General features: G+C 39.8%; 1 long non-coding RNA gene and 9 other non-coding genes across 10 annotated transcripts; all 10 read left to right on the top strand.

Moving 5' to 3' along the window:
* The first annotated feature begins 47,378 nt into the window (after window positions 1-47,378).
* Trnat-agu (transfer RNA threonine (anticodon AGU)) lies at window positions 47,379-47,449 on the top strand. Its single transcript has one exon. It is a non-coding gene; the product is annotated as a tRNA-Thr (tRNA).
* Window positions 47,450-117,795: 70,346 nt separating this feature from the next.
* On the top strand, window positions 117,796-117,866 carry Trnat-agu (transfer RNA threonine (anticodon AGU)). The gene has a single exon. It is a non-coding gene; the product is annotated as a tRNA-Thr (tRNA).
* Window positions 117,867-156,807: 38,941 nt separating this feature from the next.
* Trnat-agu (transfer RNA threonine (anticodon AGU)) lies at window positions 156,808-156,878 on the top strand. The gene has a single exon. It is a non-coding gene; the product is annotated as a tRNA-Thr (tRNA).
* A 31,038-nt stretch (window positions 156,879-187,916) lies between these two features.
* LOC126249541 (uncharacterized) lies at window positions 187,917-459,835 on the top strand. Its single transcript, XR_007545607.1, has 3 exons — window positions 187,917-187,973; window positions 423,256-423,476; window positions 459,726-459,835. It is a non-coding gene; the product is annotated as an uncharacterized LOC126249541 (long non-coding RNA).
* On the top strand, window positions 221,666-221,736 carry Trnat-agu (transfer RNA threonine (anticodon AGU)). Its single transcript has one exon. It is a non-coding gene; the product is annotated as a tRNA-Thr (tRNA).
* Window positions 263,699-263,769, top strand: Trnat-agu (transfer RNA threonine (anticodon AGU)). Its single transcript has one exon. It is a non-coding gene; the product is annotated as a tRNA-Thr (tRNA).
* On the top strand, window positions 319,872-319,942 carry Trnat-agu (transfer RNA threonine (anticodon AGU)). Its single transcript has one exon. It is a non-coding gene; the product is annotated as a tRNA-Thr (tRNA).
* Trnat-agu (transfer RNA threonine (anticodon AGU)) lies at window positions 339,908-339,978 on the top strand. Its single transcript has one exon. It is a non-coding gene; the product is annotated as a tRNA-Thr (tRNA).
* On the top strand, window positions 455,916-455,986 carry Trnat-agu (transfer RNA threonine (anticodon AGU)). Its single transcript has one exon. It is a non-coding gene; the product is annotated as a tRNA-Thr (tRNA).
* A 63,223-nt stretch (window positions 459,836-523,058) lies between the features above and the next one.
* Trnat-agu (transfer RNA threonine (anticodon AGU)) lies at window positions 523,059-523,129 on the top strand. Its single transcript has one exon. It is a non-coding gene; the product is annotated as a tRNA-Thr (tRNA).
* Window positions 523,130-576,716: the final 53,587 nt, after the last annotated feature.

Genomic DNA, 576,716 nt, shown 5'->3' on the forward strand with positions numbered 1-576,716 from the left:
TCTCCAGAGACGTTAGATAAAGCCGTTAAATTGGTTTTAACAAAGAAAATGACCCTGCGAGCAGCATCTGAAAGGCTAGTGGCAGTTCTTTAATTTTTCATACGCTGTCACACAGGAAGTAAACGTTTTATTGGATACTGTAAGGCTAAAATAGACGTTTAGATGACCATCTGTTTGGCGTTTTTAAGCAAATTCTTCTGCTAGAATAGGGAGCAAAACACAGCTATGTACACCAGGAAGTTACCTACATTCCTTTATTTTGTTACAAACTTTACTGTCATAAAACGGGTTTTTACACCAATTTGCAACTTCTGGCATTTGTAAAGGAAGCATTTATGCAAATTTTAAACCTACCTTCGTAAAATTCTGATATTTTTGGCATTTTTTCTATTAAACATCTTTTAAAAGGTATGATATTTTTTTCTGAATTATACCATACTGGTATATATGTTTTATACGTTCTTTTTCTCTGCTTTTAGGTTCAATATTCATCGAAACACATTGTGGAACAAAACCAAAGAGATAAAACGTTCGACCACCTCAAACTCAGAGACAGTCAAACCTAAAAGACAGCATGGGGGTCAACCTATTTTTACAAAAGAAGAAGAGGATACATTCATTGCTCATTCCATTGCAATGGCATCTTATGGTTTCCCAATGACATTACTTGATTTGCGCTGTGTCGTCAAATCATATCTAGATCGAACCGGAAGAAAAGTTCCCGTGTTTGGAAATGGAAACTTTCCTGGGAGAGAGTGGGCCATGTCATTTATGAAGCGGCATAAGTATGTTCTCTCCGAATGTGTCACCAAAAATATCACATATGCAAGAGCTGCGACTGATACTGAAGTGATTGACTCATATTTTGAGCATTTAGAGAAGGAGTTAGAGGGTATTCCGCCAGAAAAAATTTGGAATTACGACGAAACGAACTTCCAGGACGATCCGGGAAGCAAAAAAGTGTTGGTCAGAAGAGGAGCAAAATATCCAGAGCAGATACAAAATTGTTCCAAAGCGTGTACTTCGATTATGGTCTGTGGGAACGCCGCGGGACAGTTGGCTCCACTATACGTAAATTACAAGGCCGAGAACATGTGGTCGACCTGGACCGAAAATGGACCTGAAGGAGCCCACTACAATCGTACTAAATCTGGATGGTTTGATCACCAAGTGTTTGAGGACTGGTTCATCAATCTTATGCTCCCCATACTGAAACAACAAGATGGCCAAAAAGTTCTTATTGGCGATAATTTGAGTTCGTATATTAACCTAGAGGTTATTCGACTCTGCGAAAAGTATGGGATAAAATTTATCGCACTCCCACCAAATGCGACACATCTACTGCAACCGCTAGATGTTGCCATATTCAGAGTTCTAAAACTGATTTGGCGTGAAATTTTGTCAGATTGGAAGCAATCGACATCTGGTAGCCGGTGCACATCAGTTCCAAAAGATGAACTGCCTGGTCTGTTAAAGAAAATGATGGACAAGCTGCAGGAGAACATCATGAAAAATCGCCTGTCAGGATTTAGGAAGACTGGGATTTTTCCGCTTAACAAAATGGAAGTCCTCCAAAGTCTCCCGAAGGCCGTCTTGGAAGAGAGCCTACAGTCCTTATCAGGAGTGGTTGGTGAGATCTTCATAGAAGAACTGCAGAAGAAGAGAGAAGAGGTTACAGGATGCCGGGCCCCCAAGAGAAGGAGAAGGCTCACTGTTCCAGCAAGCAGAAGTATCTCCAGTGCCGAAATCGAAGCCAGTAGGGCGGAACAGCCGAAAGGGAAGAACACAAAAGCCAGCACTTCCTCCAGACCCAGCGGATCCAAGGAAAAGGCTGTACTGGCAGGTGAGATGTCTGAAGAAAGCTCTTCAGATGAAGACAACAGCAGAGAGAGGAACTGGACGGATGAAGATCCCAGTGACCCCAACGTGCTGGATGAATCTTTCAGCTGTTTGGAGGATTCAGAACCTGAAATGTCTCCCACAAAAGTGATTCCAAATGATAAAGACGTCTTGGGAATCGACAGCATGGCTCCTGAAAAAGACGTTTTCATAGTGGATGATTTTGTAGTGGTGAACTTTGAAGGGAAACTTTTTCCAGGAAGGGTGACTGAAGAAAAACAAGAGGGCTACATTGTCAGCGTTAGGGAGAGGACCAAGATGTTCTGGAAGTGGCCTACTAAAGAAGATGCTATTCTGTACTCCAAAGAAGAAGTTTTGTACACTATCGACCCCCCAAGACCGGTAGGAAAGCGAGGGTTCTTTGAGGTGAAAAATCTAGATTAGGGAGCTCTTTTTCATCACTTGTAAAAAGGATGTAGCTCTACCAAAGCATCAAACACATGTACATTGATTAAATATACTTTTTGATTGGTCAAAATTGTGACATTATTTTTTTCCCATACTTTGTAACCCAAAAACAATGTTGTCACAAAGTCACCCCACAGGGTGGGGTGACTTTGTGACAGAGTTTTCCCTTTATATAGTCGTTCATAAAAAGATACAAATTTTTTGAAGACATAATCTTGTAAAGGAAGGTTGTAGCTATCTTATGATGCCATCCGTTTCAGTTTATGTTAAAAATTGATCAGTGTACGAGTGAAAACATGCAAAACTTGTCACAAAGTCACCTCATTTTACGGTATATAAACTATTAATGAATTGCTTATGCATGTTGGTGAAGGCGGATCGCTCTCCAATTGTACCGCCTCCATTTTTCCGTTTGTTTAACAGGGTGTACCAAAGATCTCACGTCCGCACTGATTTTCAACAATGTTATAAGTTGCGCTAGGGGCCGCATTTACCTTCTTTCGAAGTTATCAGGCAACTACGCTGTTATGCGGCGGCTCGTTTCGGCCCATTCAACATCTGTCCATCAAGTGTAACGAGCGAGTAACGGAGTTTATATTTCATACCTGCCACAGCAAATTTGTGTTTGTGGGGTCTCTATTCTAATTCGAACGTTTGACTTACGCTATACGTATTCGTTTCGGAATATCGTTTCTACGTCTTCCGTTAACTATACGTGGTAAACATTATGAAGACAATTAATAACATTTGTGAAATACCACTTTATTTGCGTAAAACATAATGATGTTCGAAGTCGCCAGTTTTTCCACGACAAACGACTTTCAACAACTTATTATATGCATAATTGTTGCAACTGATTGCCGGGAATTATATATATATGTGTGTGTGTGTATATATACACATTTGAATTACAAAACACAAATACCAAAAAAAAAAAGGTTGAATGGCGCGAGATTCGATCCGGCAACCTTCGGATTACAAACGCGAGCGCTTACCGCTGCGCCACGACGCTGTAGAAAATTAGTAATCGTAGAGAGTATTTCACCGCAACGGTTTCTATTAACTGCATAAAGCGAATATTCATGGACGAGCTGTTATACCGAAACCATTAGTGACGACAACCAACGCAAAGAAGGGTAGAGTATGGCGTCAGGAGCATAAATCCAGGACGGCTCATCAGTAGAAACACATCGTATGGTCTGACGAGTCAGCATTTCCGTTATTTCCAACATCGGAATGGGTTTATGTCTACAGAACGCCTAAAGAAGCCTACAATCCTGATTGCTTGATTCCAATGGTTAAGCATGGAGATGGAAGTGTGGTAGTGTGGGCAGCCATATCATGGTGTGCTACTGGTCCTGTCATTATTCTCAAAGACCCTGTTACAGCCGACGATTATATGAACATTTTAGGTGATTTGGTGCACCCCATGATTCAGATGTTGTTCCCCAACAATGATGCCATTTCTCAGGACTATAATGCACCCATTCACACAGCCAGGTCAGTACAATCGTGGTATGAGGAGCATGCAACTGAACTGCACAGTCTTCCCGGGCCAGCACAGTTCCCGAACTTGAACACTATCGAACCCTTGTGGGGGGCATTGGAGCGCAGAGAGTTAGAAGAGGTTCTGATCAAAGAGTGGCACAACATTCCACTGGAGATTAATTATTATATCCCAGTATTACAAGAAGGATCACAGCTGTATTACGGGCAAATGTGGTCCAATCCCTTCTTAACAAAGCATTCCCAAGTAGGTACAAGTGTTCACATTATTTTACCTATCCCCTATAGACTGGTGTTTGCCGGCCTCAGTGGCCGAGCGGTTCTAGGCGCTCCAGTCCGGAACCGCGCGACTGCTACGGTCGCAGGTACGAATCCCGCGTCAGGCATGGATGTGTGTGACGTCCTTAGCTTAGTTGGGTTTAAGTAGTTCTAAGTTCTAGGGGACTGATGACCTCAGAAGTTAAGTCCCATAGCGCTCAGAGCCATTTGAACCATTTTTGAACTGGTGTTTATTTTCTAGCGGCACTGGCTGCACTGAGTGACAAAGGTCGCGGGATATTTCCGAATATTGTGTGAGACCTCCTTTCGCCCAGCGTAGTGGAGACACCCATCATGGCGTAGACTCAACAAGTCGTTGGAATCCCCCTGCATAAATATTGATCCACGATTCTTTTATAGCCGTCCATAAACGCGGAAGTGATACGTGTGCATGATTTTGTGCACGAACCGACCTCTCGATTATTACAGTACAGTTCAGTACAGTACAGTAGAGCGTGAGTTTCTGACAATAGTATGGGCTGTCAAATATTTTCGGCCATACTTACTCAGACGAAAATTTAAGATAATCTTGGAGCATAAACCACTGGGGTGGTTGGGTAGTATATCTGATCGGTCGTCTAGGTTGTTAAATTCCGCTTAAAGCTAGAGGAGTATGACTACCACATGCTGTACAAAGCAGGTAAACACAATCGAGTAGCCAATGCGCTTTCCTGTATCCGTAGCGTGTTAGGTGGTGATGCACAACGGAGAGTACTGATGAGCCACCCAAGAACAATAACAAGTGTAAAGATAAGCCAGCCGAGGCCACGTCCTTGGAGACGCAAGCTGAGTCAGCTAGAGCAGAGATAATGGCTCCGACACTGAGCACAGAAGAATAAGCCAGTGACGTAGGAGAAGAAACACTGGAAACAAGCGAGTACCGAAGAAAAGCTGGCAGTGCTACGACAAATGCACATATCCTCTATCGGCGGACATCAGGGAATGGGGAGGACAGATGAGCGGGTAAAACTTTACTGTACTTGGCCTGAGATGAAGCCAGACATAGAGAATTTAATAAAGAAGTGCCGGAGTTGCCAGAAACACAAAATAACGCAGATAAAGGCGAAAGATCCAACGGAATTAACACTACACCAGAGTTTATTTTTGAAAGATGCGATATTGACATCGTAGCTCCCTCACCACTAACCTAGTTCGGTAATCACAAAGTTTGTTATAGCCAAGCCAATTGACCGCCAAGCCAGTGACACGGTCACGCGTATGTTGGTAGATAACATAATTCTGAAGTTTCGGATCACTGCAGTTTACGTAGTGACATGGGATGTAATTTTATAAGCTATACTATGAGGCGTTTATGTGAACTATTGAGAATAGATAAAATACAGACGACAGCTTACCATCTACAGACAAATGGTTCACTGGAGCGTTCACATCGTGCGCTAACTGAAATGTTATGGCACTACATTGGCTGAAGGAAGATTGGGACCACTGGGTTTCTTTTGTGACATTTGTGTGACCCACAACTCCGAACTGTACAACTGGGTAGGGCCTACACACTTTTCGATTTTTTTGCGAGTGGTTACTGAGAAAACCAGCACACGTAGTTTATAACTACGAGGTTTACGTGACTGAGGTTCGACAACGGATGCAACTGCTGCGTCAACCTGCCCGCGAGGCGACCCACGAAAGCTAGGAGAGGAATAAAGTTAATTATGTTAGCACGCAGAACCCAACAGAATGTAGAAGGCATTACTGTATGTTGTTGTATGATGAAAGCTTGCGAAGATGACGCAGTAAGAAGCTGGACAGTCAATGGCAAGAATTGTAAATTATTTTCAATTGAAGGAACTATACGAAAATTTCGGGCAGACGCAAGCACTGGCTGATAGAGAAGTAGCTCATTGCCTCCATAGGTAGCACCAGGCAAAGGTGAACGGTGAGGTGTGTGAGAACGCTCAAAAAACAAAAGCATGGCATGATGGAAAAGTTACAGAGGCAAGGGTTTTAACTGAGCAGTTAGCCCTGCATGAGACAGCCAGAACTAAATGGGTTATATGAATCTTTGTCAGGGAGACTAGAAAGATATTATTTGGCTCACTAGAAGAAAGAGGATGCGGCATTTTAAAGGCTAGAATAGATGTATTAGAGGAGCAACAGAGAGAGTTGTTGCGATTGTCCAAGGAGTAATTGACGATAGTCAGGGCGTCATTGTCAAAGATTAATCAGACACTAAACAGGGTAATTAAGAGAGCTCAAATTATTGCAGATAGGATAGCGAAACGAACAGGAAGGTACAACAGGCCATGATTATGATAACCATCACGGAACAGTTAGTGCAGCTTAGGGCCATGTTTAATGAATTAGAGCGAGAGTATGAATTCTTGATTTCCGCCATAGTGAACGTGCAGAAGGATCTCCTAGAACAACAGTTGATAAATCCTGTGCAGGTAGTTAAGTATTTGGAACTACTCAAAGGAGGACTGAAAGACAAAATGTGTACCGTGAAACTCACGAAGGTCAAGGATACTTGTTATTACGAATAATAGATTTAGACGTATTTATAGCAGGTGGCACCATAAGTTATGTATTAAATGTTCTTTTAGTTGATAGTTATGTATATACACTCTATAAGGTATGGCCTTACCGACTGAGCAAGTTATGGTGAAGACATTATTCTCTTATATAGCACCAGAGAAGGAATTCAAATGGCTCTGAGTACTATGGGACTTAACATCTGAGGTCATCAATCCCTTAGAACCTAGAACTACTTAAACCTAAGTGACCTAAGGCCATCACACACATCCATGCCCGAGGCGGGATTCGAACCTACGACAGTAGCAGTCAATCGGTTCCAGACTGAAGCTTCTAGAACCGCTCGACCACCGCGGCCGGCAGAAGCAATTCCTCATAATAGATGAAATGAAGCGACAGTATGGGCAACTATCTAGTGATTAGTTACTTTGTAAAACAGTCACGATGAGAAAACAAATCTGTAAACAAAAATACCCCTAATGACCACTTAACGATCACGAGCGATGTGAAGCTCTCACATTACAACCAGTTCGGCCTCTGAATGCAAATACGAAGTGTGCACTATTCGAAAACAACGTGCACTGATGCCTAGCCCTTACTGAACGCTCACAGTCCAGTGTGACACATGCCTTCCTGTGTTGTTGACCGTCAAACAAAACCATCTAATTACTACCACTATTCACATTATTTTGTCTATACCCTGTAGCCCCCTCGCACACTTTCACCGGCAAAGACGACTACCAGGATTGTGATTAGCCAGTAGCTACGAGGAAAACTGTCCATAGTCGGGAACTTCTTCCTCATCGCCAGCGGAGCCTCTTAAAGTGCGTTACCTGACCATGACCCTCCGTGAGCTGGCCAGGCTAGTCGAAGAAATCTCTGAACAACGATAGGTGAGCGTAATAATTATTGATATGCGCACTCGCATGGATCATTATTCGTCGTCTTATAATGTTGCTTAAATTACATACTGATAGTATCAATATCGCATTAGAGTAATTTGGAACCTTTCTATCAATGAGCATGAAAAATTTCGCTTTAAAAATCATTTTATCTGCAATGGGAAATAAACCGATGTTATCCGTCGTCGCTTGGCATCACATGGAAGATGTGATGAGCAGAATTTTTTTGTGCTGATTCCAGCTACACATTGCCAAAATGAAATAGCAAATATCTCCCAAAGCACCGTAGAAAATGTGTCTGACAACTATTAGGAGGGACACATAGTACCCATTAATGCTAATAAAGATGTTTAGGTAGCTGTCTGCTATAGACATTATTATGTCGTATTAACGAACTTAACTATTTCACAAAACAGGGAAACGAAGTACCACAGATCAAAAAATGGTTCAAATGGCTTTGAGCACTATGGCACTTGACATCTGAGGTCATTAGCCCCTAGAACTTAGGACTAGTTAAACATAACTAACCTAAGGACATCACACACATCCATGCCCGAGGCAGGATTCGAACCTGCGACCGTAGTGGTCTCGCGGTTCCAGACTGTAGTGCCTATAACCGCTTGGCCACACCGGCCGGCAGTACCACAGAGAAATGTAGCTTGGCAGCACCTACACTTTCACATAAATAGCCCTACTCTAAATACGACCTAATCCTTACTAAGTAATTAGCTTCTTCTGCAAATTGTATGAGCTCTAAAATATTGAGGTACCCAAAAACTTGAGAAGTTCATTGATATGTCATAGATATTATGTAAATTGAAGGTGGATGGGGAAGAAAGGAAAGAAAAGGAGAGGAGCCACTGATGTCACCTGCATCAGGACTTCACGCAGAATCAGTAGCAACGAGTGAAGACATGTGCCAGATCAGGATTTGAACCTGTGCTCTCTTGCTTATGAGGTAGTTGCATTAACCACTGCACCAACCAGACACACTGTTTACCACAATTGCACGGACTCTCTCGCCATGCCTCCCAGCTGACCAAAACCCCCGCCCATGTTTGAAAGAACAGACACCATGCGTAATATGCCGCTATGATGCATATTATGTAAACTGAAGGTAGAGGGAGACGAAAGGAAAGGAAAGGGAAGGAACTATTGATGTCAGCTGCATCGGGAGTTCATCCAGAATCAGCAGCGACAAGTGAAAATGTGTGCCACACCGAGATTCGATCAGGGATCTACTGTTTACTAGGAAGTTGCATTAACCACTGCACCACCTGTACACAGTGTTTCTGGCAACTGGGCGAACTATCTTGCCCCCCTCCCCCTCCACCGCGGCTGACCCACACTCCCACCAGAAGCAGCCTATCAGCAGTCACTGTTCGTGTCCTCCACACTCTCTATCTCTACTTTGAGATTTCTGCAGGACAAATGTACTTGTGCATCCACACTGAAGACGTGGATTCATTGTCCATTGAGGTAAATAAGTTACATGAATGTAGCTTGTCTGTTCTTTTGACATCTGTATAATTGATTATCCTTGATGGGCAACCAGTTCACCACATTCAGAGCAGATGCACAATTATGTTCAAGCTTCTGCAGGAATCTCAAGGTAATGAGCATGGAGGAAATGATGGGGACTGTGGATAGGTGGCACTAGATGGGTGTGTGGTTTGGCTATGAGATATTGTGAGATAGTCGTGCAACTGCAATAAACACTGTGATAAACACTTTGTCCAGGTGTTCAGCGGCAACCAACAGTAGATGTCTCCTCCAAGTGATGAGGACTAGCCTTGTGGAGCACTGGTTTAGATCCCTCTACATTGTACAGCATGGGCAGTACGTAAAAGTTTACCGCACCTCACGCATCCCCCATGTGGCACAAGTGTTCCTGGTCCCGATTACCCTCACATGTCATACGTTGATGTCGATGGAATCCTTTGTCTGTACCTGGATGTTATTTAAAGTTCAGTATTCCTCCTTGCCCTCCCACAGGAGCATGGTGGAGTGGGCTTTTTCCATGTGCCAGACAGAGTTATGGTACTTTTTGTTAGCTCCCGACTGAAAGTCTGGCGTCGCTGCCTGACGAGCCTGACCTTACTGCATTTGCATGAATACACACTGGTCTCCATGTCCAGTCATGTTATCAGACATTCCACCCCCCTTTCATCACTTTCGGCACTTCTTTCTCGAATTAAGTTACATCCTGCACTCCTTACCCCTTTTCGTATTCTCTGGACAAAGACTGTAGACGACACATTACAAATGTGTCGACCCCCAAACTCCATTGAACACGTTTCATCAGATCATAAGGCGTCGTGTGTGGAAAGCGCAACATACTGGTTATCTTGACATCAGCGTCCTGTCAACGTGGTATATCACCGTCAATGGCAAACAGGTCAACCAGTTTCATTTGCACCACATCCGCCCCACTGCACACCCATCTGCGTTCACTGTGGTGTGGAGGACACAGACGCTCATCAGTTCTCATGTGGTCCATTGTCTGATGTCTGGAGGCTCGTGCAGCAAATCTTAGCTTTCCTTACCCAACAGACACCTGCTCAGATCATTTTCCTGATGCTTTTATTCCTGGATGTGATGAACTATCCTGCACCAAAAGCTATTGCTGTGAATTGGATACGCAGCCATACAGTCCGCTACCGTTTTGGCCCGGAGAAGAAATCAGAACTAGGTTACTGGACGTTCCTTAACGATCGACACTGTACACTTGTTCAAAACCCCAGATATAATCAGTTATTTTCCAGTTTTCTACGGAGCGCCTTTCATGAGCCACCTTCCAGCTGAAACGTCCAATCCATGAGATGCTGATACCTTTTTCCCGACGTAATGTTCTGAAGCCACTACAAACAGAATCTCCAATAAATTTTCGAGAAGACACATTTGGACGTTCCGCCAATCAGAAGGCTTTAGTGACTCCTGGAACTTTGGTACATAGACTAATTTAATTTAAAAATTAAAAAAAAGTAAATAAGTAAAAGAAAATAAAAAATATGTATACAGAGTGTACCATTGATCGTGACCGGGCCAAATATCTCATGAAATATGTGTCAAATGAAAAAGCTACAAAGAACGACACTTGTCTAGCTTGAAGGGGGAAAGCAGATGGCACTGTGGTTGGCCCGCTAGATGGCGCTGCCATAGGTCAAACGGATATCAACTACGTTTGTTTAAAAAGGAACCTCCATTTTTATTACATATTCGTGTGCTATGTGAAGAAATATGAATGTATTAGTTGTACCACTTTTTTCGCTCAGTGATAGATGCTGCTGTAATAGTCACACACAAATGGATCACAGTTTTAGACGAACAGTTGATAACAGGTAGGTTTCTTAAATTAAAATACAGAACGTAGGTACGTTTAAACATTTTATTTCGGTTGTTCCAATGTGATACATGTATCTTTGTGAACTTATCATTTCTGAGAATGCATGCTGTTATAGCGTGATTACCTGTAAATGCTCAAAATGATGTCCATCAACCTCAATGCATTTGGCAATAAGTGTAACGACACTCCTCTCAACAGCGAGTACTTCGCCTTCCGTAATTTTCGCACATGTATTGACAATGCGCTGACGCATGTTGTCAGGCGTTGTCGGTAGATCACGATAGCAAATATCCGTCAACTTATCCCACAGAAGGAAACCCAGAGACGTCAGATCCGGTGAAGATGCGGGCCATGGTATGGTGCTTCGACGACCGATCCACCTGTCATGAAATATGCTATTCAATTCGGCTTCAACTGCACGCGAGCTATGTGCCGGACATCCATCATGTTGGAAGTACGTCGTCATTCTGCCATGCAGTGAAACATCTTGTAGTAACATCGGTAGAACATTATGTAGGAAATCAGCATACTCTGCACCATTTAGATTGCCATCGATAAAATAGGGGCCAATTATTCTTCCTCCCATAATGCCGCACCATACATTAACCAGCCAAGGTCACTGATGTTCCACTTGTCGCAGCGATCGTGGATTTTCCGTTGCCCAATAGTGTATATTATGCCGATTTACGTTACCGCTGTTGGTGAATGACGCTTCATCGCTAAACAGAACGCGTGCAAAAAATCTGTCATCGTCTCGTAATTTCTTTTCTGCCCAGTGGCAGAACGGTACACGACGTTCAAAGTCGTCACCATGCAATTCCTGGTGCATAGAAATGTGGTACGGGTGCAATCGATGTTGATGTAGCATTCTCAACACCGACGTTTCTGAGATTCCCGTTTCTCGCGCAGTTTGTCTGCTACTTATGTGCGGATTAGCAAAATGGCTCTGAGCACTATGGGACTTACTTCTGAGGTCATCAGTCACCTAGAACTTAGGACTACTTAAACCACACACATCCATGCCTGAAGCAGGATCGAACCTGCGACCGTAGCGGTTGCGCGGTTCCAGACTGTAGCGCCTAGAACCGCTCGGCCACTCCGGCCGGTGCGGATTAGCCACAACAGCAGCTAAAACACCTACTTGGGCATCTTCATTTATTGCAGGTCGTGATTGACGTTTCACATGCGGCTAAACACTTATTGTTTCCTTAAATTATGTAACTATCCGGACACTTGTATGAAGTCATCCAGGATACTGAGCAGTATCGATAGCACACGCCCGTTGGGCATTTTGTTCACAATAGCCATACATCAACACGATATCGACCTTTTCCACAATTGGTAAACGGTCCATTTCAATGCGGGTAATGTATCACGAAGCAAATACCGTCCACACTGGCGGAATGTTACGTGAAACCACGTTCTTACACGTTTGTGACTATTACAGTGCCATCTGTCACAAAGTGAAAAAAGTGGTTCAACTAAAACATTCATAATTCTTAATGTACTACACGAATGTGTTAAAAAAATGGGGGTTCCTATTTAAAAAAACGCAGTTGATATCCGTTTAACATTGGGCAGCGCCATCTAGCGGGCCAACCATAGCGCCATCTTCTTTTCCCCTTCAAGCTAGACGAGGTTCGTTGTTTGCAGTTTTTTCACTTGATGCTAATTTCGTGAGATATTTGGCGCAGTCACTATCAATGGACCACCCTGTATATAAACGCAAAGAAAACAAAATATAACATAAAAATGCAATAAATAAACTAAACAAAAACAAGCCCATACACAACTACTTTCATTTTCATCGCTACTCTATATGTTCTTCCCCCTTACTCTCTTCTTTTCCTACACCCTTGTAGTAATCGGTTAGTTGTTTTGGGATAGGTCTAGAGAGGCGCCAACGCCTGAAGAGTTTACATAATATTTGTCACAGCTCCGGATTCACTTAGTGTCTGTCATCTTGCTCATTTCTGAAAGAACGGTCACCATGCGTTTATATTACTGATTCGTATCCATCACCTTCAGTGCAGATGCACAATTATGCTCAACCTTCTGCAGGAATCTCAAAATAGCGAGCACGGAGGACATGGACGGGGACTGGATATAGGTGGCACTGGGTGGGAGTGTGGTTAGGCCAGAAAGTGTACCGAGATAGGCTGTGCAGCTGTGATAAGCACTGTGTGCGTGGGGTGCAGTTGTTAATGCAACTGCCTAGTAAGCAGGACATTCCTTGTTGAATTTTTCAGCACATATTTTCGCTGATCGCCTCTGATTCTACATAAATTCCCAATGCAGCTGACATCAATAGTTCCTCGTTTTCCTTTTTGTTCTCCTCCCTTTACCTTCAATTTACATAATGTGTTTTACAGCTGCAGATCCTGCGTGGTGTCTGTCGTTTTCAATGTGTCCGAAAAAATGGACACTATGCATTCATATAACTGATTCACTTGATGGGTAATGGGTCTTCTACCTTCAGTGTGGATGCACAATTACGTTCAACCTTCTGCGGAAATCTAAGAGTAGCGAGCATGGATGACATGGAGGGGGACTGCAGTTTGGTGGCACTCCATGGCAGTGTGGGTCAGCCGGTATGTGTGCTGAGACTAGCCACGCAATCACGCTGAACAATGTGTCTGGGTGGCGCAATTTCTAAAGCAAGTGCCTAGTAGGCAATAGATCGTGTGTTTGAGTCTTGGTTTGGCACACATTTTCTTTCATAACTGCTGATTCCGCATAAAGCCGTAATGCAGCTGACATCAATAGTTCCTTTCCTTTCTCTTTTACATAATGTGTATCACAGCTGCGAATTCTAAGTGGTGTCTGTTCTTTCAGATATATCCAAAGGAAGAGACACCACGCATTCATATTTATATTGTACATATCCGTAACGCAAAATTTGACACTAAATGACATATTGTGTACCGATAATTCTAATTTTCGGTTGCGGGATAAAATTTGCGCCGTATCATGATTGGATGGAGAATTGTGTCTTATTTCATGAATTACGGCTACAGTGCTATATGTAAGTGACATTTGATTCACATTCATGTGGGACAATTGTGCATGAACTCAAGCTGAATCGCCAAGGAAACAAGCTGTATAGACAAAACAGCTGCTTCAGGAAGATGGTTACAGTTACTATGTTACCGGTACATCAAAAGAGAGATGGGTCTGCACTAATAAAACAATTAGTTGCTCCATGTTCGGAAGATGTGCTGAATCCGCAACCCTCTTCCTTTTTTAGTGAAGATCGCTCAAGTTCGCACTGAGAATTTTATTGCATCCACTATCGGCTTCGTATTTTGCATCACGCCGTTTTTAAGTTCTTCGGAAAAACTTTGTGCTGTGCGGCAACGTGGACGCAATAGTTTCCAACAGCAACTGGTGTGGTTTTCATTAAATGAATAAGAAAACTGTATTTACTTTCGAGTCCAACGATCGCGTAAAATGTTTTTACTTCTCTGACCCTTTACTATCGCAGACTGCTGTCAACTGTTTCAAAATTCCAACCGACATTCACCACTCCAGCGGTAGGCCTTAGGTACTCGTGCTTGGACAGGTGCTACTTACGTGACGTAAAATGATGTTTATGGAAATAACTATGTACGCAATGGGCTTGTTTGTCACTGCTTGGGGAGTTTACTTTTCGCGCAGAAGACTTAAAATCGTTCTCGAATATTTCTTGGGTCAGCCAAGGGACCAAAAGCCTCAAGAAGACACACAACCAAATGAAGAAGACAAAACAGAATGAGTTTTTCTTTTACTACTACGTTATGCAAGGTACGTAGGTCTATAAAACCGCACAATTCACACGGTCCTGTCAGTAAAGCATTCCTTGCTGTACTTCTCACCCACATTCAAGTACTCTTCCTATTTGAAACAGGGCCAGGTAAGTTCACCTAGTTGCAGAAGCGTCAATGATATGTGTTATTGGATTTCTGTTTACTGCAGATGTTTATGTGTAGTTTCATCATGTATTCATCATGATCTTGGAAGCAGTCTATGACACTAATATCTATGAGTCACAGTTGGAATCAGTCAATTCATACAAATACTTGGGTGTAACTCTTTGTAGGGACATGAAATTAAACGATCGCATAAGCTCAGTCATGGTTAATGCAAGTGGCAGATTTTTGGTTATTGGTAGAATACTAGGGAACTGCAGTCGGTCTACAAAGGAGACACTAATAGCTTATAAATCACTTGTGTAACCCATCATAGGATATTACTCACGTGTATGGACCCTGTATACCAAATAGGACTAACAGGGAGTAGTGAACGTATACGGATAATGGCAGCAGGAATAGTCATAGATTTGCTTGATCTCTGGACGAATGGCACAGAGATGTTGAAACAACTGAACTGGCAGATCCTTAAGGATAGACATCAACTAGCCCACAGAAGTCTGCTTACAAAGTTTTGAGAAGAGGCTTTAAATGATGGCCTGAAGAATATACTACAATCCCTTAATTTTCGCTCCTATAGTGATCGTGAGGACAAACTTATCGATTTAGTACAGCACACACAGTGACATTTCAAGAGTCATTCTTCCCACATTACATGTGTCAGTGGAACAGTCAAAAGCCCTAGTAACTGGTGATGGTATGATGGGACATACCCTCTGCCATACAGTTAGCAGTGGTTTACAGAGTACGAATATAGATTTTAGTGCCATGCAATTCTGCTGCCCATATATAGGTGCAAATTTTAATCTAACTACATATGTTAAATACTATGCCACACCAGGATCACAGCCAGTTAGCTGCAGTGCATCAAAAGCAGAAGAGAACATCATGCAGATGTTTTACACTTATTTGTTATGTTGTTAACTAATATAAAAAATTATTTTTATTACTGTCTGTGACAGGGAACTTAATACTATTTGATCGTGTCAATAGCCACTTCTTGTCATAACAGTACTGCTTCCAACACATAAGGATCCTGCTGCCAGTATTATTTAAAGTTATGATTTTCTTTAACTACCTTGAAAAGTATTAACTTATTATTGGTATCCAATATCTGTTATGATATTTCGTTACTTATTTACTATCCAAGCAGTGTGTGAGCTTTACAGAGGTAGCCAATGGAGTTAGTGCAAATATGGATCATCCAGATCAATTTTTTAAGACCATGAGAATCTACCTTCAGTGAGGGGCTAAATGGCATATAAAGTTTTCTCTCACCACATACTACCTCCACTCATCCTGTCCCAGCTGGCCGCTGTGGCCAAGCGGTTCTAAGTGCTTCACTCCGGAACCGCACTGCTGTTAAGGTCACAGGTTCGAATCCTGCCTCGGGCATGAATATGTGTGATGTCCTTAGGTTAGTTACGTTTAAGTAGTTCTAAGTTTATGGGACTGATGGACCCATATGTTAAGTCTCATAGTGCTCAGAACCATTTGAACTATTTTTGAACCATCCAGTTCCACACACTTACAAACAAACACACACATTCATTTCTGTTTAAGAGATACACTTTTACGTGATAACTCCCTGGCAGACGCCATCTCTAATATGCAGCACCATACCATGCAGAATTTAACTCTCCATTTTAGGAATCTGATATGTGTCATTTACTTCAAAACGTTGCTAAAATCATCTTCAAGAGCGTTTCACCTAACACTGAGAAGCTAATTTAGCATCCCACTGTCATTGAGTTCATTATAAAAGGAGTCATAGCTTAGTTGTAGAAGCGTGGAGAAACGGAACAACTATAGCTTAGATGAAGGGATTCTCAGTGTGAGATACTGACATAGATGTTTCCCCCTAAGTTTTGCAACAGTTACATGTTCTGTCATATTTTAACCATTGTTTGTGGGAAATGAATGCTAGCAAAGCGATCTTATGCCACTCAAAGCTGATGGAAAACCAGATGGTGTCTAATTTGTGTCTTCATAATTGATTTTATAGGCGTAATGGTAATGATAAAGGCTACTTTCAAAACTTATAGTAGTGGGAATGAGAGAATTCTAACCATTTTTAGCTATAAGTAGCCTGAAATAAAACACCATTCTTATCTACTATTGAACAAGTGCACTTCTGACCTAGTGTAGGTGCTGCTCAAGCAAGTAATGCAATGTGTTGATGACACTGCCCAAAGAAATGTTCAGAATCTCTTTCAGTTTATTTAATGATCAACAGTTTTAACTTATTTATCTTTGATGAGACAGATTAATTAAACCCTGTAAATGGAGTTTTCACTGCAGTTGTGTTACATTCATGCTGCTACACGTTCCTTAAGTAGTCCTTCCTAAATAAACTATTGCTATGACACAGCTATGTGCCTTTTACGTTTGAGTATGATATTGTACTTTAATAGGTGTAGACTTCAACACTTCACTGTACGAATTATGACGTCTGAATATCTTCCTAATGATAAATGTCCTTCTTTATCCAGCCAACGACAGATTATGAAAGAAATGAATGAATATATGAATCAGCTCAAAGTTTAATTGAAATAATTTTATGTTCACATCCCCCACTGATGTGTAATGTGAGGATCTTTAGGATGTTATTGGCATATTCAATAAAAATTAGATTTAGAATTTACTGAAACAGATTTATTATAGACAGATAATTGGTCACATTTTCTTGCATCTACTATGTGACATGATTTTTTTTTTCTGCAGGGAAACAAAAGTATCACCACTAAAACAACCTTTTTTCCCATTTCATCTATCGATTGTCAGCCTCATCTGGATACATTGTACTCTGTGCATTAATCTGATAGAGGCTTCATTATAATATTCTTAGCAGCTTTTCTAATGAAGGATGTTAAAGTAAATAAAAACTGCTTTACATCTTTTAATACGAACATGACTAATTTGAGAGTGTAGAAATTGCTGCAGATATTTCAAAACTTTCACAAGTACATAGGTTTTCATCATTTCTTTTAACTGTGACTGACCTTAGAAAACCAACTTCATGTGTCAACTTACAGTAAGTTATTTAGTTTTTATTGGTACTCCAAATTGAGAGTCATTATTATTAAGTGTTCAGTTGAAGTGCGTCCTATGATGGAAGTTACTTTTACAGTAGTGGATTTTGTTAGGCACCCATTTTGGAAGTAAATTGACATATACTGATCAGTCAGAACATTATGACCACTCACCTAAAAGCTGGTATGTCCACATTTGGCGCTGATAACAGCAATGATGCATTGTGGTACGGAATCAACGAGGCCTTGCTAGATCGTTGGAGTGAGCTGACACCATGTCTGCACACGCAAGTCGTCTAATTCCCATAAATTACTGGGAGGGGGTGGGGCGATGTCGTCCGACACCACGTTCAATCATATCCTGGATGTGTTTGATTGGGCTCAGATCTGGCAAGTTGGGGGGCCAGCATGCTAACTGGAAATCACTACTGTGTTCCTCAGACAACTCTGTCACACTCCTAGCATTGTGGCATGGCACATTATGTTGCTGGAAGATGCCACTGCCGCCAGGAAACATGATCCCCATCAAGCAGTGTTCATGGTCTGCAAACAGCGTACGTTAATCCTTGGCCATCATGGACCCATGGATGCCCACATGAATGTTCCCCATAGCATAATGGAGCTGTCACCGCCCTATCTTGATCCTGCAATACAGCTGTCAAGAAGCTGTTCCTCTGGAAGATGACTGATTTGCACCCTCCCATTGGCATGATGAAGGTATCAGGATTCATCAGCATCAGATCTTGTGCCACTCTGCCACTGCCAACCATCCAGTACCAATGATCCCTTATCTGTTTCAGTTTCAGTTGTCGACATCATGATGTTAACATTGGCACATGTATGTGTCGTCGACTGCAGACTCCCATCATTGGGAGTGTCCTGTCCACTGTATGTTCAGACACACAGTACTAAAGTCTGATGTTAGTTCTGCCACAGTCCACCATGTGTCCTACTTTACCAGCTTGCCCAGCCTACGACGTCTGACATCTAAAATGAGGGGTTTTCGCCCAACCGCACAGTGTCTGGACGTGAATTTACCTTGATTTTGCCACATGTTGAAGACACTCACCACAGCATTCCTCAAACACCTGGCAAGTTATGCAGTTTCTGAAATGCTCATGCTGAGCTTCAAGGCTATCACAATCTGCCCTTGGTCAAACTCAGACAGGTGGTGTGCCTTACTGATTCTGCACATAGACAGCACACTCACTGATACTACAAGCATTGTGTATGTGTCTCACTAGTAGTCATTCCTTGCAGGTCTCTCTGCTGTCGCCTGTGGTTCATTTGGTCATTGGTCATAATGTTCTGGCTATTCAGTGTTTCAGAATTATGAAAACGTTCCTCTGGTGCACCATTTGCACTCAATACTTGATTTTTAAAGAATACGTTTAATAGCTGCAGCAGTGTAATGAAAGTATTTTATGACTAGCCTTTCCCTTGTGGCCTTGACCCTTTATGCATTTGACACATATATTGCATACATTTCCTCCATATCCCTTCCCTTCCCTAACTCTTCCTCCTCCTGTCTTTTGGGCCATCTCATTCTCACTTCCTGCTCCCTCTGTCCTTACCTATCCTCTCCTGCTATCTCTTTCTGTCCATCTCCTCCTCTATTCATTTCGACATTCCCCCAACTGTGCCCATCCGCATGTATGGCTCCTATATAACTGGTCAAAAAAGCAGGCCGATACTAGTCCTGCAACACACATATCATGTGTGAGTGAGGCAGCCTACATATCTGAGGCTTGGGAAACCTTTTCTTGCCTCTTACTTATAGCCTGCCATGAAAATTATGTTGATAACACAGGCCAAAATTACCCCTACACAACATGCCTGTCTTGCAGGGCAGCCTGCAAGGCACAGTCTAAAAAATATTGGTTTAGACTGAAAAGCATTCCTGGAGAATCACTGTTATTCATCTTCTGGTCTGGTTGGACCAGATCTGAAGCATTATCAGTCTCTTGAGCGAGCTGACCAGTATAGTCAAAGGTGTTACATAAGGAGGAAGCTTGAGGGAGAACCACAGTAGAAGTATCATTTATCTCCTAACTCATATGGAATTCTTCAAATTTACCCTTATTTTCATGGTACTGGAAATCAAATTATTTGATGGTAATAATAGCAGCTTATGCACCACTCCCTCTCCTCCACAATAATAAAAAAAAAAAGATTGAAATATTTTCTTTCTGCTTACAGCATTGTGGTACATTCTTGAGTAACACTTAATTTAACAACATCTGAGAACTCTATGTTTTGTTAAATTATAAATCTTGTCAGGCCAAATTTCCAAAACATACCCACCGTACATTATGGCACAGACCTACATACAAAACCTGTAATTTCCAGTGCCTATCAGGCTACTCTGTACACTGCAATATTTCTCATGATGGCACACCTGGAGCTCTGCTGTGGTTCTGAGATGAACCTTGGAGACCCCTCATACAGTAGCGCAAGAACTGAGAGAAAAATTTAGGAATACCATTAATGCACAAAAGTTTTTATGTGAAATTTTCATGTATGAATACTGTAAATCGAATCCAGAACTGGAAAGGGAAGTAGTATATTCATGAGCAAGCAAATTGAACAGATATTTGTAAGAGATATTACTTTTTGCTGCTAGAATTTAACACAAAGAAAAAGTGAGACTAACTTTTGCTTAATGCTCCAGGGAGGAAATCTTTCTACTACAGCTGCTTTCTACTGCAGCTGCAAATTCACAGAATCATACTTATTTTATCTTATTAACTGACAGGGAGTTTCTCTTTGACATTGCTGTAATAACAATTAAATTAATGAAATATGAGCAGTAAGAATATCATGTAAAAAATGTGATGTAGTTGTACATTCATATCACAACATCTGAGCATATTATGGGTAGTAGATAACAGTATGTGTTAGATCAGTGAATATTGTATTGTACATTGAGGTGACTAACATCATTGGATAGCTATATGGAAATATAAAGATGCTGGTATAATTGTGTACACAGGGTATAAAAGGTCAGTGTATTGGTGGTGCTGTCATATGTACTCAGGTAAGTCAAATGAAAAGGTTTCTGACATGATTATGGCTGAACGACTGGACTTAACGAACTGAACGTAGAACAGTAGTTGGAGCTGGACACATAGGATATTCCATTTCAGAAATCATTATGGACTTCAATATTTCAAGATTCACAGTGTCAAGTGTTTGCTGACAATACCAAATTTCAGGCATCACCTTTCACAACAGACAATGCAATGGCCAATGGCCTTCACATAATGATTGAGAGCAGTGGCATTTGGGTAGAGTGTCAGTGCTAATCAGACAGGGAACACTGTGTAAAACAACCACAGAAGTCGATGTGGAACATATGACGAACGTATCTGTTAGGACATTGTGGTGAAATTTGCTATTATTGGGCTGTGGGAGAGATGAGCAATGGGAATGCCTTTGGTGACAGCACTAAATCACCTGCAGTGCCTATTCTGGGCTCATAATCCTATCGTTTGGACACTAGATGGCTGGAAAACCAAGGCCTCGTCATATGAGTCTCAATTTTAGTTTGTAAGAGCTGATGGTAGGGATCGAGTGTGTCACAGACACCTTGAAGCCATGGACCAAAGTTATCAACAAGGCACTGTGGAAGCTGTTGTCGGCTCCATAATGGTGTGGGTTGGGTGTACATCGAACGGACTGGGTCCTCTGATACAACTGAAACAGTTATTAAATGTAAATAGTTTTGTTTGGCTATTTGGAGATCATTTGCAGCCATTTATGGACTTCATGTTCCCAAACAATGATAAAATTTTTATGGATGAAAATGCCCCAGTTGTTTGTGATTCATTTGAAGAACATTCTGGATGATTTGACGAAATGATTTGGCCACCCAGACTGCCTGACATGAATCCTGTCAAACATTTATTAGATGTAATAGAGAGGTCAGTTGTTGTACAAAAATCCTGCATCAGCAACTCTTTCACAATTAAGAATGGGTATAGAGGCAGGATGGCTCAGTATTTCTGCATGCGTCTTCCAGTGACTTGTTGAATACCTATCCTCAGTGCTGGCAATTTTCTGGATGGAAGATTGTATTCTTGTCATGAAACACCTATTGAAAAATTTAGAGAATAAGCCCCGTGACAGACCACAGAACAACTTTACTGCCACAGTAAAGATCATGAAGAGAAGAAAAAAGAAATTAGTACTCATATTTAAGCAAACAGACAGTCATTACTCCCTTGTTCGATTCGTGAGTGGGATAGGAAAGGGAAATATTAGTTGTGGTACAAGGTACCTTCCACCATAGTGGATTATGAAATAAAACAAGATGTAGAAGTATAGAAATTAAAGGCAGGTCACTATGACCTGATGATGAGGATCTCCTGCAGGTGAATTCCTCTGATGTTGGGGCCTGGGTGAACTGCCTTCTTTTTTTTAACCTTCAGCACTCTAATCTGTGTCTCTTCCTGGAATTTGCTGTAACATATGCTTTTATTTCGGTTTTGAATGCCAGAAGAAAAAATAATTTATTTCGGACAACTTATACACTACAGTAAAATGTTAGAGAAGAATGAGACAAAATATATTTGGAAATTGTGTTTGTGTCTAATTTCATGATTCATAAAACTGTATTATTTCAGAAACTAATTTCTTTATTAACTCTATATTTTGTTGAAGATAAATGCACAAACACCTAAATGTCGGATGTTAATGTCTCTTTTAACTCACTTAAATGTATCAAAGACAACAACCTCAACAACCTTAGGATCCAACAAATATGCTCAAAGTGCAAGTTAATACTTATTCTGTCTAATATTAGGTAATACCCAAAAAAACTGGAATTATTTTTTAGAAGCTACATATTTTCAAATTGTGTACAAAATAGCCTGATCCCCTTCAAAATACTTTCCATTACAGCTAATATATTTGTCCCACTTGCGGTTCCACTGTTGGAAACATTTTCTTTAGTCATCTTAAAAATGGCTTACAGCTCCTACCTCCTTTTTTGACTTCCTTAATGTTGTCAGATCGGTGTCCTTTCATGAACCTTTTCATGCATGGAAATAAGGAAAGTCGAACATAGGCAAGTCAGGTGAGTAAGGTGCATGCCATTTTTACCCAAAAACTGTCTAACAGAGATGGCTATGTGTGCATGTGCATTGTCGTGTTGGAAGAACCATTTCCTGTCTTCCACAAATCAAGTCTTTTTTGACAAACACTGTTGTGTTTAAAACTTCCAAGTAAAGATGTAATTGATGGTCTGACCCGATGGCACAAACTATCATTGATTTGGGCAGTTGACTGATGTCCATAAAAAGGTTTAACATCAATCGACATGTCCCCATTTTTAAATTGAGCAAACTTCCCGTACAATGAGTTTTTCCCATAGCATCAACTTAGTAAACTGTGTTCAACATTAAAACAGTTTCAGCAACATATTTGCCAAGTAGAAAATAAAATTTCACCTCTATACGGTGTTCACTTAAACTTTCCATTATAAAAATTTAAACAAGAACAAAACAATACTAGCAAAAACAATCACTGCAGATGAACAGAACAAGCCAAATGACAACAATGCCTAGTGGCAGAAATACATACTACACAAGGTTCGCCCACAGCAACATTATTCTGGTATTTAAGGGACCCCCCTCATATACCAGTCAGTGTGAGCACTCATTTGCATGACATGATGTGAAACTCCAACTGTGCAAGAATGATACCTGTAGCACTGTAACACAGAATTTTCTCTAGTCAAATGCTCACTACCAAATCCTAATTCTGGCCAAAATTTATAAAGGAAAGCTACTTGATTACTTTTTCTCCTTGAACTCTCTTAAAATTTCATAAATTATTAGAAATATAGGTTTTCTGTTGTGTAGCCCTTACTGTCTGATACCAAAAATGCCCATACCCTTTCCTAGAATGTGGTTAATCTGTTATTGAACACATGAACAAATCTTGAGCAGTTTAACAGAGAACCGACTCATGGTGATAACATATTAGACCTTCTGGTGACAAACAGACCCGAACTATTTGAAACAGTTAACGCAGAACAGGGAATCAGTGATCATAAAGCAGTTACTGCATCGATGGTTTCAGGCATAAATAGAAATATTTAAAAAGGTAGGAAGATATTTCTGTTTAGAAAAATTGACAGAAAGCAGATTTCAGAGTACTTGAAGTCTCAACACAAAATTTTGTGTCAAGTATAGATGATGTTGAGGATCAGTGGACAAAGTTCAAAACCATTGTGCAGTATGCATTAGATGAGTTAGTGCCAAGCAAGATCATAATAGATGGAAAAGAGCCACCGTGGTACAAAAACCAAGTTAGAAAACTGCTGTGGAAGCAAAGGGAACTTCACAGCAAACTCAAACATAGCCAAAGAGTTCCAGACAAACAAAAATTACGCAAAGGAAATGTAGTGTGAGGAGGGCTACGCGAGAGGCGTTCAATGATTTCAAAAGTGAAGTTCTATGTACTGACTTGGCAGAAAATCCTAAGAAAGTCTGGTCTTATGTCAAAGCAGTAGGTGGATTAAAACAAAATGTCCTGACACTCTGTGACCAAAATGGTACTGAAACAGAGGACGACAGACTAATGGCCGAAATACTAAATGTCTTTTTCCAAAGCTGTTTCACAGAGGAAGACTGTACTGTACTTCCTTCTCCAGATTGTCGCACAGATCACAAAATGATAGATATCAAAATAGATGACAGAGGAATAGAAAAACAATTAAAATCACTCAAAAGAGGAAAGGCTGCTGGACCTGATGGGATACCAGTTCAATTTTACACAGAGTACGTGAAGGAACTTGCCCCCATTCTTGCAGCAGTGTACCGTAGGTCTCTAGAAGAGCATAGCGTTCCAAAGGATTGGAAAAGGGCACAGGTCATCCCCATTTTCAAGAAGGGACATCAAACAGATGCGCAGAACTATAGACCTATATCTCTAATGTCGATCAGTTGTAGAATTTTGGAACGTGTATTATGTTCAAGTATAATGACTTTTCTGGATACTAGAAATCTCCTCTGTAGGAATCAGCATGTGTTTCGAAAATGACGATCGTGTGAAACCCAGCTCACGAAATTCGTCCACGAGATCCAGAGGGCCATAGACAAGGTTTCCCAGGTAGATGCCGTGTTTCTTCACTTCCGCAAGTTGTTCGATACAGTTCCCCACAGTCGTTTAATGGACAAAGTAAGAGCAAATGGACTATCAGAACAATTGTGTGATTGGATTGAAGAGTTCCTAGATAACAAACGCAGCATGTCATTCTCAATGGAGAGAAGTCTTCCAAAGTAAGAGTGATTTCAGGTGTGCCGCAGGGAAATGTCGTAGGACCGTTGCTATTCACAATATACATAAATGACCTTGTGGATAACACTGGAAGTTCACTGAGGCTTTTTGCAGATGATGCTGTGGTATATCGAGAGGTTGTAACAATGGAAAATTGTACTGAAATGCAGGAGGATCTGCAACAAATTGATGCATGGTGCAGGGAATGGCAATTGAATCTCAATGTAGACAAGTGTAATGTGCTGCGAATTCATAGAAAGAAAGATCCTTTATCATTTAGCTACAATATAGCAGGTCAGCAACTGAGAGCAGTTAATTCCATAAATTATCTGGGAGTAGGCATAAGGATTGATTTAAAATGGAATGATCATATAAAGCTGATTGTCAGTAAAGCACATGTCAGACTGAGATTCATTGGAAGAATCCTTAGGAAATGCAATCTGAAAACAAAGGAAGTAGGTTACAGTACACTTGTTCACCCACTGCTTGAATATTGCTCACCAGTGTCGGATCCGTACCAGATATGGTTGATGCAGGATATAGAGAAGATCCAACGGAGAGCAGTTCGCTTCGTTACAGGATCATTTAGTAATCGCGAAAGCATTACGGAGATGTCAGATAAACTCCAGTGGAAGACTCTGCAGGAGAGATGCTCAGTAGCTCGGTATGGGCTTTTGTTGAAGTTTCGAGAACATACCTTCGCCGAGGAGTCTAGCAGTATATTGCTCCCTCCTATGTATATCTCGCGAAGAGACCATGAGGATAAAATCAGAGAGATTAGAGCCCACACAGAGACATACTGACAATCCTTCTTTCCACGAACAATACGAGACTGGAATAGAAGGGAGAACAAATAGAGGTACTCAAAGTACCCTCCGCCACACACCGTCAGGTGGCTTGCGGAGTATGGATGTAGATGTAGATGTAGATCTCATTTTCCATTGCCATCCATACCGTCAGCGTGGTTGTTTCATTTGGTGAGTGTTTTCTCTTTGTTGTGTACCGTATACATAATTCAGGTTAGTGGCTGCAGTTATTTCATTAGTTCAGAGCGAACTTTCTCAGACAGGTTAATGTACACCATTGTTGGGCATATTTTATAAGAAAGCTGACTTCACAGATGTTTCTAAATATTGACAACTCCCACCTCTTACATAACTTTTGAGAAGGTAACATTCTTAATTGTTGTCATCCACCTGAATAGTAATGGGATACTTACACAATCACAGTTGGGATCTCAAAAGAATCACTCTACTGACAAAGCTGATAATATCTTCACTTAACAGATAGTAAAATTTTTAAATGGTAATGGATCATCAGTTGGAATTGTCTCTGACTTATTAAAGACATTTTATTGTTCAATCACAATGTACTGTAAGAGAAATTAAGTTTTTATGGGATAGCTTGTTCAGCACATGTCAGATTTAGTTCCTATTTATGAATCAGGATGAAAAATGCTACACTAGGCTGTGTGGGTAATACAAAGAGGGACACAGGTTTCCAGCTTGCTGGGTTGTTGAAGGGCCAGCAACTTGTGATACCATTTCCATATGACAAACAGCTAAAGTTGCAAAATGCTCTTTTTATTACTTGATGATTACCAGTTTTAGGTTTTTATTCATAACTCATTCTCAAATCATCCATCCAAGCAGAACAAATATTATTCCACTCAGCAAAAAATCATGACGATTATTAGCAAAATGGAATACAGTGCAAATGATCATGAAACATGCATCCAATTTTGTGATGATTTTCATTGTACTCCTGTACAAACAGACTGTAATGAATTGGTGTGTGGAGTAACATTTATTCTGATTGGATGGATGATTTGAGGATGGGTTATGAATAAAAACCCAAAACTGGACATGATCAAGTAATAGAAACAGATATTTTGCAACTTTGGTTATTTGTTGTATTGAAATTCCAAAGAGGGACACCATATCACCTTCATTGGGAGAAATTACACTGATTAATCCAAAGAGACATTGCTGTTCATGTCCAATGTTAGTGATTAATCAGTTTATCCTTGGATAACTCTCCCCTTAGGCAAAAAGAATTATCTACACAAAAGGAAGTAATTAGAATTAAATGTGATGACAACACATATAAATTTTCAAGGAATCTGTTGAGCAATAAAGAATTTTAAACATCCTTGCAGCACATTTATTCACTCATTAAATTCGTTCTCAACTCATTGTAGTTACACTTCCCTTTGGTGAATCTAAAAGTGGCACAGGAAGGAATGCAATTCTCAGCTATAAAACACTTTGATATTCTATCCAAAGATATAAAATGTCTGACAGATAGCATAAGTGTTCTCAGATATATATTAAAGTTGTTTATCCATAAAAACCCATTGTATACCATAGAGGAATTCCCACTACATTGATTTTCTTCTAAATGTATAGGAATTTATTTGTACATCCTATGACATCCTGCCAGCAGACATGTTCTGATGGCTCCAGTGACATAACATGAGGGTTCACTCAGAATATCTTGTAGATGGTTCTTCCATCCTCTGGGAGTATGTTGGTGACCATTTCCAATTATGTAGAAAGAGAAGTAGGTTTGTATAGTCGAAACATTGCTATATGCATGTCATTTACATAAGTCAATCTTTACTTCAATCTCAATTATATGTGGTATAGGAGAAGATTCCAAGTGAAAAATGAGTTTAATGTCTATTTCAGTCTTTCATTAGCTGCCAGCACATTTAACTCACCAAGGACTTTCTCAGATATTTTTAGGGCTGTGGATTTCCCTCCTTCTGTCCTAGAGTAGGCAAATTTGCTTATAGTAAGTGCTACTTTTGTTCATACGCTTATATTTAAGAATACCGTCCTTTTTTTCCCCAAAAGTGTTACTGATTCCTCATACCAAACTTCACATGAGAGAGTAAATGTGTTAGTCTGTCCTATCTTCTTAAATGGTTTTATATACAAGTGAAAGTATGGAAACTGGCTAAAACTCATAGCCAGAATAGCCCATAAACCCCATTATTAATCCATGAGGTGGATTTGACATTTAGGTGATGTGCCTTCCTGTGTCCTGGAAGTGAGTGCTTTAACATGCTCATTTATCTGGACAGGTTACAGTGCTCTGAAATGTGTTTTAAATGAGCTGTTTGAAGTTATGAAAACACTTTCATATGTCTCGCAATGTAGTTTACTCCTATTGCTATCTGAAATCAAATTAGTAACAAAATTTTAAGATTTCATTTAATTTATAGAATACTGACAATATTTTAGATATTGTCTATTAATTCTGGGTCCTTAACTATTTGCAGTAGTGTAGTAGTTGTGCCTAATTTGTTGTCAGTAATAATGGCCACTTTAAGGTTAATATCATAATAATGTGTTAAAATAGATAAAAACTGTTTTTTTTCTGGTTATTCTGATACAGAATAATAAAGTGCATGTGGCAAGTGTACTGTATAATCTTCATGATAAATTTCTACAGCATTTTGACATTGCTGGCTGCAACGTTTTCAAATGCAGTTTTCTTCTGTCTTGTGTACAGTTTCTTATGTTTACTGATTAATGGACAATCTAAATATGAACCAGTATGGAACAGAGCCCAGGCAAAACAAATTATTAAATGTAATGAGAAGAACATTTTTAGTTGACTTCAGCTGCATAGTGTATGGATTATCACCACTGGATATGTGAATATGATATGTTTTTCGAACAGTAAAAGCTTTACATTGCCCACATGTTCCCACTAAACAAATCACTACTCTACTCTTGAGTGCTGAGACTGAGGATCCATCAGTGCTTTACATGGAGTGATACGTAAAATGTCATAGTCTCTTCTTGTTAGCACTACAGCACCACAAACTATACAGCTGCTAGATCTGTTGTGCAAGAAAGCCATTGAGAAAGGAAAGCAGCATAAGCGCGTGACTTCGTGTGAGATCGCTCTCTAAGTTTTCATATATTTTTAGGTTTCAAATACATATTTTAACGGTTTTTGTGATAATATTTACTATATAAGTGACTCATTAGTGGTTTCTTCATTCACCTCCACTTTTCTTGTGTTGTATCCTGATATTTGTCAGTGTTTTGTATCGAGCAACTTAAACTCTTACCTGTGTTTACATTCCGCACTGACCAGTTGCAGCTGTAGCGGTGGATCGAAAGCTAAGTACTAATTAATTGTTTGTGTATAGTGGTTTATTTAGGAACTTTAGTAGTCTTAAACCGGTGTTGTTGGTGTTTTCTGGTGAAATAATTTCAGAAGAAATTTTTGGGAACTGTTTTCAGTTTCGTTACTGTGTCATTAAACGTTTGATTTTCTTTTTTTGTTAGTCTTTTGTTATATTCTCATTTGCTGTTGATCGATACTGTTAATAATAGTAGTTACTTCCCTTGTAGAGTAAGTTTGTGATTATTGTAGTCAGTTTTTTAACATCTTCTTATTGTAGTAGCAGAACTCAGATAAAGTAGTTTTCTTGTTTCAATAACTGTAAAATTTTACCATGAGTGAGAAGTGTGGGCTTTGCTGTAGGTTCGTGAGTAGTGGATTGCGGTGTGAGACTTGTTCAAAGTGTTTTCATTGGGGGGAATGCAGTGGGGAAGCCAGTGGGCATTCTGGTGAGATCCTCTCCTGGTACTGCAGGTTATGTAGCAAGAGTAAGTTGATAGAGGTGCAGGAGCCTAAGATCTGTGCCCTTCAACTGCAGTTGAAAAACGCACAGGAGGAGCTAGATAGCATGAGGAGGGAGAAGGGGGTTGGGGAATAGGAGCTGGCTCTTGGCAAGAGATCTGCTAGGAGAAGGAGATTTTCAGATAGTTTTACTATTGGTGTTTGCAATAGATATGACCAACTGTCAGAGTCTAGTGGAGAGGAATCTCTAGTCGCTGTAGATGTAGGAAGTATGCAGCAGACCTCAGCAGTTACGGTAGCTAGGACAGTTGCAAAGTCTAAGAGAAAGAAGAAGGTTCTGCTGCTACGTAGTTCTCATGGTAGAGATATAGGCCAACAGTCAAGAAGTGTTGGGGAGTGAGTACCAGGTCACCAGCATTGTGAAGCCTAATGCAGGATTGGCTCAGGTGACTGTTAACATACGGGGGCTATGTAGGGATTTTACTAAAGAGGATCAGGTAGTGACTGTAGGTGGGGCTGGTAATAGTATTGATAGGGATGGGGAGTATGACATAGATGGTGACCTGGAAAAGATAGCCACTCAGACTGGCAACACGAATGTGCATTTCATGGAACTGTTTCAGCATCACGATCGGCCTCATCTTAACACAGCCATCAAGCATAATAACATGAGACTTGGGGGTGCGCTGATGACAGAAGGCATGAGTCACATTTCACTGGTGTCAGTGGAGGCTATCAGCAGGACGGGTTTCACTAGAGATGGCCTGCACCTTAACAGGTATGGAAAGCAGAGGTTGGCAAAGCTTATAGGTGGCAGCGTAGGTGATGGTGGTGGGATCACTCATGGAAAATTCCTGTACTAGTGGGTGTTAGAGCTGCACCTTTTTTACGAGGGCCGTTCAAAAAGTAACCTCCGGTTGATTTAAAAAAATACACCAAGTTAAATAAAAAAATTTTAATATATACATTTTACAACTACATCTTTGCACTATTTTTCTACATAGTCTCCATAGCGATTGAGGCACTTATCGTATCTCTTCACAAGCTTTGAAATTCCTTCTGCATAAAAATCACCCGCTTGTGTCTGGAGACAGCCTGTGACCGCATCTTTGAGCTCTTCGTCGTCATCAAACCGCTGTGACCCGAGCCATTTCTTCAAATGCATGAAGAGGTGATAATCACTTGGCGCCAGGTCTGGGATGTAAGGTGGATGGTTGATAATGTCCCACTTGAAGGACACAAGAAGGGCCGTTGTTCTGCGAGCAGAGTGAGGACGGGCGTTATCGTGCAAAAAACGATACCGGAAGTCACCATACCACGGCGTTTGTTCTGTATAGCCCGTCGTAACTTTTTTATTGTTTCACAGTACACGTCTTGATTAATGGTTGTACCACGTTCCATGAATTCAACCAACAACACCCCTTTGGCATCCCAAAACACCGTTGCCATCAGTTTTCTGGCAGAAAAATCTTGCGAGGCTTTTCTTGGTTTGGTAGGCGAATTTGAATGTGCCCACATCTTTGATTGTTCTTTTGTCTCAGGGTTCACGTACTTAATCCAGGTTTCGTCACCGGTCACGATTCTGTTTAACAATGGTTCTCCTTCGTCCTCATAACGTGACAGAAAGTCTAATGCAGAGGCCATTCTTTGAGTTTTTGGTGGTCGGTAAGAATTTTGGGCACCCATCATGCACAGAACTTACGGTAACCCAATCTTGCTGTCACTATCTCGTACAAGAGAGTCTTAGAAATCTGTGGAAAACCAGTAGACAACTCCGACATTGAGAAACGTCGATTTTCACGAACTTTTGCATCAACTGTCTGAATGAGTTCGTCAGTCACCAATGATGGTCTACCACTCCTCTCTTAATCATGAACGTTTTCTCGTCCACTTTTAAATAAACGTACCCATTCACGGACAACTCCTTCACTCATAACTCTTGGTCCATACACGGCACAAAGCTCATGATGAATAGCTGCTGCAGAATATCCTTTGGCTGTAAAAAACCTTATGACAGCACACACTTCACATTTGGCGGGGTTTTCTATTGCAGCACACATTTCAAACTGCCACAAAAACTAAACTAGCGCAGGTACGACGTTCACTCGACCACGGCTTGATGCCGACTGACCTGTTGAGTGCGTGAACGCACAGATGGCGTCGCTACTCCCCCCACAACCCGCACTGTGACCGATCGGAGGTTACTTTCTGAACCGCCCTCGTAGATTGAAGTCAGCTGATAGGTATTCCTGCTTAAGGGAAGTCTCTCTAACAAAGAAACCACTTTCGACAAAGCTTAGGTATCCAAGTAATGAGGGAATTAGTATATTTCATCAAAATATACAAGGTATTAGAGATAAAGTTAGTGAACTGCTTATAGATATTGACTCTGAAATTATTGGTATATCTGAACACTTCTTAAATAAGGAGATAATTCAGAGGCTTCCTTTACCAGGATACCGGTTGGCTGTCAGCTTTTCTAGGAGCTCTTTGCGGTGTGGGTGCGTAGCCTTGTATGTGAAAAATGGTAGCCCATTTGAGTCAGTTGATGTTTCCAAGTACTGCACTGAAAAGGTGTTTGATTGTTGTGCAGGTGTGGTTAAATTTAGTGGAGTTAAACTTCTAACTGTTCTTATTTATAGATCCCCAGACCCCGATTTCACAACATTTTTGCTAAAGCTAGAGGAGGTTCTGGGTTCACTTTATAGGAAATACAAGAAGTTAGGTATATGTGGGACTTCAATATCAATTGTATAAGTGATTGTGCAAGGAAAAGTATGCTGGTAGACCTCCTTAATTCATATAATCTTATGCAAACCATATTCTTTCCAACGAGAGTACAAGGGAACAGTAGAACAACCATAGACAACATTTTTGTTCATTCCTCATTACTAGAAGGGCATTCTGTTAGCAAGAAGGTGAATGGCCTTTCAGGTCATGATGCACAAGTTATAACTCTAAAAGATTTTTGTGCTGCAGCACATGTTAAATATAGTTATCAACTTTTTAGGAAAGCTGATCCAGTTGCTGTAGAGACCTTTGTAAACCTTATCAAGGAACAAGACTGGCAAGACATCTATAGTGCTGATACAGTAGACGATAAATATAATGCTTTCCTCAAGACTTTTCTTTTGCTCTTTGAAAGTTGCTTTCCATTAGAACTTTCAAAATGGGGTACTAGCACAAACAGGCAGCCTGGGTGGCTGACTAGAGGGATAAGAGTATCCTGTAGAACAAAGTAGCAGTTATATCAAAACATTAGAAACAGTCAAAATCTAAATGCAGCAGCCCATTACAAACAGTATTGTAAGGTGCTTAAAAAAGTCATTAGGAAGGCAAAAAGTATGTGGTATGCAGATAGAATAGCTAAGTCTCAGGATAAAATTAAAACCATACGGTCAGTCGTAAAGGAAGTGGCTGGTCTGCAGAGACAGGTCAAGGATATAGAATCAGTGCGTAGTGGGAATGTCCATGTTACTGATAAGTCACATATATGTACAGTATTTAATAATCACATTCTGAATGTAGCAGGTGAACTAAATAGAAACCTAGTCCCAATAGGGAATCATATAGCGCTTTTAGAAAAAAGTGTTCCGAGACTGTTACCTGAAATGCTCCTCCATGATACTGACAAGAGGAAGATAGAGTTAATAATTAAATCACTAAAGACCAAGACCTCTTATGGATATGATGGGGTATCTAGCAGAATACTGAAGTATTGTTCTATGTATGTTAGCCCAGTACTTCGCCATATTTGTAACTTTTCCTTTAGGAGTGGTCGGCTTCCTGACCAATTAAAGTACTCGGTAGTGAAGCCACTTTATAAAAAGGGAGACAGGGATGATGTTAACAATTATATACCTATTTCTATGCCATCAGCGTTTGCTAAAGTTATCGAGAAAGTTGTATATACAAGGTTACTGGAGCATTTAAATTCACATAATTTGCTGTCAAATGAACAGTTTGCTTTTAGAAATGGTTTAACAACTGAAAATGCTATATTCTCTTTACTCTGTGAGGTTTTTTATGGATTAAATAAAAGGTTGCGAATGCTAGGTGTTTTCTTTGATTTAACGAAGGCTTTTGACTGTGTTGACCACAAAATATTACTGCAGAAATTGGACCACTATGGAGTAAGGAGAGTAGCTTATAATTGGTTCACCTCTTACTTTAAAAACAGAAAGCAGAAGGTAATTCTCCGCAATATTGAGAGTGGTAGTGATGTTCAGTCCCAATGGGGCACTGTTAAGTGGGGCGTTTCCCAAGGGTCGGTGCTGGGGCTACTGCTGTTTCTTATTTATATAAATGATATGCCTTCTAGTATGACAGGTGATTCAAAAATATTTCTGTTTGCTGATGACACCAGCTTGGTAGTGAAGGATCTTGTGTGTAATATTGAAACATTATCGAATAATGTAGTTCATGAAATAAGTTCGTGGCTTGTGGCAAATAATTTGATGCTAAGTCACAGTAAGACTGAGTTTTTACAGTTTCTAACTCACTATTCAACAAGAACCGATATATTGATCAGACAGAATGGGCATATTATAAGCGAGATGGAACAGTTCAAGTTCCTAGTCATTCGGATAGATAGTAAGCTGTTGTGGAAAGTCCATTTTCAGGATATTGTTCAGAAACTAAATGCTGCTTTATTTACCATTAGAACTGTATCTGAAATAAGTAACAGTTCAACACGAAAAGTGGTCTAATACACATATTTTCATATGCTTATGTCATATGGTATTATTCTTTGGGGTAATTCTTCTGATTCAAAAAGGGTATTTTTGGCTCAAAAACGGGCTGTTCGAGCTATATGTGGTGTAAGTTCGAGAACCTCTTGTCAACCCCTATTCAATAATCTGGAAATTCTGACATTGCCCTCACAGTATATATTTTCTTTAATGTCATTTGTTGTTAGCAATATTAGTTTATTCCCAAGAGTTAGCAGCTTTCACTCAGTTAATACTAGGCAGAAATCAAATCTGCATGTGGAATGCACTGCCTTGACTCTCATTCAGAAAGGAGTGCACTATTCTGCTGCATCCATTTTCAATAAGCTACCACAAGAACCCAAAAATCTTAGCAGTAGCCCAAACACTTTCAAGTCTAAACTGAAGAGTTTCCTCATGGCTCACTCCTTCTATTCTGTTGAGTAGGTGGAAATAATTCAGATGGTGCCAGCTGTGAAGTAGTCATTAAAGTAAAGCACATCATACTGAGCAGAATATTCTGCAACTAAGTGATCCAGCTGCACCTTAGCCACAGATTGGCGGTGGCCATTCATGCAGACAACTTGGTAGTTTCATACCCATGCAGATAGCCGCAGAGTGGCACACAAATCACATTTCCTTCAATAGCAATATATTTATTAACTATGTATTTCTAGTACTTAATTCTTTTAGTACCACAACTACATCTGCTAATACAAAAACTACAAAAAATCTCTTAATGAGTTACCCAACAACTAATACTACTTTGAACCCTACTGAATCTGTTGTCTGTTAGTTAATTTATTTTGATGTGCTTAAGTTGTAGATGGTTATCTCTGCTATGGAATCCATCCTCATATACAGTGGATATGTGAGAGATGTTAGGTAAGTGGAGAGACGATGTATGGGAGATCTGTTTCTGGGTGAGGTTGAGAGATTAGTTTCGGTCTGTGAAGGCCTCAGTGAGATTCTTGGCATAGTTGAAGAGGGACTGTATGACACTAAGGATGTGATGAATATTGGTACTGAAGCTGTATGGAAGGGACTTCTTGGTATGAAATGGATGTCAGCTGTCAGAATGGAGGTAATGTTTGTGGTTGACACATCTGTTGGAGACAGAGGTACTGATGTATCCTTGAGGTGAAGGTCGACATCAAGGAAGTTGGCAGGTTGTATTGAGGAGGACCAGGTGAAATGACTGGAGAGGTGGTGTTGAGATTCTGGAAGCATGTGAACAGGGTTTTTTCACCCTTGATCCAGATCACAAAAATGTCATCAGTTAATCTGAACCAGGTGATTGTTTTTAGATTCTGGGTGGTTAAGAAGCACTCCCCCTCATAGCCTGTGAATACGTTGGCATAGGATGCTTACTTGTGGTTGCCCGTTGCTATACAATAGGTTCATTTATAGTTGATCCCTTCAAAGGAGTAATAATTGTGCGTGAGAATAAAATTGATCACAGTGACCGGAGAGGAGATTATAGGTTTGAAGTTGGTTTGGCATTGGTAAAGTTAATGTTCAATGGTAGCAGGGCCATAGTCATTTGGGATGTTGGTGTAGAGGGAGGTGGCGTTGATGGAGATGAGCAGGGCTCTGAGTGGTGAAGGAAGAGGAACTGTGCAGAGTCGGGAGTGGATGTCGTTAGTGTCTTTTATATTTGAGGGTAGGTTACAGGTTATAGGCTGCATGTAGTGCTGCACAAGAGGAGAGGTGCCCTCTGGGTGGCAGTAGGGCAGCCTGAGTGGTTGGGTTTATAGACTTCAGAAAGAATGTAGAAGGTAGCAGTGTGGGGAGTGGTGGTGTTGAGGAGAGAGACAGACTCAAGGGAGAGCCTCTGGGATGGACTTAAGGTATGAGGAGGGACTAGTGATCATGCTGGATTTCGGGAATAGACTTTTTGTGACAGGGTTTTTAGGTGGGTATATCAGACAGCTGGTGGAACCCCTCTGCTAGGTAATACCTGCAGTTCATAACCAGAGTGGTGGAGCTTTTGTTGGCTGATAGGATCATAAGCTTGGGATCGGATTTTAAGTGATGGAGTGAGGTTCTTGCTGTGGATATAATGTTGGTTTCCCCGATGAGGGATATGGCGAAAATTGTCTCACCATGCCCGTACTGATAAAGACTTGATATACTACACGACTGGCCATTAAAATTGCTACACCATGAGGATGAAGTGCTACAGACGTGAAATTTAACCGATAGGAAGAAGATGCTGTGATATGCAAATGATTAGCTTTTCAGAACATTCACACAAGGTTGGTGCCGGTGGCGACACCTACAATGTGTTGACATGAGGAAAGTTTCCAACCGATTTCTCATACACAAACAGCAGTTGACCAGCGTTGCCTGGTGAAACGCTGTTGTGATGCCTCGTGTAAGGAGGAGAAATACATACCATCACGTTTCCCACTTTGATAAAGGTCGGATTGTAGCCTATCGCGATTGCAGTTTATCATATTGTGACATTGCTGCTCGTGTTGGTCGAGATCCAATGACTGTTAGCAGAATATGGAATCGGTGGGTTCAGGAGGGTAATACAAAATGCCGTGCTGGATCCCAGTGGCCTCGTATCACTAGCAGTTGAGATGACAGGCATCTTAGCCGCATGGTTGTAATGGATAATGCAGCCACGTCTTGATCCCAGAGTCAATAGATGGGGATGTTTGCAAGACAACAACCATCTGCACGAACAGTCTGACGATGTTTGCAGTGGCATGGACTATCAGCTCGGAGACTGTGGCTGCGGTTACCCTTGACGCTGCATCACAGACAGGAGTGCCTGCGATGGTGTACTCAATGACGAACCTGGGTGCATGAATGGCAAAACGTCATTTTTTCGGATTAATCCAGGTTCTGTTTACAGCGTCATGATTTTCGCATACATGTTTGGTGATATCGCAGTGAACGCACATTGGAAGTGTATTCTTCATAGCCCTACTGGCGTATCACCCGGCGTGAAGTTACGGGGTGCCATTGGTTACACATCTCAGTCACCTCTTGTTTGCATTGACTTCACTTTGAACAGTGCACGTTACATTGCAGATGTGTTACGACCCGTGGCTCTACCCTTCATTCGATCCCTGCGAAACCCCCTGGCCAGCACATTCTCCAGATCTCTCACCAATTGAAAACGTCTGGTCAATGGTGGCTGAGCAACTGGCTCGTCACAATACGCCATTCACTGCTCTTGATGAACTGTTGTATCATGTTGAAACTGCAGGGGCAGCTGTACATATACACGCCATCCAAGCTCTGTTTGACTGAATGCCCAGGTGCATCGAGGCCGTTATTACGGCCAGAGGTGGTTGTTCTGGGTACTGATTTCTCAGGATCTATGCACCCAAACTGCGTGAAAATGTAATCCCATGTCAGTTCTAGTATAATATATTTGTCCAGTGTCCAATGAATACCTGTTTATCATCTGAATTTCTTCTTGGTGTAGCAATTTTAATGGCCAGTAGTGTAGATGTTTCAGTCTCTTAGAGAGTGTGGCGTCCGCCCCCCGTAGCTGAGTGGTCAGCGTGACAGACTGTCAATCATAAGGGCCTGGGTTCGATTCACAGCTCGGTCAGAGATTTTCTCCGCTCAGGGACTGGCTGTTGTTTCTTCCTAATCAACATCATTTCATCCCCATCAACACGCAAGTATCCGAAGTGGCGTCAAATCGAAAGACTTGCACCAGGCGAACGGTTTACCCAACGGGAGGCCCTCGTCACATGCCATTATTATTATTATTGTTATTATTATTATTAGTGAGTGTGGGCCCTATATGTTCCTTGGATGCTTGTCATGCCAAAGTTAACATTAAAATAATAAGGTACAGCAAGATATGCAGTCAAGTTAGTCATATTTTAGAAGCATTTCAGCAGTGTAATTTGACATTTTCTTCAGTTTTATAATTTAAAAAATGTAATAAGTTTATTCTTGGTGTGCAGTCATAAACAGTGAATGATTGAGAAAGCACTGGTGCAGCAGAGACTACAGTGTTCAATAGTTCTTCAGTTGCACCTGTTTACTTGGAGCCTCAGATATAATTTACACATGATCATTGCAAATGATAACTGAGTCTTGTGGTAGCATTCTAGCTTCCCGAGCATGGGGTCCCGGGTCCCAGCGGGGTCAGGTATTATCCCTGCCTTGAGATGACTGGGTGTTGTTGTATCATCTTCATCGTGATCATTCATCCCCATTATGGGCAGAGGAAGGCAATGGCAAACCACCTCCACTAGGACCTTGCCTATTACGGCGGTGCGGGTTTCCCGCATTGTTCCCTACACTCTGTCATGGAGTATGGGACACCATCATCATCATCATCATCATCATCATCATCAACTGGAGACTATTATTCTCATAAAAATGCTAAGTGTTAATGAGGTAAACTGCTGTGTACAAGTAAAACTGGTAATTGTGGAAAACAAAATAACTGCCAAATATTAAAACCAGCCTGCTGAAAAAAACAATGTTGTTTACCATACTTAACATATTCCTACAGGATAGTGTATCATGAGCAATGCAGAGAGTAAGGGCACTGTGAGATATACTTCACAAGGAACTCCTGTTAGTAAAGGTTAAGGTACATCTATTTCTGTTTATGTTTTAACAACCCAACAGGACCATTATACAAGTGTAGGATCCTTATTTGAGGACATGTGAAAGGGCTCTCATCTGAACTATAGAACTGTTCCAAAATAATGTGATAAGAAGGATGTAGCACTACACCCAAATGACTTCATCATGTTACAAAATATGAAAAGTGTCTGAGATGGTGTTTTGGTATGTCTGGTAAAAAAAATGAGAAAAAATGTTTATTTCTTAAACAACTCTTCTTACTTCTGGACTTAGTCTCCTTTGACGGATATACGTTTGGTCCAATGATCCTGCAGCATTTTCATTCCATAATAAAAATATGTTTTGTCAAAATCTACAAATTACTCATTGACAGCAACTATCACTTCTTCAGCTGACGACAATTTCTTCCTAGCAAGCCAAAGTGGCAAATCAGGGAACAGGAAGAAGTCACTTGTGGCAAAGTCTGGTGAACAGGGGGATGAAGAACCAATTCGAAGCCCAATTCATGCACTTGCACCATTGTTACAACTGATGTGTTGGATGGTGCATTATCCTGGTTAACCTCCACTAACGTGCATGCCACCTTGTGTTTTTTTTTTTTTTTTTTTTTTTTTTCAGTTTCTACAAGACGCAAATGGTCCAACAATGAATCATAATAGGGTCTAGCTATGGTAACATATTTTCCCAATTAATCTATAAGGATTATTCCTTGGGAATCCCATAAAACAGTGGCGATCATCATACAACCTGTCAAAATTGTCTTTGCCTTTTTTGACGCACTTTCACTAGACTTCATTCATTGTTTTGACTCTGGTGTGTAATGTGGGATCCAAGATACATAAACAGCCACAAATTAACACAAAAAGTCTTGCAGACATCACCAGACATTGTGTTGTGGTGTTGTGCCAAATGCAATTTTGCTCAACTGTGAACAATTGTGGAGTCCACTTCGCACACAGCTTCTTCATAGCCGATTCTCTGTACAGAATATTATGCACTAGCTCAGTTGAGATGCCTAAAAGATCAGAAAGCTTATGAATTTTTAGTTGTTGGTCTTGCATTACCATATCATGGATTTTATTAATGTCTTCCTTTGTTGCGACTTCCATTAGACAGCAGGAGCGTACTTCACATATTCAGTGCTTATTCAACCACTACATGACTTCTTCCAATCCCGTTTTGATTTGTGTGGCCGTCCATCTCATCACATGGAAGTGTTTAATAGCAGCACAAAACACAGTGTTCTCCATTTTTAATTATAGTCGACACACTGACCAATTTAGACAGATGTCAACAATGTACTGTACACTATACATTGTTGAATTTCTTTATACAATCCTTGGAATAATCAGGCTTATCAGTCATGAAAGCTCAACAAAAATGTTCCATTCTTTCATGGAGATTTACCTGTCTTATCAAAAGACCTTTGTACTTAGTAGTTATCCGTCATATATATGACCAGAATGAAAAGGAACAATTGACATTGTTACTGAATCTGGTTTACACAATACCTACTGCGATGGCGTTAGGGATGGTGACTTTCATGTAGTAAGATTTTTTCTGAAATGTGTTATTTTCAACATTAAGTGTATAATTTAATTTAAATTGCTAGTTACTTTTCAGATCTATGTTTGATGTCTCCTTAGGTAGTGACAGGTTGTTAATTTTTTTTATTTATTTCAATCACAAATGGTCCTTCAGTTTTTAGTCTCTTGTATAAGGCAAGACTTTGACTTAACAACTTCATATATCCTGGAGTATCAGACTCTGAGAAAAGAGAAACATGTTCTTAACTCTTGTACCTCCTACTTTCTCTTCTAGTGCATGTTATGATTAATTTTAATGCTATGGAGAAGGAAGTTTCATAAAGTGCTTCAAGTGTGCATTTCAGTAAGTCGTACAATCATTTGATCCAATATGCAGCTGAGTTCATAATGTCAGAAATTTCCTGAAAACCCAAGATAATCTTAGGCCAGTTTAAAAATCTGAAACTTATAACAAGGTCTTATTCAGCAATATTTGGTTCATTGTATCTCCATTTCAGCCTTGTCACTTAGTAAAAATTTATATGTCTGTATGGCATGTTTAAGTGAACAACAGCAAGGTATTGAAACACCAAATTCATATTTCTCTTCTCTTCTAAGGTGGTTCTAGTTTGTAAATAGGTATTCATTTCTAGAATAGAAGGAGAAGAAACAATTTAAGTTTATATTGACACTTGATGTGCCTGTTGTTCTGGTGTAAGTGGTGAAATAATTTTATGGCAGCATATTTCAAATGTTTCTGAGCTTTAGCTGTCAGTAATAAAGTTGTACTGTTTCTTGTGGCAATGAAGATCTGAGTATTAATATCTATTTCAAACAGTGATGGATTACTTAAGACAGATGTCACTAGTGAATATATGTTACAAAGAGATACCAACAAAATGACAGTTTGTGATCATGATGTATTATATTCACCATTTGCATTAAAGTAATAAACACTTTTATTCTTAAGATATAACTCTGTGTGACATGAGTGCAAAAAATGAAAGTTTGTTTATCAAAACACATGGCCCATGTGCTTTGTTAATATGGAAACAGTATACACTACCTGACAAAAAGTGTAAGGCACCCAGAATGGGAGAAAGAAACAAAATGAAACTTTATGGTTTGATACAGTATGTGACGTTATTTCAGATATTACAAATTGATATAGAGGTCACTAATCAGTATGACGTTATATCTCTTCTGACCTGTATGTATGCATTGACTATGTTTATAATAGTGCATAAAACCTGTTATATCCTCTCCTGGGTAGGGCTTGACAACAGTTGTAACCAGCCTTTGGTCCGAGCTGATCCCACACTTGTTCATCAGGCAGAGCTCTGGAATCTTGCTGGCCAAAAGAGTAGCCTACCTCAATATCATGCAGACAGTTCATAGAGACATGTTCCATGTGTGAGTGATGAGTGTCCTGTTGAAATCTGGCCCCGCAATACTGTTGCCTGAGAAGTAACACATGAAGAGGCAGCAAGTTCTTGATGAAATGTTGTGACATCAGAATTCCCTCACTGACTACCAGCTGTAACCAGAAGTCATACCTAACGGCTCTCCAGACTGTGATGCCAGGAATAACACTGCTGTGACTCTATAAAACATCGAAAGAAAGTGACCTCTCTCCAGGTTGCCACCGTACTCAGTAACAGTGATCATCTAGGATAGTGCAGAAACACAATTCATTGTTCAACACAATGCAATGCCATTCATCAGTACTCCGGTCCTCCCGTGCACAGCATCATTCCAAACGCAGCTGTTTGTGTTGTGATGTTTACTGATAGCCTAAAAATGGGACAGTAATTGCCTAATCCAGCTGCTACTAGTCTCTGATCAATGGTGCAGGATAACACAGTAGGTAGGCCCTTGTTTGTTCTCAAATGGCAGGTGCAAAGGTGACAGGGTTATGAAGTGCTTCACATACAGTATGTTGATACTCCCTTGTGGTGGTTACATGTGGTTGACAGGAACCCTGATGCTGAGTATGCTGTCCCTTACACTCCCATGTAGAGCAACAATGGCCCGTTGCCACATCCAAATGCCCCACAAATCAGGATGCTGCTCAGCTCACTGAGCTGGCTGGATGAGAACCCACAATGAGATCACTTTATAACTCTGTCAGGTGCTGACAATTCTGTCTCATGTAAGTGGCATCTCCATGTCCTTCACGGGAATAACTAAACATCTGATGCAGTTCACTCCCCTTATATACCCTACCAGTCCTGCGCATATGAAATTACATTTACATCTGACCATATCCTCTGGGTGCTTCACTTTTGTTTAGTCAGATTGAGTATTTGATCCACTGCCGCTTTATTCATTTCAAGTTGAATTGAGATATGTGTCACTGTGGTCACATCACTGGATTCATATTTGGTAGGGGTGCAGTTCATATGCCAGTCGTTCTAACCTAGTTTAGGTTTATCTAATTTACTTTCAGGGATTGTCAAGACGTTCCTTTCAATGAGGAAATTCCTGATTCCTCCTTTCTTTTTGTCCTGCCTATCATGCATATCCAGTGATTTTCATGTTGTTAGACATTAACCTAAAGTGATCTTTTTTTTAGTTGTTGCTGTTTATTGTTGATTATTAGAACCTGCAAAATAAATCACCTTGCTTGGAACTGCAATGGTTCCATTCACAACCCAGTTTATAAATTTAATTTCTGGAAACAATGTTATTGTGGTCTTACCATAAAATATTCATAATACAATTCAATAGCAATTCTCCGGCAAATTATTTCTACATAATTTGTCAGGGAAGAAGTGACAGTAAACTAAACATAATTCAAATAGTTGTCTGACTGGAAATATTTACTATGATTCACAGTAAAATCAAGAAGAAAGCTGATTTAAAAATGTATTGCGCCTCAAATATTGTCTATCATAATTATTTCTCTGTTTATCAGCCTCCTGGTTTGTGAAATAGAGCTCAAAACCTAATGCATATTTCTATAAACTATCCTCCTTTGGCTTGCATTTGCCAAATTGCTTCTTAAGCTATGCTAGTTTGAGTGAACTAGGAAACGTTAATAAGCGAAAATTTTTCAGGAGTGGGTTCTAAATATTGTGAACCCCCATTCTTACTTTTGCTCACTAGGCAATAGGACCACCTATTTGAAAATGGAAGAGCACATATTGGATTAGCTTTTGTAAGTGGATTTAAATTAAAAGGAAGATAAAAGTTAAGAATTTATTGGAAAATTGTTACACATTTCCATAATTAGATGAGCTTATTTGTCAGAATTATGTAAAACAAATTTAAGAGCTAGTTATTCAGACAGAAAGAACATCTGTACCATTTCCATTCAGTATTCACTGCATCACAAAATTTGCGATTCCAGTTGAAACACAAAGAGCACATAAGTCATTGTTCTACAGTGAAATTATCAGAAAACTTCTTATGACAAACTGTACAGATAGCATCCACAGAATCGTAATCAAGATCCAGATTGATATCAACTTTGGTGTCTACTTGTGAAGGTTCATGAGCAAAATCATTGTTAGAACTTGAGCTTTTATACTTTCTTTTAACTTTTTCCTCTTAGTGTTGGCAGAATTACTCTTTCATGTTGCTCCACATCTTGAAGCCTCATTTGAAGTGTTTGTGCCTTTAAAAGCATAAAAGATTTCCAGCTTTTTCTTATAAGAAGAAATAGTCAACACCACATTCTCGGGACCCTTCAGTTGAAATTTGGTTGAAATTTTGGCACAGCTTTTACATCCTTGGGCACGTTTATAGGATAGAGCGATGGCATCAGATGTGGAATGCAACGTGGGTTGAGGCTGATCCTCACCAATAGACTGAATCTGGCTGTCAGTGCAATGTGATACAATCCTAAGTGCTAGATCAACTGTGTCTGTATTTGCAAGTAGTTAAGGCCCACATTGAGCTTCAGAAATAGGCTTTGGTTGGTTAGCATTCAGTTCATGAATACAGTCAGCTTCAGTAAATTCTGAGTCATTATAAGGTCAGACACCAGTGCCATGAAAACCATTCAGTGCATTTCTCACGATTGCTGCTCTAACGTATGCTTTGTCCATGAGTTCAGCTACTTCACACTGTGTCACAACTCTACCCTAGTTACTGTAAATCCACCTCTCAGTTTCTTGAATATAAAGTTTTAAATGGCTTCATGGAAGCAATATCTAGAGGCTGCATCCTATGCATGCTATGAGGTGTAATACAGACATGGACAAAATCTTGGAATAGCTCCAGGAGGAACTCCCGTCATTAGCTTCAAGTCCGGCTTTTTTCTGGGGAAAGCTATATTGGAGTGACATACTAGCTGGCACCTGACATGGTGTTCAGATATCCCCTATCTGCCAATGACATTGTAAATTGCCAATTTTCCTTTCACACAAATAAGTTTCAAATTTTTGCTTTGGACACTTGTGATTCCAGTTTTGTGTATGTTAAATGTTCTGGGAGGGTTGCACTTGATTTTAGCTGCTCTGCTTTTAGAATACAGAAAAATGACTTCACATTGTGTTGAATAAAGCCTAAGTTTCCAGCTCTTGTCAATGATTGTGGTGTTCCTGTTGTTAACTGGGAACAATTTCTTTTCAAAAATAAGTTAATCCACTTTTAATCTGCCATATTTTCTGGTTTAGAAGATGGGCGAGGCAGATTGTTCTTTAAGACAAGCTCAAACACCATCAGCCTTAACTCCTTATGTGTCCAACCAAAAATAATCTTTTCCCCTTCTGCATAGTACTAGATCAGTTCTTTCTCTACTTCACATGTCATCACATGTTTCCTTCCAAGTGTCCACCTCCATTAGCTGAGTGGTCAGTGCGGTGGAATGCCATGCCAAGGGGCCCGGGTTTGATTCCCGGCAGGGGCAGGAGATTTTTCTTCGCTCAGGGACTGGGAGTTGTGTTGCCTTCATCATCATTTCAGCCCCATCTCTGACGCACAAGTTGCCCAATGTGGCATCAAATGCAGTAAGAACTTGCCCTCTGCTGCCGAACTTCCCCGAATGGGTGACACCTAGCCCTCAATGCTTTATGCTCATTTCCATTTTTCATTCCAAGTTTCTGTCTCACAACTGTAGTTTCCTTTTCAGTTTGTCCTTTTGCACATCTTTCAACGTACTCTCAAATTGTTGATCTGGGTACTTCATACATCTTCAATGCTCTCATCATTCCCATTTCTTTTTTTCTGGACAGCCAGACAGAAGTAACTATGACATTTATTGGTTAACAAATTAAAACAATTGCTCCTAATATCGCCTGGTGGTAATATCAGTATCCACTTGATGTGTGATATTGGGAACACAATTCATTCAACACCAATATACACATGACAGCTCTTCAAACACCTTTCCTGCTTTTTAATAATATGACTGGAATCCTTATTTAATATACTTTCCAATGGTTTAAATGAAATGTAAACATTTACCTAGTGGTTTCCTTGATTTATTGCAGTCAGTGAAAGTGCTGGACACAGCCTCAAACACTATAGATGCCATACTTTTTCCTCCATCACTCTTAGGAAGCTTGCAACTAACTCTGGTCATTGCAAAATTGCCGAAAGTCAAGATTATCACAGAAGCTCACAGATGACATGAGTAGCAGCTTCAAAATACAAGTAGGTGATAGTGGTGTAGGGGCAATATCATTTAACACCAGACTGTTACTGGTATCTTATTCATAACATTAATTAAACACTATTGTCAGTATTTCATGAAATGATAAGATAAATTGTATGAGATAATTATTTATCTATGATATGTGTGTGTTGCAGACTAACTAAGTACTTCTAAACAGTTACAGGCTACACATTGTACAGTACTTCATCCTATACTTGAAACTCCATACTCACCGTTAACACATAACATAACTTCTCATTTGACAAACATAGAAATAAAACTGTAATAAATGGCCTCCCCTGATGTAAATTTAAATTTTCCAAATGGCTACAGTATATTCACATATAATTGTTCCTTATAGCACTATGTATCATTGACTGTTACATAAAAATTTGTGAAAATTAGATCATCATAAAGGATGGAAGGGCTGAAATGGACATTATGCTATAGATTATGTAAACCACCATAAATCAGCAGTTATGGCTACATGATTATACATTCTGTTTCACTTATAGAATTCATACACTGTGAAGCCTTCACTTATTGCAGCCAAGACCTTTAAATATTGTAGTACAAATGAAAGAGGACTTTGATATAGTCCTACTCATTTCTGAAGAGTTTACAGAAATGGATTGTCTTGATTAGGGGCAGTTGGTATGTGTAGTAAGAGAAGTAACAGTTTTGTTCTAATGAAACTATGTGGTTCCAGAGACCATTTCAGTTCTCGAAAATCTATCAAACAATGAAACTCCAGGTTGGAATATCAACAACTATAGGAAAAGTATCGATTGCTACTTGTTGTTAACATGACCCATTGAGTTGCAGACAGGCACAACAACACATTACAGCTTTTGGCCACAGCCTTCTTCATCAAAGTAAACACACACAACCACACTCACACAAGCAAGCACACCACATACACGCATGACCACTACCACCACCAGCACCTCACACCAGAATCACATCAATGATGTTCATATACATACTGAAGTGACAAATGAAAATTTGTTCTGAGGCCAGGATTCGAACCTGGATCTCCTCCTCACTATGCAGATGTACTAACCACTACACCACACTGGTACAGTGGCTTTGCACAACTGCTCACCCAACCCTGGCATGCCTCCCTCCTCAATCCCAGTTCCGTATCATGCCTCAGCCCAATTAGTATTCCCCCTAAACTAGGAACGCCAAGTTAGCTGAGGAGTCAACAGGAATTTGGATTGAGGCGGGAGGCTTGCAGGGTTGTCCTCACAGTTGAGTAAGCTCACTGTGCCAAGGTGGTGTAGTGGTAGCATGTCTGCTTAGTGAGCAGGTGATCTGGGTTTGAATCCCAGCCTTGGTGCAAACGAATTAATATATTTTTAAAGTAAGAAAGAAAATTATAATCAGGTGACTTATTTTTCAAATGAACCCGTATGACCAGTGTGGTTCTTAATTGTCATTTTCTTCTGTGCTGTATGCTTACCGTTATACAGCAGATTTCTGGTGGGAAGGGGGGGGGGGGGGGGAGGAAAGAGAAAGAGAGATAAGAAATGCAAAAGCATAGTATCCTATAACAACAAATTCAATGGGTAACATCTGAAATCACTCACATATATGAGGGAATGTAGACTGTATACAGAGAAGGACAGCATGAATTGGGACAGGTATTTTTGACTTACAAGAGGGAATCATAAAAAGTTATTAAAATTAAACTTAAAACAGTTTTGATCCCAATAGAACATTTATTAAAAGTTTGCAACTGATTTCAGCCAAAAAACTACCATCTTCAGACCATATACACTGATAGGTAAGTACAATTCCAATATAGAAGGAAACATACCTTGTACTTATCTTATTGTATCTGAAGGTAATTGCTATTTGTCTGAAACTGTTTAAAATTTGTTAGAAAATGTTCAGTTATGATCAAAACTGTTTTAATTTTAAAGTGCTCCATGAAGATCACTGTTCTATTCTCCATTAAAATGCTTTCTAGAATTACATAATACAAATGCTGTAAAACCTGACCTGACAGATGCCTGAGGATAGACATCAACTATCCTATATAAGCCTTCTTATCATGTCTCAGACAACAGTATTAAATGAAAAATGTAGAGATATAGTTCAAGGCCTGTGTATTGTTCCTGTGGGGCTCTATAGCCCAAATGAGACTTATTACGGAGCAGACACACACAAATGTGAAAGGAATGGTAGGAGAACCTAATATGGGGCATAATGGGAGTACCCTCTGGTACGTACTTCACAGTATTTTGTGGAGTAAGATTATAGATGTAGACATAGATCTCTTTATTTTAAAAACAATTGTATGCCTTTAGTCTCACGCTTTCAGCTGCATTGTGTTTCAAAAAGATATTCCTGAGCCCATACCGTGAGAAGCTGCGTTACCTCCTAATATTATGTTGGACCTCCATTTGCCCTGTTTAGTGCAGCAACTCAACATGACATTGAACTCAACAACTCGTAGGAAGTCCCCTGCAGAAATATTGAGCCATGCTGCCTCTATAGCCATCCATATTATGATAATGTAGCCAGTGGAGGACTTTATGCATGGTCTGTCCTCTCGATGATGTCCCATAAATGTTTGATGGGATTAATGTTGAGGCATTGGAGTGGCCAAACCATTTCCTCAAATTGTCCAGAATGTTCTTCCTACCAGTTGTGAGCAACTGTGGCCCAATGACATGGTGCATTGTTACCCATAAAAATTTGGACACAAATGGCAGAAAATGACCTCCAAATAGCCAAACGTAACCATTTCCAGTGGATGATCAGTTCAGCTGTCCAAGAGAACACTGTCCATTCCATGTAAACACAGCACACACAATTATGGAGTTGCCTCCAGCTTGCACAGTGCTTTATTGACAACTTGGATTCATGGCTTCCATGGGATCTGTGCCACACTCAAACCCTACCATCAGCTCTTACCAACTTAAACCAGGACTCATCTGACCAGGTCATAGTTTTTCAATAATCTGTTATGGTCACAAGCCAAGGAGAGGCACTTCAAGGGATGCCATGCTGTTAGCAAAGGCACTCGCTTTGGTCGTCTGTTGCAATAACCCATTAATGCCAAAATTCACTGCACTGTCCTAACAGATAAGTTTCTTGTACATGCCACAAACATTTCTGCAGTTATTTCACACAGTGTTGCCTGTCTGTTAGCACTGACAACTATAAGCAAACTCTGCTGTTCTTGATTATTAAGTAAAGGCCTTGTTACCTTCAAGAAGAGCTTTTAGTTGCTGAATTTTGTATGGTTTCATGTGTAAACATCAACACAATACACGCCAGATGGACATTGGGGGCTGAAACTGTGGGGAATGTGTTCAACATCTGTCTCAAACAATTGCGGATGGCCCAGCAATTTACCTTTACATAAACAATCTGTTCCTTGGAATTGTCCATCCCATCATCTAATGCTCTGTACTGTAGGAGGATCCACACCATATCTAGTACAAAAGTCACGCTGAACCATTGTTATTGAACTGCACTGCATAAAACATAGAACAGGAAACCCTTTCTGTTGTTCTGACACCATGTCTGCAAGAACTAGACAGGGTGCACCCTGCTGGTACCTAGCAGGAAGCATGTAAAACTCGATAATTTGCTTCTTTCATCAGTATGTTGTTCATGCATACATCTCAAATAACATAAATCGGATGATTCTTTTTGACACATCCTGTATAATTTAGAACATAGATAGACAAAGTTTGCTTGTAGATCTGAAAGGGAAACTTGCATTACATTGCTTCCTGGAGAAGATATATGTCTTTCAAATGACAGTAGCAAAGCAGTGTGAATTATGGTACGATATGTGTATGATATTACATTTCACATCAACAGAGTACTGATAGTCAAGTATTTTATCTCGGAGGATGGTGCTTTAATTACTGAACCTAGTCATATGTACCTTTTTAATTAATATCAATATTGCGGTCACTACATGCCAGTGATGATACAATTTCAAAATCTCACACCTTTGACAGTGTGATAGCTCATGTTATATGGAACTATAGCCTGAACCCACCATTAACATTATTTCACTTTGCACCTTGACTTTGAACAAACTTCTGGAGACAATAGCTATACAGGCATGTAAATAATTGGAATGCTGCTTCTTTCATTTGTTTCCTGTGTGTTCTCTCTCTCTCCCGCTCTCTCTCTCTGACTGTATCTCTCACACACACTCAAAGGAGCACCTTTCCCTTTCTGTCTTGCCTTCCTTACTTTCCTGCAGTTTGGTGGCTCTGCTTGTGTGCTAACGAACAATTGTCAGGTTTGATGTTGGCACCAGGTAAAGTTAGTTTGTGAACGGGCCTGTTTATCCAGCTGGAATGTTTTCTGCATCTGGTCAGACTCCCATCTCATCCCTATAGGCTAGCAACAAAAGAGCAGCCTGTATTAAATAAAGCTTGTCATTCCCTAGGCATATTTGTCATTTTCATAGTGCTTGGTTTTCATTCTACTGTCTTCTCTGAAAATTCACTGAGAAATTTAGAAATTAGTGTATGTAAAAATATAAATGCCTTTACCCAACTATTTTTTGTTGAGGGGGGGGGGGGGGGATTTCATGATCTGATGATATTGTCTCACTTGGATCTGCAGCTACTAGACAATAGGAGAATGTTTGCCAAAGGTATACTACACAGACTACAAATCCATTGTTTATATACTCTTCATTACAGAGAAGGAAAATTTCTAAAGTTATAAAGCAGCAAATTTTCAAAACTCATTCTTATGGATAGATAAAATCCACATGGTACAGTGACACTAGATACCAATAGTAGTTTAAATTTAATGTGTGGATTGGAATTTTAAGTGCGTCCTTGATACATCCAAATTTTTAACTGGCATGTATTACAGATACTGTGTATAGAACGTGTTCTTAAAAATAAAATATAGAACCACTGCTTTGTGTATGAGAAAGCTCCAATATTGTTTCAGGTACACAGGAACATATCTGCAATTACTGGTGGATTAGTACAGAAAAATCAGTTCCGTGGAAAAGAGATTCCCCTTGACATCATTTCTTTTCAATATGTGTTGTAATCCAGTTTAAACTTATGTAACGAAAATGCATCAATTAAATAAATGAGTTTTTCATAAGGACAATATCAATTCATTGAATAATGATTATTGTATCACTGGGTGGAGTATTGGTGTTTGCTATAATCAGAACACTCAACATTTCAAATTGTAACTCTTAAATATAATCATGTGATATATAGTTGTTCAACAGGTGCTTGCGAAATTTCTCTACGGCTTCTTTGTCAGGAAGCTGATTAAGGTTTACATTGCAATCAAAATAACATTCCTTCAGCTATTCATATCTTCATCACTTGTTGTTACCCGTCATTCCCTTGTAAAATTTAAAAGAGAACTTTGTATAATATACATTGTTTTCACAGGATCTGATAAGCAATGGTAAAAGAAAGGTGAGTTCATGATACTGTTAAGATTGCTAATTCTTTTCTATGAGAGGATATCATAATATACAATGAACAGCCCACCCTCACCTGACACACACACACACACACACACACACACACACACACACAGACACACACAATCCGTAATGTATAAGAAATGCTACACAGAATTTACCAACATTAGTAAATCCTTGTAAAGCTACAAGGAACAACTGATAATTCTGTGTATAATTAACACACATGAGTTTCAGAAGAGAATTGTAATGATACTGTGTACCATATCCCACATTTGATACTGTACCCTGCAGAGTGCTGAGTGGAAAACCATGTTACCATAAACTGTTACGGCTGGTCTTAGATTTTGTCCCCTCTGCTGAATATGAGTTCAGTATTGTGTTATACTCAATGAATAATATGTCAGCTATTTTCAAATGAACATTATTTCAGAGATAGTGATGAATGCAGCTTTGATTACTAGAAATTCTGATGCTGTGAGACTTTCCCCATCATGCTTTGCTGTGGCTAGCTGAGGGCCCCACAAAGTCACTTTAGTTTATAGTCTTTCAGACATTTGTAATCTTGCAAAGTGATTAATAAGATAATACAGAGCAATTTTGAGCATCTCTCTTAGTGATTGTCAATTTGGTCATTATGCAAGTAATTAGTTATATTATATCAATGTGTCTGTGTCACTATACGCTTTCCCAGTCAAAGAGAAGCAACAGTTTTTATGTGTGCTATAATGTCTTGTTTATTTCTGTGGAGTAAGAGGAACTGTTTACAATTCCATACTACTCAATTAGTCACAGCATTGTCACCAGTAACGTATCCAGCTCTGTTGTGCATCTCACTGCAGAATTGGTACAATTCATTATCTGCATGGCACTGTGATTCACTGTTACATGTGCACTAGATGTGATGAAAATAAGTCATTCTACATTTAGAGATGATGCTCATTGTTGTGGCATAAAGACAGTGATGGCATGCCAGTCAGAAACGACAGGGAAGAGAAGGCTGTGAGAAGAGGTCAGCCAATCGAATGGTGACTGGCCTCCCTCCAGGTCGACAATGTGACAGCAGCGGCCACTAGGTGAAGACAACATGAGCGCTGCACCCGACTGATGGCAACTACTTTGATAGCAGCTTCAACATTAGCCACTTTGTTAGCCATCGCATTGTAGCCTCTTCATCAGCAAACTCTGTGTAGCACAAGTTAGAGATCAGCATTCACTACAAGAATTCTCAGATCAAAGTTAAGTATTTGTACTTGTCTTGTTGTAAATAAAACTCATTAATATGAGTTGTTTCATTGTTTGTCTACTAAACCGAGGATGCAGGATTCCTAGACACAACACTCGTAACATGTAACTCTGTCACTGTGCATGCCAGAGTAAAATTTAAATGAAGTACTCTTGCTGCTCATCTTACAAAAGGACACCTGGATGAACTATACATCTGCCCAAACTCTACTTAATCAAATTTTGTTTCCTCTGTATTATTCTGACTGAACATATGGCCAGTATGAGATGAACAGTAGTTTCCTTTGGGATTCCATTGAATTTAGTGAACGAAAGCTTACATTTGGAATAAGTACGATTTCATCTAAGTGCTTGGTACATTAACTCTTTTTAATATGAAATTTTATGTAAACACAGTTTTATGTGGTTATGTTCAATTGAGCATTTCTTAGAATTCTTCTAATGAATAGATTGGGGTTCCTCATGACAAACTGTGCAGCATTTTCTTTAACAGTTTTATTGGCATACTTTCTATTAGGAAAAAGTGTTTTATACACTATTTCAGTTGTCATATGAACCATACTGTTGTTAGGTTTTGCTAATATTTTCTGTGGTAAGAGTAGAGATGTACATGATCTGCCACTGTACTCATGTGTTTGAATTGTTACAAGTATGTTAGGTAATTCAGGACATATGTAATTAACACTGCCAAAATGTGTAAACTGATTACTATCAAGATTTCATATTAATGAACAAAATCATTCACTTTATATTATTATCAGCCCTTGTTGTTACTCTGACTGTCTTATTCCGAATTACAAGACTATCAATTTCCTTTTTGCTGTATGCCAAGAGCATGATAAAAAAAACAGCTCATCATTCAAGCTCTGGGATCCAATGGAAGTTGACCAGCTTCCGTAACAGTCTCTGTAATGCAGTTTCATGTGGATGCAGTACAGACGATCATGCAATCAGCAGTACTGCTCTCCCTGCTGGTTTTCTGACTTTCCAGACCTTATAGTTGTAAATTCCCATTGAGGAATTGGCATCACAAGGCAGAGTATACCCCATACAAGTTCCCCTACTGAGGAAAAATTCTTGCTAGTACAAGAAATTGAACCTGGCTCCACAACATGGCAGCTATTTGTGCACATTGATGTGGCTACTTTCCTTCACAGTTGTCGAGCAGTGCTGGAAAAGGAGCTTCCTGAAATCCTCACCGCCAAGGGTATCCTGCCACCAGGTGCACAGCAGTTCTGTGCTGTGAGAAGACACACTTGCCCCATCCTCCCCTCACCCCCTCCGTGCCACAAAGAAGACAGTATTAGTACAGAGAAAAGAATAAATAAAATCTGGGGGAAAGATGCTGTAGTAGAAAGCTATGTGTAGAAGAAAAAAGACGTACAAAACATTTAATAAACATTTGTGAATGTGTATCAGTAGATATCTTTGGGGTTTCTGCTTTATTTTGGTTCTTTCATCACAAATTTTGAAAACCCACCAAATTTCAGGTAAATTTCACGAAAAAGATCTAAAAATTCATAAAAAAACACGAATTTGTCTAATGTCAGATTTTGCTAACAAAAAATGTGAAATCGACATGAACGAATAACATTCGCCGTTGTTTTAGTGCATTTTAACCATTTTTCTGAATGTTTTTACTGTTTTATAGTGCATTTTCATCTCTTTTTCAGGTATGTATATTTGTGCATGTGAAAAAAACATTTTCTGTATATTTTTATAAGAATAATTTAAAAATAATTTAAGTGATGATATATTTGAAAATATTACTGGTGCTGAAATATAATGACAATGATGAAAACAAACTGGATTTAAAAATGTATTAATTGTAAAATAATTAAACAATGAAGTTGTTATTATCAAAATGTCATGCAAAGATAAACATTGCGGCAAATGTAAAAAACGTACAGAATAATTTGTCGGAAATAAAAATTCTGTCGATAAAAAAATCTGCTTCAACCCAAATAAAAATCTGTCTTTATCTTGAACTCAGTTCATTTTCTTAACTTTAAATAAACTGCATTTATCTTTAACACAGTTAAATTTGTCTTGAATTTGAACTCTCTAAATTTATCATATATTCATTTAAGTTTTAATCATTTCTTATTTGGCGAAGAGTTCTCGGGCTTCCAGCCGGGTGGCGGTGTCTTCAACCTGCGACGTTTCGACGAGTGACATACTCATCATCTTCTGGCGAAGTGCCGAGACTTTGCGGATGCCGGTCCCTTTATACCTGCGGTGTGCCCCCCACCACCTGGCCGCGGGAGGCTGGGTCTAGAGGAGCGGGCGGGCGAGGTGGAGGGGGAAGCGGGTGTGCCGTTCGTGTGCATTGTGATCGCGTCTCGTGAGCTGGACGGTTCTTGTTGCGTTCCTGGCGTATTGCGGCTAATGCTGGATTCCAGGCCACGCTCAGTTGATAGCCTTCGTCCCTGTTCACAAGATTCACGTGGACCCGTATTTCTATTGATTCTTTAATGTTGCTATCCGAATAGCTCCTGGCTCGGCACAGCACCCTGGTGTTTTCGAAGTCAAAGGTGTGGTTTTCTTTGATGCTATGTTCAGCGATAGCAGATTTCTCTATCTGTCCAAGTCGAACATGCCTGATGTGTTCCTCGCACCTTTTAGAGATGCAGCGCTGCGTTTGACCAATGTACTGCACACCACATTCGCAGGCAATGTTGTATATACCAGGTGTGTTTAGTTTGAGTGGGTCTTTAGCTGAGCCCAGCAGCTCTTTCGTCTTCGGCGGTGGTCGGAAGACGGTATTTATGTTAGATTTTCTACATCTACATCTACATTTATACTCCGCAAGCCACCCAACGGTGTGTGGTGGAGGGCACTTTACGTGCCACTGTCATTACCTCCCTTTCCTGTTCCAGTCGCATATGGTTCGCGGGAAGAACGACTGTCTGAAAGCCTCCGTGCGCGCTGTAATCTCTCTAATTTTACATTCGTGATCTCCTCGGGAGGTATAAGTAGGGGGAAGCAATATATACGATACCCCATCCAGAAATGCACCCTCTCGAAACCTGGCGAGCAAGCTACACCGCGATGCAGAGCGCCTCTCTTGCAGAGTCTGCCACTTGAGTTTATTAAACATCTCCGTAACTCTATCACAGTTACCAAATAACTCTGTGACGAAACGCGCCGCTCTTCTTTGGATCTTCTCTATCTCCTCCGTCAACCATATCTGGTACGGATCCCACACTGATGAGCAATACTCAAGTATAGGTCAAACGAGTGTTTTGTAAGCCACCTCCTTTGTTGGTGGACTACATTTTCTAAGCACTCTAGCCTCCCGATTTTGGCCGATGTGGGCCCCAAATATGGAAGAAAGGCGAGTCTCTTGTTAACTTCCTCTTCCTCTTCCTGAAATTTGTCAGCCTGTCTCCTCTTGAAGGCCCTGTCAATCTGTGTTTCACTGTACCCCTTTTTCCGAAATACCTCTCTTAGGTGGTGTAATTCGTCTGAGAGGCTTTCTTTGTCACAAAAGACGTGCACCCTATGTACCAAGGTGGTACAGGTCTGTGTGCGTCTTTTTTCTATATACTGAATGGCCCAGCGTGCCATCCGCTTTCTTCCTGATCAGTATGTCCAGGAATGGACTACAGCCAATCTCTTCTACTTCCATTGTGAAGGTGATATTTTCATGTATGCCGTTTAGGTGGTCCATAAACTCCTCCAGTGCCTGCCTGCCATGCTGCGAAATCACGAAAGTTTCGTCCACATAGCGGAAGAAGTGCCTGGGTTTACGGTGAGCAGTTTGTAGTGCCACCTCCTCAAAGTGTTCCATATAAAGATTCACGATCCCTGGAGCAAGGGGAGATCCCATGGCCACTCCATCCACTTGTTCATAATGCTCTCCATTGCACTTGAAGTAGGTGGTCGTAAGTGCATATTCAAAGAGCTTCACTTTTTCAGGCTCGAAGTGCTGATTAAGGAGCGCCAAGGCGTCTTGTAGCGGTACTCTTGTGAACAAGGAAGTGACGTCGAAGCTCACGAGTAGGTCATCACCCTGTATTCGGATGTCCTTCAGTATTCTAACGAAATCCGCAGAGTTTTTCATGTGATGACTGCAGTGTCCCACCAGTGGTTTCAATAGTGTCGCCAGGTATTTGGCCAGTCCATAACTGTGCGAGTTGATAGTGTCGAGAATCGGCCATAGAGGCACCCCATCTTTGTGAATCTTGGGCAATCGATACAGGCGCGGTGTCGTTGGCGCTCTGGGATACAGCCGTTTCTGCACTGCCTCTGGTAGATCTGAGTCCTTCAGTAGCGCCACGGTTTTCCTGGTCATCGTCGATGTAGGGTCCTTGTTGAGTTTCCTGTAGGCTGGGTCTTGATGAGTATGTCACTCGTCGAAACGTCGCAGTTTGAAGTCTCCGCCACCCGGCTGGAAGCCCGAGAGCTCTTCGCCAGCTGTATACGCCGGGAAGGCATACATTCAAATTTCTTATTTCTTTTTATTTTGTATTTTTTAAATTTTGCTAACTTTGTGCTAGTTTATACATTTTACCTTAATTTTCTGTCGTAACTAATTTTCATCTACTCTATTAAACTTATTTTTCTTATAAATGTAGACAAAATTGTGACAGATTAATATCATTAATGTTCATGATAATTGGAAAATTGTAAATTTACTAGGTACAGTAATTTTAGGAAAGAAGTTTTAATTGCTTTTATTATTACACATCTTAATATGAAGTCAATTATGTTGAAACATTTGCCTGATTTTGAACTTGAAATGATGATTATTTGTTAAGAATGATGAAAATAAACATTTGAAAGAAATATTTCCATTTTGTACTAATTTATTAGAGAAACATAAAATAAAGAAACAGTTAATTAACATCTAGTTAATAAAGCATTTGGATAAAGGTTATATATTATAAATTTAGAGAACAATCCAAACTTGCTTGTTCCTAATTTTTTTAATGTATCAAAATGAGAAATTATGGAAAAAGTGAAGGAAAATTTAAAATTACATATTGGTTTGAAAGTCAATTTTGTGATTATATGATCAAATAATCAGATTCTGAAGATATTAAATTGCAACATATAATTATAGAACAATGAATGAAAGAGATTTGATTAAATGTTATTAAATTGGAAAAAAGAATTTACATGATGAATGTCTGAATTTCAAACTCAAGGATCTGGTTGGAGTCTGGATCATGTTATTGTATTACAGTTAGCGATTAATAAATATATTGAATTAAGATGTTCATCTTACATCGAATTACCAGGAAAATATAAAAAGGCTTGTGTTAATGTTCAAATTATGATCAAAGATATTTTCTGTTACCAATAAAACCAGTATTATATCCTGTAGCTAAAAATGTAGAGGCAGTTTCAAAATATAAAACTGTTGAACTCGTTACTAATCAGATCTCAAAACATAAAGAAATGAAATTTATTTGTCATATGTGTTCATTACATTTTAACAATAAAGAAAATTCAGATAGCCATATTCCAAACTGTTTAGTAAATATGCCTCTAAAAGTGGAATTACCAGAGAAAAATTCATATATAAGCTCTAAAAATTGTCAATATACAATCAAAGTTTCTTTTGCTCTTATCCTGATTTTGGAAGGTTACGTTTTAAAAATGGATAACTGTGAGCCTGATCCAGAAAAATCATATACAGTCAAGTATCAAAAACCTTAACCAAGAGGTTTCTGTTATTACATTAAACATATGAATTGATGTAATATAAATGCATATAGAGGGCCAAATTGGCATAAAAATTTATCAAATGTAAGTAAAAATAAGTTGAAGAAATTGGAAGTTCATATTCTGAAATTGAAGAAACGAAAAAAAATTTAAAAAAAATATGTTCATTACGTAGAAGTTATTATTCACAAGAAAACAAAAAGTACATCCTCATCATCATTTAATTGGAAAGTATATGCATCTGTTATCGAATAGTTGTAATTAACAACTGAAACATCCATGTTTTGCACCAGCTTATTTACACAAGTTCTTGGGATATGATACTGAGTTGTCCATAAAGGAACTCAGTTTTGAGGAAAAAGAAGTAGATTTGATACATAACAATGAAGATAGATACATTAGTTTTGATACAAAGAGAGCAAATTTGAAAATGAGGTTGTTCATATATTTAAATTTGAGGCTTCTTCAACTAATAAATTATCATAAAATTTAAGAAAGGATCATTCGACAAAATTTAGAAAACCTTTACAAAAGATATACTGCCATTCTGGTGTCCCATTGTACATGCTCTTCCAAGACACTCTTTCCGGTGCAGTCGGTGGTTTGTACTATCCCTGACACAGCATAATGAGAGTGTTGCATTATGCCTGTTTTGCGTTTCTGACTCATTACTTCTACGTATATTTGTCCACTTACTCTCCTGGCATTCCCAGGCGAAATGTCTGAACTGGTAACACATGAAGGATTCCACAGGCTTTGCCTTGAGGCAAAGTGCAGAGTGTCCCATTAGACTACACTGTGAACATCGTGCCAGCGAAGGACAGTGGGATCATGACCCGTTTCACTTAAATTCTTAAACATCTATCTCTTTAATTGGCAGCCTACCATGGTCAGGTCTTTGGGGAGCTTCTTTTACTGTATCTGCCTTACGAACAGTATGCTTCTATCTACAGTCTCACGCTATATGCCCAGTCCTGCCACAGTTGACACATGTAGGAGCTACTTTTCGTTCTAGCCAGGGCATGCCTATCACCTGGTGCTTCTCCTTGTCAGGCAGAATTGCGCCTTCTTCTGATGCCACTAAATCAATGGCCTCCGATAGAGTCCACTTTTTCCCTTGAGCTTTATTGCCATCTTTTTTTTGTCATCATAAAATCCTTGAACAAAGACTGCCTTGCCTAGTTTCCCAACTAAGTCGTTACTGCCTACCATTCCTCGTCCTTTAATACTCGTTTTGCTGTCTTCCTGAAATGGAATTACATTGTGTCCATGTGAGAACCCCACTGAATCATGCTTTCCTCTTTCCATTGAAGACTATTAAACATTTGATGTGCAAAGAAAACGATAGTATGTTTATTCTCAAAATTCTCTAATAACACAGCCCTCACTTTGGCCCAAGTTTCTGTGTGATCTCTTACTAAGAGCTTACTGCGGGCAGAGCCTGTTATCTGTCCAATGATATATTTTGAGAATACTGTCCTTCCTTTAGGTTCTATTAAAATATAAGCATTAATGCAGTTGTCTATAAATTCAGATAATTGGTCCCTATCTCCATCTAATTTTCTCAGAACTAATTTAGCTGCTTCACTGTACCTCAGGTACACCTGACCCCTCTCAGTTGCTGAAGCACTATGAAGATAATTTTCACCTGTTACTTCCCTGCCAGTTGTGCTGCCGGGATAAGCACTGTCTTCCATTGTCACTAACCTTGTCGATTGTGGTTGGTGCAATGGACTTGGTGAACACGTTGCCGGCGCGATGTGTGCCCCTGCTGTGGCTAGCCGCCTGCTCACAGTCGTGTGATGGTGCCAGCATGAAGCGATACCCTGGCAGCGGCGCTGGCATGCAGCGGCACCCCTTTGGTTCAGCGATGACGCGTTGTGGTACCCCCTCGGAGCTATGCCGCAGGGATGCTTGGCGGCATCGCTATCGATACTGTGATGGAGTGTTGCGGCACCCCTGTTATACATATTCCTCCACTCTGAATTGCCTCTATTATTGATCAATTAACTAGTCTCCACACATCTGACACCAAAACTTTCTCATCTCATCTTATCCTGAGAGGGAGCAAGAGCAACACTCGTTACGAGAGACAGGGGATCTTACCTCAGTTGGTGATTCCGATGAGGCACTGCTTGTGGGCCGCCTATTGTAGCCCCGACCTCAGCTGAAAAGTAGACTATTGACTAGTGTAGAGTGTGGAACTCAGTAGGAATCTGGTCATTTAGCAGATGCAAGTCATTTACTCATAGACAAGTAGTTACTTTTCCTGGAAGTACCCCCTTGGCCCATTCCATAACTATATAATGTTACTATGTTCAAGTATCATAAGTATGCGACCTTAACATCCAGACTGCGGTGGCGAGGTGAGTGGAGTTTTACTCAGTACTTTCTTCTATGGATTATGACGAGTCCTGCTGCTGATCCTGACCAACACAGAGGTAGTGTCCCTGACATCTACCCACTTGCGCTCCTCCTCCAGTCAGTGGGTCGCCTGTTTATAAGGGGTGGTTGCACTCGACACCACCCTTCCGGAATGTTCCATGAAGGCTGTTTCATTTGTGAGCGTAATGAAGCTAACACATCATGTCTTGCTGCTAGCATGTAATATTGCCCAATGTCTTGTGTAAGTGTTCCCCTTGTGCTGGTGCCTGTGCCGTCCAAGGGTCAGGCGGCTGTGCTTGCTACAAACTCCATGATGCTACAGGGTCCATTCCTTGTTAGTAGAACAAGCTTTGCATAGCGGCTTCCAGCATATCAGACACATATTTCACAGACCTCTTGCTCAGCAGCAGTTTCTAAACTGTCTTTCTGACAAGATCTGAATACTTCCCACTTATCCATTTTGCTATTCTTAGGGCTGAATATTTTACTATATACGAAAATTTAATGAGAACCGTTTTGAGATTAACATGAATAAAATTAAAATCAAGATATTGACTTATATTTATAATATACAAACCCAAGATTTTTATGAAGATATGGATAAAATGTTTGATAAATTTGAAACAAGTGCTTATCCAAAAGATAATATTTACAACATTCCTCAACTAAATAAAAATGCATTAGGTAAATTGAAAGATGAATGTAATGGAAAAATAATGGAGAATTTTTGTGGCTTAAGGAATAATGCATGGTTATAATATTGGTGCTACTGTGGAGAAAAAAATCTCGAGGAATTAAAAAACATGTCGTAAAAATAAAATAACCTTACAAGATTATAAAGATTGTTTGTTTAATGACACAGCACAGTAGGGGACTATGAATAAATATGAAGTATTAAACAGATAATTTACTCTGCCAATGCTAATAACAAACCATTAAGTCATCATGGCTATAAAAGACATGTTTTCGACAGTAAAATATAGTCATTACCACATGGGCATTATATAATTACATAATTATATATTTATAGTTATAAAATGGTTATTTGATAAATTTTACATTTAACACTTTTTAACCTTTATAAAACTCAAATTTAATATATTTATGTTTCCATTGATTCCTAAACATGTTCCCAGCCACCATAATCATCTATACAACTTACAACACCAATAAAGTTTAATAAAAGTGTGAGTGTCGTAATTTTCAATATAGAATGTGTAGTGATTATTAGCATTTCTATAACTTCAGAAAATAACAGTGTTAATGTTTCTTTTAAATATATTTAATGTTAAAATTTCTTACTCTTCCAAAACATTGAAGAGACCCATTTATATTGAATAAATATAATAATAATCTTCTTAATGGACCAAATGAGTAATAGAAGTGAAAAAATTATTATGTACTTGTTTTACTGGGTTTTTCTGTTTCCTTATAGACATTTAGAACAAAAGAATAGTTGAACATGGGGAGATGATTTGAATCTTGTGTATCTAGATTTTATGCTTGAAATATATTTCCTTGAATTTTCAAGATTTTTACCTTGAGATCTTTGGAAAATATTTGGATAAATGAAGCAAAAGTTGGATGTCAATAATGAAAATGCTCGAAAAATAGAAAAAATGCTTGACCAAATATGACAATGGATGCAAAAACAGTGATAATGTTAGAAAAAAATGGTTAAATGCTTCAAAAATATCGGGTGTTTGTTGTTTGTGTTGATTTCACTTTTTTGTTATTGTGATAACTTTTCAGTCAGTCGCCATTAAATAATACTCACAAAATGTTAGTGACTATTATTAGTTGTTTTTATTAAATTGAAAGTTAACTGAAGACAACTGCCCGCAAAATACTGACGACAGCAAAGCTTTTTAAGTCCGAAAATATTTTACGTAAATCACAGTTACATTTGTTGAAATTGAACTCTCAATACCACTGCTCACTTCAATGATTTTGCATTTAACGTTAATAAAAATTAAGATAAACTCAACAAGTTTTTCAAAGCGATGAATCTAGGACCTGGTAAGCCTTTGGTAAAGATGTCCTCAATCTAGTCTTCTGAATGTAAATACTTGGCAGTTATTATTCTGTGGTGGTGAAGTTGGCATATAAAATTGTATTTAATGTTTATGTGCCTGATCCAATGATGTTCCTATTTCTTCATGACTTTATACAGGACTGATTATCTTTGAATGTGCTAACTGGTAGTTGAAGTGGAATTTGAATGCTGTCCAGCAAGTATTTCAGCTAGAGTAACTCGGCAGCATCTGTTACCAGAACTACATATTCTGCCTCTGTAGAAGGCAAAGTAACACTAGTCTGTCTCTTTGTTGCCCAAGCGACAATATTTCAAAACAATTGTAACAGATATCTGGAGGTAGATCTTTCATCTTCCTTTTTGTTCCAGTTTACATCAACATAGGCCCGAAGAGCTATTTAATTCCCTTGTTGATAATGTGTTTCATATAGATGTCTCCTTTAATATATCTCAAAACTCATTTCAACCACGCCCAGAGTTCTTTCTATTGATTGTTTTGGTATCTGCTTAATAATTTGAATGTAGCACACGAATCAGGCCTCGTTGCTGTCGTTGTATACATCACGCATCCAGTCAACTCTCTGCATGGTGTTTCAAGCCTTTTTACTTCCTTCATTTCCAGTTTAACTTCCATAGATGTCTTGACCAGATTACAATCTTGCATGTTGAATTGTAGCAAATTCTTCAAATATGATGTTTGGCTCAGGTACATTTATCCTTCGTTCCTTGGAATCTTGATTCCCAAGTATGACTGTGGCTCTCCTAGTTCCTTTATTTTAAACTGAAACTGGTGTTACCACTGTGGCAGGACCATTGACTGTGTGGATACAGTGCTGATAAAAAATTAGACCATAGAAGAAGTTCTGCTTATGTGTAACTAATGACTCAATTTTGAAACTGGTGTACTGTTTATAGTAATCTGTATAATTTGGAACTGTATGCATGTAAGAAATTATTTTTGTACCATGTAGCATAAATAAATGCTTTCTAATGAACAATAGAAGTTATTAAATTCTTTGTTTGAAAAATTAAGATCAGAGGTAACGGGTCTAGCACAGCTAAATATGAGTACTATACCCCTATGGGCAGAACATCTTGATGCATCCAGTACAACATATTAGCTGACAGTGATTTTCAGGTGCCTTGCAGTACTGTACCATGTGAACTGAGCCTTAGTAACATTGCCTGCAGTTTAACTGGTCATCCTGCACTTTGGGTAATGTGTAGAAGAATGTACTGCATTGAGAAAAAATATGTTTTACCAGCTTTAATTATCCAACTCATCTTTGTTGAAGTTTGTATAAACAAAGACTGTCTGCACTACATGTCAAAAAATTAAAATGTTCTTAAAATAGCTGGTTGGTCACAAAATAATAGTCACAGGATGTTTCGAGACCATTTTCTCTTTATTTGTTATGTGTCTTGGGCTCTGCCCATCTTTAAATGGCCTGGTGACAATTATATTTTGTTAAAATCTTCCAAAATTACACACATGTGCAAGTAGAACTCCTGTGCTAAACCACCATATAGCAACAAGACATTTAAGATGTAGTACATACCCTTTGATACAAAGTGAACATACAAAACTATGACAAAGTTGTCAAGCAATATCAAAAGTGACAAATTTTACGATTCCACACAGCAAAATGAGATTTCAACTAAACATGTGTGCTACTACGAGCCAACGATGTGGCTGGTACCATTCCCCCAACAGAACTAGTTGGTGCTAGGGGCCATACACCCTGTGGCGTTGCTATCATGGCTGATATGTCATTACAAATACAGTAATATTATTAATTACAAAATAACTTAGGCAAAGACAAACTTAAGCATATACAGTTTTATTTCACAGAGCTTGCTTCTAATGCTAGCTAGTGTAAGTGCTAAGGTGCAATCATGCATGATGCACAAATAATTACAATCATCGATTTACAAACATGTTAGATTGAATAATAGATTTAAAATAAAACAGTTTATGACTTAAGTTTGTCTTTGCCTAAAGTGTTTTGTAACGGCTAATGTTATTGTATTTGCAATAACATATTAGCCACGATGTTAACACAACAGGGCGTTCACCACCTAGTACCATCTAGTTCTCCTATGCAGGAATGACCATGAGCCATAGTACTCATCGGATACTAGTACACATGATCAGTTGAAATATCATTTTGCTGTGTGGAATTGTAAAACTTATGTCACTTTAGAAATTACTTGACGACTTTGTCAAAGTTGTATGTTCACTTTCTATCAAAGGGTATGTACTACCGCTTGTCGTGTTGCTATATGGGGGTTTAGTATAGGGGCTCCATTTGACAATGCCTGTAATTTTTCAAGATTGTAACAAAATATATTTGTCACCAGGTCATCTGAAGATGGGCAGAGCCTGAAACACGTAATGAATAAAAAAGTTCCAGAAACATCCTGTGACTATTAATCTCTGAATAACCAGCTATTTTAAAGCCATTTTTATTTTTGTGGCTACAGTGGTCGCACACCCCAATGAAAAGTCACGCTCTTTCGGCATAGGCGATAGAGGGGGGCCGCAATGTGAGCAGTGGAGGGAATGAACTTTTGATAGTACACAATTTTACCCAGGAAAGACTACAATTGGTGGACATTGCTAGGACAAGGAAGGGCCTCTATAGTGGCGACATGGGAGGAGGTAGGCGATATTCCATTTCGGTAAATGATGTGAGCCAGGTAGGAGATAGCAGGTTGAAAAAAGGAGCATTTAACAAACTTGCATTTTATGCCCGCAGGCCACAGGCACAGGAGCAATTGTCGCAGATGACTTATATTCATCCGCAGTAGAGCTGGTGAAGATGCTGTCATTGAGGTAGTTGATACATCTCGGCGCATCCCGCAAGAGCTGTTCCAAGTAAAGCTGAAAGATGGCCGGAGCACTAGTGATGCCATACATGAGGCAGTTCAACTAGAACAGCCCAAACGGTGTGTTTACGACGGCCCAGTGAGTAGAAGACTCATCAAAAGGTATTTGGACGTAGGCCTTGGAAAGATTGATCTTCGAAAAAAATTGCTCCCTAGCGAGCTTGGAGAACAGGTCCTTGGGACGGGGGAGGGGATAATCTTCAACCTCCAGCTGAGGGTTTAGCATAGCCTTGATGTCGCCACAAACCCAAAGACGGCCATCTGGTCTTTTGAGGACGACCAAGGGTGTCGGCCAGGAACTGTAACGGACCGGAGTGACGACTCCCTCCTTGGTGAGACAGTACAGTACCTGTTTAAGAGGATACTGGAGGGCGAGGGAAACACGCTGAGTCCGGAAGTACTTCGGGCGGGTCGACGGTTTCAGCTGGAGCGACACCAGAAAATCTTGACCACAGCCGACTCCCGTGGAGAAGAGGTCCTGGGATTCCATGCACTAGGTATCGACTGCCAGAAACGGAACCTCGGAAGACACCAGATGAACACTGTTGTTGATGACGAAGCCAAAGGCACAAAAGGCATTCAACCCAAAGTGGTCCACTGTGGCTGCATTGTTGACCACAAGGAAGGTAACTTCTCGGTGAACCGATTTGTACAGGACAGACACCGTGAACTGACCCAAGAGGGCGATCACTTGCTTATTGTAAGTAAGGTGGTGCCGAGGTGTGGGCACCAGGGGGGGGGGTGCCCAGTCTTCGCATATGAGGAATAGTTGATCATTGAGACCACTGCTCTGGTATCCACCTGCATCTGCAGCAGCCAACCGTTGACCTGAACGTTGATCATCAGCATGGAAGATCCCGAAGACTGCACCTGGTTGACATCCATGGGTAGCACCCCCCAACAGTCATTGGCCTGAGGAGGAGGAGGTTGCTGCGGAGAGTGGCAGACTGTACCGACATGTCTGTCTTCCGGTGCATGGTCCTGGAAGTATCCTGGGCAGGACGGAAGCCGGAGGGGCCTTTGGTGCTGGGGCCTCTGTGCGTGGGGGGCTCTGTGTACCAACGGTCCGCACTGGACCCGGGGAGCCAGCCGAGGGGAAAGAAGTTGACACTCTGTTTCTGGAACCACAGTCGCACACTTCTCTCAGTGTCTTCATCAGAAGCATCTCCTGTCACAGTTGAATGGAGGAAGGAGTCACCTTCATTCTCGTAATGCAAGAGGAGTTCCTGGCAAATTTCAAGTCTGTGTGCTTTCATTTCAGCGAAGAAAAGCAATAATGTGACCCACACGATCTTGCAGTTTCACTCTGAGTGATAAGACGATCATTCTGAATCAATCTGTCAACATTTTGCTTGAGAAACTCGGTGCTTTCTGTGACACTACGTCCAACCCTTTGTTTGTCATGCAAGTCAGATGTTCCAACCTCAACATCTTTAAACATACTCCCCGAACGACTCACATCACACAATCACCATAAGTTGTTGTTGTTGTGGTCTTCAGTCCTGAGACTGGTTTGATGCAGCTCTCCATGCTACTCTATCCTGCTGAAGCCTCTTCATCTCCCAGTACTTACTGTAACCTACAATCTTCAGAATGTGGTCTCCCTCCACGATTTTTAACCTCCACGTTGCCCTCCAATGTTAAATTTGCGATTCCTTGATGCCTCAGAAAATGTCCTACCAACCGGTCCCTTCTTCTTGTCAAGTTGTGCCACAAACTCCTCTTCTCCCCAATTCTCTTCAATACCTCGTCATTAGTTATGTGATCGACCCATCTAATCTTCAGCATTCTTCTGTAGCCCCACATTTCGAAAGCTTCTATTCTCTTCTTGTCCAAACTATTTATCGTCCATGTTTCACTTCCATACATGGCTACACTCCATACAAATACTTTCAGAAACGAGTTCCTGACACTTAAATCTATACTCGATGTTAACAAATTTCACTTCTACAGAAACGCTTTCCTTGCCATTGCCAGTCTACAATTTATATCCTCTCTACTTTGACCATCGTCGGTTATTTTGCTCCCAAATAGCAAAACTCCTTTACTACTTTAAGAGTCTCATTGCTAATCTAATTCCCTCAGCATCACCCGATTAAATTGGACCCTTCCATTACCCTCGTTTTGCTTTTGTTCATGTTCATCTTATATCCTCCTTTCAAGACCCTGTCTATTCCGTTCAGCTGTTCTTCCAAGTCCTTTGCTGTCTCTGACATAATTACGATGTCATCAGCGAACCTCAAATGTTTTTATTTCTTCTCCATAGATTTTAATACCTACTCCGAATTTTTCTTTTGTTTCCTTTACTGCTTGCTCAATATACAGATTGAATAACATCGGCGAGAGGCTACAACCCTGTCTCACTCCCTTCCCAACCACTGCTTCCCTTTCATGTCCCTCCACTCTTATTACTGCCATCTGGTTTCTGTACAAATTGTAAATAGCCTTTCGTTCTCTGTATTTTAACCCTGCCAACCTTAGAATTTGAAAGAGAGTATTCCAGTGAACATTGTCAAAAGCTTTCTCTAAGTCTATAAATGCTATAAACGTAGGTTTGCCTTTCCTCAGTCTTTCTTCTAAGATAAGTCGTAAGGTCAGTATTGCCTCACGTGTTCCAATATTTCTACGGAATCCAAACTGATCTTCCCCGAGGTCGGCTTCTACCAGTTTTTCCATTTGTCTGTAAAGAATTCGTGTTAGAACTTTGCAGCTGTGACTTATTAAACTGATAGTTCGATAATTTTCACATCTGTCAACACCTGCTTTCTTTGGGATTGGAATTATTATATTCTTCTTGAAGACTGAGGGTATTTCACCTGTCTCATACATCTTGCTCACCAGATGGTAGTGTTTTGTCAGGACTGGCATTCTCAAGTCTGTCAGTAGTTCTAATGGAATGTTGTCTGCTCCCGGGGCCTTGTTTCGACTCTGGTCTTTCAGTGCTCTGTCAAACTCTTCACGCAGTATCGTATCTTCCATTGCATCTTCATCTACATCCTCTTCCATTCCATAATATTGTCCTCAAGTACATCGTCCCTGTATAGACTCTCTATATACTCCTTCCACCTCTCTAGTTTCCATCTGAGCTCTTGATATTCATACAAGTAGTTCTCTGTTTTCCAAAGGTCTCTTTAATTTTCCTGTAGGCAGTATAATCCCTAGTGAGATAACCCTCTACATCTTTACATTTGTCCTCTAGCCATCCCTGCTTAGCCATTTTCCACCTCCTGTCGATCTCATTTTTGAGACGTTTGTATTCCTTTTTGCCTCCTTCATTTACTGCATTTTTATATTTTCTCCTTTCATCAATTAAATTAAATGTTTCTTCCGTTACCCACGGATTTCTACTATCCCTCGTCTTTTTACCTACATGATCCTCTGCTGCTTTCGCTACTTCATCCCTCAAAGCTACCCATTCTTCTTCTACTGTATTCCTTTCACCCATTCCGGTCAATTGTTACTTATGCTCTCCCTGAAACTCTGTACAACCTCTGGTTCTTTCAGTTTATCCAGGTCCCACCTCATTAAATTCCCACCTTTTTGCAGTTTCTTCAGTTTTAATCTACAGTTCATAACCAATAGATTGTGGTCAGAATCCACATCTGCCCCTGGAAATGTCTTACAATTTAAAACCTGGTTCCTAAATCTCTGTCTTACCATTATATAATCTATCTGATACCTTCTAGTATCTCCAGGATTTTTTCATGTATACAAACTTCAAATGGTTCAAATGGCTCTGAGCACTATGGGACTTAACTGCTGTGGTCATCAGTCCCCTAGAACGTAGAACTACTTAAACCTAACTAACCTAAGAACATCACACACATCCATGCCCGAGGCAGGATTCGAACCTGCGACCGTAGCAGTCGCGCGGTTCCGGACTGCGCGCCTAGAAACGCTAGACCACCGCAGCCGGCATACAAACTTCTTTTATGAATCTCCTTTGGGGTGATTGCACGTTGCTTAAATAGCATTGACCGACCGTCTGCGCAGGGTTCCGTACCTTACACTGTAACACTACAACCGTTCAATGCTAAGGCTTCTCGCCGTCTGGAGCGGTAGAGAAGAGGCTACGGAACAAGCCGGTACCTGCCGCATACCAGTGCTGCCAACAGTTGAACAGTTAAGAAGGTGGAGGCATTACTTTTCAGTTAACTCTCTTTTTCTGCTATGGATTATGACAAGTCCTGCTCCTGATCCCGACTGGCACAGAGGTAGCGTCCCTGACGACTACCCATCTGCGCTCCCCCTCCAGTCGACGGGTCGCCTTGCAATCGATACCACCCTTCTGGAACGTTCCATGAAGGCTGATTCATTCGTCACCATCATTAGGCTAACGCATCACTTCTTGCTGCTAGCACGTAATATTGGTCAACGTCTTCTGTAAGTGTTCCCCTTGTGCTGGTGCTTGTGCTGTCCAAATGTCAGGCGGCTGTGTTTGCTACAAACCTAGTGATTCTCCAGGGTCCGGCCCGTGTTAGCAGAACAGGCTTTGCACAGCGGTTTCCTGCGTGTCAGACAAATAATTCACAGGCCTCTCGCTCAGCAGCGGTTTCGAGACTTTCATTCTGGCTAAATGTGAATACTTCCCACTTAGTTATTTTACTATTCTTAGGACTGAATATTTTACCATATACGACACCTCCCATCTCCCAGGGGAAATTTTGTAAGCTCTGACCTCAGAGGTTGCAAAATTTTCGTCAACTGATACCCTGAGCCAGTGAACATTGTCAGCTTTTATTGTGAACTTTGTCTTTGCACATCATAAATGTTAAAGATTCTTTTTGCATGACATATTCTGTGAGAGTACTTGGTTCATTAAGAGAATTTGCATTTTCAGTTCTCACATAAGTTACAATTTCACAAAAATCCGTTATTCGAGGACACATTCCTCCAGTCTTTCTGTCTTCTTGGAATGGTTATAACACTCGCATTATGATGCCATTGTGTCAAAAAGTTTATATACTTTCCACCACATGAGTTTCCAAGACTTGAACAAGTTAACATATATTTTCCATAGATTGTTTATACCAAAGGGTTTGAGTTAGCTTATCTTTCGTAAGCACACAGAATTGGCGACTCCCACATAGGGCTGTTTACGTCCATCTTTCTGCTGTGTTGCAGTGTCTGACCACGTTCTCCATAACACTCTTCCAGCATGAGGGGTACGTTGTACAGCCCTCATTCATATTCTACTATCTCTTCCTAATCTCCACACAGTACAGTCTGGTGAGAGGGAGTGTAACTTACCATACTTCTAGGATTGCTATCAGTTACAACCGTATTTTTTACTACAACATTTTCGTCCTACTTCACAAAGCCGTCTTCCACACTTTCTACAACGTTTAAACAAATACACATACAACAGGTATAAAGCAGCAGTGACCTCCCGTATCCCCACAAGGAATACATACTGTTTGACCAACCTTTAAATGACGTTCTCTGCTGGTACTATATTTCATCTTGTAAGTCGTCCATTTTGCGACCTGCTATCTTTAAATCGTCTAGTTGTCTAACTATATGCTGTAATGGTAGTAGTATGAGGATTTGCATCATGTTTAGCACTTTCTCATCTATTATAAAAAATGGTTCAAATGGCTCTGAACACTATCGGACTTAACATCTGAGGTCATCAGTCCCCTAGAACTTGGAACTACTTGAACCTAACTAACCTAAGGACATCACACACATCCATGCCCGAGGTAAGATTCGAACCTGCGACAGGTCTCGCGGTTCCAGACTGAAGCGCCTAGAACAGCTCGGCCACTTGCCCGGTCATCTATTATACAACAATCTATATCTGTGTTTAGCTTAGGAACTATTTCTGCTTTATCTATGTCAGCTTTATCTATGTCAGCTTGCAACCTTATATGTGCACCATAACCCTTACACTTACTTAAGAAATTTAATCTACCAGTCCCTCGCACAATGATGTCGCCGAGTGGTGAATCATTACATAGTCAGGATACTTTCGTTTAAAAAGATGTATTTAAGATTGCATTCTTGAACTGGTTGTAATGTGAGAGCTTCACATCGCTCGTGATCGTTAAGTGGTCATTAGGGGTATTTTTGTTTACAGATTTGTTTTCTCATCGTGACTGTTTTACAAAGTAACTAATCACTAGATAGTTGCCCATACTGTCGCTTCATTTCATCTATTATGAGGAATTCCTTCTGCCGGCCACGGTGGTCGAGCGGTTCTAGAAGCTTCAGTCTGGAACCGATTGACTGCTACGGTCGTAGGTTCGAATCCTGCCTCGGGCATGGATGTGTGTGATGGCCTTAGGTCACTTAGGTTTAAGTACATCTAGTTTCTAAGGGATTGATGACCTCAGATATTAAGTCCCATAGTACTCAGAGCGATATGAATTCCTTCTCTGGTGCTATATAAGAGAATAATGTCTCCACCATAACTTGCGCAGTCGGTAAGGCCATACCTTATAGAGTGTATATACATAACTATCAACTAAAAGAACATTTAATACATAACTTATGGTGTCACCTGCTATAAATACGTCTAAATCTATTATTCGTAATAACAAGTATCCTTGGCCTTCGTGAGTTTCACGCTACACATTTTGTCTTTCAGTCCTCCTTTGAGTAGTTCCAAATACTTAACTACCTGCACAGGATTTATCAACTGTTGTTCTAGGAGATCCTTCTGCACGTTCACTATGGCGGAAATCAAGAATTCATACTCTCGCTCTAATTCATTAAACATGGCCCTAAGCTGCACTAACTGTTCCGTGATGGTTATCATAATCATGGCCTGTTGTACCTTCCTGTTCGTTTCGCTATCCCATCTGCAATAATTTGAGCTTTCTTAATTACCCTGTTTAGTGTCTGATTCATCTTTGACAATGACGCCCTGACTATCGTCGATTACTCCTTGGACAATCGCAACAACTCTCTCTGTTGCTCCTCTAATACATCTATTCTAGCCTTTAAAATGCCGCATCCTCTTTCTTCTAGTGAGCCATATAATATCTTTCTAGTCTCCCTGACAAAGTTTAATATAACCCATTTAGTTCTGGCTGTCTCATGCGGGGCTAACTGCTCAATTAAAACCCTTGGCTCTGTAACTTTTCCATCATGCCATGCTTTTGTTTTTTGAGCGTTCTCACACACCTCACCGTTCACCTTTGCCTGGTACTACCTATGGAGGCAATGCGCTACTTCTCTATCAGCCAGTGCTTGCGTCTGCCCGAAATTTTCGTATAGTTCCTTCAATTGAAAATAATTTACAATTCTTGCCATTGACTGTCCAGCTTCTTACTGCGTCATCTTCGCAAGCTTTCATCATACAACAACATACAGTAATGCCTTCTACATTCTGTTGGGTTCTGCGTGCTAACATAATTAACTTTATTCCTCTCCTAGCTTTCTTGGGTCGCCTCGCGGGCAGGTTGACGCAGCAGTTGCATCCGTTGTCGAACCTCAGTCACGTAAACCTCGTAGTTATAAACTACGTGTGCTGGTTTTCTCAGTAACCACTCGCAAAAAAATCGAAAAGTGTGTAGGCCCTACCCAGTTGTACAGTTCGGAGTTGTGGGTCACACAAATGTCACAAAAGAAACCCAGTGGTCCCATTCTTCCTGATCTCAGCCAATGTAGTGCCATAACATTTCAGTTAGCGCACGATGTGAACGCTCCAGTGAACCATTTGTCTGTAGATGGTAAGCTGTCGTCTGTATTTTATCTATTCTCAATAGTTCACATAAACGCCTCATAGTATAGCTTATAAAATTACATCCCATGTCACTAAGTAAACTGCAGTGATCCGAAACTTCAGAATTATGTTATCTACCAACTTACGCGCGACCGTGTCAGTGGCTTGGCGGTCAATTGGCTTGGCTATAACAAACTTTGTGATTACCGAACTAGGTTAGTGGTGAGGGAGCTACGATGTCAATATCGCATCTTTCAAAAATAAACTCTGGTGTAGTGTTAATTCCGTTGGATCTTTCGCCTTTATCTGCGTTATTTTGTGTTTCTGGCAACTCCGGCACTTCTTTATTAAATTCTCTATGTCTGGCTTCATCTCAGGCCAAGTACAGTAAAGTTTTACCCGCTCATCTGTCCTCCCCATTCCCTGATGTCCGCCGATAGAGGATATGTGCATTTGTCGTAGCACTGCCAGCTTTTCTTCGGTACTCGCTTGTTTCCAGTGTTTCTTCTCCTACGTCACTGGCTTATTCTTCTGTGCTCGGTTTCGGAGCCATTATCTCTGCTCTAGCTGACTCAGCTTGCGTCTCCAAGGACGTGGCCTTGCCTGGCTCATCTTTACACTTGTCATTGTTCCTGGGTGGCTCATCGGTACTCTCCATTGTGCGTCCCCACCTAACATGCTACGGATACAGGAAAGCGCATTGGCTACTCGATTGTGTTTACCTGCTTTGTACAGCATCTGGTAGTCATACTCCTCTAGCTTTAAGCGGAATTTAACAACCTAGACGACCGATCAGATATACTACCCAACCACCCCAGTGGTTTATGCTCCAAGATTATCTTAAATTTTCGTCCGAGTAAGTATGGCCGAAAATATTTGACAGCCCATACTATTGTCAGAAACTCACGCTCTACTGTACTGTACTGAACTGTACTGTAATAATCGAGAGGTCGGTTCGTGCACAAAATCATGCACACGTATCACTTCCGCGTTTATGGACGGCTATAAAAGAAACGTGGATCAATATTTATGCCGGGGGATTCCAACGACTTGTTGAGTCTATTCCATGATGAGTGTCTCCACTACGCTGGGCGAAAGGAGGTCTCACACAATATTCGGAAATATCCCGCGACCTTTGTCACTCAGTGCAGCCAGTGCCACTAGAAAATAAACACCAGTTCAAAAATGGTTCAAATGGCTCTGAGCACTATGGGACTTAACTTCTGAGGTCATCAGTCCCCTAGAACTTAGAACTACTTAAACCCAACTAAGCTAAGGACGTCACACACATCCATGCCCGACGCGGGATTCGTACCTGCGACCGTAGAAGTCGCGCGGTTCCGGACTGGAGCGCCTAGAACCGGTCGGCCACTGAGGGCGGCAAACACCAGTCTATAGGGGATAGGCAAAATAATGTGAACACCTGTACCTACTTGGGAATGCTTTGTTAACAAGGGATTGGATCTCATTTGCCCGTAATACAGCTGTGATCCTTCTTGTAATACTGGGATATAATGATTAATCTCCAGTGGAATGTTGTGCCACTCTTTGATCAGAACCTCTTCTAACTCTCTGCGCTCCAATGCCCCCCACAAGGGTTCGATAATGTTCAAGTTCGGGAACTGTGCTGGCCCGGGAAGACTGTGCAGTTCAGTTGCATGCTCCTCATACCACGATTGTACTGACCTGGCTGTGTGAATGGGTGCATTATAGTCCTGAGAAATGGCATCATTGTTGGGGAACAACAGCTGAATCATGGGGTGCACCAAATCACCTAAAATGTTCATATGATCGTCGGCTGTAACAGGGTCTTTGAGAATAATGACAGGACCAGTAGCACACCATGATATGGCTGCCCACACTATCACACTTCCAGCTCCATGCTTAACCATTGGAATCAAGCAATCAGGATTGTAGGCTTCTTTAGGCGTTCTGTAGACATATACCCATTCCGATGTTGGAAATAACGGAAATGCTGACTCGTCAGACCATACGATGTGTTTCTACTGATGAGCCGTCCTGGATTTATGCTCCTGACGCCATACTTTACGCTTCTTTGCGTTGGTTGTCGTCACTAATGGTTTCGGTATAACAGCTCGTCCATGAATATTCGCTTTATGGAGTTCTCGGCGGAAAGTGTCCATAGATATGGCGTCTCAAAGATGGCTATTGAACTTTGCAGTCACTTTAGCCACCGTAGTTTTGTTTTGTTTTGGCACAACTCGTGTTAGAGTACAATGATCTCTGTCGTTTAGTTTTGATTTGCGCCTACTATTGCGTCTACACGATGATGTCTTCCCATGTTTTGTGTAGGCTGTCATGACTGTTCAAACAGTTGCCCTTGAAACACTCAATAATTTCGCTGTCTTGGCTGCTGATGCACCAGCTAATCAGGCCCCCACAATCTACCCTCTTTGGAGATCTAATAGGTCTTTCACTGCACGTCGAACTCGGCCTCTGAATGCAAATACGAAGTGTGCACTATTCGAAAACAACGTGCACTGATGCCTAGCCCTTACTGAACGCTCACAGTCCAGTGTGACACATGCCTTCCTGTGTCGTTGACCGTCAAACAAAACCATCTAATTACTACCACTATTCACATTATTTTGTCTATACCCTGTAGCCCCCTCGCACACTTTCACCGGCAAAGACGACTACCAGGATTGTGATTAGCCAGTAGCTACGAGGAAAACTGTCCATAGTCGGGAACCTCTTTCTCATCGCCAGCGGAGCCTCTTAAAGTGTGTTACCTGACCATGACCCTCCGTGAGCTGGCCAGGCTAGTCGAAGAAATCTCTGAACAACAATAGGTGAGCGGGGGAAGGTGGGGGAATTACACGCATGTGGGTAATCCCACGCAGGCTGATTTACGCAGTTTGAATGGCGCAAGCTATTCCCAGTTGGTGCTACACCCTGCCGGCAGGAGTAACAACTACTATGCAGCTTATGCCAGCCATTTTCCAGTGGCATTGTTGGAGCAGTGAAGTATTGTTTATTTTTGGCGTGTCTCATGTAATTTTGGTCAGCTGTATTTTGCAAGGTAAGTGCTACTATAAGTTGCTTTAATGTAATTCTTGCATATCAACTACTAACCCTACATGAAACCTTTAATTTAATTGTAGATTTGTCCCGCTATTTGAATTGGGTGCCGAGTTATGCTTAGGTTAGTCATCGAACTTACAGTGGGGTAATGCCATGCAGCTGTTGAAGTGCGTGGTATTCCCCCTTGCAGGTTATATTTTCGATACTAACGAGGTGTTTTTATTAAATTTCAGATGGGTAGATATTATAAAAGAAAATCCCAGTAACCAAAATGGATGCAAGAGGAACTTTGTAAAGCTCTTGATGCCATCAAATCTGGAAGAAAAATAAGAGAAGTATCAAGAGCTTTCGGGATTAATGAAGCTACTCTGCGAACGAGAATGAACGTTAAAAATACCGAGGGTCCAAAACTTGGAAGAAACTCATCATTTTCGACAGAACAGGAAAATGAGATTAGGGATAATGTTATTACAATGTCCAAGCTGTTCTATGGCATTACATGCATCCAGCTGCGAAATATTGCGTTTGAGTATTCAGAGGCTAACAACATTGTAAACAATTTTGATAAGTCATGTAGGTTAGCTGGAAAGGATTGGCTAGCTATTTTTAAAAAGAAACCCAAGTATTAGCATGAGAAAACCTGAAGCAACTAGCATTAACAGAATACAGGCCTTTAGTGAAGAAGAGGTTAATGCATATTTTAAAAACTTAGAACATGTCTTTGAAAAATATAAATTTAAAGAGGGGCGAGTGTTCAACGTCGATGAAAGGGGCATAAATACTGTACAAAAGTCAGAGCGAATTTTGACTCCTAAAGGTGTTAAACAAATATGTGGGGCCACGTCTTGGAAAGGGGGAAAAACGTGACTGTGATATATTGTTTCAGTGTTGTTGGTACCTACATCCCCCCTATGTTTATCTTCCCCAGGAAGAGGATGTCAAATCTCTTTAGTAAAGGTGGACCAGTTGGAGCAATGTATGGTTGTTTCATCAATGACTGGTCCAATGAGTCATTATTTTTCAAATGGATACAACATTTTCAGAACAATATAAAATCAACTACTGATTACCCTGTGCTGCTGATTTTAGATAATCACAGCAGCCACATTTCACTTGAATTTTTTGAATTTTGTAAAAAAAAAACACTCTATTGTCATGGTAACCATACCTCCACACACTTCTCACAAGCTTCAACCAATAGATGTTACATTCTTTTCTTCTTTGAAATCAGACTTCAATCGTGAATGTGGCATGTATATGAAGTCACAGGTGTATCAAAAAATTACACCATATGAGTTAGCAGAACTTTTTAATAAGGCATATATTAAGGTCGCTACGATGGACAAAGGGCATCAGGGTTTAAGGCAGGTGGGATTTGCTCTTTCAATCCAAACAAATTTCAGCATGACGACTTACAACAATGTGAGATCTTCAGAGATGTTTTCCTTGAAGATGGAGAGGTTCTGAATGCAACAAATGGAAATGAAGTGGTTGAATTTACAAACGAGCCACATATCCCCAAAAGGTGTCAAGAACAGATTCCTGGATCTCCAGCAGAAGATGTTGCACATCTAGTAGGCCTAGAAGAGGACACAATATCAACTAAGAGGGCATGTGTTGAGCACGTTAGTGTATTTGACATATCTCGTGTTCCTAAACAAAAACAACTTCTTTCTAGGACGAAACAAGCCAAGGGAAAGCATAAGGGAAAGTCAGTGATCCTTACAGCAAAACCAGAGAAGAATAAACTGATAACAGAGTCATCAATAAAGAAAGAAAAAAACCATGAAAAAGAAAGCTGAAGGAAACAAGAAAAGAAATATTAAGGATAAAGCAGATAAGAGCAGAAATCGGCAACTTACAAAAGTCTCGAAGAAGCAACAGACACAATGTAAGAAGAAACATCGCCAAGAAAGTGAAAGCAGCAGCGAGGATGAGCTAAATCTGGACTTGCAGAACATTTGTGATGACGATGAAATGGACGATATTGATCCATTGGCGATTTCAGAAGATGTCTGTTTGGTTTGTGGAGAGTTTGGGAACGATGGAGAACTATGGTATCGATGTATTTCTTGTAGCAGATGGAGTCATGAAGAATGTAGTGGCTGGAACACTCCAAAAGGATACAAATGCGATCTTTTGCTATATTTTCACGTCAATAAAAATGTAAGAAACGAAAATTATAAGAGATGTTTGTAGAATTACATTATTTCGTTCTTAAATATACTGTTTACTACTTGTAGTAACTAATAAGCAAATAAAAATAGCAAGTATTATACATTTTTATGGTTAGTTTGTTTTGCGTGTTGTTACCCAGTACTTTGCGTGCCATTACCCTCAGGGGTGGGGAATACCACGTATTTGCACATTTTTTTATTTTAATGTTCAAAATTAAGGTACTGTTTATAACTATTTACAGACGATTGGAATATGTGGAGAAATGTCCATTGTATGGTATGTACTTATTTTCGTAGGTTTTAATAATGTATCGAATGGTTCACATCGATTTTCCCTTAGGTGCTTGTATTTCCCCCGCTCTCCCCTAATAATTATTGATATGCGCACTCGCATGGATCATTATTCGTCGTCTTATAATGTTGCTTAAATTACATACTGATAGTATCAATATCGCATTAGAGTAATTTGGAACCTTTCTATCAATGAGCATGAAAAATTTCGCTTTAAAAATCATTTTATCTGCAATGGGAAATAAACCGACATTATCCGTCGTCGCTTGGCATCACATGGAAGATGTGATGAGCAGAATTTTTTTGTGCTAATTCCAGCTACACATTGCCAAAATGAAATAGCAAATATCTCCCAAAGCACCGTAGAAAATGTGTCTGACAACTATTAGGAGGGACACATAGTACCCATTAATGCTAATAAAGATGTTTAGGTAGCTGTCTGCTATAGACATTATTATGTCGTATTAACGAACTCAACTATTTCACAAAACAGGGAACATAGTACCACAGATCAAAAAATGGTTCAAATGGCTTTGAGCACTATGGGACTTAACATCTAGAACTTAGAACTAGTTAAACCTAACTAACCTAAGGACGTCATACACTTCCATGCCCGAGGCAGGATTCGAACCTGCGACCGTAGTGGTCTCGCGGTTCCAGACTGAAGCGGCTATAACCGCTCGGCCACATCGGCCGGCAGTACCACAGAGAAATGTAGCTTGGCAACACCTACACTTTCACATAAATAGCCCTACTCTAAATACGACCTAATCCTTACTATGTAGACTGATAACCACAGCAGTTGAGTCCCATAGTGCTCAGAGCCATTTGAACCTTACTATGTAATTAGCTTCTTCTGCAAATTGTATGAGCTCTAAAATATTGAGGTACCCAAAAACTTGAGAAGTTCATTGATATGTCATAGATATTATGTAAATTGAAGGTGGATGGGGAAGAAAGGAAAGAAAAGGAGAGGAGCCACTGATGTCACCTGCATCAGGACTTCACGCAGAATCAGTAACAACGAGTGAAGACATGTGCCAGATCAGGATTTGAACCTGTGCTCTCTTGCTTATGATGTAGTTGCATTAACCACTGCACCAACCAGACACACTGTTTACCACAATTGCACGGACTCTCTCGCCATGCCTCCCAGCTGACCAAAACCCCCGCCCATGTCTGAAAGAACAGACACCATGCGTAATATGCCGCTATAATACATATTATGTAAACTGAAGGTAGAGGGAGAGGAAAGGAAAGGGAAGGGAAGGAACTATTGATGTCAGCTGCATCGGGAGTTCATCCAGAATCAGCAGCGACAAGTGAAAATGTGTGCCACACCGAGATTCGATCAGGGAACTACTGTTTACTAGGAAGTTGCATTAACCACTGCACCACCTGTACACAGTGTTTCTGGCAACTGGGCGAACTATCTTGCCCCCCTCCCCCTCCACCGCGGCTGACCCACACTCTCACCAGAAGCAGCCTATCAGCAGTCACTGTTCGTGTCCTCCACACTCTCTATCTCTACTTTGAGATTTCTGCAGGACAAATGTACTTGTGCATCCAAACTGAAGACGTGGATTCATTGTCCATTGAGGTAAATAAGTTACATGAATGTAGCGTGTCTGTTCTTTTGACATCTGTATAATTGATTAACCTTGATGGGCAACCAGTTCACCACATTCAGAGCAGATGCACAATTATGTTCAAGCTTCTGCAGGAATCTCAAGGTAATGAGCATGGAGGAAATGATGGGGACTGTGGATAGGTGGCACTAGATGGGTGTGTGGGTTGGCTATGAGATATTGTGAGATAGTCGTGCAACTGCAATAAACACTGTGATAAACACTTTGTCCAGGTGTTCAGCGGCAACCAACAGTACATGTCTCCTCCAAATGATGAGGACTAGCCTTGTGGAGCACTGGTTTAGATCCCTCTACATTGTACAGCATGGGCAGTACGTAAAAGTTTACCACACCTCACGCATCCCCCATGTGGCACAAGTGTTCCTGGTCCCGATTACCCTCACATGTCATACGTTGATGACGATGGAATCCTTTGTCTGTACCTGTATGTTATTTAAAGTTCAGTATTCCTCCTTGCCCTCCCACAGGAGCATGGTGGAGTGGGCTTATTCCATGTGCCAGACAGAGTTATGGTACTTTTTGTTAGCTCCCGACTGAAAGTCTGGCGTCGCTGCCTGACGAGCCTGACCTTACTGCATTTGCATGAATACACACTGGTCTCCATGTCCAGTCATGTTATCAGACATTCCACCCCCCTTTCACCACTTTCGGCACTTCTTTTTCGAATTAAGTTACATCCTGCACTCCTTACCCCTTTACGTATACTCTGGACAAAGACTGTAGACGACACATTACAAATGTGTCGACCCCCAAACTCTATTGAACACGTTTCATCAGATCATAAGGCGTCGTGTGTGGAAAGCGCAACATGCTGGTTATCTTGACATCAGCGTCCTGTCAACCTGGTATATCACCGTCAATGGCAAACAGGTCAACCAGTTTCATTTGCACCACATCCGCCCCACTGCACACCCATCTGCGTTCACTGTGGTGTGGAGGACACAGACGCTCATCAGTTCTCATGTGGTCCATTGTCTGATGTCTGGAGGCTCGTGCAGCAAATTTAGCTTTCCTTACCCAACAGACACCTGCTCAGATCATTTTCCTGATGCTTTTATTCCTGGATGTGATGAACTATCCTGCACCAAAAGCTATTGCTGTGAATTGGATATGCAGCCATACAGTCCACTACCGTTTTGGCCCCGGAGAAGAAATCAGAACTAGGTTACTGGACGTTCCTTAACGATCGACACTGTACACTTGTTCAAAACCCCAGATATAATCAGTTATTTTCCAGTTTTCTACGGAGCGCCTTTCATGAGCCACCTTCCAGCTGAAACGTCCAATCCATGAGATACTGATACCTTTTTCCCGACGTAATGTTCTGAAGCCACTACAAACAGAATCTCCAATAAATTTTCGAGAAGACACATTTGGACGTTCCGCCAATCAGAAGGCTTTAGTGACTCCTGGAACTTTGGTACATAGACTAATTTAATTTAAAAATTATAAAAAGTAAATAAGTCAAAGAAAATAAAAAATATGTATACAGAGTGTTCCATTGATCGTGACCGGGCCAAATATCTCATGAAATATGTGTCAAATGAAAAAGCTACAAAGAACGACACTTGTCTAGCTTGAAGGTGGAAAGCAGATGGCACTGTGGTTGGCCCGCTAGATGGCGCTGCCATAGGTCAAACGGATATCAACTATGTTTGTTTAAAAAGGATCCTCCATTTTTATTACATATTCATGTGCTATGTGAAGAAAAATGAATGTTTTAGTTGTACCCTTTTTTCGCTCAGCGATAGATGCTGCCGTAATAGTCACACACAAATGGATCACAGTTTTAGACGAACAGTTGATAACAGGTAGGTTTTTTAAATTAAAATACAGAACGTAGGTACGTTTAAACATTTTATTTTGGTTGTTCCAATGTGATACATGTACCTTTGTGAACTTATCATTTCTGAGAATGCATGCTGTAGCGTGATTACCTGTAAATGCTCAAAATGATGTCCATCAACCTCAATGCATTTGGCAATAAGTGTAACGACAATCCTCTCAACAACGAGTACTTCGCCTTCCGTAATTTTCGCACATGCATTGACAATGCGCTGACGCATGTTGTCAGGCGTTGTCGGTAGATCACGATAGCAAATATCCGTCAACTTATCCCACAGAAGGAAACCCAGGGACGTCAGATCTGGTGAAGATGCGGGCCATGGTATGGTGCTTCGACGACCGATCCACCTGTCATGAAATATGCTATTCAATTCCGCTTCAACTGCACGCGAGCTATGTGCCGGACATCCATCATGTTGGAAGTACGTCGTCATTCTGCCATGCAGTGAAACATCTTGTAGTAACATTGGTAGAACATTATGTAGGAAATCAGCATACTCTGCACCATTTAGATTGCCATCGATAAAATAGGGGCCAATTATCCTTCCTCCCATAATGCCGCACCATACATTAACCAGCCAAGGTCACTGATGTTCCACTTGTGGCCGCGATCGTGGATTTTCCGTTGCCCAATAGTGTATATTATGCCGATTTACGTTACCGCTGTTGGTGAATGACGCTTCGTCGCTAAACAGAACGCGTGCAAAAAATCTGTCATCGTCTCGTAATTTCTCTTCTGCCCAGTGGCAGAACGGTACACGACGTTCAAAGTCGTCACCATGCAATTCCTGGTGCATAGAAATGTGGTACGGGTGCAATCGATGTTGATGTAGCATTCTCAACACCGACGTTTCTGAGATTCCCGTTTCTCGCGCAGTTTGTCTGCTACTTATGTGCGGATTAGCAAAATGGCTCTGAGCACTATGGGACTTACTTCTGAGGTCATCAGTCACCTAGAACTTAGGACTACTTAAACCACACACATCCATGCCTGAAGCAGGATCGAACCTGCGACCGTAGCGGTTGCGCGGTTCCAGACTGTAGCGCCTAGAACCGCTCGGCCACTCCGGCCGGTGCGGATTAGCCCCAACAGCAGCTAAAACACCTAATTGGGCATCTTCATTTATTGCAGGTCGTGCGGCTGAACACTTATTGTTTCCTTAAATTATGTAACTATCCGGACACTTGTATGAAGTCATCCAGGATACTGAGCAGTATCGATAGCACACGCCCGTTGGGCATTTTGTTCACAATAGCCATACATCGACACGATATCGACCTTTTCCACAATTGGTAAATGGTCCATTTCAATGCGGGTAATGTATCACGAAGCAAATACCGTCCAAACTGGCGGAATGTTACGTGATACCACGTACTTATACGTTTGTGACTATTACGGTGCCATCTATCACAAAGTGAAAAAAGTGGTTCAACTAAAACATTCATAATTCTTTATGTACTACACGAATATGTTATAAAAATGGGGGTTCCTATTTAAAAAAACGCAGTTGATATCCGTTTAACATAGGGCAGCGCCATCTAGCGGGCCAACCATAGCGCCATCTTGTTTTCCCCTTCAAGCTAGACGAGGTTCGTTGTTTGCAGTTTTTTCGCTGGACGCTAATTTCGTGAGATATTTGGCCCAGTCACTATCAATGGACCACCCTGTATATAAACGCAAAGAAAACAAAAAATAACATAAAAATGCAATAAAATAAACTAAACAAAAACAAGCCCATACACAACTACTTTCATTTTCATCGCTACTCTATATGTTCTTCCCCCTTACTCTCTTCTTTTCCTACACCCTTGTAGTAATAGGTTAGTTGTTTTGGGATAGGTCTAGAGAGGCGCCAACGCTTGAAGAGTTTACATAATATTTGTCACAGCTGCGGATTCACTTAGTGTCTGTCATCTTGCTCATTTCTGAAAGAACAGTCACCATGCGTTCATATTACTGATTCGTATCCATCACCTTCAGTGCAGATGCACAATTATGCTCAACCTTCTGCAGGAATCTCAAAATAGTGAGCACGGAGGACATGGACGGGGACTGGATATAGGTGGCACTGGGTGGGAGTGTGGTTAGGCCAGAAAGTGTGCCGAGATAGTCTGTGAAGCTGTGATAAACACTGTGTGCGTGGGGTGCAGTTGTTAATGCAACTGCCTAGTAAACAGGACATTCCTTGTTGAATTTTTCAGCACATATTTTCGCTGATCGCCTCTGATTCTACATAAATTCACAATGCAGCTGACATCAATAGTTCCTCGTTTTCCTTTTTGTTCTCCTCCCTTTACCTTCAATTTACATAATGTGTTTTACAGCTGCTGATCCTGCGTGGTGTCTGTCGTTTTCAATGTGTCCGAAAAAATGGACACTATGCATTCATATAACTGATTCACTTGATGGGTAATGAGTCTTCTACCTTCAGTGTGGATGCACAATTACGTTCAACCTTCTGCGGAAATCTAAGAGTAGCGAGCATGGATGACATGGAGGGGGACTGCAGTTTGGTGGCACTCCATGGCAGTGTGGGTCAGCCGGTATGTGTGCTGAGACTAGCCACGCAATCGCGCTGAACAATGTGTCTGGGTGGCGCAATTTCTAAAGCAAGTGCCTAGTAAGCAATAGATCGTGAGTTTGAGTCTTGGTTTGGCACACATTTTCTTTCATCACTGCTGATTCCGCATAAAGCCGTAATGCAGCTGACATCAATAGTTCCTTTCCTTTCTCTTTTACATAATGTGTATCACAGCTGTGAATTCTAAGTGGTGTCTGTTCTTTCAGATATATCCAAAGGAAGAGACACCACACATTCATATTTATATTGTACATATCCGTAACGAAAAATTTGACACTAAATGACATATTGTGTACCGATAATTCTAATTTTCGGTTGCGGGATAAAATTTGCGCCGTATCATGATTGGATGGAGAATTGTGTCTTATTTCATGAATTACGGCTACAGTGCTATATGTAAGTGACATTTGATTCACATTCAGGTGGGACAATTGTGCATGAACTCAAGCTGAATCGCCAAGGAAACAAGCTGTAGAAACAAAACAGCTGCTTCAGGAAGATGGCTACAGTTACTATGTTACCGGTACATCAAAAGAGAGATGGGTCTGCACTAATAAAACAATTAGTTGCTCCATGTTCGGAAGATGTGCTGAATCCGCAACCCTCTTCCTTTTTTAGTGAAGATCGCTCAAGTTCGCACTGAGAATTTTATTGCGTCCACTATCGGCTTCGTATTTTGCATCACGCCGTTTTTAAGTTCTTCGGAAAAATTTTGTGCTGTGCGGCAACGTGGACGCAATAGTTTCCAACAGCAACTGGTGTGGTTTTCATTAAATGAATAAGAAAACTGTATTTTCTTTCGAGTCCAACGATCGCGTAAAATGTTTTTACTTCTCTGACCCTTTACTATCGCAGACTGCTGTCAACTGTTTCAAAATTCCAACCGACATTCACCACTCCAGCGGTAGGCCTTAGGTACTCGTGCTTGGACAGGTGCTACTTACGTGACGTAGAATGATGTTTATGGAAATAACTATGTACGCAATGGGCTTGTTTGTCACTGCTTGGGGAGTTTACTTTTCGCGCAGAAGACTTAAAATCGTTCTCGAATATTTCTTGGGTCAGCCAAGGGACCAAAAGCCTCAAGAAGACACACAACCAAATGAAGAAGACAAAACAGAATGAGTTTTTCTTTTACTACTACGTTATGCAAGGTACGTAGGTCTATAAAACCGCACAATTCACACAGTCCTGTCAGTAAAGCATTCCGTGCTGTACTTCTCACCCACATTCAAGTACTCTTCCTATTTGAAACAGGCCCAGGTAAGTTCACCTAGTTGCAGAAGCGTCAATGATATGTGTTATGGGATTTCTGTTTACTGCAGATGTTTATGTGTAGTTTCATCATGTAGCCTATTCATCATGATCTTGGAAGCAGTCTATGACACTAATATCTATGAGTCACAGTTGGAATCAGTCAATTCATACAAATACTTGGGTGTAACTCTTTGTAGGGACATGAAATTAAACGATCGCGTAAGCTCAGTCATGGTTAAAGCAGGTGGCAGACTTTTGGTTATTGGTAGAATACTAGGGAAATGCAGTCAGTCTACAAAGGAGACACTAATAGCTTATAAATCACTTGTGTAACCCATCATAGGATATTACTCACGTGTATGGAACCTGTATACCAAATAGGACTAACAGGGAGTAGTGAACGTATACAGATAATGGCAGCAGGAATAGTCATAGATTTGCTTGATCTCTGGACGAATGGCACAGAGATGTTGAAACAACTGAACTGGCAGATCCTTAAGGATAGACATCAACTAGCCCACAGAAGACTCCTTACAAAGTTTTGAGAAGAGGCTTTAAATGATGGCCCGAAGAATATACTACAATCCCTTAATTATCGCTCCTATAGTGATCGTGAGGACAAACTTATCGAGTTAGTACAGCACACACAGTGACATTTCAAGAGTCATTCTTCCCACATTACATGTGTCAGTGGAACAGTCAAAAGCCCTAGTAACTGGTGATGGTATGATGGGACATACCCTCTGCCATACAGTTAGCAGTGGTTTACAGAGTACGAATATAGATTTTAGTGCCATGCAATTCTGCTGCCCATATATAGGTGCAAATTTTAATCTAACTACATATGTTAAATACTATGCCACACCAGGATCATAGCCAGTTAGCTGCAGTGCATCAAAAGCAGAAGAGAACATCATGCAGATGTTTTTACACTTATTTGTTATATTGTTAACTAATATAAGAAATTATTTTTATTACTGTCTGTGACATGGAACTTAATACTATTTGATCGTGTCAATAGCCACTTCTTGTCATAACAGTACTGCTTCCAACACATAAGGATCCTGCTGCCAGTATTATTTAAAGTTATGATTTTCTTTAACTACCTTGAAAAGTATTAACTTATTATTGGTATCCAATATCTGTTGTGATATTTCGTTACTTATTTACTCTCCAAGCAGTGTGTGAGCTTTACAGAGGTAGCCAATGGAGTTAGAGCAAATATGGATCATCCAGATCAATTTTTTAAGACCATGAGAATCTACCTTCAGTGAGGGGCTAAATGGCATATAAAGTTTTATCTCACCACATACTACCTCCACTCATCCTGTCCCAGCTGGCCGCTGCGGCCAAGCGGTTCTAAGTGCTTCACTCTGGAACCACGCTGCTGTTAAGGTCACAGGTTCGAATCCTGCCTCGGGCATGGATATGTGTGATGCCCTTCGGTTAGTTAGGTTTAAGTAGTTCTAAGTTTATGGGACTGATGGACCCATATGTTAAGTCTCATAGTGCTCAGAACCATTTGAACTATTTTTGAACCATCCAGTTCCACACACTTACAAACAAACACACACATTCATTTCTGTTTAAGAAATACACTTTTACGTGATAACTCCCTGGCAGACACCATCTCTAATATGCAGCACCATACCATGCGGAATTTAACTCTCCATTTTAGGAATCTGATATGTGTCATTTACTTCAAAACGTTGCTAAAATCATCTTCAAGAGTGTTTCACCTAACACTGAGAAGCTAATTTAGCATCCCACTGTCATTGAGTTCATTATAAAAGGAGTCATAGCTTAGTTGTAGAAGCGTGGAGAAACGGAACAACTATAGCTTAGATGAAGGAATTCTCAGTGTGAGATACTGACATAGATGTTTCCCCCTAAGTTTTGCAACAGTTACATGTTCTGTCATGTTTTAACCATTGTTTGTGGGAAATGAATGCTAGAAAAGCGATCTTATGCCACTCAAAGCTGATGGAAAACCAGATGGTGTCTAATTTGTGTCTTCATAATTGATTTTATAGGCGTAATGGTAATGATAAAGGCTACTTTCAAAACTAATAGTAGTGGGAATGAGAGAATTCTAACCATTTTTAGCTATAAGTAGCCTGTAAGAAAACACCATTCTTATCTACTATTGAACAAGTGCACTTCTGACCTAGTGTAGGTGCTGCTCAAGCAAGTAATGCAATGTGTTGATGACACTGCCCAAAGAGATGTTCAGAATCTCTTTCAGTTTATTTAATGATCAACAATTTTAACTTATTTATCTTTGATGAGACAGATTAATTAAACCCTGTAAATGGAGTTTTCACTGCAGTTGTGTTACATTCATGCTGCTACACGTTCCTTAAGTAGTCCTTCCTAAATAAACTATTGCTATGACACAGTATGTGCCTTTTACGTTTGGGTATGGCATTGTACTTTAATAGGTGTAGACTTCAACACTTCACTGTACGAATTATGATGTCTGAATATCTTCCTAATGACAAATGTCCTTCTTTATCCAGCCAACGACAGATTATGAAAGAAATGAATGTATATATGCATCAGCTCAAAGTTTAATTGAAATAATTTTATGTTCACATCCCCCACTGATGTGTAATGTGAGGAACTTTAGGATGTTATTGGCATATTCAATGAAAATTAGATTTAGAATTTACTGAAACAGATTTATTATAGACAGATAATTGGTCACATTTTCATGCATCTACTACATGACATGATTTTTTTTTTCTGCAGGGAAACAAAAGTATCACCACTAAAACAACCTTTTTTCCCATTTCGTCTATAGATTGTCAGCCTCATCTGGATACATTGTACTCTGTGCATTAATCTGATAGAGGCTTCATTATAATTTTCTTAGCAGCTTCTCTAATGAAGGATGTTAAAGTAAATAAAAACTGCTTTACATCTTTTAATACGAACATGACTAATTTGAGAGTGTAGAAATTGCTGCAGATTCTTCAAACTTTCACAAGTACATAGGTTTTCATCATTTCTTTTAACTGTGACTGACCTTAGAAAACCAACTTCATGTGTCAACTTACAGTAACTTATTTCGTTTTTATTGGTACTGCAAATTGAGAGTCATTATTATTAAGTGTTCAGTTGAAGTGCGTCCTATGATGGAAGTTACTTTTACAGTAGTGGATTTTGTTAGGCACCCATTTTGGAAGTAAATTGACATATACTGATCAGTCAGAACATTATGACCACTCACCTAAAAGCTGGTATGTCCACATTTGGCGCTGATAACAGCAATGATGCATTGTGGTACGGAATCAACGAGGCCATGCTAGATCGTTGGAGGGAGTTGACACCATGTCTGCACACGCAAGTCACCTAATTCCCATAAATTACTGGGAGGGGGTGGGGCAATGTCATCCGACGCCACTTTCAATCATATCCTGGATGTGTTTGATTGGGCTCAGATCTGGCAAGTTGGGGGGCCAGCATGCTAACTGGAAATCACTACTGTGTTCCTCAGACAACTCTGTCACACTCCTAGCATTGTGGCATGGCACATTATGTTGCTGGAAGATGCCACTGCCGTCGGGAAACATGATCCCCATCAAGCAGTGTGCATGGTCTGCAAACAGCGTACGTTAATCCTTGGCCATCATGGACCCATGGATGCCCACGTGAACGTTCCCCAGAGCATAATGGAGCTGTCACCGCCCTGTCTTGATCCTGCAATACAGCTGTCAAGAAGCTGTTCCTCTGGAAGATGACTGATTTGCACCCTCCCATTGGCATGATGAAGGTATCAGGATTCATCAGCATCAGACCTTGTGCCACTCTGCCACTGCCAACCATCCAGTACCAATGATCCCTTATCTGTTTCAGTTTCAGTTGTCGACATCATGATGTTAACATTGGCACATGTATGTGTCGTCGACTGCAGACTCCCATCATTGGGAGTGTCCTGTCCACTGTATGTTCAGACACACAGTATTAAAGTCTGATGTTAGTTCTGCCACAGTCCTCCATGTGTCCTACTTTACCAGCATGCCCAGCCTACGACTTCTGACACCTAAAATGAGGGGTTTTCGCCCAACCGCACAGTGTCTGGACGTGAATTTACCTTGATTTTGCCACATGTTGAAGACACTCACCACAGCATTCCTCAAACACCTGGCAAGTTATGCAGTTTCTGAAATGCTCATGCTGAGCTTCAAGGCTATCACAATCTGTCCTTGGTCAAACTCAGACAGGTGGTGTGCCTTACTGATTCTGCACATAGACAGCACACTCACTGATACTACAAGCATTGTGTGTGTGTCTTACTAGTAGTCATTCCTTGCAGGTCTCTCTGCTGTCGCCTGTGGTTCATTTGGTCATTGGTCATAATGTTCTGGCTATTCAGTGTTTCAGAATTATGAAAACGTTCCTCTGGTGCACCATTTGCACTCAATACTTGATTTTTAAATAATACGTTTAATAGCTGCAGCAGTGTAATGAAAGTATTTTATGACTAGCCTTTCCCTTGTGTCCTTGACCCTTTATGCATTTGACACATATATTGCATACATTTCCTCCATCTCCCTTCCCTTCCCTAACTCTTCCTCCCCCTGTCTTTTGGGCCATCTCATTCTCACTTCCTGCTCCCTCTGTCCTTACCTATCCTCTCCTGCTATCTCTTTCTGTCCATCTCCTCCTCTATTCATTTCGACATTCCCCCAACTGTGCCCATCCGCATGTATGGCTCCTACATAACAGGTCAAAAAAGCAGGCCGATACTAGTCCTGCAACACACATATCATGTGTGAGTGAGGCAGCCTACATATCTGAGGCTTGGGAAACCTTTTCTTGCCTCTTACTTATAGCCTGCCATGAAAATTATGTTGATAACACAGGCCAAAATTACCACTACACAACATGCCTGCCTTGCAGGGCAGCCTGCAAGGCACAGTCTAAAAAATATTGGTTTGGACTGAAAAACATTCCTGGAGAATCACTGTTATTCATCTTCTGGTCTGGTTGGACCAGATCTGAAGCATTATCAGTCTCTTGAGCGAGCTGACAAGTATAGTCAAAGGTGTTACATAAGGAGGAAGCTTGAGGGAGAACCACAGTAGAAGTATCATTTATCTCCTAACTCATATGGAATTCTTCAAATTTTCCCTTATTTTCATGGTACTGGAAATCAAATTATTTGATGGTAATAATAGCAGCTTATGCACCACTCCCTCTCCTCCACAATAATAAAAAAAAAGATTGTATATTTTCTTTTTGCTTACAGCATTGTGGTACATTCTTGAGTAACACTTAATTTAACAACATCTGAGAACTCTATGTTTTGTTAAATTATAAATCTTGTCAGGCCAAATTTCCAAAACATACCCACCGTACATTATGGCACAGACCTACATACAAAACCTGTAATTTCCAGTGCCTATCAGGCTACTCTGTACACTGCAATATTTCTCATGATGGCACACCTGGAGCTCTGCTGTGGTTCAGAGATGAACCTTGGAGACCCCTCATACAGTAGCGCAAGAACTGAGAGAAAAATTTAGGAATACCATTAATGTACAAAAGTTTTTATGTGAAATTTTCATGTATGAATACTGTAAATCGAATTCAGAACCGGAAAGGGAAGTAGTATATTCATGAGCAAGCAAATTGAACAGATATTTGTAAGAGATATTACTTTTTGCTGCTAGAATGTAACACAAAGAAAAAGTGAGACTAACTTTTGCTTAATGCTCCAGGGTGGAAATCTTTCTACTACAGCTGCTTTCTACTGCAGCTGCAAATTCAGAGAATCATACTTATTTTATCTTATTAACTGACAGGGAGTTTCTCTTTGACATTGCTGTAATAACAATTAAATTAATGAAATATGAGCAGTAAGAATATCATGTAAAAAATGTGATGTAGTTGTACATTCATATCACAACATCTGAGCATATTATGGGTAGTAGATAACAGTGTGTGTTAGATCAGTGAATATTGTATTGTACATTGAGGTGACTAACATCATTGGATACCTATATGGAAATATAAAGATGCCGGTATAATCGTGTACACAGGGTATAAAAGGTCAGTGTATTGGTGGTGCTGTCATATGTACTCAGGTAAGTCAAATGAAAAGGTTTCTGACATGATTATGGCTGAACGACTGGACTTAACGAACTGAACGTAGAACAGTAGTTGGAGCTGGACACATAGGATATTCCATTTCAGAAATCATTATGGACTTCAATATTTCAAGATTCACAGTGTCAAGTGTTTGCTGACAATACCAAATTTCAGGCATCACCTTTCACAACAGACAATGCAATGGCCAATGGCCTTCACATAATGATTGAGAGCAGTGGCATTTGGGTAGAGTGTCAGTGCTAATCAGACAGGGAACACTGTGTAAAACAACCACAGAAGTCGATGTGGAACATATGACGAACGTATCTGTTAGGACATTGTGGTGAAATTTGCTATTATTGGGCTGTGGGAGAGATGAGCAATGGGAATGCCTTTGGTGACAGCACTAAATCACCTGCAGTGCCTATTCTGGGCTCATAATCCTATCGTTTGGACACTAGATGGCTGGAAAACCAAGGCCTCGTCATATGAGTCTCAATTTCAGTTTGTAAGAGCTGATGGTAGGGCTCGAGTGTGTCACAGACACCTTGAAGCCATGGACCAAAGTTATCAACAAGGCACTGTGGAAGCTGTTGTCGGCTCCATAATGGTGTGGGTTGGGTGTACATCGAACGGACTGGGTCCTCTGATACAACTGAACCAGTTATTAAATGTAAATGGTTTTGTTTGGCTATTTGGAGATCATTTGCAGCCATTTATGGACTTCATGTTCCCAAACAATGATAAAATTTTTATGGATGGAAATGCACCATGTCACTGGGCCCCAGTTGTTTGTGATTCATTTGAAGAACATTCTGGATGATTTGACCAAATGATTTGGCCACCCAGACTGCCTGACATGAATCCTGTCAAACATTTATTAGATGTAATTGAGAGGTCAGTTGTTGTACAAAAATCCTGCATCAGCAACTCTTTCACAATTAAGAATGGGTGTAGAGGCAGGATGGCTCAGTATTTCTGCATGCGTCTTCCAGTGACTTGTTGAAGACCTATCCTCACTGCTGGCAATTTTCTGGATGGAAGATTATATTCTTGTCATGAAACACCTATTGAAAAATTTAGAGAATAAGCCCCGTGACAGACCACAGAACAACTTTACTGCCACAGTAAAGATCATGAAGAGAAGAAAAAAGAAATTAGTACTCATATTTAAGCAAACAGACAGTCATTACTCCCTTGTTCGATTCGTGAGTGGGATAGGAAAGGGAATTATTAGTTGTGGTACAAGGTACCTTCCACCATAGTGGATTATGAAATAAAACAAGATGTAGAAGTATAGAAATTAAAGGCAGGTCACTATGACCTGATGATGAGGATCTCCTGCAGGTGAATTCCTCTGATGTTGGGGCCTGGGTGAACTGCCTTCCTTTTTTTAACCTTCAGCACTCTAATGTGTCTCTCTTCCTGGAATTTGCTGTAACATATGGTTTTATTTCGGTTTTGAATGCCAGAAGAAAAAATAATTTATTTCGGACAACTTATACACTACAGTAAAATGTTAGAGAAGAATGAGACCAAATATATTTGGAAATTGTGGTTGTGTCTAATTTCATGATTCATAAAACTGTATTATTTCAGAAACTAATTTCTTTATTAACTCTATATTTTGTTGAAGATAAATGCACAAACACCTAAATGTCGGATGTTAATGTCTCTTTTAACTCACTTAAATGTATCAAAGACAACAACCTCAACAACCTTAGGATCCAACAAATATGCTCAAAGTGCAAGTTAATACTTATTCTGTCTAATATTAGGTAATACCCAAAAAAACTGGAATTATTTTTTAGAAGCTACATATTTTCAAATTGTGTACAAAATAGCCTGATCCCCTTCAAAATACTTTCCATTACAGCTAATACATTTGTCCCACTTGCGGTTCCACTGTTGGAAACATTTTCTTTAGTCATCTTAAAAATGGCTTACAGCTCCTACCTCCTTTTTTGACTTCCTTAATGTTGTCAGATCGGTGTCCTTTCATGAACCTTTTCATGCATGGAAATAAGGAAAGTCGAACATAGGCAAGTCAGGTGAGTAAGGTGCATGCCATTTTTACCCAAAAACTGTCTAACACAGATGGCTATGTGTGAATGTGCATTGTCGTGTTGGAAGAACCATTTCCTGTCTTTTACAAATCAAGTCTTTTTTGACAAACACTGTTGTGTTTAAAACTTCCAAGTAAAGATGTAATTGATGGTCTGACCCGATGGCACAAACTGTCATTGATTTCGGCAGTTGACTGATGTCCATAAAAAGGTTTAACATCAATCGACATGTCCCCATTTTTAAATTGAGCAAACTTCCCGTACAATGAGTTTTTCCCATAGCATCAACTTAGTAAGCTGTGTTCAACATTAAAACAGTTTCAGCAACATATTTGCCAAGTAGAAAATAAAATTTCACCTCTATACGGTGTTCACTTAAACTTTCCATTATAAAAATTTAAACAAGAACAAAACAATACTAGCAAAAACAATCACTGCAGATGAACAGAACAAGCCAAATGACAACAATGCCTAGTGGCAGAAATACATACTACACAAGGTTTGCCCACAGCAACGTTATTCTGGTATTTAAGGGACCCCCCTCATATACCAATCAGTGTAAGCACTCATTTGCATGACATGATGTGAAACTCCAACTGTGCAAGAATGATACCTGTAGTACTGCAACACAGAATTTTCTCTAGTCAAATGTTCACTACCAAATCCTAATTCTGGCCAAAATTTATAAAGGAAAGCTACTTGATTACTTTTTCTCCTTGAACTCTCTTAAAATTTCATAAATTATTATAAATATAGGTTTTCTGTTGTGTAGCCCTTACTGTCTGATACCAGAAATGCCCATACCCTTTCCTAGAATGTGGTTAATCTGTTATTGAACACATGAACAAATCTTGAGCAGTTTAACAGAGAACCAACTCATGGTGATAACATATTAGACCTTCTGGTGACAAACAGACCTGAACTACTTGAAACAGTTAACGCAGAACAGGGAATCAGTGATCATAAAGCAGTTACTGCATCGATGATTTCAGGCATAAATAGAAACATTTAAAAAGGTAGGAAGATATTTCTGTTTAGAAAAATTGACAGAAAGCAGATTTCAGAGTACTTGAAGTCTCAACACAAAATTTTGTGTCAAGTATAGATGATGTTGAGGATCAGTGGACAAAGTTCAAAACCATCGTGCAGTATGCATTAGATGAGTTAGTGCCAAGCAAGATCATAAAAGATGGAAAAGAGCCACCGTGGTACAAAAACCAAGTTAGAAAACTGCTGTGGAAGCAAAGGTTAACTTCACAGCAAACTCAAACATAGCCAAAGAGTTCCAGACAAACAAAAATTACGCAAAGGAAATGTAATGTGAGAAGGGCTACGCGAGAGGCGTTCAATGATTTCAAAAGTGAAGTTCTATGTACTGACTTGGCAGAAAATCCTAAGAAAGTCTGGTCTTATGTCAAAGCAGTAGGTGGATTAAAACAAAATGTCCTGACACTCTGTGACCAAAATGGTACTGAAACAGAGGACGACAGACTAATGGCCGAAATACTAAATGTCTTTTTCCAAAGCTGTTTCACAGAGGAAGACTGTACTGTAGTTCTTTCTCCAGATTGTCGCACAGATCACAAAATGATAGATATCAAAATAGATGACAGAGGAATAGAAAAACAATTAAAATCACTCAAAAGAGGAAAGGCTGCTAGACCTGATGGGATACCAGTTCAATTTTACACAGAGTACGTGAAGGAACTTGCCCCCCTTCTTGCAGCAGTGTAGCGTAGGTCTCTAGAAGAGCATAGCGTTCCAAAGCATTGGAAAAGGGCACAGGTCAACCCCATTTTCAAGAAGGGACATCAAACAGATGCGCAGAACTATAGACCTATATCTCTAACGTCGATCAGTTGTAGAATTTTGGAACGTGTATTACATTCAAGTATAATGACTTTTCTGGATACTAGAAATCTCCTCTGTAGGAATCAGCATGTGTTTCGAAAACGACGATCGTGTGAAACCCAGCTCACGCAATTCGTCCACGAGGTCCAGAGGGCCATAGACAAGGGTTCCGAGGTAGATGCCGTGTTTCTTCACTTCCGCAAGTTGTTCGATACAGTTCCCCACAGTCGTTTAATGGACAAAGTAAGAGCAAATGGACTATCAGAACAATTGTGTGATTGGATTGAAGAGTTCCTAGATAACAAACGCAGCATGTCATTCTCAATGGAGAGAAGTCTTCCAAAGTAAGAGTGATTTCAGGTGTGCCTCAGGGGAGTGTCGCAGGACCGTTGCTATTCACAATATACGTAAATGACCTTGTGGATAACATTGGAAGTTCACTGAGGCTTTTTGCAGATGATGCTGTGGTATATCGAGAGGTTGTAACAATGGAAAATTGTACTGAAATGCAGGAGGATCTGCAACAAATTGATGCATGGTGCAGGGAATGGCAATTGAATCTCGATGTAGACAAGTGTAATGTGCTGCGAATTCATAGAAAGAAAGATCCTTTATCATTTAGCTACAATATAGCAGGTCAGCAACTGAGAGCAGTTAATTCCATAAATTATCTGGGAGTAGGCATAAGGATTGATTTAAAATGGAATGATCATATAAAGTTGATTGTCGGTAAAGCAGATGTCAGACTGAGATTCATTGGAAGAATCCTAAGGTAATGCAATCTGAAAACAAAGGAAGTAGGTTACAGTACACTTGTTCACCCACTGCTTGAATATTGCTCACCAGTGTCGGATCCGTACCAGATATGGTTGATGCAGAATATAGAGAAGATCCAACGGAGAGCAGTTCGCTTCGTTACAGGATCATTTAGTAATCGCGAAAGCATTACGGAGATGTCAGATAAACTCCAGTGGAAGACTCTGCAGGAGAGATGCTCAGTAGCTCGGTATGGGCTTTTGTTGAAGTTTTGAGAACATACCTTCGCCGAGGAGTCAAGCAGTATATTGCTCCCTCCTATGTATATCTCGCGAAGAGACCATCAGGATAAAATCAGAGAGATTAGAGCCCACACAGAGACATACCGACAATCCTTCTTTCCACGAACAATACGAGACTGGAATAGAAGGGAGAACAAATAGAGGTACTCAAAGTACCCTCCACCACACACCGTCAGGTGGCTTGCGGAGTATGGATGTAGATGTAGATCTCATTTTCCATTGCCATCCATACCATCAGCGTGGTTGTTTCATTTGGTGAGTGTTTTCTCTTTGTTGTGTATCGTATACATAATTCAGGTTAGTGGCTGCAGTTATTTCATTAGTTCAGAGCGAACTTTCTCAGACAGGTTAATGTACACCATTGTTGGGCATATTTTATAAGAAAGCTGACTTCACAGATGTTGCTAAATATTGACAACTCCCACCTCTTACATAACTTTTGAGAAGGTAACGTTCTTAATTGTTGTCATCCCCCTGAATAGTAATGGGATACTTACACAATCACAGTTGGGATCTCAAAAGAATCACTCTACTGACAAAGCTGATAATATCTTCACTTAACAGATAGTAAAATTTTTAAATGGTAATGGATCATCAGTTGGAATTGTCTCTGACTTATTAAAGACATTTTATTGTTCAATCACAATGTACTGTAAGAGAAATTAAGTTTTTATGGGATAGCTTGTTCAGCACATGTCAGATTTAGTTCCTATTTATGAATCAGGATGAAAAATGTTACACTAGGCTGTGTGGGTAATACAAAGTGGGACACAGGTTTCCAGCATGCTGGGTTGTTGAAGGGCCAGCAACTTGTGATACCATTTCCATATGACACAGCTAAAGTTGCAAAATGCTCTTTTTATTACTTGATGATTACCAGTTTTAGGTTTTTATTCATAACACATTCTCAGATCATCCATCCAAGCAGAACAAATATTATTCCACTCAGCAAAAAATCATGACAATTATTAGCAAAATGGAATACAGTGCAAATGATCATGAAACATGTATCCAATTTTGTGATCACTTTCATTGTACTCCTGTGCAAACTGACTGTAATGAATTGGTGTGTGGAGTAACATTTATTCTGATTGGATGGATGATTTGAGGATGGGTTATGAATAAAAACCCAAAACTGGACATGATCAAGTAATAGAAACAGATATTTTGCAACTTTGGTTATTTGTTGTATTGAAATTCCAAAGAGGGACACCATATCACCTTCATTGGGAGAAATTACACTGATTAATCCGAAGAGACATTGCTGTTCATGTCCAATGTTAGTGATTAATCAGTTTATCCTAGAATAATGGTTTTATATACAAGTGAAAGTATGGAAACTAGCTAAAAATCATAGCCAGAATAGCCCATAAACCCCATTATTAATCCATGAGGTGGATTTGACATTTAGGTGATGTGCCTTCCTGTGTCCTGGAACTGAGTGCTTTAACATGCTCATTTATCTGGACAGGTTACAGTGCTCTGAAATGTGTTTTAAATGAGCTGTTTGAAGTTATGAAAACACTTTCATATGTCTCGCAATGTAGTTTACTCCTATCACTATCTGAAATCAAATTAGTAACAAAATTTTATGATTTCATTTAACTCATAGAATACTGACAATACTTTAGATATTGTCTATTAATTCTGGGTCCTTAACTATTTGCAGTAGTGTAGTAGTTGTGCCTAATTTGTTGTCAGTAATAATGGCCACTTTAAGGTTAATATCATAATAATGTGTTAAAATAGATAAAAACTGTTTTTTTTTCTGGTTCTTCTAATACAGAATAATAAAGTGCATGTGGCAAGTGTACTGTATAATCTTCATGATAAATTTCTACAGCATTTTGACATTGCTGGCTGCAATGTTTTCAAATGCAGTTTTCTTCTGTCTTGTGTACAGTTTCTTATGTTTACTGATTAATGGACAATCTAAATATGAACCAGTATGCAACAGAGCCCAGGCAAAACAAATTATTAAATGTAATGAGAAGAACATTTTTAGTTGACTTCAGCTGCATAGTGTACGAATTATCACAACTTGATATGTGACTATCATATATTTTTCCAACAGTACATTGCCCACATTTTCCCACTGAACAAATCACTACTCTACTCTTGAGTGCTGAGACTGAGGATCCATCAGTGCTTTACATGGAGTGATACGTAAAATGTCATAGTCTCTTCTTGTTAGCACTACAGCACCACAAACTATACAGCTGCTAGATCTGTTGTGCAAGAAAGCCATTGGGAAAGGGAAGCAGCATAAGCGTGTGACTGTGTGTGAGATCGCTCTCTAAGTTTTCATATATTTTTAGGTTTCAGATACATATTTTAACAGTTTTTGTGATAATATTTACTATATAAGTGACTCATTAGTGGTTTCTTCATTCACCTCCGCCTTTCTTGTGTTGTATCCTGATATTTGTCAGTGTTTTGTATCGAGCAACTTAAACTCTTACCTGTGTTTACATTCCGCGCTGACCAGTTGCAGCTGTAGCGGCGCATCGAAAGCTAAGTACTAATTAATTGTTTGTGTATAGTGGTTTATTTAGGAACTTTAGTAGTCTTAAACCGGTGTTGTTGGTGTTTTCTGGTGAAATAATTTCAGAATAAATTTTTGGGAACTGTTTTCAGTTTCGTTACTGTGTCATTAAACGTTTGATTTTCTTCTTTTGTTAGTCTTTTGTTATATTCTCATTTGCTGTTGATCGATACTGTTAATAATAGTAGTTACTTCCCTTGTAGAGTAAGTTTGTGATTATTGTAGTCAGTTGTTTAACATCTTCTTATTGTAGTAGCAGAACTCAGATAAAGTAGTTTTCTTGTTTCAATAACTGTAAAATTTTACCATGAGTGAGAAGTGTGGGCTTTGCTGTAGGTTCGTGAGTAGTGGATTGCGGTGTGAGACTTGTTCAAAGTGTTTTCATTGGGGGGAATGCAGTGGGGAAGCCAGTGGACATTCTGGTGAGATCCTCTCCTGGTACTGCAGGTTATGTAGCAAGAGTTAGTTGATAGAGGAGCAGGAGCCTAAGATCTGTGCCCTTCAACTGCAGTTGAAAAACGCACAGGAGGAGCTAGATAGCATGAGGAGGGAGAAGGGGGTTGGGGAATTGGAGCTGGCTGTTGGCAAGAGATCTGCTAGAGGAAGGAGATTTTCAGATAGTTTTACTATTGGTGTTTGCAATAGATATGACCAACTGTCAGAGTCTAGTGGAGAGGAATCTCTAGTCGCTGTAGATGTAGGAAGTATGCAGCAGACCTCAGCAGTTACGGTAGCTAGGACAGTTGCAAAGTCTAAGAGAAAGAAGAAGGTACTGCTGCTACATAGTTCTCACGGTAGAGATGTAGGCCAACAGTTGCAAGAAGTGTTGGGGAGTGAGTACCAGGTCACCAGCATTGTGAAGCCTAATGCAGGATTGGCTCAGGTGACTGTTAACATAGGGGGGGGTTATGTAGGGATTTTACTAAAGAGGATCAGGTAGTGATTGTAGGTGGGGCTGGTAATAGTATTGATAGGGATGGGGAGTATGACATAGATGGTGACCTGGAAAAGATAGCCATTCAGACTGGCAACACGAATGTGCATTTCATGGAACTGTTTCAGCATCACGATTGGCCTCATCTTAATACAGCCATCAAGCATAATAACATGAGACTTGGGGGTGCCCTGATGACAGAAGGCATGAGTCACATTTCACTGGTGTCAGTGGAGGCTATCAGCAGGACGGGTTTCACTAGACATGGCCTGCACCTCAACAGGTATGGAAAGCAGAGGTTGGCAAAGCTTATAGGTGACAGCATAGGTGATGGTGGTGGGAACACTCACGGGAAAATTCCTGTACTAGTGGGTGTTAGAGCTGCACCTTTTTTAGATTGAAGTCGGCTGATAGGTATTCCTGCTTAAGGGAAGTCTCTCTAACAAAGAAACCACTTTCGACAAAGCTTAGGTATCCAAGTAATGAGGGAATTAGTATATTTCATCAAAATATACAAGGTATTAGAGATAAAGTTAGTGAACTGCTTATGGATGTTGACTCTGAAATTATTGGTATATCTGAACACTTCTTAAATAAGGAGATAATTCAGAGGCTTCCTTTACCAGGATACAGGTTGGCTGGCAGCTTTTCTAGGAGCTCTTTGCGGTGTGGGTGTGTAACCTTGTATGTGAAAAATGGTAGCCCACTTGAGTCAGTTGATGTTTCAAGTACTGCACTGAAAAGGTGTTTGATTGTTGTGCAGGTGTGGTTAAATTTAGTGGAGTTAAACTTCTAACTGTTGTTATTTATAGATCCCCAGAGTCCGATTTCACAACATTTTTGCTAAAGCTAGAGGAGGTTCTTGGTTCACTTTATAGGAAATACAAGAAGTTAGGTATATGTGGGACTTCAATATCAATTGTATAATTGATTGTGCAAGGAAAAGTATGCTGGTAGACCACCTTAATTCATATAATCTTATGCAAACCATATTCTTTCCAACGAGAGTACAAGGGAACAGTAGAACAACCATAGACAACATTTTTGTTCATTCCTCATTACTAGAAGGGCATTCTGTTAGCAAGAAGGTGAATGGCCTTTCAGGTCATGATGCACAAGTTATAACTCTAAAAGATTTTTGTGCTGCAGCACATGTTAAAAATAGTTATCAACTTTTTAGGAAAGCTGATCCAGTTGCTGTAGAGACCTTTGTAAACCTTATCAAGGAACAAGATTGGCAAGACATTTATAGTGCTGATACAGTAGACGATAAATATAATGCTTTCCTCAAGACTTTTCTTTTTCTCTTTGAAAGTTGCTTTCCATTAGAACTTTCAAACTGGGGTACTAGCACAAACAGGCAGCTTGGGTGGCTGACTAAAGGGATAAGAGTATCCTGTAGAACAAAGTAGCAGTTATATCAAAACATTAGAAACAGTCAAAATCTAAATGCAGCAGCCCATTACAAACAGTATTGTAAGGTGCTTAAAAAAGTCATTAGGAAGGCAAAAAGTATGTGGTATGCAGATAGAATAGCTAAGTCTCAGGATAAAATTAAAACCATATGGTCAGTCGTAAAGGAAGTGGCTGGTCTGCAGAGACAGGTCAAGGATATAGAATCAGTGCGTAGTGGGAATGTCCATGTTACTGATAAGTCACATATATGTACAGTATTTAATAATCACATTCTGAATGTAGCAGGTGAACTAAATAGAAACCTAGTCCCAATAGGGAATCATATAGCGCTTTTAGAAAAAAGTGTTCCGAGACTGTTACCTGAAATGCTCCTCCATGATACTGACAAGAGGGAGATAGAGTTAATAATTAAATCACTAAAGACCAAGACCTCTTATGGATATGATGGGGTATCTAGCAGAATACTGAAGTATTGTTCTATGTATGTTAGCCCAGTACTTCGCCATATTTGTAACTTTTCCTTTAGGAGTGGTCGGCTTCCTGACCAATTAAAGTACTCGGTAGTGAAGCCACTTTATAAAAAGGGAGACAGGGATGATGTTAACAATTATATACCTATTTCTATGCCATCAGCGTTTGCTAAAGTTATCGAGAAAGTTGTATATACAAGGTTACTGGAGCATTTAAATTCACATAATTTGCTGTCAAATGAACAGTTTGCTTTTAGAAATGGTTTAACAACTGAAAATGCTATATTCTCTTTACTCTGTGAGGTTTTTTATGGATTAAATAAAAGGTTGCGAATGCTAGCTGTTTTCTTTGATTTAACGAAGGCTTTTGACTGTGTTGACCACAAAATATTACTGCAGAAATTGGACCACTATGGAGTAAGGAGAGTAGCTTATAATTGGTTCACCTCTTACTTTAAAAACAGAAAGCAGAAGGTAATTCTCCGCAATATTGAGAGTGGTAGTGATGTTCAGTCCCAATGGGGCACTGTTAAGTGGGGCGTTTCCCAAGGGTCGGTGCTGGGGCTACTGCTGTTTCTTATTTATATAAATGATATGCCTTCTAGTATGACAGGTGATTCAAAAATATTTCTGTTTGCTGATGACACCAGCTTGGTAGTGAAGGATCTTGTGTGTAATATTGAAACATTATCGAATAATGTAGTTCATGAAATAAGTTCGTGGCTTGTGGCAAATAATTTGATGCTAAGTCACAGTAAGACTGAGTTTTTACAGTTTCTAACTCACTATTCAACAAGAACCGATATATTGATCAGACAGAATGGGCATATTATAAGCGAGATGGAACAGTTCAAGTTCCTAGTCATTCGGATAGATAGTAAGCTGTTGTGGAAAGTCCATTTTCAGGATATTGTTCAGAAACTAAATGCTGCTTTATTTACCATTAGAACTGTATCTGAAATAAGTAACAGTTCAACACAAAAAGTAGTCTAATTCACATATTTTCATATGCTTATGTCATATGGTATTATTCTTTGGGGTAATTCTTCTGATTCAAAAAGGGTATTTTTGGCTCAAAAACGGGCTGTTCGAGCTATATGTGGTGTAAGTTCGAGAACCTCTTGTCAACCCCTATTCAATAATCTGGAAATTCTGACATTGCCCTCACAGTATATATATTCTTTAATGTCATTTGTTGTTAGCAATATTAGTTTATTCCCAAGAGTTAGCAGCTTTCACTCAGTTAATACTAGGCAGAAATCAAATCTGCAAGTGGAATGCACTTCCTTGACTCTCGTTCAGAAAGGAGTGCACTATTCTGCTGCATCCATTTTCCATAAGCTACCACAAGAACTCAAAAATCTTAGCAGTAGCCCAAACACTTTCAAGTCTAAACTGAAGTGTTTCCTCATGGCTCACTCCTTCTATTCTGTTGAGTAGGTGGAAATAATTCAGATGGTGCCAGCTGTGAAGTAGTCATTAAAGTAAAGCACATCATACTGAGCAGAATATTCTGCAACTAAGTGATCCAGCTGCACCTTAGCCACAGATTGGCGGTGGCCATTCATGCAGACAACTTGGTAGTTTCATACCCATGCAGATAGCCGCAGAGTGGTTGCAGCATAGTTTGTAGATGACATGGCTGCTTTTACAAGTAGTCCTTACTTTTGTGATGCAGAAGATGCCTGTGACAGGACTGGAGTAGGTTATAGTGGGAGGATTTATGGGATAGGTTTTGCATTTAGGTCTATTGCAGGGATATGATCCTTGATGCAAGGGTTTGGGACAAGGGACAGAGCAGGGATGGGCAGAGAAATCACGTAGGGTTGGCGTGCAGCAGTATATCATGGTGGAAGGGCTGGTGAGTATAGTAGGTAGGATATTTCTACTTTCCAGTCATGGCTAGGGGTATTCAGAACACTGGTGGAAAATGTGATTGACTTGCTCCAGCTCTTAGTGGTATTGAGCCTTGAGGCTAGCTCTCCATTATGGCCAGACAGTGGATATTTTTTTCTTCATTATTACAGTCTATTTACCTGAAAAACTAAAATAGGGCACACAAATCACATTTCCTTCAATAGCAATATATTTATTAACTATGTATTTCTAGTACTTAATTCTTTTAGTACCACAACTACGTCTGCTAATACAAAAACTACAAAAAATCTCTTAATGAGTTACCCAACAACTAATACTACTTTAAACCCAACTGAATCTGTTGTCTGTTAGTTATTTTATTTTGATGTGCTTAAGTTGTAGATGGTTATTTCCGCTATGGAATCCATCCTCATATACAGTGGATATGTGAGAGATGTTAGGTAAGTGGAGAGACGACGTATGGGAGATCTGTTTCTGGGTGAGGTTGAGAGATTAGTTTCGGTCTGTGAAGGCGTCAGTGAGATTCTTGGCATAGTTGGAGAGGGACTGTATGACACTAAAGATGTGATGAACATTGGTACTGAAGCTGTATGGAAGGGACTTCTTGGTATGAAATGGATGTCAGCTGTCAGAATGGAGGTAATGTTTGTGGTTGACACATCTGATGGAGACAGAGGTACTGGTGTATCCTTGAGGTGAGGGTCGACATCAAGGAAGTTGGCAGGTTGTATTGAGGAGGACCAGGTGAAATGACTGGAGAGGTGGTGTTGAGATTCTGGAAGCATGTGAACAGGGTTTTTTCACCCTTGGTCCAGATCACAAAAATGTCATCAGTTAATCTGAACCAGGTGATTGTTTTTAGATTCTGGGTGGTTAAGAAGCACTCCCCTTCATAGCCTGTTAATACGTTGGCATAGGATGCTTACTTGTGGTTGCCCGTTGCTATACAATAGGTTCATTTGTAGTTGATCCCTTCAAAGGAGTAATAATTGTGGGTGAGAATAAAATTGATCACAGTGACCGGAGAGGAGATTATAGGTTTGAAGTTGGTTTGGCATTGGTAAAGTTAATGTTCAATGTTAGCAGGGCCATTGTCATTTGCGATGTTGGTGTAGAGGGAGGTGGCATTGATGGAGATGAGCAGGGCTCTGAGTGGTGAAGGAAGAGGAACTGTGCAGAGTCGCCAGTGGATGTCGTTAGTGTCTTTTATATTTGAGGGTAGGTTACAGGTTATAGGCTGCATGTAGTGCTGCACAAGAGGAGAGGTGCCCTCTGTGTGGCAGTAGGGCAGCCTCAGTGCTTGGGTTTACAGACTTCAGATAGAATGTAGAAGGTAGCAGTGTGGGGAGTGGTGGTGTTGAGGAGAGAGACAGACTCAAGGGAGAGCCTCTGGGATGGACTTAAGGTATGAGGAGGGACTAGTGATCATGCTGGATTTCTGGAATAGACTCTTTGTGACAGGGTTTTTAGGTGGGTATATCAGACAGCTGGTGGGACCCCTCTGCTAGGTAATACCTGCAGTTCATAACCAGAGTGGTGGAGCTTTTGTTGGCTGATAGGATCATAAGCTTGAGATCGGATTTTAAGTGATGGAGTGAGGTTCTTGCTGTGGATATAATGTTGGTTTCCCAGATGAGGGATATGGCGAATGTTGCCTCACCATGCCCATACTGATAAAGACTTGATATACTACACGACTGGCCATTAAAATTGCTACACCATGAAGATGAAGTGCTACAGACGCGAAATTTAACCGATAGGATGAAGATGCTGTGATATGCAAATGATTAGCTTTTCAGAACATTCACACAAGGTTGGTGCTGGTGGCAACACCTACAATGTGTTGACATGAGGAAAGTTTCCAACCGATTTCTCATACACAAACAGCAGTTGACCAGCGTTGCCTGGTGAAACGCTGTTGTGATGCCTCGTGTAAGGAGGAGAAATACATACCATCATGTTTCCGACTTTGATAAAGGTCGGATTGTAGCCTATCACGATTGCAGTTTATCATATTGTGACATTGCTGACTGTTAGCAGAATATGGAATCGGTGGGTTCGGGAGGGTAATACAAAATGTCGTGCTGGATCCCAGTGGCCTTGTATCACTAGCAGTTGAGATGACAGGCATCTTATCCGCATGGTTGTAATGGATCGTGCAGCCACGTCTTGATCCCAGAGTCAATAGATGGGGATGTTTGCAAGACAACAACCATCTGCACGAACAGTCTGACGATGTTTGCAGTGGCATGGACTATCAGCTCGGAGACTGTGGCTGCGGTTACCCTTGACGCTGCATCACAGACAGGAGTGCCTGCGATGGTGTACTCAATGACGAACCTGGGTGCATGAATGGCAAAATGTCATTTTTTCGGATTAATCCAGGTTCTGTTTACAGCGTCATGATTTTCGCATACATGTTTGGTGATATCGCAGTGAACGCACATTGGAAGTGTGTATTCGTCATAGCCCTACTGGCGTATCACCCGGCGTGATGTTACGGGGTGCCATTGGTTACACATCTCAGTCACCTCTTGTTTGCATTGACGGCACTTTGAACAGTACACGTTACATTGCAGATGTGTTACGACCTGTGGCTCTACCCTTCATTCGATCCCTGCGAAACCCTACATTTCAGCTGGATAATGCATGACTGCATGTTGCAGGTCCTGTACGGGCCTTTCTGGATACAGAAAATGTTTGACTGCTGCCCTGGCCAGCACATTCTCCAGATCTCTCACCGATTGAAAACGTCAGGTCAATGGTGGCTGAGCAACTGGCTCGTCACAATACGCCATTCACTACTCTTGATGAACTGTTGTATCATGTTGAAACTACATGGGCAGCTGTACATATACACGCCATCGTAGCTCTGTTTGACTGAATGCCCAGGTGTATCAAGGCCGTTATTACGGCCAGAGGTGGTTGTTCTGGGTACTGATTTCTCAGGACCTATGCACCCAAACTGTGTGAAAATGTAATCCCATGTCAGTTCTAGTACAATATATTTATCCAGTGTCCAATGAATACCTGTTTATCATCTGAATTTCTTCTTGGTGTAGCAATTTTAATGGCCAGTAGTGTGGATGTTTCAGTCTCTTAGTGAGTGTGGCGTCCGCCCCCCGTAGCTGAATGGTCAGCGTGACAGACTGTCAATCGTAAGGGCCTGGGTTCGATTCACAGCTCGGTCGGAGATTTTCTCCGCTCAGGGACTGGCTGTTGTTTCTTCCTAATCAACATCATTTCATCCCCATCAACACGCAAGTCTCCGAAGTGGCGTCAAATCGAAAGACTTGCACCAGGCGAACGGTTTACCCAACGGGAGACCCTCGTCACACGCCATTATTATTATTATTAGTGAGTGTGGGCCCTATATGTTCCTTGGATGCTTGTCATGCCAAAGTTAACATTAAAATAATAAGGTACAGCAAGATATGCTGTCAAGTTAGTCATATTTTAGAAGCATTTCAGCAGTGTAATTTGACATTTTCTTCAGTTTTATAATTTAAAAAATGTAATAAGCTTATTCTTGGTGTGCAGTCATAAACAATGAATGATTGAGAAAGCACTGGTGCAGCAGAGACTACAGTGTTCAATAGTTCTTCAGTTGCACCTGTTTACTTGGAGCCTCAGATATAATTTACACATGATCATTGCAAATGATAACTGAGTCTTGTGGTAGCATTCTAGCTTCCCGATCATGGGGTCCTGGGTCCCAGCGGGGTCAGGTATTATCCCTGCCTCGAGATGACTGGGTGTTGTTGTATCATCTTCATCATGATCATTCATCCCCATTATGGGCGGAGGAAGGCAATGGCAAACCACCTCCACTAGGTTCTTGCCTATTACGGCGGTGCGGGTCTCCCGCATTGTTCCCTACACTCTGTCATGGAGTATGGGACACCATCATCATCATCATCATCATCATCATGATCAACTGGAGACTATTATTCTCATAAAAATGCTAAGTGTTAATGAGGTAAACTGCTGTGTACAAATAAAACTGGTAATTGTGGAAAACAAAATAACTGCCAAATATTAAAACCAGCCTGCTGAAAAAAACAATGTTGTTTACCATACTTAACATATTCCTACAGGATAGTGTATCATGAGCAATGCAGAGAGTAAGGGCACTGTGAGATATATTTCACAAGGAACTCCTGTTAGTAAAGGTTAAGGTACATCTATTTCTGTTTATGTTTTAACAACCCAACAGGACCATTATACAAGTGCAGGATCCTTATTTGAGGACATGTGAAAGGGCTCTCATCTGAACTATAGAACTGTTCCAAAATAATGTGATAGATGTAGCACTACACCCAAATGACTTCATAATGTTACAAAATATGAAAAGAGTCTGAGATGGTGTTTTGGTATGTCTGGTAAAAAAAATGAGAAAAAATGTTTATTTCTTAAACAACTCTTCTTACTTCTGGACTTAGTCTCCTTTGACGGATATACGTTTGGTCCAATGATCCTGCAGCATTTTCATTCCATAATAAAAATATGTTTTGTCAATATCTACAAATTACTCATTGACAGCAACTATCACTTCTTCAGCTGACGACAATTTCTTCCTAGCAAGCCAAAGTGGCAAATCAGGGAACAGGAAGAAGTCACTTGCGGCAAAGTCTGGTGAACAGGGGGATGAAGAACCAATTCGAAGCCCAATTCATGCACTTGCACCATTGTTACAACTGATGTGTTGGATGGTGCATTATCCTGGTTAACCTCCACTAACGTGCATGCCACCTTGTGTTTTTTTTTTTTTTTTTTTTTTTTTTTCAGTTTCTACAAGACGCAAATGGTCCAACAATGAATCATAATAGGGTCTAGCTATGGTAACATATTTTCCCAATTAATCTATAAGGATTATTCCTTGGGAATCCCATAAAACAGTGGCGATCATCATACAAGCTGTCAAAATTGTCTTTGCCTTTTTTGATGCACTTTCACTAGACTTCATTCATTGTTTTGACTCTGGTGTGTAATGTGGGATCCAAGATACATAAACAGCCACAAATTAACACAAAAAGTCTTGCAGACATCACCAGACATTGTGTTGTGGTGTTGTGCCAAATGCAATTTTGCTCAACTGTGAACAATTGTGGAGTCCACTTCGCACACAGCTTCTTCATAGCCGATTCTCTGTACAGAATATTATGCACTAGCTCAGTTGAGATGCCTAAAAGATCAGAAAGCTTATGAATTTTTAGTTGTTGGTCTTGCATTACCATATCATGGATTTTATTAATGTCTTCCTTTGTTGCGACTTCCATTAGACAGCAGGAGCGTACTTCACATATTCAGTGCTTATTCAACCACTACATGACTTCTTCCAATCCCGTTTTGATTTGTGTGGCCGTCCATCTCATCACATGGAAGTGTTTAATAGCAGCACAAAACACAGTGTTCTCCATTTTTAATTATAGTCGACACACTGACCAATTTAGACAGATGTCAACAATGTACGGTACACTATACATTGTTGAATTTCTTTATACAATCCTTGGAATAATCAGGCTTATCAGTCATGAAAGCTCAACAAAAATGTTCCATTCTTTCATGGAGATTTACCTGTCTTATCAAATACCTTCGTACTTAGTAGTTATCCGTCATATATATGACCAGAATGAAAAGGAACAATTTACATTGTTACTGAATCTGGTTTACATAATACCTACTGCGATGGTGTTAGGGATGGTGACTTTCATGTAGTAAGATTTTTTCTGAAATGTGTTATTTTCAACATTAAGTGTATAATTTAATTTAAATTGCTAGTTACTTTTCAGATCTATGTTTGATGTCTCCTTAGGTAGTGACAGGCTGTTAATTTTTTTATTTATTTCAATCACAAATGGTCCTTCACTTTTTAGTCTCTTGTATAAGGCAAGACTTTGACTTAACAACTTCATATATCCTGGAGTATCAGACTCTGAGAAAAGAGAAACATGTTCTTAACTCTTGTACCTCCTACTTTCTCTTCTAGTGCATGTTATGATTAATTTTAATGCTATGGAGAAGGAAGTTTCATAAAGTGCTTCAAGTGTGCATTTCAGTAAGTCGTACAATCATTTGATCCAATATGAGGCTGAGTTCATAATGTCAGAAATTTCCCGAAAACACAAGATAATCTTAGGCATTCATTTCTAGAATAGAAGGAGAAGAAACAATTTAAGTTTATATTGACACTTGATATGCCTGTTGTTCTGGTGTAAGTGGTGAAATAATTTTATGGCAGCATATTTCAAATGTTTCTGTGCTTCAGCTGTCAGTAATAAAGTTGTACTGTTTCTTGTGGCAATGAAGATCTGAGTATTAATATCCATTTCAAACAGTGATGGATTACTTAAGACAGATGTCACTAGTGAATATATGTTACAAAGAGATACCAACAAAATGAAAGTTTGTGATCATGATGTATTATATTCACCATTTGCATTAAAGTAATAAACACTTTTATTCTTAAGATATAACTCTGTGTGACCTGAGTGCAAAAAATGATAGTTTGTTTATTAAAACACATGGCCCATGTGCTTTGTTAATTTGGAAACAGTATACACTACCTGACAAAAAGCGTAAGGCACCCAGAATGGGAGAAAGAAACAAAATGAAACTTCATGGGTTGATACAGTATGTGACGTTATTTCAGATATTACAATATGAGTTCAAATTGATATAGAGCTCACTAATCAGTATGACGTTATATCTCTTCTGGCCTGTATGTATGCATTGACTATGTTTATAATAGTGCATAAAACCTGTTATATCCTCTCCTGGGGAGGGCTTGACAACAGTTGTAACCAGCCTTTGGTCCGAGCTAATCCCACACTTGTTCATCAGGCAGAGCTCTGGAATCTTGTTGGCCAAAAGAGTAGCCTACCTCAATATCATGCAGACAGTTCATAGAGACATGTTCCATGTGTGAGTGATGAGTGTCCTGTTGAAATCTGGCCCCGCAGTACTGTTGCCTGAGAAGTAACACATGAAGAGGCAGCAAGTTCTTGATGAAATGTTGTGACATCAGAATTCCCTCACTGACTACCAGCTGTAACCAGAAGTCATACCTAACGGCTCTCCAGACTGTGATGCCAGGAATAACACTGCGGTGACTCTATAAAACATCGAAAGGAAGTGACCTCTCTCCAGGTTGCCACCGTACTCAGTAACAGTGATCATCTAGGATAGTGCAGAAACACAATTCATTGTCCAACACAATGCAATGCCATTCATCAGTACTCCGGTCCTCCCGTGCACAGCATCATTCCAAACGCAGCTGTTTGTGATGTGATGTTTACTGATAGCCTAAAAACGGGACAGTAATTGCCTAATCCAGCTGCTACTAGTCTCTGATCAATGGTGCAGGATAACACAGTATGTTGTAGGTAGGCCCTTGTTTGTTCTCAAATGGCAGGTGCAAAGGTTACAGGGTTATGAAGTGCTTCACATACAGTATGTTGATACTCCCTTGTGGTGGTTACATGTGGTTGACAGGAACCCTGATGCCGAGTATGTTGTCCCTTACACTCCCATGTAGAGCAACAATGGCCCATTGCCACATCCAAATGCCCCACAAATCTGGATGCTGCTCAGCTCACTGAGCTGGCTGGATGAGAACCCACAATGAGATCACTTTATAACTCTGTCAGGTGCTGACAATTCTGTCTCATGTAAGTGGCATCTCCATGTCCTTCACGGGAATAACTAAACATCTGATGCAGTTCACTCCCCTTATATACCCTACCAGTCCTGTGCATATGAAATTACATTTACATCTGACCATATCCTCTGGGTGCTTCACTTTTGTTTAGTCAGATTGAGTATTTGATCCACTGCCGCTTTATTCATTTCAAGTTGAATTGAGATATGTGTCACTGTGGTCACATCACTGGATTCATATTTGGTAGGGGTGCAGTTCATATGCCAGTCGTTCTAACCTAGTTTAGGTTTATCTAATTTACTTTCAGGGATTGTCAAGACATTCCTTTCAGTGAGGAAATTGCTGGTTCCTCCTTTCCTTTTGTCCTGCCTAGCATGCATATCCAGTGATTTTTATGTTGTTAGACATTAACGTAAAGTGATCTTTTTTTAGTTGTTGCTGTTTATTGTTGATTATTAGAACCTGCAAAATAAACCACCTTGCTTGGAACTGCAATGGTTCCATTCACAGCCCAGTTTATAAATTTAATTTCTGGAAACAATGTTATTGTGGTCTTACCATAAAATATTCATAATACAATTCAATAGCAATTCTCCGGCAAATTATTTCTACATAATTTGTCAGGGAAGAAGTGACAGTAAACTAAACATAATTCAAATAGTTGTCTGACTGGAAATATTTACTATGATTCACAGTAAAATCAAGAAGAAAGATGATTTAAAAATGTATTGCACCTCAAATATTGTCTATCATAATTATTTCTCTGTTTATCAGCCTCCTGGTTTGTGAAATAGAGCTCAAAACCTAATGCATATTTCTATAAACTATCCTCCTTTGGCTTGCATTTGCCAAATTGCTTCTTAAGCTATGCTAGTTTGAGTGAACTAGGAAACGTTAATAAGCGAAAATTTTTCAGGAGTGGGTTCTAAATATTGTGAACCCCCATTCTTACTTTTGCTCACTAGGCAATAGGACCACCTATTTGAAAATGGAAGAGCACATATTGGATTAGCTTTTGTAAGTGGATTTAAATTAAAAGGAAGATAAAAGTTAAGAATTTATTGGAAAATTGTTACACATTTCCATAATTAGATGAGCTTATTTGTCAGAATTATGTAAAACAAATTTAAGAGCTAGTTATTCAGACAGAAAGAACATCTGTACCATTTCCATTCAGTATTCACTGCATCACAAAATTTGCGATTCCAGTTGAAACACAAAGAGCACATAAGTCATTGTTCTACAGTGAAATTATCAGAAAACTTCTTATGACAAACTGTACAGATAGCATCCACAGAATCGTAATCAAGATCCAGATTGATATCAACTTTGGTGTCTACTTGTGAAGGTTCATGAGCAAAATCATTGTTAGAACTTGAGCTTTTATACTTTCTTTTAACTTTTTCCTCTTAGTGTTGGCAGCCTCATTTGAAGTGTTTGTGCCTTTAGAAGCATAAAAGATTTCCAGCTTTTTCTTATAAGAAGAAATAGTCAACACCACATTCTCGGGACCCTTCAGTTGAAATTTGGTTGAAATTTTGGCACAGCTTTTACATCCTTGGGCACGTTTATAGGGTAGAGTGATGGCATCAGATGTGGAATGCAACGTGGGTTGAGGCTGATCCTCACCAATAGACTGAATCTGGCTGTCAGTGCAATGTGATACAATCCTAAGTGCTAGATCAGCTGTGTCTGTATTTGCAAGTAGTTAAGGCCCACATTGAGCTTCAGAAATAGGCTTTGGTTGGTTAGCATTCAGTTCATGAATACAGTCAGCTTCAGTAAATTCTGAGTCATTATAAGGTCAGACACCAGTGCCATGAAAACCATTCAGTGCATTTCTCACGATTGCTGCTCTAACGTATGCTTTGTCCATGAGTTCAGCTACTTCACACTGTGTCACAACTCTACCCTAGTTACTGTAAATCCACCTCTCAGTTTCTTGAATATAAAGTTTTAAATGGCTTCATGAAAGCAATATCTAGAGGCTGCATCCTATGCATGCTATGAGGTGTAATACAGACATGGACAAAATCTTGGAATAGCTCCAGGAGGAACTCCCGTCATTAGCTTCAAGTCCAGCTTTTTTCTGGGGAAAGCTATATTGGAGTGACATACTAGCTGGCACCTGACATGGTGTTCAGATATCCCCTATCTGCCAATGACATTGTAAATTGCCAATTTTCCTTTCACACAAATAAGTTTCAAATTTTTGCTTTGGACGCTTGTGATTCCAGTTTTGTGTATGTTAAATGTTCTGGTAGGGTTGCACTTGATTTTAGCTGCTCCGCTTTTAGAATACAGAAAAATGACTCCACATTGTGTTGAATAAAGCCTAAGTTTCCAGCTCTTGTCAATGATTGTGGTGTTCCTGTTGTTAACTGGGGCCTGCCGCGATGGTCTAGCGGTTCTAGGCATGCAGTCGGGAACCGCGCAACTGCTTCGGTCGCAGGTTCGAATTCTGCCTCGGACATGGATGTGTGTGATGTCCTTAGGTTAGTTAGGTTTAAGTAGTTCTAAGTTCTAGGGGACTGATGACCACAGTAGTTAAGTCCCATAGTGCTCAGAGCCATTTGAACCATTTGTTAACTGGGAACAATTTCTTTTCAAAAATAAGTTAATCCACTTTTAATCTGCCATATTTTCTGGTTTAGAATATGGGCGAGGCAGATTGTTCTTTAAGACAAGCTCAAACACCATCAGCTTTAACTCCTTATGTGTCCAACCAAAAATAATCTTTTCCCCTTCTGCATAGTACTAGATCAGTTCTTTCTCTACTTCACATGTCATCACATGTTTCCTTCCAAGTGTCAACCTCCATTAGCTGAGTGGTCAGTGTGGTGGAATGCCATGCCAAGGGGCCCGGGTTTGATTCCTGGCTGGGGCAGGAGATTTTTCTTCGCTCAGGGACTGGGAGTTGTGTTGCCTTCATCATCATTTCATCCCCATCTCTGACGCACAAGTTGCCCAATGTGGCATCAAATGCAGTAAGAACTTGCCCTCTGCTGCCGAACTTCCCCGAATGGGGGACACCCGGCCCTCAATGCTTTATGCTCATTTCCATTTTTCATTCCAAGTTTCTGTCTCACAACTGTAGTTTCCTTTTCAGTTTGTCCTTTTGCACATCTTTCAACGTACTCTCAAATTGTTGATCTGGGTACTTCATACATCTTCAATGCTCTCATCATTCCAATTTCTTTTTTTCTGGACAGCCAGACAGAAGTAACTATGACATTTACTGGTTAACAAATTAAAACAATTGCTCCTAATATCGCCTGGTGGTAATATCAGTATCCACTTGATGTGTGATATTGGGAACACAATTCATTCAACACCAATATACACATGACAGCTCTTCAAACACCTTTCCTGCTTTTTAATAATATGACTGGAATCCTTATTTAATATACTTTCCAATGGTTTAAATGAAATGTAAACATTTACCTAGTAGTTTCCTTGATTTATTGCAGTCAGTGAAAGTGCTGGACACAGCCTCAAACACTATAGATGCCATACTGTTTCCTCCATCACTCTTAGGAAGCTTGCAACTAACTCTGGTCATTGCAAAATTGCAGAAATTCAAGGTTATCACAGAAGCTCACAGATGACATGAGTAGCAGCTTCAAAATACAAGTAGGTGATAGTGGTGTAGGGGCAATATCATTTAACACCAGACTGTTACTGGTATCTTATTCGTAACATTAATTAAACACTATTGTCAGTATTTCATGAAATGATAAGATAAATTGTATGAGATAATTATTTATCTATGATATGTGTGTGTTGCAGACTAACTAAGTACTTCTAAACAGTTACAGGCTACACATTGTACAGTACTTCATCCTATACTTGAAACTCCATACTCACCGTTAACACATACCATAACTTCTCATTTGACAAACATAGAAATAAAACTGTAATAAAGGGCCTCCCCTGATGTAAATTTAAATTTTCCAAATGGCTACAGTATATTCACATATCATTGTTCCTTATAGCACTATGTATCATTGACTGTTACATAAAAATTTGTGAAAATTAGATCATCATAAAGGATGGAAGGGCTGAAATGGACATTATGCTACAGATTATGTAAACCACCATAAATCAGCAGTTATGGCTACATGATTATGCATTCTGTTTCACTTATAGAATTCATACACTGTGAAGCCTTCACTTATTGCAGCCAAAACCTTTAAATATTGTAGTACAAATGAAAGAGGACTTTGATATCGTCCTACTGTAGAGAATCTCCCTCCAGAGGTTGGCACATAATTGTATTCAAAATAATATCCATTCACATATAATAGCAGATGTTTCACTTTCTTTACATAGCTTAATAATTCTATGAGTAATATAGCTTATTGATATTATGAAAAACATTCCCCACAATCCAAGTGGTGTGCAATTATTTTCTTTTAAAATATATGTGGAACTGTTGATGCAAATATTTGTTGATCTTTAAACAGGGGAATATCCAGGATGGAATGTAACAATATTATGAAAAGGATAGTCGGTACTCACGTGATAGTTGAGATGCTGAGTCGCAGATAGGCACAGCAAAGAGACTGTCTGAAAATGAGCTTTCAGCCGATTATGCCTTCAATGGAAACAGACAACACGCACACACAGACCCTAACCTCTGCCAGCACCTGGCTTCAGTAGCCAGAGACTGTGGTCATGTGTGTGTGAGTTGCAATTACTTAAGTGTGTGAGTGTATGTTTTCTATTTCCAACAAAGGGCTAGTTGGCCGAAAGCTCACTTCCTGACAGTCTTCTTCTTGTGCCTATCTGCGACTCGGCATCTCAGCTGAATGGAGTGTAGCAGATAATATTTTCAGTTACTAATCTTTCTTACACAGTCAGTAAAAATGAAGAGTTTACAGAAATGGATTGTCTTGATTAGGGGCAGTTGTTATGTGTAGTAAGAGAAGTAACAGTTTTGATCTAATGAAACTATTTGGTTCCAGAGACCATTTCAGTTCTCGAAAATCTATCAAACAATGAAACTCCAGGTTGGAATATCAACAACTATAGGAAAAGTATCGATTGCTACTTGCTGTTAACATGACCCATTGAGTTGCAGACAGGCACAACAACACATTACAGCTTTTGGCCACAGCCTTCTTCATCAAAGTAAACACACACAACCACACTCACACAAGCAAGCACACCACATACACACATGACCACTACCACCACCAGCACCTCACACCAGAATCACATCAATGATGTTCATATACATACTGAAGTGACAAATGAAAATTTGTTCTGAGGCCAGGATTCGAACCTGGATCTCCTCCTCACTATGCAGATGTACTAACCACTACACCACACTGGTACAGTGGCTTTGCACAACTGCTCACCCAACCCTGGCATGCCTCCCTCCTGAATCCCAGTTCCGTATCATGCCTCAGCCCAATTAGTATTCCCCCTAAACTAGGAACGCCAAGTTAGCTGAGGAGTCAACAGGAATTTGGATTGAGGAGGGAGGCTTGCAGGGTTGTCCTCACAGTTGAGTAAGCTCACTGTGCCAAGTTGGTGTAGTGGTAGCATGTCTGCCTAGTGAGCAGGTGATCTGGGTTTGAATCCCAGCCTTGGTGCAAATGAATTAATATATTTTTAGAGTAAGAAAGAAAATTATAATCAGGTGACTTATTTTTCAAATGAACCCGTATGACCAGTGTGGTTCTTAATTGTCATTTTCTTCTGTGCTGTATGCTTATCATTATACAGCAGATTTCTGGAGGGAAGGGGGGGGGGGGGGAGGAAAGAGAAAGAGAGATAAGAAATGCAAAAGCATAGTATCCTATAACAACAAATTCAATGGGTAACAACTGAAATCACTCACATATATGAGGGAATGTAGACTGTATACAGAGAAGGACAGCATGAATTGGGACAGGTATTTTTGACTTACAAGAGGGAATCATAAAAAGTTCTTAAAATTAAACTTAAAACAGTTTTGATCCCATTAGAACATTTATTAAAAGTTTGCAACTGATTTCAGCCAAAAAACTAGCATCTTCAGACCATATACACTGATAGGTAAGTACAATTCCAATATAGAAGGAAACATACCTTGTACTTATCTTATTGTATCTGAAGGTAATTGCTATTTGTCTGAAACTGTTTAAAATTTGTTAGAAAATGTTCAGTTATGATCAAAACTGTTTTAATTTTAATTTTAAAGTGCTCCATGAAGATCACTGTTCTATTCTCCATTAAAATGCTTTCTAGAATTACATAATACAAATGTTGTAAAACCTGACCTGACAGATGCCTGAGGATAGACATCAACTATCCTATATAAGCCTTCTTATCATGTCTCAGACAACAGTATTAAATGAAAAATGTAGAGATATAGTTGAAGGCCTGTGTATTGTTCCTGTGGGGCTCTATAGCCCAAATGAGACTTATTATGGAGCAGACACACACAAATGTGAAAGGAATGGTAGGAGAACCTAATATGGGGCATAATGGGAGTACCCTCTGGTACGTACTTCACAGTATTTTCGGGAGTGAGATTATAGATGTAGAAGTAGATCTTATTTTAAAAACAATTGTATGCCTTTAGTCTCACGCTTTCAGCTGCATTGTGTTTCAAAAAGATATTCCTGAGCCCATACCGTGAGAAGCTGGGTTACCTCCTAATATTATGTTGGACCTCCATTTGCCCTGTTTAGTGCAGCAACTCAACATGACATTGAACTCAACAACTCGTAGGAAGTCTCCTGCAGAAATATTGAGCCATGCTGCCTCTATAGCCATCCATATTATGATAATGTTGCCAGTGGAGGACTTTATGCATGGTCTGTCCTCTCGATGATGTCCCATAAATGTTTGATGGGATTAATGTTGAGGCATTGGAGTGGCCAAACCATTTCCTAAAATTGTCCAGAATGTTCTTCCTACCAGTTGTGAGCAAGTGTGGCCCAATGACATGGTGCATTGTTACCCATAAAAATTTGGACACAAATGGCAGAAAATGACCTCCAAATAGCCAAACGTAACCATTTCCAGTGGATGATCAGTTCAGCTGTCCCAGAGAACACTGTCCATTCCATGTAAACACAGCACACACAATTATGGAGTTGCCTCCAGCTTTATTGACAACTTGGATTCATGGCTTCCATGGGATCTGTGCCACACTCAAACCCTACCATCAGCTCTTACCAACTTAAACCAGGACTCATGTGACCAGGTCATAGTTTTTCAATAATCTGTTGTGGTCACAAGCCAAGGAGAGGCACTTCAAGGGATGCCATGCTGTTAGCAAAGGCACTCGCTTTGGTCGTCTGTTGCAATAACCCATTAATGCCAAAATTCACTGCACTGTCCTAACAGATAAGTTTCTTGTACATGCCACAAACATTTCTGCAGTTATTTCACACAGTGTTGCCTGTCTGTTAGCACTGACAACTATAAGCAAACTCTGCTGTTCTTGATTATTAAGTAAAGGCCTTGTTACCTTCAAGAAGAGCTTTTAGTTGCTGAATTTTGTATGGTTTCATGTGTAAACATCAACACAATACACGCCAGATGGACATTGGGGGCTGAAACTGTGGGGAATGTGTTCGACATCTGTCTCAAACAATTGCGGATGGCCCAGCAATTTACCTTTACATAAACAATCTGTTCCTTGGAATTGTCCATCCCATCATCTAATGCTCTGTACTGTAGGAGGATCCACACCATATCTAGTACAAAAATCATGCTGAACCGTTGTTACTGAACTGCACTGCTTAAAACATAGAACAGGAAACTCTTTCTGTTGTTCTGACACCATGTCTGCAAGAACTAGACAGGGTGCACCCTGCTGGTACCTAGCAGGAAGCATGTAAAACTCGATAATTTGCTTCTTTCATCAGTATGTTGTTCATGCATACATCTCAAATAACATAAATCGGATGATTCTTTTTGACACATCCTGTATAATTTAAAACATAGATAGACAAAATTTGCTTGTAGATCTGAGAGGGAAACTTGCATTACATTGCTTCCTGGAGAAGATATATGTCTTTCAAATGACCGTAGCAAAGCAGTGTGAATTATGGTACGATATGCGTATGATATTACATTTCACATCATTGATAGTCAAGTATTTTATCTCAGTGGATGGCGCTTTAATTACTGAACCTAGTCATATGTACCTTTTTAATTAATATCAATATTGCGGTCACTACATGCCAGTGATGATACAATTTCAAAATCTCACACCTTTGACAGTGTGATAGCTTATGTTATATGGAACTATAGCCTGCACCCACCATTAACATTATTTCACTTTGCACCTTGACTTTGAACAAACCTCTGGAGACAATAGCTATACAGGCATGTAAATAATTGGAATGCTGCTTCTTTCATTTGTTTCCCGTGTGTTCTCTCTCCCTCCCACTCTCTCTCTCTCTCTCTCTCTCTCTCTCTCTCTCTCTCTCTCTCTCTTTCTGTATCTCTCACACACACTCAAAGGAGCACCTTTCCCTTTCTGTCATGCCTTCCTTACTTTCCTGCAGTTTGGTGGCTCTGCTTGTGTGCTAACGAACAATTGTCAGGTTTGATGTTGGCACCAGGTAAAGTAAGTTTGTGAACGGGCCTGTTTATCCAGCTGGAATGTTTTCTGCATCTGGTCAGACTCCCATCTCATCCCTATAGGCTAGCAACAAAAGAGCGGCCTGTATTAAATAAAGCTTGTCATTCCCTAGGCTTATTTGTCATTTTCATAGTGCTTGGTTTTCATTCTACTGTCTTCTCTGAAAATTCACTGAGAAATTTAGAAATTAGTGTATGTAAAAATATAAATGCTTTTACCCAACTATTTTTTGTTGAGGGGGGGGGGGGGGGGATTTCATGATCTGATGATATTGTCTCACTTGGATCTGCAGCTACTAGACAATAGGAGAATGTTTGCCAAAGGTATACTACACAGACTACAAATCCATTGTTTATATACTCTTGATTACAGAGAAGGAAAATTTCTAAAGTTATAAAGCAGCAAATTTTCAAAACTCATTCTTATGGATAGATAAAATCCACATGGTACAGTGACACTAGATACCAATAGTAGTTTAAATTTAATGTGTGGATTGGAATTTTAAGTGCGTCCTTGATACATCCAAATTTCTAACTGGCATGTATTACAGATACTGTGTATAGAACGTGTTTTTAAAAATAAAATATAGAACCACTGCTTTGTGTACGAGAAAGCTCCAATATTGTTTCAGGTACACAGGAACATATCTGCAATTACTGGTGGATTAGTACAGAAAAATCAGTTCCGTGGAAAAGAGATTCCCCTTGACATCATTTCTTTTCAATGTGTTGTAATCCAGTTTAAACTTATGTAACGAAAATGTATCAATTAAATAAATGAGTTTTTCATAAGGACAATATCAATTCATTAAATAATGATTATTGTATCACTGGGTGGAGTATTGGTGTTTGCTATAATCAGAACACTCAACATTTCAAATTGTAACTCTTAAATATAATCATGTGATATATAGTTGTTCAACAGGTGCTTGTGAAATTTCTCTATGGCTTCTTTGTCAGGAAGCTGATTAAGGTTTACATTGCAATCAAAATAACATTCCTTCAGCTATTCATATCTTCATCACTTGTTGTTACCCGTCATTCCCTTGTAAAATTTAAAAGAGAACTTTGTATAATATACATTGTTTTCACAGGATCTGATAAGCAATGGTAAAAGAAAGGTGAGTTCATGATACTGTTAAGATTGCTAATTCTTTTCTATGAGAGGATATCATAATATACAATGAACAGCCCACCCTCACCTGACACACACACACACACACACACACACACACACACACACACACACACACACACACACACACACAATCCGTAATGTATAAGAAATGCTACACAGAATTTACCAACATTAGTAAATCCTTGTAAAGCTACAAGGAACAACTGATAATTCTGTGTATAATTAACACACATGAGTTTCAGAAGAGAATTGTAATGATACTGTGTACCATATCCCACATTTGATACTGTACCCTGCAGAGTGCTGAGTGGAAAACCATGTTACCATAAACTGTTACGGCTGGTCTTAGATTTTGTCACCTCTGCTGAATATGAGTTCAGTATTGTGTTATACTCAATGAATAATATGTCAGCTATTTTCAAATGAACATTATTTCAGTGATAGTGATGAATGCAGCTTTGATTACTAGAAATTCTGATGCTGTGAGACTTTCCCCATCATGCTTTGCTGTGGCTAGCTGAGGGCCCCACAAAGTCACTTTAGTTTATAGTCTTTCAGACATTAGTAATCTTATTAATAAGATAATACAGAGCAATTTTGAGCATCTCTCTTAGTGATTGTCAATTTGATCATTATGCAAGTAATTAGTTATATTATATCAATGTGTCTGTGTCACTATACGCTTTCCCAGTCAAAGAGAAGCAACAGTTTTTATGTGTGCTATAATGTCTTGTTTATTTCTGTGGAGTAAGAGGAACTGTTTACAATTCCATACTACTCAATTAGTCACAGCATTGTCACCAGTAACGTATCCAGCTCTGTTGTGCATCTCACTGCAGAATTGGTACAATTCATTATCTGCATGGCACTGTGATTCACTGTTACATGTGCACTAGATGTGATGAAAATAAGTCATTCTACATTTAGAGATGATGCTCATTGTTGTGGCATAAAGACAGTGATGGCATGCCAGTCAGAAACGACAGGGAAGAGAAGGCTGTGAGAAGAGGTCAGCCAATCGAATGGTGACTGGCCTCCCTCCAGGTCGACAATGTGACAGCAGCGGCCACTAGGTGAAGACAACATGAGCGCTGCACCCGACTGATGGCAACTACTTTGATAGCAGCTTCGACATTAGCCACTTTGTTAGCCATCGCATTGTAGCCTCTTCATCAGCAAACTCTGTGTAGCACAAGTTAGAGATCAGCATTCACTACAAGAATTCTCAGATCAAAGTTAAGTATTTGTACTTGTCTTGTTGTAAATAAAACTCATTAATATGAGTTGTTTCATTGTTTGTCTACCAAACCGAGGATGCAGGATTCCTAGACACAACACTTGTAACATGTAACTCTGTCACTGTGCATGCCAGAGTAAAATTTAAATGAAGTACTCTTGCTGCTCATCGTACAAAAGGACACCTGGATGAACTATACATCTGCCCAGACTCTACTTAATCAAATTTTGTTTCCTCTGTATTATTCTGACTGAACATATGGCTAGTATGAGATGAACAGTAGTTTCCTTTGGGATTCCACTGAATTTAGTGAACGAAAACTTACATTTGGAATAAGTACGACTTCATCTAAGTGCTTGGTACATTAACTCTTTTTAATATGAAATTTTATGTAAACACAGTTTTATGTGGTTATGTTCAATTGAGCATTTCTTAGAATTCTTCTAATGAATAGATTGGGGTTCCTCATGACAAACTGTGCAGCATTTTCTTTAACAGTTTTATTGGCATACTTTCTATTAGGAAAAAGTGTTTTATACACTATTTCAGTTGTCATATGAACCATACCGTTGTTAGGTTTTGCTAATATTTTCAGTGGTAAGAGTAGAGATGTACATGATCTGCCACTGTACTCATGGGTTTGAATTGTTACAAGTATGTTAGGTAATTCAGGACATATGTAATTAACACTGCCAAAATGTGTAAACTGATTACTATCAAGATTTCATATTAATGAACAAAATCATTCACTTTATATTATTATCAGCCCTTGTTGTTACTCTGACTGTCTTATTCCGAATTTACAAGACTATCAATTTCCTTTTTGCTGTATGCCAAGAGCATGATAAAAAAACAGCTCATCATTCAAGCTCTGGGATCCAATGGAAGTTGACCAGCTTCCGTAACAGTCTCTGTAATGCAGTTTCATGTGGATGCAGTACAGACGATCATGCAATCAGCAGTACTGCTCTCCCTGCTGGTTTTCTGACTTTCCAGACCTTATATTCGTAAATTCCCATTGAGGAATTGGCATCACAACGCAGAGTATACCCCATACAAGTTCCCCTACTGAGGAAAAATTCTTGCTAGTAAAAGAAATTGAACCTGGCTCCACAACATGGCAGCTATTTGTGCACATTGATGTGGCTACTTTCCTTCACACTTGTCGAGCAGTGCTGGAAAAGGAGCTTCCTGAAATCCTCACTGCCAAGTGTATCCTGCCACCAGGTGCACAGCAGTTCTGTGCTGTGAGAAGACACACTTGTCCCATCCTCCCCCCACCCCCTCCGTGCCACAAAGAAGACAGTATTAGTACAGAGAAAAGAATTAATGAAATCTGGGGGAAAGATGTTGTAGTAGAAAGCTATGTGTAGAAGAAAAATGACGTCCAAAACATTTAATAAACATTTGTGAATGTGTATCAGTAGATATCTTTGGGGTTTCTGCTTTATTTTGGTTCTTTCATCACAAATTTTGAAAACCCACCAAATTTCAGGTAAATTTCACGAAAAAGATCTAAAAATTCATAAAAAAACACGAATTTGTCTAATGTCAGATTTTGCTAACAAAAAATGTGAAATCGACATGAACGAATAACATTCACCGTTGTTTTAGTGCATTTTAACCATTTTTCTGTATGTTTTTACTGTTTTATAGTGCATTTTCATCTCTTTTTCAGGTATGTATATTTGTGCATGTGAAAAAAACATTTTCTGTATATTTTTATAAGAATAATTTAAACAGAAATTAAAGTGATGATATATATGAAAATATTACTGGTGCTGAAATATAATGACAATGATGAAAACAAACTGGATGTAAAAATGTATTAATTGTAAAATAATTAAAAAATGAAGCTGTTTTTATCAAAATGTCATGCAAAGATAAACATTGCGGCAAATGTAAAAAAATGTACAGAATAATTTGTCGGAAATAAAAATTCTGTCGATAAAAAAATCTGCTTCAACCCAAATAAAAATCTGTCTTTATCTTGAACTCAGTTCATTTTCTTAACTTTAAATAAACTGCATTTATCTTTAACACAGTTAAATTTGTCTTGAATTTGAACTCTCTAAATTTATCATATATTCATTTAAGTTTTAATAATTTCTTATTTGGTGAAGAGTTCTCGGGCTTCCAGCCGGGTGGCGGTGTCTTCAAACTGCGACGTTTCGACGAGTGACATACTCATCATCTTCTGGCGAAGTGCCGAGACTTTGCGGATGCCGGTCCCTTTATACCTGCGGTGTGCCCCCCACCACCTGGCCGCGGGAGGCTGGGTCCAGAGGAGCCGGCGGGCGAGGTGGAGGGGGAAGCGGGTGCGCCGTTCGTGTCTCCGTCAGAGCATTGTGATCGCGTCTCGTGAGCTGGACGGTTCTTGTTGCGTTCCTGGCGTATTGCGGCTAAAGCTGGATCCCAGGCCATGCTCAGTTAATAGCCTTCGTCCCTGTTCACAAGATTCTCGTGGACCTGTATTTCTATTGATTCTTTAGTGACGCTATCCCAATAGCTCCCAGTTCGGCACAGCACCCTGGTGTTTTCGAAGTCAAAGGTGTGGTTTTCTTTGATGCTATGTTCAGCTATAGCAGATTTCTCTATCTGTCCAAGTCGAACATGCCTGATGTGTTCCTCGCACCTTTTAGAGATGCAGCGCTGCGTTTGACCAATGTACTGCACACCACATTCGCAGGCAATGTTGTATATACCAGGTGTGTTTAGTTTGAGTGGGTCTTTAGCTGAGCCCAGCAGCTCTTTCGTCTTCGGCGGTGGTCGGAAGACGGTATTTATTTTAGATTTTATACATCTACATCTACATCTACATTTATACTCCGCAAGCCACCCAACGGTGTGTGGCGGAGTGCACTTTACGTGCCACTGTCATTACCTCCCTTTCCTGTTCCAGTCGCGTATGGTTCGCGGGAGGAAGCCTCCGTGCGCGCTCTAATCTCTCTAATTTTACATTCGTGATATCCTCGGGAGGTATAAGTAGGGGGAAGCAATATATACGATACCTCATCCAGAAACGCACCCTCTCGAAACCTGGCGAGCAAGCTACACCGGGATGCAGAGCGCCTCTCTTGCAGAGTCTGCCACTTGAGTTTATTAAACATCTCTGTAACTCTATCACGGTTACCAAATAACCCTGTGACGAAACACGCCGCTCTTCTTTGGATCTTCTCTATCTCCTCCGTCAACCAGATCTGGTACGGATCCCACACTGATGAGCAATACTCAAGTATAGGTCGAACGAGTGTTTTGTAAGCCACCTCCTTTGTTGGTGGACTACATTTTCTAAGCACTCTAGCCTCCCGATTTTGGCTGATGTGGGCCCCAAATATGTAAGAAAGGCGAGTCTCTTGTTAACTTCCTCTTCCTCTTCCTGAAATTTGTCAGCCTGTCTCCTCTTGAAGGCCCTGTCAATCTGTGTTTCACTGTACCCGTTTTTCCGAAATACCTCTCTTAGGTGGTGTAATTCGTCTGAGAGGCTTTCTTTGTCACAAATGACGTGCACCCTATGTACCAAGGTGGTCAGTACTGACTGGCGTTGCGCCGGATGGTGGCAGCTGGTTGCATGGAGGTACAGGTCTGTGTGCGTCTTTTTTCTATATACTGAATGGCCCAGCGTGCCATCCGCTTTCTTCCTGATCAGTATGTCCAGGAATGGACTACAGCCAATCTCTTCTACTTCCATTGTGAAGGTGATATTTTCATGTATGCCGTTTAGGTGGTCCATAAACTCCTCCAGTGCCTGCCTGCCATGCTGCGAAATCACGAAAGTGTCGTCCACATAGCGGAAGAAGTGCCTGGGTTTACGGTGAGCAGTTTGTAGTGCCACCTCCTCAAAGTGTTCCATATAAAGATTTGCGATCCCTGGAGCAAGGGGAGATCCCATGGCCACTCCATCCACTTGTTCATAATGCTCTCCATTGCACTTGAAGTAGGTGGTCATAAGTGCATATTCAAAGAGCTTCACTGTTTCAGGCTCGAAGTGATGATTAAGGAGCGCCAAGGCATCTTGTAGCGGTACTCTTGTGAACAAGGAAGTGACGTCGAAGCTCACGAGTAGGTCATCACCCTGTATTCGGATGTCCTTCAGTATTCTAACGAAATCCGCGGAGTTTTTCACGTGATGACTGCAGTGGCCCACCAGTGGTTTCAATAGTGTCGCCAGGTATTTGGCCAGTCCATAACTGTGCAAGTTGATAGTGTCCAGAATCGGCCATAGAGGCACCCCATCTTTGTGAATCTTGGGCAATCCAATCAGGCGTGGTGTCGTTGGCGCCCTGGGATACAGCCGTTTCTGCACTGCCTCTGGTAGATCTGAGTCCTTCAGTAGCGCCACGGTTTTCCTGGTCATCGTCGATGTAGGGTCCTTGTTGAGTTTCCTGTAGGCTGGGTCTTGATGAGTATGTCACTCGTCGAAACGTCGCAGTTTGAAGTCTCCGCCACCCGGCTGGAAGCCCGAGAGCTCTTCGCCAGCTGTATACGCCGGGAAAGCATATATTCAAATTTCTTATTTTTTTTAATTTTGTATTTTTTAAATTTTGCTAACTTTGTGCTAGTTTATACATTTTACCTTAATTTTTTGTCGTAACTAATTTTCATTTACTTTATTAAACTTATTTTTCTTATAAATGTAGACAAAATTGTGACAGATTAATATCATTAATGTTCATGATAATTGGAAAATTGTAAATTTACTAGGTACAGTAATTTTAGGAAAGAAGTTTTAATTGCTTTTATTATTACACATCTTAATATGAAGTTAATTATGTTGAAACATTTGCCTGATTTTGAACTTGAAATGATGATTATTTGTTAAGAATGATGAAAATAAACATTTGAAAGAAATATTTCCATTTTGTACTAATTTATTAGAGAAACATAAAATAAAGAAACAGTTAATTAACATCTAGTTAATAAAGCATTTGGATAAAGGTTATATATTATAAAGTTAGAGAACTATCCAAACTTGCTTGTTCCTAATTTTTTTAATGTATCAAAATGAGAAATTATGGAAAAAGTGAAGGAAAATTTAAAATTATATATTGGTTTGAAAGTCAATTTTGTGATTATATGATGAAATAATCAGATTCTGAAGATATTAAATTGCAACATATAATTATAGAACAATGAATGAAAGAGATTTGATTAAATGTTATGAAATTGGAAAAAAGAATTTACATGATGAATGTCTGAATTTCAAACTCAAGGATCTGGTTGGAGTCTGGATGATGTTATTGTATTACAGTTAGCGATTAATAAATGTATTGAATTAAGATGTTCATCTTACATCGAATTACCAGAAAAATATAAAAAGGCTTCTGTTAATGTTCAAATTATGATCAAAGATATTTTCTGTTACCAATAAAACCAGTATTATATCCTGTAGCTAAAAATGTAGAGGCTGTTTCAAAATATAAAAATGTTGAACTCATTACTAATCAAATCTCAAAACATAAAGAAATGAAATTTATTTGTCATATGTGTTCATTACATTTTAACAATAAAGAAAATTCAGATAGCCATATTCCAAACTGTTTAGTAAATATGCCTCTAAAAGTGGAATTACCAGAGAAAAATTCATATATAAGCTCTAAAAATTGTCAATATACAATCAAAGTTTCTTTTGCTCTTATCCTGATTTTGGAAGGTTACGTTTTAAAAATGGATAACTGTGAGCCTGATCCAGAAAAATCATATACAGTCAAGTATCAAAAACCTTAACAAAGAGGTTTCTGTTATTACATTAAACATATGAATTGATGTAATATAAATGCATAGAGAGAGCCAAATTGGCATAAAAATTTATCGAATGTAAGTAAAAATAAGTTGAAGAAATTGGAAGTTCATATTCTGAAATTGAAGAAATGAAAAAAAATTTTAAAAAATATGTTCATTATGTAGAAGTTATTATTCACAAGAAAACAAAAAGTACATCCTCATCATCATTTAATTGGAAAGTATATGCATCTGTTATCTAATAGTTGTAATTAACAACTGAAACATCCATATTTTGCACCAGCTTATTTACATAAGTTCTTGGGATATGATACTGAGTTGTCCATAAAGGAACTCAGTTTTGGGGAGAAAGAAGTAGATTTGATACATAACAATGAAGATAGATACATTAGTTTTGATACAAAGAGTGCAAATTTGAAAATGAGGTTGTTCATATATTTAAATTTGAAGCTTCTTCAACTGATAAATTATCATCAAATTTAAGAAAGGATCATTCGACAAAATTTAGAAAACCTTTACAAAAGATATACTGCCATTCTGGTGTCCCATTGTACATGCTCTTACAAGACACTCTTTCCGGTGCAGTCGGTGGTTTGTACTATCCCCGACGCAGCATAATGAGAGTGTTGCATTATGCCTGTTTTGCGTTTCTGACTCATTACTTCTACGTATATTTGTCCACTTACTCTCCTGGCATTCCCAGACGAAATGTCTGAACTGGTAACACATGAAGGATTCCACAGGCTTTGCCTTGAGGCAAAGTGCAGAGTGCCCCATTAGACTACACTGTGAACATCGTGCCAGCCAGGGACAGTGGGATCATGACCAGTTTCACTTAAATTCTTAAACATCTATCTCTTTAATTGGCAGCCTACCATGGTCAGGTCTTTGGGGAGCTTCTTTAACTGTATCTGCCTTACGAACGGTATGCTTCTATCTACAGTCTCACGCTATATGCCCAGTCCTGCCACAGTTGACACATTTAGGAGCTACTTTTCGTTCTAGCCAGGGCATGCCTATCACCTGGTGCTACTCCTTGTCAGGCAGAATTACGCCTTCTTCTGATGCCGCTAAATCAATGGCCTCCGATAGAGTCCACTTTTTCCCTTGAGCCTTATTGCCATCTTTTTCTTGTCATCATAAAATCCTTGAACAAAGACTGCCTTGCCTAGTTTCCCAACTAAGTCGTTACTGCCTACCATTCCTCGTCCTTTAATACTCGTTTTGCTGTCTTCCTGAAATGGAATTACATTGTGTCCATGTGAGTACCCCACTGAACCATGCTTTCCTCTTTCCATTGAAGAATATTAAACATTTGACGTGCAAAGAAATCGATAGTATGTTTATTCTCATAATTCTCTAATAACACAGCCCTCACTTTGGCCCAAGTTTCTGTGTGATCTCTTACTAAGAGCTTACTGCGGGCAGAGCCTGTTATCTGTCCAATGATATATTTTGAGAATACTGTCCTTCCTTTAGGTTCTATTAAAATATAAGCATTAATGCAGTTGTCTATAAATTCAGATAATTGGTCCCTATCTCCATCTAATTTTCTCAGAACTAATTTAGCTGCTTCACTGTACCTCAGGTACACCTGACCCCTCTCAGTTGCTGAAGCACTATGAAGATAATTTTCACCTGTTACTTCCCTGCCAGTTGTGCTGCCGGGATAAGCACTGTCTTCCATTGTCACTAACCTTGTCGATTGTGGTTGGTGCAATGGACTTGGTGAACACGTTGCCGGCGCGATGTGTGCCCCTGCTATGGCTAGCCGCCTGCTCACGGTCGTGTGATGGTGCCAGAATGAAGCGATACCCTGGCAGCAGCACTGGCATGCAGCGGCACCCCTTTGGTTTAGCGATGACGCGTTGTGGTTCCCCCTCGGAGCTATACCGCAGGGATGCTCGGCGGCATCGCTATCGATACTGTGATGGAGTGTTGCGGCACCCCTGTTATACGTATTCCTCCACTCTGAATTGCCTCTATTATTGATCAATTAACTAGTCTCCACACATCTGACACCAAAACTTTCTCATCTCATCTTATCCTGAGAGGGAGCAAGAGCAACACTCGGTGCGAGAGACAGGGGATCTTACCTCAGTTGGTGATTCCGATGAGGCACTGCCTGTGGGCCGTCTATTGTAGCCCCGACCTCAGCTGAAAAGTAGACTATTGACTAGTGTAGAGTGTGGAACTCAGTAGGAATCTGGTCATTTAGCAGATGCAAGTCATTTACTCATAGACAAGTAGCTACTTTTCCTGGAAGTACCCCCTTGGCCCATTCCATAGCTATATAATGTTACTATGTTCAAGTATCATAAGTATGCGACCTTAACATCCCGACTGCGATGGCGAGGTGAGTGGAGTTTTACTGAGTACTTTCTTCTATGGATTATGACGAGTCCTGCTGCTGATCCTGACCAACACAGAGGTAGTGTCCCTGACATCTACCCACTTGCGCTCCTCCTCCAGTCAGTGGGTCGCCTGTTTATAAGGGGTGGTTGCACTTGACACCACCCTTCCGGAATGTTCCATGAAGGCTGTTTCATTTGTGAGCATAATGAAGCTAACACATCATGTCTTGCTGCTAGCATGTAATATTGCCCAATGTCTTGTGTAAGTGTTCCCCTTGTGCTGGTGCCTGTGCCGTCCAAGGGTCAGGCGGCTGTGCTTGCTACAAACTCCATGATGCTACAGGGTCCATTCCTTGTTAGCAGAACAAGCTTTGCATAGCGGCTTCCAGCATATCAGACACGTATTTCACAGACCTCTTGCTCAGCAGCAGTTTCTAAACTGTCTTTCTGACAAGATCTGAATACTTCCCGATTATCCATTTTGCTATTCTTAGGGCTGAATATTTTGCTATATACGAAAATTTTGCGATTGACATGAATAAAATTAAAATCAAGATATTGACTTATATTTATAATATACAAACCCAAGATTTTTATGAAGATATGAATAAAATGTTTGATAAATTTGAAACAAGTGCTTATCCAAAAGATAATATTTACAACATTCCTCAACTAAATAAAAATGCATTAGGTAAATTGAAAGATGAATGTAATGGAAAAATAATGGAGGATTTTTGTGGCTTAAGGAATAATGCATGGTTATAATATTGGTGCTACTGTGGAGAAAAAAATCTCGAGGAATTAAGAAACATGTTGTAAAAATAAAATAACCTTACAAGATTATAAAGATTGTTTGTTTAATGACACAGCACAGTAGGGGACTATGAAAAAATATGAAGTATTAAACAGATAATTTACTCTGCCAATGCTAATAACAAACCATTAAGTCATCATGGCGATAAAAGACATGTTTTCGACAGTAAAATATAGTCATTACCACATGGGCATTATATAATTACATAATTATATATTTATAGTTATAAAATGGTTATTTGATAAATTTTACATTTAACACTTTTTAACCTTGATAAAACTCAAATTTAATATATTTATGTTTCCATTGATTCCTAAACATGTTCCCAGCCACCATAATCATCTATACAACTTACAACACCAATAAAGTTTAATAAAAGTTTGAGTGTCGTAATTTTCAATATAGAATGTGTAGTGATTATTAGCATTTCTATAACTTCAGAAAATAACAGTGTTTATGTTTCTTTTAAATATATTTAATGTTAAAATTTCTTACTCTTCCAAAACATTGAAGAGACCCATTTATATTGAATAAATATAATAATAATCTTCTTAAGGGACCAAATGAGTAATAGAAGTGAAAAAATTATTATGTACTTGTTTTACTGGGTTTTTCTGTTTCCTTATAGACATTTTGAACAAAAGAGTAGTTGAACATGGGGAGATGATTTGAATCTTGTGTATCTAGATTTTATGCTTGAAATATATTTCCTTGAATTTTCAAGATTTTTACCTTGAGATCTTTGGAAAATATTTGGATAAATGAAGCAAAAGTTGGATGTCAATAATGAAAATGCTCGAAAAATAGAAAAAAATGCTTGACCAAATATTACAATGGATGAAAAAACAGTGATAATGTTAGAAAAAAATGGTTAAATGCTTCAAAAATATCGGGTGTTTGTTGTTTGTGTTGATTTCACTTTTTTGTTATTGTGATAACTTTTCAGTCAGTCGCCATTAAATAATACTCACAAAATGTTAGTGACTATTATTAGTTGTTTTTATTAAATTGAAAGTTAACTGAAGACAACTGCCCGCAAAATACTGACGACAGCAAAGCTTTTTAAGTCTGAAAATATTTTACGTAAATCACAGTTACATTTGTTGAAATTGAACTCTCAATACCACTGCTCACTTCAATGATTTTACATTTAACGTTAACAAAAATTAAGATAAACTCAACAAGTTTTTCAAAGCGATGAATCTAGGACCTGGTAAGTCTTTGGTAAAGATGTCCTCAATTTAGTCTTCTGAATGTAAATACTTGGCAGTTATTATTCTGTGGTGGTGAAGTTGGCATATAAAATTGTATTTAATGTTTATGTGCCTGATCCAATGATGTTCCTATTTCTTCATGACTGTATACAGGACTGATTATCTTTGAATGTGCTAACTGGTAGTTGAAGTGGAATTTGAATGCTGTCCAGCAAGTATTTCAGTCAGAGTAACTCGGCAGCATCTGTTACCAGAACTACATATTCTGCCTCTGTAGAAGGCAAAGTAACACTAGTCTGTCTCTTTGTTGCCCAAGCGACAATATTTCAAAACAATTGTAACAGATATCCGGAGGTAAATCTTTCATCTTCCTTTTTGTTCCAGTTTACACCAACATAGGCCCGAAGAGCTATTTAATTCCCTTGTTGATAATGTGGTTTCATATAGATGTCTCCTTTAATATATCTCAAAACTCATTTCAACCACGCCCAGAGTTCTTTCTATTGATTGTTTTGGTATCTGCTTCATAATTTGAATGTAGCACACAAATCAGGCCTCGTTGCTGTCGTTGTATACATCACGCATCCAGTCAACTCTCTGCATGGTGTTTCAAGTCTTTTTACTTCCTTCATTTCCAGTTTAACTTCCATAGATGTCTTGACCAGATTACAATCTTGCATGTTGAATTGTAGCAAATTCTTCAAATATGATGTTTGGCTCAGGTACATTTATCCTTCGTTCCTTGGAATCTTGATTCCCAAGTATGACTGTGGCTCTCCTAGTTCCTTTATTTTAAACTTAAACTCGTGTTACCACTGTGGCAGGACCATTGACTGTGTGGATACAGTGCTGATAAAAAATTAGACCATAGAAGAAGTTCTGCTTATGTGTAACTAATGACTCAATTTTGAAACTGGTGTACTGTTTATAGTAATCTGTATAATTTGGAACTGTATGCATATAAAAAATTATTTTTGTACCATGTAGCATAAGTAAAAGCTTTCTAATGTACAATAGAAGTTATTAAATTTTTTGTTTGAAAAATTAAGATCAGAGGTAACAGGTCTAGCACAGTTAAATATGAGTACTATACCCCTATGGGCAGAACATCTTGATGCATCCAGTACAACATATTAGCTGACAGTGATTTTCAGGTGCCTTGCAGTACTGTACCATGTGAACTGAGCCTTAGTAACATTGCCTGCAGTTTAACCGGTCATCCTGCACTTTGGGTAATGTGTAGAAGAATGTACTGCATTGAGAAAAAATATGTTTTACCGGCTTTAATTATCCAAGTCATCTTTGTTGAAGTTTGTATAAACAAAGACTGTCTGCACTACATATCAAAAAATTAAAATGTTCTTAAAATAGCTGGTTGGTCACAAAATAATAGTCACAGGATGTTTCGAGACCATTTTCTCTTTATTTGTTATGTGTCTTGGGCTCTGCCCATCTTTAAATGGCCTGGTGACAATTATATTTTGTTAAAATCTTCCAAAATTACACACATGTGCAAGTAGAACTCCTGTGCTAAACCACCATATAGCAACAAGACATTTAAGATGTAGTACATACCCTTTGATACAAAGTGAACATACAAAACTTTGACAAAGTTGTCAAGCAATATCAAAAGTGACAAATTTTACGATTCCACACAGCAAAATGAGATTTCAACTAAACATGAGTGCTACTACGAGCCAACGATGTGGCTGGTGACCATTCCCACTTAACAGAACTAGTTGGTGCTAGGGGCCATACACCCTGTGGCGTTGCTATCATGGCTGATATGTCATTACAAATACAGTAATATTATTAATTACAAAATAACTTAGGCAAAGACAAACTTAAGCATATACAGTTTTATTTCACAGAGCTTGCTTCTAATGCTAGCTAGTGTAAGTGCTAAGGTGCAATCATGCATGATGCACAAATAATTACAATCATCAATTTACAAACCTGTTAGATTGAATAATAGATTTAAAATAAAACAGTTTATGACTTAAGTTTGTCTTTGCCTAAAGTATTTTGTAACTGCTAATGTTATTGTATTTGCAATAACATATTAGCCACGATGTTAACACAACAGGGCGTTCACCACCTAGTACCATCTAGTTCTCCTATGCAGGAATGACCATGAGCCACAGTACTCACCGGATACTAGTACACATGATCAGTTGAAATATCATTTTGCTGTGTGGAATTGTAAAACTTATGTCACTTTAGAAATTACTTGACGACTTTGTCAAAGTTGTATGTTCACTTTGTATCAAAGGGTATGTACTACCGCTTGTCTTGTTGCTATATGGGGGTTCAGTATAGGGGCTCCATTTGACAATGCCTGTAATTTTTCAAGATTGTAACAAAATATATTTGTCACCAGGTCATCTGAAGATGGGCAGAGCCTGAAACACGTAATGAATAAAAAATTTCTAGAAACATCCTGTGACTATTAATCCCTGAATAACCAGCTATTTTAAAGCCATTTTTATTTTTGTGGCTACAGTGGTCGCACACCCCATACCACGACTTTCAGTTACCTCTACGATGCACTACATGTGTTAGTAATTCTTTTTTTTATATGTAAAATATTTATGTGTCTGTGTCACCGTCTCCTGCTATTATCTAATGTTCCATTAAAGCTACAGACTTCTACAGCCTGTACACCCCATCCAGATTTGCTCACAAAAGATGGCCAGCAATCCATGAGAGCAAGAAGTCAGAGTCACGACATAGACTCCCACATAGTTTACCTGCAAAAAAATGAAATTGTAGATAGACAGAGTAAATTCATAGAATACTGAATTTCACACTGGTATTTGCATTATTGCTGATTTTTCTTTTATTGGCATTAGGACTCTGTATAAAAATTCATCTTACAGTGTTGGAGACATCATCACAGACTTTAATGGCTTATAAAGCATGTGAAGATGTCTCCAGCATTCCAAGACAAAATGTTAAGCAAAAATTTATACATTAGACCATGGCCTAATGACCATAAAACGAATATGAGCAGTAAGACACAGCACAGTTTATATTCTTCCCTTGGTCATGAATGTCTATAATGTGTATTTCTACTTGAGTCAACTTTAATGTGTATTCTCCTTACCACAGAATGATAGTAGTACTACATATATATGCTTCATAATCAAAATCTTTAATAGGAAATGGTTTAAGTCTACTCAATACATTAGTGTATTTAGTTTAACAATGTCCTGGATTCAGAAAAAAATATGTGTCTCCACTTTTAATGTAATACATATGTCATCTGCGTTAACAAAGGTCATCTACCTGACATCTGTCAGCCCCAGTTTTTTTAGTAGAGTATCCTCCAAGGTGTGTTATGTACCACTGTCAGTCGCCTTTTTTAAGCAGAGATTGCTGTGTGTGGTACTGTCTCCAGCCATTAAAAATATTCCATTAGAACTACAGCATATATAACCCATCCCAATTTTGAAATGCAATTTGCTTATGAAGGATAGCCAATAGTCCAGCAGAGCAATAGAATTGGAGGCATAACTGAGACTCCCACATAGTTTACATGCAAATAATTGAGAACTATAGGCCAACAGATTCATCAGTTATTATTGTCTGGAAGATGTACCTCTACACCTGCCAACTTTTGTGTTTCCTTATTACTGCAGAATGACAGTAATGCTATATACATCTGTTGTACCTGAAAGGAGCGGCTTCTTGACCAGTTCCACTTTAGAGTAATAATGTATTTGTTGCAATGCTGTAATTGTCTAATTCATAGAATGCTGACAACTGTATACTGGCTGTTTACCCATTTAACTAGGGTGCAGATATTGAAGCTTCTGTATATATAGGGTGCCCCAGGAGGAATGCTCAATAATCAAAGATGTGACAGGAATGCTCATTTTAAGCAAAAAACTTTATATGGACATATGCACCATTCTGAATGCTTCCTGAAGTATAAAACATTTAACATAAGTTGCCTCTTTGACTTTCATTTTAGCTCAACTTACCTCATTGCTCAGGATGTCTCTGTGCTATTAAACTAGCCAGTTCTACATCTCCATCTGTATACATACTGTGCAAGCCACTGTACAGTGAATGGCAATAGGAACATTGTACTACCACCACTAGTGAAGGGAAAATGATTGTTTATATGCCACCATATCAGCCCTTATTTCTGTTGCCTTATCTTTGTGGTGCTTGCAGAATTGTATCACGAAGAAAGTGCCATCTTCTCTCTAGAAATTCCCATTTGATTTCACAAAGCATCTCTGTGCTAATTGTGTGCTGATCAAACCTAGCAGCACACTTTTGAATTGCTTCTACATCTTCCTTTAATCTAACCTGGAGGGGGGGGGGGGGGGGGGTGATCCTTCATGCTCAAGAGGTACTCAAAAATGGGTCACATTGGTATTTTAAGGGTTGTCTCCTTTATGAGCTATACTGTCCTAAAACTATCCCAACATACTGTAGTCAACCATTGCCTTCCCTACTAATGTTCTTACATGGTCGTTCCATTTTCTATTGCTCCGTAACATTACCCCTAGACATTTTTATTTGACATGACTGCATCAAGCAAAGTAGTTTCTTTATTTGATTGAAACCTTCCTGACAAGCATCATCCCAAACTGGTGTTACTTTTCAAGAGGTTGTTTGAACAAGGGGCATGTGAACTAAATAATTTGCAATTGAATCTGCGTAGCCCACGAGATGACTTCAATTGTTTCTTTGTTTTGGGAATTATGAATTTTTCAATGGCTATGATTTTGGTAGTAACAGCCAAAATTCACTCTTCAGCAATGCTGTGGCCAAGGAATTTAAGTTATCTCACAGCAAATTTGCATTTTTCTGATTTCAGTGACAATCCTCCCTCTCTTAATTTATCAACCACTTCTCTTAATGATTTTAAATGCTCTTCCTAATCTCCATTTAACTAGTATGTCATCAAAATAAATGGTAAGTTCCATGAACAGTTCTTTCTCCAAACCAAAACCCAGTGTATGTATTTGCATCTACATAGGTACTCAGCAAGGCACCATATGATGCATGGTAGATGGTACCCTGTAGCACTGCTAGTCATTTTCTTCCTGTTCCACTTGCACGTAGAGTGAGGGAGAAATGACTCTCTATATGACTCCATATGAGTCCTAATTTCTCATATCTTATCTTCTTGGTCCTTATGCTCAATGTATGTTGGTGGCAGTAGAATCATTTCGCAGTCAGCTTCAAATGCCGGTTCTCTAAATTTTCTCACAAATGTTTCTCGGAAAGAACACTCAAGGGATTCCCATTTGAGTTCCTGAAGCATTTCAGTAATACTTACCTGTTGTTTGAACCTACTGGTAACAAATCTAGCAGCCCACCTCTTTGAATTGCTTTGATGTCTTCCATCATTCTGACCTGGTATGGATCCCTAACACTAGAGCAGTACTCAAGAATACATTGCACCAGCATCCTATATGTAGTCTCCTTTACAGGTGACCTACTCTTTCATAAAATTCTCCCATTAAACCGAGGTTGACCATTTGCCTTCCCTCCCACGGTTCTCACACATGCTCGCCCCATTTCATATTACTTTCCATTGTTATGCACAGATATTTAAACAACTTGACTGTGTCAAGTAGGAGGACACTAGTAATACTGTATCTGAACATTACAGGTTTGATCTTCCTCCTACCCATCTACATTAAGTTACATTTTTCCACATTTAGGGCTAGCTGCCATTCATCACACCAACTGCAAATTGCTTCTAAGTCATCTTGAGTCATCTTATATCTTTCTACAGTCACTCAACATCAACAGATTACCTGCACCACAGCATCATCAGCAAACAACCACAGATTGCTGCTCACCCTGTCCGTAAAATCATTAATGCGTATAAAAAACAACAGCGGTCCTGTCACTCTTCCCTGGGGCACTCCTGATGATACCTTGTCTGTGATGGACACCCACCGTCGAGCACAACATGCTGGGTTCTATTACTTAACAAGTCTTCAAGCCACTCACATATCAGTAAACTTATTTCATATGCTCATACCTTTGTTCACAGCCTGCAGTGGGGGACTGTGTCAAAGTATTTCCAGAAATCAAGGAATATGGAATCTGCCTGTTGCTCTTCATCCATTGTTGACAGTACATCATGTGAGAAAAGGTCAAGTTGAGTTTCTTGTAAGCAATTCTTTCTAAAACTTTGCTGATTCATAGATGTAACCTACTCAGTCTCAAGAAAGTTTATTATATTTCAAATGAGTATATGTTGAAGGATTCTGCAGCAAACTGACATTGGGGCTATTGGTCTGTAATTTTGCAGCTCCATTCTTTTACTCTTCTCATATACTGGAGTCAATAGTTCTTTATCCTAGTCGCTTTGGAAACCAAAACATTGAGACTAAATGGTAGAACCAAGTACTGACAGCACCTGCCTCCATAAAGAAATACAGCGTATTTTCTAAAGTTTTGTTCAAGAGGCATTTCATGAAATCTAGAAGTGAGATTCCAACTGGTCATGAATTTAATATATTCAGATTTATGCAGTTACTCATCTATACAGAAGATACTTGCAATTTCATTCTTGCATTGTGTAGCTAGAGTCAGTCCAAACAAATACTGCTCACCACATCTTTCATGCAATGGAAAGCATCAGTTTGTCTCACATTACAATGAAAATTATTTTTGAACTGGAATATTATGTGCCCATTTGTTAGAGAGGTCAAGATTAATCTAGTACCAGATTTGTTTTAATGATATGAATTAACAGGCACAGTACAATTCCTAGAATAACCAGTACTTCAACAGCGCGACAGCACTGCTTTGACCACTATCTCCAAAAATGCAGTGCTACTGAGTTGCAGCTGGATTGCTATTTGTTCTTCACATTTTACTGTTCTAGTCAATACATAGTGATAAAACAAATATGAGACTAGGCTAATTTATGAGTGCTCTATTGAATGGGAATGCTAAATATTGATTTAAAAATGATTTTGTCTGAAATGGGAAACAAACTGCCACTTTCTGTTGACACAGGGTGTCCCATGAAAGGCGTGAGAAGCAGTAATTGTTTGGGCTGACTCTAGCTACACAGTGCAAAAACGAAATTGCAAATATGCCTGATGGCTCTTAGGAGAGAAATCCTGTACATTCAAGATGGTTCCTTTCCCTTTCTAAAAATTTATTTAAACATGTCAATTACAGAACTAGATTTACCCACCATGCTCACCCCCTTCCCAATGCACCATCTTATCTTGAAACAACAACAAGTAGGTTGTTATATTCACTACAACTTCTGTCAGTTATTCACAAAATTCCATTTTCTGTAATTCCTTTTCTGCAACTTCCCTTTTAAGTGATGACCCAGCATATGGTTTAATACAAAATGGCCTATATGGTTGCAGTTATAATACTCCCACAAATGAGTACTATACACAACATAGTATATTCTACCTAGTTTACTGCCGTTGCAGTAGAGAATGAGCCACTAATGTGACGTGAAAAATTGTTTAGTATGCAGTAATATTTCATCCTTATTGATGACATTAATCATGACTCTTGGTTTGGACATGTGGGATATAGATGGTTTCAATATGCGAGAACTAAAAGTTAATTGTGAAAACAGGATAAAATTATTACTGTATCATTTCACTTACACAGATCATTCAAAACAGTGAAAATGACCTTAATAGGCAGAAAATACTATCAGTGCTTTGTATACCTCATATGATACATTACAATTATTCTCATACAGTTTTCATATTTTTTAAACATGTTTTCATTGTGTCCAGACTGTGCAAACTCAATAAATTTCATAAATCAGAAAACATGTAGTATATTTCATATCCTGAGCTGCATACATACCTTATATGTTGCTTGTGATATTATGAAATAAGGGGTGATCAGGAAGTTTCTGTTCTAATGCCATGCAGTGTGGAATTGATATGCCATTCAGGAGAAACCACCATGAGGACTGAGGCAATCATCCTACCAGTGCACCATGTTGGAGGTACCTGTTTGGTAAAACACCATGTCCTGCTGTGTGGAGAAGTGCGTAACTGCCTGCTACGCGTCCTCGTCAGGCAGGAACCACTGAACCCTTCTAGGCCTTTTTTAATTGACCACGGGTATTATAATCACATGGGGAGAGGACAGGCCTATAGGGCAGGTGCACGTGTTTCACACTTGAGTAGGAGTAACTTCTGCATTATGACATTTGATATATAGGGATGTGTGTTAAATGAAGCAGCATCATGCAATTTGGTGCAGCATTCCACAATAGTGGTTTTCCACAGACATGCTGCCCCATACATATCCTTTATCCTCTGATGGATGGCTTCTGGTGTTTGTCCTTTGGCAACTAAGAAAAGAATAACAACACATTGGTAATATTTGGACGCATTTGGTAATAATGTAACTGCAGTTCATGTTTCTGCATTTACTGCATGCACATCAGAAAAACACACTAATCCCTTGTGTACATATTGGTACTCATATATCTGCATCAGAGTCTAGCTATGTTGCATATACCCTAGAGCAATGCCCTCAAATGGAAAATTTTTGATTGCCCCTTATATCTTTCAATGATTGTTTTAGATTCAAGAAACCAACAAATAACCACTAGTCAAAAGTGGAATACCTGCATGGATTTTTACTGTATACCACACAAGTGTGACAAATAGAGCTACAGTGGTTTTGTTAATAGTTAAAACAGTCCACAAAGTAAGCAATGTGTCTTTTTTGTGCCCTATCTTAGTGAGGATGTCTCACCATGTTGTAAACATAGCCCTGTGCTCAAATGGACTGCATGTTGGTTTGTCAGTTAAGAATGAAATGGGTAAACAGAATAATTTTATTTGATTATCACAGATTAATATTTCCTGTAGTACTAATACTATAATCTCACAAATGGCTGCAGTAATAGAGATATTTCGGAGGACATCTTATTTATATAGATACTGAAAATATAAAGAAATAGCATATGAATGACAACCATGGAGACCAATATAATTGTGATAATCAAGATGCACTCTGGGTTCAGTAACAAGTATTTATTATCAGATGAAACATTCTGGAAATACAGACTATCCAATACATCAATAATAGTCCCACCAACTTAACTCTAACACCTATCTACTGCACTCTGAGAGATGTTGGGCTACTCAACCAGACACCAATTGTGTCATACAGCAGTGCTGCACTTTTACAGGAAAGGCAATGGGAACTTTAGGTATGGAGTGTCCTGGGGTTGGAACACTGCTCTCTTCACCGTTGTCAGCTTTCCACACCTTGAATCTACTACTTATTATTCAAGAGGCTACTCAGTTGCTATCACAAAGGTGAGTGGACCTGTTCCAGTCCCCTCACCAAGGAATGTTCCTCAGCAATACCCAGAATGGAACCTGAGTGCTTCACATGACACACACACACACACACACACACACACACACACACACATTCACACACACACACACACATTTACACAAGCTCACACTGCCCAGTCAGTCACAGATTCAGACTTATAACTCCACTGTCACAGCGGATTATTGCTATATGAAATGTGAAAGGAGTATTGGGTAAGGCTCATTTGTTTTTTAATGACTTAGTGGTCTGATCCAGGGCTTTTTCATATTCTTAATAAAACCATTATCTCTGACAGTATTCTTTGTCATATTCAAAGTGGCATGATGTATAGCGGTGTAGATTCCATTTCGAAATTTGTATCTGAGCAAACTCGAGAATCTGATTCACAGGTCAGAAAGCTCAGAGACATTTCACATCCAGTAGATCCCACATCTAAAGAATTACTGTTCATTTCAAACCAAACTTCTGATTAATGATTGCTTATTTAGTGACTATGGTGTACCGGATGTATCCAGGTTTTGATTATATTACTACATTCTAACACAGTTGCATCTAAAATTATACTTGTAATTTCCTAGTACAGGTGTCTAACTAAAACAAATTTACAAGGATTTTTTTGAATTTTGCCAAATGTTCTTGCTTTACAATTAGAGTTGCACTCTATAAAAACTACAGTTTTGTAGTTTTGGTACAGTACATAAATGACATAATAACCATTAGGATTACTAACAGTATTGGTAGCATTGGTAGGGAAAGAAACACAAATGAATGTGTGGAAGAGAAACTGGGAGTTGATGACTTCTCTTTGTTTTGCACATAATCAGAATTGCATATCATTCAGTGTTAGTCCTCTGAGTATTTTATATCCTCAGAAAATATAAATTGTGTTTTATAGGTAATAAAAATTAGGTGATCATATAACTTCTTTGCTTTTATGTAACCAAAGCAATCACTTTTGATGCAAGTACAGTTTACATGTATAAACATAAAGGAATGATATGATTATTGTAGTTATATTGTACTCAATAGAATGTTCTTCACCATGATCAAAGGCAAGAGTTTTCTGTTATTACTGAGAAGTGTGAATGTTGATGGATATCAGCTTGATCAAGTGTTGGAAAAATGTTTAATATGGTTCTCTTTTGTCTTCCTTTTTTTAAGTTTATATTTTTTTCAGAAATTGCTTTTCCTGTCATTATATGATAAATCTGTATTTTTTAAAATTTTTACAATGACATCTCCCTGTTTATCACTACATATCAAGAGTTTTTGAATAAAACCAGAATTAAACATTGACAATTTCAGTTTTTCTATAAATACTGTTTGTTTGTAAGTAGACAGGAGGATAACTATGGAGAACAAAAATGTTGCATAGGTTATGTGGTCCTTTGTACATCCTCACTCAGTTTCTAAAGGTTCACTGCTTTCAGTTTCTAGGGGAACCTAGCAATGGATTGATCGCATATGTAAACAAAGTGATCAAAATCAAATGATGCCTAATGCATATACAACACATCTAACATACAGGTAACATATTTATTATATTAATTGACCAAAGCTACTAGGAAAACTACCATAGTCTATACGTATTTATGATAGTCCATGGAAGCTTATGAAAGTTATATAACACTATTTGCAATATTTTCATTCCCTTTACAAGAGGCCGTTATAGTTTTAAATAGTTTTACAGTTTAATCATCATTGGCAAAAACGCAAATGGGTCAAGTCAATATCAGTTTGAAGCAGCCCGGAATGTGTACTGTTTACTGTCTAGTAACAAGCTTAACCTAAGCCATTTTTAATGATATCTGAAAACTGTTATGCTATTAGTTATATGTACAACATACGTTTCTCCATCCCAGGACTCAGGTCCTGGGTATGCTCTTTGGCAAAACCTACCTCTCATTAACCTGGAATTGACTGTGTCCATTCCACCCATCAAATAAATGAGTTTATCCTAGCAAATTTTTATGCCCATTCCATCTGCTTGTACTGTGAAATGTTCACCCCTTTGAATGCATACATTTTCCAACTAATTATACTCTATTCATGTAACAAATTTCATCTTAATACTCCCACTTTGTATTACAAAAACAAGTTAAATTTCCCTTCTTCGCTTGAAGGTGCTCTTGTCTAATCTCATTATCAATCAACACTGCACTGCAGACCTATTCCTCTGCAAAAGATTGGTGACTAACCTAGGGGGTAAAGGTTCCTTAAGTGAAGAATCCAAATGAGATAATACACCAGAAATATTCTCTACCAATTATTTGTATGTTAATTATTATTTACACTGCAACTCTTGTCTCTGATGATAGGAAGATGTGCTGTGTACATAATTTTTTGTTAAGAGAATTCTCAAATGTAATACAATTTTTCAGAGGAATACTGAACGTGATTTCAAAAAACAAGAAACTATGTAGACAGTTCTTTGAAGATACAAGACTCCTGATTAATTAATAAATAGAGCCTATACTCAAGATGGTGAAGAGATGAGCCTGCATTGAACTTAAAGAAAATATAATGTGAATTTCCATAAATTTATAAAATATTACAAACAAAAATGGATATTAAATTACATGTTTATTGTGAAATAGCTTAAAAATTTGAAAATAATTTAAATTACAAATAGCATATTTTGCAGTTAGTTATAATTATGTAGTTTAGTATTGGTGTTATGTTTTACCAAAAATGTTCCTACATGTTTTATGTTCCAATTAAAAGTTATTGTCACTTTGGATAAAAATACAATTGTTCCGCTTGTTCTGTATCATTAAAGTTCTGTTACTAGTGTTAGAAGGAATATTAGACTTTCTGTAAATCATAACCTAACATTCACCTTTCCATCTACATCCCACATGCACCTTTCTCCTCTTTATCCCATTCCACATACACATTTAACATGGAGATGTTCATCAAGCCTCATCCAACTGCCTCATATTGATCCACAGAAACCCCAACATCAACTTCAGTAATCTAACATCATTGCCACAGTGATCACAGAAGTGTAACTTAATCTCCGTGACACCACTGCCATATTTCTTCTTTGATTTTTTAAAAATTACTTGTAGTGGATGGCTCTGTTTGGTGAAAGAGGAACATTATTTCTGCTCCCAGTGACAACCCAACCCCTACCACCCATGCTTGAGAACCTGAAGCACAATGAAGACTTAGATAAAATTTGAGTACAATATTTACTGTCGATTCACAAGCTAACACACAGTATTGTGTACTTTATTTATGAATAATATTTTAAGAAAATTAGTTTATCTGTAGCATACAGTTTAATTTCCTTGTGCAGAATACTGTAATAAAGGATGTTTCAAATCACATGACTGTATTACATGAACATATAATGACATAAGGGAGTAAGTGCTTCACGGTAACTCGAAAGTCTGGTGATCTATATCCAGTCAGTCCTATAACTTTTGTCACTTATAATTTCTTTCACCTTGGCAATGCATAATGGTTTGGAGACTATTTTAAATTGTATGACCCCTTATAGTTGAGTAGTAAACTTATTTCAACAACCATGACTCCTATTTGAGCTAGCTTTAAAATCTTAATGGCATTATATCTCCACTCACTCTCACATAATATAGTCTATCCAATAACAACAAAGAAGTGACAAATCAAGGATGTGATGACATATCCATAAAAATCCAGAATGCTATAACACATCTTAAATAAATTTAACAACATAGCTACATATGGATTACCTTTAAGCCATACCAAAACACACAATCGATAATGGCACTTAAGCATATAGATATGTATAACAGTGTGAACTGTAAAATAATTCAGCCTGGACAACGACATATATCACATCCAGTTTTCGATTATATTACTTCATTCTAACATAATTACTTAGAGGAATAACAACATTAGCTACCAGAGGGCTATGATATAAACCAATGCACAAAGTTGAAAATTTGTGCGAGACTGGGACTCAAACCCGAATTTTTCAGTTTCTTACACACAGTCTCCTTGAACCCCTCTGCCATCCAGACAATATCACTGACAGATCCAAATTTCCAATGTAGCCACTGGTGTAGTGCCCCTGCCTATTTGCCTCACTGCTCAGAGTGATGACTGATTTCCATAGCAATTCAGGCTTGTTTGTGCATATACAAGGCCTTATAAGGTACAGAACATTTGTGCTCGGATTTGGAAAGGCTGGACTTTGTACTGGCATTTGGAATGAGAAATCATGATGTCATTGGTGATATTATGATAAATGGGTGCTGAAGATACTAAGAAAATGTGGACAACAATGTGGTACATAGTTCCTAGGGATGCATAGAGCTTTTGCTGTATATGTGTCAGGGGTGGATTCTAGGTCCTCTTTAGGTTAATCTGCTCTGATATCCGCATAAACCTGTTTGATTTATGTGGTGAGGGTTAGTATAATTTGAGGTTAGAGCTTGTCTGGGATGTGGAGGATTAAGAGAGAGCATGAAATGTTTTGGCAGATATTTTATGATAGGAGAAAGTGGAAATAAGGACTTAAGGGAGTTCATGATAATGAATCTTTTAGGAGCATAGGGTTGGATGTGTTTAGGTTAGGGGCATATTTTCTTATTTCAGAATATGGGATTTTGAGGTTAGGAGTATAGTATCAGGTCAGAATCATATAAAGGTGTGTGTGGGGACTGGTTTGTGAGCTACTGCAATGAAATTCATGTATTCATATACATGCATTTTACATGGCAGTTTAGAGAATTAGAGAAATGTCCTTCATGATGTTATATTTGGGATTAGGTTTTGTGTGGTTGTTGACTGGGCTGTTGCATGGGTTTTGCTGCAGTGGGATATCTCATGTGAAGTGTGGTCAGTGTCATAAGATGCTGATGATGTTAGTTCAGTTATGTTTGATACTGATAAGACTGTTACTATGTGACTTTTTATGTTGTGCCCTGGTGCAGTTTTATTGTTGCAGTTGGTGAATACAAGGCAGGAGTCCAGTTAATACAAACAAAATGTTTGGGTGTTGCAATTGAAGAAGTCACTGTAAGAAGGGAGTCAGAAGAAAAAATGTGAAAAAAGACAGGGATAATGTGAATGGGATGAAGGATATGTGGAGTGCAACATGGGAACATATAGATGACTATTGTTGTTGTGATAGTCACTTAGTACAGACACTGCTGTTAGTGATAATGAAAATGATGCAGCTGAAATTGACCATTTAAGTGTCTGGGTGAGTTTGTTGAGGCTGAAGCCATGCCATTTAGGATAGCAGATGTTATGCAATTGACTGTAATAGAGCATGCTGAAATTAATGCCTCCAGATTTTTTATGTGACAACAGCTAAAGATTTTTAAATAAAACAAATGTTATTAACATTGTACATCTTTATTCTACATGGCTACATATTTGCAGCCCTCTGCCAGAAGTGGGCTCTGAATTGTAGCATGTAACATCATGGTGTGTACCATAACTATGTCAGTACATGGTAACTGCATGCTGTAATTGAGTTTAGAATTTGAAGACTTTGTCCATACTTGGAGCACCCTGTCCTTCAGCAGAACAATGCCACACTATACATGAGCACTGTGATATCTCCAACAGCCTGTCATCTTGGGTTCACTGTCATTGATCATTCTCCATACATTTCTGACTTGCCCCCCCCCCCCCCCCCCATCCAATTTTCATGTTGTTGTTGTTGTGGTCCTCAGTCCAAAGACTGGTTTGAAGCAGCTGTCCATGCTACTCCATCCTGTGCATGCACCATTATCTCCAAATAACTACTGCAACATACATGTCACTAAATCTGATTACTGTAGTCATGTTTCCAAAACTGAAAAGAACACTTTCAAGGACTTCACTTTGATACTAACAAAGTGGTGCAAGCAGAGGACAGGTTTTGGCTCTGTCAACAGAGTGAAACATTCTTCAGTGATAGTATCAACAAATTGGCCTCTTGTTGGAAGAAATGTGTTCATCGCCAGGGTTACTATGTTTATAAATCAGTACATCTACATCTACATTTATACTCCGCAAGCCACCCAACGGTGTGTGGCGGAGGGCACTTTATGTGCCACGGTCATTACCTCCCTTTTCTGTTCCAGTCGCATATGGTTCGCGGGAAGAACGACTGTCTGAAAGCCTCCGTGCATGCTCAAATCTCTCTAATTTTACATTCGTGATCTCCTCGGGAGGTATAAGTAGGGGGAAGCAATATATTCGATACCTCATCCAGAAACGCACCCTCTCAAAACCTGACGAGCAAGCTACACCGCAATACAGAGCGCCTCTCTTGCAGAGTCTGCCACTTGAGTTTGCTAAACATCTCTGTAACGCTATCACAGTTACCAAATAGCCCTGTGACGAAATGTGCCGCTCTTCTTTGGATCTCCTCTATCTCCTCCGTCAACCCGATCTGGTACGGATCCCGCACTGATGAGCAATACTCAAGTATAGGTCAAACGAGTGTTTTGTAAGCCACCTCCTTTGTTGATGGACTACATTTTCTAAGGACTCTCCCAAAGAATCTCAACCCGGTACCCGCATTACCAACAATTAATTTTATATGGTCATTCCTTTTCAAATCGTTCCTCAAGCATATTCCCAGATATTTTACAGAAGGGACTCCTACCAGTGTTTGTACTGATCTCATATAATCATACATTAAAAGACCCTTCTTTCGATGTATTCGCAATACATTACATTTGTCTATGTTAAGGGGCAGTAGCCACTCCCTGCACCAAGTGCCTATCTGCTGCAGAGCTTCCTGCATTTCGCTGCAATTTTCTAATGCTGCAACTTCTCTGTATACTACAGCATCATCCACAAAAAGCCACATGGAACTTCTGGTACTATCTACTAGGTCATTTATATATATTGTGAAAAGCAATAGTCCCATAGCACTCCCCTGTGGCATGCCAAAGGTTACATTGATATCTGTAGACGTCTCTCCATTGAGAACAACATGCTGTGTTCTATTTGCTAAAAACTCTTCAATCCAGCCTCACAGCTAGTCTGATATTCCGTAGGCTCTTACTTTGTTTATCAGGTGACAGTGCGGAACTATATCGAATGCCTCCCAGAAGTCAAGGAAAATAGCATCTACCTGGGAGCCTGTATCTAATATTTTCTGGGTCTCATAAACAAATAAAGACAGTTGGGTCTCACACAATCGCTGTTTCCGGAATCCATGTTCATTCCTACAGAGTAGATTCTGGGTTTCCAGAAATGACATGATACATGAGCAAAAAACATATTCTAAAATTCTAAATTGATCTATGGCAGAGATATAGGCCTATAGTTATGCGCATCTGCTTGACGACCCTTCTTGAAAACAGGAACTACCTGTGCTCTTTTCCAATCATCTACATTGGCTTATGTGCAGGTTGGCACGTTCAATCCCTGGATCCCTTGTGTTCCCATACTTATTGTATTTTGCACAGCTTCTAATACATTCCTTACACAATGAGGCAGTCACATTCTCTACCTAGCATGTAACTGACCAGTGGCAATGCACACACCCTAATGGCCTCAATTTCCAGTATCCTATGGTGTATTCCTTGACACACATGAGGTGGCAAAGGATAATTCTTTTTCTGGAATTTACTCATGGGCATCAGTTATTTCCTTATAGCCAGTATATTCCCTGAACTGATGCATAGGGTGGCTCATTCTGGAGAAACTGTTTAAAGGAAAAGTACCATAAATTTTCCTGTAACATTTGTTAAAAAAGGGTTCATTCTGTCAGGTCTGAGTGAAGCTATTAAATAAAAGAAGTTCTTGGTTAAATTGCTTCTGATGTAGTGTTACTTTAGTAATATGCATTCTACAACAAAGTATGCCATAACACACAGTTCCTGATGTGAAAGCGTATACTTGCTCATATTTTGTACTATTCTGTTCATTCTCTCTCTAGTGTAGAACTGGTGACCCGCTGTCCAAAGTATCATAAATATTATGAGTCAGTAAACAGTAAGAAACTTGACACTATGCCCATCAGTTTACTATTCTCACATGATAATGAACAGTTACCCAATACTCAGTAATCTGAAGTTTCTGAAATGTGACTACATATCATGCATGCCATGTGGAATTCTGAGGCCCATCGGAAGGAAGTCACAGTTTTTGCAAAAATCCAGAAACTTCGGAAACGTCATTTACAACAGATCCTATCAGTTTCCAAACCACTCATTAGTTGAGCAAAAGCAAATTACAACATTTTTACGAAATTAATGGAGCACAGAACAACAGGTCATCACAATACTAAACCTCAGTCATGACTCTGAAGTGAGTGAACGCAAATTTCTCCTGCTTCCAAAGAAGACTGGTTTCCTCTCTGAATGGTTGTAATAAATTAGGGGCAGTCAAACGAAATCAAGACAAATGGTAAACAGTAAGTCAACTGTTTATCGTCATATTTAAAATGTAATTGCAATAACCATTAATACATTTACCCCTGTGGGAGGCGAGATGGTCAACGCCTTCCTGGTAAAATATTTTTCGAGGTCTATAGAACTGTGATTGAACCCAGGCATACACCTCTTCAAACAAACGGCTCTGAGCACTATGGGACTTAACTTCTGAGGTCATCAGTCCCCTAGAACTTAGAACTACTTAAACCTAACTAACCTAAGGACATCACACACATATTTGACCATATCGTCTGGGTGCTTCACTTTTGTTTGATCAGACTGGGTGTTTGGTCGACTGCCACTTTATTTATTTCAAGCTGAATTGAGATCTGTGTTACTGTGGTCACATCACTGGATTCATATTTAGTAGAGGTGCAGTTCATATGCCAGCCGTTCTAACCTAGTTTAGGTTTATCTGACTTACTTTCAGGGTTTGTCAAGATATTCCTTTCAGTGAGGTAAATACTCATTCCTCCTTTCTTTTTGTCCTGCCTAGCATGCATGTCCAGTGACTTTTATGTTGTTAGACATTAACCGATAGTGATCTTTTTTATTTGTTGCTGTTTTTTGTTGTATTATTAGAACCTGCAAGCCGGCCGCAGTGGCCGTGCGGTTCTAGGCACTTCAGGCTGGAACCGCGCGACCGCTACGGTCGCAGGTTCGAATCCTGCCTCAGGCATGGATGTGTGTGATGTTCTTAGGTTAGTTAGGTTTAATTAGTTCTAAGTTCTAGGGGACTGATGGCCTCTGATGTTAAGTCCCATAGTGCTCAGAGCCATTTGAAGAACCTGCAAAATAAATCATCTTGCTTGGAACTGCAATGTTACCATTCACAGCCCAGTTCATAATTTTAATTTCTGGAAACAATGTTACTGTGGTCTTACAATAAAATATTCATAATGCAATTCAGTAGGTATTCTCTGGCAAATTATTTCTACATAGTTTGTCAGGGAAGAAGTGACAGTAAACTAAACATCATTCAGGTAGTAGTCTGACTGGAAATAGTCACTATGATTCACAGTAAAATCTAGAAGAAAGATGATCTAGAAGTGTATGGAGCCCCAAATATTGTCTACCATAATTATTACACTGCTTATCAGCCTCCTGTTTTATGTAATAGAATTTAAAATCTTAATGCATATTTCTATAAATTATCCTCCTTTGGCTTGCATTAGCCAAATTCCTTCTTAAGCTATGCTAGTTTGAATAAACTAGGAAACCTTAATAACCAAAAATTTTTCAAGATTGGGTTCTAAATATTGTGAACACCCATTCCTACTTTTGCTCACCAGGCAATAGGAGCACTTGTTTGAAAATGGAAGTGCACTTATTCAGTTAGCTTTTATAAGTGGATTTAAATAAAAAATGAGACAAAACCTTAGAATTTATTGGAAAATTAGTACACGGTTCCATAATCAGATGAGCTTATTTATGTCAGAATTATGTAAAACAGATATAAGAGCTACTTATTCAGACAGAAATAACATGTGTACCATCTCCATTCACTATTCACTGCATCACAAAATTTGTGATTCCAGTTGAAACACAAATAACACATAAGCCATTGTTCTCCACTGAAATTGACATAAAACTTCCTATGGCAAAGTGCACAGATAGTATCCACAGAATCGTCATCAAGGTCCAGATTGATTTCATCTTTGGTGTCTACTTGTGAATGTTCGCTAGCCACATCATTGTCAGAACTAGAGATTTTATACTTTCTTTTAAATTTCTTCTTAGTGTTGGTGGTCTAGTACCAAGCGCCATGGGTTTAATATCCACACCAGATGGCATTTAACTTGATTACCACTAGAGGTCTCTGCAGCAGTCACACCGTAAGGCGTACCTGTGCGTGTTCCTGGCCCGACTCTAACGTGAGTGCAACCCTGTGGAGCCCGTGGTCCCAGCGGCCAATATCAACATAACCTGTTGTGTATTTAGGTGGCTTCCTTTCACTCAGTGAGGCAGCCTGGTATATGCCTTGAGTCATTTGATATCTCGCTTACAGACATCGTGTTACTGTTGCGTGTGCTTACTTCCCGTTTACGAGTGGGCATTGCTTTGATTTTGTGAGTTTATTTTTTGTGACCCCATTGCTTACTATTTTGTTCTTGATCTTGGTGTCTTACTCGGTTGTCTGTCATTGTGTTTGTCCTTCCATTCCCGTTCGTACATCTTCTTTGTTACTGGGCCACTGCCGTTCTGTCCTGCCACGTTTTTGTTAGGTGCAACCCCGCAACCGTTCCTGTCACAGTACAACAGGTGGCATTACTTTTTCATGTTGCTCCATATCTTGAAGCATCATTTGAACTGTTTGTGCCTTTAGAAGCATAAAAGGTTTCCAACTTTTTCTTATAAGAAAAACTAGTCAACACCATACTCTCAGGAGGTTTCATTTTTGAGACACTGGTTGAAATTTTGGTACAGCTTTTAAATCCTTTGGAAAGTTTATAGGATATAGTGATGGCATCAGATGTAGAATGTGACATGATTTGAGGCTGATCTTCACCAATAGACTGAACCTGGCTGTCAGTGCAATGTGATACAGGTCTAAGTCCTAGATCAACTGTGACTGTATTTGCAAGTAGTTAAGGCCCACATTGATCTTCAGAAATAGGCTTCGGTTGGGTATCATCCAGTTCATGAATACAGTCAGCTTCAGTAAATACTGAGTCTTTATAAGAAAAGATACCAGTGCCATGAAAACCACTCAGTGCATTAATCACGATTGCTGCTCTAACGCATGCTTTGCCCATGAGTTCAGCTACTTCACACTTTGTCACAATTCTACCCTGATTACAGTAAATCCACCTCTCAATTTCTTGAATATAAAGTTTTAAATGGCTTCATAAAAATCAATATCTAGAGGCTGCATCCTATCCATACCATGAGGTGTATTGCAGACGTGGGCAAAATCTTGGAATGAAAAATATATTGGAGTGACATACTAGTGGGCACCTGACATACCAGTGTTCAGATATCCCCTCTCTGCCAATGACTGTTAGTAAATTGCCAATTTTCCTTTCACACAAATAAGTTTCACATTTTTGCTTTGGATGGTTGTGATTCCAGTTTCGTGTACGTTAAATGTTCTGGTAGGGTTGAACTTGATTTTAGCAAGTTTACTTTTAGAATACAGAAAAATGGCTTCACATTGTCTTGAGTAAAGCTCAAGTTTCTAGCTCTTGTCAATGGTTGTGATGTTCCTGCTTTTAATTGGGATCAACTTCTTCTAAAAAATAAGTTCATCCACTTTTAATCTGCCATTTTTGCTGGTTTAGGAGAGAGGTGAGGTAGATTGTTCTTTAAGGCAAGCTCAAACACAATCTGCTTTAAGTCCTTACATTTCAAACTAAAAACATCCTTTTCCGCTTCTGTATAGTACTGGATTAGATCTTTCTCTGCCTCACATGTCAGCACAGGTTTCCTTTGAAGTGTCCGCCCACATTATCTGAGTGGTCAGCGCAGCAAAATGCCATTAAAAAGGGGCCTTGGTTTGATTCCCAGCTGGGGCAGGAGATTTTTCTCCACTCATGGACTGAGTGTAATGTTGTCCTCATCATCATTTCATGCCCATCCCCAACACACAAGTCACCCAATATGGCTTTGAATGCAATAAATACTTGCCCTCGGTGGCCGAACTTCCCCAAATGGAGGACTCTTCTCCCACAATTCTTTATACTCATTTCCATTTTTCCTTCCAGGTTTCCATGTTAAAACTGTAGTTTCCTTTTCAGTTTGTCCTTTTGCACATCTTTCAATGTACTCTCATATTGTTGATCTGGGTACTTCATACATCTTCAATGCTCTCAACATTCCCATTTCTTTTTTTCTGGACAGCCAGACAGAAGTAACTATGACATTTATTGGTTAAAAAATTAAAACAATTCCTTCTCATATCGCCTAGTGGTAGTATCAGTAGCCATTTGATGGGTGATTTTGAAAACACAGTTCATTCAACACAAATATACTCATGACATCTTTCCAAAACACCTCTCCTTATTTGTAATAATATCACTGGAATCCTTATGTAATATACTTTCCAGTGGTTTAAACAAAATGTAAACACTTACCTAGTAGTTTCCTTGATTTATTGCAGTCAGTAAAAGTGTTGGACACAGCCTCAAACATTATAGATACCATACCGTTTCCTCCATCACTCTTGGGAAGCTTGCAACTAGCACTGGCTATTGCAAGATTGCAGAAACACAAAGTTATCACAGAAAACCACAGTTGACATGAGTGGGAGCTTCAAAATACAAGTAGGTGATAGTGGCATAGGGGCAATATCATTTACCACCAGACTGTTACAGGTATCTTATTCATACCGTAAATGAAACACAACTCTCAGTATTTCATGAAATGATATAAATTGTGTGAGATAATTATTTATCCAGTATATGTGTGTGTTGCAGACTAACTAAGTACTCCTAAACAGTGAAAGGCTACACATTGTACAGTAATTCATCCTATACTTGAAACTCCATACTCATTCTTAACACATAACATAACTTCTCTTTTGACAGACATAGAAATAAAACTGCAAGAAATGTCCTCCACTGACGTAAATTTAAATTTTCAAAATGGCTACAGTATATTCACATATCACTGTTACTTGTAGCGCTATGTATCATTGAGTGTTAAATAAAAATTTGTGAAAACTGCATCATCATAATGGATGGAAGGGACTGAAATGAACATTAGGCTATAGATTATGTAAACCACCATAAATCAGCAGTTACGGCTACATGATTATACATCCTGTTTCACTTATAGAATTCATATACTGTGAAGCCTTCACATATTGCAATCAAGACCTTTAAATATTGTAGTACAAATGAAAGACAACTTTGATATAGTCCTACTGAAGAGAATCTCTCTCCACAGTTTGGTACATAACTGTATTCAAAACAATGTTCAAACAAAGATAATAACAGATGTTTCACTTTTTTTACATAGCTTAATAATTCTATGTCTAATATAGTTTACTAGTATTACCAAAAGGTTTCCCACAACCCAGACGGTGTGCTAATTTTTATTTTCTTATAAAATAAATGTGGAACTACTGATGCAAATAATTGTTGTTCTTTAAACAGTGGAATATCCATGATGCAATGTAATAATATAATGAAAAAGATAGTCAGTACTCACCTTATAGTGGAGATGCTTAGCCACAGATAGGCACAGCAAAAAGACTGTCAGAAAATGAGCGTTCGGCCGATTAGGCCTTCAATGGAATTGGACAACATGCACACACAAACTCATGCACCACATTAAGATGACCCATGAAGTTTCAAACAGGCACAACAGAAAGTCTGTTACACATTACAGCTGTTGGCCAAAGCGTTCTTCAGCAAAGTAAACAAATACAACCACACTCACACAAGCAAGCACACCACATACACACATGGCCACTACCACCAGGAGCTCAGACCAGATTCACATCTATGGTGTACATATACATACTGAAGTGACAAATGAAAATTTGTACTGAGGTCGGGATTCGAACCTGGGTCTCCTCCTCACTATGCAGATGTACTTACCGCTATGCCACACTGGTACAGTGCCGTTGCACAGCTGCTCACCCAACCCTGACGTGCCTCCCTCCTCAGTCCCAGTTCCGTATCATGCCTCAGCCCATTTAGTATTCCCCCTAAACTAGGAACACCAAGGTGGATGAGGAGTGAATGGGAGTTAGGATTGAGGAGGGAGGCTTGCAGGTTTGCCCAAGCAGTTGGGTAAACTCACTGTGCCGAGGTGGTGAAGTGGTAGCATGTCTGCCTAGTGAGCAGGTGACCTGGGTTCTAATCCCAGCCTTGGTACAAGTGAATTACAATATTTGTAAAGTAGGAAAGAAAATTATAGTTAGGTGACTGATTTTTCAAATGACCCAGTATGTGCAGCGTGGCTCTTAATTGTCATTTTATTCTGTCCAGCCTGCTTAGCCTGAAACAGCAAATTTCTGGCGGTATGTGTGGGGGAGGGGTGGGGGGCGGGGGGAAGGAAAGAGAAGGAGAGATAAGAAATGCAAAAGCATAGTACCCTATAACAACAAATTCAATGAGTCACAACTGAAATCACTAACATATATAAGGGAATGCTGATTGTTTACAGAGAAGGACAGCATTAATTGTGACAGGTATTTTTGACTTACAAGAGAGAATCACAAAATTAAACTTAAAACAGTTTTGGTCAGAATAGAACATTTATTAAAAGACCGCAACTGATTTCAGTTAAAGGTGACTGCAAGAAAGACAGTCTGATGACCATGTACACTGATATGTAAGTACAAGTCAGATATAGAAGGAAATATACCTTGTACTTATTTTATTGTATCTGAAGGTGATTGCTATTTGACTGAAACTGGTTGAAATTAGTTAGAAAATGTTCGGTTATGGTCAAAACCGTTTTAACGTGCTCCATGAAGATCACTGCTCTATTCTCCATTAAAATGTTTTCTAAAATTACATAATGGAAATGCTGTAAAACCTGACCTGACAGATGCCTGAAGATAGACATCAACTATCCTATAAAAGGTTACTTATCATGTTTCAGGCAAAAGTATTAAGTGAAAAATGTAGAGAGATAATTCAGGGCCTGTGTATTGTTCCTGTGGGGCTCTATAGCGCAAATGAGACTTATTACTGAGCAGACAGACACATAAGTGAAAGGAATGGTAGGAGATCCTAATACAGGGCATACTGGGAGTACCCTCTTGTATGTACTTCACAGTATTTTGTGGAGTGAGGTTATAGATTTAGCAATAGATCCCTTTATTTAAAAAAAAATGTTGTGCACATTTAGTCTCATGCTTTCAGCTGCATTGTGTTTCAAAAAGATATTCCTGAGCCCATACTGTGAGAAGCTAACTACACTGAGGTGACAAAAGTCATAGGATACGTCCTAATATTGTGTTGGACCTCCTTCTGCCCTGCATAGTGCAGCAACTCAACATGACATAGAACTCAACGACTCATAGGAAGTCCCCTGCAGTAATATTGGGCCATACTGCCTTTATAGCCATCCATAATTGTGACAACCATTTGTGAACAATTGTTGCCCAATGACATGGTGCATTGTTACCCACAAAAATTCGACCACAAATGGCAAAATAGGCCTCCAAGTAGCCAAACATAACCATTTCCAGTGAATGATCAGTTCAGTTGTACCAGAGGACCCAATCCATTCCCTGTAAACACAGCCCACAGAATTATCGAGTCAGCTCCAGCTTGCACAGTGCCTTATTGACCACTTGGATCCATGGTTTCCATGGGATATATGCCACACTCAAACACTACCCTCAGCCCTTACCAACTGAAACTGGGACTCGTCTGATCAGATCATAGTTTTCCAATAATCTGATGTGGTTACAAGCCCAAGAGAGGCACTGCAGGTGATGTCATGCTGTTAGCAAAGGCACTCGCGCTGCTCGTCTGTCGCCATAACCCATTAATGCCAAATTTTGCTGCACTGTCTTAACAGGTAAGTTTGTTGAACAACCCACAAACATTTCTGCAGTTGTTTCACACATTGTTGCCTGTCTGCTACCACCAACAACTATAAGCAAACAATGCTGTTCTCGATCGTTAGGTAAAGTCCTTGTCACCTTAAAGAAGGGCTTGTAGTTGCTGAATTTTGTATGGTTTCATGTGTAAACATCAACACAACACATGCCAGATGGACATTGGGGGCATGTTGAGCTGTTGAGGTACAAGGAAAACTAATTTCTATGAACACCTTGTGAAACTATCGCGGATGTGTTCATATCTGTCTCAGACACTTGGTGATGTCCAGCGATTTACCTTTACACAAACAGTTTGTTCCTTGGAATTGTTCATGCCATCATGTAATGTTCTGTACTGTAGGAGGTTCCCCACCATACCTAATAAAAAAGTCCCACTGAACCTTTATTATTGACCAGCACTTCACAAATCATAGAACAGAAAACCCTTTCTGTTGTACTGACACCAATTTTTACAATAACTGGGTGGGGGAGGGGGGGGGGGGGTGCACCCTGTTGCTATCTAGCAGGAACTATGAAAGACTCAAGAATTTGCTCCTTTCAATGGTATGTTGTTCATGCATACATCTCAAATAACATAACAGTCATGTTTTTTTTTTTTAAATCGGATTATTCTTTTTGACTCGCCCTGTATAATCTAAAACATAGGAAGATCAAAGTTTGCTTGGAGACCTGAAAAGGAAGCTTGCGTTACATTGGTTCCTGGAGAAAATATATGTCTTTCACATGACAGAAACAAAGCAATGTAAATCATAGTATGTTATGCATATTATACTACATTTAACATCGACAGGGTACTGATAGTCAAGTGTTTTATGTCAGAGGATGGTGCTTCAATTATTGAAACTAGTCACATGTTATTAAAATGCTTTGTATTGGAGGTAGTACCTTTTTAATTAATATCAATATTGCTGTCACTACATGCCAGTGACGATAAGATTTCAGAATCTCACAACTTTGACAGTGTGGTATTTTACGTAATATGGAACTATAGCCTGCACCCACCATTAACATTATTGCACTTAGCACCTTGACTTTGAACAAAACTATAGCTATACAGGCATGTAAATAATTGGAATGCTGCTTCTTTCATTTGTTCCAATATGTTCTCTCTCTCTCTCTCTCTCTCTCTCTCTCTCTCTCTGTCTCTCTCTCTCTCTCTCTCTCCCCACCACCCCCCTCCCCCTCATCTATCACCTAGAGGAGCAGCTTTCCCGTTCTGCCTTGCCTTCCTTACTATCCTGCAGTTTGCTGGCTCCACTTGTGTGCTAATGAAGCATGTCGGGTTTGGTGTTGGTACCAGGTAAAGTCAGTTTGTGAATGGGCCTGTTCATCCAGCTGGAATGTTCTCTGCTTCTGGTCAAATCCCCATCCCATCTCTATAGGCTAGCAACAAAAGAGAAGTCTGTGTTAAATGCAGCTTGTCATTCCCTAGGCATATTTGCCATTTTCAAGGTGCTTGGTTGTCATTCTAATTTATTCTCTGAAAGTTTCCTGAGAAATTTAGAAATTAGTATATGTCAAATTATAAATGTTTTTACTGAACTAATTTTTGTCCGGGTGTGGGGGGGTTTATGACCTTATGATATTGTCTCACTTGGATCTGCGGCAATTAGACAATAGGAGGACGTTTGCCAAAGGTTTGCTACACAAACTGAAAATCCATTGTTTGTATAGTCCTACTTGATTACAGAGAAGGAAAATTTCTAAGGGTATAAAGCAGCTTATTCTCAAAATTCATTATTGTGGATAGATTAAAATCTGCATGGTACAGTGACACTAGATACCAACAGTAGTTTAAATTTAATGTGTGGATTGGAAATTTTCCAAATTTCTAACTGGCACATATTACAGGTACTGTGTACAGTATTGCAGAAACTTCAAGAAAGAACTAAAGGCCACAACATAAGGCATACACATGACATAGTTGCTGTAACAAGACACATGTATTTTATTTTATGACACCAACCAAAGGCATAGATATAGTAAATAGCAGAGAGAGTAATATAAACCTTTCACTTGAACACTTCCCCTAAATGTTTTTTCTTGCTAAATGCAGTACTTAACACATTCCAATTAATGATCTTAAATATTTAAGCTGAACATGTCGCAATGGTTTGGTGAGAATATCTGCAGATTGCTGATTGCCTGGTTCATGCTCAATGGCTAGCTGGCCTTCTAGAATTTTCTCACGGATGTAGTGCATGTGAACATCAATATGCTTTGACCTCTTGTGAAATTCAGAATTTTTGGTCAGTTTAATAGCTCTTGCATTATCAACAAGAAGAACTGGAACACCCTCCAGTGGTGAAATTTCTTCATAGAGCTTAGATACCCATATTCCTCCTCTTCCAGTTTCATTGGCAGCCACATACTCCGGCTATGTTGTTGATAGTGATATGCAGTGTTGCCGCCTACTAGCCCAGGTAACTGCTCCTTCACAAAGTCTTTCAACCACTCCACTAACTGAGCGTCAGGTTAATGTATCACTGGCATAATCAGCATCAGTATATATCTCCAGCCTTCTGTTTGCATGGCTAGCATCATATTTTATACCCAATGACACTGAACTTTTTATATACTTTAGGATTCTTTTTACCACAGAACAATGATTTTCTCGCGGATTTTCTAAAAATTTTGACACATAGCTCACTGCAAATGCTATATCAGGCCTTGTACCAACAGATAAATACATAAGACAGGCAACCGTTTCTTGATATGGAGCTTTAGTTGTTTTATCACTGGTTTACTCATTTGGCTGCAGATACTGCTCAATTGGAATTGTCACAGCATTTCCCTCTGTCATGTTAAAGCATCGAAGAATATCTTTAGCATACCTTTCTTGACTAATCTCTATTGATCCATTATCATGACATACAACATTAATATTTTTGAAATACCCTAATGGCTCAACAGTAATTTTAAACTCATGTTGAATTTCTCTTATGAATACTTCCGTATCCTTCTTCTTACTTGCAGATATTAATCCATCATCAACATACAGAACTACCATCAACTTGTCATTGCAGTTTTCTCAATAGAACAAACACAGGTCTGCCTTACTTTCCACAAGCCCAAGATTTATTAGGATATCCTTGAACTGTTGGTTCCAGCACCTTGTAGATTGTTTTAGTCCATATAAACTTTTATGAAGTTTGCATACCCGATTTGGTCCATCACTAAATCCCTCAGGCTGCTCCATATACATTTCTTCTTTCAAGAAGTCATTCAAAAAAGCAGATTTTACATTGAATTGTGCCAACTGAAGTTGCTCACTACCAGAAACACTCAAAATTGCTCTAATTGTATTGTATCTAGCAACAGGACTGAATGTTTCATTATTGTCAATTTTACCATCAGCCTTATGCTTAATGCTATAAACCGAATGGTTTGTAATGGGCTTATGATCTGGTGGCAGAGGTTCCGAAGTCCACGTAGCATTTTCTATCAATGAAGTCATTTCTTCCACCATAGCTTTTCTCCAGTGCTCATGGTCATCAGAATTAATAGCCTCTGTATAATTCCTTGTCTCATTTATTTCAGCCAGCATAATATCAATAAGGCACTGTGGTTTCTTCAGTTGTTGCTTATTTCTCAATTCTCATTCACTAGAACTTTCTTTCATAGGTTCCTTAAACACACTTGCATCTTCATGATTCTTCAATCCTTCATTGCCTGCTTCACTTGGGAGTAACACCATTGTCCTACCAGTTTTCTCAGGTTCAGAAACAACATCCTTACTCCAAAAATGGTTCAAATGGCTCTGACCACTATGGGACTTAACATCTGAGGTCATCAGTCCCCTAGAACTTAGAACTACCTAAACCTAACTAACCTAAGGACATCACACACTTCCATGCCCAAGGCAGGATTCGAACCTGGGGCCGTAGCAGTCGTGTGGTTCCAGACTGAAACGCCTCTGACCACACGGCCACACCGGCCGGCATCCTTACACTGAATAATCCATTTTTCTGATTCAATCCACACTCAAAAGCCATCAATACCATCAGAATAACTAACAAAGTTTCCTGGTTTTCCCTTTGGATCCCATTTCTTAAGCTTTTCTTTAAGAATATGAACAAAACACTTCATTTCACAAATATGAAATTTATTTAGCTGTATCGTCTTTCCACTGAATACATCAGAAGGTGTTTTGCCATCCACGTGACTTGTACGAGTTTTGTTTAATACATAGACAGTAGTTTTTACTGCTTCTGTCCACAAAACTAAGGCAGGCCCTGAGCTTGCAACACGGTTCGAGGAAGTTCCACAACTGTTCTGTTACTGCACTCAGCACATCCATTCTGCTCTGGATTATAAGTATTTGTGATGATGGGTTGTATGCCATTTAATTTCATCAAATCTTTAACCTCAGTATTATCAAATTCTCGTCCACCATCACACTGAAAGGCTTTTGGGAGTTGACCACAAAAATTCTTCACAATGCTCACCATTTCTGCAATCTTCTCTGCAGTCTCAGATTTCTGCTTGAGAAAATATATCACATGTAATCTTGAAAAGTCACAAGTGAAGCAAAGAAAATATTCTGCTCCTACCAGCGATTTACACTCCATAGGTCCACACAGATCAGCATGAATCACTTCTCCAGGTTGTGTGGCATGCTGCTGTCGTAACTGAAAATTGCTGCAAATGTTTTAGTGTTTGTTGATCTTCAGATCTTGCCCTCCATGACTGTCACAGACTTTCATAACTGTCAGTCAGTGTGTCAAGTAATCGAACCATTAATGATGATTCATTAGGTTTCACATTGAAAGTTTTCAAAACGGGTGACATGTGTCACCACGTCACCGCCTGAACTCATGTAAAGATTGAGGAATTCTGACTGAACACAATATGCAACTTGCTTTGTCTTCTGTTCAAACATGGCATGTAGCTTGTCCCGTGCACTCTCACATGCAACCAACAACGCCATGAGATTTGCTTCCGCAGTTCTAACAATAATCTGATTCACTGCACGAGCAGCTATGTCCCATAATTTTAGCACAGCATTAAACACATCTATTTGTGCCAATGTTGCATCCACTGGCAAAGCCAATAAACACATCGTATGCACCGTCTGACACATGTAACAAATTTCGTACTGCGAACTTCCAAATAGTCCAATTTTCAGCTGCACGTAGCTTCTCTATACCATGAAAATCCATTGCAGTCCTGTAAGACAGTCCAGATTTACAACGACAAAAATTCCACAAGAGAAACATGCAGCAATTTTTCACGTATATACAATACGAGCCATGCGTAGCACATAACACACGCTAACACGTTTCTCATGTCACGAAATGTAAAATTATAATACCTAATTCCGTTCTCGAATTGCGTACTGGGCTCATAACTTACTGCAGAAATATCAGGAAAGAACTAAAGGACACTACAGAAAGCATACACATGACGTAGCTGCTATAAAAAGACACATGTATTGTATTTTATGACACCAACCAAAGACATAGATATAGTATACAGCTGAGAGATTAATACAAGCAATTCACTTTAATGAAAGAAAGTTCTAACAAAAGAGAATTGAGAAATAGGCAACAACTAAAGAAGCCAGAGCACCTAACTGAAGTTATGCTGGCTGAAGTAAATGAGCCAAAAAATTATACAGAGTCCATTAATTCTGTAGACTATGAACACTGGAGAAGAGCAATGAAGTCATTTCTTCCTCCATCGCTCTTCTCCAGTGTTCATGGTCTACAGAATTAATAGCCTGTGTATAATTCTTTGACTCATTTATTTCAGGCAGCATAACTTCAATAAGGCGCTCTGGTTTCTTCACTTGTTGCCTATTTCTCAATTCTTGTGTTTTTAAAAATAAAATATAGAACAAGTGCTTTGTGTATGAGAAAGCTCCAATATTGTTTCATGTTTCAGGTACACAGGAAGCTATCTTCACTTACTGATGGATTAGTAGGGTTCAATCAGTTCAATGGCAAACTGATTCCCCTCGATGTCATTTCTTTGTAATGTCTGTTGAAAGGTGCTTTAATGTTATGTAAAGAAAATGTATTAATTATATAAATGAGTTTGTCATAAGGACAATGTCATTTCATTGAATGATGATTATTATATCACTGTGAGGAGTATCAGTAGTTTGCTATAATCAGAACATTCAACATTTCAAATTGTAACTCTTAAGTATAATTATGTGATATATAGCTGTTCATCCTATGCTTATGAAATTTCTCTATGGCTTCTTTGTCAAGAATCTGATTGAGGTTTACATTGCAATCAGAATAACATTCTTTCAGCTATTCATATCTTCATAACTTGTTGTTACCCCTCATTCCCTTGAAAAATTTAAAACAGAACTGTGTATAATATACATTTTCTTCAGAGGGTCTGATAAGAAATGGTAAAAGAAATTTGAATTCCTGATACTGTTAAGATTGCTAATTCTTTTCTATGGGAGGATATCACAATATATTACAAACAGACCCACACCCACCCTCTTACACACACACACACACACACACACACACACACACACACACACATACATACATACATAACCCGTATTGTATAAGAAATGCTACACAGAATTTACCAACATTAGTGAACCCTTGTAAAGATACAAGGAACAACTGCTAAATCTGTGTCTGTGTATAATTATACATATGAGTGCCAGAAGAGAATTATAATGATACTATGTACCATATCCCACATTCGTACTGTACCTTGCAGAGTGCTGAGTAGAAAACCATGTTACTATGAACTGTGAAGACTGGTCTTAGATTTTGATCCCTGTACTGAACATGAGTTAGGTATTGTGTTATACTCAATGAATAATATGTCAGTTGTTTTCAAATGACCATTTTTCAGAGATGAATGCAGCTTTGATTAGTAGAAATTCTGATGCTGTGAGACTTTCCTCATCATCCTTTGCTGTGCATAGCTGAGGGCACCACAAGGTCCACTTTTGCTTATAGCTTTCAGACATTAGTAATCCTGCAAAGTGATTAAAAAATAATGAGTGATTTTGAGCATTTTTCTTAGTAATTGTCAATCTGATCAATATGCAAGTAATTAGTTACATAATATCAATGTGTTTGTGTCACTATGCACTTTCCCAGTCTAAGAGAAGCAACAGTTTATATGTGAACTGTAATGTTTTTTATATATCTGTGGAGTAAAAGGAACTGTTTACAGTTCCATACTACTCAATTAGTCACAGCATTATCATCAGTAATGTAACCAGCTGTGTTGTACATCTCACTGCAGAATTGGTACAATTCACTATCTGCATGACACTGTGATTCACTGTTATGTGTGCACTTAATGAGATGAAAAGAACTCATTTTGCATTTAGTGAAGATGCTCATTGTTATGGCATAAATCCAGTGCCAGCATGCCCGTCGGAAATGACAGAGAAGAGAAGGCTCTGAGAAGAGGTCAGCCAATCGCATCCTGAATGACCTCCCTCCAGGACGACAATGCGACAGCAGCAGCTACTAGGTGAAGACAACATAAGTGCTGTGCCCAACTGGTGGCAACTACTTTGATAGGAGCTTCAACATTAGCCACTTCGGTAGCTTCACAATGTAGCCTATTTTTAGCAAACACTGTGTAGCACAGTTAGAGATCGCAGGCACTACAAGCATTGTCAGATCAGAGTTCAGTATTTGTACTTGTCTTGTTGTAAATAAAACTCATTACCAGGAGTTGTTTGATTGTTTGTCTAGTGAACCGAATATGCAGGATTACTAGACACAACACTCATAACATGTAACTCTTTCACTGTGCATGCCAGAGTAAGATTTATCTGAAGTACTCTTGCTGCTCGTCTTTCAAAAGGAACATCTGGATGAACTATACTTCTGCCAAACTCTACTTAATCAAATTTTATTCCCTTAATATCCTTCTCTATGAACATATGGGTGCAGTATGAGAAAACGAGCAGGTTCCTACGGTTTCCAACTGAATTTAGTGAATGAAAACTTACAGTATGTTCTGTTATATGCCCTTGTTGTTACTCTCAAAACATTAAATAGGACAGTAATGTGATAACTGATACTTTTCACAACTATTCAGATGCCAGATTAGTCATTTAGAATAAGTACAATTTCGTGAAAATGCTTGAAATATCAATTCTTTTTAATACGAAATTTTATGTAAATAGTTTGATGTGGTTATGTTCTATTGGGCATTTCTTGGAATTCTTCTAATGAATAGAATGTGGTTTCTAATGAGAAACTGTGCAACATTTTCTTTAACAGTTTTATTGGCATTCTTTGTATTTAGAAAAAGTGTTTTATGCACTATTTCAGTTGCCATATAAACTCTGCTGTTGTTAGGTCTTGCTAAAATTTTCTGTGATAAGAGTAGAGATGTACATGATCTGCCACTGTACTCATGTCTTTGAATTGTTACAATTATGTTAGGTAGTTCAGGACATATGTAATTAACACTGTCAAAATGTATAAACTGATCACTATTAAGATTTTATATTAATGAACAAAATCATACACTTTATAACATTATTTGCCCTTGTTGTTACTCTGACTGTCTTATTCCAAATTACAAGAATATCAATTACATTTTGTTGTATGCCAAGAGCATGTAAAAAAAAAATCTGCTCCTCAGCCAGGCCCTGGGGTCCAAAGGATATTGACCAGCTTCTGTAACTGTGTCTGTAATGCAGTGTCATGTGGATGCAGCGCAGACAGGCATGCAATCAGCAATACTGCTCTCCCTGCCAGTTTGCTGACTTTCCAGACTGTTGTAAGTGACAATTCGAAAGTTTTTACAACACAACTTTTGTTTACGTGAGTCTACATGGAAATGACTAAATAACAATGAAAAGTGACATTCACAAAGCCGGGCGAGGAAATGGGGACGTAATTGATTGCGGTGACACAAAACCACCCTGTCATCCAGACAGACATCGAACAGTTGTCGATTATGGGGTAAGAGAGTGACCCCTGGCAACCAGTGGGGCCGGGACCTGAAACCACGCGCCCACACCTTGGAGCCGGATGAATATCTGGAAGCGCCGGGTCGGGTGCGACGCAGGAGGAGGGTCCGTATTTGGTGACTATGGAGCAGTTTGGCTGGACTCTTGTCACTCACCAGCGTGGTCCTGTAGGAACTGAGAAATAACGTAAGAGCATCTTCTGGAGAACGGTCCTCCGTGTACTTCTGCATCTGAGATTTAAAGGTACGAAAAACAGGCTCTGCTCTGCCATTGAGAATCTGGGACCACAGGGGTGTTGGTACGAGTACTCGTGGTTTGGTGCCATGTTCCACACGGAGGAGCACCCTGTCGATGGCTACCAGTTGATGGCAGATGGAGGAAAAGACTCGGAGGTCAGTCTGGGCGCGAAGCGGAGAAGGCGTCGGGCAGCCGCAAAGAATATAGTGGTGCACCATTTGCAGGAGCGAGTCTGCGTCTGGCGCGGTAGCCACTTGCACAGCTGTGACAGGGAATACCGCCAACACCACCTGTATGTCTTCATCAACCTGAAAAATTTGGATGTCCAATTAATCGAATGCCAAATCCTGGCTGGAGGGGAGCCAAGACAAGGCAAAGATGATGGCATGCTGGGCAGTGGGTGGATATGGATGGTGTACCTAAAAAGTGAAAGGAATAGGACCCATCGCTGGAGGCAGTGGGAACTCTACGTGGGTAACTGGGCTGCTGGTGAAAATAAGGCCACGAGGGGCTTATGGTCAGTGATTAAACGAAAAGACGTACGATAAAGTTACAGGAGGAATTTGGTACAGGCAAACAGGATGGCAAAGGCCCCCTCCTCAATCTTGGTATATTTGCTTTGGAACTCAGTAAGGGATTTAGGTATGTATGCCACCGGGTGTTCCGATACATCCGGTAGATGGTGCAAAAGGACAGCCCGAATACCTTTGTCTGAGGTGTCCATAGCCAAGAGAAGAGGAAGAGAGGGGGTATACAGCATGAGACACTCTGCCAAGTGCAATCCCTGCTTTAAGGTTCGGAAAACCGATACAAGCCGGGGACCAATGAAAACTCACGCTCTTTGGGCATAGGCGATAGAGGGGGACCGCAATGTGAGCAGTGGAGGGAATGAACTTTCGATAGTACACAATTTTACCCAGGAAGACTACAATTGGTGGACATTGCTAGGACAAGGAAGGGCCTCTATAGTGGCGATGTGGGAGGAGGTAGGAGATATGCCATTTCAGGAAATGATGTGAGCCAGGTAGGAGATAGCAGGTTGAAAAAAGGAGCATTTAACAAACTTGCATTTTAAGCCCGCAGGCCACAGGAGCAGGAATAATTGTCACAGATGACTGATATTCATCCGCAGTACAGCTGGTGAAGATGATGTCATTGTGGTAGTTTATACATCTCGGTGCATCCCGCAAGAGCTGTTCCAAGTAAATCTGAAAGATGGCCGGAGCACTAGTGATGCCATACATGAGGCAGTTCAACCAGAACAGCCCAAACGGTGTGTTTACGACGGCCCAGTGAGTAGAAGACTCATCAAAAGGTATTTGGAGGTAGGCCTTGGCAAGATTAATCTTCGAAAATAATTGCCCCCTAGCGAGCTTGGAGAACAGGTCCTTGGGATGGGGAAGGGGATAACCTTCAACCTCTAGCTGAGGGTTTAGCATAGCCTTGAAGTCGCCACAAACCCAAAGACGGCCATCTGGTCTCTTGAGGACGACCAAGGGTGTCGGCCAGGAACTGTAACGGACCGGAGTGACGACACCCTCCTTGGTGAGACAGTACAGTACCTGTTTAAGAGGATACTGGAGGGCGAGGGAAACACGCTGAGTCCGGAAGTACTTCGGGTGGGTCGACGGTTTTAGCTGGAGCGACACCTGAAAATCTTGAGCACAGCCGACTCCCAGCGAGAATAGGTCCTGGGATTCCATGCACTAGGTATCGACTGCCAGAAACAGAACCTCAGAAGACACCAAATGAACACTGTCGTCGATGACGAAGCCAAAGGCACAAAAGGCATTCAACCCAAAGAGGTCCACTGTGGCTGCATTGTTGACCACAAGGAAGGTAACTTCCCGGTGAACCGATTTGTACAGGACAGAAACCGTGAACTGACCCAAGAGGGCGATCACTTGCTTATTATAAGTAAGGAGGTGCCGAGGTGTGGGCACCAGGGGGGGTGCCCAGTCTTCGCATAAGAGGAATAGTTGATCATTGAGACCACTGCTCTGGCATCCACCTGCATCTGCAGCAGCCGACCATTGACCTGAACGTTGATCATCAGCATGGAAGATCCCGAAGACTGCACCTGGTTGACGTCCATTGGTAGCGCCCCCCAACAGTCATTGGCCGGAGGAAAAGGAGATTGCTGCCGAGAGTGGCAGACTGTACCGACATGTCTGTCTTCCCGTGCGTGGTCCTGAAAGTATCCTGGGCAGGACGGAAGCCGGAGGGGCCTTTGGTCCTGGGGCCTCTGTGCGTGGGGGGCTCTGTGTACCAACGGTCCGCACCGGACCCGGGGAGCCAGCCGAGGGTGTGAAGTCCTGGTAGGGCGGCTGCCCTCCAATGCTGTGCTGAACCTGGAGGCCGGCGCCAGTCATCAGAACGGACGGCTGCAACGTCTTCGACCTCCTCCAGTGGTGCAATGGGCTCCGAGACGTCGTCGTCTCAGAGGGACGCCACTTCCGCTCGGGATTCCAAACACTTGTTGGCTGCCATAGAGTCTTTGTACTTGAATGCCAAGTCAATGATCTGGTCCAGAGTAGGATCGTCGAGTCTGAGGGCGTCGTGTTGGAAAGTCTCGTCAGGGGCGGCCTGTATGTGGTGGTCACGGACCATCTCGTCTGCGTAGGACTCTCTGGAGACCTGTGTGGCGAATTGACAATTCCGGCTGAGACCTTGTAGTTCCGCTGTCCACTGGCGATAAGATTGTCCTGCCTTATTGCGACACTGGTAGAATTCGACCTGGGCAGCCAACATGTCGAACCCTCATCGGTAGTAAGTCGTAAGAACCTCACAAATCTGTGAGAAAGTCAAAGAATCCCGGGGTCGAGGTTGTAGTTTCGTCAAGAGAACATACACTTTTGACTGGCCCCAGGACAAAAAGTAGGAACGACGAGCAGCCTCTTGGACAAACTGGTGGATGTGAAAATGCTGCAGGAGCCGCTTCCCGTATGTTTCCCAGTCTTCAGTATCCTCGCTGAAAGTGGGAAACGAAGGGGGATGCCGAACAGGTTGGTTTTTCCAGAGATCCTTAAAGAGACGTTCCTGTGTATCCTGCGATTTCTGGCAAAACTGTTGAAAACCTTGTAGTAAGTTGTGCACACTTTGGATCAGCTGCGGAAGCACTATTTCCGCCATTATGAACACACACACAGGCACAAACTCGTCGCCACTTGTGTTGTAACTGACAATTCGAAAGTTCTTACAACACAACTTTTATTTACGTGAGTCTACATGAAAATGACTGAATAACAACGAAAAGTCACAATCACAAAGCCAGTAAGAATTTCCTACTAGAGGCAACAAAAGATAACTTCGAAGTTTCCCACAAGAGTCCGCGGTAACAAACATACAGTTAATTCCAAGTCCTATTTCGATGGCAAAGACGTAGTCTTCCGTGGAGACGTCCTTGAGTTCGGTATTCAGCGTGAACTGACGTCGGTGCTGGTTCTAGCCTTTAAATAGTGGTGGCCAACCACTCAGATGTTGACGTAGTAATACTTCCTGCAGGCCATCTAGAACTCCCTCTGCAGTATGTAGGACGCGGAATGTCTGTTTCCAAAACAGCTAAGGTTTACCATTGCTCATGCCTTGGGCGTAAACAACCTCGGTCCTGTGTGGTGTTAGATGTGTTGCCGGCCCGCAGAGGATGGATATAAAATTATTAGATAGAGGATGGATATAAAATTAATTACTGATGCAAATAAAGTGTGAAAAACTTTTAACAAAACCGAATTTCAAGGGAAGAACAATATTTTGTTGTGTCCTGAGAGGGCGTAAGACCGACATTCACTGTGTGAGTCCGAGGAACTTACCCCAGTCGGCGATTCCGACTAGACATTCGTTGTGAGCCGCCTACTGTAGCCGCAACCTTCACTGAAAAAGTAGATTCACTAGTGTAGGGTGTGGAACTGGGTAGGAATCTGGTCAGTCAGCGGTTACAAGTCATCTACTCGTAGACAAGTAGTTATTTACCAGGGAGTACCTCCCTGGCACATTCCATAACTATACATAAGTTAGTACAGGTATCATAAGTATGAGTCGTTAACATCCTGACTGCTGCACAGAGGCGAAAGGAGTGTTACTAAGTACGAGGGTTGAATGAAATGTAATGCCTCCACCTTCATTAATAGGGTTTGGATGCGAATAGTTTAGTAATTCAAATGCAGAAATATACTTAGAATGTGATCTTTAATTACCAATGGTCCACTTTTCCACATAATCACCAGCCAATTGGATACATTTCTGCCAACATTGAACAAGTTTTCTGAAGTCGTCACGGAAGAAGTTGACACTCTGTTTCTGCAACCACAATCGCACACTTCTCTCAGTGTCTTTATCAGAAGCATCTCCTGTCACAATTGAATGCAGAAAGGAGTCACCTTCATTCTCGTATTGCAAGAGGAGTTCCTGGCAAATTTCAAGTCTGTGTGCTTTCATTTCAGCGAAGAAAAGCAATAATGTGACCCACACGTTCTTGCAGTTTCACTCTGAGTGATAAGACGATCATTCTGAATCAATCTGTCAACATTTTGCTTGAGAAACTCGGTGGTTTCTGTGACACTACGTCCAACCCTTTGTTTGTCATGCATGTCAGATGTTCCAACCTCACCATCTTTAAACATACCCCCCGAACGACTCACATCACACAATCACCATAAGTTGTTGTTGTTGTGGTCTTCAGTCCTGAGACTGGTTTGATGCAGCTCTCCATGCTACTCTATCCTGTTGAAGCTTCTTCATCTCCCAGTACTTACTGCAACCTACAATCTTCTGAATCTGCTTAGTATATTCATCTCTTGGTCTCCCTCCACGATTTTTAACCTCCACGCTGCCCTCCAATGTTAAATTTGTGATCCCTTGATGCCTCAGAAAATGTCCTACCGACCGGTCCCTTCTTCTTGTCAAGTTGTGCCACAAACTCCTCTTCTCCCCAATTCTCTTCAATACCTCCTCATTAGTTATGTGATCCACCCGTCTAATCTTCAGCATTCTTCTGTAGCCCCCTATTTCGAAAGCTTCCATTCTCTTCTTGTCCATACTATTTATCGTCCATGTTTCACTTCCATACATGACTACACTCCATACAAATACTTTCAGAAACGAGTTCCTGACACTTAAATCTATACTCGATGTTAACAAGTTCCACTTCTACAGAAACGCTTTCCTTGCCATTGCCAGTCTACAATTTATATCCTCTCTACTTCGACCATCATCAGTTATTTTGCTCCCAAATAGCAAAACGCCTTTACTACTTTAAGAGTCTCATTATTAATCTAATTCCCTCAGCATCACCCGATTAAATTATACCCTTCCATTACCCTCGTTTTGCTTTTGTTCATGTTCATCTTATATCCTCCTTTCGAGACCCTGTCTATTCCGTTCAGCTGTTCTTCCAAGTCCTTTGCTGTCTCTGACAGAATTACAATGTCATCGGCGAACCTCAAATGTTTTTATTTCTTCTCCATAGATTTTAATACCCACTCCGAATTTTTCTTTTGTTTCCTTTACTGCTTGCTCAATATACAGATTGAATAACATCGGGGAGAGGCTAAAACCCTGTCTCACTCGCTTCCCAACCACTGCTTCCCTTTCATGTCCCTCCACTCTTATTACTGCCATCTGGTTTCTGTACAAACTGTAAATAGCCTTTCGCTCGCTGTATTTTAACCCTGCCAACCTTAGAATTTGAAAGAGAGTATTCCAGTGAACATTGTCAAAAGCTTTCTCTAAGTCTATAAATGCTATAAACGTAGGTTTGCCTTTCCTTAGTCTTTCTTCTAAGATAAGTCGTAAGGTCAGTATTGCCTCACGTGTTCCAATATTTCTACGGCATCCAAACTGATCTTCCCTGAGGTCGGCTTCTACCAGTTTTTCCATTCGTCTGTAAAGAATTTGTGTTAGAACTTTGCAGCTGTGACTTATTAAACTGATAGTTCGATAATTTTCACATCCGTCAACACCTGCTTTCTTTGGAATTGGAATTAATATATGCTTCTTGAAGACTGAGGGTATTTCACCTGTCTCATACATCTTGCTCACCAGATGGTAGAGTTTTGTCAGGACTGGCATTCCCAAGTCTGTCAGTAGTTCTAAAGGAATGTTGTCTGCTCCCGGGGCCTTGTTTCGACTCTGGTCTTTCAGTGCTCTGTCAAACTCTTCACGCAGTATCGTATCTTCCATTGCATCTTCATCTACATCCTCTTCCATTCCATAATATTGTCCTCAAGTACATCGTCCCTGTATAGACTCTCTATATACTCCTTCCACCTCTCTAGTTTCCATCTGAGCTCTTGATATTCATACAAGTGGTTCTCTGTTTTCCAAAGGTCTCTTTAATTTTCCTGTAGGCAGTATCTGTCTTATCCCTAGTGAGATAAACCTCTACATCCCTACATTTGTCCTCTAGCCATCCCTGCTTAGCCATTTTCCACTTTCTGTCGATCTCATTTTTGAGACGTTTGTATTCCTTTTTGCCTCCTTCATTTACTGCATTTTTATATTTTCTCCTTTCATCAATTAAATTAAATGTTTCTTCTGTTACCCACGGATTTCTACTATCCCTCGTCTTTTTACCTACATGATCCTCTGCTGCTTTCGCTACTTCATCCCTCAAAGCTACCCATTCTTCTTCTACTGTATTCCTTTCACCCATTCCGGTCAATTGTTCCTTATGCTCTCCCTGAAACTCTGTACAACCTCTGGTTCTTTCAGTTTATCCAGGTCCCACCTCATTAAATTCCCACCTTTTTGCAGTTTCTTCAGTTTTAATCTACAGTTCATAACCAATAGATTGTGGTCAGAATCCACATCTGCCCCTGGAAATGTCTTACAATTTAAAACCTGGTTCCTAAATCTCTGTCTTACCATTATATTATCTATCTGATACCTTCTAGTATCTCCAGGATTTTTCCATGTATACAAACTTCAAATGGTTCAAATGGCTCTGAGCACTATGGGACTTAACTGCTGTGGTCATCAGTCCCCTAGAACGTAGAACTACTTAAACCTAACTAACCTAAGGACATCACACACATCCATGCCCGAGGCAGGATTCGAACCTGCGACCGTAGCAGTCGCGCGGTTCCGGACTGCGCGCCTAGAAACGCTAGACCACCGCGGCTGGCATACAAACTTCTTTTATGATTCTTGAACCAAACTACTTTCATTCTCTGATGAATCTCCTTAGGGGTGATTGCACGTTGCTTAAATAGCATTGACCGACCGTCTGCGGAGGGTTCCGTACCTTACACTGTAACACTACAACCGTTCAATGCTAAGGCTTCTCGCCGTCTGGAGCGGTAGAGAAGAGGCTACGGAACAAGCCGGTACCTGCCGCATACCAATGCTGCCAACAGTTGAACAGTTAAGAAGGTGGAGGCATTACTTTTCAGTTAACTCTCTTTTTCTGCTATGGATTATGACAAGTCCTGCTCCTGATCCCGACTGGCACAGATGTAGCGTCCCTGACGACTACACATCTGCGCTCCCCCTCCAGTCGACGGGTCGCCTTGCAATCGATACCACCCTTCTGGAACGTTCCATGAAGGCTGATTCATTCGTCACCATCATTAGGCTAACGCATCACTTCTTGCTGCTAGCACATAATATTGCTCAACGTCTTCTGTAAGTGTTCCCCTTGTGCTGGTGCTTGTGCTGTCCAAATGTCAGGCGGCTGTGTTTGCTACAAACCTCGTGATTCTCCAGGGTCCGGCCCGTGTTAGCAGAACAGGCTTTGCACAGCGGTTTCCTGCGTGTCAGACAAATAATTCACAGGCCTCTCGCTCAGCAGCGGTTTCGAGACTTTCATTCTGGCTAAATCTGAATACTTCCCACTTAGTTATTTTACTATTCTTAGGACTGAATATTTTACCGTATACGACACCTCCCATCTCCCAGGGGAAATTTTGTAAGCTCTGACCTCAGAGGTTGCAAAATTTTCGTCAACTGATACCCTGAGCCAGTGAACATTGTCAGCTTTTATTGTGAACTTTGTCTTTGCACATCATAAATGTTAAAGATTCTTTTTGCATGACATATTCTGTGAGAGTACTTGGTTCATTAAGAGAATTTGCATTTTCAGTTCTCACATAAGTTACAATTTCACAAAAATCCGTTATTCGAGGACACATTCCTCCAGTCTTTCTGTCTTCTTGGAATGGTTATAACACTCGCATTTTGATGCCATTGTGTCAAAAAGTTTATATACTTTCCACCACATGAGTTTCCAAGACTTGAACAAGTTAACATATATTTTCCATAGATTGTTTATACCAAAGGGTTTGAGTTAGCTTATCTTTCGTAAGCACACAGAATTGGCGACTCCCACATAGGGCTGTTTACGTCCATCTTTCTGCTGTGTTGCAGTGTCTGACCACGTTCTCCATAACACTCTTGCAGCATGAGGGGTACGTTGTACAGCCCTCATTCATATTCTACTATCTCTTCCTAATCTCCACACAGTACAGTCTGGTGAGAGGGAGTGTAACTTACCATACTTCTAGGATTGCTATCAGTTACAACCGTATTTGTTACTACAACATTTTCGTCCTACTTCACAAAGCCGTCTTCCACACTTTCGACAACATTTAAATAAATACACATACAACAGGTATAAAGCAGCAGTGACCTCCCGTATCCCCACAAGGAATACATACTGTTTGACCAACCTTTAAATGACATTCTCTGCTTTCATCTTGTAAGACGTCCATTTTGCGACCTGCAATCTTTAAATCGTCTAATTGTCTAACTATATGCTGTAAAGGTAGTAGTATGAGGATTTGCATCATGTTTTGCACTTTCTCATCTATTATAAAAAAATGGTTCAAATGGCTCTGAACACTATGGGACTTAACATCTGAGGTCATCAGTTCCCTAGAACTTAGAACTACTTGAACCTAACTAACCTAAGGACATCACACACATCCCTGCCCGAGGTAAGATTCGAACCTGCGACAGGTCTCGCGGTTCCAGACTGAAGCGCCTAGAACAGCTCGGCCACTTGCCCGGTCATCTATTATACAAAAATCTATATCTGTGTTTAGCTTAGGAACCATTTCTGCTTTATCTATTTCAGCTTTATGTATGTCAGCTTGCAACCTTATATGTGCACCATAACCCTTACACTTACTTAAGAAATTTAATCTACCAGTCCCTCGCACAATGATGTCGCCGAGTGGTGAATCATTACATAGTCGGGATACTTTCGTTTAAAAAGATGTATTTAAGATTGCATTCTTGAACTGGTTGTAATGTGGGAGCTCCACATCGCTCGTGATCGTTAAGTGGTCATTAGGGGTATTTTTGTTTACAGATTTGTTTTCTCATCGTGACTGTTTTACAAAGTAACTAATCACTAGATAGTTGCCCATACTGTCGCTTCATTTCATCTATTATGAGGAATTCCTTCTGCCGGCCGCGGTGGTCGAGCGGTTCTAGAAGCTTCAGTCTGGAACCGATTGACTGCTACGGTCGTAGGTTCGATTCCTGCCTCGGGCATGGATGTGTGTGATGTCCTTAGGTTAGTTAGGTTTAAGTAGTTCTAGGTTCTAAGGGATTGATGACCTCAGATGTTAAGTCCCATAGTACTCAGAGTCATTTGAATTCCTTCTCTGGTGCTACATAAGAGAATAATGTCTTCACCATATCTTGCTCAGTCGGTAAGGCCATACCTTTTAGAGTGTATATACATAACTATCAACTAAAAGAACATTTAATACATAACTTATGGTGTCACCTGCTAAAAATACGTCTAAATCTATTATTCGTAATAACAAGTATGCTTGACCTTCGTGAGTTCCACGGGACACATTTTGTCTTTCAGTCCTCCTTTGAGTAGTTCCAAATACTTAACTACCTGCACAGGATTTATCAACTGTGGTTCTAGGAGATCCTTCTGCACGTTCACTATGGCGGAAATCAAGAAGTCATACTCTCGCTCTAATTCGTTAAACATGGCCCTAAGCTGCACTAACTGTTCCGTGATGGTTATCATAAGCAAGGCCGGTTGTACCTTCCTGTTCGTTTCGCTATTCCATCTGCAATAATTTGAGCTTTCTTGATTACCTGGTTTAGTGTCTGATTAATCCTTGCCAATGACCCCCTGACTATCGTCAATTACTCCTTGGACAATCGCTACAACTCTCTCTGTTGCTCCTCTAATACATCTATTCTAGCCTTTAAAATGTCACAACTGTGGTGTCACCGCCAGACACCACACTTGCTAGGTGGTAGCTTAAATCGTCCGCGGTCCATTAGTACATGTCGGACCCGCGTGTCGCCACTGTCAGGATCGCAAACCGAGCGCCACCACAAGGCAGGTCTCGAGAGACTGACTAGCATTCGCCCCAGTTGTACGACGACATTGCTAGCGACTACACTGACGAAGCCTTTTCTCTCATTTGCCGAGAGACAGTTAGAATAGCCTTCAGCTAAGTCCATGGCTACGACCTAGCAAGGCGCCATTTGTACCTTGCATGTATCTCAAGATAGTCACTTGTATCATCAAGAATGCTGTATACCCAAAGGACAATATAAAAGTTAAGTGTTCTAGTAGCTACGTTCTTTTCTTTATCACATTCATAACTTATCCTGTTCCAGACTTCACTCCAGACGGCGTGAGTTGACGCGTGCCCTTTCGGCTACTTCACTGTGGACTGGCTGCCTTGTCAGCCCACTACAACAATATCTTCGTCTAGTGTGCCAAATAGTATCTCTCTAGTCTCCCTGACAAAGTTTAATATAACCCATTTAGTTCTGGCTGTCTCATGCAGGGCTAACTGCTCAATTAAAACCCTTGCCTCTGTAACTTTTCCATCATGCCATGCTTTTGTTTTTTGAGCGTTCTCACACACCTCACCGTTCACCTTTGCCTGGTACAACCTATGGAGGCAATGCGCTACTTCTCTATCAGCCAGTGCTTGCGTCTGCCCGAAATTTTTCGTATAGTTCCTTCAATTGAAAGTAATTTACAATTCTTGCCATTGACTGTCCAGCTTCTTATTGTGTCATCTTCGCAAGCGTTCATGAAACAACAACATACAGTAATGCCTTCTACATTCTGTTGGGTTCTGCTAACATAATTAACCTTATTTCTCTCCTAGCTTTCGTGGGTCGCCTCGCGGGCAGCTTGACGCGGCAGTTGCATCCGTTGTCGAACCTCAGTCACGTAAACCTCGTAATTATAAACTACGTGTGCTGATTTTCTCAGTAACCACTCGCAAAAAAATCGAAAAGTGTGTAGGCCCTACCCAGTTGTACAGTTCGGAGTTGTGGGTCACACAAATGTCACAAAAGAAACCCAGTGGTCCCAATCTTCCTGATCTCAGCCAATGTAGTGCCATAACATTTCAGTTAGCGCACGATGTGAACGCTCCAGTGAACCATTTGTCTGTAGATGGTAAGCTGTCGTCTGTATTTTATCTATTCTCAATAGTTCACATAAACGCCTCATAGTATAGCTTATAAAATTACTTCCCATGTCACTAAGTAAACTGCAGGGATACGAAACTTCAGAATTATGTTATCTAACAACTTACGCGCGACCGTGTCAGTGGCTTGGCGGTCAATTGGCTCGGCTATAACAAACTTTGTGATTACCGAACTGGGTTAGTGGTGATGGAGCTACGATGTCAATATCGCATCTTTCAAAAATAAACTCTGGTGTAGTGTTAATTCCGTTGGATCTTTCGACTTTATCTGCGTTATTTTGTGTTTCTGGCAACTCTCGCACTTCTTTATGAAATTCTCTATGTCTGCCTTCATCTCAGGCCTAGTACTGTACAGTTTTACCCGCTCATCTGTCCTCCCCATTCCCTGATGTCCGCCGATAGAGGATATGTGCATTTGCCTTAGCACTGCCAGCTTTGCTTCGGTACTCGCTTGTTTCCAGTGTTTCTTCTCCTACGTCACTGGCTTATTCTTCTTTGCTCGGTGTCGGACCCATTATCTCTGCTCTAGCTGACTCAGCTCGCGTCTCCAAGGACGTGGCCTCGGTCGGCTTATCTTTACACTTGTCATTGTTCCTGGGTGGCTCATCAGTACTCTCCGTTGTGCGTCCCCACCTAACACGCTACGGATACAGGAGAGCGCATTGGCTACTCGATTGCGTTTACCTGCATTGTACAGCATCTGGTAGTCATACTCCTCTAGCTTTAAGCGGAATTTAACAACCTACACGACCGATCAGATATACTACCCAACCACCCCAGTGGTTTATGCTCCAAGATTATCTTAAATTTTCGTCCGAATAAGTATGGCCGATAATATTTGACAGCCCATACTATTGTCCAGATGCGGCTCGTGGTTTCTATACTGGGGAAGGCTGCGGTATTTATCGATCGGAGCCAACATAGACCTAGGGTTACGCTACAGATTAGTCTGACATAAACAACTAAGAATTCAGAGGTAGGGGGGTGGGCATATTACTCTCTACCCTTAATTTTACGTACTGTATCTTCTATAATCAGGTATTAAATATCATTAGAAGCTAACTTCGAGTTAAAATCTTTGGTTAGTGTTTCTAAACGTCATCATTACATTTTCTGAAACTTTGCAGCAAATCATATGAAAAGAATCGTTTCGGAGAGATCATTAATGCTATGAATGTTAACTTTGCGGCTGCTTAATATTTTAAGTGTTTTCAGTTCTAAACTTAAGGCGTTTATTGTGGTTTACCTCCAAAGCTCGAAGTTTACGAGTTCGCATGACGATACTGTGATGTTTTGGTGACGTTACAGGTCTTGTGCAAGTAAAACTCACTAAAATCTTGCAAAATACACTCCGAAAAAGAAACTTGCTAATATCACACGATATCAACAAAAGCAGTCAGCATCAGCAAGCAAGGAAAGTAAAGTAATGGAACAAATTTCGCGCGTTTTGTCCTCTAATCACTTATGAAACTCTCGCTAGATGGTAGTACTGTTATGTTACAGTAGTCTAGTGCACACTGGCGGGATATTTGCAAACTTAACCTAAATGTGGATTAAATAGCCAATGGCAGACACAAAACAACTATGTAAAACATTATAAAACAATAATACTAAACGTCGATTAATGATGCATCGAAGTGCAGTAGAGATGTGCAGAGACAGAGATTGGATAGCAAAGTTTCGGCCACTCTACATTCCTTTATTACATAGATAGTGGAACGTGAAAAACGTGTGGTGGTTGGTATGACACCCTTAGGCTGCAAGCTCTGAGCCTTTGGGTCGCCCATAAAGAGCAGTACTATGTAGAAGCCACATCCCCAAACCGCTACTACATGCAGCTTATGGACGTTCCAAGGCGCAGCCTAAACACTACTAACCATTCGTTAAACATCTATCGATACAAACAGTTCCAAAAACGTTGACCGTCGTTATTTTAATCGGAATGGGAAGTATGCGAAATTCGTCCTGATAATTTAAATTATGTAATACGTTCTTGCGAAATTTACTTTAACATATATTTTGGGGCGGCTCCGCCTCGGAGCCTTTAATTACGAGCCACGCCTGCTATTGTCAGAAACTCACGCTCTACTATACTGTACTGAACTGTACTGTAATAATCGAGAGGTCGGTTCGTGCACAAAATCATGCACACGTATCACTTCCGCGTTTATGGACGGCTATAAAAGAAACGTGGATCAATATTTCTGCAGGGGGATTCCAACGACTTGTTGAGTCTACGCCATGATGAGTGTCTCCACTACGCTGGGCGAAAGGAGGTCTCACACAATATTCGGAAATATCCCACGACCTTTGTCACTCAGTGTAGCCAGTGCCGCTAGAAAATAAACACCAGTTCAAAAATGGTTCAAATGGCTCTGAGCACTATGGGACTTAACATATGAGGTCATCAGTCCACTAGAACTTAGAAATAGTTAAACCTAACTAACCTAAGGACATCACACACATCGATGCCCGAGGCAGGATTCGAACCTGCGACCGTAGTGGTCTCGCGGTTCCAGACTGAAGCTCCTATAGCCGCTCGGCCACACCGGCCGGCAGTACCACAGAGAAATGTAGCTTGGCAACACCTACACTTTCACATAAATAGCCCTACTTTAAATAAGAGTAATCCTTACTATGTAATTAGCTTCTTCTGCAAATTGTATGAGCTCTAAAGTATTGAGGTACCCAAAAACTTGAGAAGTTCATTGATATGTCATAGATATTATGTAAATTGAAGGTGGATGGGGAAGAAAGGAAAGAAAAGGAGAGGAGCCACTGATGTCACCTGCATCAGGACTTCACGCAGAATCAGTAGCAACGAGTGAAGTCATGTGCCAGATCAGGATTTGAACCTGTGCTCTCTTGCTTATGAGGTAATTGCATTAACCACTGCACCAACCAGACACACTGTTTACCACAATTGCACGGACTCTGTCGCCATGCCTCGCAGCTGACCAAAACCCCCGCCCATGTCTGAAAGAACAGACACCATGCGGAATATGCCGCTATGATACATATTATGTAAACTGAAGGTATAGGGAGAGGAAAGGAAAGGGAAGGAACTATTGATGTCAGCTGCATCGGGAGTTCATCCAGAATCAGCAGCGACAAGTGAAAATGTGTGCCACACCGAGATTCGATCAGGGATCTACTGTTTACTAGGAAGTTGCATTAACCACTGCACCACCTGTACCCAGTGTTTCTGGCAACTGGGCGAACTATCTTGCCCCCCTCCCCCTCCACCGCGGCTGACCCACACTCCCACCAGAAGCAGCCTATCAGCAGTCACTGTTCGTGTCCTCCACACTCTCTATCTCTACTTTGAGATTTCTGCAGGACAAATGTACTCGAGCATCCACACTGAAGACGTGGATTCATTGTCCATTGAGGTAAATAAGTTACATGAATGTAGCGTGTCTGTTCTTTTGACATCTGTATAATTGATTAACCTTGATGGGCAACCAGTTCACCACATTCAGAGCAGATGCACAATTATGTTCAAGCTTCTGCAGGAATCTCAAGGTAATGAGCATGGAGGAAATGATGGGGACTGTGGATAGGTGGCACTAGATGGGTGTGTGGGTTGGCTATGAGATATTGTGAGATAGTCGTGCAACTGCAATAAACACTGTGATAAACACTTTGTCCAGGTGTTTAGTGGCAACCAACAGTAGACGTCTCCTCCAAATGATGAGGACTAGCCTTGTGGAGCACTGGTTTAGATCCCTCGACATTGTACAGCATGGGCAGTACGTAAATGTTTACCACACCTCACGCATCCCCCATGTGGCACAAGTGTTCCTGGTACCGAATTACCCTCAAATGTCATACGTTGATGACGATGGAATCCTTTGTCTGTACCTGGATGTTATTTAAAGTTCAGTATTCCTGCTTGCCCTCCCACAGGAGCATGGTGGAGTGGGCTTATTCCATGTGCCAGACAGAGTTATGGTACTTTTTGTTAGCTCCCGACTGAAAGTCTGGCGTCGCTGCCTGACGAGCCTGACCTTACTGCATTTGCATGAATACACACTGGTCTCCATGTCCAGTCATGTTATCAAACATTCCACCCCCCTTTCATCACTTTCGGCACTTCTTTCTCGAATTAAGTTACATCCTGCACTCCTTACCCCTTTACGTATACTCTGGACAAAGACTGTAGACGACACATTACAAATGTGTCGACCCCCAAACTCCATTGAACACGTTTCATCAGATCATAAGGCGTCGTGTGTGGAAAGCGCAACATGCTGGTTATCTTGACATCAGCGTCCTGTCAACCTGGTATATCACCGTCAATGGCAAACAGGTCAACCAGTTTCATTTGCACCACATCCGCCCCACTGCACACCCATCTGCGTTCACTGTGGTGTGGAGGACACAGACGCTCATCAGTTCTCATGTGGTCCATTGTCTGATGTCTGGAGGCTCGTGCAGCAAATCTTAGCTTTCCTTACCCAACAGACACCTGCTCAGATCATTTTCCTGATGCTTTTATTCCTGGATGTGATGAACTATCCTGCACCAAAAGCTATTGCTGTGAATTGGATACGCAGCCATACAGTCCGGAGAAGAAATCAGAACTAGGTTACTGGACGTTCCTTAACGATCGACACTTTACACTTGTTCAAAACCCCAGATATAATCAGTTATTTTCCAGTTTTCTACGGAGCGCCTTTCATGAGCCACCTTCCAGCTGAAACGTCCAATCCATGAGATGCTGATACCTTTTTTCCCGACATAATGTTCTGAAGCCACTACAAACAGAACCTCCAATAAATTTTCGAGAAGACACATTTGGACGTTCCGCCAATCAGATGGCTTTAGTGACTTCTGGAACTTTGGTACATAGACTAATTTAATTTAAAAATTAAAAAAAAGTAAATAAGTAAAAGAAAATAAAAAAATTTGTATACAGAGTGTTCTATTGATCGTGACCGGGCGAAATATCTCATGAAATATGTGTGAAATGAAAAAACTACAAAGAACGACACTTGTCTAGCTTGAAGGGGGAAAGCAGATGGCACTGTGGTTGGCCCGCTAGATGGCGCTGCCATAGGTCAAACGGATATCAACTATGTTTGTTTAAAAAGGAACCTCCATTTTTATTACATATTCGTGTGCTATGTGAAGAAATATGAATGTTTTAGTTGTACCACTTTTTTCGCTCAGTGATAGATGCTGCTGTAATAGTCACACACAAATGGATCACAGTTTTAGACGAACAGTTGATAACAGGTAGGTTTTTTAAATTAAAATACAGAGCGTAGGTACGTTTAAACATTTTATTTCGGTTGTTCCAATGTGATACATGTACCTTTGTGAACTTATCATTTCTGAGAATGCATGCTGTTATAGCGTGATTACCTGTAAATGCTCAAAATGATGTCCATCAACCTCAATGCATTTGGCAATATGTGTAACGACACTCCTCTCAACAGCGAGTAGTTCGTCTTCCGTAATTTTCGCACATGCATTGACAATGCGCTGACGCATGTTGTCAGGCGTTGTCGGTAGATCACGATAGCAAATATCCTTCAACTTATCCCACAGAAGGAAACCCAGGGACGTCGGATCCGGTGAAGATGCGGGCCATGGTATGGTGCTTCGACGACCGATCCACCTGTCATGAAATATGCTATTCAATTCCGCTTCAACTGCACGCGAGCTATGTGCCGGTCATCCATCATGTTGGAAGTACGTCGTCATTCCGCCATGCAGTGAAACATCTTGTAGTAACATCGGTAGAACATTATATAGGAAATCAGCATACTCTGCACCATTTAGATTGCCATCGATAAAATAGGGGCCAATTATCCTTCCTCCCATAATACCGCACCATACATTAACCAGCCAAGGTCACTGATGTTCCACTTGTCGCAGCGATCGTGGATTTTCCGTTGCCCAATAGTGTATATTATGCCGATTTACGTTACCGCTGTTGGTGAATGACGCTTCGTCGCTAAACAGAACGGGTGCAAAAAATCTGTCATCGTCTCGTAATTTCTCTTCTGCCCAGTGGCAGAACGGTACACGACGTTCAAAGTCGTCACCATGCAATTCCTGGTGCATAGAAATGTGGTACGGGTGCAGTCGATGTTGATGTAGCATTCTCAACACCGACGTTTCTGAGATTCCCGTTTCTCGCTCAGTTTGTCTGCTACTTATGTGCGGATTAGCAAATTGGCTCTGAGCACTATGGAACTTACTTCTGAGGTCATCAGTCACCTAGAACTTAGGACTACTTAAACCACACACATCCATGCCTGAAGCAGGATCGAACCTGCGACCGTAGCGGTTGCGCGGTTCCAGACTGTAGCGCCTAGAACCGCTCGGCCACACCGGCCGGCGCGGATTAGCCACAACATCAGCTAAAACACCTACTTGGGCATCTTCATTTATTGCAGGTCGTGATTGACGTTTCACATGCGGCTGAACACTTATTGTTTCCTTAAATTATGTAACTATCCGGACACGTGTATGAAGTCGTCCGGGATACTGAGCAGTATCCATAGCACACACCCGTTGGGCATTTTGTTCACAATAGCCATACATCAACACGATATCGACCTTTTCCGCAATTGGTAAACGGTCCATTTCAATGCGGGTAATGTATCACGAAGCAAATACCGTCCACACTGGCGGAATGTTACGTGATACCACGTACTTATACGTTTGTGACTATTAAAGTGCCATCTATCACAAAGTGAAAAAAGTGGTTCAACTAAAACATTCATAATTCTTTATGTACTACACGAATATGTTATAAAAAATGGGGGTTCCTATTTAAAAAAACGCAGTTGATATCCGTTTAACATAGGGCAGCGCCATCTAGCGGGCCAACCATAGCGCCATCTTGTTTTCCCCTTCAAGCTAGACGAGTTTCGTTGTTTGCAGTTTTTTCGCTTGACGCTAATTTCGTGAGATATTTGGCCCAGTCACTATCAATGGACCACCCTGTATATAAACGCAAAGAAACCAAAAATAACATAAAATGCAATAAATAAACTAAACAAAAACAAGCCCATACACAACTACTTTCATTTTCATCGCTACTCTATATGTTCTTCCCCCTTACTCTCTTCTTTTCCTACACCCTTGTAGTAATAGGTTAGTAGTTTTGGGATAGGTCTAGAGAGGCGCCAACGCCTGAAGAGTTTACATAATATTTGTCACAACTGCGGATTCACTTAGTGTGTGTCATCTTGCTCATTTCTGAAAGAACAGTCACCATGCGTTCATATTACTGATTCGTATCCATCACCTTCAGTGCAGATGCACAATTATGCTAAACCTTCCGCAGGAATCTCAAAATAGCGAGCACGGAGGACATGGACGGGGACTGGATATAGGTGGCACTGGGTGGGAGTGTGGCTAGGTCAGAAAGTGTGCCGAGATAGTCTGTGAAGCTGTGATAAACACTGTGTGCGTGGGGTGCAGTTGTTAATGCAACTGCCTAGTAAGCAGGACATTCCTTGTTGAATTTTTCAGCACATATTTTCGCTGATCGCCTCTGATTCTACATAAATTCCCAATGCAGCTGACATCAATAGTTCCTCGTTTTCCTTTTTGTTCTCCTCCCTTTACCTTCAATTTACATAATGTGTTTTACAGCTGCAGATCCAGCGTGGTGTCTGTCGTTTCCAATGTGTCCGAAAAAATGGAGACTATGCATTCATACAACTGATTCACTTGATGGGTAATGAGTCTTCTACCTTCAGTGTGGATGCACAATTACGTTCAATCTTCTGCGGAAATCTAAGAGTAGCGGGAATGGATGACATTGAGGGGGACTGCAGTTTGGTGGCACTCCATGGCAGTGTGGGTCAGCCGGTATGTGTGCTGAGACAGCCATGCAATCGCGCTGAACAATGTGTCTGGGTGGCGCAATTTCTAAAGCAAGTGCCTAGTAAGCAATAGATCGTGTGTTTGAGTCTTGGTTTGGCACACATTTTCTTTCATCACTGCTGATTCTGCATAAAGCCGTAATGCAGCTGACATCAATAGTTGCTTTCCTTTCTCTTTTACATAATGTGTATCACAGCCACGAATTCTAAGTGGTGTCTGTTCTTTCAGATATATCCAAAGGAAGAGACACCACGCATTCATATTTATATTGTACATATCCGTAACGAAAAATGTGACACTAAATGACATATTGTGTACCGATAATTCTAATTTTCGGTTGCGGGATAAAATTTGCGCCGTATCATGATTGGATGGAGAATTGTGTCTTATTTCATGAATTACGGCTACAGTGCTATATGTAAGTGACATTTGATTCACATTCATGTGGGACAATTGTGCATGAACTCAAGCTGAATCGCCAAGGAAACAAGCTGTATAGACAAAACAGCTGCTTCAGGAAGATGGCTACAGTTACTATGTTACCGGTACATCAAAAGAGAGATGGGTCTGCACTAATAAAACAATTAGTTGCTCCATGTTCGGAAGATGTGCTGAATCCGCAACCCTCTTCCTTTTTTAGTGAAGATCGCTCAAGTTCGCACTGAGAACTTTATTGCGTCCACTATCGGCTTCGTATTTTGCATCACGCCGTTTTTAAGTTCTTCGGAAAAATTTTGTGCTGTGCGGCAACGTGGACGCAATAGTTTCCAACAGCAACTGGTGTGGTTTTCATTAAATGAATAAGAAAACTGTATTTTCTTTTGAGTCCAACGATCGCATAAAATGTTTTTACTTCTCTGATCCTTTACTATCGCAGACTGCTGTCAACTGTTTCAAAATTCCAACCGACATTCACCACTCCAGCGGTAGGCCTTAGGTACTCGTGCTGGGACAGGTGCTACTTACGTGACGTAGAATGATATTTATGGAAATAACTATGTACGCAATAGGCTTGTTTGTCACTGCTTGGGGAGTTTACTTTTCGCGCAGAAGACTTAAAATCGTTCTCGAATATTTCTTGGGTCAGCCAAGGGACCAAAAGCCTCAAGAAGACACACAACCAAATGAAGAAGACAAAACAGAATGAGTTTTTCTTTTACTACTACGTTATGCAAGGTACGTAGGTCTATAAAACCGCACAATTCACACAGTCCTGTCAGTAAAGCATTCCGTGCTGTACTTCTCACCCACATTCAAGTACTCTTCCTATTTGAAACAGGCCCAGGTAAGTTCACCTAGTTGCAGAAGCGTCAATGATATGTGTTATGGGATTTCTGTTTACTGCAGATGTTTATGTGTAGTTTCATCATGTATTCATCATGATCTTGGAAGCAGTCTATGACACTAATATCTATGAGTCACAGTTGGAATCAGTCAATTCATACAAATACTTGGGTGTAACTCTTTGTAGGGACATGAAATTAAACGATCGCGTAAGCTCAGTCATGGTTAAAGCAGGTGGCAGACTTTTGGTTATTGGTAGAATACTAGGGAAATGCAGTCAGTCTACAAAGGAGACACTAATAGCTTATAAATCACTTGTGTAACCCATCTTAGGATATTACTCACGTGTATGGAACCTGTATACCAAATAGGACTAACAGGGAGTAGTGAACGTATACAGATAATGGCAGCAGGAATAGTCATAGATTTGCTTGATCTCTGGACGAATGTCACAGAGATGTTGAAACAACTGAACTGGCAGATCCTTAAGGATAGACATCAACTAGCCCACAGAAGTCTGCTTACAAAGTTTTGAGAAGAGGCTTTAAATGATGGCCCGAAGAATATACTACAATCCCTTAATTATCGCTCCTATAGTGATCGTGAGGACAAACTTATCGATTTAGTACAGCACACACAGTGACATTTCAAGAGTCATTCTTCCCACATTACATGTGTGAGTGGAACAGTCAAAAGCCCTAGTAACTGGTGATGGTATGATGGGACATACCCTCTGCCATGCAGTTAGCAGTGGTTTACAGAGTATGAATATAGATTTTAGTGCCATGCAATTCTGCTGCCCATATATAGGTGCAAATTTTAATCTAACTACATATGTTAAATACTATGCCACACCAGGATAACAGCCAGTTCGCTGCAGTGCATCAAAAGCAGAAGAGAACATCATGCAGATGTTTTTACACTTATTTGTTATATTGTTCACTAATGTAAAAAATTATTTTTATTACTGTCTGTGACATGGAACTTAATACTATTTGATCGTGTCAATAGCCACTTCTTGTCATAACAGTACTGCTTCCAACACATAAGGATCCTGCTGCCAGTATTATTTAAAGTTATGATTCTCTTTAACTACCTCGAAAAGTATTAACTTATTATTGGTATCCAATATCTGTTATGATATTTCGTTACTTATTTACTCTCCAAGCAGTGTGTGAGCTTTACAGAGGTAGCCAATGGAGTTAGTGCAAATATGGATCATCCAGATAAATTTTTTAAGACCATGAGAATCTACCTTCAGTGAGGGGCTAAATGGCATATAAAGTTTTCTCTCACCACATACTACCTCCACTCATCCTGTCTCAGCTGGCCGCTGCAGCCAAGCGGTTCTAAGCGCTTCACTCCGGAACCACGCTGCTGTTAAGGTCACAGGTTCGAATCCTGCCTCGGGCATGGATATGTGTGATGTCCTTAGGTTAGTTAGGTTTAAGTAGTTCTAAGTTTATGGGACTGATGGACCCATATGTTAAGTCTCATAGTGCTCAGAACCATTTGAACTATTTTTGAACCATCCAGTTCCACACACTTACAAACAAACACACACATTCATTTCTGTTTAAGAAATACACTTTTACGTGATAACTCCCTGGCAGACACCATCTCTAATATGCAGCACCATACCATGCAGAATTTAACTCTCCATTTTAGGAATCTGATATGTGCATTTACTTCAAAACGTTGCTAAAATCATCTTCAAGAGCGTTTCACCTAACACTGAGAAGCTAATTTAGCATCCCACTGTCATAGAGTTCATTATAAAAGGAGTCATAGCTTAGTTGTAGAAGCGTGGAGAAACGGAACAACTATAGCTTAGAGGAAGGAATTCTCAGTGTGAGATACTGACATAGATGTTTCCCCCTAAGTTTTGCAACAGTTACATGTTCTGTCATGTTTTAACCATTGGTTGTGGGAAATGAATGCTAGAAAAGCGATCTTATGCCACTCAAAGCTGATAGAAAAGCAGATGGTGTCTAATTTGTGTCTTCATAATTGATTTTATGGGCGTAATGGTAATGATAAAGGCTACTTTCAAAACTAATAGTACTGGGAATGAGAGAATTACTACCAATTTTAGCTATAAATAGCCTGTAATAAAACACCATTCTTATCTACTATTAAACAAGTGCACTTCTGACCTAGTGTAGGTGCTGCTCAAGCAAGTAATGCAATGTCTGGATGACACTGCCCAAGGAAATGTTCAGAATCTCTGTCAGTTTATTTAATGATCAACAGTTTTAACTTATTTATCTTTGATGAGACAGATTAATTAAACCCTGTAAATGGAGTTTTCACTGCAGTTGTGTTACATTCATGCTGCTACACGTTCCTTAAGTAGTCCTTCCTAAATAAACTATTGCTATGACACAGCTATGTGCCTTTTACGTTTGGGTATGACATTGTACTTTAATAGGTGTAGACTTCAACACTTCACTGTACGAATTATGATGTCTGAATATCTTCCTAATGATAAATGTCCTTCTTTATCCAGCCAACGACAGATTATGAAAGAAATGAATGAATATATGCATCAGCTCAAAGTTTAATTGAAATAATTTTATGTTCACATCCCCCACTGATGTGTAATGTGAGGAACTTTAGGATGTTATTGGCATATTCAATGAAAATTAGATTTAGAATTTACTGAAACAGATTTATTATAGACAGATAATTGGTCACATTTTCATGCATCTACTACGTGACATGATTTTTTTTTCTGCAGGGAAACAAAAGTATCACCACTAAAACAACCTTTTTTCCCATTTCATCTATCGATTGTCAGCCTCATCTGGATACATTGTACACTGTGCATTAATCTGATAGAGGCTTCATTATAATTTTCTTAGCAGCTTTTCTAATGAAGGATGTTAAAGTAAATAAAAACTGCTTTACATCTTTTAATACGAACATGACTAATTTGAGAGTGTAGAAATTGCTGCAGATTCTTCAAAACTTTCACAAGTACGTAGGTTTTCATCATTTCTTTTAACTGTGACTGACCTTAGAAAACCAACTTTATGTGTCAACTTACAGTAACTTATTTCGTTTTTATTGGTACTCCAAATTGAGAGTCATTATTATTAAGTGTGCAGTTGAAGTGCGTCCTATGATGGAAGTTACTTTTACAGTAGTGGATTTTGTTAGGCACCCATTTTGGAAGTAAATTGACATATACTGATCAGTCAGAACATTATGACCACTCACTTAAAAGCTGGTATGTTCACATTTGGCGCTGATAACAGCAATGATGCATTGTGGTACGGAATCAACGAGGCCATGCTAGATCGTTGGAGGGAGCTGACACCATGTCTGCACACGCAAGTCACCTAATTCCCATAAATTACTGGGAGGGGGTGGGGCGATGTCGTCCGACACCACGTTCAATCATATCCTGGATGTGTTTGATTGGGCTCAGATCTGGCAAGTTGGGGGGCCAGCATGCTAACTGGAAATCACTACTGTGTTCCTCAGACAACTCTGTCACACTCCTAGCATTGTGGCATGGCACATTATGTTGCTGGAAGATGCCACTGCCGTCAGGAAACATGATCCCCACAAGCAGTGTGCATGGTCTGCAAACAGCGTACGTTAATCCTTGGCCATCATGGACCCATGGATGCCCACGTGAATGTTCCCCAGAGCATAATGGAGCTGTCACCGCCCTGTCTTGATCCTGCAATACAGCTGTCAAGAAGCTGTTCCTCTGGAAGATGACTGATTTGCACCCTCCCATTGGCATGCTGAAGGTATCAGGATTCATCAGCATCAGACCTTGTGTCACTCTGCCACTGCCAACCATCCAGTACCAATGATCCCTTATCTGTTTCAGTTTCAGTTGTCGACATCATGATGTTAACATTGGCACATGTATGTGTCGTCGACTGCAGACTCCCATCATTGGGAGTGTCCTGTCCACTGTATGTTCAGACACACAGTATTAAAGTCTGATGTTAGTTCTGCCACAGTCCACCATGTGTCCTACTTTACCAGCATGCCCAGCCTACGATGTCTGACACATAAAATGAGGGGAGGTCGCCCAACTGCACAGTGTCTGGACGTGAATTTACCTTGATTTTGCCACATGTTGAAGACACTCACCACAGCATTCCTCAAACACCTGGCAAGTTATGCAGTTTCTGAAATGCTCATGCTGAGTTTCAAGGCTATCACAATCTGCCCTTGGTCAAACTCAGACAGGTGGTGTGCCTTACTGATTCTGCACATAGACAGCACACTCACTGATACTACAAACATTGTGTGTGTGTCTTACTAGTAGTCATTCCTTGCAGGTCTCTCTGCTGTCGCCTGTGGTTCATTTGGTGATTGGTCATAATGTTCTGGCTATTCAGTGTTTCAGAATTATGAAAATGTTCCTCTGGTGCACCATTTGCACTCAATACTTTATTTTTAAAGAATACGTTTAATAGCTGCAGCAGTGTAATGAAAGTATTTTATGACTAGCCTTTCCCTTGTGGCCTTGACCGTTTATGCATTTGACACATATATTACATACATTTCCTCCATCTCCCTTCCCTTCCCTAACTCTTCCTCCTCCTGTCTTTTGGGCCATCTCATTCTCACTTCCTGCTCCCTCTGTCCTTACCTATCCTCTCCTGCTATCTCTTTCTGTCCATCTCCTCCTCTATTCATTTCGACATTCCCCCAACTGTGCCCATCCGCATGTATGGCTCCTATATAACTGGTCAAAAAAGCAGGCCGATACTAGTCCAGCAACACACATATCATGTGTGAGTGAGGCAGCCTACATATTTGAGGCTTGGGAAACCTTTTCTTGCCTCTTTCTTATAGCCTGAATTATGTTGATAACACAGGCCAAAATTACCCCTACACAACGTGCCTGTCTTGCAGGGCAGCCTGCAAGGCACAGTCTAAAAAATATTGGTTTAGACTGAAAAACATTCCTGGAGAATCACTGTTATTCATCTTCTGGTCTGGTTGGACCAGATCTGAAGCATTATCAGTCTCTTGAGCGAGCTGACAAGTATAGTCAAAGGTGTTACATAAGGAGGAAGCTTGAGGGAGAACCACAGTAGAAGTATCACTTATCTCCTAACTCATATGGAATTCTTCAAATTTACCCTTATTTTCATGCTACTGGAAATCAAATTATTTGATGGTAATAATAGCAGCTTATGCACCACTCCCTCTCCTCCACAATAATAATAAAAAAAAAAAAGATTGAAATATTTTCTTTTTGCTTACAGCATTGTGGTACATTCTTGAGTAACACTTAATTTAACAACATCTGAGAACTCTATGTTTTGTTAAATTATAAATCTTGTCAGGCCAAATTTCCAAAACATACCCACCGTACATTATGGCACAGACCTACATACAAAACCTGTAATTTCCAGTGCCTATCAGGCTACTCTGTACACTGCAATATTTCTCATGATGGCACACCTGGAGCTCTGCTGTGGTTCTGAGATGAACCTTGGAGACCCCTCATACAGTAGCGCAAGAACTGAGAGAAAAATTTAGGAATACCATTTATGTACAAAAGTTTTTATGTGAAATTTTCATGTATGAATACTGTAAATCGAATTCAGAACTGGAAAGGGAAGTAGTATATTCATGAGCAAGCAAATTGAACAGATATTTGTAAGAGATATTACTTTTTGCTGCTAGAATGTAACACAAAGAAAAAGTGAGACTAACTTTTGCTTAATGCTCCAGGGTTGAAATCTTTCTACTACAGCTGCTTTCTACTGCAGCTGCAAATTCACAGAAACATACTTATTTCATCTTATTAACTGACAGGGAGTTTCTCTTTGACATTGCTGTAATAACAATTAAATTAATGAAATATGAGGAGTAAGAACATCATGTAAAAAATGTGATGCAGTTGTACATTCATATCACAACATCTGAGCATATTATGGGTAGTAGATAACAGTATGTGTTAGATCAGTGAATATTGTATTGTACATTGAGGTGACTAACGTCATTGGATAGCTATATGGAAATATAAAGATGCCGGTATAATCGTGTACACAGGGTATAAAAGGTCAGTGTATTGGTGGAGCTGTCATATGTACTCAGGTAAGTCAAATGAAAAGGTTTCTGACATGATTATGGCTGAAGGACTGGACTTAACGAACTGAACGTAGAACAGTAGTTGGAGCTGGACACATAGGATATTCCATTTCAGAAATCATTATGGACTTCAATATTTCAAGATTCACAGTGTCAAGTGTTTGCTGACAATACCAAATTTCAGGCATCACCTTTCACAACAGACAATGCAATGGCCAATGGCCTACACATAATGATTGAGAGCAGTGGCATTTGGGTAGAGTGTCAGTGCTAATTAGACAGGGAACACTGTGTAAAACAACCACAGAAGTCGATGTGGAACATATGACGAACGTATCTGTTAGGACATTGTGGTGAAATTTGCTATTATTGGGCTGTGGGAGAGATGAGCAATGGGAATGCCTTTGGTGACAGCACTAAATCCCCTGCAGTGCCTATTCTGGGCTCATAATCCTATCGTTTGGACACTAGATGGCTGGAAAACCAAGGCCTCGTCATATGCGTCTCAATTTCAGTTTGTAAGAGCTGATGGTAGGGATTGAGTGTGTCACAGACACCTTGAAGCCATGGACCAAAGTTATCAACAAGGCACTGTGGAAGCTGTTGGCGGCTCCATAATGGTGTGGGTTGGGTGTACATGGAACGGACTGGGTCCTCTGATACAACTGAACCAGTTATTAAATGTAAATGGTTTTGTTTGGCTATTTGGAGATCATTTGCAGCCATTTATGGACTTCATGTTCCCAAACAATGATAAAATTTTTATGGATGAAAATGCACCATGTCACTGGGCCCCAGTTGTTTGTGATTCATTTGAAGAACATTCTGGATGATTTGACCAAATGATTTGGCCACCCAGACTGCCTGACATGAATCCTGTCAAACATTTATTAGATGTAATTGAGAGGTCAGTTGTTGTACAAAAATCCTGCATCAGCAACTCTTTCACAATTAAGAATGGGTATAGAGGCAGGATGGCTCAGTATTTCTGCATGCGTCTTCCAGTGACTTGTTGAATACCTATCCTCAGTGCTGGCAATTTTCTGGATGGAGGATTATATTCTTGTCATGAAACACCTATTGAAAAATTTAGAGAATAAGCCCCGTGACAGACCACAGAACAACTTTACTGCCACAGTAAAGATCATGAAGAGAAGAAAAAAGAAATTAGTACTCATATTTAAGCAAACAGACAGTCATTACTCCCTTGTTCGATTCGTGAGTGGGATAGGAAAGGGAATTATTAGTTGTGGTACAAGGTACCTTCCACCATAGTGGATTATGAAATAAAACAAGATGTAGAAGTATAGAAATTAAAGGCAGGTCACTATGACCTGATGATGAGGATCTCCTGCAGGTGAATTCCTCTGATGTTGGGGCCTGGGTGAACTGCCTTCCTTTTTTTAACCTTCAGCACTCTAATCTATCTCTCTTCCTGGAATTTGCTGTAACATATGGTTTTATTTCGGTTTTGAATGCCAGAAGAAAAAATAATTTATTTCGGACAACTTATACACTAGAGTAAAATGTTAGAGAAGAATGAGACAAAATATATTTCGAAATTGTGTTTGTGTCTAATTTCATGATTCATAAAACTGTATTATTTCAGAAACTAATTTCTTTATTAACTCTATATTTTGTTGAAGATAAATGCACAAACACCTAAATGTCGGATGTTAATGTCTCTTTTAACTCACTTAAATGTATCAAAGACAAACAACCTCAACAACTTTAGGATCCAACAAATATGCTCAAAGTGCAAGTTAATACTTATTCTGTCTAATATTAGGTAATACCCAAAAAAACTGGAATTATTTTTTAGAAGCTACATATTTTCAAATTGTGTACAAAATAGCCTGATCCCCTTCAAAATACTTTCCATTACAGCTAATACATTTGTCCCACTTGCGGTTCCACTGTTGGCAACATTTTCTTTAGTCATCTTAAAAATGGCTTACAGCTCCTACCTCCTTTTTTGACTTCCTTAATGTTGTCAGATTGGTGTCCTTTCATGAACCTTTTCATGCATGGAAATAAGGAAAGTCGAACATAGGCAAGTCAGGTGAGTAAGGTGCATGCCATTTTTACCCAAAAACTGTCTAACAGATATGGCTATGTGTGCATGTGCATTGTAGTGTTGGAAGAACCATTTCCTGTCTTCCACAAATCAAGTATTTTTTGACAAACACTGTTGTGTTTAAAACTTCCAAGTAAAGATGTAATTGATGGTCTGACCTGATGGCACAAACTATCATTGATTTGGGCAGTTGACTGATGTCCATAAAAAGGTTTAACATCAATTGACATGTCCCCATTTTTAAATTGAGCAAACTTCCCGTACAATGAGTTTTTCCCATAGCATCAACTTAGTAAGCTGTGTTCAACATTAAAACAGTTTCAGCAACATATTTGCCAAGTAGAAAATAAAATTTCACCTCTATACGGTGTTCACTTAAACTTTCCATTATAAAAATTTAAACAAGGACAAAACAATACTAGCAAAAACAATCACTGCAGATGAACAGAACAAGCCAAATGACAACAATCCCTAGTGGCAGAAATACATACTACACAAGGTTCGCCCACAGCAACGTTATTCTGGTATTTAAGGGACCCCCCTCATATACCAATCAGTGTGAGCACTCATTTGCATGACATGATGTGAAACTCCAACTGTGCAAGAATGATACCTGTAGTACTGCAACACAGAATTTTCTCTAGTCAAATGTTCACTACCAAATCCTAATTCTGGCCAAAATTTATAAAGGAAAGCTACTTGATTACTTTTTCTCCTTGAACTCTCTTAAAATTTCATAAATTATTAGAAATGTAGGTTTTCTGTTGTGTAGCCCTTACTGTCTGATACCAGAAATGCCCATACCCTTTCCTAGAATGTGGTTAATCCGTTATTGAACACATGAACAAATCTTGAGCAGTTTAACAGAGAACCGACTCATGGTGATAACATATTAGACCTTCTGGTGACAAACAGACCTGAACTATTTGAAACAGTTAACGCAGAACAGGGAATCAGTGATCATAAAGCAGTTACTGCATCGATGATTTCAGGCATAAATAGAAATATTTAAAAAGGTAGGAAGATTTTTCTGTTTAGAAAAATTGACAAAAAGCAGATTTCAGAGTACTTGAAGTCTCAACACAAAATTTTGTGTCAGGTATAGATGATGTTGAGGATCAGTGGACAAAGTTCAAAACCATTGTGCAGTATGCATTACATGAGTTAGTGCCAAGCAAGATCATAAGAGATGGAAAAGAGCCACTGTGGTACAAAAACCAAGTTAAAAAACTGCTGTGGAAGCAAAGGGAACTTCACAGCAAACTCAAACATAGCCAGAGTTCCAGACAAACAAAAATTACGCAAAGGAAATGTAGTGTGAGAAGGGCTATGCGAGAGGCGTTCAATGATTTCAAAAGTGAAGTTCTATGTACTGACTTGGCAGAAAATCCTAAGAAAGCCTGGTCTTATGTCAAAGCAGTAGGTGGATTAAAACAAAATGTCCTGAAACTCTGTGACCAAAATGGTACTGAAACAGAGGACGACAGACTAATGGCCGAAATACTAAATGTCTTTTTCCAAAGCTGTTTCACAGAGGAAGACTGTACTGTAGTTCCTTCTCCAGATTGTCGCACAGATCACAAAATGATAGATATCAAAATAGATGACAGAGGAATAGAAAAACAATTAAAATCACTCAAAAGAGGAAAGGCTGCTGGACCTGATGGGATACTAGTTCAATTTTACACAGAGTACGTGAAGGAACTTGCCCCCCTTCTTGCAGCAGTGTACCGTAGGTCTCTAGAAGAGCATAGCGTTCCAAAGGATTGGAAAACGGCACAGGTCATCCCCATTTTCAAGAAGGGACATCAAACAGATGCGCAGAACTATAGACCTATATCTCTAACGTCGATCAGTTGTAGAATTTTGGAATGTGTATTATGTTCAAGTATAATGACTTTTCTGGATACTAGAAATCTCCTCTGTAGGAATCAGCATGTGTTTCAAAAATGACGATCGTGTGAAACCCAGCTCACGCAATTCGTCCACGAGACCCAGAGGGCCATAGACAAGGGTTCCCAGGTAGATGCCGTGTTTCTTCACTTCCGCAAGTTGTTCGATACAGTTCCCCACAGTCGTTTAATGGACAAAGTAAGAGCAAATGGACTATCAGAACAATTGTGTGATTGGATTGAAGAGTTCCTAGATAACAAACGCAGCATGTCATTCTCAATGGAGAGAAGTCTTCCAAAGTAAGAGTGATTTCAGGTGTGCCGCAGGGGAGTGTCGTAGGACCGTTGCTATTCACAATATACATAAATGACCTTGTGGATAACATTGGAAGTTCACTGAGGCGTTTTGCAGATGATGCTGTGGTATATCGAGAGGTTGTAACAATGGAAAATTGTACTGAAATGCAGGAGGATCTGCAACAAATTGATGCATGGTGCAGGGAATGGCAATTGAATCTCAATGTAGACAAGTGTAATGCACTGCGAATTCATAGAAAGAAAGATCCTTTATCATTTAGCTACAATATAGCAGGTTAGCAACTGAGAGCAGTTAATTCCACAAATTATCTGGGAGTAGGCATAAGGATTGATTTAAAATGGAATGATCATATAAAGTTGATTGTCGGTAAAGCAGAACATACCTTCGCCGAGCAGTCAAGCAGTATATTGCTCCCTCCTATGTATATCTCGCGAAGAGACCATGAGGATAAACTCAGAGAGATTAGAGCCCACACAGAGACATACCGACAATCCTTCTTTCCACGAACAATACGAGACTGGAATAGAAGGGAGAACAAATAGAGGTACTCAAAGTACCCTCCGCCACACACCGTCAGGTGGCTTGCGGAGTATGGATGTAGATGTAGATCTCATTTTCCATTGCCATCCATACCGTCAGCATGGTTGTTTCATTTGGTGAGTGTTTTCTCTTTGTTGTGTATTGTATACATAATTCAGGTTAGTGGCTGCAGTTATTTCATTAGTTCAGAGCGAACTTTCTCAGACAGGTTAATGTACACCATTGTTGGGCATATTTTATAAGAAAGCTGACTTCACAGATGTTGCTAAATATTGACAACTCCAACCTCTTACATAACTTTTGAGAAGGTAACATTCTTAATTGTTGTCATCCACCTGAATAGTAATGGGATACTTACACAATCACAGTTGGGATCTCAAAAGAATCACTCTACTGACAAAGCTGATAATATCTTCACTTAACAGATAGTAAAATTTTTAAATGGTAATGGATCATCAGTTGGAATTGTCTCTGACTTATTAAAGACATTTTATTGTTCAATCACAATGTACTGTAAGAGAAATTAAGTTTTTATGGGATAGCTTGTTCAGCACATGTCAGATTTAGTTCCTATTTATGAATCAGGATGAAAAATGTTACACTAGGCTGTGTGGGTAATACAAAGAGGGACACAGGTTTCCAGCATGCTGGGTTGTTGAAGGGCCAGCAACTTGTGATACCATTTCCATATGACAAACAGCTAAAGTTGCAAAATGCTCTTTTTATTACTTGATGATTACCAGTTTTAGGTTTTTATTCATAACTCATTCTCAGATCATCCATCCAAGCAGAACTAATACTATTCCACTCAGCAAAAAATCATGACAATTATTAGCAAAATGGAATACAGTGCAAATGATCATGAAACATGTATCCAATTTTGTGATCACTTTCATTGTACTCCTGTGCAAACTGACTGTAATGAATTGGTGTGTGGAGTAACATTTATTCTGATTGGATGGATGATTTGAGGATGGGTTATGAATAAAAACCCAAAACTGGACATGATCAAGTAATAGAAACAGATATTTTGCAACTTTGGTTATTTGTTGTATTGAAATTCCAAAGAGGGACACCATATCACCTTCATTGGGAGAAATTACACTGATTAATCCAAAGAGACATTGCTGTTCATGTCCAATGTTAGTGATTAATCAGTTTATCCTAGGATAACTCTCCCCTTAGGCAAAAAGAATTATCTACACAAAAGGAAGTAATTAGAATTAAATGTGATGACAAGACATATAAATTTTCAAGGAATCTGTTGAGCAATAAAGAATTTTAAACATCCTTGCAGCACATTTCTTTACTCATTAAATTCGCTCTCAACTCATTGTAGTTGCACTTCCCTTTGGTGAATCTAAATGTGGCACAGGAAGGAATGCAATTCTCAGCTATAAAACACTTTGATATTCTATCCAAAGATATAAAATGTCTGACAGATAGCATAAGTGTTCTCAGATATCTATTAAAGTTGTTTATCCATAAAAACCCATTGTATACCATAGAGGAATTCCCACTACATTGATTTTCTTCTAAATGTATAGGAATTTATTTGTACATCCTATGACATCCTGCCAGCAGACATGTTCTGATGGCTCCAGTGACATAACATGAGGGTTCACTCAGAATATCTTGTAGATGGTTCTTCCATCCTCTGGGAGTATGTTGGTGACCATTTCCAATTATGTAGAAAGAGAAGTAGGTTTGTATAGTCGAAACATTGCTATATGCATGTCATTTACATAAGTCAATCTTTACTTCAATCTCAATTATATGTGGTATAGGAGAAGATTCCAAGTGAAAAATGAGTTTAATGTCTATTTCAGTCTTTCATTAGCTGCCAGCACATTTAACTCACCAAGGACTTTCTCAGATATTTTTAGGGCTGTGGATTTCCCTCCTTCCGTCCTTGAGTAGGCAAATTTGCTTTTAGTAAGTGCTACTTTTGTTCATACGCTTATATTTAAGAATACCATCATTTTTTTCCCCAAAAGTGTTACTGATTCCTCATACCAAACTTCACATGAGAGAGTAAATGTGTTAGTCTGTCCTATCTTCTTAAATGGTTTTATATACAAGTGAAAGTATGGAAACTGGCTAAAAATCATAGCCAGAATAGCCCATAAACCCCATTATTAATCCATGAGGTGGATTTGACATTTAGGTGATGTGCCTTCCTGTGTCCTGGAAGTGAGTGCTTTAACATACTCATTTATCTGGACAGGTTAGTGCTCTGAAATGTGTTTTAAATGAGCTGTTTGAAGTTATGAAAACACTTTCATATGTCTCGCAATGTAGTTTGCTCCTATCACTATCTGAAATCAAATTAGTAACAAAATTTTATGATTTCATTTAACTCATAGAATACTGACAATACTGTAGATATTGTCTATTAATTCTGGGTCCTTAACTATTTGCAGTAGTGTAGTAGTTGTGCCAAATTTGTTGTCAGCAATAATGGCCACTTTAAGGTTAATATCATAATAATGTGTTAAAATAGATAAAAACTGTTTTTTTTCTGGTTCTTCTGATACAGAATAATAAAGTGCATGTGGCAAGTGTACTGTATAATCTTCATGATAAATTTCTACAGCATTTTGACATTGCTGGCTGCAACGTTTTCAAATGCAGTTTTCTTCCGTCTTGTGTACAGTTTCTTATGTTTACTGATTAATGGACAATCTAAATATGAACCAGTATGCAACAGAGCCCAGGTAAAACAAATTATTAAATGTAATGAGAAGAACATTTTTAGTTGACTTCAGCTGCATAGTGTATGAATTATCACAACTTGATATGTGACTATCATATATTTTTCCAACAGTAAGGGCTTTACATTGCCCACATGTTCCCACTGAACAAATCACTACTCTACTCTTGAGTGCTGAGACTGAGGATCCATCAGTGCTTTACATGGAGTGATACATAAAATGTCATAGTCTCTTCTTGTTAGCACTACAGCACCACAAACTATACAGCTGCTAGATCTGTTGTGCAAGAAAGCCATTGGGAAAGGAAAGCAGCATAAGCGCGTGACTGCGTGTGAGATCGCTCTCTAAGTTTTCATATAATTTTAGGTTTCAGATACATATTTTAACAGTTTTTGTGATAATATTTACTATATAAGTGACTCATTAGTGGTTTCTTCATTCACCTCCGCCTTTCTTGTGTTGTATCCTGATATTTGTCAGTGTTTTGTATCGAGCAACTTAAACTCTTACCTGTGTTTACATTCCAGTTGCAGCTTTAGCGGCGCATCGAAAGGTAAGTACTAATTAATTGTTTGTGTATATTGGTTTATTTAGGAACTTTAGTAGTCTTAAACCGGTGTTGTTGGTGTTTTCTGGTGAAATAATTTCAGAAGAAATTTTTGGGAACTGTTTTCAGTTTCGTTATTGTGTCATTAAACGTTTGATTTTCTTTTTTTGTTAGTCTTTTGTTATATTCTCCTTTGCTGTTGATCGATACTGTTAATATTAGTAGTTACTTCCCTTGTAGAGTAAGTTTGTGATTATTGTAGTCAGTTTTTTAACATCTTCTTATTGTAGTAGCAGAACTCAGATAAAGTAGTTTTCTTGTTTCAATAACTGTAAAATTTTACCATGAGTGAGATGTGTGGGCTTTGCTGTAGGTTCGTGAGTAGTGGATTGCGGTGTGAGACTTGTTCAAAGTGTTTTCATTGGGGGGAATGCAGTGGGGAAGCCAGTGGGCATTCTGGTGAGATCCTCTCCTGGTACTGCAGGTTATGTAGCAAGAGTAAGTTGATAGAGGAGCAGGAGCCTAAGATCTGTGCCCTTCAGCTGCAGTTAAAAAACGCACAGGAGGAGCTAGATAGCATGAGGAGGGAGAAGGGGGTTGGGGAATTGGAGCTGGCTCTTGGCAAGAGATCTGCTAGGAGAAGGAGATTTTCAGATAGTTTTACTATTGATGTTTGCAATAGATATGACCAGCTGTCAGAGTCTAGTGGAGAGGAATCTCTAGTCGCTGTAGATGTAGGAAGTATGCAGCAGACCTCAGCAGTTACGGTAGCTAGGACAGTTGCAAAGTCTAAGAGAAAGAAGAAGGTTCTGCTGCTACGTAGTTCTCATGGTAGAGATGTAGGCCAACAGTTGCAAGAAGTGTTGGGGAGTGAGTACCAGGTCACCAGCATTGTGAAGCCTAATGCAGGATTGGCTCAGGTGACTGTTAACATAGGGGGGTTATGTAGGGATTTTACTAAAGAGGATCAGGTAGTGATTGTAGGTGGGGCTGGTAATAGTATTGATAGGGATGGGGAGTATGACATAGAGGGTGACCTGGAAAAGATAGCCACTCAGACTGGCAACACGAATGTGCATTTCATGGAACTGTTTCAGCATCACGATTGGCCTCATCTTAATACAGCCACCAAGCATAATAACATGAGACTTGGGGGTGCGCTGATGACAGAAGGCATGAGTCACATTTCACTGGTGTCAGTGGAGGCTATCAGCAGGACGGGTTTCACTAGACATGGCCTGCACCTCAACAGGTATGGAAAGCAGAGGTTGGCAAAGCTTATAGGTGACAGCATAGGTGATGGTGGTGGGATCACTCACGGGAAAATTCCTGTACTAGTGGGTGTTAGAGCTGCACCTTTTTTAGATTGAAGTCAGCTGATAGGTATTCCTGCTTAAGGGAAGTCTCTCTAACAAAGAAACCACTTTCGACAAAGCTTAGGTATTCGAGTAATGAGGGAATTAGTATATTTCATCAAAATATACAAGGTATTAGAGATAAAGTTAGTGAACTGCTTATAGATGTTGACTCTGAAATTATTGGTATATCTGAACACTTCTTAAATAAGGAGATAATTCAGAGGCTTCCTTTACCAGGATACAGGTTGGCTGGCAGCTTTTCTAGGAGCTCTTTGCGGTGTGGGTGCGTAGCCTTGTATGTGAAAAATGGTAGCCCATTTGAGTCAGTTGATGTTTCCAAGTACTGCACTGAAAAGGTGTTTGATTGTTGTGCAGGTGTGGTTAAATTTAGTGGAGTTAAACTTCTAACTGTTGTTATTTGTAGATCCCCAGACTCCGATTTCACAATACTTTTGCTAAAGCTAGAGGAGGTTCTTGGTTCACTTTATAGGAAATACAAGAAGTTAGGTATATGTGGGACTTCAATATCAATTGTATAAGTGATTGTGCAAGGAAAAGTATGCTGGTAGACCTCCTTAATTCATATAATCTTATGCAAACCATATTATTTCCAACGAGAGTACATGGGAACAGTAGAACAACCATAGACAACATTTTTGTTCATTCCTCGTTACTAGAAAGGCATTCTGTTAGCAAGAAGGTGAATGGCCTTTCAGGTCATGATGCACAAGTTATAACTCTAAAAGATTTTTGTGCTGCAGCACATATTAAATATAGTTATCAACTTTTTAGGAAATCTGATCCAGTTGCTGTAGACACCTTTGTAAACCTTATCAAGGAACAAGACTGGCAAGACATTTATAGTGCTGATACAGTAGACGATAAATATAATGCTTTCCTCAAGACTTTTCTTTTGCTCTTTCAAAGTTGCTTTCCATTAGAACTTTCAAAATGGGGTACTAGCACAAACAGGCAGCCTGTGTGGCTGACTAGAGGGATAAGAGTATCCTGTAGAACAAAGTAGCAGTTATATCAAAACATTAGAAACAGTCAAAATCTAAATGCAGCAGCCCATTACAAACAGTATTGTAAGGTGCTTAAAAAAGTCATTAGGAAGGCAAAAAGTACGTGGTATGCAGATAGAATAGCTAAGTCTCAGGATAAAATTAAAACCATATGGTCAGTCGTAAAGGAAGTGGCTGGTCTGCAGAGACAGGTCAAGGATATAGAATCAGTGCGTAGTGGGAATGTCCATGTTACTGATAAGTCACATATATGTACAGTATTTAATAATCACATTCTGAATGTAGCAGGTGAACTAAATAGAAACCTAGTCCCAATAGGGAGTCATATAGCGCTTGTAGAAAAAAGTGTTCCGAGACTGTTACCTGAAATGCTCCTCCATGATACTGACAAGAGGGAGATAGAGTTAATAATTAAATCACTAAAGACCAAGACCTCTTATGGATATGATGGGGTATCTAGCAGAATACTGAAGTATTGTTCTATGTATGTTAGCCCAGTACTTCACCATATTTGTAACTTTTCCTTTAGGAGTGGTCGGCTTCCTGACCAATTAAAGTACTCGGTAGTGAAGCCACTTTATAAAAAGGGAGACAGGGATGATGTTAACAATTATATACCTATTTCTATGCCATCAGCATTTGCTAAAGTTATCGCGAAAGTTGTATATACAAGGTTACTGGAGCATTTAAATTCACATAATTTGCTGTCAAATGAACAGTTTGCTTTTAGAAATGGTTTAACAACTGAAAATGCTATATTCTCTTTACTCTGTGAGGTTTTTTACAGATGAAATAAAAGGTTGCGAATGCTAGGTGTTTTCTTTGATTTAACGAAGGCTTTTGACTGTGTTGACCACAAAATATTACTGCAGAAATTGGACCATTATGGAGTAAGGAGAGTAGCTTATAATTGGTTCACCTCTTACTTTAAGAACAGAAAGCAGAAGGTAATTCTCCACAATATTGAGAGTGGTAGTGATGTTCAGTCCCAATGGGGCACTGTTAAGTGGGGCGTTTCCCAAGGGTCGGTGCTGGGGCTACTGCTGTTTCTTATTTATATAAATGATATGCCTTCTAGTATGACAGGTGATTCAAAAATATTTCTGTTTGCTGATGACACCAGCTTGGTAGTGAAGGATCTTGTGTGTAATATTGAAACATTATCGAATAATGTAGTTCATGAAATAAGTTCGTGGCTTGTGGCAAATAATTTGATGCTAAGTCACAGTAAGACTGAGTTTTTACAGTTTCTAACTCACTATTCAACAAGAACCGATATATTGATCAGACAGAATGGGCATATTATAAGCGAGATGGAACAGTTCAAGTTCCTAGTCATTCGGATAGATAGTAAGCTGTTGTGGAAAGTCCATTTTCAGGATATTGTTCAGAAACTAAATGCTGCTTTATTTACCATTAGAACTGTATCTGAAATAAGTAACAGTTCAACACGAAAAGTAGTCTAATTCACATATTTTCATATGCTTATGTCATATGGTATTATTCTTTGGGGTAATTCTTCTGATTCAAAAAGGGTATTTTTGGCTCAAAAACGGGCTGTTCGAGCTATATGTGGTGTAAGTTCGAGAACCTCTTGTCAACCCCTATTCAATAATCTGGAAATTCTGACATTGCCCTCACAGTATATATTTTCTTTAATGTCATTTGTTGTTAGCAATATTAGTTTATTCCCAAGAGTTAGCAGCTTTCACTCAGTTAATACTAGGCAGAAATCAAATCTGCATGTGGAATGCACTTCCTTGACTCTCGTTCAGAAAGGAGTGCACTATTCTGCTGCATCCATTTTCAATAAGCTACCACAAGAACTCAAAAATCTTAGCAGTAGCCCAAACACTTTCAAGTCTAAACTGAAGAGTTTCCTCATGGCTCACTCCTTCTATTCTGTTGAGTAGGTGGAAATAATTCAGATGGTGCCAGCTGTGAAGTAGTCATTAAAGTAAAGCACATCATACTGAGCAGAATATTCTGCAACTAAGTGATCCAGCTGTACCTTAGCCACAGATTGGCGGTGGCCATTCATGCAGACAACTTGGTAGTTTCATACCCATGCAGATAGCCGCAGAGTGCTTGCAGCATAGTTTGTAGATGACATGGCTGCTTTTACAAGTAGTCCTTACTTTTGTGATGCAGAAGATGCCTGTGACAGGACTGGAGTAGGTTATAGTGGGAGGATTTATGGGATAGGTTTTGCATTTAGGTCTATTGCAGGGATATGATCCTTGATGCAAGTGTTTGGGACAAGGGACAGAGCAGGGATGGGCAGAGAAATCACGTAGGGTTGGTGGGCAGCAGTATATCATGGTGGAAGGGGTGGTGAGTATAGTAGGTAGGATATTTCTACTTTCCAGTCATGGCTAGGGGTATTCAGAACACTGGTGGAAAATGTGATTGACTTGCTCCAGCTCTTAGTGGTATTGAGCCTTGGGGCTAGCTCTCCATTATGGCCAGACAGTGGATATTTTTTTCTTCATTATTACAGTCTATTTACCTGAAAAACTAAAATAGGGCACACAAATCACATTTCCTTCAATAGCAATATATTTATTAACTATGTATTTCCAGTACTTAATTCTTTTAGTACCACAACTATGTCTGCTAATACAAAAACTACAAAAAATCTCTTAATGAGTTACCCAACAACTAATACTACTTTAAACCCAACTAAATCTGTTGTCTGTTAGTTAATTTATTTTGATGTGCTTAAGTTGTAGATGGTTATTTCCGCTATGGAATCCATCCTCATATACAGTGGATATGTGAGAGATGTTAGGTAAGTGGAGAGATGACGTATGGGAGATCTGTTTCTGGGTGAGGTTGAGAGATTAGTTTCGGTCTGTGAAGGCCTCAGTGAGATTCTTGGCATAGTTGGAGAGGGACTGTATGGCACTAAAGATGTGATGAACATTGGTACTGAAGCTGTATGGAAGGGACTTCTTGGTATGAAATGGATGTCAGCTGTCAGAATGGAGGTAATGTTTGTGGTTGACACATCTGATGGAGACAGAGGTACCGATGTATCCTTGAGGTGAAGGTCGACATCAAGGTGAAATGACTGAAGAGGTGGTGTTGAGATTCTGGAAGCATGTGAACAGGGTTTTTTGACCCTTGGTCCAGATCACAAAAATGTCATCAGTTAATCTGAACCAGGTGATTGTTTTTAGATTCTGGGTGGTTAAGAAGCACTCCCCTTCATAGCCTGTGAATACGTTGGCATAGGATGCTTACTTGTGGTTGCCCGTTGCTATACAATAGGTTCATTTGTAGTTGATCCCTTCAAAGGAGTAATAATTGTGGGTAAGAATACGATTGATCACAGTGACCGGAGAGGAGATTATAGGTTTGAAGTTGGTTTGGCATTGGTAAAGTTAATGTTCAATGGTAGCAGGGCCATTGTCATTTGGGATGTTGGTGTAGAGGGAGGTGGCATTGATGGAGATGAGCAGGGCTCTGAGTGGTGAAGGAAGAGGAACTGTGCAGAGTCGGCAGTGGATGTCGTTAGTGTCTTTTATATTTGAGGGTAGGTTACAGGTTATCGGCTGCATGTAGTGCTGCACAAGAGGAGAGGTGCCCTCTGTGTGGCAGTAGGGCAGCCTGAGTGGTTGGGTTTATAGACTTCAGAAAGAATGTAGAAGGTAGCAGTGTGGGGAGTGGTGGTGTTGAGGAGAGAGACAGACTCAAGGGAGAGCCTCTGGGATGGACTTAAGGTATGAGGAGGGACTAGTGATCATGCTGGATTTCTGGAATAGACTCTTCGTGACAGGGTTTTTAGGTGGGTATATCAGACAGCTGGTGGAACCCCTCTGCTAGGTAATACCTGCAGTTCATAACCAGAGTGGTGGAGCTTTTGTTGGCTGATAGGATCATAAGCTTGGGATCGGATTTTAAGTGATGGAGTGAGGTTCTTGCTGTGGATATAATGTTGGTTTCCCCGATGAGGGACATGGCGAATGTTGCCTCACCATGCCCATACTGATAAAGACTTGATATACTACACGACTGGCCATTAAAATTGCTACACCATGAAGATGAAGTGCTACAGACGCGAAATTTAACCGATTGGAAGAAGATGCTGTGATATGCAAATGATTAGCTTTTCAGAACATTCACACAAGGTTGGTGCCGGTGGTGACACCTACAATGTAGTGACATGAGGAAAGTTTCCAACCGATTTCTCATACACAAACAGCAGTTGACCAGCGTTGCCTGGTGAAACGCTGTTGTGATGCCTCGTGTAAGGAGGAGAAATACATACCATCATGTTTCTGACTTTGATAAAGGTCGGATTGTAGCCTATCGCGATTGCAGTTTATCATATTGTGACATTGCTGCTCGTGTTGGTCGAGATCCAATGACTGTTAGCAGAATATGGAATCGGTGGGTTCAGGAGGGTAATACAAAATGCCGTGCTGGATCCCAGTGGCCTTGTATCACTAGCAGTTGAGATGACAGGCATCTTATCCGCATGGTTGTAATGGATCGTGCAGCCACGTCTTGATCCCAGAGTCAATAGATGGGGATGTCTGCAAGACAACAACCATCTGCACGAACAGTCTCACGATGTTTGCAGTGGCATGGACTATCAGCTCGGAGACTGTGGCTGCGGTTACCCTTGACGCTGCATCACAGACAGGAGTGCCTGCGATGGTGTACTCAATGACGAACCTGGGTGCATGAATGGCAAAACGTCATTTTTTCGGATTAATCCAGGTTCTGTTTACAGCGTCATGATTTTCGCATACATGTTTGGTGATATCGCAGTGAACGCACATTGGAAGTGTGTATTTGTCATAGCCCTACTGGCGTATCACCAGGCATGATGTTACGGGGTGCCATTGGTTACACATCTCAGTCACCTCTTGTTTGCATTGACGGAACTTTGAACAGTGCACGTTACATTGCAGATGTGTTACGACCCGTGGATCTACCCTTCATTCGATCCCTGCGAAACCCTACATTACAGCTGGATAATGCATGACCGCATGTTGCAGGTCCTGTACGGGCCTTTCTGGATACAGAAAATGTTTGACTGGTGCCCTGGCCAGCACATTCTCCAGATCTCTCACCAATTGAAAACGCCTGGTCAATGGTGGCTGAGCAACTGGCTCGTCACAATACGCCATTCACTGCTCTTGTATCATGTTGAAACTACATGGGCAGCTGTACATATACACGCCATCCAAGCTCTGTTTGACTGAATGCCCAGGTGTATCAAGGCCGTTATTACGGCCAGAGGTGGTTGTTCTGGGTACTGATTTCTCAGGATCTATGCACCCAAACTGCGTGAAAATGTAATCCCATGTCAGTTCTAGTATAATATATTTGTCCAGTGTCCAATGAATACCTGTTTATCATCTGAATTTCTTCTTGGTGTAGCAATTTTAATGGCCAGTAGTGTAGATGTTTCAGTCTCTTAGTGAGTGTGGCGTCTGCCCCCCGTAGCTGAGTGGTCAGCGTGACAGACTGTCAATCATAAGGGCCTGGGTTTGATTCACAGCTCGGTCAGAGATTTTCTCCGCTCAGGGACTGGCTGTTGTTTCTTCCTAATCAACATCATTTCATCCCCATCAACACGCAAGTCTCCGAAGTGGCATCAAATCGAAAGACTTGCACCAGGCGAACGGTTTACCCAATGGGAGACCCTCATCACGCGCCATTATTATTATTATTATTATTATTATTATTATTATTATTATTATTATTAGTGAGTGTGGGCCCTATATGTTCCTTGGATGCTTGTCATGCCAAAGTTAACATTAAAATAATAAGGTACAGCAAGATATGCTGTCAAGTTAGTCATATTTTAGAAGCATTTCAGCAGTGTAATTTGACATTTTCTTCAGTTTTATAATTTAAAAAATGTAATAAGATTATTCTTGGTGTGCAGTCATAAACAATGAATGATTGAGAAAGCACTGGTGCAGCAGAGACTGCAGTGTTCAATAGTTCTTCAGTTGCACCTGTTTACTTGGAGCCTCAGATATAATTTACACATGATCATTGCAAATGATAACTGAGTCTTGTGGTAGCATTCTAGCTTCCCGAGCATGGGGTCCCGGGTCCCAGCGGGGTCAGGTATTATCCCTGCCTCGAGATGACTAGGTGTTGTTGTACCATCTTCATCATGATCATTCAACCCCATTATGGGCGGAGGAAGGCAATGGCAAACCACCTCCACTAGGACCTTGCCTATTACGGCGGTGCCGGTCTCCCGCATTGTTCCCTACACTCTGTCATGGAGTATGGGACACCATTGTCATCATCATCATCATCACCATGATCAACTGGAGACTATTATTCTCATAAAAATGCTAAGTGTTAATGAGGTAAACTGCTGTGTACAAGTAAAACTGGTAATTGTGGAAAACAAAATAACTGCCAAATAGTAAAACCAGCCTGCTGAAAAGAAAATGTTGTTTACCATACTTAACATATTCCTACAGGATAGTGTATCAGAGCAGTGCAGAGAGTAAGGGCACTGTGAGATATACTTCACAAGGAACTCCTGTTAGTAAAGGTTAAGGTACATCTATTTCTGTTTATGTTTTAACAACCCAACAGGACCATTATACAAGTGTAGGATCCTTATTTGAGGACATGTGAAAGGGTTCTCATCTGAACTATAGAACTGTTCCAAAATAATGTGATAAGAAGGATGTAGCACTACACCCAAATGACTTCATCATGTTACAAAATATGAAAAGAGTCTGAGATGGTGTTTTGGTATGTCTGGTAAAATAAATGAGAAAAAATGTTTATTTCTTAAACAACTCTTCTTACTTCTGGACTTAGTCTCCTTTGACGGATATACATTTGGTCCAATGATCCTCCAGCATTTTCATTCCATAATAAAAATATGTTTTGTCAAAATCTACAAATTACTCATTGACAGCAACTATCACTTCTTCAGCTGACGACAATTTCTTCCTAGCAAGCCAAAGTGGCAAATCAGGGAATAGGAAGAAGTCACTTGTGGCAAAGTCTGGTGAACAGGGGGATGAAGAACCAATTCGAAGCCCAATTCATGCACTTGCACCATTGTTACAACCGATGTGTTGGATGGTGCATTATCCTGGTTAACCACCACTAACGTGCATGCCACCTTGTATTTTTTTTTTTTTCAGCCTCTACAAGACGCAAATGGTCCAACAATGAATCATAATAGGGTCTAGCTATGGTAACATATTTTCCCAATTAATCTATAAGGATTATTCCTTATACCTACAATGTGTTGACATGAGGAAAGTTTCCAACCGATTTCTCATACACAAACAGCAGTTGACCAGCGTTGCCTGGTGAAACGCTGTTGTGATGCCTCGTGTAAGGAGGAGAAATACATACCATCATGTTTCTGACTTTGATAAAGGTCGGATTGTAGCCTATCGCGATTGCAGTTTATCATATTGTGACATTGCTGCTCGTGTTGGTCGAGATCCAATGACTGTTAGCAGAATATGGAATCGGTGGGTTCAGGAGGGTAATACAAAATGCCGTGCTGGATCCCAGTGGCCTTGTATCACTAGCAGTTGAGATGACAGGCATCTTATCCGCATGGTTGTATTGGATCGTGCAGCCACGTCTTGATCCCAGAGTCAATAGATGGGGATGTCTGCAAGACAACAACCATCTGCACGAACAGTCTCACGATGTTTGCAGTGGCATGGACTATCAGCTCGGAGACTGTGGCTGCGGTTACCCTTGACGCTGCATCACAGACAGGAGTGCCTGCGATGGTGTACTCAATGACGAACCTGGGTGCATGAATGGCAAAACGTCATTTTTTCGGATTAATCCAGGTTCTGTTTACAGCGTCATGATTTTCGCATACATGTTTGGTGATATCGCAGTGAACGCACATTGGAAGTGTGTATTTGTCATAGCCCTACTGGCGTATCACCAGGCATGATGTTACGGGGTGCCATTGGTTACACATCTCAGTCACCTCTTGTTTGCATTGACGGAACTTTGAACAGTGCACGTTACATTGCAGATGTGTTACGGCCCGTGGATCTACCCTTCATTCGATCCCTGCGAAACCCTACATTACAGCTGGATAATGCATGACCGCATGTTGCAGGTCCTGTACGGGCCTTTCTGGATACAGAAAATGTTTGACTGGTGCCCTGGCCAGCACATTCTCCAGATCTCTCACCAATTGAAAACGCCTGGTCAATGGTGGCTGAGCAACTGGCTCGTCACAATACGCCATTCACTGCTCTTGTATCATGTTGAAACTACATGGGCAGCTGTACATATACACGCCATCCAAGCTCTGTTTGACTGAATGCCCAGGTGTATCAAGGCCGTTATTACGGCCAGAGGTGGTTGTTCTGGGTACTGATTTCTCAGGATCTATGCACCCAAACTGCGTGAAAATGTAATCCCATGTCAGTTCTAGTATAATATATTTGTCCAGTGTCCAATGAATACCTGTTTATCATCTGAATTTCTTCTTGGTGTAGCAATTTTAATGGCCAGTAGTGTAGATGTTTCAGTCTCTTAGTGAGTGTGGCGTCTGCCCCCCGTAGCTGAGTGGTCAGCGTGACAGACTGTCAATCATAAGGGCCTGGGTTTGATTCACAGCTCGGTCAGAGATTTTCTCCGCTCAGGGACTGGCTGTTGTTTCTTCCTAATCAACATCATTTCATCCCCATCAACACGCAAGTCTCCGAAGTGGCATCAAATCGAAAGACTTGCACCAGGCGAACGGTTTACCCAACGGGAGACCCTCATCACGCGCCATTATTATTATTATTATTATTATTATTATTATTATTATTATTATTAGTGAGTGTGGGCCCTATATGTTCCTTGGATGCTTGTCATGCCAAAGTTAACATTAAAATAATAAGGTACAGCAAGATATGCTGTCAAGTTAGTCATATTTTAGAAGCATTTCAGCAGTGTAATTTGACATTTTCTTCAGTTTTATAATTTAAAAAATGTAATAAGATTATTCTTGGTGTGCAGTCATAAACAATGAATGATTGAGAAAGCACTGGTGCAGCAGAGACTGCAGTGTTCAATAGTTCTTCAGTTGCACCTGTTTACTTGGAGCCTCAGATATAATTTACACATGATCATTGCAAATGATAACTGAGTCTTGTGGTAGCATTCTAGCTTCCCGAGCATGGGGTCCCGGGTCCCAGCGGGGTCAGGTATTATCCCTGCCTCGAGATGACTAGGTGTTGTTGTACCATCTTCATCATGATCATTCAACCCCATTATGGGCGGAGGAAGGCAATGGCAAACCACCTCCACTAGGACCTTGCCTATTACGGCGGTGCCCGGTCTCCCGCATTGTTCCCTACACTCTGTCATGGAGTATGGGACACCATTGTCATCATCATCATCATCACCATGATCAACTGGAGACTATTATTCTCATAAAAATGCTAAGTGTTAATGAGGTAAACTGCTGTGTACAAGTAAAACTGGTAATTGTGGAAAACAAAATAACTGCCAAATAGTAAAACCAGCCTGCTGAAAAGAAAATGTTGTTTACCATACTTAACATATTCCTACAGGATAGTGTATCAGAGCAGTGCAGAGAGTAAGGGCACTGTGAGATATACTTCACAAGGAACTCCTGTTAGTAAAGGTTAAGGTACATCTATTTCTGTTTATGTTTTAACAACCCAACAGGACCATTATACAAGTGTAGGATCCTTATTTGAGGACATGTGAAAGGGTTCTCATCTGAACTATAGAACTGTTCCAAAATAATGTGATAAGAAGGATGTAGCACTACACCCAAATGACTTCATCATGTTACAAAATATGAAAAGAGTCTGAGATGGTGTTTTGGTATGTCTGGTAAAATAAATGAGAAAAAATGTTTATTTCTTAAACAACTCTTCTTACTTCTGGACTTAGTCTCCTTTGACGGATATACATTTGGTCCAATGATCCTCCAGCATTTTCATTCCATAATAAAAATATGTTTTGTCAAAATCTACAAATTACTCATTGACAGCAACTATCACTTCTTCAGCTGACGACAATTTCTTCCTAGCAAGCCAAAGTGGCAAATCAGGGAATAGGAAGAAGTCACTTGTGGCAAAGTCTGGTGAACAGGGGGATGAAGAACCAATTCGAAGCCCAATTCATGCACTTGCACCATTGTTACAACCGATGTGTTGGATGGTGCATTATCCTGGTTAACCACCACTAACGTGCATGCCACCTTGTATTTTTTTTTTTCAGCCTCTACAAGACGCAAATGGTCCAACAATGAATCATAATAGGGTCTAGCTATGGTAACATATTTTCCCAATTAATCTATAAGGATTATTCCTTGGGAATCCCATAAAACAGTGGCGATCATCATACAAGCTGTCAAAATTGTCTTTGCCTTTTTTGACGCACTTTCACTAGACTTCATTCATTGTTTTGACTCTGGTGTGTAATGTGGGATCCAAGATACATAAACAGCCACAGATTAACACAAAAAGTCTTGCAGACATCACCAGACATTGTGTTGTGGTGTTGTGCCAAATGCAATTTTGCTCAACTGTGAACAATTGTGGAGTCCGCTTCGCACACAGCTTCTTCATAGCCGATTCTCTGTACAGAATATTATGCACTAGCTCAGTTGAGATGCCTAAAAGATCAGAAAGCTTATGAATTTTTAGTTGTTGGTCTTGCATTACCATATCATGGATTTTATTAATGTCTTCCTTTGTTGCGACTTCCATTAGACAGCAGGAGCGTACTTCACATATTCAGTGCTTATTCAACCACTACATGACTTCTTCCAATCCCGTTTTGATTTGTGTGGCCGTCCATCTCATCACATGGAAGTGTTTAATAGCAGCACAAAACACAGTGTTCTCCATTTTTAATTATAGTCGACACACTGACCAATTTAGACAGATGTCAACAATGTACTGTACACTATACATTGTTGAATTTCTGTATACAATCCTTGGAATAATCAGGCTTATCAGTCATGAAAGCTCAACAAAAATGTTCCATTCTTTCATGGAGATTTACCTGTCTTATCAAAAGACCTTCGTACTTAGTAGTTATCCGTCATATATATGACCAGAATGAAAAGGAACAATTTACATTGTTACTGAATCTGGTTTACATAATACCTACTGCGATGGTGTTAGGGATGGTGACTTTCATGTAGTAAGATTTTTTCTAAAATGTGTTATTTTCAACATTAAGTGTATAATTTAATTTAAATTGCTAGTTACTTTTCAGATCTATGTTTGATGTCTCCTTAGGTAGTGACAGGCTGTTAATTTTTTTATTTATTTCAATCACAAATGGTCCTTCAGTTTTTAGTCTCTTGTATAAGGCAAGACTTTGACTTAACAACTTCATATATCCTGGAGTATCAGACTCTGAGAAAAGAGAAACATGTTCTTAACTCTTGTACCTCCTACTTTCTCTTCTAGTGCATGTTATGATTAATTTTAATGCTATGGAGAAGGAAGTTTCATAAAGTGCTTCAAGTGTGCATTTCAGTAAGTCGTACAATCATTTGATCCAATATGCAGCTGAGTTCATAATGTCAGAAATTTCCCGAAAACCCAAGATAATCTTAGGCATTCATTTCTAGAATAGAAGGAGAAGAAACAATTTAAGTTTATATTAACACTTGATATGCCTGTTGTTCTGGTGTAAGTGGTGAAATAATTTTATGGCAGTGTATTTCAAATGTTTCTGAGCTTTAGCTGTCAGTAATAAAGTTGTACTGTTTCTTGTGGCAATGAAGATCTGAGTATTAATATCCATTTCAAACAGTGATGGATTATTTAAGACAGATGTCACTAGTGAATATATGTTACAAAGAGATACCAACAAAATGAAAGTTTGTGATCATGATGTATTATATTCACCATTTGCATTAAAGTAATAAACACTTTTATTCTTAAGATATAACTCTGTGTGACATGAGTGCAAAAAATGAAAGTTTGTTTATCAAAACACATGGCCCATGTGCTTTGTTAATTTGGAAATAGTATACACTACCTGACAAAAAGTGTAAGGCACCCAGAATGGGAGAAAGAAACAAAATGAAACTTCATGGATTGATACAGTATGTGACGTTATTTCAGATATTACAATATGAGTTCAAATTGATATAGAGCTCACCAATCAGTATGATGTTATATCTCTTCTGGCCTGTATGTATGCACTGACTATGTTTATAATAGCGCATAAAACCTGTTATATCCTCTCCTGGGGAGGGCTTGACAACAGTTGTAACCAGCCTTTGGTCCGAGGTGATCCCACACTTGTTCATCAGGCAGAACTCTGGAATCTTGTTGGCCAAAGGAGTAGCCTACCTCAATATCATGCAGACAGTTCATAGAGACATGTTCCATGTGTGAGTGATGAGTGTCCTGTTGAAATCTGGCCCCGCAATACTGTTGCCTGAGAAGTAACACATGAAGAGGCAGCAAGTTCTTGATGAAATGTTGTGACATCAGAATTCCCTCACTGACTACCAGCTGTAACCAGAAGTCATACCTAACGGCTCTCCAGACTGTGATGCCAAGAATAACACTGCTGTGACTCTATAAAACATCGAAAAAAAGTCACCTCTCTCCAGGTTGCCACCGTACTCAGTAACAGTGATCATCTAGGATAGTGCAGAAACACAATTCATTGTCCAACACAATGCAATGCCATTCATCAGTACTCCGGTCCTCCCATGCACAGCATCATTCCAAACGCAGCTGTTTCGGTTGTGATGTTTACTGATAGCCTAAAAATGGGACAGTAATTGCCTAATCCAGCTGCTACTAGTCTCTGATCAATGGTGCAGGATAACACAGTATGTTGTAGGTAGGCCCTTGTTTGTTCTCAAATAGCAGGTGCAAAGGTGACAGGGTTGTGAAGTGCTTCACATACAGTATGTTGATACTCCCTTGTGGTGGTTACATGTGGTTGACAGGAACCCTGATGCTGAGTATGCTGTCCCTTACACTCCCATGTAGAGCAACAATGGCCCGTTGCCACATCCAAATGCCCCACAAATCTGGATGCTGCTCAGCTCACTGAGCTGGCTGGATGAGAACCCACAATGAGATCACTTTCTAACTCTGTCAGGTGCTGACAATTCTGTCTCATGTAAGTGGCATCTCCATGTCCTTCACGGGAATAACTAAACATCTGATGCAGTTCACTCCCCTTATATACCCTACCAGTCCTGCGCATATGAAATTACATTTACATCTGACCATATCCTCTGGGTGCTTCACTTTTGTTTAGTCAGATTGAGTATTTGATCCACTGCCGCTTTATTCACCTCAAGTTGAATTGAGATATGTGTCACTGTGGTCACATCACTGGATTCATATTTGGTAGGTGTGCAGTTCATATGCCAGTCATTCTAACCTAGTTTAGGTTTATCTAATTTACTTTCAGGGATTGTCAAGACGTTCCTTTCAGTGAGGACATTGCTGATTCTTCCTTTCTTTTTGTCCTGCCTAGCATGCATATCCAGTGATTTTTATGTTGTTAGACATTAACCTAAAGTGATCTTTTTTTAGTTGTTGCTGTTTATTGTTGATTATTAGAACCTGCAAAATAAATCACCTTGCTTGGAACTGCAATGGTTCCATTCACAACCCAGTTTATAAATTTAATTTCTGGAAACAATGTTATTGTGGTCTTACCATAAAATATTCATAATACAATTCAATAGCAATTCTCCGGCAAATTATTTCTACATAATTTGTCAGGGAAGAAGTGAGAGTAAACTAAACATAATTCAAATAGTTGTCTGACTGGAAATATTTACTATGATTCACAGTAAAATCAAGAAGAAAGATGATTTAAAAATGTATTGCGCCTCAAATATTGTCTATCATAATTATTTCTCTGTTTATCAGCCTCCTGGTTTGTGAAATAGAGCTCAAAACCTAATGCATATTTCTATAAACTATCCTCCTTTGGCTTGCATTTGCCAAATTGCTTCTTAAGCTATGCTAGTTTGAGTGAACTAGGAAACGTTAATAAGCGAAAATTTTTCAAGAGTGGGTTCTAAATATTGTGAACCCCCATTCTTACTTTTGCTCACTAGGCAATAGGACCACCTATTTGAAAATGGAAGAGCACATATTGGATTAGCTTTTGTAAGTGGATTTAAATTAAAAGGAAGATAAAAGTTAAGAATTTATTGGAAAATTGTTACACATTTCCATAATTAGATGAGCTTATTTGTCAGAATTATGTAAAACAAATTTAAGAGCTAGTTATTCAGACAGAAAGAACATCTGTACCATTTCCATTCAGTATTCACTGCATCAAAAAATTTGCGATTCCAGTTGAAACACAAAGAGCACATAAGTCATTGTTCTACAGTGAAATTGTCAGAAAACTTCTTATGACAATATGTACAGATAGCATCCACAGAATCGTAATCAAGATCCAGATTGTTATCACCTTTGGTGTCTACTTGTGAAGGTTCATGAGCAAAATCATTGTTAGAACTTGAGCTTCTATACTTTCTTTTAACTTTTTCCTCTTAGTGTTGGCAGAATTACTCTTTCATGTTGCTCCACATCTTGAAGCCTCATTTGAAGTGTTTGTGCCTTTAGAAGCATAAAAGATTTCCAGCTTTTTCTTATAAGAAGAAATAGTCAACACCACATTCTCGGGACCCTTCAGTTGAAATTTGGTTGAAATTTTGGCACAGCTTTTACATCCTTGGGCACGTTTATAGGATAGAGCGATGGCATCAGATGTGGAATGCAACGTGGGTTGAGGCTGATCCTCACCAATAGACTGAATCTGGCTGTCAGTGCTATGTGATACAATCCTAAGAGCTAGATCAGCTGTGTCTGTATTTGCAAGTAGTTAAGGCCCACATTGAGCTTCAGAAATAGGCTTTGGTTGGTTAGCATTCAGTTCATGAATACAGTCAGCTTCAGTAAATTCTGAGTCATTATAAGGTCAGACACCAGTGCCATGAAAACCATTCAGTGCATTTCTCACGATTGCTGCTCTAACGTATCCTTTGTCCATGAGTTCAGCTACTTCACACTGTGTCACAACTCTACCCTAGTTACTGTAAATCCACCTCTCAGTTTCTTGAATATAAAGTTTTAAATGGCTTCATGGAAGCAATATCTAGAGGCTGCACCCTATGCATGCTATGAGGTGTAATACAGACATGGACAAAATCTTGGAATAGCTCCAGGAGGAACTCCCGTCATTAGCTTCAAGTCCGGCTTTTTTCTGGGGAAAGCTATATTGGAGTGACATACTAGCTGGCACCTGACATGGTGTTCAGATATCCCCTATCTGCCAATGACATTGTAAATTGCCAATTTTCCTTTCACACAAATAAGTTTCAAATTTTTGCTTTGGACACTTGCGATTACAGTTTTGTGTATGTTAAATGTTCTGGTAGGGTTGCACTTGATTTTAGCTGCTCCGCTTTTAGAATACAGAACAATGACTTCACATTGTGTTGAATAAAGCCTAAGTTTCCAGCTCAATGATTGTGGTGTTCCTGTTGTTAACTGGGGCCGGCCGCAGTGGTCTAGAGGTTCTAGGCGCGCAGTCGGCACATAATTGTATTCAAAACAATATCCATTCACATATAATAGCAGATGTTTCACTTTCTTTACATAGCTTAATAATTCTATGAGTAATATAGCTTATTGATATTATGAAAAACATTCCCCACAATCCAAGTGGTGTGCAATTATTTTCTTTTAAAATATATGTGGAACTGTTGATGCAAATAGTTGTTGATCTTTAAACAGGGGAATATCCATGATGGAATGTAACAATATTATGAAAAGGATACTCGGTACTCACGTGATAGTTGAGATGCTGAGTCACAGATAGGCACAGCAAAGAGACTGTCTGAAAATGAGCTTTCAGTCAATTAGGCCTTCAATGGAAACAGACAACACGCACACACAGACCCTAACCTCTGCCAGCGCCTGGCTTCAGTAGCCAGAGACTGTGGTCATGTGTGTGTGAGTTGCAATTGCTTAAGTGTGTGTGTGTGTATGTTTTCTATTTCCAACACAGGGCTAGTTGGCCGAAAGCTCACTTCCTGACAGCCTTCTTCTTGTGCTATCTGCGACTCGGCATCTCAGCTGAATGGAGTGTAGCAGATAATATTTTCAGTTACTAATCTTTCTTACACAGTCAGTAAAAATGAAGAGTTTACAGAAAGGCATTGTCTTGATTAGGGGTAGTTGTTATGTGTAGTAAGAGAAGTAACAGTTTTGATCTAATAAAACTATGTGGTTCCAGAGACCATTTCAGTTCTCGAAAATCTATCAAACAATGAAACTCCAGGTTGGAATATCAACAACTATAGGAAAAGTATCGATTGCTACTTGCTGTTAACATGACCCAAAGTGTTGCAGACAGGCACAACAACACATTACAGCTTTTGGCCACAGCCTTCTTCATCAAAGTAAACACACACAACCACACTCACACAAGCAAGCACACCACATACACACATGACCACTACCACCACCAGCACCTCACACCAGAATCACATCAATGATGTTCATATACATACTGAAGTGACAAATGAAAATTTGTTCTGAGGCCAGGATTCGAACCTGGATCTCCTCCTCACTATGCAGATGTACTAACCACTACACCACACTGGTACAGTGGCTTTGCACAACTGCTCACCCAACCCTGGCATGCCTCCCTCCTCAATCCCAGTTCCGTATCATGCCTCAGCCCAATTAGTATTCCCCCTAAACTAGGAATGCCAAGTTAGCTGAGGAGTCAACAGGAATTTGGATTGAGGAGGGAGGCTTGCAGGGTTGTCCTCACAGTTGAGTAAGCTCACTGTGCCAAGGTGGTGCAGTGGTAGCATGTCTGCCTAGTGAGCAGGTGATCTGGGCTTGAATCCCAGCCTTGGTGCAAATGAATTAATATATTTTTAGAGTAAGAAAGAAAATTATAATCAGGTGACTTATTTTTCAAATGAACCCGTATGACCAGTGTGGTTCTTAATTGTCATTTTCTTCTGTGCTGTATGCTTACCCTTATACAGCAGATTTCTGGTGGGAAGGGGAGGGGGGGGGGGTGAGGAAAGAGAAAGAGAGATAAGAAATGCAAAAGCATAGTATCCTATAACAACAAATTCAGTGGGTAACAACTGAAATCACTCACATATATGAGGGAATGTAGACTGTATACAGAGAAGGACAGCATGAATTGGGACAGGTATTTTTGACTTACAAGAGGGAATCATAAAAAGTTCTTAAAATTAAACTTAAAACAATTTTGATCCCAATAGAACATTTATTAAAAGTTTGCAACTGATTTCAGCCAAAAAACTACCATCTTCAGACCATATACACTGATAGGTAAGTACAATTCCAATATAGAAGGAAACATACCTTGTACTTATCTTATTGTATCTGAAGGTAATTGCTATTTGTCTGAAACTGTTTAAAATTTGTTAGAAAATGTTTGGTTATGATCAAAACTGTTTTAATTTTAATTTTAAAGTGCTCCATGAAGATCACTGTTCTATTCTCCATTAAAATGCTTTCTAGAATTACATAATACAAATGCTGTAAAACCTGACCTGACAGATGCCTGAGGATAGACATCAACTATCCTATACAAGCCTTCTTATCATGTCTCAGACAACAGTATTAAATGAAAAATGTAGAGATATAGTTGAAGGCCTGTGTATTGTTCCTGTGGGGCTCTATAACCCAAATGAGACTTATTACGGAGCAGACACACACAAATGTGAAAGGAATGGTAGGAGAGCCTAATATGGGGCATAATGGGAGTACCCTCTGGTACGTACTTCACAGTATTTTGGGGAGTGAGATTATAGATGTAGACATAGATCTCTTTATTTTAAAAACAATTGTACGCCTTTAGTCTCACGCTTTCAGCTGCATTGTGTTTCAAAAAGATATTCCTGAGCCCATACCGTGAGAAGCTGGGTTACCTCCTAATATTATGTTGGACCTCCATTTGCCCTGTTTAGTGCAGCAACTCAACATGACATTGAACTCAACAACTCGTAGGAAGTCGCCTGCAGAAATATTGAGCCATGCTGCCTCTATAGCCATCCATATTATGATAATGTTGCCAGTGGAGGACCTTATGCATGGTCTGTCCTCTCGATGATGTCCCATAAATGTTTGATGGGATTAATGTTGAGGCATTGGAGTGGCCAAACCATTTCCTCAAATTGTCCAGAATGTTCTTCCTACCAGTTGTGAGCAACTGTGGCCCAATGACATGGTGCACTGTTACCCATAAAAATTTGGACACAAATGGCAGAAAATGACCTCCAAATAGCCAAACGTAACCATTAAGTAAAGGCCTTGTTACCTTCAAGAAGAGCGTTTAGTTGCTGAATTTTGTATGGTTTCATGTGTAAACATCAACACAATACACGCCAGATGGACATTGGGGGCTGAAACAGTGGGGAATGTGTTCAACATCTGTCTCAAACAATTGCGGATGGCCCAGCAATTTACCTTTACATAAACAATCTGTTCCTTGGAATTGTCCATGCCATCATCTAATGCTCTGTACTGTAGGAGGATCCACACCATATCTACTACAAAAGTCACGCTAAACCGTTGTTACTGAACTGCACTGCATAAAACATAGAACAGGAAACCCTTTCTGTTGTTCTGACACCATGTCTGCAAGAACTAGACAGGGTGCACCCTGCTGGTACCTAGCAGGAAGCATGTAAAACTCGATAATTTGCTTCTTTCATCAGTATGTTGTTCATGCATACATCTCAAATAACATAAATCGGATGATTCTTTTTGACACATCCTGTATAATTTAAAACATAGATAGACAAAGTTTGCTTGTAGATCTGAGAGGGAAACTTGCATTACATTGCTTCCTGGAGAAGATATATGTCTTTCAAATGACCGTAGCAAAGCAGTGTGAATTATGGTACGATATGCGTATGATATTACATTTCACATCATTGATAGTCAAGTATTTTATCTCAGTGGATGGCGCTTTAATTACTGAACCTAGTCATATGTACCTTTTTAATTAATATCAATATTGCGGTCACTACATGCCAGTGATGATACAATTTCAAAATCTCACACCTTTGACAGTGTGATAGCTCATGTTACATGGAACTATAGCCTGCACCCACCATTAACATTATTTCACTTTGCACCTTGACTTTGAACAAACCTCTGGAGACAATAGCTATACAGGCATGTAAATAATTGGAATGCTGCTTCTTTCATTTGTTTCTCGTGTGTTCTCTCTCTCTCCCGCTCTCTCTCTCTCTCTCTCTCTCTCTCTCTCTCTCTCTCTCTCTCTCTCCCTCTCTCTCTCTCTCTCTCTCTCTGTAAAGTAAGTTTGTGAACGGGCCTGTTTATCCAGCTGGAATGTTTTCTGCATCTGGTCAGACTCCCATCCCATCCCTATAGGCTAGCAACAAAAGAGCGGCCTGTATTAAATAAAGCTTGTCATTCCCTAGGCTTATTTGTCATTTTCATAGTGCTTGGTTTTCATTCTACTGTCTTCTCTGAAAATTCACTGAGAAATTTAGAAATTAGTGTATGTAAAAATATAAATGCTTTTACCCAACTATTTTTTGTTGAGGGGGGGGGGGGGGGGGATTTCATGATCTTATGATATTGTCTCACTTGGATCTGCAGCTACTAGACAATAGGAGAATGTTTGCCAAAGGTATACTACACAGACTACAAATCCATTGTTTATATACTCTTGATTACAGAGAAGGAAAATTTCTAAAGTTATAAAGCAGCAAATTTTCAAAACTCATTCTTATGGATAGATAAAATCCACATGGTACAGTGACACTAGATACCGATAGTAGTTTAAATTTAATGTGTGGATTGGAATTTTAAGTGCGTCCTTGATACATCCAAATTTCTAACTGGCATGTATTACAGATACTGTGTATAGAACGTGTTTTTAAAAATAAAATATAGAACCACTGCTTTGTGTATGAGAAAGCTCCAATATTGTTTCAGGTACACAGGAACATATCTGCAATTACTGGTGGATTAGTACAGAAAAATCAGTTCCGTGGAAAAGAGATTCCCCTTAACATCATTTCTTTTCAATATGTGTTGTAATCCAGTTTAAACTTATGTAACGAAAATGTATCAATTAAATAAATGAGTTTTTCATAAGGACAATATCAATTCATTGAATATTGATTATTGTATCACTGGGTGGAGTATTGGTGTTTGCTATAATCAGAACACTCAACATTTCAAATTGTAACTCTTAAATATAATCATGTGATATATAGTTGTTCAACAGGTGCTTGTGAAATTTCTCTATGGCTTCTTTGTCAGGAAGCTGATTAAGGTTTACATTGCAATCAAAATAACATTCCTTCAGCTATTCATATCTTCATCACTTGTTGTTACCCGTCATTCCCTTGTAAAATTTAAAAGAGAACTTTGTATAATATACATTGTTTTCACAGGATCTGATAAGCAATGGTAAAAGAAAGGTGAGTTCATGATACTGTTAAGATTGCTAATTCTTTTCTATGAGAGGATATCATAATATACAATGAACAGCCCACCCTCACCTGACACACACACACACACACACACACACACACACACACACACACACACACACACACACACAGACACACACACAGACACACACAATCCGTAATGTATAAGAAATGCTACACAGAATTTACCAACATTAGTAAATCCTTGTAAAGCTACAAGGAACAACTGATAATTCTGTGTATAATTAACACACATGAGTTTCAGAAGAGAATTGTAATGATACTGTGTACCATATCCCACATTTGATACTGTACCCTGCAGAGTGCTGAGTGGAAAACCATGTTACCATAAACTGTTACGGCTGGTCTTAGATTTTGTCCCCTCTGCTGAATATGAGTTCAGTATTGTGTTATACTCAATGAATAATATGTCAGCTATTTTCAAATGAACATTATTTCAGAGATAGTGATGAATGCAGCTTTGATTACTAGAAATTCTGATGCTGTGAGACTTAACCATCATGCTTTGCTGTGGCTAGCTGAGGGCCCCACAAAGTCACTTTAGTTTATAGTCTTTCAGACATTAGTAATCTTGCAAAGTGATTAATAAGATAATACAGAGCAATTTTGAGCATCTCTCTTAGTGATTGTCAATTTGGTCATTATGCAAGTAATTAGTTATACTATATCAATGTGTCTGTGTCACTATACGCTTTCCCAGTCAAAGAGAAGCAACAGTTTGTATGTGTGCTATAATGTCTTGTTTATTTCTGTGGAGTAAGAGGAACTGTTTACAATTCCATACTACTCAATTAGTCACAGCATTGTCACCAGTAACGTATCCAGCTCTGTTGTGCATCTCACTGCAGAATTGGTACAATTCATTATCTGCGTGGCACTGTGATTCACTGTTATATGTGCACTAGATGTGATGAAAATAAGTCATTCTACATTTAGAGATGATGCTCATTGTTGTGGCATAAAGACAGTGATGGCATGCCAGTCAGAAACGACAGGGAAGAGAAGGCTGTGAGAAGAGGTCAGCCAATCGAATGGTGACTGGCCTCCCTCCAGGTCGACAATGTGAGAGCAGCGGCCACTAGATGAAGACAACATGTGCGCTGCACCCGACTGATGGCAACTGCTTTGATTGCAGCTTCAACATTAGCCACTTTGTTAGCCATCGCATTGTAGCCTCTTCATCAGCAAACTCTGTGTAGCACAAGTTAGAGATCAGCATTCACTACAAGAATTCTCAGATCAAAGTTAAGTATTTGTACTTGTCTTGTTGTAAATAAAACTCATTAATATGAGTTGTTTGATTGTTTGTCTACCAAACCGAGGATGCAGGATTCCTAGACACAACACTTGTAACATGTAAGTCTGTCACTGTGCATGCCAGAGTAAAATTTAAATGAAGTACTCTTGCTGCTCATTGTACAAAAGGACACCTGGATGAACTATACATCTGCCCAAACTCTACTTAATCAAATTTTGCTTCCTCTGTATTATTCTGACTGAACATATGGCCAGTATGAGATGAACAGTAGTTTCCTTTGGGATTCAACTGAATTTAGTGAACGAAAACTTACATTTGGAATAAGTACGACTTCATCTAAGTGCTTGGTACATTAACTCTTTTTAATATGAAATTTTATGTAAACACAGTTTTATGTGGTTATGTTCAGTTGGCATATCTTAGAATTCTTCTAATGGATAGATTGGGGTTCCTCATGACAAACTGTGCAGTATTTTCTTTAACAGTTTTATTGGCATACTTTCTATTAGGAAAAAGTGTTTTATACACTATTTCAGTTGTCATATGAACCATACTGTTGTTAGGTTTTGCTAATATTTTCAGTGGTAAGAGTAGAGATGTACATGATCTGCCACTGTACTCATGTGTTTGAATTGTTACAAGTATGTTAGGTAATTCAGGACATATGTAATTAACACTGCCAAAATGTGTAAACTGATTACTATCAAGATTTCATATTAATGAAGAAAATCATTCACTTTATATTATTATCAGCCCTTGTTGTTACTCTGACTGTCTTATTCCGAATTACAAGACTATCAATTTCCTTTTTGCTGTATGCCAAGAGCATGATAAAAAAACAGCTCATCATTCAAGCTCTGGGATCCAATGGAAGTTGACCAGCTTCCGTAACAGTCTCTGTAATGCAGTTTCATGTGGATGCAGTACAGACGATCATGCAATCAGCAGTACTGCTCTCCCTGCTGGTTTTCTGACTTTCCAGACCTTATAGTTGTAAATTCCCATTGAGGAATTGGCATCACAAGGCAGAGTATACCCCATACAAGTTCCCCTACTGAGGAAAAATGCTTGCTAGTACAAGAAATTGAACCTGGCTCCACAACATGGCAGCTATTTGTGCACATTGATGTGGCTACTTTCCTTCACACTTGTCGAGCAGTGCTGGAAAAGGAGCTTCCTGAAATCCTCACTGCCAAGGGTATCCATCCACCAGGTGCACAGCAGTTCTGTGCTGTGAGAAGACACACTTGTCCCATCCTCCCCCAACCCCTCCGCGCCACAAAGAAGACAGTATTAGTACAGAGAAAAGAATTAATGAAATCTGGGGGAAAGATGCTGTAGTAGAAAGCTATGTGTAGAAGAAAAATGACGTACAAAACATTTAATAAACATTTGTGAATGTGTATCAGTAGATATCTTTGGGGTTTCTGCTTTATTTTGGTTCTTTCATCACAAATTTTGAAAACCCACCAAATATCAGGTAAATTTCACGAAAAAGATCTAAAAATTCATAAAAAAACACGAATTTGTCTAATGTCAGATTTTGCTAACAAAAAATGTGAAATCGACATGAACGAATAACATTCGCCGTTGTTTTAGTGCATTTTAACCATTTTTCTGATTGTTTTTACTGTTTTATAGTGCATTTTCATCTCTTTTTCAAGTATGTATATTTGTGCATGTGAAAAAAACATTTTCTGTATATTTTTATAAGAATAATTTAAAAAGAATTTAAGTGATGATATATATTGGAAAATATTACTGGTGCTGAAATATAATGACAATGATGAAAACAAACTGGATGTAAAAATGTATTAATTGTAAAATAATTAAAAAATGAAGTTGTTATTATCAAAATGTATGCAAAGATAAACATTGCGGCAAATGTAAAAAACGTACAGAATAATTTGTCGGAAATAAAAATTCTGTCGATAAAAAAATCTGCTTCAACCCAAATAAAAATCTGTCTTTATCTTGAACTCAGTTCATTTTCTTAACTTTAAATAAACTGCATTTATCTTTAACACAGTTAAATTTGTCTTGAATTTGAACTCTCTAAATTTATCATATATTCATTTAAGTTTTAATAATTTCTTATTTGGCGAAGAGTTCTCGGGCTTCCAGCCCGGTGGCGGTGTCTTCAACCTGCGACGTTTCGACGAGTGCCATACTCATCATCTTCTGGCGAAGTGCCGACACTTTGCGGATGCCGGTCCCTTTATACTTGCGGTGTGCCCCCCACCACATTCGGCCGCGGGAGGCTGGGTCCAGAGGAGCCGGCGGGCGATGTGGAGGGGGAAGCGGGTGCGCTGTTCGTGTCTCCGTCAGAGCATTGTGATCGCGTCTCGTGAGCTGGACGGTTCTTGTTGCATTCCTGGCGTATTGCGGCTAATGCTGGATTCCAGGCCGCGCTCAGTTGATAGCCTTCGTCCCTGTTCACAAGATTCTCGTGGACCTGTATTTCTATTGATTCTTTAATGACGCTATCCCAATAGCTCCCGGCTCGGCACAGCACCCTGGTGTTTTCTAAGTCAAAGTTGTGGTTTTCTTTGATGCTATGTTCAGCTATAGCAGATTTCTCTATCTGTCCAAGTCGAACATGCCTGATGTGTTCCTCGCACCTTTTAGAGATGCAGCGCTGTGTTTGACCAATGTACTGCATACCACATTCGCAGGCAATGTTGTATATACCAGGTGTGTTTAGTTTGAGTGGGTCTTTAGCTGAGCCCAGCAGCTCTTTCGTCTTCGGCGGTGGTCGGAAGACAGTATTTATGTTAGATTTTCTACATCTACATCTACATCTACATTTATACTCCGCAAGCCACCCAACGGTGTGTGGCGGAGGGCACTTTACGTGCCACTGTCATTACCTCCCTTTCCTGTTCCAGTCGCGTATGGTTCGTGGGAAGAACGACTGTCTGAAAGCCTCCATGCGCGCTCTAATCTCTCTAATTTTACATTCGTGATCTCCTCGGGAGGTATAATTAGGGGGAAGCAATATATACGATACCTCATCCAGAAATGCACCCTCTCGAAACCTGGCGAGCAAGCTACACCGCGATGCAGAGCGCCTCTCTTGCAGAGTCTGCCACTTGACTTTATTAAACATCTCCGTAACTCTATCACGGTTACCAAATAACCCTGTGACGAAACGCGCCGCTCTTCTTTGGATCTTCTCTATCTCCTCCGTCAACCAGATCTGGTATGGATCCCACACTGATGAGCAATACTCAAGTATAGGTCGAACGAGTGTTTTGTAAGCCACCTCCTTTGTTGGTGGACTACATTTTCTAAGCACTCTAGCCTCCCGATTTTGGCTGATGTGGGCCCCAAATATGGAAGAAAGGCGAGTCTCTTGTTAACTTCCTCTTCCTCTTCCTGAAATTTGTCAGCCTGTCTCCTCTTGAAGGCCCTGTCAATCTGTGTTTCACTGTACCCGTTTTTCTGAAATACCTCTCTTAGGTGGTGTAATTCATCTGAGAGGCTTTCTTTGTCACAAATGACGTGCACCCTATGTACCAAGGTGGTCAGTACTGACTGGCGTTGCGCCGGATGGTGGCAGCTGGTTGCATGGAGGTACAGGTCTGTGTGCGTCTTTTTTCTATATACTGAATGGCCCAGCGTGCCATCCGCTTTCTTCCTGATCAGTATGTCCAGGAATGGACTACAGCCATTCTCTTCTACTTCCATCGTGAAGGTGATATTTTCATGTATGCCGTTTAGGTGGTCCATAAACTCCTCCAGTGCCTGCCTGCCATTCTGCGAAATCACGAAAGTGTCGTCCACATAGCGGAAGAAGTGCCTGGGTTTACGGTGAGCAGTTTGTAGTGCCACCTCCTCAAAGTGTTCCATATAAAGATTCGCGATCCCTGGAGCAAGGGGAGATCCCATGGCCACTCCATCCACTTGTTCATAATGCTCTCCATTGCACTTGAAGTAGGTGGTCGTAAGTGCATATTCAAAGAGCTTCACTGTTTCAGGCTCGAAGTGCTGATTAAGGAGTGCCAAGGCGTCTTTTAGCGGTACTCTTGTGAACAGGGAAGTGACGTCGAAGCTCACGAGTAGGTCATCACCCTGTATTCGGATGTCCTTCAGTATTCTAACGAAATCCGCGGAGTTTTTCACGTGATGACTGCAGTGTCCCACCAGTGGTTTCAATAGTGTCGCCAGGTATTTGGCCAGTCCATAACTGTGATAGTTGATAGCGTCCAGAATCGGCCATAGAGGCACCCCATCTTTGTGAATCTTGGGCAATCCATACAGGCGTGGTGTTGTTGGCGCTCTGGGGTACAGCCGTTTCTGCACTGCCTCTTGTAGATCTGAGTCCTTCAGCAGCGCCACGGTTTTCCTGGTCATCGTCGATGTAGGGTCCTTGTTGAGTTTCCTGTAGGCTGGGTCTTGATGAGTATGTCACTTGTCGAAACGTCACAGTTTGAAGTCTCCGCCACCCAGCTGGAAGCCCGAGAGCTCTTCGCCAGCTGTATACGCCGGGAAAGCATACATTCAAATATCTTATTTCTTTTTATTTTGTATTTTTTAAATTTTGCTAACTTTGTGCTAGTTTATACATTTTACATTAATTTTCTGTCGTAACTAATTTTCATTTACTTTATTAAACTTATTTTTCTTATAAATGTAGACAAAATTGTGACAGATTAATATCATTAATGTTCATGATATTTGGAAAATTGTAAATTTACTAGGTACAGTAATTTTAGGAAAGAAGTTTTAATTGCTTTTATTATTAAACATCTTAATATGAAGTTAATTATGTTGAAACATTTGCCTGATTTTGAACTTGAAATGATAATTATTTGTTAAGAATGATGAAAATAAACATTTGAAAGAAATATTTTCATTTTGTACTAATTTATTAGAGAAACATAAAATAAAGAAACAGTTAATTAACATCTAGTTAATAAAGCATTTGGAAAAAGGTTATATATTATAAATTTAGAGAACAATCCAAACTTGCTTGTTCCTAATTTTTTTAATGTATCAAAATGAGAAATTATGGAAAAAGTGAAGGAAAATTTAAAATTACATGTTGGTTTGAAAGTCAATTTTGTGATTATATGATGAAATAATCAGATTCTGAAGATATAAAATTGCAACATATAATTATAGAACAATGAATGAAAGAGATTTGATTAAATGTTATGAAATTGGAAAAAAGAATTTACATGATGAATGTCTGAATTTCAAACTCAAGGATCTGGTTGGAGTCTGGGTCATGTTATTGTATTACAGTTAGCGATTAATAAATATATTGAATTAAGATGTTCATCTTACATCGAATTACCAGAAAAATATAAAAAGACTTCTGTTAATGTTCAAATTATGATCAAAGATATTTTCTGTTACCAATAAAACCAGTATTATATCCTGTAGCTAAAAATGTAGAGGCAGTTTCAAAATATAAAAATGTTGAACTCGTTACTAATCAGATCTCAAAACATAAAGAAATGAAATTTATTTGTCATATGTGTTCATTACATTATAACAATAAAGAAAATTCAGATAGCCATATTCCAAACTGTTTAGTAAATATGCCTCTAAAAGTGGAATTACCAGAGAAAAATTCATATATAAGCTCTAAAAATTGTCAATATACAATCAAAGTTTCTTTTGCTCTTATCCTGATTTTGGAAGGTTACGTTTTAAAAATGGATAACTGTGAGCCTGATCCAGAAAAATCATATACAGTCAAGTATCAAAAACCTTAACAAAGAGGTTTCTGTTATTACATTAAACATATGAACTGATGTAATATAAATGCATAGAGAGGGCCAAATTGGCATAAAAATTTATCGAATGTAAGTAAAAATAAGTTGAAGAAATTGGAAGTTCATATTCTGAAATTGAAGAAATGAAAAAAAATTTAAAAAAATATGTTCATTATGTAGAAGTTATTATTCACAAGAAAACAAAAAGTACATCCTCATCATCATTTAATTGGAAAGTATATGCATCTGTTATCTAATAGTTGTAATTAACAACTGAAACATCCATGTTTTGCACCAGCTTATTTACATAAGTTCTTGGGATATGATACTGAGTTGTCCATAAAGGAACTCAGTTTTGAGGAAAAAGAAGTAGATTTGATACATAACAATGAAGATAGATACATTAGTTTTGATACAAAGAGAGCAAATTTGAAAATGAGGTTGTTCATATATTTAAATTTGAGGCTTCTTCAACTGATAAATTATCATCAAATTTAAGAAAGGATCATTCGACAAAATTTAGGAAACCTTTACAAAATATATACTGCCATTCTGGTGTCCCATTGTACATGCTCTTACAAGACACTCTTTCCGGTGCAGTCGGTGGTTTGTACTATCCCTGACGCAGCATAATGAGACTGTTGCATTATGCCTGTTTTCCGTTTCTGACTCATTACTTCTACGTATATTTGTCCACTTACTCTCCTGGCATTCCCAGGCGAAATGTCTGAACTGGTAACACATGAAAGATTCCACAGGCTTTGCCTTGAGACAAAGTGCAGAGTGCCCCGTTAGACTACACTGTGAACATCGTGCCAGCGAAGGACAGTGGAATCATGACCCGTTTCACTTAAATTCTTAAACATCTATCTCTTTAATTGGCAGCCTACCATGGTCAGGCCCACATCTCGTGGTCGTGCGGTAACGTTCTCACTTCACACGCCCGGGTTCCCGGGTTCGATTCCCGGTGGGGTCAGGGATTTTCTCTGCCTCGTGATGGCTGGGTGTTGTGTGCTGTCCTTAGGTTAGTTAGGTTTAAGTAGTTCTAAGTTCTAGGGGACTGATGACCATAGATGTTAAGTCCCATAGTGCTCAGAGCCATTTGAACCATTTTGAACCATGGTCAGGTCTTTGGGGAGCTTCTTTTACTGTATCTGCCTTACGAACAGTATGCTTCTATCCACAGTCTCAAGCTATATGCCCAGTCCTGCCACAGTTGACACATTTAGGAGCTACTTTTCGTTCTAGCCAGGGCATGCCTATCACCTGGTGCTTCTCCTTGTCAGGCAGAATTGCACCTTCTTCTGATGCCGCTAAATCAATGGCCTCCGATAGAATCCACTTTTTCCCTTGAGGCTTATTGCCATCTTTTTCTTGTCATCATAAAATCCTTGAACAAAGATTGCCTTGCCTAGTTTCCCAACTAAGTCGTTACTGCCTACCATTCCTCGTCCTTTAATACTCGTTTTGCTGTCTTCCTGAAATGGAATTACATTGTGTCCATGTGAAAACCCCACTGAACCATGCTTTCCTCTTTCCATTGAAGACTATTAAACATTTGACATGCAAAGAAATCGATAGTATGTTTATTCTCATAATTCTCTAATAACACAGCCCTCACTTTGGCCCAAGTTTCTGTGTGATCTCCTACTAAGAGCTTACTGTGGGCAGAGCCTGTTATCTGTCCAATGATATATTTTGAGAATACTGTCCTTCAATTAGGTTCTATTAAAATATAAGCATTATTGCAGTTGTCTATAAATTCAGATAATTGGTCCCTATCTCCATCTAATTTTCTCAGAACTAATTTAGCTGCTTCACTGTACCTCAGGTACACCTGACCCCTCTCAGTTGCTGAAGCACTATGAAGATAATTTTCACCTGTTACTTCCCTGCCACTTGTGCTACCGGGATAAGCACTGTCTTCCATTGTCACTAACCTTGTCGATCGTGGTTGGTGTAATGGACTTGGTGAACACGTTACCGGCGCAATGTGTGCCCCTGCTGTGGCTAGCTGCCTGCTCACAGTTGTGTGATGGTGCCAGCATGAAGCTATACCCCGGGAGCGGCGCTGGCATGCAGCGGCACCCCTTTGGTTCAGCGATGACGCGTTGTGGTGCCCCCTCGGAGCTGTACTGCAGGGATGCTCGGCGACATCGCTATCGATACTGTGATGGAGTGTTGCGGCACCCCTGTTATACATATTCCTCCACTCTGAATTGCCTCTATTATTGATCAATTAACTAGTCTCCACACATCTGACACCAAAATTTTCTCATCTCATCTTATCCTGAGAGGGAGCAAGAGCAACACTCGCTGCGAGAGACAGGGGCTGTTACCTCAGTTGGTGATTCCGATGAGGCGCTGCTTGTGGGCCGCCAATTGTAGCCCCGACCTCAGCTGAAAAGTAGACTGTTGACTAGTGTAGAGTGTGGAACTCAGTAGGAATCTGGTCATTTAGCAGATGCAAGTCATTTACTCATAGACAAGTAGTTACTTTTCCTGGAAGTACCCCCTTGGCTCATTCCATAACTATATAATGTTACTATGTTCAAGTATCATAAGTATGCGACCTTAATATCCCGACTGCGGTGGCGAGGTGAGTGGAGTTTTACTGAGTACTTTCTTCTTTGGATTATGACGAGTCCTGCTGCTGATCCTGACCAACACAGAGGTAGTGTCCCTGACATCTACCCACTTGCGCTCCTCCTCCAGTCAGTGGGTCGCCTGTTTATAAGGGGTGGCTGCACTCGACACCACCCTTCCGGAATGTTCCATGAAGGCTGTTTCATTTGTGAGCGTAATAAAGCTAACACATCATGTCTTGCTGCTAGCATGTAATATTGCCCAATGTCTTGTGTAAGTGTTCCCCTTGTGCTGGTGCCTGTGGCGTCCAAGGGTCAGGCGGCTGTGCTTGCTACAAACTCCATGATGCTACAAGGGTCCATTCCTTGTTAGCAGAACAAGCTTCGCATAGCGGCTTCCAGCATATCAGACACATATTTCACAGACCTCTTGCTCAGCAGCAGTTTCTAAACTGTCTTTCTGACAAGATATGAATACTTCCCACTTATCCATTTTGCTATTCTTAGGGCTGAATATTTTACTATATACGAAAATTTAACGAGAACCATTTTGCGATTAACATGAATAAAATTAAAATCAAGATATTGACTTATATTTATAATATACAAACCCAAGATTTTTATGAAGATATGAATAAAATGTTTGATAAATTTGAAACAAGTGCTTATCCAAAAGATAATATTTACAACATTCCTCAACTAAATAAAAATGCATTAGGTAAATTGAAAGATGAATGTAATGGAAAAGTAATGGAGGATTTTTGTGGCTTAAGGAATAATGCATGGTTATAATATTGGTGCTACTGTGGAGAAAAAAATCTCGAGGAATTAAGAAACATGTTGTAAAAATAAAATAACCTTACAAGATTATAAAGATTGTTTGTTTAATGACACAACACAGTAGGGGACTATGAATAAATATGAAGTATTAAACAGATAATTTACTCTGCCAATGCTAATAACAAACCATTAAGTCATCATGGCGATAAAAGGACATGTTTTCGACAGTAAAATATAGTCATTACCACATGGGCATTATATAATTACATAATTATATATTTATAGTTATAAAATGGTTATTTGATAAATTTTACATTTAACACTTTTTAACCTTGATAAAACTCAAATTTAATATATTTATGTTTCCATTGATTCCTAAACATGTTCCCAGCCACCATAATCATCTTTACAACTTACAACACCAATAAAGTTTAATAAAAGTTTTAGTGTCGTAATTTTCAATATAGAATGTGTAGTGATTATTAGCATTTCTATAACTTCAGAAAATAACAGTGTTAATGTTTCTTTTAAATATATTTAATGCTAAAATTTCTTACTCTTCCAAAACATTGAAGAGAACCATTTATATTGAATAAATATAATAATAATCTTCTTAAGGGACCAAATGAGTAATAGAAGTGAAAAAATTATTATGTACTTGTTTTACTGGGTTTTTCTGTTTCCTTATAGACATTTTGAACAAAAGAATAGTTGAACATGGGGAGATGATTTGAATCTTGTGTATCTCGATTTTATGCTTGAAATATATTTCCTTGAATTTTCAAGATTTTTACCTTGAGATCTTTGGAAAATATTTGGATAAATGAAGCAAAAGTTGGATGTCAATAATGAAAATGCTCGAAAAATAGAAAAAATGCTTGAACAAATATGACAATGGATGAAAAAACCGTGATAATGTTCAAAAATATCGGGTGTTTGTTGTTTGTGTTGATTTCACTTTTTTGTTATTCTGATAACTTTTCAGTCAGTCGCCATTAAAAAAAACTAACAAAATGTTAGTGACTATTATTAGTCGTTTTTTATTAAATTGAAAGTTAACTGAAGACAACTGCCCGCAAAATATAATGACTGTATACAGGACTGATTATCTTTGAATGTGCTAACTGGTAGTTGAAGTGGAATTTGAATGCTGTCCAGCAAGTATTTCATCCAGAGTAACTCGGCAGCATCTGTTACCAGAACTACATATTCTGCCTCTGTAGAAGGCAAAGTAACACTAGTCTGTCTCTTTGTTGCCCAAGCGACAATATTTCAAAACAATTGTAACAGATATCCGGAGGTAGATCTTTGATCTTCCTTTTTGTTCCAGTTTACATCAACATAGGCCCGAAGAGCTATTTAATTCCCTTGTTGATAATGTGGTTTCATATAGATGTCTCCTTTAATATATCTCAAAACTCATTTCAACCACGCCCAGAGTTCTTTCTATTGATTGTTTTGGTATCTGCTTAATAATTAGAATGTAGCACACAAATCAGGCCTCGTTGCTGTCGTTGTATACATCACGCATCCAGTCAACTCTCTGCATGGTGTTTCAAGCCTTTTTACTTCCTTCATTTCCAGTTTAACTTCCATAGATGTCTTGACCAGATTACAATCTTGCATGTTGAATTGTAGCAAATTCTTCAAATATGATGTTTGGCTCAGGTACATTTATCCTTCGTTCCTTGGAATCTTGATTCCCAAGTATGACTGTGGCTCTCCTAGTTCCTTTATTTTAAACTTAAACTGGTGTTACCACTGTGGCAGGACCATTGACTGTGTGGATACAGTGCTGATAAAAAATTAGACCATAGAAGAAGATCTGCTTATGTGTAACTAATGACTCAATTTTGAAACTGGTGTACTGTTTATAGTAATCTGTATAATTTGGAACTGTATGCATGTAAAAAATTATTTTTGTACCATGTAGCATAAATAAATGCTTTCTAATGAACAATAGAAGTTATTAAATTTTTTGTTTGAAAAATTAAGATCAGAGGTAACAGGTCTAGCACAGCTAAATATGAGTACTATACCCCTATGGGCAGGACATCTTGATGCATCCAGTACAACATATTAGCTGACAGTGATTTTCAGGTGCCTTGCAGTACTGTACCATGTGAACTGAGCCTTAGTAACATTGCTTGCAGTTTAACTGGTCATCCTGCACTTTGGGTAATGTGTAGAAGAATGTACTGCATTGAGAAAAAATATGTTTTACCAGCTTTAATTATCCAAGTCATCTTTGTTGAAGTTTGTATAAACAAAGACTGTCTGCACTACATGTCAAAAAATTAAAATGTTCTTAAAATAGCTGGTTGGTCACAAAATAATAGTCACAGGATGTTTCTAGACCATTTTCTCTTTATTCATTATGTGTCTCGGGCTCTGCCCATCTTTAAATGGCCTGGTGACAATTATATTTTGTTAAAATCTTCCAAAATTACACACATGTGCAAGTAGAACTCCTGTGCTAAACCACCATATAGCAACAAGACATTTAAGATGTAGTACATACCCTTTGATACAAAGTGAACATACAAAACTTTGACAAAGTTGTCAAGCAATATCAAAAGTGACAAATTTTACGATTTCACACAGCAAAATGAGATTTCAACTAAACATGTGTGCTACTACGAGCCAACGATGTGGCTGGTGACCATTCCCACTTAACAGAACTAGTTGGTGCTAGGGGCCATACACCCTGTGGCGTTGCTACCATGGCTGATATGTTTATTACAAATACAGTAATATTATTAATTACAAAATAACTTAGGCAAAGACAAACTTAAGCATATACAGTTTTATTTCACAGAGCTTGCTTCTAATGCTAGCTAGTGTAAGTGCTAAGGTGCAATCATGCATGATGCACAAATAATTACAATCATCAATTTACAAACATGTTAGATTGAATAATAGATTTAAAATAAAACAGTTTATGATTTAAGTTTGTCTTTGCCTAAAGTATTTTCTAACTGCTAATGATATTGTATTTGCAATAACATATTAGCCACGATGTTAACACAACAGAGCGTTCACCACCTAGTACCATCTAGTTCTCCTATGCAGGAATGACCATGAGCCACAGTACTCATCGGATACTAGTACACATGATCAGTTGAAATATCATTTTGCTGTGTGGAATTGTAAAACTTACGTCACTTTAGAAATTACTTGACGACTTTGTCAAAGTTGTATGTTCACTTTGTATCAAAGGGTATGTACTACCACTTGCCTTGTTGCTATATGGGGGTTCAGTATAGGGGCTCCATTTGACAATGCCTGTAATTTTTCAAGATTGTAACAAAATATATTTGTCACCAGGTCATCTGAAGATGGGCAGAGCCTGAAACACGTAATGAATAAAAAAAGTTCCAGAAACATCCTGTGACTATTAATCCCTGAATTACCAGCTATTTTAAAGCCATTTTTATTTTTGTGGCTACAGTGGTTGCACACCCCATACCACGACTTTCAGTTACCTCTACGATGCACTACATGTGTCAGTAATTCTTTTTTTTTTTATATGTAAAATATTTCTGTGTCTGTGTCACCGTCTCCTGCTATTATCTAATGTTCCATTAAAGCTACAGACTTCTACAGCATGTACACCCCATCCAGATTTGCTCACAAAAGATAGCCAGTAATCCATGAGAGCAAGAAGTCAGAGTCACGACATAGACTCCCACATAGTTTACTTGCAAATAAATGAAATTGTAGATAGACAGAGTAAATTCATAGAATACTGAATTTCACACTGGTATTTGCATTATTGCTGATTTTTCTTTTATTGGCATTAGGACTCTGTATAAAAATTCATCTTACAGTGTTGGAGACATCATCACAGACTTTAATGGCTTAGAAAGCATGTGAAGATGTCTCCAGCATTACAAGACAAAATGTTAAGCAAAAATTTATACATTAGACCATGGCCTAATGACCATAAAACGAATATGAGCAGTAAGACACAGCACAGTTTATATTCTTCCCTTGGTCATGAATGTCTATAATGTGTATTTCTACTTGAGTCAACTTTAATGTGTATTCTCCTTACCACAGAATGATAGTAGTACTACATATATATGCTTCATAATCAAAATCTTTAATAGGAAATGGTTTAAGTCTACTCAATACATTAGTGTATTTAGTTTAACAATGTCCTGGATTCAGAAAAAAATATGTGTCTCCACTTTTAATGTAATACATATGTCATCTGCGTTAACAAAGGTCATCTACCTGACATCTGTCAGCCCCAGTTTTTTTAGTAGAGTATCCGCCAAGGTGTGTTATGTACCACTGTCAGTCGCCTTTTTTAAGCAGAGATTGCTGTGTGTGGTACTGTCTCCAGCCATTAAAAATATTCCATTAGAACTACAGCATATATAACCCATCCCAATTTTGAAATGCAATTTGCTTATGAAGGATAGCCAATAGTCCAGCAGAGCAATGGAATTGGAGGCATAACTGAGACTCCCACATAGTTTACATGCAAATAATTGAGAACTATAGGCCAACAGATTCATCAGTTATTATTTTCTGGAAGATGTACCTCTACACCTGCCAACTTTTGTGTTTCCTTATTACTGCAGAATGACAGTAATGCTATATACATCTGTTGTACCTGAAAGGAGCGGCTTCTTGACCAGTTCCACTTTAGAGTAATAATGTATTTGTTGCAATGCTGTAATTGTCTAAATCATAGAATGCTGACAACTGTATACTGGCTGTTTATCCATTTAACTAGGGTGCAGCTATTGAAGCTTCTGTATATATAGGGTGCCCCAGGAGGAATGCTCAATAATCAAAGATGTGACAGGAATGCTCATTTTAAGCAAAAAACTTTATATGGACATATGCACCATTCTGAATGCTTCCTGAAGTATAAAACATTTAACATAAGTTGCCTCTTTGACTTTCATTTTAGCTCAACTTACCTCATTGCTCAGGATGTCTCTGTGCTGTTAAACTAGCCAGTTCTACATCTCCATCTGTATACATACTGTGCAAGCCACTGTACAGTGAATGGCAATAGGAACATTGTACTACCACCACTAGTGAAGGGAAAACGATGTTTATATGCCACCATATCAGCCCTTATTTCTGTTGCCTTATCTTTGTGGTGCTTGCAGAATTGTATCACGAAGAAAGTGCCATCTTCTCTCTAGAAATCCCCATTTGATTTCACAAAGCATCTCTGTGCTAATTGTGTGCTGATCAAACCTAGCAGCACACTTTTGAATTGCTTCTACATCTTCCTTTAATCTAACCTGGAGGGGGGGGGGGGGGTGATCCTTCATGCTCAAGAGGTACTCAAAAATGGGTCACATTGTTATTTTAAGGGTTGTCTCCTTTATGAGCTATACTGTCCTAAAACTATCCCAACATACTGTAGTCAACCATTGCCTTCCCTATTAATGTTCTTACATGGTCATTCCATTTTCTATTGCTCCGTAACATTACCCCTAGACATTTTTATTTGACGTGACTGCATCAAGCAAAGTAGTTTCTTTATTTGATTGAAACCTTCCTGACAAGCATCATCCCAAACTGGTGTTACTTTTCAAGAGGTTGTTTGAACAAGGGGCATGTGAACTAAATAATTTGCAATTGAATCTGCGTAGCCCACGAGATGACTTCAATTGTTTCTTTGTTTTGGGAATTATGAATTTTTCAATGGTTATGATTTTGGTAGTAACAGCCAAAATTCACTCTTCAGCAATGCTGTGGCCAAGGAATTTAAGTTATCTCACAGCAAATTTGCATTTTTCTGATTTCAGTGACAATCCTCCCTCTCTTAATTTATCAACCACTTCTCTTAATGATTTTAAATGCTCTTCCTAATCTCCATTTAACTAGTATGTCATCAAAATAAATGGTAAATTCCATGAACAGTTCTTTCTCCAAACCAAAACCCAGTGTATGCATTTGCATCTACATAGGTACTCAGCAAGGAACCATATGATGCATGGTAGATGGTACCCTGTAGCACTGCTAGTCATTTTCTTCCTGTTCCACTTGCACGTAGAGTGAGGGAGAAATGACTCTCTATATGACTCCATATGAGTCCTAATTTCTCATATCTTATCTTCGTGGTCCTTATGCTCAACGTATGTTGGTGGCAGTAGAATCATTTCGCAGTCAGCTTCAAATGCCGGTTCTCTAAATTTTCTCACAAATGTTTCTCGGAAAGAACATCGCCCTCCCTCCAGGGATTCCCATTTGAGTTCCTGAAGCATTTCAGTAATACTTACCTGTTGTTTGAACCTACTGGTAACAAATCTAGCAGCCCACCTCTTTGAATTGCTTTGATGTCTTTCATCATTCTGACCTGGTATGGATCCCTAACACTAGAGCAGTACTCAAGAATACATTGCACCAGCATCCTATATGTAGTCTCCTTTACAGGTGAACTACTCTTTCATAAAATTCTCCCATTAAACCGAGGTTGACCATTTGCCTTCCCTCCCACGGTTCTCACACATGCTCGCCCCATTTCATATTACTTTCCATTGTTATGGACAGATATTTAAACAACTTGACTGTGTCAAGTAGGAGGACACTAGTAATACCGTATCTGAACATTACAGGTTTGATCTTCCTCCTACCCATCTACATTAAGTTACATTTTTCCACATTTAGGGCTAGCTGCCATTCATCACACCAACTGCAAATTGCTTCTAAGTCATCTTGAGTCATCTTATATCTTTCTACAGTCACTCAACATCAACAGATTACCTGCACCACAGCATCATCAGCAAACAACCACAGATTGCTGCCCACCCTGTCCGTCAAATCATTAATGCATATAGAAAACAACAGTGGTCCTGTCACTCTTCCCTGGGGCACTCCTGATGATACCTTGTCTGTGATGGACACCCACCGTCGAGCACAACATGCTGGGTTCTATTACTTAACAAGTCTTCAAGCCACTCACATATCAGTAAACTTATTTCATATGCTCATACCTTTATTCACAGCCTGCAGTGGGGAACTGTGTCAAATTATTTCCAGAAATCAAGAAATATGGAATCTGCCTGTTGCTCTTCATCCATTGTTGACAGTACATCATGTGAGAAAAGGTCAAGTTGAGTTTCTTGTAAGCAATTCTTTCTAAAACTTTGCTGATTCATAGATGTAACCTACTCAGTCTCAAGAAAGTTTATTATATTTCAACTAAGTATATGTTCAAGGATTCTGCAGCAAACTGGCATTGGGGCTATTGGTCTGTAATTTTGCAGCTCCATTCTTTTACTCTTCTCATATACTGGAGTCAATAGTTCTTTATCCTAGTCGCTTTGGAAACCAAAACATTGAGACTAAATGGTAGAACCAAGTACTGACAGCACCTGCCTCCATAAAGAAATACAGCGTATTTTCTAAAGTTTTGTTCAAGAGGCATTTCATGAAATCTAGAAGTGAGATCCCAACTGGTCATGAATTTAATATATTCAGATTTATGCAGTTACTCATCTATACAGAAGATACTTGCAATTTCATTCTTGCATTGTGTAGCTAGAGTCAGTCCAAACAAATACTGCTCACCACATCTTTCATGCAATGGAAAGCATCAGTTTGTCTCCCATTACAATGAAAATTATTTTTGAATTGGAATTTTATGTGCCCATTTGTTAGAGAGGTCAAGATTAATCTAGTACCAGATTTGGTTTATTGATATGAATTAACAGGCACAGTACAATTCCTAGAATAACCAGTACTCCAACAGTGACAGCACTGCTCTGACCACTATCTCCAAAAATGCAGTGCTACTGAGTTGCTGCTGGATTGCTATTTGTTCCTCACATTTTACTGTTCCTGTCAATACATAGTGATAAAACAAATATGAGACTAGGCTAATTTATGAGTGCTCTATTGAATGGGAATGCTAAATATTGATTTAAAAATGATTTTGTCTGAAATGGGAAACAAACTGCCACTTTCTGTTGACACAGGGTGTCCCATGAAAGGTGTGAGAAGCAGTAATTGTTTGGGCTGACTCTAGCTACACAGTGCAAAAACGAAATTGCAAATATGCCTGATGGCTCTTAGGAGAGAAATCCTGTACATACAAGATGGTTCCTTTCCCTTTCTAAAAATTTATTTAAACATGTCAATTACAGAACTAGATTTACCCACCATGCTCACCCCCTTCCCAACGCACCATCTTATCTTGAAACAACAACAAGTAGGTTGTTATATTCACTACAACTTCTGTCAGTTATTCACAAAATTCCATTTTCTGTAATTCCTTTTCTGCAAATTCTCTTTTAAGTGATGACCCAGCATATGGTTTAATACAAAATGGCCTATATGGTTGCAGTTATAACAAATGAGTACTATACACAACATAGTATATTCTACCTAGTTTACTGCCACTGCAGTAGAGAATGAGCCACTAATGTGACGTGAAAAATTGTTTAGTATGCAGTAATATTTCATCCTTATTGATGACATTAATCATTACTCTTGGTTTGGACATGTGGGATATAGATGGTTTCAATATGCGAGAACTAAAAGTTAATTGTGAAAACAGGATAAAATTATTACTGTATCATTTCACTTACACAGATCATTCAAAACAGTGAAAATGACCTTAATAGGCAGAAAATACTATCAGTGCTTTGTATACCTCATATGATACATTACAATTATTCTCATACAGTTTTCATATTTTTTACACATGTTTTCATTGTGTCCAGACTGTGCAAACTAAATAAATTTCAGAAATCAGAAATCTTGTAGTATATTTCATATCCTGAGCTGCATACATATCTTATATGTTGCTTGTGATATTATGAAATAAGGGGTGATCAGGAAGTTTCTGTTCTAATGCCATGCAGTGTGGAATTGATATGCCATTCAGGAGAAACCACCATGAGGACTGAGGTAATCATCCTACCAGTGCACCATGTTGGAGGTACCTGTTTGGTAAAACACCATGTCCTGCTGTGTGGAGAAGTGCGTAACTGCCTGCTACGCGTCCTCGTCAGGCAGGAACCACTGAACCCTTCTAGGCCTTTTTTAATTGACCACGGGTATTATAATCACATGGGGAGAGGACAGGCCTATAGGGCAGGTGCACGTGTTCCACACGTGAGTAGGAGTAACTTCTGCATTATGACATTTGATATATAGGGATGTGTGTTAAATGAAGCAGCATCATGCAATTTGGTGCAGCATTCCACAATAGTGGTTTTCCACAGACATGCTGCCCCATACATATCCTTTATCCTCTGATGGATGGCTTCTGATGTTTGTCCTTTGGCAGCTAAGAAAAGAATAACAACACATTGGTAATATTTGGACGCATTTGGTAATAATTTAACTGCAGTTCATGTTTCTGCATTTACTGCATGCACATCAGAAAAACACACTAATCCCTTGTGTACATATTGGCACTCATATATCTGCATCAGAGTCTAGCTATGTTGCATATACCCTAGAGCAATGCCCTCAAATGGAAAATTTTTGATTGCCCCTTATATCTTTCAATGATTGTTTTAGATTCAAGAAACCAACAAATAACCACTAGTCAAAAGTGGAATACCTGCATGGATTTTTACTGTATACCACACAAGTGTGACAAATAGAGCTACAGTGGTTTTGTTAATAGTTAAAACAGTCCACAAAGTAAGCAATGTGTCTTTTTTGTGCCCTATCTTAGTGAGGATGTCTCACCATGTTGTAAACATAGCCCTGTGCTCAAATGGACTGCATGTTGGTTTGTCAGTTAAGAATGAAATGGGTAAACAGAATAATTTTATTTGATTATCACAGATTAATATTTCCTGTAGTACTAATACTATAATCTCACAAATGGCTGCAGTAATAGAGATATTTCGGAGGACATCTTATTTATATAGGTACTGAAAATATAAAGAAATAGCATATGAATGACAACCATGGAGACCAATATAATTGTGATAATCAAGATGCACTCTGGGTTCAGTAACAAGTATGTATTATCAGATGAAACATTCTGGAAATACAGACTATCCAATACATCAATAATAGTCCCACCAACTTAACTCTAACACCTATCTACTGCACTCTGAGAGATGTTGGGCTACTCAACCAGACACCAATTGTGTCATACAGCAGTGCTGCACTTTTACAGGAAAGGCAATGGGAACTTTAGGTATGGAGTGTCCTGGGGTTGGAACACTGCTCTCTTCACCGTTGTCAGCTTTCCACACCTAGAATCTACTACTTATTATTCAAGAGGCTACTCAGTTGCTATCATGAAGGTGAGTGGACCTGTTCCAGTCCCCTCACCAAGGAATGTTCCTCAGCAATACCCAGAATGGAACGTGAGTCCTTCACATGACACACACACACACACACACACACACACACACATACACAAGCTCACACTGCCCAGTCAGTTACAGATTCAGACTTATAACTCCACTGTCACAACGGATTATTGCTATATCAAATGTGAAAGGAGTATTGGGTAAGGCTCATTTGTTTTTTAATGACTTAGTGGTCTGATCCAGGGCTTTCTCATATTCTTAATAAAACCATTATCTCTGACAGTATTCTTTGTCATATTCAAAGTGGCATGATGTATAGTGGAGTAGATTCCATTTCGAAATTTGTATCTGAGCAAACTCGACAAACTGATTCACAGGTCAGAAAGCTCAGAGACATTTCACATAAAATAGATCCCACATCTAAAGAATTACTGTTCATTTCAAACCAAACTTCTGATTAATGATTGCTTATTTAGTGACTATGGTGTACCGGATGTATCCAGGTTTTGATTATATTACTACATTCTAACACAGTTGCATCTCAAATTATACTTGTAATTTCCTAGTACAGGTGTCTAACTAAAACAAATTTACAAGGATTTTTTTGAATTTTGCCAAATGTTCTTGCTTTACAATTAGAGTTGCACTCTATAAAAACTACAGTTTTGTAGTTTTGGTACAGTACATAAATGACATAATAAACGTTAGGATTACTAACAGTATTGGTAGCATTGGTAGGGAAAGAAACATAAATGAATGTGTTGAAGAGAAACTGGGAGTTGATGACTTCTCTTTGTTTTGCACATAATCAGAATTGCATATCATTCAGTGTTAGTCCTCTGAGTATTTTATATCGTCAGAAAATAGAAATTGTGTTTTATAGGTAATAAAAATTAGGAGATCATATAACTTCTTTGCTTTTATGTAACCAAAGCAATCACTTTTGATGCAAGTACAGTTTACATGTATAAACATAAAGGAATGATATGATTATTGTAGTTATATTGTACTCAATAGAATGTTCTTCACCATGATCAAAGGCAAGAGTTTTCTGTTATTACTGAGAAGTGTGAATGTTGATGGATATCAGCTTGATCAAGTGTTGGAAAAATGTTTAATATGGTTCTCTTTTGTCTTCCTTTTTTTAAGTTTATATTTTTTTCAGAAATTGCATTTCCTGTCATTATATGATAAATCTGTATTTTTTTAAATTTTTACAATGACATCTCCCTGTTTATCACTACATATCAAGAGTTTTTGAATAAAACCAGAATTAAACATTGACAATTTCAGTTTTTCTATAAATACTGTTTGTTTGTAAGTAGACAGGAGGATAACTATGGAGAACAAAAATGTTGCATAGGTTATGTGGTCCTTTGTACATCCTCACTCAGTTTCTAAAGGTTCACTGCTTTCAGTTTCTAGGGGAACCTAGCAATTGATTGATCACATATGTAAACAAAGTGATCAAACTCAAATGATGCCCAATGCATATACAACACATCTAACATACAGGTAACATATTTATTATATTAATTGACCAAAGCTACTAGGAAAACTACCATAGTCTATACATATTTATGATAGTCCATGGAAGCTTATGAAAGTTATATAACACTATTTACAATATTTTCATTCCCTTTAAAAGAGGCCGTTATAGTTTTAAATAATTTTACAGTTTAATCATCATTGGCAAAAACACAAATGGGTCAAGTCAATATCAGTCTGAAGCAGCCCGGAATGTGTACTGTTTACTGTCTAGTAACAAGCTTAACCTAATCCATTTTTAATGATATCTGAAAACTGTTATGCTATTAGTTATATGTACAACATACGTTTCTCCATCCCAGGACTCAGGTCCTGGGTATGCTCTTTGGCAAAACCTACCTCCCTTTAACCTGGAATTGACTGTGTCCATTCCACCCATCAAATAAATGAGTTTATCCTAGCAAATTTTTATGCCCATTCCATCTGCTTGTACTGTGAAATGTTCACCCCTTTGAATGCATACATTTTCCAACTAATTATACTCTATTCATGTAACAAATTTCATCTTAATACTCCCACTTTGTATTACAAAAACAAGTTAAATTTCCCTTCTTCACTTGAAGGTGCTCTTGTCTAATCTCATTATCAATCAACTCTACACTGCAGACCTATTCCTCTGCAAAAGATTGCTGACTAACCTAGGGGGTAAAGGTTCCTTAAGTAAAGAATCCAAATGAGATAATACACCAGAAATATTCTCTACCAATTATTTGTATGTTAATTATTATTTACACTGCAACTCTTGTCTCTGATGATAGGAAGATGTGCTGTGTACATAATTTTTTGTTAAGAGAATTCTCAAATGTAATACAATTTTTCAGAGGAATACTGAACGTGATTTCAAAAAACAAGAAACTATGTAGACAGTTCTTTGAAGATACAAGACTCCTGATTAATTAATAAATAGAGCCTATACTCAAGATGGTGAAGAGATGAGCCTGCTTTGAACTTAAAGAAAATATAATGTGAATTTCCATAAATTTATAAAATATTTCAAACAAAAATGGATATTAAATTACATGTTCATTGTGAAATAGTTTAAAAATTTGAAAATAATTTAAATTACAAATAGCACTTAAGCGCTGATAAGCGATCTTCCACCCATAAGAATAACACAGGCGGAAGTTGCGCAATCTTGATTTTCCAGCAACACGGGCTAAGTAATTATACACAACGGCCTCAGCAGCGCTGAATACTCTAAGTCCGTCGTAACGGAGAAATACACACCCACCAACCCCACACCAAAACCACCCTACAGACACTTCTTTAAGCATATGTAAACATTATTTAAGACACATTAAGCTACTTTAATCACCCTGATAAGGAGACCTCACTTACCGTGAGGCCATTTTCTAGGATGGCCTACGGCTGTGTGTCTGAGCAGGACTTTGAGGTTTTTATTTCATTGAGGTCATAAAAACACTTAATGTGCACTCCCAGGGAACCCAGAGTGCATCCCAGAGTGCCCCAGAGAGCTACAACACTAAGAAGAATCGTTTCTCGGCTTTTGGCAAGATCAATGTGTAGTCAGTACATGGTAACTGCATGCTGTAATTGAGTTTAGAATTTGAAGACTTTGTCCATGTTTGGAGCACCCTGTCCTTCAGCAGAACAATGCCACACTATACATGAGCACTGTGATATCTCCAACAGCCTGACATCTTGGGTTCACTGTCATTGATCATTCTCCATACAGTTCTGACTTGCCCCATCCAATTTTCATGTTGTTGTTGTTGTGGTCCTCAGTCCAAAGACTGGTTTGAAGCAGCTGTCCATGCTACTCCATCCTGCGCATGCCCCATTATCTCCAAATAACTACTGCAACATACATGTCACTAAATCTGATTACTGTAGTCATGTTTCCAAAACTGAAAAGAACACTTTCAAGGACTTCACTTTGATACTAACAAAGTGGTGCAAGCAGAGGACAGGTTTTGGCTCTGTCAACAGAGTGAAACATTCTTCAGTGATAGTATCAACAAATTGGCCTCTTGTTGGAAGAAATGTGTTCATCGCCAGGGTTACTATGTTTATAAATCAGTACATCTACATCTACATTTATACTCCGCAAGCCACCCAACGGTGTGTGGCGGAGGGCACTTTATGTGCCACGGTCATTACCTCCCTTTTCTGTTCCAGTCGCATATGGTTCGCGGGAAGAACGACTGTCTGAAAGCCTCCGTGCATGCTCAAATCTCTCTAATTTTACATTCGTGATCTCCTCGGGAGGTATAAGTAGGGGGAAGCAATATATTCGATACCTCATCCAGAAACGCACCCTCTCAAAACCTGACGAGCAAGCTACACCGCAATACAGAGCGCCTCTCTTGCAGAGTCTGCCACTTGAGTTTGCTAAACATCTCTGTAACGCTATCACAGTTACCAAATAGCCTTGTGACGAAATGTGCCGCTCTTCTTTGGATCTCCTCTATCTCCTCCGTCAACCCGATCTGGTACGGATCCCGCACTAATGAGCAATACTCAAGTATAGGTCGAACGAGTGTTTTGTAAGCCACCTCCTTTGTTGATGGACTACATTTTCTAAGGACTCTCCCAATGAATCTCAACCCGGTACCCGCCTTACCAACAATTAATTTTATATGGTCATTCCACTTCAAATCGTTCCTCATGCATATTCCCAGATATTTTACAGAAGTGACTCCTACCAGTGTTTGTACTGATCTCATATAATCATACATTAAAAGACCCTTCTTTCTATGTATTCGCAATACATTACATTTGTCTATGTTAAGGGGCAGTAGCCACTCCCTGCACCAAGTGCCTATCTGCTGCAGAGTTTCCTGCATTTCGCTGCAATTTTCTAATGCTGCAACTTCTCTGTATACTACAGCATCATCCACAAAAAGCCACATGGAACTTCTGGTACTATCTACTAGGTCATTTATATATATATTGTGAAAAGCAATAGTCCCATAGCACTCCCCTGTGGCATGCCAAAGGTTACATTGACATCTGATATTCCGTAGGCTCTTACTTTGTTTATCAGGTGACAGTGCGGAACTATATCGAATGCCTCCCAGAAGTCAAGGAAAATAGCATCTACCTGGGAGCCTGTATCTAATATTTTCTGGGTCTCATAAACAAATAAAGACAGTTGGGTCTCACACAATCGCTGTTTCCGGAATCCATGTTCATTCCTACAGAGTAGATTCTGGGTTTCCAGAAATGACATGATACACGAGCAAAAAACATATTCTAAAATTCTAAATTGATCTATGGCAGAGATATAGGCCTATAGTTATGCGCATCTGCTTGACGACCCTTCTTGAAAACAGGAACTACCTGTGCTCTTTTCCAATCATCTACATTGGCTTATGTGCAGGTTGGCACGTTCAATCCCTGGATCCCTTGTGTTCCCATACTTATTGTATTTTGCACAGCTTCTAATACATTCCTTACACAATGAGGCAGTCACATTCTCTACCTAGCATGTAACTGACCAGTGGCAATGCACACACCCTAATGGCCTCAATTTCCAGTATCCTATGGTGTATTCCTTGGCACACATGAGGTGGCAAAGGATAATTCTTTTTCTGGAATTTACTCAAGGGCATCAGTTATTTCCTTATAGCCAGTATATTCCCTGAACTGATGCATAGGGTGGCTCATTCTGGAGAAGCTGTTTAAAGGAAAAGTACCATAAATTTTCCTGTAACATTTGTTAAAAAAGGGTTCATTCTGTCAGGTGAAGCTATTAAATTAAAGAAGTTCTTGGTTAAATTGCTTCTGATGTAGTGTTACTTTAGTAATATGCATTCTGCTACAAAGTATGCCATAACACACAGTTCCTGATGTGAAAGCGTATACTTGCTCATATTTTGTACTATTCTGTTCATTCTCTCTCTAGTGTAGAACTGGTGACCCGCTGTCCAAAGTATCATAAATATTATGAGTCAGTAAACAGTAAGAAACTTGACACTATGCCCATCAGTTTACTATTCTCACATGATAATGAACAGTTACCCAATACTCAGTAATATGAAGTTTCTGAAATGTGACTACATATCATGCATGCCATGTGGAATTCTGAGGCCCATCGGAAGGAAGTCACAGTTTTTGCAAAAATCCAGAAACTTCGGAAACGTCATTTACAACAGATCCTATCAGTTTCCAAACCACTAATTAGTAGAGCAAAAGCAAATTACAACATATTTATGAAATTAATGGAGCACAGAACAACAGGTCATCACAATACTAAACCTCAGTCATGACTCTGAAGTGAGTGAACGCAAATTTCTCCTGCTTCCAAAGAAGACTGGTTTCCTCTCTGAATGGTTGTAATAAATTAGGGGCAGTCAAATGAAAGCAAGACAAATGGTAAACAGTAAGTAAACTGTTTATCGTCATATTTCAAATGTAATTGCAATAACCATTAATACATTTACCCCTGTGGGAGGCGAGATGGTCAACGCCTTCCTGGTAAAATATTTTTCGATGTCTATAGAACTGTGATTGAACCCAGGCATACACCTCTTCAAACAAACGGCTCTGAGCACTATGGGACTTAACTTCTGAGGTCATCAGTCCCCTAGAACTTAGAACTACTTAAACCTAAGTAACCTAAGGACATCACACACATCCATGACCGAGGCAGGAATTGAACCTGCGACCATAGGGGTTCCAGACTGAAGCGCCTAGAACCGCTCGGCCACTCCGGTCGGCACACTTATTCATCTGAAGCAAATCAACAGCCATTAATGTCTTTCTTCAGTGCTACAAAAATACAGAAATCACATGGGGAGAGATTGGGACTGAATGGAGGACGGGCAGGCCACAAGTTACCAAAGTTGTTTTGACTACACTACAGAAGTTTCACTGGAATGGTCTTACACATCCTCCATTCAGTCCAAATCTCTCCGCATGTGGTTTGCATATTTTTGAAGGCCTGAAGAAACACATTTCTGCCCTTCAATTTTCTTTGGATGAAGAGGTGCGCGGACGGATACTGTCATGGTTCTGTCGGCAACCAAAAACATTTCTCCATAAGAGCACTTTGTCTCATGGTGAGATAAATGTATTAACAGCTACTTCTGAAATAACTTACAGTTTCCTTATTTTTATTCCATCTGTTCCGTTTTCATTTGATTGCTTTTCTAGATAGCACAATTATTTTTTTGCTTAACGAATTTGCAACTCTGAATTTCATCTACTGGTACATATTTCCCCAACTTTATGTTTTTCAAAAAGGAAATAAACTGGAAACAACCCCAGCTTTACCTGTCTTGAGGATAGAAGTAAAGATGTAGTTCCCAGACTTCTTAAAATGGTTACTTTCCAATAAGTAATTCATCTATGTAGTCTATATGACACATTGTAAGATTACATTACCGGTATGTTTTTCACACGCTCAGCCATCTATTTTTAACAAGATTCATACTGGCACATAAGAGATGTGTGAGAAAAGTAATGAGACTGATAATGCGGTGAGCGATCTGGCAATGCTGTGTTGTTCTGCTTCTGTAGATCGGTGTATTCGTCCCTTCCAGATGCTCAGTCCCGGTTTCAGCTCCATACAGCCTTCATGTGATTTTTGAGAGTGCTATCAGTGAAACTGCATTTTTTTTTTTTTTTTTTTTTTTTTTTTTTTTTTTTTTTTTTTTTACAAAAATGGAACAGCGGACTTCAGTGCAACATTATACGATGAAATTTTGTGTTAAACTTGGGGAATCCTTGAGTGTGAGCTTTGGAAAGTTGAAACAGCCCTATGGGGAACATTCCTTATAAAGAGTACATGTTTTTCGCTGGCACAAATCATTCTGGAAGGCTGAGAATGCATTGAAAATGAACTTCGCTCAGGGAGGTCTTCAACTCCTAAAACCGACAAAAACGTCGAACTTGTGCATGCTCTCATGAGATCAGACCGACTTTTAACAATAAGGATGATAGTAGTAATAATAATAATAATAAGGATGATAGGTGACCTGTTAAATTCAAATTCTTTCACCATACATAAATTTTTGACCAAAGTTTGGCACGTGAGACAGGGTTGTGCCAAAATGGTCCCGAAAAACCTCACAACTGAGCAGAAGAACTGTCGAAGAAATGTGTTCGTTGATCTTCTCGAGAGGACTGCCAATGACAATGCATGTTACAGTCTTGTGATACTCAGTTATACTCCGATGCACCACTGCAGGCTTACTGTAACCCCTGGATCTTCACACTGACGATGAAACACAGAAATTGCATTGGGATTGAATACACAAAAATTACAATGCCAACTTATGTGTGGGGGGTGTAACGCTTCAAACAGTCTCTGCTTGAACCTTACCTGGGAGTCCAGTAGTAGTTTCTGATGCACCACTGCAGTTTTACTGTAAACCTTCTACCTCCATACTGACGATGAAACACAGAAATTCCATCGGAACTGAATACAAAATATCACTCTGCCGACTTCTGTCCAGGGGAAGTAATGCTTCGAACAGAATGTGCTTTTTCCTGGGAGTACAATAGTAGATTTCCATACACCACTGCATGGTTACTGTCACCCTAGGACCTTCACATTGATGATGAAACACACAAATTGCATCGAGATTGAATACAAAAAGAACAATCCCGAATTCCATCCAGAGTGAGTAACGCTTCAAACAGTATGTGCTTTGGACCTTTCCTAGGAGTCCTGTATTAGATTACGATGCACCATTGCTGCACTAATGTAACCCTTGTCCCTTCACATTGACGATGAATCATAGATATTGCATCAGGATTGAATACAAAATGCACAATGCTGACTTCCGTCCAGAGTGAGTAATGCTTCAAACAGTCTGTGCTTTGAAACTTTACTGGGAGTCCACTAGTAGATTCCGTTGCACCACCGCAGGTTTACTGTAACCCTTGGACGTTAACATTGTTGATGAAATACAGATATTGCATCGGGATTGAATACAAAAGGCACAATACACACATGTGTCCAGGGGGAGTAACGCTTCAAACAGTCTGTGCTTTGAGCCATACCTGGGAGTCCAGTAGTAAATTCCGATGCACCACTGTAGGGTTACTGTAACCCTTGGATGTTCACATTGAGGATGAAACACAGAAACTGCATCGGGATTGAATACAAAATTAACAATGTCAACTTATGTCCAGGAGGAGTAACGCTAAAAACAGTCTGTGCTTTGAACCTTACCTGGGAGTCCAGTAGTAGATTCCAATGCACCACTGCAGGCTTACTGTAACCGTTGGACCTTCACATTGAAGATGAAACACAGAAATTGCATCGGGATTGCATACTAAAGGCACAATGGTGACTTCTGTCCAGGGGGAGTAACGCCTCAAAAAGTCTGTGTTTTGAACCTTACCAGGGAGTCCAGTAGTAGATTCTGATGCACCACTTCAGGTGTACTGTAACTCTTGGACATTCGTATTGACGATTATTGGTTCAAATGGCTCTGAGCACTATGGGACTTAACATCTGTGGTCATCAGTCCCCTAGAACTTAGAACTACTTAAACCTAACTAACCTAAGGACATCACACACATCCATACCCGAGGCAGGACTCGAACCTGCGACGGTAGCAGTCGCGCGGTTCCGGACTGTGCACCTAGAACCGCTAGACCACCGTGGCCGGCTATTGATGATTAAAGACATTGTATTGTTCAATCACAATGAACTGTAAGAGAAATTAAGTTTTTATGGGATAGCTTGTTCAGCACATGCCAGGTTTAGTTCCTATTTATGAATCAGGATGAAGAATGTTACACTAGGCCGTGTGAGTGATACAAAGAGGGACACAGGTTTCCAGCATGCTGGGTTGTTGAAGGACCAGCAACTTTTGATACCATTTCAATATGACAAACAGCAAAAATTGCAAAATGCTCTTTTTGTTACTCGATGATGACCAGTTTCAAGTTTTTATTGATAACTCATTCTCAGATCATCCATCCAAGCAGAACAAATATTATTCCACTCAGCAAAAAATCATGACAATTATTAGCAAAATGGAATACAGTGCAAATGATCATGAAACATATACCCAGTTTTGTGATCACTTTCATTGTACTCCTGTGCAAACTGATTGTAATGGGTTTTTTGTGTGTGTAGTCACATTTATTCTGATTGGATGGATAATTGAGGATGGGTAATGAATAAAAACTCAAAACTAGACATGATCAAGAGATAGAAAGAGATATTTTCCAACTTTTGTTACTTGTCGTTTTGAAATTCCAAAGAGGGACACCATATCACCTTCATGGGGAGAAATTACACTGATTAATCCAAAGAGTTCTATTATGGGCCCATTGCTGTTCATGTCTAATGTTACTGATCGATCAGTTTATCCTAGGATAACTCTCCACTTAGGCAAAAAGTATTCACTACACAAAACGAAGTAATTAGAACTAATTATGGTGACAACACACATAAATCTTCCAGGAATCTGTTAAGCAATATGGAATATGAAACACATCCTTGCAGCATATTTATTCACTCATTAAATTCATTTTCAACACATTGTAGTTTGAAAGTAACAGAGATATTTGCCAATGCAACAGTAGAATAAAAAGTGATCTGCACTTAACTTTGGTGAATCTAACTGTGCCACAGAAAGGAATGCAATTCTCAGCTATAAAACTCTTTGATATTCTATCCAAAGATATAAAATATCTGACAGATAGCATAAGTGTTCTCAGATATACAGGGTGGTTCATTGATAGTGACCGGACCAAAAATCGCACGAAATAAGCATCAAATGAAAAAACTACAAAGAACAAAACTCATCTAGCTTGAAGGGGGATACCAGATGGACCTATTGTTGGCCCGCTAGATGGCACCGCCATAGGTCAAATGGATATCAACTGCATTTTTTAAAATAGGAACCCCCATTTTTCATTACATATGCGTGTAGTGCCTAAAGAAATATGAATGTTTTAGTGGCATTCATTTCTAGAATAGAAGTAGAGGAAACAATTTCAGTTTATATTGACACTTGATATATCTGTTGTTATGAAGTAAGTGGTGAAATAGTTTAATGGCAGCATATTTCAAACGTTTCTGAGCTGTTGTAAGCTTTAGCTGTCAGTAATAAAGTTGTACTGTTTCTTTCGGTGATGCTGATCTGAGTATTAATATTCATTTCAAACAGTGATGTGTTACTTAAGACAGATGTCATTAGTGAATATATGTTAGAAGAGATACCAAGTAAATGGCAGTTTGTGTTGATGGCATATTATATTCACCATTTGCATTTGCATAATAAACACATTTATTCTTAAAATATAACTCTGTGTGTCATGAGTGCAAAAAAACAAAGTTTGTTTATTAAAATACATGGCCAATGGGCTTTGTTAGTTTGGAAACAGTATACACTACCTGACAAAATGTGTAAAGCACCCAGAATGGGAGAAAAAAACAAAATGAAACTTCATGGATTGATACAGTCTGTATTTTAGCTACTACAATATCAATTCAAACTGATATAGAACTTAGCAGTATGAGCCCACTAATCAGTATGATGTCATATCTCTTCTGGCCTGCATGCATGCACTGACTAAGTTTGGAACAATGCCACAAAAATTGTTATATCCTCTCCAAAGGCAAGCTGGACAACAGTCATAACTAGCCTTTGGTATCTTTGATACTGGAACTAGGATGGAACTGATGTCCATGCTGTTCCCACACTTGTTCTGTTGGGGAGAAATCTGGAATCTTGCTCGCCAAAAGAGTAGCCTACCTCACCATCATGCAGGCAGTTCATAGAGACGTGTACCATTTCTGTGTGATGAGTGTCCTTTTGAAAATTGGCACCACAATAGTGTTGCCTAACAAGTAACATATGAAGAGGCACTAAGTTCTTAAAGAAATATTGTGACATCATAATTCCTTCATTGACTACCAGCTGTAATCAAAAGTCATACCTAATGGCTCCCCAGACCGTGATGCCAGGAATTACGCTGCTGTGGCTCTATAAAAAATAGAGAGAATGTGACCTTTCTCCAGGTTGCCACCATATTCACTAACAGTGATCATCTAGGTCAGTGCAGAACCGTAATTCATTGTTGAACACAATGCAATGCCATTCATCAGTGCTCCAGGCTTCCTGCACACAGCATCATTCTAAATGCAGATGTTTGTGATGCGATGTTTACTGACAACCTAAAAATGGGACGGTAATTGCCTAATCCAGCTGCTGCTAGTCTCTGATCAATGGTGGAGGATGACACAGGATGGTGCAGGTAGGCCCTTGCTTGTTCTGAAATGGCAGGTGCAAATGTGACAGGGTTATAATGTGCTTCACGTACAATGTGGCGATACACCCTTGTGGTGGTTAAAAGTGGTTGACAGGAACCTTGATGATGAGTATGCATTCCCTTGCACTCCCATGCAGTCCAACAATGGCCCATTGCCAAATCCAAATGCCCCACAAATCTGGATAATTTTCAGCTTACTGAGCTGGTTGGATAAGAAACCACAATGAGATCACATTCTAACTCTGTCAGGTGCTAATAATTCTGTCTCATGTAAGTGGCATCTCCGTGTCGTTCACAGGAATAACTAAACATCTGATACTGTTCACTCCCCATATATATCCTCGCAGCCTAGGTAACAACACTAAATCCGACAAAACTAATGCACTCTGTTGGCCTTTCTGCCTATTAAAGAGAACTACAACTCTAATCACTTACATAACTGCCAATGGTGTTTGCACGTATGAAATTACATTTATATTTGACCATATCGTCTGGGTGCTTCACTTTTGTTTGATCAGACTGGGTGTTTGGTCGACTGCCACTTTATTTATTTCAAGCTGAATTGAGATCTGTGTTACTGTGGTCACATCACTGGATTCATAATTAGTAGAGGTGCAGTTCATATGCCAGCTGTTCTAACCTAGTTTAGGTTTATCTAACTTACTTTCAGGGTTTGTCAAGATATTCTTTCAGTGAGGTAAATACTCGTTCCTACTTTCTTTTTGTCCTGCCTAGCATGCATGTCGAGTGACTTTTATGTTGTTAGACATTAACCTATAGTGATCTTTTTTATTTGTTGCTGTTTTTTGTTGTATTATTAGAACCTGCAAGCCGGCCGCAGTGGCCGTGCGGTTCTAGGCACTTCAGGCTGGAACTGCGCGACCGCTACGGTCGCAGGTTCGAATCCTGCCTCAGGCATGGATGTGTGTGATGTTCTTAGGTTAGTTAGGTTTAATTAGTTCTAAGTTCTAGGGGACTGATGGCCTCTGATGTTAAGTCCCATAGTTCTCAGAGCCATTTGAAGAACCTGCAAAATAAATCATCTTGCTTGGAACTGCAATGTTACCATTCACAGCCCAGTTCATAATTTTAATTTCTGGAAACAATGTTACTGTGGTCTTACAATAAAATATTCATAATGCAATTCAGTAGGTATTCTCTGGCAAATTATTTCTACGTAGTTTGCCAGGGAAGAAGTGACAGTAAACTAAACATCATTCAGGTAGTAGTCTGACTGGAAATAGTCACTATGATTCACAGTAAAATCTAGAAGAAAGATGATCTAGAAGTGTATGGAGCCCCAAATATTGTATACCATAATTATTACACTGCTTATCAGCCTCCTGTTTTATGTAATAGAATTTAAAATCTTAATGCATATTTCTATAAATTATCCTCCTTTGGCTTGCATTAGCCAAATTCCTTCTTAAGCTATGCTAGTTTAAATAAACTAGGAAACCTTAATAACCAAAAATTTTTCAAGATTGGGTTCTAAATATTGTGAACACCCATTCCTACTTTTGCTCACCAGGCAATAGGAGCACTTGTTTGAAAATGGAAGTGCACTTATTCAGTTAGCTTTTGTAAGTGGATTTAAATAAAAAATAAGACAAAACCTTAGAATTTATTGGAAAATTAATACACGGTTCCATAATCAGATGAGCTTATTTATGTCAGAATTATGTAAAACAGATATAAGAGCTACTTATTCAGACAGAAATAACATGTGTACCATCTCCATTCACTATTCACTGCATCACAAAATTTGTGATTCCAGTTGAAACACAAATAACACATAAGCCATTGTTCTCCACTGAAATTGACAGAAAACTTCTTATGGCAAAGTGCACAGATAGTATCCACAGAATCGTCATCAAGGTCCAGATTGATATCATCTTTGGTGTCTACTTGTGAATGTTCGCTAGCCACATCATTGTCAGAACTAGAGATTTTATACTTTCTTTTAAATTTCTTCTTAGTGTTGGTGGTCTAGTACCAAGCGCCATGGGTTTAATATCCACACCAGATGGCATTTAACTTGATTACCACTAGAGGTCTCTGCAGCAGTCACACCGTAAGGCGTATCTGTGCGTGTTCCTGGCCCGACTCTAACGTGAGTGCACCACTGTGGAGCCCGTGGTCCCAGCGGCCAATATCAACATAACCTGTTGTGTATTTAGGTGGCTTCCTTTCACTCAGTGAGGCAGCCTGGTATATGCCTTGAGTCATTAGATATCTCGCTTACAGACATTGTGTTAATGTTGCGTGTGCTTATTTCCCGTTTACGAGTGGGCATTGCTTTGATTTTGTGAGTTTATTTCTTGTGACCCCATTGCTTACTACTTTGTTCTTGATCTTGGTGTCTTACTCGGTTGTCTGTCATTGTGTTTGTCCTTCCATTCCCGTTCGTACATCTTCTTTGTTACTGGGCCACTGCCGTTCTGTCCTGCCGCGTTTTTGTTAGCTGCAACCCCGCAACCGTTCCTGTCACAGTACAACAGGTGGCATTACTTTTTCATGTTGCTCCATATCTTGAAGCATCATTTGAACTGTTTGTGCCTTTAGAAGCATAAAAGGTTTCCAACTTTTTCTTATAAGAAAAACTAGTCAACCCCATACTCTCAGGAGTTTTCATTTTTGAGACACTGGTTGAAATTTTGGTACAGCTTTTACATCCTTTGGAAAGTTTATAGGATATAGTGATGGCATCAGATGTAGAATGTGACATGATTTGAGGCTGATCTTCACCAATAGACTGAACCTGGCTGTCAGTGCAATGTGATACAGGTTTAAGTCCTAGATCAATTGTGACTGTATTTGCAAGTAGTTAAGGTCCACATTGATCTTCATAAATAGTCTTTGGTTGGTTATCATTCAGTTCATGAATACAGTCAGCTTCAGTAAATACTGAGTCATTATAAGAAAAGATACCAGTGCCATGAAAACCACTCAGTGCATTAATCACGATTGCTACTCTAACGCATGCTTTGCCCATGAGTTCAGCTACGTCACACTTTGTCACAATTCTACCCTGATTACAGTAAATCCACCTCTCAATTTCTTGAAAATAAAGTTTTAAATGGCTTCATAAAAATCAATATCTAGAGGCTGCATCCTATCCATACCATGAGGTGTATTGCAGACGTGGGCAAAATCTTGGAATGAAACATATATTGGAGTGACATACTAGTGGGCACCTGACATACCAGTGTTCAGATATCCCCTCTCTGCCAATGACTGTTAGTAAATTGCCAATTTTCCTTTCACACAAATAAGTTTCACATTTTTGCTTTGGATGGTTGTGATTCCAGTTTCGTGTACGTTAAATGTTCTGGTAGGGTTGAACTTGATTTTAGCAAGTTTGCTTTTAGAATACAGAAAAATGGCTTCACATTGTCTTGAGTAAAGCCCAAGTTTCTAGCTCTTGTCAATGGTTGTGATGTTCCTGCTTTTAATTGGGATCAACTTCTTCTAAAAAATAAGTTCATCCACTTTTAATCTGCCATTTTTGCTGGTTTAGGAGAGAGGTGAGGTAGATTGTTCTTTAAGGCAAGCTCAAACACAATCTGCTTTAAGTCCTTATGTTTCAATCTAAAAACATCCTTTTCCGCTTCTGTATAGTACTAGATTAGATCTTTCTCTGCCTCACATGTCAGCACAGGTTTCCTTCGAAGTGTCCGCCCACATTATCTGAGTGGTCAGCGCAGCGAAATGCCATTAAAAAGGGGCCTTGGTTTGATTCCCAGCTGGGGCAGGAGATTTTTCTCCACTCATGGACTGAGTGTAATGTTGTCCTCATCATCATTTCATGCCCATCCCCAACACACAAGTCACCCAATATGGCTTTGAATGCAATAAATACTTGCCCTCGGTGGCCGAACTTCCCCAAATGGAGGACTCTTCTCCCACAATGCTTTATACTCATTTCCATTTTTCATTCCAGGTTTCCGTGTTAAAACTGTAGTTTCCTTTTCAGTTTGTCCTTTTGCACATCTTTCAACATACTCTCATATTGTTGATCTGGGTACTTCATACATCTTCAATGCTCTCAACATTCCCATTTCTTTTTTTCTGGACAGCCAGACAGAAGTAACTATGAGATTGATTGGTTAAAAAATTAAAACAATTCCTTCTCATATCGCCTAGTGGTAGTATCAGTAGCCATTTGATGGGTGATTTTGAGAACACAGTTCATTCAACACAAATATACTCATGACATCTCTCCAAAACACCTCTCCTTATTTGTAATAATATCACTGGAATCCTTATGTCATATACTTTCCAGTGGTTTAAACAAAATGTAAACACTTACCTAGTAGTTTCCTTGATTTATTGCAGTCAGTAAAAGTGTTGGACACAGCCTCAAACATTATAGATGCCATACTGTTTCCTCCATCACTCTTGGGAAGCTTGCAACTAGCACTGGCTATTGCAAGATTGCAGAAACACAAAGTTATCACAGAAAACCACAGTTGACATGAGTGGGAGCTTCAAAATACAAGTAGGTGATAGTGGCATAGAGGCAATATCATTTAACACCAGACTGTTACAGGTATCTTATTCATACTGTAAATGAAACACAACTCTCAGTATTTCATGAAATGATATAAATTGTGTGAGATAATTATTTATTCAGTATATGTGTGTGTTGCAGACTAACTAAGTACTCCTAAACAGTGAAAGGCTACACATTGTACAGTAATTCATCCTATACTTGAAACTCCATACTCATCCTTAACACATAACATAACTTCTCTTTTGACAGACATAGAAATAAAACTGCAAGAAATGTCCTCCACTGACGTAAATTTAAATTTTCAAAATGGCTACAGTATATTCACATATCACTGTTACTTGTAGCGCTATGTATCATTGAGTGTTAAATAAAAATTTGTGAAAATTGCATCATCATAATGGATGGAAGGGACTGAAATGAACATTATGCTATAGATTATGTAAACCACCATAAATCAGCAGTTATGGCTACATTATTATACATCCTGTTTCACTTATAGACTTCATATACTGTGAAACCTTCACATATTGCAATCAAGACCTTTAAATATTGTAGTACAAATGAAAGACAACTTTGATATAGTCCTACTGAAGAGAATCTCCCTCCACAGTTTGGTACATAACTGTATTCAAAACAATGTTCAAACAAATATAATAACAGATGTTTCACTTTTTTTACATGGCTTAATAATTCTATGTCTAATATAGTTTATTAGTATTACCAAAAGTTTTCCCACAACCCAGACGGTGTGCTAATTTTTATTTTCTTATAAAATAAATGTGGAACTACTGATGCAAATAATTGTTGTTCTTTAAACAGTGGAATATCCATGATGGAATGTAATAATATAATGAAAAAGATAGTCAGTACTCACCTTATAGTGGAGATGCTTAGCCACAGATAGGCACAGCAAAAAGACTGTCAGAAAATGAGCGTCCGGCCGATTAGGTCTTCAATGGAATTGGACAACATGCACACACAAACTCATGCGCCACATTAAGATGACCCATGAAATTTCAAACAGGCACAACAGAAAGTCTGTTACACATTACAGCTGTTGGCCAAAGCGTTCTTCAGCAAAGTAAACAAATACAACCACACTCACACAAGCAAGCACACCACATACACACATGGCCACTACCACCAGGAGCTCAGGCCAGATTCACATCTATGGTGTACATATACATACTGAAGTGACAAATGAAAATTTGTACTGAGGTCTGGATTCGAACCTGGGTCTCCTCCTCACTATGCAGATGTACTTACCGCTATGCCACACTGGTACAGTGCCGTTGCACAGCTGCTCACCCAACCCTGGCGTGCCTCCCTCCTCAGTCCCAGTTCCGTATCATGCCTCAGCCCATTTAGTATTCCCCCTAAACTAGGAACACCAAGGTGGTTGAGGAGTGAATGGGAGTTAGGATTGAGGAGGGAGGCTTGCAGGTTTGCCCAAGCAGTTGGGTAAACTCACTGTGCCGAGGTGGTGAAGTGGTAGCATGTCTGCCTAGTGAGCAGGTGACCTGGGTTCTAATCCCAGCCTTGGTACAAGTGAATTACAATATTTGTAAAGTAGGAAAGAAAATTATAGTTAGGTGACTGATTTTTCAAATGACCCAGTATGTGCAGCGTGGCTCTTAATTGTCATTTTATTCTGTCCAGCCTGCTTAGCCTGAAAATGCAAATTTCTGGCGGTATGTGTGGGGGATGGGTGGGGGGTGGGGGGAAGGAAAGAGAAGGAGAGATAAGAAATGCAAAAGCATAGTACCCTATAACAACAAATTCAATGAGTCACAACTGAAATCACTAACATATATAAGGGAATGCTGATTGTTTACAGAGAAGGACAGCATTAATTGTGACAGGTATTTTTGACTTACAAGAGAGAATCACAAAATTAAACTTAAAACAGTTTTGGTCAGAATAGAACATTTATTAAAAGACCGCAACTGATTTCAGTTAAAGGTGACTGCAAGAAAGACAGTCTGATGACCATGTACACTGATATGTAAGTACAAGTCAGATATAGAAGGAAATATACCTTGCACTTATTTTATTGTATCTGAAGGTGATTGCTATTTGACTGAAACTGGTTGAAATTAGTTAGAAAATGTTCGGTTATGGTCAAAACCGTTTTAACGTGCTCCATGAAGATCACTGCTCTATTCTCCATTAAAATGTTTTCTAAAATTACATAACGGAAATGCTGTAAAACCTGACCTGACAGATGCCTGAAGATAGACATCAACTATCCTATAAAAGCCTACTTATCATGTTTCAGGCAAAAGTATTAAGTGAAAAATGTAGAGAGATAATTCAGGGCCTGTGTATTGTTCCTGTGGGGCTCTATAGCGCAAATGAGACTTATTACTGAGCAGACAGACACATAAGTGAAAGGAATGGTAGGAGATCCTAATACAGGGCATACTGGGAGTACCCTCTGGTATGTACTTCACAGTATTTTGGGGAGTGAGGTTATAGATTTAGCAATAGATCCCTTTATTTAAAAAAAAATGTTGTGCACATTTAGTCTCATGCTTTCAGCTGCATTGTGTTTCAAAAAGATATTCCTGAGCCCATACTGTGAGAAGCTAACTACACTGAGGTGACAAAAGTCATAGGATACGTCCTAATATTGTGTTGGACCTCCTTCTGCCCTGCATAGTGCAGCAACTCAACACGACATAGAACTCAACAACTCATAGGAAGTCCCCTGCAGTAATATTGGGCCATACTGCCTTTATAGCCATGCATAATTGTGACAATGTAGCCTGTGCAGGACTTAGTGCATAGTCTGACCTCTCAATGATGTCCCATAAATCTTTGATGGGATTAATATTGAGGCATTGGAGTGGCAAAACAATTTGCTCAAATTGTCCAGAATGTTCTTCAAACCATTTGTGAACAATTGTTGCCCAATGACATGGTGCATTGTTACCCACAAAAATTCGACCACAAATGGCAAAATAGGCCTCCAAGTAGCCAAACATAACCATTTCCAGTGAATGATCAGTTCAGTTGTACCAGAGGACCCAATCCATTCCATGTAAACACAGCCCACAGAATTATCGAGTCACCTCCAGCTTGCACAGTGCCTTATTGACCACTTGGATCCATGGTTTCCATGGGATCTATGCCACACTCAAACACTACCCTCAGCCCTTACCAACTGAAATTGGGACTCATCTGATCAGATCATAGTTTTCCAATAATCTGATGTGGTTACAAGCCCAAGAGAGGCACTGCAGGTGATGTCATGCTGTTAGCAAAGGCACTCGCGTTGCTTGTCTGTCGCCATAACCCATTAATGCCAAATTTTGCTGCACTGTCCTAACAGGTAAGTTTGTTGAACAACCCACAAACATTTCTGCAGTTGTTTCACACATTGTTGCCTGTCTGCTACCACCAACAACTATAAGCAAACAATGCTGTTCTCGATCGTTAGGTAAAGTCCTTGTCACCTTAAAGAAGAGCTTGTAGTTGCTGAATTTTGTATGGTTTCATGTGTAAACATCAACACAACACATGCCAGATGGACATTGGGGGCATGTTGAGCTGTTGAGGTACAAGGACAACTAATTTCTATGAACACCTTGTGAAACTATCGCGGATGTGTTCATATCTGTCTCAGACACTTGGTGATGTCCAGCGATTTACCTTTACACAAACAGTTTGTTCCTTGGAATTGTTCATGCCATCATGTAATGCTCTGTACTGTAGGAGGTTCCCCACCATACCTAATAAAAAAAGTCCCACTGAACCTTTATTATTGACCAGCACTTCACAAATCATAGAACAGAAAACCCTTTCTGTTGTACTGACACCATTTTTACAAGAACTGGGAGGGGGGGGGGGGGGTGCACCCTGTTGCTATCTAGCAGGAACTATGAAAGACTCAAGAATTTGCTCCTTTCAATGGTATGTTGTTCATGCATACATCTCAAATAACATAACAGTCATGTTTTCTTTTAAATCGGATTATTCATTTTGACTCGCCCTGTATAATTTAAAACATAGGAAGATCAAAGTTTGCTTGGAGACCTGAAAAGGAAGCTTGCATTACATTGGTTCCTGGAGAAAATATATGTCTTTCACATGACAGAAACAAAGCAATGTAAATCATAGTATGTTATGCATATTATACTACATTTAACATCGACAGGGTACTGATAGTCAAGTGTTTTATGTCAGAGGATGGTGCTTCAATTATTGAAACTAGTCATATGTTATTAAAATGCTTTGTATTGGAGGTAGTACCTTTTTAATTAATATCAATATTGCTGTCACTACATGCCAGTGACGATACAATTTCAGAATCTCACAACTTTGACAGTGTGGTATTTTATGTAATATGGAACTATAGCCTGCACCCACCATTAACATTATTGCACTTAGCACCTTGACTTTGAACAAAACTATAGCTATACAGGCATGTAAATAATTCGAATGCTGCTTCTTTCATTTGTTCCAATATGTTCTCTCTCTCTCTCTCTCTTTCTCCTCTCTCTCTCTCTCTCTCTCTCTCTCTCTCTCTCTCTCTCTCTCTCTCTCTCTCTCCCCACCACCCCCCTTCCCATCATCTATCACTTAGAGGAGCAGCATTCCCGTTCTGCCTTGCCTTCCTTACTATCCTGCAGTTTGCTGGCTCTACTTGTGTGCTAATGAACCATGTCGGGTTTGGTGTTGGCACCAGGTAAAGTCAGTTTGTGAATGGGCCTGTTCATCCAGCTGGAATGTTCTCTGCTTCTGGTCAAATCCCCATCCCATCTCTATAGGCTAGCAACAAAAGAGAAGTCTGTGTTAAATGCAGCTTGTCATTCCCTAGGCTTATTTGCCATTTTCAAGGTGCTTGGTTGTCATTCTAATTTATTCTCTGAAAGTTTCCTGAGAAATTTAGAAATTAGTATATGTCAAATTATAAATGTTTTTAATGAACTAATTTATGTCCGGGTGTGGGGGGGTTTATGACCTTATGATATTGTCTCACTTGGATCTGCGGCAATTAGACAATAGGAGAACGTTTGCCAAAGGTTTGCCACTCCACTCCACTAACTGAGCGTCAGGTTAATGTATCACTGGCATAATCAGCATCAGTATATATCTCCAGCCTTCTGTTTGCATGGCTAGCATCATATTTTATACCCAATGACACTGAACTTTTTATATACTTTAGGATTCTTTTTACCACAGACCAATGATTTTCTCACGGATTCTCTAAAAATTTTTACACATAGCTCACTGCAAATGCTATATCAGGCCTTGTACCAACAGATAAATACGTAAGACAGCCAACTGGTTCTTTATATGGAGCTTTAGTTGGTTTATCACTGGTTTACTCATTTGGCTGCAGATACTGCTCAATTGGAATTGTCACAGCATTTCCCTCTGTCATGTTAAAGCGTCGAAGAATATCTTTAGTATACCTTTCTTGACTAATCTCTATTGATCCATTATCATGACATACAACATTAATATTTTTGAAATACCCTAATGGCTCAACAGTAATTTTAAACTCATGTTGAATTTCTCTTATGAATACTTCCGTATCCTTCTTCTTACTTGCAGATATTAATCCATCATCAACATACAGAACTACCATCAACTTGTCATTGCAGTTTTCTCAATAGAACAAACTCAGGTCTGCCTTACTTTCCACAAGCCCAATATTTATTAGGATATCCTTGAACTGTTGGTTCCAGCACCTTGTAGATTGTTTTAGTCCATATAAACTTTTATGAAGTTTGCATACCCGATTTGGTCCATCACTAAATCCCTCAGGCTGCTCCATATACATTTCTTCTTTCAAGAAGTCATTCAAAAAAGCAGATTTTACATTGAATTGTGCCAACTGAAGTTGCTCACTACCAGAAACACTCAAAATTGCTCTAATTGTATTGCATCTAGCAACAGGACTGAATGTTTCATTATTGTCAATTTTACCATCAGCCTTATGCTTAATGCTATAAACCGAATGGTTTGTAATGGGCTTATGATCTGGTGGCAGAGGTTCCGAAGTCCACGTAGCATTTTCTATCAATGAAGTCATTTCTTCCACCATAGCTTTTCTCCAGTGCTCATGGTCATCAGAATTAATAGCCTCTGTATAATTCCTTGTCTCATTTATTTCAGCAAGCATAATATCAATAAGACACTGTGGTTTCTTCAGTAGTTGCTTATTTCTCAATTCTCATTCACTAGAACTTTCTTTTATAGGTTCCTTAAACACACTTGCATCTTCATGATTCTTCAATCCTTCATTGCCTGCTTCACTTGGGAGTAACACCATTGTCCTACCAGTTTTCTCAGGTTCAGAAACAACATCCTTACTCCAAAAATGGTTCAAATGGCTCTGACCACTATGGGACTTAACATCTGAGGTCATCAGTCCCCTAGAACTTAGAACTACCTAAACCTAATTAACCTAAGGACATCACACATTTCCATGCCCAAGGCAGGATTCGAACCTGGGGCCGTAGCAGTCGTGTGGTTCCAGACTGAAATGCCTATGACCACACGACCACACCGGCCGGCATCCTTACACTGAATAATCCATTTTTCTGATTCAATCCACAGTCAAAAGCCACCAATGCCATCAGAATAACCAACAAAGTTTCCTGGTTTTCCCTTTGGATCCCATTTCTTAAGCTTTTCTTTAAGAATATGAACAAAACACTTCATTTCACAAATATGAAATTTATTTAGCTGTATCGTCTTTCCACTGAATACATCAGAAGGTGTTTTGCCATCCACGTGACTTGTACGAGTTTTGTTTAATACATAGACAGTAGTTTTTACTGCTTCTGTCCACAAAACTAAGGCAGGCCCTGAGCTTGCAACACGGTTCGAGGAAGTTCCACAACTGTTCTGTTACTGCACTCAGCACATCCATTCTGCTCTGGAGTATAAGTATTTGTGATGATGGGTTGTATGCCATTTAATTTCATCAAATCTTTAACCTCAGTATTATCAAATTCTCGTCCACCATCACACTGAAAGGCTTTTGGGAGTTGACCACAAAAATTCTTCACAATACTCACCATTTCTGCAATCTTCTCTGCAGTCTCAGATTTCTGCTTGAGAAAATATATCACATGTAATCTTGAAAAGTCACAAGTGAAGCAAAGAAAATATTCTGCTCCTACCAGCGATTTACACTCCATAGGTCCACACAGATCAGCATGAATCACTTCTCCAGGTTGTGTGGCATGTTACTGTCGTAACTGAAAATTGCTGCAAATGTTTTAGTGTTTGTTGATCTTCAGATCTTGCCCTCCATGACTGTCACAGACTTTCATAACTGTCAGTCAGCGTGTCAAGTAGTCGAACCATTAATGATGATTCATTAGGTTTCACATTGAAAGTATTCAAAACGAGTGACATGTGTCACCACGTCACCGCCTGAACTCATGTAAAAATTGAGGAATTCTGACTGAACAGAATATGCAGCTTGCTTTGTCTTCTGTTCAAACATGGCATGTAGCTTGTCCCGTGCACTCTCACATGCAACCAACAACGCCATGAGATTTGCTTCCACAGTTCTAACAATAATCTGATTCACTGCACGAGCAGCTTTGTCCCATAATTTTAGCACAGCATTAAACACATCTATTTGTGCCAATGTTGCATCCACTGGCAAAGCCAATACACACATCGTATGCACCGTCTGACACATGTAACAAATTTCGTACTGTGAACTTCCAAATAGTCCAATTTTCAGCCGCACGTAGCTTCTCTATACCATGAAAATCCATTGCAGTCCTGTAAGACAGTCCAGATTTACAACCACAAAAATTCCACAAGAGAAACATGCAGCAATTTTTCACATATATACAATACGAGCCATGCATAGCACACAACACACGCTAACACGTTTCTCATGTTACGAAATGTAAAATTATAATACCTAATTCCTTTCTCGAATTGCGTACTGGGCTCATAACTTACTGCAGAAATTTCAGGAAAGAACTAAAGGACACTACAGAAAGCATACACATGACGTAGCTGCTATAAAAAGACACATGTATTGTATTTTGTGACACCAACCAAAGACATAGATATAGTATACAGCTGAGAGATTAATACAAGCAATTCACTTTAATGAAAGAAAGTTCTAACAAAAGAGAATTGAGAAATAGGCAACAACTAAAGAAGCCAGAGCACCTAACTGAAGTTATGCTGGCTGAAGTAAATGAGCCAAAAAATTATACAGAGTCTATTAATTCTGTAGACTATGAACACTGGAGAAGAGCAATGAAGTCATTTCTTCCTCCATCACTCTTCTCCAGTGTTCATGGTCTACAGAATTAATAGCGTGTGTATAATTCTTTGGCTCATTTATTTCAGGCAGCATAACTTCAATAAGGCACTCTGGTTTCTTCACTTGTTGCCTATTTCTCAATTCTTGTGTTTTTAAAAATAAAATATAGAACAAGTGCTTTGTGTATGAGAAAGCTCCAATATTGTTTCATGTTTCAGGTACACAGGAAGCTATCTTCACTTACTGATGGATTAGTAGGGTTCAATCAGTTCAATGGCAAACTGATTCCCCTCGATGTCATTTCTTTGTAATGTCTGTTGAAAGGTGGTTTAATGTTATGTAAAGAAAATGTATTAATTAAATAAATGAGTTTGTCATAAGGACAATGTCATTTCATTGAATGATGATTATTATATCACTGTGAGGAGTATCAGTAGTTTGCTATAATCAGAACATTCAACACATACAGACATACATACATACATACATACATACATACATACATAACCCGTATTGTATAAGAAATGCTACACAGAATTTACCAACATTAGTGAACCCTTGTAAAGATACAAGGAACAACTGCTAAATCTGTGTCTGTGTATAATTATACATATGAGTGCCAGAAGAGAATTATAATGATACTATGTACCATATCCCACATTCGTACTGTACCTTGCAGAGTGCTGAGTAGAAAACCATGTTACTATGAACTGTGAAGACTGGTCTTAGATTTTGATCCCTGTACTGAACATGAGTTTGGTATTGTGTTATACTCAATGAATAATATGTCAGTTGTTTTCAAATGACCATTTTTCAGAGATGAATGCAGCTTTGATTAGTAGAAATTCTGATGCTGTGAGACTTTCCTCATCATCCTTTGCTGTGCATAGCTGAGGGCACCACAAGGTCCACTTTTGTTTATAGCTTTCAGACATTAGTAATCCTGCAAAGTGATTAAAAAATAATGAGTGATTTTGAGCATTTTTCTTAGTAATTGTCAATCTGATCAATATGCAAGTAATTAGTTACATAATATCAATGTGTTTGTGTCACTATGCACTTTCCCACTCTAAGAGAAGCAACAGTTTATATGTGAACTGTAATGTATTTTATATATCTGTGGAGTAAAAGGAACTGTTTACAGTTCCATACTACTCAATTAGACACAGCATTATCATCAGTAATGTAACCAGCTGTGTTTTACATCTCACTGCAGAATTGGTACAATTCACTACCTGCATGACACTGTGATTCACTGTTATGTGTGCACTTAATGAGATGAAAAGAACTCATTTTGCATTTAGTGAAGATGCTCATTGTTATGGCATAAATCCAGTGCTAGCACGCCCGTCTGAAACGACAGAGAAGAGATGGCTCTGAGAAGAGGTCAGCCAATCGCATCCTGAATGACCTCCCTCCAGGACGACAATGCGACAGCAGCGGCTACTAGGTAAAGACAACATAAGTGCTGTGCCCAACTGGTGGCAACTACTTTGATAGGAGCTTCAACATTAGCCACTTCGGTAACCTTCACAATGTAGCCTATTTTTAGCAAACACTGTGTAGCACAGTTAGAGATCGCAGGCACTACAAGAATTGTCAGATCAGAGTTCAGTATTTGTACTTGTCTTGTTGTAAATAAAACTCATTACTAGGGGTTGTTTAATTGTTTTTCTAGTGAACCGAATATGCAGGATTACTAGACACAACACTCATAACATGTAACTCTTTCACTGTGCATGCCAGAGTAAGATTTATCTGAAGTACTCTTGCTGCTCGTCTTTCAAAAGGAACATCTGGATGAACTATACTTCTGCCAAACTCTACTTAATCAAATTTTATTCCCTTAATATCCTTCTCTATGAACATATGGGTGCAGTATGAGAAAACGAGCAGGTTCCTACGGGTTTCCAACTGAATTTAGTGAATGAAAACTTATAGTATGTTCTGTTATATGCCCTAGTTGTTACTCTCAAAACATTAAAGAGGACAGTAACGTGATAACTGATACTTTTCACAACTATTCAGATGTCAGATTAGTCATTTAGAATAAGTACAATTTCGTGAAAATGCTTGAAATATCAATTCTTTTTAATACGAAATTTTATGTAAATAGTTTGATGTGGTTATGTTCTATTGGGCATTTCTTGGAATTCTTCTAATAAATAGAATGTGGTTTCTAATGAGAAACTGTGCAACATTTTCTTTAACAGTTTTATTGGCATTCTTTGTATTTAGAAAAAGTGTTTTATGCACTATTTCAGTTGCCATATAAACTCTGCTGTTGTTAGGTCTTGCTAAAATTTTCTGTGATAAGAGTAGAGATGTACATGATCTGCCACTGTACTCATGTCTTTGAATTGTTACAATTATGTTAGGTAGTTCAGGACATATGTAATTAACACTGTCAAAATGTATAAACTGATCACTATTAAGATTTTATATTAATGAACAAAATCATACACTTTATAACATTATTTGCCCTTGTTGTTACTCTGACTGTCTTATTCCAAATTACAAAAATATCAATTACTTTTTTGTTGTATGCCAAGAGCATGTAAAAAAAAAAAATCTGCTCCTCAGCCAGGCCCTGGGGTCCAAAGGATATTGACCAGCTTCTGTAACTGTGTCTGTAATGCAGTGTCATGTGGATGCAGTGCATACAGGCATGCAATCAGCAATACTGCTCTCCCTGCCAGTTTGCTGACTTTCCAGACTGTTGTAAGTGACAATTCGAAAGTTTTTACAACACAACTTTTGTTTACGTGAGTCTACATGGAAATGACTGAATAACAATGAAAAGTGACATTCACAAAGCCGGTCGAGGAAATGCGGACGTAATTGATTGCGGTGACACAAAACCACCCTGTCATCCAGACAGACATCGAACAGTTGTCGATTATGGGGCAAGAGAGTGACCCCTGGCAACCAGTGGGGCCGGGACCTGAAACCACGCGCCCACACCTTGGAGCCGGATGAATATCTGGAAGCGCCGGGTCGGGTGCGACGCAGGAGGAGGGTCTGTATTTGGTGACTATGGAGCAGTTTGGCTGGACTCTTGTCACTCACCAGCGTGGTCCTGTAGGAACTGAGAAATAACGTAAGAGCATCTTCTGGAGAACGGTCCTCCGTGTACTTCTGCATCTGAGATTTAAAGGTACGAAAAACCGGCTCTGCTCTGCCATTGAGAATCTGGAACCACAGGGGTGTTGGTACGAGTACTCGTGGATTGGTGTCATGTTCCACATGGAGGAGCACCCTGTCGATGGCTACCAGTTGATGGCAGATGGAGGAAAAGACTCGGAGGTCAGTCTGGGCGCGAGGCGGAGAAGGCGTCGGGCAGCCGCAAAGAATATAGTGGTGTACCATTTGCAGGAGCGAGTCTACGTCCGGCGCGGTAGCCACTTGCACAGCTGTGACAGGGAATGCCGCCAACACCACCTGTATGTCTTCATCGAGCTGAAACATTTGGATGTCCAATTAATCGAATGCCAAATCCTGGCTGGAGGGGAGCCAAGACAAGGCAAAGATGATGGCATGCTGGGCAGTGGGCGGATATGGATGGTGTACCTAAAAAGTGAAAGGAATAGGACCCATCGCTGGAGGCAGTGGGAACTCTACGTGGGTAACTGGGCTGCTGGTGAAAATAAGGCCACGAGGGGCTTATGGTCAGTGATTAAATGAAAAGATGTACGATAAAGTTACGGTAGGAATTTGGTACAGGCAAACAGGATGGCGAAGGCCCCCTCCTCAATCTTGGTATATTTGCTTTGGAACTCAGTAAGGGATTTAGGTATGTATGCCACCGGGTGTTCCGATACATCTGGTAGATGGTGCGAAAGGACAGCCCCAATACCTTTGTCTGAGGTGTCCATAGCCAAGAGAAGAGGAAGAGAGGGGGTATACAGCATGAGACACTCTGCCAAGTGCAATCCCTGCTTTAAGGTTCGGAAAACCGATACAAGCCGGGGACCAATGAAAACTCACGCTCTTTCGGCATAGGCGATAGAGGGGGACCGCAATGTGAGCAGTGGAGGGAATGAACTTTCGATAGTACACAATTTTACCCAGGAAGACTACAATTGGTGGACATTGCTAGGACAAGGAAGGGCCTCTATAGTGGCGATGTGGGAGGAGGTAGGAGATATGCCATTTCAGGAAATGATGTGAGCCAGGTAGGAGATAGCAGGTTGAAAAAAGGAGCATTTAACAAACTTGCATTTTAGGGCCACAGGCACAGGAATAATTGTCGCAGATGACTGATATTCATCCGCAGTACAGCTGGTGAAGATGATGTCATTGAGGTAGTTTATACATCTCGGTGCATCCTGCAAGAGCTGTTCCAAGTAAATCTGAAAGATGGCCGGAGCACTAGTGATGCCATACATGAGGCAGTTCAACCAGAACAGCCCAAACGGTGTGTTTACGACAGCCCAGTGAGTAGAAGACTCATCAAAAGGTATTTGGAGGTAGGCCTTGGCAAGATTGATCTTCGAAAATAATTGCCCCCTAGCGAGCTTGGAGAACAGGTCCTTGGGATGGGGAAGGGGATAATCTTCAACCTCTAGCTGAGGGTTTAGCATAGCCTTGAAGTCGCCACAAACCCAAAGACGGCCATCTGGTCTCTTGAGGACGACCAAGGGTGTCGGCCAGGAACTGTAACGTACCGGAGTGACGGCTCCCTCCTTGGTGAGACAGTACAGTACCTGTTTAAGAGGATACTGGAGGGCGAGGGAAACACGCTGAGTCCGGAAGCACTTCGGGCGGGTCGACGGTTTTAGCTGGGGCGACACCTGAAAATCTTGAGCACAGCCGACTCCCGGCGAGAATAGGTCCTGGGATTCCATGCACTAGGTATCGACTGCCAGAAACAGAACCTCAGAAGACACCGAATGAACACTGTCGTCGATGACGAAGCCAAAGGCACGAAAGGCATTCAACCCAAAGAGGTCCACTGTGGCTGCATTGTTGACCACAAGGAAGGTAACTTCCCGGTGAACCGATTTGTAAAGGACAGAAACCGTGAACTGACCCAAGAGAGCGATCACTTGCTTATTATAAGTAAGGAGGTGCCGAGGTGTGGGCACCAGGGGGGGTGCCCAGTCTTCGCATAAGAGGAATAGTTGATCATTGAGACCACTGCTCTGGTATCCACCTGCATCTGCAGCAGCCGACCGTTGACCTGAACGTTGATCATCAGCATGGAAGATCCCGAAGACTGCACCTGGTTGACGTCCATTGGTAGCGCCCCCCAACAGTCATTGGTCGGAGGAGGAGGAGATTGCTGCCGAGAGTGGCAGACTGTACCGACATGTCTGTCTTTCCGTGCGTGGTCCTGAAAGTATCCTGGGCAGGACGGAAGCCGGAGGGGCCTTTGGTGCTGGGGCCTCTGTGCGTGGGGGGCTCTGTGTACCAACGGTCCGCACCGGACCCGGGGAGCCAGCCGAGGGTGCGAAGTCCTGGTCGGGCGGCTGCCCTCCAATGCTGTGCTGAACCTGGAGGCCGGCGCCAGTCATCAGAACGGACGGCGGCAACGTCTTCGACCTCCTCCAGTGGTGCAATGAGCTCCGAGACGGCGTCGTCTCAGAGGGACGCCACTTCCGCTCGGGATTCCAAACACTTGTTGGCTGCCGTAGAGTCTTTGTACTTGAATGCCAAGTCAATGATCTGGTCCAGAGTAGGATCGTCGAGTCTGAGGGCGTCGTGTTGGAAAGTCTCGTCAGGGGCGGCCTGTATGTGGTGGTCACGGATCATCTCGTCTCCGTAGGACTCTCTGGAGACCTGTGTGGCGAATTGACAATTCCGGCTGAGACCTTGTAGTTCCGCTGCCCACTGGCGATAAGATTGTCCTGCCTTATTGCGACACTGGTAGAATTCGACCTGGGCAGCCAACATGTCGAACCCTCATTGGTAGTAAGTCGTAAGAACCTCACAAATCTGTGAGAAAGTCAAAGAATCCCGGGGTCGAGGTTGTAGTTTCGTCAAACGAACATACACTTTTGACTGGCCCCAGGACAAAAAGTAGGAACGACGAGCAGCCTCTTGGACAAACTGGTGGATGTGAAAATGCTGCAGGAGCCGCTTCCCGTATGTTTCCCAGTCTTCAGTATCCTCGCTGAAAGTGGGAAACGAAGGGGGATGCCGAACAGGTTGGTTTTTCCAGAGATCCTTAAAGAGACGTTCCTGTGTATCCTGCGATTTCTGGCAAAACTGTTGAAAACCTTGTAGTAAGTTGTGCACACTTTGGATCAGCTGCTGAAGCACTATTTCCGCCATTATGAACACACACACAGGCACAAACTCGTCGCCACTTGTGTTGTAACTGACAATTCGAAAGTTCTTACAACACAACTTTCATTTACGTGAGTCTACATGAAAATGACTGAATAACAACGAAAAGTCGCAATCACAAAGCCAGTAAGAATTTCCTACTAGAGGCAACAAAAGATAACTTCGAAGTTTCCCACAAGTGTCCGCGGTAACAAACATACAGTTAATTCTAAGTCCTATTTCGATGGCAAAGACGTAGTCTTCCGTGGAAACGTCCTCGAGTTCGGTATTCGACGTGAACTGACGTCGGTGCTGGTTCTAGCCCTTAAATAGTGTTGGCCAACCACTCAGATGTTGATGTAGTAATACTTCCTGCAGGCCATCTAGAACTCCCTCTGCAGTATGTAGGACGCGGAATGTCTGTTTCCAAAACAGCTGAGGTTTACCATTGCTCACGCCTTGGGCGTAAACAACCTCGGTCCTGTGTGATGTTAGATGTGTTGCCGGCCCGCATAGGATGGATATAAAATTATTAGAAAGAGGTTGGATATAAAATTAATTACTGATGCAAATAAAGTGTGAAAAACTTTTAACAAAACCGAATTTCAAGGGAAGAACAATATTTTGTTGTGTCCTGAGAGGGTGTAAGACCGACATTCGCTGTGTGAGACCGAGGAACTTACCCCAGTGGGCGATTCCGACTACACATTCGTTGTGAGCCGCCTACTGTAGCCGCAAACTACACTGAAAAGTAGATTCACTAGTGCAGGGTGTGGAACTGGGTAGGAATCTGGTCAGTTAGTGGTTACAAGTCATCTACTCGTAGACAAGTAGTTATTTACCAGGGAGTACCTCCCTGGCACATTCCATAACTATACAGAAGTTAGTACAGGTATCATAAGTATGAGTCGTTAACATCCTGACTGCTGCACAGAGGCGAAAGGAGTGTTACTAAGTACGAGGGTTGAATGAAAAGTAATGCCTCCACCTTCATTAATAGGGTTTGGATGCGAATAGTTTAGTAATTCAAATGCAGAAATATACTTAGAATGTGATCTTTAATTACCAATGGTCCACTTTTCCACATAATCACCAGCCAATTGGATACATTTCTGCCAACATTGAACAAGTTTTCTGAAGTCGTCACGGAAGAAGTTGACACTGTGTTTCTGCAACCACAGTCGCACACTTCTCTCAGTGTCTTCATCAGAAGCATCTCCTGTCACAGTTGAATGGAGAAAGGAGTCACCTTCATTCTCGTAATGCAAGAGGAGTTCCTGGCAAATTTCAAGTCTGTGTGCTTTCATTTCAGCGAAGAAAAGCAATAATGTGACCCACACGTTCTTGCAGTTTCACTCTGAGTGATAAGACGATCATTCTGAATCAATCTGTCAACATTTTGCTTGAGAAACTCGGTGGTTTCTGTGACACTACGACCAACCCTTTGTTTGTCATGCAAGTCAGATGTTCCAACGTCACCATCTTTAAACACACTCCCCGAACGACTCACATCACACAATCACCATAAGTTGTTGTTGTTGTGGTCTTCAGTCCTGAGACTGGTTTGATGCAGCTCTCCATGCTACTCTATCCTGTTGAAGCTTCTTCATCTCCCAGTACTTACTGCAACCTACAATCTTCTGAATCTGCTTAGTATATTCATCTCTTGGTCTCCCTCCACGATTTTTAACCTCCACGCTGCCCTCCAATGTTAAATTTGTGATCCCTTGATGCCTCAGAAAATGTCCTACCAACCGGTCCCTTCTTCTTGTCAAGTTGTGCCACAAACTCCTCTTCTCCCCAATTCTCTTCAATACCTCCTCATTAGTTATGTGATCCACCCGTCTAATTTTCAGCATGCTTCTGTAGCCTCACATTTCGAAAGCTTCTATTCTCTTCTTGTCCAAACTATTTATCGTCCATGTTTCACTTCCATACATGGCTACACTCCATATAAATACTTTCAGCCCGCATCTCGTGGTCGTGCGGTAGCGTTCTCGCTTCCCACGCCCGGGTTCCCGGGTTCGATTCCCGGCGGGGTCAGGGATTTTCTCTGCCTCGTGATGGCTGGGTGTTGTGTGCTGTCCTTAGGTTAGTTAGGTTTAAGTAGTTCTAAGTTCTAGGGGACTGATGACCATAGATGTTAAGTCCCATAGTGCTCAGAGCCATTTTTTTTTTTTTTCAGAAACGAGTTCCTGACACTTAAATCTATACTCGATGTTAACAAATTTCACTTCTACAGAAACGCTTTCCTTGCCATTGCCAGTCTACAATTTATATCCTCTCTACTTCGACCATCATCAGTTATTTTGCTCCCAAATAGCAAAACTCCTTTACTACTTTAAGAGTCTCATTGCTAATCTAATTCCCTCAGCATCACCCGATTAAATTGGACCCTTCCATTACCCTCGTTTTGCTTTTGTTCATGTTCATCTTATATCCTCCTTTCGAGACCCTGTCCATTCCGTTCAGCTGTTCTTCCAAGTCCTTTGCTGTATCTGACAGAATTACAATGTCATCGGCGAACCTCAAATGTTTTTATCTCTTCTCCATAGATTTTAATACCCACTCCGAATTTTTCTTTTGTTTCCTTCACTGCTTGCTCAATATACAGATTGAATAACATCGGGGAGAGGCTAAAACCCTGTCTCACTCCCTTCCCAACCACTGCTTCCCTTTCATGTCCCTCCACTCTTATTACTGCCATCTGGTTTCTGTACAAATTGTAAATAGCCTTTCGCTCGCTGTATTTTAACCCTGCCAACCTTAGAATTTGAATGAGAGTATTCCAGTGAACATTGTCAAAAGCTTTCTCTATGTCTATAAATGCTAGAAACGTAGGTTTGCCTTTCCTTAGTCTTTCTTCTAAGATAAGTCGTAAGGTCAGTATTGCCTCACGTGTTCCAATATTTCTACGGCATCCAAACTGATCTTCCCCGAGGTCGGCTTCTACCAGTTTTTCCATTCGTCTGTAAAGAATTCGTGTTAGAACTTTGCAGCTGTGACTTATTAAACTGATAGTTCGGTAATTTTCACATCTGTCAACACCTGCTTTCTTTGGGATTGGAATTATTATATTCTTCTTGAAGACTGAGGGTATTTCACCTGTCTCATACATCTTGCTCACCAGATGGTAGAGTTTTGTCAGGACTGGCATTCCCAAGTCTGTTAGTAGTTCTAATGGAATGTTGTCTGCTCCCGGGGCCTTGTTTCGACTCTGGTCTTTCAGTGCTCTGTCAAACTCTTCACGCAGTATCGTATCTTCCTCTTCATCGCATTTTCATCTACATCCTCTTCCATTCCATAATATTGTCCTCAAGTACATCGTCCCTGTATAGACACTCTATATACTCCTTCCACCTCTCTAGTTTCCATCTGAGCTCTTGATATTCATACAAGTGGTTCTCTGTTCTCCAAAGGTCTCTTTAATTTTCCTCTAGGCAGTATCTATCTTATCCCTAGTGAGATAAACCTCTACATCCCTACATTTGTCCTCTAGCCATCCCTGCTTAGCCATTTTCCACTTCCTGTCGATCTCATTTTTGAGACGTTTGTATTCCTTTTTGCCTCCTTCATTTACTACATTTTTATATTATACCACCCTTCTGGAACGTTCCATGAAGGTTGATTCATTCGTGACCATCATTAGGCTAACGCATCACTTCTTGCTGCTAGCACGTAATATTGCTCAACGTCTTCTGTAAGTGTTCCCCTTGTACTGGCGCTTGTGCTGTCCAAATGTCAGGCGGCTGTGTTTGCTACAAACCTCGTGATTCTCCAGGGTCCGGCCCGTGTTAGCAGAACAGGCTTTGCACAGCGGTTTCCTGCGTGTCAGACAAATAATTCACAGGCCTCTCGCTCAGCAGCGGTTTCGAGACTTTCATTCTGGCTAAATCTGAATACTTCCCACTTAGTTATTTTACTATTCTTAGGACTGAATATTTTACCATATACGACACCTCCCATCTCCCAGGGGAAATTTTGTAAGCTCTGACCTCAGAGGTTGCAAAATTTTCGTCAACTGATACCCTGAGCCAGTGAACATTGTCAGCTTTTATTGTGAACTTTGTCTTTGCACATCATAAATGTTAAAGATTCTTTTTGCATGACATATTCTGTGAGAGTACTTGGTTCATTAAGAGAATTTGCATTTTCAGTTCTCACATAAGTTACAATTTCACAAAAATCCGTTATTTGAGGACACATTCCTCCAGTCTTTCTGTCTTCTTGGAATGGTTATAACACTCGCATTTTGATGCCGTTGTGTCAAAAACTTTATATACTTTCCACCACGTGAGTTTCCAAGACTTGAACAAGTTAACATATATTTTCCATAGATTGTTTATACCAAAGGGTTTGAGTTAGCTTATCTTTCGTAAGCACACAGAATTGGCGACTCCCACATAGGGCTGTTTACGTCCATCTTTCTGCTGTGTTGCAGTGTCTGACCACGTTCTCCATAACACTCTTGCAGCATGAGGGGTCCGTTGTACAGCCCTCATTCATATTCAACTATCTCTTCCTAATCTCCACACAGTACAGTCTGGTGAGAGGGAGTGTAACTTACCATACTTCTAGGATTGCTATCAGTTACAACCGTATTTTTTACTACAACATTTTCGTCCTACTTCACAAAGCCGTCTTCCACACTTTCGACAACATTTAAATAAATACACATACAACAGGTATAAAGCAGCAGTGACCTCCCGTATCCCCACAAGGAATACATACTGTTTGACCAACCTTTAAATGACATTCTCTGCTGGTACTATTTTTCATCTTGTAAATCGTCCATTTTGCGACCTGCTATCTTTAAATCGTCTAGTTGTCTAACTATATGCTGTAATAGTAGTAGTATGAGGATTTGCATCATGTTTTGCACATTCTCATGTATTATAAAAAATGGTTCAAATGGCTCTGAACACTATGGGACTTAACATCTGAGGTCATCAGTCCCCTAGAACTTGGAACTACTTGAACCTAACTAACCTAAGGACATCACACACGTCCATGCCCGAGGTAAGATTCGAACCTGCGACAGGTCTCGCGGTTCCAGACTGAAGCGCCTAGAACAGCTCGGCCACTTGCCCGGTCATCTATTATACAACAATCTATATCTGTGTTTAGCTTAGGAACCATTTCTGCTTTATCTATGTCAGCTTTATCTATGTCAGCTTGCAACCTTATATGTGCACCATAACCCTTACACTTACTTAAGAAATTTAATCTACCAGTCCCTCGCACAATGATGTCGCCTAGTGGTGAATCATTACATAGTCGGGATACTTTCGTTTAAAAAGATGTATTTAAGATTGCATTCTTGAACTGGTTGTAATGTGGGAGCTTCACATTGCTCGTGATCGTTAAGTGGTCATTAGGGGTATTTTTGTTTACAGATTTGTTTTCTCATCGTGACTGTTTTACAAAGTAACTAATCACTAGATAGTTGCCCATACTGTCGCTTCATTTCATCTATTATGAGGAATTCCTTCTGCCGGCCGCGGTGGCCGAGCGGTTCTAGAAGCTTCAGTCTGGAACCGATTGACTGCTACGGTCGTAGGTTCGAATCCTGCCTCGGGCATGGATGTGTGTGATGTCCTTAGGTTAGTTAGGTTTAAGTAGTTCTAGGTTGTAAGTGATTGATGACCTCAGATGTTAAGTCCCATAGTACTCAGAGTCATTTGAATTCCTTCTTTGGTGCTATATAAGAGAATAATGTCTTCACCATATCTTGCTCAGTCGGTAAGGCCATACCTTATAGAGTGTATATACATAACTATCAACTAAAAGAACATTTAATACATAACTTATGGTGTCACCAGCTAAAAATACATCTAAATCTATTATTCGTAATAACAAGTATCCTTGACCTTCGTGAGTTCCACGGGACACATTTTGTCTTTCAGTCCTCCTTTGAGTAGTTCCAAACACTTAACTACCTGCACAGGATTTATCAACTGTGGTTCTAGAAGATCCTTCTGCACGTTCACTGTGGCGGAAATCAAGAAGTCATACTCTCGCTCTAATTCGTTAAACATGGCCCTAAGCTGCACTAACCGTTCCGTGATGGTTATCATAAGCAAGGCCGGTTGTACCTTCCTGTTCGTTTCGCTATTCCATCTGCAATAATTGGAGCTTTCTTGATTACCCGGTTTAGTGTCTGATTAATCCTTGTCAATGACCCCCTGACTATCGTCAATTACTCCTTGGACAATCGCTACAACTCTCTCTGTTGCTCCTCTAATACATCTATTCTAGCCTTTAAAATGCCACAACATCTTCGTCTAGTGTGCCAAATAGTATCTCTCTAGTCTCCCTGACAAAGTTTAATATAACCCATTTAGTTCTGGCTGTCTCATGCAGGGCTAACTGCTCAATTAAAACTCTTGCCTCTGTAACTTTTCCATCATGCCATGCTTTTGTTTTTTGAGCGTTCTCACACACCTCACCGTTCACCTTTGCCTGGTACAACCTATGGAGGCAATGGGCTACTTATCTATCAGCCAGTGCTTGCGTCTGCCCGAAATTTTCGTATAGTTCCTTCAATTGAAAATAATTTACAATTCTTGCCATTGACTGTCCAGCTTCTTATTGTGTCATCTTCGCAAGCGTTCATCATACAACAACATACAGTAATCCCTTCTACATTCTGTTGGGTTCTGTGTGCTAACATGATTAACCTTATTTCTCTCCTAGCTTTCGTGGGTCGCATCGTGGGTAGCTTGACGCAGCTGTTGCATCCATTGTCGAACCTCAGTCACGTAAACCTCGTAGTTATAAACTACGTGTGCTGGTTTTCTCAGTAACCACTCGCAAAAAAATCGAATAGTGTGTAGGCCCTACCCAGTTGTACAGTTCGGAGTTGTGTGTCACACAAATGTCGCAAAAGAAATCCAGTGGTCCCAATCTTCCTGATCTCAGCCAATATAGTGCCATAACATTTCAGTTAGTGCACGATGTGAATGCTCCAGTGAACCATTTGTCTGTAGATGGTAAGCTGTCGTCTGTATTTTATCTATTCTCAATAGTTTACATAAATGCCTCATAGTATAGCTTATAAAATTACTTCCCATGTCACTAAGTAAACTGCAGGGATCCGAAACTTCAGAATTATGTTATCTACCAACTTACGCGCGACCATGTCAGTGGCTTGGCGGTCAATTGGCTCGGCTATAACAAATTTTGTGATTACCATACTAGGTTAGTGGTGAGGACCTACGATGTCAATATTGCATCTTTCAAAAATAAACCCTGGGGTAGTGTTAATCCCGTTGGATCTTTCGCCTTTATCTGCGTTATTTTGTGTTTCTGGCAACTCTCGCGCTTCTTTATGAAATTCTCTATGTCTGCCTTCATCTCAGGCCAAGTACAGTACAGTTTTACCCGCTCATCTGTCCTCCCCATTCCCTGATGTCCGCCGATAGAGGATATGTGCATTTGTCTTAGCACTGCCAGCTTTTCTTCGATACTCGCTTGTTTCCAGTGTTTCTTCTCCTACGTCACTGGCTTATTCTTCTTTGCTCGGTGTCGGAGCCATTATCTCTGCTCTAGCTGACTCAGCTTGCGTCTCCAAGGACGTGGCCACGGTCGGCTTATCTTTACACTTGTCATTGTTCCTGGGTGGCTCATCAGTGCTCTCCGTTGTGCGTCCCCACCTAACACGCTACGGAAACAGGAAAGCGCATTGGCTACTCGATTGTGTTTACCTGCTTTGTACAGCATCTGGTAGTCATACTCCTCTAGCTTTAAGCGGAATTTAACAACCTGGACGACCGATCAGATATACACTCCTGGAAATGGAAAAAAGAACACATTGACACCGGTGTGTCAGACCCACCATACTTGCTCCGGACACTGCGAGAGGGCTGCACAAGCAATGATCACACGCACGGCACAGCGGACACACCAGGAACCGCGGTGTTGGCCGTCGAATGGCGCTATCTGCGCAGCATTTGTGCACCGCTGCCGTCAGTGTCAGCCAGTTTGCCGTGGCATACGGAGCTCCATCGCAGTCTTTAACACTGGTAGCATGCCGCGACAGCGTGGACGTGAACTGTATGTGCAGTTGACGGACTTTGAGCGAGGGCGTATAGTGGGCATGCGGGAGGCCGGGTGGACGTACCGCCGAATTGCTCAACACGTGGGACGTGAGGTCTCCACAGTACATCGATGTTGTCGCCAGTGGTCGGCGGAAGGTGCACGTGCCCGTCGACCTGGGACCGGACCGCAGCGACGCACAGATGCACGCCAAGATCGTAGGATCCTACGCAGTGCCGTAGGGGACCGCACCGCCACTTCCCAGCAAATTAGGGACACTGTTGCTCCTGGGGTATCGGCGAGGACCATTCGCAACCGTCTCCATGAAGCTGGGCTACAGTCCCGCACACCGTTAGGCCATCTTCCGCTCACGCCCCAACATCGTGCAGCCCGCCTCCAGTGGTGTCGCGACAGGCGTGAATGGAGGGACGAATGGAGACGTGTCGTCTTCAGCGATGAGAGTCGCTTCTGCCTTGGTGCCAATGATGGTCGTATGCGTGTTTGGCGCCGTGCAGGTGAGCGCCACAATCAGGACTGCATACGACCGAGGCACACAGGGCCAACACCCGGCATCATGGTGTGGGGAGCGATCTCCTACACTGGCCTTACACCACCAGTGATCGTCGAGGGGACACTGAATAGTGCACGGTACATCCAAACCGTCATCGAACCCATCGTTCTACCATTCCTAGACCGGCAAGGGAACTTGCTGTTCCAACAGGACAATGCACGTCCGCATGTATCCCGTGCCACCCAACGTGCTCTAGAAGGTGTAAGTCAACTACCCTGGCCAGCAAGATCTCCGGATCTGTCCCCCATTGAGCATGTGTGGGACTGGATGAAGCGTCGTCTCACGCGGTCTGCACGTCCGGCACGAACGCTGGTCCAACTGAGGCGCCAGGTGGAAATGGCATGGCAAGCCGTTCCACAGGACTACATCCAGCATCTCTACGATCGTCTCCATGGGAGAATAGCAGCCTGCATTGCTGCGAAAGGTGGATATACACTGTATTAGTGTCGACATTGTGCATGCTCTGTTGCCTGTGTCTATGTGCCTGTGGTTCTGTCAGTGTGATCATGTGATGTATCTGACCCCAGGAATGTATCAATAAAGTTTCCCCTTCCTGGGACAATGAATTCACGGTGTTCTTATTTCAATTTCCAGGAGTGTATTTTCGCTGATCGCCTCTGATTCTACATAAATTCCCAATGCAGCTGACATCAATAGTTCCTCGTTTTCCTTTTTGTTCTCCTCCCTTTACCTTCAATTTACATAATGTGTTTTACAGCTGCAGATCCTGCATGGTGTCTGTCGTTTTCAATGTGTCCGAAAAAATGGACACTATGCATTCATATAACTGATTCACTTGATGGGTAATGAGTCTTCTACCTTCAGCGAGGATGCACAATTACGTTCAACCTTCTGCGGAAATCTAAGAGTAGCGAGCATGGATGACATGTAGGGGGACTGCAGTTTGGTGACACTCCATGGCAGTGTGGGTCAGCCGGTATGTGTGCTGAGACTAGCCACGCAATCGCGCTGAACAATGTGTCTGGGTGGCGCAATTTCTAAAGCAAGTGCCTAGTAAGCAATAGATCGTGTGTTTGAGTCTTGCTTTGGCACACATTTTCATTCATCACTGCTGATTCCGCATAAAGCCGTAATGCAGCTGACATCAATAGTTCCTTTCCTTTCTCTTTTACATAATGTGTATCACAGCTGCGAATTCTAAGTGGTGTCTGTTCTTTCAGATATATCCAAAGGAAGAGACACCACGCATTCATATTTATATTGTACATATCCGTAACGAAAAATGTGACACTAAATGACATATTGTGTACCGATAATTCTAATTTTCGGTTGCGGGATAAAATTTGCACCGTATCATGATTGGATGGAGAATTGTGTCTTATTTCATGAATTACGGCTACAGTGCTATATGTAAGTGACATTTGATTCACATTCATGTGGGACAATTGTGAATGAACTCAAGCTGAAACGCCAAGGAAACAAGCTGTATAGACAAAACAGCTGCTTGAGGAAGATGGCTACAGTTACTATGTTACCGGTACATCAAAAGAGAGATGGGTCTGCACTAATAAAACAATTAGTTGCTCCATGTTCGGAAGATGTGCTGAATCCGCAACCCTCTTCCTTTTTTAGTGAAGATCGCTCAAGTTCGCACTGAGAACTTTATTGCGTCCACTATCGGCTTCGTATTTTGCATCACGCCGTTTTTAAGTTCTTCGGAAAAATTTTGTGCTGTGCGGCAACGTGGACGCAATAGTTTCCAACAGCAACTGGTGTGGTTTTCATTACATGAATAAGAAAACTGTATTTTCTTTCGAGTCCAACGATTGCGTAAAATGTTTTTACTTCTCTGACCCTTTACTATCGCAGACTGCTGTCAACTGTTTCAAAATTCCAACCGACATTCACCACTCCAGCGGTAGGCCTTAGGTACTCGTGCTTGGACAGGTGCTACTTACGTGACGTAGAATGATGTTTATGGAAATAACTATGTACGCAATGGGCTTGTTTGTCACTGCTTGGGGTGTTTACTTTTCGCGCAGAAGACTTAAAATCGTTCTCGAATATTTCTTGGGTCAGCCAAGGGACCAAAAGCCTCAAGAAGACACACAACCAAATGAAGAAGACAAAACAGAATGAGTTTTTCTTTTACTACTACGTTATGCAAGGTACGTAGGTCTATAAAACCGCACAATTCACACAGTCCTGTCAGTAAAGCATTCCGTGCTGTACTTCTCACCCACATTCAAGTACTCTTCCTATTTGAAACAGGCCCAGGTAAGTTCACCTAGTTGCAGAAGCGTCAATGATATGTGTTATGGGATTTCTGTTTACTGCAGATGTTTATGTGTAGTTTCATCATGTAGCCTATTCATCATGATCTTGGAAGCAGTCTATGACACTAATATCTATGAGTCACAGTTGGAATCAGTCAATTCATACAAATACTTGGGTGTAACTCTTTGTAGGGACATGAAATTAAACGATCGCATAAGCTCAGTCATGGTTAAAGCAGGTGGCAGACTTTTGGTTATTGGTAGAATACTAGGGAAATGCAGTCAGTCTACAAAGGAGACACTAATAGCTTATAAATCACTTGTGTAACCCATCATAGCATATTACTCACGTGTATGGAACCTGTATACCAAATAGGACTAACAGGGAGTAGTGAACGTATACAGATAATGGCAGCAGGAATAGTCATAGATTTGCTTGATCTCTGGACGAATGGCACAGAGATGTTGAAACAACTGAACTGGCAGATCCTTAAGGATAGACATCAACTAGCCCACAGAAGTCTGCTTACAAAGTTTTGAGAAGAGGCTTTAAATGATGGCCCGAAGAATATACTACAATCCCTTAATTATCGCTCCTATAGTGATCGTGAGGACAAACTTATCGATTTAGTACAGCACACACAGTGACATTTCAAGAGTCATTCTTCCCACATTACATGTGTGAGTGGAACAGTCAAAAGCCCTAGTAACTGGTGATGGTATGATGGGACATACCCTCTGCCATGCAGTTAGCAGTGGTTTACAGAGTATGAATATAGATTTTAGTGCCATGCAATTCTGCTGCCCATATATAGGTGCAAATTTTAATCTAACTACATATGTTAAATACTATGCCACACCAGGATCACAGCCAGTTAGCTGCAGTGCATCAAAAGCAGAAGAGAACATCATGCAGATGTTTTTACACTTATTTGTTATATTGTCTAACTAATATAAAAATTATTTTTATTACTGTCTGTGACATGGAACTTAATACTATTTGATCGTGTCAATAGCCACTTCTTGTCATAACAGTACTGCTTCCAACACATAAGGATCCTGCTGCCAGTATTATTTAAAGTTATGATTTTCGTTAACTACCTTGAAAAGTATTAACTTATTATTGGTATCCAGTATCTGTTATTTACTCTCCAAGCAGTGTGTGAGCTTTACAGAGGTAGCCAATGGAGTTAGAGCACATATGGATCATCCAGATCAATTTTTTAAGACCATGAGAATCTACCTTCAGTGAGGGGCTAAATGGCATATAAAGTTTTCTCTCACCACATACTACCTCCACTCATCCTGTCCCAGCTGGCCGCTGCGGCCAAGCGGTTCTAAGTGCTTCACTCCGGAACCGCGCTGCTGTTAAGGTCACAGGTTCGAATCCTGCCTCGGGCATGGATATGTGTGATGTCCTTCGGTTAGTTAGGTTTAAGTAGTTCTAAGTTTATGGGACTGATGGACCCATATGTTAAGTCTCATAGTGCTCAGAAGCATTTGAACTATTTTTGAACCATCCAGTTCCACACACTTACAAACAAACACAGACATTCATTTCTGTTTAAGAAATACACATTTACGTGATAACTCCCTGGCAGACACCATCTCTAATATGCAGCACCATACCATGCAGAATTTAACTCTCCATTTTAGGAATCTGATATGTGTCATTTACTTCAAAACGTTGCTAAAATCATCTTCAAGAGCATTTCAGCTAACACTGAGAAGCTAATTTAGCATCCCACTGACATTGACTTCATTAGAAAAGGAGTCATAGCTTAGTTGTAGAAGCGTGAAGAAACGAAACAACTATAGCTTAGATGAAGGATTTCTCAGTGTGAGATACTGACATAGATGTTTCCCCCTAAGTTTTGCAACAGTTACATGTTCTGTCATGTTTTAACCATTGGTTGTGGGAAATGAATGCTAGAAAAGCGATCTTATGCCACTCAAAGCTGATGGAAAACCAGATGGTGTCTAATTTGTGTCTTCATAATTGATTTTATAGGCGTAATGGTAATGATAAAGGCTACTAACAAAACTAATAGTAGTGGGAATGAGAGAATTCTAACCATTTTTAGATATAAGTAGCCTGTAATAAAACACCATTCTTATCTACTATTGAACAAGTGCACTTCTGACCTAGTGTAGGTGCTGCTCAAGCAAGTAATGCAATGTGTTGATGACACTGCCCAAAGAAATGTTCAGAATCTCTTTCAGTTTATTTAATGATCAACAGTTTTAACTTATTTATCTTTGATGAGACAGATTAATTAAACCCTGTAAATGGAGTTTTCACTGCAGTTGTGTTACATTCATGCTGCTACCCGTTCCTTAAGTAGTCCTTCCTAAATAAACTATTGCTATGACACAGCTATGTGCCTTTTACGTTTGGGTATGACATTGTACTTTAATAGGTGTAGACTTCAACACTTCACTGTACGAATTATGATGTCTGAATATCTTCCTAATGATAAATGTCCTTCTTTATCCAGCCAACGACAGATTACGAAAGAAATGAATGAATATATGCATCAGCTCAAAGTTTAATTGAAATAATTTTATGTTCACATCCCCCACTGACGTGTAATGTGAGGAACTTTAGGATGTTATTGGCATATTCAATGAAAATTAGATTTAGAATTTACTGAAACAGATTTATTATAGACAGATAATTGGTCACATTTTCATGCATCTACTACGTGACATGATTTTTTTTTCTGCAGGGAAACAAAAGTATCACCACTAAAACAACCTTTTTTCCCATTTCGTCTATAGATTGTCAGCCTCATCTGGATACATTGTACACTGTGCATTAATCTGAGAGAGGCTTCATTATAATTTTCTTAGCAGCTTTTCTAATGAAGGATGTTTAAGTAAATAAAAACTGCTTTACATCTTTTAATACGAACATGACTAATTTGAGAGTGTAGAAATTGCTGCAGATTCTTCAAAACTTTCACAAGTACATAGGTTTTCATCATTTCTTTTAACTGTGACTGACCTTAGAAAACCAACTTCATGTGTCAACTTACAGTAACTTATTTCGTTTTTATTGGTACTCCAAATTGAGAGTCATTATTATTAAGTGTTCAGTTGAAGTGCGTCCTATGATGGAAGTTACTTTTACAGTAGTGGATTTTGTTAGGCACCCATTTTGGAAGTAAATTGACATATACTGATCAGTCAGAACATTATGGCCACTCACCTAAAAGCTGGTATGTCCACATTTGGCGCTGATAACAGCAATGATGCATTGTGGTATGGAATCAACGAGGCCTTGCTAGATCGTTGGTGGGAACTGACACCATGTCTGCACATGCAAGTCACCTAATTCCCATAAATTACTGGGAGGGGGTGGGGCGATGTCCGACGCCACGTTCAATCATATCCTGGATGTGTTTGATTGGGCTCAGATCTGGCAAGTTGGGGGGCCAGCATGCTAACTGGGAATCACTACTGTGTTCCTCAGACAAGTCTGTCACACTCCTAGCATTGTGGCATGGCACATTATGTTGCTGGAAGATGCCACTGCCGTCAGGAAACATGATCCCCATCAAGCAGTGTGCATGGTCTGCAAACAGCGTACGTTAATCCTTGGCCATCATGGACCCATGGATGCCCACGTGAATGTTCCCCAGAGCATAATGGAGCTGTCACCGCCCTGTCTTGATCCTGCAATACAGCTGTCAAGAAGCTGTTCCTCTGGAAGATGACTGATTTGCACCCTCCCATTGGCATGATGAAGGTATCAGGATTCATCAGCGTCAGACCTTGTGCCACTCTGCCACTGCCAACCATCCAGTACCAATGATCCCTTATCTGTTTCAGTTTCAGTTGTCGACATCATGATGTTAACATTGGCACATGTATGTGTCGTCGACTGCAGACTCCCATCATTGGGAGTGTCCTGTCCACTGTATGTTCAGACACACAGTATTAAAGTCTGATGTTAGTTCTGCCACAGTCCTCCATGTGTCCTACTTTACCAGCTTGCCCAGCCTACGACGTCTGACACCTAAAATGAGGGGTTTTCGCCCAACCGCACAGTGTCTGGACGTGAATTTACCTTGATTTTGCCACATGTTGAAGACACTCACCACAGCATTCCTCAAACACCTGGCAAGTTATGCAGTTTCTGAAGTGCTCACGCTGAGCTTCAAGGCTATCACAATCTGCCCTTGGTCAAACTCAGACAGGTGGTGTGCCTTACTGATTCTGCACATAGACAGCACACTCACTGATACTACAAGCATTGTGTGTGTGTCTTACTAGTAGTCATTCCTTGCAGGTCTCTCTGCTGTCGCCTGTGGTTCATTTGGTCATTGGTCATAATGTTCTGGCTATTCAGTGTTTCAGAATTATGAAAACGTTCCTCTGGTGCACCATTTGCACTCAATACTTGATTTTTAAAGAATACATTTAATAGCTGCAGCAGTGTAATGAAAGTATTTTATGACTAGCCTTTCCCTTGTGGCCTTAACCCTTTATGCATTTGACACATATATTGGATACATTTCCTCCATCTCCCTTCCCTTCCCTAACTCTTCCTCCTCCTGTCTTTTGGGCCATCTCATTCTCACTTCCTGCTCCCTCTGTCCTTACCTATCCTCTCCTGCTATCTCTTTCTGTCCATCTCCTCCTCTATTCATTTCGACATTTCCCCAACTGTGCCCATCCGCATGTATGGCTCCTATATAACTGGTCAAAAAAGCAGGCCGATACTAGTCCTGCAACACACATATCATGTGTGAGTGAGGCAGCCTACATATCTGAGGCTTGGGAAACCTTTTCTTGCCTCTTTCTTATAGCCTGAATTATGTTGATAACACAGGCCAAAATTACCCCTACACAACATGCCTGTCTTGCAGGGCAGCCTGCAAGGCACAGTCTAAAAAATATTGGTTTAGACTGAAAAACATTCCTGGAGAATCACTGTTATTCATCTTCTGGTCTGGTTGGACCAGATCTGAAGCATTATCAGTCTCTTGAGCGAGCTGACAAGTATAGTCAAAGGTGTTACATAAGGAGGAAGCTTGAGGGAGAACCACAGTAGAAGTATCATTTATCTCCTAACTCATATGGAATTCTTCAAATTTACCCTTATTTTCATGGTACTGGAAATCAAATTATTTGATGGTAATAATAGCAGCTTATGCACCACTCCCTCTCCTCCACAATAATAAAAAAAAAGATTTAAATATTTTCTTTTTTCTTACAGCATTGTGGTACATTCTTGAGTAACACTTAATTTAACAACATCTGAGAACTCTATGTTTTGTTAAATTATAAATCTTGTCAGGCCAAATTTCCAAAACATACCCAAGAAAATTGTTCAAATGGCTCTGAGCACTATGGGACTCAACTGCTGTGGTTATCAGTCCCCTAGAACTTAGAACTACTTAAACCTAACTAACCTAAGGACATCACACACATCCATGCCCGAGGCAGGATTCGAACCTGCAACCGTAGCAGTCGCACGGTTCCGGACTGCGCGCCTAGAACCGCGAGACCACCGCGGCTGGCCAAAACATACCCACCGTACATTATGGCACAGACCTACATACAAAACCTGTAATTTCCAGTGCCTATCAGGCTACTCTGTACACTGCCATATTTCTCATGATGGCACACCTGGAGCTCTGCTGTGGTTCTGAGATGAACCTTGGAGACCCCTCATACAGTAGTGCAAGAACTGAGAGAAAAATTTAGGAATACCATTAATGTACAAAAGTTTTTATGTGAAATTTTCATGTATGAATACTGTAAATCGAATTCAGAACTGGAAAGGGAAGTGGTATATTCATGAGCAAGCAAATTGAACAGATATTTGTAAGAGATATTACTTTTTGCTGCTAGAATTTAACACAAAGAAAAACTGAGACTAACTTTTGCTTACTGCTCCAGGGTGGAAATCTTTCTACTACAGCTGCTTTCTACTGCAGCTGCAAATTCACAGAATCATACTTATTTTATCTTATTAACTGACAGGGAGTTTCTCTTTGACATTGCTGTAATAACAATTAAATTAATGAAATATGAGCAGTAAGAATATCATGTAAAAAATGTGATGTAGTTGTACATTCATATCACAACATCTGAGCATATTATGGGTAGTAGATAACAGTATGTGTTAGATCAGTGAATATTGTATTGTACATTGAGGTGACTAACGTCATTGGATAGCTATATGGAAATATAAAGATGCCGGTATAATCGTGTACACAGGGTATAAAAGGTCAGTGTATTGGTGGAGCTGTCATATGTACTCAGGTAAGTCAAATGAAAAGGTTTCTGACATGATTATGGCTGAACGACTGGACTTAACGAACTGAATGTAGAACAGTAGTTGGAGCTGGACACATAGGATATTCAATTTCAGAAATCATGATGGACTTCAGTATTTCAAGATACACAGTGTCAAGTGTTTGCTGACAATACCAAATTTCAGGCATCACCTTTCACAACAGACAATGTAATGGCCAATGGCCTTCACATAATGATTGAGAGCAGTGGCATTTGGGTAGAGTGTCAGTGCTAATCAGACAGGGAACACTGTGTAAAACAACCACAGAAGTCGATGTGGAACATATGACGATCGTAACTGTTAGAACATTGTGGTGAAATTTGCTATTATTGGGCTGTGGGAGAGATGAGCAATGAGAATGCCTTTGGTGACTGCACTAAATCACCTGCAGTGCCTATTCTGGGCTCATAATTCTATCGTTTTGACACTAGATGGCTGGAAAACCAAGGCCTGGTCATATGAGTCTCAATTTCAGTTTGTAAGAGCTGATGGTAGGGATCGAGTGTGTCACAGACACCTTGAAGCCATGGACCAAAGTTATCAACAAGGCACTGTGGAAGCTGTTGTCGGCTCCATAATGGTGTGGGTTGGGTGTACATGGAACGGACTGGGTCCTCTGATACAACTGAACCAGTTATTAAATGTAAATGGTTTTGTTTGGCTATTTGGAGATCATTTGCAGCCATTTATGGACTTCATGTTCCCAAACAATGATAAAATTTTTATGGATGAAAATGCACCATGTCACTGGGCCCCAGTTGTTTGTGATTCATTTGAAGAACATTCTATGATGATTTGACCAAATGATTTGGCCACCCAGACTGCCTGACATGAATCCTGTCAAACATTTATCAGATGTAATTGAGAGGTCAGTTGTTGTACAAAAATCCTGCATCAGCAACTCTTTCACAATTAAGAATGGGTATAGACGCAGGATGGCTCAGTATTTCTGCATGCGTCTTCCCGTGACTTGTTGAATACCTATCCTCAGCGCTGGCAATTTTCTGGATGGAAGATTATATTCTTGTCATGAAACACCTATTGAAAAATTTAGAGAATAAGCCCCGTGACAGACCACAGAACAACTTTACTGCCACAGTAAAGATCATGAAGAGAAGAAAAAAGAAATTAGTACTCATATTTAAGCAAACAGACAGTCATTACACCCTTGTTCGATTCGTGAGTGGGATAGGAAAGGGAATTATTAGTTGTGGTACAAGGTACCTTCCACCATAGTGGATTATGAAATAAAACAAGATGTAGAAGTATAGAAATTAAAGGCAGGTCACTATGACCTGATGATGAGGATCTCCTGCAGGTGAATTCCTCTGATGTTGGGGCCTGGGTGAACTGCCTTCCTTTTTTTAACCTTCTGCACTCTAATCTGTCTCTCTTCCTGGAATTTGCTGTAACATATGGTTTTATTTCGGTTTTGAATGCCAGAAGAAAAAATAATTTATTTCGGACAACTTATACACTAGAGTAAAATGTTAGAGAAGAATGAGACAAAATATATTTGGAAATTGTGTTTGTGTCTAATTTCATGATTCATAAAACTGTATTATTTCAGAAACTAATTTCTTTATTAACTCTATATTTTGTTGAAGATAAATGCACAAACACCTAAATGTCGGATGTTAATGTCTCTTTTAACTCACTTAAATGTATCAAAGACAACAACCTCAACAACCTTAGGATCCAACAAATATGCTCAAAGTGCAAGTTAATACTTATTCTGTCTAATATTAGGTAATACCCAAAAAAACTGGAATTATTTTTTAGAAGCTACATATTTTCAAATTGTGTACAAAATAGCCTGATCCCCTTCAAAATACTTTCCATTACAGCTAATACATTTGTCCCACTTGCGGTTCCACTGTTGGCAACATTTTATTTAGGCATCTTGAAAATGGCTTACAGCTCCTACCTCCTTTTTTGACTTCCTTAATGTTGTCAGATCGGTGTCCTTTCATGAACCTTTTCATGCATGGAAATAAGGAAAGTCGAACATAGGCCAGTCAGGTGAGTAAGGTGCATGCCATTTTTACCCAAAAACTGTCTAACAGAGATGGCTATGTGTGCATGTGCATTGTTGTGTTGGAAGAACCATTTCCTGTCTTCCACAAATCAAGTCTTTTTTGACAAACACTGTTGTGTTTAAAACTTCCAAGTAAAGTTGTAATTGATGGGCTGACCTGATGGCACAAACTATCATTGATTTGGGCAGTTGACTGATGTCCATAAAAAGGTTTAACATCAATCGACATGTCCCCATTTTTAAATTGAGCAAACTTCCCGTACAATGAGTTTTTCCCATAGCATCAACTTAGTAAGCTGTGTTCAACATTAAAACAGTTTCAGCAACATATTTGCCAAGTAGAAAATAAAATTTCACCTCTATACGGTGTTCACTTAAACTTTCCATTATAAAAATTTAAACAAGAACAAAACAATACTAGCAAAAACAATCACTGCAGATGAACAGAACAAGCCAAATGACAACAATGCCTAGTGGCAGAAATACATACTACTCAAGGATCGCCCACAGCAACGTTATTCTGGTATTTAAGGGACCCCCCCTCATATACCAATCAGTGTGAGCACTCATTTGCATGACATGATGTGAAACTCCAACTGTGCAAGAATGATACCTGTAGTACTGCAACACAGAATTTTCTCTAGTCAAATGTTCACTACAAAATCCTAATTCTGGCCAAAATTTATAAAGGAAAGCTACTTGATTACTTTTTCTCCTTGAACTCTCTTAAAATTTCATAAATTATTAGAAATATAGGTTTTCTGTTGTGTAGCCCTTACTGTCTTATACCAGAAATGCCCATACCCTTTCCTAGAATGTGGTTAATCTGTTATTGAACACATGAACAAATCTTCAGCAGTTTAACAGAGAACCGACTCATGGTGATAACATATTAGACCTTCTGGTGACAAACAGACCCGAACTATTTGAAACAGTTAACGCAGAACAGGGAATCAGTGATCATAAAGCAGTTACTGCATTGATGATTTCAGGCATAAATAGAAATATTTAAAAAGGTAGGAAGATTTTTCTGTTTAGCAAAAGTGACAAAAAGCAGATTTCAGAGTACTTGAAGTCTCAACACAAAAGTTTTGTGTCAAGTATAGATGATGTTGAGGATCAGTGGACAAAGTTCAAAACCATCGTGCAGTATGCATTAGATTAGTTAGTTCCAAGCAAGATCATAAGAGATGGAAAAGAGCCACCGTGGTACAAAAACCAAGTTAGAAAACTGCTGTGGAAGCAAAGGGAACTTCACAGCAAACTCAAACATAGCCAAAGAGTTCCATACAAACAAAAATTACGCAAAGGAAATGTAGTGTAAGGAGGGCTACGCGAGAGGCGTTCAATGATTTCAAAAGTGAAGTTTTATGTACTGACTTGGCAGAAAATCCTAAGAAAGTCTGGTCTTATGTCAAAGCAGTAGGTGGATTAAAACAAAATGTCCTGACACTCTGTGACCAAAATGGTACTGAAACAGAGGACGACAGACTAATGGCCGAAATACGAAATGTCTTTTTCCAAAGCTGTTTCACAGAGGAAGACTGTACTGTAGTTCCTTCTCCAGATTGTCACACAGATCACAAAATGATAGATATCAAAATAGATGACAGAGGAATAGAAAAACAATTAAAATCACTCAAAAGAGGAAAGGCTGCTGGACCTGTTGGGATACCAGATCAATTTTACACAGAGTACGTGAAGGAACTTGCCCCCCTTCTTGCAGCAGTGTACCGTAGGTCTCTAGAAGAGCATAGCGTTCCAAAGGATTGGAAACGGGCACAGGTCATCCCCATTTTCAAGAAGGGACATCAAACAGATGCGCAGAACTATAGACCTATATCTCTAACGTCGATCAGTTGTAGAATTTTGGAACGTGTATTATGTTCAAGTATAATGACTTTTCTGGATACTAGAAATCTCCTCTGTAGGAATCAGCATGTGTTTCGAAAACGACGATCGTGTGAAACCCAGCTCACGCAATTCGTCCACGAGACCCAGAGGGCCATAGACAAGGGTTCCCAGGTAGATGCCGTGTTTCTTCACTTCCGCAAGTTGTTCGATACAGTTCCCCACAGTCGTTTAATGGACGAAGTAAGAGCAAAATGGACTATCAGAACAATTGTGTGATTGGATTGAAGAGTTCCTAGATAACAAACGCAGCATGTCATTCTCAATGGAGAGAAGTCTTCCAAAGTAAGAGTGATTTCAGGTGTGCTGCAGGGGAGTGTCGTAGGACCGTTGCTATTCACAATATACATAAATGACCTTGTGGATAACATTGGAAGTTCACTGAGGCTTTTTGCAGATGATGCTGTGGTATATCGAGAGGTTGTAACAATGGAAAATTGTACTGAAATGCAGGAGGATCTGCAACAAATTGATGCATGGTGCAGGGAATGGCAATTGAATCTCAATGTAGACAAGTGTAATGTGCTGCGAATTCATAGAAAGAAAGATCCTTTATCATTTAGCTACAATATAGCAGGTCAGCAACTGAGAGCAGTTAATTCCATAAATTATCTGGGAGTAGGCATAAGGATTGATTTAAAATGGAATGATCATATAAAGTTGATTGTCGGTAAAGCAGATGTCAGACAGATTCATTGGAAGAATCCTAAGGTAATGCAATCTGAAAACAAAGGAAGTAGGTTACAGTACACTTGTTCATCCACTGCTTGAATATTGCTCACCAGTGTCGGATCCGTACCAGATATGGTTGATGCAGGATATAGAGAAGATCCAATGGAGAGCAGTTCACTTCGTTACAGGATAATTTAGTAATCGTGAAAGCATTACGGAGATGTCAGATAAACTCCAGTGGAAGACTCTGCAGGAGAGATGCTCAGTAGCTCGGTATGGGCTTTTGTTGAAGTTTCGAGAACATACCTTCGCCGAGGAGTCAAGCAGTATATTGCTCCCTCCTATGTATATCTCGTGAAGAGACCATGAGGATAAAATCAGAGAGATTAGAGCCCACACAGAGACATACCAACAATCCTTCTTTCCACGAACAATACGACACTGGAATAGAAGGGAGAACAAAGAGGTACTCAAAGTACCCTCCGCCACACACCGTCAGGTGGCTTGCGGAGTATGGATGTAGATGTAGATGTAGATCTCATTTTCCATTGCCATCCATACCGTCAGCGTGGTTGTTTCATTTGGTGAGTGTTTTCTCTTTGTTGTGTATTGTATACATAATTCAGGTTAGTGGCTGCAGTTATTTCATTAGTTCAGAGCGAACATTCTCAGACAGGTTAATGTACACCATTGTTGGGCATATTTTATAAGAAAGCTGACTTCAGAGATGTTGCTAAATATTGACAACTCCCACCTCTTACATAACTTTTGAGAGGGTAACATTCTTAATTGTTGTCATCCCCCTGAATAGTAGTGGGATACTTACACAATCACAGTTGGGATCTCAAACGAATCACTCGACTGACAAAGCTGATAATATCTTCACTTAACAGATAGTAAAATTTTTAAATGGTAATGGATCATCAGTTGGAATTGTCTCTGACTTATTAAAGACATTTTATTGTTCAATCACAATGTACTGTAAGAGAAATTAAGTTTTTATGGGGTAGCTTGTTCAGCACATGTCAGATTTAGTTCCTATTTATGAATCAGGATGAAAAATGTTACACTAGGCTGTGTGGGTATTACAAAGAGGGACACAGGTTTCCAGCATGCTGGGTTGTTGAAGGGCCAGCAACTTGTGATACCATTTCCATATGACAAACAGCTAAAGTTGCAAAATGCTCTTTTTATTACTTGATGATTACCAGTTTTAGGTTTTTATTCATAACTCATTCTCAGATCATCCATCCAAGCAGAACAAATATTATTCCACTCAGCAAAAAATCATGACAATTATTAGCAAAATGGAATACAGTGCAAATGATCATGAAACATGTATCCAATTTTGTGATCACTTTCATTGTACTCCTGTGCAAACTGACTGTAATGAATTGGTGTGTGGAGTAACATTTATTCTGATTGGATGGATGATTTGAGGATGGGTTATGAATAAAAACCCAAAACTGGACATGATCAAGTAATAGAAACAGATATTTTGCAACTTTGGTTATTTGTTGTATTGAAATTCCAAAGAGGGACACCATATCACCTTCCTTGGGAGAAATTACACTGATTAATCCAAAGAGACATTGCTGTTCATGTTCAATGTTAGTGATTAATCAGTTTATCCTAGGATAACTCTCCCCTTAGGCAAAAAGAATTATCTACACAAAAGGAAGTAATTAGAATTAAGTGTGATGACAACACATATAAATTTTCAAGGAATCTGTTGAGCAATAAAGAATTTTAAACATCCTTGCAGCACATTTATTCACTCATTAAATTCGTTCTCAACTCATTGTAGTGGCACTTCCCTTTGGTGAATCTAAATGTGGCACAGGAAGGAATGCAATTCTCAGCTATAAAACACTTTGATATTCTATCCAAAGATATAAAATGTCTGACAGATAGCATAAGTTTTCTCAGATATATATTAAAGTTGTTTATCCATAAAAACCCATTGTATACCATAGAGGAATTCCCACTACATTGATTTTCTTCTAAATGTATAGGAATTTATTTGTACATCCTATGACATCCTGCCAGCAGACATGTTCTGATGGCTCCAGTGACATAACATGAGGGTTCACTCAGAATATCTTGTAGATAGTTCTTGAAGAAATATTTTGTAGTTATTTGCATCCTCTGGGAGTATGTTGGTGACCATTTCCAATTATGTAGAAAGAGAAGTAGGTTTAATAGTCGAAACATTGCTATATGCATGTCATTTATATAAGTCAATCTTTACTTCAATCTCAATTATATGTGGTATAGGAGAAGATTCCAAGTGAAAAATGAGTTTAATGTCTATGTCAGTCTTTCAATAGCTGCCAGCACATTTAACTCACCAAGGACTTTCTCAGATATTTTTAGGGCTGTGGATTTCCCTCCTTCTGTCCTAGAGTAGGCAAATTTGCTTTTAGTAAGTGCTACTTTTGTTCATACGCTTATATTTAAGAATACCGTCATTTTTTCCCCAAAAGTGTTACTGATTCCTCATACCAAACTTCACATGAGAGAGTAAATGTGTTAGTCTGTCCTATCTTCTTAAATGGTTTTATATACAAGTGAAAGTATGGAAACTGGCTAAAAATCATAGCCAGAATAGCCCATAAACCCCATTATTAATCCATGAGGTGGATTTGACATTTAGGTGATGTGCCTTCCTGTGTCCTGGAAGTGAGTGCTTTAACATGCTCATTTATCTGGACAGGTTACAGTGATCTGAAATGTGTTTTAAATGAGCTGTTTGAAGTTATGAAAACACTTTCATATGTCTCGCAACGTAGTTTACTCCTATCACTATCTGAAATCAAATTAGTAACAAAATTTTATGATTTCATTTAACTCATAGAATACTGACAATACTTTAGATATTGTCTATTAATTCTGGGTCCTTAACTATTTGCAGTAGTGTAGTAGTTGTGCCAAATTTGTTGTCAGCAATAATGGCCACTTTAAGGTTAATATCATAATAATGTGTTAAAATAGATAAAAACTGTTTTTTTTCTGGTTCTTCTGATACAGAATAATAAAGTGCATGTGGCAAGTGTACTGTATAATCTTCATGATAAATTTCTACAGCATTTTGACATTGCTGGCTGCAACGTTTTCAAATGCAGTTTTCTTCTGTCTGGTGTACAGTTTCTTATGTTTACTGATTAATGGACAATCTAAATATGAACCAGTATGCAACAGAGCCCAGGCAAAACAAATTATTAAATGTAATGAGAAGAACATTTTTAGTTGACTTCAGCTGCATAGTGTATGAATTATCACAACTTGATATGTGACTATCATATATTTTTCCAACAGTAAGGGCTTTACATTGCCCACAGTTGCAGCTGTAGCGGCGCATCGAAAGCTAAGTACTAATTAATTGTTTGTGTATAGTGGTTTATTTAGGAACTTTAGTAGTCTTAAACCAGTGTTGTTGGTGTTTTCTGGTGAAATAATTTCAGAAGAAATTTTTGGGAACTGTTTTCAGTTTCGTTACTGTGTCATTAAACGTTTGATTTTCTTTTTCTGTTAGTCTTTTGTTATATTCTCATTTGCTGTTGATCGATACTGTTAATAATAGTAGTTACTTCCCTTGTAGAGTAAGTTTGTGATTATTGTAGTCAGTTTTTTAACATCTTCTTATTGTAGTAGCAGAACTCAGATAAAGTAGTTTTCTTGTTTCAATAACTGTAAAATTTTACTATGAGTGAGAAGTGTGGGCTTTGCTGTAGGTTCGTGAGTAGTGGATTGCGGTGTAAGGCTTGTTCAAAGTGTTTTCATTGGGGGGAATGCAGTGGGGAAGCCAGTGGGCATTCTGGTGAGATCCTCTCCTGGTACTGCAGGTTATGTATCAAGAGTAAGTTGATAGAGGTGCAGGAGCCTAAGATCTGTGCCCTTCAGCTGCAGTTGAAAAACGCACAGGAGGAGCTAGATAGCATGAGGAGGGAGAAGGGGGTTGGGGAATTGGAGCTGGCTGTTGGCAAGAGATCTGCTAGGAGAAGGAGATTTTCAGATAGTTTTACTATTGATGTTTGCAATAGGTATGACCAACTGTCAGAGTCTAGTGGAGAGGAATCTCTAGTCGCTGTAGATGTAGGAAGTATGCAGCAGACCTCAGCAGTTACGGTAGCTAGGACAGTTGCAAAGTCTAAGAGAAAGAAGAAGGTACTGCTGCTACGTAGTTCTCATGGTAGAGATGTAGACCAACAGTTGCATGAAGTGTTGGGGTGTGAGTACCAGGTCACCAGCATTGTGAAGCCTAATGCAGGATTGGCTCAGGTGACTGTTAACATAGGGGGGTTATGTAGGGATTTTACTAAAGAGGATCAGGTAGTGATTGTAGGTGGGGCTGGTAATAGTATTGATTGGGATGGGGAGTATGACATAGATGGTGACTTGGAGAAGATAGCCACTCAGACTGGCAACACGAATGTGCATTTCATGGAACTGTTTCAGCATCACGATTGGCCTCATCTTAATTCAGCCATCAAGCATAATAACATGAGACTTGGGGGTGCGCTGATGACAGAAGGCATGAGTCACATTTCACTGGTGTCAGTGGAGGCTATCAGCAGGACGGGTTTCACTAGACATGGCCTGCACCTCAACAGGTATGGAAAGCAGAGGTTGGCAAAGCTTATAGGTGACAGCATAGGTGATGGTGGTGGGATCACTCATGGGAAAATTCCTGTACTATTGGGTGTTAGAGCTGCACCTTTTTTTAGATTGAAGTCAGCTGATAGGTATTCCTGCTTAAGGGAAGTCTCTCTAACAAAGAAACCACTTTCGACAAAGCTTAGGTATCCGAGTAATGAGGGAATTAATATATTTCATCAAAATTCACAAGGTATTAGAGATAAAGTTAGTGAACTGCTTATAGATGTTGACTCTGAAATTATTGGTATATCTGAACACTTCTTAAATAAGGAGATAATTCAGAGGCTTCCTTTACCAGGATACAGGTAGGCTGTCAGCTTTTCTAGGAGCTCTTTGCGGTGTGGGTGCGTAGCCTTGTATGTGAAAAATGGTAGCCCATTTGAGTCAGTTGATGTTTCCAAGTACTGCACTGAAAAGGTGTTTGATTGTTGCGCAGGTGTGGTTAAATTTAGTGGAGTTAAACTTCTAACTGTTGTTATTTATAGATCCCCAGACTCCGATTTCACAACATTTTTGCTAAAGCTAGAGGAGGTTCTTGGTTCACTTTATAGGAAATACAAGAAGTTAGGTATATGTGGGACTTCAATATCAATTGTATAAGTGATTGTGCAAGGAAAAGTATGCTGGTAGACCTCCTTAATTCATATAATCTTATGCAAACCATATTCTTTCCAACGAGAGTACAAGGGAACAGTAGAACAACCATAGACAACATTTTTGTTCATTCCTCATTACTAGAAGGGCATTCTGATAGCAAGAAGGTGAACGGCCTTTCAGGTCATGATGCACAAGTTATAACTCTAAAAGATTTTTGTGCTGCAGCACATGTTAAATATAGTTATCAACTTTTTAGGAAAGCTGATCCAGTTGCTGTAGAGACCTTTGTAAACCTTATCAAGGAACAAGACTGGCAAGACATTTATAGTGCTGATACAGTAGACGATAAATATAATGCTTTCCTCAAGACTTTTGTTTTGCTCTTTCAAAGTTGCTTTCCGTTAGAACTTTCAAAACGGGGTACTAGCACAAACAGGCAGCCTGGGTGGCTGACTAGAGGGATAGGAGTATCCTGTAGAAAAAAGTAGCAGTTATATCAAAACATTAGAAACAGTCAAAATCTAAATGCAGCAGCCCATTACAAACAGTATTGTAAGGTGCTTAAAAAAGTCATTAGGAAGGCAAAAAGTATGTGGTATGCAGATAGAATAGCTAAGTCTAAGGATAAAATTAAAACCATATGGTCAGTCGTAAAGGAAGTGGCTGGTCTGCAGAGACAGGTCAACGATATAGAATCAGTGCGTAGTGGGAATGTCCATGTTACTTATAAGTCACATATATGTACAGTATTTAATAATCACGTTCTGAATGTAGCAGGTGAACTAAATAGAAACCTAGTCCCAATAGGGAATCATATAGCGCTTGTAGAAAAAAGTGTTCCGAGACTGTTATCTGAAATGCTTCTCCATGGTACTGACAAGAGGGAGATAGAGTTAATAATTAAATCACTAAAGACCAAGACCTCTTATGGATATGATGGGGTATCTAGCAGAATACTGAAATATTGTTCTATGTATGTTAGCCCAGTACTTCGCCATATTTGTAACTTTTCCTTTAGGAGTGGTCGGCTTCCTGACCAATTAAAGTACTCGGTAGTGAATCCACTTTATAAAAAGGGAGACAGGGATGATGTTAACATTTATATACCTATTTCTATGCCATCAGCGTTTGCTAAAGTTATCGAGAAAGTTGTATATACAAGGTTACTGGAGCATTTAAATTCACATAATTTGCTGTCAAATGAACAGTTTGCTTTTAGAAATGGTTTAACAACTGAAAATGCTATTCTCTTTACTCTGTGAAGTTTTTTACTGATTAAATAAAAGGTTGCAAATGCTAGGTGTTTTCTTTGATTTCACGAAGGCTTTTGACTGTGTTGACCACAAAATATTACTGCAGAAATTGGACCATTATGGATTAAGGAGAGTAGCTTATAATTGGTTCACCTCTTACTTTAAGAACAGAAAGCAGAAGGTAATTCTCCGCAATATTGAGAGTGGTAGTGATGTTCAGTCCCAATGGGGCACTGTTAAGTGGGGCGTTTCCCAAGGGTCGGTGCTGGGGCTACTGCTGTTTCTTATTTATATAAATGATATGCCTTCTAGTATGGCAGGTGATTCAAAAATATTTCTGTTTGCTGATGACACCAGCTTGGTAGTGAAGGATCTTGTGTGTAATATTGAAACATTATCGAATAATGTAGTTCATGAAATAAGTTCGTGGCTTGTGGCAAATAATTTGATGCTAAGTCACAGTAAGACTCAGTTTTTACAGTTTCTAACTCACTATTCAACAAGAACCGATATATTGATCAGACAGAATGGGCATATTATAAGCGAGATGGAACAGTTCAAGTTCCTAGTCATTCGGATAGATAGTAAGCTGTTGTGGAAAGTCCATTTTCAGGATATTGTTCAGAAACTAAATGCTGCTTTATTTACCATTAGAACTGTATCTGAAATAAGTAACAGTTCAACACGAAAAGTAGTCTAATTCACATATTTTCATATGCTTATGTCATATGGTATTATTCTTTGGGGTAATTCTTCTGATTCAAAAAGGGTATTTTTGGCTCAAAAATGGGCTGTTCGAGCTATATGTGGTGTAAGTTCGAGAACCTCTTGTCAATCCCTATTCAATAATCTGGAAATTCTGACATTGCCCTCACAGTATATATTTTCTTTAATGTCATTTGTTGTTAGCAATATTAGTTTATTCCCAAGAGTTAGCAGCTTTCACTCAGTTAATACTAGGCAGAAATCAAATCTGCATGTGGAATGCACTTCCTTGACTCTCGATCAGAAAGGAGTGCACTATTCTGCTGCATCCATTTTCAATAAGCTACCACAAGAACTCAAAAATCTTAGCAGTAGTCCAAACACTTTCAAGTCCAAACTGAAGAGTTTCCTCATGGCTCACTCCTTCTATTCTGTTGAGTAGGTGGAAATAATTCAGATGGTGCCAGCTGTGAGGTAGTCATTAAAGTAAAGCACATCATACTGAGCAGAATATTCTGCAACTAAGTGATCCAGCTGCACCTTAGCCACAGATTGCCGGTGGCCATTCATGCAGACAACTTGGTAGTTTCATACCCATGCAGATAGCCGCAGAGTGGTTGCAGCATAGTTTGTAGATGACATGGCTACTTTTACAAGTAGTCCTTACTTTTGTGATGAAGAAGATGCCTGTGACAGGACTGGAGTAGGTTATACTGGGAGGATTTATGGGATAGGTTTTGCATTTAGGTCTATTGCAGGGATATGATCCTTGATGCAAGGGTTTGGGACAAGGGACAGAGCAGGGATGGGCAGAGAAATCGCGTAGGGTTGGCGGGCAGCAGTATATCATGGTGGAAGGGGTGGTGAGTGTAGTAGGTAGGATATTTCTACTTTCCAGTCATGGCTAGGGGTATTCAGAACACTGGTGGAAAATGTGATTGACTTGCTCCAGCTCTTAGTGGTATTGAGCCTTGAGGCTAGCTCTCCATTATGGCCAGACAGTGGATATTTTTTTCTTCATTATTACAGCCTATTTACCTGAAAAACTAAAATAGGGCACACAAATCACATTTCCTTCAATAGCAATATATTTATTAACTATGTATTTCTAGTACTTAATTCTTTTAGTACCACAACTACGTCTGCTAATACAAAAACTACAAAAAATCTCTTAATGAGTTACCCAACAACTATTACTAATTTAAACCCTACTGAATCTGTTGTCTGTTAGTTAATTTATTTTGATGTGCTTAAGTTGTAGATGGTTATTTCCGCTATGGAATCCATCCTTATATACAATGGATATGTGAGAGATGTTAGGTAAGTGGAGAGACGACGTATGGGAGATCTGTTTCTGGGTGAGGTTGAGAGATTAGTTTCGGTCTGTGAAGGCCTCAGTGAGATTCTTGGCATAGTTGGAGAGGGACTATATGACGCTAAAGATGTGATAAACATTGGTACTGAAGCTGTATGGAAGGGACTTCTTGGTATGAAATGGATGTCAGCTGTCAGAATGGAGGTAATGTTTGTGGTTGACACATCTGATGCAGACAGAGGTACTGATGTATCCTTGAGGTGAAGGTCGACATCAAGGAAGTTGGCAGGTTGTATTGAGGAGGACCAGGTGAAATGACTGGAGAGGTGGTGTTGAGATTCTGGAAACATGTGAACAGGGTTTTTTCACCCTTGGTCCAGATCACAAAAATGTCATCAGTTAATCTGAACCAGGTGATTGATTTTAGATTCTGGGGGGTTAAGAAGCACTCCCCTTCATAGCCTGTGAATACGTTGGCATAGGATGCTTACTTGTGGTTGCCCCGTTGCTATACAATAGGTTCATTTGTAGTTGATCCCTTCAAAGGAGTAATAATTGTGGGTGAGAATAAAATTGATCACAGTGACCGGAGAGGAGATTATAGGTTTGAAGATGGTTTGGCATTGGTAAAGTTAATGTTCAATGGTAGCAGGGCCATTGTCATTTGGGATGTTGGTGTAGAGGAAGGTGGCATTGATGGAGATGAGCAGGGCTCTGAGTGTTGAAGAAAGAGGAACTGTGCAGAGTTGGCAGTGGATGTCGTTAGTGTCTTTTTTATTTGAGGGTAGGTTACAGGTTATAGGCTGCATGTAGTGCTGCACAAGAGGAGAGGTGCCCTCTGTGTGGCAGTAGGGCAGCCTGAGTGGTTGGGTTTATAGACTTCAGAAAGAATGTAGAAGGTAGCAGTGTGGGGAGTGGTGGTGTTGAGGAGAGAGACAGACTCAAGGGAGAGCCTCTGGGATGGACTTAAGGTATGAGGAGGGACTAGTGATCATGCTGGATTTCTGGAATAGACTCTTTGTGACAGGGTTTTTAGGTGGGTAGATCAGACAGCTGGTGGATCCCCTCTGCTAGGTAATACCTGCAGTTCATAACCAGAGTGGTGGAGCTTTTGTTGGCTGGTAGCATCATAAGCTTGGGATCGGATTTTAAGTGATGGAGTGAGGTTCTTGCTGTGGATATAATGTTGGTTTCCCCAATGAGGGATATGGCGAATGTTGCCTCACCATGCCCATACTGATAAAGACTTGATATACTACACGACTGGCCATTAAAGTTGCTACACCATGAGGATGAAGTGCTACAGACGCGAAATTTAACCGATAGGAAGAAGATGCTGTGATATGCAAATGATTAGCTTTTCAGAACATTCACACTAGGTTGGTGTCGGTGGCGACACCTACAATGTGTTGACATGAGGAAAGTTTCCAACCGATTTCTCATACACAAACAGCAGTTGACCAGCGTTGCCTGGTGAAACGCTGTTGTGATGCCTCGTGTAAGGAAGAGAAATACATACCATCATGTTTCCGACTTTGATAAAGGTCGGATTGTAGCCTATCGCGATTGCAGTTTATCATATTGTGACATTGCTGCTCGTGTTGGTCGAGATCCAATGACTGTTAGCAGAATATGGAATCGGTGGGTTCAGGAGGGTAATACAAAATGCCGTGCTGGATCCCAGTGGCCTTGTATCACTAGCAGTTGAGATGACAGGCATCTTATCCGCATGGTTGTAATGGATCGTGCAGCCACGTCTTGATCCCAGAGCCAATAGATGGGGATGTCTGCAAGACAACAACCATCTGCACGAACAGTCTGACGATGTTTGCAGTGGCATGGACTATCAGCTCGGAGACTGTGGCTGCGGTTACCCTTGACGCTGCATCACAGACAGGAGTGCCTGCGATGGTGTACTCAATGACAAACCTGGGTGCATGAATGGCAAAACTTCATTTTTTCGGATTAATCCCGGTTCTGTTTACAGCGTCATGATTTTCGCATACATTTTTGGTGATATCGCAGTGAACGCACATTGGAAGTGTGTATTTGTCATAGCCCTACTGGCGTATCACCCGGCATGATGTTACGGGGTGCCATTGGTTACACATCTCAGTCACCTCTTGTTTGCATTGACGGAACTTTGAACAGTGAACGTTACATTGCAGATGTGTTACGACCCGTGGATCTACCCTTCATTCGATCCCTGCGAAACCCTACATTTCAGCTGGATAATGCATGACCGCATGTTGCAGGTCCTGTACGGGCCTTTCTGGATACAGAAAATGTTTGAATGGTGCCCTGGCCAGCACATTCTCCAGATCTCTCACCAATTGAAAACGTCTGGTCAATGGTGGCTGAGCAACTGGCTCGTCACAATACGCCATTCACTGCTCTTGATAAACTGTTGTATCATGTTGAAACTACATGGGCAGCTGTACATATACACGCCATCCAAGCTCTGTTTGACTGAATGCCCAGGTGTATCAAGGCCGTTATTACGGCCAGAGGTGGTTGTTCTGGGTACTGATTTCTCAGGATCTATGCACCCAAACTGCGTGAAAATGTAATCCCATGTCAGTTCTAGTATAATATATTTGTCCAGTGTCCAATGAATACCTGTTTATCATCTGAATTTCTTCTTGGTGTAGCAATTTTAATGGCCAGTAGTGTAGATGTTTCAGTCTCTTAGTGAGTGTGGCGTCCGCCCCCCGTAGCTGAGTGTTCAGCGTGACAGACTGTCAATCATAAGGGCCTGGGTTCGATTCACAGCTCGGTCAGAGATTTTCTCCGCTCAGGGACTGGCTGTTGTTTCTTCCTAATCAACATCATTTCATCCCCATCAACACGCAAGTCTCCGAAGTGGCGTCAAATCGAAAGACTTGCACCAGGCGAACGGTTTACCCAACGGGAGACCCTCATCACACGCCATTATTATTATTATTATTATTATTATTATTATTATTATTAGTGAGTGTGGGCCCTATATGTTCCTTGGATGCTTGTCATGCCAAAGTTAACATTAAAATAATAAGGTACAGCAAGATATGCTGTCAAGTTAGCCATATTTTAGAAGCATTTCAGCAGTGTAATTTGACATTTTCTTCAGTTTTATAATTTAAAAAATGTAATAAGATTATTCTTGGTGTGCAGTCATAAACAATGAATGATTGAGAAAGCACTGGTGCAGCAGAGACTGCAGTGTTCAATAGTTCTTCAGTTGCTCCTGTTTACTTGGAGCCTCAGATATAATTTACACATGATCATTGCAAATGATAACTGAGTCTTGTGGTAGCATTCTAGCTTCCCGAGCATGGGGTCCCGGGTCCCAGCGGGGTCAGGTATTATCCCTGCCTCGAGATGACTAGGTGTTGTTGTACCATCTTCATCATGATCATTCATCCCCATTATGGGCGGAGGAAGGCAATGGCAAACCACCTCCACTAGGACCTTGCCTATTACGGCAGTGCGGGTCTCCCGCATTGTTCCCTACACTCTGTCATGGAGTATGGGACACCATCGTCATCATCATCATCATCACCATGATCAACTGGAGACTATTATTCTCATAAAAATGCTAAGTGTTAATGAGGTAAACTGCTGTGTACAAGTAAAACTGGTAATTGTGGAAAACAAAATAACTGCCAAATAGTAAAACCAGCCTGCTGAAAAGAAAATGTTGTTTACCATACTTAACATATTCCTACAGGATAGTGTATCAGAGCAGTGCAGAGAGTAAGGGCACTGTGAGATATACTTCACAAGGAACTCCTGTTAGTAAAGGTTAAGGTACATCTATTTCTGTTTATGTTTTAACAACCCAACAGGACCATTATACAAGTGTAGGATCCTTATTTGAGGACATGTGAAAGGGTTCTCATCTGAACTATAGAAATGTTCCAAAATAATGTGATAAGAAGGATGTAGCACTACACCCAAATGACTTCATCATGTTACAAAATATGAAAAGAGTCTGAGATGGTGTTTTGGTATGTCTGGTAAAAAAAATGAGAAAAAATGTTTATTTCTTAAACAACTCTTCTTACTTCTGGACTTAGTCTCCTTTGACGGATATACATTTGGTCCAATGATCCTCCAGCATTTTCATTCCATAATAAAAATATGTTTTGTCAAAATCTACAAATTACTCATTGACAGCAACTATCACTTCTTCAGCTGACGACAATTTCTTCCTAGCAAGCCAAAGTGGCAAATCAGGGAATAGGAAGAAGTCACTTGTGGCAAAGTCTGGTGAACAGGGGGATGAAGAACCAATTCGAAGCCCAATTCATGCACTTGCACCATTGTTACAACTGATGTGTTGGATGGTGCATTATCCTGGTTAACCACCACTAACGTGCATGCCACCTTGTATTTTTTTTTTTTCAGCCTCTGCAAGACGCAAATGGTCCAACAATGAATCATAATAGGGTCTAGCTATGGTAACATATTTTCCCAATTAATCTATAAGGATTATTCCTTGGGAATCCCATAAAACAGTGGCGATCATCATACAAGCTGTCAAAATTGTCTTTGCCTTTTTTGACGCACTTTCACTAGACTTCATTCATTGTTTTGACTGTGGTGTGTAATGTGGGATCCAAGATACATAAACAGCCACAGATTAACACAAAAAGTCTTGCAGACATCACCAGACATTGTGTTGTGGTGTTGTGCCAAATGCAATTTTGCTCAACTGTGAACAATTGTGGAGTCCGCTTTGCACACAGCTTCTTCATAGCCGATTCTCTGTACAGAATATTATGCACTAGCTCAGTTGAGATGCCTAAAAGATCAGAAAGCTTATGAATTTTTAGTTGTTGGTCTTGCATTACCATATCATGGATTTTATTAATGTCTTCCTTTGTTGCTACTTCCATTAGACAGCAGGAGCGTACTTCACATATTCAGTGCTTATTCAACCACTACATGACTTCTTCCAATCCCGTTTTGATTTGTGTGGCCATCCATCTCATCACATGGAAGTGTTTAATAGCAGCACAAAACACAGTGTTCTCCATTTTTAATTATAGTCGACACACTGACCAATTTAGACAGATGTCAACAATGTACTGTACACTATACATTGTTGAATTTCTTTATACAATCCTTGGAATAATCAGGCTTATCAGTCATGAAAGCTCAACAAAAATGTTCCATTCTTTCATGGAGATTTACCTGTCTTATCAAAAGACCTTCGTACTTAGTAGTTATCCGTCATATATATGACCAGAATGAAAAGGAACAATTTACATTGTTACTGAATCTGGTTTACATAATACCTACTGCGATGGTGTTAGGGATGGTGACTTTCATGTAGTAAGATTTTTTCTAAAATGTGTTATTTTCAACATTAAGTGTATAATTTAATTTAAATTGCTAGTTACTTTTCAGATCTATGTTTGATGTCTCCTTAGGTAGTGACAGGCTGTTAATTTTTTTATTTATTTCAATCACAAATGGTCCTTCAGTTTTTAGTCTCTTGTATAAGGCAAGACTTTGACTTAACAACTTCATATATCCTAGAGTATCAGACTCTGAGAAAAGAGAAACATGTTCTTAACTCTTGTACCTCCTACTTTCTCTTCTAGTGCATGTTATGATTAATTTTAATGCTATGGAGAAGGAAGTTTCATAAAGTGCTTCAAGTGTGCATTTCAGTAAGTCGTACAATCATTTGATCCAATATGCAGCTGAGTTCATAATGTCAGAAATTTCCCAAAAACCCAAGATAATCTTAGGCATTCATTTCTAGAATAGAAGGAGAAGAAACAATTTAAGTTTATATTGACACTTGATATGCCTGTTGTTCTGGTGTAAGTGGTGAAATAATTTTATGGCAGTGTATTTCAAATGTTTCTGAGCTTTAGCTGTCAGTAATAAAGTTGTACTGTTTCTTGTGGCAATGAAGATCTGAGTATTAATATCCATTTCAAACATTGATGGATTACTTAAGACAGATGTCACTAGTGAATATATGTTACAAAGAGATACCAACAAAATGACAGTTTGTGATCATGATGTATTATATTCACCATTTGCATTAAAGTAATAAACACTTTTATTCTTAAGATATAACTCTGTGTGACATGAGTGCAAAAAATGAAAGTTTGTTTATCAAAACACATGGCCCATGTGCTTTGTTAATTTGGAAATAGTATACACCACCTGACAAAAAGTGTAAGGCACCCAGAATGGGAGAAAGAAACAAAATGAAACTTCATGGATTGATACAGTATGTGACGTTATTTCAGATATTACAATATGAGTTCAAATTGATATAGAGCTCACTAATCAGTATGACGTTATATCTCTTCTGGCCTGTATGTATGCACTGACTATGTTTATAATAGTGCATCAAACCTGCTATATCCTCTCCTGGGGAGGGCTTGACAACAGTTGTAACCAGCCTTTGGTCCGAGGTGATCCCACACTTGTTCATCAGGCAGAACTCTGGAATCTTGTTGGCCAAAGGAGTAGCCTACCTCAATATCATGCAGACAGTTCATAGAGACATGTTCCATGTGTGAGTGATGAGTGTCCTGTTGAAATCTGGCCCCGCAATACTGTTGCCTGAGAAGTAACACATGAAGAGGCAGCAAGTTCTTGATGAAATGTTGTGACATCAGAATTCCCTCACTGACTACCAGCTGTAACCAGAAGTCATACCTAACGGCTCTCCAGACTGTGATGCCAAGAATAACACTGCTGTGACTCTATAAAACATCGAAAAAAAGTCACCTCTCTCCAGGTTGCCACCGTACTCAGTAACAGTGATCATTTAGGATAGTGCAGAAACACAATTCATTGTCCAACACAATGCAATGCCATTCATCAGTACTCCGGTCCTCCCATGCACAGCATCATTCCAAACGCAGCTGTTTCGGTTGTGATGTTTACTGATAGCCTAAAAATGGGACAGTAATTGCCTAATCCAGCTGCTACTAGTCTCTGATCAATGGTGCAGGATAACACAGTATGTTGTAGGTAGGCCCTTGTTTGTTCTCAAATAGCAGGTGCAAAGGTGACAGGGTTGTGAAGTGCTTCACATACAGTATGTTGATACTCCCTTGTGGTGGTTACATGTGGTTGACAGGAACCCTGATGCTGAGTATGCTGTCCCTTACACTCCCATGTAGAGCAACAATGGCCCGTTGCCACATCCAAATGCCCCACAAATCTGGATGCTGCTCAGCTCACTGAGCTGGCTGGATGAGAACCCACAATGAGATCACTTTCTAACTCTGTCAGGTGCTGACAATTCTGTCTCATGTAAGTGGCATCTCCATGTCCTTCACGGGAATAACTAAACATCTGATGCAGTTCACTCCCCTTATATACCCTACCAGTCCTGCGCATATGAAATTACATTTACATCTGACCATATCCTCTGGGTGCTTCACTTTTGTTAAGTCAGATTGAGTATTTGATCCACTGCCGCTTTATTCATTTCAAGTTGAATTGAGATATGTGTCACTGTGGTCACATCACTGGATTCATATTTGGTAGGTGTGCAGTTCATATGCCAGTCGTTCTAACCTAGTTTAGGTTTATCTAATTTACTTTCAGGGATTGTCAAGACGTTCCTTTCAGTGAGGACATTGCTGATTCTTCCTTTCTTTTTGTCCTGCCTAGCATGCATATCCAGTGATTTTTATGTTGTTAGACATTAACCTAAAGTGATCTTTTTTTAGTTGTTGCTGTTTATTGTTGATTATTAGAACCTGCAAAATAAATCACCTTGCTTGGAACTGCAATGGTTCCATTCACAACCCAGTTTATAAATTTAATTTCTGGAAACAATGTTATTGTGGTCTTACCAAAAAATATTCATAATACAATTCAATAGCAATTCTCCGGCAAATTATTTCTACATAATTTGTCAGGGAAGAAGTGAGAGTAAACTAAACATAATTCAAATAGTTGTCTGACTGGAAATATTTACTATGATTCACAGTAAAATCAAGAAGAAAGATGATTTAAAAATGTATTGCGCCTCAAATATTGTCTATCATAATTATTTCTCTGTTTATCAGCCTCCTGGTTTGTGAAATAGAGCTCAAAACCTAATGCATATTTCTATAAACTATCCTCCTTTGGCTTGCATTTGCCAAATTGCTTCTTAAGCTATGCTAGTTTGAGTGAACTAGGAAACGTTAATAAGCGAAAATTTTTCAAGAGTGGGTTCTAAATAATGTGAACCCCCATTCTTACTTTTGCTCACTAGGCAATAGGACCACCTATTTGAAAATGGAAGAGCACATATTGGATTAGCTTTTGTAAGTGGATTTAAATTAAAAGGAAGATAAAAGTTAAGAATTTATTGGAAAATTGTTACACATTTCCATAATTAGATGAGCTTATTTGTCAGAATTATGTAAAACAAATTTAAGAGCTAGTTATTCAGACAGAAAGAACATCTGTACCATTTCCATTCAGTATTCACTGCATCAAAAAATTTGCGATTCCAGTTGAAACACAAAGAGCACATAAGTCATTGTTCTACAGTGAAATTATCAGAAAACTTCTTATGCCAAACTGTACAGATAGCATCAACAGAATCGTAATCAAGATCCAGATTGATATCACCTTTGGTGTCTACTTGTGAAGGTTCATGAGCAAAATCATTGTTAGAACTTGAGCTTTTATACTTTCTTTTACCTTTTTCCTCTTAGTGTTGGCAGAATTACTCTTTCATGTTGCTCCACATCTTGAAGCCTCATTTGAAGTGTTTGTGCCTTTAGAAGCATAAAAGATTTCCAGCTTTTTCTTATAAGAAGAAATAGTCAACACCACATTCTCGGGACCCTTCAGTTGAAATTTGGTTGAAATTTTGGCACAGCTTTTACATCCTTGGGCACGTTTATAGGATAGAGCGATGGCATCAGATGTGGAATGCAACGTGGGTTGAGGCTGATCCTCACCAATAGACTGAATCTGGCTGTCAGTGCTATGTGATACAATCCTAAGTGCTAGATCAGCTGTGTCTCTATTTGCAAGTAGTTAAGGCCCACATTGAGCTTCAGAAATAGGCTTTGGTTGGTTAGCATTCAGTTCATGAATACAGTCAGCTTCAATAAATTCTGAGTCATTATAAGGTCAGACACCAGTGCCATGAAAACCATTCAGTGCATTTCTCACGATTGCTGCTCTAACGTATGCTTTGTCCATGAGTTCAGCTACTTCACACTGTGTCACAACTCTACCCTAGTTACTGTAAATCCACCTCTCAGTTTCTTGAATATAAAGTTGTAAATGGCTTCATGGAAGCAATATCTAGAGGTTGCATCCTATGCATGCTATGAGGTGTAATACAGACATGGACAAAATCTTGGAATAGCTCCAGGAGGAACTCCCGTCATTAGCTTCAAGTCCGGCTTTTTTCTGGGGAAAGCTATATTGGAGAGACATACTAGCTGGCACCTGACATGGTGTTCAGATATCCCCTATCTGCCAATGACATTGTAAATTGCCAATTTTCCTTTCACACAAATAAGTTTCAAATTTTTGCTTTGGACACTTGCGATTACAGTTTTGTGTATGTTAAATGTTCTGGTAGGGTTGCACTTGATTTTAGCTGCTCCGCTTTTAGAATACAGAACAATGACTTCACATTGTGTTGAATAAAGCCTAAGTTCCCAGCTCTTGTCAATGATTGTGGTGTTCCTGTTGTTAACTGGGGCCGGCCGCGGTGGTCTAGCGGTTCTAGGCGCGCAGTCGGGAACCGCGCGACTGCTTCGGTCGCAGGTTCGAATTCTGCCTCAGGCATGGATGTGTGTGATGTCCTTAGGTTAGTTAGGTTTAAGTAGTTCTAAGTTCTATGGGACTGATGACCACAGTAGTTAAGTCCCATAGTGCTCAGAGCCATTTGAACCATTTGTTAACTGGGAACTTTTCAAAAATAAGTTAATCCACTTTTAATCTGCCATATTTTCTGGTTTAGAATATGGGCGAGGCAGATTGTTCTTTAAGACAAGCTCAAACACCATCAGCTTTAACTCCTTATGTGTTCAACCAAAAATAATTTTTTCCCCTTCTGCATAGTACTAGATCAGTTCTTTCTCTACTTCACATGTCATCACATGTTTCCTTCCAAGTGTCCACCTCCATTAGCTGAGTGGTCAGTGCGGTGGAATGCCATGCCAAGGGGCCCGGGTTTGATTCCCGGCTGTGGCAGGAGATTTTTTTTCGCTCAGGGACTGGGAGTTGTGTTGCCTTCATCATCATTTCATCCCCATCTCTGACGCACAAGTTGCACAATGTGGCATCAAATGCAGTAAGTACTTGCCCTCTGCTGCCGAACTTCCCCGAATGGGGGACACCTGGCCCTCAATGCTTTATGCTCATTTCCATTTTTCATTCCAAGTTTCTATCTCACAACTGTAGTTTCCTTTTCAGTTTGTCCTTTTGCACATCTTTCAACGTACTCTCAAATTGTTGATCTGGGTACTTCATACATCTTCAATGCTCTCATCATTCCCATTTCTTTTTTTCTGGACAGCCAGACAGAAGTAACTATGACATTTATTGGTTAACAAATTAAAACAATTGCTCCTAATATCGCCTGGTGGTAATATCAGTATCCACTTGATGTGTGATATTGGGAACACAATTCATTCAACAGCAATATACACATGACAGCTCTTCAAACAACTTTCCTGCTTTTTAATAATATGACTGGAATCCTTATTTAATATACTTTCCAATGGTTTAAATGAAGTGTAAACATTTACCTAGTAGTTTCCTTGATTTATTGCAGTCAGTGAAAGTGCTGGACACAGCCTCAAACACTATAGATGCCATACTGTTTCCTCCATCACTCTTAGGAAGCTTGCAATTAACTCTGGTCATTGCAAAATTGCAGAAATTCAAGGTTATCACAGAAGCTCACAGATGACATGAGTAGCAGCTTCAAAATACAAGTAGGAGATAGTGGTGTAGGGGCAGTATCATTTAACACCAGACTGTTACTGGTATCTTATTCATAACATTAATTAAACACTATTGTCAGTATTTCATGAAATGATAAGATAAATTATATGAGATAATTATTTATCTATGATATGTGTGTGTTGCAGACTAACTAAGTACTTCTAAACAGTTACAGGCTACACATTGTACAGTACTTCATCCTATACTTGAAACTCCATACTCACCGTTAACACATAACATAACTTCTCATTTGACAAACATAGAAATTAAACTGTAATAAATGGCCTCCCTTGATGTAAATTTAAATTTTCCAAATGGCTACAGTATATTCACATATCATTGTTCCTTATAGCACTATGTATCAGTGACTGTTACATAAAAATTTGTGAAAATTAGATCATCATAAAGGATGGAAGGGCTGAAATGGACATTATGCTATAGATTATGTAAACCACCATAAATCAGCAGTTATGGCTACATGATTATACATTCTGTTTCACTTATAGAATTCATACACTGTGAAGCCTTCACTTATTGCAGCCAAGACCTTTAAATATTGTAGTGCAAATGAAAGAGGACTTTGATATAGTCCTACTGTAGAGAATCTCCCTCCAGAGGTTGGCACATAATTGTATTCAAAACAATATCCATTCACATATAATACCAGATGTTTCACTTTCTTTACATAGCTTAATAATTCTAGGAGTAATATAGCTTATTGATATTATGAAAAACATTCCCCACAACCCAAGTGGTGTGCAATTATTTTCTTTTAAAATATATGTGGAACTATTGATGCAAATAATTGTTGATCTTTAAACAGGGGAATATCCATGATGGAATGTAACAATATTATGAAAAGGATAGTCGGTACTCACATGATAGTTGAGATGCTGAGTCACAGATAGGCACAGCAAAGAGACTGTCTGAAAATGAGCTTTCAGTCAATTAGGCCTTCAATGGAAACAGACAACACGCACACACAGACCCTAACCTCTGCCAGCGCCTGGCTTCAGTAGCCAGAGACTGTGGTCATGTGTGTGTGAGTTGCAATTGCTTAAGTGTGGGAGTGTATGTTTTCTATTTCCAACAAAGGGCTAGTTGGCCGAAAGCTCACTTCCTGACAGTCTTCTACTTGTGCCTATCTGCGACTCGGCATCTCAGCTGAATGGAGTGTAGCAGATAATATTTTCAGTTACTAATCTTTCTTACACAGTCAGTAAAAATGAAGAGTTTACAGAAATGCATTGTCTTGATTAGGGGCAGTTGTTATGTGTAGTAAGAGAAGTAACAGTTTTGATCTAATGAAACTATGTGGTTCCAGAGACCATTTCAGTTCTCGAAAATCTATCAAACAATGAAACTCCAGGATGGAATATCAACAACTATAGGAAAAGTATCGATTGCTACTTGCTGTTAACATGACCCATTGAGTTGCAGACAGGCACAACAACACATTACAGCTTTTGGCCACAGACTTCTTCATCAAAGTAAACACACACAACCATACTCACACAAGCAAGCACACCACATACACACATGACCACTACCACCACCAGCACCTCACACCAGAATCACATCAATGATGTTCATATACATACTGAAGTGACAAATGAAAATTTGTTCTGAGGCCAGGATTCGAACCTGGATCTCCTCCTCACTATGCAGATGTACTAACCACTACACCACACTGGTACAGTGGCTTTGCACAACTGCTCACCCAACCCTGGCATGCCTCCCTCCTCAATCCCAGTTCCGTATTATGCCTCAGCCCAATTAGTATTCCCCCTAAACTAGGAACGCCAAGTTAGCTGAGGAGTCAACAGGAATTTGGATTGAGGAGGGAGGCTTGCAGGGTTGTCCTCACAGTTGAGTAAGCTCACTGTGCCAAGGTGGTGTAGTGGTAGCATGTCTGCCTAGTAAGCAGGTGATCTGGGTTTGAATCCCAGCCTTGGTGCAAATGAATTAATATATTTTTAGAGTAAGAAAGAAAATTATAATCAGGTGACTTATTTTTCAAATGAACCCGTATGACCAGTGTGGTTCTTAATTGTCATTTTCTTCTGTGCTGTATGCTTACCCTTATACAGCAGATTTCTGGTGGGAAGGGGGCGGGGGGGGGGGGGGGGGGTGAGGAAAGAGAAAGAGAGATAAGAAATGCAAAAGCATAGTATCCTATAACAACAAATTCAATGGGTAACAACTGAAATCACTCACATATATGAGGGAATGTAGACTGTATACAGAGAAGGACAGCATGAATTGGGACAGGTATTTTTGACTTACAAGAGGGAATCATAAAAAGTTCTTAAAATTAAACTTAAAACAGTTTTGATCCCAATAGAACATTTATTAAAAGTTTGCAACTGATTTCAGCCAAAAAACTACCATCTTCAGACCATATACACTGATAGGTAAGTACAATTCCAATATAGAAGGAAACATACCTTGTACTTATCTTATTGTATCTGAAGGTAATTGCTATTTGTCTGAAACTGTTTAAAATTTGTTAGAAAATGTTTGGTTATGATCAAAACTGTTTTAATTTTAATTTTAAAGTGCTCCATGAAGATCACTGTTCTATTCTCCATTAAAACGCTTTCTAGAATTACATAATACAAATGCTGTAAAACCTGACCTGACAGATGCCTGAGGATAGACATCAACTATCCTATATAAGCCTTCTTATCATGTCTCAGACAACAGTATTAAATGAAAAATGTAGAGATATAGTTGAAGGCCTGTGTATTGTTCCTGTGGGGCTCTATAACCCAAATGAGACTTATTACGGAGCAGACACACACAAATGTGAAAGGAATGGTAGGAGAACCTAATATGGGGCATAATGGGAGTACCCTCTGGTACGTACTTCACAGTATTTTGGGGAGTGAGATTATAGATGTAGACATAGATCTCTTTATTTTAAAAACAATTGTACGCCTTTAGTCTCACGCTTTCAGCTGCATTGTGTTTCAAAAAGATATTCCTGAGCCCATACCGTGAGAAGCTGGGTTACCTCCTAATATTATGTTGGACCTCCATTTGCCCTGTTTAGTGCAGCAACTCAACATGACATTGAACTCAACAACTCGTAGGAAGTCGCCTGCAGAAATATTGAGCCATGCTGCCTCTATAGCCATCCATATTATGATAATGTTGCCAGTGGAGGACCTTATGCATGGTCTGTCCTCTCGATGATGTCCCATAAATGTTTGATGGGATTAATGTTGAGGCATTGGAGTGGCCAAACCATTTCCTCAAATTGTCCAGAATGTTCTTCCTACCAGTTGTGAGCAACTGTGGCCCAATGACATGGTGCATTGTTACCCATAAAAATTTGGACACAAATGGCAGAAAATGACCTCCAAATAGCCAAACGTAACCATTTCCAGTTAATGATAAGTTCAGCTGTCCCAGAGAACACTGTCCATTCCATGTAAACACAGCACACACAATTATGGAGTTGCCTCCAGCTTGCACAGTGCTTTATTGACAACTTGGATTCATGGCTTCCATGGGATCTGTGCCACACTCAAACCCTACCATCAGCTCTTACCAACTTAAACCAGGACTCATGTGACCAGGTCATAGTTTTTCAATAATCTGTTGTGGTCACAAGCCAAGGAGAGGCACTTCAAGGGATGCCATGCTGTTAGCAAAGGCACTCGCTTTGGTCGTCTGTTGCAATAACCCATTAATGCCAAAATTCACTGCACTGTCCTAACAGATAAGTTTCTTGTACATGCCACAAACATTTCTGCAGTTATTTCACACAGTGTTGCCTGTCTGTTAGCACTGACAACTATAAGCAAACTCTGCTGTTCTTGATTATTAAGTAAAGGCCTTGTTACCTTCAAGAAGAGCGTTTAGTTGCTGAATTTTGTATGGTTTCATGTGTAAACACCAACACAATACACGCCAGATGGACATTGGGGGCTGAAACTGTGGGGAATGTGTTCAACATCTGTCTCAAACAATTGCGGATGGCCCAGCAATTTACCTTTACATAAACAATCTGTTCCTTGGAATTGCCCATGCCATCATCTAATGCTCTGTACTGTAGGAGGATCCACACCATATCTAGTACAAAAGTCACGCTAAACCGTTGTTACTGAACTGCACTGCATAAAACATAGAACAGGAAATCCCTTCTGTTGTTCTGACACCATGTCTGCAAGAACTAGACAGTTGCTTGTGTATGAACTGCTGGTACCTAGCAGGAAGCATGTAAAACTCGATAATTTGCTTCTTTCATCAGTATGTTGTTCATGCATACATCTCAAATAACATAAATCGGATGATTCTTTTTGACACATCCTGTATAATTTAAAACATAGATAGACAAAGTTTGCTTGTAGATCTGAGAGGGAAACTTGCATTACATTGCTTCCTGGAGAAGATATATGTCTTTCAAATGACCGTAGCAAAGCAGTGTGAATTATGGTACGATATGCGTATGATATTACATTTCACATCATTGATAGTCAAGTATTTTATCTCAGTGGATGGTGCTTTAATTACTGAACCTAGTCATATGTACCTTTTTAATTAATATCAATATTGCGGTCACTACATGCCAGTGATGATACAATTTCAAAATCTCACACCTTTGACAGTGTGATAGCTCATGTTACATGGAACTATAGCCTGCACCCACCATTAACATTATTTCACTTTGCACCTTGACTTTGAACAAACCTCTGGAGACAATAGCTATACAGTAGCTATACAGGCATGTAAATAATTGGAATGCTGCTTCTTTCATTTGTTTCCCGTGTGTTCTCTCTCTCTCCCGCTCTCTCTCTCTCTCTCTCTCTCTCTCTCTCTCTCTCTCTCTCTCTCCCTCTCTCTCTCTCTCTGTCTGTAAAGTAAGTTTGTGAACGGGCCTGTTTATCCAGCTGGAATGTTTTCTGCATCTGGTCAGACTCTCATCCCATCCCTATAGGCTAGCAACAAAAGAGCAGCCTGTATTAAATAAAGCTTGTCATTCCCTAGGCTTATTTGTCATTTTCATAGTGCTTGGTTTTCATTCTACTGTCTTCTCTGAAAATTCACTGAGAAATTTAGGAATTAGTGTATGTAAAAATATGAATGCTTTTACCCAACTATTTTTTGTTGAGGGGGGGGGGGGATTTTATGATCTGATGATATTGTCTCACTTGGATCTGCAGCTACTAGACAATAGGAGAATGTTTGCCAAAGGTATACTACACAGACTACAAATCCATTGTTTATATTCTCTTGATTACAGAGAAGGAAAATTTCTAAAGTTATAAAGCAGCAAATTTTCAAAACTCATTCTTATGGATAGATAAAATCCACATGGTACAGTGGCACTAGATACCAATAGTAGTTTAAATTTAATGTGTGGAATGGAATTTTAAGTGCGTCCTTGATACATCCAAATTTCTAACTGGCATGTATTACAGATACTGTGTATAGAACATGTTTTTAAAAATAAAATATAGAACCACTGCTTTGTGTATGAGAAAGCTCCAATATTGTTTCAGGTACACAGGAACATATCTGCAATTACTGGTGGATTAGTACAGAAAAATCAGTTCCGTGGAAAAGAGATTCCCCTTAACATCATTTCTTTTCAATATGTGTTGTAATCCAGTTTAAACTTATGTAATGAAAATGTATCAATTAAATAAATGAGTTTTTCATAAGGACAATATCAATTCATTGAATATTGATTATTGTATCACTGGGTGGAGTATTGGTGTTTGCTATAATCAGAACACTCAACATTTCAAATTGTAACTCTTAAATATAATCATGTGATATATAGTTGTTCAACAGGTGCTTGTGAAATTTCTCTATGGCTTCTTTGTCAGGAAGCTGATTAAGGTTTACATTGCAATCAAAATAACATTCCTTCAGCTATTCATATCTTCATCACTTGTTGTTACCCGTCATTCCCTTGTAAAATTTAAAAGAGAACTTTGTATAATATACATTGTTTTCACAGGATCTGATAAGCAATGGTAAAAGAAAGGTGAGTTCATGATACTGTTAAGATTGCTAATTCTTTTCTATGAGAGGATATCATAATATACAATGAACAGCCCACCCTCACCTGACACACACACACACACACACACACACACACACACACACACACACACACACACACACACACACACAGATACACACAATCCGTAATGTATAAGAAATGCTACACAGAATTTACCAACATTAGTAAATCCTTGTAAAGCTACAAGGAACAACTGATAATTCTGTGTATAATTAACACACATGAGTTTTAGAAGAGAATTGTAATGATACTGTGTACCATATCCCACATTTGATACTGTACCCTGCAGAGTGCTGAGTGGAAAACCATGTTACCATAAACTGTTACGGCTGGTCTTAGATTTTGTCCCCTTTGCTGAATATGAGTTCAGTATTGTGTTATACTCAATGAATAATATGTCAGCTATTTTCAAATGAACATTATTTCAGAGATAGTGATGAATGCAGCTTTGATTACTAGAAATTCTGATGCTGTGAGACTTTCCCCATCATGCTTTGCTGTGGCTAGCTGAGGGCCCCACAAAGTCACTTTAGTTTATAGTCTTTCAGACATTAGTAATCTTATTAATAAGATAATACAGAGCAATTTTGAGCATCTCTCTTAGTGATTGTCAATTTGGTCATTATGCAAGTAATTAGTTATATCATATCAATGTGTCTGTGTCACTATACGCTTTCCCAGTCAAAGAGAAGCAACAGTTTGTATGTGTGCTATAATGTCTTGTTTATTTCTGTGGAGTAAGAGGAACTGTTTACAATTCCATACTACTCAATTAGTCACAGCATTGTCACCAGTAACGTATCCAGCTCTGTTGTGCATCTCACTGACCAATTAAAGTACTCGGTAGTGAATCCACTTTATAAAAAGGGAGACAGGGATGATGTTAACATTTATATACCTATTTCTATGCCATCAGCGTTTGCTAAAGTTATCGAGAAAGTTGTATATACAAGGTTACTGGAGCATTTAAATTCACATAATTTGCTGTCAAATGAACAGTTTGCTTTTAGAAATGGTTTAACAACTGAAAATGCTATTCTCTTTACTCTGTGAAGTTTTTTACTGATTAAATAAAAGGTTGCGAATGCTAGGTGTTTTCTTTGATTTAACGAAGGCTTTTGACTGTGTTGACCACAAAATATTACTGCAGAAATTGGACCATTATGGATTAAGGAGAGTAGCTTATAATTGGTTCACCTCTTACTTTAAGAACAGAAAGCAGAAGGTAATTCTCCGCAATATTGAGAGTGGTAGTGATGTTCAGTCCCAATGGGGCACTGTTAAGTGGGGCGTTTCCCAAGGGTCGGTGCTGGGGCTACTGCTGTTTCTTATTTATATAAATGATATGCCTTCTAGTATGGCAGGTGATTCAAAAATATTTCTGTTTGCTGATGACACCAGCTTGGTAGTGAAGGATCTTGTGTGTAATATTGAAACATTATCGAATAATGTAGTTCATGAAATAAGTTCGTGGCTTGTGGCAAATAATTTGATGCTAAGTCACAGTAAGACTCAGTTTTTACAGTTTCTAACTCACTATTCAACAAGAACCGATATATTGATCAGACAGAATGGGCATATTATAAGCGAGATGGAACAGTTCAAGTTCCTAGTCATTCGGATAGATAGTAAGCTGTTGTGGAAAGTCCATTTTCAGGATATTGTTCAGAAACTAAATGCTGCTTTATTTACCATTAGAACTGTATCTGAAATAAGTAACAGTTCAACACGAAAAGTAGTCTAATTCACATATTTTCATATGCTTATGTCATATGGTATTATTCTTTGGGGTAATTCTTCTGATTCAAAAAGGGTATTTTTGGCTCAAAAATGGGCTGTTCGAGCTATATGTGGTGTAAGTTCGAGAACCTCTTGTCAATCCCTATTCAATAATCTGGAAATTCTGACATTGCCCTCACAGTATATATTTTCTTTAATGTCATTTGTTGTTAGCAATATTAGTTTATTCCCAAGAGTTAGCAGCTTTCACTCAGTTAATACTAGGCAGAAATCAAATCTGCATGTGGAATGCACTTCCTTGACTCTCGATCAGAAAGGAGTGCACTATTCTGCTGCATCCATTTTCAATAAGCTACCACAAGAACTCAAAAATCTTAGCAGTAGTCCAAACACTTTCAAGTCCAAACTGAAGAGTTTCCTCATGGCTCACTCCTTCTATTCTGTTGAGTAGGTGGAAATAATTCAGATGGTGCCAGCTGTGAGGTAGTCATTAAAGTAAAGCACATCATACTGAGCAGAATATTCTGCAACTAAGTGATCCAGCTGCACCTTAGCCACAGATTGCCGGTGGCCATTCATGCAGACAACTTGGTAGTTTCATACCCATGCAGATAGCCGCAGAGTGGTTGCAGCATAGTTTGTAGATGACATGGCTACTTTTACAAGTAGTCCTTACTTTTGTGATGAAGAAGATGCCTGTGACAGGACTGGAGTAGGTTATACTGGGAGGATTTATGGGATAGGTTTTGCATTTAGGTCTATTGCAGGGATATGATCCTTGATGCAAGGGTTTGGGACAAGGGACAGAGCAGGGATGGGCAGAGAAATCGCGTAGGGTTGGCGGGCAGCAGTATATCATGGTGGAAGGGGTGGTGAGTGTAGTAGGTAGGATATTTCTACTTTCCAGTCATGGCTAGGGGTATTCAGAACACTGGTGGAAAATGTGATTGACTTGCTCCAGCTCTTAGTGGTATTGAGCCTTGAGGCTAGCTCTCCATTATGGCCAGACAGTGGATATTTTTTTCTTCATTATTACAGTCTATTTACCTGAAAAACTAAAATAGGGCACACAAATCACATTTCCTTCAATAGCAATATATTTATTAACTATGTATTTCTAGTACTTAATTCTTTTAGTACCACAACTACGTCTGCTAATACAAAAACTACAAAAAATCTCTTAATGAGTTACCCAACAACTATTACTAATTTAAACCCTACTGAATCTGTTGTCTGTTAGTTAATTTATTTTGATGTGCTTAAGTTGTAGATGGTTATTTCCGCTATGGAATCCATCCTTATATACAATGGATATGTGAGAGATGTTAGGTAAGTGGAGAGACGACGTATGGGAGATCTGTTTCTGGGTGAGGTTGAGAGATTAGTTTCGGTCTGTGAAGGCCTCAGTGAGATTCTTGGCATAGTTGGAGAGGGACTATATGACGCTAAAGATGTGATAAACATTGGTACTGAAGCTGTATGGAAGGGACTTCTTGGTATGAAATGGATGTCAGCTGTCAGAATGGAGGTAATGTTTGTGGTTGACACATCTGATGCAGACAGAGGTACTGATGTATCCTTGAGGTGAAGGTCGACATCAAGGAAGTTGGCAGGTTGTATTGAGGAGGACCAGGTGAAATGACTGGAGAGGTGGTGTTGAGATTCTGGAAACATGTGAACAGGGTTTTTTCACCCTTGGTCCAGATCACAAAAATGTCATCAGTTAATCTGAACCAGGTGATTGATTTTAGATTCTGGGGGGTTAAGAAGCACTCCCCTTCATAGCCTGTGAATACGTTGGCATAGGATGCTTACTTGTGGTTGCCCCGTTGCTATACAATAGGTTCATTTGTAGTTGATCCCTTCAAAGGAGTAATAATTGTGGGTGAGAATAAAATTGATCACAGTGACCGGAGAGGAGATTATAGGTTTGAAGATGGTTTGGCATTGGTAAAGTTAATGTTCAATGGTAGCAGGGCCATTGTCATTTGGGATGTTGGTGTAGAGGAAGGTGGCATTGATTGAGATGAGCAGGGCTCTGAGTGTTGAAGAAAGAGGAACTGTGCAGAGTTGGCAGTGGATGTCGTTAGTGTCTTTTTTATTTGAGGGTAGGTTACAGGTTATAGGCTGCATGTAGTGCTGCACAAGAGGAGAGGTGCCCTCTGTGTGGCAGTAGGGCAGCCTGAGTGGTTGGGTTTATAGACTTCAGAAAGAATGTAGAAGGTAGCAGTGTGGGGAGTGGTGGTGTTGAGGAGAGAGACAGACTCAAGGGAGAGCCTCTGGGATGGACTTAAGGTATGAGGAGGGACTAGTGATCATGCTGGATTTCTGGAATAGACTCTTTGTGACAGGGTTTTTAGGTGGGTAGATCAGACAGCTGGTGGATCCCCTCTGCTAGGTAATACCTGCAGTTCATAACCAGAGTGGTGGAGCTTTTGTTGGCTGGTAGCATCATAAGCTTGGGATCGGATTTTAAGTGATGGAGTGAGGTTCTTGCTGTGGATATAATGTTGGTTTCCCCAATGAGGGATATGGCGAATGTTGCCTCACCATGCCCATACTGATAAAGACTTGATATACTACACGACTGGCCATTAAAGTTGCTACACCATGAGGATGAAGTGCTACAGACGCGAAATTTAACCGATAGGAAGAAGATGCTGTGATATGCAAATGATTAGCTTTTCAGAACATTCACACAAGGTTGGTGTCGGTGGCGACACCTACAATGTGTTGACATGAGGAAAGTTTCCAACCGATTTCTCATACACAAACAGCAGTTGACCAGCGTTGCCTGGTGAAACGCTGCTGTGATGCCTCGTGTAAGGAAGAGAAATACATACCATCATGTTTCCGACTTTGATAAAGGTCGGATTGTAGCCTATCGCGATTGCAGTTTATCATATTGTGACATTGCTGCTCGTGTTGGTCGAGATCCAATGACTGTTAGCAGAATATGGAATCGGTGGGTTCAGGAGGGTAATACAAAATGCCGTGCTGGATCCCAGTGGCCTTGTATCACTAGCAGTTGAGATGACAGGCATCTTATCCGCATGGTTGTAATGGATCGTGCAGCCACGTCTTGATCCCAGAGTCAATAGATGGGGATGTCTGCAAGACAACAACCATCTGCACGAACAGTCTGACGATGTTTGCAGTGGCATGGACTATCAGCTCGGAGACTGTGGCTGCGGTTACCCTTGACGCTGCATCACAGACAGGAGTGCCTGCGATGGTGTACTCAATGACAAACCTGGGTGCATGAATGGCAAAACTTCATTTTTTCGGATTAATCCCGGTTCTGTTTACAGCGTCATGATTTTCGCATACATTTTTGGTGATATCGCAGTGAACGCACATTGGAAGTGTGTATTTGTCATAGCCCTACTGGCGTATCACCCGGCATGATGTTACGGGGTGCCATTGGTTACACATCTCAGTCACCTCTTGTTTGCATTGACGGAACTTTGAACAGTGAACGTTACATTGCAGATGTGTTACGACCCGTGGATCTACCCTTCATTCGATCCCTGCGAAACCCTACATTTCAGCTGGATAATGCATGACCGCATGTTGCAGGTCCTGTACGGGCCTTTCTGGATACAGAAAATGTTTGAATGGTGCCCTGGCCAGCACATTCTCCAGATCTCTCACCAATTGAAAACGTCTGGTCAATGGTGGCTGAGCAACTGGCTCGTCACAATACGCCATTCACTGCTCTTGATAAACTGTTGTATCATGTTGAAACTACATGGGCAGCTGTACATATACACGCCATCCAAGCTCTGTTTGACTGAATGCCCAGGTGTATCAAGGCCGTTATTACGGCCAGAGGTGGTTGTTCTGGGTACTGATTTCTCAGGATCTATGCACCCAAACTGCGTGAAAATGTAATCCCATGTCAGTTCTAGTATAATATATTTGTCCAGTGTCCAATGAATACCTGTTTATCATCTGAATTTCTTCTTGGTGTAGCAATTTTAATGGCCAGTAGTGTAGATGTTTCAGTCTCTTAGTGAGTGTGGCGTCCGCCCCCCGTAGCTGAGTGTTCAGCGTGACAGACTGTCAATCATAAGGGCCTGGGTTCGATTCACAGCTCGGTCAGAGATTTTCTCCGCTCAGGGACTGGCTGTTGTTTCTTCCTAATCAACATCATTTCATCCCCATCAACACGCAAGTCTCCGAAGTGGCGTCAAATCGAAAGACTTGCACCAGGCGAACGGTTTACCCAACGGGAGACCCTCATCACACGCCATTATTATTATTATTATTATTATTATTATTATTATTATTAGTGAGTGTGGGCCCTATATGTTCCTTGGATGCTTGTCATGCCAAAGTTAACATTAAAATAATAAGGTACAGCAAGATATGCTGTCAAGTTAGCCATATTTTAGAAGCATTTCAGCAGTGTAATTTGACATTTTCTTCAGTTTTATAATTTAAAAAATGTAATAAGATTATTCTTGGTGTGCAGTCATAAACAATGAATGATTGAGAAAGCACTGGTGCAGCAGAGACTGCAGTGTTCAATCGTTCTTCAGTTGCTCCTGTTTACTTGGAGCCTCAGATATAATTTACACATGATCATTGCAAATGATAACTGAGTCTTGTGGTAGCATTCTAGCTTCCCGAGCATGGGGTCCCGGGTCCCAGCGGGGTCAGGTATTATCCCTGCCTCGAGATGACTAGGTGTTGTTGTACCATCTTCATCATGATCATTCATCCCCATTATGGGCGGAGGAAGGCAATGGCAAACCACCTCCACTAGGACCTTGCCTATTACGGCGGTGCGGGTCTCCCGCATTGTTCCCTACACTCTGTCATGGAGTATGGGACACCATCGTCATCATCATCATCATCACCATGATCAACTGGAGACTATTATTCTCATAAAAATGCTAAGTGTTAATGAGGTAAACTGCTGTGTACAAGTAAAACTGGTAATTGTGGAAAACAAAATAACTGCCAAATAGTAAAACCAGCCTGCTGAAAAGAAAATGTTGTTTACCATACTTAACATATTCCTACAGGATAGTGTATCAGAGCAGTGCAGAGAGTAAGGGCACTGTGAGATATACTTCACAAGGAACTCCTGTTAGTAAAGGTTAAGGTACATCTATTTCTGTTTATGTTTTAACAACCCAACAGGACCATTATACAAGTGTAGGATCCTTATTTGAGGACATGTGAAAGGGTTCTCATCTGAACTATAGAAATGTTCCAAAATAATGTGATAAGAAGGATGTAGCACTACACCCAAATGACTTCATCATGTTACAAAATATGAAAAGAGTCTGAGATGGTGTTTTGGTATGTCTGGTAAAAAAAATGAGAAAAAATGTTTATTTCTTAAACAACTCTTCTTACTTCTGGACTTAGTCTCCTTTGACGGATATACATTTGGTCCAATGATCCTCCAGCATTTTCATTCCATAATAAAAATATGTTTTGTCAAAATCTACAAATTACTCATTGACAGCAACTATCACTTCTTCAGCTGACGACAATTTCTTCCTAGCAAGCCAAAGTGGCAAATCAGGGAATAGGAAGAAGTCACTTGTGGCAAAGTCTGGTGAACAGGGGGATGAAGAACCAATTCGAAGCCCAATTCATGCACTTGCACCATTGTTACAACTGATGTGTTGGATGGTGCATTATCCTGGTTAACCACCACTAACGTGCATGCCACCTTGTATTTTTTTTTTTTCAGCCTCTGCAAGACGCAAATGGTCCAACAATGAATCATAATAGGGTCTAGCTATGGTAACATATTTTCCCAATTAATCTATAAGGATTATTCCTTGGGAATCCCATAAAACAGTGGCGATCATCATACAAGCTGTCAAAATTGTCTTTGCCTTTTTTGACGCACTTTCACTAGACTTCATTCATTGTTTTGACTGTGGTGTGTAATGTGGGATCCAAGATACATAAACAGCCACAGATTAACACAAAAAGTCTTGCAGACATCACCAGACATTGTGTTGTGGTGTTGTGCCAAATGCAATTTTGCTCAACTGTGAACAATTGTGGAGTCCGCTTTGCACACAGCTTCTTCATAGCCGATTCTCTGTACAGAATATTATGCACTAGCTCAGTTGAGATGCCTAAAAGATCAGAAAGCTTATGAATTTTTAGTTGTTGGTCTTGCATTACCATATCATGGATTTTATTAATGTCTTCCTTTGTTGCTACTTCCATTAGACAGCAGGAGCGTACTTCACATATTCAGTGCTTATTCAACCACTACATGACTTCTTCCAATCCCGTTTTGATTTGTGTGGCCATCCATCTCATCACATGGAAGTGTTTAATAGCAGCACAAAACACAGTGTTCTCCATTTTTAATTATAGTCGACACACTGACCAATTTAGACAGATGTCAACAATGTACTGTACACTATACATTGTTGAATTTCTTTATACAATCCTTGGAATAATCAGGCTTATCAGTCATGAAAGCTCAACAAAAATGTTCCATTCTTTCATGGAGATTTACCTGTCTTATCAAAAGACCTTCGTACTTAGTAGTTATCCGTCATATATATGACCAGAATGAAAAGGAACAATTTACATTGTTACTGAATCTGGTTTACATAATACCTACTGCGATGGTGTTAGGGATGGTGACTTTCATGTAGTAAGATTTTTTCTAAAATGTGTTATTTTCAACATTAAGTGTATAATTTAATTTAAATTGCTAGTTACTTTTCAGATCTATGTTTGATGTCTCCTTAGGTAGTGACAGGCTGTTAATTTTTTTATTTATTTCAATCACAAATGGTCCTTCAGTTTTTAGTCTCTTGTATAAGGCAAGACTTTGACTTAACAACTTCATATATCCTAGAGTATCAGACTCTGAGAAAAGAGAAACATGTTCTTAACTCTTGTACCTCCTACTTTCTCTTCTAGTGCATGTTATGATTAATTTTAATGCTATGGAGAAGGAAGTTTCATAAAGTGCTTCAAGTGTGCATTTCAGTAAGTCGTACAATCATTTGATCCAATATGCAGCTGAGTTCATAATGTCAGAAATTTCCCAAAAACCCAAGATAATCTTAGGCATTCATTTCTAGAATAGAAGGAGAAGAAACAATTTAAGTTTATATTGACACTTGATATGCCTGTTGTTCTGGTGTAAGTGGTGAAATAATTTTATGGCAGTGTATTTCAAATGTTTCTGAGCTTTAGCTGTCAGTAATAAAGTTGTACTGTTTCTTGTGGCAATGAAGATCTGAGTATTAATATCCATTTCAAACATTGATGGATTACTTAAGACAGATGTCACTAGTGAATATATGTTACAAAGAGATACCAACAAAATGACAGTTTGTGATCATGATGTATTATATTCACCATTTGCATTAAAGTAATAAACACTTTTATTCTTAAGATATAACTCTGTGTGACATGAGTGCAAAAAATGAAAGTTTGTTTATCAAAACACATGGCCCATGTGCTTTGTTAATTTGGAAATAGTATACACCACCTGACAAAAAGTGTAAGGCACCCAGAATGGGAGAAAGAAACAAAATGAAACTTCATGGATTGATACAGTATGTGACGTTATTTCAGATATTACAATATGAGTTCAAATTGATATAGAGCTCACTAATCAGTATGACGTTATATCTCTTCTGGCCTGTATGTATGCACTGACTATGTTTATAATAGTGCATCAAACCTGCTATATCCTCTCCTGGGGAGGGCTTGACAACAGTTGTAACCAGCCTTTGGTCCGAGGTGATCCCACACTTGTTCATCAGGCAGAACTCTGGAATCTTGTTGGCCAAAGGAGTAGCCTACCTCAATATCATGCAGACAGTTCATAGAGACATGTTCCATGTGTGAGTGATGAGTGTCCTGTTGAAATCTGGCCCCGCAATACTGTTGCCTGAGAAGTAACACATGAAGAGGCAGCAAGTTCTTGATGAAATGTTGTGACATCAGAATTCCCTCACTGACTACCAGCTGTAACCAGAAGTCATACCTAACGGCTCTCCAGACTGTGATGCCAAGAATAACACTGCTGTGACTCTATAAAACATCGAAAAAAAGTCACCTCTCTCCAGGTTGCCACCGTACTCAGTAACAGTGATCATTTAGGATAGTGCAGAAACACAATTCATTGTCCAACACAATGCAATGCCATTCATCAGTACTCCGGTCCTCCCATGCACAGCATCATTCCAAACGCAGCTGTTTCGGTTGTGATGTTTACTGATAGCCTAAAAATGGGACAGTAATTGCCTAATCCAGCTGCTACTAGTCTCTGATCAATGGTGCAGGATAACACAGTATGTTGTAGGTAGGCCCTTGTTTGTTCTCAAATAGCAGGTGCAAAGGTGACAGGGTTGTGAAGTGCTTCACATACAGTATGTTGATACTCCCTTGTGGTGGTTACATGTGGTTGACAGGAACCCTGATGCTGAGTATGCTGTCCCTTACACTCCCATGTAGAGCAACAATGGCCCGTTGCCACATCCAAATGCCCCACAAATCTGGATGCTGCTCAGCTCACTGAGCTGGCTGGATGAGAACCCACAATGAGATCACTTTCTAACTCTGTCAGGTGCTGACAATTCTGTCTCATGTAAGTGGCATCTCCATGTCCTTCACGGGAATAACTAAACATCTGATGCAGTTCACTCCCCTTATATACCCTACCAGTCCTGCGCATATGAAATTACATTTACATCTGACCATATCCTCTGGGTGCTTCACTTTTGTTAAGTCAGATTGAGTATTTGATCCACTGCCGCTTTATTCATTTCAAGTTGAATTGAGATATGTGTCACTGTGGTCACATCACTGGATTCATATTTGGTAGGTGTGCAGTTCATATGCCAGTCGTTCTAACCTAGTTTAGGTTTATCTAATTTACTTTCAGGGATTGTCAAGACGTTCCTTTCAGTGAGGACATTGCTGATTCTTCCTTTCTTTTTGTCCTGCCTAGCATGCATATCCAGTGATTTTTATGTTGTTAGACATTAACCTAAAGTGATCTTTTTTTAGTTGTTGCTGTTTATTGTTGATTATTAGAACCTGCAAAATAAATCACCTTGCTTGGAACTGCAATGGTTCCATTCACAACCCAGTTTATAAATTTAATTTCTGGAAACAATGTTATTGTGGTCTTACCAAAAAATATTCATAATACAATTCAATAGCAATTCTCCGGCAAATTATTTCTACATAATTTGTCAGGGAAGAAGTGAGAGTAAACTAAACATAATTCAAATAGTTGTCTGACTGGAAATATTTACTATGATTCACAGTAAAATCAAGAAGAAAGATGATTTAAAAATGTATTGCGCCTCAAATATTGTCTATCATAATTATTTCTCTGTTTATCAGCCTCCTGGTTTGTGAAATAGAGCTCAAAACCTAATGCATATTTCTATAAACTATCCTCCTTTGGCTTGCATTTGCCAAATTGCTTCTTAAGCTATGCTAGTTTGAGTGAACTAGGAAACGTTAATAAGCGAAAATTTTTCAAGAGTGGGTTCTAAATAATGTGAACCCCCATTCTTACTTTTGCTCACTAGGCAATAGGACCACCTATTTGAAAATGGAAGAGCACATATTGGATTAGCTTTTGTAAGTGGATTTAAATTAAAAGGAAGATAAAAGTTAAGAATTTATTGGAAAATTGTTACACATTTCCATAATTAGATGAGCTTATTTGTCAGAATTATGTAAAACAAATTTAAGAGCTAGTTATTCAGACAGAAAGAACATCTGTACCATTTCCATTCAGTATTCACTGCATCAAAAAATTTGCGATTCCAGTTGAAACACAAAGAGCACATAAGTCATTGTTCTACAGTGAAATTATCAGAAAACTTCTTATGCCAAACTGTACAGATAGCATCAACAGAATCGTAATCAAGATCCAGATTGATATCACCTTTGGTGTCTACTTGTGAAGGTTCATGAGCAAAATCATTGTTAGAACTTGAGCTTTTATACTTTCTTTTACCTTTTTCCTCTTAGTGTTGGCAGAATTACTCTTTCATGTTGCTCCACATCTTGAAGCCTCATTTGAAGTGTTTGTGCCTTTAGAAGCATAAAAGATTTCCAGCTTTTTCTTATAAGAAGAAATAGTCAACACCACATTCTCGGGACCCTTCAGTTGAAATTTGGTTGAAATTTTGGCACAGCTTTTACATCCTTGGGCACGTTTATAGGATAGAGCGATGGCATCAGATGTGGAATGCAACGTGGGTTGAGGCTGATCCTCACCAATAGACTGAATCTGGCTGTCAGTGCTATGTGATACAATCCTAAGTGCTAGATCAGCTGTGTCTCTATTTGCAAGTAGTTAAGGCCCACATTGAGCTTCAGAAATAGGCTTTGGTTGGTTAGCATTCAGTTCATGAATACAGTCAGCTTCAATAAATTCTGAGTCATTATAAGGTCAGACACCAGTGCCATGAAAACCATTCAGTGCATTTCTCACGATTGCTGCTCTAACGTATGCTTTGTCCATGAGTTCAGCTACTTCACACTGTGTCACAACTCTACCCTAGTTACTGTAAATCCACCTCTCAGTTTCTGGAATATAAAGTTGTAAATGGCTTCATGGAAGCAATATCTAGAGGTTGCATCCTATGCATGCTATGAGGTGTAATACAGACATGGACAAAATCTTGGAATAGCTCCAGGAGGAACTCCCGTCATTAGCTTCAAGTCCGGCTTTTTTCTGGGGAAAGCTATATTGGAGAGACATACTAGCTGGCACCTGACATGGTGTTCAGATATCCCCTATCTGCCAATGACATTGTAAATTGCCAATTTTCCTTTCACACAAATAAGTTTCAAATTTTTGCTTTGGACACTTGCGATTACAGTTTTGTGTATGTTAAATGTTCTGGTAGGGTTGCACTTGATTTTAGCTGCTCCGCTTTTAGAATACAGAACAATGACTTCACATTGTGTTGAATAAAGCCTAAGTTCCCAGCTCTTGTCAATGATTGTGGTGTTCCTGTTGTTAACTGGGGCCGGCCGCGGTGGTCTAGCGGTTCTAGGCGCGCAGTCGGGAACCGCGCGACTGCTTCGGTCGCAGGTTCGAATTCTGCCTCAGGCATGGATGTGTGTGATGTCCTTAGGTTAGTTAGGTTTAAGTAGTTCTAAGTTCTATGGGACTGATGACCACAGTAGTTAAGTCCCATAGTGCTCAGAGCCATTTGAACCATTTGTTAACTGGGAACTTTTCAAAAATAAGTTAATCCACTTTTAATCTGCCATATTTTCTGGTTTAGAATATGGGCGAGGCAGATTGTTCTTTAAGACAAGCTCAAACACCATCAGCTTTAACTCCTTATGTGTTCAACCAAAAATAATTTTTTCCCCTTCTGCATAGTACTAGATCAGTTCTTTCTCTACTTCACATGTCATCACATGTTTCCTTCCAAGTGTCCACCTCCATTAGCTGAGTGGTCAGTGCGGTGGAATGCCATGCCAAGGGGCCCGGGTTTGATTCCCGGCTGTGGCAGGAGATTTTTTTTCGCTCAGGGACTGGGAGTTGTGTTGCCTTCATCATCATTTCATCCCCATCTCTGACGCACAAGTTGCACAATGTGGCATCAAATGCAGTAAGTACTTGCCCTCTGCTGCCGAACTTCCCCGAATGGGGGACACCTGGCCCTCAATGCTTTATGCTCATTTCCATTTTTCATTCCAAGTTTCTATCTCACAACTGTAGTTTCCTTTTCAGTTTGTCCTTTTGCACATCTTTCAACGTACTCTCAAATTGTTGATCTGGGTACTTCATACATCTTCAATGCTCTCATCATTCCCATTTCTTTTTTTCTGGACAGCCAGACAGAAGTAACTATGACATTTATTGGTTAACAAATTAAAACAATTGCTCCTAATATCGCCTGGTGGTAATATCAGTATCCACTTGATGTGTGATATTGGGAACACAATTCATTCAACAGCAATATACACATGACAGCTCTTCAAACAACTTTCCTGCTTTTTAATAATATGACTGGAATCCTTATTTAATATACTTTCCAATGGTTTAAATGAAGTGTAAACATTTACCTAGTAGTTTCCTTGATTTATTGCAGTCAGTGAAAGTGCTGGACACAGCCTCAAACACTATAGATGCCATACTGTTTCCTCCATCACTCTTAGGAAGCTTGCAATTAACTCTGGTCATTGCAAAATTGCAGAAATTCAAGGTTATCACAGAAGCTCACAGATGACATGAGTAGCAGCTTCAAAATACAAGTAGGAGATAGTGGTGTAGGGGCAGTATCATTTAACACCAGACTGTTACTGGTATCTTATTCATAACATTAATTAAACACTATTGTCAGTATTTCATGAAATGATAAGATAAATTATATGAGATAATTATTTATCTATGATATGTGTGTGTTGCAGACTAACTAAGTACTTCTAAACAGTTACAGGCTACACATTGTACAGTACTTCATCCTATACTTGAAACTCCATACTCACCGTTAACACATAACATAACTTCTCATTTGACAAACATAGAAATTAAACTGTAATAAATGGCCTCCCTTGATGTAAATTTAAATTTTCCAAATGGCTACAGTATATTCACATATCATTGTTCCTTATAGCACTATGTATCAGTGACTGTTACATAAAAATTTGTGAAAATTAGATCATCATAAAGGATGGAAGGGCTGAAATGGACATTATGCTATAGATTATGTAAACCACCATAAATCAGCAGTTATGGCTACATGATTATACATTCTGTTTCACTTATAGAATTCATACACTGTGAAGCCTTCACTTATTGCAGCCAAGACCTTTAAATATTGTAGTGCAAATGAAAGAGGACTTTGATATAGTCCTACTGTAGAGAATCTCCCTCCAGAGGTTGGCACATAATTGTATTCAAAACAATATCCATTCACATATAATACCAGATGTTTCACTTTCTTTACATAGCTTAATAATTCTAGGAGTAATATAGCTTATTGATATTATGAAAAACATTCCCCACAACCCAAGTGGTGTGCAATTATTTTCTTTTAAAATATATGTGGAACTATTGATGCAAATAATTGTTGATCTTTAAACAGGGGAATATCCATGATGGAATGTAACAATATTATGAAAAGGATAGTCGGTACTCACATGATAGTTGAGATGCTGAGTCACAGATAGGCACAGCAAAGAGACTGTCTGAAAATGAGCTTTCAGTCAATTAGGCCTTCAATGGAAACAGACAACACGCACACACAGACCCTAACCTCTGCCAGCGCCTGGCTTCAGTAGCCAGAGACTGTGGTCATGTGTGTGTGAGTTGCAATTGCTTAAGTGTGGGAGTGTATGTTTTCTATTTCCAACAAAGGGCTAGTTGGCCGAAAGCTCACTTCCTGACAGTCTTCTACTTGTGCCTATCTGCGACTCGGCATCTCAGCTGAATGGAGTGTAGCAGATAATATTTTCAGTTACTAATCTTTCTTACACAGTCAGTAAAAATGAAGAGTTTACAGAAATGCATTGTCTTGATTAGGGGCAGTTGTTATGTGTAGTAAGAGAAGTAACAGTTTTGATCTAATGAAACTATGTGGTTCCAGAGACCATTTCAGTTCTCGAAAATCTATCAAACAATGAAACTCCAGGATGGAATATCAACAACTATAGGAAAAGTATCGATTGCTACTTGCTGTTAACATGACCCATTGAGTTGCAGACAGGCACAACAACACATTACAGCTTTTGGCCACAGACTTCTTCATCAAAGTAAACACACACAACCATACTCACACAAGCAAGCACACCACATACACACATGACCACTACCACCACCAGCACCTCACACCAGAATCACATCAATGATGTTCATATACATACTGAAGTGACAAATGAAAATTTGTTCTGAGGCCAGGATTCGAACCTGGATCTCCTCCTCACTATGCAGATGTACTAACCACTACACCACACTGGTACAGTGGCTTTGCACAACTGCTCACCCAACCCTGGCATGCCTCCCTCCTCAATCCCAGTTCCGTATTATGCCTCAGCCCAATTAGTATTCCCCCTAAACTAGGAACGCCAAGTTAGCTGAGGAGTCAACAGGAATTTGGATTGAGGAGGGAGGCTTGCAGGGTTGTCCTCACAGTTGAGTAAGCTCACTGTGCCAAGGTGGTGTAGTGGTAGCATGTCTGCCTAGTAAGCAGGTGATCTGGGTTTGAATCCCAGCCTTGGTGCAAATGAATTAATATATTTTTAGAGTAAGAAAGAAAATTATAATCAGGTGACTTATTTTTCAAATGAACCCGTATGACCAGTGTGGTTCTTAATTGTCATTTTCTTCTGTGCTGTATGCTTACCCTTATACAGCAGATTTCTGGTGGGAAGGGGGCGGGGGGGGGGGGGGGTGAGGAAAGAGAAAGAGAGATAAGAAATGCAAAAGCATAGTATCCTATAACAACAAATTCAATGGGTAACAACTGAAATCACTCACATATATGAGGGAATGTAGACTGTATACAGAGAAGGACAGCATGAATTGGGACAGGTATTTTTGACTTACAAGAGGGAATCATAAAAAGTTCTTAAAATTAAACTTAAAACAGTTTTGATCCCAATAGAACATTTATTAAAAGTTTGCAACTGATTTCAGCCAAAAAACTACCATCTTCAGACCATATACACTGATAGGTAAGTACAATTCCAATATAGAAGGAAACATACCTTGTACTTATCTTATTGTATCTGAAGGTAATTGCTATTTGTCTGAAACTGTTTAAAATTTGTTAGAAAATGTTTGGTTATGATCAAAACTGTTTTAATTTTAATTTTAAAGTGCTCCATGAAGATCACTGTTCTATTCTCCATTAAAACGCTTTCTAGAATTACATAATACAAATGCTGTAAAACCTGACCTGACAGATGCCTGAGGATAGACATCAACTATCCTATATAAGCCTTCTTATCATGTCTCAGACAACAGTATTAAATGAAAAATGTAGAGATATAGTTGAAGGCCTGTGTATTGTTCCTGTGGGGCTCTATAACCCAAATGAGACTTATTACGGAGCAGACACACACAAATGTGAAAGGAATGGTAGGAGAACCTAATATGGGGCATAATGGGAGTACCCTCTGGTACGTACTTCACAGTATTTTGGGGAGTGAGATTATAGATGTAGACATAGATCTCTTTATTTTAAAAACAATTGTATGCCTTTAGTCTCACGCTTTCAGCTGCATTGTGTTTCAAAAAGATATTCCTGAGCCCATACCGTGAGAAGCTGGGTTACCTCCTAATATTATGTTGGACCTCCATTTGCCCTGTTTAGTGCAGCAACTCAACATGACATTGAACTCAACAACTCGTAGGAAGTCGCCTGCAGAAATATTGAGCCATGCTGCCTCTATAGCCATCCATATTATGATAATGTTGCCAGTGGAGGACCTTATGCATGGTCTGTCCTCTCGATGATGTCCCATAAATGTTTGATGGGATTAATGTTGAGGCATTGGAGTGGCCAAACCATTTCCTCAAATTGTCCAGAATGTTCTTCCTACCAGTTGTGAGCAACTGTGGCCCAATGACATGGTGCATTGTTACCCATAAAAATTTGGACACAAATGGCAGAAAATGACCTCCAAATAGCCAAACGTAACCATTTCCAGTTAATGATAAGTTCAGCTGTCCCAGAGAACACTGTCCATTCCATGTAAACACAGCACACACAATTATGGAGTTGCCTCCAGCTTGCACAGTGCTTTATTGACAACTTGGATTCATGGCTTCCATGGGATCTGTGCCACACTCAAACCCTACCATCAGCTCTTACCAACTTAAACCAGGACTCATGTGACCAGGTCATAGTTTTTCAATAATCTGTTGTGGTCACAAGCCAAGGAGAGGCACTTCAAGGGATGCCATGCTGTTAGCAAAGGCACTCGCTTTGGTCGTCTGTTGCAATAACCCATTAATGCCAAAATTCACTGCACTGTCCTAACAGATAAGTTTCTTGTACATGCCACAAACATTTCTGCAGTTATTTCACACAGTGTTGCCTGTCTGTTAGCACTGACAACTATAAGCAAACTCTGCTGTTCTTGATTATTAAGTAAAGGCCTTGTTACCTTCAAGAAGAGCGTTTAGTTGCTGAATTTTGTATGGTTTCATGTGTAAACACCAACACAATACACGCCAGATGGACATTGGGGGCTGAAACTGTGGGGAATGTGTTCAACATCTGTCTCAAACAATTGCGGATGGCCCAGCAATTTACCTTTACATAAACAATCTGTTCCTTGGAATTGTCCATGCCATCATCTAATGCTCTGTACTGTAGGAGGATCCACACCATATCTAGTACAAAAGTCACGCTAAACCGTTGTTACTGAACTGCACTGCATAAAACATAGAACAGGAAATCCCTTCTGTTGTTCTGACACCATGTCTGCAAGAACTAGACAGTTGCTTGTGTATGAACTGCTGGTACCTAGCAGGAAGCATGTAAAACTCGATAATTTGCTTCTTTCATCAGTATGTTGTTCATGCATACATCTCAAATAACATAAATCGGATGATTCTTTTTGACACATCCTGTATAATTTAAAACATAGATAGACAAAGTTTGCTTGTAGATCTGAGAGGGAAACTTGCATTACATTGCTTCCTGGAGAAGATATATGTCTTTCAAATGACCGTAGCAAAGCAGTGTGAATTATGGTACGATATGCGTATGATATTACATTTCACATCATTGATAGTCAAGTATTTTATCTCAGTGGATGGTGCTTTAATTACTGAACCTAGTCATATGTACCTTTTTAATTAATATCAATATTGCGGTCACTACATGCCAGTGATGATACAATTTCAAAATCTCACACCTTTGACAGTGTGATAGCTCATGTTACATGGAACTATAGCCTGCACCCACCATTAACATTATTTCACTTTGCACCTTGACTTTGAACAAACCTCTGGAGACAATAGCTATACAGTAGCTATACAGGCATGTAAATAATTGGAATGCTGCTTCTTTCATTTGTTTCCCGTGTGTTCTCTCTCTCTCCCGCTCTCTCTCTCTCTCTCTCTCTCTCTCTCTCTCTCTCTCTCTCTCTCTCTCTCTCTCCCTCTCTCTCTCTCTCTCTGTCTGTAAAGTAAGTTTGTGAACGGGCCTGTTTATCCAGCTGGAATGTTTTCTGCATCTGGTCAGACTCTCATCCCATCCCTATAGGCTAGCAACAAAAGAGCAGCCTGTATTAAATAAAGCTTGTCATTCCCTAGGCTTATTTGTCATTTTCATAGTGCTTGGTTTTCATTCTACTGTCTTCTCTGAAAATTCACTGAGAAATTTAGAAATTAGTGTATGTAAAAATATGAATGCTTTTACCCAACTATTTTTTGTTGAGGGGGGGGGGGGGGGGGATTTTATGATCTGATGATATTGTCTCACTTGGATCTGCAGCTACTAGACAATAGGAGAATGTTTGCCAAAGGTATACTACACAGACTACAAATCCATTGTTTATATTCTCTTGATTACAGAGAAGGAAAATTTCTAAAGTTATAAAGCAGCAAATTTTCAAAACTCATTCTTATGGATAGATAAAATCCACATGGTACAGTGGCACTAGATACCAATAGTAGTTTAAATTTAATGTGTGGAATGGAATTTTAAGTGCGTCCTTGATACATCCAAATTTCTAACTGGCATGTATTACAGATACTGTGTATAGAACATGTTTTTAAAAATAAAATATAGAACCACTGCTTTGTGTATGAGAAAGCTCCAATATTGTTTCAGGTACACAGGAACATATCTGCAATTACTGGTGGATTAGTACAGAAAAATCAGTTCCGTGGAAAAGAGATTCCCCTTAACATCATTTCTTTTCAATATGTGTTGTAATCCAGTTTAAACTTATGTAACGAAAATGTATCAATTAAATAAATGAGTTTTTCATAAGGACAATATCAATTCATTGAATATTGATTGTTGTATCACTGGGTGGAGTATTGGTGTTTGCTATAATCAGAACACTCAACATTTCAAATTGTAACTCTTAAATATAATCATGTGATATATAGTTGTTCAACAGGTGCTTGTGAAATTTCTCTATGGCTTCTTTGTCAGGAAGCTGATTAAGGTTTACATTGCAATCAAAATAACATTCCTTCAGCTATTCATATCTTCATCACTTGTTGTTACCCGTCATTCCCTTGTAAAATTTAAAAGAGAACTTTGTATAATATACATTGTTTTCACAGGATCTGATAAGCAATGGTAAAAGAAAGGTGAGTTCATGATACTGTTAAGATTGCTAATTCTTTTCTATGAGAGGATATCATAATATACAATGAACAGCCCACCCTCACCTGACACACACACACACACACACACACACACACACACACACACACACACACACACACAGACACACACACAGATACACACAATCCGTAATGTATAAGAAATGCTACACAGAATTTACCAACATTAGTAAATCCTTGTAAAGCTACAAGGAACAACTGATAATTCTGTGTATAATTAACACACATGAGTTTTAGAAGAGAATTGTAATGATACTGTGTACCATATCCCACATTTGATACTGTACCCTGCAGAGTGCTGAGTGGAAAACCATGTTACCATAAACTGTTACGGCTGGTCTTAGATTTTGTCCCCTTTGCTGAATATGAGTTCAGTATTGTGTTATACTCAATGAATAATATGTCAGCTATTTTCAAATGAACATTATTTCAGAGATAGTGATGAATGCAGCTTTGATTACTAGAAATTCTGATGCTGTGAGACTTTCCCCATCATGCTTTGCTGTGGCTAGCTGAGGGCCCCACAAAGTCACTTTAGTTTATAGTCTTTCAGACATTAGTAATCTTATTAATAAGATAATACAGAGCAATTTTGAGCATCTCTCTTAGTGATTGTCAATTTGGTCATTATGCAAGTAATTAGTTATATTATATCAATGTGTCTGTGTCACTATACGCTTTCCCAGTCAAAGAGAAGCAACAGTTTGTATGTGTGCTATAATGTCTTGTTTATTTCTGTGGAGTAAGAGGAACTGTTTACAATTCCATACTACTCAATTAGTCACAGCATTGTCACCAGTAACGTATCCAGCTCTGTTGTGCATCTCACTGCAGAATTGGTACAATTCATTATCTGCATGGCACTGTGATTCACTGTTACATGTGCACTAGATGTGATGAAAATAAGTCATTCTACATTTAGAGATGATGCTCATTGTTGTGGCATAAAGACAGTGATGGCATGCCAGTCAGAAACGACAGGGAAGAGAAGGCTGTGAGAAGAGGTCAGCCAATCGAATGGTGACTGGCCTCCCTCCAGGTCGACAATGTGAGAGCAGCGGCCACTAGGTGAAGACAATATGTGCGCTGCACCCGACTGATGGCAACTACTTTGATAGCAGCTTCAACATTAGCCACTTAGTTAGTCATCGCATTGTAGCCTCTTCATCAGCAAACTCTGTGTAGCACAAGTTAGAGATCAGCATTCACTACAAGAATTCTCTGATCAAAGTTAAGTATTTGTACTTGTCTTGTTGTAAATAAAACTCATTAATATGAGTTGTTTGACTGTTTGTCTACCAAACCGAGGATGCAGGATTCCTTGACACAACACTTGTAACATGTAAGTCTGTCACTGTGCATGCCAGAGTAAAATTTAAATGAAGTACTCTTGCTGTTCATTGTACAAAAGGACACCTGGATGAACTATACATCTGCCCAAACTCTACTTAATCAAATTTTGCTTCCTCTGTATTATTCTGACTGAACATATGGCCAGTATGAGATGAACAGTAGTTTCCTTTGGGATTCCACTGAATTTAGTGAACGAAAACTTACATTTGGAATAAGTACGACTTCATCTAAGTGCTTGGTACATTAACTCTTTTTAATATGAAATTTTATGTAAACACAGTTTTATGTGGTTATGTTCAGTTGGCATATCTTAGAATTCTTCTAATGGATAGATTGGGGTTCCTCATGACAAACTGTGCAGTATTTTCTTTAACAGTTTTATTGGCATACTTTCTATTAGGAAAAAGTGTTTTATACACTATTTCAGTTGTCATATGAACCATACTGTTGTTAGGTTTTGCTAATATTTTCTGTGGTAAGAGTAGAGATGTACATGATCTGCCACTGTACTCATGTGTTTGAATTGTTACAAGTATGTTAGGTAATTCAGGACATATGTAATTAACACTGCCAAAATGTGTAAACTGATTACTATCAAGATTTCATATTAATGAACAAAATCATTCACTTTATATTATTATCAGCCCTTGTTGTTACTCTGACTGTCTTATTACGAATTACAAGACTATCAATTTCCTTTTTGCTGTATGCCAAGAGCATGATAAAAAAACAGCTCATCATTCAAGCTCTGGGATCCAATGGAAGTTGACCAGCTTCCGTAACAGTCTCTGTAATTTCTGGTTTTCTGACTTTCCAGACCTTATAGTCATAAATTCCCATTGAGGAATTGGCATCACAAGGCAGAGTATACCCCATACAAGTTCCCCTACTGAGGAAAAATGCTTGCTAGTACAAGAAATTGAACCTGGCTCCACAACATGGCAGCTATTTGTGCACATTGATGTGGCTACTTTCCTTCACACTTGTCGAGCAGTGCTGGAAAAGGAGCTTCCTGAAATCCTCACTGCCAAGGGTATCCTGCCACCAGGTGCACAGCAGTTCTGTGCTGTGAGAAGACACACTTGTCCCATCCTCCCCCAACCCCTCCGCGCCACAAAGAAGACAGTATTAGTACAGAGAAAAGAATTAATGAAATCTGGGGGAAAGATGCTGTAGTAGAAAGCTATGTGTAGAAGAAAAATGACGTCCAAAACATTTAATAAACATTTGTGAATGTGTATCAGTAGATATCTTTGGGGTTTCTGGTTTATTTTGGTTCTTTCATCACAAATTTTGAAAACCCACCAAATATCAGGTAAATTTCACGAAAAAGATCTAAAAATTCATAAAAAAACACGAATTTGTCTAATGTCAGATTTTGCTAACAAAAAATGTGAAATCGACATGAACGAATAACATTCGCCGTTCTTTTAGTGCATTTTAACCATTTTTCTGATTGTTTTTACTGTTTTATAGTGCATTTTCATCTCTTTTCCAAGTATGTATATTTGTGCATGTGAAAAAAACATTTTCTGTATATTTTTATAAAAATAATTAAAAAAGAATTTAAGTGATGATATATATTGGAAAATATTACTGGTGCTGAAATATAATGACAATGATGAAAACAAACTGGATGTAAAAATGTATTAATTGTAAAATAATTAAAAAATGAAGCTGTTATTATCAAAATGTCATGCAAAGATAAACATTGCGGCAAATGTAAAAAACGTACAGAATAATTTGTCGGAAATAAAAATTCTGTCGATAAAAAAATCTGCTTCAACCCAAATAAAAATCTGTCTTTATCTTGAACTCAGTTCATTTTCTTAACTTTAAATAAACTGCATTTATCTTTAACACAGTTAAATTTGTCTTGAATTTGAACTCTCTAAATTTATCATATATTCATTTAAGTTTTAATAGTTTCTTATTTGGCGAAGAGTTCTCGGGCTTCCAGCCGGGTGGCGGTGTCTTCAACCTGCGACGTTTCGACGAGTGCCATACTCATCATCTTCTGGCGAAGTGCCGAGACTTTGCGGATGCCGGTCCCTTTATACTTGCGGTGTGCCCCCCACCACCTTCGGCCGTGGGAGGCTGGGTCCAGAGGAGCCGGCGGGTGAGGTGGAGGGGGAAGCGGGTGCGCTGTTCGTGTCTCCGTCAGAGCATTGTGATCGCATCTCGTGAGCTGGACGGTTCTTGCTGCATTCCTGGCGTATTGCGGCTAATGCTGGATTCCAGGCCGCGCTCAGTTGATAGCCTTCGTCCCTGTTCACAAGATTCTCGTGGACCTGTATTTCTATTGATTCTTTAATGACGCTATCCCAATAGCTCCCGGCTCGGCACAGCACCCTGGTGTTTTCTAAGTCAAAGGTGTGGTTTTCTTTGATGCTATGTTCAGCTATAGCAGATTTCTCTATCTGTCCAAGTCAAACATGCCTGATGTGTTCCTCGCACCTTTTAGAGATGCAGCGCTGTGTTTGACCAATGTACTGCATACCACATTCGCAGGCAATGTTGTATATACCAAGTGTGTTTAGTTTGAGTGGGTCTTTAGCTGAGCCCAGCAGCTCTTTCGTCTTCGGCGGTGGTCGGAAGACAGTATTTATGTTAGATTTTCTACATCTACATCTCCATCTACATTTATACTCCGCAAGCCACCCAACGGTGTGTGGCGGAGGGCACTTTACGTGCCACTGTCATTACCTCCCTTTCCTGTTCCAGTCGCGTATGGTTCGTGGGAAGAACGACTGTCTGAAAGCCTCCATGCACGCTCTAATCTCTCTAATTTTACATTCGTGATCTCCTCGGGAGGTATAAGTAGGGGGAAGCAATATATACGATACCTCATCCAGAAACGCACCCTCTCGAAACCTGGCGAGCAAGCTACACCGCGATGCAGAGCGCCTCTCTTGCAGAGTCTGCCACTTAACTTTATTAAACATCTCCGTAACTCTATCACGGTTACCAAATAACCCTGTGACGAAACGCGCCGCTCTTCTTTGGATCTTCTCTATCTCCTCCGTCAACCAGATCTGGTATGGATCCCACACTGATGAGCAATACTCAAGTATAGGTCGAACGAGTGTTTTGTAAGCCACCTCCTTTGTTGGTGGACTACATTTTCTAAGCACTCTAGCCTCCCGATTTTGGCTGATGTGGGCCCCAAATATGGAAGAAAGGCGAGTCTCTTGTTAACTTCCTCTTCCTCTTCCTGAAATTTGTCAGCCTGTCTCCTCTTGAAGGCCCTGTCAATCTGTGTTTCACTGTACCCGTTTTTCCGAAATACCTCTCTTAGGTGGTGTAATTTGTCTGAGAGGCTTTCTTTGTCACAAATGACGTGCACCCTATGTACCAAGGTGGTCAGTACTGACTGGCGTTGCGCCGGATGGTGGCAGCTGGTTGCATGGAGGTACAGGTCTGTGTGTGTCTTTTTTCTATATACTGAATGGCCCAGCGTGCCATCCGCTTTCTTCCTGATCAGTATGTCCAGGAATGGACTACAGCCATTCTCTTCTACTTGCATCGTGAAGGTGATATTTTCATGTATGCCGTTTAGGTGGTCCATAAACTCCTCCAGCGCCTGCCTGCCATTCTGCGAAATCACGAAAGTGTCGTCCACATAGCGGAAGAAGTGCCTGGGTTTACGGTGAGCAGTTTGTAGTGCCACCTCCTCAAAGTGTTCCATATAAAGATTCGCGATCCCTGGAGCAAGGGGAGATCCCATGGCCACTCCATCCACTTGTTCATAATGCTCTCCATTGCACTTGAAGTAGGTGGTCGTAAGTGCATATTCAAAGAGCTTCACTGTTTCAGGCTCGAAGTGCTGATTAAGGAGTGCCAAGGCGTCTTGTAGCGGTACTCTTGTGAACAGGGAAGTGACGTCGAAGCTCACGAGTAGGTCATCACCCTGTATTCGGATGTCCTTCAGTATTCTAACGAAATCCGCGGAGTTTTTCACTTGATGACTGCAGTGTCCCACCAGTGGTTTCAATAGTGTCGCCAGGTATTTGGCCAGTCCATAACTGTGCGAGTTGATAGCGTCCAGAATCGGCCATAGAGGCACCCCATCTTTGTGAATCTTGGGCAATCCATACAGGCGTGGTGTCGTTGGCGCTCTGGGATACAGCCGTTTCTGCACTGCCTCTGGTAGATCTGAGTCCTTCAGTAGCGCCACGGTTTTCCTGGTCATCGTCGATGTAGGGTCCTTGTTGAGTTTCCTGTAGGCTGGGTCTTGATGAGTATGTCACTCGTCGAAATGTCGCAGTTTGAAGTCTCCGCCACCCGGCTGGAAGCCTGAGAGCTCTTCGCCAGCTGTATACGCTGGGAAAGCATACATTCAAATATCTTATTTCTTTTTATTTTGTATTTTTTAAATTTTGCTAACTTTGTGCTAGTTTATACATTTTACCTTAATTTTCTGTCGTAACTAATTTTCATTTACTTTATTAAACTTATTTTTCTTATAAATGTAGACAAAAATGTGACAGATTAATATCATTAATGTTCATGATAATTGGAAAATTGTAAATTTACTAGGTACAGTAATTTTAGGAAAGAAGTTTTAATTGCTTTTATTATTACACATCTTAATATGAAGTTAATTATGTTGAAACATTTGCCTGATTTTGAACTTGAAATGATGATTATTTGTTAAGAATGATGAAAATAAACATTTGAAAGAAATATTTTCATTTTGTACTAATTTATTAGAGAAACATAAAATAAAGAAACAGTTAATTAACATCTAGTTAATAAAGCATTTGGAAAAAGGTTATATATTATAAATTTAGAGAACAATCCAAACTTGCTTGTTCCTAATTTTTTTAATGTATCAAAATGAGAAATGATGGAAAAAGTGAAGGAAAATTTAAAATTACATATTGGTTTGAAAGTCAATTTTGTGATTATATGATGAAATAATCAGATTCTGAAGATATAAAATTGCAACATATAATTATAGAACAATGAATGAAAGAGATTTGATTAAATGTTATTAAATTGGAAAAAAGAATTTACATGATGAATGTCTGAATTTCAAACTCAAGGATCTGGTTGGAGTCTGGATCATGTTATTGTATTACAGTTAGCGATTAATAAATATATTGAATTAAGATGTTCATCTTACATCGAATTACCAGAAAAATATAAAAAGACTTCTGTTAATGTTCAAATTATGATCAAAGATATTTTCTGTTACCAATAAAACCAGTGTTATATCCTGTAGCTAAAAATGTAGAGGCAGTTTCAAAATATAAAAATGTTGAACTCGTTACTAATCAGATCTCAAAACATAAAGAAATGAAATTTATTTGTCATATGTGTTCATTACATTTTAACAATAAAGAAAATTCAGATAGCCATATTCCAAACTGTTTAGTAAATATGCCTCTAAAAGTGGAATTACCAGAGAAAAATTCATATATAAGCTCTAAAAATTGTCAATATACAATCAAAGTTTCTTTTGCTCTTATCCTAATTTTGGAAGGTTACGTTTTAAAAATGGATAACTGTGAGCCTGATCCAGAAAAATCATATACAGTCAAGTATCAAAAACCTTAACAAAGAGGTTTCTGTTATTACATTAAACATATGAACTGATGTAATATACATGCATAGAGAGGGCCAAATTGGCATAAAAATTTATCGAATGTAAGTAAAAATAAGTTGAAGAAATTGGAAGTTCATATTCTGAAATTGAAGAAATGAAAAAAATTTTAAAAAATATGTTCATTATGTAGAAGTTATTATTCACAAGAAAACAAAAAGTACATCCTCATCATCATTTAATTGGAAAGTATATGCATCTGTTATCTAATAGTTGTAATTAACAACTGAAACATCCATGTTTTGCACCAGCTTATTTACATAAGTTCTTGGGATATGATACTGAGTTGTCCATAAAGGAACTCAGTTTTGAGGAAAAAGAAGTAGATTTGATACATAACAATGAAGATAGATACATTAGTTTTGATACAAAGAGAGCAAATTTGAAAATGAGGTTGTTCATATATTTAAATTTGAGGCTTCTTCAACTGATAAATTATCATCAAATTTAAGAAAGGATCATTCGACAAAATTTAGGAAACCTTTACAAAATATATACTGCCATTCTGGTGTCCCATTGTACATGCTCTTACAAGACACTCTTTCCGGTGCAGTCGGTGGTTTGTACTATCCCTGACGCAGCATAATGAGACTGTTGCATTATGCCTGTTTTGCGTTTCTGACTCATTACTTCTACGTATATTTGTCCACTTACTCTCCTGGCATTCCCAGGCGAAATGTCTGAACTGGTAACACATGAAGGATTCCACAGGCTTTGCCTTGAGACAAAGTGCAGAGTGCCCCGTTACACTACACTGTGAACATCGTGCCAGCGAAGGACAGTGCGATCATGACCCGTTTCACTTAAATTCTTAAACATCTATCTCTTTAATTGGCAGCCTACCATGGTCAGGCCCGCATCTCGTGGTCGTGTGGTAGCGTTCTCGCTTCCCACGCCCGGGTTCCCGGGTTCGATTCCCGGTGGGGTCAGGGATTTTCTCTGCCTCGTGATGGCTGGGTGTTGTGTGCTGTCCTTAGGTTAGTTAGGTTTAAGTAGTTCTAAGTTCTAGGGGACTGATGACCATAGATGTTAAGTCCCATAGTGCTCAGAGCCATTTGAACCATTTTGAACCATGGTCAGGTCTTTGGGGAGCTTCTTTTACTGTATCTGCCTTACGAACAGTATGCTTCTATCCACAGTCTCAAGCTATATGCCCAGTCCTGCCACAGTTGACACATTTAGGAGCTACTTTTCGTTCTAGCCAGGGCATGCCTATCACCTGGTGCTTCTCCTTGTCAGGCAGAATTGCACCTTCTTCTGATGCCGCTAAATCAATGGCCTCCGATAGAGTCCACTTTTTCCCTTGAGCCTTATTGCCATCTTTTTCTTGTCATCATAAAATCCTTGAACAAAGATTGCCTTGCCTAGTTTCCCAACTAAGTCGTTACTGCCTACCATTCCTCGTCCTTTAATACTCGTTTTGCTGTCTTCCTGAAATGGAATTACATTGTGTCCATGTGAGAACCCCACTGAACCATGCTTTCCTCTTTCCATTGAAGACTATTAAACATTTGACGTGCAAAGAAATCGATAGTATGTTTATTCTCATAATTCTCTAATAACACAGCCCTCACTTTGGCCCAAGTTTCTGTGTGATCTCCTACTAAGAGCTTACTGCGGGCAGAGCCTGTTATCTGTCCAATGATATATTTTGAGAATACTGTCCTTCAATTAGGTTCTATTAAAATATAAGCATTATTGCAGTTGTCTATAAATTCAGATAATTGGTCCCTATCTCCATCTAATTTTCTCAGAACTAATTTAGCTGCTTCACTGTACCTCAGGTACACCTGACCCCTCTCAGTTGCTGAAGCACTATGAAGATAATTTTCACCTGTTACTTCCCTGCCAGTTGTGCTACCGGGATGAGCACTGTCTTCCATTGTCACTAACCTTGTCGATCGTGGTTGGTGTAATGGATCTGGTGAACACGTTACCGGCACGATGTGTGCCCCTGCTGTGGCTAGCTGCCTGCTCACAGTTGTGTGATGGTGCCAGCATGAAGCTATACCCCGGCAGTGGCGCTGGCATGCAGCGGCACCCCTTTGGTTCAGCGATGACGCGTTGTGGTGCCCCCTCGGAGCTGTACCGCAGGGATGCTCGGCGACATCGCTATCCTATCGATACTGTGATGGAGTGTTGCGGCACCCCTGTTATACATATTCCTCCACTCTGAATTGCCTCTATTATTGATCAATTAACTAGTCTCCACACATCTGACACCAAAATTTTCTCATCTCATCTTATCCTGAGAGGGAGCAAGAGCAACACTCGCTGCGAGAGACAGGGGATCTTACCTCAGTTGGTGATTCCGATGAGGCGCTGCTTGTGGGCCGCCAATTGTAGCCCCGACCTCAGCTGAAAAGTAGACTATTGACTAGTGTAGAGTGTGGAACTCAGTAGGAATCTGGTCATTTAGCAGATGCAAGTCATTTACTCATAGACAAGTAGTTACTTTTCCTGGAAGTACCCCATTGGCTCATTCCATAACTATATAATGTTACTATGTTCAAGTATCATAAGAATGCGACCTTAACATCCCGACTGCGGTGGTGAGGTGAGTGGAGTTTTACTGTGTACTTTCTTCTATGGATTATGACGAGTCCTGCTGCTGATCCTGACCAACACAGAGGTAGTGTCCCTGACATCTACCCACTTGCACTCCTCCTCCAGTCAGTGGGTTGCCTGTTTATAAGGGGTGGTTGCACTCGACACCACCCTTCCGGAATGTTCCATGAAGGCTGTTTCATTTGTGAGCGTAATGAAGCTAACACATCATGTCTTAATGCTAGCATGTAATATTGCCCAATGTCTTGTGTAAGTGTTCCCCTTGTGCTGGTGCCTGTGGCGTCCAAGGGTCAGGCGGTTGTGCTTGCTACAAACTCCATGATGCTACAAGGGTCCATTCCTTGTTAGCAGAACAAGCTTTGCATAGCGGCTTCCAGCATATCAGACACATATTTCACAGACCTCTTGCTCAGCAGCAGTTTCTAAACTGTCTTTCTGACAAGATATGAATACTTCCCACTTATCCATTTTGCTATTCTTAGGGCTGAATATTTTAATATATACGAAAATTTAACGAGAACCATTTTGCGATTAACATGAATAAAATTAAAATCAAGATATTGACTTATATTTATAATATACAAACCCAAGATTTTTATGAAGGTATGAATAAAATGTTTGATAAATTTGAAACAAGTGCTTATCCAAAAGATAATATTTACAACATTCCTCAACTAAATAAAAATGCATTAGGTAAATTGAAAGATGAATGTAATGGAAAAGTAATGGAGGATTTTTGTGGCTTAAGGAATAATGCATGGTTATAATATTGGTGCTACTGTGGAGAAAAAAATCTCGAGGAATTAAGAAACATGTTGTAAAAATAAAATAACCTTACAAGATTATAAAGATTGTTTGTTTAATGACACAGCACAGTAGGGGACTATGAATAAATATGAAGTATTAAACAGATAATTTACTCTGCCAATGCTAATAACAAACCATTAAGTCATCATGGCGATAAAAGACATGTTTTCGACAGTAAAATATAGTCATTACCACATGGGCATTATATAATTACATAATTATATATTTATAGTTATAAAATGGTTATTTGATAAATTTTACATTTAACACTTTTTAACCTTGATAAAACTCAAATTTAATATATTTATGTTTCCATTGATTCCTAAACATGTTCCCAGCCACCATAATCATCTTTACAACTTACAACACCAATAAAGTTTAATAAAAGTTTTAGTGTCGTAATTTTCAATATAGAATGTGTAGTGATTATTAGCATTTCTATAACTTCAGAAAATAACAGTGTTAATGTTTCTTTTAAATATATTTAATGTTAAAATTTCTTACTCTTCCAAAACATTGAAGAGAACCATTTATATTGAATAAATATAATAATAATCTTCTTAAGGGACCAAATGAGTAATAGAAGTGAAAAAATTATTATGTACTTGTTTTACTGGGTTTTTCTGTTTCCTTATAGACATTTTGAACAAAAGAATAGTTGAACATGGGCAGATGATTTGAATCTTGTGTATCTCGATTTTATGCTTGAAATATATTTCCTTGAATTTTCAAGATTTTTACCTTGAGATCTTTGGAAAATATTTGGATAAATGAAGCAAAAGTTGGATGTCAATAATGAAAATGCTCGAAAAATAGAAAAAATGCTTGAACAAATATGACAATGGATGAAAAAACCGTGATAATGTTAGAAAAAAATGGTTAAATGCTTCAAAAATATCGGGTGTTTGTTGTTTGTGTTGATTTCACTTTTTTGTTATTGTGATAACTTTTCAGTCAGTCGCCATTAAATAAAACTAACAAAATGTTAGTGACTATTATTAGTCGTTTTTTATTAAATTGAAAGTTAACTGAAGACAACTGCCCACAAAATATAATGACTGTATACAGGACTGATTATCTTTGAATGTGCTAACTGGTAGTTGAAGTGGAATTTGAATGCTGTCCAGCAAGTATTTCATCCCGAGTAACTCGGCAGCATCTGTTACCAGAACTACATATTCTGCCTCTAGTAACTCGGCAGCATCTGTTACCAGAACTACATATTCTGCCTCTGTAGACGGCAAAGTAACACTAGTCTGTCTCTTTGTTGCCCAAGCGACAATATTTCAAAACAATTGTAACAGATATCCGGAGGTAGATCTTTGATCTTCCTTTTTGTTCCAGTTTACATCAACATAGGCCCGAAGAGCTATTTAATTCCCTTGTTGATAATGTGGTTTCATATAGATGTCTCCTTTAATATATCTCAAAACTCATTTCAACCACGCCCAGAGTTCTTTCTATTGATTGTTTTGGTATCTGCTTAATAATTTGAATGTAGCACACAAATCAGGCCTCGTTGCTGTCGTTGTATACATCACACATCCAGTCAACTCTCTGCATGGTGTTTCAAGCCTTTTTACTTCCTTCATTTCCAGTTTAACTTCCATAGATGTCTTGACCAGATTACAATCTTGCATGTTGAATTGTAGCAAATTCTTCAAATATGATGTTTGGCTCAGGTACATTTATCCTTCGTTCCTTGGAATCTTGATTCCCAAGTATGACTGTGGCTCTCCTAGTTCCTTTATTTTAAACTTAAACTGGTGTTACCACTGTGGCAGGACCATTGACTGTGTGGATACAGTGCTGATAAAAAATTAGACCATAGAAGAAGATCTGCTTATGTGTAACTAATGACTCAATTTTGAAACTGGTGTACTGTTTATAGTAATCTGTATAATTTGGAACTGTATGCATGTAAAAAATTATTTTTGTACCATGTAGCATAAATAAATGCTTTCTAATGAACAATAGAAGTTATTAAATTTTTTGTTTGAAAAATTAAGATCAGAGGTAACAGGTCTAGCGCAGCTAAATATGAGTACTATACCCCTATGGGCAGGACATCTTGATGCATCCAGTACAACATATTAGCTGACAGTGATTTTCAGGTGCCTTGCAGTACTGTACCATGTGAACTGAGCCTTAGTAACATTGCTTGCAGTTTAACTGGTCATCCTGCACTTTGGGTAATGTGTAGAAGAATGTACTGCATTGAGAAAAAATATGTTTTACCAGCTTTAATTATCCAAGTCATCTTTGTTGAAGTTTGTATAAACAAAGACTGTCTGCACTACATGTCAAAAAATTAAAATGTTCTTAAAATAGCTGGTTGGTCACAAAATAATAGTCACAGGATGTTTCTAGACCATTTTCTCTTTATTCATTATGTGTCTCGGGCTCTGCCCATCTTTAAATGGCCTGGTGACAATTATATTTTGTTAAAATCTTCCAAAATTACACACATGTGCAAGTAGAACTCCTGTGCTAAACCACCATATAGCAACAAGACATTTAAGATGTAGTACATACCCTTTGATACAAAGTGAACATACAAAACTTTGACAAAGTTGTCAAGCAATATCAAAAGTGACAAATTTTACGATTTCACACAGCAAAATGAGATTTCAACTAAACATGTGTGCTACTACGAGCCAACGATGTGGCTGGTGACCATTCCCACTTAACAGAACTAGTTGGTGCTAGGGGCCATACACCCTGTGGCGTTGCTACCATGGCTGATATGTCATTACAAATACAGTAATATTATTAATTACAAAATAACTTAGGCAAAGACAAACTTAAGCATATACAGTTTTATTTCACAGAGCTTGCTTCTAATGCTAGCTAGTGTAACTGCTAAGGTGCGATCATGCATGATGCACAAATAATTACAATCATCAATTTACAAACATGTTAGATTGAATAATAGATTTAAAATAAAACAGTTTATGACTTAAGTTTGTCTTTGCCTAAAGTATTTTGTAACTGCTAATGTTATTGTATTTGCAATAACATATTAGCCACGATGTTAACACAACAGAGCGTTCACCACCTAGTACCATCTAGTTCTCCTATGCAGGAATGACCATGAGCCACAGTACTCATCGGATACTAGTACACATGATCAGTTGAAATATCATTTTGCTGTGTGGAATTGTAAAACTTACGTCACTTTAGAAATTACTTGACGACTTTGTCAAAGTTGTATGTTCACTTTGTATCAAAGGGTATGTACTACCACTTGCCTTGTTGCTATATGGGGGTTCAGTATAGGGGCTCCATTTGACAATGCCTGTAATTTTTCAAGATTGTAACAAAATATATTTGTCACCAGGTCATCTGAAGATGGGCAGAGCCTGAAACACGTAATGAATAAAAAAAGTTCCAGAAACATCCTGTGACTATTAATCCCTGAATAACCAGCTATTTTAAAGCCATTTTTATTTTTGTGGCTACAGTGGTTGCACACCCCATACCACGACTTTCAGTTACCTCTACGATGCACTACATGTGTCAGTAATTCTTTTTTTTTTTTTTTTTTTTTTTATATATGTAAAATATTTCTGTGTCTGTGTCACCGTCTCCTGCTATTATCTAATGTTCCATTAAAGCTACAGACTTCTACAGCATGTACACCCCATCCAGATTTGCTCACAAAAGATAGCCAGTAATCCATGAGAGCAAGAAGTCAGAGTCACGACATAGACTCCCACATAGTTTACTTGCAAATAAATGAAATTGTAGATAGACAGAGTAAATTCATAGAATACTGAATTTCACACTGGTATTTGCATTATTGCTGATTTTTCTTTTATTGGCATTAGGACTCTGTATAAAAATTCATCTTACAGTGTTGGAGACATCATCACAGACTTTAATGGCTTAGAAAGCATGTGAAGATGTCTCCAGCATTACAAGACAAAATGTTAAGCAAAAATTTATACATTAGACCATGGCCTAATGACCATAAAACGAATATGAGCAGTAAGACACAGCACAGTTTATATTCTTCCCTTGGTCATGAATGTCTATAATGTGTATTTCTACTTGAGTCAACTTTAATGTGTATTCTCCTTATCACAGAATGATAGTAGTACTACATATATATGCTTCATAATCAAAATCTTTAATAGGAAATGGTTTAAGTCTACTCAATACATTAGTGTATTTAGTTTAACAGTGTCCTGGATTCAGAAAAAAATATGTGTCTCCACTTTTAATGTAATACATATGTCATCTGCGTTAACAAAGGTCATCTACCTGACATCTGTCAGCCCCAGTTTTTTTAGTAGAGTATCCCCCAAGGTGTGTTATGTACCACTGTCAGTCACCTTTTTTAAGCAGAGATTGCTGTGTGTGGTACTGTCTCCAGCCATTAAAAATATTCCATTTGAACTACAGCATATATAACCCATCCCAATTTTGAAATGCAATTTGCTTATGAAGGATAGCCAATAGTCCAGCAGAGCAATGGAATTGGAGGCATAACTGAGACTCCCACATAGTTTACATGCAAATAATTGAGAACTATAGGCCAACAGATTCATCAGTTATTATTTTCTGGAAGATGTACCTCTACACCTGCCAACTTTTGTGTTTCCTTATTACTGCAGAATGACAGTAATGCTATATACATCTGTTGTACCTGAAAGGAGCGGCTTCTTGACCAGTTCCACTTTAGAGTAATAATGTATTTGTTGCAATGCTGTAATTGTCTAAATCATAGAATGCTGACAACTGTATACTGGCTGTTTACCCATTTAACTAGGGTGCAGCTATTGAAGCTTCTGTATATATAGGGTGCCCCAGGAGGAATGCTCAATAATCAAAGATGTGACAGGAATGCTCATTTTAAGCAAAAAACTTTATATGGACATATGCACCATTCTGAATGCTTCCTGAAGTATAAAACATTTAACATAAGTTGCCTCTTTGACTTTCATTTTAGCTCAACTTACCTCATTGCTCAGGATGTCTCTGTGCTGTTAAACTAGCCAGTTCTACATCTCCATCTGTATACATACTGTGCAAGCCACTGTACAGTGAATGGCAATAGGAACATTGTACTACCACCACTAGTGAAGGGAAAATGATGTTTATATGCCACCATATCAGCCCTTATTTCTGTTGCCTTATCTTTGTGGTGCTTGCAGAATTGTATCACGAAGAAAGTGCCATCTTCTCTCTAGAAATTCCCATTTGATTTCACAAAGCATCTCTGTGCTAATTGTGTGCTGATCAAACCTAGCAGCACACTTTTGAATTGCTTCTACATCTTCCTTTAATCTAACCTGGTGGGGGCGGGGGGGGGGGGGGGGGGGGGGGATGATCCTTCATGCTCAAGAGGTACTCAAAAATGGGTCACATTGGTATTTTAAGGGTTGTCTCCTTTATGAGCTATACTGTCCTAAAACTATCCCAACATACTGTAGTCAACCATTGCCTTCCCTATTAATGTTCTTACATGGTCATTCCATTTTCTATTGCTCCGTAACATTACCCCTAGACATTTTTATTTGACGTGACTGCATCAAGCAAAGTAGTTTCTTTATTTGATTGAAACCTTCCTGACAAGCATCATCCCAAACTGGTGTTACTTTTCAAGAGGTTGTTTGAACAAGGGGCATGTGAACTAAATAATTTGCAATTGAATCTGCGTAGCCCACGAGATGAGTTCAATTGTTTCTTTGTTTTGGGAATTATGAATTTTTCAATGGTTATGATTTTGGTAGTAACAGCCAAAATTCACTCTTCAGCAATGCTGTGGCCAAGGAATTTAAGTTATCTCACAGCAAATTTGCATTTTTCTGATTTCAGTGACAATCCTCCCTCTCTTAATTTATCAACCACTTCTCTTAATGATTTTAAATGCTCTTCCTAATCTCCATTTAACTAGAATGTCATCAAAATAAATGGTAAGTTCCATGAACAGTTCTTTCTCCAAACCAAAACCCAGTGTATGCATTTGCATCTACATAGGTACTCAGCAAGGAACCATATGATGCATGGTAGATGGTACCCTGTAGCACTGCTAGTCATTTTCTTCCTGTTCCTCTTGCACGTAGAGTGAGGGAGAAATGACTCTCTATATGACTCCATATGAGTCCTAATTTCTCATATCTTATCTTCGTGGTCCTTATGCTCAACGTATGTTGGTGGCAGTAGAATCATTTCGCAGTCAGCTTCAAATGCCGGTTCTCTAAATTTTCTCAAAAATGTTTCTCGGAAAGAACATCGCCCTCCCTCCAGGGATTCCCATTTGAGTTCCTGAAGCATTTCAGTAATACTTACCTGTTGTTTGAACCTACTGGTAACGAATCTAGCAGCCCACCTCTTTGAATTGCTTTGATGTCTTCCATCATTCTGACCTGGTATGGATCCCTAACACTAGAGCAGTACTCAAGAATACATTGCACCAGCATCCTATATGTAGTCTCCTTTACAGGTGAACTACTCTTTCATAAAATTCTCCCATTAAACCGAGGTTGACTATTTGCCTTCCCTCCCACGGTTCTCACACTTGCTCGCCCCATTTCATATTACTTTCCATTGTTATGCACAGATATTTAAACAACTTGACTGTGTCAAGTAGGAGGACACTAGTAATACCGTATCTGAACATTACAGGTTTGATCTTCCTCCTACCCATCTACATTAAGTTACATTTTTCCACATTTAGGGCTAGCTGCCATTCATCACACCAACTGCAAATTGCTTCTAAGTCATCTTGAGTCATCTTATATCTTTCTACAGTCACTCAACATCAACAGATTACCTGCACCACAGCATCATCAGCAAACAACCACAGATTGCTGCCCACCCTGTCCGTCAAATCATTAATGCATATAGAAAACAACAGCGGTCCTGTCACTCTTCCCTGGGGCACTCCTGATGATACCTTGTCTGTGATGGACACCCACCGTCGAGCACAACATGCTAGGTTCTATTACTTAAGAAGTCTTCAAGCCACTCACATATCAGTAAACTTATTTCATATGCTCATACCTTTATTCACAGCCTGCAGTGGGGAACTGTGTCAAATTATTTCCAGAAATCAAGAAATATGGAATCTGCCTGTTGCTCTTCATCCATTGTTGACAGTACATCATGTGAGAAAAGGTCAAGTTGAGTTTCTTGTAAGCAATTCTTTCTAAAACTTTGCTGATTCATAGATGTAACCTACTCAGTCTCAAGAAAGTTTATTATATTTCAACTGAGTATATGTTCAAGGATTCTGCAGCAAACTGGCATTGGGGCTATTTGTCTGTAATTTTGCAGCTCCATTCTTTTACTCTTCTCATATACTGGAGTCAATAGTTCTTTATCCTAGTCGCTTTGGAAACCAAAACATTGAGACTAAATGGTAGAACCAAGTACTGACAGCACCTGCCTCCATAAAGAAATACAGCGTATTTTCTAAAGTTTTGTTCAAGAGGCATTTCATGAAATCTAGAAGTGAGATTCCAACTGGTCATGAATTTAATATATTCAGATTTATGCAGTTACTCATCTATACAGAAGATACTTGCAATTTCATTCTTGCATTGTGTAGCTAGAGTCAGTCCAAACAAATACTGCTCACCACATCTTTCATGCAATGGAAAGCATCAGTTTGTCTCACATTACAATGAAAATTATTTTTGAATTGGAATTTTATGTGCCCATTTGTTAGAGAGGTCAAGATTAATCTAGTACCAGATTTGTTTTATTGATATGAATTAACAGGCACAGTACAATTCCTAGAATAACCAGTACTCCAACAGCGACAGCACTGCTCTGACCACTATCTCCAAAAATGCAGTGCTACTGAGTTGCTGCTGGATTGCTATTTGTTCTTCACATTTTACTGTTCCTGTCAATACATAGTGATAAAACAAATATGAGACTAGGCTAATTTATGAGTGCTCTATTGAATGGGAATGCTAAATATTGATTTAAAAATGATTTTGTCTGAAATGGGAAACAAACTGCCACTTTCTGTTGACACAGGGTGTCCCATGAAAGGCGTGAGAAGCAGTAATTGTTTGGGCTGACTCTAGCTACACAGTGCAAAAACGAAATTGCAAATATGCCTGATGGCTCTTAGGAGAGAAACCCTGTACATTCAAGATGGTTCCTTTCCCTTTCTAAAAATTTATTTAAACATGTCAATTACAGAACTAGATTTACCCACCATGCTCACCCCCTTCCCAACGCACCATCTTATCTTGAAACAACAACAAGTAGGTTGTTATATTCACTACAACTTCTGTCAGTTATTCACAAAATTCCATTTTCTGTAATTCCTTTTCTGCAACTTCTCTTTTAAGTGATGACCCAGCATATGGTTTAATACAAAATGGCCTATATGGTTGCAGTTATAATACTCCCACAAATGAGTACTATACACAACATAGTATATTCTACCTAGTTTACTGCCACTGCAGTAGAGAATGAGCCACTAATGTGACGTGAAAAATTGTTTAGTATGCAGTAATATTTCATCCTTATTGATGACATTAATCATTACTCTTGGTTTGGACATGTGGGATATAGATGGTTTCAATATGCGAGAACTAAAAGTTAATTGTGAAAACAGGATAAAATTATTACTGTATCATTTCACTTACACAGATCATTCAAAACAGTGAAAATGACCTTAATAGGCAGAAAATACTATCAGTGCTTTGTATACCTCATATGATACATTACAATTATTCTCATACAGTTTTCATATTTTTTACACATGTTTTCATTGTGTCCAGACTGTGCAAACTCAATAAATTTCAGAAATCAGAAAACTTGTAGTATATTTAATATCCTGAGCTGCATACATATCTTATATGTTGCTTGTGATATTATGAAATAAGGGGTGATCAGGAAGTTTCTGTTCTAATGCCATGCAGTGTGGAATTGATATGCCATTCAGGAGAAACCACCATGAGGACTGAGGTAATCATCCTACCAGTGCACCATGTTGGAGGTACCTGTTTGGTAAAACACCATGTCCTGCTGTGTGGAGAAGTGCGTAACTGCCTGCTACGCGTCCTCGTCAGGCAGGAACCACTGAACCCTTCTAGGCCTTTTTTAATTGACCACGGGTATTTTAATCACATGGGGAGAGGACAGGCCTATAGGGCAGGTGCACGTGTTCCACACGTGAGTAGGAGTAACTTCTGCATTATGACATTTGATATATAGGGATGTGTGTTAAATGAAGCAGCATCATGCAATTTGGTGCAGCATTCCACAATAGTGGTTTTCCACAGACATGCTGCCCCATACATATCCTTTATCCTCTGATGGATGGCTTCTGATGTTTGTCCTTTGGCAGCTAAGAAAAGAATAACAACACATTGGTAATATTTGGACGCATTTGGTAATAATTTAACTGCAGTTCATGTTTCTGCATTTACTGCATGCACATCAGAAAAACACACTAATCCCTTGTGTACATATTGGTACTCATATATCTGCATCAGAGTCTAGCTATGTTGCATATACCCTAGAGCAATGCCCTCAAATGGAAAATTTTTGATTGCCCCTTTTATCTTTCAATGATTGTTTTAGATTCAAGAAACCAACAAATAACCACTAGTCAAAAGTGGAATACCTGCATGGATTTTTACTGTATACCACACAAGTGTGACAAATAGAGCTACAGTGGTTTTGTTAATAGTTAAAACAGTCCACAAAGTAAGCAATGTGTCTTTTTTGTGCCCTATCTTAGTGAGGATGTCTCACCATGTTGTAAACATAGCCCTGTGCTCAAATGGACTGCATGTTGGTTTGTCAGTTAAGAATGAAATGGGAAAACAGAATAATTTTATTTGATTATCACAGATTAATATTTCCTGTAGTACTAATACTATAATCTCACAAATGGCTGCAGTAATAGAGATATTTCGGAGGACATCTTATTTATATAGGTACTGAAAATATAAAGAAATAGCATATGAATGACAACCATGGAGACCAATATAATTGTGATAATCAAGATGCACTCTGGGTTCAGTATCAAGTATGTATTATCAGATGAAACATTCTGGAAATACAGACTATCCAATACATCAATAACAGTCCCACCAACTTAACTCTAACACCTATCTACTGCACTCTGAGAGATGTTGGGCTACTCAACCAGACACCAATTGTGTCATACAGCAGTGCTGCACTTTTACAGGAAAGGCAATGGGAACTTTAGGTATGGAGTGTCCTGGGGTTGGAACACTGCTCTCTTCACCGTTGTCAGCTTTCCACACCTTGAATCTACTACTTATTATTCAAGAGGCTACTCAGTTGCTATCACGAAGGTGAGTGGACCTGTTCCAGTCCCCTCACCAACGAATGTTCCTCAGCAATACCCAGAATGGAACCTGAGTGCTTCACAGGACACACACACACACACACACACACACACACACACACACACACACACACACACACACACATATATATACACAAGCTCACACTGCCCAGTCAGTTACAGATTCAGACTTATAACTCCACTGTCACAACGGATTATTGCTATATCAAATGTGAAAGGAGTATTGGGTAAGGCTCATTTGTTTTTTAATGACTTAGTGGTCTGATCCAGGGCTTTCTCATATTCTTAATAAAACAATTATCTCTGACAGTATTCTTTGTCATATTCAAAGTGGCATGATGTATAGTGGTGTAGATTCCATTTCGAAATTTGTATCTGAGCAAACTCGACAAACTGATTCACAGGTCAGAAAGCTCAGAGACATTTCACATAAAATAGATCCCACATCTAAAGAATTACTGTTCATTTCAAACCAAACTTCTGATTAATGATTGCTTATTTAGTGACTCTATGGTGTGCCGGATGTATCCAGGTTTTGATTATATTACTACATTCTAACACAGTTGCATCTAAAATTATACTTGTAATTTCCTAGTACAGGTGTCAAACTAAAACAAATTTACAATGATTTTTTTGAATTTTGCCAAATGTTCTTACTTTACAATTAGAGTTGCACTCTATAAAAACTACAGTTTTGTAGTTTTCGTACAGTACATAAATGACATAATAAAGGTTAGGATTACTAACAATATTGGTAGCATTGGTAGGGAAAGAAACATATGTGTGCAAGATGGCGGCGTATATGAATGTAGTGGCAAATCGCTCCGTGAATATCGGTAAATTACCATCAGTGAATTGTATGCTATATGCAAAAAAAGTGATAAAAGGTGTTAAAATATGTGTAGTGGCGCATAAATGGTATCATTCTTGTTCTTTCGTGGAAGCAAATCTCGGTCAACATAGGCCTACATGTGACTGTGGAACTGAGTGCAACGGTCTTGAAACTGCATTTGAAATGTGCAACGCTGGACTCGAAATAAGTGTGAGGGAAGAACTGCAAAGTGACTTAAGTAAAGCTAGACAATATGCAGAAATGCTGAAAAGTTTGGTCGACTGTATGGACCTTCCCACAAATACGCAAACAGGCAAACGAGAGTGTGTATATACTAGACCTAAGAAAATCTCTCGACCTGTCTTAAATACCAATGTTTTTCGTGTTCCACTAATGAATAAATACGATGTTCTAAGTGCAGACAGCTCAGAATCACGGACAAAAAATCTCAGTGTAGCAGGTAACTGCTCGGAAAGATCTGTTGAACAAAAAAGTGCCAGCAGAAACACGTTACCATCAAATACTATTAAACGAAAAAATCGTGTGAGAGCAACTTGCAATAAAACTGAACACGAGACAAGAAAGGAAACAGAGAAGAAGAAGGAAGAAATATACATATTATCGACGAGTCATGGCAAGGGACTGGCTACAATCATGTCTGATATGCAGTCCGAATATAAAGTGATTGGAATTTCGAAACCTGGTGCTCCTCTACGAGAAGTGCTGAAAAACTGTGAAAGTTCCGTGAAAAGCGACGTCAACTGTGTCATAATCGGAGGGGGAAACGATTTCTATAAAAATGAAAGCAGCCTTGCTGTAAGAACACTGAAAGAGTCGCTAGGAAAAATTTCACAGGCGAAGGTATTTGTTGTAAACATTCCCTACAGACACGACTTAACGGAAGACTCGTGTGTAAACAAAGAAATCATCGCGACAAATCGGAAATTCAGGAAGATTTGTAGCGGTTTTGTGCACACAACTTTCATTGAAGCAACGAGTTCAGTAAGAGAGCATTTTACTAGACATGGACTGCACAGAAACAACCTAGGCAAGAAAGTGCTGGCGAAAGAAATTCTCCAGGTGATAAAGACAGCAGGAGTGGGTGCCTATGTAAAAATAGCACTACCTGCAACAGGTTTTCTGCCAATGACAACAGAAAAGAAAAGTGCACCAACAGCATATGAGGAAGAAACATCTGCATACACACCCTATGATGAAAAAATTACAACTGTGCAAACATGTAAAGCGTCACAGTCACCAGTGGCATTATCAGTAGCAGCAGTGGAAAAGGAAGTAACAGTAGCATCAACAGCAGAAGTTTCACCAGCAACAGTAACTATAGTGCCTCTAAAAGGAGAAATGAGAATTGCAGCAGGAGAAGCAGCATCAAGTGTTATGTGTAGACGGAAAACAGCACCTCCTGTCCGTCTAAATGATTTTTTAGTGGAAGGCAGCAGGATGAAGCAGCCCAGGAGATAAGTAGTGTAACAAATTTCACACCTCACCAAAACGTTCAATCTAAAATAAACAACAATTATGATCTTAAAATTTGCTATCTGAATGTTCAAGGACTAATAGATAAAGAATTTATTGTAAACAGTTTTGGACTAGATAACAAATTTGATATTTTCTGTCTGAGTGAACATTGGGTTACTGAGAGTGTACTTACAGTTGTCAAACTTGATAACTATAATGTAGCAAATAGTTACTGTAGAAAACTGCATATAAGAGGTGGTGTGGCAATATATATTAATCAGTCATTCAGCTGCTCCATTGTTAAGTTGGACCTAGATTATTTATGTGATGAACAGAACTTTGAAGCCACTGGTATAGTTATGGACAGTCTTAAGTTAGTAATAGTATCCCTTTACAGGTCACCTAAGGGTATCATCAATGTATTTCTAGAAAAATTGGACATGCTGTTAGATGTACTAAGAGGGACCAGATGGTTGCATTATGACATAGTAATTGGTGGAGATCTGAATGCAGATTTTGATATAACAACACATAAACGTACTGTGGCTGAGTTGAAAAACCTTTTAAGACAGTGCAATTTGCACTCAATCAATAACAGGCCCACAAGAGATAAAGCATGTCTTGACAATATTTTTGTCAACTTTAAAACTACAGAAGAATCATGTGCTGTTACAGCGTTTCCATTTTCAGATCATGACTCTGTATCTTTAAACTATACAAGTAGGTTCTGTATTGATAACAGTAATATTCCTAAGCCTGTCCCAAAAGTTATAATCACCAGGGCTGTCACAGATGACAAAATTGTTCAGCTCTGTAAGTCCCTTGCTGAGATAGACTGGTTCAACCAATGTCATGGTGACACAAGTTATAGTCTTAGTGCTGATTTGTCAGGGAAACTATTATTTGAGAGATTTTTTAAAACATTTCTGACACAATTTAATGACAATATCCCCATAAAGAAATGCAAATTAACTGACAAAGGCTTTACAAACAGGGCTACAAACAGACAAAATTCATGGTTCACTAAACAATTATCAAGTATGAAAAACCAAGTAATGGTGTTGCACAATATATGTAGCAATCAGAAAACAGAACATGCCAGATTAGCCTATATAAAATGCAGGAATGAGTATAAAAAAGCCATCGTGGAAGCCAAAAAAGCAAATAATTTCAATACCATTGATAATTCCACAAATAAGTGCAAAGCTGCATGGAAATTAATAAATGGTGTTGCTAAAGATGTAAGAAGCAAAAAAATTAATATAAGTCCCCAAAAATTCAATGATTTCTTTATTAAATCTGTTGAAAATGTAGGAAATACTATAATCAAACCTGATATCAATTCATCAGAGTTACTTTCTAAAAATGTTTGCAGAACACCAACAGACACAGGTACGTTTATGTTCTCCGAGGTCTCACCTAGTCATGTCCTAAGCATTGTAAAACGGATGAAATCTTCAGACAGTGTAGATATATACGACATATCCTGTAATTTACTAAAGAAAGTAATAGACTATATTGTGTACCCCTTAACATTATGTATAAATAAATGCATATCTGAAGGATATTTTCCCGAAGAACTCAAAGTGGCTAGGGTAATTCCAATATATAAAAAGGGAGATATGGACTCACCTTGCAGTTACAGACCAATCTCCATAGTCCCAGCTTTTTCTAAAATACTGGAATGTGTAATTTACCAACAGCTATCTGTCTATTTTGAAAAATTAGGAATAATTAGTGAATCTCAGTATGGTTTTAGGAAAAAGTTGTCTACTGTGGATGCTATAGACTTTGTAGTCAAATACTTACATCAAGTGTTTGAGGATAAGGGCTATGGTCAACTCACATTTTGTGATCTAAGCAAAGCATTTGACTGTGTAAAGCATAAGCCACTCCTAGAAAAACTGGAATTCTATGGCATTAGACATAACAGCCTTAAATTAATAAAATCATATCTTCAGAATCGTAAGCAAGTTGTTTGTGTAGGGAGAGAAATGTCGAGTATAGAGCAAGTCAAGGTAGGTGTTCCGCAGGGATCTGTGCTGGGCCCCTTTTTGTTCCTGATAATGATAAATGATCTACCGTCATTTATCAAGTCCACCACTGTGTTGTATGCAGATGATACAACATTTCTTCATGCTAGTGAGGATTTCAATAGCCTTAAAACTTGTGCAGCAAAGACAATTGACCAAGCATCCTATTGGTTCAAGGCAAATGGATTCCTGCTGAATGAAAACAAAACACAGCAGATGGTCTGTAGTCTTAGAGACAAGCTTCTGTCAGACGATCCAAGTTATGTCAAATTTTTGGGGGTATACATTGATGATAAATTATCTTGGGGTCAACATGTACAATATATTAGTGGTAAATTGTCTAGAGTTATTTACCTGTTAAGGCGACTTATGGATTGTGTTCCTGAAAAATATGTTAGGACATCCTATTTTTCATTCTTTCAGAGTATAATAACATATGGAATTATTTTGTGGGGGAACTCTAGCTGTGTACATGACATATTAATACTGCAAAAAAAAGCTATTAGGATAATTACTGGTTCTGCATATAAGGCACACTGTAAACCATTGTTCTGTGAACAGAAAATCATGACTGTTATAAACTTGTACATATACTATGTTCTAATTTATACGAAGAAGAAATTACCAGAAACAAAAACCAGAGAAAATGTACACAGCCACAATACAAGAAGGAATAGGTGCCTCTATATTCCTTACCACAGGTTGTCAAAGTCACTCAACAGCTACGAAATCATGGGGTACAAATTATTTAATAAACTTCCTCAAACTGTTCAAGAATTACCTGAACAATTATTCAAACAAACAATTCATGACTGGCTAGGCCTCCACCCACTCTATCAACTGTAATATAATACTATAATGTTAACAAGAAACCTGTTATTTCTTTCAAACTATTAATTGTAGTTTAGTATGTATATGACGTTGTCTATTGCTGTAATGGCCGAATGACAATAAATTATTATTATTATTAATGAATGTGTGGAAGAGAAACTGGGAGTTGATGACTTCTCTTTGTTTTGCACATAATCAGAATTGCATATCATTCTGTGTTAGTCCTCTGAGTATTTTATATCCTCAGAAAATATAAATTGTGTTTTATAGGTAATAAAAATTAGGTGATCATATAACTTCTTTGCTTTTATGTAACCAAAGCAATCACTTTTGATGCAATTACAGTTTACATGTATAAACATAAAGGAATGATATGATTATTGTAGTTATATTGTACTCAATAGAATGTTCTTCACCATGATCAAAGGCAAGAGTTTTCTGTTATTACTGAGAAGTGTGAATGTTGATGGATATCAGCTTGATCAAGTGTTGGAAAAATGTTTAATATGGTTCTCTTTTCTCTTTCTTATTTTAAGTTTATATTTTTTTCAGAAATTGCATTTACTATCATTATATGATAAATCTGTATTTTTTAAAATTTTTACAATGACATCTCTCTGTTTATCACTACATATCAAGAGGTTTTGAATAAAACCAGAATTAAACATTGACAATTTCAGTTTTTCTATAAATACTGTTTGTTTGTAAGTAGACAGGAGGATAACTATGGAGAACAAAAATGTTGCATAGGTTATGTGGTCCTTTATATATCCTTACTCAGTTTCTAGATGTTCACTGCTTTCAGTTTCTAGGGGAACCTAGCAATGGATTGATCACATATGTAAACAAAGTGATCAAAATCAAATGATGCCCAATGCATATACAACACATCTAACATACAGGTAACATATCTATTATATTAATTGACCAAAGCTACTAGGAAAACTACCATAGTGTATACATATTTATGATAGTCCATGGAAGCTAATGAAAGTTATATAACACTATTTACAATATTTTCATTCCCTTTACAGGAGGCCGTTATAGTTTTAAATAATTTTACAGTTTAATCATCATTGGCAAAAACACAAATGGATCAAGTCAATATCAGTTTGAAGCAGCCTGGAATGTGTACTGTTTACTGACTAGTAACAAGCTTAACCCAAGCCATTTTTAATGATATATGAAAACTGTACGGCCATTAGTTATATGTACAACATACGTATCTCCATCCCAGGACTCAGGTCCTGGGTATGCTCTTTGGCAAAACCTACCTCCAATTAACCTGGAATTGACTGTGTCCATTCCACCCATCAAATAAATGAGTTTATCCTAGCAAATTTTTATGCCCATTCCATCTGCTTGTACTGTGAAATGTTCACCCCTTTGAATGCACACATTTTCCAACTAATTATACTCTATTCCTGTAACAAATTTCATCTTAATACTCCTACTTTGTATTACAAAAACAAGTTAAATTTCACTTCTTCACTTGAAGGTGCTCTTGTCTAATCTCATCATCAATCAACTCTGCACTGCAGACCTATTCCTCTGAAAAGATTGGTGACTAACCTAGGGGGTAAAGGTTCCTTAACTAAAGAATCCAAATGAGATAATACACCAGAAATATTCTCTGCCAATTATTTGTATGTTAATTATTATTTACACTGCAACTCTTGTCTTTGACGATAGGAAGATGTGCTGTGTACATAATTTTTTGTTAAGAGAATTCTCAAATATAATACAATTTTTCAGAGAAATACTGAACGTGATTTCAAAAAACAAGAAACTATGTAGACAGTTCTTTGAAGATACAAGACTCCTGATTAATTAATAAACAGAGCCTATACTCAAGATGGTGAAGAGATGAGCCTGCATTGAACTTAAAGAAAATATAATGTGAATTTCCATAATTTTATAAAATATTAGAAACAAAAATGGATATTAAATTACAAGTTCATTGTGAAATAGCTTAAAAATTTGAAAATAATATAAATTACAAATAGCACATTTTGCAGTTAGTTATAATTATGTAGTTTCATATTGGTGTTATGTTTTTTCAAAAATGTTCCTACATGTTTTATGTTCCAATTAAAAGTTATTGTCACTTTGGATAAAAATACAATTGTTCTGCTTGTTCTGTATTATTAAAGTTCTGTTACTAGTGTTAGAAGGAATATTAGACTTTCTGCAAATCATAACCTAATATTCACCTTTCCATCTACATCCCACATGCACCTTTCTCCTCTTGATCCCATTCCACATACACATTTAACATGGAGATGTTCATCAAGCCTCATCCAATTGACTCATATTGACCCAACCCCAACTTCAACTTCAGTAATCTAACATCATTGCCACAGTGATCACAGAAGTGTAACTTAATCTCCGTGACACCACTGTCATATTTCTTCTTTGATTTTTTTAAAAATTACTTGTAGTGGATGGCTCTGTTTGGTGAAAGAGGAACATTATTTCTGCTCCCAGTGACAACCCAACCCCTACCACCCATGCTTGAGAACCTGAAGCACAATGAAGACTGAGATAAAATTTGAGTACACTATTTATTGTCGACTCACAAGCTAACACACAGTATTGTGTACTTTATTTATGAATAATATTTTAAGAAAATTAGTTTATCTGTAGCATACAGTTTAATTTCCTTGTGCAGAATACCATAATAAAGGATGTTTCGAATCACATGACTGTATTACATGAACATATAATGACATAACGGAGTAAGTGCTTCACGGTAACTCGAAAGTCTGGTGATCTATATCCAGTCAGTCCTATAACTTTTGTCACTTATAATTTCTTTCACCTTGGCAATGCATAATGGTTTGGAGACTATTTTAAATTGTATGGCCCCTTATAGTTGAGTAGTAAACTTATTTCAACAACCATGACTCCTATTTGAGCTAGCTTTAAAATCTTAATGGTATTATATCTCCACTCACTCTCACATAATATAGTCTATCCAATAACAACAAAGAAGTGACAAATCAAGGACGTGATGACATATCCATAAAAACCCAGAATGCTATTACACATCTTAAATAAATTTAACAACATAGCTTCATATGGATTACCTTTAAGCCATACCAAAACACACAATCGATAATGGCACTTAAGCATATAGATATGTATAACTGTGTGAACTGTAAAATAATTCAGCCCAGACAGCGACGTATATCACATCCAGTTATCGATTATATTACTTCATTCTAACATAATTACTCAGAGGAATAACAACATTAGCTACCAGAGGGCTATGATATAAAGCAATGTGCAAAGTTGAAAATTTGTGCAAGAGTGGGACTCAAACCCGAATTTTTCAGTTTCTTACACACAGTCTCCTTGAACCCCTCTGCCATCCAGACAATATCACTGACAGATCCAAATTTCCAATGTACCCACTGGTGTAGTGCCCCTGCCTATTTGCCTCACTGCTCAGAGTGATGACTGATTTCCATAGCAATTCAGGATTGTTTGTGCATCTGCTCTGGAAAGATCATTGGGCCATCTCATCCTAGTTGTGTATTTGGTTGGTTGATTGATTTGGGGGGAGGAGACCAAACTGCGAGGTAATCGGTCTCATCGGATTTGGGATGGATGGGGAAGAAAGTTGGTGGTGCCCTTTCAAAGTAACCATCCCGGCATTTGCCTGAAGCGATTTAGGAAAATCACGGAAAACCTAAATCAGGATGGCCCGACACGGGATTGAACCATCGTTCTACCGAATGCGAGTCGAGTGTGCTAACCACTGCACCACCTCATTCGGTTGTGTATGTGGTGTCTGTTCTTTCAGGCGTGTGTAAAAGAACAGATACCACATTTCTTTATCCAGGGCAAGACAGCCCAATGATCCTTTCAGTGTGGGTACACAAACAAGATAGGATTTTTGACGTGTCCAGAAGAAAAGACACCTCATGTTCAGGGTGTTTAAAAAGTGATGGTCAATATTCAGAGACATGACAGGAATGATCATTTGAAACAAAAAAGTGTAGTAAACATGGGCTCAACGTGCATACCTTAAGGGCTATGAGCAATTCTTGATCTTCACACATTGAAACAAATCTCTTCTACTGCAATCTCTTTGCTTTCTGTGATAGTATGGATCTAAACAAGAAAAAATGCCAGTAAATATGTGCCCTAAAATGCATACCTTAAGAGCTATGAGCACTTGTTCATTTTTGCTCTTTGAAACACATCTCTTGTAATGAACAAGAACTCATAACATTTAAGGTGTACATTTTAGGTCACATATGCATTTTTTCTTGTTTTGGCCCATACGACCACTTCCCAAGGCAAGGAAAGCAAAGGGCTAGCAGTAATTGAGATTTGTTTCACAGTGTCGAAGATCAAGAATTGCTTGTAGCTCTGTGATAGTATGGATCTAAACAAGAAAAAATGCCAGTAAATATGTGCCCTAAAATGCATACCTTAAGAGCTATGAGCACTTGTTCATTTTTGCTCTTTGAAACACATCTCTTGTAATGAACAAGAACTCATAACATTTAAGGTGTACATTTTAGGTCACATATGCATTTTTTCTTGTTTTGGCCCATACGACCACTTCCCAAGGCAAGGAAAGCAAAGGGCTAGCAGTAATTGAGATTTGTTTCACAGTGTCGAAGATCAAGAATTGCTTGTAGCTCTGTGATAGTATGGATCTAAACAAGAAAAAATGCCAGTAAATATGTGCCCTAAAATGCATACCTTAAGAGCTATGAGCACTTGTTCATTTTTGCTCTTTGAAACACATCTCTTGTAATGAACAAGAACTCATAACATTTAAGGTGTACATTTTAGGTCACATATGCATTTTTTCTTGTTTTGGTCCATACGACCCCTTCCCAAGGCAAGGAAAGCAAAGGGCTAGCAGTAATTGAGATTTGTTTCACAGTGTCGAAGATCAAGAATTGCTTGTAGCTCTTAAGTTATGCATTTTAGACACTATGTTTTGTTGACTTTTTTGTTTCGAATGATCATTCCTGTCATATCCCTGAATATTTTGAAACTCCTTGTATACAACTAGCATAAGACAGACCGATGATACTTTCAGTGCAGATGCACAAACAACTCTCAACAACTATGGGAATCAGTGATCACTGTGAGTAGTGAAGGTAATTGGCAGGGGCACTACAGGCACTACATCAGCAGTGTGTGGCTAAGTTGGAAATCTGTGTCAGTTAGGGATTGTGTCCAGATGGCTGAGGTAAGCCGGGCAATTTTTCGCATGAACCAGAGAAAAGTGGCTTCAAGTCTCAGTCTGGCTCAAATTGTCAACTTTCTCCATTGATTTATATAAATGCCCACTAGCAGTTAATGTTGGTACTCCTTTTATTAATTGTCATATAAGGCTGCAGCATGAAATATGGCATCTATTCTTTCACACATGTCCAAAAGAGCAGACACCACATATATAAATTCTGAAAAAGTTGCATCTAAAATTATCCTTGTCATTTAGTAGTACAGCTGTCTAACTTCAAGATATTTATCGTGTGTTTCTTGAATTTTGCCATGTGATCTTGCTTTACAATATGTTTCCTTCATTCCCTTTACAAGAAGCCATTGTGATTTTGAATAATTTAATCAGTGCCAGACAGACAAATATATTAACACAATATTAGTTTGAAGAAGTCCAGAAAGTGTAAAGTGTACTGCCTTGTAACATGTGTAACCCAAGCCATTTTAATGGTATATGAAAACTAGTGGGTCGTTCACCATATGTACAACAAGTGGTTCCCCACCCGAGAATTCAGAAGATCTTGGGTCCGCTCTGTAGCTCCAACTAATGTGGAATTGACCAAGTTAGTCCCACCCATCAATAAACCAATTTAAAAATGGCTTGAGTTACAATTGTTACTAGTCAGTACACGTTACACCTTCTGGCATTATTCAAACTGATACTGAGTTTGTATGTACGTTTGTATGTTTGGCATGGCAGGATATGAATTCATTTTCTGAAGGCCTTTTTTCTGGGTGAGGGGAAAGGAAGCTGCCCTCCTATGTTCCTTGTGCAGAATACTGTAATAAAGGATGTTTCAAATCACATGACTGTATTACATGAACATATAATGACATAAGGGAGTAAGTGCTTCATGGTAACTCGAAAGTCTGGTGATCTATATCCAGTCAGTCCTACAACTTTTATCACTCATAATTTCTTTCACCTTGGCAATGATTTGTTAATATCAACTTGCATAATGGTTTGGAGACTATTTTAAATTGTATGACCCCATATAGTTGAGTAGTAAACTTATTTCAACAACAATGACTCCTATTTGAGCTAGCTTTAAAATCTTAATGGTATTATATCTCCACTCACATAATATAGTCTATCCAATAACAACAAAGAAGTGACAAATCAAGAACATGATGACATATCGATAAAAATCCAGAATGCTGTTACACATCTTAAATAAATTTAACAACATAGCTTCATATGGATTACCTTTAAGCCATACCAAAACACACAATCGATAATGGCACTTAAGCATATAGATATGTATAACTGTGTGAACTGTAAAATAATTCAGCCCAGACAGCGACGTATATCACATCCAGTTATCGATTATATTACTTCATTCTAACATAATTACTCAGAGGAATAACAACATTAGCTACCAGAGGGCTATGATATAAAGCAATGTGCAAAGTTGAAAATTTGTGCAAGAGTGGGACTCAAACCCGAATTTTTCAGTTTCTTACACACAGTCTCCTTGAACCCCTCTGCCATCCAGACAATATCACTGACAGATCCAAATTTCCAATGTACCCACTGGTGTAGTGCACCTGCCTATTTGCCTCACTGCTCAGAGTGATGACTGATTTCCATAGCAATTCAGGCTGGTTTGTCTATATACAAGGCCTTATAAGGTACAGAACATTTGTGCTCGGATTTGGAAAGGCTGAACTTTGTACTGGCATTTGGAATGAGAACTCATGATGTCATTGGTGTTATTATGATAAATGGGTGCTGAAGATACTAAGAAAATGTGGACAACAATGTGGTACACATTTCTTAGGGATGCATAGAGCTTTTGCTTTATATGTGTCAGGGGTGGATTCTAGGTCCTCTTTAGGTTAATCTGCTCTGATATCTGCATAAACCTGTTTAATTTATGTGGTGAGGGTTAGTATAATTTGAGGTTAGAGCTTGTCTGGGATGTGGAGGATTAAGAGAGGGGATGAAATGTTTTGGCAGATATTTTATGATAGGAGAAAGTGGAAATAAGGACTTAAGGGGGTTCATGATAATGAATCTTTTAGGAGCATAGAGTTGGATGTGTTTAGGTTAGGGGCATATTTTCTTATTTCAGAATATGGGATTTTGAGGTTAGGAGTATAGTATCAGGTCAGAATCATATAAAGGTGTGTGTGGGGAGTGGTTTGTGAGCTACTACAATGAAATTTCATGTATTCATATACATGCATTTTACATGGCAGTTTAGAGAGTTAGATAAATGTCCTTCATGATGTTATATTTGGGATTAGGTTTTGTGTGGTTGTTGACTGGGCTGTTGCACGGGTTTTGCTGCAGTGGGATATCTCATGTGAAGTGTGGTCAGTGTCATAAAATGCTGATGATGTTAGTTCAGTTATGTTTGATACTGATAAGACTGTTACTATGTGACTTTTTATGCTGTGCCCTGGTGCAGTTTTATTGTTGCGGTGAATACAAGGCAGGAGTCCAGTTAATACAAACAAAATGTTTGGGTGTTACAATTGAAGAAGTCACTGTAAGAAGGGAGTCAGAAGAAAAAATGTGAAAAAAAGACAGGGATAATGTGTATGGGATGTAGGATATATGGAGCGCTACATGGGAACGTATAGATGACTATTGTTGTTGTGATAGTCACTTAGTACAGACACTGCTGTTAGTGATAATGAAAGTGATGCAGCTGAAATTGACCATTTAAGTTTCTGGGTGAGTTTGTTAAGGCTGAAGACATGCCATTTAGGATAGCAGATGTTATGCAATTGACTGTAATAGAGCATGCTGAAATTAATGCCTCCAGATTTTTTATGTGACAACAGCTAGAGATTTTTAAATAAAACAAATGTTATTAACATTGTACATTTTTATTCTACATGGCTACATATTTGCAGCCCTCTGTCAGAAGTGGGCTCTGAATTGTAGCATGTAACATCATGGTGTGTACCATAACTATGTCAGTACATGGTAACTGCATGCTGTAATTGAGTTTAGAATTTGAAGACTTTGTCCACACTTGGGGCACCCTGTCCTTCAGCAGAACAATGCCACACTATACATGAGCACTGTGATATCTCCAACAGCCTGACATCTTGGGTTCACTGTCATTGATCACTCTCCATACAGCTCTGACTTGCCCCATCCAATTTTCATGTTGTTGTTGTTGTGATCCTCAGTCCAAAGACTGGTTTGAAGCAGCTGTCCATGCTACTCCATCCTGTGCATGCCTCATTATCTCCAAATAACTACTGCAACATACATGTCACAAAATCTGATTACTGTAGTCATGTTTCCAAAACTGAAAAGAACACTTTCAAGGACTTCACTTTGATACTAACAAAGTGGTGCAAGCAGAGGACAGGTTGTGGCTCTGTCAACAGAGTGAAACATTCTTCAGTGATAGTATCAACAACTTGGTCTCTTGTTGGAAGAAATGTGTTCATCGCCGGGTAACTATGTTTAGAAATAAGTACATCTACATCTACATTTATACTCCGCAAGCCACCCAACGGTGTGTGGCGGAGGGCACTTTATGTGCCACTGTCATTACCTCCCTTTTCTGTTCCAGTCGCATATGGTTTGCGGGAAGAACGACTGTCTGAAAGCCTCCATGCACGCTCAAATCTCTCTAATTTTACATTCGTGATCTCCTCGGGAGGTATAAGTAGGGGGAAGTAATATATTCAATACCTCATCCAGAAACGCACCCTCTCAAAACCTGGCGAGCAAGCTGCACTGCGATGCAGAGCGCCTCTCTTGCAGAGTCTGCCACTTGAGTTTGCAAAACATCTCCGTAATGCTATCACGGTTACCAAATAGCCCTGTGACGAAATGCGGCGCTCTTCTTTGGATCTCCTCTATCTCCTCCATTAACCCGGTCTGGTACGGATCCCACATTGATGAGCAATACTCAAGTACAGGTTGAATGAGTGTTTTGTAAGCCACCTCCTTTGTTGATGGACTATATTTTCTAAGGACTCTCCCAATGAATCTCAACCCGGTACCCGCCTTACCAACAATTAATTTTATATGGTCATTCCACTTCAAATCGTTCTGCACGCGTACTCCCAGATATTTTACAGAAGTAACTGCTTCCAATGTTTGTTCTGATCTCATATAATCATACATTAAAGAAACCTTCTTTCTATGTATTTGCTATACATTACATTTGTCTATGTTAAGGGTCAGTTGCCACTCCCTGCACCAAGTGCCTATCTGCTGCAGAGCTTCCTGCATTTCGCTGCAATTTTCTAATGCTGCAACTTCTCTGTATACTACAGCATCATCCACAAAAAGCCACATGGAACTTCTGGTACTATCTACTAGGTCATTTATATATATTGTGAAAAGCAATAGTCCCATAGCACTTCCCTGTCACATGCCAAAGGTTACTCTGAAATCTGTAGACGCCTCTCCATTGAGAACAACATGCTGTGTTCTATTTGCTAAAAACTCTTCAATCCAGTCTCACAGCTAGTCTGATATTCCTTAGGCTCTTACTTTGTTTATCAGGTGACAGTGCGGAACTATATTGAATGCCTCCCAGAAGTCAAGGAAAATAGCATCTACCTGGGAGCCTGTATCTAATATTTTCTGGGTCTCATGAACAAATAAAGCCAGTTGGGTCTCACACGATCGCTGTTTCCGGAATCCATGTTCATTCCTACGGAGTAGATTCTGGGTTTCCGGAAATGACATGATACGCGAGCAAAAAACATATTCTAAAATTCTACAACAGATCTATGGCAGAGATATAGGCCTATAGTTTTGCGCATCTGCTTGACGACCCTTCTTGAAAACAGGAACTACATGTGCTCTTTTCCAATCATCTACATTGGCTTATGTGCAGGTTGGCACGTTGAATCCCTGGATCCCTTGTGTTCCCATACTTATTGTATTTTGCACAGCTTCTAATACATTCCTTACACAATGAGGCAATCATATTCTCTACGTAGCATGTAACTGACCAGTGGCACTGCACACACCCTAATGGCCTCAATTTCCACTAACCTATGGTGTATTCCTTGGCACACATGAGGTGGCAAAGGATAATTCTTTTTCTGGAATTTACTCATGGACATCAGTTATTTCCTTATAGCCAGGATATTCCCTGAACTGATGCATAGGGTGGCTCATTCTGGAGAAGCTGTTTAAAGGAAAAGTACCATAAATTTTCCTGTAACATTTGTTAAAAAAGGGTTCATTCTGTCAGGTCTGAGTGAAGCTATTAAATTAAAGAAGTTCTTGGTTAAATTGCTTCTGATGTAGCGTTACTTTAGTAATATGCGTTCTACTACAAAGTCTGCCATAACACACAGTTCCTGATGTGAAAGCGTGTACTTGCTCATATTTTGTACTATTCTGTTAATTCTCTCTCTAGTGTAGAACTGGTGACCCGCTGTCCAAAGTATCAAAATATTATGAGTCAGTAAACAGTAAGAAACTTGACACTATGCCCATCAGTTTACTATTCTCACACGATAATGAAAAGTTACCCAATACTCAGAAATCTGAAGTTTCTGAAATGTGACTACATATCACGCATGCCATGTGTAATTCTGAGGCCCATCGGAAGAAAGTCACAGTTTTTGCAAAAATCCAGAAACTTCGGAAACGTCATTTACAACAGATCCTATCAGTTTCCAAACCATTAATTATTTGAGCAAAAGCAAATTACAACATTTTTACGAAATTAATGGAGCACAGAACGACAGGTCATCACAATACTAAACCTCAGTCATGACTCTGGGGTGAGTGAACGCAAATTTCTCCTGCTTCCAAAGAAGACTGGTTTCCTCTCTGAATGGTTGTAATAAATTAGGGGCAGTCAAATGAAAGCAAGACAAATGCTAAACAGTAAGTAAACTGTTTATCGTCATATTTCAAACGTAATTGCAATAACCATTAATACATTTACCCCAGTGGGAGGCGAGATGGTCAACGCCTTCCTGGTAAAATATTTTTCGATGTCTATAGAACTGTGATTGTACCCAGGCATGCACCTCTTCAAACAAACGGCTCTGAGCACTATGGGACTTAACTTCTGAGGTCATCAGTCCCCTAGAACTTAGAACTACTTAAACCTAACTAACCTAAGGACATCACACACATCCTGCGATCATAGCGATTCCAGACTGAAGCGCCTAGAACCGCTCGGCCACTCCGGTCGGCGCACTTATTCATCTGAAGCAAATCAACAGCCATGAATGTCTTTCTTCAGTGCTACAAAAATACAGAAATCACATGGGGAGAGATTGGGACTGAATGGAGGATGGGCAGGCCACAAGTTACCAAAGTTGTTTTGACTACACTACAGAAGTTTCACTGGGATGGTCTTACACATCCTCCATTCAGTCCCAATCTCTCCGCATGTGGTTTGCATATTTTTGAAGGCCTGAACAAACACATTTCTGCCCTTCAGTTTTCTTTGGATGAAGAGGTGCGCGGACGGATACTGTCATGGTTCTGTCGGCAACCAAAAACATTTCTCCATAAGAGCACTTACCATCTTGTCTCATGGTGAGATAAATGTATTAACAGCTACTTCTGAAATAACATACAGTTTCCTTATTTTTATTCCATCTGTTCCGTTTTCATTTGATTGCTTTTCTAGATAGCACAATTATTTTCTTGCTTAACTAATTTGCAACTCTGAATTTCATCTACTGGTATGTACTTCCCCAACTTTATGTTTTTCAAAAAGGAAATAAACTGGAAACAACCCCAGCTTTACCTGTCTTGAGGATAGAAGTAAAGATGTAGTTCCCAGACTTCTTAAAATGGTTACTTTCCAATAAGTAATTCATCTATGTAGTCTATATGACACATTGTAAGATTACACTACCGGTATGTTTTTCACACGCTCATCCATTTATTTTTAACAAGATTCATACTGGCACATAAGAGATGTGTGAGAAAAGTAATGAGACTGATAATGCGGTGAGCGATCTGGCAATGCTGTGTTGTTCTGCTTCTGTAGATCGGTGTATACGTCCCTTCCAGATGCTCAGTCCCGGTTTCAGCTCCATACAGCCTTCATGTGATTTTTGAGAGTGCTATCAGTGAAACTGCGTTCTTATTTTTTGTTACAAAAATGGAACAGCGGACTTTAGAGCAACATTATACGATGAAATTTTGTGTTAAACTTGGGGAATCCTTGAGTGTGAGCTTTGGAAAGTTGAAACAGCCCTATGGGGAACATTCCTTATAAAGAGTTCATGTTTTTCGCTGACACAAATCATTCTGGAAGGCTGAGAATGCATTGAAAATGAACTTCGCTCAGGGAGGTCTTCAACTCCTAAAACCGACAAAAACGTCGAACTTGTGCATGCTCTTATGAGATCAGACCGACTTTTAACAATAAGGATGATAGGTGACCTGTTAAATTCAAATTCTTTCACCATACATAAATTTTTGACCAAAGTTCGGCACGTGAGACAGGTTTGTGCCAAAATGGTCCCGAAAAACCTCACAACTGAGCAGAAGAACTGTCGAAGAAATGTGTGCGTTGATCTTCTCGAGAGGACTGCCAATGACAACGAATGCTACAGTCTTGTGATACACAGTTATACTCCGATGCACAACTGCAGGCTTACTGTAACCCTTGGACCTTCACATTGACAATGAAACACAGAAATATCACCAGGATTGAGTGCAAAAAAAAAAAAAAAGCACAATGCCGTCTTCTGTCCAGGGGGAGTAAGGCTTTAAACTGTCTGAGCGTGGAACCTTTATTGGGATTCCAGTAGTGTATTGCGACGCACCACTGCAGACTTACTGTAACCCTTGGACGTTCACACTGACGATGTAACACAGAAATTATATCGGGATTGAAGGCAAAAGGCACAATGACGACTTCTGTCCAGGGGGAGTAACGCTTCTAACAGAGTGTCCTTTGAAACTTTCCTAGGGATTCCAGTATTAGATTCCGATGCGCCACTGCAGCTTTACTGTAAACCTTCTACGTTCATACTGACGATGAAACACAGAAATTCCATCGGAACTGAATACAAAATCTCACTCTGTCGACTTCTGTCCAGGTGGAGTAATGCTTCGAACAGAATGTGCTTTTTCCTGGGAGTACAATAGTAGATTTCGATGCACCACTGCATGGTTACTGTTACCCTAGGACCTTCACATTGATGATGAAACACATAAATTGCATCGAGATTGAATACAAAAAGAACAATCCCGAATTCCATCCAGAGTGAGTAACGCTTCAAACAGTATGTGCTTTGGACCTTTCCTAGGAGTCCTGTATTAGACTACGATGTACCATTGCTGCACTAATGTAACCCTTGTCCCTTCATATTGACGATGAATCATAGATATTGCATCAGGATTGGATACAAAATGCACAATGCTGACTTCCGTCCAGAGTGAGTAATGCTTCAAACAGTCCGTGCTTTGAACCTTTCCTGGGAGTCCAGCAGTACATTCCGATGCACCACTGGACGCTCACTGGAACCCTTGGAGCTTCACATTGACGATGAAACACAGAAATTGCATCGGGAATGAATACAAAAGTCACATTGAAAACTTTATTCCAGGAGGAGTCACATTTCAAACAGTCCGTGATTTGAACCTTTCCTGGGGGCCCAGTAGTAGATTCCGATGCACCACTGTAGGCTTACTGTAACCCTTGGACCTTAACATTGACGATGAAACACAGAAATTGTATCGAGATTGAATACAAAAGGCACAATGCCGACTTCCGTCCAGAGTGAGTAACGCTACAAGCAGTATGCGCTTGAAACTTCCCTGATAGTCCAGTAATAGATTCCGATGCACCATTGCAGCATTACTGTAACTCTTGGTCCTTCACATTGACGACGAAACACAGAAATTGCATCATGATTGAATACAAATTGCACAATACACACTTGTGTCCAGGGCGGGTACGGTAACGCTTCAAACAGTCTGTGTTAAAAACTATCCTGGAAGACCAGTATTAGATTGTGATTCACCACGACTAGTTTATTGTAACCCTTGGGCCTTCACATTGACAATGAAACACACAAATTGCATCGGGATTGAATACAAAATGCACAATGACGACTTTTGTCCAGGGGGAGTAACGCTTCATACGGTCTGTGATATGAAATTCTGCTGGGAGACAAGTATTAGATTCCGATGCACCAGAGCAGTCTTACTGTGTCCTTTGGACACTCACACTGACGATGTAACACTTCCATCCAGGGGGATTACCTAACGCTTAAACAGTGTGTGTTTGAACATTAATTGGGAGTCCAGTAGCACATTCCGATGCACCACTGCAGGCATACTGTAACGCTTGGAAATTCGCATTGACGATGAAACACAGAAATTGCATCGGGTCTGAATACAAAAAGCACAATGCCGACTTGTGTCCAGGGGGAGTAACGCATCAAACTGTTTGTGCATTGAACCTTTCTTGGGAGTCTAGTAGCAGATTCCGATTCACCACTGCAGGTTTACTGTAAACCATGGACTTTCTTATCGACGATAAATGACAGAGATTCCATCGTGATTGTATACAAAAGGCACATTGACGACTTCTGTCCAGGGGGACTGACGCTTCAAACTGTCTGTGCATTGAACCTTTCCTGGGAGTCTAGTATTAGATTGTGATGCACCTCTGCAACTTTACTGTAACCCTTGGACCTTTACATTGACGATGAAACAAAGAAATAACATTAGGATTGAATACAAAAGGCACAAAACACACTTGTGTCCAGGGGGAGTAACGCATCCAACAGTCTGTGTTAAAAACTTTCCTGATAGGCCAGTATTAGATTATGATTAACCACGACATGTTTACTGTAACCCTTGGGCCTTCACAATGAGTTTGAAACACCGAAAATGCATCGAGATTGAATACAAAATGCACAATGCCGACTTATGTCCAGGGGGAGTAACGCTTCAAAAAGTCTGTGTTTTTTCCTGGGAGTAGAATAGTGGATTCCGGGGCACCACCGCAGGTTTACTGTAACCCTTGGACGTTCACACTGACGATGAAACACAGAAATTGGATCTGGATTGAATACAAAAGGCACAACGCACACATGTGTCCAGGGGGAGTATCGTTTGAAAAAGACTTTGCCGTTTCCTCGGAGTACAATAGTAGATTTAGATGCACCACTGCAGCTTTACTGTTACCCTTGGACACTCACATTGACGATGAAAGACACAAACTGCATCCCGATTGAATACAAAAGGCACAATGGCAACTTTTGTCCAGGGGGAGTAACGCTTCAAACAGTCTGTGCTTTGAGCCATACCTGGGAGTCCAGTAGTAGATTCCGATTCACCACTGTAGGGTTACTTAACCCTTGGATGTTCACATTGAGGATGAAACACAGAAACTGCATCGTGATTGAATACAAAATTAACAATGTCAACTTATGTCCAGGAGGAGTAACGCTACAAACAGTCTGTGCTTTGAACCTTACCTGGGAGTCCAGTAGTAGAGTCTGATGCACCACTTCAGGTATACTGTAACTCTTGGACCTTCGTATTGACGATTAAAGACATTTTATTGTTCAATCACAAAGAAACTGTAAGAGAAATTAAGTTTTTATGGGATAGCTTGTTCAGCAAATGCCAGGTTTAGTTCCTATTTATGAATCAGGATGAAGAATGTTACACTAGGCCGTGTGAGTGATACAAAGAGGGACACAGGTTTCCAGCATGCTGGGTTGTTGAAGGGCCAGCAACTTGTGATACCATTTCAATATGACAAACAGCAAAAATTGCAAAATGCTCTTTTTGTTACTCGATGATGACCAGTTTCAAGTTTTTATTGATAACTCATTCTCAGATCATCCATCCAAGCAGAACAAATATTATTCCACTCAGCAAGAAATCATGACAATTATTAGCAAAAGAATACAGTGCAAATGATCATGAAACATTTATCCAGTTTTGTGATCACTTTCATTGTACTCCTGTGCAAACTGATTGTAATGGATTTTTCGTGTGTGGAGTCACATTTATTCTGATTGGATGGATGATTTGAGGATGGGTTATGAATAAAAACTCAAAACTAGACATGATCAAGAGATAGAAAGAGGTATTTTCCAACTTTTGTTACTTGTCGTTTTGAAATTGCAAAGAGGGACACCATATCACCTTCATGGGGAGAAATTACACTGATTAATCCAAAGAGTTCTATTATGGGCCCATTGCTGTTCATGTCTAATGTTAGTGATCGATCAGTTTATCCTAGGATAACTCTCCACTTAGGCAAAAAGTATTCACTACACAAAACGAAGTAATTAGAACTAATTATGGTGACAACACACATAAATCTTCCAGGAATCTGTTAAGCAATATGGAATATTAAACACATCCTTGCAGCACATTTATTCACTCATTAAATTCATTTTCAACACATTGTAGTTTGAAAGTAACAGAGATATTTGCCAATGCAACAGTAGAATAAAAAGTGATCTGCACTTAACTTTGGTGAATCTCACTGTGCCACAGAAAGGAATGCAATTCTCAGCTATAAAACTCTTTGATATTCTATCCAAAGATATAAAATATCTGACAGATAGCACAAGTGTTCTCAGATATACAGGGTGGACCATTGATAGTGACCAGACCAAAAATCGCACGAAATAAGCATCAAATGAAAAAACTACAAAGAAAAAAACTCATCTAGCTTGAAGGGGGAAACCAGATGGACCTATTGTTGGCCCGCTAGATGGTGCCGCCATAGGTCAAATAGATATCAACTGCATTTTTTAAAATAGGAACCCCCATTTTTCATTACATATGCATGTAGTGCCTAAAGAAATATGAATGTTTTAGTGGTATTCATTTCTAGAATAGAAGTAGAGGAAACAATTTCAGTTTATATTGACACTTGATATATCTGTTCTTATGAAGTAAGTGGTGAAATAGTTTAATGGCAGCATATTTAAAACATTTCTGAGCTGTTGTAAGCTTTATTATTATTATTATTATTATTATTATTATTATTATTATTATTTATTTATTGTTCCGTGGGACCACATTTAGGAGAAGTCTCCATGGTCATGGAACGAGTCAATACATGAAATTATAACACGATTGTAGAAACAGATAAAATGAAATATAAGAAACATATTCAGGGGACAAGTCGTTAGTTTAAATAAAGAAAATCAAGAATGTAACACTGGAATTAGCTTAATTTTTAGCTCTTCCAGGAGCTCCTCGACAGAATAGAAGGAGTGAACCATGAGGAAACTCTTCAGTTAAGACTTGAAAGTGTCTGGGCTACTGCTAAGATTTTTGAGTTCTTGTGGTAGCTTATTGAAAATGGATGCAGCAGAATACTGCACTCCTTTCTGCACAAGAGTCAAGGAAGTGCATTCCACATGCAGATTTGATTTCTGCCTAGTATTAACTGAGTGAAAGCTGCTAACTCTTGGGAATAAGCTAATATTGCTAACAACAAACGACATTAAAGAAAATACATACTGTGAGGGCAATGTCAAAATTCCCAGACTATTGAATATGCGTCGACAAGAGGTTTTCGAACTTACACCATACATAGCTCGAACAGCCCGTTTTTGAGCCAAAAATACCCTTTTTGAATCAGAAGACTTACCCCAAAAAATAATACCATATGACATAAGCGTATGAAAATATGCGAAGTATACTACTTTTCATGTTGAAATGTCACTTATTTCAGATACTGTTCTAATGGTAAATAAAGCGGCATTTAGTTTCTGAACAAGATCCTGAACATGGGCTTTCCACAATAGCTTACTATCTATCCGTACGCCTAGGAACTTGAACTGTTCCGTCTCGCTTATAACATGCCCATTCTGTCTGATTAAAATGTCAGTAGTTGTTGAATTGTGAGTTAGAAACTGTAAAAACTGAGTCTTACTGTGATTTAGCATCAAATTATTTTCCACAAGCCACGAACTTATATCATGAACTACATTATTTGATAATGTTTCAATATTACACACAAGATCCTTCACTACCAAGCTGGTGTCATGAGCAAACAGAAATATTTTTGAATCACCTGTAATACTAGAAGGCATATCATTCATATAAATAAGAAACAGCAGTGGCCCCAGCACCGACCCTTGGGGAACGCCCCATTTAACAGTGCCCCATTGGGACTGAACATCATTACCACTCTCAATATTGCGGAGGATTACCTTCTGCTTTCTGCTCTTAAAGTAGGAGGCAAACCAATTGTAAGCTACTCCCCTTACTCCATAATGTTCCAACTTCTGCAGTAATATTTTGTGGTCAACATAGTCAAAAGCCTTCGTTAAATCAAAGAAAACACCTAACGTTCGCAACCTTTTATTTAATCCGTCCAAAACCTCACAGAGAAAAGAGACTATAGCATTTTCAGTTGTTAAGCCATTTCTAAAACCAAACTGTACATTTGACAGCAAATTATGTGAATTTAAATGCTGCAGTAACCTTGTATATACAACCCTCTCGATAACTTCAGCAAAAACCGATGGCATAGAAATAGGTCTATAATTGTCAACATTATCCCCGTCTCCCTTTTTATAAAGTGGCTTCACTACCGAGTACTTTAATCGGTCAGGAAACCGACCACTCCTAAAGGAAAAGTTACAGATTTGGCTAAGTACTGAGCTAACATACGTGGAACAATACTTCAGTATTCTGCTAGATACCCCGTCATATCCATAAGAGTTCTTGGTCTTTAGTGATTTAATTATTAACTCAATCTCCCTCTTGTCAGTATCATGGAGGAGCATTTCAGGTAACAGTCTTGGAACACTTTTTTCTAAGATTCCCTGTTGGGACTAGGTTTCTATTTAGTTCACCTGCTATATTCAGAAAGGGATTATTAAGTACTGTACATATAAGCGACTTATCAGTAACACGGACATCCCCACTACGCACTGATTCTATATTCTGTATTAGCTGTCAGTAATAAAGTTGTACTGTTTCTTTCGGTGATACTGATCTGAGTATTAATATTCATTTCAAACAGTGATGTGTTACTTAAGACAGATGTCATTAGTGAATATATGTTAGAAGAGATACCAAGTAAATGGCAGTTTGTGATGATGGCATATTATGTTCACCATTTGCATTTGCATAACAAACATTTTTATTCTTAAAACATAGCTATGTGTGTCATGAGTGCAAAAAAACAAAGGTTGTTTATTAAAATACATGGCCAATGGGCTTTGTTAGTTTGGAAACAGTATACACTACCCGACAAAATGTGTAAAGCACCCAGAATGGGAGAAAAAAACAAAATGAAACTTCATGGATTGATACAGTCTGTATTTTAGCTACTACAATATCAATTCAAATTGATATAGAACTTGGGAGTATGAGCCCACTAATCAGTATGATGTCACATCACTTCTGGCCTGCATGCATGCACTGACTAAGTTTGGAACAATGCCATAAAAATTGTTATATCCTCTCCAAAGGCATGCTGGACAACAGTCATTACTAGCCTTTGGTATCTTTGATACTGGAACTAGGATGGAACTGATGTCCATGCTATTCCCGCACTTGTTCTGTTGGGGAGAGATGTGGAATCTTGCTCACCAAAAGAGTAGCCTACCTCACCATCATGCAGGCAGTTCATAGAGACGTGTACCATTTCTGTGTGATGAGTGTCCTGTTGAAAATTGGCACCACAATAGTGTTGCCTAACAAGTAACATATGAAGAGGCACTAAGTTCCTGATGAAATATTGTGACATCATAATTCCTTCACTGACTACCAGCTGTAATCTAAAGTCATACCTAATGGCTCCCCAGACCGCGATGCCAGGAATTACACTGCTGTGGCTCTATAAAACATAGAGAGAATGTGACCTTTCTCCAGGTTGCCACCACATTCACTAACAGTGATCATCTAGGTCAGTGCAGAACCATAATTCATTGTTCAGCACAATGCAATGCCATTCATCAGTGCTCCAGGCTTCCTGCACACAGCATCATTCTAAATGCAGATGTTTGTGATGCGATGTTTACTGACATCCTAAAAATGGGACGGTAATTGCCTAATCCAGCTGCTGCTAGTCTCTGATCAATGGTGGAGGATGACACAGGATGGTGCAGGTAGGCCCTTGCTAGTTCTGAAATGGCAGGTGCAAATGTGACAGGGTTATAAAGTGCTTCACGTACAATGTGGCGATACACCCTTGTGGTGGTTAAATGTGGTTGAAAGGAACCTTGATGATAAGTATGCATTCCCCTGCACTCCCATGTAGTCCAACAATGGTCCATTGCCAAATCCAAATGCCCCACAAATCTGGATAATTTTCAGCTTACTGAGCTGGCTGGATAAGAAACCACAATGAGATCACATTCTAACTCTGTCAGGTGCTAATAATTCTGTCTCACGTAAGTGGCAACTCCGTGTCCTTCACAGGAATAACTAAACATCTGATGCTGATGCTGTTCACTCCCCATTTATATCCTCGCAGCATAGGTAACAACACTAAATCACCCAATATGGCATTGAATGCAATAAATACTTGCCCTTGGTGGCCGAACTTCCCCGAATGGTGGACTCCTCTCCCACAATGCTTTATATTCGTTTCCATTTTTCCTTCCAGGTTTCCATGTTAAAACTGTAGTTTCCTTTTCAGTTTGTCCTTTTGCACATCTTTCAACGTACTCTCATATTGTTGATCTGGGTACTTCATACATCTTTGATGCTCTCAACATTCCCATTTCTTTTTTTCTGGACAGCCAGACAGAAGTAACTATGAGATTGATTGGTTAAAAAATTAAAACAATTCCTTCTCATATCGCCTAGTGGTAGTATCAGTAGCCATTTGATGGGTGATTTTGGGAACACCGTTCATTAAACACAAATATATTCATGACATCTCTCCAAAACACCTCTCCTTATTTTTAATAATATCACTGGAATCCTTATGTAATATACTTTCCAGTGGTTTAAACAAAATGTAAACACTTACCTAGTAGTTTCCTTGATTTATTGCAGTCAGTAAAAGTGTTGGACATAGCCTCAAACATTATAGATGCCATACCGTTTCCTCCATCACTCTTAGGAAGCTTGCAACTAGCACTGGCTATTTCAAGATTGCAGAAACACAAAGTTATCACAGAGAACCACAGTTGACATGAGTGGGAGCTTCAAAATACAAGTAGGTGATAGTGGCATAGGGGCAATATCATTTAACACCAGACTGTTACAGGTATCTTATTCATACCGTAAATGAAACACAACTCGAAGTATTTCATGAAATTATATAAATTGTGTGAGATAATTATTTATCCAGTATATGTGTGTGTTGCAGACTAACTAAGTACTCCTAAACAGTGAAAGGCTACACATTGTACAGTAATTCATCCTATACTTGAAACTCCATACTCATCCTTAACACATAACATAACTTCTATTTTGACAGACATAGAAATAAAACTGCAAGAAATGTCCTCCACTGACGTAAATTTAAATTTTCAAAATGGCTACAGTATATTCACATATCACTGTTACTTGTAGCACTATGTATCATTGAGTGTTAAATAAAAATTTGTGAAAACTGCATCATCATAATGGATGGATGGGACTGAAATGAACATTATGCTATAGATTATGTAAACCACCATAAATCAGCAGTTATGGCTACATGATTATACACTGTTTCACTTATAGAATTCATATACTGTGAAGCCTTCACATATTGCAATCAAGACCTTTAAATGTTGTAGTACAAATGAAAGACAACTTTGATATAGTCCTACTGAAGAGAATCTCCCTCAACAGTTTGGTACATAACTGTACCCAAAACAATGTTCAAACAAAGATAATAACAGATGTTTCACTTTTTTTACATAGCTTAATAATTCTATGTCTAATATAGTTTATTAGTATTACCAAAAGGTTTCCCACAACCCAGATGGTGTGCTAATTTTTATTTTCTTATAAAATATATGTGGAAATACTGATGCAAATAATTGTTGTTCTTTAAACAGTGGAATATCCATGACGGAATGTAATAAGATAATGAAAAAGATAGTCAGTACTCACCTTATAGGGGAGATGCTTAGCCACAGATAGGCACAGCAAAAAGACTGTCAGAAAATGAGCGTTCGGCCGATTAGGCCTTCAATGGAATTGGACAACATGCACACACAAACTCATGCACCACATTAAGATGACCCATGAAGTTTCAAACAGGCACAACAGAAAGTCTGTTACACATTACAGCTGTTGGCCAAAGCGTTCTTCATCAAAGTAAACACATACAACCACACTCACACAAGCAAGCACACCATATACACACATGGCCACTACCACCAGGATCTCAGACCAGATTCACATCTATGGTGAACATATACATACTGAAGTGACAAATGAAAATATGTACTGAGGTCGGGATTTGAACCTGGGTCTCCTCCTCACTATGCAGATGTACTTACCGCTATGCCACACAGGTACAGTGCCGTTGCACAGCTGCTCACCCAACCCTGGCATGCCTCCCTCCTCAGTCCCAGTTCCGTATCATGCCTCAGCCCATTTAGTATTCCCCCTAAACTAGGAACACCAAGGTGGTTGAGGAGTGAATGGGAGTTAGGATTGAGGAGGGAGGCTTGCAGGTTTGCCCAAGCAGTTGGGTAAACTCACTGTGCTGAGGTGGTGAAGTGCTAGCATATCTGCCTAGTGAGCAGGTGTGCCTGGGTTCTAATCCCAGCCTTGGTACAAGTGAATTACAATATTTGTGAAGTAGGAAAGAAAATTATAGTTAGGTGACTGATTTTTCAAATGACCCAGTATGTGCAATGTGGCTCTTAATTGTCATTTTATTCTGTCCAGCCTGCTTAACCTGAAACAGCAAATTTCTGGCGGTATGTGTGGGGGAGGGGTGGGGGGTGGGGGGAAGGAAAGAGAAGGAGAGATAAGAAATGCAAAAGCATAGTACCCTACAACAACAAATTCAATGAGTCACAACTGAAATCACTAACATATATAAGGGAATGCTGATTGTTTACAGAGAAGGACAGCATTAATTGTGACAGGTATTTTTGACTTACAAGAGAGAATCACAAAATTAAACTTAAAACAGTTTTGGTCAGAATAGAACATTTATTAAAAGACCGCAACTGATTTCAGTTAAAGGTGACTGCAAGAAAGACAGTCTGATGACCATATACACTGATATGTAAGTACAAGTCAGATATATACCTTGTACCTATTTTATTGTATCTGAAGGTGATTGCTATTTGACTGAAACTGGTTGAAATTAGTTAGAAAATGTTCGGTTATGGTCAAAACTGTTTTAACGTGCTCCACGAAGATCACTGGTGTATTCTCCATTAAAATGTTTTCTAAAATTACATAATGGAAATGCTGTAAAACCTGACCTGACAGATGCCTGAAGATAGACATCAACTATCCTATAAAAGCCTACTTATCATGTTTCAGGCAAAAGTATTAAGTGAAAAAATGTAGATAGATAGCTCAGGGCCTATGTATTGTTGCTGTGGGGCTCTATAGCCCAAATGAGACTTATTACTGAGCAGACAGACACATAAGTGAAAGGAATGGTAGGAGATCCTAATACAGGGCATACTGGGAGTACCCTCTGGTATGTACTTCACAGTATTTTGGGGAGTGAGGTTATAGATTTAGCAATAGATCCCTTTATTTAAAAAAAAATGTTGTGCACATTTAGTCTCATGCTTTCAGCTGCATTGTGTTTCAAAAAGATATTCCTGAGCCCATACTGTGACAAGCTAACTACACTGAGGTGACAAAAGTCATAGGATACGTCCTAATATTGTGTTGGACCTCCTTCTGCCCTGAATAGTGCAGCAACTCAACATGACATAGAACTCAACAAGTCATATGAAGTCCCCTGCAGTAATATTGAGCCATACTGCCTCTAAAGCCATCCATAATTGTGACAATGTAGCCTGTGCAGGACTTAGTGCATAGTCTGACCTCTCAATGATGTCCCATAAATATTTGATGGGATTAATGTTGAGGCATTGGAGTGGCCAAACAATTTGCTCAAATTGTCCAGAATGTTCTTCAAACCATTTGTGAACAATTGTTGCCCAATGACATGGTGCATTGTTACCCACAAAAATTCGACCACAAATGGCAAAATAGAACTCCAAGTAGCCAAACATAACCATTTCCAGTGAATGATCAGTTCAGTTGTACCACAGAACCCAATCCATTCCATGTAAACACAGCTTACAGAATTATCGAGTCACCTCCAGCTTGTACAGTGCCTTATTGACAACTTGGATCCATGGTTTCCATGGGATCTATGCCACACTCAAACACTACCCTCAGCCCTTACCAACTGAAACTGGGACTCATCTGATCAGATCATAGTTTTCCAATAATCTGATGTGGTCACAAGCCCAAGAGAGGCACTGCAGGTGATGTCATGCTGTTAGCAAAGGCACTCGCGTTGCTCGTCTGTCGCCATAACCCATTAATGCCAAATTTTGCTGCACTGTCCTAACAGGTAAGTTTGTTGTACAACCCACAAACATTTCTGCAGTTGTTTTACACATTGTTGCCTGTCTGCTACCACCGACAACTATAAGCAAACAATGCTGTTCTCGATCGTTAGGTAAAGTCCTTGTCACCTTAAAGAAGGGCTTGTAGTTGCTGAATTTTGTATGGTTTCATGTGTAAACATCAACACAACACATGCCAGATGGACATTCGGGGCATGTTGAGCTGTTGAGGTACAACGAAAACTAATTTCTATGAACTCCTTGTGAAACTATCGCGGATGTGTACATATCTGTCTCAGACACTTGGTGATGTCCAGCGATTTACCTTTACACAAACAGTTTGTTCCTTGGAATTGTTCATGCCATCATGTAATGCTCTGTACTGTAGGAGGATCCCCACCATACCTAATACAAAAGTCCCACTGAACCTTTATTATTGACCAGCACTGCACAAATCATAGAACAGAAAACCCTTTCTGTTGTACTGACACCATTTTTACAAGAACTGGGTGGGGGGTTCACCCTGTTGCTATCTAGCAGGAACTATGAAAGACTCAAGAATTTGCTCCTTTCAATGGTATGTTGTTCATGCATACATCTCAAATAACATGTCATGTTTTTTTTTTTTTTTTTTTTTTTTTTTTTTTTTTAAATCGGATTATTCTTTTTGGCTCGCCCTGTATAATTTAAAACATAGGAAGGTCAAAGTTTGCTTGGAGACCTGAAAAGGAAGCTTGCGTTACATTGGTTCTTGGAGAAAATATATGTCTTTCACATGACAGAAACAAAGCAATGTGAATCATAGTATGATATGCATATTATACTACATTTAACATCGACAGGGTACTGATAGTCAAGTGTTTTATGTCAGAGGATGGTGCTTTAATTATTGAAACTAGTCATATGTTATTAAAATGCTTTGTATTTGAGGTAGTACCTTCTTAATTAATATCAATATTGCTGTCACTACATGCCAGTGACGATACAATTTCAGAATCTCACAACTTTGACAGTGTGGTATTTTATGTAATATGGAACTATAGCCTGCACCCACCATTAACATTATTTCACTTAGCACCTTGACTTTGAACAAAACTATAGATATACAGGCATGTAAATAATTCGAATGCTGCTTCTTTCATTTGTTCCAATATGTTCTCTCTGTCTGCCTGTCTGTCTCTCTCTCTCTCTCTCTCTCTCTCTCTCTCTATCTCTCTCTCTCTCTCTCTCCCCACCACCCCCCTTCCCCTCATCTATCACTTAGAGGAGCAGCTTTCCCGTTCTGCCTTGCCTTCCTTACTATCCTGCAGTTTGCTGGCTCTACTTGTGTGCTAATGAACCATGTCGGGTTTGGTGTTGGCACCAGGTAAAGTCAGTTTGTGAATGGGCCTGTTCATCCAGCTGGAATGTTCTCTGCTTCTGGTCAAATCCCCATCCCATCTCTATAGGCTAGCAACAAAAGAGAAGTCTGTGTTAAATGCAGCTTGTCATTCCCTAGGCTTATTTGCCATTTTCAAGGTGCTTGGTTGTTATTCTAATTTATTCTCTGAGAGTTTCCTCAGAAATTTAGAAATTAGTATATGTAGAAATATAAATGTTTTACTGAACTAATTTTTGTTTGGGTGTGGGGGGGTTTATGACCTTATGATATTGTCTCACTTGGATCTGCGGCAACTAGACAATAGGAAAACGTTTGCCAAAGGTTTGCTACACAAACTGAAAATCCATTGTTTGTATAGTCCAACTTGATTACGGAGAAGGAAAATTTCTAAGGATATAAAGCAGATATTTCTCAAAATTCATTATAGTGGATAGATTAAAATCTGCATGGTACAGTGACACTAGTTACCAATAGTAGTTTAAATTTAATGTGTGGATTGGAAATTTTCCAAATTTCTAACTGGCACGTATTACAGGTACTGTGTACAGTATTGCAGAAACTTCAAGAAAGAACTAAAGGCCACAACGTAAGGCATACACATGACATAGTTGCTATAACAAGACACATGAATTTTATTTTATGACACCAACAAAAGACATAGATATAGTAAATAGCAGAGAGAGTAATATAAACCTTTCACTTGAACACTTCCCCTAAATGTTTTATCTTTCTAAATGCAGTACTTAACACATTCCAATTAATGATCTTAAATATTTAAGCTGAACATGTCGCAATGGTTTGGTGAGAATATCTGCAGCTTGCTGATTGCCTGGTTCATGCTCAATGGCTAGCTGGCCTTCTAGAATTTTCTCACGGATGTAGTGCATGTGAACATCAATATGCTTTGACCTCTTGTGAAATTCAGAATTTTTGGTCAGTTTAATAGCTCTTGCATTATCAACAAGAAGAACTGGAACACTCTCCAGTGGTGAAATTTCTTCATAGAGCTTAGATACCCATATTCCTCCTCTTCCACTCTCATTGGCAGCCACATACTTCGGCTATGTTGTTGATAGTGATATGCAGTGTTGCCGCCTACTAGCCCAGGTAACTGCTCCTTCACAAAATCTTTCAACCACTCCACTAACTGAGCGTCGGGTTAATGTATCACTGGCATAATCAGCATCAGTATATATCTCCAGCCTTCTGTTTGCATGGCTAGCATCATATTTTATACCCAATGACACTGAACTTTTTATATACTTTAGGATTCTTTTTACCACAGACCAATGATTTTCTCATGGATTCTCTAAAAATTTTGACACATAGCTCACTGCAAATGCTATATCAGGCCTTGTACCAACAGATAAATACATAAGACAGCCAACTGTTTCTTGATATGGAGCATTAGTTGGTTTATCACTGGTTAACTCATTTGGCTGCAGATACTGCTCAATTGGAATTGTCACAGGATTTCCCTCAGTCATGTTAAAGTGTTGAAGAATATCTTTAGCATAACTTTCTTGACTAATCTCTATTGATCCATTATCATGACATACAACATTAATATTTTTCAAATACCCTACTGGCTCAACAGTAATTTTAAACTCATGTTGAATTTCTCTTATGAATACTTCCGTATCCTTCTTCTTACTTGCAGATATTAATCCATCATCAACATACAGAACTACCATCAACTTGTCATTGCAGTTTTCTCAATAGAACAAACACAGGTCTGCCTTACTTTCCACAAGCCCAAGATTTATTAGGATATCCTTGAACTGTTGGTTCCAGCACCTTGTAGATTGTTTTAGTCCATATAAACTTTTATGAAGTTTGCATACCCGATTTGGTCCATCACTAAATCCCTCAGGCCGCTCCATATACATTTCTTCTTTCAAGAAGTCATTCAAAAAAGCAGATTTTACATTGAATTGTGCCAACTGAAGTTGCTCACTACCAGAAACACTCAAAATTGCTCTAATTGTATTGTATCTAGCAACAGGACTGAATGTTTCATTATTGTCAATTTTACCATCAGCCTTATGCTTAATGCTATAAACCGAATGGTTTGTAATGGGCTTATGATCTGGTGGCAGAGGTTCCGAAGTCCACGTAGCATTTTCTTTCAATGAAGTCATTTCTTCCTCCATAGCTTTTCTCCAGTGCTCATGGTCATCAGAATTAATAGCCTCTGTATAATTCCTTGTCTCATTTATTTCAGCCAGCATAATATCAATAAGGCACTGTGGTTTCTTCAGTTGTTGCTTATTTCTCAATTCTCTTTCACTAGAACTTTCTTTTATAGGTTCCTTAAACACACTTGCATCTTCATGATTCTTCAATCCTTCATTGCCTGCTTCACTTGGGAGTAACACCATTGTCCTACCAGTTTTCTCAAGTTCAGAAACAACATCCTTACTCCAAAAATGGTTCAAATGGCTCTGACCACTATGGGACTTAACATCTGAGGTCATCAGTCCCCTAGAACTTAGAACTACCTAAACCTAACTAACCTAAGGACGTCACACACATCCATGCCCAAGGCAGGATTCGAACCTGGGGCCGTAGCAGTCGTGTGGTTCCAGACTGAAACGCCTATGACCACACGGCCACACCGGCCGGCATCCTTACACTGAATAATCCATTTTTCTGATTCAATCCACACTCAAAAGCCATCAATGCCATCAGAATAACCAACAAAGTTTCCTGGTTTTCCCTTTGGATCCCGTTTCTTAAGCTTTTCCTTCGGAATATGAACAAAACACTTCATTTCAGAAATATGAAATTTATTTAGCTGTATCGTCTTTCCACTGAATACATCAGAAGGTGTTTTGCCATCCACATGACTTGTACGAGTTTTGTTTAACCCATAGACCGTTGTTTTTACTGCTTCTGTCCACAAAACTAAGGCAGGCCCTGAGCTTGCAACACGGTTCGAGGAAGTTCCACAACTGTTCTGTTACTGCACTCAGCACATCCATTCTGCTCTGGAGTATAAGTATTTGTGATGATGGGCTGTATGCCATTTAATTTCATCAAATCTTTAACCTCAGTATTATCAAATTCTCGTCCACCATCACACTGAAAGGCTTTTGGGAGTTGACCACAAAAATTCTTCACAATACTCACCATTTCTGCAATCTTCTCTGCAGTCTCAGATTTCTGCTTGAGAAAATATATCACATGTAATCTTGAAAAGTCACAAGTGAAGCAAAGAAAATATTCTGCTCCTACCAGCGATTTACACTCCATAGATCCACACAGATCAGCCCATACATTGCAAAATGTCTACGGATGGCTAATCAAATAAATAAATAAATAAATAAATGAATCACTTCTCCAGTTTGTGTGGCATGCTGCTGTCGTAACTGAAAATTGCTGCAAATGTTTTAGTGTTTGTTGATCTTCAGATCTTGCCCTCCACGACTGTCACAGACTTTCATAACTGTCAGTCAGTGTGTCAAGTAGTCGAACCATTAATGATGATTCATTAGGTTTCACATTGAAAGTTTTCAAAACGAGTGACATGTGTCACCACGTCACTGCCTGAACTCATGTAAAAATTGAGGAATTCGACTGAACAGAATATGCAGCTTGCTTTGTCTTCTGTTCAAACATGGCATGTAGCTTGTCCCATGCACTCTCACATGCAACCAACAACGCCATGAGATTTGTTTCCACAGTTCTAACAATAATCTGATTCACTGCACGAGCAGCTTTGTCCCATAATTTTAGCACAGCATTAAACACATCTATTTGTGCCAATGTTGCATCCACTGGCAAAGCCAATAAACACATCGTATGCACCGTCTGACACATGTAACAAATTTCGTACTGCGAACTTCCAAATAGTCCAATTTTCAGCCGCACGTAGCTTCTCTACACCACGAAAATCCATTGCAGTCCTGTAAGACAGTCCAGATTTACAACCACAAAAATTCCACAAGAGAAACATGCAGCAATTTTTCACGTATATACAATACGAGCCATGTGTAGCACACAACACACGCTAACACGTTTCTCACATCACGAAATGTAAAATTATAATATCTAATTCCTTTTTCGAATCGTGTACTGGGCCCATAACTTATTGCAGAAATTTCAGGAAAGAACTAAAGGACACTACAGAAAGCATACACATGACGTAGTTAATATAAAAAGACACATGTATTGTATTTTATGACACCAACCAAAGACATAGATATAGTATACAGCTGAGAGATTAATATAAGCAATTCACTTTAATAAAAGAAAGTTCTACTGAAAGAGAATTGAGAAATAGGCAACAACTAAAGAAGCCAGAGCACTTAACTGAAGTTATGCTGGCTGAAGTAAATGAGCCAAAAATTATACAGAGTCTATTAATTCTGTAGACTATGAACACTGGAGAAGAGCAATGAAGTCATTTCTTCCTCCATTGCTCTTCTCCAGCGTTCATGTTCTACAGAATTAATAGCCTGTGTATAATTCTTTGACTTATTTATTTCAGCCAGCATAACTTCAATAAGGTGCTCTGGTTTCTTCACTTGTTGCCTATTTCTCAATTCTTGTGTTTTTAAAAATAAAATATAGAACAAGTGCTTTGTGTATGAGAAAGCTCCAATATTGTTTCATGTTTCAGGTACAGAGGAAGCTGTCTTCACTTACTGGTGGATTAGTAGGGGTCAATCAGTTCAACGGCAAACTGATTCCCCTCGATGTCATTTCTTTGTAATGTCTGTTGAAAGGTGGTTTAATGTTATGTAAAGAAAATGTATTAATTAAATAAATGAGTTTGTCATAAGGGCAATGTCATTTCATTGAATGATGATTATTATATCACTGTGAGGAGTATCAGTAGTTTGCTATAATCAGAACATTCAACACTTCAAATTGTTACTCTTAAGTATAATTATGTGATATACAGTTGTTCATCCTATGCTTATGAAATTTCTCTATGGCTTCTTTGTCAGGAAGCTGATTGAGGTTTACATTGCAATCAGAATAACATTCTTTCAGCTATTCATATCTTCATAACTTGTTGTTACCCCTCATTCCCTTGAAAAATTTAAAACAGAACTGTGAATAACATTCTTTCAGCTATTCATATCTTCATAACTTGTTGTTACCCCTCATTCCCTTGAAAAATTTAAAACAGAACTGTGTATAATATACATTTTCTTCACATGGTCTGATAAGAAATGGTAAAAGAAAGTTGAATTCCTGATACTGTTAAGATTGCTAATTCTTTTCTACACACACACACACACACACACACACACACACACACACACACACACACACACACACACATATATATATATATATATATATATAACAGAGGGAAACATTCCACGTGGAAAAAATATATCTAAAAAGAAAGATGATGAGACTTACCAAACAAAAGCGCTGGCAGGTCGATAGACACACAAACAAACACAAATATACACACAAAATTCAAGCTTTCGCAACCAACTGTTGCCTCATCAGGAAAGAGGGAAGGAGAGGGAAAGACGAAAGGATGTGGGTTTTAAGGGAGAGGGTAAGGAGTCATTCCAATCCCGGGAGCGGAAAGACTTACCTTAGGGGGAAAAAAGGACAGGTATACACTCGCACACACACACATATCCATCCACACATACAGACCGACAGACAGACAGACACAAGCAGACATCTTTGTCTGCTTGTGTCTGTATGTGTGGATGGATATGTGTGTGTGTGCGAGTGTATACCTGTCCTTTTTTCCCCCTAAGGTAAGTCTTTCCGCTCCCGGGATTGGAATGACTCCTTACCCTCTCCCTTAAAACCCACATCCTTTCGTCTTTCCCTCTCCTTCCCTCTTTCCTGATGAGGCAACAGTTGGTTGCGAAAGCTTGAATTTTGTGTGTATATTTGTGTTTGTTTGTGTGTCTATCGACCTGCCAGCGCTTTTGTTTGGTAAGTCTCATCATCTTTCTTTTTATATATATATATATATATATATATATATATATATAACCCGTAATGTATAAGAAATGCTACACAGAATTTACCAACATTAGTGAACCCTTGTAAAGATACAAGGAACAACTGCTAATTCTGTGTCTGTGTATAATTATACGTATGAGTGCCAGAAGAGAATTATAATGATACTATGTACCATATCCCACATTCGTACTGTACCTTGCAGAGTGCTGAGTAGAAAACCATGTTACTATGAACTGTGAAGACTGGTCTTAGATTTTGGTCCCTGTACTGAATATGAGTTAGGTATTGTGTTATACTCAATGAATAATATGTCAGTTGTTTTCAAATGACCATTTTTCAGAGATGAATGCAGCTTTGATTAGTAGATATCCTGATGCTGTGAGACTTTCCTCATCATCCTTTGCTGTGCATAGCTGAGGGCACCACAAGGTCCACTTTTGTTTATAGTCTTTCAGACATTAGTAATCCTGCAAAGTGATTAAAAAAATAATGAGTGATTTTGAGCATTTTTCTTAATAATTGTAAATCTGATCGATATGCAAGTAATTAATTACATTATATCAATGTGTTTGTGTCACTATGCACTTTCCCAGTCTAAGAGAAGCAACAGTTTCTATGTGAACTGTAATGTTCTTTTATATATCTGTGGAGTAAAAGGAACTGTTTACAGTTCCATACTACTCAATTAGTCACAGCATTATCATCAGTAATGTAACCAGCTCTGTTGTACATCTCACTGCAGAATTGGTACAATTCACTATCTGCATGACACTGTGATTCACTGTTAAGTGTGCACTTAATGAGATGAAAAGAACTCATTCTGCATTTAGTGAAGATGCTCATTGTTATAGCATAAATGCAGTGCCAGCATGCCCGTCTGAAATGACAGAGAAGAGAAGGCTCTGAGAAGAAGTCAGCCAATCGCATCCTGACTGACCTCGCTCCAGGACGACAATGCGACAGCAGCGGCTCCTAGGTGAAGACAACATAAGCGCCTCACTCGACTGATGGCAACTACTTTGATAGCAGCTTCAACATTAGCCACTTTGTTAGCCATCACAATGTAACCTCTTTATTAGCAAACTCTGTGTAGCACAGTTAGAGATCAGCAGTCACTACAAGAATTCTCAGATCAAAGTTAAGTATTGGTACTTGTCTTGTTTTAAATAAAACTCATTAATACGAGTTGTTTGATTGTTTGTCTAGTGAACCGAATATGCAGGATTACTAGACACAACACTCGTAACATGTAACTCTGTCACCGTTCATGCCAGAGTAAGATTTATCTGAAGTACTCTTGCTGCTCATCTTACAAAAGAAACATCTGGATGAACTATACTTCTGCCAAACTCTACTCAATCAAATTTTATTCCCTTAATATCCTTCTATATGAACATATGGGTGCAGTGTGAGAAAACGAGCAGGTTCCTTCGGGTTTCCAACCGAATTTAGTGAATGAAAACTTACAGTATGTTCTGTTATATGCCCTTGTTGTTACTCTCAAAACATTTAAGAGGACAGTAATGTGATAACTGATACTTTTCACAACTATTCAGATTTCATATTAATCATTTAGAATAACTACAATTTCGTGAGAATGCTTGAAATATCAATTCTTTCTAATACGAAATTTTATGTAAATAGTTTGATGTGGTTATGTTCTATTGGGCATTTCTTAGAATTCTTATAATGAATAGAATGGGGTTTCTAATGAGAAACTGTGCAGCATTTTCTTTAACAGTTTTATTGGCATTCTTTGTATTTAGAAAAAGTGTTTTATGCACTATTTCAGTTGCCATATAAACTCTGCTGTTGTTAGGTCTTGTTAAAAGTTTCTGTGGTAAGAGTAGAGATGTACATGATCTGCCACTGTACTCATGTCTTTGAATTGTTACAATTATGTTAGGTAGTTCAGGACATATGTAATTAACACTGTCAAAATGTATAAACTGATCACTATTAAGATTTTATATTAATGAACAAAATCATATGCTTTATAACATTATTTGCCCTTGTTGTTACTCTGACTGTCTTATTCCAAATTACAAGAATATCAATTACTTTTTTGTTGTATTCCAAGAGCATGTAAAAAAAAATCTGCTCCTCAGCATGGCCCTGGGGTCCAAAGGATATTGACCAGCTTCTGTAACTGTGTCTGTAATGCAGTGTCATGTGGATGCAGTGCAGACAGGCATGCAATCAGCAATACTGCTCTCCCTGCCAGTTTGCTGACTTTCCAGACTGTTGTAAGTGACAATTCGAAAGTTCTTACAACACAACTTTTATTTACGTGAGTCTACATGAAAATGACTGAAAAACAACGAAAAGTCACAATCACAAAGCCAGTAAGAATTTCCTACTAGAGGCAACAAAAGATAACTTCGAAGTTTCCCACAAGAGTCCGCGGTAACAAACATACAGTTAATTCCAAGTCCTATTTCAATGGCAAAGACGTAGTCTTCCGTGGAGACGTCCTTGAGTTCGGTATTCGGCGTGAACTGACGTCGGTGCTGGTTCTAGCCTTTAAATAGTGTTGGCCAACCACTCAGATGTTGATGTAGTAATACTTCCTGCAGGCCATCTAGAACTCCCTCTGCAGTACGTAGGACGCGGAATGTCTGTTTCCAAAACAGCTGAGGTTTACCATTGCTCACGCCTTGGGCGTAAACAACCTCGGTCCTGTGTGGTGTTAGATGTGTTGCCGGCCCGCATAGGATGGATATAAAATTATTAGAAAGAGGATGGATATAAAATTAATTACTGATGCAAATAAAGTGTGAAAAACTTTTAACAAAACCGAATTTCAAGGGAAGAACAATATTTTGTTGTGTCCTGAGAGGGCGTAAGACCGACATTCGCTGTGTGAGACCGAGGAACTTACCCCAGTGGGCGATTCCGACTAGACATTCGTTGTGAGCCGCCTACTGTAGCCGCAACCTTCACTGAAAAGTAGATTCACTAGTGTAGGCTGAGGTAATGGGTCGGAATCTGGTCAGTTAGCGGTTACAAGTCATCTACTCATAGACAAGTAGTTATTTACCAGGAAGTACCTCCCTGGCACATTCCATAACTATCCAGAAGTTAGTACAGGTATCATAAGTATGAGTCGTTAACATCCCGACTGTTGCACAGAGGCGAAAGGAGTGTTACTAAGTACGAGGGTTGAATGAAAAGTAATGCCTCCACCTTCACTAATAGGGTTTGGATGCGAATAGTTTAGTAATTCAAATGCAGAAATATTCTTAGAATATGATCTTTAATTACCAATGGTTCACTTTTCCACATAATCACCAGCCAATTGGATACATTTCTGCCAACATTGAACAAGTTTTCTGAAGTCGTCACGGAAGAAGTTGACACTCTGTTTCTGCAACCACAGTCGCACACTTCTCTCAGTGTCTTCATCAGAAGCATCTCCTGTCACAACTGAATGGAGAAAGGAGTCACCTTCATTCTCGTAATGCAAGAGGAGTTCCAGGCAAATTTCAAGTCTGTGTGCTTTCATTTCAGCGAAGAAAAGCAATAATGTGACCCACACGTTCTTGCAGTTTCACTCTGAGTGATAAGACGATCATTCTGAATCAATCCGTCAACATTTTGCTTGAGAAACTCGGTGGTTTCTGTGACACTACGTCCAACCCTTTGTTTGTCATGCAAGTCAGATGTTCCAACCTCAACATCTTTAAACATACTCCCCGAACGACTCACATCACACAATCACCATAAGTTGTTGTTGTTGTTGTGGTCTTCAGTCCTGAGACTGGTTTGATGCAGCTCTCCATGCTACTCTATCCTGCTGAAGCTTCTTCATCTCCCAGTACTTACTGCAACCTACAATCTTCTGAATCTGCTTAGTATATTCATCTCTTGGTCTCCCTCCACGATTTTTAACCTCCACGCTGCCCTCCAATGTTAAATTTGCGATCCCTTGATGCCTCTGAACATGTCCTACCGACTGGTCCCTTCTTCTTGTCAAGTTGTGCCACAAACTCCTCTTCTCCCCAGTTCTCTTCAGTACCTCCTCAATAGTAATGTCATCCACCCATCTAATCTTCAGCATTCTTCTGTAGCCCCACATTTCGAAAGCTTCTATTCTCTTCTTGTCCAAACTATTTATCGTCCATGTTTCACTTCCATACATGGCTACACTCCATACAAATACTTTCAGAAACGAGTTCCTGACACTTAAATCTATACTCGATGTTAACAAATTTCACTTCTACAGAAACGCTTTCCTTGCCATTACCAGTCTACAATTTATATCCTCTCTACTTCGACCATCATCAGTTATTTTGCTCCAAAATGGCAGAACTCCTTCACTACCTTAAGAGTCTCATTGCTAATCTAATTCCCTCGGCATCACCCGATTAAATTGGAACCTTCCATTTCCCTCGTTTTGCTTTTGTTCATGTTCATCTTATATCCTCCTTTCAAGACCCTGTCTATTCCGTTCAGCTGTTCTTCCAAGTCCTTTGCTGTCTCTGACAGAAGTACGATGTCATCAGCGAACCTCAAATGTTTTTACTTCTTCTCCATAGATTTTAATACCTACTCCGAATTTTTCTTTTGTTTCCTTTACTGCTTGCTCAATATACAGACTGAATAACATCGGGGAGAGGCTACAACCCTGTCTCACTCCCTTCCCAACCACTGCTTCCCTTTCATGTGCCTCCACTCTTATTACTGCCATCTGGTTTCTGTACAAATTGTAAATAGCCTTTCGCTCTCTGTATTTTAACCCTGCCAACCTTAGAATATGAAAGAGAGTATTCCAGTGAACATTGTCAAAAGCTTTCTCTAAGTCTATAAATGCTAGAAACGTAGGTTTGACTTTCCTTAGTCTTTCTTCTAAGATAAGTTGTAAGGTCAGTATTGCCTCACGTGTTCCAATATTTCTACGGAATCCAAACTGATCTTCCCCGAGGTCGGCTTCTACCAGTTTTTCCATTCGTCTGTAGAGAATTCTTGTTAGAACTTTGCAGCTGTGACTTATTAAATTGGTAGTTCGATAATTTTCACATCTGTCAACACCTGCTTTCTTTGGGATTGGAATTATTATATTCTTCTTGAAGACTGAGGGTATTTCACCTGGTACATACATCTTGTTCACCAGATGGTAGAGTTTTATCAGGACTGGCATTCCCAAGTCTGTCAGTAGTTCTAATGGAATGTTGTCTGCTCCCGGGGCCTTGTTTCGACTCTGGTCTTTCAGTGCTCCGTCAAACTCTTCACGCAGTATCGTATCTTCCATTGCATCTTCATCTACATCCTCTTCCATTCCATAATATTGTCCTCAAGTACATCGTCCCTGTATAGACTCTCTATATACTCCTTCTACCTCTCTAGTTTCCATCTGAGCTCTTGATATTCATACAAGTGGTTCTCTGTTTTCCAAAGGTATCTTTAATTTTCCTGTAGGCAGTATCTATCTTATCCCTAGTGAGATAAGCCTCTACATCCTTACATTTGTCCTCTAGCCATCCCTGCTTAGCCATTTTGAACTTCCTGTCGATCTCATTTTTGAGACGTTTGTATTCCTTTTTGCCTCCTTCATTTACTGCATTTTTATATTTTCTCCTTTCATCAATTAAATTAAATGTTTCTTCTCTTACCCACGGATTTCTACTATCCCTCGTCTTTTTACCTACATGATCCTCTGCTGCCTTCGCTACTTCATCCCTCAAAGCTACCCATTCTTCTTCTACTGTATTCCTTTTACCCATTCCGGTCAATTGTTCCCTTATGCTCTCCCTGAAACTCTGTACAACCTCTGGTTCTTTCAGTTTATCCAGGTCCCACCTCATTAAATTCCCACCTTTTTGCAGTTTCTTCAGTTTTAATCTACAGTTCATAACCAATAGATTGTGGTCAGAATCCACATCTGCCCCTGGAAATGTTTTACAATTTAAAACCTGGTTCCTAAATCTCTGTCTTACCATTATATAATCTATCTGATACCTTCCAGTATCTCCAGGATTTTTCCATGTATACAAACTTCAAATGGTTCAAATGGCTCTGAGCACTATGGGACTTAACTGCTGTGGTCATCAGTCCCCTAGAACGTAGAACTACATAAACCTAACTAACGTAAAGACATCACACACATCCATGCCCGAGGCAGGATTCGAACGTGCGACCGTAGCAGTCGCGCGATTCCGGACTGCGCGCCTAGAAACGCTAGACCACCGCGGCCGGCATACAAACTTCTTTTATGATTCTTGAACCAAACTACTTTCATTCTCTGATGAATCTCCTTTGGGGTGATTGCACGTTGCTTAAATAGCATTGACCGACCATCTGCGCAGGGTTCCTACCTTACACTGTAACACTACAACCGTTCAATGCTAAGGCTTCTCGCCGTCTGGAGCGGTAGAAAAGAGGCTACGGAACAAGCCGGTACCTGCCGCATACCAATGCTGACAACAGTTGAACAGTTAAGAAGGTGGAGGCATTACTTTTCAGTTAACTCTCTTTTCCTGCTATGGATTATGACAAGTTCTGCTCCTGATTCCGACTGGCACAGAGGTAGCGTCCCTGACGACTACCCATCTGCGCTCCCCCTCCAGTCGACGGTTCGCCTTGCAATCGATACCACCCTTTTGGAACGTTCCATGAAGGCTGATTCATTCGTCACCATCATTAGGCTAACGCATCACTTCTTGCTGCTAGCACGTAATATTGCTCAACGTCTTCTGTAAGTGTTCCCCTTGTGCTGGTGCGCCGGCCGCGGTAGTCTAGCGGTTCAGGCGCTCAGTCCGGAACCGCACGACTGTTACGGTCGCAGGTTCGAATCCTGCCTCGGGCATGGATGTGTGTGATGTCCTTAGGTTAGTTAGGTTTAAGTAGTCTAAGTTCTAGGGGACTGATGACCACAGATGTTAAGTCCCATAGTGCTCAGAGCCATTTGTGCTGGTGCTTGTGCCGTCCAAATGTCAGGCGGCTGTGTTTGCTACAAGCCTCGTGATTCTCCAGGGTCCGGCCCGTGTTAGCAGAACAAGCTTTGCACAGCGGTTTCCTGCGTGTCAGACAAATAATTCACAGGCCTCTCGCTCAGCAGCGGTTTCGAGACTTTCATTCTGGCTAAATCTGAATACTTCCCACTTAGTTATTTTACTATTCTTAGGACTGAATATTTTACCATATACGACACCTCCCATCTCCCAGGGGAAATTTTGTAAGCTCTGACCTCAGAGGTTGCAAAATTTTCGTCAACTGATACCCTGAGCCAGTGAACATTGTCAGCTTTTATTGTGAACTTTGTCTTTGCACATCATAAATGTTAAAGATTCTTTTTGCATGACATATTCTGTGAGAGTACTTGGTTCATTAAGAGAATTTGCATTTTCAGTTCTCACATAAGTTACAATTTCACAAAAATCCGTTATTCGAGGACACATTCCTCCAACCTTTCTGTCTTCTTGGAATGGTTATAACACACGCTTTTTGATGCCATTGTGTCAAAAAGTTTATATACTTTCCACCACATGAGTTTCCAAGACTTGAACAAGTTAACATATATTTTCCATAGATTGTTTATACCAAAGGGTTTGAGTTAGCTTACCTTTCGTAAGCACACAGAATGGGCGACTCCCACATAGGGCTGTTTACGTCCATCTTTCTGCTGTGTTGCAGTGTCTGACCACGTTCTCCATAACACTCTTGCAGCATGAGGGGTACGCTGTACAGCCCTCATTCATATTCTACTATTCCTAATCTCCACACAGTACAGTCTGGTGAAAGGGAGTGTAACTTACCATACTTCTAGGATTGCTATCAGTTACAACCGTATTTGTTACTACAACATTTTCGTCCTACTTCACAAAGCCATCTTCCACACATTCTACAACATTTAAATAAATACACATACAACAGGTATAAAGCAGCAGTGACCTCCCGTATCCCCACAAGGAATACATACTGTTTGACCAACCTTTAAATGACGTTCTCTGCTGGTACTATATTTCATCTTGTAAGTCGTCCGTTTTACGACCTGCTATCTTTAAATCGTCTAGTTGTCTAACTATATGCTGTAATGGTAGTAGTATGAGGATTTGCATCATGTTCTGCACTTTCTCATCTATTATAAAAAATGGTTCAAATGGCTCTGAACACTATGGGACTTAACATCTGAGGTCATCAGTCCCCTAGAACTTAGAACTACCTGAACCTAACTAACCTAAGGACATCACACACATCCATGCCCGAGGTAAGATTCGAACCTGCGACAGTTCTCGCGGTTCCAGACTGAAGCGCCTAGAACAGCTCGGTCACTTGCCCGGTCATCTATTATACAACAATCTATATCTGTGTTTAGCTTAGGAAATATTTCTGCTTTATCTATGTCAGCTTTATCTATGTCAGCTTGCAACCTTATATGTGCACCATAACCCTTACACTTACTTAAGAAATTTAATCTACCAGTCCCTCGCACAATGATGTCGCCGAGTGGTGAATCATTACATAGTCGGGATACTTTCGTTTAAAAAGATGTATTTAAGATTGCATTCTTGAACTGGTTGTAATGTGAGAGCTTCACATCGCTCGTGATCATTAAGTGGTCATTAGGGGTATTTTTGTTTACAGATTTGTTTTCTCATCGTGACTGTTTTACAAAGTAACTAATCACTAGATAGTTGCCCATACTGTCGCTTCATTTCATCTATTACGAGGAATTCCTTCTGCCGGCCGCGGAGGCCGAGCGGTTCTAGAAGCTTCAGTCTGGAACCGATTGACTGCTACGGTCGTAGGTTCGAATCCTGCCTCGGGAATGGATGTGTGTGATGTCCTTAGGTTAGTTAGGTTTAAGTAGTTCTAGGTTCTAAGTGATTGATGACCTCAGATGTTAAGTCCCATAGTACTCAGAGCCATTTGAGTTCCTTCTCTGGTGCTATATAAGAGAATAATGTCTTCACCATATCTTGCTCAGTCGGTAAGGCCATACCTTATAGAGTGTATATACACTCCTGGAAATGGGAAAAAGAACACATTGACACCGGTGTGTCAGACCCACCATACTTGCTCCGGACACTGCGAGAGGGCTGTACAAGCAATGATCACACGCACGGCACAGCGGACACACCAGGAACCGCGGTGTTGGCCGTCGAATGGCGCTAGCTGCGCAGCATTTGTGCACCGCCGCCGTCAGTGTCAGCCAGTTTGCCGTGGCATACGGAGCTCCATCGCAGTCTTTAACACTGGTAGCATGCCGCGACAGCGTGGATGTGAACCGTATGTGCAGTTGACGGACTTTGAGCGAGGGCGTATAGTGGGCATGCGGGAGGCCGGGTGGACGTACCGCCGAATTGCTCAACACGTGGGGCGTGAGGTCTCCACAGTACATCGATGTTGTCGCCAGTGGTCGGCGGAAGGTGCACGTACCCGTCGACCTGGGACCGGACCGCAGCGACGCACGGATGCACGCCAAGACCGTAGGATCCTACGCAGTGCCGTAGGGGACCGCACCGCCACTTCCCAGCAAATTAGGGACACTGTTGCTCCTGGGGTATCGGCGAGGACCATTCGCAACCGTCTCCATGAAGCTGGGCTACGGTCCCGCACACCGTTAGGCCGTCTTCCGCTCACGCCCCAACATCGTGCAGCCCGCCTCCAGTGGTGTCGCGACAGGCGTGAATGGAGGGACGAATGGAGACGTGTCGTCTTCAGCGATGAGAGTCGCTTCTGCCTTGGTGCCAATGATGGTCGTATGCGTGTTTGGCGCCGTGCAGGTGAGCGCCACAATCAGGACTGCATACGACTGAGGCACACAGGGCCAACACCCGGCATCATGGTGTGGGGAGCGATCTCCTACACTGGCCGTACACCACTGGTGATCGTCGAGGGGACACTGAATAGTGCACGGTACATCCAAACCGTCATCGAACCCATCGTTCTACCATTCCTAGACCGGCAAGGGAACTTGCTGTTCCAACAGGACAATGCACGTCCGCATGTATCCCGTGCCACCCAACGTGCTCTAGAAGGTGTAAGTCAACTACCCTGGCCAGCAAGATCTCCGGATCTGTCCCCCATTGAGCATGTTTGGGACTGGATGAAGCGTCGTCTCACGCGGTCTGCACGTCCAGCACGAACGCTGGTCCAACTGAGGCGCCAGGTGGAAATGGCATGGCAAGCCGTTCGACAGGACTACATCCAGCATCTCTACGATCGTCTCCATGGGAGAATAGCAGCCTACATTGCTGCGAAAGGTGGATATACACTGTATTAGTGCCGACATTGTGCATGCTCTGTTGCCTGTGTCTATGTGCCTGTGGTTCTGTCAGTGTGATCATGTGATGTATCTGACCCCAGGAATGTGTCAATAAAGTTTCCCCTTCCTGGGACAATGAATTCACGGTGTTCTTATTTCAATTTCCAGGAGTGTACATAACTATCAACTAAAAGAACATTTAATACATAACTTATGGTGTCACCTGCTATAAATACGTCTAAATCTATTATTCGTAATAACAAGTATCCTTGACCTTCGGGAGTTTCACGGTACACATTTTGTCTTTCAGTCCTCCTTTGAGTAGTTCCAAATACTTAACTACCTGCACAGGATTTATCAACTGTTGTTCTAGGAGATCCTTCTGCACGTTCACTATGGCGGAAATCAAGAATTCATACTCTCGCTCTAATTCATTAAACATGGCCCTAAGCTGCACTAACTGTTCCGTGATGGTTATCATAATCATGGCCTGTTGTACCTTCCTGTTCGTTTCGCTATCCCATCTGCAATAATTTGAGCTTTCTTAATTACCCTGTTTAGTGTCTGATTAATCTTTGACAATGACGCCCTGACTATCGTCAATTACTCCTTGGATAATCGCAACAACTCTCTCTGTTGCTCCTCTAATACATCTATTCTAGCCTTTAAAATGCCGCATCCTCTTTCTTCTAGTGAGTCAAATAATATCTTTCTAGTCTCCGTGACAAAGTTTAATATAACCCATTTAGTTCTGGCTTTCTCATGCAGGGCTAACTGCTCAATTAAAACCCTTGCCTCTGTAACTTTTCTGTCATGCCATGCTTTTGTTTTTTGAGCGTTCTCACACACATCACCGTTCACCTTTGCCTGGTACTACCTATGGAGGCAATGCGCTACTTCTCTATCAGCCAGTGCTGGCTTCTGCCCGAAATTTTCGTATAGTTCCTTCAATTGAAAATAATTTACAATTCTTGCCATTGACTGTCCAGCTTCTTACTGCGTCATCTTCGCAAGCTTTCATCATACAACAACATACAGTAATGCCTTCTACATTCTGTTGGGTTCTGCATGCTAACATAATTAACTTTATTCCTCTCCTAGCTTTCGTGGGTCGCCTCGTGGGCAGCTTGACGCAGCAGTTGCATCCGTTGTCGAACCTCAGTCACGTAAACCTCGTAGTTATAAACTACGTGTGCTGGTTTTCTCAGTAACCACTCGCAAAAAAATCGAAAAGTGTGTAGGCCCTACCCAGTTGTACAGTTCGGAGTTGTGGGTCACACAAATGTCACAAAAGAAACCCAGTGGTCCCAATCTTCCTGATCTCAGCCAATGTAGTGCCATAACATTTCAGTTAGCGCACGATGTGAACGCTCCAGTGAACCATTTGTCTGTAGATGGTAAGCTGTCGTCTGTATTTTATCTATTCTCAATAGTTCACATAAACGCCTCATAGTATAGCTTATAAAATTACATCCCATGTCACTAAGTAAACTGCAGTGATCCGAAACTTCAGAATTATGTTATCTACCAACTTACGCGCGACCGTGTCTGTGGCTTGGCGGTCAATTGGCTCGGCTATAACAAACTTTGTGATTACCGAACTAGGTTAGTGGTGAGGGAGCTACGATGTCAATATCGCTTCTTTCAAAAATAAACTCTGGTGTAGTGTTAATTCCGTTGGATCTTCCGCCTTTATCTGCGTTATTTTGTGTTTCTGGCAACTCCGGCACTTCTTTATTAAATTCTCTATGTCTGGCTTCATCTCAGGCCAAGTACAGTACAGTCTTACCCGCTCATCTGTCCTCCCCATTCCCTGATGTCCGCCGATAGAGGATATGTGCATTTGTCTTAGCACTGCCAGCTTTTCTTCGGTACTCGCTTGTTTCCAGTGTTTCTTCTCCTACGTCACTGGCTTATTCTTCTGTGCTCGGTGTCGGAGCCATTATCTCTGCTCTAGCTGACTCAGCTTGCGTCTCCAAGGACGTGGCCTCCTCTGGCTTATCTTTACACTTGTCATTGTTCCTGGGTGGCTCATCAGTACTCTCCGTTGTGCGTCCCCACCTAACACGCTACGGATACAGGAAAGCGCATTGGCTACTCGATTGTGTTTACCTGCTTTGTACAGCATGTGGTAGTCATACTCCTCTAGCTTTAAGCGGAATTTAACAACCTAGACGACCGATCAGATATACTACCCAACCACCCCAGTGGTTTATGCTCCAAGATTATCTTAAATTTTCGTCCGAGTAAGTATGGCCGAAAATATTTGACAGCCCATACTATTGTCAGAAACTCACGCTCTACTGTACTGTACTGAACTGTACTGTAATAATCGAGAGGTCGGTTCGTGCACAAAATCATGCACACGTATCACTTCCGCGTTTATGGACGGCTATAAAAGAAACGTGGATCAATATTTATGCAGGGGGATTCCAACGACTTGTTGAGTCTACGCCATGATGAGTGTCTCCACTACGCTGGGCGAAAGGAGGTCTCACACAATATTCGGAAATATCCCGCGACCTTTGTCACTCAGTGCGGCCAGTGCCGCTAGAAAATAAACACCAGTTCAAAAATGGTTCAAATGGCTCTGAGCACTATGGGACTTAACATATGAGGACATCAGTCCCCTAGAACTTAGAACTACTTAAACACAACTAAGCTAAGGACGTCACACACATCCATGCTCGACACGGGATTCGTACCTGCGACCGTAGCAGTCGCGCGGTTCCGGACTGGAGCGCCTAGAACCGCTCGGCCACTGAGGCCGGCAAACATCACTCTATAGGGGATAGGCAAAATAGTGTGAACACCTGTACCTACTTGGGAATGCTTTGTTAACAAGGGATTGGACCACATTTGCCCGTAATACAGCTGTGATCCTTCTTGTAATACGGGGATATAATGATTAATCTCCAGTGGAATGTTGTGCCACTCTTTGATCAGAACCTCTTCTAACTCTCTGCGCTCCAATGCCCCCCCACAAGGGTTCGATAATGTTCAAGTTCGGGAACTGTGCTGGCCCGGGAAGACTGTGCAGTTCAGTTGCATGCTCCTCATACCACGATTGTACTGACCTGGCTGTGTGAATGGGTGCATTATAGTCCTGAGAAATGGCATCATTGTTGGGGAACCACATCTGAATCATGGGGTGCACCAAATCACCTAAAATGTTCATATAATCGTCGGCTGTAACAGGGTCTTTGAGAATAATGACAGGACCAGTAGAACACCATGATATGGCTGCCCACACTATCACACTTCCAGCTCCATGCTTAACCATTGGAATCAAGCAATCAGGATTGTAGGCTTCTTTAGGCGTTCTGTAGACATAAACCCATTCCGATGTTGGAAATAACGGAAATGCTGACTCGTCAGACCATATGATGTGTTTCTACTGATGAGCCGTCCTGGATTTATGCTCCTGACGCCATACTTTACGCTTCTTTGCGTTGGTTGTCGTCACTAATGGTTTCGGTATAACAGCTCGTCCATGAATATTCGCTTTATGGAGTTCTCGGCGGAAAGTGTCCATAGATATGGCGTCTCGAAGATGGCTATTGAGCTTTGCAGTCACTTTAGCTGCCGTAGTTTTGTGTTGTTTTGGCACAACTCGTGTTAGAGTACAATGATCTCTGTCGTTTAGTTTTGATTTGCGCCTACTATTGCGTCTACACGATGATGTCTTCCCATGTTTTGTGTAGGCTGTCATGACTGTTGAAACAGTTGCCCTTGAAACACTCAATAATTTCGCTGTCTTGGCTGCTGATGCACCAGCTAATCAGGCCCCCACAATATACCCTCTTTGGAGCTCTAATAGGTCTTTCACTGCACGTCGAACTCGGCCTCTGAATGCAAATACGAAGTGTGCACTATTCGAAAACAACGTGCACTGATGCCTAGCCCGTACTGAACGCTCACAGTCCAGTGTGACACATGCCTTCCTGTGTTGTTGACCGTCAAACAAAACCATCTAATTACTACCACTATTCACATTATTTTTTCTATACCCTGTAGCCCCCTCGCACACTTTGACCGGCAAAGACGACTACCAGGATTGTGATTAGCCAGTAGCTACGAGGAAAACTGTCCATAGTCGGGAACTTCTTTCTCATCGCCAGTGGAGCCTCTTAAAGTGCGTTACCTGACCATGACCCTCCGTGAGCTGGCCAGGCTAGTCGAAGAAATCTCTGAACAACGATAGGTGAGCGTAATAATTATTGATATGCGCACTCGCATGGATCATTATTCGTCATCTTATAATGTTGCTTAAATTACATACTGATAGTATCAATATCGCATTAGAGTAATTTGGAACCTTTCTATCAATGAGCATGAAAAATTTCGCTTTAAAAATCATTTTATCTGCAATGGGAAATAAACCGACGTTATCCGTCGTCGCTTCGCATCACATGGAAGATGTGATGAGCAGCATTTTTTTGTGCTGATTCAGCTACACATTGCCAAAATGAAATAGCAAATATCTCCCAAAGCACCGTAGAAAAAGTGTCTGACAACTATTAGGAGGGACACATAGTACCCATTAATGCTAATAAAGATGTTTAGGTAGCTGTCTGCTATAGACATTATTATGTCGTATTAACGAACTCAACTATTTCACAAAACAGGGAAACATAGTACCACAGATCAAAAAATGGTTCAAATGGCTTTGAGCACTATGGGACTTAACATCTAGAACTTGGAACTAATTAAACCTAACTAACCTAAGGACATCACACACATCCATGCCCGAGGCAGGATTCGAACCTGCGACCGTAGTGGTCTCGCGGTTCCAGACTGAAGCGCCTATAACCTCTCGGCCACACCGGCCGGCAGTACCACAGAGAAATGTAGCTTGGCAACACCTACACTTTCACATAAATAGCCCTACTCTAAATACGACCTAATCCTTACTATGTAGACTGATAACCACAGCAGTTGAGTCCCATAGTGCTCAGAGCCATTTGAACCTTACTATGTAATTAGCTTCTTCTGCAAATTGTATGAGCTCTAAAATATTGAGGTACCCAAAAACTTGAGAAGTTCATTGATATGTCATAGATATTATGTAAATTAAAGGTGGATGGGGAAGAAAGGAAAGAAAAGGAGAGGAGCCACTGATGTCACCTGCATCAGGACTTCACGCAGAATCAGTAGCAACGAGTGAAGACATGTGCCAGATCAGGATTTGAACCTGTGCTCTCTTGCTTATGAGGTAGTTGCATTAACCACTGCCCCAACCAGACACACTGTTTACCACAATTGCACGGACTGTCTCGCCATGCCTCCCAGCTGACCAAAACCCCCGCCCATGTCTGAAAGAACAGACACCATGCGTAATATGCCGCTATGATACATATTATGTAAACTGAAGGTAGAGGGAGAGGAAAGGAAAGGAAAGGGAAGGAACTATTGATATCAGCTGCATCGGGAGTTCATCCAGAATCAGCAGCGACAAGTGAAAATGTGTGCCACACCGAGATTCGATCAGGGATCTACTGTTTACTAGGAAGTTGCATTAACCACTGCACCACCTGTACACAGTGTTTCTGGCAACTGGGCGAACTATCTTGCCCCCCTCCCCCTCCGCTGCGCCTGACCCACACTCCCACCAGAAGCAGCCTATCAGCAGTCACTGTTTGTGTCCTCCACACTCTCTATCTCTACTTTGAGATTTCTGCAGGACAAATGTACTTGTGCATCCACACTGAAGACGTGGATTCATTGTCCATTGAGGTAAATAAGTTACATGAATGTAGCTTGTCTGTTCTTTTGACATCTGTATAATTGATTAACCTTGATGGGCAACCAGTTCACCACATTCAGAGCAGATGCACAATTATGTTCAAGCTTCTGCAGGAATCTCAAGGCAATGAGCATGGAGGAAATGATGGGGACTGTGGATAGGTGGCACTAGATGGGTGTGTGGTTTGGCTATGAGATGTTGTGAGATAGTCGTGCAACTGCAATAAACACTGTGATAAACACTTTGTCCAGGTGTTCAGCGGCAACCAACAGTAGATGTCTCCTCCAAATGATGAGGACTAGCCTTGTGGAGCACTGGTTTAGATCCCTCTACATTGTACAGCATGGGCAGTACGTAAAAGTTTACCACACCTCACGCATCCCCCATGTGGCACAAGTGTTCCTGGTCCCGATTACCCTCACATGTCATACGTTGATGACGATGGAATCCTTTGTCTGTACCTGAATGTTATTTAAAGTTCAGTATTCCTCCTTGCCCTCCCACAGGAGCATGGTGGAGTGGGCTTATTCCATGTGCCAGACAGAGTTATGGTACTTTTTGTTAGCTCCCGACTGAAAGTCTGGCGTCGCTGCCTGACGAGCCTGACCTTACTGCATTTGCATGAATACACACTGGTCTCCATGTCCAGTCATGTTATCAGACATTCCACCCCCCTTTCATCACTTTCGGCACTTCTTTCTCGAATTAAGTTACATCCTGCACTCCTTAGCCCTGTACGTATACTCTGGACAAAGACTGTAGACGACACATTACAAATGTGTCGACCCCCAAGCTCCATTGAACACGTTTCATCAGATCATAAGGCGTCGTGTGTGGAAAGCGCAACATGCTGGTTATCTTGACATCAGCGTCCTGTCAACCTGGTATATCACTGTCAATGGCAAACAGGTCAACCAGTTTCATTTGCAGCACATCCGCCCCACTGCACACCCATCTGCGTTCACTGTGGTGTGGAGGACACAGACGCTCATCAGTTCTCATGTGGTCCATTGTCTGATGTCTGGAGGCTCGTGCAGCAAATCTTAGCTTTCCTTACCCAACAGACACCTGCTCAGATCATTTTCCTGATGCTTTTATTCCTGGATGTGATGAACTATCCTGCACCAAAAGCTATTGCTGTGAATTGGATACGCAGCCATACAGTCCGCTACCGTTTTGGCCCGGAGAAGAAGTCAGAACTAGGTTACTGGACGTTCCTTAACGATCGTCACTGTACACTTGTTCACAACCCCAGATTCAAGCAGTTCTTTTCCAGTTTTCTACGGAGCGCCTTTCATGAGCCACCTTCCAGCTGAAACGTCCAATCCATGAGATGCTGATACCTTTTTCCCGAAGTATTGTTCTGAAGCCACTACAAACAGAATCTCCAATAAATTTTCGAGAAGACACATTTGGACGTTCCGCCAATCAGAAGGCTTTAGTGACTCCTGGAACTTTGGTACATAGACTAATTTAATTTAAAAATTAAAAAAAGTAAATAAGTAAAAGAAAATAAAAAATATGTATACAGAGTGTTCCATTGATCGTGACCGTGCCAAATATCTCATGAAATATGTGTCAAATGAAAAAGCTACGAAGAACGACACTTGTCTAGCTTGAAGGGGGAAAGCAGATGGCACTGTGGTTGGCCCGCTAGATGGCGCTGCCATAGGTCAAACGGATATCAACTACGTTTGTTTAAAAAGGAACCTCCATTTTTATTACATATTCGTGTGCTATGTGAAGAAATATGAATGTTTTAGTTGTACCACTTTTTTCGCTCAGTGATAGATGCTGCTGTAATAGTCACACACAAATGGATCACAGTTTTAGACGAACAGTTGATGACAGGTAGGTTTTTTAAATTAAAATACAGAACGTAGGTACGTTTAAACATTTTATTTCCGTTGTTCCAATGTGATACATGTACCTTTGTGAACTTATCATTTCTGAGAATGCATGCTGTTATAGCGTGATTACCTGTAAATGCTCAAAATGATGTCCATCAACCTCAATGCATTTGGCAATAAGTGTAACGACACTCCTCTCAACAGCGAGTACTTCGCCTTCCGTAATTTTCGCACATGCATTGACAATGCGCTGACGCATGTTGTCAGGCGTTGTCGGTAGATCACGATAGCAAATATCCGTCAACTTATCCCACAGAAGAAAACCCAGGGACGTCAGATCCGGTGAAGATGCGGGCCATGGTATGGTGCTTCGACGACCGATCCACCTGTCATGAAATATGCTATTCAATTCCGCTTCAACTGCACGCGAGCTATGTGCCGGACATCCATCATGTTGGAAGTACGTCGTCATTCTGCCATGCAGTGAAACATCTTGTAGTAACATCGGTAGAACATTATGTAGGAAATCAGCATACTCTGCACCATTTAGATTGCCATCGATAAAATAGGGGCCAATTATCCTTCCTCCCATAATGCCGCACCATACATTAACCAGTCAAGGTCACTGATGTTCCACTTGTCGCAGCGATCGTGGATTTTCCGTTGGCCAATAGTGTATATTCTGCCGATTTACGTTACCGCTGTTGGTGAATGACGCTTCGTCGCTAAACAGAACGGGTGCAAAAAATCTGTCACCGTCTCGTAATTTCTCTTCTGCCCAGTGGCAGAATGGTACACGACGTTCAAAGTCGTCACCATGCAATTCCTGGTGCATAGAAATGTGATACGGGTGCAATCGATGTTGATGTAGCATTCTCAACACCGACGTTTCTGAGATTCCCGTTTCTCGCGCAGTTTGTCTGCTACTTATGTGCGGATTAGCAAAATGGCTCTGAGCACTATGGGACTTACTTCTGAGGTCATCAGTCACCTAGAACCTAGGACTACTTAAACCACACACATCCATGCCTGAAGCAGGATCGAACCTGCGACCGTAGCGGTTGCGCGGTTTCAGACTGTAGCGCCAAGAACCGCTCGGCCACTCCGGCCGGTGCGGATTAGCCACAACAGCAGCTAAAACACCTACTTGGGCATCTTCATTTATTGCAGGTCGTGATTGACGTTTCACATGCGGCTGAACACTTATAGTTTCCTTAAATTATGTAACTATCCGGACACTTGTATGAAGTCATCCAGGATACTGAGCAGTATCGATAGCACACGCCCGTTGGGCATTTTGTTCACAATAGCCATACATCAACACGATATCGACCTTTTCCACAATTGGTAAATGGTCCATTTCAATGCGGGTAACGTATCACGAAGCAAATACCGTCCACACTGGCGGAATGTTACGTGATACCACGTACTTATACGTTTGTGACTATTACAGTGCCATCTATCACAAAGTGAAAAAAGTGGTTCAACTAAAACATTCATAATTCTTTATCTACGACACGAATATGTTATAAAAATGGGGGTTCCTATTTAAAAAAAACGCAGTTGATATCCGTTTAACATAGGGCAGCGCCATCTAGCGGGCCAACCATAGCGCCATCTTGTTTTCCCCTTCAAGCTAGACGAGTTTCGTTGTTCGCAGTTTTTTCGCTTGACGCTAATTTCGTGAGATATTTGGCCCAGTCACTATCAATGGACCACCCTGTATATAAACGCAAAGAAAACAAAAAATAACATAAATATGCAATAAATAAACTAAACAAAAACAAGCCCATACACAACTACTTTCATTTTCATCGCTACTCTATATGTTCTTCCCCCTTACTCTCTTCTTTTCCTACACCCTTGTAGTAATAGGTTAGTTGTTTTGGGATAGGTCTATAGAGGCGCCAACGCCTGAAGAGTTTACATAATATTTGTCACAGCTGCGGATTCAATTAGTGTCTGTCATCTTGCTCATTTCTGAAAGAACGGTCACCATGCGTTCATATTACTGATTCGTATCCATCACCTTCAGTGCAGATGCACAATTATGCTAAACCTTCCGCAGGAATCTCAAAATAGCGAGCACGGAGGACATGGACGGGGACTGGATATAGGTGGCACTGGGTGGGAGTGTGGCTAGGCCAGAAAGTGTGCCGAGATAGTCTGTGAAGCTGTGATAAACACTGTGTGCGTGGGGTGCAGTTGTTAATGCAACTGCCTAGTAAGCAGGACATTCCTTGTTGAATTTTTCAGCACATATTTTCGCTGATCGCCTCTGATTCTACATAAATTCCCAATGCAGCTGACATCAATAGTTCCTCGTTTTCCTTTTTGTTCTCCTCCCTTTACCTTCAATTTACATAATGTGTTTTACAGCTGCAGATCCTGCGTGGTGTCTGTCGTTTTCAATGTGTCCGAAAAAAATGGACACTATGCATTCATATAACTGATTCACTTGATGGGTAATGAGTCTTCTACCTTCAGTGTGGATGCACAATTACGTTCAACCTTCTGCGGAAATCTAAGAGTAGCGAGCATGGATGACATGGAGGGGGACTGCAGTTTGGTGACACTCCATGGCAGTGTGGATCAGCCGGTATGTGTGCTGAGACTAGCCACGCAATCGCGCTGAACAATGTGTCTGGGTGGCGCAATTTCTAAAGCAAGTGCCTAGTAAGCAATAGATCATGTGTTTGAGTCTTGGTTTGGCACACATTTTATTTCATCACTGCTGATTCCGCATAAAGCCGTAATGCAGCTGACATCAATAGTTCCTTTCCTTTCTCTTTTACATAATGTGTATCACAGTTGCGAATTCTAAGTGGTGTCTGTTCTTTCAGATATATCCAAAGGAAGAGACACCACGCATTCATATTTATATTGTACATATCCGTAACGAAAAATGTGACACTAAATGACATATTGTGTACCGATAATTCTAATTTTCGGTTGCGGGATAAAATTTGCACCGTATCATGATTGGATGGAGAATTGTGTCTTATTTCATGAATTACGGCTACAGTGCTATATGTAAGTGACATTTGATTCACATTCATGTGGGACAATTGTGAATGAACTCAAGCTGAATCGCCAAGGAAACAAGCTGTATAGACAAAACAGCTGCTTGAGGAAGATGGCTACTGTTACTATGTTACCGGTACATCAAAAGAGAGATGGGTCTGCACTAATAAAACAATTAGTTGCTCCATGTTCGGAAGATGTGCTGAATCCGCAACCCTCTTCCTTTATTAGTGAAGATCGCTCAAGTTCGCACTGAGAACTTTATTGCGTCCACTATCGGCTTCGTATTTTGCATCACGCCGTTTTTAAGTTCTTCGGAAAAATTTTGTGCTGTGCGGCAACGTGGACGCAATAGTTTCCAACAGCAACTGGTGTGGTTTTCATTACATGAATAAGAAAACTGTATTTTCTTTCGAGTCCAACGATCGCGTAAAATGTTTTTACTTCTCTGACCCTTTACTATCGCAGACTGCTGTCAACTGTTTCAAAATTCCAACCGACATTCACCACTCCAGCGGTAGGCCTTAGGTACTCGTGCTTGGACAGGTGCTACTTACGTGACGTAGAATGATGTTTATGGAAATAACTATGTACGCAATGGGCTTGTTTGTCACTGCTTGGGGAGTTTACTTTTCGCGCAGAAGACTTAAAATCGTTCTCGAATATTTCTTGGGTCAGCCAAGGGACCAAAAGCCTCAAGAAGACACACAACCAAATGAAGAAGACAAAACAGAATGAGTTTTTCTTTTACTACTACGTTATGCAAGGTACGTAGGTCTATAAAACCGCACAATTCACACAGTCCTGTCAGTAAAGCATTCCGTGCTGTACTTCTCACCCACATTCAAGTACTCTTCCTATTTGAAACAGGCCCAGGTAAGTTCACCTAGTTGCAGAAGCGTCAATGATATGTGTTATGGGATTTCTGTTTACTGCAGATGTTTATGTGTAGTTTCATCATGTAGCCTATTCATCATGATCTTGGAAGCAGTCTATGACACTAATATCTATGAGTCACAGTTGGAATCAGTCAATTCATACAAATACTAGGGTGTAACTCTTTGTAGGGACATGAAATTAAACGATCGCGTAAGCTCAGTCATGGTTAAAGCAGGTGGCAGACTTTTGGTTATTGGTAGAATACTAGGGAAATGCAGTCAGTCTACAAAGGAGACACTAATAGCTTATAAATCACTTGTGTAACCCATCATAGCATATTACTCACGTGTATGGAACCTGTATACCAAATAGGACTAACAGGGAGTAGTGAACGTATACAGATAATGGCAGCAGGAATAGTCATAGATTTGCTTGATCTCTGGACGAATGGCACAGAGATGTTGAAACAACTGAACTGGCAGATCCTTAAGGATAGACATCAACTAGCCCACAGAAGTCTGCTTACAAAGTTTTGAGAAGAGGCTTTAATTGATGGCCCGAAGAATATACTACAATCCCTTAATTATCGCTCCTATAGTGATCGTGAGGACAAACTTATCGATTTAGTACAGCACACACAGTGACATTTCAAGAGTCATTCTTCCCACATTACATGTGTGAGTGGAACAGTCAAAAGCCCTAGTAACTGGTGATGGTATGATGGGACATACCCTCTGCCATGCAGTTAGCAGTGGTTTACAGAGTATGAATATAGATTTTAGTGCCATGCAATTCTGCTGCCCATATATAGGTGCAAATTTTAATCTAACTACAGATGTTAAATACTATGCCACACCAGGATCACAGCCAGTTAGCTGCAGTGCATCAAAAGCAGAAGAGAACATCATGCAGATGTTTTTACACTGATTTGTTATATTGTTAACTAATATAAAAAATTATTTTTATTACTGTCTGTGACATGGAACTTAATACTATTTGATCGTGTCAATAGCCACTTCTTGTCATAACAGTACTGCTTCCAACACATAAGGATCCTGCTGCCAGTATTATTTAAAGTTATGATTTTCTTTAACTACCTTGAAAAGTATTAACTTATTATTGGTATCCAATATCTGTTATGATATTTCGTTACTTATTTACTCTCCAAGCAGTGTGTGAGCTTTACAGAGGTAGCCAATGGAGTTAGAGCAAATATGGATCATCCAGATCAATTTTTTAAGACCATGAGAATCTACCTTCAGTGAGGGGCTAAATGGCATATAAAGTTTTCTCTCACCACATACTACCTCCACTCATCCTGTCCCAGCTGGCCGCTGCGGCCAAGCGGTTCGAAGTGCTTCACTCCGGAACCGCGCTGCTGTTAAGGTCACAGGTTCGAATCCTGCCTCGGGCATGGATATGTGTGATGTCCTTCGGTTAGTTAGGTTTAAGTAGTTCTAAGTTTATGGGACTGATGGACCCATATGTTAAGTCTCATAGTGCTCAGAACCATTTGAACTATTTTTGAACCATCCAGTTCCACACACTTACAAACAAACACACACATTCATTTCTGTTTAAGAAATACACTTTTACGTGATAACTCCCTGGCAGACACCATCTCTAATATGCAGCACCATACCATGCAGAATTTAACTCTCCATTTTAGGAATCTGATATGTGTCATTTACTTCAAAACGTTGCTAAAATCATCTTCAAGAGCGTTTCACCTAACACTGAGAAGCTAATTTAGCATTCCACTGTCATTGAGTTCATTATAAAAGGAGTCATAGCTTAGTTGTAGAAGCGTGGAGAAACGGAACAACTATAGCTTAGATGAAGGAACTCTCAGTGTGAGATACTGACATAGATGTTTCCCCCTAAGTTTTGCAACAGTTACATGTTCTGTCATGTTTTAACCATTGGTTGTGGGAAATGAATGCTAGAAAAGCGATCTTATGCCACTCAAAGCTGATAGAAAAGCAGATGGTGTCTAATTTGTGTCTTCATAATTGATTTTATAGGCGTAATGGTAATGATAAAGGCTACTTTCAAAACTAATAGTACTGGGAATGAGAGAATTCCAACCAATTTTAGCTATAAGTAGCCTGTAATAAAACACCATTCTTATCTACTATTGAACAAGTGCACTTCTGACCTAGTGTAGGTGTTGCTCAAGCAAGTAATGCAATGTGTTGATGACACTGCCCAAGGAAATGTTCAGAATCTCTGTCAGTTTATTTAATGATCAACAGTTTTAACTTATTTATCTTTGATGAGACAGATTAATTAAACCCTGTAAATGGAGTTTTCACTGCAGTTGTGTTACATTCATGCTGCTACACGTTCCTTAAGTAGTCCTTCCTAAATAAACTATTGCTATGACACAGCTATGTGCCTTTTACGTTTGGGTATGACATTGTACTTTAATAGGTGTAGACTTCAACACTTCACTGTACGAATTATGATGTCTGAATATCTTCCTAATGATAAATGTCCTTCTTTATCCAGCCATCGACAGATTATGAAAGAAATGAATGAATATATGCATCAGCTGAAAGTTTAATTGAAATAATTTTATGTTCACATCCCCCACTGATGTGTAATGTGAGGAACTTTAGGATGTTATTGGCATATTCAATGAAAATTAGATTTAGAATTTACTGAAACAGATTTATTATAGACAGATAATTGGTCACATTTTCATGTATCTACTACGTGACATGATTTTTTTTTTCTGCAGGGAAACAAAAGTATCACCACTAAAACAACCTTTTTTCCCATTTCGTCTATAGATTGTCAGCCTTATCTGGATACATTGTACACTGTGCATTAATCTGATAGAGGCTTCATTATAATTTTCTTAGCAGCTTTTCAAATGAAGGATGTTAAAGTAAATAAAAACTGCTTTACATCTTTTAATACGAACATGACTAATTTGAGAGTGTAGAAATTGCTGCAGATTCTTCAAAACTTTCACAAGTACATAGGTTTTCATCATTTCTTTTAACTGTGACTGACCTTAGAAAACCAACTTCATGTGTCAACTTACAGTAACTTATTTCGTTTTTATTGGTACTCCAAATTGAGAGTCATTATTATTAAGTGTTCAGTTGAAGTGCGTCCTATGATGGAAGTTACTTTTACAGTAGTGGATTTTGTTAGGCACCCATTTTGGAAGTAAATTGACATATACTGATCAGTCAGAACATTATGACCACTCACCTAAAAGCTGGTATGTCCACATTTGGCGCTGATAACAGCAATGATGCATTGTGGTACGGAATCAACGAGGCCTTGCTAGATCGTTGGAGGGAGCTGACACCATGTCTGCACACGCAAGTCACCTAATTCCCATAAATTACTGGGAGGGGGTGGGGCAATGTCGTCCGACGCCACGTTCAATCATATCCTGGATGTGTTTGATTGGGCTCAGATCTGGCAAGCTGGGGGGCCAGCATGCTAACTGTTAATCACTACTGTGTTCCTCAGACAACTCTGTCACACTCCTAGCATTGTGGCATGGCACATTATGTTGCTGGAAGATGCCACTGCCGTTAGGAAACATGATCCCCATCAAGCAGTGTGCATGGTCTGCAAACAGCGTATGTTAATCCTTGGCCATCATGGACCCATGGATGCCCACGTGAATGTTCCCCAGAGCATAATGGAGCTGTCACCGCCCTGTCTTGATCCTGCAATACAGCTGTCAAGAAGCTGTTCCTCTGGAAGATCACTGATTTGCATCCTCCCATTGGCATGATGAAGGTATCAGGATTCATCAGCATCAGACCTTGTGCCACTCTGCCACTGCCAACCATCCAGTACCAATGATCCCTTATCTGTTTCAGTTTCAGTTGTCGACATCATGATGTTAACATTGGCACATGTATGTGTCGTCGACTGCAGACTCCCATCATTGGGAGTGTCCTGTCCACTGTATGTTCAGACACACAGTATTAAAGTCTGATGTTAGTTCTGCCACAGTCCACCATGTGTCCTACTTTACCAGCTTGCCCAGCCTACGACGTCTGACACCTAAAATGAGGGGTGGTCGCCCAACCGCACAGTGTCTGGACGTGAATTTACCTTGATTTTGTCACATGTTGAAGACACTCACCACAGCATTCCTCAAACACCTGGCAAGTTATGCAGTTTCTGAAATGCTCATGCTGAGCTTCAAGGCTATCACAATCTGCCCTTGGTCAAACTCAGACAGGTGGTGTGCCTTACTGATTCTGCACATAGACAGCACACTCACTGATACTACAAGCATTGTGTGTGTGTCTTACTAGTAGTCATTCCTTGCAGGTCTCTCTGCTGTCGCCTGTGGTTCATTTGGTCATTGGTCATAATGTTCTGGCTATTCAGTGTTTCAGAATTACGAAAATGTTCCTCTGGTGCACCATTTGCACTCAATACTTGATTTTTAAAGAATACGTTTAATAGCTGCAGCAGTGTAATGAAAGTATTTTATGACTAGCCTTTCCCTTGTGGCCTTGACCCTTTATGCATTTGACACATATATTGCATACATTTCCTCCATCTCCCTTCCCTTCCCTAACTCTTCCTCCTCCTGTCTTTTGGGCCATCTCATTCTCACTTCCTGCTCCCTCTGTCCTTACCTATCCTCTCCTGCTATCTCTTTCTGTCCATCTCCTCCTCTATTCATTTCGACATTCCCCCAACTGTGCCCATCCGCATGTATGGCTCCTATATAACAGGTCAAAAAAGCAGGCCGATACTAGTCCTGCAACACACATATCATGTGTGAGTGAGGCAGCCTACATATCTGAGGCTTGGGAAACCTTTTCTTGCCTCTTACTTATAGCCTGACATGAAAATTATGTTGATAACACAGGCCAAAATTACCCCTACACAATATGCCTGTCTTGCAGGGCAGCCTGCAAGGCACAGTCTAAAAAATATTGGTTTAGACTGAAAAACATTCCTGCAGAATCACTGTTATTCATCTTCTGGTCTGGTTGGACCAGATCTGAAGCATTATCAGTCTCTTGAGCGAGCTGACAAGTATAGTCAAAGGTGTTACATAAGGAGGAAGCTTGAGGGAGAACCACAGTAGAAGTATCATTTATCTCCTAACTCATATGGAATTCTTCAAATTTACCCTTATTTTCATGGTACTGGAAATCAAATTATTTGATGGTAATAATAGCAGCTTATGCACCACTCCCTCTCCTCCACAATAAAAAAAAAAAAAAAAAAGATTGAAATATTTTCTTTTTGCTTACAGCATTGTGGTACATTCTTGAGTAACACTTAATTTAACAACATCTGAGAACTCTATGTTTTGTTAAATTATAAATCTTGTTAGGCCAAATTTCCAAAACATACCCACCGTACATTATGGCACAGACCTACATACAAAACCTGTAATTTCCAGCGCCTATCAGGCTACTCTGTACACTGCAATATTTCTCATGATGGCACACCTGGAGCTCTGCTGTGGTTCGGAGATGAACCTTGGAGACCCCTCATACAGTAGCGCAAGAACTGAGAGAAAAATTTAGGAATACCATTAATGTACAAAAGTTTTTATTTGAAATTTTCATGTATGAATACTGTAAATCGAATTCAGAACTGGAAAGGGAAGTAGTATATTCATGAGCAAGCAAATTGAACAGATATTTGTAAGAGATATTACTTTTTGCTGCTAGAATTTAACACAAAGAAAAAGTGAGACTAACTTTTGCTTAATGCTCCAGGGTGGAAATCTTTCTACTACAGCTGCTTTCTACTGCAGCTGCAAATTCACAGAATCATACTTGTTTTATCTTATTAACTGACAGGGAGTTTCTCTTTGACATTGCTGTAATAACAATTAAATTAATGAAATATGAGCAGTAAGAATATCATGTAAAAAATGTGATGTAGTTGTACATTCATATCACAACATCTGAGCATATTATGGGTAGTAGATAACAGTATGTGTTAGATCAGTGAATATTGTATTGTACATTGAGGTGACTAACGTCATTGGATAGCTATATGGAAATATAAAGATGCCGGTATAATCGTGTACACAGGGTATAAAAGGTCAGTGTATTGGTGGAGCTGTCATATGTACTCAGGTAAGTCAAATGAAAAGGTTTCTGACATGATTATGGCTGAACGACTGGACTTAACGAACTGAACGTAGAACAGTAGTTGGAGCTGGACACATAGGATATTCCATTTCAGAAATCATTATGGACTTCAATATTTCAAGATTCACAGTGTCAAGTGTTTGCTGACAATACCAAATTTCAGGCATCACCTTTCACAACAGACAATGCAATGGCCAATGGCCTTCACATAATGATTGAGAGCAGTGGCATTTGGGTAGAGCGTCAGTGCTAATCAGACAGGGAACACTGTGTAAAACAACCACAGAAGTCGGTGTGGAACATATGACGAATGTATCTGTTAGGACATTGTGGTGAAATTTGCTATTATTGGGCTGTGGGAGAGATTAGCAATGGGAATGCCTTTGGTGACAGCACTAAATCACTTGCAGTGCCTATTCTGGGCTCATAATCCTATCGTTTGGACACTAGATGGCTGGAAAACCAAGGCCTGGTCATATGAGTCTCAATTTCAGTTTGTAAGAGCTGATGGTAGGGATCGAGTGTGTCACAGACACCTTGAAGCCATGGACCAAAGTTATCAACAAGGCACTGTGGAAGCTGTTGTCGGCTCCATAATGGTGTGGGTTGGGTGTACATGGAACGGACTGGGTCCTCTGATAATTGAGAGGTCAGTTGTTGTACAAAAATCCTGCATCAGCAACTCTTTCACAATTAAGAATGGGTATAGAGGCAGGATGGCTCAGTATTTCTGCATGCGTCTTCCAGTGACTTGTTGAATACCTATCCTCAGTGCTGGCAATTTTCTGGATGGAAGATTATATTCTTGTCATGAAACACCTATTGAAAAATTTAGAGAATAAGCCCCGTGACAGACCACAGAACAACTTTACTGCCACAGTAAAGATCATGAAGAGAAGAAAAAAGAAATTAGTACTCATATTTAAGCAAACAGACAGTCATTACTCCCTTGTTCGATTCGTGAGAGGGATAGGAAAGGGAATTATTAGTTGTGGTACAAGGTACCTTCCACCATAGTGGATTATGAAATAAAACAAGATGTAGAAGTATAGAAATTAAAGGCAGGTCACTATGACCTGATGATGAGGATCTCCTGCAGGTGAATTCCTCTGATGTTGGGGCCTGGGTGAACTGCCTTCCTTTTTTTAACCTTCAGCACTCTAATCTGTCTCTCTTCCTGGAATTTGCTGTAACATATGGTTTTATTTCGGTTTTGAATGCCAGAAGAAAAAATAATTTATTTCGGACAATTTATACACTACAAGAAAAATGTTAGAGAAGAATGAGACAAAATATATTTGGAAATTGTGTTTGTGTCTAATTTCATGATTCATAAAACTGTATTATTTCAGAAACTAATTTCTTTATTAACTCTATATTTTGTTGAAGATAAATGCACAAACACCTAAATGTCGGATGTTAATGTCTCTTTTAACTCACTTAAATGTATCAAAGACAACAACCTCAACAACCTTAGGATCCAACAAATATGCTCAAAGTGCAAGTTAATACTTATTCTGTCTAATATTAGGTAATACCCAAAAAAACTGGAATTATTTTTTAGAAGCTACATATTTTCAAATTGTGTACAAAGTAGCCTGATCCCCTTCAAAATACTTTCCATTACAGCTAATACATTTGTCCCACTTGCGGTTCCACTGTTGGAAACATTTTCTTTAGTCATCTTAAAAATGGCTTACAGCTCCTACCTCCTTTTTTGACTTCCTTAATGTTGTCAGATCGGTGTCCTTTCATGAACCTTTTCATGCATGGAAATAAGGAAAGTCGAACATAGGCAAGTCAGGTGAGTAAGGTGCATGCCATTTTTACCCAAAAACTGTCTAACAGAGATGGCTATGTGTGCATGTGCATTGTCGTGTTGGAAGAACCATTTCCTGTCTTCCACAAATCAAGTCTTTTTTGACAAACACTGTTGTGTTTAAAACTTCCAAGTAAAGATGTAATTGATGGTCTGACCCGATGGCACAAACTATCATTGATTTGGGCAGTTGACTGATGTCCATAAAAAGGTTTAACATCAATCGACATGTCCCCATTTTTAAATTGAGCAAACTTCCCGTACAATGAGTTTTTCCCATAGCATCAACTTAGTAAGCTGTGTTCAACATTAAAACAGTTTCAGCAACATATTTGCCAAGTAGAAAATAAAATTTCACCTCTATACGGTGTTCACTTAAACTTTCCATTACAAAAATTTGAACAAGAACAAAACAATACTAGCAAAAACAATCACTGCAGATGAACAGAACAAGCCAAATGACAACAATGCCTAGTGGCAGAAATACATACTACACAAGGTTCGCCCACAGCAACGTTATTCTGGTATTTAAGGGACCCCCCCCCCCATATACCAATCAGTGTGAGCACTCATTTGCATGACATGATGTGAAACTCCAACTGTGCAAGAATGATACCTGTAGTACTGCAACACAGAATTTTCTCTAGTCAAATGTTCACTACCAAATCCTAATTCTGGCCAAAATTTATAAAGGAAAGCTACTTGATTACTTTTTCTCCTTGAACTCTCTTAAAATTTCATAAATTATTAGAAATATAGGTTTTCTGTTGTGTAGCCCTTACTGTCTGATACCAGAAATGCCCATACCCTTTCCTAGAATGTGGTTAATCTGTTATTGAACACATGAACAAATCTTGAGCAGTTTAACAGAGAACCGACTCATGGTGATAACATATTAGACCTTCTGGTGACAAACAGACCTGAACTATTTGAAAAGAGTTAACGCAGAACAGGGAATCAGTGATCACAAAGCAGTTACTGCATCGATGATTTCAGGCATAAATAGAAATATTTAAAAAGGTAGGAAGATTTTTCTGTTTAGAAAAATTGACAGAAAGCAGATTTCAGAGTACTTGAAGTCTCAACACAAAATTTTGTGTCAAGTATAGATGATGTTGAGGATCAGTGGACAAAGTTCAAAACCATCGTGCAGTATGCATTAGATGAGTTAGTGCCAAGCAAGATCATAAGAGATGGAAAAGAGCCACCGTGGTATAAAAACCAAGTTAGAAAACTGCTGTGGAAGCAAAGGGAACTTCACAGCAAACTCAAACATAGCCAAAGAGTTCCAGACAAACAAAAATTACGCAAAGGAAATGTAGTGTGAGGAGGGCTACGCGAGAGGCGTTCAATGATTTCAAAAGTGAAGTTCTATGTACTGACTTGGCAGAAAATCCTAAGAAAGTCTGGTCTTATGTCAAAGCAGTAGGTGGATTAAAACAAAATGTCCTGACACTCTGTGACCAAAATGTTACTGAAACAGAGGACGACAGACTAATGGCCGAAATACTAAATGTCTTTTTCCAAAGCTGTTTCACAGAGGAAGACTGTACTGTAGTTCCTTCTCCAGATTGTCGCACAGATCACAAAATGATAGATATCAAAATAGATGACATAGGAATAGAAAAACAATTAAAATCACTCAAATGAGGAAAGGCTGCTGGACCTGATGGGATACCATTTCAATTTTACACAGAGTACGTGAAGGAACTTGCCCCCCTTCTTGCAGCAGTGTACCGTAGGTCTCTAGAAGAACATAGCGTTCCAAGGGATTGGAAAAGGGCACAGGTCATCCCCATTTTCAAGAAGGGACATCAAACAGATGCGCAGAACTATAGACCTATATCTCTAACGTCGATCAGTTGTAGAATTTTGGAACGTGTATTATGTTCAAGTATAATGACTTTTCTGGATACTAGAAATCTCCTCTGTAGGAATCAGCATGTGTTTCGAAAACGACGATTGTGGAAACCCAGCTCACGCAATTCGTCCACGAGACCCAGAGACAAGGGTTCCCAGGTAGATGCTGTGTTTCTTGACTTCCGCAAGTTGTTCGATACAGTTCCCCACAGTCGTTTAATGGACAAAGTAAGAGCAAATGGACTATCAGAACAATTGTGTGATTGGATTGAAGAGTTCCTAGATAACAAACGCAGCATGTCATTCTCAATGGAGAGAAGTCTTCCAAAGTAAGAGTGATTTCAGGTGTGCCGCAGGGGAGTGTCGTAGGACCGTTGCTATTCACAATATACATAAATGACCTTGTGGATAACATTGGAAGTTCACTGAGGCTTTTTGCAGATGATGCTGTGGTATATTGAGAGGTTGTAACAATGGAAAATTGTACTGAAATGCAGGAGGATCTGCAACAAATTGATGCATTGGGCAGGGAACGGCAATTGAATCTCAATGTAGACAAGTGTAATGTGCTGCGAATTCATAGAAAGAAAGATCCTTTATCATTTAGCTACAATATAGCAGGTCAACAACTGAGAGCAGTTAATTCCACAAATTATCTGGGAGTAGGCATAAGGATTGATTTAAAATGGAATGATCATATAAAGTTGATTGTCGGTCAAGCAGATGTCAGACTGAGATTCATTGGAAGACTCCTAAGGTAATGCAATCTGAAAACAAAGGAAGTAGGTTACAGTACACTTGTTCACCCACTGCTTGAATATTGCTCACCAGTGTTGGATCCGTACCAGATATGGTTGATGCAGGATATAGAGAAGATCCAACGGAGAGCAGTTCGCTTCGTTACAGGATCATTTAGTTATCGCGAAAGCATTACGGAGATGTCAGATAAACTCCAGTGGAAGACTCTGCAGGAGAGATGCTCAGTAGCTCGGTATGGGCTTTTGTTGAAGTTTCGAGAACATACGTTCGCCGAGGAGTCAAGCAGTATATTGCTCCCTCCTATGTATATCTCGCGAAGAGACCATGAGGATACAATCAGAGAGATTAGAGCCCACACAGAGACATACCGACAATCCTTCTTTCCACGAACAGTACGAGACTGGAATAGAAGGGAGAACAAATAGAGGTACTCAAAGTACCCTCCGCCACACACCGTCAGGTGGCTTGCGGAGTATGGATGTAGATGTAGATGTAGATCTCATTTTCCATTGCCATCCATACCGTCAGCGTGGTTGTTTCATTTGGTGAGTGTTTTCTCTTTGTTGTGTATTGTATACATAATTCAGGTTAGTGGCTGCAGTTATTTCATTAGTTCAGAGCGAACTTTCTCAGACAGGTTAATGTACACCATTGTTGGGCATATTTTATAAGAAAGCTGACTTCACAGATGTTGCTAAATATTGACAACTCCCACCTCTTACATAACTTTTGAGAAGGTAACATTCTTAATTGTTGTCATCCACCTGAATAGTAATGGGATACTTACACAATCACAGTTGGGATCTCAAAAGAATCACTCTACTGACAAAGCTGATAATATCTTCACTTAACAGATAGTAAAATTTTTAAATGGTAATGGATCATCAGTTGGAATTGTCTCTGACTTATTAAAGACATTTTATTGTTCAATCACAATGTACTGTAAGAGAAATTAAGTTTTTATGGGATAGCTTGTTCAGCACATGTCAGATTTAGTTCCTATTTATGAATCAGGATGAAAAATGTTACACTAGGCTGTGTGGGTAATACAAGAGGGACACAGGTTTCCAGCATGCTGGGTTGTTGAAGGGCCAGCAACTTGTGATACCATTTCCATATGACAAACAGCTAAAGTTGCAAAATGCTCTTTTTATTACTTGATGATTACCAGTTTTAGGTTTTTATTCATAACTCATTCTCAGATCATCCATCCAAGCAGAACTAATATTATTCCACTCAGCAAAAAATCATGACAATTATAACAAAATGGAATACAGTGCAAATGATCATGAAACATGTATCCAATTTTGTGATCACTTTCATTGTACTCCTGTGCAAACTGACTGTAATGAATTGATGTGTGGAGTAACATTTATTCTGATTGGATGGATGATTTGAGGATGGGTTATGAATAAAAACCCAAAACTGGACATGATCAAGTAATAGAAACAGATATTTTGCAACTTTGGTTATTTGTTGTATTGAAATTCCAAAGAGGGACACCATATCACCTTCATTGGGAGAAATTACACTGATTAATCCAAAGAGACATTGCTGTTCATGTCCAATGTTAGTGATTAATCAGTTTATCCTAGGATAACTCTCCCCTTAGGCAAAAAGAATTATCTACACAAAAGGAAGTAATTAGAATTAAATGTGATGACAACACATATAAATTTTCAAGGAATCTGTTGAGCAATAAAGAATTTTAAACATCCTTGCAGCACATTTATTCACTCATTAAATTCGTTCTCAACTCATTGTAGTTACACTTCCCTTTGGTGAATCTAAATGTGGCACAGGAAGGAATGCAATTCTCAGCTATAAAACACTTTGATATTCTATCCAAAGATATAAAATGTCTGACAGATAGCATAAGTGTTCTCAGATATATATTAAAGTTGTTTATCCATAAAAACCCATTGTATACCATAGAGGAATTCCCACTACATTGATTTTCTTCTAAATGTATAGGAATTTATTTGTACATCCTATGACATCCTGCCAGCAGACATGTTCTGATGGCTCCAGTGACATAACATGAGGGTTCACTCAGAATATCTTGTAGATGGTTCTTGAAGAAGTATTTTGTAGTTATTTGCATCCTCTGGGAGTATGTTGGTGACCATTTCCAATTATGTAGAAAGAGAAGTAGGTTTGTATAGTCGAAACATTGCTATATGCATGTCATTTACATAAGTCAATCTTTACTTCAATCTCAATTATATGTGGTATAGGAGAAGATTCCAAGTGAAAAATGAGTTTAATGCCTATTTCAGTCTTTCATTAGCTGCCAGCACATTTAACTCACCAAGGACTTTCTCAGATATTTTTAGGGCTGTGGATTTCCCTCCTTCTGTCCTAGAGTAGGTAAATTTGCTTATAGTAAGTGCTACTTTTGTTCATATGCTTATATTTAAGAATATCGTCATTTTTTTCCCCAAAAGTGTTACTGATTCCTCATACCAAACTTCACATGAGAGAGTAAATGTGTTAGTCTGTCCTATCTTCTTAAATGGTTTTATATACAAGTGAAAGTATGGAAACTGGCTAAAAATCATAGCCAGAATAGCCCATAAACCCCATTATTAATCCATGAGGTGGATTTGACATTTAGGTGATGTGCCTTCCTGTGTCCTGGATGTGAGTACTTTAACATGCTCATTTATCTGGACAGGTCACAGTGCTCTGAAATGTGTTTTAAATGAGCTGTTTGAAGTTATGAAAACACTTTCATATGTCTCGCAATGTAGTTTACTCCTACCACTATCTGAAATCAAATTAGTAACAAAATTTTATGATTTCATTTAACTCATAGAATACTGACAATACTTTAGATATTGTCTATTAATTCTGGGTCCTTAACTATTTGCAGTAGTGTAGTAGTTGTGCCAAATTTTTTGTCAGCAATAATGGCCACTTTAAGGTTAATATCACAATAATGTGTTAAAATAGATAAAAACTGTTTTTTTTCTGGTTCTTCTGATACAGAATAATAAAGTGCATGTGGCAAGTGTACTGTATAATTTTCATGATAAATTTCTACAGCATTTTGACATTGCTGGCTGCAATGTTTTCAAATGCAGTTTTCTTCTGTCTTGTGTACAGTTTCTTATGTTTACTGATTAATGGACAATCTAAATATGAACCAGTATGCAACAGAGCCCAGGCAAAACAAATTATTAAATGTAATGAGAAGAACATTTTTAGTTGACTTCAGCTGCATAGTGTATGAATTATCACAACTTGATATGTGACTATCATATATTTTTCCAACAGTACATTGCCCACATGTTCCCACTGAACAAATCACTACTCTACTCTTGAGTGCTGAGACTGAGGATCCATCAGTGCTTTACATGGAGTGATACGTAAAATGTCATAGTCTCTTCTTGTTAGCACTACAGCACCACAAACTATACAGCTGCTAGATCTGTTGTGCAAGAAAGCCATTGGGAAAGGGAAGCAGCATAAGCGTGTGACTGCGTGTGAGATCGCTCTCTAAGTTTTCATATATTTTTAGGTTTCAGATACATATTTTAACAGTTTTTGTGATAATATTTACTATATAAGTGACTCATTAGTGGTTTCTTCATTCACCTCCGCCTTTCTTGTGTTGTATCCTGATATTTGTCAGTGTTTTGTATCGAGCAACTTAAACTCTTACCTGTGTTTACATTCCGCACTGACCAGTTGCAGCTGTAGCGGCGCATCGAAAGCTAAGTACTAATTAATTGTTTGTGTATAGTGGTTTATTTAGGAACTTTAGTACTCTTAAACCGGTGTTGTTGGTGTTTTCTGGTGAAATAATTTCAGAAGAAATTTTTGGGAACTGTTTTCAGTTTCGTTACTGTGTCATTAAACGTTTGATTTTCTTTTTTTGTTAGTCTTTTGTTATATTCTCATTTGCTGTTGATCGATACTGTTAATAATAGTAGTTACTTCCCTTGTAGAGTAAGTTTGTGATTATTGTAGTCAGTTGTTTAACATCTTCTTATTGTAGTAGCAGAACTCAGATAAAGTAGTTTTCTTGTTTCAATAACTGTAAAATTTTACCATGAGTGAGAAGTGTGGGCTTTGCTGTAGGTTCGTGAGTAGTGGATTGCGGTGTGAGACTTGTTCAAAGTGTTTTCATTGGGGGGAATGCAGTGGGGAAGCCAGTGGGCATTCTGGTGAGATCCTCTCCTGGTACTGCAGGTTATGTAGCAAGAGTAAGTTGATAGAGGAGCAGGAACCTAAGATCTGTGCCCTTCAGCTGCAGTTAAAAAACGCACAGGAGGAGCTAGATAGCATGAGGAGGGAGAAGGGGGTTGGGGAATTGGAGCTGGCTCTTGGCAAGAGATCTGCTAGGAGAAGGAGATTTTCAGATAGTTTTACTATTGATGTTTGCAATAGATATGACCAACTGTCAGAGTCTAGTGGAGAGGAATCTCTAGTCGCTGTAGATGTAGGAAGTATGCAGCAGACCTCAGCAGTTACGGTAGCTAGGACAGTTGCAAAGTCTAAGAGAAAGAAGAAGGTCCTGCTGCTACGTAGTTCTCATGGTAGAGATGTAAGCCAACAGTTGCAAGAAGTGTTGGGGAGTGAGTACCGGGTCACCAACATTGTGAAGCCTAATGCAGGATTGGCTCAGGTGACTGTTAACATAGGGGGGTTATGTAGGGATTTTACTAAAGAGGATCAGGTAGTGATGGGGCTGGTAATAGTATTGATAGGGATGGGGAGTATGACATAGATGGTGACCTGGAAAAGATAGCCACTCAGACTGGCAACACGAATGTGCATTTCATGGAACTGTTTCAGCATTACGATTGGCCTCATCTTAATACAGCCATCATGCATAATAACATGAGACTTGGGGGTGCGCTGATGACAGAAGGCATGAGTCACATTTCACTGGTGTCAGTGGAGGCTATCAGCAGGATGGGTTTCACTAGACATGGCCTGCACCTCAACAGGTATGGAAAGCAGAGGTTGGCAAAGCTTATAGGTGACAGCATAGGTGATGGTGGTGGGATCACTCACGGGAAAATTCCGGTACTAGTGGGTGTTATAGCAGCACCTTTTTCAGATTGAAGTCAGCTGATAGGTATTCCTGCTTAAGGGAAGTCTCTCTAACAAAGAAACCACTTTCGACAAAGCTTAGGTATCCGAGTAATGAGGGAATTAGTATATTTCATCAAAATATACAAGGTATTAGAGATAAAGTTAGTGAACTGCTTATAGATGTTGACTCTGAAATTATTTGTATATCTGAACACTTCTTAAATAAGGAGATAATTCAGAGGCTTCCTTTACCAGGATACAGGTTGGCTGGTAGCTTTTCTAGGAGCTCTTTGCGGTGTGGGTGCGTAGCCTTGTATGTGAAAAATGGTAGCCCATTTGAGTCAGTTGATGTTTCCAAGTACTGCACTGAAAAGGTGTTTGATAGATGTGCAGGTGTGGTTAAATTTAGTGGAGTTAAACTTTTAACTGTTCTTATTTATAGAGCCCCAGACCCCGATTTCACAACATTTTTGCTAAAGCTAGAGGAGGTTCTTGGTTCACTTTATAGGAAATACAAGATGTTAGGTATATGTGGGACTTCAATATCAATTGTATAAGTGATTGTGCAAGGAAAAGTATGCTGGTAGACCTCCTTAATTCATATAATCTTGTGCAAACCATATTCTTTCCAACGAGAGTACAAGGGAACAGTAGAACAACCATAGACAACATTTTTGTTCATTCCTCATTACTAGAAGGGCATTCTGTTAGCAAGAAGGTGAATGGCCTTTCAGGTCATGATGCACAAGTTATAACTCTAAAAGATTTTTGTGCTGCATCACATGTTAAATATAGTTATCAACTTTTTAGGAAAGCTGATCCAGTTGCTGTAGAGACCTTTGTAAACCTTATCAAGGAACAAGATTGGCAAGACATTTATAGTGCTGATACAGTAGACGATAAATATAATGCTTTCCTCAAGACTTTTCTTTTGCTCTTTGAAAGTTGCTTTCCATTAGAACTTTCAAAACGGGGTACTAGCACAAACAGGCAGCCTGGGTGGCTGACTAGAGGGATAAGAGTATCCTGTAGAACAAAGTAGCAGTTATATCAAAACATTAGAAACAGTCAAAATCTAAATGCAGCAGCCCATTACAAACAGTATTGTAAGGTGCTTAAAAAAGTCATTAGGAAGGCAAAAAGTATGTGGTATGCAGATAGAATAGCTAAGTCTCAGGATAAAATTAAAACCATATGGTCAGTCGTAAAGGAAGTGGCTGGTCTGCAGAGACAGGTCAAGGATATAGAATCAGTGCGTAGTGGGAATGTCCATGTTACTGATAAGTCACATATATGTACAGTATTTAATAATCACATTCTGAATGTAGCAGGTGAACTAAATAGAAACCTAGTCCCAATAGGGAATCATATAGCGCTTGTAGAAAAAAGTATTCCAAGACTGTTACCTAAAATGCTCCTCCATGATACTGACAAGAGGGAGATAGAGTTAATAATTAAATCACTAAAGACCAAGACCTCTTATGGATATGATGGGGTATCTAGCAGAATACTGAAGTATTGTTCTATGTATGTTAGCCCAGTACTTCGCCATATTTGTAACTTTTCCTTTAAGAGTGGTCGGCTTCCTGACCAATTAAAGTACTCGGTAGTGAAGCCACTTTATAAAAAGGGAGACAGGGATGATGTTAACAATTATATACCTATTTCTATGCCATCAGCGTTTGCTAAAGTTATCGAGAAAGTTGTATATACAAGGTTACTGGAGCATTTAAATTCACATAATTTGCTGTCAAATGAACAGTTTGCTTTTAGAAATGGTTTAACAACTGAAAATGCTATATTCTCTTTACTCTGTGAGGTTTTTTTACGGATTAAATAAAAGGTTGCGAATGCAAGGTGTTTTCTTTGATTTAACGAAGGCTTTTGACTGTGTTGACCACAAAGTATTACTGCAGAAATTGGACCATTATGGAGTAAGGAGAGTAGCTTATAATTGGTTCACCTCTTACTTTAAGAACAGAAAGCAGAAGGTAATTCTCCGCAATATTGAGAGTGGTAGTGATGTTCAGTCCCAATGGGGCACAGTTAAGTGGGGCGTTTCCCAAGGGTCGGTGCTGCGGCTACTGCTGTTTCTTCTTTATATAAATGATATGCCTTCTAGTATGACAGGTGATTCTAAAATATTTCTGTTTGCTGATGACACCAGTTTGGTAGTGAAGGATCTTGTGTGTAATATTGAAACATTATCGAATAATGTAGTTCATGAAATAAGTTCGTGGCTTGTGGCAAATAATTTGATGCTAAGTCACAGTAAGACTCAGTTTTTACAGTTTCTAACTCACTATTCAACAAGAACCGATATATTGATCAGACAGAATGGGCATATTATAAGCGAGATGAAACAGTTCAAGTTCCTAGTCATTCAGATAGATAGTAAGCTGTTGTGGAAAGTCCATTTTCAGGATATTGTTCAGAAACTAAATGCTGCTTTATTTACCATTAGAACTGTATCTGAAATAAGTAACAGTTCAACACGAAAAGTAGTCTAATTCACATATTTTCATATGCTTATGTCATATGGTATTATTCTTTGGGGTAATTCTTCTGATTCAAAAAGGGTATTTTTGGCTCAAAAACGGGCTGTTCGAGCTATATGTGGTGTAAGTTCGAGAACCTCTTGTCAACCCCTATTCAATAATCTGGAAATTCTGACATTGCCCTCACAGTATATATTTTCTTTAATGTCATTTGTTGTTAGCAATATTAGTTTATTCCCAAGAGTTAGCAGCTTTCACTCAGTTAATACTAGGCAGAAATCAAATCTGCATGTGGAATGAACTTCCTTGACTCTTGTTCAGAAAGGAGTGCACTATTCTGCTGCATCCATTTTCAATAAGCTACCACAAGAACTCAAAAATCTTAGCAGTAGCCCAAACACTTTCAAGTCTAAACTGAAGAGTTTCCTCATGGCTCACTCCTTCTATTCTGTTGAGTAGGTGGAAATAATTCAGATGGTGCCAGCTGTGAAGTAGTCATTAAAGTAAAGCACATCATACTGAGCAGAATATTCTGCAACTAAGTGATCCAGCTGCACCTTAGCCACAGATTGGCGGTGGCCATTCATGCAGACAACTTGGTAGTTTCATACCCATGCAGATAGCCGCAGAGTGGTTGCAGCATAGTTTGTAGATGACATGGCTGCTTTTACAAGTAGTCCTTACTTTTGTGATGCAGAAGATGCGTGTGACAGGACTGGAGTAGGTTATAGTGGGAGGATTTATGGGATAGGTTTTGCATTTAGGTCTATTGCAGGGATATGATCCTTGATGCAAGGGTTTGGGACAAGGGACAGAGCAGGGATGGGCAGAGAAATCACGTAGGGTTGGCGGGCAGCAGTATATCATGGTGGAAGGGGTGGTGAGTATAGTAGGTAGGATATTTCTACTTTCCAGTCATGGCTAGGGGTATTCAGAACACTGGTGGAAAATGTGATTGACTTGCTCCAGCTCTTAGTGGTATGGAGCCTTGAGGCTAGCTCTCCATTATGGCCAGACAGTGGATATTTTTTTCTTCATTATTACAGTCTATTTACCTGAAAAACTAAAATAGGGCACACAAATCACATTTCCTTCAATAGCAATATATTTATTAACTATGTATTTCTAGTACTTAATTCTTTTAGTACCACAACTACGTCTGCTAATACAAAAACTACAAAAAATCACTTAATGAGTTACCCAACAACTAATACTACTTTAAACCCAACTGAATCTGTTGTCTGTTAGTTAATTTATTTTGATGTGCTTAAGTTGTAGATGGTTATTTCCGCTATGGAATCCATCCTCATATACAGTGGATATGTGAGAGATGTTAGGTAAGTGGAGAGACGACGTATGGGAGATCTGTTTCTGGGTGAGGTTGAGAGATTAGTTTCGGTCTGTGAAGGCCTCAGTGAGATTCTTGGCATAGTTGGAGAGGGACTGTATGACACTAAAGATGTGATGAACATTGGTACTGAAGCTGTATGGAAGGGACTTCTTGGTATGAAATGGATGTCAGCTGTCAGAATGGAGGTAATGTTTGTGGTTTACACTTCTGATGGAGACAGAGGTACTGATGTATCCTTGAGGTGGAGGTCGACATCAAGGAAGTTGGCAGGTTGTATTGAGGAGGACCAGGTGAAATGACTGGAGAGGTGGTGTTGAGATTCTGGAAGCATGTGAACAGGTTTTCTTCACCCTCGGTTCAGATCACAAAAATGTCATCAGTTAATCTGAACCAGGTGATTGTTTTTAGATTCTGGGTGGTTAAGATGCACTCCCCTTCATAGCCTGTGAATACGTTGGCATAGGATGCTTACTTGTGGTTGCCCGTTGCTATACAATAGGTTCATTTGTAGTTGATCCCTTCAAAGGAGTAATAATTGTGGGTGAGAATAAAATTGATCACAGTGACCGGAGAGGAGATTATGGGTTTGAAGTTGGTTTGGCATTGGTAAAGTTAATGTTCAATGGTAGCAGGGCCATTGTCATTTGGGATGTTGGTGTAGAGGGAGGTGGCATTGATGGAGATGAGCAGGGGTCTGAGTGGTGAAGGAAGAGGAACTGTGCAGAGTCGGCAGTGGATGTCGTTAGTGTCTTTTATATTTGAGGGTAGGTTACAGGTTATAGGCTGCATGTAGTGCTGCACAAGAGGAGAGGTGCCCTCTGTGTGGCAGTAGGGCAGCCTGAGTGGTTGGGTTTATAGACTTCAGAAAGAATGTAGAAGGTAGCAGTGTGGGGAGTGGTGGTGTTGAGGAGAGAGACAGACTCAAGGGAGAGCCTCTGGGATGGACTTAAGGTATGAGGAGGGACTAGTGATCATGCTGGATTTCTGGAATAGACTCTTTGTGACAGGGTTTTTAGGTGGGTATATCAGACAGCTGGTGGATCCCCTCTGCTAGGTAATACCTGCAGTTCATAACCAGAGTGGTGGAGCTTTTGTTGGCTGATAGGAACATAAGCTTGGGATCTGATTTTAAGTGATGGAGTGAGGTTCTTGCTGTGGATATAATGTTGGTTTCCCCGATGAGGGATATGGCGAATGTTGCCTCACCATGCCCATACTGATAAAGACTTGATATACTACACGACTGGCCATTAAAATTGCTACACCATGAAGATGAAGTGCTACAGACGCAAAATTTAACCGATAGGAAGAAGATGCTGTGATATGCAAATGATTAGCTTTTCAGAACATTCACACAAGGTTGGTGCCGGTGGTGACACCTACAATGTGTTGACATGAGGAAAGTTTCCAACCGATTTCTCATACACAAACAGCAGTTGACCAGTGTTGCCTGGTGAAACGCTGTTGTGATGCCTCGTGTAAGGAGGAGAAATACATACCATCATGTTTCCGACTTTGATAAAGGTCGGATTGTAGCCTATCGCGATTGCAGTTTATCATATTGTGACATTGCTGCTCGTGTTGGTCGAGATCCAATGACTGTTAGCAGAATATGTAATCGGTGGGTTCAGGAGGGTAATACAAAATGCCGTGCTGGATCCCAGTGGCCTTGTATCACTAGCAGTTGAGATGACAGGTATCTTATCCGCATGGTTGTAATGGATCGTGCAGCCACGTCTTGATCCCAGAGTCAATAGATGGGGATGTTTGCAAGACCACAACCATCTGCACGAACAGTCTGACGATGTTTGCAGTGGCATGGACTATCAGCTCGGAGACTGTGGCTGCAGTTACCCTTGACGCTGCATCACAGACAGGAGTGCCTGCGATGGTGTACTCAATGACGAACCTGGGTGCATGAATGGCAAAACGTCATTTTTTCGGATTAATCCAGGTTCTGTTTACAGTGTCATGATTTTCGCATACATGTTTGGTGATATCGCAGTGAACGCACATTGGAAGTGTGTATTCATCATAGCCCTACTGGCGTATCACCCGGCGTGATGTTACGGGGTGCCATTGGTTACACATCTCAGTCACCTCTTGTTTACATTGACGGCACTTTGAACAGTGCACGTTACATTGCAGATGTGTTACAACCCGTGGTTCTACCCTTCATTTGATCCCTGCGAAACCCTACATTTCAGCTGGATAATGCATGACCGCATGTTGCAGGTCCTGTACGGGCCTTTCTGGATACAGAAAATGTTTGACTGGTGCCCTGGCCAGCACATTCTCCAGATCTCTCACCAATTGAAAACGTCTGGTCAATGGTGGCTGAGCAACTGGCTCATCACAATACGCCATTCACTGCTCTTGATGAACTGTTGTATCATGTTGAAACTACATGGGCAGCTGTACCTGTACACGCCATCCAAGCTCTGTTTGACTGAATGCCCAGGTGTATCAAGGCCGTTATTACGGCCAGAGGTGGTTGTTCTGGGTACTGATTTCTCAGGATCTATGCACCCAAACTGCGTGAAAATGTAATCCCATGTCAGTTCTAGTATAATATATTTGTCCAGTGTCCAATGAATACCTGTTTATCATCTGAATTTCTTCTTGGTGTAGCAATTTTAATGGCCAGTAGTGTAGATGTTTCAGTCTCTTAGTGAGTGTGGCGTCCGTCCCCCGTAGCTGAGTGGTCAGCGTGACAGACTGTCAATCATAAGGGCCTGGGTTCGATTCACAGCTCGGTCAGAGATTTTCTCCGCTCAGGGACTGGCTGTTGTTTCTTCCTAATCAACATCATTTCATCCCCATCAACACGCAAGTCTCCGAAGTGGCGTCAAATCGAAAGACTTGCACCAGGCGAACGGTTTACCCAATGGGAGACCCTCGTCACATGCCATTATTATTATTATTAGTGAGTGTGGGCCCTATATGTTCCTTGGATGCTTGTCATGCCAAAGTTAACATTAAAATAATAAGGTACAGCAAGATATGCTGTCAAGTTAGTCATATTTTAGAAGCATTTCAGCAGTGTAATTTGACATTTTCTTCAGTTTTATAATTTAAAAAATGTAATAAGCTTATTCTTGGTGTGCAGTCATAAACAATGAATGATTGAGAAAGCACTGGTGCAGCAGAGACTACAGTGTTCAATAGTTCTTCAGTTGCACCTGTTTACTTGGAGCCTCAGATATAATTTACACATGATCAATGCAAATGATAACTGAGTCTTGTGGTAGCATTCTAGCTTCCCGATCATGGGGTCCCGGGTCCCAGCGGGGTCAGGTATTATCCCTGCCTCGAGATGACTGGGTGTTGTTGTATCATCTTCATCATGATCATTCATCCCCATTATGGGCGGAGGAAGGCAATGGCAAACCACCTCCTCTAGGACCTTGCCTCCCGCATTGTTCCCTACACTCTGTCATGGAGTATGGGACACCATCATCATCATCATCATCATCATCATGATCAACTGGAGACTATTATTCTCATAAAAATGCTAAGTGTTAATGAGGTAAACTGCTGTGTACAAGTAAAACTGGTAATTGTGGAAAACAAAATAACTGCCAAATATTAAAACCAGCCTGCTGAAAAAAAAAATGTTGTTTCCCATACTTAACATATTCCTACAGGTTAGTGTATCATGAGCAGTGCAGAGAGTAAGGGCACTGTGAGATATACTTCACAAGGAACTCCTGTTAGTAAAGGTTAAGGTACATCTATTTCTGTTTATGTTTTAACAACCCAACAGGACCATTATACAAGTGTAGGATCCTTATTTGAGGACATGTGAAAGGGTTCTCATCTGAACTATAGAACTGTTCCAAAATAATGTGATAAGAAGGATGTAGCACTACACCCAAATGACTTCATCATGTTACAAAATATGAAAAGAGTCTGAGATGGTGTTTTGGTATGTCTGGTAAAAAAAAATGGGCAAAAATGTTTATTTCTTAAACAACTCTTCTTACTTCTGGACTTAGTCTCCTTTGACGGATATACATTTGGTCCAATGATCCTCCAGCATTTTCATTCCATAATAAAAATATGTTTTGTCAAAATCTACAAAGTACTCATTGACAGCAACTATCACTTCTTCAGCTGACGACAATATCTTCCTAGCAAGCCAAAGTGGCAAATCAGGGAATAGGAAGAAGTCACTTGTGGCAAAGTCTGGTGAACAGGGGGATGAAGAACCAATTCGAAGCCCAATTCATGCACTTGCACCATTGTTACAACTGATGTGTTGGATGGTGCATTATCCTGGTTAACCTCCACTAACGTGCATGCCACCTTGTTTTTTTTTCAGCCTCTACAAGCCGCAAATGGTCCAACAATGAATCATAATAGGGTCTAGCTATGGTAACATATTTTCCCAATTAATCTATAAGGATTATTCCTTGGGAATCCCATAAAACAGTGGCGATCATCATACAACCTGTCAAAATTGTCTTTGCCTTTTTTGACGCACTTTCACTAGACTTCATTCATTGTTTTGACTCTGGTGTGTAATGTGGGATCCAAGATACATAAACAGCCACAAATTAACACAAAAAGTCTTGCAGACATCACCAGACATTGTGTTGTGGTGTTGTGCCAAATGCAATTTTGCTCAACTGTGAACAATTGTGGAGTCCACTTCGCACACAGCTTCTTCATAGCCGATTCTCTGTACAGAATATTATGCACTAGCTCAGTTGAGATGCCTAAAAGATCAGAAAGCTTATGAATTTTTAGTTGTTGGTCTTGCATTACCATATCATGGATTTTATTAATGTCTTCCTTTGTTGCAACTTCCATTAGACAGCAGGAGCGTACTTCACATATTCAGTGCTTATTCAACCACTACATGACTTCTTCCAATCCCGTTTTGATTTGTGTGGCCGTCCATCTCATCACATGGAAGTGTTTAATAGCAGCACAAAACACAGTGTTCTCCATTTTTAATTATAGTCGACACACTGACCAATTTAGACAGATGTCAACAATCTACTGTACACTATACATTGTTGAATTTCTTTATACAATCCTTGGAATAATCAGGCTTATCAGTCATGCAAGCTCAACAAAAATGTTCCATTCTTTCATGGAGATTTACCTGTCTTATCAAAAGACCTTCGTACTTAGTAGTTATCCGTCATATATATGACCAGAATGAAAAGAAACAATTTACATTGTTACTGAATCTGGTTTACATAATACCTACTGCGATGGTGTTAGGGATGGTGACTTTCATGTAGTAAGATTTTTCCTGAAATATGTTATTTTCAACATTAAGTGTATAATTTAATTTAAATTGCTAGTTACTTTTCAGATCTATGTTTGATGTCTCCTTAGGTAGTGACAGGCTGTTAATTTTTTTATCTATTTCAATCACAAATGGTCCTTCAGTTTTTAGTCTCTTGTATAAGGCAAGACTTTGACTTAACAACTTCATATATCCTGGAGTATCAGACGCTGAGAAAAGAGAAACATGTTCTTAACTCTTGTACCTCCTACTTTCTCTTCTAGTGCATGTTATGATTAATTTTAATGCTATGGAGAAGGAAGTTTCATAAAGTGCTTCAAGTGTGCATTTCAGTAAGTCGTACAATCATTTGATCCAATATGCAGCTGAGTTCATAATGTCAGAAATTTCCCGAAAACCCAAGATAATCTTAGGCCAGTTTAAAAATCTGAAACTTATAACAAGGTCTTATTCAGCAATATTTGATTCATTGTATCTCCATTTCAGCCTTGTCACTTATTAAAAATTTGTATGTCTGTATGGCATGTTTAAGTGAACAACAGCAAGGTATTGCAACACCAATTTCATATTTCTCTTCTCTTCTAAGGTGGTTCTAGTTTGTAAATAGATATTCATTTCTAGAATAGAAGGAGAAGAAACAATTTAAGTTTATATTGACACTTGATATGCCTGTTGTTCTGGTGTAAGTGGTGAAATAATTTTATGGCAGCATATTTCAAATGTTTCTGAGCTTTAGCTGTCAGTAATAAAGTTGTACAGTTTCTTGTGGCAATGAAGATCTGAGTATTAATATCCATTTCAAACAGTGATGGATTACTTAAGACAGATGTCACTAGTGAATATATGTTACAAAGAGATACCAACAAAATGACAGTTTGTGATCATGATGTATTATATTCACCATTTGCATTAAAGTAATAAACACTTTTATTCTTAAGATATAACTCTGTGTGACATGAGTGCAAATAATGAAAGTTTGTTTATCAAAACACATGGCCCATGTGCTTTGTTAATTTGGAAACAGTATACAATACCTGACAAAAAGTGTAAGGCACCCAGAATGGGAGAAAGAAACAAAATGAAACTTCATGGATTGATACAGTATGTGACGTTATTTCAGATATTACAATATGAGTTCAAATTGATATAGAGCTCACTAATCAGTATGACGTTATATCTCTTCTGGCCTGTATGTATGCACTGACTATGTTTATAATAGTGCATAAAACCTGTTATATCCTCTCCTGGGGAGGGCTTGACAACAGTTGTAACCAGCCTTTGGTCCGAGCTGATCCCACACTTGTTCATCAGGCAGAGCTCTGGAATCTTGCTGGCCAAAAGAGTAGCCTACCTCAATATCATGCAGACAGTTCATAGAGACATGTTACATGTGTGAGTGATGAGTGTCCTGTTGAAATCTGGCCCCGCAATACTGTTGCCTGAGAAGTAACACATGAAGAGGCAGCAAGTTCTTGATGAAATGTTGTGACATCAGAATTCCCTCACTGACTACCAGCTGTAACCAGAAGTCATACCTAACGGCTCTCCAGACTGTGATGCCAGGAATAACACTGCTGTGACTCTATAAAACATCGAAAGAAAGTCACCTCTCTCCAGGTTGCCACCGTACTCAGTAACAGTGATCATCTAGGTTAGTGCAGAAACACAATTCATTGTCCAACACAATGCAATGCCATTCATCAGTACTCCGGTCCTCCCGTGCACAGCATCATTCCAAACGCAGCTGTTTGTGTTGTGATGTTTACTGATAGCCTAAAAATGGGACAGTAATTGCCTAATCCAGCTGCTACTAGTCTCTGATCAATGGTGCAGGATAACACAGTATGTTGTAGGTAGGCCCTTGTTTGTTCTCAAATGGCAGGTGCAAAGGTGACAGGGTTGTGAAGTGCTTCACATACAGTATGTTGATACTCCCTTGTGGTGGTTACATGTGGTTGACAGGAACCCTGATGCTGAGTATGCTGTCCCTTACACTCCCATGTAGAGCAACAATGGCCCGTTGCCACATCCAAATGCCCCACAAATCTGGATGCTGCTCAGCTCACTGAGCTGGCTGGATGAGAACCCACAATGAGATCACTTTCTAACTCTGTCAGGTGCTGACAATTCTGTCTCATGTAAGTGGCATCTCCATGTCCTTCACGGAAATAACTAAACATCTGATGCAGTTCACTCCCCTTATATACCCTACCAGTCCTGCGCATATGAAATTACATTTACATCTGACCATATCCTCTGGGTGCTTCACTTTTGTTTAGTCAGATTGAGTATATGATCCACTGCCGCTTTATCCATTTCAAGTTGAATTGGGATATGTGTCACTGTGGTCACATCACTGGATTCATATTTGGTAGGGGTGCAGTTCATATGCCAGTCGTTCTAACCTAGTTTAGGTTTATCTAATTTACTTTCAGGGATTGTCAAGACGTTCCTTTCAGTGAGGAAATTGCTGATTCCTCCTTTCTTTTTGTCCTGCCTAGCATGCATATTCAGTGATTTTTATGTTGTTAGACATTAACCTAAAGTGATCTTTTTTTAGTTGTTGCTGTTTATTGTTGATTATTAGAACCTGCAAAATAAATCAACTTGCTTGGAACTGCAATGGTTCCATTCACAACCCAGTTTATAAATTTAATTTCTGGAAACAATGTTATTGTGGTCTTACCATAAAATATTCATAATACAATTCAATAGCAATTCTCCGGCAAATTATTTCTACATAATTTGTCAGGGAAGAAGTGACAGTAAACTAAACATAATTCAAATAGTTGTCTGACTGGAAATATTTACTATGATTCACAGTAAAATCAAGAAGAAAGATGATTTAAAAATGTATTGCGCCTCAAATATTGTCTATCATAATTATTTCTCTGTTTATCAGCCTCCTGGTTTGTGAAATAGAGCTCAAAACCTAATGTATATTTCTATAAACTATCCTCCTTTGGCTTGCATTTGCCAAATTGCTTCTTAAGCTATGCTTGTTTGAGTGAACTAGGAAATGTTAATAAGCGAAAATTTTTCAAGAGTGAGTTCTAAATATTGTGAACCACCATTCTTACTTTTGCTCACTAGGCAATAGGACCACCTATTTGAAAATGGAAGAGCACATATTGGATTAGCTTTTGTAAGTGGATTTAAATTAAAAGGAAGATAAAAGTTAAGAATTTATTGGAAAATTGTTACACATTTCCATAATTAGATGAGCTTATTTGTCAGAATTATGTAAAACAAATTTAAGAGCTAGTTATTCAGACAGAAAGAACATCTGTACCATTTCCATTCAGTATTCACTGCATCACAAAATTTGTGATTCCAGTTGAAACACAAAGAGCACATAAGTCATTGTTCTACAGTGAAATTATCAGAAAATTTCTTATGCCAAACTGTACAGATAGCATCCACAGAATCGTAATCAAGATCCAGATTGATGTCACCTTTGGTGTCTACTTGTGAAGGTTCATGAGCAAAATCATTGTTAGAACTTGAGCTTTTATACTTTCTTTTAACTTTTTCCTCTTAGTGTTGGCAGAATTACTCTTTCATGTTGCTCCACATCTTGAAGCCTCATTTGAAGTGTTTGTGCCTTTAGAAGCATAAAAGATTTCCAGATTTTTCTTATAAGAAGAAATAGTCAACACCACATTCTCGGGACCCTTCAGTTGAAATTTGGTTGAAATTTTGGCACAGCTTTTACATCCTTGGGCACGTTTATAGGATAGAGCGATGGCATCAGATGTGGAATGCAACGTGGGTTGAGGCTGATCCTCACCAATAGACTGAATCTGGCTGTCAGTGCTATGTGATACAATCCTAAGTGCTAGATCAGCTGTGTCTGTATTTGCAAGTAGTTAAGGCCCACATTGAGCTTCAGAAATAGGCTTTGGTTGGTTAGCATTCAGTTCATGAATACAGTCAGCTTCAGTAAATTCTGAGTCATTATAAGGTCAGACACCAGTGCCATGAAAACCATTCAGTGCATTTCTTACGATTGCTGCTCTAACGTATGCTTTGTCCATGAGTTCAGCTACTTCACACTGTGTCACAACTCTACCCTAGTTACTGTAAATCCACCTCTCAGTTTCTTGAATATAAAGTTTTAAATGGCTTCATGGAAGCAATATCTAGAGGCTGCATCCTATGCATGCTATGAGGTGTAATACAGACATGGACAAAATCTTGGAATAGCTCCAGGAGGAACTCCCGTCACTAGCTTCAAGTCCGGCTTTTTTCTGTGGAAAGCTATATTGGAGTGACATACTAGCTGACACCTGACATGGTGTTCAGATATCCCCTACCTGCCAATGACATTGTAAATTGCCAATTTTCCTTTCACACAAATAAGTTTCAAATTTTTGCTTTGGACACTTGTGATTCCAGTTTTGTGTATGTTAAATGTTCTGGTAGGGTTGCACTTGATTTTAGCTGCTCCACTTTTAGAATACAGAAAAATGACTTCACATTGTGTTGAATAAAGCCTAAGTTTCCAGCTCTTGTCAATGATTGTGGTGTTCCTGTTGTTAACTGGGGCCGGCCGCGGTGGTCTAGCGGTTCTAGGCGTGCAGTCGGGAACCGCGCGACTGCTTCAGTCGCAGGTTCGAATTCTGCCTCGGGCATGGATGAGTGTGATGTCCTTAGGTTAGTTAGGTTTAAGTAGTTCTAAGTTCTAGGGGACTGATGACCACAGTAGTTAAGTCCCATAGTGCTCAGAGCCATTTGAACCATTTTTTAACTGGGAACAATTTCTTTTCAAAAATAAGTTAATCCACTTTTAATCTGCCATATTTTCTGGTTTAGAATATGGGCGAGGCAGATTGTTCTTTAAGACAAGCTGAAACACCATCAGCTTTAACTCCTTATGTGTCCAACCAAAAATAATCTTTTCCCCTTTTGCATAGTACTAGGTCAGTTCTTTCTCTACTTCACATGTCATCACATGTTTCCTTCCAAGTGTCCACCTCCATTAGCTGAGTGGACAGTGCTGTGGAATGCCATGCCGAGGGGCCCGGGTTTGATTCCCGGCTGGGGCAGGAGATTTTTTTTCGCTCAGTGACTGGGAGTTGTGTTGCCTTCATCATCATTTCATCCCCATCTCTGACGCACAAGTTGCCCAATGTGGCATCAAATGCAGTAAGTACTTGCCCTCTGCTGCCGAACTTCCCCAAATGGGGCACACCTGGCCCTCAATGCTTTATGCTCATTTCCATTTTTCATTCCATGTTTCTGTCTCACAACTGTAGTTTCCATTTCAGCTTGTCCTTTTGCACATCTTTCAACGTACTCTCAAATTGTTGATCTGGGTACTTCATACATCTTCAATGCTCTCATCATTCCCATTTCTTTTTTCTGGACAGCCAGACAGAAGTAACTATGACATTTATTGGTTAACAAATTAAAACAATTGCTCCTAATATCGCCTGGTGGTAATATCAGTATCCACTTGATGTGTGATATTGGGAACACAATTCATTCAACACCAATATACACATGACAGCTCTTCAAACACCTTTCCTGCTTTTTAATAATATGACTGGAATCCTTATTTAATATACTTTCCAATGGTTTAAATGAAATGTAAACATTTACCTAGTAGTTTCCTTGATTTATTGCAGTCAGTGAAAGTGCTGGACACAGCCTCAAACACTATAGATGCCATACTGTTTCCTCCATCACTCTTAGGAAGCTTGCAACTAACTCTGGTCATTGCAAAATTGCAGAAAGTCAAGATTATCACAGAAGCTCACAGATGACATGAGTAGCAGCTTCAAAATACAAGTAGGTGATAGTGGTGTAGGGGCAGTATCATTTAACACCAGACTGTTACTGGTATCTTATTCATAACATTAATTAAACACTATTGTCAGTATTTCATGAAATGATAAGATAAATTGTATGAGATAATTATTTATCTATGATATGTGTGTGTTGCAGACTAACTAAGTACTTCTAAACAGTTACAGGCTACACATTGTACAGTACTTCATCCTATACTTGAAACTCCATACTCACCGTTAACACATAACATAACTTCTCATTTGACAAACATAGAAATAAAACTGTAAGAAATGGCCTCCCCTGATGTAAATTTAAATTTTCCAAATGGCTACAGTATATTCGCATATCATTGTTCCTTATAGCACTATGTATCATTGACTGTTACATAAAAATTTGTGAAAATTAGATCATCATAAAGGATGGAAGGGCTGAAATGGACATTATGCTATAGATTATGTAAACCACCATAAATCAGCAGTTATGGCTACATGATTATACATTCTGTTTCACTTATAGAATTCATACACTGTGAAGCCTTCACTTATTGCAGCCAAGACCTTTAAATATTGTAGTACAAATGAAAGAGGACTTTGATATAGTCCTACTGTAGAGAATCTCCCTCTAGAGGTTGGCACATAATTGTATTCAAAACAATATCCATTCACATATAATAGCAGATGTTTCACTTTCTTTACATAGCTTAATAATTCTATGAGTAATATAGCTTATTGTTATTATGAAAAACATTCCCCACAATCCAAGTGGTGTGCAATTATTTTCTTTTAAAATATATGTGGAACTGTTGATGCAAATAATTGTTGATCTTTAAACAGGGGAATATCCAGGATGGAATGTAACAATATTATGAAAAGGATAGTTGGTACTCACGTGATAGTTGAGATGCTGAGTCGCAGATAGGCACAGCAAAGAGACTGTCTGAAAATGAGCTTTCAGCCGATTAGGCCTTCAATGGAAACAGACAACACGCACACACAGACCCTAACCTCTGCCAGCGCCTGGCTTCAGTAGCCAGAGACTGTGGTCATGTGTGTGTGAGTTGCAATTACTTAAGTGTGTGAGTGTATGTTTTCTATTTCCAACAAAGGGCTAGTTGGCCGAAAGCTCACTTCCTGACAGTCTTCTTCTTGTGCCTATCTGCGACTCGGCATCTCAGCTGAATGGAGTGTAGCAGATAATATTTTCAGTTACTAATCTTTCTTACACAGTCAGTAAAAATGAAGAGTTTACAGAAATGCATTGTCTTGATTAGGGGCAGTTGTTATGTCTAGTAAGAGAAGTAACAGTTTTGATCTAATGAAACTATGTGGTTCCAGAGGCCATTTCAGTTCTCGAAAATCTATCAAAACAATGAAACTCCAGGATGGAATATCAACAACTATAGGAAAAGTATCGATTGCTACTTGCTGTTAACATGACCCATTGAGTTGCAGACAGGCACAACAACACATTACAGCTTTTGGCCACAGCCTTCTTCATCAAAGTAAACACACACAACCATACTCACACAAGCAAGCACACCACATACACACATGACCACTACCACCACCAGCACCTCACACCAGAATCACATCAATGATGTTCATATACATACTGAAGTGACAAATGAAAATTTGTTCTGAGGCCAGGCTTTGCACAACTGCTCACCCAACCCTGGCATGCCTCCCTCCTCAATCCCAGTTCCGTATCATGCCTCAGCCCAATTAGTATTCCCCCTAAACTAGGAACGCGAAGTTAGCTGAGGAGTCAACAGGAATTTGGATTGAGGAGGGAGGCTTGCAGGGTTGTCCTCACAGTTGAGTAAGCTCACTGTGCCAAGGTGGTGTAGTGGTAGCATGTGTGCCTAGTGAGCAGGTGATCTGGGTTTGAATCCCAGCCTTGGTGCAAATGAATTAATATATTTTTAGAGTAAGAAAGAAAATTATAATCAGGTGACTTATTTTTCAAATGAACCCGTATGTCCAGTGTGGTTCTTAATTGTCATTTTTTTCTGTGCTGTATGCTTACCCTTATACAGCAGATTTCTGGTGGGAAGGGGGGGGGGGGGTGAGGAAAGGGAAAGAGAGATAAGAAATGCAAAAGCATAGTATCCTATAACAACAAATTCAATGGGTAACAACTGAAATCACTCACATATATGAGGGAATGTAGACTGTATACAGAGAAGGACAGCATGAATTGGGACAGGTATTTTTGACTTACAAGAGGGAATCATAAAAAGTTCTTAAAATTAAACTTAAAACAGTTTTGATCCCAATAGAACATTTATTAAAAGTTTGCAACTGATTTCATCCAAAAAACTACCATCTTCAGACCATATACACTGATAGGTAAGTACAATTCCAATATAGAAGGAAACATACCTTGTACTTATCTTATTGTATCTGAAGGTAATTGCTATTTGTCTGAAACTGTTTAAAATTTGTTAGAAAATGTTTGGTTATGATCAAAACTGTTTTAATTTTAATTTTAAAGTGCTCCATGAAGATCACTGTTCTATTCTCCATTAAAATGCTTTCTAGAATTACATAATACAAATGCTGTAAAACCTGACCTGACAGATGCCTGAGGATAGACATCAACTATCCTATATAAGCCTTCTTATCATGTCTCAGACAACAGTATTAAATGAAAAATGTAGAGATATAGTTGAAGGCCTGTGTATTGTTCCTGTGGGGCTCTATAACCCAAATGAGACTTATTACGGAGCAGACACACACAAATGTGAAAGGAATGGTAGGAGAACCTAATATGGGGCATAATGGGAGTACCCTCTGGTACGTACTTCACAGTATTTTGGGGAGTGAGATTATAGATGTAGACATAGATCTCTTTATTTTAAAAACAATTGTACGCCTTTAGTCTCACGCTTTCAGCTGCATTGTGTTTCAAAAAGATATTCCTGAGCCCATACCGTGAGAAGCTGGGTTACCTCCTAATATTACGTTGGACCTCCATTTGCCCTGTTTAGTGCAGCAACTCATGACATTGAACTCAACAACTCGTAGGAAGTCCCCTGCAGAAATATTGAGCCATGCTGCCTCTATAGCCATCCATATTATGATAATGTTGCCAGTGGAGGACCTTATGCATGGTCTGTCCTCTCGATGATGTCCCATAAATGTTTGATGGGATTAATGTTGAGGCATTGGAGTGGCCAAACCATTTCCTCAAATTGTCCAGAATGTTCTTCCTACCAGTTGTGAGCAACTGTGGCCCAATGACATGGTGCATTGTTACCCATAAAAATTTGGACACAAATGGCAGAAAATGACCTCCAAATAGCCAAACGTAACCATTTCCAGTGGATGATAAGTTCAGCTGTCCCAGAGAACTCTGTCCATTCCATGTAAACACAGCACACACAATTATGGAGTTGCCTCCAGCTTGCACAGTGCTTTATTGACAACTTGGATTCATGGCTTCCATGGTATCTGTGCCACACTCAAACCCTACCATCAGCTCTTACCAAATTAAACCAGGACTCATCTGACCAGGTCATAGTTTTTCAATAATCTGTTGTGGTCACAAGCCAAGGAGAGGCACTTCAAGGGATGCCACGCTGTTAGCAAAGGCACTCGCTTTGGTCGTCTGTTGCAATAACCCATTAATGCCAAAATTCACTGCACTGTCCTAACAGATAAGTTTCTTGTACATGCCACAAACATTTCTGCAATTATTTCACACAGTGTTGCCTGTCTGTTAGCACTGACAACTATAAGCAAACACTGCTGTTCTTGATTATTAAGTAAAGGCCTTGTTACCTTCAAGAAGAGCTTTTAGTTGCTGAATTTTGTATGGTTTCATGTGTAAACATCAACACAATACACGCCAGATGGACATTGGGGGCTGAAACTGTGGGGAATGTGTTCAACATCTGTCTCAAACAATTGCGGATGGCCCAGCAATTTACCTTTACATAAACAATCTGTTCCTTGGAATTGTCCATCCCATCATCTAATGCTCTGTACTGTAAGAGGATCCACACCATATCTAGTACAAAAGTCACGCTGAACCGTTGTTACTGAACTGCACTGCATAAAACATAGAACAGGAAACCCTTTCTGTTGTTCTGACACCATGTCTGCAAGAACTAGACGGGGTGCACCCTGCTGGTACCTAGCAGGAAGCATGTAAAACTCGATAATTTGCTTCTTTCATCAGTATGTTGTTCATGCACACATCTCTAATAACATAAATCGGATGATTCTTTTTGACACATCCTGTATAATTTAAAACATAGATAGACAAAGTTTGCTTGTAGATCTGAGAGGGAAACTTGCATTACATTGCTTCCTGGAGAAGATATATGTCTTTCAAATGACAGTGGCAAAGCAGTGTGAATTATGGTACGATATGCGTATGATATTACATTTCACATCAACAGAGTACTGATAGTCAAGTATTTTATCTCAGAGGATGGTGCTTTAATTACTGAACCTAGTCATATGTACCTTTTTAATTAATATCAATATTGCGGTCACTACATGCCAGTGATGATACAATTTCATATTTTATCTCAGAGGATGGTGCTTTAATTACTGAACCTAGTCATATGTACCTTTTTAATTAATATCAATATTGCGGTCACTACATGCCAGTGATGATACAATTTCAAAATCTCACACCTTTGACAGTGTGATAGCTCATGTTACATGGAACTATAGCCTGCACCCACCATTAACATTATTTCCCTTTGCACCTTGACTTTGAACAAACCTCTGGAGACAATAGCTATACAGGCATGTAAATAATTGGAATGCTGCTTCTTTCATTTGTTTCCCGTGTGTTCTCTCTCTCTCCCACTCTCTCTCTCTCTCTCTCTCTCTCTCTCTCTCTCTCTCTCTTTCTGTATCTCTCACACACACTCAAAGGAGCACCTTTCCCTTTCTGTCATGCCTTCCTTACTTTCCTGCAGTTTGATGGCTCTGCTTGTGTGCTAACGAACAATTGTCAGGTTTGATGTTGGCACCAGGTAAAGTAAGTTTGTGAACGGGCCTGTTTATCCAGCTGGAATGTTTTCTGCATCTGGTCAGACTCCCATCCCATCCCTATAGGCTAGCAACAAAAGAGAGGCCTGTATTAAATAAAGCTTGTCATTCCCTAGGCTTATTTGTCATTTTCATAGTGCTTGGTTTTCATTCTACTGTCTTCTCTGAAAATTCACTGAGAAATTTAGAAATTAGTGTATGTAAAAATATAAATGCTTTTACCCAACTATTTTTTGTTGAAGGGGGGGGGGGGATTTCATGATCTGATGATATTGTCTCACTTGGATCTGCAGCTACTAGACAATAGGAGAATGTTTGTCAAAGGTATACTACACAGACTACAAATCCATTGTTTATATACTCTTGATTACAGAGAAGGAAAATTTCTAAAGTTATAAAGCAGCAAATTTTCAAAACTCATTCTTATGGATAGATAAAATCCACATGGTACAGTGACACTAGATACCAATAGTAGTTTAAATTTAATGTGTGGATTGGAATTTTAAGTGCGTCCTTGATACATCCAAATTTCTAACTGGCATGTATTACAGATACTGTGTATAGAACGTGTTTTTAAAAATAAAATATAGAACCACTGCTTTGTGTATGAGAAAGCTCAAATATTGTTTCAGGTACACAGGAACATATCTGCAATTACTGGTGGATTAGTACAGAAAAATCAGTTCCGTGGAAAAGAGATTCCCCTTGACATCATTTCTTTTCAATATGTGTTGTAATCCAGTTTAAACTTATGTAACGAAAATGTATCAATTAAATAAATGAGTTTTTCATAAGGACAATATCAATTCATTGAATAATGATTATTGTATCACTGGGTGGAGTATTGGTGTTTGCTATAATCAGAACACTCAACATTTCAAATTGTAACTCTTAAATATAATCATGTGATATATAGTTGTTCAACAGGTGCTTGTGAAATTTCTCGTTGGCTTCTTTGTCAGGAAGCTGATTAAGGTTTACATTGCAATCAAAATAACATTCCTTTAGCTATTCATATCTTCATCACTTGTTGTTACCCATCATTCCCTTGTAAAATTTAAAAGAGAACTTTGTATAATATACATTGTTTTCACAGGATCTGATAAGCAATGGTAAAAAAAAGGTGAGTTCATGATACTGTTAAGATTGCTAATTCTTTTCTATGAGAGGATATCATAATATACAACGAACAGCCCACCCTCACCTGACACACACACACACACACACACAGACACACACACAGACACACACACAGACACACAATCCGTAATGTATAAGAAATGCTACACAGAATTTACCAACATTAGTAAATCCTTGTAAAGCTACAAGAAACAACTGATAATTCTGTGTATAATTAACACACATGAGTTTCAGAAGAGAATTGTAATGATACTGTGTACCATATCCCACATTTGATACTGTACCCTGCAGAGTGCTGAGTGGAAAACCATGTTACCATAAACTGTTACGGCTGGTCCTAGATTTTGTCCCCTCTGCTGAATATGAGTTCAGTATTGTGTTATACTCAATGAATAATATGTCAGCTATTTTCAAATGAACATTATTTCAGAGATAGTGATGAATGCAGCTTTGATTACTAGAAATTCTGATGCTGTGAGACTTTCCCCATCATGCTTTGCTGTGGCTAGCCGAGGGCCCCACAAAGTCACTTTAGTTTATAGTCTTTCTGACATTAGTAACCTTGCAAAGTGATTACTAAGATAATACAGAGCAATTTTGAGCATCTCTCTTAGTGATTGTCAATTTGATCATTATGCAAGTAATTAGTTATATTATATCAATGTGTCTGTGTCACTATACGCTTTCCCAGTCAAAGAGAAGCAACAGTTTGTATGTGTGCTATAATATCTTGTTTATTTCTGTGGAGTAAGAGGAACTGTTTACAATTCCATACTACTCAATTAGTCACAGCATTGTCACCAGTAACGTATCCAGCTCTGTTGTGCATCTCACTGCAGAATTGGTACAATTCATTATCTGCATGGCACTGTGATTCACTGTTACATGTGCACTAGATGTGATGAAAATAAGTCATTCTACATTTAGAGATGATGCTCATTGTTGTGGCATAAAGACAGTGATGGCATGCCAGTCAGAAACGACAGGGAAGAGAAGGCTGTGAGAAGAGGTCAGCCAATCGAATGGTGACTGGCCTCCCTCCAGGTCGACAATGTGAGAGCAGCGGCCACTAGGTGAAGACAACATGAGCGCTGCACCCGACTGATGGCAACTACTTTGATAGCAGCTTCAACATTAGCCACTTTGTTAGCCATCGCATTGTAGCCTCTTCATCAGCAAACTCTCTGTAGCACAAGTTAGAGATCAGCATTCACTACGAGAATTCTCAGATCAAAGTTAAGTATTTGTACTTGTCTTGTTGTAAATAAAACTCATTAATATGAGTTGTTTGATTGTTTGTCTACCAAACCGAGGATGCAGGATTCCTAGACACAACACTCGTAACATGTAACTCTGTCACTGTGCATGCCAGAGTAAAATTTAAATGAAGTACTCTTGCTGCTCATCGTACAAAAGGACACCTGGATGAACTATACATCTGCCCAAACTCTACTTAATCAAATTTTGTTTCCTCTGTATTATTCTGACTGAACATATTGCCAGTATGAGATGAACAGTAGTTTCCTTTGGGATTCCACTGAATTTAGTGAACGAAAACATACATTTGGAATAAGTACGACTTCATCTAAGTGCTTGGTACATTAACTCTTTTTAATGTAAAATTTTATGTAAACACAGTTTTATGTGGTTATGTTCTATTGAGCATTTCTTAGAATTCTTCTAATGAATAGATTGGGGTTCCTCATGACAAACTGTGCAGCATTTTCTTTAACAGTTTTATTGGCATACTTTCTATTAGGAAAAAGTGTTTTATACACTATTTCAGTTGTCATATGAACCATACTGTTGTTAGGTTTTGCTAATATTTTCTGTGGTAAGAGTAGAGATGTACATGATCTGCCACTGTACTCATGTGTTTGAATTGTTACAAGTATGTTAGGTAATTCAGGACATATGTAATTAACACTGCCAAAATGTGTAAACTGGTTACTATCAAGATTTCATATTAATGAACAAAATCATTCACTTTATATTATTATCAGCCCTTGTTGTTACTCTGACTGTCTTATTCCGAATTACAAGACTATCAATTTCCTTTTTGCTGTATGCCAAGAGCATGATAAAAAAAAAACAGCTCATCATTCAAGCTCTGGGATCCAATGGAAGTTGACCAGCTTCCGTAACAGTCTCTGTAATGCAGTTTCATGTGGATGCAGTACAGACGATCATGCAATCAGCAGTACTGCTCTCCCTGCTGGTTTTCTGACTTTCCAGACCTTATAGTCGTAAATTCCCATTGAGGAATTGGTATCAGAAGGCAGAGTATACCCCATACAAGTTCCCCTACTGAGGAAAAATTCTTGCTAGTACAAGAAATTGAACCTGGCTCCACAACATGGCATCTATTTGTTCACATTGATGTGGCTACTTTCCTTCACACTTGTCGAGCAGTGCTGGAAAAGGAGCTTCCTGAAATCCTCACTGACAAGGGTATCCTGCCACCAGGTGCACAGCAGTTCTGTGCTGTGAGAATACACACTTGTCCCATCCTCCCGCCACCCCCTCCGTGCCACAAAGAAGAGAGTATTAGTACAGAGAAAAGAATTAATGAAATCTGGGGGAAAGATGCTGTAGTAGAAAGCTATGTGTAGAAGAAAAATGACGTACAAAACATTTAATAAACATTTATGAATGTGTATCAGTAGATATCTTTGGGGTTTCTGCTTTATTTTGGTTCTTTCATCACAAATTTTGAAAACCCACCAAATTTCAATTAAATTTCACGAAAAAGATCTAAAAATTCATAAAAAAACATGAATTTGTCTAATGTCAGATTTTGCTAACAAAAAATGTGAAAACGACATGAACGAATAACATTTGCCGTTGTTTTAGTGCATTTTAACCATTTTTCTGATTGTTTTTACTGTTTTATAGTGCATTTCCATCTCTTTTTCAAGTATGTATATTTGTGCATGTGAACAAAACATTTTCTGTATATTTTTATAAGAATAATTAAAAAAAAATTTAAGTGGTGATATATTTGAAAATATTACTGGTGCTGAAATATAATGACAATGATGAAAACAAACTGGATGTAAAAATGTATTAATTGTAAAATAATTAAAAAATGAAGTTGTTATGATCAAAATGTCATACAAAGATAAACATTGTGGCAAATGTAAAAAACGTACAGAATAATTTGTCGGAAATAAAAATTCTGTCGATAAAAAAGTCTGCTTCAAACCAAATAAAAATCTGTCTTTATCTTGAACTCAGTTCATTTTCTTAACTTTAAATAAACTGCATTTATCTTTAACACAGTTAAATTTGTCTTGAATTTGAACTCTCTAAATTTATCATATATTCATTTAAGTTTTAATAATTTCTTATTTGGCGAAGAGTTCTCGGGCTTCCAGCCGGGTGGCGGTGTCTTCAACCTGCGACGTTTCGACGAGTGACGTACTCATCATCTTCTGGCGAAGTGCCGAGACTTTGCGGATGCCGGTCCCCTTATACCTGCGGTGTGCCCCCCACCACCTGGCCACGGGAGGCTGGGTCCAGAGGAGCCGGCGGGCGAGGTGGAGGGGGAAGCGGGTGCGCTGTTCGTGTCTCCGTCAGAGCATTGTGATCGCGTCTCGTGAGCTGGACGGTTCTTGTTGCGTTCCTGGCGTATTGCGGCTAATGCTGGATTCCAGGCCACGATCAGTTGATAGCCTTCGTCCCTGTTCACAAGATTCTCGTGGACCCGTATTTCCATTGATTCTTTAATGACGCTATCCCAATAGCTCCCGGCTCGGCACAGCACCCTGGTGTTTTCGAAGTGAAAGGTGTGGTTTTCTTTGATGCTATGTTCAGCTATAGCAGATTCCTCTATCTGTCCAAGTCGAACATGCCTGATGTGTTCTTCGCACCTTTTAGAGATGCAGCACTGCGTTTGACCAATGTACTGCACACCACATTCGCAGGCAATGTTGTATATACCAGGTGTGTTTAGTTTGAGTGGGTCTTTAGCTGAGCCCAGCAGCCCTTTCGTCTTCGGCGGTGGTCGGAAGACGATATTTATGTTATATTTTCTACATCTACATCTACATCTACATTTATACTCTGCAAGCCACCCAACGGTGTGTGGCGGAGGGCACTTTACGTGCCACTGTCATTACCTCCCTTTTTCCTGTTCCAGTCGCGTATGGTTCGCGGGAATAACGACTGTCTGAAAGCCTCCGGCGCACTCTAATCTCTCTAATTTTACATTCGTGATCTCCTCGGGAGGTATAAGTAGGGGGAAGCAATATATAAGATACCTCATCCAGAAACGCACCCTCTCGAAACCTGGCGAGCAAGCCACACCGCGATGCAGAGCGCCTCTCTTGCAGAGTCTGCCACTTGAGCTTATTAAACATCTCCGTAACTCTATCACAGTTACCAAATAACCCTGTGACGAAACGCGCCGCTCTTCTTTGGATCTTCTCTATCTCCTCCGTCAACCAGATCTGGTACGGATCCCACACTGATGAGCAATACTCAAGGATAGGTCGAACGATTGTTTTGTAAGCCACCTCCTTTGTTGGTGGACTACATTTTCTAAGCACTCTAGCCTCCAGATTTTGGCTGATGTGGGCCCCAAATATGGAAGAAAGGCGAGTCTCTTGTTAACTTCCTCTTCCTCTTCCTGAAATTTGTCAGCCTGTCTCCTCTTGAAGGCCCTGTCAATCTGTGTTTCACTGTACCCGTTTTTCCGAAATACCTCTCGTAGGTGGTGTAATTCGTCTGAGAGGCTTTCTTTGTCACAAATGACGTGCACCCTATGTACCAAGGTGGTCACTACTGACTGGCGTTGCGCCGGATGGTGGCAGCTGGTTGCATGGAGGTACAGGTCTGTGTGCGTCTTTTTTCTATATACTGAATGGCCCAGCGTGCCATCCGCTTTCTTCCTGAATAGTATGTCCAGGAATGGACTACAGCCATTCTCTTCTACTTCCATCGTGAAGGTGATATTTTCATGTATGCCGTTTAGGTGGTCCATAAACTCCTCCAGTGCCTGCCTGCCATGCTGCGAAAGCACGAAAGTGTCATCCACATAGCGGAAGAAGTGCCTGGGTTTACGGTGAGCAGTTTGTAGTGCCACCTCCTCAAAGTGTTCCATATAAAGATTCGCGATCCCTGGAGCAATGTGAGATCCCATGGCCACTCCATCCACTTGTTCATAATGCTCTCCATTGCACTCGAAGTAGGTGGTCGTAAGCGCATATTCAAAGAGCTTCACTGTTTCAGGCTCAAAGTGCTGATTAAGGAGCGCCAAGGCGTCTTGTAGCGGTACTCTTGTGAACAAGGAAGTGACGTCGAAGCTCACGAGTAGGTCATCACCCTGTATTCGGATGTCCTTCAGTATTCTAACGAAATCCGCTGAGTTATTCACGTGATGACTGCAGTGTCCCACCAGTGGTTTAAATAGTGTCGCCAGGTATTTGGCCAGTCCATAACTGTGCGAGTTGATAGTGTCCAGAATCGGCCATAGAGGCACCCCATCTTTGTGAATCTTGGGCAATCCATACAGGAGCGGTGTCGTTGGTGCTCTGGGATACAGCCGTTTCTGCACTGCCTCTGGTAGATCTGAGTCTTTCAGTAGCGCCACGGTTTTCCTGGTCATCGTCGATGTAGGGTCCTTGTTGAGTTTCCTGTAGGCTGGGTCTTGATGAGTATGTCACTCGTCGAAACGTCACAGTTTGAAGTCTCCGCCACCCGGCTGGAAGCCCGAGAGCTCTTCGCCAGCTGTATACCCCGGGAAAGCATACATTCAAATTTCTTATTTCTTTTTATTTTGTATTTTTTTAATTTTGCTAACTTTGTGCTAGTTTATGCATTTTACTTTAATTTTCTGTCGTAACTAATTTTCATTTACTTTATTAAACTAATTTTTCTTATAAATGTAGACAAAATTGTGACAGATTAATATCATTAATGTTCATGATAATTGGAAAATTGTAAATTTACTAGGTACAGTAATTTTAGGAAAGTTTTAATTGCTTTTATTATTAAACATCTTAATATGAAGTTAATTATGTTGAAACATTTGCCTGATTTTGAACTTGAAATGATGATTATTTGTTAAGAGTATTGAAAATAAACATTTGAAAGAAATATTTCCATTTTGTACTAATTTATTAGAGAAACATAAAATAAAGAAACAGTTAATTAACATCTAGTTAATAGAGCATTTGGAAAAGGGTTATATATTATAAATTTAGAGAACAATCCAAACTTGCTTGTTCCTAATTTTTTTAATGTATCAAAATGAGAAATTATGGAAAAAGTGAAGGAAAATTTAAAATTACATATTGGTTTGAAAGTCAATTTTGTGATTATATGATGAAATAATCAGATTCTGAAGATATTAAATTGCAACATATAATTATAGAACAATGAATACTGGACTCGCATTCGGAAGGACGACGGTTCAATCCCCTGTCCGGCCATCCTGATTTTGGTTTTCCGTGATTTCCCTAAATTGCTCCAGGCAAATGCCGGGATGGTTCCTTTGAAAGGGCACGGCCGACTTCCTTCCCCATCCTTCCCTAACCCTATTCAACCGATAACCTCGCTGTTTGGTCTCTTCCCCCAAACAACCAACCAACCAACCAACAATGAATGAAAGAGATTTGATTAAATGTTATGAAATTGGAAAAAAGAATTTACATGATGAATGTCTGAATTTCAAACTCAAGGATCTGGTTGGAGTCTGGATCATGTTATTGTATTACAGTTAGCGATTAATAAATATATTGAATTAAGATGTTCATCTTACATCGAATTACCAGAAAAATATAAAAAGGCTTCTGTTAATGTTCAAATTATGATCAAAGATATTTTCTGTTACCAATAAAACCAGTATTATATCCTGTAGCTAAAAATGTAGAGGCAGTTTCAAAATATAAAAATGTTGAACTCGTTACTAATCAGATCTCAAAACATAAAGAAATGAAATTTATTTGTCATATGTGTTCATTACATTTTAACAATAAAGAAAATTCAGATAGCCATATTCCAAACTGTTAAGTAAATATGCCTCTAAAAGTGGAATTACCAGAGAAAAATTCATATATAAGCTCTAAAAATTGTCAATATACAATCAAAGTTTCTTTTGCTCTTATCCTGATTTTGGAAGGTTACGTTTTAAAAATGGATAACTGTGAGCCTGATCCAGAAAAATCATATACAGTCAAGTATCAAAAACCTTAACAAAGAGGTTTCTGTTATTACATTAAACATATGAACTGATGTAATATAAATGCATAGAGAGGGCCAAATTGGCATAAAAATTTATCGAATGTAAGTAAAAATAAGTTGAAGAAATTGGAAGTTCATATTCTGAAATTGAAGAAATGAAAAAAAATTTAAAAAAATATGTTCATTATGTAGAAGTTATTATTCACAAGAAAACAAAAAGTACATCCTCATCATCATTTAATTGGAAAGTATATGCATCTGTTATCTAATAGTTGTAATTAACAACTGAAACATCCATGTTTTGCACCAGCTTATTTACATAAGTTCTTGGGATATGATACTGAGTTGTCCATAAAGGAACTCAGTTTTGAGGAAAAAGAAGTAGATTTGATACATAACAATGAAGATAGATACATTAGTTTTGATACAAAGAGAGCAAATTTGAAAATGAGGTTGTTCATATATTTAAATTTGAGGCTTCTTCAACTGATAAATTATCATCAAATTTAAGAAAGGATCATTCGACAAAATTTAGGAAACCTTTACAAAATATATACTGCCATTCTGGTGTCCCATTGTACATGCTCTTACAAGACACTCTTTCCGGTGCAGTCGGTGGTTTGTACTATCCCTGACGCAGCATAATGAGACTGTTGCATTATGCCTGTTTTGCATTTCTGACTCATTACTTCTACGTATATTTGTCCACTTACTCTCCTGGCATTCCCAGGCGAAATGTCTGAACTGGTAACACATGAAGGATTCCACAGACTTTGCCTTGAGGCAAAGTGCAGAGTGCCCCGTTAGACTACACTGTGAACATCGTGCCAGCGAAGGACAGTGGGATCATGACCCGTTTCACTTAAATTCTTAAACATCTATCTCTTTAATTGGCAGCCTACCATGGTCAGGTCTTTGGGGAGCTTCTTTTACTGTATCTGCCTTACGAACAGTATGCTTCTATCTACAGCCTCACGCTATATGCCCAGTCCTGCCACAGTTGACACATTTAGAAGCTACTTTTCGTTCTAGCCAGGGCATGCCTATCACCTGGTGCTACTCCTTGTCAGGCAGAATTGCGCCTTCTTCTGATGCCGCTAAATCAATGGCCTCCGATAGAGTCCACTTTTTCCCTTGAGCCTTATTGCCATCTTTTTCTTGTCATCATAAAATCCTTGAACAAAGACTGCCTTGCCTAGTTTCCCAACTAAGTCGTTACTGCCTACCATTCCTCGTCCTTTAATACTCGTTTTGCTGTCTTCCTGAAATGGAATTACATTGTGTCCATGTGAGAACCCCACTGAACCATGCTTTCCTCTTTCCATTGAAGACTATTAAACATTTGACGTGCAAAGAAATCGATAGTATGTTTATTCTCATAATTCTCTAATAACACAGCCCTCACTTTGGCCCAAGTTTCTGTGTGATCTCTTACTAACAGCTTACTGCGGGCACAGCCTGTTATCTGTCCAATGATATATTTTGAGAATACTGTCCTTCCTTTAGGTACTATTGAAATATAAGCATCACTGCAGTTGTCTATAAATTCAGATAATTGTCCCTATCTCCATCTAATTTTCTCAGAACTAATTTAGCTGCTTCACTGTACCTCAGGTACACCTGACCCCTCTCAGTTGCTGAAGCACTATGAAGATAATTTTCACCTGTTACTTCCCTGCCAGTTGTGCTGCCGGGATAAGCACTGTCTTCCATTGTCACTAACCTTGTCGATTGTGGTTGGTGCAATGGACTTGGTGAACACGTTGCCGGCGCGATGTGTGCCCCTGCTGTGGCTAGCCGCCTGCTCACAGTCGTGTGATGGTGCCAGCATGAAGCGATACCCTGGCAGCGGCACTGGCATGCAGCGGCACCCCTTTGGTTCAGCGATGACGCGTTGTGGTGCCCCCTCGGAGCTATACCGCAGGGATGCTCGGTGGCATCGCTATCGATACTGTGATGGAGTGTTGCGGCACCCCTGTTATACATATTCCTCCACTCTGAATTGCCTCTATTATTGATCAATTAACTAGTCTCCACACATCTGACACCAAAACTTTCTCAACTCATCTTATCCTGAGAGGGAGCAAGAGCAACACTCGCTGCGAGAGACAGGGGATCTTACCTCAGTTGGTGATTCCGATGAGGCACTGCTTGTGGGCCGCCTATTGTAGCCCCGACCTCAGCTGAAAAGTAGACTATTGACTAGTGTAGAGTGTGGAACTCAGTAGGAATCTGGTCATTTAGCAGATGCAAGTCATTTACTCATAGACAAGTAGTTACTTTTCCTGGAAGTACCCCCTTGGCCCAAGGGACAATATTTCAAAACAATTGTAACAGATATCCGGAGGTAGATCTTTCATCTTCCTTTTTGTTGCAGTTTACATCAACATAGGCTCGAAGAGCTATTTAATTCCCTTGTTGATAATGTGGTTTCTTATAGATGTCTCCTTTAATATATCTCAAAACTCATTTCAACCACGCCCAGAGATCTTTCTATTGATTGTTTTGGTATCTGCTTAGTAAGTTGAATATAGCACACAAATCAGGCCTCGTTGCTGTCGTTGTATACATCACACATCCAGTCAACTGTCTGCATGGTGTTTCAAGCCTTTTTACTTCCGTCATTTCCAGTTTAATTTCGATAGATGTCTAGACCAGATTACAATCTTGCATGTTGAATTGTAGCAAATTCTTCAAATATGATGTTTGGCTCAGGTACATTTATCCTTCGTTCCTTGGAATCTTGATTCCCAAGTATGACTGTGGCTCTCCTAGTTCCTTTATTTTAAACTTAAACTGGTGTTACCACTGTGGCAGGACCATTGACTGTGTGGATACAGTGCTGATAAAAAATTAGACCATAGAAGAAGATCTGCTTATGTGTAACTAATGACTCAATTTTGAAACTGGTGTACTGTTTATAGTAATCTGTATAATTTGGAACTGTATGCATGTAAAAAATTATTTTTGTACCATGAAGCATAAATAAATGCTTTCTAATGAACAATAGAAGTTATTAAATTTTTTGTTTGAAAAATTAAAGATCAGAGGTTACAGGCCTAGCACAGCTAAATAAGCTACTAACAACCTTTTAAACAAACTTATTTCATCAGCACCAAAATTATCCCCACTAACGGGAACCACTCTCTCATCATCTATATCCTATATGAGTACTACACCCCTATGGGCAGAACATCTTGATGCATCCAGTACAACATATTAGCTGACAGTGATTTTCAGGTGCCTTGCAGTACTGTACCATGTGAATTGAGTCTTAGTAACATTGCCTGCAGTTTAACTGGTCATCCTGCACTTTGGGTAATGTGTAGAAGAATGTACTGCATTGAGAAAAAATATGTTTTACCAGCTTTAATTATCCAAGTCATCTTTGTTGAACTTTGTATAAACAAAGACTGTCTGCACTACATGTCAAAAAATTAAAATGTTCTTAAAATAGCTGGTTGGTCACAAAATAATAGTCACAGGATATTTCTAGACCATTTTCTCTTTATTCGTTATGTGTCTTGGGCTCTGCCCATCTTTAAATGGCCTGGTGGCAATTATATTTTGTTAAAATCTTCCAAAATTACACACATGTGCAAGTAGAGCTCCTGTGCTAAACCACCATATAGCAACAAGACATTTAAGACGTAGTACATACCCTTTGATGCAAAGTGAACATACAAAACTTTGACAAAGTTGTCAAGCAATATCAAAAGTGAAAAATTTTACGATTCCACACAGCAAAATGAGATTTCAACTAAACGTGTGTGCGACTACGAGCCAACGATGTGGCTGGTGACCATTCCCACTTAACAGAACTAGTTGGTGCTAGGGGCCATACACCCTGTGGCGTTGCTATCATGGCTGATATGTCATTACAAATACAGTAATATTATTAATTACAAAATAACTTAGGCAAAGACAAACTTAAGCATATACAGTTTTATTTCACAGAGCTTGCTTCTAATGCTAGCTAGTGTAAGTGCTAAGGTGCAATCATGCATGATGCACAAATAATTACAATCATCAATTTAAAAACATGTTAGATTGAAAAATAGATTTAAAATAAAACAGTTTATGACTTAAGTTTGTCTTTGCCTAAAGTATTTTGTAACTGCTAATGTTATTGTATTTGCAATAACATATTAGCCACGATGTTAACACAACAGGGCGTTCACCACCTAGTACCATCTAGTTCTCCTATGCAGGAATGACCATGAGCCACAGTAGTCATCGGATACTAGTACACATGATCAGTTGAAATATCATTTTGCTGTGTGGAATTGTAAAACTTATGTCACTTTAGAAATTACTTGACGACTTTGTCAAAGTTGTATGTTCACTTTGTATCAAAGGGTATGTACTACCGCTTGTCTTGTTGCTATATGGGGGTTTACTATAGGGGCTCCATTTGACAATGCCTGTAATTTTTCAAGATTGTAACAAAATATATTTGTCACCAGGTCATCTGAAGATGGGCAGAGCCTGAAACACGTAATGAATAAAAAAAGTTCCAGAAACATCCTGTGACTATTAATCTCTGAATAACCAGCTATTTTAAAGCCATTTTTATTTTTGTGGCTACAGTGGTCGCACACCCCAATCAAAAGTCACGCTCTTTCGGCATAGGCGATAGAGGGGGGCCGCAATGTGAGCAGTGGAGGGAATGAACTATCGATAGTACACAATTTTACCCAGGAAAGACTACAATTGGTGGACATTGCTAGGACAAGGAAGGGCCTCTATAGTGGCGACATGGGAGGAGGTAAGCGATATTCCATTTCGGTAAATGATGTGAGCCAGGTAGGAGATAGCAGGTTGAAAAAAGGAGCATTTAACAAACTTGCATTTTAGGCCCGCAGGCCACAGGCACAGGAGCAATTGTCGCAGATAACTTATATTCATCCGCAGTACAGCTGGTGAAGATGGTGTCATTGAGGTAGTTGATACATCTCGGCGCATTCCGCAAGAGCTGTTCCAAGTAAAGCTGAAAGATGGCCGGAGCACTAGTGATGCCATACATGAGGCAGTTCAACCAGAACAGCCCAAACGGTGTGTTTACGACGGCCCAGTGAGTAGAAGACTCATCAAAAGGTATTTGGAGGTAGGCCTTGGCAAGATTGATCTTCGAAAAAAATTGCTCCCTAGCGAGCTTGGAGAACAGGTCCTTGGGACAGGGGAGGGGATAATCTTCAACCTCCAGCTGAGGGTTTAGCATAGCCTTGAAGTCGCCACAAACCCAAAGACGGCCATCTGGTCTCTTGAGGATGACCAAGGGTGTCGGCCAGGAACTGTAACGGACCGGAGTGACGACTCCCTCCTTGGTGAGACAGTACAGTACCTGTTTAAGAGGATACTGGAGGGCGAGGGAAACACGCCGAGTCCGGAAGTACTTCGGGCGGGTCGACGGGTTCAGCTGGAGCGAGAACTGAAAATCTTGAGCACAGCCGACTCCCGGCGAGAAGAGGTCCTGGGATTCCATGCACTAGGTATCGACTGCCGGAAACGGAACCTCGGAAGACACCAGATGAACACTGTCGTTGATGACGAAGCCAAAGGCACGAAAGGCATTCAACCCAAAGAGGTCCACTGTGGCTGCATTGTTGACCACAAGGAAGGTAACTTCCCGGTGAACCGATTTGTACAGGACAGACAGCGTGAACTGACCCAAGAGAGCGATCACTTGCTTATTATAAGTAAGGAAGCGCCGAGGTGTGGGTACCAGGGGGGGGGGGGGGGGCAGTCTTCTCATAAGAGGAATAGTTGATCATTGAGACCACTGCTCTGGTATCCACCTGCATCTGCAGCAGCCGACCGTTGACCTGAACATTGATCATCAGCATGGAAGATCCCGAAGACTGCACCTGGTTGACATCCATGGGTAGCGCCCTCCAACAGTCATTGGCCGGAGGAGGAGGAGGTTGCTGCCGAGAGTGGCAGACTGTACCGACATGTCTGTCTTCCCGTGCGTGGTCCTGAAAGTATCCTGGGCAGGACGGAAGCCGGAGGGGCCTTTGGTGCTGGGGCCTCTGTGCGTGGGGGGGCTCTGTGTACCAACGGTCCGCACCGGACCCGGGGAGCCAGCCGAGGGGGAAGAAGTTGACACTCTGTTTCTGGACCCACAGTCGCACACTTCTCTCAGTGTCTTCATCAGAAGCATCTCCTGTCACAGTTGAATGGAGGAAGGAGTCACCTTCATTCTCGTAATGCAAGAGGAGTTCCTGGCAAATTTCAAGTCTGTGTGCTTTCATTTCAGCGAAGAAAAGCAATAATGTGACCCACACGTTCTTGCAGTTTCACTCTGAGTGATAAGACGATCATTCTGAATCAGTCTGTCAACATTTTGCTTGAGAAACTCGGTGGTTTCTGTGACACTACGTCCAACCCTTTGTTTGTCATGCAAGTCAGATGTTCCAACCTCACCATCTTTAAACATACTCCCCGAACGACTCACATCACACAATCACCATAAGTTGTTGTTGTTGTGGTCTTCAGTCCTGAGACTGGTTTGATGCAGCTCTCCATGCTACACTATCCTGCTGAAGCTTCTTCATCTCCCAGTACTTACTGTAACCTACAATCTTCTGAATCTGGTCTCCCTCCACGATTTTTAACCTCCACGTTGCCCTCCAATGTTAACTTTGCGATCCCTTGATGCCTCAGAAAATGTCCTACCAACCGGTCCCTTCTTCTTGTCAAGTTGTGCCACAAACTCCTCTTCTCCCCAATTCTCTTCAATACCTCGTCATTAGTTATGTGATACACCCATCTAATCTTCAGCATTCTTCTGTAGCCCCACATTTCGAAAGCTTCTATTCTCTTCTTGTCCAAACTATTTATCGTCCATGTTTCACTTCCATACATGGCTACACTCCATACAAATACTTTCAGAAACGAGTTCCTGACACTTAAATCTATACTCGATGTTAACAAATTTCACTTCTACAGAAACGCTTTCCTTGCCATTGCCAGTCTACAATTTATATCCTCTCTACTTTGACCATCATCGGTTATTTTGCTCCCAAATAGCAAAATTCCTTTACTACTTTAAGAGTCTCATTGCTAATCTAATTCCCTCAGCATCACCCGATTAAATTTGACCCTTCCATTACCCTCGTTTTGCTTTTGTTCATGTTCATCTTATATCCTCCTTTCAAGACCCTGTCTATTCCGTTCAGCTGTTCTTCCAAGTCCTTTGCTGTCTCTGACATAATTACGATGTCATCGGCGAACCTCAAATGTTTTTATTTCTTCTCCATAGATTTTAATACCTACTCCGAATTTTTCTTTTGTTTCCTTTACTGCTTGCTCAATATACAGCTTGAATAACATCGGGGAGAGGCTACAACCCTGTCTCACTCCCTTCCCAACCACTGCTTCCCTTTCATGTCCCTCCACTCTTATTACTGCCATCTGGTTTCTGTACAAATTGTAAATAGCCTTTCGCTCTCTGTATTTTAACCCTGCCAACCTTAGAATTTGAAAGAGAGTATTCCAGTGAACATTGTCAAAAGCTTTCTCTAAGTCTATAAATGCTAGAAACGTAGGTTTGCCTTTCCTTAGTCTTTCTTCTAAGATAAGTCGTAAGGTCAGTATTGCCTCACGTGTTCCAATATTTCTACGGAATCCAAACTGATCTTCCCCGAGGTCGGCTTCTACCAGTTTTTCCATTCGTCTGTAAAGAATTCGTGTTAGAACTTTGCAGCTGTGACTTATTAAACTGATAGTTCGATAATTTTCACATCTGTCAACACCTGCTTTCTTTGGGATTGGAATTATTATATTCTTCTTGAAGACTGAGGGTATTTCACCTGTCTCATACATCTTGCTCACCAGATGGTAGAGTTTTGTCAGGATTGGCATTCCCAAGTCTGTCAGTAGTTCTAATGGAATGTTGTCTGCTCCCGGGGCCTTGTTTCGACTCTGGTCTTTCAGTACTCTGTCAAACTCTTCACGCAGTATCGTATCTTCCATTGCATCTTCATCTACATCCTCTTCCATTCCATAATATTGTCCTCAAGTACATCGTCCCTGTATAGACTCTCTATATACTCCTTCCACCTCTCTAGTTTCCATCTGAGCTCTTGATATTCATACAAGTGGTTCTCTGTTTTCCAAAGGTCTCTTTAATTTTCCTGTAGGCAGTATCTATCTTATCCCTAGTGAGATCTAGCCATCCCTGCTTAGCCATTTTGCACTTCCTGTCGATCTCATTTTTGAGACGTTTGTATTCCTTTTTGCCTCCTTCATTTTTTGCATTTTTATATTTTCTCCTTTCATCAATTAAATTAAATGTTTCTTCTGTTACCCACGGATTTCTACTATCCCTCGTCTTTTTACCTACATGATCCTCTGCTGCCTTCGCTACTTCATCCCTCAAAGCTACCCATTCTTCTTCTACTGTATTCCTTTCACCCATTCCGGTCAATTGTTCCTTATGCTCTCCCTGAAACTCTGTACAACCTCTGGTTCTTTCAGTTTATCCAGGTCCCACCTCATTAAATTCCCACCTTTTTGCAGTTTCTTCAGTTTTAATCTACAGTTCATAACCAATAGATTGTGGTCAGAATCCACATCTGCCCCTGGAAATGTCTTACAATTTAAAACCTGGTTCCTAAATCTCTGTCTTACCATTATATAATCTATCTGATACCTTCTAGTATCTCCAGGATTTTTCCATGTATACAAACTTCAAATGGTTCAAATGGCTCTGAGCACTATGGGACTTAACTGCTGTGGTCATCAGTCCCCTAGAACGTAGAACTACTTAAACCTAACTAACCTAAGGACATCACACACATCCATGCCCGAGGCAGGATTCGAACCTGCGACCGTAGCAGTCGCGCGGTTCCGGACTGCGCGCCTAGAAACGCTAGACCACCGCGGCCGGCATACAAACTTCTTTTATGATTCTTGAACCAAACTACTTTCATTCTCTGATGAATCTCCTTTGGGGTGATTGCACGTTGCTTAAATAGCATTGACCGACCGTCTGCGCAGGGTTCCGTACCTTACACTGTAACACTACAACCGTTCAATGCTAAGGCTTCTCGCCGTCTGGAGCGGTAGAGAAGAGGCTACGGAACAAGCCGGTACCTGCCGCATACCAGTGCTGCCAACAGTTGAACAGTTAAGAAGGTGGAGGCATTACTTTTCAGTTAACTCTCTTTTTCTGCTATGGATTATGACAAGTCCTGCTCCTGATCCCGACTGGCACAGATGTAGCGTCCCTGACGACTACACATCTGCGCTCTCCCTCCAGTCGACGGGTCGCCTTGAAATCGATACCACCCTTCTGGAACGTTCCATGAAGGCTGATTCATTCGTCACCATCATTAGGCTAACGCATCACTTCTTGCTGCTAGCACGTAATATTGCTCAACGTCTTCTGTAAGTGTTCCCCTTGTGCTGGTGCTTGTGCTGTCCAAATGTCAGGCGGCTGTGTTTGCTACAAACCTCGTGATTCTCCAGGGTCCGGCCCGTGTTAGCAGAACAAGCTTTGCACAGCGGTTTCCTGCGTGTCAGACAAATAATTCACAGGCCTCTCGCTCAGCAGCGGTTTCGAGACTTTCATTCTGGCTAAATCTGAATACTTCCCACTTAGTTATTTTACTATTCTTAGGACTGAATATTTTACCATATACGACACCTCCCATCTCCCAGGGGAAATTTTGTAAGCTCTGACCTCAGAGGTTGCAAAATTTTCGTCAACTGATACCCTGAGCCAGTGAACATTGTCAGCTTTTATTGTGAACTTTGTCTTTGCACATCATAAATGTTAAAGATTCTTTTTGCATGACATATTCTGTGAGAGTACTTGGTTCATTAAGAGAATTTGCATTTTCAGTTGTCACATAAGTTACAATTTCACAAAAATCCGTTATTCGAGGACACATTCCTCCAGTCTTTCTGTCTTCTTGCAATGGTTATAACACTCGCATTTTGATGCCATTGTGTCAAAAAGTTTATATACTTTCCACCACATGAGTTTCCAAGACTTGAACAAGTTAACATATATTTTCCATAGATTGTTTATACCAAAGGGTTTGAGTTAGCTTATCTTTCGTAAGCACACAGAATTGGCGACTCCCACATAGGGCTGTTTACGTCCATCTTTCTGCTGTGTTGCAGTGTCTGACCACGTTCTCCATAACACTCTTGCAGCATGAGGGGTACGTTGTACAGCCCTCATTCATATTCTACTATCTCTTCCTAATCTCTACACAGTACAGTCTGGTGTGAGGGAGTGTAACTTACCATACTTCTAGGATTGCTATCAGTTACAACCGTATTTGTTACTAAAACATTTTCGTCCTACTTCACAAAGCCGTCTTCCACACTTTCGACAACATTTAAATAAATACACATACAACAGGTATAAAGCAGCAGTGACCTCCCGTATCCCCACAAGGAATACATACTGTTTGACCAACCTTTAAATGACGTTCTCTGCTGGTACTATATTTCATCTTGTAAGTCGTCCATTTTGCGACCTGCTATCATTAAATCGTCTAGTTGTCTAACTACCTGTATATGCTGTAATGGTAGTAGTATGAGGATTTCCATCATGTTTTGCAATTTCTCATCTATTATAAAAAATGGTTCAAATGGCTCTGAACACTATCGGACTTAACATCTGAGGTCATCAGTCCCCTAGAACTTGGAACTACTTGAACCTAACTAACCTAAGGACATCACACACATCCATGCCCGAGGTAAGATTCGAACCTGCGACAGGTCTCGCGGTTCCAGACTGAAGCGCCTAGAACAGCTCGGCCACTTGCCCGGTCATCTATTATACAACAATCTATATCTGTGTTTAGCTTAGGAACTATTTCTGCTTTATCTATGTCAGCTTTATCTATGTCAGCTTGCAACCTTATATGTGCACCATAACCCTTACACTTACTTAAGAAATTTAATCTACCAGTCCCTCGCACAATGATGTCGCCGAATGGTGAAACATTACATAGTCGGGATACTTTCGTTTAAAAAGATGTATTTAAGATTGCATTCTTGAACTGGTTGTAATGTGAGAGCTTCACATCGCTCGTGATCGTTAAGTGGTCATTAGGGGTATTTTTGTTTACAGATTTGTTTTCTCATCGTGACTGTTTTACAAAGTAACTAATCACTAGATAGTTGCCCATACTGTCGCTTCATTTCATCTATTATGAGGAATTCCTTCTGCCGGCCGCGGTGGTCGAGCGGTTCTAGAAGCTTCAGTCTGGAACCGATTGACTGCTACGGTCGTAGGTTCGAATCCTGCCTCGGGCATGGATGTGTGTGATGTCCTTAGGTTAGTTAGGTTTTAGTAGTTCTAGGTTCTAAGGGATTGATGACCTCAGATGTTAAGTCCCATAGTACTCAGAGCCATTTGAATTCCTTCTCTGGTGCTATATAAGAGAATAATGTCTTCACCATATCTTGCTCAGTCGGTAAGGCCATACCTTATAGAATGTATATACATAACTATCAACTAAAAGAACATTTAATACATAACTTATGGTGTCACCTGCTATAAATACGTCTAAATCTATTATTCGTAATAACAAGTATCCTTGACCTTCGGGAGTTTCACGGTACACATTTTGTCTTTCAGTCCTCCTTTGAGTAGTTCCAAATACTTAACTACCTGCACAGGATTTATCAACTGTTGTTCTAGGAGATCCTTCTGCACGTTCACTATGGCGGAAATCAAGAATTCATACTCTCGCTCTAATTCATTAAACATGGCCCTAAGCTGCACTAACTGTTCCGTGATGGTTATCATAATCATGGCCTGTTGTACCTTCCTGTTCGTTACGCTATCCCATCTGCAATAATTTGAGCTTTCTTAATTACCCTGTTTAGTGTCTGATTAATCTTTGACAATGACGCCCTGACTATCGTCAATTACTCCTTGGACAATCGCAACAACTCTCTCTGTTGCTCCTCTAATACATCTATTCTAGCCTTTAAAATGCCGCATCCTCTTTCTTCTAGTGAGCCACATAATATCTTTCTAGTCTCCCTGACAAAGTTTAATATAACCCATTTAGTTCTGGCTGTCTCATGCAGGGCTAACTGCTCAATTAAAACCCTTGCCTCTGTAATTTTTCCATCATGCCATGCTTTTGTTTTTTGAGCGTTCTCACACACCTCACCGTTCACCTTTGCCTGGTACTACCTATGGAGGCAATGCGCTACTTCTCTATCAGCCAGTGCTGGCGCCTGCCCGAAATTTTCGTATAGTTCCTTCAATTGAAAATAATTTACAATTCTTGCCATTGACTGTCCAGCTTCTTACTGCGTCATCTTCGCAAGCTTTCATCATACAACAACATACAGTAATGCCTTCTACATTCTGTTGGGTTCTGCGTGCTAACATAATTAACTTTATTCCTCTCCTAGCTTTCGTGGGTCGCCTCGCGGGCAGCTTGACGCAGCAGTTGCATCCGTTGTCGAACCTCAGTCACGTAAACCTCGTAGTTATAAACTACATGTGCTGGTTTTCTCAGTAACCACTCGCAAAAAAATCGAAAAGTGTGTAGGCCCTACCCAGTTGTACAGTTCGGAGTTGTGGGTCACACAAATGTCACAAAAGAAACCCAGTGGTCCCAATCTTCCTGATCTCAGCCAATGTAGTGCCATAACATTTCAGTTAGCGCACGATGTGAACGCTCCAGTGAACCATTTGTCTGTAGATGGTAAGCTGTCGTCTGTATTTTATCTATTCTCAATAGTTCACATAAACGCCTCATAGTATAGCTTATAAAATTACATCCCATGTCACTAAGTAAACTGCAGTGATCCGAAACTTCAGAATTATGTTATCTACCAACTTACGCGCGACCGTGTCAGTGGCTTGGCGGTCAATTGGCTCGGCTATAACAAACTTTGTGATTACCGAACTAGGTTATTGGTGAGGGAGCTACGATGTCAATATCGCATCTTTCAAAAATAAACTCTGGTGTAGTGTTAATTCCGTTGGATCTTTCGCCTTTATCTGCGTTATTTTGTGTTTCTGGCAACTCCGGCACTTCTTTATTAAATTCTCTATGTCTGGCTTCATCTCAGGCCGAGTACAGTACAGTTTTACCCGCTCATCTGTCCTCCCCATTCCCTGATGTCCGCCGATAGAGGATATGTGCATTTGTCGTAGCACTGCCAGCTTTTCTTCAGTACTCGCTTGTTTCCAGTGTTTCTTCTCCTACGTCACTGGCTTATTCTTCTGTGCTCGGTGTCGGAGTATTATCTCTGCTCTAGCTGACTCAGCTTGCGTCTCCAAGGACGTGGCCTCGGCTGGCTTATCTTTACACTTGTCATTGTTCCTGGGTGGCTCATCAGTACTCTCCGTTGTGCGTCCCCACCTAACACGCTACAGATACAGGAGAGCGCATTGGCTACTCGATTGTGTTTACCTGCTTTGTACAGCATCTGGTAGTCATACTACTCTAGCTTTAAGCGGAATTTAACAACCTAGATGACCGATCAGATATACTACCCAACCACCCCAGTGGTTTATTCTCCAAGATTATCTTAAATTTTCGTCCGAGTAAGTATGGCCGAAAATATTTGACAGCCCATACTATCGTCAGAAACTCACGCTCTACTGTACTGTACTGAACTGTACTGTAATAATCGAGAGGTCGATTCGTGCACACCAGTGTATAGGGGATAGGCAAAATAATGTGAACACCTGTACCTACTTGGGAATGCTTTGTTAACAAGGGATTGGACCACATTTGCCCGTAATACAGCTGTGATCCTTCTTGTAATACTGGGATATAATGATTAATCTCCAGTGGAATGTTGTGCCACTCTTTGATCAGAACCTCTTCTAACTCTCTGCGCTCCAATGCCCCCCACAAGGGTTCGATAATGTTCAAGTTTGGGAACTGTGCTGGCCCGGGAAGACTGTGCAAGTTCAGTTGCATGCTCCTCATACCACGATTGTACTGACCTAGCTGTGTGAATGGGTGCATTATAGTCCTGAGAAATGGCATCATTGTTGGGGAACAACATCTGAATCATGGGGTGCACCAAATCACCTAAAATGTTCATATAATCGTCGGCTGTAACAGGGTCTTTGAGAATAATGACAGGACCAGTAGCACACCATGATATGGCTGCCCACACTATCACACTTCCAGCTCCATGCTTAACCATTGGAATCAAGCAATCAGGATTGTAGGCTTCTTTAGGCGTTCTGTAGACATAAACCCATTCTGATGTTGGAAATAACGGAAATGCTGACTCGTCAGACCATACGATGTGTTTCTACTGATGAGCCGTCCTGGATTTATGCTCCTGACGCCATACTTTACGCTTCTTAGCGTTGGTTGTCGTCACTAACGGTTTCGGTATAACAGCTCGTCCATGAATATTCGCTTTATGGAGTTCTCGGCGGAAAGTGTCCATAGATATGGCGTCTCGAAGATGGCTATTGAGCTTTGCAGTCACTTTACCCACCGTAGTTTTGTGTTGTTTTGGTACAACTCGTGTTAGAGTACAATGATCTCTGTCGTTTAGTTTTGATTTGCGCCTACTATTACGTCTACACGATGATGTCTTCCCATGTTTTGTGTAGGCTGTCATGACTGTTGAAACAGTTGCTCTTGAAACACTCAATAATTTCGCTGTCTTGGCTGCTGATGCACCAGCTAATCAGGCCCCCACAATATACCCTCTTTGGAGCTCTAATAGGTCTTTCACTGCACGTCGAACTCGGCCTCTGAATGCAAATACGAAGTGTGCACTATTCGAAAACAACGTGCACTGATGCCTAGCCCTTACTGAACGCTCACAGTCCAGTGTGACACATGCCTTCCTGTGTTGTTGACCGTCAAACAAAACCATCTAATTACTACCACTATTCACATTATTTTGTCTATACCCTGTAGCCCCCTCGCACACTTTCACCGGCAAAGACGACTGCCAGGATTGTGATTAGCCAGTAGCTACGAGGAAAACTGTCCATAGTCGGGAACTTCTTTCTCATCGCCAGCGGAGCCTCTTAAAGTGCGTTACCTGATCATGACCCTCCGTGAGCTGGCCAGGCTAGTCGAAGAAATCTCTGAGCAAAAATAGGTGAGCGTAATAATTATTGATAAGCGCACTCGGATGGATCACTATTCGTCGTCTTATAATGTTGCTTATATTACATACTGATAGTATCAATATCGCATTAGAGTAATTTGGAACCTTTCTATCAATGAGCATGAAAAATTTCGCTTTAAAAATCATTTTATCTGCAATGGGAAATAAACCGACGTTATCCGTCGTCGCTTGGCATCACATGGAAGATGTGATGAGCAGAATTTTTTTGTGCTAATTCCAGCTACACATTGCCAAAATGAAATAGCAAATATCTCCCAAAGCACCGTAGAAAATGTGTCTGACAACTATTAGGAGGGACACATAGTACATAGACATTATTATGTCGTATTAACGAACTCAACTATTTCACAAAACAGGGAAACATAGTACCACAGATCAAAAAATGGTTCAGATGGCTTTGAGCACTATGGAACTTAACATCTAGAACTTAGAACTAGTTAAACCTAACCAACCTAAGGACATCACACACATCCATGCCCGAGGCAGGATTCGAACCTGCGACCGTAGTGGTCTCGCGGTTCCAGACTGAAGCGCCTATAACCTCTCGGCCTCACCGGCCGGCAGTACCACAGAGAAATGTAGCTTGGCAACACCTACACTTTCACATAAATAGCCCTACTCTAAATACGACCTAATCCTTACTATGTAGACTGATAACCACAGCAGTTGACTCCCATAGTGCTCAGAGCCATTTGAACCTTACTATGTAATTAGCTTCTTCTGCAAATTGTATGAGCTCTAAATATTGAGGTACCCAAAAACTTGAGAAGTTCATTGATATGTCATAGATATTATGTAAATTGAAGGTGGATGGGGAAGAAAGGAAAGAAAAGGAGAGGAGCCACTGATGTCACCTGCATCAGGACTTCACGCAGAATCAGTAGCAACGAGTGAAGACATGTGCCAGATCAGGATTTGAACCTGTGCTCTCTTGCTTATGAGGTAGTTGCATTAACCACTGCACCAACCAGACACACTGTTTACCACAATTGCACGGACTCTCTCGCCATGCCTCCCAGCTGACCAAAACCCCTGCCCATGTCTGAAAGAACAGACACCATGCGTAATATGCCGCTATGATACATATTATGTAAACTGAAGGTAGAGGGAGAGGAAAGGAAAGGAAAGGGAAGGAACTATTGATGTCAGCTGCATCGGGAGTTCATCCAGAATCAGCAGCGACAAGTGAAAATGTGTGCCACACCGAGATTCGATCAGGGATCTACTGTTTACTAGGAAGTTGCATTAACCACTGCACCACCTGTACACAGTGTTTCTGGCAACTGGGCGAACTATCTTGCCCCCCTCCCCCTCCACCGCGGCTGACCCACACTCCCACCAGAAGCAGCCTATCAGCAGTCACTGTTCGTGTCCTCCACACTCTCTATCTCTACTTTGAGATTTCTGCAGGACAAATGTACTTGTGCATCCACACTGAAGACGTGGATTCATTGTCCATTGAGGTAAATAAGTTACATGAATGTAGCGTGTCTGTTCTTTTGACATCTGTATAATTGATTAAACTTGATGGGCAACCAGTTCACCACATTCAGAGCAAATGCACAATTATGTTCAAGCTTCTGCAGGAATCTCAAGGTAATGAGCATGAAGGAAATGATGGGGACTGTGGATAGGTGGTACTAGATGGGTGTGTGGTTTGGCTATGAGATATTGTGCGATAGTCGTGCAACTGCAATAAACACTGTGATAAACACTTTGTCCAGGTGTTCAGCGGCAACCAACAGTAGATGTCTCCTCCAAATGATGAGGACTAGCCTTGTGGAGCACTGGTTTAGATCCCTCTACATTGTACAGCATGGGCAGTACGTAAAAGTTTACCAAACCTCACGCATCCCCCATGTGGCACAAGTGTTCCTGGTCCCGATTACCCTCACATGTCATACGTTGATGACGATGGAATCCTTTGTCTGTACCTGGATGTTATTTAAAGTTCAGTATTCCTCCTTGCCCTCCCACAGGAGCATGCTGGAATGGGCTTATTCCATGTGCCAGACAGAGTTATGGTACTTTTTGTTAGCTCCCGACTGAAAGTCTGGCGTCGCTGCCTGACGAGCCTGACCTTACTGCATTTGCATGAATACACACTGGTCTCCATGTCCAGTCATGTTATCAAACATTCCACCCCCCTTTCATCACTTTCGGCACTTCTTTCTCGAATTAAGTTACATCCTGCACTCCTTACCCCTTTACGTATACTCTGGACAAAGACTGTAGACGACACATTACAAATGTGTCGACCCCCAAACTCCATTGAACACGTTTCATCAGATCATAAGGCGTCGTGTGTGGAAAGCGCAACATGCTGGTTATCTTGACATCAGCGTCCTGTCCAACTGGTATATCACTGTCAATGGCAAACAGGTCAACCAGTTTCATTTGCACCACATCCGCCCCACTGCACACCCATCTGCGTTCACTGTGGTGTGGAGGACACAGACGCTCATCAGTTCTCATGTGGTCCATTGTCTGATGTCTGGAGGCTCGTGCAGCAAATCTTAGCTTTCCTTACCCAACAGACACCTGCTCAGATCATTTTCCTGATGCTTTTATTCCTGGATGTGATGAACTATCCTGCACCAAAAGCTATTGCTGTGAATTGGATACGCAGCCATACAGTCCGCTACCATTTTGGCCCGGAGAAGAAATCAGAACTAGGTTACTGGACGTTCCTTAACGATCGACACTGTACACTTGTTCAAAACCCCAGATATAATCAGTTATTTTCCAGTTTTCTACGGAGCGCCTTTCATGAGCCACCTTCCAGCTGAAACGTCCAATCCATGAGATGCTGATACCTTTTTCCTGACGTAATGTTCTGAAGCCACTACAAACAGAATCTCCAATAAATTTTCGAGAAGACACATTTGGATCTTCCGCCAATCAGACGGCTTTAGTGACTCCTGGAACTTTGGTACATAGACTAATTTAACTTAAAAATTAAAAAAAAGTAAATAAGTAAAAGAAAATAAAAAATATGTGTACAGAGTGTTCCATTGATCGTGACCGTGCCAAATATCTCATGAAATATGTGTCAAATGAAAAAGCTACAAACAACGACACTTGTCTAGCTTGAAGGGGGAAAGCAGATGGTACTGTGGTTGGCCCGCTAGATGGTGCTGCCATAGGTCAAACGGATATCAACTACGTTTGTTTAAAAAGGAACCTCCATTTTTATTACATATTCGTGTGCTATGTGAAGAAATATGAATGTTTTAGTTGTACCACTTTTTTCGCTCAGTGATAGATGCTGCTGTAATAGTCACACACAAATGGATCACAGTTTTAGACGAACAGTTGATAACAGGTAGGTTTTTTAAATTAAAATACAGAACGTAGGTACGTTTAAACATTTTATTTCCGTTGTTCCAATGTGATACATGTACCTTTGTGAACTTATCATTTCTGAGAATGCATGCTGTTATAGCGTGATTACCTGTAAATGCTCAAAATGATGTCCATCAACCTCAATGCATTTGGCAATAAGTGTAACGACACTCCTCTCAACAGCGAGTACTTCGCCTTCCGTAATTTTCGCACATGCATTGACAATGCGCTGACGCATGTTGTCAGGCGTTGTCGGTAGATCACGATAGCAAATATCCGTCAACTTATCCCACAGAAGGAAACCCAGGGACGTCAGATCCGGTGAAGATGCGGGCCATGGTATGGTGCTTCGACGACCGATCCACCTGTCATGAAATATGCTATTCAATTCTGCTTCAACTGCACGCGAGCTATGTGCCGGACATCCATCATGTTGGAAGTACGTCGTCATTCTGCCATGCAGCGAAACATCTTGTAGTAACATCGGTAGAACATTATGTAGGAAAACAGCATACTCTGCACCATTTAGATTGCCATCGATAAAATAGGGGCCAATTATCCTTCCTCCCATAATGCCGCACCATACATTAACCAGCCAAGGTCACTGATGTTCCACTTGTCGCAGCGATCGTGGATTTTCCGTTGGCCAATAGTGTATATTCTGCCGATTTACGTTACCGCTGTTGGTGAATGACGCTTCGTCGCTAAACAGAACGCGTGCATCTGTCATCGTCTCGTAATTTCTCTTCTGCCCAGTGGCAGAACGGTACACGACGTTCAAAGTCGTCACCATGCAATTCCTGGTGCATAGAAATGTGGTACGGGTGCAATCGATGTTGATGTAGCTATTCTCAACACCGACGTTTCTGAGATTCCCGTTTCTCGCGCAGTTTGTCTGCTACTTATGTGCGGATTAGCAAAATGGCTCTGAGCACTATGGGACTTACTTCTGAGGTCATCAGTCACCTAGAACTTAGGACTACTTAAACCACACACATCCATGCCTGAAGCAGGATCGAACCTGCGACCGTAGCGGTTGCGCGGTTCCAGACAGTAGCGCCTAGAACCGCTCGGCCACTCCGGCCGGTGCGGATTAGCCACAACAGCAGCTAAAACACCTACTTGGGCATCTTCATTTATTGCAGGTCGTGATTGACGTTTCACATGCGGCTGAACACTTATTGTTTCCTTAAATTATGTAACTATCCGGACACTTGTATGAAGTCATCCAGGATACTGAGCAGTATCGATAGCACACGCCCGTTGGGCATTTTGTTCACAATAGCCATACATCAACACGATATCGACCTTTTCCACAATTGGTAAACGGTCCATTTCAATGCGGGTAATGTATCACGAAGCAAATACCGTCCACACTGGTGGAATGTTACGTGATACCACGTACTTATACGTTTGTGACTATTACAGTGCCATCTATCACAAAGTGAAAAAAGTGGTTCAACTAAAACATTCATAATTCTTTATGTACTACACGAATATGTTATAAAAATGGGGGTTCCTATTTGAAAAAACGCAGTTGATATCCGTTTAACATAGGGCAGCGCCATCTAGCGGGCCAACCATAGCGCCATCTTGTTTTCCCCTTCAAGCTAGACGAGTTTCGTTGTTCGCAGTTTTTTCGCTTGACGCTAATTTCGTGAGATATTTGGCCCAGTCACTATCAATGGACCACCCTGTATATAAACGCAAAGAAAACAAAAAATAACATAAAAATGCAATAAATAAACTAAACAAAAACAAGTCCATACACAACTACTTTCATTTTATCGCTACTCTATATGTTCTTCCCCCTTACTCTCTTCTTTTCCTACACCCTTGTAGTAATAGGTTAGTTGTTTTGGGATAGGTCTAGAGAGGCGCCAGTACCTGAAGAGTTTACATAATATTTGTCACAACTGCGGATTCACTTAGTGTCTGTCATCTTGCTCATTTCTGAAAGAACGGTCACCATGCGTTCATATTACTGATTCGTATCCATCACCTTCAGCGCAGATGCACAATTATGCTCAACATTCTGCAGGAATCTCAAAATAGCGAGCACGGAGGACATGGACGGGGACTGGATATAGGTGGCACTGGGTGGGAGTGTGGTTAGGCCAGAAAGTGTGCCGAGATAGTCTGTGCAGCTGTGATAAACACTGTGTGCGTGGGGTGCAGTTGTTAATGCAACTGCCTAGTAAACAGGACATTCTTTGTTGAATTTTTCAGCACATATTTTCGCTGATCGCCTCTGATTCTACATAAATTCCCAATGCAGCTGACATCAATAGTTCCTCGTTTTCCTTTTTGTTCTCCTCCCATTACCTTCTATTTACATAATGTGTTTTACAGCTGCAGATCCTGCGTGGTGTCTGTCGTTTTCAATGTGTCCGAAAAAATGGACACTATGCATTCATATAACTGATTCACTTGATGGGTAATGAGACTTCTACCTTCAGTGTGGATGCACAGTTACGTTCAACCTTTTGCGGAAATCTAAGAGTAGCGAGCATGGATGACATGGAGGGGGACTGCAGTTTGGTGGCACTCCATGGCAGTGTGGGTCAGCCGGTATGTGTGCTGAGACTAGCCACGCAATCGCGCTGAACAATGTGTCTGGGTGGCGCAATTTCTAAAGCAAGTGCCTAGTAAGCAATAGATCGTGTGTTTGAGTCTTGGTTTGGCACACATTTTCTTTCATCACTGCTGATTCCGCATAAAGCCGTAATGCAGCTGACATCAATAGTTCCTTTCCTTTCTCTTTTACATAATGTGTATCACAGCTGCGAATTCTAAGTGGTGTCTGTTCTTTCAGATATATCCAAAGGAAGAGACACCACGCATTCATATTTATATTGTACATATCCGTAACGAAAAATGTGACACTAAATGACATATTGTGTACCGATAATTCTAATTTTCGGTTGCGGGATAAAATTTGCGCCGTATCGTGATTGGATGGAGAATTGTGTCTTATTTCATGAATTACGGCTACAGTGCTATATGTAAGTGACATTTGATTCACATTCATGTGGGACAATTGTGCATGAACTCAAGCTGAATCGCCAAGGAAACAAGCTGTATAGACAAAATAGCTGCTTCAGGAAGATGGCTACAGTTACTATGTTACCGGTACATCAAAAGAGAGATGGGTCTGCACTAATAAAACAATTAGTTGCTCCATGTTCGGAAGATGTGCTGAATCCGCAACCCTCTTCCTTTTTTAGTGAAGATCGCTCAAGTTCGCACTGAGAATTTTATTGCGTCCACTATCGGCTTCGTATTTTGCATCACGCCGTTTTTAAGTTCTTCGGAAAAATTTTGTGCTGTGCGGCAACGTGGACGCAATAGTTTCCAACAGAAACTGGTGTGGTTTTCATTAAATGAATAAGAAAACTGTATTTTCTTTCGAGTCCAACGATCGCGTGAAATGTTTTTACTTCTCTGACCCTTTACTATCGCAGACTGCTGTCAACTGTTTCAAAATTCCAACCGACATTCACCACTCCAGCGGTAGGCCTTAGGTACTCGTGCTTGGACAGGTGCTACTTACGTGACGTAGAATGATGTTTATGGAAATAACTATGTACGCAATGGGCTTGTTTGTCACTGCTTGGGGAGTTTACTTTTCGCGCAGAAGACTTAAAATCGTTCTCGAATATTTCTTGGGTCAGCCAAGGGACAAAAAGCCTCAAGAAGACACACAACCAAATGAAGAAGACAAAACAGAATGAGTTTTTCTTTTACTACTACGTTATGCAAGGTACGTAGGTCTATAAAACCGCACAATTCACACAGTCCTGTCAGTAAAGCATTCCGTGCTGTACTTCTCACCCACATTCAAGTACTCTTCCTATTTGAAACAGGCCCAGGTAAGTTCACCTAGTTGCAGAAGCGTCAATGATATGTGTTATGGGATTTCTGTTTACTGCAGATGTTTATGTGTAGTTTCATCATGTAGCCTATTCATCATGATCTTGGAAGCAGTCTATGACACTAATATCTATGAGTCACAGTGGGAATCAGTCAATTCATACAAATACTTGGGTGTAACTCTTTGTAGGGACATGAAATTAAACGATCGCGTAAGCTCAGTCATGGTTAAAGCAGGTGGCAGACTTTTGGTTATTGGTAGAATACTAGGGAAATGCAGTCAGTCTACAAAGGAGACACTAATAGCTTATAAATCACTTGTGTAACCCATCATAGGATATTACTCATGTGTATGGAACCTGTATACCAAATAGGACTAACAGGGAGTAGTGAACGTATACAGATAATGGCAGCAGGAATAGTCATAGATTTGCTTGATCTCTGGACGAATGGCACAGAGATGTTGAAACAACTGAACTGGCAGATCCTTAAGGATAGACATCAACTAGCCCACAGAAGTCTGCTTACAAAGTTTTGAGAAGAGGCTTTAATTGATGGCCCGAAGAATATACTACAATCCCTTAATTATCGCTCCTATAGTGATCGTGAGGACAAACTTATCGATTTAGTACAGCACACACAGTGACATTTCAAGAGTCATTCTTCCCACATTACATGTGTGAGTGGAACACTCAAAAGCCCTAGTAACTGGTGATGGTATGATGGGACATACCCTCTGCCATGCAGTTAGCAGTGGCTTACAGAGTATGAATATAGATTTTAGTGCCATGCAATTCTGCTGCCCATATATAGGTGCAAATTTTAATCTAACTACAGATGTTAAATACTATGCCACACCAGGATCACAGCCAGTTAGCTGCAGTGCATCAAAAGCAGAAGAGAACATCATGCAGATGTTTTTACACTTATTTGTTATATTGTTAACTAATATAAAATATTATTTTTATTACTGTCTGTGACATGGAACTTAATACTATTTGATCGTGTCAATAGCCACTTCTTGTCATAACAGTACTGCTTCCAACACATAAGGATCCTGCTGCCAGTATTATTTAAAGTTATGATTTTCTTTAACTACCTTGAAAAGTATTAACTTATTATTGGTATCCAATACCTGTTATGATATTTCGTTACTTATTTACTCTCCAAGCAGTGTGTGAGCTTTACAGAGGTAGCCAATGGAGTTAGAGAAAATATGGATCATCCAGATCAATTTTTTAAGACCATGAGAATCTACCTTCAGTGAAGGGCTAAATGGCATATAAAGTTTTCTCTCACCACATACTACCTCCACTCATCCTGTCCCAGCTGGCCGTTGCGGCCAAGCGGTTCTAAGTGCTTCACTCCGGAACCGCGCTGCTGTTAAGGTCACAGGTTCGAATCCTGCCTCGGGCATGGATATGTGTGATGTCCTTAGGTTAGTTAGGTTTAAGTAGTTCTAAGTTTATGGGACTGATGGACCCATATGTTAAGTCTCATAGTGCTCAGAACCATTTGAACTATTTTTGAACCATCCAGTTCCACACACTTACAAACAAACACACACATTCATTTCTGTTTAAGAAATACACTTTTACGTGATAACTCCCTGGCAGACACCATCTCTAATATGCAGCACCATACCATGCAGAATTTAACTCTCCATTTTAGGAATCTGATATGTGTCATTTACTTCAAAACGTTGCTAAAATCATCTTCAAGAGCGTTTCACCTAACACTGAGAAGCTAATTTAGCATCCCACTGTCATTGAGTTCATTATAAAAGGAGTCATAGCTTAGTTGTAGAAGCGTGGAGAAACGGAACAACTATGGCTTAGATGAAGGAACTCTCAGTGTGAGATACTGACATAGATGTTTCCCCCTAAGTTTTGCAACAGTTACATGTTCTGTCATGTTTTAACCATTGTTTGTGGGAAATGAATGCTAGAAAAGCGATCTTATGCCACTCAAAGCTGATAGAAAAGCAGATGGTGTCTAATTTGTGTCTTCATAATTGATTTTATAGGCGTAATGGTAATGATAAAGGCTACTTTCAAAACTAATAGTACTGGGAATGAGAGAATTCCAACCAATTTTAGCTATAAGTAGCCTGTAATAAAACACCATTCTTATCTACTATTAAACAAGTGCACTTCTGACCTAGTGTAGGTGCTGCTCAAGCAAGTAATGCAATGTGTTGATGACACTGCCCAAGGAAATGTTCAGAATCTCTGTCAGTTTATTTAATGATCAACAGTTTTGGCTTATTTATTTTTGATGAGACAGATTAATTAAACCCTGTAAATGGAGTTTTCACTGCAGTTGTGTTACATTCATGCTGCTACACGTTCCTTAAGTAGTCCTTCCTAAATAAACTATTCCTATGACACAGCTATGTGCCTTTTATGTTTGGGTATGACATTGTACTTTAATAGGTGTAGACTTCAACACTTCACTGTACGAATTATGATGTCTGAATATCTTCCTAATGATAAATGTCCTCCTTTATCCAGCCAACGGCAGATTATGACAGAAATGAATGAATATATGCATCAGCTCAAAGTTTAATTGAAATAATTTTATGTTCACATCCCACACTGATGTGTAATGTGAGGAACTTTAGGATGTTATTGGCATATTCAATGAAAATTAGATTTAGAATTTACTGAAACAGATTTATTATAGACAGATAATTGGTCCCATTTTCATGCATCTACTACGTGACATGATTTTTTTTTTCTGCAGGGAAACAAAAGTATCACCACTAAAACAACCTTTTTTCCCATTTCGTCTATAGATTGCCAGCCTCATCTGGATACATTGTACACTGTGCATTAATCTGATAGAGGCTTCATTATAATTTTCTTAGCAGCTTTTCTAATGAAGGATGTTAAAGTAAATAAAAACTGCTTTACATCTTTTAATACGAACATGACTAATTTGAGAGTGTAGAAATTGCTGCAGATTCTTCAAAACTTTCACAAGTACATAGGTTTTCATCATTTCTTTTAACTGTGACTGACCTTAGAAAACCAACTTTATGTGTCAACTTACAGTAACTTATTTCGTTTTTATTGGTACTCCAAATTGAGAGTCATTATTATTAAGTGTTCAGTTGAAGTGCGTCCTTTGATGGAAGTTACTTTTACAGTAGTGGATTTTGTTAGGCACCCATTTTGGAAGTAAATTGACATTCCTGACATATACTGATCAGTCAGAACATTATGACCCCTCACCTAAAAGCTGGTATGTCCACATTTGGCGCTGATAACAGCAATGATGCATTGTGGTACGGAATCAACGAGGCCTTGCTAGATCGTTGGAGGGAGCTGACACCATGTCTGCACACGCAAGTCACCTAATTCCCATAAATTACTGGGAGGGGGTGGGGCAATGTCGTCCGACGCCACGTTCAATCATATCCTGGATGTGTTTGATTGGGCTCAGATCTGGCAAGTTGGGGGGCCAGCATGCTAACTGGAAATCACTACTGTGTTCCTCAGACAACTCTGTCACACTCCTAGCATTGTGGCATGGCACATTATGTTGCTGGAAGATGCCACTGCCGTCAGGAAACATGATCCCCATCAAGCAGTGTGCATGGTCTGCAAACAGCGTACGTTAATCCTTGGCCATCATGGACCCATGGATGCCCACGTGAATGTTCCCCAGAGCATAATAGAGCTGTCACCGCCCTGTCTTGATCCTGCAATACAGCTGTCAAGAAGCTGTTCCTCTGGAAGATGACTGATTTGCACCCTCCCATTGGCATGATGAAGGTATCAGGATTCATCAGCATCAGACCTTGTGCCACTCTGCCACTGCCAACCATCCAGTACCAATGATCCCTTATCTGTTTCAGTTTCAGTTGTCGACATCATGATGTTTAACATTGGCACATGTATGTGTCGTCGACTGCAGACTCCCATCATTGGGAGTGTCCTGTCCACTGTATGTTCAGACACACAGTATTAAAGTCTGATGTTAGTTCTGCCACAGTCCACCATGTGTCCTACTTTACCAGCTTGCCCAGCCTACGACGTCTGACACCTAAAATGAGGGGTGGTCGCCCAACCGCACAGTGTCTGGACGTGAATTTACCTTGATTTTGCCACATGTTGAAGACACTCACCACAGCATTCCTCAAACACCTGGCAAGTTATGCAGTTTCTGAAATGCTCATGCTGAGCTTCAAGGCTATCACAATCTGCCCTTGGTCAAACTCAGACAGGTGGTGTGCCTTACTGATTCTGCACATAGACAGCACACTCACTGATACTACAAGCATTGTGTGTGTGTCTTACTAGTAGTCATTCCTTGCAGGTCTCTCTGCTGTCGCCTGTGGTTCATTTGGTCATTGGTCATAATGTTCTGGCTATTCAGTGTTTCAGAATTATGAAAACGTTCCTCTGGTGCACCATTTGCACTCAATACTTGATTTTTAAAGAATACGTTTAATAGCTGCAGCAGTGTAATGAAAGTATTTTATGACTAGCCTTTCCCTTGTGGCCTTGACCCTTTATGCATTTGACACATATATTGCATACATTTCCTCCATCTCCCTTCCCTTCCCTAACTCTTCCTCCTCCTGTCTTTTGGGCCATCTCATTCTCACTTCCTGCTCCCTCTGTCCTTACCTATCCTCTCCTGCTATCTCTTTCTGTCCATCTCCTCCTCTATTCATTTCGACATTCCCCCAACTGTGCCCATCCGCATGTATGGCTCCTATATAACAGGTCAAAAAAGCAGGCCGATACTAGTCCTGCAACACAAATATCATGTGTGAGTGAGGCAGCCTACATATCTGAGGCTTGGGAAACCTTTTCTTGCCTCTTACTTATAGCCTGCCATGAAAATTATGTTGATAACACAGGCCAAAATTACCCCTACACAACATGCCTGTCTTGCAGGGCAGCCTGCAAGGCACAGTCTAAAAAATATGGATTTAGAATGAAAAACATTCCTGGAGAATCACTGTTATTCATCTTCTGGTCTGGTTGGACCAGATCTGAAGCATTATCAGTCTCTTGAGCGAGCTGACAAGTATAGTCAAAGGTGTTACATAAGGAGGAAGCTTGAGGGAGAACCACAGTAGAAGTATCATTTATCTCCTAACTCATATGGAATTCTTCAAATTTACCCTTATTTTCATGGTACTGGAAATCAAATTATTTGATGGTAATAATAGCAGCTTATGCACAACTCCCTCTCCTCCACAATAAAAAAAAAAAAAAAAAAAGATTGAAGTATTTTCTTTTTGCTTACAGCATTGTGGTACATTCTTGAGTAACACTTAATTTAACAACATCTGAGAACTCTATGTTTTGTTAAATTATAATTCTTGTCAGGCCAAATTTCCAAAACATACCCACCGTACATTATGGCACAGACCTACATACAAAACCTGTAATTTCCAGTGCCTATCAGGCTACTCTGTACACTGCCACATTTCTCATGATGGCACACCAGGAGCTCTGCTGTGGTTCTGAGATGAACCTTGGAGACCCCTCATACAGTAGCGCAAGAACTGAGAGAAAAATTTAGGAATACCATTAATGTACAAAAGTTTTTATTTGAAATTTTCATGTATGAATACTGTAAATCGAATTCAGAACTGGAAAGGGAAGTGGTATATTCATGAGCAAGAAAATTGAACAGATATTTGTAAGCGATATTACTTTTTGCTGCTAGAATTTAACACAAAGAAAAAGTGAGACTAACTTTTGCTTAATGCTCCATGGTGGAAATCTTTCTACTACAGCTGCTTTCTACTGCAGCTGCAAATTCACAGAATCATACTTATTTTATCTTATTAACTGACAGGGAGTTTCTCTTTGACATTGCTGTAATAACAATTAAATTAATGAAATATGAGCAGTAAGAATATCATGTAAAAAATGTGATGTAGTTGTACATTCATATCACAACATCTGAGCATATTATGGGTAGTAGATAACAGTATGTGTTAGATCAGTGAATATTGTATTGTACATTGAGGTGACTAACGTCATTGGATAGCTATATGGAAATATAAAGATGCCGGTATAATCGTGTACACAGGGTATAAAAGGTCAGTGTATTGGTGGAGCTGTCATATGTACTCAGGTAAGTCAAATGAAAAGGTTTCTGACATGATTATGGCTGAACGACTGGACTTAACGAACTGAACGTAGAACAGTAGTTGGAGCTGGACACATAGGATATTCCATTTCAGAAATCATTATGGACTTCAATATTTCAAGATTCACAGTGTCAAGTGTTTGCTGACAATACCAAATTTCAGGCATCACCTTTCACAACAGACAATGCAATGGCCAATGGCCTTCACATAATGATTGAGAGCAGTGGCATTTGGGTAGAGTGTCAGTGCTAATCAGACAGGGAACACTGTGTAAAACAACCACAGAAGTCGATGTGGAACATATGACGAACGTATCTGTTAGGACATTGTGGTGAAATTTGCTATTATTGGGCTGTGGGAGAGATGAGCAATGGGAATGCCTTTGGTGACAGCACTAAATCACCTGCAGTGCCTATTCTGGGCTCATAATCCTATCGTTTGGACACTAGATGGCTGGAAAACCAAGGCCTGGTCATATGAGTCTCAATTTCAGTTTGTAAGAGCTGATGGTAGGGATTGAGTGTGTCACAGACACCTTGAAGCCATGGACCAAAGTTATCAACAAGGCACTGTGGAAGCTGTTGTCGGCTCCATAATGGTGTGGGTTGGGTGTACATGGAACGGACTGGGTCCTCTGATACAACTGAACCAGTTATTAAATGTAAATGGTTTTGTTTGGCTATTTGGAGATCATTTGCAGCCATTTATGGACTTCATGTTCCCAAACAATGATACAATTTTTATGGATGAAAATGCATCATGTCACTGGGCCCCAGTTGTTTGTGATTCATTTGAAGAACATTCTGGATGATTTGACCAAATGATTTGGCCACCCAGACTGCCTGACATGAATCCTATCAAACATTTATTAGATGTAATTGAGAGGTCAGTTGTTGTACAAAAATCCTGCATCAGCAACTCTTTCACAATTAAGAATGGGTATAGAGGCAGGATGGCTCAGTATTTCTGCATGCGTCTTCCAGTGACTTGTTGAATACCTATCCTCAGTGCTGGCAATTTTCTGGATGATAAGATTATATTCTTGTCATGAAACACCTATTGAAAAATTTAGAGAATAAGCCCCATGACAGACCACAGAACAACTTTACTGCCACAGTAAAGATCATGAAGAGAAGAAAAAAGAAATTAGTACTCATATTTAAGCAAACAGACAGTCATTACTCCCTTGTTCAATTCGTGAGTGGGATAGGAAAGGGAATTATTAGTTGTGGTACAAGGTACCTTCCACCATAGTGGATTATGAAATAAAACAAGATGTAGAAGTATAGAAATTAAAGGCAGGTCACTATGACCTGATGATGAGGATCTCCTGCAGGTGAATTCCTCTGATGTTGGGGCCTGGGTGAACTGCCTTCCTTTTTTTAACCTTCAGCACTCTAATCTGTCTCTCTTCTGGAATTTGCGGTAACATATGGTTTTATTTCGGTTTTGAATGCCAAAAGAAAAAATAATTTATTTCGGACAACTTATACACTAGAGTAAAATGTTAGAGAAGAATGAGACAAAATATATTTGGAAATTGTGTTTGTGTCTAATTTCATGATTCATAAAACTGTATTATTTCAGAAACTAATTTCTTTATTAACTCTATATTTTGTTGAAGATAAATGCACAAACACCTAAATGTCGGATGTTAATGTCTCTTTTAACTCACTTAAATGCATCAAAGACAACAACCTCAACAACCTTAGGATCCAACAAATATGCTCAAAGTGCAAGTTAATACTTATTCTGTCTAATATTAGGTAATACCCAAAAAAACTGGAATTATTTTTTAGAAGCTACATATTTTCAAATTGTGTACAAAATAGCCTGATCCCCTTCAAAATACTTTCCATTACAGCTAATACATTTGTCCCACTTGCGGTTCCACTGTTGGCAACATTTTCTTTAGTCATCTTAAAAATGGCTTACAGCTCCTACCTCCTTTTTTGACTTCCTTAATGTTGTCAGATTGGTGTCCTTTCATGAACCTTTTCATGCATGGAAATAAGGAAAGTCGAACATAGGCAAGTCAGGTGAGTAAGGTGCATGCAATTTTTACCCAAAAAGTGTCTAACAGAGATGGCTATGTGTGCATGTGCATTGTCGTGTTGGAAGAACCATTTCCTGTCTTCCACAAATCAAGTCTTTTTTGACAAACACTGTTGTGTTTAAAACTTCCAAGTAAAGATGTAATTGATGGTCTGACCCGATGGCACAAACTATCATTGATTTGGGCAGTTGACTGATGTCCATAAAAAGGTTTAACATCAATCGACATGTCCCCATTTTTAAATTGAGCAAACTTCCCGTACAATGAGTTTTTCCCATAGCATCAACTTAGTAAGCTGTGTTCAACATTAAAACAGTTTCAGCAACATATTTGCCAAGTAGAAAATAAAATTTCACCTCTATACGGTGTTCACTTAAACTTTCCATTATAAAAATTTAAACAAGAACAAAACAATACTAGCAAAAACAATCACTGCAGATGAACAGAACAAGCCAAATGACAACAATGCCTAGAGGCAGAAATACATACTACACAAGGTTCGCCCACAGCAACGTTATTCTGGTATTTAAGGGACCCCCCTCATATACCAATCAGTGTGAGCACTAATTTGCATGACATGATGTGAAACTCCAACTGTGCAAGAATGATACCTGTAGTACTGCAACACAGAATTTTCTCTAGTCAAATGTTCACTACCAAATCCTAATTCTGGCCAAAATTTATAAAGGAAAGCTACTTGATTACTTTTTCTCCTCGAACTCTCTTAAAATTTCATAAATTATTAGAAATATAGGTTTTCTGTTGTGTAGCCCTTACTGTCTGATACCAGAAATGCCCATACCCTTTCCTAGAATGTGGTTAATCTGTTATTGAACACATGAACAAATCTTGAGCAGTTTAACAGAGAACCGACTCATGGTGATAACATATTAGACCTTCTGGTGACAAACAGACCCGAACTATTTGAAACAGTTAACGCAGAACAGGGAATCAGTGATCATAAAGCAGTTACTGCATCGATGATTTCAGGCATAAATAGAAATATTTAAAAAGGTAGGAAGATTTTTCTGTTTAGAAAAATTGACAGAAAGCAGATTTCAGAGTACTTGAAGTCTCAACACAAAATTTTGTGTCAAGTATAGATGATGTTGAGGATCAGTGGACAAAGTTCAAAACCATTGTGCAGTATGCATTAGATGAGTTAGTGCCAAGAAAGATCATAAGAGATGGAAAAGAGCCACTGTGGTACAAAAACCAAGTTAGAAAACTGCTGTGGAAGCAAAGGGAACTTCACAGCAAACTCAAACATAGCCAAAGAGTTCGAGACAAACAAAAATTACGCAAAGGAAATGTAGTGTGAGGAGGGCTATGCGAGAGGCGTTCAATGATTTCAAAAGTGAAGTTCTATGTACTGACTTGGCAGAAAATCCTAAGAAAGTCTGGTCATATGTCAAAGCAGTAGGTGGATTAAAACAAAATGTCCTGACACTCTGTGACCAAAATGGTACTGAAACAGAGGACGAAAGACTAATGGCCAAAATACGAAATGTCTTTTTCCAAAGCTGTTTCACAGAGGAAGACTGTACTGTAGTTCCTTCTCCAGATCGTCGCACAGATCACAAAATGATAGATATCAAAATAGATGACAGAGGAATAGAAAAACAATTAAAATCACTCAAAAGAGGAAAGGCTGCTGGACCTGATGGGATACCAGTTCAATTTTACACAGAGTACATGAAGGAACTTGCCCCCCTTCTTGCAGCAGTGTACCGTAGGTCTCTAGAAGAGCATAGCGTTCCAAAGGATTGGAAAAGGGCACAGGTCATCCCCATTTTCAAGAAGGGACATCAAACAGATGCGCAGAACTATAGACCTATATCTCTAACGTCGATCAGTTGTAGAATTTTGGAACGTGTATTATGTTCAAGTATAATGACTTTTCTGGATACTAGAAATCTCCTCTGTAGGAATCAGCATGTGTTTCGAAAACGACGATCGTGTGAAACCCAGCTCACGCAATTCGTCCACGAGACCCAGAGGGCCATAGACAAGGGTTCCCAGGTAGATGCCGTGTTTCTTCACTTCCGCAAGTTGTTCGATACAGTTCCCCACAGTCGTTTAATGGACAAAGTAAGAGCAAATGGACTATCAGAACAATTGTGTGATTGGATTGAAGAGTTCCTAGATAACAAACGCAGCATGTCATTCTCAATGGAGAGAAGTCTTCCAAAGTAAGAGTGATTTCAGGTGTGCCGCAGGGGAGTGTCGTAGGACCGTTGCTATTCACAATATACATAAATGACCTTGTGGATAACATTGGAAGTTCACTGAGGCTTTTTGCAGATGATGCTGTGGTATATCGAGAGGTTGTAACAATGGAAAATTGTACTGAAATGCAGGAGGATCTGCAACAAATTGATGCATGGTGCAGGGAATGGCAATTGAATCTCAATGTAGACAAGTGTAATGTGCTGCGAATTCATAGAAAGAAAGATCCTTTATCATTTAGCTACAATATAGCAGGTCAGCAACTGAGAGCAGTTAATTCCATAAATTATCTGGGAGTAGGCATAAGGATTGATTTAAAATGGAATGATCATATAAAGTTGATTGTCGGTAAAGCAGATGTCAGACTGAGATTCATTGGAAGAATCCTAAGGTAATGCAATCTGAAAACAAAGGAAGTAGGTTACAGCACACTTGTTCACCCACTGCTTGAATATTGCTCACCAGTGTCGGATCCATACCAGATATGGGTGATGCAGGATATAGAGAAGATCCAACGGAGAGCAGTTCGCTTCGTTACAGGATCATTTAGTAATCGCGAAAGCATTACGGAGATGTCAGGTAAACTCCAGTGGAAGACTCTGCAGGAGAGATGCTCAGTAGCTCAGTATGGGCTTTTGTTGAAGTTTCAAGAACATACCTTCGCCGAGGAGTCAAGCAGTATATTGCTCCCTCCTATGTATATCTCGCGAAGAGACCATGAGGATAAAATCAGAGAGATTAGAGCCCACACAGAGACATACCGACAATCCTTCTTTCCACGAACAATACGAGACTGGAATAGAAGGGAGAACAAATAGAGGTACTCAAAGTACCCTCCGCCACACACCGTCAGGTGGCTTGCGGAGTATGGATGTAGATGTAGATCTCATTTTCCATTGCCATCCATACCGTCAGCGTGGTTGTTTCATTTGGTGAGTGTTTTCTCTTTGTTGTGTATTGTATACATAATTCAGGTTAGTGGCTGCAGTTATTTCATTAGTTCAGAGCGAACTTTCTCAGACAGGTTAATGTACACCATTGTTGGGCATATTTTATAAGAAAGCTGACTTCACAGATGTTGCTAAATATTGACAACTCCCCCCTCTTACATAACTTTTGAAGGGTAACTCTCCCCTTAGGCAAAAAGAATTATCTACACAAAAGGAAGTAATTAGAATTAAATGTGATGACAACACATATAAATTTTCAAGGAATCTGTTGAGCAATAAAGAATTTTAAACATCCTTGCAGCACATTTATTCACTCATTAAATTCGTTCTCAACTCATTGTAGTTGCACTTCCCTTTGGTGAATCTAAATGTGGCACAGGAAGGAATGCAATTCTCAGCTATAAAACACTTTGATATTCTATCCAAAGATATAAAATGTCTGACAGATAGCATAAGTGTTCTCAGATATATATTAAAGTTGTTTATCCATAAAAACCCATTGTATACCATAGAGGAATTCCCACTACATTGATTTTCTTCTAAATGTATAGGAATTTATTTGTACATCCTATGACATCCTGCCAGCAGACATGTTCTGATGGCTCCAGTGACATAACATGAGGATTCACTCAGAGTATCTTGTAGATGGTTCTTGAAGAAGTATTTTGTAGTTATTTGCATCCTCTGGGAGTATGTTGGTGACCATTTCCAATTATGTAGAAAGAGAAGTAGGTTTGTATAGTCGAAACATTGCTATATGCTTGTCATTTACATAAGTCAGTCTTTACATCAATCTCAATTATATGTGGTATAGGAGAAGATTCCAAGTGAAAAATGAGTTTAATGTCTATTTCAGTCTTTCATTAGCTGCCAGCACATTTAACTCACCAAGGACTTTCTCAGATATTTTTAGGGCTGTGGATTTCCCTCCTTCTGTCCTAGAGTAGGCAAATTTGCTTTTTTTCCCCAAAAGTGTTACTGATTCCTCATACCAAACTTCACATGAGAGAGTAAATGTGTTAGTCTGTCCTATCTTCTTAAATGGTTTTATATACAAGTGAAAGTATGGAAACTGGCTAAAAATCATAGCCAGAATAGCCCATAAACCCCATTATTAATCCATGAGGTGGATTTGACATTTAGGTGATGTGCCTTCCTGTGTCCTGGAAGTGAGTGCTTTAACATGCTCATTTATCTGGACAGGTTACAGTGCTCTGAAATGTGTTTTAAATGAGCTGTTTGAAGTTATGAAAACACTTTCATATGTCTCACAATGTAGTTTACTCCTATCACTATCTGAAATCAAATTAGTAACAAAATTTTATGATTTCATTTAACTCATAGAATACTGACAATACTTTAGATATTGTCTATTAATTCTGGGTCCTTAACTATTTGCAGTAGTGTAGTAGTTGTGCCAAATTTGTTGTCAGCAATAATGGCCACTTTAAGGTTAATATCATAATAATGTGTTAAAATAGATAAAAACTGTTTTTTTTTTTCTGGTTCTTCTGATACAGAATAATAAAGTGCATGTGGCAAGTATACTGTATAATCTTCATGATAAATTTCTGCAGCATTTTGACATTGCTGGCTGCAACGTTTTCAAATGCAGTTTTCTTCTGTCTTGTGTACAGTTTCTTATGTTTACTGATTAATGGACAATCTAAATATGAACCAGTATGCAACAGAGCCCAGGCAAAACAAATTATTAAATGTAATGAGAAGAACATTTTTAGTTGACTTCAGCTGCATAGTGTATGAATTATCACAACTTGATATGTGACTATCATATATTTTTCCAACAGTAAGGGCATTACATTGCCCACATGTTCCCACTGAACAAATCACTACTCTACCCTTGAGTGCTGAGACTGAGGATCCATCAGTGCTTTACATGGAGTGATACGTAAAATGTCATAGTCTCTTCTTGTTAGCACTACAGCACCACAAACTATACAGCTGCTAGATCTGTTGTGCAAGAAAGCCATTGGGAAAGGAAAGCAGCATAAGCGCGTGACTGCGTGTGAGATCGCTCTCTAAGTTTTCATATATTTTTAGGTTTCAGATACGTATTTTAACAGTTTTTGTGATAATATTTACTATATAAGTGACTCATTAGTGGTTTCTTCATTCACCTCCGCCTTTCTTGTGTTGTTTCCTGATATTTGTCAGTGTTTTGTATCGAGCAACTTAAACTCTTACCTGTGTTTACATTCCGCACTGACCAGTTGCAGCTGTAGCGGCGCATCGAAAGCTAAGTACTAATTAATTGTTTGTGTATAGTGGTTTATTTAGGAACTTTAGTAGTCTTAAACCAGTGTTGTTGGTGTTTTCTGGTGAAATAATTTCAGAAGAAATTTTTGGGAACTGTTTTCAGTTTCGTTACTGTGTCATTAAACGTTTGATTTTCTTCTTTTGTTAGTCTTTTGTTATATTCTCATTTGCTGTTGATCGATACTGTTAATAATAGTAGTTACTTCCCTTGTAGAGTAAGTTTGTGATTATTGTAGTCAGTTTTTTAACATCTTCTTATTGTAGTAGCAGAACTCAGATAAAGTAGTTTTCTTGTTTCAATAACTGTAAAATTTTACTATGAGTGAGAAGTGTGGGCTTTGCTGTAGTTTCGTGAGTAGTGGATTGCGGTGTGAGACTTGTTAAAAGTGTTTTCATTGGGGGGAATGCAGTGGGGAAGCCAGTGGGCATTCTGGTGAGATCCTCTCCTGGTACTGCAGGTTATGTAGCAAGAGTAAGTTGATAGAGGAGCAGGAGCCTAAGATCTGTGCCCTTCAGCTGCAGTTGAAAAACGCACAGGAGATAGCATAAGGAGGGAGAAGGGGGTTGGGGAATTGGAGCTGGCTGTTTGCAAGAGATCTGCTAGGAGAAGGAGATTTTCAGATAGTTTTACTATTGGTGTTTGCAATAGATATGACCAACCGTCAGAGTCTAGTGGAGAGGAATCTCTAGTCGCTGTAGATGTAGGAAGTATGCAGCAGACCTCAGCAGTTACGGTAGCTAGGACAGTTGCAAAGTCTAAGAGAAAGAAGAAGGTTCTGCTGCTACGTAATTCTCATGGTAGAGATGTAGGCCAACAGTTGCAAGAAGTGTTGGGGAGTGAGTACCAGGTCACCAGCATTGTGAAGCCTAATGCAGGATTGGCTCAGGTGACTGTTAACATAGGGGGGTTATGTAGGGATTTTACTAAAGAGGAACAGGTAGTGATTGTAGGTGGGGCTGGTAATAGTATTGATAGGGATGGGGAGTATGACATAGATGGTGACCTGGAAAAGATAGCCACTCAGACTGGCAACACGAATGTGCATTTCATGGAACTGTTTCAGCATCACGATTGGCCTCATCTTAATACAGCCATCAAGCATAATAACATGAGACTTGGGGGTGCGCTGATGACAGAAGGCATGAGTCACATTTCACTGGTGTCAGTGGAGGCTATCAGCAGGACGGGTTTCACTAGATATGGCCTGCACCTCAACAGGTATGGAAAGCAGAGGTTGGCAAAGCTTATAGGTGACAGCACAGGTGATGGTGGTGGGATCACTCACGGGAAAATTCCTGTACTAGTGGGTGTTAGAGCTGCACCTTTTTTAGATTGAAGTCAGCTGATAGGTATTCCTGCTTAAGGGAAGTCTCTCTATCAAAGAAACCACTTTCGACAAAGCTTAGGTATCCGAGTAATGAGGGAATTAGTATATTTCATCAAAATATACAAGGTATTAGAGATAAAGTTAACGAACTGCTTATAGATGTTGACTCTGAAATTATTGGTATATCTGAACACGTCTTAAATAAGGAGATAATTCAGAGGCTTCCTTTACCAGGATACAGGTTGGCTGTCAGCTTTTCTAGGAGCTCTTTGCGGTGTGGGTGCATAGCCTTGTATGTGAAAAATGGTAGCCCATTTGAGTCAGTTGATGTTTCCAAGTACTGCACTGAAAAGGTGTTTGATTGTTGTGCAGGTGTGGTTAAATTTAGTGGAGTTAAACTTCTAACTGTTGTTATTTATAGATCCCCAGACTCCGATTTCACAACATTTTTGCTAAAGCTAGAGGAGGTTCTTGGTTCACTTTATAGGAAATACAAAAAGTTAGTTATATGTGGGACTTCAATATTAATTTTATAAGTGATTGTGCAAGGAAAAAGATTCTGGTAGACCTCCTTAATTCATATAATCTTATGCAAACCGTATTCTTTCCAACGAGAGTGCAAGGGAACAGTAGAACAAACATAGACAACATTTTTGTTCATTCCTCATTACTAGAAGGGCATTCTGTTAGCAAAAATGTGAATGGCCTTTCAGGTCATCGTGCACAAGTTATAAAAGATTTTTGTGCTGCAACACATGTTAAATATAGTTATCAACTTTTTAGGAAAGCTGATCCAGTTGCTGTAGAGACCTTTGTAAACCTTATCAAGGAACAAGATTGGCAAGACATTTATAGTGCTGATGCAGTAGACGATAAATATAATGCTTTCCTCAAGACTTTTCTTTTGCTCTTTGAAAGTTGCTTTCCATTAGAACTTTCAAAACGGGGTACTAGCACAAACAGGCAGCCTGGGTGGCTGACTAGAGGGATAAGAGTATCCTGTAGAACAAAGTAGCAGTTATATCAAAACATCAGAAACAGTCAAAATCTAAATGCAGCAGCCCATTACAAACAGTATTGTAAGGTGCTTAAAAAAGTCATTAGGAAGGCAAAAAGTATGTGGTATGCAGATAGAATAGCTAAGTCTCAGGATAAAATTAAAACCATATGGTCAGTGGTAAAGGTAGTGGCTGGTCTGCAGAGACAGGTCAAGGATATAGAATCAGTGCGTAGTGGGAATGTCCATGTTACTGATAAGTCACATATATGTACAGTATTTAATAATCACATTCTGAATGTAGCAGGTGAACTAAATAGAAACCTAGTCCCAATAGGGAATCATATAGCGCTAGTAGAAAAAAGTGATCCGAGACTGTTACCTGAAATGCTCCTCCATGATACTGACAAGAGGGAGATAGAGTTAATAATTAAATCACTAAAGACCAAGACCTCTTATGGATATGATGGGGTATCTAGCAGAATACTGAACTATTGTTCTATGTATGTTAGCCCAGTACTTCACCATATTTGTAACTTTTCCTTTAGGAGTGGTCAGCTTCCTGACCAATTAAAGTACTCGGTAGTGAATCCACTTTATAAAAAAGGAGGCAGGAATGATGTTAACATTTATATACCTATTTCTATGCCATCAGCATTTGCTAAAGTTATCGAGAAAGTTGTATATACAAGGTTACTGGAGCATTTAAATTCACATAATTTGCTGTCAAATGAACAGTTTGCTTTTAGAAATGGTTTAACAACTGAAAATGCTATATTCTCTTTACTCTGTGAGGTTTTTTACTGATTAAATAAAAGGTTGCGAATGCTAGGTGTTTTCTTTGATTTAACGAAGGCTTTTGACTGTGTTGACCACAAAATATTACTGCAGAAATTGGACCATTATGGAGTAAGGAGAGTAGCTTATAATTGGTTCACCTCTTACTTTAAGAACAGAAAGCAGAAGGTAATTCTCCGCAATATTGAGAGTGGTAGTGATGTTCAGTCCCAATGGGGCACTGTTAAGTGGGGCGTTTCCCAAGGGTCGGTGCTGGGGCTACTGCTGTTTCTTATTTATATAAATGATATGCCTTCTAGTATGACAGGTGATTCAAAAATATTTCTGTTTGCTGATGACACCAGCTTGGTAGTGAAGGATCTTGTGTGTAATATTGAAACATTATGGAATAATGTAGTTCATGAAATAAGTTCGTGGCTTGTGGCAAATAAGGGTCATAAATCAGATGCGAATAATTATAGGCCTATTTCGCTTACGTCAATCTGTTGTAGAATAATGGAACATGTTTTGTGTTCTCGTATTATGACATTCTTAGATAATACAAATCTCCTTCATCATAACCAACATGGATTCCGCAAACAGAGATCATGTGAAACTCAGCTCGCCCTATTTGCCCAAGAAATTCACAGTGCCGTAGACACTGGCGAGCAGATTGATGCCGTATTCCTGGACTTCAGGAAGGCATTTGATACGGTTCCGCACTTACGTTTAGTGAAAAAAAATACGAGCTTACGGAATATCGGACCAGGTTTGTGATTGGATTCAGGATTTCCTAGAAGAAAGAACACAACATGTCATTCTTAACGGTTCAAAATCTGCAGATGTAGAGGTAATTTCGGGAGTACTGCAAGGAAGCGTGATAGGACCTTTATTGTTTACAATATACATAAATGACTTAGTTGACAACATCGGTAGCTCCGTGAGGCTATTTGCAGATGACACGGTTGTCTACAAGAAAGTAGCAACATCAGAAGACTCGTACGTACTCCAGGAAGACCTGCAGAGGATTAATGAATGGTGCGACAGCTGGCAGCTTTCCCTAAACGTAGATAAATGTAATATAATGCGCATACATAGGGGCAGAAATCCATTCCAGTACGATTATGCCAAAGGTGGTAAATCATTGGAAGCGGTAACGACCGTAAAATACTTAGGAGTTACTATCCGGAGCGATCTGAAGTGGAATGATCATATAAAACAAATAGTGGGAAAAGCAGGCGCCAGGTTGAGATTCACAGGAAGAATTCTAAGAAAATGTGACTCATCGACCAAAGAAGTAGCTTACAAAACGCTTGTTCGTCCGATTCTTGAGTATTGCTCATCAGTATGGGACCCTTACCAGGTTGGATTAATAGAAGAGATAGACATGATCCAGCGAAAAGCAGCGCGATTCGTCATGGGGACATTTAGTCAGCGCGAGAGCGTTACGGAGATGCTGAACAAGCTCCAGTGGCGGACTCTTCAAGAAAGGCGTTACGCAATACGGAGAGGTTTATTATCGAAATTACGAGAGAGCACATTCCGGGAAGAGATGGGCAACATATTACTACCGCCCACATATATCTCGCGTAATGATCACAACGAAAAGATCCGAGAAATTAGAGCAAATACGGAGACTTACAAGCAGTCGTTCTTCCCACGCACAATTCGTGAATGGAACAGGGAAGGGGGGATCAGATAGTGGTACAATAAGTACCCTCCGCCACACACCGTAAGGTGGCTCGCGGAGTATAGATGTAGATGTAGATAATTTGATGCTAAGTCACTGTAAGACTCAGTTTTTACAGTTTCTAACTCACTATTCAACAAGAACCAATATATTGATCAGACAGAATGGGCATATTATAAGCGAGATGGAACAGTTCAAGTTCCTAGTCATTCGGATAGATAGTAAGCTGTTGTGGAAAGTCCATTTTCAGGATATTGTTCAGAAACTAAATGCTGCTTTATTTACCATTAGAACTGTATCTGAAATAAGTAACAGTTCAACACGAAAAGTAGTCTAATTCACATATTTTCATATGCTTATGTCATATGGTATTATTCTTTGGGGTAATTCTTCTGATTCAAAAAGGGTATTTTTGGCTCAAAAACGGGCTGTTCGAGCTATATGTGGTGTAAGTTCGAGAACCTCTTGTCAACCCCTATTCAATAATCTGGAAATTCTGACATTGCCCTCACAGTATATATTTTCTTTAATGTCATTTGTTGTTAGCAATATTAGTTTATTCCCAAGAGTTAGCAGCTTTCACTCAGTTAATACTAGGCAGAAATCAAATCTGCATGTGGAATGAACTTCCTTGACTCTTGTTCAGAAAGGAGTGCACTATTCTGCTGCATCCATTTTCAATAAGCTACCACAAGAACTCAAAAATCTTAGCAGTAGTCCAAACACTTTCAAGTCTAAACTGAAGAGTTTCCTCATGGCTCACTCCTTCTATTCTGTTGAGTAGGTGGAAATAATTCAGATGGTGCCAGCTGTGAAGTAGTCATTAAAGTAAAGCACATCATACTGAGCAGAATATTCTGCAACTAAGTGATCCAGCTGCACCTTAGCCACAGATTGCCGGTGGCCATTCATGCAGACAACTTGGTAGTTTCATACCCATGCAGATAGCCGCAGAGTGGTTGCAGCATAGTTTGTAGATGACATGGCTGCTTTTACAAGTAGTCCTTACTTTTGTGATGCAGAAGATGCGTGTGACAGGACTGGAGTAGGTTATAGTGGGAGGATTTATGGGATAGGTTTTGCATTTAGGTCTGTTGCAGGGATATGATCCTTGATGCAAGGGTTTGGGACAAGGGACAGAGCAGGGATGGGCAGAGAAATCGCGTAGGGTTGGCGGGCAGCAGTATATCATGGTGGAAGGGGTGGTGAGTATAGTAGGTAGGATATTTCTACTTTCCAGTCATGGCTAGGGGTATTCAGAACACTGGTGGAAAATGTGATTGACTTGCTCCAGCTCTTAGTGGTAGTGAGCCTTGAGGCTAGCTCTCCATTATGGCCAGACAGTGGATTTTTTTTTTTTTTCATTATTACAGTCTATTACCTGAAAAACTAAAATAGGGCACACAAATCACATTTCCTTCAATAGCAATTTATTTATTAACTATGTATTTCCAGTACTTAATTCTTTTAGTACCACAACTACGTCTGCTAATACAAAAACTACAAAAAATCTCTTAATGAGTTACCCAACAACTAATACTACTTTGAACCCTACTGAATCTGTTGTCTGTTAGTTAATTTATTTTGATGTGCTTAAGTTGTAGATGGTTATTTCCGCTATGGAATCCATCCTCATATACAGTGGATATGTGAGAGATGTTAGGTAAGTGGAGAGACGACGTATGGGAGATCTGTTTCTGGGTGAGGTTGAGAGATTAGTTTCGGTCTGTGAAGGCCTCAGTGAGATTCTTGGCATAGTTGGAGAGGGACTGTATGACACTAAAGATGTGATGAATATTGGTACTGAAGCTGTATGGAAGGGACTTCTTGGTATGAAATGGATGTCAGCTGTCAGAGTGGAAGTAATGTTTGTGGTTGACACATCTGATGGAGACAGAGGTACTGATGTATCCTTGAGGTGAAGGTTGACATCAAGGAAGTTGGCAGGTTGTATTGAGGAGGACCAGGTGAAATGACTGGAGAGGTGGTGTTGAGATTCTGGAAGCATGTGAACAGGGTTTCTTCACCCTTGGTCCAGATCACACAAATGTCATCAGTTAATCTGAACCAGGTGATTGCTTTTAGATTCTGGGTGGTTAAGAAGCACTCCCCTTCATAGCCTGTGAATACGTTGGCATAGGATGCTTACTTGTGGTTGCCCGTTGCTATACAATAGGTTCATTTGTAGTTGATCCCTTCAAAGGAGTAATAATTGTGGGTGAGAATAAAATTGATCACAGTGACCAGAGAGGAGATTATAGGTTTGAAGTTGGTTTGGCATTGGTAAAGTTAATGTTCAATGGTAGCAGGGCCCTTGTCATTTGGGATGTTGGTGTAGAGGGAGGTGGCATTGATGGAGATGAGCAGGGGTCTGAGTGGTGAAGGAAGAGGAACTGTGCAGAGTCGGCAGTGGATGTCGTTAGTGTATTTTATATTTGAGGGTAGGTAACAGGTTATAGGCTGCATGTAGTGCTGCACAAGAGGAGAGGTGCCCTCTGGTTGGCAGTAGGGCAGCCTGAGTGGTTGGGTTTATAGACTTCAGAAAGAATGTAGAAGGTAGCAGTGTGGGGAGTGGTGGTGTTGAGGAGAGAGACAGACTCAAGGGAGAGCCTCTGGGATGGACTTAAGGTATGAGGAGGGACTAGTGATCATGCTGGATTTCTGGAATAGACTCTTTGTGACAGGGTTTTTAGGTGGGTATATCAGACAGCTGGTGGAACCCCTCTGCTAGGTAATACCTGCAGTTCATAACCAGAGTGGTGGAGCTTTTGTTGGCTGATAGGATCATAAGCTTGGGATCGGATTTTAAGTGATGGAGTGAGGTTCTTGCTGTGGATATAATGTTGGTTTCCCCAATGAGGGATATGGCGAATGTTGCCTCACCATGCCCATACTGATAAAGACTTGATATACTACACGACTGGCCATTAAAATTGCTACACCATGAAGATGAAGTGCTACAGACACGAAATTTAACCGATAGGAAGAAGATGCTGTGATATGCAAATGATTAGCTTTTCAGAACATTCACACAAGGTTGGTGCCGATGGCGACACCTATAATGTGTTGACATGAGGAAAGTTTCCAACCGATTTCTCGAAAAATGGCTCTGAGCACTATGGGACTTAACATCTATGGTCATCAGTCCCCTAGAACTTAGAACTACTGAAACCTAACTAACCTAAGGACAGCACACAACACCCAGCCATCACGAGGCAGAGAAAATCCCTGACCTCGCCGGGAATCGAACCCGGGAACCCGGGCGTGAGAAGCGAGAACGCTACCGCACGACCACGAGATGCGGGCCGATTTCTCATACACAAACAGCAGTTGACCAGCATTGCCTGGTGAAACGCTGTTGTGATGCCTCGTGTAAGGAGGAGAAATACATACCATCATGTTTCCCACTTTGATAAAGGTCGGATTGTAGCCTATCGCGATTGCAGTTTATCATATTGTGACATTGCTGCTCGTGTTGGTCGAGATCCAATGACTGTTAGCAGAATCTGGAATCGGTGGGTTCAGGAGGGTAATACAAAATGCCATGCTGGATCCCAGTGGCCTTGTATCACTAGCAGTTGAGATGACAGGCATCTTATCCGCATGGTTGTAATGGATCCTGCAGCCACGTCTTGATCCCAGAGTCAATAGATGGGGATGTTTGCAAGACAACAACCATCTGCACGAACAGTCTGACGATGTTTGCAGTGGCATGGACTATCAGCTCGGAGACTGTGGCTGCGGTTACCCTTGACGCTGCATCACAGACAGGAGTGCCTGCGATGGTGTACTCAATGACGAACCTGGGTGCATGAATGGCAAAACGTCATTTTTTCGGATTAATCGAGGTTCTGTTTACAGCGTCATGATTTTCGCATACATGTTTGGTGATATCGCAGTGAACGCACATTGGAAGTGTGTATTCGTCATAGCCCTACTGGCGTATCACCCGGCGTGATGTTACGGGGTGCCATTGGTTACACATCTCAGTCACCTCTTGTTTGCATTGACGGCACTTTGAACAGTACACGTTACATTGCAGGTGTGTTACGACCCGTGGCTCTACCCTTCATTCGATCCCTGCGAAACCCTACATTTCAGCTGGATAATGCATGACCGCATGTTGCAGGTCCTGTACGGGCCTTTCTGGATACAGAAAATGTTTGACTGGTGCCCTGGCCAGCACATTCTCCAGATCTCTCACCAATTGAAAACGTCTGGTCAATGGTGGCTGAGCAACTGGCTCGTCACAATACGCCATTCACTACTCTTGATGAACTGTTGTATCATGTTGAAACTACATGGGCAGCTGTACATATACACGCCATCCAAGCTCTGTTTGACTGAATGCCCAGGTGTATCAAGGCCGTTATTACGGCCAGAGGTGGTTGTTCTGGGTACTGATTTCTTAGGATCTATGCACCCAAACTGCGTGAAAATGTAATCCCATGTCAGTTCTAGTATAATATATTTGTCCAGTGTCCAATGAATACCTGTTTATCATCTGAATTTCTTCTTGGTGTAGCAATTTTAATGGCCAGTAGTGTAGATGTTTCAGTCTCTTAGTGAGTGTGGCGTCCGCCCCCCGTAGCTGAGTGGTCAGTGTGACGGACTGTCAATCATAAGGGCCTGGGTTCGATTCACAGCTCGGTCGGAGATTTTCTCCACTCAGGGAGTGAGTGACTGTTGTTTCTTCCTAATCAACATCATTTCATCCCCATCAACACGCAAGTCTCCGAAGTGGCGTCAAATCGAAAGACTTGCACCAGGCGAACGGTTTACCCAACGGGAGACCCTCGTCACACGCCATTATTATTATTATTATTATTATTAGTGAGTGTGGGCCCTATATGTTCCTTGGATGCTTGTCATGCCAAAGTTAACATTAAAATAATAAGGTACAGCAAGATATGCTGTCAAGTTAGTCATATTTTAGAAGCATTTCAGCAGTGTAATTTGACATTTTCTTCAGTTTTATAATTTAAAAAATGTAATAAGCTTATTCTTGGTGTGCAGTCATAAACAATGAATGATTGAGAAAGCACTGGTGCAGCAGAGACTACAGTGTTCAATAGTTCTTCAGTTGCACCTGTTTACTTGGAGCCTCAGATATAATTTACACATGATCATTGCAAATGATAACTGAGTCTTGTGGTAGCATTCTAGCTTCCCGAGCATGGGGTCCCGGGTCCCAGCGGGGTCAGGTATTATCCCTGCCTCGAGATGACTGGGTGTTGTTGTATCATCTTCATCATGATCATTCATCCCCATTATGGGCGGAGGAAGGCAATGGCAAACCACCTCCACTAGGACCTTGCCTATTACGGCGGTGCGGGTCTCCCGCATTGTTCCCTACACTCTGTCATGGAGTATGGGACACTATCATGATCATCATCATCATCATCATGATCAACTGGAGACTATTATTCTCATAAAAATGCTAAGTGTTAATGAGGTAAACTGCTGTGTACAAGTAAAACTGGTAATTGTGGAAAACAAAATAACTGCCAAATATTAAAACCAGCCTGCTGAAAAAAAATGTTGTTTACCATACTTAACATATTCTTACAGGATAGTGTATCATGAGCAGTGCAGAGAGTAAGGGCACTGTGAGATATACTTCACAAGGAACTCCTGTTAGTAAAGGTTAAGGTACATCTATTTCTGTTTATGTTTTAACAACCCAACAGGACCATTATACAAGTGTAGGATCCTTATTTGAGGACATGTGAAAGGGCTCTCATCTGAACTATAGAACTGTTCCAAAATAATGTGATAAGAAGGATGTAGCACTACACCCAAATGACTTCATCATGTTACAAAATATGAAAAGAGTCTGAGATGGTGTTTTGGTATGTCTGGTAAAAAAATGAGAAAAAATGTTTATTTCTTAAACAACTCTTCTTACTTCTGGACTTAGTCTCCTTTGACGGATATACATTTGGTCCAATGATCCTCCAGCATTTTCATTCCATAATAAAAATATTTTTTGTCAAAATCTACAAATTACTCATTGACAGCAACTATCACTTCTTCAGCTGACGACAATTTCTTCCTAGCAAGCCAAAGTGGCAAATCAGGGAATAGGAAGAAGTCACTTGTGGCAAAGTCTGGTGAACAGGGGGATGAAGAACCAATTCGAAGCCCAATTCATGCACTTGCACCATTGTTACAACTGATGTGTTGGATGGTGCATTATCCTGGTTAACCTCCACTAACGTGCATGCCACCTTGTTTTTTTTTTTTTTTTTTTTTTTTTTTTCCCAGCCTCTACAAGACGCAAATGGTCCAGCAATGAATCGTAATAGGGTCTAGCTATGGTAACATATTTTCCCAATTAATCTATAAGGATTATTCCTTGGGAATCCCATAAAACAGTGGCGATCATCATACAAGCTGTCAAAATTGTCTTTGCCTTTTTTGACGCGCTTTCACTAGACTTCATTCATTGTTTTGACTCTGGTGTGTAATGTGGGATCCAAGATACATAAACAGCCACAAATTAACACAAAAAGTCTTGCAGACATCACCAGACATTGTGTTGTGGTGTTGTGCCAAATGCAATTTTGCTCAACTGTGAACAATTGTGGAGTCCACTTCGCACACAGCTTCTTCATAGCCGATTCTCTGTACAGAATATTATGCACTAGCTCAGTTGAGATGCCTAAAAGATCAGAAAGCTTATGAATTTTTAGTTGTCGGTTTTGCATTACCATATCATGGATTTTATTAATGTCTTCCTTTGTTGCGACTTCCATTAGACAGCAGGAGCGTACTTCACATATTCAGTGCTTATTCAACCACTACATGACTTCTTCCAATCCTGTTTTGATTTGTGTGGCCGTCCATCTCATCACATGGAAGTGTTTAATAGCAGCACAAATCACAGTGTTCTCCATTTTTAATTATAGTTGACACACTGACCAATTTAGACAGATGTCAACAATGTACTGTACACTATACATTGTTGAATTTCTGTATACAATCCTTGGAATAATCAGGCTTATCAGTCATGAAAGCTCAACAAAAATGTTCCATTCTTTCATGGAGATTCACCTGTCTTATCAAAAGACCCTCGTACTTAGTAGTTATCCGTCATATATATGACCGGAATGAAAAGGAACAATTTACATTGTTACTGAATCTGGTTTACATAATACCCACTGCGATGGTGTTAGGGATGGTGACTTTCATGTAGTAAGATTTTTTCTGAAATGTGTTATTTTCAACATTAAGTGTATAATTTAATTTAAATTGCTAGTAACTTTTCAGATCTATGTTTGATGTCTCCTTAGGTAGTGACAGGCTGTTAATTTTTTTATTTATTTCAATCACAAATGGTCCTTCAGTTTTTAGTCTCTTGTATAAGGCAAGACTTTGACTTAACAACTTCATATATCCTGGAGTATCAGACTCTGAGAAAAGAGAAACATGTTCTTAACTCTTGTACCTCCTACTTTCTCTTCTAGTGCATGTTATGATTAATTTTAATGCTATGGAGAAGGAAGTTTCATAAAGTGCTTCAAGTGTGCATTTCAGTAAGTCGTACAATCATTTGATCCAATATGCAGCTGAGTTCATAATGTCAGAAATTTCCCGAAAACCCAAGATAATCTTAGGCCAGTTTAAAAATCTGAAACTTATAACAAGGTCTTATTCAGCAATATTTGGTTCATTGTATCTCCATTTCAGCCTTGTCACTTAGTAAAAATTTGTATGTCTGTATGGCATGTTTAAGTGAACAACAGCAAGGTATTGCAACACCAAATTCTTATTTCTCTTCTCTTCTAAGGTGGTTCTAGTTTGTAAATAGGTATTCATTTCTAGAATAGAAGGAGAAGAAACAATTTAAGTTTATATTGACACTTGATATGCCTGTTGTTCTGGTGTAAGCGGTGAAATAATTTTATGGCAGCATATTTCAAATGTTTCTGAGCTTTAGCTGTCAGTAATAAAGTTGTACTGTTTCTTGTGGCAATGAAGATCTGAGTATTAATATCCATTTCAAACAGTGATGGATTACTTAAGACAGATGTCACTAGTGAATATATGTTACAAAGAGATACCAACAAAATGACAGTTTGTGATCATGATGTATTATATTCACCATTTGCATTAAAGTAATAAACACTTTTTTTCTTAAGATATAACTCTGTGTGACATGAGTGCAAAAAATGAAAGTTTGTTTATCAAAACACATGGCCCATGTGCTTTGTTAATTTGGAAACAGTATACAATACCTGACAAAATGTGTAAGGCACCCAGAATGGGAGAAAGAAACAAAATGAAACTTCAAGGATTGATACAGTATGTGACGTTATTTCAGATATTACAATATCAGTTCAAATTGATATAGAGCTCACTAATCAGTATGACGTTATATCTCTTCTGGCCTGTATGTATGCACTGACTATGTTTATAATAGTGCATAAAACCTGTTATATCCTCTCCTGGGGAGGGCTTGACAACAGTTGTAACCAGCCTTTGGTCCGAGCTGATCCCACACTTGTTCATCAGGCAGAGCTCTGGAATCTTGCTGGCCAAAAGAGTAGCCTACCTCAATATCATGCAGACAGTTCATAGAGACATGTTACATGTGTGAGTGATGAGTGTCCTGTTGAAATCTGGCCCCGCAATACTGTTGCCTGAGAAGTAACACATGAAGAGGCAGCAAGTTCTTGATGAAATGTTGTGACATCAGAATTCCCTCACTGACTACCAGCTGTAACCAGAAGTCATACCTAATGGCTCTCCAGACTGTGATGCCAGGAATAACACTGCTGTGACTCTATAAAACATCGAAAGAAAGTCACCTCTCTCCAGGTTGCCACCGTACTCAGTAACAGTGATCATCTAGGATAGTGCAGAAACACAATTCATTGTCCAACACAATGCAATGCCATTCATCAGTACTCCGGTCCTCCCGTGCACAGCATCATTCCAAACACAGCTGTTTGTGTTGTGATGTTTACTGATAGCCTAAAAATCGGACAGTAATTGCCTAATCCAGCTGCTACTAGTCTCTGATCAATGGTGCAGGATAACACAGTATGTTGTAGGTAGGCCCTTGTTTGTTCTCAAATGGCAGGTGCAAAGGTGACAAGGTTATGAAGTGCTTCACATACAGTATGTTGATACTCCCTTGTGGTGGTTACATGTGGTTGACAGGAACCCTGATGCTGAGTATGCTGTCCCTTACACTCCCATGTTGAGCAACAATGGCCCGTTGCCACATCCAAATGCCCCACAAATCAGGATGCTGCTCAGTTCACTGAGCTGGCTGGATGAGAACCCACAATGAGATCACTTTATAACTCTGTCAGGTGCTGACAATTCTGTCTCATGTAAGTGGCATCTCCATGTCTTTCACGGGAATAACTAAACATCTGATGCAGTTCACTCCCCTTATATACCCTACCAGTCCTGCGCATATGAAATTACATTTACATCTGACCGTATCCTCTGGGTGCTTCACTTTTGTTTAGTCAGATTGAGTATTTGATCCACTGCCACTTTATTCATTTCAGTTTGAATTGAGATATGTGTCACTGTGGTCACATCACTGGATTCATATTTGGTACGGGTGCAGTTCATATGCCAGTCGTTCTAACCTAGTTTAGGTTTATCTAATTTACTTTCAGGGATTGTCAAAACGTTCCTTTCAGTGAGGAAATTGCTGATTCCTCCTTTCTTTTTGTCCTGCCTAGCATGCATATCCAGTGATTTTTATGTTGTTAGACATTAACCTAAAGTGATCTTTTTTTAGTTGTTGCTGTTTATTGTTGATTATTAGAACCTGCAAAATAAATCACCTTGCTTGGAACTGCAATGGTTCCATTCACAACCCAGTTTATAAATTTAATTTCTGGAAACAATGTTATTGTGGTCTTACCATAAAATATTCATAAAACAATTCAATAGCAATTCTCCGGCAAATTATTTCTACATAATTTGTCAGGGAAGAAGTGACAGTAAGCTAAATATAATTCAAATAGTTGTCTGACTGGAAATATTTACTATGATTCACAGTAAAATCAAGAAGAAAGATGATTTAAAAATGTATTGCACCTCAAATATTGTCTATCATAATTATTTCTCTGTTTATCAGCCTCCTGGTTTGTGAAATAGAGCTCAAAACCTAATGCATATTTCTATAAACTATCCTCCTTTGGCTTGCATTTGCCAAATTGCTTCTTAAGCTATGCTAGTTTGAGTGAACTAGGAAATGTTAATAAGCGAAAATTTTTCAAGAGTGGGTTCTAAATATTGTGAACCCCCATTCTTACTTTTGCTCACTAGGCAATAGGACCACCTATTTGAAAATGAAAGAGCACATATTGGATTAGCTTTTGTAAGTGGATTTAAATTAAAAGGAAGATAAAAGTTAAGAATTTATTGGAAAATTGTTACACATTTCCATAATTAGATGAGCTTATTTGTCAGAATTATGTAAAACAAATTTAAGAGCTAGTTATTCAGACAGAAAGAACATCTGTACCATTTCCATTCAGTATTCACTGCATCACAAAATTTGCGATTCCAGTTGAAACACAAAGAGCACATAAGTCATTGTTCTACAGTGAAATTGTCAGAAAACTTCTTATGACAAACTGTACAGATAGCATCCACAGAATCATAATCAAGATCCAGATTGATATCACCTTTGGTGTCTACTTGTGAAGGTTCATGAGCAAAATCATTGTTAGAACTTGAGCTTTTATACTTTCTTTTAACTTTTTCCTCTTAGTGTAGGCAGAATTACTCTTTCATGTTGCTCCACATCTTGAAGCCTCATTTGAAGTGTTTGTGCCTTTAGAAGCATAAAAGATTTCCAGCCTTTTCTTATAAGAAGAAATAGTCTACACCACATTCTCGGGACCCTTCAGTTGAAATTTGGTTGAAATTTTGGCACAGCTTTTACATCCTTGGGCACGTTTATAGGATAGAGCGATGGCATCAGATGTGGAATGCAACGTGGGTTGAGGCTGATCCTCACCAATAGACTGATCTGGCTGTAAGTGCTATGTGATACAATCCTAAGTGCTAGATCAGCTGTGTCTCTATTTGCAAGTAGTTAAGGCCCACATTGAGCTTCAGAAATAGGCTTTGGTTGGTTAGCATTCAGTTCATGAATACAGTCAGCTTAAGTAAATTCTGAGTCATTATAAGGTCAGACACCAGTGCCATGAAAACCATTCAGTGCATTTCTCAGGATTGCTGCTCTAACGTATGCTTTGTCCATGAGTTCAGCTACTTCACACTGTGTCACAACTCTACCCTAGTTACTGTAAATCCACCTCTCAGTTTCTTGAATATAAAGTTTTAAATGGCTTCATGGAAGCAATATCTAGAGGCTGCATCCTATGCATGCTATGAGGTGTAATACAGACATGGACAAAATCTTGGAATAGCTCCAGGAGGAACTCCCGTCATTAGCTAAGTCCGGCTTTTTTCTGGGGAAAGCTATATTGGAGTGACATACTAGCTGACACCTGACATGGTGTTCAGATATCCCCTATCTGCCAATGACATTTTAAACTGCCAATTTTCCTTTCACGCAAATAAGTTTCAAATTTTTGCTTTGGACACTTGTGATTCCAGTTTTGTGTATGTTAAATGTTCTGGTAGGGTTGCACTTGATTTTAGCTGCTCCGCTTTTAGAATACAGAAAAATGACTTCACATTGTGTTGTATAAAGCCTAAGTTTCCAGCTCTTGTCAATGATTGTGGTGTTCCTGTTGTTAACTGGGGCCGGCCGCGGTGGTCTAGCGGTTCTAGGCGCGCAGTCGGGAACCGCGCGACTGCTTCGGTTGCAGGTTCGAATTCTGCCTCGGGCATGGATATGTGTGATGTCCTTAGGTTAGTTAGGTTTAAGTAGTTCTAAGTTCTAGGGGACTGATGACCACAGTAGTTAAGTCCCATAGTGCTCAGAGCCATTTGAACCATTTGTTAACTGGGAACAATTTCTTTTCAAAAATAAGTTAATCCACTTTTAATCTGCCATATTTTCTGGTTTAGAATATGGGCGAGGTAGATTGTTCTTTAAGACAAGCTCAAACACCATCAACTTTAACTCCTTATGTGTCCAACCAAAAAAATCTTTTCCCCTTCAGCATAGTACTAGATCAGTTCTTTCTCTACTTCACATGTCATCACATGTTTCCTTCCAAGTGTTCACCTCCATTAGCTGAGTGGTCAGTGCGGTGGAATGCCATGCCAAGGGGCCCGGGTTTGATTCCCGGCTGGGGCAGGAGATTTTTCTTTGCTCAGGGACTGGGAGTTGTGTTGCCTTCATCATCATTTCATCCCCATCTCTGAGCACAAGTTGCCCAATGTGGCATCAAATGCAGTAAGTACTTGCCCTCTGCTGCCGAACTTCCCCGAATGGGGGACACCTGGCCCTCAATGCTTTATGCTCATTTCCATTTTTCATTCCAAGTTTCTGTCTCACAACTGTAGTTTCCTTTTCAGTTTGTCCTTTTGCACATCTTTCAACGTACTCTCAAATTGTTGATCTGGGTACTTCATACATCTTCAATGCTCTCATCATTCCCATTTTTTTTTTTTCTGGACAGCCAGACAGAAGTAACTATGACATTTATTGGTTAACAAATTAAAACAATTGCTCCTAATATCGCCTGGTGGTGATATCAGTATCCACTTGATGTGTGATATTGGGAACACAATTCATTCAACACCAATATACACATGACAGCTCTTCAAACACCTTTCCTGCTTCTTAATAATATGACTGGAATCCTTATTTAATATACTTTCCAATGGTTTAAATGAAATGTAAACATTTACCTAGTAGATTCCTTGATTTATTGCAGTCAGTGAAAGTGCTGGACACAGCCTCAAACACTATAGATGCCATACTGTTTCCTCCATCACTCTTAGGAAGCTTGCAACTAACTCTGGTCATTGCAAAATTGCAGAAATTCAAGGTTATCACAGAAGCTCACAGATGACATGAGTAGCAGCTTCAAAATACAAGTAGGTGATAGTGGTGTACGGGCAATATCATTTAACACCAGACTGTTACTGGTATCTTATTCATAACATTAATTAAACACTGTTGTCAGTATTTCATGAAATGATAAGATAATTTGTATGAGATAATTATTTATCTATGATATGTGTGTGTTGCAGACTAACTAAGTACTTCTAAACAGTTACAGGCTACACATTGTACAGTACTTCATCCTATACTTGAAACTCCATACTCACCGTTAACACATAACATAACTTCTCATTTGACAAACATAGAAATAAAACTGTAATAAATGGCCTCCCCTGATGTAAATTTAAATTTTCCAAATGGCTACAGTATATTCACATATCATTGTTCCTTATAGCACTATGTATCATTGACTGTTACATAAAAATTTGTAAAAGTTAGATCATCATAAAGGATGGAAGGGCTGAAATGGACATTATGCTATAGATTATGTAAACCACCATAAATCAGCAGTTATGGCTACATGATTATACATTCTGTTTCACTTATAGAATTCATACACTGTGAAGCCTTCACTTATTGCAGCCAAGACCTTTAAATATTGTAGTACAAATGAAAGAGGACTTTGATATAGTCCTACTGTAGAGAATCTCCCTCCAGAGGTTGGCACATAATTGTATTCAAAACAATATCCATTCACATATAATAGCAGATGTTTCACTTTCTTTACATAGCTTAATAATTCTATGAGTAATATAGCTTATTGATATTATGAAAAACATTCCCCACAATCCAAGTGGTGTGCAATTATTTTCTTTTAAAATACATGTGGAACTGTTGATGCAAATAATTGTTGATCTTTAAACAGGGGAATATCCAGGATGGAATGTGACAATATTATGAAAAAGATAGTCGGTACTCACATGATAGTTGAGATGCTGAGTCACAGATAGGCACAGCAAAGAGACTGTCTGAAAATGAGCTTTCAGCCGATTAGGCCTTCAATGGAAACAGACAACACGCACACACAGACCCTAACCTCTGCCAGCGCCTGGCTTCAGTAGCCAGAGACTGTGGTCATGTGTGTGTGAGTTGCAATTACTTAAGTGTGTGAGTGTATGTTTTCTATTTCCAACAAAGGGCTAGTTGGCCGAAAGCTCACTTCCTGACAGTCTTCTTCTTGTGCCTATCTGCGACTCGGCATCTCAGCTGAATGGAGTGTAGCAGATAATATTTTCAGTTACTAATCTTTCTTACACAGTCAGTAAAAATGAAGAGTTTACAGAAATGCATTGTCTTGATTAGGGGCAGTTGTTATGTGTAGTAAGAGAAGTAACAGTTTTGATCTAATGAAACTATGTGGTTCCAGAGGCCATTTCAGTTCTCGAAAATCTATCAAACAATGAAACTCCAGGATGGAATATCAACAACTATAGGAAAAGTATCGATTGCTACTTGCTGTTAACATGACCCATTGTGTTGCAGACAGGCACAACAACACATTACAGCTTTTGGCCACAGCCTTCTTCATCAAAGTAAACACACACAACCACACTCACACAAGCAAGCACACCACATACACACATGACCACTACCACCACCAGCACCTCACACCAGAATCACATCAATGATGTTCATATACATACTGAAGTGACAAATGAAAATTTGTTCTGAGGCCAGGATTCGAACCTGGATCTCCTCCTCACTATGCAGATGTACTAACCACTACACCACACTGGTACAGTGGCTTTGCACAACTGCTCACCCAACCCTGGCATGCCTCCCTCCTCAATCCCAGTTCTGTATCATGCCTCAGCCCAATTAGTATTCCCCCTAAACTAGGAACGCCAAGTTAGCTGAGGAGTCAACAGGAATTTGGATTGAGGAGGGAGGCTTGCAGGGTTGTCCTCACAGTTGAGTAAGCTCACTGTGCCAAGGTGGTGCAGTGGTAGCATGTCTGCCTAGTGAGCAGGTGATCTGGGTTTGAATCCCAGCCTTGGTGCAAATGAATTAATATATTTTTAGAGTAAGAAAGAAAATTATAATCAGGTGACTTATTTTTCAAATGAACCCGTATGTCCAGTGTGGTTCTTAATTGTCATTTTCTTCTGTGCTGTATGCTTACCCTTATACAGCAGATTTCTGGAGGGAAGGGGGGGGGGGGGGGTGAGGAAAGAGAAAGAGAGATAAGAAATGCAAAAGCATAGTATCCTATAACAACAAATTCAATGGGTAACAACTGAAATCACTCACATATATGAGGGAATGTAGACTGTATACAGAGAAGGACAGCATGAATTGGGACAGGTATTTTTGACTTACAAGAGGGAATCATAAAAAGTTCTTAAAATTAAACTTAAAACAGTTTTGATCCCAATAGAACATTTATTAAAAGTTTGCAACTGATTTCAGCCAAAAAACTACCATCTTCAGACCATATACACTGATAGGTAAGTACAATTCCAATATAGAAGGAAACATACCTTGTACTTATCTTATTGTATCTGACGGTAATTGCTATTTGTCTGAAACTGTTTAAAATTTGTTAGAAAATGTTTGGTTATGATCAAAACTGTTTTAATTTTAATTTTAAAGTGCTCCATGAAGATCACTGTTCTATTCTCCATTAAAATGCTTTCTAGAATTACATAATACAAATGCTGTAAAACCTGACCTGACAGATGCCTGAAGATAGACATCAACTATCCTATATAAGCCTTCTTATCATGTCTCAGACAACAGTATTAAATAAAAAATGTAGAGATATAGTTGAAGGCCTGTGTATTGTTCCTGTGGGGCTCTATAGCCCAAATGAGACTTATTACGGAGCAGACACACACAAATGTGAAAGGAATGGTAGGAGAACCTAATATGGGGCATAATGGGAGTACCCTCTGGTACGTATTTCACAGTATTTTGGGGAGTGAGATTATAGATGTAGACATAGATCTCTTTATTTTAAAAACAATTGTATGCCTTTAGTCTCACGCTTTCAGCTGCATTGTGTTTCAAAAAGATATTCCTGAGCCCATACCGTGAGAGGCTGGGTTACCTCCTAATATTATGTTGGACCTCCATTTGCCCTGTTTAGTGCAGCAACTCAACATGACGTTGAACTCAACAACTCGTAGGAAGTCCCCTGCAGAAATATTGAGCCATGCTGCCTCTATAGCCATCCATATTATGATAATGTTGCCAGTGGAGGACCTTATGCATGGTCTGTCCTCTCAATGATGTCCCATAAATGTTTGATGGGATTTATGTTGAGGCATTGGAGTGGCCAAACCATTTCCTCAAATTGTCCAGAATGTTCTTCCTACCAGTTGTGAGCAACTGTGGCCCAATGACATGGTGCATTGTTACCCATAAAAATTTGGACACAAATGGCAGAAAATGACCTCCAAATAGCCATACGTAACCATTTCCAGTGAATGATCAGTTCAGCTGTCCCAGAGAACACTGTCCATTCCATGTAAACACAGCACACACAATTATGGAGTTGCCTCCAGCTTGCACAGTGTTTTATTGACAACTTGGATCCATGGCTTCCATGGGATCTGTGTCACACTCAAACCCTACCATCAGCTCTTACCAACTTAAACCAGGACTCATGTGACCAGGTCATGTTTTTTCAATTATCTGTTGTGGTCACAAGTCAAGGAGAGGCACTGCAAGGGATGTCATGCTGTTAGCAAAGGCACTCACTTTGGTCGTCTGTTGCAATAACCCATTAATGCCAAAATTCACTGCACTGTCCTAACAGATAAGTTTCTTGTACATGCCACAAACATTTCTGCAGTTATTTCACACAGTGTTGCCTGTCCGTTAGCACTGACAACTATAAGCAAACACTGCTGTTCTTGATTATTAAGTAAAGGCCTTGTTACCTTCAAGAAGAGCTTTTAGTTGCTGAATTTTGTATGGTTTCATGTGTAAACATCAACACAATACACGCCAGAAGGACATTGGGGGCTGAAACTGTGGGGAATGTGTTCGACATCTGTCTCAAACAATTGCGGATGGCCCAGCAATTTACCTTTACATAAACAATCTGTTCCTTGTAATTGTCCATGCCATCATCTAATGCTCTGTACTGTAGGAGGATCCACACCATATCTACTACAAAAGTCACGCTGAACCGTTGTTATTGAACTGCACTGCATAAAACATAGAACAGGAAACCCTTTCATGTTGTTCTGACACCATGTCTGCAAGAACTAGACAGGGTGCACCCTGCTGGTACCTAGCAGGAATCATGTAAAACTCGATAATTTGCTTCTTTCATCAGTATGTTGTTCATGCATACATCTCAAATAACATAAATCGGATAATTCTTTTTGACACATCCTGTATAATTTAAAACATAGATACACAAAGTTTGCTTGTAGTTCTGAAAGGGAAACTTGCATTACATTGCTTCCTGGAGAAGATATATGTCTTTCAAATGACAGTAGCAAAACAGTGTGAATTATGGTACGATATGCGTATGATATTACATTCCCCCCATGAACCATGGACCTTGCCGTTGGTGGGGAGGCTTGCGTGCCTCAGCGATACAGATAGCCGTACCGTAGGTACAACTACAACGGAGGGGTATCTGTTGAAATGAAAGAGGAAGCCGCCTGGTAGAATTTTGCACAGAGCACAACTTAATCATAGCTAACACTTGGTTTAAGAATCATGATAGAAGATTGTATACATGGAAGAACCCTGGAGATACTAAAAGGTATCAGATAGATTATATAATGGTAAGACAGAGATTTAGGAACCAGGTTTTAAATTGTAAGACATTTCCAGGGGCAGATGTGGACTCTGACCACAATCTATTGGTTATGACCTGTAGATTAAAACTGAAGAAACTGCAGAAAGGTGGGAATTTAAGGAGATGGGACCTGGATAAACTGAAAGAACCAGAGGTTGTACAGAGTTTCAGGGAGAGCATAAGGGAACAATTGACAGGAATGGGGGAAAGAAATACAGTAGAAGAAGAATGGGTAGCTTTGAGGGATGAAGTAGTGAAGGCAGCAGAGGATCAAGTAGGTAAAAAGACGAGGGCTAGTAGAAATCCTTGGGTAACAGAAGAAATATTGAATTTAATTGATTAAAGGAGAAAATATAAAAATGCAGTAAATGAAGCAGGCAAAAAGGAATACAAACGTCTCAAAAATGAGATCGACAGGAAGTGCAAAATGGCTAAGCAGGGATGGCTAGAGGACAAATGTAAGGATGTAGAGGCTTATCTCACTAGGGGTAAGATAGATACTGCCTACAGGAAAATTAAAGAGACCTTTGGAGATAAGAGAACCACTTGTATGAACACCAAGAGCTCAGATGGAAACCCAGTTCTAAGCAAAGAAGGGAAAGCAGAAAGGTGGAAGGAGTATATAGAGGGTCTATACAAGGGCGATGTACTTGAGGACAATATTATGGAAATGGAAGAGGATGTAGATGAAGATGAAATGGGAGATACGATACTGCGTGAAGAGTTTGACAGACCACTGAAAGACCTGAGTCGAAACAAGGCCCCCGGAGTAGACAACATTCCATTGGAACTACTGACGGCCTTGGGAGAGCCAGTCCTGACAAAACTCTACCATCTGGTGAGCAAGATGTATGAAGCAGGCGAAATACCCTCAGACTTCAAGAAGAATATAATAATTCCAATCCCAAAGAAATCAGGTGTTGACAGATGTGAGAATTACCGAACAATCAGTTTAATAAGCCACAGCTGCAAAATACTAACACGAATTCTTTACAGACGAATGGAAAAACTAGTAGAAGCCGACCTCGGGGAAGATCAGTTTGGATTCCGTAGAAATACTGGAACACGTGAGGCAATACTGACCTTACGACTTATCTTAGAAGAAAGATTAAGGAAAGGCAAACCTATGTTTCTAGCATTTGTAGACTTAGAGAAAGCTTTTGACAATGTTGACTGGAATACTCTCTTTCAAATTCTAAAGGTGGCAGGGGTAAAATACAGGGAGCGAAAGGCTATTTACAATTTGTACAGAAACCAGTTGGCAGTTATAATAGTGGAGGGACATGAAAGGGAAGCAGTTGTCGGGAAGGGAGTAAGACAGGGTTGTAGCCTCTCCCCGATGTTATTCAATCTGTATATTGAGCAAGCAGTAAAGGAAACAAAAGAAAAATTCGGAGTAGGTATTAAAATCCATGGAGAAGAAATAAAAACTTTGAGGTTCGCCGATGACATTGTAATTCTGTCAGAGACAGCAAAGGACTTGCAAGAGCGGTTGAACGGAATGGATGGTGTCTTGAAGGGAGGATATAAGATGAACATCAACAAAAGCAAAACGAGGATAATGGAATGTAGTCAAATTAAGTCGGGTGATGTTGAGGGTGTTAGATTAGGAAATGAGACACTTAAAGTAGTAAAGGAGTTTTGCTATTTGGGGAGCAAAATAACTGATGATGGTCGAAGTAGAGAGGATATAAAATGTAGACTGGCAATTGCAAGGAAATCGTTTCTGAAGAAGAGAAATTTGTTAACATCGAGTATAGATTTAAGTGTCAGGAATTCTTTTCTCTGAAAGTATTTGTATGGAGTGTAGCCATGTATGGAAGTGAAACATGGACGATAAATAGTTTGGACAAGAAGAGAATAGAAGCTTTCGAAATGTAGTGCTACAGAAGAATGCTGAAGATTAGATGGGTAGATCACATAACTAATGAGGAGGTACTGAATAGGATTGGGGAGAAGAGGAGTTTGTGGCACAACTTGACCAGAAGAAGGGATCGGTTGGTAGGACATGTTCTGAGGCATCAAGGGATCACCAATTTAGTATTGGAGGGCAGCGTGGAGGGTAAAAATCGTAGGGGGAGACCAAGAGATGCATACACTAAGCAGATTCAGAAGGATGTAGGTTGCAGTAGGTACTGGGAGATGAAGAAGCTTGCACAGGATAGAGTAGCATGGAGAGCTGCATCAAACCAGTCTCAGGACTGAAGACCACAACAACAACAACAACATTACATTTCACATCAACAGAGTACTGATAGTCAAGTATTTTATCTCAGAGGATGGTGCTTTAATTACTGAACCTAGTCATATGTACCTTTTTAATTAATATCAATATTGCGGTCACTACATGCCAGTGATGATACAATTTCAAAATCTCACACCTTTGACAGTGTGATAGCTTATGTTATATGGAACTGTAGCCTGCACCCACCATTAACATTATTTCACTTTGCACGTTGACTTTGAACAAACCTCTGGAGACAATAGCTATACAGACATGTAAATAATTGGAATGCTGCTTCTTTCATTTGTTTCCCGTGTGTTCTCTCTCTCTCCCTCCCCCCCCTCTCTCTCTCTCTCTCTCTCTCTCTCTCTCTCTCTCTGTCTCTCTCCTCTATCTCTCTCTCTCTGTCTGTCTGTATCTCTCACACACACTCAAAGGAGCACCTTTCCCTTTCTGTCTTGCTTTCCTTACTTTCCTGCAGTTTGGTGGCTCTGCTTGTGTGCTAACGAACCATGTCATGTTTGATGTTGGCACCAGGTAAAGTAAGTTTGTGAACGGGCCTGTTTATCCAGCTGGAATGTTTTATGCATCTGGTCAGACTCCCATCCCATCCCTATAGGCTAGCAACAAAAGAGCAGCCTGTATTAAATAAAGCTTGTCATTCCCTAGGCTTATTTGTCATTTTCATAGTGCTTGGTTTTCATTCTACTGTCTTCTCTGAAAATTCACTGAGAAATTTAGAAATTAGTGTATGTAAAAATATAAATGCTTTTACCCAACTATTTTTTGTTGAGGGGGGGGGGGGGATTTCATGATCTTATGATATTGCCTCACTTGGATCTGCAGCTACTAGACAATAGGAGAATGTTTGCCAAAGGTATACTACACAGACTACAAATCCATTGTTTATATACTCTTGATTACAGAGAAGGAAAATTTCTAAAGTTATAAAGCAGCAAATTTTCAAAACTCATTCTTATGGATAGATAAAATCCACATGGTACAGTGACACTAGATACCAATAGTAGTTTAAATTTAATGTGTGGATTGGAATTTTAAGTGCCTCCTTGATACATCCAAATTTCTAACTGGCATGTATTACAGATACTGTGTATAGAACATGTTTTTAAAAATAAAATATAGAACCACTGCTTTGTGTATGAGAAAGCTCCAATATTGTTTCAGGTACACAGGAACATATCTGCAATTACTGGTGGATTAGTACAGAAAAATCAGTTCCGTGGAAAAGAGATTCCCCTTGACATCATTTCTTTACAATATGTGTTGTAATCCAGTTTAAAGTTATGTAACGAAAATGTATCAATTAAATAAATGAGTTTTTCATAAGGACAATATCAATTCATTGAATAATGATTATTGTATCACTGGGTGTAGTTTTGGTGTTTGCTATAATCAGAACACTCAACATTTCAAATTGTTACTCTTAAATATAATCATGTGATATATAGTTGTTCAACATGTGCTTGTGAAATTTCGCTATGGCTTCTTTGTCAGGAAGCTGATTAAGGTTTACATTGCAATCAAAATAACATTCCTTCAGCTATTCATATCTTCATCACTTGTTGTTACCCGTCATTCCCTTGTAAAATTTAAAAGAGAAATTTTTATAATATACATTGTTTTCACAGGATCTGATAAGCAATGGTAAAAGAAAGGTGAGTTCATGATACTGTTAAGATTGCTAATTCTTTTCTATGAGAGGATATCATAATATACAATGAACAGCCCACCCTCACCTCACACACACACACACACACACACACACACACACACACACACACACAGACACACACAATCCGTAATGTATAAGAAATGCTACACAGAATTTACCAACATTAGTGAATCCTTGTAAAGCTACAAGGAACAACTGATAATTCTGTGTATAATTAACACACATGAGTTTCAGAAGAGAATTGTAATGATACTGTGTACCATATCCCACATTTGATACTGTACCCTGCAGAGTGCTGAGTGGAAAACCATATTACCATAAACTGTTATGGCTGGTCTTAGATTTTGTCCCCTCTGCTGAATATGAGTTCAGTATTGTGTTATACTCAATGAATAATATGTCAGCTATTTTCAAATGAACATTATTTCAGAGATAGTGATGAATGCAGCTTTGATTACTAGAAATTCTGATGCTGTGAGACTTTCCCCATCATGCTTTGCTGTGGCTAGCTGAGGGCCCCACAAAGTCACTTTAGTTTATAGTCTTTCAGACATTAGTAATCTTGAAAAGTGATTAATAAGATAATACAGAGCAATTTTGAGCATCTCTCTTAGTGATTGTCAATTTGATCATTATGCAAGTAATTAGTTATATTATATCAATGTGTCTGTGTCACTATACGCCTTCGCAGTCAAAGAGAAGCAACAGTTTGTATGTGTGCTATAATGTCTTGTATATTTCTGTGGAGTAAGAGGAACTGTTTACAATTCCATACTACTCAGTTAGTCACAGCATTGTCACCAGTAACGTATCCAGCTCTGTTGTGCATCTCACTTCAGAATTGGTACAATTCATTATCTGCATGGCACTGTGATTCACTGTTATATGTGCACTAGATGTGATGAAAATAAGTCATTCTACATTTAGAGATGATGCTCATTGTTGTGACATAAAGACAGTGATGGCATGCCAGTCAGAAACGACAGGGAAGAGAAGGCTGTGAGAAGAGGTCAGCCAATCGAATGGTGACTGGCCTCCCTCCCGCTAGGAGAAGACATCATGAGCGCTGCACCCGACTGATGGCAACTACTTTGATAGCAGCTTCAACATTAGCCACTTTGTTAGCCATCGCATTGTAGCCTCTTCATCAGCAAACTCTGTGTAGCACAAGTTAGAGATCAGCATTCACTACAAGAATTCTCAGATCAAAGTTAAGTATTTGTACTTGTCTTGTTGTAAATAAAACTCATTAATATGAGTTGTTTGATTGTTTGTCTACCAAACTGAGGATGCAGGATTCCTAGACACAACACTCGTAACATGTAAGTCTGTCACTGTGCATGCCAGAGTAAAATTTAAATGAAGTACTCCTGCTGCTCATCGTACAAAAGGACACCTGGATGAACTCTACATCTGCCCAAACTCTACTTAATCAAATTTTATTTCCTCTGTATTACTCTGACTGAACATATGGCCAGTATGAGAGGAACAGTAGTTTCCTTTGGGATTCCACTGAATTTAGTGAATGAAAACTTACATTTGGAATAAGTACGACTTCGTCTAAATGCTTGGTACATTAACTCTTTTTAATATGAAATTTTATGTAAACACAGTTTTATGTGGTTATGTTCTATTGAGCATTTCTTAGAATTCTTCTAATGAATAGATTGGGGTTCCTCATGACAAACTGTGCAGCATTTTCTTTAACAGTTTTATTGGCATACTTTCTATTAGGAAAAAGTGTTTTATACACTATTTCAGTTGTCATATGAACCATACTGTTGTTAGGTTTTGCTAATATTTTCTGTGGTAAGAGTAGAGATGTACATGATCTGCCACTGTACTCATGTGTTTGAATTGTTACAAGTATGTTAGGTAATTCAGGACATATGTAACTAACACTGCCAAAATGTGTAAACTGATTACTATCAAGATTTCATATTAATGAACAAAATTATTCACTTTATATTATTATCAGCCCTTGTTGTTACTCTGACAGTCTTATTCCGAATTACAAGACTATCAATTACTTCTTTGCTGTATGCCAATAGCATGATAAAAAAACAGCTCATCATTCAAGCTCTGGGATCCAATGGAAGTTGACCAGCTTCCGTAACAGTCTCTGTAATGCAGTTTCATGTGGATGCAGTACAGACGATCATGCAATCAGCAGTACTGCTCTCCCTGCTGGTTTTCTGACTTTCCAGACCTTATAGTCGTAAATTCCCATTGAGGAATTGGCATCACAAGGCAGAGTATACCCCATACCAGTTCCCCTACTGAGGAAAAATTCTTGCTAGTACAAGAAATTGAACCTGGCTCCACAACATGGCAGCTATTTATGCACATTGATGTGGCTACTTTCCTTCACACTTGTCGAGCAGTGCTGGGAAAGGAGCTTCCTGAAATCCTCAAAGGCAAGGGTATCCTGCCACCAGGTGCAGAGCAGTTCTGTGGTGTGAGAAGACACACTTGTCCCATCCTCCCCCCACCCCCTCCGTGCCACAAAGAAGACAGTATTAGTACAGAGAAAAGAATTAATGAAATCTGGGGGAAAGATGCTGTAGTAGAAAGCTGTGTGTAGAAGAAAAATGACGTCCAAAACATTTAATAAACATTTGTGAATGTGTATCAGTAGATATCTTTGGGGTTTCTGCTTTATTTTGGTTCTTTCACCACAAATTTTGAAAACCCACCAAATTTCAGGTTAATTTCACGAAAAAGATCAAAAAATTCATATAAAAACACGAATTTGTCTAATGTCAGATTTTGCTAACAAAAAATGTGAAATCGACATGAACGAATAACATTCACTGTTGTTTTAGTGCATTTTAACCATTTTTCTGAATGTTTTTACTGTTTTATAGTGCATTTTCATCTCTTTTTCAAGTATGTATATTTGTGCATGTGAAAAAAACATTTTCTGTATATTTTTATAAGAATAATTTAAAAAGAAATTAAAGTAATGATATATTTGAAAATATTACTGGTGCTGAAATATAATGACAATGATGAAAACAAACTGGATGTAAAAATGTATTAATTGTAAAATAATTAAAAAATGAAGTTGTTTTTATCAAAATGTCATGCAAAGATAAACATTGCGGCAAATGTAAAAAATGTACAGAATAATTTGTCGGAAATAAAAATTCTGTCGATAAAAAAATCTGCTTCAACCCAAATAAAAATCTGTCTTTGTCTTGAACTCAGTTCATTTTCTTAACTTTAAATAAACTGCACTTATCTTTAACACAGTTAAATTTGTCTTGAATTTGAACTCTCTAAATTTATCATATATTCATTTAAGTTTTAATAATTTCTTATTTGGCGAAGAGTTCTCGGGCTTCCAGCCGGGTGGCGGTGTCTTCGAACTGCGACGTTTCGTCGACTGACATACTCATCATCTTCTGGTGAAGTGCCGAGACTTTGCGGATGCCGGTCCCTTTATACCTGCGGTGTGCCCCCCACCACCTGGCCGCGGGAGGCTGGGTCCAGAGGAGCCGGCGGGCGAGGTGGAGGGGGAAGCGGGTGCGCCGTTCGTGTCTCCGTCAGAGCATTGTGATCGCGTCTCGTGAGCTGGACGGTTCTTGTTGCGTTCCTGGCGTATTGCGGCTAATGCTGGATTCCAGGCCGCGCTCAGTTGATAGCCTTCGTCCCTGTTCACAAGATTCTCGTAGACCCGTATTTCTATTGATTCTTTAATGACGCTATCCCAATAGCTCCCGGCTCGGCACAGCACCCTGGTGTTTTCGAAGTCAAAGGTGTGGTTTTCTTTGATGCTATGTTCAGCTATAGCAGATTTCTCTATCTGTCCAAGTCGAACATGCCTGATGTGTTCCTCGCACCTTTTAGAGATGCAGCGCTGCGTTTGACCAATGTACTGCACGCCACATTCGCAGGCAATATTGTATATACCAGGTGTGTTTAGTTTGAGTGGGTCTTTAGCTGACCCCAGCAGCTCTTTCGTCTTCGGCGGTGGTAGGAAGACGGTATTTATGTTAGATTTTCTTAATAGCCTCCCGATTTTGGCTGATGTGGGCTCCAAATATGGAAGAAAGGCGAGTCTCTTCTTAACTTCCTCTTCCTCTTCCTGAAATTTGTCAGCCTGTCTCCTCTTGAAGGCCCTGTCAATCTGTGTTTCACTGTACCCGTTTTTCCGAAATACCTCTCTTAGGTGGTGTAATTCGTCTGAGAGGCTTTCTTCGTCACAAATGACGTTCGCCCTATGTACCAAGGTGGTCAGTACTGACTGGCGTTGCGCCGGATGGTGGCAGCTGGTTGCATGGAGGTACAGGTCTGTGTGCGTCTTTTTTCTATATACTGAATGGCCCAGCGTGCCATCCGCTTTCTTCCTGATCAGTACGTCCAGGAATGGAATACAGCAGTTCTCTTCTACTTCCATCGTGAAGGTGATATTTTCATGTATGCCGTTTAGGTGGTCCATAAACTCCTCCAGTGCCTGCCTGCCATGCTGCGAAATCACGAAAGTGTCGTCCACATAGCGGAAGAAGTGCCTGGGTTTACGGTGAGCAGTTTGTAGTGCCACCTCCTCAAAGTGTTCCATATAAAGATTCGCGATCCCTGGAGCAATGTGAGATCCCATGGCCACTCCATCCACTTGTTCATAATGCTATCCATTGCACTTGAAGTAGGTGGTCGTAAGTGCATATTCAAAGAGCTTCACTGTTTCAGGCTCGAAGTGCTGATTAAGGAGCGCCAAGGCGTCTTGTAGCGGTACTCTTGTGAACAAGGAAGTGACGTCGAAGCTCACGAGTAGGTCATCACCCTGTATTCGGATGTCCTTCAGTATTCAAACGAAATCCGCGGAGTTTTTCACGTGATGACTGCAGTGTCCCACCAGTGGTTTCAATAGTGTCGCCAGGTATTTGGCCAGTCCATAACTGTGCGAGTTGATAGTGTCCAGAATCGGCCGTAGAGGCACCCCATCTTTGTGAATCTTGGGCAATCCATACAGGCGCGGTGTCGTTGGCGCTCTGGGATACAGCCGTTTCTGCACTGCCTCTGGTAGATCTGAGTCCTTCAGTAGCGCCACGGATTAATATCATTAATGTTCACGATAATTGGAAAATTGTAAATTTACTAGGTACACTAATTTTAGGAAAGAAGTTTTAATTGCTTTTATTATTAAACATCTTAATATGAAGTTAATTATGTTGAAACATTTGCCAGATTTTGAACTTGAAATGATGATTATTTGTTAAGAATGATGAAAATAAACATTTGAAAGAAATATTTCCATTTTGTACTAATTTATTAGAGAAACATAAAATAAAGAAACAGTTAATTAACATCTAGTTAATAAAGCATTTGGAAAAAGGTTATATATTATAAATTTAGAGAACAATCCAAACTTGCTAGTTCCTAATTTTTTTAATGTATCAAAATGAGAAATTATGGAAAAAATGAAGGAAAATTTAAAATTACATATTGGTTTGAAATTCAATTTTGTAATTTTTGTGATTATATGATGAAATAATCAGATTCTGAAGATATTAAATTGCAACATATAATTATAGAACAATGAATGAAAGAGATTTGATTAAATGTTATGAAATTGGAATAAAGAATTTACATGATGAATGTCTGAATTTCAAACTCAAGGATCTGGTTGGAGTCTGGATCATGTTATTGTATTACAGTTAGCGATTATTAAATATATTGAATTAAAATGTTCATCTTACATCGAATTACCAGAAAAATATAAAAAGGCTTCTGTTAATGTTCAAATTATGATCAAAGATATTTTCTGTTACCAATAAAACCAGTATTATATCCTGTAGCTAAAAATGTAGAGGCAGTTTCAAAATATAAAAATGTTGAACTCGTTACTAATCAGATCTCAAAACATAAAGAAATGAAATTTATTTGTCATATGTGTTCATTACATTTTAACAATAAAGAAAATTCAGATAGCCATATTCCAAACTGTTTAGTAAATATGCCTCTAAAAGTGGAATTACCAGAGAAAAATTCATATATAAGCTCCAAAATTGTCAATATACAATCAAAGTTTCTTTTGCTCTTATCCTGATTTTGGAAGGTTACGTTTTAAAAATGGATAACTGTGAGCCTGATCCAGAAAAATCATATACAGTCAAGTATCAAAAACCTTAACAAAGAGGTTTCTGTTATTACATTAAACATATGAATTGATGTAATATAAATGCATAGAGAGGGCCAAATTGACATAAAAATTTATCGAATGTAAGTAAAAATAAGTTGAAGAAATTGGAAGTTCATATTCTGAAATTGAAGAAATGAAAAAAAATTTAAAAAAATATGTTCATTATGTAGAAGTCATTATTCACAAGAAAACAAAAAGTACACCCTCATCATCATTTAATTGGAAAGTATATACATCTGTTATCTAATAGTTGTAATTAACAACTGAAACATCCATGTTGTGCACCAGCTTATTTACATAACTTCTTGGGATATGATACTGAGTTGTCCGTAAAGGAACTCAGTTTTGAGGAAAAAGAAGTAGATTTGATACATAACAATGAAGATAGATACATTAGTTTTGATACAAAGAGAGCAAATTTGAAAATGAGGTTGTTCATATATTTAAATTTGAGGCTTCTTCAACTGATAAATTATCATCAAATTTAAGAAAGGATCATTCGACAAAATTTAGAAAACCTTTACAAAAGATATACTAAATTTTGTAATTAAAATGGTGTTTATCCTCATGACTGTATGGATAGTTCAAAAACTTTAAAGAAAGACTTCTTCCATGAGAACAAACATTCTGTTATAAGTTAAATGAATGTGTTATTACTGATGAAGATTACGAATTTGCAGAATTTTGGGAAAAACTTAATACAAAAAATCTTGCTGAATATGATGATATACAGGGTGAGTCACCTACCGTTACCGCTGGATGTATTTCGTAAACCACATCAAATACTGACAAACCGATTCCACAGACCGAACGTGAGGAGAGGGGCTAGTGTAATTGTTTAATATAAACCATACAAAATTGCACAGAAGTATGTTTTTGAACACAAACCTAAATTTTTTAAAATGGAACCACGTTAGTTTTGTTAGCACATTTGAACATATAAACAAATACATAATCAGTGCCGTTTGTTGCATTGTAAAATGTTAATTACATCCGGAGATATTGAAACCTAAAGTTGACGCTTGAGTACCACTCCTCCGCTGTTCGATAGTGTGTATCGGAGAGCACCGAATTACGTAGGGATCAAAGGGAACGGTGATGGACCTTAGGTACAGAAGGGACTGGAACAGCACATTACGTCCACATGCTAACACATTTTTATTGGTCTTTTTCACTGACGCTCATGTACATTACCATGAGGGGTGAGGTACACGTACACACGTGGTTTCCGTTTTCAATTACGGAGTGGAATAGAGTGTGTCCCGACATGTCAGGCCAATAGATGTTCAATGTGGTGGCCATCATTTGCTGCACACAATTGCAATCTCTGGCGTAATGAATATCGTACACGCCATAGTACATCTGGTGTAATGTCGCTGCAGGCTGCCACAATACGTTGTTTCATATCCTCTGGGGATGTAGGCACATCACGGTACACATTCTCCTTTAACGTACCCCACAGAAAGAAGTCCAGAGGTCTAAGATCAGCAGAACGGGCTGGCCAATTTATGCGTCCTCCACGTCCTATGAAACGCCCGTCGAACATCCTGTCAAGGGTCAGCCTAGTGTTAATTGCGGAATGTGCAGGTGCACCATCATGCTGATACCACATACGTTGACGCGTTTCCAGTGGGGCATTTGCGAGCAACGTTGGCAGGTCATTCTGTAGAAACGCTATGTATGTTGCAGTGCTCTCAGATACACACGATCGAACAGCGGAGGAGTGGTACTCAAGCGTCAACTTTAGGTTACAATATCTCCGGATGTAATTAACATTTTACAATGCAACAAATGGCACTGATTACGTATTTGTTTATATGTTCAGATGTGCTAACAAAACTAACGTGGTTCCATTTAAAAAAACGTAGGTTTGTGTTAAAAAACATACTTCCGTGCATTTTTGTGTGGTTTGTATTAAACAATTACACTAGCCCCTCTACTCACATTTGTTCTGTGGAATCGGTTCGTCAGTATTTGATGTGGTTTATGAAATATATCCAGCAGTAACGTTAGGTGACTCGCCCTGTATATACTAAAACTATTGTTTTGTTTTTGTCTATAGATTTTTGAAAATTTTATGGAAACTTGTATAAAACTTATGATTTAAACCCATCTTGATGTTTTACAGCATTAGGTTTACGTTAGAATTGGAGTTTATAATGACAAAAGTTAATTACAATTGTTACTCATCTGGCGATTCCGATTACTTTCAATCAGGTGCTGGAAAATTTCTTGGGGAGTGGCAGCCCATTCTTCATAGAGTGCTGCACTAATAAGAGGTATCGATGTTGGTCAGCGAGACCTGGCAAGAAGTTGTCGTACCAAAACATCCAAAAGGTGTTCTATTGGATTCAGGTCAGGCCTCTGTGCAGGCCAGTCCATTACAGGGGTATTACTGTCATGTAACCACTCCACCAGAGGCTGTGCATTATGAACAAATGCTCGATCATGTTGAAAGATGCAGTCACCATCCTCGAATTGCTCTTCAATAGTGGGAAGCAAGAAGGTGCTTAAAACATTAACGTAGGCCTGTGCTGTGATAGTGCCATTCCAAATAACAAAGGGTGCAATCGCCCTCTATGAAGAACATGACCACACCTTAACATCATCGCCTCCAAACTTTACTGTTGGAACTACACATCCTGGCAGATGACGTTTGCTGGGTATTCACCATACCCACACCCTGCCATTGGATCCCCACATGGTCTACCGTGATTCGTCACTCTACACAACGTTTTTCCACTGTTCAATTGTCCAATGTTCTCACTCCTTACACCAAGCGAAGCGTCATTTGGCATCTACCGGCGTGATGTGTGGCTTATGAGCAGCCACTCGACCATGAAATCCAAGTTTTCTCACCTTCGGCGTAACTGTTATAGTAGGCCTACTAGCAGTGGATCCTGATGCAGTTTGGAATTCCTATGTGATGGTCTGGATAGATGTCTGCCTGTTACACATTACAATCATCTTCAACTATCATCTTCAACTGTCAGTCAACAGACAAGGTAGGCCTGTACACTTTTGTGCTGTACATGTCCCTTCATGTTTCCACTTCACTATCACATCAGAAACAGTGGACCTAGGGATGTTTAGGAGTGTGGAAATCTTGTGTACAGATGTATGTCATAAGTGACAGCTAATCACCTGACCACGTTCGAAGTCCGTGAGTTCTGCGGAGAACCCCATTTTGCTGTCTCACAATGTCTAATGACTAATGAGGTCGCTGATATGGAGTACCTGGCAGTAGGTGGCAGCATAATGCACCTAATATGAAAAATGGTTGTTTTTGGGGGTGTCCGGATACTTTTGATCACATAATGTACCTTGTTTCCTTGTACATCCATCACCTCTGTGTTCATCAGTCGCTGAAACGTAGATGGAGCCATCATGTTATATTTGTAATGGCCTGATGGTGTATTGAACATAGTCTTCTCCTGGTCTTTTTGTCTGTCAGTACTTGATAGTATCCTTTGGCTAGGTCTAGTGTGGAGAAGTACTTCACCTTTCCTAAGCTGCTCAGTATCTCATCTATTCTGGACAATGGATATACCATAAATCTTGATATATCATTTAGTGTCCTGTGACCTGCCACTACCCACAATTCTGTTTGCCGCTCGCATGTGTTTTTTTGGTAAAACAATGAGAGCAATGCTGGCCAATATTATAGCCTTGGCTAATATCCCCTCTATTTTGGTTCCTTCCGCTTCTGGGATTAGTGGGACCTTTTGTGTTACCTGTGTGATGTGCATGAGCATGTCTGCTGGTAAGTGGAGCGGCACATAACACATCTGTTGCCCCTGATTCTTCGCTGTTGAAATGCATAGCGCACACATTTTCTTTTACCAAACTCTGCCGTGATTTTACTTCCTCATTCCATGCGGGCAGGGTGTGATGGACTTTAAAACTGCTCAGACACGTTCCATCTGCGGGGAGTTGAGTGGAGTTTTACTAAGTACTTCTCTGCAAACACTCTAGGTGCGGGAAACCATACATCCTGTTCTCTGGTGTTAACTATACTTGTGATACACATCCTGTCCTTGACTGTTACTGGTGCTTCTGGTATGTGAACCACTGGTATAATTTCTTGTCATGGAATTATTACCTCTGAGCCTAGACAGCATGTCACCTGGACTTTAGAATATTTTCTTCCCGTGCTTCGATGACTACTAATATTCTGGGTTGATTCCAGTCATTCCATGGCCATTAGAGCTCGGCTCCTGTTTGAATGATTTCTCGTTGCTTTTGGAGCGCATAGCCCATTGGCAGCTCCCCGTTCTCACCTCACACGAGACGGCAACTGATAGTAACTTCTGTGTTTGTTCAGTTACGGGACTCAATTGCTAGCTCTTAACTAAGACTCAAGTTGCAGCGTTACCTGTTGGCAGCTGCGCTGCTACTGCTTCGCGTTCTGTGAGTCTCCTGTGACTCGCCTTTCCTTTGAAAGACATCGCCATACTTTCATTACAACTTGTTTTTGTTACCGCTGAATACTTTGGTTATTTGGCCTCCTGGTTTCTGTTAGTTTGAACTGCAATTTGACCTATATTCACATCTTCGCTGGCTTCCCTTAATGCGATTCATTCTCCATGTATCCACATTTTGCAGCGTGCATAATTTAGTATGATCTTGTTCTTTTCCAGAAATTCTCGCCCCAACAGTCCGTCAAACAGTAAATCAATCTGAGCGTCTACTGCTTGGAATTGAGAAATCCATTTGGCCCCTGTCTTGGTCTGCAGCCATATACACTCCTGGAAATTGAAAAAAGAACACATTGACACCGGTTTGTCAGACCCACCATACTTGCTCCGGACACTGCGAGAGGGCTGTACAAGCAATGATCACACGCACGGCACAGCGGACACACCAGGAACCGTGGTGTTGGCCGTCGAATGGCGCTAGCTGCGCAGCATTTGTGCACCGCCACCGTCAGTGTCAGCCAGTTTGCCGTGGCATACGGAGCTCCATCGCAGTCTTTAACACTGGTAGCATGCCGCGACAGCGTGGACGTGAACCGTATGTGCAGTTGACGGACTTTGAGCGAGGGCGTATAGTGGGCATGCGGGAGGCCGGGTGGACGTACCGCCGAACTGCTCAACACGTGGGGCGTGAGGTCTCCACAGTACATCGATGTTGTCGCCAGTGGTCGGCGGAAGGTGCACGTGCCCGTCGACCTGGGACCGGACCGCAGCGACGCATGGATGCACGCCAAGACCGTAGGATCCTACGCAGTGCCGTAGGGGACCACACCGCCACTTCCCAGCAAATTAGGGACACTGTTGCTCCTGGGGTATCGGCGAGGACCATTCGCAACCTTCTCCATGAAGCTGGGCTACGGTCCCGCACACCGTTAGGCCGTCTTCCGCTCACGCCCCAACATCGTGCAGCCCGCCTCCAGTGGTGTCGCGACAGGCGTGAATGGAGGGACGAATGGAGACGTGTCGTCTTCAGGGATGAGAGTCGCTTCTGCCTTGGTGCCAATGATGGTCGTATGCGTGTTTGGCGCCGTGCAGGTGAGCGCCACAATCAGGACTGCATACGACCGAGGCACACAGGGCCAACACCCGGCATCATGGTGTGGGGAGCGATCTCCTACACTGGCCGTACACCACTGGTGATCGTCGAGGGGACACTGAATAGTGCACGGTACATCCAAACCGTCATCGAACCCATCGTTCTACCATTCCTAGACCGGCAAGGGAACTTGCTGTTCCAACAGGACAATGCACGTCCGCATGTATCCCGTGCCACCCAACGTGCTCTAGAAGGTGTAAGTCAACTACCCTGGCCAGCAAGATCTCCGGATCTGTCCCCCATTGAGCATGTTTGGGACTGGATGAAGCGTCGTCTCACGCGGTCTGCACGTCCAGCACGAACGCTGGTCCAACTGAGGCGCCAGGTGGAAATGGCATGGCAAGCCGTTCCACAGGACTACATCCAGCATCTCTACGATCGTCTCCATGGGAGAATAGCAGCCTGCATTGCTGCGAAAGGTGGATATACACTGTACTAGTGCCGACATTGTGCATGCTCTGTTGCCTGTGTCTATGTGCCTGTGGTTCTGTCAGTGTGATCATGTGATGTATCTGACCCCAGGAATGTGTCAATAAAGTTTCCCCTTCCTGGGACAATGAATTCACGGTGTTCTTATTTCAATTTCCAGGAGTGTAGATACTTGCCCATCTGTTCGGATTTCTTAATTCGGAATACTTTTTATGGGTACTGCCATTCTGGTGTCCCATTGTACGTGCTCTTCCAAGACACTCGCCTTTATGAGATTCACATGAGCACGGCTATCAATTAATAGCTTTGTTTCTGTTCCATTTACATCCCTATTTTACAAACACACATAACCACTCTTTCCAGTGCAGTCGGTGGTTTGTACTATCCCTGACGCAGCATAATGAGACTGTTGCATTATGCCTGTTTTGCGTTTCTGACTCATTACTTCTACGTATATTTGTCCACTTACTCTCCTGGCATTCCCAGGTGAAATGTCTGAACTGGTAACACATGAAGGACTCCACAGGCTTTGCCTTGAGGCAAAGTGCAGAGTGCCCCGTTAGACTACACTGTGAACATCGTGCCAGCGAAGGACAGTGGGATCATGACCCGTTTCACTTAAATTCTTAAACATCTATCTCTTTAATTGGCAGCCTACCAAGGTCAGGTCTTTGGGGAGCTTCTTTTACTGTATCTGCCTTACGAACAGTATGCTTCTATCTACAGTCTCACGCTATATGCCCAGTCCTGCCACAGTTGACACATTTAGGAGCTACTTTTCGTTCTAGCCAGGGCATGCCTATCACCTGGTGCTTCTCCTTGTCAGGCATAATTGCGCCTTCTTCTGATGCCGCTAAATCAATGGCCTCCGATAGAGTCCACTTTTTCCCTTGAGCCTTATTGCCATCTTTTTCTTGTCATCATAAAATCCTTGAACAAAGACTGCCTTGCCTAGTTTCCCAACTAAGTCGTTACTGCCTACCATTCCTCGTCCTTTAATACTCGTTTTGCTGTCTTCCTGAAATGGAATTACATTGTGTCCATGTGAGAACCCCACTGAACCATGCTTTCCTCTTTCCATTGAAGACTATTAAACATTTGACGTGCAAAGAAATCGATAGTATGTATATTCTCATAATTCTCTAATAACACAGCCCTCACTTTGGCCCAAGTTTCTGTGTGATCTCCTACTAAGAGCTTACTGCGGGCAGAGCCTGTTATCTGTCCAATGATATATTTTGAGAATACTGTCCTTCCATTAGGTTCTATTAAAATATAAGCATTATTGCAGTTGTCTGTAAATTCAGATAATTGGTCCCTATCTCCATCTAATTTTCTCAGAACTAATTTAGCTGCTTCACTGTACCTCAGGTACACCTGACCCCTCTCAGTTGCTGAAGCACTATGAAGATAATTTTCACCTGTTACTTCCCTGCCAGTTGTGCTACCGGGATAAGCACTGTCTTCCATTGTCACTAACCTTGTCGATTGTGGTTGGTGTAATGGACTTGGTGAACACGTTGCCGGCACGATGAGTGCCCCTGCTGTGGCTAGCCGCTAGCTCACAGTCGTGTGATGGTGCCAGCATGAAGCGATACCCTGGCAGCGGCGCTGGCGTGCAGCGACACCCCTTTGGTTCAGCGATGACGCGTTGTGGTGCCCCCTCGGAGCTATACCGCAGGGATGCTCGGCGGCATCGCTATCGATACTGTGATGGAGTGTTGCGGCACCCCTGTTATACATATTCCTCCACTCTGAATTGCCTCTATTATTGATCAATTAACTAGTCTCCACACATCTGACACCAAAATTTTCTCATCTCATCTTATCCTGAGAGGGAGCAAGAGCAACACTCACTGTGAGAGACAGAGGATCTTACCTCAGTTGGTGATTCCGATGAGGCACTGCTTGTGGGCCGCCTATTGTAGCCCCAACCTCAGCTGAAAAGTAGACTATTGACTAGTGTAGAGTGTGGAACTCAGTAGGAATCTGGTCATTTAGCAGATGCAAGTCATTTCTCATAGACAAGTAGTTACTTTTCCTGGAAGTACCCCCATGGCCCATTCCATAACTATATAACGTTACTATGTTCAAGTATCATAAGTATGCGACCTTAACATCCCAACTGCGGTGGCAAGGTGAGTGGAGTTTTACTGAGTACTTTCTTCTATGGATTATGACGAGTCCTGCTGCTGATCCTGACCAACACAGAGGTAGTGTCCCTGACATCTACCCACTTGCGTTCCTCCTCCAGTCAGTGGGTCGCCTGTTTATAAGGGGTGGTTGCACTCGACACCACCCTTCCGGAATGTTCCATGAAGGCTGTTTCATTTGTGAGCGTAATGAAGCTAACACATCATGTCTTGCTGCTAGCATGTAATATTGCCCAATGTCTTGTGTAAGTGTTCCCCTTGTGCTGGTGACAGTGCCGTCCAAGGGTCAGGCGGCTGTGCTGGTAAAAACTCCATGATGCTACAGGGTCCATTCCTTGTTAGCAGAACAAGCTTTGCATAGCGGCTTCCAGCATATCAGACACATATTTCACAGACCTCTTGCTCAGCAGCAGTTTCTAAACTGTCTTTCTGATCAGATCTAAATACTTCCCACTTATCCATTTTGCTATTCTTAGAGCTGAATATTTTACTATATACGAAAATTTAACGAGAACCATTTTGCGATTAACATGAATAAAACTAAAATCAAGATATTGACTTATATTTATAATATACAAACACAAGATTTTTATGAAGATATGAATAAAATGTTTGATAAATTTGAAACAAGTGCTTATCCAAAAGATAATATTTACAACATTCCTCAACTAAATAAAAATGCATTAGGTAAATTGAAAGATGAATGTAATGGAAAAATAATGGAGGATTTTTGTGGCTTAAGGAAAAATGCATGGTTATAATATTGGTGCTACTGTGGAGAAAAAATCTCGAGGAATTAAGAAACATGTTGTAAAAATAAAATAACCTTACAAGATTATAAAGATTGTTTGTTTAATGACACAGCACAGTAGGGGACTATGAATAAATATGAAGTATTAAACAGATAATTTACTCTGCCAATGCTAATAACAAACCATTAAGTCGTCATGGCGATAAAAGACATGTTTTCGACAGTAAAATATAGTCATTACCACATGGGCATTATATAATTACATAATTATATATTTATAGTTACAAAATGGTTACTTGATAAATTTTACATTTAACACTTTTTAACCTTGATAAAACTCAAATTTAATATACACTCCTGGAAATGGAAAAAAGAACACATTGACACCGGTGTGTCAGACCCACCATACTTGCTCCGGACACTGCGAGAGGGCTGTACAAGCAATGATCACATGCACGGCACAGCGGACACACCAGGAACCGCGGTGTTGCCCGTCGAATGGCGCGAGCTGCGCAGCATTTGTGCACCGCCGCCGTCAGTGTCAGCCAGTTTGCCGTGGCATACGGAGCTCCATCGCAGTCTTTAACACTGGTAGCATGCCGCGACAGCGTGGACGTGAACCGTATGTGCAGTTGACGGACTTTGAGCGAGGGCGTATAGTGGGCATGCGGGAGGCCGGGTGGACGTACCGCCGAATTGCTCAACACGTGGGGCGTGAGGTCTCCACAGTACATCGATGTTGTCGCCAGTGGTCGGCGGAAGGTGCACGTGCCCGTCAACCTGGGACCGGACCGCAGCGACGCACGGATGCACGCCAAGACCGTAGGATCCTACGCAGTGCCGTAGGGGACCGCACCGCCACTTCCCAGCAAATTAGGGACACTGTTGCTCCTGGGGTATCGGCGAGGACCATTCGCAACCGTCTCCATGAAGCTGGGCTACGGTCCCGCACACCGTTAGGCCGTCTTCCGCTCACGCCCCAACATCGTGCAGCCCGCCTCCAGTGGTGTCGCGACAGGCGTGAATGGAGGGACGAATGGAGACGTGTCGTCTTCAGCGATGAGAGTCGCTTCTGCCTTGGTGTCAATGATGGTCGTATGCGTGTTTGGCGCTGTGCAGGTGAGCGCCACAATCAGGACTGCATACGACCGAGGCACACAGGGCCAACACCCGGCATCATGGTGTGGGGAGCGATCTCCTACACTGGCCGTACACCACTGGTGATCGTCGAGGGGACACTGAATAGTGCACAGTACATCCAAACCGTCATCGAACCCATCGTTCTACCATTCCTAGACCGGCAAGGGAACCTGCTGTTCCAACAGGACAATGCACGTCCGCATGTATCCCGTGCCACCCAACGTGCTCTAGAAGGTGTAAGTCAACTACCCTGGCCAGCAAGATCTCCGGATCTGTCCCCCATTGAGCATGTTTGGGACTGGATGAAGCGTCGTCTCACGCGGTCTGCACGTCCAGCACGAACGCTGGTCCAACTGAGGCGCCAGGTGGAAATGGCATGGCAAGCCGTTCCACAGGACTACATCCAGCATCTCTACGATCGTCTCCATGGGAGAATAGCAGCCTGCATTGCTGCGAAAGGTGGATATACACTGTACTAGTGCCGACATTGTGCATGCTCTGTTGCCTGTGTCTATGTGCCTGTGGTTCTGTCAGTGTGATCATGTGATGTATCTGACCCCAGGAATGTGTCAATAAAGTTTCCCCTTCCTGGGACAATGAATTCACGGTGTTCTTATTTCAATTTCCAGGAGTGTATTTATGTTTCCATTGATTCCTAAACATGTTCCCAGCCACCATAATCATCTTTACAACTTACAACACCAATAAAGTTAAATAAAAGTTTTAGTGTCGTAATTTTCAATATAGAATGTGTAGTGATTATTAGCATTTCTATAACTTCAGAAAATAACAGTGTTAATGTTTCTTTTAAATATATTTAGTGTTAAAATTTCTTACTCTTCCAAAACATTGAAGAGACCCATTTATATTGAATAAATATAATAATAATCTTCTTAAGGGACCAAATGAGTAATAGAAGTGAAAAAATTATTATGTACTTGTTTTACTGGGTTTTTCTGTTTCCTTATAGACATTTTCTACAAAAGAATAGTTGAACATGGGGAGACGATTTGAATCTTGTGTATCTAGATTTTATGCTTGAAATATATTTCCTTGAATTTTCAAGATTTTCCCTTGAGATCTTTGGAAAATATTTGGATAAATGAAGCAAAAGTTGGATGTTAATAATGAAAATGCTCGAAAAATCGAAAAAATGCTTGAACAAATATGACAATGGATGAAAAAACAGTGATAATGTTCGAAAAAAATGGTAAAATGCTTCAAAAATATCGGGTGTTTGTTGTTTGTGTTGATTTCACTTTTTTTGTTATTGTGATAACTTTTCAGTCAGTCACCATTAAATAATACTCACAAAATGTTAGTGACTATTATTAGTTGTTTTTATTAAATTGAAAGTTAACTGAAGACAACTGCCCGCAAAATACTGACGACAGCAAAGCTTTTTAAGTCTGAACATATTTTACGTAAATCACAGCTACATTTGTTGAAATTGAACTCTCAATACCACTTCTCACTTCAATGATTTTACATTTAACGTTAACAAAAATTAAGATAAACTCAACAAGTTTTTCAAAGCGATGTATCTAGGACCTGGTAAGCCTTTGGTAAAGATGTCCTCAATCTAGTCTTCTGAATGTAAATACTTGGCAGTTATTATTCTGTGGTGGTGAAGTTGGCATATAAATTTGTATTTAATGTTTATGTGCCTGATCCAATGATGTTCCTATTTCTTCATGACTGTATACAGGACTGATTATCTTTGAATGTGCTAACTGGTAGTTGAAGTGGAATTTGAATGCTGTCCAGCAAGGATTTCAGCCAGAGTAACTCGGCAGCATCTGTTACCAGAACTACATATTCTGCCTCTGTAGAAGGCAAAGTAACACTAGTCTGTCTCTTTGTTGCCCAAGGGACAATATTTCAAAACAATTGTAACAGATATCCGGAGGTAGATCTTTCATCTTCCTTTTTGTTGCAGTTTACATCAACATAGACCCGTAGAGCTATTTAATTCCCTTGTTGATAATGTGGTTTCATATAGATGTCTCCTTTAATATATCTCAAAACTCATTTCAACCACGCCCAGAGTTCTTTCTATTGATTGTTTTGGTATCTGCTTCATAATTTGAATGTAGCACACAAATCAGGCCTCGTTGCTGTCGTTGTATACATCACGCATCCTGTCAACTCTCTGCATGGTGTTTCAAGCCTTTTTACTTCCTTCATTTCCAGTTTAACTTCCATAGATGTCTTGACCAGATTACAATCTTGCATGTTGAATTGTTGCAAATTCTTCAAATATGATGTTTGGCTCAGGTACATTTATCCTTCGTTCCTTGGAATCTTGATTCCCAAGTATGACTGTGGCTCTCCTAGTTCCTTTATTTTAAACTTAAACTGGTGTTACCACTGTGGCAGGACCATTGACTGTGTGGATACAGTGCTGATAAAAAATTAGACCATAGAAGAAGATCTGCTTATGTGTAACTAATGACTCAATTTTGAAACTGGTGTACTGTTTATAGTAATCTGTATAATTTGGAACTGTATGCATGTAAAAAATTATTTTTGTACCATGTAGCATAAATAAATGCTTTCTAATGAACAATACAAATTATTAAATTTTTTGTTTGAAAAATTAAAGATCAGAGGTTACAGGCCTAGCACAGCTAAATAAGCAACTAACAACCTTTTAAACAAACTTATTTCATCAGCACCAAAATTATCCCCACTAACGGGAACCACTCTCTCATCATCTATATCCTATATGAGTACTATACCTCTATGGGCAGAACATCTTGATGCATCCAGTACAACATATTAGCTGACAGTGATTTTCAGATGCCTTGCAGTACTGTACCATGTGAACTGAGCCTTAGTAACATTGCCTGCAGTTTAACTGGTCATCCTGCACTTTGGGTAATGTGTAGAAGAATGTACTGCATTGAGAAAAAAATATGTTTTACCAGCTTTAATTATCCAAGTCATCTTTGTTGAAGTTTGTATAAACAAATACTGTCTGCACTACATGTCAAACAATTAAAATGTTCTTAAAATAGCTGGTTGGTCACAAAATAATAGTCACAGGATGTTTCGAGACCATTTTCTCTTTATTCGTTATGTGTCTTGGGCTCTGCCCATCTTTAAATGGCCTGGTGACAATTATATTTTGTTAAAATCTTCCAAAATTACACACATGTGCAAGTAGAGCTCCTGTGCTAAACCACCATATAGCAACAAGAAATTTAAGATGTAGTACATACCCTTTGATACAAAGTGAACATACAAAACTTTGACAAAGTTGTCAAGCAATATCAAAAGTGACAAATTTTACGATTCCACACAGCAAAATGAGATTTTAACTAAACATGTGTGCTACTACGAGCCAACGATGTGGCTGGTGACCATTCCCACTTAACAGAACTAGTTGGTGCTAGGGGCCATACACCTTGTGATGTTGCTATCATGGCTGATATGTCATTACAAATACAGTAATATTAATAATTACAAAATAACATAGGCAAAGACAAACTTAAGCATATACAGTTTTATTTCGCAGAGCTTGCTTCTAATGCTAGCTAGTGTAAGTGCTAAGGTGCAATCATGCATGATGCACAAATAATTACAATCATCAATTTACAAACATGTTAGATTGAATAATAGATTTAAAATAAAACAGTTTATGACTTAAGTTTGTCTTTGCCTAAAGTATTTTGTAACTGCTAATGTTATTGTATTTGCAATAACATATTAGCCACGATGTTAACACAACAGGGCGTTCATCACCTAGTACCATCTAGTTCTCCTATGCAGGAATGACCATGAGCCACAGTACTCATCGGATACTAGTACACATGATCAGGTGAAATATCATTTTGCTGTGTGGAATTGTAAAACTTATGTCACTTTAGAAATTACTTGACGACTTTGTCAAAGTTGTATGTTCACTTTGTATCAAAGGGTATGTACTACCGCTTGTCTTGTTGCTATATAGGGGTTTAGTATAGGGGCTCCATTTTACAATGTCTGTAATTTTTCAAGATTGTAACAAAATATATTTGTCACCAGGTCATCTGAAGATGGGCAAAGCCTGAAACACGTAATGAATAAAAAAAGTTCCAGAAACATCCTGTGACTATTAATCTCTGAATAACCAGCTATTTTAAAACCATTTTTATTTTTGTGGCTACACTGGTCGCACACCCCATACCACGACTTTCAGTTACCTCTACGATGCACTACATGTGTCAGTAATTCTTTTTTTTTTTTTTTTTTTTTTATATATGTAAAATATTTCTGTGTCTGTGTCACCGTCTCCTGCTATTATCTAATGTTCCATTAAAGCTACAGACTTCTACAGCATGTACACCCCATCCAGATTTGCTCACAAAAGATAGCCAGTAATCCATGAGAGCAATGAAGTCAGAGTCACGACATAGATTCCCACGTAGTTTACTTGCAAATAAATGAAATTGTAGATAGACAGAGTAAATTCATAGAATGCTGAATTTCACACTGGTATTTGCATTATTGCTGATATTTGTTTTATTGGCATTAGGACTCAGTATAAAAATTCATCTTACAGTGTTGGAGACATCATCGGAGACTTTAATGGCTTAGAAAGCATGTGAAGATGTCTCCAGCATTCCAAGACAAAATGTTAAGCAAAAATTTATATATTAGACCATGGCCTAATGACCATAAAACGAATATCAGCAGTAAGACACAGCACAGTTTATATTCTTCCCTTGGTCATGAATGTCTATAATGTGTATTTCTACTTGAGTCAACTTTAATGTGTATTCTCCTTACCACAGAATGATAGTAGTACTACATATATATGCTTCATAATCAAAATCTTTAATAGGAAATGGTTTAAGTCTACTCAATACATTAGTGTATTTAGTTTAACAATGTCCTGGATTCAGAAAAAAATATGTGTCTCCACTTTTAATGTAATACATATGTCATCTGCGTTAACAAAGGTCATCTACCTGACATCTGTCAGCCCCAGTTTTTTTAGTAGAGTATCCTCCAAGGTGTGTTATGTACCACTGTCAGTCGCCTTTTTTAAGCAGAGATTGCTGTGTGTGGTACTGTCTCCAGCCATTAAAAATATTCCATTAGAACTACAGCATATATAACCCATCCCAATTTTGAAATGCAATTTGCTTATGAAGGATAGCCAATAGTCCAGCAGAGCAATGGAATTGGAGGCATAACTGAGACTCCCATATAGTTTACATGCAAATAATTGAGAACTATAGGCCAACAGATTCATCAGTTATTATTTTCTGGAAGATGTACCTCTACACCTGCCAACTTTTGTGTTTCATTATTACTGCAGAATGACAGTAATGCTATATACATCTGTTCTACCTGAAAGGAGCGGCTTCTTGACCAGTTCCACTTTAGAGTAATAATGTATTTGTTGCAATGCTGTAATTGTCTAAATCATAGAATGCTGACAACTGTATACTGGCTGTTTACCCATTTAACTAGGGTGCAGCTATTGAAGCTTCTGTATATATAGGGTGCCCCCGGAGGAATGCTCAATAATCAAAGATGTGACAGGAATGCTCATTTTAAGCAAAAAACTTTATATGGACATATGCACCATTCTGAATGCTTCCTAAAGTATAAAACATTTAACATAAGTTGCCTCTTTGACTTTCATTTTAGCTCAACTTACCTCATTGCTCAGGATGTCTCTGTGCTGTTAAACTAGCCAGTTCTACATCTCCATCTGTATACATACTGTGCAAGCCACTGTACAGTGAATGGCAATAGGAACATTGTACTACCACCACTAGTGAAGGGAAAATGATTGTTTATATGCCACCATATCAGCCCTTATTTCTGTTGCCTTATCTTTGTGGTGCTTGCAGAATTGTATCATGAAGAAAGTGCCATCTTCTCTCTAGAAATTCCCATTTGATTTCACAAAGCATCTCTGTGCTAATTGTGTGCTGATTAAACCTAGCAGCACACTTTTGAATTGCTTCTACATCTTCCTTTAATCTAACCTGGAGGGGGGGGGGGGGGGGGTGATCCTTCATGCTCAAGAGGTACTCAAAAATGGGTCACATTGATATTTTAAGGGTTGTCTCCTTTATGAGCTATACTGTCCTAAAACTATCCCAACATACTGTAGTCAACCATTGCCTTCCCTACTAATGTTCTTACATGGTCATTCCATTTTCTATTGCTCCGTAACATTACCCCTAGACATTTTTATTTGACATGACTGCATCAAGCAAAGTAGTTTCTTTATTTGATTGAAACCTTCCTGACAAGCATCATCCCAAACTGGTGTTACTTTTCAAGAGGTTGTTTGAACAAGGGGCATGTGAACTAAATAATTTGCAATTGAATCTGCGTAGCCCACGAGATGACTTCAATTGTTTCTTTGTTTTGGGAATTATGAATTTTTCAATGGTTATGATTTTGGTAGTAACAGCCAAAATTCACTCTTCAGCAATGCTGTGGCCAAGGAATTTAAGTTATCTCACAGCAAATTTGCATTTTTCTGATTTCAGTGACAATCCTCCCTCTCTTAATTTATCAACCACTTCTCTTAATGATTTTAAATGCTCTTCCTAATCTCCATTTAACTAGTATGTCATCAAAATAAATGGTAAGTTCCATGAACAGTTCTTTCTCCAAACCAAAACCCAGTGTATGTATTTGCATCTACATAGGTACTCAGCAAGGCACCATATGATGAATGGTAGATGGTACCCTGTAGCACTGCTAGTCATTTTCTTCCTGTTCCACTTGTAGGTAGAGTGAGGGAGAACTGACTCTCTATATGACTCCATATGAGTCCTAATTTCTCATATCTTATCTTCGTGGTCCTTATGCTCAATGTATGTTGGTGGCAGTAGAATCATTTCGCAGTCTGCTTCAAATGCCGGTTCTCTAAATTTTCTCACAAATGTTTCTCGGAAAGAACATCGCCCTCCCTCCAGGGACTCCCATTTGAGTTCCTGAAGCATTTCAGTAATACTTACCTGTTGTTTGAACCTACTGGTAACAAATCTAGCAGCCCACCTCTTTGAATTGCTTTGATGTCTTCCATCATTCTGACCTGGTATGGATCCATAACACTAGAGCAGTACTCAAGAATAGATTGCACCAGCATCCTATATGTAGTCTCCTTTAGGGGTGAACTACTCTTTCATAAATTTCTTCCAATAAACCGAAGTTGACCATTTGCCTTCCCTCCCACGGTTCTCACACATGCTCGCCCCATTTCATATTACTTTCCAGTGTTATGCACAGATATTTAAACAAGTTGACTGTGTTAAGTAGGAGGACACTAGTAATACTGTATCTGAACATTACAGGTTTGATCTTCCTCCTACCCATCTAAGTTACATTTTTCCACATTTAGGGCTAGCTGCCATTCATCACACCAACTGCAAATTGCTTCTAAGTCATCTTGAGTCATCTTATATCTTTCTACAGTCACTCAACTTCAACAAATTACCTGCACCACAGCATCGTCAGCAAACAACCACAGATTGCTGCCCACCCTGTCCGTCAAATCATTTTATGCATATAGAAAACAACAGCGGTCCGGTCACTCTTCCCTGGGGCACTCCAGATGATACCTTGTCTGTGATGGACACCCACCGTCGAGCACAACATGCTGGGTTCTACTACTTAATAAGTCTTCAAGCCACTCACATATCAGTAAACTTATTTCATTTGCTCATACCTTTGTTCACAGCCTGCAGTCGGGAACTGTGTCAAATTATTTCCAGAAATCAAGAAATATGGAATCAGCCTGTTGCTCTTCATCCATTGTTGACAGTATATCATGTGAGAAAAGGTCAAGTTGAGTTTCTTGTAAGCAATTCTTTCTAAAACCTTGCTGATTCATAGATGTAACCTACTCAGTCTCAAGAAAGTTTATTATATTTCAACTGAGTATATGTTCAAGGATTCTGCAGCAAACTGACATTGGGGCTATTGGTCTGTAATTTTGCTGCTCCATTCCTTTACTCTTCTCATATACTGGAGTCAATTGTTCTTTATCCTAGTCACTTTGGAAACCAAAACATTGAGACTAAATGGTAGAACCAAGTAGTGACAGCACCTGCCCCCATAAAGAAATACAGCGTATTTTCTAAAATTTTGTTCAAGAGGCATTTCATGAAATCTAGAAGTGAAATCCCAACTGATCATGAATTTAATATATTCAGATTTATGCAGTTACTCATCTATACAGAAGATACTTGCAATTTCATTCTTGCATTGTGTAGCTAGAGTCAGTCCAAACAAATACTGCTCACCACATCTTTCATGCAATGGAAAGCATCAGTTTGTCTCCCATTACAATGAAAATTATTTTTGAATTGGAATTTTATGTGCCCATTTGTTAGAGAGGTCAAGATTAATCTAGTACCAGATTTGTTTTATTGATATGAATTAACAGGCACAGTACAATTCCTAGAATAACCAGTACTCCAACAGCGACAGCACTGCTCTGACCACTACCTCCAAAAATGCAGTGCTACTGAGTTACTGCTGGATTGCTATTTCTTCCTCATATTTTACTGTTCCTGTCAATACAAATTGATAAAACAAATATCACACTAGGCTAATTTATGAGTGCTCTATTGAATGGGAATGCTAAATATTGATTTAAAAATGATTTTGTCCAAAATGGGAAACAAAGTGCCACTTTCTGTTGACACAGGGTGTCACATGAAAGACGTGAGAAGCAGTAATTGTTTGGGCTGACTCTAGCTACACTGTGCAAAAATGAAATTGCAAATATGCCTGATGGCTCTTAGGAGAGAAACCCTGAACATTCAAGATGGTTCCTTTCCCTTTCTAAAAATTTATTTAAACATGTCAATTCCAGAACTAGATTTACCCACCATGCTCACCCCCTTCCCACAGCACCATCTTATCTTGAAACAACAACAAGTAGGTTGTTATATTCACTATAATTTTCTCTCAATTATTCACAAAATTCCATTTTCTGCAATTCCTTTTCTGCAGCTTCCCTTTTAAATGATGACCCACCATATGGTTTAATACAAATTGGCCTATATGGTTGTAGTCATAATATACCCACAAATATTCTGTAAGAATTTGTTTCTGTCTGTGATTTAACTTTTCTGCTTACACTAATTTTGCTCTACCAAACTATGATACTGTTCATCAGCTGGTCTCTCCTCAACATGTTGTAATTATCATTTTTTCAAATATCCCCACTCATTTTCATAGCTTACTCTCCTCAATTTGATTATTACTGTTTGCACAATTTATCACAATTAATTTGGTTTGAGATGGAATATCACTTTTGGCATCAGTACAAAAAAATTCTTCAAAAAATCCTTCTCTTACTTTTGCAATCCATTCATAATTAAAATCTCATTATAACTCAAATTTCAACTACAGATCATCACTTAGTGAATTCTGTCTTCCCAAAAATTGAAGTAACACCTGTTTTCCTGTAATTACCCTTATTTTAACCCTATTATAGGTATCTCAGTGAAGTGTGGACTGTGTTTAATTTTGTCTCTTAATTTATCTGAAATCTCTCAAAACAGACTGCTAATGTCACTCAAACAGATACTGTCCCAGCTGTCAATTTGTATAAAAATGTAAGGACATCTTGTATCTTCTTCATTAATAGACCTCCTTGAATTTCACTGAAACCGATTTTCTTTCATTTCATCCTTCACCATGAGTGTTTCTTTTTCAGTTTGCATGTTACTCTCAGGTGTAACAAATCCCCCTTCTCTCAGTTAAATTTCATTTCCTCCCTCCTGTCTAGATCCACCTTGTCACAAACTTCTTTTAAATTACCTTTAATTTTGCTGTTATTATCATTACAATATTATTTGAAACTATGTACTCTTAAAAGCTCACGTGTTATAGTTTCTTCATATCCTTGCTTATCCCACCAGAGCATACATACATACATACATTAATCCCTGTTCCATAGATCATGAATACGACATTTTGTAATGATGTGGAACATGTCACCTTAACATAAGTTTTCATTACACAAAATAATTAATTAATTAATTTTTTTCACAGTTACTACTTCATATCTAAGAATTCATCTACTGAGTAGAAGGAGTTGTCATTCAGAAATTATTTTAATTTGCTTTTTAATGTTGGTTGGCTATCTGTCAGACTTTCAATAATATTTGACATATGACCAAAGATTTTTATGTTAGCATAATTCACCCCTTTCTATGCCAAAGTGAGATTTAATTCAGAATAGTGAATACCATCCTTTCTTCTAGTGCTGTAGCTATGAACTTCATGTTATTTTTGAATTGGGATGGGTTGTTAATGACAAATTTTATAAGTGAATATATATATATTGTGAAGGTACTGAACATCCCAAGTTCCTTAAATAAATGCCTACAAGGTGATCTTGGGTGGGTTCCAACTATTATTCTGATTACACACTTTTGTGCAATGATTACTTTCTCTCTTAATGACAAATTGCCTCAAAATAAGATGCCATATGAAAGCAGTGAATGAAAACAGATGTAGTAGTAGGCTAATTTACTGATATGAGCTAGCCAACATATTGATACTGACAGGACAAATGTGATTCTCTATTAGTATCTTGGCTTCTTCAGTTATCTCATTACTATTAACTGAATCACAGTCCTCCATTGCTTATTCCAGCACTTAAACATAAATCACACCATTTAGCTGTTGATCTGAATCAACCTTACTTTTTACTTCTTCATCATCATCATGATTATCAGCTTCATTATTACTTCCATTGCACTAATTAAAATGATTTAGTCACCCTCAGTACATGATTATTACACCTATCAGCATCAACGCAAGAAGCAACAGGATTACTTTTAAATTCTAATTTCTCTTTGCTCAAAAAATCATGTATTCTGTACTCATCAAAAGTATTATCATAAATTTCTTCTGCTTTCACAGCTTCATTCTGTGACTGATTATAAAAAAAATGTGAGACTTTCTGTACCTGACTCTATCCTTTCATTAGACTACCTTTTTTTTATCATCACACACATTAGTAGTCACTGCTTTCCTAGCAAAATACAGTTTCCTCATCTAGTGTGTTCCCCTGTAGTTCTATCTAAAGCATCCTTTGATGGTTAGCCTTAGTTATAATGGGTCTGTTCTTCAATTCTGACGGTCTACTCCTATTACTCCTATTTCCAAAATCTGTATTCCCATTTCTATTCCTATCATTAGACTCAAAATGTCTACTGTTTCAACCCCCTAACATTCATTTCTAAAATTTTCTGCATTTCTTCTCCCATGATTTTCAACATTTTAATTTTGGTTCAATCCCCTATGTTGACAACCATCATAATCACTCTGGTTAAATTCTGCCTCTCACTTTTCTCTAATTCTCTGTCTAATTTATCAACATATTTTAGAAACTATTCCATTTAATCCTCAGACTGATGAACTAATACCCAATGGACTTTCCCCAATGTCTTCTTGTAAATGCTTGTGTTTGTGTAAATTTCTCAAAAGACTTGTCTACATTAATTTGTATTTGAAGTTATTTTTCACATAATTCTTTCATATACTCAGTCCCCTCTTTGGAGTTAAGCCCATTCAAATATTTACATATAATTCTGCCTTCGCCTGATGAACAAAGTTTGTTTGGAAACATTTATTCAAAATCACTATAATATACATCTGAATTAGTATTCTGGCTCACGTGTGACAGTTCTGCATTAGAATACATCTTACAATTTTTATTTTAAACATATTAGTCATTCCAGAAACAAAACTGTCACAACAGAGTTAGAAAAAATCAACAGGGTGGGAGATTATTATCTCCAGGAAAACTTTTAGTAGGTACATTGGCTCACATGCCGCTACAGTTACCAGCAAAAAATTTTTCAGCTAGATTTTCTTGTAATGCAAGAAGTATTGCATATGACTCTCTCTGTTTTGCACACAGTGTACACTGGATTTCTTCTCACATTCGCAGTCATATCCCTAATGTGTCCCATTAGACATCTAACACTGGAGCACCCAACTGCCAGTAATGCCACCCTTTGAGAATGCCCAGATCTTGATGGCTGAGAGCTTTCCTCTGAAACGGGACAAGCAACTGAATCTGACTCATTGTTTTTAATAGCAACAGACAGCTCCTGAAACCCGTTATCGAACAAACTGGGAAGGCCTTTCAATAGGCCTCACAGAAAATCTTTTGCAGTCTACCAGACCATGGGACAATCTGCAACTCAACCACAGCTGAGGGGTCAACCTCAGCGTGGGTAATAATCATGGCAGCCACAGTAGTGGATCAATTGAGGGACATGTGTGATGCATTGGACATCCCTTGGATCCCCATTTCCAGCTTCCCACAACCCATTAGCAACAGCCTCAAGCTACATGACTGAAGGGAAGACTGCCTGGAGCTGTGAATAAAGGGTCACCAACTCAGATTGCATCCAAATACGGTGATCACAGTCTCTATCCATACTAAAGATTGTGGAACTATAGACCAGCAGCTATTAAAATATTAATTTGTGCTTAGTAAATACACAAACACATATTAAACTTAAAAAATAAACTGGTAAGCACACAAATTAATTAAAATAAGTCATCACTTCATAGTTGGCAGCTTCTAATGTAATTCAAAAATGAACAATGCATTCTCCTGTGGTGCTAGATGAACAGAAGCTGCTAGCTAACTATGGTGTCTTGCAACTGAACTGACTGCTCAAACAAAAACAAACAATCAGTTGTGGCATAACCATTAGAGGCAGCAGAACTATGTACAAAAAAATTATTAAAATGCAGAACTGTGACTAGCAAATATGCAAACATGCAATAAATGTAACAGTTAAACTACTAAGCACACCCATAAATCAAAATAAGTTGCTTGTAGTTATAAGCTCATAAAATAGTTCACAAATGAACAATGTTCTGTCCTGTGGTGCTGCAGGAGAGGAAGTTACTTGCTAACTAAGATATCTTCTAAGTTAAGTGCATGATATTTGAAATAAGATCAGATATAATTCTTATAATAGACTTCTGCATTCTGAAAGTAAATGTCCATCCCATATGTTGAGTTTCCCCAGAAACTGATTCCACAGTTAACAGTGAATGAAAAGATGCAGAATAAATTACTTTCTTAAATTTTTAATCACATTATCTGTAAACATATATACTGCAAACTAAGCAGAACTAAGATGAGTCATTAAATTCAGACAGCGGATTTTCCATTACCAACAACTTAACATTTCAAATTTCTTGTATTTCATTGTTTGAGAAACCTATTTTGATAGTATTTGGACTTCTGTAAGAAGTACTACATTGTATGTTCTCTGTCTTGCTAAATTAAATGGTAATCCATCTGCCTTGAACAATCTACTGATATTCTGAAATATTTCATTAGCTGCCTTTTCAATAAGAAAAATGGTACTATTTTTTTCCTTATACTCATATCACCAGGAATATGGACAAAATTTGCTTCTTTTGAAGCTACTGGAGCAAGATGTTGTACATGCACTGCCTGAAAAAAAATTATTTCACCTGGAAAGGTGACACTGATTTTGTTCCGATGATGGCATACGACACCTGCTGGATAGTAGATGAACTGATAATGGTTGCAACATTGTCTGCCAACAGATAATGTAGTGGCATAGCTACCAGAATGCTGTGTGTGTCTACCTTGTAATATGGAACACTCACAGCCAGGAAACTCATTGTAATGAGAATGAGTGAAGCAAACAGGCAGCCAGGCAACAGGGATGCACTCGTCCTACCTACAGCTGACTGAGTGAGGTTTAGAAGGGTCCAATTGTGGCCTTTCATGTGAAAAATGGTCCTTTCAATGAAATTTGGACATGCTGCATCAGTTGTGCAATGACACTAGTATCAGTTGTCACGTGAACATTCTCACACCTGTAGACGAGATTATGGACATCCACATAGCACAGACATCCTCCACGATCATCATATTGTGAGAGGAGCAGTGGCTGATTGTACAGCTACCACAACACAGATAAGAGGGATTGTGAGCCAAGAGGGTCATTATGAGCTGTTGTGAACCAGTGTTATTAGCAGTGGGACTGTGGGCATGCACACCTCTAGCCTGTCTTCCAATCATGGCACTGCACCGACGTGCACAGCTGGACTGGTGCCATCAGAGAACCACTTAGAGGTTGGAATGGTGTGCCATGGTCATCAGTGATGAAAAAAGATTCTGCCTGCATGTTAGTGATGGTTGTCTGTGAGTAAAATGTAGACTTGGTGAGCACTGCCTCGTAAAGTGAATTCATTGAAGACACATTGGCCCCACCGCAGACCTTGTGGTCTGGTGTATGATAAGCAACAAGACAATTTCAACTTTGGTGTTTCTGGAAGGGACGCTAAGCAGTGCTCAGTATGGGCAGAATATTGTTAGACTTGTTGTTGTGCCATTCTTGCAGTGGAAAGGTGATGGTGATGTGTTGTTCCAACAGGATAATGCTCACCCACACACTGCCCACTTCTTCTGCAAGATGTGCTGCAATTTCCCAGGCCAGCACAATCTCTGGACTTGTCTTCAGTCAAGTGCATGTGGGATATGATGGAATTAGAATGATTCGTGTGACCTGTCCACCAACAGCTCGTACAGAGCTACATGCACAGGTTGACCAGGCATGGAATAATGTATCCGAGGAAAGTATTCACCATCTTTATGATTGAGAGGATTCTACAGTCAGCACCTGCATTGCCACACATGGAGTCTAAACCATGTACTAATATGGGTGTTTCAACGTGGGTTGACATCTCATTCCTCACAACCACTTGTGCTATTGATCTGTAAATGTAATCATTTCATGTGTTCAATATGCACTGTTGCTGCAATAAATCTTGAGTGAATTGGAAACCTATAAAAGGGTGTACAAATTTTTTTCCAGCAGTGTATATCAAAAGCAACCGAGGACCCAAAAGTAAACCTAGTGGTACACCATATCTTATTGCTTTAAATTCTAAGTGTCTGTTATTACATGGTGACATGGAACTGATATACATTATTTTCTGCCAATCAGATAAGATAAAAACCATGGACCTGCTGTGTCGTCTATTGTATAATATTTTAATTTTTTTGCAGTAGGATGTGCTTCAGGTGGTCAATAACATCAGCTAACTCACACAATATTCCCTACAGTAGTTTTTTTCTAGTTTATTGATGTTAGTATCTCATATGTCAAATAGTTTGCTCAAAGAATGAAATACAAGAGGTTTAAAATGTCAAGACACAAAGCAAGTATAGATGTTGGCTGTATCTCAATTCATAATGGCTGCTGGACCACAAATGGTGTCTGTTCTTTTGGATATTCGTACTATATATAAATCAGAACCACAATTGGAAAACCCACTGCTTAGATATAATGACCAATCTTAGTTCTGTGTGTTCAGCTTACAGTCCTTTTTGAAATCCGAACTGTTTACTACTGAGTATATAAAGTCTAGTATACCCCTAAAAATTTGTGAAAATATTGATGGTAATGAGTTGGTTTGGTAATTACTTACAATGTTTCGTCTCCTTTTGTTGTGAATTAGTTTGACAACAGCATATTTAAGTGGCTCTGAGAATGTACTGCTGTAAAAAGGTTCATCACATAAGTCACTCAATATATTACTAAGTTCATGTGAACAAACATTTCATTATTTTAATATAGATTTCCTCAAAACTGCTTGAACATTTATTGTTATGAGAGTTGATAACACTGTAAACTTCTTTTATACATTAGACTAAAGCTGGATTTGATCAAACTTGTTTTGTAAGGCTTTTCGGTGGAATCAGAGGCTGACTGCTAAGAAAGCATTGAATCTTAAATTATTTGCTACTGACAGAATAAAGTTATTAAATGTTTCTGTAATTTTGAGGGCTATCTTAAAGGTAATCTCTTGAGGCTTTCATAGGCCATTTGTCGACTAATTGCCTGTTGCCTTCTGTCTCGAGTTCTCTGGTTGGTACTTGTTTCATGATTTTTCTGATATTTCACTATCTCAAGTCCTTGTTGTCATTGGATTCGAGGTGAGCTCGTGGCCATACATTATATTTACCTGTCATGCCAGTATCTGAGGGCTTTTCCCTGGTCATTAGCACTGCGGGTCTCCCCCTGATCCGCACAACCATTGTTCACTACAGCATGGGAATCCAGGATACAGTAGCTAGAGGCTCTATGTATTCTAGCTGAAGCTGTTATCACATTTGTGGATTTCTATGGCCTCCTTGAACATGTGGGCATGACAGTTTTTCTCCACAGAGTGAACTCCTGTGTCAGCAAATTTTATTATGTGGTCAGTCTCGCAAAGTGCATGCTCCACAAAAGTTATTTTCTCCACCTGTTCCAACTTACAATGACACTTATGTTTGGTGATACTGATGTTTATGGACTGTCCTGTCATTCCGACACCAACTTTTATGTGTGTTCATCTGTTCATATCTATCTTAAAACAAGCTTATTGGTTTTCTAGATATACTTTCTCTGTCTAATTTTTTACTATCTCCTCAATAGTTCTGTACAGTGGGGGCCGTTACTGAATGGGTTTACTAGTATAAAAATTTGGTTTTTATTTTTCACTTGATGTTCGTCAGTGCCTTCTGTCTGGCGGTAAGTTGCAGCGTCTCAGTCTCATTGCCCAAAACCGGATAGAACCACCCTGAAACTCACATGTTGAAGCATCAGTAGCTAAATTCATGTGTTGCTGACAAGGTAACGCATGTCTTATGATCTGTCTGCACAACAGGGAGGCTTGGAGGTGGTCAAGTAGGGATTGAACCACGGCCAGCTGCCAGGAGCTGATTCATCGTTCACTCTCTTCTGCTGGCAGCTTCCAAACCGACCAGACACCCTCTTCTCCTGTCCTCTTGGGCAGTAGCCCATTCAGACCCAGAAGCTTCTCTAGGCCTGCCTGTTTACGGCATTAAACTTTCATGCATATTAAAATATGTTTTCTTTACGGGTGCTACAGCTTTCTGCTCCGAGCCAATCCTGACGCATTAACAACTGCTGTCAGGAGCAGGATGGCTCACCATTAGGTGAAGTTTAACCAGCCGTACCTTCTGATGTTGCCAGCAGTACTTCGCACTTGATGTTCCAGATGCACCATGTGATAATAAGCCCACGCATTCGTGGGATCACCACGCAGTGTTCTGCTGTTCGGCATTTTTTTTCCAAGCAGCTGCAGCATGGAACGCCAGGCCACATGGCCGGGGGCTTCGCTGCACATCACCAGCAGGTGCCACAGGCAGTCCAGGGCCCGGCTACGCTGCAGGAAGCCACCTTCTGCACCACGCTGTGGTATGGACACATGCTCCAGCCGGCTAGCTGACACACAGCACCCGACCGTCAACACTGCTGCCCTCACCTCTGCCGCCATTTCTAGCTGCTGTCAGCCAACGCACCACTGCCACAACTTCTGTAAGTTCGTCGCTTCATTTTTCTATGCCGCCGCCTCCATGGTATCACCTACACTGACATGCCATCCAATATAGGCCCTTTCTTTCTTCCCGTGCTCCGATTGTAAAGTTTCCAGCAAGTACTAGGTGCCCTAACATTGTAACCATGCCTCAAACCCGTAATACCGCCACTGGTGAAGACAACACCCCACCTACAGGAAAACCAGACCCAGTAGCTGCCCTCCAAGCAGAAATCAACAAATTACTATTACAGAAGATAGAATTAATGGAAGAATGCCAAAAATTGGCTCAAACCCAGTCTGCCAGTTAAGTGTGCCGGAAACACACCCTGCTATGCTGCAAATGATGGCTGGAAGCACCTCCAATAGCATAGTACCCCAGCTGCACATTGCTACCTTGACTAACAGTTTCCCTGCAGTCAACTTAATCCTGACATTTTCCAGGAAACCCAATGAAAAGATAAAGTCCTTTTTGCAAACCGTCCGAGATGTAGGGAGCGATTGTGTTTGGCTAGGTGATTCTTGGTGAATGCACGCCACCTTAGATTGTAAGGTGACACCCATACCTATAGTGAATCAGTGCACACCTTTAAGGACACCACCTCTTTTGTCACATTAGAAGCTGGGTTGAAAGAAAGGTATTCGGACTGATGTGACGGGCGTTATTACAGGGATAAGTTATCCACCCTCTGCCAGAAGCAAGGGGAGGACATAGAGGCATTTGCTGACCGAATCCACATTGTGGCTTGCTGCACATACATGCTGGGTTCAGATCCCGCACATAATGAAGTGTTAATCGAGCAAGCAGAAGCTCACTCGATTGATATATTTATAAGATGACAAGCATTAAAAATTCTCGCCATGTGCAGGATATTATCTTGCTGAAATCTAAGCCCAGAATGGCTTGTCATAAAGGGCAATAAAATGTCGCGTTGAATATCTTCAACCCATATGTGGGAGGGGAGGTCAAAATAGCATAACCCACCTGGTTGCATGATGCCACACGACTTGCGATGGTGCAGGAGGAGGTAGCACATTTTGTTGCCAGTTCACTGCGCCTGGATGAACAGCAGCGTCCAGTTTTCAGATACGAGCAGGCAGGCCAATGCTGCTGATAGGCAGGCCTTGCTGCCACGCAGTGCCGTGCACCTTGTTGCTCTCAGTGTAGAATCATAGGGCACATGAGTAAAAACTGCCCACATAACTTGGGAAACGGGGGCCCCTTGTACAACCAACAGGAGGAGCAATTCACCAACAATCCACCCTGACCCGAAAGACAGCCAGGAAATGGTCGAGGGGCAAGTCAAGCTGCCAGACCCTGCCCAATGTAAAATTTATGCATCCACTCTGCCACAGTGTCATAAATGAGGCAGCGAGTATCCTCCTCAAGGGTTAAATTAGAGGAAAGAAGGTAAGAATACTTATTGACACGGGAGCACAAACTAGCTTGTTATTCATAGGGCGTGGGAATAGACAAGTGTTAAAACCACCCCGTCACCACATTAATGGTCTGAGTGACAAGATACTCATAGCTGCTGGGTATTGTCAAGTTAAGTTGAAAATCAGAGCCAGCTACTACCCTTTTGACATGGTCATAATTCAGAAATGAAGGCAAGATTTTGATTTAATCCTGGGGAGTGATTTCCTTCACCACTACCAGAGTGTTGTGGATTACAGAATGCAAACTGTCCATCTCAGTGAGGAAACCCACAATTTTGGCAGCCATTGCAAGGAATTTGTGAAATGCAGCCACTTCCACAGGTTCCTTCCAAGCAAACGTGGGTGTTATGTACAACTACCTCTGTTAGAATCAGTGGTGGCATGGGATGCATTCTCCGGCTTGAGGTCAAATCCTGGGAACTGCTGAGAACAGCCATATTGGTGGATCCTCTCTGTCAAAGAATGTCCTCGTCAGATTACAGGTCCATGTTAAGTGAGGTTGAACAACAGCAGAAGTACAGGAGAAGAAATTTTACATTCCCGTCTGTTTGGACAATTTTGGAACGAAAGAAGTAGAGATTCCTAGTGGCACAATTATAGCTAGCGGCCACAAGATTGAATAAATCCACCCTGTACAAGAGAAGCCAAAATCTAACCGAAAACACCGGCTCCCAGAATGTAACATGTCATATCCCTCCCGTGCTGAAATACAAATTTAAGGATAAGTTAGCTCATCTGCCTGCGGCTGACCAAAACAAATTGTACTCCCTCTTGGAAGAACACTCCTGGTTATTTGAGGAAAGGTGTTATTTGCCAGCTACTAAGCTTGTTTACCATGAAATTCCTCCCAGAGATGCAAGACCCGTTGCACAGAAACCATATAGAATACCAAACCACCTCCAGCCCGTTGTGGAGGAAAGTATCCAACAGCAGCTAGGGGCAGGGATAATACAACCCTCCGCCGGTCCCTGTTCATCAGCACTTGTTGGGGTCCTCAAGAAGTCAATCAATGGAGAGATGACCTACCATCTTTGCTTCAATATGAGAGCAGTAAATAAAGTAACCACTCCTGATAGTTACCCTCTCCCCCGTATCAACGAAATACTGGACATGTTAGGAAATTGTAAATACTTCACTACCATTGACACCGAGCGAGGTGGCGCAGTGGTTAGCACACTGGACTCGCATTCGGGAGGACGACAGTTCAATCCCGTCTCCAGCCATCCTGATTTAGGTTTTCCGTGATTTCCCTAAATTGTTTCAGGCAACTGCCGGGATGGTTCCTTTGAAAGGGCACGGCCGATTTCCTTCCCAATCCTTCCCTAACCCGAGCTTGCGCTCCGTCTCTAATGACCTCGTTGTCAATGGTACGTTAAACACTACCCACCACCACCACCACTACCATTGACATGAAGAGTGGGCAGCACTAAATACCGATTGCCCCACAGGACAGGTCAAAACAGCATTTGTAGTTCCCTCTGGTCTATATGAATCTCTGAGAATGCCATTTGGGTTGCACAAAGTGCCAGCCACTTCCTAAGTTTTGCCGACCTATTACTTACAGGATTGAAATCCACAATGTGCCTAGTCTAGCTAGATGATATCATTGTTTTTTCCAGGACCATGGACAAGCATGATACCCAGTTAAGAAATGTTTTGTCTAGACTAAGAAGTGCTAATTTAAGCTTAAAAATAGCAAAATGTTCCTTTGCTGAGAGTCAAATACAGTATCTTGGGCACATTATTAGTGCTGAAGGAGTAAAGCCAGACGCCCATCTAATTGAACCAGTTAGAACTTTCCCTTCCCTTAAGAATGTAAAAGAATTGCAAAGCTTTCTGGGACTCATCAATTATTATAGGCGTTTTGTAAAGGACTATGCCACAATAGCTAAATCCCTTACCCACCTGTTGAAAAAAAAATGTACCCTATCAATGGACCAACGAGTGCAAAGCTGCTGTGCAACATCTCAGTGATGTTATAACTAGTTCCCCCTTGTAGATCTATCTCGATTTCGAAAAACCATTCATTCTCTCATGTAATGCATCTGACTTTGCTGTAAGAGATGTTCTGAGTCTAATTATTGACGGTGAGGAAAGACCAATTGGTTACGCATCCTGTCAGCAAAACCAGGTGGAAATTAACAATACGACAGAGAAAGAATTACTGGCACTAATGTTCAGAGTTATATACTTTAGATGCTACCTTTATGAGAGAAAATTTACAATAGTAACAGATCATGCAGCACTTCAGTGGATATAAAATTTAAAAGATCCTAGCAGCTGTCTCACACACTGGGTCCTGAAATTGAGTGAGTATGATTACCAAGTGCAACACAAAGCTGTATGATTGCACCAGAATGCTAACCCCCTTAGCAGAAAGGTGAGAGTAGCTCAAACAGGTGAAGTACTAATTGATGAACTAAAAGACTCCCAAAAAAATTATGCAATATGTTGCCAGTATCGCTCACATCCAAATTTTGTTACAGAGGATGGAATTCAGTACCATAAGACGCCCCTGGGTAAATGTATAGCAGTACCAAAACACTTGCAATCAAGAATTATTGCCCAGTGCCACAACAGCATCCGAGCTTGCCATAGTGGATGAAGAGCCACAAACACCTGCATTTCCGCATAGTATTGATGGGATAACAGATGGTGAGATGTTGCCATGTATATAAAAAATTGCCTACCCTGTGCCCAAAGAACACCACCCCCATGAATCAAAATTCCCTTACAGTCTCTTCCCAAGGCATCAAAACCTTTTCAGTTCATCGCTTTAGACGTGGTCGGGCCACTTCCTGTAAGTACACAAGGAAGTAAATATATTCTATTATTTATCACTTTTCCCAATACCTTATTTTGGTACCCATCGCTGACATGTCAGCTTAAGCCGTAGCACGCACTTTTGTAGACCATGTTGTCCTTCCTTTCAGAAGCCCTGAAGCTAATATAACCGACCAAGGAACCAACTTTATGTCTGTCTTATTTATCCAAGTTTGCAATTTGCTGAGAATTAAAAAATGGAGAACCATCCCTATTCACCCCCAGGCAAATGGTCGCATTGAACATGTTCATCACACTATAAAATGAATGCTTTCCTATTATGTTAACTCAACCCACAGCAACTGACAAAGATACATTCCGTATGTGACAAGTGTGTACAACAGCCATTTCCACGAAGCCACTGAACATACCCCTTATGAGGTAGTGTTTTGCCGCCCTATGGAATCACTCTTTGAGATTGATAAATTACCTTTGGGAATCGATCACACAGCCATTAAGGGGCTAGCCCATTCCATTCCCTTAAGGCCATTTGGAAGAAGGTACCGGGGAATGGCATCCTCCCCCCCCCCTCCACGAACCTGGTGATTTGGTTTTACTGAAAAAGCCTAGTGTAAAGAAAGGAAGAGTAAAGAAAATTACCCCCCTGTATGATGGACCATAGTCAATTATTTGGCTTACGTCTCCTGTCAATGCAGAATTACAACTGCCTGACCGCAAAGTGATCGTCCATTTTGATAGGCTAAAACCCTATTCAGGAACTATGCCTCTCCCCCCACCTTCTGAGACAAATGCTGGACCTTCAGCAGGTCCTGTTCCCCCTGTGAAGTAGAGTAAATGGAAAGTTACACTGCCCCCAGCTTGCCCTAGATACACTCTCGGATCCAAACACTGATATGCTCTTAGGTCCAGAGACTACAAACGAAGGTGCTATTTTGTACTTAAGAGATTCCCAGTTTGATCAATCAAAAGATAAAGTAGCAAGATTCAGGCAGACACTTTATTATTTTTTATCTTTCTCTTTGCAAGTGAACATTTTACCCCTACTATAATAACTAAAATGTCCCCTAGCATCCCCCTCTGAAAGAGATTGTTAGAGTTTTACCCGCCCAGCCTGTTCTGCAATGCTGGCCCCGCTTAATTAATTCTTACTTCTAACCAGTGTTATATTGATTTTATTTTGATTATGTTATTTATGTGTTATGACATGCCCAGTGGTTGGACAGCAGCTCTACTCTCAGTACTAGTACAGTTAATTCCAAATAAGAGTATTACTTTATTGAGTAACTCTCTTGTTTTAACATAGCTACTGTGAAATTGTGAATTCGTGCACTCTGCCTGTCAAAATCATCTGGTGCTGTCAACCAGGGAGCTGCACGCATGGCGGCCATCGTGTAGAAGGGCGGAGACACTCATCTGACACTGCAGTACCTCCCCGACCCTCCACCGATGCATGGCGTGTCACTAGCCACGCCCAGCTGTCGCCACTCAAGTCCCCCCCTCCCCCTCCTGACCCTCTATATGCGCACCATCTGCACACCGTTCTTCCACCATTAGATTATGATACACACACTAGAAACATCTTCACTATCAATGCATAGCACCTTAACAGAAAAAGGCACCATCTTTTTTAAGCAATACCTATTTTAAATGTAATTTCTTCCGTCCTTCCACCTCACTGACTGAGTAACTTCAACCCGTAGATTTATTTGCATTCCTAAGCCACTGACATGTCTGCTGATCAGGTTATACCTCCAAGGCAAGTTTAGAAGCAAACGACCTCCAGCTGATGGATCGTGAAGTGGGAACTCACCACAATAATGAAGCATGCTGTTAAAGGGATGTCTTACAGTACATCGACATTTGGTTTGGTGGCACTTTACGGTTCCAAACCTCCCTCAAAGAAGAGTACCACCCTCCTACCCTACATTTAGTCTTGCATACCTTCATAATCGACTACCTACTCTTTTTCCAAATTCATAGATGGCTTCACCATTATGTGCTCATCACAGCCTATTCAACCCTTCTTTATCATTTCATTGGTCAATACTATTCATAGCAGTCACTAAATCTGCTATAATCTTAGTAATGTTTATGGAATGCATTTTGCAACTGGTTAGTTACAATGTGCCACTCCTGGCTAGCTTGGCATTACACATGCTTTTGCAGCTGTTCCTCTACCTAAGCACCACACGTGAGCACCGGTGCAATCTCAGCACTAACTTGAAAACTGCTTCTGTTGCCTCTGTCTGTTTCTGCCTCCACCCAGTTTCATAACGCTACCTGTTAGTGCCCACAGAGTGCCCAACTGATCGGATTATTCTTTCAGTTTTCAATTTTGCAAACCGATCACCTACCTATCCCTTTCATCTTTGCATCATTGCCTCCCCCAAGAAGGAGGAGAAAGGAAGCCTTTTACATTCCAATACAAGTACTACAGTTAGAATTTCTCTGTTGTTGCCGTGTTCAGCGTCCTGCTCCTCTAGCAGCATTCGTCCTGCACCCTGCCTACTCTTAGGCTATTCATTTATTGTAATCAGATGTCTAATCAGTATCATGCTCTTAGACTATCCACCCATTGCAATTCCTTGTATGGAAACCTGGCTGTACCATCTAGTTACCGACTTCCTCAGTGATGGTACACCCAGTAGACGTGTGTATCCGATCCCATATCTCCATATCCTGCAACTAGTAGGTATCATCGCTGAATCAATTTTATTCTGAAACCAATTACCTGAGCCTGTTCCCGATTATACTCCATTCCTTACTCTTTAATGTGAACACGTTCCCGGTTCACCACGGGTTGGCCTCTCGGCCTAACTGTCCAGTATGTCGGGTGACCCCAGCGTTGTGAACATGGATGGCTGTACATGAATATATCCAGAACAAACTCTGCATTAAATGGAACATGCTTTTTCCCATTGGTCAAACGTCTTTCCTTCCCTGACATCCAGTACTAAAGCTTCCGATTCAGCGAATCACTTACAAAACCACCACATACAGAAAATTCCACCTACAGATTGATTGCAGGTATTTATTAATGCAATCCCTCAATGTTGCACCCTTTCTGAGCTAGAAGACGAGTAAGCATGACCATACCCCCCTCAGCCCCTTACTACCCCATTGCTACTAATGTCTATCCCTGCAGTTCTTTGGAATCTTCCCCAACTATTTATTCTTTTTCGGTCCATGCCTTCTGTTTTTTGTAAGTGGTAATTCCCTGATTGGTTAACTCAATGCTCGACACTACCAGATGACTTCTGGCCGTTAACCCCCAGAGGGCAGCGAAGGTTTGTTGGTGATGCAAAAGAATTGATTTGTTTTACTCCTGTAAGTTGATTTGTGAACAGGCAAGAGTTCCTGTGTCTGGTGTTGTAGGTGATGTTGAATGGTCTGTTTAATGCTGCCACCCTGAGGTCAGAGCAAAACTGTTAGCCATGATTCACTTTCCATGCAGCAAGTTTCCAGTCGATACAAAGTTTTGGTCATTTAAATTGCATGTTGTGCTACCAGAGAACGCTTACTATAAGCAGAGCATGGTGCAAACATGCGGACTGGCACAGTTGTCACCTTGCGATAAGCCAGTCACATTCCCGAACGCTACCCCTTCCTCACAATTCTTCGTCTTGTCACCATAATTAGTTCTAATTTTCATATGATTTATTCGTCACTCATTATATAAGTATTGAGTGACAATGTACGGAGAGTGTTATATAGAGTATAACTCTGTTACGAATACTTTCGAGCAACCCAGCCCTACCATGTGGTACTTAATGGTGGCAGTTCACCATTTAATAGCTCTCCCTGTTATATCACTCCCCCCCGCACCTCACACCCCCCACCCCCTGAGGAGGTGTTTGTGTGCTTGTCCTAGTTCTGTATATACCCCCTTTAGAAATTATCTTTATTGTTTTATCACTATGAGTAACGTTTAGAAAAGGACTTTTTGCGTGACTTCGGTCACCCACTTCTGTTGTCCCTGAACAGCAATCTCCTGGGGAATACCATGTTAAGTTGCGAAATGGGAGCAAGATTGTTCCTTGCTGCCTCCATACTGTAGTAGTCAGTAAAAGGTAGTGGTGAGTAGAAAGGAATAGTAAATAAGTAAAATCTACCCAGAAGAAAAGGCATGGCCCTCCTTTACATGTGAGCAACGAAATATGCGTGTGAAGTGCTCCACCAGTGTTAACCACTTCCACCCTTCCCCCTCTTGATCTATGCATCGACCCTTCCGAAACACCCCACTTATATGCTCCGGCGGAAGTTGCTGTGCATCACAGTGTGCTGCTGCCTGCTGCAGTCAGTGACCTCCGCCACTGCCACCGCCAACAGCTGATCGCTGCAAAGAGCACACTACTTGCAGCTTCCCACACCACTCCTGCACCATCCGCCGTCGTCCAAGTTTTCTTAAGCAAGCATTCATCACTTAATTATTGTCATTTTTTAATACAAATCTGACACAAAAACACAAATAATCAAGATGTATTGTTAAAATTATGTAAGGCCTTCCTTCGCAGGAGCCCCTTAGTAACTGTCAATTTACCATCCCCGCATCCTTCACTCCTGTGGAGGGGAGAAGTGTGTTCAGTGGGCATCGTTACTGAATGTATTTACTAGTATAAAAATTTGATTTTTATTTTTCACTTGATGCTCGTCTGTGCCTTCTGCCTGGTCATATGTTGCAGCATCTCAGTTACATTGCCCAAAACAGGATAGTACCACCCTGAAACTCATGTGATGAACCATCAGCAGCTAAACTCACACGTTGCTGGTGAGGTAATGCTACTGAACTGCATGTCTTATGATCTGACTGACCAATAAGGGGGCTTGGAGGTAGTCAAGTGGGGTTCGAACCATGGCCTCCTCTCCTGCCCTGCAGTCTCGGTGGTTTCTCTAGGCCTGCCTGCTTACAGCATTAAACTTTCATGCATATAAAATATGTTTTCTTTACGGGTGCCTAGAGCTTTCCCCTCCTGGGCAATCCTGATGCATTAACAGTTCTTATTTTATTACTGAAGGAAGTTATTTTTTTGTTGATGATAAATTCATTGTGATGCACTGATGACTTTACATAAAATTTTACTGCACAGATTTAATGTTATTAAACCCTGTCAACATTTGTGTCACCACTGGTTAATTTCTTAGAAAAGAAGTTTTTATAGTAGCCTATGATTATGTTACAGAACTCACCATATTTTTCATGAAAGCCAAGCAGCACCTGTTTCCAGTCTACATTACACAACTTTTTCTTAAATTCCTCAATTCCTTTTTCATGTATTATGGCTGACAGATAAGTGAATCACCCAGTAGGGGATTAGAAAAAGGAACAAAACTTCATGGGCTGAGAGAGTTCATGATTTTATTACAGTGATTGCAAAAAGATTTTTTTTTAGTCATCAGCCTCCTGACTGGTCTGACATGGTGCAACATGAATTCCTCTCCTGTACCAGCCTTTTCATCTCAGAGTAGTAACTGCAACCTATGTCTTCAATTATTTGTTGGGTGAATTCCAATCTCTGTCTTCTTCTACCATTTCTACCCTGTACTATCCCTGTAGTGATGTGGAAGTTATTCCATGATGTCTTAACAGATGTTCCATCGTCTTGTCCATTCTTCTTGTCAGTGTTTTCCATATATTCCTTTCCTCACTAATTTTTTGGATAACCTCCTCATTCCTTATCTTATCAGTCCACCTAATTTATAATGTTCTTCTGTAACAACACATTTCAACTGCTTCGATGCTTTTCTGTTCCAGTTTTCCCACAGTCCATGTTTCACTACCGTACAATACCGTGCTCCAAAAATACATTCTGAGAAATTTATTCCTCAAATTAAGACATATATTTGATACTAGTAGATTTCTCTTAGCCAGGAATGTCCTTTATATCAGTTCCAGTCTGCTTTTTATGTCCTCATTGCTCCATCCATTATCGGTTATTAAATATTTCTCTGTTCTTATATAACTTACACTGTTCTTCTGCAGATAACATTGGTTCTTGTCACACCCTGAGTATAAAACCATCTGAATCTGACACTTTGCCTTCTACGAGGGTCACTCGAAAAGGAATGCTCACTATTTTTTTAAAATCCATCTTTTATTCTATGTGTTTGAAAGTTTTACAGTCTGTAGATACATCCTTTAGAAACAATATTTTCATTTCTCCACATAATTTCCATCCCTTTCAACTGCCTTACACCATCTTGTAACCAGCGCCTGTATACCCACAGTGCTAAATTCTGGACCAACCTGTTGGAGCCACTGTTTGACAGCGTGCACAAGGGAGTCATTATCTTCAAACCTTGTTCCATGAAGAGAGTCTTTCAGTTTCCCAAAGAAATGATAGTCACAAGGAACCAGGTCAGGACTGTAAGGCAGATGTTTCAGTGTTGTCCATCTGAGTTTTCTGATCGCTTCAATGGTTTTTTGACTGACATGTGGCCATGCATTGTCATGCAACAGCAAAACATCCTGCTTTTGCCAATGTGGTCAAACAAAACTCAGTCGAGCTTGAAGTTTCTTCAGTGTCGTCACATATGCATCAGAATTTGTGGTGGTTCCACTTGGCAGAATGTCCACAAGCAAGAGTCCTTCAGAATCGAAAAACACCGTAGTCATAACTTTTCCAGCAGAAGGTGTGGTTTTGAATTTTTTTTCCTTGGGTGAATTTGCATGATGCCACTCCCTTGATTGCCTCTGCATCTCTGGTGAAAAATGATGGAGCCACGTTTCATCACCTGTCACAATTCTTCCAAGAAATTCATCTCCACCGTTCTCGTACTGGTCCAAAAGTTCGCTGCATACCGTTTTTCTTGTTTCTTTGTGAGTCACTGTCAACATCCTGGGAACCCACCTGTCACAAATCTTTTTTAATGCCAACACCTTCAGTATTCTGCAAAGACTTACTTCCCCTATCCCAACGTAGCGTGACAATTCATTCACTGTAATATGTCTGTCAGCAGTCACCAATTCGTTAACTCTCTGCACATTGTCTGGAGTGTGTGCAGTAAGAGGCCTGCCACTATGAGGACAATCCTCAATATTGCCGTGCCCACATTCATCATGTAACCTGCTTGTCTGCTGACTAACTGTACTGCGATCAACAGCAGCATCTCCGTACACCTTTTTCAAACTCTTGTGGATGTTTCCCGCTGTCTCATTTTCACAGCACAGGAATTCTATGACAGCATGTTGCTTCTGATGAACGTCAAGTGTAGCAGCCATCTTGAAGACATGCTGTGATGGTGCCACTCATGGGAACAGGTTGAACTAAGTTTGGAAACAAGTGGGAAGGATGTATCTACACACTGTAAAACATTCACTCATGCAGAATGGAAATTGTATTTTTACAAAAATAGAGTGCATTTCTTTTGGAGTGACCCTCATTCTTTGCTTGCATTGGTGACAATGGTAATTCAGATTCACTATCTGATGTCTCTCCTCATGCTTAGGGACACTGACCATCATCTGGTGATGAATCAGATGAAGAATCACAGAGAAGAATGAGTGTTAATTCTGAGATGCATCTCTTTAAAGAACACAAGTTTGAAGGCAGGGAAGAAACACTTTCAAGATCAACCAGTGCTATAAAAAAGTTAAAACATCTAGAACACTGAGCAAGAAATATTACCTAAGTCAAATGGAAGTGTGGAACATCCTATGTTTCATCCTGGAAAGTGCACGCTTCAGGAATATGCATGAAAGATCTATGCCAAGACAACTGAAGAGAGAAGTGTTATAAAAAGTTTACATAAGCAGAAAGGCTCATTTTTAAAGATAAATTTGAGATGTATGTGAGAAAAAGAGACCTTACACACAGCACCACAGACCAAATCTTCTAAAAGACTAGTACACGAGTGAATTCAAAAAGGAGCTTCACTATTTTCTCCTGCTTGCTACAAAGAAGAGAAGAGTGACAACCCTTATGTTTTTCATGAAACTACCCAGGAGGTGACTACTGATTGGAAGCATCATCTGAATCCATGTGAATGGGAAGGCGGTAAGATGATAGAGGATCATTGGCTTAAATATACAAAATAGCATCCATTTGTTATGCAGTTTAAAGAACACAGTGATGGGAAATTTAGAGCTCTGGACTGTCAAGAAGATCTCATTGTCAGACACCAAATCTTTGTGTGTGTATGTCTGACCTGTAACAAATGAAAAGTACCACAGAGTGATTTAATGTCCTTACTGAAGTCAAATCTGCCCCACACTAAGACTGGAATATCAGCCATTTTACTAAACCTACCACATCAAGAAGACCAGAAATATTTTCATCACAAGATACAGTGAATGGCTTCAAAAAACAACAGTTTTTTCTTAGATTTTGTGGTATTCAGAAAATGAAAATTGAATAAACAACAGTGTATTTCTGAAGACTCAACATTGCAGTGTATTATTAAAATAATTTTGGCACATTTCAACATTACTATGTATTTAATTGTAAATAAATATGTTGTTAAGATAGTTAGCAGTTGGTTTATTTTGGAAATCACAAATAGGAAACTTGTCATCAGGTTGAGTGCTACAAGTAGATGTGTCCTTTTTTAGTAAAAGAAAATCAGTCATGGTAGGAAAATCAGAACAAGCCTAAAACTAGTGACATTTTCAAATGAAATAAGCACATCAGATCAGAATTATTTTAAGCACATTGAATATAGTCAAGCTTTAAAAATCCAATAAATTTCAAAACACTTTTCTTTCAATAACAGCTATTTAAGTCACCTAGTTGTTGTGCTAAGGTCACCACATGGAAACAAATCTTTAGCACATCAGATACACCACCAAATCCTGATAAACTTTTACTTTTGATGGAATATATAATTTTCCTGATTTTAGAGGAGAAGTTGGTGATAAGTTCAGATGAATCAATTTTATGAGTGTTGCTTTTTCAACACACTGCTGTAATTGTTCTCTTGAACTGTTTGTCCCTGTATTAGCAACCATATTTCTCCTTTTCCTTGACCAGTTGTCTTGTCTCTTGTTTCACTAGAGTCCACATAGTCATGTTAAAATCCCCTATAGAAAGGTGTTAGGAGAGATGTCAAGGACTACTGACCCCTTTTAATACTGACATAATTTTACAAAATTTTTGAGAAGGTGAATTGTTCCAGAATAGTATCTCACCCA

The sequence above is a fragment of the Schistocerca nitens genome, chromosome 3, assembly GCF_023898315.1.
Source record: "Schistocerca nitens isolate TAMUIC-IGC-003100 chromosome 3, iqSchNite1.1, whole genome shotgun sequence".
NCBI lineage: Eukaryota > Metazoa > Arthropoda > Insecta > Orthoptera > Acrididae > Schistocerca > Schistocerca nitens.